The following is a 576,716-nucleotide window of genomic DNA, read 5'->3' on the forward strand; positions in this document are numbered from 1 at the left end:
TAGTATATGAAATTGTGGTATTGTGTGAAATATGTATTTATATCTGTTTCTTAGACATTATCTGACCTATTTGGGGTATTGTTTACAGAAAGGTGTTACAAATGAAAGACTCTTTTTAACTGCGGGAAAGGAATTTATAAAACAATTAGGACTACAATCTATTACTACAGATAAAACTAAATGGCGGTACTATAATACCAGTAGCCTTACACTACATCTAAGAAGCCTCTTAACCACTAAAAAATGCCCCTTTTGTTTCTGCTACAGCAACTTGTACATAGTACTGTGTGTTATGTTTTTCGTATGTAGACCAAGAACATTTTAGACCTCATTTGGCCTAAAAGGGATGATGTTTACAAAAGGATATCCAAAAATCAAGAATGCTTCATGATTGTTGGACATTTTGTATCAGATATAAAAATATAAGAAACTTTTTTTCTTTTAGCATATAGTTGTTTTCATTAAGTTGTAACCTATCAGCAAGCCACTATTAAGAAAACTTGTAGTGAGTGGAGTGCACAGTATGACATATTTGTAATGATTTACTGTTCACATTTGTTTTAGTTTTTTACAATCCATTGAGTGTTTTTCCCACTGTTTGATGATGCTTCATACGGAGAACTGTTGAAAGTACAGAAGTATGAAAGCTGAAAACATTAAAAAAAACTGTAAACATTTGTCTATGTTGAATTAAAGTTTTGGAGAAAAAATATTGTGTATTGCTTTGGTTGCCTAATGTTCAAAATGAAATTCGAATACATTTTTCTCTGTTTATATGTTTTCACAGTGGTTGGAGATCGAGATATTTTACAGTTGTCAAATCAACTGGATTCATTGGTCGCTACTGATATACTCTTTGCATCTCCCAGACACTACAGTTCAACTCATCCAATCACCCCGCCACTAGCTAGGCCAGAGCTTTCCAAACTGTGTGTCCCGACACAGTAATGTGCCCACTGCAAGTGGTGGGTGTGTAGCGTGATGACACCAGCTCTTAGCACATAACTGCTTCTAATTAAGAGCAACTTAAGCCTCTTTGAAATTGTAAGATTAATCAGGTGCGCTGGCTGGAATCATGGCCCCCAGGCAGCTTTATGGTTCTTCTCTGTTGAGGCAGTTTTACCAACACGAGTATAGAGCAACTTGAGTCAGCTTTAAATAATTAGTTGCACTAGCTGGAGCCATGGCGCCCATGGAGCTTTATGTTTCTTTATTGTGGCAGGTTTAACAACGGTTTTACATAGCAATGTGAGCTTCTTTTAATTTGTGAGCTCATATAATTGGCTCTAGTTGCATCCATGGCCTCTATGCAGCCTTCTGTTTCATTTCTGTGGCAGTTCTATGAATGCGTTTTTACAGCTACGTTATACACTTTTTATTTGTTAGAATAACACAACCTTTGCCCCCTGCACTGAGATAACAGAGAGAGAGAGGGGGAGAGGGAGGGAGAGGGAGGGAGGGATACAGAGAGGACGTGAGAGTGTGGTGGAGGCAGACAGAGACAGAGAGAGGGAGAGAGAGGGAGAGAGGGAGGGTCAGAGAGGGAGAGAGAGAGGGAGAGAGGGAGAGAGAGAGAGAGAGAGAGAGAGAGAGAGAGAGAGAGAGAGAGAGGGGAGAGAGAGAGAAGGAGGGAGACCGAGAGAGGAAGGTAGAGATAAACAGAGAGAGGGAGGAAGAGAGAGGGAGAGAGAGAGAGAGAGAGAGAGAGAGAGAGAGAGAGAGAGGGGGGAGAGAGAGAGAAGGAGGGAGACAGAGAGAGGAAGGTAGAGATAAAGAGAGAGAGGGAGGAAGAGAGAGGAGAGAGAGAGAGAGAGAGAGAGAGAGAGAGAGAGAGAGAGAGAGCGAGAGAGAGAGAGATGTGTGTATGCCGAGGCTGGTGGCTCAGTGGACGACGGCATCCGCTGCAGGGGCCTGTGTTCAACGTCATGGTCACAGTTTATTATGTTTTAGCCCTGCCCCTTCCCCACTGACCCCCACCCCCACGGGTGCGGCCCTCGGCCACAAACCACACTGTCTACACTGCCTTACTTTGTCCCAAAATGGTGCATCTCCACAAAGTGTGTCACTAACATGAAGAGTTTGGAAAGCTGTGAGCTAGGCAGTCATGCAATCACTCAGGTAATGCACTTGCATTCATCCAATCTCCCAGCCACCACTCAGGCACACATCCTATCATCCAGGTGGTACCCATGGAGTCATGCCTTCACTCAGGCACTAGTAACACAGTTATGAAATCAACTAGGCACTAAACATGTACTCTTTTATTCATCCAGGCACTGCACTCGCACTCAACCTTTTACTCAGGCACTACACGAGCACTCATCCATTCACCCAGGCACTACACTTGCACTCATCCATTCACCCAGGCACTGCATTTGCACTCATACAATTATCCAGGCACTGCACTTTCACTCATGCAATAATCCAGGCAATCACTCAGGTACTACCCATGGAATCATGGAATCATCCAGGCAGTGCACTTGTACTCATCCATTCACCCAGGCACTGCACTTGAACTAATGCAATCTTCTAGGCAGTGCACTTGGACTCATACTATCACTCAGATATTACTCAAGCAGTCATGCAATCTCCCAGGCACTGCACTTGCACTCATCCAATGATCCAGGCACTTCATTTGCACTCATCAATTCACCCAGGCACTGCACTTGCACTCATCCATTCACTCAGGCACTGCACCTGTACTCATCCATTCACTCAGGCACTGCACTTGCACTCATACAATCACACAAACACTATCCATGCACTCAACTATTCACCCAAGCCATATAGTTGTAGTCATCTATTCGCACAGGCATTATACTTGCTCTCATTAAGTCACCCAAACAATACTAAGGCACTCATCCAATCATCCAGGCACAACCCATGCACTCCTCCTAATAACAAGACAATACTCATGCACTTAGAATCAGAATCAGAATAAGCTTTATTCAATTTTATACAAGTAAAATCACAAATGTAGACAAGACAGATAAAAGGACAAACAATTTTGACATTAATAAATCTACATGTAAGTGTACTCATGCACCCATCCGATCACCCAGGCACTGCTCATGTACCTATTTAATCACCCAGGCACTACAATTGCACTCATGCATTCACCAAGGCAGTGAACTTGCATTCTTCCAATTATCTAGGTACTGTACCTGGCCTCATGCAATCATCTAGGCAGTACATTTGAACTCATTTAATCACTTAGGCACTACACATGCAGTGATGGATTTACCTAGGCACTGCTCTTGAACTCAATCATTCACCGAGGCACTGCTCTTGCAATCCTTCACTCACCCAGGAACTGCCTTGCTTTTAGCTATTCATCCAGGCACTTCACTTGCACTAATGCAATCATTCAGGCAGTGCACATGTACTTATGCAATCACTCAAGCATTACCCATGCACTCATGGAATCACCCAAGCAGTGCACTTGCACTCATCCATTCACCCAAGCACTAAACTTGCACTTATCAATTTATCCAGGCACTGCACTTGCACTTATCCATTCACTCAGGCTCTACCCATGCAATCATTCAATCATCCAGGCACAGTACGTGCACTCATCCAATCACAAATGCACTACCCATACAATCATGCATTCAGTCTGGCACTACACTTGCACTCATTCATTAACCCAGGCACTGCACTTGCACTCATCCATTCACTCAAGCACTACACATGTTCTGATCTGTTCAACCACCTCTACACTTGCACTGATCTGTTCACCCAGGCACTGTACTTAAACCCATGTAATTATCCAGGCATTACACTTGCACTAATGCAATCAGCCAGGCAGTACACTTGCACTCATACTATCACTCAGCCACTACCCGTGCAGTCATGTAATCACCCAGGCACTGCACATGCACTCATTTATTCACCCAGGCACTGCACTTGCAGTCATTCATTCAAACAGGTACCGCACTTGCACTTAATCATCCACAGTGCACTAGGACTCATACAATCACTCAGGTATTACCCCTGCAGTCATGCAATCACGAAGCACTGCCCTTGCACTAATCAAATGATCCAGGCACTGCACTTGCACTTATCCATTCACTCAGGCACTGAACGTGCTCTCATGTAATCACACAGGCACTACCCATACACTTGTCCAATCACCCAGACATTACCCTTGCTCTCATCCAATCACTCAGGCACTACCCATGAACTAATCAATTCACCCATCCACTACACATACACTAATGGAATCACCCAGATACTACCCATGCACTCATGCAATAAAACAGGCATTACCCATATACATATCCAATCACCCAGCCACTATGCATGCAGTCATCCATTCACCCAGGCACTAACCATGCAGTAATCATATCACCCGGGCAGTACCCATACAATCATCCAATTATCAAGGCACTACCCATGCACTCATCCCGTTATTCAGGTACTACTCCTGCACTCATCCAATCAATCACCCTGGCACTACTTGTGCACTCATACAATCACCCAGGCACTACACATATAATCATACAGTCACCTAGGCACTACACTTGCACTCATCCATTCCTTTAGGGACCACCCATGCAGTGATGCAATCATCCAGGCACTGCACCTGTACTCATCTAATTACTCAGGCAGTTCCTCTGCACTCATACAATCATCCAGGTAGAACCCATTCAGTCATAAAATTACCCAGGCACTACGCATGCACTCATAGATTCACCCAGGTACCACTCCTACACTTATTGTAACATCCATGCACCAGTCATGCACTCATTCAACCATCCATACACCAGTCATACACACATTCCAACATACTTGCATACTTATCTTTTTGTAACTGTAAAAAGGCAGTTCCAACAAGGACCTTTTTTTGTTTTTGATCTAGTTTTTTTTAGTGGTTTTGTAAAGTTTTAAAAAAGTGTTGTTCTTTTTTATGGTAACAAAAATGACAACTGGGACAGGAGTGATTAAAAAAATGTGCACTGAGACATGTGCAAAAAAAAATAAAAAGGGAAAGAAATTAGCAGGTAGGATTTTTTGCAGCATTGCGAATAGCTGTAAAACACTGCTTACCAGCACTTATACCAACACTATAGTCCATGCAATAAGTGGTCATTCTTGACAACTCTGGAGCCATATCTGTTCTAGTAATCTGCACCTCTGAAGGGACTTTCTGGGCGGGCATTGTTGCTGCTGCCACGGATGTATATGGCCCTGCAGCTTCCCTCTGCTTGATTGCCAGTTGGAGAAGTTTTTTATGACAGGTTTTAACATGATATAAAATAGATGTTGTCCCACATGAATATTTTTTGTTTGTCCCTCTAGAGGGGGTCTTGTCACCCATTGTGCTTTGCACCAGTTTTGCAGCAGTTTTATATTTCCCTGAATGGATTTTTAAAAATTCCAAAACTACACTTGCCCTCTTCTGTGGAGGCCCCTCATCTTCAAAATCTATTGTGTCGAACTCCTACACATCCTGCTCCTGCTGGTCTTGTAGCTGATCCCCATCTCCTTGCTCTGTTGCCATTTTTCATACCAATATGCCCCCCAAAATGTCTCCAGGAAAAATCAACCAGCTGCTCACAATAAGTTCTGGAAAAGAATATTCAAGAAGGAAGAGTGGGTGTGTACTTCCTATTCTTTTTGCTGAAAAGTATATTATAAAAATGATATTCCTTTATTTCCCAGTAATACGATAATGGCGGGCCGACATAATCACGGTTAACAACATATCTGCTGTTACTGCACAAAAGCGGAAATTTAAACTACAAGTTTAACCACATCAATGCTGTGCATTTTCCCGCTGTGTGCTGGAAAATGCAAAAACACATGTACCATGACGAGCTGGGCTCGTCATCAGCGTAGCAGGAGGCTACCTCATGACGAGCCCAGCTCGTCATGAGCGTGGAAGGGGTTAACCCCTTCAATACTGATGACAAACCCCAGCCGTCATGCACTACGGTGCTCGTGTGCTGATGACGGCTGGGTATCATCATGAACCGGCCCACTCAATAAAACTGCCGCACAGGCGCAGAATCGCGGCCGCATGGAAGGGGTTAAAGTAGTTTTCTTTAAAAATGAAAACAAAAGCAGAACGTTCGATACTATAATAGTGAACAACTATACTGAAACTTGTTCACAATATATCTCTTGTTAAAAAACACATGGTATCCGCGATTACCAATATCATCGCGACTTCCGCTGTCTTTGCAAAAACGGGCACAAAAAAAAATGACTTTGTTAAAAAGGTACTATAGGCAGACACTTTTAAACAAGAGAGCAGTAAACAACAAATATCAATTATAAAAGGTTTATATATGTGTTTAGAGTTTCTGTAAGACACGCTGTATCCGCAATGAATGACATTATTGTGACTTCCACTGTCCATACGAACACGTGAAACGCAAAGTACAATTGATTCTGTCAAAAAAATATTATAGACCAACTGTAAAAAACTAGTGTCAAACATCAATAACAATTTCTGTATATATATGTTTTAGAGTTTTTGAAAAACACATGATATCCGCGAATACCAACGTCGTTGCAATTTCCGGCGTCACAGCAAAAACAGAAAATAGGCTTTTAGACAAGTTTTCTGGAATTTCCCTACGAAAATATAGGTTTGAAAAGTACACTAATAAAGCTCTACTGTTAAATATATTATAGAATGTGTCTATATATATGTTTTACACTTTGGACAAAACAAGCGCTCTTCGTGACTCCTGACATCACAGCGATGACGTTGGTACTCGCAAATATAATTTTTTTTTGTAAAGGTGCTTTTCTCCTAAATTGACCATAGAAAAAAATGTGAAAACAATATCTTACTAAATATTTAGACACAAACTTTATTTAAAAAATGTTTTAAGTGTATTTTTCAGTACGTGAAATACATTTGCCGATCACAGATTCTCCAGAGTAAATGCGATAATGTTGTGCCGACTCAAAAAATTGTCAAAAATAAAACCAGTTATTAATGTACTTTCTGATAAACACACACCAAATCAAAAAAATTGTGGTTTATAATATAAATATAACATACAATTATAGAAAGAGAATCTGAAAATCTTAGAGGCTCACTTAAAAAGAAAAGGATTTTACAATTAAGAAATAAAATGTTAAAAACCCTTAGAAATGTACTGAAAAAAACCAAAGGTTGCAGGGACGTTATAGTTAGAAATTTGTGTTTTAAAAACGTTAGAAATGCACTAAAAAAAACCAAAGGTTATAGGGACTTTGTAGTTAGGAAATATTATATAAAATCTTAGCAATTCATTGAAAAAAACAAGGGTTACAGGGACTTTATTGTTAGACTGACATTTCACTCATACAAAACAAGAGAAATTCAGCAGTTATAGTAAACTGAGCTAACTATAACTCGTGCCCCGTAATGCACTGCTTATGACCGCACATATTACACCACTCATGGCATATTAAAGACAATGTAATTGCCCACATGTATTAGCTGACATCACTTTAACACTTTGTAATGACTTGGATCTGTGTCAGAAGCTTAAAAGGCTAAATTTATATATTTGTGTGCTGTACTAAATGGGGTATAAGTATGTGTTAAAATGCCCAAAACGCTTGACTGTAACCAGGCGTCAAAGGATAGTCTATCATTGATGTTGAATAGGGAATATATTGCATTATGTATTAAACAGAAAAGACAGCGAACACAGCCTGACTGGTGATCAAGGAGCCGATTGCTCTGAAATGCGCCAGGTTGTTTTTGCAGCATTTCGTAAAGAATAAACAAGCTGTAATTGTGATTTTCATTGTATGCGGTGAATTGGTGTGTTGACATCTAGAAGATGGTCAATGCCCCGCTGTGAGCTCGCCACAATTAAGAGGCTTGGACTATCAGCGACATTTGGTGTTGCATATATACACACACACACATACATACATATATATAAATATGTATATATCTAAATATATATGTATAAATATAAATATATATGGATTTTTATGGTTTTGTGAGTGTAAAATTGTAACATAACTATAATGTCCCTGTAACCTTTGGCTTGTTCAGTGATTTCTAAGTTTTTTTAAAAAAAAAGTTGTTTCCTAACTATAATGTCCATGTTACCTTTGATTTTTCAGGGTACTTGTAAGGTTTTTTTAATTTTGTTTCCTAACTAACCTGTAAACTAGAGAGTAGGTGTGTGATTGGTTGTATAGGTTGGTGAGAGTGTGGTAAATAAATAATTAAATACCTGTTCTATTTTTGACTAGATACGATATAAACAGATAGCTCAATAAATAAGAGTCAAGATTCGAGGTAGCTGGAGTTTTGCAGGTTTTAATACAGGCATAAAGGACAGGAACAGGACAACCTGCACGGGAATAGGATGGCAGGGCCCGGCAGCTGCCGGGGCAGGATCTGGGATGAGCGCGCTAACTTTAATAACAGTACATAACATATATATACTAAAACAAATTACATTGCATTCGGTACAGTAGGCGTAGCAGTGGGCGGGGTTCGTAGCAGTCGCGAAAGATAAGACATAAAGTGGGTGTAACAAGAGGTGTGTACAGGGCGTATACATAGACATGTGATGTAAACGTAACAGAATATGTCATGAATGGGGCGGAAACATGGAGGGGGCTACCCTAGGAGCTGGGACCTCTGACCTAGTGGTGCGCGCAAACTGGCAATGACGTGTTACTAGGGAGAACTAGGGGCTATGACTTCTGCACTAGAAGAGGAGACTAAAGTCTGGAGTGTCAGAGCGACATGTACCTAAACACTATCTGGTATCTGAAGTTTAGAGAACATGTTGATAGGATCCAAAAGTTATCAGGGCAAAGGCTAACAGACTCTAAGACTGGTGCATGCATTATTCTACATGTAGTGCGGGACGAGGAATATTAAATGAACATTAATACAGTATTTCTCTTACATGGAGACATAAAGGCTAGACTATGACTGAAACTATTGATGCGATTCAGTAGCTTAGGAATGCAGAGAAGGAGGGCTGGACTGATAACTAGAATCAAAACATACTCTTGGCAGACTGGCAGGCAGAGCCAGGCCGAGCCGGGCACTGTGAGGCAGGAAGTAAGTGAAGGGTCAGGGATGCAGGTGGGGGCTGTATCTCTCCTCGGAGAGGGTTCAGGAGACAGGAGCTGATTCTGAGTCCGGGCCTTTTTGAGGCCTAGAAACGGGGACTTTTCAATGAATTAACGTGCACACTGTGAAACGTGGCAACATAGGTTTACATAGGCCTAATACTCGTAGCTTTCACGAGAACTGGAAACTGGCATACTAGAGATGGACACAACTGTAATTGCGTCTTTACTCGATCATAAGGGAATACATATGCATATTAATCATGCACACATAACATAAGATGGGGAACACGTAGGGACACAGAACATGGCAAAATTTACTTTTCCACATTCCCTCCTTGTCACTACGTTTCCATCAGGAAACATCAATATTCATGATACCATCTATCATTTCATACAGTATCATTTGCTCGTCTCGAATTGGCTTGGAACGGGGCTTAGGACTAGGAATACAGGATGTAGCACAAATGCCGCAAATCGCAGGGCCACATTGCAAACAGAGGCAGCAACTGAAAATGATCATTACTGCTATACCTAGGAATGACAATACTTTCCATCCCCAGGCAGATATGATACTCCAGAGCCAACCGGACCATGTCCAGGTGCCTGGATTCTGGTGTAACTGATGGGCAATTTTATGAAGTCTGGTTATAGCTGAATAAACAGACGGCGCGTTATTAGGAATGAAAATGCAGCAACTAGATCCGATGACTCTACATGCTCCTCCTCTATCGGCCAGTATGACGTCAAGAACGAGACGATTTTGGAGCACAACAAATCTCATAGCAGATTGCTCTTCGGTTAAGTTACCTAGAGCAGAAGTAGTCTCATTCACTACTGCTTCAAGGGTTCTGGTTAACCTACGGATTAACTTACTATTCTGGATAGGTCCTATAAAGCAGAAGAAACCTCTATTGAAGTCTGTATACTGTTCTAGAGCAGTTTCAGTTTGATCGACAATTGGGGACTCAATCTCTCTTTTATGTCTAATGTGTACTAGATGTGTGTTTCTATGATAATCAGATGGAGCTAGAAAAACTGGTGGCAGTAGGAAGGCAATGTAACAGGTTCCATCCCAATCGAGGGGCAGACGAACATATGCGGTCTGACCACAAACAAAATAAGAATGACGTGAGGCTTTGAAAATAGATTTCCCACTGTCACTATACTTGACAATAGTAGCACAATCACTATGTCCTACATGTGCGGAACCATTCTTTCTGACACATAATTCGCCTTTGACTGGTAGTACTGAAATAGCAGGCAAATCTGGAGTAGTATCGGACTGAACATTCAGGACCATAAAATTCGAGGAATAATTACCCAAATCATATACTTCATTTTCTAGATCTAACCCTGTCCTATGGGTGAGACCTTGCTTGTCTGGAAAACATGTACTATTCAGAAGGGACATATCAGTTGAGGATGACGTTAACGTGGACCATGCTCCACACGAACCATTATGTGAAAACGGATAAGGAAAAAGTGGCAGAACTCCCTTCGGTGTCTGGAAAGGGGGGAGTCGACCACACACCCAACAATTAGTGGCATTGCTGGTCTGGTGCGAATAGTGCAACATTCTAATAAATGTATTATTTCTCATAGCAAGACGATAGGATAGCTCGTGAGGAGGCAGATCACTAAATGTGTGCTCTACTGTAGCATTAGAAAACTTATTTACATGAGAAATTGGAAAACATAAATGTAATGCATAACTTGTGCAGGTAACCATCAAACTCAAAAACATAAGAAAACATAGAACAACGATACATCTGATAGAGTTTTGACTAACTCTCTCACTATGGGGGTCTATCTCATACATGTCAGAAACCTGTCTAACCGTTTCACCCGAGGGGGACTTAGACAATTAAACTGGCTGACTTATTTTGCTAGACCGGAGTTTTAACTTATACTCCTGCTGCGGAGTTTTCTCTAACAGAGGAACTTTCAGTTCAGGATTTAGATTAATGTCTTGTTTTAGGCAGTCTTTAGAAATGGAACAGTCTTTGGAATTGTCATTAAAAGTCTTTTTCCGGATTCCATGAAATTTCTTGATATGCGACAGGTGGACCCAACCCTTGCGGCCTTCCAACTTCACGGCCGTGCGGGTGGTCAAAAGGACTAGTCTCGGCTGCTTCCAACGAGGCTCCAGCGGACTTGAACGATCAAAGTTCCTGACGAGTACTAGATCTCCTGGAATGACCTCGTGCAGTTTCACTTCGGTATTGTCTGGAAATGTGGCGGCAACCTGTGAACGACAAGAGTGTAGGGCAGACATCAAGGAAGCTAGGTAATCTGTCAGCATATTACTGGAAACATCTGTAATACTTCGGGGTCTAGGTGTACCCCACATGTTCGGGGGGCGGCCGAATACGACCTCATAAGGGGACAGACCTGATCTGGAATGTGCGACCATGCGCATATAAAATAAAGCGACTGGCAGAGCTACTAGCCAGTCTACACCTTTCTCTTTACAGACTTTGGCAATGCGGATTTTCAGAGTCTGGTTATGTCTCTCTACGAGACCGGCTGCTTCAGGATGGCGTACACAATGGAACTTCCACTGGTACCCTAACAGAAGGGACACATGCTTCATGAGTTCAGATGAGAATGGCTGGCCGTTATCAGAATACACGACCCTAGGGAGTCCATAACGAGGAAAGAATTCACGAACCAACTGCTTGGCAGTGGTCGCGGCTGTGTAATCTGGGACTGGATATGCTTCTGTCCACCTGGACAAAGCGCATACAACTACGAGGACATACTTGAAACCTCGACATCGCTCCATCTGAATATAATCCATTTGGAGGACTTCAAAAGGGTGGTCAGGAGGTTGGAATCCCCCTTGTTCCACCGGGACACTTTTACCTGGATTGAACTGGCAACATATCATACAGGTACGGACTTTCTGCTTGGCTGCAGCTCGTAAGTGCTTGTTGAACCAAATGTTCTGGATACTGTCTAACATAGCTTTTTCTCCTAAATGTGCAGGACTATGTGCGGTATTGATAATGACTTGAACCATTGAGTCGGGGAGAAACCATGTGGCTTTTCCCTTCGTCAACCATCCCTGATCTGTCTGGACCCCTCCTTGTTCGGACCATTTCTTGATTTCTTCGGAAGTAGCATGTAACTGTATATCTATGACATCTTGTGTAGGGTCCTTAACTGTCATACATGTAGTCAGATCTGGAGTGGATGTCTGTGTCGTGTTAACTGGAATGTCTGGTGTCTGAGCTGTAAGCTTGGCTGTTCGATCTGCTAGATCGTTACCTTGGGAGATGATATCAGTGACTTTCGTATGTGCTTTGCACTTCATAATAGCGATAGCTGTCGGTAAATGTATTGCATCTAACAGAGCTTGAATGAGGAGACCATGCTGAATCTTGGTTCCATGAGAAGTCATAAAACCTCTTTCTTGCCAGAGCACTCCCAAGTCGTGTACGACTCCGAATGCATAACGTGAATCTGTGTATATGTTAACTTTCAGGTTCTTGGCACGTATGCAGGCTTGGGTCAGAGCGACTAGCTCTGCTGCTTGAGCGGACAGAATATCAATACGGTGTGTCTCTATAACTTCCGTGTCAGTAGTCACTGCATACGCGGCTACTAGCTCTCCTGTACTTGTTCTCATACATGAACCATCCACATAAAGTGTCAGGTCGGGATCAAGTAATGGAATGTCTGTCAAGTCTTGTCTTGGCTTGGTCATAGTGTTAACTACTTCCACACAGTCATGTGTGGCAGGATTTGAGGTAACTGACGGTAACAGTGTAGCAGGATTCAGAACGTTGCAGCGTCTGATTTCTATGTGTGGCTGGAACAGTGTCAGTTCATAACCTGTTAAACGCGCAATAGTCAAGTGCTGAGTCTGGGTTCGGTTTAAAAGAACTTCCACGGAGTGTGGAACTTGTACTGTCAGGGAATGACCTAACACTATGGAATCACTTTGTCTGATAGCTAGTGCTGTGGCTGCAACTGACTTGAGGCACGCAGGCAGAGCCTGGGCTACTGGATCTAATGTGCTAGAAAAATAAGCACAAGGCTTGTATTGTCCTGCTTGATCTTGTGTGAGAACAGATAATGCTGTACCATTACGTTCTGTGACAAAAAGTGTAAAAGGCTTACTGTAGTTCGGTGTAGCTAGAACAGGTGCTTGACATAAGGCATTCTTTAATTCATTAAAAGCAAGTGTATGTTCAGATGTCCAAGGGAGGACAGTCGATACGGCTGCCTCCTGTGTCGTTAACTGTATCAGTGGCTTGGCTAGAAATGCATACTGAGGAATCCATTGTCTGCAATAAGAAGTGAGGCCGATAAAAGCTCGTACCTCTTTCTGGGTCTTGGGCTGAGGAAGACTCGCTATTAACTGGATACGGTCAGGTGTCAACTGCCTACCCCTCTTGGACAGTAAGTGTCCTAAGTAGACCACTTGCTGGACACAGAATTGAAGCTTCGAAGGGGACACCTTGTGCCCCATCTCGGCTAGGAAATACAGGACTGTAAGTGACGCTCGCTCGCAGTCACGTTCAGAACGGGCTGTGATCAATAGATCATCGACATACTGGAGCAGGGCAGTGTCAGTTGGCATGTGAATATTGTCTAGTTGTCTCTTGAGTGCTTGACTGTAAATACTAGGACTTTCTGTGAAACCTTGAGGAGCTCGTGTGAATTTATAGCTCCTTCCATTTAAACAGAATCCGAAAAGGAACTGGCTGTCTGGATGAATGGGAACACTGAAAAATGCATTTTTGAGGTCTATGACAGTGAAAAACGTAGCTTCAGAATCAATGGCTGTCAATAGGGAAGAGATATCTGGAACAACTGGGTACTGGGGAATGATACATTTATTAAGTTCTCGAAGATCAATCACTAATCGATATACTGGAGGTGCATTTGGATCAGTACGTTTCATGACTGGAATGATAGGAGAATTACATACATTGGAGTCAGTTTCTACAACCACTCCTTGAGCAATGAGCTCGTCAATAATTTTGGATAAGGCTGTTACAGCCTCAGGTGGCAATCTGTACTGTCGGATTCGTGGTAACACTACACCTGGTTTCAGAGTCACACGATGGGGTGTGATTTTCATACAACCAACATCAGTTGGACCTTGCGCCCATAAATGCTGGGGGACATTCAGTAATCTTGGATCAAAATCACGTAATACATAGTGACCTTTAAAGTCGCGTAAAAACAGACGTATTCCTTCTGGGGAGCAGCAAATAACTGCACCTAATTCTTTTAATGTCTTGATGCCTAACAAATTTTCTGGACATGACTTGGTAAGTAACAAATCAGTAGTTCGGGACAATGGACCTACTTCTAGAATAACTGGTTTGGAAATCTCGTTAACAATTGGCTTTCCTGAAAATCCAAGGGAAACATTTCTAGAGCCTGAGAGCGGAGCACCTGGAACCTCGTCATGACTGATAGTAGTCCTACTTGCCCCTGTATCAATCAGAAACTTTCTGTCTTTCCCCAATACTTGACTGTGAACATAGGGACCCTCTTGATCTACAGGTATCTCGATGAGAGGCAAGCCTACCTCCCTCTCTAGGCTGTTTCATGAATACTGCTGGTACTCTGGATACTCTGACTGGGCATACTGGTACATCTGCTGTGAAACATGCTGTGTTGCAGCAATAGGCTGCGGTACTGTAACTGTCTGTTGTGCATTCTGTGGTGACTGAGAAGTTGGTAAAACTTGTTCTTGTCTAGGCGGACGTGGTCTTTCTTTAGTCTTACCGGTAGCTATGTTGTGTTTCAGAACTGCACACTCGTTTATAAAATGACCTGGTTGTTTACAATAATTGCAGGTCCCTTTAACAGGAACTGTAGGATGACTGGCTTGATTCATACCCCTCTTCTGACTGTCTTGAGGAACAGATTGTGCAACTAATACTTTCATTTTCGTGTCTTTCATACGTTTCCTTTCATGATCTTGCTCTTCCCTGATTCTATTCTGGTGATACTGGAGCATTTGAAGCATTTGCGACGGAGTATTAGCTTGCCATGTACTTTCGACTTTCAGTACTCGGTTTTTAACTTGTGGACTTGAATTCTCGACTAGTTTGGTAACAAAAAGATGAGGGTATGACTCGCTACCTGTCTTCAGACCACTGTTAATGATAAAACATTTCTCGAATCTAGAATAAAAATCACTAGTATCTTCGTCTGGTTTCTGTTTACAGGCTGAGATTGCATCCCAGTCTTCCTTTTTCGTGGCTAGTAATCTTGGCAAGACCTGTATTAACAGTTCGGGCAATTCTTTACATTTATCTCCTAGACCGGTACCTGGTACACGTGTATTATCTTCAGCTTCTAGAGCTGTCCAATCTATCTTTTTCTCTCCCACCTCCCATTCTTTTTCCTTGAGTTTTTCATATATGCCCGCAGGCAACAGGACCTTTAACATTTTAATGATATCTGGATATGTGTATTCTCCCATACGGAGCATGTCTTTTAATTCACGGTGGAACCCTGCTGGATCTTTATCGTGACAGGGAATTAACTTCTTCATCTCTAAGAGTTCCATCTTTGTAATCGGGGTGTAAACAAATACTCGTTCTAGATCACCACCCGTTGTCCTAACTGGGTGTACTTCTCGTAACGGATGCTGTCTGTCTATGTAAAACGGTTTACTTTCTGGGGGTGAGACATGAACAAAATGCGGATTCAAGAACGTTCGGTATTTGTGGCGCTGTTCTAGAATGATACTAATTAAATCGGTACCTAGACCTTTCCATCTATACTGGAGTAACTCGTTTAGAACATCATGTAACGGACCTGGATCAGAATGCTGTCCCTCATACAGTGTGATGAGGTGCTGGATCATATACATACCCACCAGTCGCTGCTCGGCTGGGGGCAGTTTCAGAAACATTTGTGCCACTATTTCGTCTGGAAAAGTGGTAGAATCAGTAGCCCATCGGACTGCTGATCGGGCTAGTTCTTGTTCATGCATAGTACTAAGTTCACTATAACCGATTCGTGATTTCAGAATATGATCGGTAGCTTGAAATACTTGTTCTAGAGAACACTGTTCTGGTACTGGAGAAGGAACAGTTTTCTTGTAGTCTAGACGTGAATGTCGGTCGGGAAGTCTAGTTCTACCTACATACGCTATTCTGGAAGGATTCTCGTCGTCTACCTCTTCGGTAGAAGAGTCATTTTCTTTCTCGCTTACTTGTGCTGCTTTGCGTTTCTCGTGTAACCTTATTATTTCCTTACGAATTTTCTTGTACATACTCTCTATACTACTGAGTGTCCTGTGTCTTCCCTCGGCTATATGATCACTCCATTTTGTCAGAACTCTCATTTTGGTCGGATATTTAGTCGGATAATCTTGTTCCCTTATTAAACAATTAATTAGAAACTTTAAAAGCATGAGCTGGGTCTCAGCTTTCCTTAGAGACATGATTTCGCCAATACTTTCTGGATCTGTTCCTGTACGAATGAAACGATATATTCTGTCTAGATCTTCTTTCATATTCGGTAGGGTGTCCAAATACTCGGTCACCCGTCTTACGCGCAATGAATATATAACCATACTATCATCGCCTGGGACTGGATCATAACGGCATTCGGTAAGAGCTCGCCTGATATCTGCAACGGACTGATGTTTGGGCGTACGCTGTAACGCACGTTCATGTAACTCGACTAACGTTCCAAGTTTGTGTGGCGGCGGGGTACCAGGAGGACCTCCCCCCGCGGCCCCTAAACTGGAATCGTCGACTGATACTCTTCGTGCTGGCAGAGTGACCGATGTAGCGGGAACTTGTAATGTAGACTGGACCGGGGGTACCGTAACAGGTGCTGCAACGGGTGCCCCGGTGACTGGAGGAGCAGGAATTACATTATTTACAGGAGCTGGCGGAGCAGGATTTGCATATTCTGGGACTGTGTCGTCCAAATAGGACGAGAGAAAAATATCAGCTGCGGTCGGTTTGTGACGTAGCTTGGTCGGAACTAATGGTGGCGGAAAATTACTGGATGCCTCCGGGGTTGCTTTTGGCAAGCCCTCGGCAAGAAGAGGGTACATACCCTTAATGAGGGCATTCCTCTGTCTGTCTGACTGTTCGGATTTAACTCGTTCACCTATTTCGATTAATTCCCTTTCTTGGGCTCTTTCTGTGGATTCTCTACTTAATTCTGACTTTTCTGATTTCTTTTTTGGTTCTTTTATGAGATTCTTTGCGCCATAACTCGATGGCATCTTTCTGTGACTGTCTGGCTTTCTTTTTCTATAATGCTTCTTCTACTCGCATGATGCACTCGGCATCCCATGTGCCTGATACAGGCCATCTATATTTCTCTTCGAGATCTTTAGTATACTCGACCCATAAGTCTAGATATAATATGGCACTTATGCCATGCTTATGATACATAAAATGACCTGGACTGTCCCTAGGCGGGACAGGAACTGCTTCCTCGAGCAGACCTTTTCTAGTTCTTAACTGACGTAACTTGGAGAACAGAGGCATGATTTAGACTAGAATACTGAACACAATACAATATACGATAAACACAATAATGACTGAGAAAACAAATCATTCATACCACGACATTGAAAACACATTGAAATAACATTTAAAATAACAGTTCGGACAGAAACATTACCTGGAATACTTGAGAACAGAACACATGAATTTCTCGAGAACAGAACTTACTAGAATTACTAGATGCACTGCTGAAACAGTACGAAACATACCGGTCCCATAAAGAGACACGTCAGGACCCGCATCCACCTAGGTGGACACTTCGTGTTGGATTTGCGTACCCAAACCCACGGACCAGAGACAAATTAATTGACCCTGTCTAGATACTACCCCAGCAACGGTACTCACCGGGCAGCAAGAACGGAAGGCCTCGAACTGGACTGGACTGCTACAACGACGGACTACGAACTTCGGACTTCAGTTACGGGTGGGCCTCCGGATACCTCGGACCTTGGACTCTCGGCTTGGGCTCTGTTTGGGACTCGCCGCGTTCCTCCACCGCCTCGTCTGGATGCTGGACCGCAACCTCCGTCTCCTCCGTGGGCCTGAGGGATACTTGAAGCAGAAATATCTGCACGTGGCCGGTATGGTTCCGTCACGGCTGCAGAGGGTCAGGGGGCTTGCGTGGCTTCTCCGGCGCGTGGGGAAAGGGCAAGTCCCTATTCGGGCGCCATTATGTGGTAAATAAATAATTAAATACCTGTTCTATTTTTGACTAGATACGATATAAACAGATAGCTCAATAAATAAGAGTCAAGATTCGAGGTAGCTGGAGTTTTGCAGGTTTTAATACAGGCATAAAGGACAGGAACAGGACAACCTGCACGGGAATAGGATGGCAGGGCCCGGCAGCTGCCGGGGCAGGATCTGGGATGAGCGCGCTAACTTTAATAACAGTACATAACATATATATACTAAAACAAATTACATTGCATTCGGTACAGTAGGCGTAGCAGTGGGCGGGGTTCGTAGCAGTCGCGAAAGATAAGGCATAAAGTGGGTGTAACAAGAGGTGTGTACAGGGCGTATACATAGACATGTGATGTAAACGTAACAGAATATGTCATGAATGGGGCGGAAACATGGAGGGGGCTACCCTAGGAGCTGGGACCTCTGACCTAGTGGTGCGCGCAAACTGGCAATGACGTGTTACTAGGGAGAACTGGGGGCTATGACTTCTGCACTAGAAGAGGAGACTAAAGTCTGGAGTGTCAGAGCGACATGTTCCTAAACACCATCTGGTATCTGAGGTTTAGAGAACATGTTGATAGGATTCAAAAGTTATCAGGGCAAAGGCTAACAGACTCTAAGACTGGTGCATGCATTATTCTACATGTAGTGCGGGACAAGGAATATTAAATGAACATTAATACAGTATTTCTCTTACATGGAGACATAAAGGCTAGACTATGACTGAAACTATTGATGCGATTCAGTAGCTTAGGAATGCAGAGAAGGAGGGCTGGACTGATAACTAGAATCAAAACATACTCTTGGCAGACTGGCAGGCAGAGCCAGGCCGAGCCGGGCACTGTGAGGCAGGAAGTAAGTGAAGGGTGAGGGATGCAGGTGGGGGCTGTATCTCTCCTCGGAGAGGGTTCAGGAGACAGGAGCTGAATCTGAGTCCGGGCCTTTTTGAGGCCTAGAAACGGGGACTTTTCAATGAATTAACGTGCACACTGTGAAACGTGGCAACATAGGTTTACATAGGCCTAATACTCGTAGCTTTCACGAGAACTGGAAACTGGCATACTAGAGATGGACACAACTGTAATTGCGTCTTTACTCGATCATAAGGGAATACATATGCATATTAATCATGCACACATAACATAAGATGGGGATTACGTAGGGACACAGAACATGGCAAAATTTACTTTTCCACAAGAGGGTGTGTGATCGACTGTGCAGGTCTGTGAGTGGTTGTGGAGTATCTGTATGCGTAAATGAGCGAGTGTGTGAGTAGTTGTGAGGGTGTGTGAGTTGATTTGTGAGTTGGTGATTGGGTGTTGAGTGGCTGTATGTGTCTGACAGTGGGTGTGTGGGTGTGTGAGTGGGTTTGTGAGTGGCTGTATGGGCCTGTGAGTGGGTGTGTGAGTAGCTGTATTAGCCTGTGAGTGGGTGTTTTGAGCGACTGTAAGGGTCTGTGAGTGGGTTTCTGAGTGGCTGTATGGATCTGTAAGTGGATGTGTGAGAGGCTGTATGGGTGTGTGAGTGGCTACATGGGTGTGTGAATGGTTACGTGGGTGTATGAGTTCTTATGTGGGTATATAAATGGGTATGTGAGTAGCTGTATGGTTTTGTGAGTGGATGTTTGAGTGGCTGTATGGATCCTTGAGTGGGTGTGTGAATGGATTGTATGGGTTTGTGGGTGGGTGTATGAGTGGCTGTGTGGTTCTGTGTGGTTCTGTGAGTGGATGTGAGAGTGCCAGAATGGGTGTGTGAGTGGGTGTCTGAGTGTGTCAGTGGGTGTGTCAGTGACTGGACCTTAACAGAACTTCACCTGCCCCTTTATCCAACAAGAGTTCAAAGTTTTGCACAAAATATCTACACAACTGGAGTACTTTCTACTGGTTGATTAGTAAGTGCTGGTTGATGGCGCCTCCCGTGCCATTAATGTGGTGGTCCAAGGGGCCGAAAGTTGCCCGGGAGTGGGTCCGCACAGTTCCCCTCTCTTTTCACAAGTTGGCTAAGCCCCGGGTAGGTGGTGGTCCCCAGGGTCGAACATTGCCCTGGATGGGGCCGCATGACCCCTACCCCTATAAATTGTGTTCATGGCACAGGTGAGGTAGAGGACTTCAGGGTCCTTAAGGGCAATAGAGGGGTATCCATGTATCCCCCCTCCAATATATTAATAATGCCAGGGGAGGTGGTAGTCCCCGGGACAACTAGGAGCCTCAGGAAGGGGGCCGTGCGAACTCCCCTCCTTTAGAAATAGCTATCAGCCTGCCCTGGGGAAGTGGTGGTCCCCGGGGCCAAGATTGGCCATCCTCCCCATCTCGATATTAAACATAAAAACAAGCCCCCATCACCTGGCCCACTGGGGACTCTAATGAAAACAAGCGTGCAAGTAAAAAAAAAAGCTTTTTTGCCATGGTGTGGTCTCTGAGGGACTAGGTCTATGGGGTCAGGGTATTCCTACTCTGTCCACTTCTTTTTTTACCTTTTTTATTAGGGACTCAGCTGAGTCTGAGTCCCAAAATGTCTACCAGCGCTTCCTGGTTGAAGTGTTGGCAGCCAATCAGCCCTCTGAATGCGATCAGTTGGATTCGCGGAGTGTCTCCGTCCCTAGATATACAGATTTGGATTTTTTTTAATATATCAAAACCTACTGAACAGATTTACACCAAATCACAAAAAGCATGCTTTCTGGATTGAGATCTAGCTTTCTGCCAAATCTGCTGTAATTACGTTCAACAGTTTGGGCTGTAGTCATGTCTAAGATATCTATGGGAAATTGCCTGGGGAAAATGTGTTTTGGGACCCCCTTTTTCTCTGCCCTCCTTGAAGCATTACCCCGAAACTTTCAGGACAGCAGCTGAAGTTAGTGGTAAACTAATTTGAAAAGTTTGTGAGGATTCATCAAATGTTAATTTGATTTTTAAATGTTAAAGATCAGCAATTGCCCATAGGCACCAAGGCACTGTAGGCACAACCATCTGACATTGAGCAGAGTCAATCCGACCAAATTCATACACAGGGAAGCTGCCTAAATATTGTAGAGCCAGGTCTTAAGTGCCTTTCTGAAAGGCAGATGTTCACTAATTAACGTCAGAGGCTGAGGAAGCGAGTCCCAAAGTCTGGCGGTGGCGACTGAGAAGGCTCAGTATCCCCATCTCTTCCTCGCGGACCCTGGGAACAATACCCAGGTTGCAGTTGACAAATCAAAGGTTTCTTCCTAGGATATGGTGATGAAACATATTTTTTTTTATCCCGGTAGGACTCGGAAGGTGAATAGCCTCATGAACAATACAGATGTATCTAAACAGAATGCACTTTCCGATGGGTAGCCAATGCAGTTCACCCAAACCCGCAGCTACCGACTGACACTTAGTAATGCCAAGAATGGCTGTGGCAACCACATTCTGTATAAGTGTGGGCCAAAAATCCACTCCGCTCGTGGAATTTGTGGATTTTCGGCAATTTCGCGATTTTTTTTTCGGCGCACAGGAAGCACTTACACTTAAGGCAGGTGCTCGAGTTGAAACTAACTTTGTAACCATTTTGGAATGGTGCCGGCAAGCTGCCAGAGTTGAAGTTGCAACTTCAACTCTGTCAGCTTGCCGGCGCCATTCTAAAATGGTTACAAAGTTAGCTTCAACTCAGGCACCTGCCTTAACTCTGTAAGTGCTTCCTGTGGGCCAAAAATTAAACCTCAACAGGAAGCACTTACAGATATAAATAAAGCAGGTGCCCCAGTTGAAGCTCAATTTCAGTAACGTTTTAATCAGCCCAAAACATTAGTGAGCACGGGCGAGGCTGGGCAAGTGTGCTTTAACCCCATTTCTGCTGTCGAAAATTAGCTGTAATACTTGAGGGAGGTCTTTGCATCCATGAGTTTCTCGAGCGCAACCCCCGTGTAGTTCCTGTGACCAGGAGGCTACTTTCTTCTCACCTGCTGCCCTGCTCGCTCTCTGACCCTTTATACACAAGAGGCATGTGAACACGCATAGAAGCCCCGTACCACACACTAGCGGTATCAAACGTCTTCCCGCTCTTTCTCAACTATGATGGGCAGCTCACTCAAGGGACCTCGGCGCCTTTTGGCGCAGTGGCAAACTTACAGGCACACATGGTCAGTGGAGACAAATCTTCTGGCCCTTTACGCAGCTGCATTGTAGGAAAAGCACTTTACATTTACCCAACGAGGTAGCACTTACTGGATTAGCCAGCTAGAAAGTAGTACTCCAGTTGAGTAGAGGTATTGCACAAAACGGTGGCATCTTTTTGGATAACTATGCAGGGCAGGATTCATTCGGGCACGAGGCTCCTGTCACAAAAATTAAGCCTCAACAGGAAGCACTTACAGATATAAATAAAGCAGGTGCCCAAGTTGAAGCTCAAATTCAGTAATGTTTTAATCAGTCCAAAACATTAGTGAGCACGGTCGAGGCTGGGCAAGTGTGCTTTTAACCCCATATCTGCCATCGGAAATTATCTGTAATACTTGAGGGAGGTCTTTGCATCCATGAGTTTCTCGAGCGCAACCCCCGTGTAGTTCCTGGACCAGGAGGCTGCTTTCTTCTCACCTGCTGCCCTGCTCGCTCTCTGACCCTTCATACACAAGAGGCATGTGAACACGCATAGAAGCCCCGCACCACACACTAGCGGTATCAAACGCCTTTCTGCCCTTTCCTAACTATGATGGACAGCTCACTCAAGGGACCTCGGCGCCTTTTGGCGCGGTGGCAAATTTACAGGCACACATGGTCAGTGGAGACAAATCTTCTGGCCCTTCATGCAGCTGCAGTGTAGGAAAAGCACTATACATTTACCCAACGTGGTAGCACTTACTGATTAGCCAGTAGAGTACTCCAGTTGAGTAGAGTGGAAATCGTAAAAAAATCCGTGAGTTTGCGGGATAATCCGAGAATTTGCGAATTTTTTTGCGATTTCGCACACATTTTGCAGACCAATTTATCTTGCTCCTCAAAGTTTTCTCTCCAAATTGGCTCTTAATGGCTATAAGCCTTCCCTAGAGTTTTCAGCCTGTCATTGATTCAGAGGGCTGAAGGGAGGAACCTTTTCTGCCTAACTTTTCGAAAAGGGGCCAACCTATTAGAAAGCAAATCCAACAAGGCTGCAAAATCTTCTGAGCCCATATCCACATCATCCTGAAACTCAATGGGCATACTATCTATTGTGTTTGAGAAAGCTTCAGCGGATACCACCTTCCTGTTGGTCATGCATACCTTATTACTAGGTGGATGCCTGCTCCAGTGTGATAGGGAGGAGAGGAATATAAAAGCAACTGCGCTATGGCCTGACCAGCTGAGAGGAAGGACAGCCTGAAAGACACCCTAGAGTTGTTAGTAAAGATTCCATCCAGGGTGTGACCTGCAGCATGTGTGGAAGCGGAGCTTAGCTGGGACAGTGCCATGTCCAATAAAGACTCAGAGAGCGCATAAGAGTCTTTATTGGTAAAGTCTTTGCGATAAAAGTTAAAATAACCCAGAATCGTCAACCCTTTTTTGGCATAAATGCTTCAATAAGATTAATTAATTCAATTGGGAAGAAAGATCATGGTCCTGGAATCTATAGATCAAAATACCAGCAAAGGGGCTGATGTCTGTTAACTTAAGTTTAAAGTGTAGAGTTTTGCTGGTCCTAGTGCCAAACTCAACTTCCACAAGGCACTGATAGTGGCCCTTAAACACCACTGCCAACCCCCTCCTGGCCTGCTTTTTCTGTCCGCTCTTGATATGGCATAGTTTGGAAGAATTAAGTCAATAAGGGCTGGGCCAGAGGCAAAAAACACAGTGATAAAGACCCTGTCTGGGTTATAGGGTACAAGGAAGTCAGGAAATTCTAGTTTGTGTTTAACCAATGGTCTGGCATTGATGAGAAATCATTTGAGCTTGGGCACTAATTCGGCTATCATGGCCCCCATCAAATTCAGGATAGGATCCAGAGCTTTTGAGTCTCCCTTTGGCTAATAATTAGTTAAAGCAGTCGGACAACAAGCTGAAAATCTGCATGCTACACAATGACCGTAAAATATTATACATGTTGGTGTGGGGGAAATACCCTACAGGAAGGGGATACACACATACCCCAAAGACTCTGTAGAGAATTTCTAGGATATCTGATGACTGGACATTGTTCCAGGGGGGTAGAACCAGGGGTCCGGGCATAGATGGGCTTGCATTAGTCACGCCATCGGCATGTCAGCTGTGCATGTCCGCTGCGCGTCCACGTGCACATACCCCTTAAATAGTGTCTAGTAGCCACACTGATTGTTGCCAAAGTTATTGGCAAAACAAAAAACACTTTTCTTATGAAAGTTGTGGCCTAGCAATAACTACCTACCAGCGACCACTAGTAGGTAATAGATAAATTCACTTAAACCCCCAAATGTTACAGGGAAGTTATAGTTAGTAAATAAAAATTTTTTAAAACATAGAAATTCACGAAAAAAACAAAGGTTACAGGAACATTATAGTTAGTAAATAGAAAAAAATACGTAGAAATTCACTGAACAAAATACAAAGGTTACAGATACGTATAGTTAGGCTCAGATTTCAATTGTACAAAACCAGTGAAATTCAGCAGTTATATTACTTGAGCTAACTATAACTTACGCCCCCCAATGCACTGCTTATAAGCTTATATATTACATCACCCATTACATGGTCAGTAAAATCACTGAAGACTTCACTCATGATATCTCAAATGACATCACTGATTATATCATCCACAGAAACACTCACACACCCACTGACACCCCTATACCACCTCTCATTCACCCAGCTAACCACTCACAGTGAGCAGGTTTGTGACTGCCTCTATGAGTGTTTGAGTCAGTCTGTGAGTGCATGAATATCTGAGTGGGTCCGTGAGTGGGTTTGTTAGTTTCTGAGTGGGTCTGTGAGTTTGCATGTGAGTCTCTGAGTGGGTCCTTGAGTGGCTGTATGGGTCCATGAGTGGGTATATGAGTATCTAAGTGGGTCTGTGAGTCGGCGTGTATGTCTGAGTGGGTCTTTGAGGGTGTGTGTTAGAAATGGGATTTCTGGCTAGCTCAGACTTGTGCCAAATCGGGGCAGAAACCACCCCTCTAGTCACAATAAGGGAGTTACACTCCTAAAATAACCCCTGCTCACCCCTTGGTAGCTTGGCACGAGCAGCTAGGCTTATCCTAGAGGCAGTGTGTAAAGCGTTTGAACATAACCATCAGTAATATTGTGTATGCACTACAAAAGGACACCACACCAGTTTAGAAAAAATAGCCAATATTTTTATATACTTTAAGACAAGACCAAGTACGATAAATATCCACAATACTACACTTAAAAATCTGCCGTTATCAAAATAAATTTCAAACGCAAGTATTTGATGTCAATTGCTCCGTCCGGGGCTATCACGGCGTCATGAACAACTAATCCAACAGTTTTGCCTGGTCGTGGGACAGCTACGGTGTCGGGAAGACCCGCCAACAGTACCTGTGAAAAATGCAGGGTGATGGGGCCCTTGAAGTCACTCACATTGCAGGTCGAGCTCCTCTCTGAGGGAATCAGGAGCGCTGGCGCTGACAGGTGTCGGGTGCTGCAGTGCAAAGTGCAGCAGCGTGGAATGCAGTGCCCTCTGGTCGCCGTGCAAGCAGTGGCTCAGTGGCAGCGTCAGAAGGCGTCATCGGTGATACCAGAGTCGCAGTGTGAGATGAAGGCGGTGCTCGTCACGTAGCTAGCAGGTCACGGTGCAAGCAGCGGCGTCATCATTGCTGAAGCGCTGTCGTCGGCCGACAAACGGGAGTCGATGGCACCGACGTTGGTAGGCCAAGGCTACAGGACGGGATGAGGGTGGTGTGTTGTGTGAATTGCAAGTGGTGCCCTCAAACCATGGTGCAAACAGCGACGTAGACTTCGGCATGGAGCAGCGGTGTCAGGGAGGCCAAGGCATCCTCGTGAAGCCAGGCGGTGCAGAGTGGGGTGCCCACAGGTCGCGGTGCGAGCAGCGGCTCGGTGGCGGCATCAACAGGCATCGTCAGTGAGACCAGGGTCACTGCATGGCGGCGGTGCTCTCTGTGGTGCTCTCTGCGGTGCATCAGGACACGGAGTCAGCAGCAGCATCGTAGACGTCCTCGAGTTGCTTTTCCTCTGTTTATAGCACAAAACACACAGTCCCCAGTGGTACGGGCAGAAGAGCTTGAAGTCTTTGTGGTTCCTGAGACTTCATGAACTGGGGCAAGCTCTACCTCAAACCCTTGGAGAGTCTCACAACTTAGGTTTCGGAAAGTCCAGTCCAGGTCTTTCACTGCCCAAGACAGAAGCAGACACTGCAGGTCAGCCCAGCAAAGCACCCAGCAAAGCAGCCGTCCCTTTTCGCAGCTTCTCCGGTTCTACTTCTTGGCAGTCTTCGTTTTCCCAATGAGTTCTAAAGTTCAGGGGTCTGGGACCCAGTATTTGTACACAAAAATCCTTTGATCTTTCATGCAGAAGGTGTCTGTGTCTGGCCAGAACCATTCCGGCCTATTCTCGTGTGATTTCCTGGCAGGAGGTGGAGACGGCATTGTCAGAGGCAGACCAGGCCCTTTGAGGTGCAAGGAAATCTCCCCCAGCTTCCCCCATCGCAACTCAGGTCTATTCAGCCCCTTCCTGACCTACCTAGACTATCTGGAGCCACGCCCGCTCCTCAGCCTTCTGTCACCCAAAACCCAGACAGGCAATCCACATTCCAGCAGAGGCACACAGGACGGCCCAGCAAAATAATACCTATTTTCTAAAAGTTGCCTTTAGGAACTCAGAATAATAAGGGCACCCTTGCCAAAGCTTCGTCTTTAGATTCTGAGTTCAGGCATACTAACTTAATTTCCTTACCTCCTTTCCCGAGCCCGTTGTGTTTATAAGATGTTATAAACGAACGGCCCGATCCAACCTACGGGGGAAGGGGGTGACCTTACAATAGTGAAGAGCGAATTCGGCTGTATTCACTTTCAGGACACACCACACACACACTCTGGCATGTCCTGCCTTTCACATACTTTGCACCCTGCCCATAGGAGTACCTTAGGGGTGTCTGACATGTAAGAAAATGGAAGGTTCCATGATGGGCCCGTGTGGGCACTGGCCGCGTCAACATGGCAGTCACAACTGCGAGCAGACTCTGCGATGGCAGGTCTGAGATACCTTTTTCCATGGTACGTGCGTGGGTGGCATAATCTGTGCTGCAGGCCCACCAGTAGCATTTGATTCACAAGCCTTGGCACCCATAGTGCACTTTACTGGGGACTGACATGCAAATCAAATATCCAATCGTGAAAACATCAACCCATAACATACATTACCACAGGAGCACCTGCACTTTACCCCTGATCAGCAGTGCGAAAAGTGCACAGAAACGTTATGCTAGCAAAAACAGTCAAAACCAGGACGTCTGGAAGCAAAAACTCAAGAGAATCATACTAAAAGATGCCAAGTTTAACACTTGTCCCCTCCAACTGAAAGCAGGGAGAACTACCCACCCTCCTGGGAGTTCTCTTCACTAAGGCGGAAGAACCTGGAGAGACTATCTGCATTGGCGTGATTTGTACCAGGGCAGTGTTGCACCATAAAGTCCATTCCCTGTAGGAAGATGGACCATCTCAGCAGTTTTGGATTCTCCCCCCTTATTTGCATCAACCATCTGAGGGGCCTGTGGTCAGTCTGAACCCGGAAGTGAGTCCCAAACAGGTATGGTCTCAGCTTCTTCAGCGCCCAGACCACAGCGAAGCTTCCCTTTCCTTGGCACTCAACCTCTGTTCCCTGGGAAGTATTTCCCAGCTGAGGAAGACTACAGGCAGGTCTAGGCCTTCTTTGTTTAGTTGTGAGAGCACCGCTCCCAAACCATGCTCCGAAGCGTCAGTCTACACAACAAATTCCTTGGAGAAGTGGGGTGCCTTGAGCACGGGTGCGGTGCACATGGCGGCCTTCAGGGTATCAAATGCCTTCTGGCAGGACTCAGTCCAGATCACCTTCTTTGGCTGCTTCATGGAAGTCAGCTCAGTTAAGGGGGCAACAATGGTGCCCTATCCCTTAACAAACCTCCTGAAGTACCTGGTGAGTCCCAAGAAGGACCTCACCTCCGTCTGGGTCATGAGGGGCTTCAAAGCCAGAATGGTGTCAATCTTGGGCTGTAGGGGTGCCACCTGACCGCTCCCTACCTGGTGTCACAAGTACACCACCGACCCCTGCCCGATCTGGCATTTACTGGCCTTAATCGTGAGGCCTGCCTTCTGCAGCGCCTTCAACACTTCCTCGAGGTGCTGCAGGTGTTCTTCCCAACTGGAACTGAACACTGTGATGTCGTCCAGGTACGCAGCGCTGAATTCCTCCAGCCCGAATAAACACCAGGTTGACCAACCTCTGAAAGTTGGCAGGTGCATTCTTCAACCCGAAGGGCATCACACGGAACTGGTAATGTCCTTCCGGGGTTGAGGACGCAGGGGCATATTAGCAAGAACCTCTGTAAAATTATCGCAGTTTTAGCGGCAGAAAACTGCAGCTAAAACGGCAATAATGGGCTTACTAATATGCGTTATAGAATTCCAATAGAAGCCCAGGTTAGATGTGCAGGACATCTAACCTGGGCTTCTATTGGAATTCTATAACGCATATTAGCAAGCCCATTATAGCCGTTTAAAAGGCGATAATTTTAACGACGTTCTTGCTAATATGCCCGCAGACCTTTCCTTGGCCCCCTCAGTTAGAGCAATCTGCCAGTACCCCGACGTTAAATCAAATGTACTAGAGAATTTGGCAGCTCCCAACCGATCGATGAGCTCATCAGATCCAGAGATGGGGTGTGAGTCAGTCCGAGTCACTGCATTGAGTCCCCGGTAGTCCACACAGAACCAAAATCTGGGGTGGCACCAGGTGCCGTAGCCTTCGGGACCAGGACCACGGGGCTGGCCCATGGACTGCTGAACAGCTCAACCAACCCTAACGAAAACATCTTCGAGACCTCCTCTTTGATGCTGGCCTTGTCCCGGTCAGCCAACCGGTGAATCTTATGTTTCACCGGGGGGCTGTCACCGGTGTCCACATCATGGGTATACCGGTGAGTAACACTTGGGGTCAAGGAAAACAGCAGAGCAAACTGCCCCAGCAACTGGCGACACTCGCTCTGTTGCTCAGCGGTCAGGGTTGGGGAGAGGATTACACCATCCACCGACCCATCCCCTTCTTGGGCAGACAGGAGGTCCAGGAGAGGCTCACCTCTCCGCTTCCTCCCTGTCGTCCGCCACCAAGAGCATGCTCACTTCAGACCTCTCAAAGTGGAGCTTGAGGCGGTGCACATGGAGGACCCGTAAAGGGTTCTGTGGAGCCTGAAAATCCACCAGGTAGGTGACTTCAATTTTGCGCTCCACCACCTTAAAGGGCCCAGTCCACTTGTCCTGCAAGGCACAAGGTTCCACTGGAGACATAACCCACTTTTCTTGCCCAGGTTGAAACTCGACCAGAGTGGCATTCTGGTCATTCCACTTCTTCAATTCTTCCTAACTTGCCTCCAGGTTCACCTGAGCAAGTTTCCTGAAGTGGACAGTTTGGTTTCAGAAGGCCAGCATGTAACTAAACACATCCTGGGGTGTCTTCCTGGGAGCGGCCTCCCAGCCTTCCTTCACCAAGCTTAGAGGTCCTTGCACTGGGTGACCGTACAGAAGCTCAAAGGGATTGAACTCAAGAGACTTCTGGGGTACGCAAAGAGAAGGCACGGTAAAGGGATGTCCGACTTATGCCTCATGGGTTCAGTGAGACCCTTGATCATGCCCTTCAATGTCTGGTTGGTTGAACCTTTGTACCAGACCGTTACCTTGGGGGTAGTAAGGGGTGGTGAACTTGTAAGACACATCAGACTCCTTCCACAGGGATGTCATATACTTCAATATAAAATTGGTCCCCCTGTCAGAAACCACCTCTCTAGGGAATCCCACGTGGGAAAAGATCCCCATAAACGCCCGGCCCACCACTGGTGCTGTTGTTGACCTGAGATGCATTGCCTCTGAGTACCGGGTGTCATGGTCCACCAAGACCAGGATGTACCTGTTGCCCAGTGGCCCCACAATGTCCATCACTACCCTCTCGAAGGTTGTCCCAAAGACGGGGAATGGTCGGAGAGGAGCTTTGACCTTCCTCCCACTCTTGCCACTTGCCTGGCAAGTTTGGCAAGACTGACAATGCACATCCGACTGGCTTTGCATTTGGGGCCAGAAGAAGTGGGTGACAAACTTGTCAAAGGTCTTGTCCTGCCCCCAATGTCCTGCCAAAGGCACGTCGTGAGCCAAACCCAGTAGGAATGTCCAGAAGTGCTGAAGGACCACCAGCACATGGGCTGACCCAGGTTCCCCAACCTTAGGCTCACTGTACAGGAGCTCATTCTCCCAGTAGATCCAATGTGACCCAGACTGATCACCAGTCACCTGGGCTGCAGCCTACCACTGCAGATCCTCCAGGGAAGGGCATTCTCTCTGCCCCTGGCAGACCTCCTCCCTGGTGGGACCCCCTTCTTGCTGCCAATAGGTTTGCTCAGAGATGTCCCCCAGTTTGGCTACCTGTTCTCGTGTGGGCCCTTGGGCGTCCCACTCAAGGTCCGCCTCCTCCCATGTTATGGGAACTTCGGGAGCCAGTTTCCCACACCCCCTGCCCTTTCTCTTGACAGGGACCTGGGCCAAAGTTTCAGGCTCTGGGTCCCTCAGATCATCACCCTCTCTGGCCGCCATTGACTGAGTGGCAACCCAAGCATCTCCAGGTGGGACCTGAGCTTGACATCCTTCCACAAGGACTGCTCCAGGTCATTGCAGAGCAGACAATCGACAGGCATGGAAGGACTTACAACTACCCTCAAAGGACCTGAGACCTCCCCCCACTTGAAGGGAACCTGTCCAACCAGACACTGGTTCTCTGAATTGTCGACTGCAATTACTTGGTGGAATGCCCCTGGGACTACCTGCTTCTCAGAGACCAGGTGACATCGAACTGAGGTCACACTGGCTCCAGTATTCCCGAGAGCCTCTACTCTTTGCCCATTGATGATCACCCGGGTGCTGTATTCCTTTGTGTTAGGGGGCACCTGATTTCCTGGGTCCATCTCACTGTACCCTAGTGAGATGAGGGTCATTTTGGCGGGGTCCCCACCCTCCTGTGGGTACTCCTCCTCCTCCCCAAGCGCTACGCTAGCCAACACTTTGGACTGCCCACCGGTGGGTGGATGCGCCCCCTTTTAGCACCTGGGGTCCCCCTTCATGTGCCCCACCTGCTCACATGCAAAACATATGCAGGGGGCGGTCTCAGCCAGCTTTCCTGTTGAGACCACTTGCTTCTTATCTACGGGGGGATGGGAACCTTTACCCTGGGTGTAATTTTAGGGCCCTTTAGAGAACTCCTGTGTTTTACCCATGTCCCCCAACCTTTCTGCTAGGGACCCTGCCCAACTTTGACTGAGTCTCCCCAAACGCTTTCTTGTGGACCCTGGTACTCACTCAGCGGTCCGCCTCCATAGCAAGCTTCCTGGGGTCAGTCAGCTTACTATCAATTAGGTGCTGGCACAGATCTGCAAAACATAGACTGGACAGCTGCTCCCATGCAATCAAATTGTAGAGCCATCCAACGAACGGCAAAACACATCCATACACTCCTACCATGTGTTGGCATCGGACTTCTTACCGAACCTAAACTGGTCCCTGTACTTTTCAGGAGTAAGACCATACTTGGTGAGGAGGGCGTCCTTTATGTCGGGATATGTGAGGTGATACCCCTTACCCAAAGCTATTAACGTGTCCCTCGATTCTTCAGGAAAGAGAGGCCACAATCCTGCTCCCCAATTCTCCTCAGGGACCCTATTCAAGTGGATTGCTGCCTCGTAGGCCTGAAACTACCTTTGTATGTCATCCCCTTCTTGAATTCCTTGCCCACATTCTCAGGGATGTGCACGATTCTGTCTGCCTGTCTTGATGAGTTGCTGCCACCATCTGAGCCGGGCCTACTCCTTAGCTCCAGCTCCTTAAGACCTCGCTCATGGTCTAACATCATCTTACTTTCTTCCATGGCTATTCTTTTGTTTTCCCTCTCACTTTCCATCCTAAGTTTTTCCAACTCGAACTTCCTTGCTTCCCGCCTGTCCTCCAGTTCTTCTGGGGACAGGCCACTGCTGCCTGGCCAGGAGGTTTCCCTCCTCCCAACAGCACATCCACCCTAGGACTAGGCTCCTCTGCCTCTCCACTAAAATCACCAGATTGCCCACTGGCGTTTCTGGCTGCAACCAGGCCCTCAGTGCCTTTTGTAGCTCGTCCTTCCTAGTGAAGCCTCTGACTTGGATTTCTAGGTTCTTGCTAACAGATTTCAATTCTCTAACAGTGTAGAGCTCTAACCTATCCTCCTCAAAGGCAATTTCCATGGATGAAAGAATGATGCTATTGATTCCGGCATGATGAAGAAGAAGTGTGATCTTGCCAGGTGAACCTGGCAAGATCAAAAAAATCAGTCAACTAGAAATTGGACTAGTATGTGGTACGTAATGGTCTGCGATATGCTGGTAGTGCACACCAATTACTGTAAGTCACTTGCAAATGCAAGTACTATCCTCGCCGCTGACAACCAATGTTAGAAATGGGATTCCTGGCTAGCTGAGACTTGTGCCAAAGCGAGGCAGAAACCACCACTCCAGTCAGGATAAGGGAGTTACACTCCTAAAATAACCCCTGCTCACCCCCTTGGTAGCTTGGCACGAGCAGCTAGGCTTATCCTAGAGGCAGTGTGTAAAGCATTTGCACATAACCAACAGTAATATCGTGTATGCACTACAAAAGGACACCACACCAGTTTAAAAAAATAGCCATTAAAGGTAAAAGGCAGGAATATCCTTACTAAGGTGCATGGGGGCAGACGGAGAAGCATCCAAGTGATATTCACATTTGCATGGGGGACAACTTGTTAAGCTGTCCATCATCCTGGCAAAAGGCAGGAAGATCCATAATAAGGTGTACTGGGCCAAACGGGGAAACATCCAAGAAATTTCCACATTTGCATACTCCTAGAAATTTAAAAGGAGAACCATGGACTCTGCTTTCATCATGAGAGGACAAGAAAGAACCCACTCGTCACAGTCACATACAGATTGCACTCTAATAGATCAACAATACAGTTACCTCCACCAAGGATTTCAGATAATTTTTCAATATGGAATTGCTGATAAAACACACTTGATTTGCCTTCGCTAAGCCCAGGAGTTAGGATCATATGTCCTTTACAGAAGTGGATCTTAAATGGGGGCACCTGCTATGTTTATATGTGCAAGTGCTTAATGTTGCGATTTCATTTTTGTTCAATGTGCAACAGGACCAGAAGGCCCCAGGGACCTTATCTCCTGGGATCCGTACACAACTTAATGGTGGGGGGGAGTATGCAGCCACATCCCTGGGCTGACATTGACACCTGGGACCCCATCCCCTGGGACCCGGCTGAAATGTAATCAGGGCTGCATGTCCCCCCTCCCAGGGCGTAGTTTGGCCCCAGGGACCCCATCTGCCTTGGCCCAGCCACAAATCAATGTCAGAAGGGGGCCACACGGCCCCTCTCCCTGAGCCAATTTTGCCTTTGGGGCTCCCAATTCCTTGAGGTGAGTCCTTAAATGAATCGGGAGGGGGGCTGTGCAGCTTCCCCCCAGGGCTGATTTTGGCTTCAGGGACCCCATCACTAGGGCCTGGCCATGTCTCCCTGTGTGTCTTGGTCCCATCCAGGGCACCCAATGTGCTTTGGAAATGCAAGGGGAGCCTCAAGGCCCACGTGGTCCCATCCAGCTCCTTGCCTTCTGTGGGAATTGCCATTGCTCTTGATCAGACAACTAATTGACCACGCGGAGGAAGAGTATAACAAAGCCAAAACAGAAGTAGATAACTTAATGAAACACATTGAGGACTCTGACTGGGGAGAACTGACAAACAAGAATTACAAAATTCTCAATCGGGTCATAGACAAATTTGAAGAGGACATTATCAAGTGGAAGAATCTTAAGTTTTGGATCCGAATAGTTACAATTTGCAATAATATGTTGTGCTTCATAACCTTGATATTGTCCGTCACTCTGAAATGTCATAAAAGCCTCTCCTGTGTTACGATTCCTTTTTGGACATCTCTGCCCTTCTCATGACCCCACTGTCACTCTGTTTCACTTTACCTGTTGCCCCCGTATCACCCCTTGCCTTCCTATTTACTACCCATTCCTTCGCAACTTAACCTCACACTTCTTTCCCGATGTCTACCTTGTAAAATATCCCTCACTGTACTATAATAATACTGTTACCCATTTGCAACCACTGTACCGGTTATGCTAAATGTATGTTCCTCTTGACACCTTCATACATTGTCCTCCTTCCTGTACCTGGAGATAACGATACACGTTGCACTCGTCTTCATGACCCTGGTTCATTGTATGTATGTATTTGTGGCTGTTTTTCATTCTTGATTTTATTTGCATTCCACTTGTTGTATGTTCATATGTACAGCCCTGAGAAAGACCCAGGCCGGATGGCCATGTAAAAGGGGCGAAACACGTGTTGGCTATTATCACTTGTTTCTAAATTGACTCGGGATTCCTGAAACAAGTCACATCATTTCCATATTAAATCACCAATGCGAATTTCGTGTTCTGTAATTTTTTCCTCAAAAAGCGACCATCTCAACTTGTCCTAACCTCTTCTCAAAACTCTCATACATTTAGGGGGTCAGGGGTTCCCACCTGTCAAGGACAAGTACCAACACTATTCCGACATACAACCATTTGTACATCCTTCTCATTTTATTCAGCCACCTCGAATACAGTATACTTCCATAAACATGTAATGATCGATGGAACCATCACCATGTCTTTAAATATAAATTTTTTAAAGTTGAACCCCTAGCAGCAGCAACCAATAAATCAATACCTACACGTGCTGAATGAAGGCATTAACAGCTGACAGTGAGCAGACACAGTCTGACGTATGATCTACGTTTTCGTGACTGACGATTCACGAAGCACACATTAGGATTATGCCAAATTCTAAAATATGTCTCTTTCAATCAGCTGCCTCCTCGCTAAAACTCATATGGTGAACTGCACATGCCCCTGAATATACTTAATCTTCTTCAGAGCATCCGGCAGCAATAAATCCCCTAAGCACCTGCAGAGTTAGTAGTTTCCCTTCTTCTGCTCGATGCATTATTTTTTTTTCGTAAAATAAGCACTTTGTAAATTGAATTTGTTTTAAACTTTCAAAAAGTAAAATAAATATGCAAATAATGAACTGAAAAAGGTTTTTGTGTAAATAAAACAATGCAATGGTCACTTGCCATTTCTTCTGCCCAATAACTCTGTGAACCTAGAACTGCTTCTTATCTAGGGCTATAAACGCATCTCTCAAGTTCACTGAACAGCTCCAAACAAGCACTAATATAAAACAGCTGTGCTTGTATAGATCCTCAAGCATTATGTATTTGCAGCTATATATAGGCAAACCCATAGGGCACTCTACCTTTGGGAGCTCTGTAATTATACCTGAACATTATGCACTTGTTAATTCGCATCACATTACGGGGCCACATCCCCAAGTACTTTACTTATGGTAATTAGCCAAGAAGCATCCATTTATTTGATATACGGTTTGTTGACCAGAGACGAGAAACTGTTTGACAGTTCATTTTAACAAACAAAAATGATTATTCGTTTTTTCAGCGGATTTGTTACAAAAAAATCTAAAACACCAAAAGACTCAGAAAACGTAAACGTTGTTCGTTCAAGTTTGCTTTAGACGCATGTGCATCGATATTATTTATTTTTGTCTTTCTGAATATTTTAAACGATTAGTACTGAGGTGAAACAGAGCAAAAAAGAACAATAAAGTCATTCTCTTCATACAGATAGTTTACAAGAGCTACCCATAAACACTGTACCCAGTTGACCAATTAATACATATACAGTTATATATTTTAATACCTGTATAATATTACTGTACATACGCACTATCCTGAATGGTCTCTTACCACTAAAATTACATGCGCATGAATCTACTACAGACATAGGTATGTCACTGGGAGCCAAAACTCCAAGTGAAATTCGGCAATTCGGAAAATCAAGTCTCTCCCAGTCGGGAGTTTGGGTCTGTAAACTCTGGACCTGATACTTCTGGGTGCAGTGAAGCTGGGCATGTCTTTAGTTTTGCGGGGACTGTTGGGCCATCACAGCCCAGCCCCAACCACCCCTTGTAGATGTACGAGGGAGAAGACAATGCTCTCCCTGGACACGCACAAGCCTCTGCCCCTCCACATCACTGACCACACCTCTCCACCCCCTCACTAACGTTTTAAAATGTCAGTTGTTTCTCACCAGGGCAGGGAAAACATGCATGGTAAAGGATCCAAGGGCACAGGTACAAAGGACATTATGCCGCCTGATCGTCACTTTTTACGATGATCTGGTGGTTCTGTGCCCTGCTCTATACTTACAATGTAGCGCTAAGCCACTTTGCGTGGCCTAACGCTGCATTGTAAATATAAACCTTTCACGCAGATTTCTGCGTCAAAGAGGTGTGCAATGGGTGTTGCTGCGGCGTTCCACCGCAACACCCATTGCTTTTTGACACTGCCCCAGATTTACAAGGATCTGCAAATCTGAGGCAATGACAGAAACTAATACCATTAAAAAGAAGTCAGTCATTAGAGTGGCGCAACAAGGATAAATACTTTTATTTCTCCTGTTTTTTTTGCTCTTTCTATGTGTGCTGCATTCTACAACACACATAGAAGGAGCAAATCGCCTTTAATCATTGTTTACATGCAGGAAGGAGATCCCTCCTGCACATAAATAATCATCCCTGCAATGCAGGCAGCCTTGCATCAAGGTAAAAAGGTGTCTTCATTGGCGCTAGGCAGCTTTTTTAGCGCCGGAGCAAGGGAAACCACAGTGGTGCGCCATGTGTTTGTAAATACGGTGCATCCCTGTGTTTTTGTAATCACACAACGCGGAGCTGCTAAATTGCTTACAGTACCACCTTGTGTCATTTCTTTGTAAATATGCCCCCCAGTATTTCAAGTCGATGCAGTTGTACCCCATTCCACAAAGAAAACACAGAATAGCCAGTTTTTGATGAGGGGATAATGCCTGGAATCGGGAATTACAGTCCAGTGATTTCCTTGTACTAACGCATGACACAAACTTGTAATTACGCCCCTAGAGTCAAATTATGAGCATGATGCACTTGCCTGTTTATGCCATGGTGCACCTTTCAAACAGTGCAGTGGGCACAAACCAGGGCAGTGCATTCAAGTGAAATGCAGAACAGCTGTTCTGTGTTTCACAGTGCAGGCGGCAACCCACCTGTACTTTCAAGATGGTAGAGAGATCCCTTTGCAGATGGCTGGAGTGAGTGTGTGCTCCCACCTGCAGGGGTATGTCTGGGGGGTTCCATGGGACCCACTTTTTCCCCTCTAAAGGGCCTACTTTAGGAGGCGCACAATCATGTCAGTGCGCCTCCTTAAGGCATGTGTGCATCTGCGCCCACCAGTGCTAGGATGCTTGATTCCGGTCCAGGGAAGACATGTCTTGGCAGTTCGGGCTGGACTGTTCCCATGAGGCACAGGGTCAAGGCTGATTTGCATATGGCCATGTCTGGACTGGGGTGGTGTGGAGTGCAAAAAACGATGGATTTAGGCCCAGATCTCTGTACTGGGGTGACTGTATGACATTGTTCTGCATTCTGTCCATCAACTGTTGTTTTTGCATGCATCTGCGCCCACAACCACAATATGGTCCACAATACCGAGCACCGTGCGCTATATGCAGTTTTGCGGGTTTTATTCAGGTTTTAGAAATTATTATTTGAAATCACTTTTGCTTGCGTATGGTAGTGGTTCACACCTTTGCTGCAATAAAATATCGCCTCCGAACTCAACGACGCCAGGGTTTACCTAACGTGGCATTTTTTATTGTAAAGGCTTTTAATACATGCAAAAGTATTATTGTATCGATATAGTAACGACCCCCTGAAGTCTTTTATGATTTTGTGTTGCCTTTTTTATAACATTTTATGTGTTTTAAATTTGATTAATTCTGGCCCAGACTTTGTGCCATCTGTTCCGTCTTCCATTACTTGATTTTTCTATATGTAATGCACTTAGTTTTAATTTAGGTGATCATTTTTGGCCCCACGTTGCAGATCAGATGTTATCTGTTTTTAGTCTCGATGTATGTATACTGTTATGGTTGTTTTATGCATACCAAATAAAGCTATTGAATTGAGAAAAAAAATTACACTAAAAATACGTGAATTGCAGCTCTTTTCCACTTCAGCACATCAACCGAAGCCACACTCACACTCAAGAGAATGAGCACGTAACACAACAGCGGGTGGGGACATCTACTGAGGAAAGGAGAATATTTTGTTCAAGATGTGTCTGCCCACTATATTCTACTTGACGGTTGAGTCTAAACTCCCACAGTGCAACTGAGAACGTGCCCTTGTGAGGGAAAGTCACTAACATTGTGAATGCCATTTAGAAAGAGATACACACTGGGGGAACATGAAAAAAAGTGGAAGGGCCGGAATAGGCGTGTGAAGAATAAGTACACCAGGATACAGGCAGCATCTGTGAATCCTGGCACATCTCTGATTCAATCGTATGACCCAGATTACTCTTAACACCCTGCACCCCCATCATCTGCATGGCCTGTGTGTTACAGACACTACAGTCATCCGCCCTAGAAAGGGAGAGGATCTGTCTGTCTATCCCTTCAAACGTTTCACCACTTACAAAATGCATGCCTGTCATTCAAACTCACAGAGCTAAGCACCACACACACACATCACACACCACACACACACACGCAAGCACACACACCAAAGGGATCTGTAAGTGTATCATTTAAATTTCCATTTCCCTTTCATACACAGTATCAACCCACACCACCAGTCAACATTTGTATTGTTCAGAGTTTGTTATAATTGTGTTGCTCAACACAGGGATGCATGGTTTGCAACGACAATGTAGACGTACTACTTGTGATGTAACTTACTAAATCGCTGGCCAAGGCATACAGTACACATAATGGTGTGTTTCTGGCTGGCGTGAGTGAAATGCCCTTGGCTGGCAGTATACTGCACCTCTGACAGCGAGCCGAAACTGTATCAGAGATGAAAGGAAACAGAAGGCAATGTCATAAGGGCAGCCTTTATGGCTTGTCCAAGTGAAAGGACAGCAATAGCGACATCAGTGGAGGTGATGGAAAACTACAAATGTGATGGCAATGCAGGTTATGTGATCAAGGCAATGTATACATTAACGTGTGCATGAGACAGAGGATGCAGATGTGTGTGGATTTCAGTTGACATATAACGATTACTGTGCACAGATAGACATGGATAGTTCGCATTTTGGTTGTTGCTATCATGAAGATTAATAAAATGCACACAATAATGTTATTATGTTATTTTTTCAGTGATTTTGACATCATGATTCAAATGCTGGCGTGCAGGCTTGTTACTGTGCACCGTCCCTTTGTTAAAGATTGCAGGAATCGCTGTTGGCATAAGCTGAAAGCCATTTTGTACTTGGCAGCCATTTCAGTTAGCCATGTGCTTGACATGTGCTTTTTACCTCTTCCAGAGCCTTGCACATGCTCAGAGGGGCCTAGCTAGAATGCACCTGCTCCTAGAATACAACTGTCAGGCTATTCTTGCTGATGTAAGGAGAAATATCTCTCCTCCCACATTAATGAGCAAGCAAATTCTGTATAGCCATATTAGTCAGTAAGTATTCTTGTATGTGCCAGGACCTCCCCTTGGTTTTATGTTGACTAATGTAACCTATGCATATATAAGGCCTCTGTTCTCTGTACTCCTTAGAATGCCTCCTACAGTTGCCTCCCTCATGTGAGGTTAATAAATATGTCTTTTGATATTACAGCTTCTGTGCCAATCTCTTCTTTGTTGGTTTAAAATGACTAGGAGTATTAGTGAGACCCCTGAGGAGGTTTATATTTCTTCACCTTTAGCACAGGTGTAGAATTCCATAACCTGGCTGGTGCAACATCTCATATCAGAAAGGATGGTATCACGCAGCCTCTGTGTAAAACGTGGTAACCATGTTTAAAAATTGGACTGAAATGGAATAAAAAAGGATGAACTGGGGTAAAATTGTTGAAATTATTAAAAACTTTGCGAGTTTGTCTGTCATGGCTTGTGTCTGGTATGATACGGTGCACCAGCCGGGTTATGGAATTTTGGTTGTAGCAAAATATGTGACGGGGAAAATGTGACGTGTTATTTTACTTTCTTTGCATATCTGTGTTGCCCGGCTGAGAAACATGTGACCAGCACACCTATTTGGTGGACCAGTGATGATGATGGGCTAGTAGGCTGAATGAACCCCTGACAATACCCAGATTGTGTTTTCTCTGTTGTCCTTCAATTGGAACACAGAGAAGTGATGAAGGAAAGGAGTTAGGACAGAGACTATATTTAGCGTCACTTGTGCTGAGGAAGGAAGAATGAATTAGGATATGCCTATGTGCATGTGAGTGAGCAGCGAGGGGTGACACATACTTACCTCAAAAGGGCCCTGGTCCTTTTGGAACAACACCAGAAGACACAGGCAAACTTTTACTGAGAAAAGGGGTGGAAATAGGGCAGAATTGGAGAGAATAACTGACTCAAATTTGCACGAGGAGAAGGAGGGTAGAAGTCATAGATAGAAAAGAAGGAAAAATTGTAGGGCTTTACCAGCACACCTAGTGTCAATTATTAAGTTTTATACAATTGTATTAAGACCGTCTGTTTGTACAATCCCATTAACTGAGCTATAGGGACATTCTAAACAATACTCTTCCAAAACAGAGAATCCAGAACAAGTAATTTTTTTATTTTTTTATTTTATTTTGAGCTTTTGTATAGCGCAGGAATTCGACCTCCGAAGAGGTATCTCCGCGCTTTTGTTCATTCCGAGTGCTAAGCTAGACAGAGACATCTGTATTACATTGGTGAGAGGCTACTAGATGGAGAATAGGTGCGTCTTCAGGCATTTCCTAAATGCAGGCAAGTTAGAGTTTAGCCTAAGAGTGAGAGGCAGAGAGTTCCAGAGAGTGGGGCCTTTGTATGATAGGGCTCGGCCTCCTTGTCGCTCTCTTTTGATCCTAGGGATCTGGAGCAAGGCTTGATTTTTAGAGCGTAGGGTTCGATCTGGTTGATAGGGTTTAAAGATTTCCGTTAGGTACTTGGGGCCAGATCCGAACAGACATTTATGGATGATGCAGCAGATCTTAAATTTCACTCTCTGGCGAATGGGTAGCCAGTGTAGCTTATTTAATAGAGGACGGGAGGGGGATCTGGCTGGAGCATTTAAGATCAGCCTAGCAGCCGTGTTCTGGGCTACTTGTAGCCTGCCTAGCTGTTCCTCATTAGCAGATATGAGCAGCCCATTGCAGTAATCCAGCCTGCTGATTACTAGGGTCTGCACTATCTTGCTGTTCATTTGTTTTTATTCCAAAATCAGTTTCTCCATAAATAAACTCCCAGCACACGACTTGCCAACACGTGTTTCGTCTTACAAAAAACTTTTTCAAGGCATATGGCTAGTACATATCACAAGGTCCCGGACCATATGACCTCCTAAGTGAGATCAGGAACCATGTAGGGACCAATCCTGGTCACACCCCAATGTACTTGTAAGTATCGAAATCTCCCAAAGATGGATGTAACCCAAAAAGTCGTATCAGAATCAACAGATGCAAAGGAACAAAGTCACTGCTATCGGTGTTGAACAAATAAGTTCAAAATAGACTCAGCAGTAATGCGTAGCCAAAAACAAGTAATTCACAATCGCCGACCGTTCTACTGGCGACAGTTCAAGCTTCCTTCCTTTTAGTCCAGTCCGTAAAAAATAACCAGGGTAAACGGCTGGTCAAACCTGTTAGGAAGCCGCTAAACGTGAAAGTGACCAACTAACTTTATGCTCATCTATTATTTACCCAGGTCCCATCATAGTAAGCAGAAACCTGTTGGGCAGAGTGTCTCGCAGCAAAAAGGTCCCTTCCTCCAATACCGAGTATCGGAGGAAGGGACCTTTTTGCTGCGAGACGTACAGGTTAACACTAGAACCTGGGCTTCTATAGGAATTCACAAGGGCATATTATCAAGCCCATTATCGCCACTTTTGCGGCAGTTTCCTGCCGATAAAAGCAGAGATAATGTATTGCCCTTTCTTGATAATATGGCCCTAGGTTCGAGTCTCGGCTGAGACATGTAACATGTGGTGATTCTGGATAAAACACGTAATCCTCCGTGCCGAAAAATAGAATGGATGTCTATGTCTGGGGCTAATAGGAAGTCAGTTGATACCTTCGGGACTAGGCAGCGCTATGTAAAACTCCACTGAAGAGTTGTCCATTGGGGCCCAGAGTTACCGAATGTGTACAGCGTCCAGTCTCGGCAGGGGTGCTTAATAGGTGGTGTCTGGGCAGATCACTTAATCCCTTGTGCCAAAGATAGAATTCAGGTGTCCATCGGTAACATAATTGGGGCCCAGGGCTTAATTTGATCCGATGGCTTTCCGGTGCTCATCACCAGCATTTAAAGCAGTAGACCTTAAAACACTAATTATTGCCCCCCAAACCATTCTTAGAGCTTTTGGGGGCCTCATACAATCTGAAGTGGTTCACGTGTAGCAGTGTGACGGCTAGTAGTTTGTAAGTACTGTGATTGGCAGCAAAGGCACAAGCTGGGGTGGCCTCCTCATGAGGGACCTGGCACATATTGGATTACACAGTAAGCATTGATGGGGCTCAAGTAAAACGCTTTGGTACTTTGGGTGTAGCTCAAGCTATGAAAAAATCCGCGCAAGAGTTTCCATTGGGTCCGGAGTTATTAAATGTATACAGCTAGCTAATGGAGATAACCACTTTGCAATTTAGGCCTAGTTGAACTCTCATTTGCTAATTGGGTCGGAGTGACTTTAGTTCTTGCTGACAGGCCGGCATGACGTTGGTCAACACAGACCGGGAGAGGGTACAATTATGTCAGAGTCTCATTACGTTTCAAACAATACGGCTGCTCAGAGCTTTGACCGAGTGAGGGAGGTTTCAGGGTGCTAACACAGAAAGAGGTTCTAATGAGCTGCATGGCAGGGTGTAGTGGCGCACGCAGAAAATGAAGCCGGAACTGGTTTGACAGGTTTTACATTACTTATTGTGCTGACTCCCTGTGAGACCAAAAACAATCATGGCTACGTTATTCCTCTCATGGGAATATGTCACTGTTTCATGTCCCGCAAAAGATGCTTGTGTAATTCAGGATAACGCCTCCGCTTAGGCGGAGCTTAGTTCAACGCACAATGAGAGGACGAGGGGCTCAAGTAAGGTTCCCATGTGACGGGGCTGGGGTGTCCCACAGAGAGTGGGTCTTAAGCAATACAGTGCTACGGCTTCAGCGCTACGTTTTCTCATGGACTGCAACAAAGAGACAGCAGGAACAATAAACACCCTGGTAGATGTGGGCTTGCAGCTACCCAGGTCAGGGGCGTGAGACTTTAGAACCTATTGGCAGATGGAAAGCAGCAAGACTCGGGTTGTGCATAGCTATGGGAATGGTGTTCAAGATCCCTTGGGCACTGCCACTGTATGTATGTTGCATAAAGTTTTAAAGTCGGAAGCATCCAGCAGGACAATGTCAGCATTTCTCGATCACTATTTGATGCCAGATATTTTTAGCTTTCGACCAAGTAGGATGGCATTGCATCATGGGGGTGTTATGAGTGATGTCTGCACACTTGAATTGGCCGTTGGCTTCAGTGGGAATCCAGGGTTGGGTGACAGAAATAGAATAAGCTGATGAACTGGTCACTGCACTCTGGTGAGGCAAGTATGCTTGGGGGGGGCATCAGATATAATGTAGCTCCCTTAGTCCGGTCTGGAGAGCACCAGCATCAGGACTACAGTTTAAGGTCTTGCTCAAAAAGGAACCGCCTAAATTACCATAGCAGTCTAAGTTGGCGGCAGGTGCTATTTGACTAGGGTGGATTTTGCTTCTGTGGCTTAAGTCAATGGTAGCAGGCAGCGAGTCACTTTCAAATCTCGTTAAGGGGGTTGGAGAGGATTTCAGTAGGAAAGGAAACCTTAAGGTAAGATTGGATTATCGTCTCCATCTCGGTAATAAAGAATTCCAGAACTACTCAGAAGTTGCTCCAAAGTGGTTTCAAAGATACATTAAACAAGACTGGGAACAGGAACATATGTGCCCGGTGGGAACCTTGGTTTTAGACAGTCTTAATGGAAAGATAGCATCCTATTGTAACTATTTGTAATCTGTTAGACACACAGGGTTGGGGGCAGTTTAAAGGGCACCATTGATGCTCAGTCATTACTTGAGGAAGTGAATTAGAGGAAGCCAAATGTAAGCAGCACAGAGGCCTTTTGCATCAAAGACAACAGGGAGGTTTAAAGCTCGAGCAGGCAGTAATTACCTGAGTTGGGAAGGAAAAAAAAAAATCATCCGCAATTGTGCCGGAGCCTTTTCAATGCTGTGGCATTGCCAAAAACCAGATTGGAAGGAAATAAAAATTATCGGCCTGGATATGTATGAATAGTTGTACAACTACAAAGCTTTCAATATTAGGATAGCTGTACTTAAATGGCCAGTTACGTATATGCAGGGTTGTTCTTATCCTTTAAGCGTCAGCAGTCCTGGGTGAAGGCTCAGGGAGTGCAGCACAATTAACATGGAGTGGGTAAGGCATTTGAAAGGCTCGTCCCACTAACAGGTGATAACGTTCTCTGTGAGGACTGAGGGTGCACAGCACCATTACCATGGAGTGGGTAAGGCATTTAAAAGGCTCGTCCCACTAACAGGTGATGAAGTCCTCGGTGAGGACTGAGGGTGTGCAGCACAATTAGCATGGAGTGGTAAGGTATTTAACAGGCTCGTCCCAGGAACATGGACGTCCCAATAACAGGTGGCAAAGTCCTGAATAAGGACTGGAGGTGCACAGCACAATTAACATGAAGTGGGTAAGGCATTTGAAAGCCTCGTCCCAAAAAACAGGTGGCGGAGTTTTGTGGCATAATACACAGGCAAGGTGGGGAATGGCTGACAAATTCAATATTAGGGTAGCTGTACTTATGTTGCCGGTCACAGACAGGCTGGGTTGCTCCTTACTTTTAAGCGCCATCAGTCCTGTGGAAGACTGAGGGTGCGCAGCACAATTAACATGGAATGGGTAAGACATTTTAAAGACTCTTCCCAGTAACAAAACAGCAAAAAATGGCAGTAAGGAATTCATCATATCTTTATTCGGTCGTTTGTAAAAAAATAGCCATCAAAGTACACAAGGAATAAAACATAAATATATCTACAATTAAAAATAGCATTAAAGCATTGCGATCTCAAATACAAATGACATCTTGAATCATTTTAAGAATATAAAAGCATGTACCTACAATCTAATCATGCTAGGGGAGGGGCACAAAGCAGTCACCAAGCATATGAAACTAAACCATTGAGTCAGCTGTGGATGTGAGATAAATATATGACATAAAAAAATAGGTAAAATAGGTTCAAAAAATGGTGTCGTACTTAGCAAAGACATTTTTTACGAATCAACCAAAAAGATAACAGAAAACGACTAGGAGAAAACACAGAGGTGTCTGTTTTTAAAATTCTAAATGCAATCTGGTACTTCCTAATACATATTTTAAGGCATATAGGTCTAATCCATCTCCTACGTACCTGCCTATACTTGGGACAAACGAACAAAATGTGTTCTTCGGTTTCAGCAGCTGCGCAGCATGCAGAGCAAGTTTCTATAGTTAGACCCTTCACCTCTTTCCCCGGAAATTGCAGCAACAGATTACCATACCTAAACCTGATATACAAGCTTTTAGCGAGTGAGGGAGAGATCAGTTCAAGGAACGGTTCAATTAGGGAGCAAGATTTTATGATTAGGAAGTTTGTAGTTAGCTGACCGCTAGTTGGGTTATTAATATAGTGCTCGTCCACCACCTTCAGGTAAGTAGCTTTAAGAGACAAAATGTCGCAACTGGTAGCCCTTCCTGGATGCTCCCATAAGCCCATTAGGTTCAATATCTTGTACCACTTAGCAATGTGCTTGAACCAGGGAAGTTGTTTAGCCCCGTTGAGCGCCAATACCTCCCGAAGAGAATTACGATATTCTGTAAGTTGGGGGGATAGTCCATAGACTCAACCAATAGGTTAAGGGTTTAAGGGCAGCCAGATCACCAATTCTTTTTAGCCCAAGATCACAAAAAAGTGGAATAAGTGGTGTTGTGACAGGTAGTGCGATCAAAGCCCTGGCAAAGTTGTTTTCACAAGTCGGTAACTGATTTACAGGAGTGAATCCCCAGATCTCCGCTCCATACAGAGCTCCGTTTTGGGCCTCTGCACGGTATATTTCAAGAGCCTGGGACAAGGGTTGTATGTAGGATTTTTAAAAAAATCTTAAAACTGATTTTGATCTCTGACATAAGGTTAAAAGACTCTTCCGCAGCTGATATTCCCAACTAAGTGACTCATTTATGCCAATGCCCAAGTATTCAAAATCTTTTACTCATTCCAGTGGTTCATATTTGATCTTGACCTGTCGTATGCCACCGCTTCATTTATCGAGCACCATAAATTTTGTTTTCGTGGTGTTCAATTTCGGCCTCCTCTCCTTGCAGAAGCTCAAGAATTTATCCAATAGAACTTTTAAACCCATAGGAGTAGTGGATATTAATAAAGAATCATCAGCAAATAGCAAAATAGATACTTTTGCATTATGCAGTGAAGGGGCGTCATTTTTACAATCCAATAGACAACTCGCCACATCATTAATATACAGAGAGAACAAAGTGGGGGCGAGGACACACCCCTGACGCACTCCACGTTCAATTGGAATCCTCCCTGTCAGTTCTCCATTTACCCCCCACCTAACCTGGGCATAATTGTCCTTATGCACCTTGATCAAGCATAGTCTTCCACAGTAGGTTACGTGGTACCAAATCAAATGCAGCTCGCAGGTCCACGAAAGCTACATAAAGGCGCTGTTTCCTAAGTAGCACGTACTTCCATGCTAACAGAGAAAATCTAAAAGCTTGGTCGCACATGCTAATTTTTGCGCGGAAGCCAGCTTGGGCTGGGGACAGTATCATCTTTTCATCCATCCAGTCCTGGAGCTTATCTAAAACCTGTCAGGCAAAAACCTTCTGTAGGTTGTCAATCAAACTGATGGGTCTATAATTAGAGGGGATAGCAGGGTTACCCTTTTTAAAGATGGTTATTACCTCTGCCCCCTCCACGTTTCAGGAATATCACCAACAGCTAAAATACAGTTAGAAAAGAGGTTAATGTATGGTGCACATATTGCAGGTTCCGACTTATAGAAGTCCCCAGGTATCAGGTCGGGTCCCGGGGCTTTACCTGTTTTTAATTTCTGTATTGCTGACAAGGTATCCTCAAGACTGAAAACTCTCGGGGGATTATGTGTGGGCCCACCAGAAGCAGTGATGTCTAAGGACGGCACTGGCTGATCAGCGTAGGCATCTATAATGACCCTATCATCAGAGTATAAGCCAGAGAAATGATCCACCCTAAACCTCTGGCTGGATATGACTATTAGAAGGGGAATACTCCTCAGTACCCTTAGACACAATCAACCAGAACTTGCGGCAATCTCTTGCCTTTGCTGCTAAAACTAAATAATTCCAATTGGTGTCAGCGTATTCGCGTTTGGCTCTACAAAGAGTGGCTTTATATTTGTTGCGGCCAAAACGATTCAAAAAGGGGGTGGTGATGGACAGAGTATCTGTCCATCACCATCCCCTTTTTGAAATTATATTTGTTGCGAGCAAGAATTAAATCCGATCTAGAACGCCCCCTGACTGCTAATTGTAGTGCCTTCTTGGCACTCTTACATTCGTCATTAAACCAGTTGTGAGACCTTGCACTAACACTTTTCCCAACTTGACTAGGTTTTAGAAAGACTAACTGCAGCTCCTCAAAGAGGTGTTTGTGTGCGGCAGTAACATACAAAGTGTTAAACAAACCAGTGCTATCCTTATGACTGGACATACAGGTTAAGATGGCCACTACAGACTTATATCATTTAGCATAAAGATCTTGATCTGCTTGGATTCTGAGCCATCTAACTCTCCTACGGTTATTAGTTGGACTTGGCTCTATTAGTTTAGAAATATAACAATGAGCACCTTGATCCGCATGGCTTACACCAGGTCATGCGTAAGGATTGGGAAGCCCGCATTTGAACGATAGATTAAAATCAGTTTTCAGGAGTCCCTGTCACGCATCAACCCACTGGGGTATGACATTGGAGTTTATTTGGAGAGTACAGCTGCACCCAAAGGGGTTATATTGACAATTGAACTGCAAAGACCAGAAGGCACTGGGTGCCTACGCTCACGAGGGCGGGACTTTAATATTTAAGCAGGTGTGATACGAAGCGCAGCTTGTTCTTTCCCTTCTCCCGACAGCCTGTGAACAAGGACGGTCAGCGTCTGAAACGCGTTAGGCTTCCTAAGAGGATTCGAGTTGGGGAACTGAAATTCTGTTATCTTCAAGTAAAAGGAATAAACTCTCCCCAAATGTGGCGCTTTCATTGAAGGGTAACCTTTTTACGTTTGGATTTTGTGCGGTGAGCCTTAACCGCGAGAACGCCATGCTGCATGAAAAGCGGATCCGCATGGCTTACACCAGGTCATGCGTAAGGATTGGGGAGCCCGCATTTGAACGATGGATTAAAAGCAGTTTTCGGGAGTCCCTGTCACGCATCAACCCACTGGGGTATGACATTGGAGTTTATTTGGAGAGTACAGCTGCACCCACAGGGGTTATATTGACAATTGAACTGCAAAGACCAGAAGGCACTGGGTGCCTACGCTCACGAGGGCGGGACTTTAATATTTAAGCAGGTGTGATACGAAGCGCATCTTGTTCTTTCCCTTCTCCCGACAGCCTGTGAACAAGGACGGTCAGCGTCTGAAACCCGTTAGGCTTCCTAAGAGGATTTGTGCTGGGGAACTAAAATTCTGTTATCTTCAAATAAAAGGAATAAACTCTCCCCAAATGTGGCGCTCTCATTTAAGGGTAACCTTTTTACGTTTGGATATATATAGATGTATATATATTTTTTCCAACACCTTCCGTGCATAAGTTGCCTCCTCCTTATCGAGAGTTGCTTCGTCGCGTTCGGACCCCACAGAAGCGGGTCCCATTACATTTTCTCTCCAACCTCCTAATTTGTAGAAGGAAAAGAAGCCTTGTGTGGTTTCAAAGAAATGTATTCTTAGCCACTTGTCACAAGTTTCTTTGAAACCGCACAAAGCTTTGTTTTCCTCCTAAAAATTAGGAGCTTGGAGAGAAAATATATATGTGTATATGGTAGCCACAGTCCTGAAAACGATCATTGTCACAATCCAAAAGCAGGTATGGTCCACAAATTTGGAGGAAAAGATCGTCTGTATTTGTTGCAGATTTCAAAGTACCAGTGCAAAATCAATCATAAGCAAGTGCCCAGCCTGACACGTTCAACTGCCCAACAGCTTGATATATATATTTGAGGTCAACCCCATATTTATTAAAGGCCACTATACATGCCGCACAGAATTAGCAGTGTACGTACTCACATGTAGCTGCAAGTTACAATATGTGGGCAGCACGAAGTTGCCAGTACATCAGCGCATCCTGCAGCACTTACGTGCTATAGTCCATGCCGACCAAAGCTATCCAGTAGCTCGGCATTTTCAAGCTGTTCATAACAAGAACTTGGCAGATCTGACATATTTTGTCATAGACGCTGTAATCCCCAATAAGAGGGGAGGGGACTTTGAGAAAAAACTGCGTCAGCTTGAATCACGCTACATAGTGTTACTCAACAGCAAAAGTCCGGGAGGGCTTAATATGGGGGAGGACCTCAATAATTTCTTATGATATGCTTATAAAGTGGGGTAACGAATTCAATTCCAATTTTCTGAATTTGGAGTCAATGTTTATCTCCTGTTCCTATACACAGTATATATGAGCCGTGAAAAGCACTAAGATTAGAGTATCGAAACCATCTGAGTGTTTCTGTTTCTGTATCAAACTATGAGTTGGCCTAACATAGAAACCCTACTTTCGGTTGTAGATACAAAAAGAGAGGAGGTTAGCACTTTAGCACATTTTGCACTTATCACATCTCATTCTTTTCCTTTGTTACTAATTAAGTAAGAGCACTATTATTATTATTTTTTCACTTCCTAAGCACCCGAGCAACTTAATCATATTTATTGTGAACAGGCTATGTACAGAATATAGGACTAACTAGCAAGTTAATGAGGCAAACCTGTTTTTCTAGGTGTGTTGTACAGTGGTCTAATGCATTTGTATGCATAGGGGGCTTTAGAAATCCGGTTTTATGATCAAAAGAGAATCATAGAAATGTTTAATATATAACTGATAACTAGCCACTATGCTTTATGTCATGCCCGTATTTTTTACGAATATTTATTTCGAACAATATGGGGGTTTATGATAGAAAATCTATATGAATGTATGCTTTGCTGGCAACCCTGAGGCATAGATTACAACATATGCCCTAGATTGGCAATTTTGAAGCCCACTCACACACACAATAGGTAACATGCGTAGAGATATTAAACGTATAGATGATTTATGGCATTTGTGCCTAGCAAACACAGTACATAACAGTAAAAAAATATATTTTCCAAAAATGAATATATAGTGATGTATTAATGTCGACATGCTGGCAAGCGTATATATGATTTAAGGCATTTGTGCTTTGTAAATATGTACAATAATAGTCAAAATACACTTTCCATATATAATGTATAATGTGGCATTTATGTCGACAATTTGGATATATGACTTCATTTGATTCGTCTATATGTTTTTACCACTACAAAATGGCGCTCAAAAATGGTGTGGGTGAAGTAACTCATGAATCGCGTTAGTCCTACTGTCATGTTTAGTTGGTTTGAAATTTTGGCGCCAACCTGCCTAATTTAAATGATTGTTGTTTGCTCTGCAATTTATCAGTGAGCAAGGGCACGGACGTGCCCGAAACGCGTCTGATGACTTTTACCCACCGTATGAAATAAAAAGAAGCGTACTTTACATCTTTGCCTCGAGTGCTGAATTGGGTTGTCCGCGAACTTTTCCGTGCAGGAGGCACTAAGTGGAAAGTTGGAGGTTTATATATATATATATATATATATATATATATATATATATATATATATATATATATATATATCCAGCAATTACCAACTTCTCTGCTGAAAAGAGGCACATCGACACCTGCTGAAAGAGGTTTCAAGCGCTTTATTCCACACAAAGAGAGAGCGCACAGGTACTGCAAATCCCAACATGTTTCAACTCCATTGAGCCTTGATCACGGGAAAATTGCGTTTTTTTAAATGACCACGTGATTTAAAGACGCAGGTCACATTCTCTCACTGAAAGCGCACTTTAAAACAGAAATGTTCAATAATTAACGGAAAGCAGCATAAATCATGCCAGTGTCACATTGCTGCAGTCCCAGTGTTCAAGTGTACTGTTTTAGCGCTTTAAAGTTTGCAAACCTGCATATCCAAGCAATGTTCTCCAGGTAGCGCTTTCTCCTCTCTCAGCTGGCAAAAGGAAATGTTTCCTCTCGTCTCCCTTTCCGACATAACTGCAGGTTTCATTAGGAGTTTTCCTGCCTTGCCTCAGAAAAGGTCGGCGGGTCAGGCTCACGTACTTTAAATCCAGCCACAACTTGCTCCTTCAAACACGAGCCATGAGACCCTGGCAGGGCGGGTCGGTGTAAATGGGGATGGAGCCACCCATTAGTAAATCCAGCAATTACCAACTTCTCTGCTGAAAAGAGGCACACCGACACCTGCTGAAAGAGGTTTCAAGCGCTTTATTCCACACACATATATATATATATACATATATATATATATATAATGCCAGTAGGTAATTATAGTTAGGACCTATTTCCTGTGGAAATAGGTCCTAACTATAATTACCTACTGGCATTATATGCGTTTTTTGATTTACCAATATCTTTGGCGCCGCTAAAGTCAGCTCCTGTCTTCAAAGTTTTGGGGTGATTCGTGAACCTGGAGTCGAGAAAAAAGAGAGGGTTCCAAAACGCGTTTTCTCCATGGTAATTTAGATAGGAACTTTTGTCGCGGCTACAGCCCGAACTGCTGAATGGAATTACACCAAATTTGGCAGAGGGGTAGCTGTTGTTTCAGAGTGCACTCTTTGTTTAAATGGTGTAAATCTGTTAAGTAGTTCCTGAGACATTAAAAAATGAAAAATATCGATAGCTGGTGACCAAGGTGGATTCGCGAACCCTCCAGAGCACGAGCTTCATCTTGATTGGCTGTCAACACTCTAAACCAGGAAGTGTTGGCAGACATTTTGTGACTCTGTAAACTAGGTCACAAGAAAAAAGCATATTTATTGCTTAAAAAGAAAAAAAGGGGGCAGGATAGAAACACCCTGATCCCCTAGGCCTGGTCAGGGGTCCCGCTAGGACCCCAGGACCAAAACACGTTTTTTTGTAAATTTTTGGGTGGAATTCGAGCTGGGTGTGCAAACCCGGAAAAAAAAAAAACGCAGCGCAGTATGTCACACTTCATTTTAATGAATCCCCGATGGTCCAGGAGCAATATGAAAAATATATGTGGGGCCACGTGGACCTCAATCAATCAATCAATGACATTTATAGAGCGCACTACATACCCGTAGGGTCTCAAGGCGCTGGGGGGGGGGGGGGGGGTGCCGCTACTGCTCGAACAGCCAGGTCTTCAGCTTCTTCCTGAAGGAGAGGTGGTCTTGGGTCAGGCGCAGGTCGGTCGGGAGGGAGTTCCAGGTCTTGGCGGCCAGGTAGGAGAAGGACCTCCCTCCTGTAGTCGCTCTTCGGATGCGGGGGACGGCGGCGAGGGCGTGGTTGGCTGATCGGAGGTGGCGTTTGGGAGCGTAGAAGTTGAGTCGGCTGTTGAGCTAGCTCGGGCCTTGGTCGTGTAGGGCTTTGTGTGCGTGGGTGAGGAGGCGGAAGGTGATTCTTTTGTTGACGGGGAGCCAGTGTAGGTCTCTCAGATGTCCGGAGATGTGGCTGGTTCGTGGGATGTCGAGGATGAGTCTGGCTGAGGCGTTCTGGATCCGCTGGAGTCTCTTCTGGAGCTTGGCGGTGGTACCGGCGTAGAGGGCGTTGCCGTAGTCCAGTCGGCTAGTGACGAGGGCCTGGGTGACGGTCTTCCTGGTCTCGGTGGGGATCCACCAGAAGATCTTCCGTAGCATGCGTAGGATGTTGAAGCACGCCGAGGAGACGTTGTTGACTTGCCTGGTCATGGAGAGGGAGGAGTCCAGGATGAAGCCCAGGTTGCGTGCGTGGTCTGTCGGTTTGGGTGCGGTGCCCAGGGCGGGAGGCCACCAGGAGTCGTCCCAGGCGGAGGGTGAAGAGCCCAGGATGAGGACCTCCGTCTTGTCTGAGTTCAGTTTCAGGCGGCTGGTCGTCATCCACTCGGCTACCTCTTTCATCCCTTCGTGCAGGTTGGCTCTGGCGGCGGCGGGGTCGTTGGTCAGGGAGAGGATCAGCTGGGTGTCGTCGGCGTAGGAGATTATGCTGAGGTTGTGTTGGCGTGCGATGGCCGCGAGGGGGCTCATGTAGACGTTGAAGAGGGTGGGGCTCAGTGAGGATCCTTGAGGGACGCCGCAGATGACTTCGGTGGCCTCTGACTTGTACGGTGGTAGGCGGACTCTCTGTGTTCTTCCGTCGAGGAAGGAGATGATCCATTCCAGCGCCTTGTCCTGGATTCCGACGTTGCTGAGACGTTGCACTAGGGTGCGGTGGCAGACAGTGTCGAAGGCCGCGGAGAGGTCTAGGAGGATGAGGGCCGCTGTTTCTCCGTTGTCCATCAGGGCTCGGATGTCATCGGTGGCGGCGATGATGGCGGTCTCGGTGCTGTGGTTGGCCCGGAAGCCAGACTGTGAGGGGTCGAGGGATCCATTCGTCTCGAGGAAGGCGGCCATCTGCTTGTTGACGGTCTTCTCGATGACTTTGGCTGGAAACGGGAGGAGCGAGATGGGGCGGTAATTCTTGAGTTCGGTGGGGTCCGCTGTGGGTTTCTTGAGTAGAGCGCTGAGTTCGGCGTGCTTCCAGCTCTCAGGGAAGGTGGCGGTGTCGAAGGATGTGTTGATGATGTCTCGCAGGTGGGGTGCGATGACAGCGTCGGCCTTGTTGAAGACGTGGTGAGGGCAGGGGTCGGTTGGTGATCCGGAGTGGATGGAGTTCATCGTGCGGATGGTGTCTTCGGTGCTGATTGGGTTCCAGGCGTGGAGGGTGGTGGTGGGGGGTGGTTGTTCGGTCTTGGTGTGCGTTGGTTGGTTGTTGAAGCTGTTGTGTATGTCTGCGATCTTGTTGTGGAAGTATGAGGCGAGGGAGTTGCAGAGGTCTTGCGATGGGGTGATGTCGTTGTTTCCTGCGCTGGGGTTGGATAGCTCTTTCACGATGTTGAAGAGTTCCTTGCAGTTGTGTGCGTTGTTGTCCAGCCAGTCCTTGAATGCAGTTTTCTTGGCGGCGCGGATCAGCTGGTGGTGCTTCCGGGTGGCCAGCTTGAAGGCGGTCCTGTGGTCCGGAGTAGGTTCCCTTCTCCAGACTTTCTCGAGGGCTCGGCAGTTCTTCTTGGAGCTCTTGAGTTCGTCGGTGAACCACGGGGCTTTCTTGCTGCCGGGTCTGCTGGGCGGGGTCCTCAGCGGGGCGAGCTCGTCCGCGCAGTTGCTGATCCACTTCGTGAGGTTGTCGGCGGCCTGGCTGGGGTTCGCTGAGCTGGCAGGAGGGTGCTGGCTCAGGGAGGTGGCGAGCTGGTCTGCTGTGATCTTGTTCCAGCTTCTGCGGGCAGCCTGTTGCTGGTGGTGGTGGGTCGTCGTTCTCTTGAAGGTGAAGTGGACGCAGCTGTGGTCCGTCCATTGAAGCTCTGTGGCGTGGCTGAAAACGATGTCTGTGCTGGATGAGAAGACTGCGTCGAGTGTGTGTCCGGCGAGGTGGGTGGGGGTGGACACCAGCTGCTTGAGTCCAAGATTGGCGAGGTTGTCGAGCAGGGTGCTGGTGTTGCGGTCGTTGTTGTTCTCCAGGTGGAAGTTGAGGTCCCCCAGGAGGATGTAGTCAGCGGAGGGGAGGGCATGCGGGCTGACGAAGTCGGCGATGTCCTCGCTGAATTGTGTGCGTGGTCCCGGAGGTCGGTAGATCAGGGTGCCTCTGAGGGTGGTGTTCGGGTCGGTGTGGATCTGGAAATGCAGGTGTTCGGCGGTGGTCAGGTTGTGGTCGGTGCTGGTCGTGAGACGGATGGTGTCTCTGTGGATGATGGCGATGCCTCCTCCCACCTGGTTGGTGGTGCGATCCCTCCGGGTGATCTTGTAGCCCTCTGGGATGGCGATGGCGATGTCGGGCGCTGAGGAGGCGTTCATCCAGGTCTCTGTGAGGAAGGCAACGTCAGGAGCTGTGGTGTCGAGGAGGTTCCAGAGTTCGATGGCGTGTCTGTGGACGGAGCGGGTGTTGAGCAGGATGCACTTGAGGTGGGTGCTGCTGGTGTTCGACTTGGCGGGTGCTGGTGCGAGGCAGGTCCGGATGCAGGTGAACTTGCAGGCGTGGCAGCTGAAGGGTCCGTGGGTGCGTCGTGGTGTGGCTTGGTAGCATCCTGGGAATCGGCCGGTGTTGAGTGCGATGAGGGTGGCGGCGGAGTACGTCAGGCGGGTCGGTCGGGGTCCTCGTGGGCCAGGGGTCATGGCACTGGGCGCGGTCCAGGCGCGGACGGGCGCAGACGGGCTTACCTTTGGCGCGCCTTCGGCGCACAATCGGCGCGCCTGCTGCGCTTGGCCGCTGCGCGTTCGCACGGTCGCCATATATGGCCAAGTGCGCGGGTGGGCAGAGCAGCTGGGAGGCGGGAGCGGGGAGGGAACAACAGGAAAAAAGGGGTGTGGTCAGCGGAGATGGCGGGAAGCGGGGAGCGGGGAGGGAAGACGGAGGGCGGGAAAAAAACGGGCAAAACGGCGGAAAACAACAGTTATGGCATACACACTTACATACAATTACAATTCCACAGTAACAACTAGCAACAGCACAAACAGCACCAGGGGTACAGGGGGAAGAGCGCTAAGCACGGACCACGCCGCTCGAAGGAGGGGGCGTGGTCACGAAGCGGCAGTCGGGCAGCGAGGCACACTGGAGGGGGAGGCACACGCAGCAGCTGGTGGCCGTGCGGCGCGGGAGTGTCCTAGGGTTAGCCCTGGGGCTTTTGCTTTCACTTCCATGAAGCAATGCATATTGCTTTTGGACAAGGGGAGCTGCATGTTAACAGCTTCCGTTGTCCAAAAGCAATGCCGGCTCCTGCAGGAGGTGGGGAGCCAGCAGGGACCGCAAGGGTAATGGGGCTCCCCCTCGGTCCCCAACGTGATGGCATGCCCCGGGGGTGGGGTCCCTGGGGCAGAAACATGGCTTGGTGGGGGTAATTCTTTTTTTAATTTTTTTAAATGTAAATTGGCTGGGCCTTGGGGATGGGGTCCCCAAAGGCAGACTTTGAGTAATAAGAATTGGGGCATTATTTCTTTCTTGCATGCTTGGAATCGTGACTAAATCGTGGCTCTCTGTGCGGCCCCCGTGTAACCGCGATGGGTTTGTGACTCCAGGCAAAATTTTAAAAAGAGTATGTATGTTTTTGAAAAAGCAAGATTTTATGTTGGCTTATAGGGTGGCCCTAAAAAGAACTGTTGTTTTTATTCTGACTTTGTTGAAGCTAAATGTAAGTGTGGGTACACAGCTTTAGGTTGTTGAGGAAGACTCTGTTCCCTTGATCAGTGAAGTGCGCTCCATCACTTCTGCAGATGTGGTCCATATTGAAACATAGATTGTTGTTGTAGATGGACCCCATTCTATGATCTCCGAGGTATGCAGAAACAGCTTTATTGACATTCTTCCTAGCTTTTTTAAACTGTGGAGAGAATTGAGTTGACCAGTTCCATTTCTGTCTTTGGCATATATTAGATTACACAAAGACAGTTTGAGGTGTCCTTTATTAGCATTTCCAGACCTACCCCAGTCAATGTGACTAGGTCATTGCCACCACAGTGCACAATCATGAGGTCAAGGGGTTGGAGTTGCAAAAAGGTTTTAACCAAAGGCAATAATTGTTGCCACTTTAATCCTCTCTGTGCAATCCATTTAATGTCCACATTTTCCAAACCTAGGTCTTTGCCAATAACTCTGCATTCAGCATACCTTTTCCACCAGAGAACATAGCAGTGCCCTACAATCCACACTGTGAGTATCTTGAAGAGATGCCTAGATGGAATGAAAAGATGTCTCTAGCTGAGGTAGTCAGTTGGTAGAATGAGAGGTATCCAAAACGGTGGCAAACATGTTGTTTTTAAGAAAGTTGATAAGTGATTGGCTGTTCATCAAGATTGTGCACTCAAAAATAGGATGCATGTTACTTTGCTGTGGTATCACGTTTGTGATTCGTTATTAGAAAATGTTTGAAAGGAACAATAGATACCATAAGGTAATATTTTGCAAAAGTCAAGCACACCTGATGTTTGCATTATTAAGCTTGTGTGCTGAACTTGAAAGTACGGTGAACTTGTGACCTGCCAATACAGTTGAATGTTCTATGAACTGTTACAATTGAAACTGGCATTAAGGAGAATGGGGGAAGGGTTGAAACTTAACTGTGGACTTAAAATGTGAAATGGATACTTAAATATAAGTGAACATTTTGTAAATTAAGGTTTTCTAAGACAGTAGTATGTGGAGAGGTAGTATGTTGCTGAAAATCTATACTAGTATTATTAAAAATAGTTTTTTGAACTCCTGTGTGGATTTGCGGCTCCACTGTGATGGAGTTGCGACTTCAGAAAATTACAGAAGCAGTTTGGGCACCCTTTGAAAACAGAAAGGGTTGATATGTCTAGCCAATAGAAATGTGTTTTACAATTTGAAATAATGATGGAAGCGATGAGATTTTATACTTTTAGTTATTTGAGTGCACCAAGAGAGGGAACGTTTGCCATTTCTGGTTTCACCTTTCTGAGAGAGGTGGATTACATTCTTGTGTGGAAAAAAAAATCTGTTATGAGTTTTTGATATTTGGTATTCTACAACACAACCTCAAACGTGAGTAATCGATTTGTAAGGGATATTATATATTATTCAGCACTGCTTTAATATTTCTAATGATATTTTTAGATTTAAAAAAAAATACAAATGTGGAAATTGTAAGAGAAATGTTATGTATGAAATATGTTATGAAATGTACAGCTCTCAATTGTACTTTCTATTATTGTAATGAAATGATTTTTTTAAATAGTTTGTAGATAGCAACATGGTAGAAAGATTAGTGTTTGCCTTCTGGAATTTGGTGAGAATTATATCTCTACACTCATGCACTTGGTATTCAGTATTGTAAATATAGCACAAGTCACTCTTGGAGTTATATATTGAGATGTGTGCTCCTCATTAGTTATGCAATCTAGGAGGCACTATCTATTTACAGTTGTGTGCAATGACCCAGGCACTACTACCCCACTAAAACATTCAGGCATGCTCTCTTCTACTCAGTGAGCTACTACTGTTGCACTCATAAAATAGCCCAAGCATTACCTTTACACTCATATTTTCCCTTAGGTGCTTCCCATACACTCATACAATCATCCAGTTACTACCCCTGCAGTCATAGAATAACTCTGGCAGTACCCATGCACTGTTTTATTCTTTCAAGCACTACTCATACATTCTTGTCTTCAAGTATGTGTTAGACTTGCACTCATGGTTTATCTAAGGTATTTCCCCTGCACTGATCTAATCACCCATTCAGTAGTGATGCTCCCGTGCAATCACCAAGGCAGTACTGCCACACTGAGCTATTCAGTCAGGTGCTACCCATCTAGTCATCCATTCTCTCAGGAACTACCAACTACCCATCTATTTGTATGTTTCTTTGATATATTATACCACTTATAAAAGGTACAGACACATGCATGCATGCTCTCTGGAATATGGGGAGACTTTTCGCAGACCAAATGAAAAGTTTCTACTTTGTGTTTGGCTAGGCCTAACACTCTGAGTAGTTGCTGAATAGTGGAGTGGCAGTCCAAAAGTGAGGTTTAAAACATGTTGGCAGAGGGATTAGTGAATAGGTTATCTTGTATTGGTCTATAGAGATGCACACTTCAAGTATGCTGCATAATTAGAGGTGTCTCTTTAAAACAGGAAGTCCAGTCTGTCAAGTTTAAGGCACTTACTAGTCTTTCGCCTGCATGCCATGTCTCAAACATTAACTATAGATTTCTGCAAACACCAAGGCACTACTATCCCACTCAAATATTAGGTCAGGTACTACTCACCCACTCATCTATTCACGCAAGTACTACTGATGGCTTAAGCATTACCCAAACACTTATATTTTCTCGCAGGTACTTCCCCTACACTCATAAAATGATCCAGTTACTACCCATGCACTATTTTTATTCATTCAAGCACTACTCATACACTCTTGTGTTCAAGTATGTGTTAGCCTTGCAGTCATTGTTTGTCCAAGGCATTTTCGCTGCACTGATCTAATCACCCATTCAGTACTGCTCCTCTCATGCAATCACCAAGGCAGTACTCTTGCTCTGAACTTTTCATTCAGGTGGTACCCATTTAGTTATCCATTCTCCCAGGCCCCATGTGCGACCTATTTGTTTGTGTGTTTCTTTGATATATGATGTCACTGTTAAAAGGTACAGACACGGGGGTATTTGTGAGCCGCCTGTAGAACATGAAAGCGATGACTCAGATGAGGACAGGGAATGAGGGGTGGAGGGAGGCAGGGGAGATGGAATGTTGCTATCTACGATTTGGAAGAATAGGATGTCTATATGTTTTGCAGAAATATGCAATATTGAGTTGAAAAATGTTCCAAAACTGCCTTATGTTATGTTGATAGAAAGTGCTGCTGTGATGAAAACAATAAAATGTTTAAAAAAAAAAAAAAGGTACAGACACATGCATGCATACTTTCTGGAATATTGTGAGACTTTTAACTGATAGATTAGGTTGCTGCTATGTATTTGCTTAGGCCCAAGACTCTGAGTAGTTGGTGTATTTGAAGGTTCAGCTAAGAAGTGAGGTTTAAAATATGTTGGCAGAGGAATTAGTGATTAGGTTTGCTTGTATTGCTCTATTGAGATGTACAATTCAAGTATGCTACAGAATTTTAAGTGTCTCTTTAAAATGAGAAGTGTAGTCTGTCAAGTTTAAGGGACTTGTTCGTCTTATGACTGAGGTATGTGCCTGCGTGCTCATGTATTCTCTCATGTGTTATGTTTAAGAGATGGTAGAGGTGTAAAAGTCTGGTACACATGTATATGTATGTTTCCTTTACATATGATGGCAGTAGGAAAAGGCACAGAGACATGCATGCCATGTAATCCCTCAGATATTGACCATAGATTTGTGCAATCATGCAGGGACTACTATCCCACTCAAAGATTCAGTCAAGCACTATCCATGCTCTCATCTGCTCAATCAGGTACTACTGATGTTCTGATAGAATGTCTCTAACATTACTGTTACAGTTGTATTTTCTCTCAGGTGCTTTCTATACAATCAAACACTAGTTGCTACCACTGCTGTCATAGAATCACTCAAGCAGTACCCATGCATTTTTTATTCTTTCAAGCAATACTCATACACTCATGTCTTCAACCATGTGTTAGCCTTGCACATATGGTTTGTTTTATGTATTTTTCCTGCACTGATCTAATCACTCATTTACTAATGCTGCTGTCATGGAATCACCCAGGCAGTAGTGTTGTAGTGAACTATTCCCTCAGGCACTATTCATCTAGTCATCTATTTTCTTAAGCACTGCCCACTAGCAATCTATTTGCATGTTTCTTTGATATATTATGGCACTTTTAAAAGGTACAGATACATGTATGCATGCGTTCTGGAATATTGTGAATCTTTTAACCGACATGTTTAAAAACTTGCAGCTTTGTATTTGGTAGGACTAAACGTGCTTCATTCTGCACCTCTCTTGCTTCTTTCTGCAACCCTGTTTCCTTTTTCTGCACCTTTGTTGCCTGTTTCTATACCTCATTGGTTTCTTTCAGCATTCTCTTGGCTCTTTCTACACTCCTCTACCGTGTTTCTGTATTTCTCTTGTCTTTTTCAGCACCACTCTTGTTTCTTTGTGAACCACAGTTACCTGTTTCTGTAATTCTCTTGCCTCTTTCTGCAGTTCTCTTGCTTCTTTTTCAATTTCTGTTGTTTTTGTCTGCACTTGTCTTGCCTCTTTCTCTATCCTTTTTCTCTCATTCTGCACCTCTCTTGCTTCTATCTGTACCCCTGTTCTCTGTATCTGCACCTCTTTTGCCTGTTACTGCTATTCTCCTGCATCTTTCTATAATTTTCTTGTCTCTTTCCTCACCTTTGTTGCTTTCTTCTGTACTTCTCTTGCTTCTTTTTGCCCTTCTTTGCTTCTTTCTGCACCTCTGTTGCCTCTTTTTGTACCACTGTTGTCAATCAATCAATTCAATCAATTCTTTCTTTATTCATCCTTCCGAAGACAGTTCAGAAAAGATACACCATATTAAAAACATCTTATAAAATCCTACACATCTCAACAATACAAAACTAATTTTCCATTTAAAAAGAGTACAACAGCAAGGAAATACTGTAATTTGTCTAGAAACTAAAGTGACAATGCAAAGCGATTGGGTTCATAAGTAGCAGCAGATATTATCTAATAGTGTAAAAGACAAAAGCAACCATCAATAGCAGCAAATAAATAACCAATAATTCATGAATGATAAAAATCAATCCTTTAGAGGAGTTAGCAGCAGGGTTGGACATTTTAACAGCAATACAGATACAATCCATACAGGAGAATTGTAAAGTGCTTTGGAATTAAAACAATATGCTTCTTCTCTTTGCTAAAATAAGCTCCCACCAGCAAAGCAAACATCATGGTTATTGAGTTGCTGCAGAAGATACAAAGCCGCTTTGCACTTGGAAAATTTATGTCCGCGCAAAAGAGGTATTACAAACTTCCTGGCAAATGGCAGATAAAACGAACAAAAAAAGACAAAATGTAAAATGGTTTGACTCGAATGTTCATCACAAGGGCAGATAGTAATAGATTCTGAAGAATACTGACCCAAGGGAAAGCATACCAACCACTGAAACGACCCCCATCCTGAATCTAGTCAACAAATTCCTTTTGTGCACATTATTTACATATAGTAAATATGGGGTAATATAGGGAGGTACTTGTATAAGGCAAAAATCCCTGACAGTGGGTTTGGCTACTTTGAACAGTTCCCTAGACGATTCTTTATGTTTTCGAAAGCCCACCAAAACCCTCTGTCGATCTCCTTTGCCAATTAGATCTGGGTGCTAAAACAAAGAGGAGTAACCAAGGGCTAGATGTAGGTAAATGGCATTTACCGATTTGTAAATACCGAATTTTACCGATTCGGTATTTACAAATCGGTAAATGCTATGTGGGTAAATTATCGGTAAAAATTACCGAATCGTTAAGTTTCCGTAATTACCGAATCGGTATTTACCGATTCGGTAATTGCCATTGATTCCTATGGGCCTTGAGGCCCATAGGAATCAATGGCAATTACCGAATCGGTAAATACAGATTCGGTAAAATTACCGAATTGTCAAGGGGGACAGGGTGTCAATTTGACACCCTGTTGCACCCCTGAGTCTGGCTTGTGTGCCATGTGACACACATACATGCCCCGAGGGCATGGATGTGTGCCACATGGCACAGGTGTACATGCATAGATGTGGATGTACACAGGAATTCGTTATTTACCACTAAATAGTATTTAGTGGTAAATAACAAATTCTAAAGGGCCTGTGGCACGGTTTTCAGTGCCACCTACATCTAGATTTACCGATTCGGTAAATTTACCGAATCTGTAAGTTTAAGGCCCCCTACATATCAAAAACCAAATACCGGTCGGTAATGGCCGAAATCGGCCGTTACCGACCGGTATTTGGCGACCTGTATCTGGCCCCAAGTTCTGTAAGGCCAGTTTTAATATATTGGAGCCAGGGGATACAAAGACCATGAGTACAGCTTAAACAGTCTCTAATAATTGCCCGATTAAATCAGCCTCTTCATTTGTCCAGATAGAATACCAGGTAGCTAGAGGTGCAGCATTTATGGTATCTTGGACATAATCAAGACCTACCTCCAAACTGTTGTCTCATTGTGCATGGTTGTTGCTTATTTATGCACTTCTCTTACTTCTTTCTGCACTTCACTTGCTTCTTTTTGCACACCATTTATCTCCTTTGTACCCATCTTTGTTTTTTCTACAGCCCTCTTTTCTGTTTCTACATCTCTCTTCCCTGTTTTTACATCCCTATTCCCTCTTTCTGCACTTCTCTTGCCTCTTTCTGCACCTATGTTGCCACTTTCTTTACATCTAATGCTTCTTTCTGTATTTCTCAAATTTATCAGTAGCAGGGTTGTTTGACTATTTAATTTAGCTGTTTATAAACCTTTTAATTTTGTTTCCTTTCTCCTTTTGTCGGTGTAACAACGTATTCTTGTGTTTTATAGATGTTTTGCAAATTTGTATTCTTTTATTTTTTTATGACATACAATAGAGATTAAATTGTTTTTTGTTTTTTAAATTTTTTTCTTTCTTGCAAGGAAAAACAGCAGACATCAGTCATATATTACAATAACACAAAAAATGGATGACTTTACATGAGAGCGAGAAGTTGAAGCATTTACATATATTAATCATATTAATATTATTTCCTATATCCATTCCATGATGGGAGCCCATATCTTTGCTCCCATAGCCCTCCTCTTTTATCCTTTAGTTTTGTAAACAGCAAGTTCAAAATTATGCATCATCAATAATTTTTCTCTCCAACTAAAAAAAGAAGGTGGGTCAGGATTGATCCACTCTCTTGTGATACAGGCCCGTATTACAGCCATGCAAATAAAGAGAAAACATATTGTGGCTTTCGGTCTTGGCTGCAATACAATACCCGAACCACAGCCTGTTAAAACCATCTCGCTGGTTATATTAATCGTGTATCCCATAATTTCAGCCAAAAAATGTTCAATACAGAAAAACAATTCATGCAATTTAGGGCACAGAGAAAACATATGAACCGTATCGGCAGCATATTGGCCACATCTACTACATTTGGTTCCAGTGGTTGAGCTCCATTTCGAGACTTTCTTGGGGGTGTGATATAAGTCATGTATAACCATGTAATGCTGAGATTTCATTATCCCTGTAATAAGGACTCGGTTTGCCAACATAAAGGATTCGTGAATAAGCACACCATACATCCCAAGCTCAGTTTCCCATTTTGTTTGACATAATACCACATCATCAGGAAATTCCTGAATCAGACACATATAGAAGTGACCTATTAATTTCTTTTTCATCATGTTTTCAATTAGGGGTATTTTAATAATTCGATCTTGTGCTACTTGTCCTAACGTCTGTAGGAAACTGCGGATTTGTAGATATTTAAAAAATTTGTTTTTAGGTATGCCATAAGCAGTTTGTACATCTGTAAAGGACATTAAGTTTCCTTCTGTATAAAGATCCCCTATATAATTTATTCTTTTAAAGCTCCATCTAATAGCAATTGGATCCCGAAATATATAAGGAAGTAAATCAGAAGCGGTGAATGGTGTATATGCATTATATTTTGGGATTCCCGGATTCTCTCCTAACCATTTTCCACAACTTATAAGCCGCTACAAGGATCTTAAATTTCGTTTTCTTAAAATAACTAGGCTCCACCACCCTAAGTAGACAGCCCTTTATCTCCTCACCCATGACCAGTTCATATATCGATAGAGCATTACAAAAAGGAATTGGAGCTTTATCACCAACAACAAGTAGACTAACATATTGTAAAGAGGCAGCTATATAATAGAAAAGAAAATAAGGAATACTCCAGCCCCCACGCTCTTTCAGGAGAATCATTTTTTTATAAGCTCTACGTTGATGTTTATAACCCCACACAAATCTAGTGGTTACTCTCTCTAATTTTTTTAAGCATTCAGAAGTGAATTCAATGGGTATTGTACGGAACATATATATACATGTGGGCAATATCAGCATTTTAAGCACATTGGTTCTGCCATATAAAGATAGGTGAAGATGATTAGGTCTTTCTAAAGTCTGATTAACTTTAGTTACTGCAGGATTCATATTAAGTTCAGGAATTTTAGAGAGCGAGATCTTGATCACCAAATATGTAACTTCAGAAACTGTAGCTATAGTCGAAGGTGGATCATCTCCCAAGTACAAAATCTGAGTTTTGGACAGATTAAATTTATATCCTGAAAAGGATCCAAATTGTGTTGCTAAATTATCTATGACAGTAGCGTGGTTCCTATATCAGTTGTAACCACCACGATATCACCTGCATAAGCTAATGCGCGATAATCTGTTTGAGCTAAATGGATTGGTTTAATATTTATATCAAAATTTAGATGATTTAAAAAAAAGACCTATATAAACGGCAAAAAGAAGAGGTGAGCACGGGCTCCCTTTCCGTGTGCCACGAGTTATAGAAAACGGGGAGGATGTTTGACTATCTAGGCGTATTTAAGCATAAGGAGTTTGATACATAGCTTTTAAGGCAATTAAGATACCGGGGCCAAACCCCTTTCTACTTAAAAAAAAGAAAAACAAGAGAATAAATTGTAATTTTGCACTTATTTGTTCTTTTTAAAATTGAAATGTTATTCATTTTTGAAACTTTAATTAATGTATTAAAATAATTAAACTAATATTTGTTTTTTAGGTAGATATTTTATTTGGATTAGACATAAAAGATGGCAAGAAAACAAAAAGAGAAGAGAACAAAGGAATCAGAAGTACTTAATGAAAACTAAAACGAGTGGAGTAGAAAAGCACCAAAAGGATGCTGAGGATAAAGTGACTTCTGGAAAGAGAACTAAACATTTTATTAAAAAAGTTGTGAAGAAATTGAACAATGAAAATACAAACCAATTGAGGAAATACATTTTTAGAACAAAGGAGAAGCAAACAAAGAAACATAATGGAAAAGAAGCACATGTCACAAAAAGACAAAAACTGTTTAAGGACATCCATGCACGTATGTTTCATAACAGAGTAATTCAACAGTTATTGAAAGATTGTAAAAAGTACAAAACAATTCTGCAGCATATAAGAAGAAGCAACAGACTGAAAGTGTAGTGCTTTTGAATTGAAATGGACATTATTAATATTGGTATTGAAGAGAATGAAAACATTGAATTAAACAAGGCACTTTATGAAGGAGAAAAGCAAAAAAAAAAGTCTGGTTAATAGATATAACTTTTGCAAAACTTTTTCGGGTGAACGGAAGCACACTTCTAGTATTGAGCCTTTCTTTATTGAAGAAAGCTATTTTCAACAAACTTCATTAGTTCATGCAGTTGATACCAGTGGTCGTTGTTATGAGGTTAAAAATGGTTGTCCAATAGAAAAAGAAAAGATGGTTCTTAGAAATGTGGAAGATGTATTAGCTGAAGAAGTTCAAGGGAGACGTACACAAGCTCCAGTGTATAAGTGGGATTGTAGTAGTATTTGTAGTATTGGAGAGAAATCCATTGATCTATTATGAATTTTTTTACGAGAATATGCCCAAAAAATGTTAAATAGAAGATTAAGATGTTGCAAGGACCAGGTCTTTGTAAAGGGAGACAATATAGTAAGTTGCAGGGTCATTCTCTAGCTTGTCTTTCTAGGAAAGTGTGTCAAAGTACTTTTTATTAGGCCTGGGCGGTAAATCCTGTTCCGATCGCGGAATTTGTGTAACTTTGTGTTCTGCAGAGAATGCGGAATTGCCCACAATTCCGCGATCCGCGGCTTCGCTGACCTTTTTGCTTGTTCGCGCTCTCAAAATGAGTGTTTGTGAGATATTTTTCCCCAAGCACGCAAACAGTGGTCGCGAACAGGAAAAAAGCAACGCGAACGGGCGGAACAAGCAATTCTGCATGTTCGTGGAACTTTTGCGTGCTCGCAAAGATTTTGTACCGTTTCGCGGAGCTTTGCGTAGTATGACTACGCATATTCCGCCCACCCCTACTTTTTATCATTTAAGAATGTTAGCAGTACATCACTCAAAAATGCAGAAGTTAGTAAGGAGATTGTCCTACGTAAAAAGTCCTGAAGTATCTTCAAATGAAATTAACACAGCTCTTATGCATGGTTCAGTTTCGGATGTAAAAAAAGTTTGTGATGATATACAGTTTTGTTTCTTTATGTTACAAGAGGAGAGTGAAGAAAGTGAGAGCTTGATAAGAGTAGGTTTTGAAGAACAGCTGGAAGTTATTAGTACTGAAAAGTTTGCAGAAGAAATTGCAAAGTTTAAGATACTTTCATGTAGAAACCAAACTATGTTTGTAGTTGTTGTGGACGTACTCACTATAGAAGTCAAAGTAGGAATGTTGATCTATATTTCAAAAAGTGAAAAAGAAAACAATGATAAGTGGGAACAATTTGGTGCTTATTTGTTGGTGGAAGGTTGTTTTGAGTTTTGTAGCGATCAACGTATTTGTAAATATTGTTACAACAAATTAGAAGAAAACAAAATGCCAGCTAGACCTATACATATTAACCTAGAGTTGGTAGCTATTCCTCTGGATCTGGTAGATTTAAATACGTATGAGATCATTCTTATTCAATCTGTCCACCCATTTCAGGCTTTAGTTTATATAGAGCCTAAAACAGGTCAGCTGCCTCCAACAGATTTACAAAGAGCTCTAAAAGCAAGAGTTGTGTTTTTACCTTTAAATTTTAAGAAAAATATAGAAACTGTTGGTATGGAGAGAGAGGAAAGTGAGCCTGTAGTTATTCTAGTTAATGGTATACCAACAAAGAGTCGGAAAATATGGCAAGAGTAGTAGATGTCACCAAACTTCAAAAGGCTACATTATATCTTGTACAAAACAATATTTATTATAAACCTGTAAATATGGGAAAACAAGAAATATGTTTAGAAGATGAAATAGAAATTTCAAGTGGGCAAATAGAAAAAGTGGATGACTCCAAGAGTGAAGAGATTTATGAACATTACAGTATACATCCTCTGCATTCAAAAGAAGTGATTGGAAACACTATTTAATTATTTCAAATAAAGGAAGCACAGGGAGCTCCCATGAGTGTATGGGGAAAAAGTTTAGAAGCTTATTGTTTTTCACAGCTGTTCCCCACTGGAGAAGGTGGACAATATGATGAACAAGCAGTACAGATTCCAGCTTCAGAATACCGGACAACAAGATTGTACTCGGAAGATCCAAGATTTAGACAGTGCATTCCATATGTATTTCTTCTTCTATTTGAAAGTGACTTGTCTGAACAATCATATGCAGTGAAGCACATATTAAAAACAGGAGTTCATCTTACGCATGTTTCTGCAAAGACAAAGTTCAACAAAGAGTTGGACCATTGCTAATCTCAGTTAATTAATTTGATGGCATGTCAACGTGGTACTAATTATTATTGATATCGTCGTCACAGCGAACTTAAATGCATGTTAAGAAACTTAGGTACACCTACCTGATTTCTAACACTTAGCTGTGCTGAATATGCTTGGAACGATTTACTTGTCTTTCTTCAACAAGCAAATTGAAATGTCAAGAATATTGAATTGACGACAGCTGGAGAATTGTATTCTTTGGATCCTGTGAATGTGTGCAGATATTTTAATCATATGTTTTAAGCTATGATGTCTTTTATCTGCAATAAAAGTAATCCATCTCTTGGAGAAGTTACTGATTTCTTTTGGAGAAAGGAGTACCAAGCCAGAGGTGTTCCTCATATACATATGTTATTATGGATTAAGAGTATGTTATCTGTGCTATTACACATAAGGAGGAGAAGAGAGCTTAAGAGAACAAGTTTTGGGTTTTCAAAATCATTAGTGTTGAAAATATTGTCGTAGAAAATACAAGTCAAAGGTAACATTTTATACAAAATGTCGTTTTGGATTCCCATGTCCAGTAATTTCAAAAGGAAAAGCCAAAAGGTTTATGTCAGCAGTAAGACATACTATAACACAAAAATCTCCAAAGAATACATACAACATAAAATGTACTGAAGATTCAAAGTATATTAATGACTACCATCCAGTGATTTTGACAATGTGGAATGCAAACACGGATATCAAGTATGTGGCAGATAATTCAATTGATGTTGCTCGCTATGTTACATTATATATAACGAAATCTGAAAAGACAGAATTAAAGGAAGAAATTTCACAGGAGAAGAGTCTTAGTGACAAATTGTACAGTTTTAGTTTGAAAATGCTTTCACATCAAGAGATTGGATCCTATGAATGTTCGGATTGGGTAAGTTCTGCAAGTTTATATTCAAAGTCAAGATGAATCTTTTGGATCAGTCTAGGTCTTGCGGCTACACAAAATAGAGTATTGAAATCTCTACAAGAAATGGAATACTTAGCATTAAATGAACCAGAAAGTACAGATATTGTTAAAACTAATATGTTGGATACATACTATCCCAACATGAGTCCATATCTGCAAACCTTAAGTCTCTATGAAGTACTACAACATTACAACTTCAAGAAAAATATTACTGAAAATATAAATGAAGAACAATAAGCCATAATTGGATGCATAGATGTTTCGTAAAACATGCCAAAGTAATCTTATTAACAACAGAAAACTCCGTTGTGGAACTCCAGAAAAAAAGGGAATTTTTCTGTTTAGAACTACTGCAACTCTTCAAGCCTTGGCGTAGTTAAGTGGAATTACTTGGAGATTTCAACTGATATAAAGATTCTTTTATCGTATGTAGAAATAACATCCAATGCACAATGCACAATTTTCCTTACTGATCTACAAATGTTAAATGAAGCGATTGAATAAGAACCTAAGTCAAGATCCACTAGGACAACAAATTATTGAAAATGAAGCAGGAATAGCCATGAATGAAGATGAAACAACAATGCACAAAGTACAACGGGATGTCATTGATTTGAGAAAGTTGGAAGTACAACTAAATATTGAACAAAAAGAAATACAGATAAAGAGAGTGAGTGATTGTGAGAGTGGCTGTGTGGAGGATTATGTGTTTGTGTCAGTGATTATATAAGAGAGTAAGTATGTGTTAGTATCTGTGTGAACAAGTGAGGTGGTGTGTGTATAACGGTATAGGTGAGTAAATGGGAGTGTGATTGATTATTTGCATAACTAACTAGCTGTTTAAGTAACTCTATGGTTGAGTGGCGGTGTGTGTGTGTCTGCATAGGTGTATGAGTGCATATGATAGTGGCTGTATTGATGAGTGACTGCATGTGTGAGTGAGTGGATGTGTGTGTAGACTTAGGAATCAGTGTGTGGGTATGTAGTAACTGGTATTGGTGTGTCTATGGTTTCGATAATGGCAGTCTGTATTTTCGAGTGGGTGTATCAAATTCAAATTCAAATATAGCTTCATTCGATTGAAGCAAACAATCATAAAAGCATACACATAATGCATAACAAAATAAAAAGAAATCATTATAGGTCCTTATCCCTCTTATTAGTTCAAGACATGTCACCGGATAAAAAACGGTTAGCGCTTGCGACGATAAAATTACCATAGGGGAAAAATCAAGTAATGCGGGTAATATAAAGTGCAAAAAGTGCTTAAGTGTTCTTGGACGTAAATAATTGATATTTAGCAGCTAAATAGATACAATGCATGTCGTCTAATGAAACAGTTAGCTCATAGCAGCAATGATATTACAATAAAAAGAGAAAAACTAATAATACAGGTAATATAAGGTGCAAAGTGCTTTGATGTAAACATTAACACTTAGCCGCAAATGAGTTGCAATAATAAGGAAAACCACCATTACATGTACAATAAAGTGCGATGTGCTAAAATGTCTGCGTCAAGCTAGATTAAAATGAATAAATAAAATGCATTAAAATACCATACTCTTCCGTGCCTTAAATGAACTGAGAATATATGTAGCAGTAAAGAAGCAAGTCCCAGGATCTTCCAGGGCCGTTAGTAGGGACGTGGCAGCTTTGGTGGTCTTGACCTCATTTTTTTATTTTTTTTTAAATGGTGTGACAATTAGAGAGGTCACTCCAGCCATAGGTTAGATAGTTTGTAGCGTTGAAGCAACAAACGCTACCTGGAATTGAACAAATCAATATAAAAATCAGAATCCCAAATTAGTCTAGGTTTCGCCTGTGCCTAATAACAAAACTCAAGAATGTTGCTATGGGTTTAGCAAAGCATTCTACATCCAACAATTGGAGGGTGAGGAAAGCGGGGCGGCACCGTCGAAAACCCATAACTTTTAAAATCAGCATAAGCCAGCGTCTCCTTGGATCACAGTAAAATTTACAAAATAGGATTGTGTGGATTGTGGATTGGGCAGAGATGTCGTCACAAGGACATGGTTGTAAATACTTTGCCCAATCGTTAGTAGTAGGGAAAGTAACCAAGCAGTGAAAAATGTCCAATCTAAACATAGTTAATAACAGTCTTTCATGACTTGAAAAATTAAAAGTTAGGTAAGGTTGGATAGTCAAAGTTGATTGGGTTAGTAACGAATGCTGGACTGTAGTTTTGCTAACCTCGTTAGCCAGCTGCAGTGATTCTAGATGCACCAAGCAAAGTTTGTTAAATGATTTTCTCGAGAGTTCGGCAATTAAGGTGAGAGAGTGATAATATTGTGACAGGCCCAAATCGTAATTTTTTTTTTTTAATGTAGGCAATCCATCCAATCCTATGGGCATTCTCTAGGGAGATACAGTCCTGTATGAACCTTTGAGAGAAAATAGTTTCACTAGAGGACCAAATACGGTGCCATAGTAGAAGAGGTTGGATTTTAACTAAATCTGTGAATTAGGGCAGACCTAATTCCAAATGGCATACGTAGGTCGCTGTGCCCCGTGGGACAGCAAGAAAGAATTTTAAGAAACTATTTTCCACCATTTGTAGGGCTTCAACATTCCCGTATCCCCAGACACCAGCCCCGTATATTGCAGTGGCTAGGCATTTAGCCTTATATATCACTATGAGTTCAACAGTAGGCCTTTTGCCCAGTTTAGTTGTGAAATTAACCAAGGCAACTGCCGTCCTCATAAAGAGCAATTTCCTAGAGTCAATGGCGTGCTTCCAAGAACATATATGGTCAATAACAATTCCCAGATACGGGTATGTGGTTGTACTCTCAAGTTTTTGTTTGTCAATTAAAATGGCCTTCGTTTTCCTCAACCTGGAGTCTGCGGACATAACAAACGTTTTTTTAATGTTAATTTTCAGGTCCAGGTTGGCCATAAAAGTGCTGTATCTCATGAGGTACAAAAGGGGGTGGTGATGGACGGAGCATCTGAACCAATCAAATACTCACACCCAGTCAAAAGATCTGGGTTTGATCCATCACCGTTCTTTAGCCCACTCTGCCACCCCAGTTCAGACATGGCTATATGCAAATCAATCTGACCCTGTGCCTCATGGGAACAGTCCAGCCCGAACTGCCAAGCCATTCCTTCCCTGGACCGGAAACAAGCTTCCGAGGACCGGTTTCTGGCATTCCAGCCGTCTTCAGCCCGGCTTGCTTGAATCCAGTGGCAAAGTGAGCAAGGGACTCACGTCTGACCATGCCCTGCCACACTTATGGCGGCCAAAGCGGTACAAAAGGGGGTGGTGATGGACGGAGCATCTGAACCAATCAAACACTCACACCCAGTCAAAAGATCTGGGTTTGATCCATCACCGTTCATGAGGGCATGTTGTAATTCCAGGGGGGTGCAGGCTAGAATCACAGCGTCGTCGGCGTAGAGTAACGCCGGTATTGGACGGTTATTAATGGCAGGGAGGTCCTGGCACCCTGTTACCATGGCATGTTCCAGGCCATTGGTTTAAAGGTTGAATAAGAACGGGGCCAGGGCACAGCCCTGCCTTACTCCCCTCTCTACCCTGAACGACTTTGTTAGCTCACCCCCCACGCCATACCGCACTCTGGCTGTCTCGTCGGAGTATAATTTGTGCAAGAAATTTACAAGGGACTCCTCTACCCCCATGTCCAATAAAATGGACCACAGTTTGGTGTGGCTGACACAGTCGAAAGCTGCCGACAAGGCAACATACGCCATGTACAGGGCCCCCCCTTCGCATTTACATATTTACCTATTAGGAGAGACAGATTGAGGGCTTGTTCTGTGGTGTCCAGTCCCTCACGGAACCCAAATTGTAAGTCTGATAAAACTTTGTTGTCGTCCGCCCACTGCTGGAGACGCTCTAAAATAACACGCCCAGCCACTTTCCCCAGAGAGTCAAGCAAAGAAATAGGACGGTAACAGGAAGGCGATTGTCGGTCCCCTTTTGTAAAAATAGGGACGAGGATAGACACTGACCACGAGTCCACGAGCCCCAAGGCACATGATGCTCGAAGGACCCTCATTAAGATTGGGGTCTACAGATCCATGTTAAATTTAAAGAGATCAATTGGAACCCCATCGGGGACTGGCGCCTTTCCATTCCTGCTGGCCAACAATGCAAGCTCGACCTCTTCATGCGATATATCAATGGCCAATGAAAATGGGTTTGTCTTCGGGCCAGAGCTGGGCGAAACTTGTGGGTTTTACGTTACTTGTCCGTTTCAGGGAATGCCGAATATCCGCTCAAAATATTCGACCCATAGTTGTTCGTTTATCGCAACGTCAATGTTGGGGTTATCCCTAGGTTCTGATAGAAAGGGGGACTTAACGACTTTCCAAAAAGAGGCACTGTCTCTCAGGGTACATGATTTGTGCAGTTGGTCCCAGAGATCTTTTTTCAGATTTTCCTTCCTATTTTTTAAGACCCGTTTGTAATTCTTCCTAAGGGTAGCAATTTCCTTTTGGTCTCTTTCCGTTTTATGTAAGGCTACTTTCAGCTTCCGATAAGCGTCTGTACAATTTCTATCGAACCATCCTTTAGTTCTGAACTTACTAGTTTTTAGATTGACAAAGAGGGCTTCCTCAATTGATTTTGTCACAATTGCAAAGTAAATCATAACTCCCTCGTTGGTAGTGGCTGGATCGAGACATTTTTCAATCTCTGCCCCAGAATTTCTAACCACCCTCGTGGTAATTTCCAACTGGTCCACTTTCTCCCACTTAAATGAGTACCCGTTTAGTCTGTCTAGCGTCAGGGTGTTTTACCCAAGGGTCCTCATAATATCATGCCTGTCAGGTTCATGTAGGGATTTTAAAGCGATACTGTTTGGATAATGGTCGCTGATGATGATGTCATGGGTCTTATAGTTCAGGACTTGCGTTCCAGCTTTGGAAGAGAAGAAGATAAAGTCTATTATGCTTGACCTTCCTCTGCCATTAAAGGTGGGAATAAGGGGTACGGAAGGATTCACCATGTCGTTTGCGAGACCCAGATCTAAACCACAAAAAGTTTCATTCAGACAGTCCCCGATTAGAGTATGAGGGAAATGGGTTACCAGATTTTCGTTTTCATCCATAATGCCACAGACTATGTTATCACTGTTCTTACACAGGGTTTGGTTAAAATCTCCTCCCTAAATTATTGCCACTTCTTTAGTGGCTTTGTTAGTTAATACCTGAAGGGAGAAGGATATTTCTTTTATTACTTTTATTAGGTCACCTGCAGGGATATTATTATAAAAATTCACCATTAAAAGTGCATTGTTTTTACTCAAGTGCAGGGTGATTAGTTGGAAATGTAATTCCAATTTAATTGGGATGATTCTCATTATCGGCAGAACATTGGAGACAAAGATGGTCAAACCACCCTTTGCTCTGCCCGAAAGTGATTGTAACGCTGGGGAAAAGTAGGTTTTGTAACCCACTAAGTGTATCTCTGACGTAGCCCACATTTCTTGCCTACAAAGAATGCTAAACTTATGAGCAACATCTAGCCAGATGTCGTTCACCACCTTTGAGCGCAAACCTGCGATGTTCCAATATAATATGCTCAAGGACAGGTTTTCCTGAGTACTAACAGTCACAGGGCCTAAACCAGTAGTTTCCTCGTAGGTACTATGCTGGGTCATAGTGGCCATGATTTCTTCGTTGTTACCATTTACTTGGCCCAAATTGGCTGTTAGATCTGGAGAATATTCAATACGAGTGTGTGTGTCAGTAGTGTTGATAGTGACAGGGGAAGAGAGTTTGGAAGAGGGGGTCAGATCCACCAAGTTAGAAATTGTATTAGCAGTCGAACCCTCGATACCAATTCAGTCCACCCCTTCTAGCTCGGAGAGCATATCAAAGTGGTTAGAGGTTGGGATATTATATCTGGTTCTATGCCCCTCCATCATTTCTGTGTTCAGTACTCCCCAGTAGGGTGTGTTTGTTGGTGCAGAGAGGAATTGGGGATAAAAAAAGCTCAGGTCACTGGTATGAATACCACTGTCTCCAAGCTGATGGAACCAGTTGCATATGTGGCGAACCCCCTTAAATCTTTTTTTCTGTGGCCCACTCAGCTTAATCTTCTGACAAATAAGATTTCTCCAAACACCCTCCCAGAAAGCCTACTAAGCTCCTCAATGTCATTAGGTTGTTGAACAGCTGGAATCCCTGAGACTAAGGGTATAGGGATTATGTTGTTAGGGTCTCTATTTGGGTCTCTGGAATGTGTTTGACTTTCCGCGTTCTTGCTATGTGCGCTGCCTACGAATTGCCTTAGGGTATTAGAACTAGATGTCGTTACTTGCTCTAAAACCTCAAGTTTTTCGCAAATCCGCTTGACCCTTTCCAGGAGTGGGGCCATTAGGGATTTCATAAGATGTTCAACTTTTTCCATAAGCCCCTCATTATAATGGGATAATGAGAAAGGGGGAACTGATTTTTCTACCGCTAGACCATTTGGTGGGGGGGTGTTAATCAATATAGGGCCTGAAGTTAATACATCTTGCGACTCTTTGACAGCGTTATTAGTTGTTTTCGGTGTTTTTACTATTTTTGCGACATTTGGGCATCTTCCCTTCTGCCTGTTCCCGCCACGCTTCCTTTTAATTACGGGGCCTTGCTATAGTTTTTGTTGGAAGGTGCATTGGTGACTCGTTAGATGCAACATCTAGGACTGATTGAAGGCTCTAGTCAGCGTTACTGGCCTCCCTAATTATATTTAAATTAGGCGACGCCTCAAGTGATCGATCGTTTCTGTTACCCACGGTAGTCCCAACATGGGGTGTTTCCTTTCCATGGTTTACTGGAGTAGTAGCTGCAGCTATAGGGCCCACGGAGGAGTGTTTATTATAGAGAGGTTCCAGTGACAAGCGACGCTCGGTGATGGCAATTTCCTTTTCCAAAACTGATCTGGCCCTAGTTATAAACTGGTCTAGAGTGCCAGTAACCCTCCCCCCTGTTGTTAGTTTCCTCCCTTTCCGTGACATTGCCTCCCCTTTTACTGGTATTAAGTGCTTGTGATGTAATACAATATTTAATACGAACCTAGAACAGTAACAAATGTAGACTTTAGTAATGAGTGGAACAGAGATGTAGATATGGTCTTACGCGGTAGTCCAGAACACAAATGGACAAGAGGTGGCCCAGCCCAGCCTACTTCGGGCTATGAAGGGCAAGGACGGGCCCGCCCTTGGCCTGGGCTTCACCCGCGCGCGTCCCGCGCCGCGGTAGTCTGTGCTTAGATTTAAAGCCCCGGGGGCAGCCTCACGCCTCTCACGGGACCGCGCTGCCCTCCTGGGAGATGTAGTCCTGGGCAGCGCGCGGTCCCGGGGCAGAGGAGGCAGCAGCCGTACAGTAAAGGTCCCCCCCAGTGGCCAGCAACAGAAACAGCAACAGGGCAGCCAAAGGTGCGTGAAAGTCTCCAGAAGCGCGTCCCGCGTCGTGTTAGTCTGCGCTTAGATTTAAAGCCCCGGGGACGGGAGAGATGCCTCACGCCTCTCGCAGGACCGCGCTGCCCTCCTGGGAGATGTAGTCCTGGGCAGCGCGCGGTCCCGAGGCAGAAGAGGCAGCAGCCGTACAGTAAAGGTCCCCCCCCAGCGACCAGCAACAGAAACGGCAACAGGGCAGCCAAAGGTGGGTGAAAGTCTCCAGAAGAGTGGGTGTATCAAAGGGTATATTAGGGTGTGAGGAGGTGCATCAGAAGATCATGTGGATGATGTCATCAGTGATGTAATCAGTGATATCATTTGAGATGTCATCAGTGATGTCACTGACCATGTCATGAGTGATGTAATATGTGATGACATCAGCAGTGCATTGCAGGGGCGCGAGTTTTACTTAGCTCAACTAACTATAATACCCCATTTGTCTGGTTTTGTACAAGTGAAATGTCTAACTAACTATAACCTCCCCGACACAGTGAATTTCTAAGGTTTTTTAAATGATAATTTCTAACTATAACATCCCTGCAACCTATGATTTTTTACAGTGAATTTCTAAGGTTTTTTAAATGCTAATTTCTAACTATAATGTCCCTGAAACCTATGTTTTTTTCCATAGGAATATAGCCTACCTGAGGAAGCAATATAAGTTGGCCATTAAACAAAGGAAAGAAACAATTAAGTCAACTGTTTGGGATAATCTATTGAATGTAAATATCTTAAGGGACAGCAAAGAATTTTGGAAGGTAATTAATCAGCCTTTTTCACGGACGCACCAAATTCAGTCATGGATTGCGTGATTCCGGACGAAAAATGGATCAGTCACTTTAGCGCAGTATACGGCGGTGAGAGCATAGACAGTACGCCCCATCCATCCGCTGTCCTGGAGTCCTACGCTCTAAGTTTTAATATAGGCGAGGTGGAGAAAGCCATCCACGATACCTCAAAGAACAAAGCACCAGGCCCGGATGGGGTGCCGGCCGATTTATATAAATCTTCCCCCGGTACATGGGCAGCTGTTCTGACAAATGTATTCAACGCGGCAACTAGTAGCTGCTGCCCATCTTCCTGGGCCACTTCCATCATCATCCCAATCTTTAAGAAAGGTAATCGGGACGACCCAGGTTGTTATAGGCCTATATCTCTCCTGGACTCTGCCGTTAAAATCCTAGGCAGAGTCTTATTAACCAAGCTGAGGAAGAGTATAGAGACCCATGGAGGGCTAGCCGAAATACAATACTGCTTCAGGGAAAAGAGGGGTACAGTGGAACAGTGCTCAAATTTACATCTTCTGCTCGCCAAGTATACGGTCACCAAGGAGGGGTCCATATTTCTAGCATTCATGGACCTCTCCTCGGCTTTCGACTTGGTGAACAGAAACAAGCTTTGGGCCATGTTACGGAAGATTGGGATAGATGAGGCCCTGGTTGGCTTCATGTCCTCACTTCATCAGGATTTGTCCACTAAGGTTAGGGTCACTAGGGAGGGAAGATGCAGCGCTGGATTTGACTCCAGGCGGGGGGTAAGGCAGGGATGTATATTAGCTCCCCTCCTGTTCACTATCTACATCAATGGGCTAGGGAAGTGCCTAGAGAAGACAGGGGGTGACGTTCCGCGTGTAGGAGCAGCTAAGATCCCTGCACTCCTATACGCGGACGACGCAGTCCTTATTGCGCGTACTGGTAATGCCCTACAGAGTTTGCTTGACGCATTTGGCGCCTTCATGGATGACCTAGATATGAAGGTTAATGTGGGTAAATCTCACACAATGATAGTAGGAGCACCCAGGCACAAAAGAATGATTAAATCCTTCAGCTGTAAGGGTCAGGAGGTCTCAAGAACAGCAGTCTTTCCCTACCTGGGGGTGCTCTTTGACGAGAGGTGAGCATGGGGTCCACAGGTTAGGGCAAAAACCTTATCGGTGACCAGGTCATCGGCTGCCCTTATGGCCTTCTCTAAAAAGCTGGGCGCAAGACCAATGGAGGCTCTACTGAAGGTTTACACCTCGAAATGCCTGTCAATAGCCATGTATGGCGCCCCAATCTGGGGTTATGCACAAACTGAACCAATCCAGAAAGCGGAGAACAGGTTTTTACGCTCACTACTGTCAGTCCCACCATCTACCCCAACCTATTCCATCCATTCGGAGGTGGGCATAGACTATATAACTGATAGGCTGCAGCTGGCCCCCCTGATTAATTGGTTAAAGACGTGGCTCAATAACGAGGTAACCCTGAATCATTCGATCATGGAGGACGTTATGTCACTGGAGCACTATAAAAGGATTCCTTGGTTGGATTATCTGAGGAGGTCATTTCACCAGCTAGGAAGACTGGAACTCTTTGAATCTCCCAGAAGTATTACAAACAAGGATGTACTTTTGATCAAGAGGCAGTTTTTGTCCCTGGCAAGATCAAACCGAGAGGAAAAAGAACTGCAGAAGCCCTCGGTTAGGTCTCATTATTTAACAAAAAGCGCTATTGCCATGGAACCTTATCTCATTATATGCACAAGACCTTTCCACAGGTTCCTCTTGACAAAATTCAGACTAAACCTGATCCCTTACTTATTGGGAGATTATCCATCCTGGGCAGAACCAGAGTCAGCCTCGTTGTGTTCCTGTGACGATTATTCAATTCAGGATACCACTCACTTTGTTTTGTTTTGTACATTGTTCGCTGAGCCTCGAAAGAAATATTTGCTTCCAATTCTCAGAGAAGCGGGTTTCCGACAAGTTAAACCTGCACTTTTATACTTACAGTCGATGAGTTCTATCCGTACAATTTTTTGTATGGGAAGCTTCTTGGCTGCAGCAGCGCGCATTAAAGCTAACCACGCATCCAATAACAGAATACAAGGACTTTAGTTTGCTGTTGATCAAACCGTCTATTTCTGCAGTGCATTATTGTGGCTACCTCTATACATCTAAACGTTTTTAAAGGTTCTATCTTAAAGTCTTGGTCATGTGTTTTAATCCCTTTTTTTTTTTTACATGATGTACTGGAAATAACCGTAAAATGTATAAATGAAATTCGTATGTAATGCCTTTTTATGATTTTTTTAAAAATCGAATAAAAGTATTTTGACTGACTGACTGACTATGGTTTTTTCAGTAAATTTCAAAGGTTCGTTAAATGCTAATTTTTAACTATAACGTCCCTGAAACCTATGCTTATTTCAGTGAATTTCAAAGTTTTTTAAATGGTAATATCTAACTATACCTACAGAGATAGGACATGTGCAGAAAGAGGAAATAAGTCGCAGAAAGAAGTAAGAGAAATGCACAAAGAGGTAACAGAAGTGCAGAAAGATGAGGAAAAGTACAGAAAGAAGCAAGAGATATGCAGCAAGAACCAACAGAGGTGCACGCCAGTCCTTCCCATTTTCACCCGAAATGTGCTCTGTTTTCTTATTGATCGCGTCGCATTATTGCCCGCCCCTGCCTCCGCTTCAGAGTCTCAGAGCCGTCCCTCCTGCTGACGTGACGTCACTGCGTGATTGCGGGCGTGAGCAAGCTGAGAGCTGCAAGCGGCAAGCTGAGCAAGCCGAGAGCTGCAAGCGGTGTGTGATACGGCGCCGGGGGTCAGGAATCAGCCCCCTAGCGCGAGGAGGCAGGAATACGAGTAGCACGAGGGAAACGAAATGAAAACCGAGAGAAGAAGGAGACGCGCAGAGCGGTGGGGAGCAGGGGGCTCCCTGCGCAAAAGCAGCAGGCAGAGGGGCCGGGCATAGGCGGATCTATGAGAGTCAGTTACACAGAGGGAAATGGAGGGGGAACCTTTCTGAATTTGCGTGTAATTGCCGGCTTTTTGCCTGCACCTCGCCTGCAGGCACCTTTTGAGACCGGGGGCCAGGTAAAGACAATACAGTTAATAGTTGGTTGAACTGTCACCCCCAGCGAGGAAACTTTAGTGCACGCGGAGAGCCTACTTGATAAGGATCTTTGACATAGTCCATACTGCTAGTGAAACTTATACTACCCCTCCTTTACAAATAGAAAGAGAAACCAGCCCCGGCAAGTAACAACAGCACTGGGGAGGTTTCCAGGATGGTATAAAAAAAAGTGAAAAAATTGGCAGAACAAAACCAGAGGCCAAAACGGAGGGCGGCAACCACAGTAAGCCTGAGCTCCCTGGAAGGGAGCAGTGGGAGTATAGAGCTGACCCCAGCAAAAGGGAAAAGAAAAGGCAAAAAAAAGTCCAAAGCAGTGGTTAAACCCCCAGGCAGAGCCACAGCAAATCCAATAAAGGAATTTGTGGGGAGACATTTTAAAAAAGCTGTGACACCAACACAAGCACAAGAACAAGATGAAGAAAAGGCTATAAGTAAACATGTATCTTTGAATGAGAGCCCAGAAAGGGGAGAGAATGCATATGCCTCCCTACCAGTGGAGGTACACAGGACTGACTCCCTAAATATGATCAATCACTCTCTACAGTTATTACTGGATCAGAGGGGCCTTCCATCGCCACGGTTGTCTTCATCACCGCATGACCTGTTCTCCTATGACTTAGAGAGAGGTCCCCTGGACAGCCTGATCCTATGGGAGAGACTGAGAGAGCAACAGAAATCTCCTCGAGCAGCAGGACAAGACAGGAAAGAAATGAAAATAAAAGTCTGCTGGAAGTTCGAGATGCCAGTTAAATCAGGATGATGAACTGAACAAAACACCTGAGTTAAAGTCAGAATTAAATCATGACCTATCGGCATTGTCGGCTGCCTCTATGTTGGATCTAATGCTGATACTACAAAGGACGTTGCAAGGACTGCTAGAAGTAACCCTGTCTAATAATACTGTTTTAAAAAATCAAATGTATTTAGCCAAAATAGAGGGGGAGCTGCAGGGGATAAGATCCCATATGCCAGATTGGTAAGACAAATTCCTGAATGCGAGTAACAAATACAGGCACAGGGGGAATGTAATGTACCTCCTATAGGAAGGGAACAAATGCCAAAGGTGGCAGTTAAAACTCCTAAACCAGACCTGGTTACTCGGGGGAAAGGTCAGTCCCAAAATGACATACAAGCTAAAGAGAGTCATCAGGTATATCTATCAAGGTGGCCTAAGAGGATAATAAGGAGAGGAGAGCAAACTAGACGTGGGTTAACAACTAGAGCAAGAGGCGCAGGTAAAAAAGCAGCAAGGAAAGTGATGCAAACCACTGAGGATGAACCAGGGTTGGAAAAGGAAGGTGGCACAAGGGTGAAGGATATAAAGGGACCAAACCCCCCCAATAAGTATATCAGAGAAAAAAACTCCAAAATGGCAGGTAAAATCCGGGCCTCCACCTAAGATCCTGAAAACCCAGAAAAACCCTGAAAGCAACAAACCCATAGTACAGGCCAAGGTGGCTGGGAGGCAACTGGGAGGAAATCTGCAGACCTGGGTTACAAGGGAGGTACGACCAAATAGCCCAAATAATCAATTAGTGAAGGCCAAGATGAAAGAACTGCCACCATTAAGCAGGACAAGAAAAGAGATGAATGAGAATATGGGGTTATATTTTGAATAAATCCCTATAAGAAAAGGGGGGAAGAAACCTGGAAAGAGAGCGCCCTTAAATAGGGCACAATTACTGCAAGGATTTGCTAAATGTCAGAACCTGAAAGCAATAGGAACGAACAACATAAAGGTAGTGGTTTTCAGACAAGCAAGAGAAGGAAAGGAGATCACAAGAATTACACTGTACTCCAATCTGGTAAAAGATACGATTGAGAAAGCAGCGAACGAGTTATATAAGGAGGGAATTACACTACTAGATGAGAACTAAGTATTGGCAGGTATAAATGAGTAGGGATGGCAGGGAAAAAACTTCCTAAAATGTCACGCAGGCCTAGGAAAGAGACAGGTCAGGTTATGTGAGCTTGAGGAAGAGGGGGGAGAGCCGCTAGGAAACATCAAAATAGTGGCAAACAACTCAAATATTGATCATTGGTGGGGAAATTGGAGTAATGAGTCAGGCCAGGCGGGCCCCTCACTGAAATCGGTGGAAGAGCAGGGGGAGGAAGGTTGGCTAGATGACATCGAATAGGAAAAAGGTATGCCACATAGCATAAGATTAGCCTCCTGGAATATAAATGGGCTAGGAGATGATGAGAAACAAAAAAACATAAGACAACTTGGAGAAAATACAGAGATCATGTGTATCCAGGAGACTTGGCTATGTGGCAAGACCCCAATTTTCGATGGTTTCTGTCAGCTAAATCGACTCGCCAAGAAGTATAGATTTGGGCGTCCAGCTGGTGGAATAATGACCTTGGTGTCAACAAAAATTATGGAAAAATTAACCGAAATAACTGTAAAATGTAAATGGTTGTTAGTCTTCAGAATACAGTTATCAGGGTGAAAAATTATGGATACGATCTTGACTATAAATGTGTATATGCAATGGGCCTCTATGGAGCAATATGCTTAGGAAATGGCTCTTTTTAAAGAGGATATGGACTTTTTGAGCGAAAAGTATTGTAAGGATATGATTATACTACTTGGCGACTTTAACCATAAACTACATCCTAAGAATGTAGATTGCTGGCTCCAAGAAACACTAGAAGCTTATGAGATACCACGAGCGACTTTCCAAGAATGTACAATAGGAGCAAAGGATACACAGTTGGCTAACTTCCTGGGAGCAAAAAATCTCGTTTGCCTAAATAGAAGAGGCCACTTAGACTGCCCGGCTAAAAAGACCTTTGCGCTGGGTGCACAAATTTGCCCTATTGATTATGTTTTTGTGGCACCCTGTAATTTCCATATAATCTCTGGATTTAGGATTACGAATAGAGAAGGAAGTGACCACAATGTGTTAGCCCTGGAGTTCCTCGATGTTCAATTAGAACCCCGCCAACAAGTGATGGAACAACAGATGGACTAGCCTAGACGTTGTACAACTAGGCTAAAAGAAGAATATGTCTCAAGATTAATAAAGTTACAACAAAATTTAGATCTCAAGACAGTCAGTGGCCAAACTCTTGATTGGTACGTAAGAAAAATCAAGGAGGTAGTCCAAATACTCAGTAAAGGACTGAAAGATGGAAATAGTGGGAAAAATAAAACTAAAGTGAACAATAGAAAGATGGGGAAATTAACCGGTTGGTTCACAAGGGAATGTCAGAGGAAGAAAAGAGAAGTCAGGAGAATGGCACGCCGTAATGCCCGAAACAGGGATCAGGATAGTGGAAACGTTTTAGCGGCCCTAAAAAGAGAATACAATATGTTAACTAGGAGGGTAAAAAGAGAATTCAAAGAAGGTTGTTGGTTAAAGCTTCTCGAAAAAAAAGAATCTACACCATTTCTGGAAATTAGTGCATTCAGTAACAGACCACCAGCCAGGGCTAATGAATTGTGTAGTGGAAGAAGCTGCTTGGGAGGAATACTTACAGGACTTGTATAGACCAGGGACAGATCGGGATGAGAACCTGTACACAGACTGGAGCGGTCTGGTAGCAGATATGAAGCTCGATTTTGCAGTCACAGAGGTTAAAAAAAATGATAAAGGGCTTGAACCTTACAAGAGCGGCAGGTCCAGATAACATCCCGGCACAGATAATTAAAACACAAACAGACTGGTGGGTCGAATTCTTTGCAAATATGTTCCAAATTATTCTAGACACTGGGAGACTCCCCGATACCTGGAAAGGGGTGATAATACGGCCCATACTTAAGAAAGGGGATATGCACAGTCCAAAAAATTATAGACTAATTAATCTACTTGACATTGGGGAGAAGATTTTCGCTAAAATAGTGCTAGGCAAGTAAAAAAACTGGGTAAAAGTGAACCTAATTTTCCCTGTGGAACAGGGGGGATTTAAGGAAGGGCACTCCACGGTGGACCACTGCTATGTCGATAGAACAAAGGGGAAATATGTTCTGTTGTTTTGTCGACTTCCGGGCAGCTTTCGACTCGGTGGACCGTGGGAAACTTTGGGAGTGTATGATTAAATACGATATCCCAGCCTACCTACTAGAAATACTAAAAGAACTACATAGAGGGAACTGGGCCCAAGTAATACAGGACACCCAGGGGTCACTCACAAGAAAAATAGAGATAGGTAACGGGCTAAGGCAGGGCTGTGTCTTGGCCCCCCTTCTCTTTTCAATCTTTTTAGCAGACCTGCCAGCAGTATTGGAGGTGGAAAAAAGCGCTAGTCCCAGAATGAGTGGAAGAAAAATCTCATGCTTGCTATATGCAGATAATTTAGTCATCACCGACCAGACAGAGCTAGGGTTACAGAGGAAATTAAATGCGTTCTATGAATACTGTAGAGTAAATTGCTCATAGTGAATATGGAAAAAACAAAGGTCATGTGCTTTGGGAAAAGGTTAAAGAGCTTCGGTTGGTATCTAGATAAAACCAAATTAGAAATAGTAAAATAATATAAATATCTGGGTCTATGGTTCTAATCCTCTTTAAAATGGGACAAACATGTGGAAAATCAAAATGCAAAAGCTTCTCCCTCCATATGCCGTTTGAAAACATTTAACAAGAATTATTGAGATATGTCACATAAACCCTTGCTGAAAGCTTTTACAGCCATGGTCTCCCCTCTCCCCCCAAGTATTGTATGGTGCAGAGGTGCTCTTCTTTAGTGGCAAAGGGGTTTGGGAGCGGGAGGAAGGTAAGGCTTTAAAAATGCTTGTGTCCTTGCCTAAGTCAGCAATGTTACAGGCAATCAGACTTGAAACAGGAATGATAGGGTGGAATACCTAGGCCAAAATGGCGGTGGCAAGATTTTGGAAACGCCAGTCCCAAGGGGATGCACAAAAGGTCTCACATTGATGCAGCGAGGAAATCCGACATAGTAGCCTAAAATGGGCATCTGAGGCAAAAAAGAAAATAAAGGAGTTAATTTGTTGCCTAAAAGTGGGGGTAACTCAAAATTCCTTAGAGGTAGACTTTACAAAAAGTGCACTTAGAGCACAAGGAAGGGAGCATTCCAGAATACATGACCTAGGTCACTTAAGAAATAAAAAATTGGTCCAAAACATGATAGAAGCATGGGAAGCAGATGCAGGGTACCCTTATCTAGAAGCCCTACCGAATTATGGATGCAGGTGGGATATCTTAAAAATAAGAATTGGCATCATCCCCTGGCGATGGGAGGGGAGAGTTATGGCAGAAATGATGCACCCTGATGGTATATGCAAGTGCGGATAGGGGACTAAGTGTGAAATAATACACAAATTACTTGATTGCCTTACGTGTGTGTGGAAGTGAGGAAATGGTTTCTGCAACCTCTATTCATTAAATATGACATAAGATTGAGAGCCCACGCAATTAATATACTGTTAAGAATGGAAGATCTAGAAATAGCATTTGCACTTGGTTACTACCTGAAAGGGGTTAGTCAACTGGCTAGGGAAAAGCTAATGGATGCACAGTGAGGAATTCCCCTATACACTATATCTAGTAAAAGTCGTAGGGTAAAAGAGGTGAAGCAAGGTCAAATGGTCTTAATATTTTATGGAAAATGAATAACACAGAAGGTAAAGAACGTGTTATTATCTTAAAAGTTTTATAAGGTTCTGCTTTTTTAGAATGTATAGAAGTTGTTTTTATATTTTAAGTTTTTTTTAAAAATATTGATAGAATTGATTTTTGTATAGAAGTAGCTAGGTGGAGTGTTTAGAAGAAACTGTTAGCTTTTAAAAGTTGTGTATTGTCCTGCTATTAATTGGTTTTGTAGAGTGTTTTGAATTTTATTCGATTTTGTTTAAAGACCAAGGTCTAAATAAACAGAGTTCTTCTCTCTCAAAAAACAGAGGTGCTGAAAAAGGCCTTGTTACAAAGTCATCCTGTGCCCCCAACTTTTTGCTGACTGGTACTGGTGGTAATTGACTGACTAACCATGCCCGGAGCCAGTGCTATGCTGAAGGACAGTTAGAATACAGTGAAAACACCTACATACACCAGAGAAGACTATGGGTTGGGGTACCCCTGTGATTGGCATGACCTCCCCTGTAAGGCCCTAGTACATAATAGGGCAGGGGGATTAAAACTACCTCTAACTCAGTGGTGCCAAAAGAGGCAAGAGAAGTGCAGAAAGAACAAGTGAAGTGCAGGAAGTGGCAAGCTAGGTGCAGAAAGAGTCAAGAAAGGTACAGAAAGAGGCAGGAGGGATACAGAAAGGGGCAAGAGAAGTTCAGAAAGAAGAAACAGAGGTACAGAAAGAGGCAAAAGTGTTGCATAAAGAGGGAAGAGAGTATAGAAAGAGGCAAGAGAGTTGCACAAAGAGGGAAGAGGGGTAAGGAAAAAGCAGGAGGAGTACAGAAAGAAGCAACAGAGGTGCCGAAAGAGGCAAGAGAGGTACATAAAGATGCAAGTGAAGTATAGAAAGAGACAACAGAGGTGCAGAAAGATGCAAGAGAGGTGTAGAAACAAGCAAGATAAGTGCAGAAAGAGGCAAGAAAATTACTGAAAGAAGCAAAAGAGGTTTAGAAAGAAAAGAGAAGTGAAGAAGGAGGCAATTGAGGTGCAGAACGAAGCAAGAGCAGTGCATAAAGAACCAACAAAGGAGCGTAAACTAGGCAAGAAGGGTGCAGAAAGAGGTAGAAGAGGTGCACAAAGAGGCAAGTGAGGTACAGAAAGAGTGAGGAGGAGTGCAGAAAGAGCAAGAGAAGTGCAGAAAGAGGCAACAGAGGTACAGAAAGAGGCACAAAAAAGGTACAGAACCAGACAGTAAAGGTGCAGAAAGAGGGAAACGTGGTGCAGATAGAGGCAAGAGAGGTGCAGAAAGAGAAAAGGGGGGTACAGAAAGAGGCAAAAGATCTACAGAAAAAAGCAACAGGTGTGCTAAAAGAGGCAAGTAAGGTGCAGAAAGGGGCAAGAGATCTACAGAAAAAAGGTAACAGGGGTGCTGAAAAAGGCAAGTGAAGTGCAGAAGAAGAAAGAGAGGTGCTGAAAGAAGGACGAGAAGTGCAAAAAGAGGCACAGCGCAGAAAGAACCAACAGAGGTGCAAAAAGAGGCAAGAGGGATGCAGAAAATGATGGGAGATGTGCATAAAGGAGCAAGAGAGGTATAGAAAGAGGCAGGACGGGGGCAGTAAGAAAGAAGAGAAGTACAGAAAGAAACAACAGATGTGCTGAAAGAAACAAGAGAGATGCAGAAACAGGCAGGAACGGTGCAGAAAGAAGCAAAAGTGGTACAGAAAGAGGCAGGAGGGGTGCAGAAACAAGGAAGAGAAGTGCAGAAAGAGGAAAGCGAGGTGCAGTAAGAAGCAAAAGCAATGCAGAAAGATCCAACAGAGGTGCTGCAAGAGGCGTGAAGAGTGTAGAAATGGCAAGAGAGGTACAGAAAGAGGCAAAAGAAGTACAGAAAGAGGCAAGAGAGGTGCAAAAAGTGTCAAGAAAGGTGCAGAAACAGGGAACAGAGGTGCAGAAAGAGGCACAGAAATAGAAAAGGGGGTACAGAAAAAGGCAAGAAATATGCAGAAAGAAGCAGCAGGTACTGAAAGAGGCAAGTGAGGTGCAGAAAGAGGTAAGAGAAGTGCAGAAAGAAGCAAGTGAAGTGTAGAACAGGCAAGAGAGGTGCAGAAAGAGGCAAGGGAGGTACAGAAAGAGGCAGGAGGGATGCAGAAAGAATCACGTGTAGTGCAGAAAGAAGACACAGAGGTACGGAAAAATGCAAGAGTAGTGTAGAAAGAGGGAAGAGAGGTGTAGAAAGAGGCAAGAGAGTTGCACAAAGACGGAAGAGGGGTGCAGAAAGAGCAAGAGGGGTGCAGAAAGAAGCAGCAGAGGTGCCGAAAGAGGCAAGAGAGGCACAGAAAGATGCAAGTGAAGTGCATAAAGAGTCAACAGAGGTGCAGAAAGATGCAAGAGAGGTGTAGAAACAAGCAAAAGAAGTGCATAACGAGGCAAGAGAATGGCTGAAAGAAGCAAAAGAGGATTTGAAAGAACCAAGAGAAATGAATGAAGAGGCAATTGAGGTGCAGAAAGAAGCAAGAGAAGTGCTGAAAGAACCAGCCGAGGTGCAGAGGCAAGAGTGGTGTAGAAAGAGGTATTGAAGTTGCACAATGAGGCAAGAGAGGTACAAAAAGAGGTAGGAGGGGTGGAGAAAGAGGCAAGAGAGGAACAGAAAGAGGTAGGAGGGGTGCAGAAAGAAGGAAGAGAAGTGCAGAAAGAAGTAACAGAGGTGCTAAAAGAGGCGCAAAGGGTGCAGAAAGAGCAAGAGAAGTACAGAAAGAGGCAGTAGAGGTACAGAAAGAGGCAGGAAAGGTACAGAAACTGGCAGGAAAGGTACAGAAAGAGGAAAAAGTGGTGCAGATAGAGGCAAGAGAGGTGCAGAAAGAGAAAAGAGGGGTGCAGAAAGAGGCAGGAGATCTTAAGAAAAAAAGCAACAGAGGTGCTAAAAGAGGCAAGTGAGGTGCAGAAAGGGACAAGGATCTACAGAAAAAATTAACAGGGGTGCTGAAAGAGGCAAGTGAAGTGCAGAAAGAAGCAAGAGAGGTGCCGAAAGAAGGAAAAGAAGTGCAAAAAGAGGCAAGAGAATTGCTGAAAGAAGGAACAGAGCTGTAGAAAGAAGCAAGAGAAGTGAAGAAGGAGGCAAGTGAGGTGCAGAAATAAGCTAGAACAGCGGAGAAAGGACCAACAGAGGTGCAAAAAGAGGCAAGAGGGATGCAGAAAATGGTGGGAGATGTGCATAAAGGAGCAAGAGAGGTATAGAAAGAGTCAGGATGGGTACAGTAAGAAAGAAGAGAAGTACAGAAAGAAACAACAGATGCACTAAAAGAAACAAGAGAGGTGCAGAAACAGGCAGGAAAGGTGCAGAAAGAAGCAAAAGAGATACAGAAAGAGGCAGGAGGGGTGCAGAAAGAAGGAAGAGAAGTGCAGAAAGGCAAGAGAATTTCTGAAAGAAGCAACAGAGGTGTAGAAAGTAGCAAGAGAAGTGCAGAAAGAGGCAAGTGAGGTGCAGTAAGAAGCAAGAGCAATACAGAAAGATCCAACAGAGGTGCTAAAAGAGGAGTCAATAGTATAGAAATGACAAGAGAGGTACAGAAAGAGGCAAGAGAGGTGCAAAAAGTGTCATGAAAGGTGCAGAAACAGGGAACAGAGGTACAGAAAGAGGCACAGAAAGAGAAAAGGGGGTACAGAAAGAGGCAAGAAATATGCAGAAAAAAGCAACAGGTGCTGAAAGAGGCAAGTGAGGTGCAGAAAGAGGTAAGAGAAGTGCAGAAAGAAGCAAGAGAGGTACAGAAAGAGGCAGGAGGGATGCAGAAAGAAGCACGTGAAGTGCAGAAAGAAGGCACAGAGGTACAGAAAGAGGCAAGAGTAGTGTAGAAAAAGGGAAGAGATGTGTAGAAAGAGGCAAGAGAGTTGCACTAATACGGAAAAGGGGTGCAGAAAGAGCAGGAGGGGTGCAGAAAGAAGCGGCAGAGGTGCCGAAAGAGGCAAGAGAGGTACAGAAAGATGCAAGTGAAGTGCAGAAAGATGCAAGAGAGGTGTAGAAACAAGCAAAAGAGGTGCATAATGAGGCAAGATAATTGCTGAAAGAACCAGCAGAGGTGCTGAGGCAAGAGTGGTGCAGAAAGAGGTATTGAAGTTGCACAAAGAGGCAAGAGAGGTACAAAAAGAGGTAGGAGGGGTGGAGAAAGTGGCAAGAGAGGAACAGAAAGAGGCAGGAGGGGTGCAGAAAGAAGGAAGAGAAGTGCAGAAAGAAGTAACAGAGGTGCTAAAAGAGGCGCAAAGGGCGCAGAAAGAGCAAGAGAAGTACAGAAAGAGGCAGTAGAGGTACAGAAAGAGGCCGGAAAGGTACAGAAACTGGCAGGAAAGGTACAGAAAGAGGGAAAAGTGGTGCAGATAGAGGCAAGAGAGGTGCAGAAAGAGAAAAGAGGGGTGCAGAAAGAGGCAAGAGATCTTAAGAAAAAAGCAACAGAGGTGCTAAAAGAGGCAAGTGAGGTGCAGAAAGGGGCAAGAGATCTACAGAAAAAAGTAACAGGCGTGCTGAAAGAGGCAAGTGATGTGCAGAAAGAAGCAAGAAAGGTGCTGAAAGAAGGAAAAGAAGTGCAAAAAGAGGCAAGAGGATTGCTGAAACAAGCAACAGAGCTGTAGAAAGATGCAAGAGAAGTGAAGAAGGAGGCAAGTGAGGTGCAGAAATAAGCTAGACCAGCACAGAAAGAACCACAGGGGTGCAAAAAGAAGCAAGAGGGATGCAGAAAAAGGTGGGAGATGTGCATAAAGGAGCAAGAGAGGCATAGAAAGAGACAGGAGGGGTGCAGAAAGAAAGAAGAGAAGTACAGAAAGAAGCAACAGATGTGCTGAAAGAAACAAGAGAGGTGCAGAAACAGGCGGAAAAGGTGCAGAAAGAGGCAAGAGAGGTAGAGGAAGAGGCAGGAGGGCTGCAGTAAGAAGGAAGAGAAGTGCAGAAAGAGGCAAGAGAATTTCTGAAAGACGCAACAGAGGTGTAGAAAGAAGCAAGAGAAGTGCAGAAAGAGGCAAATGAGGTGCAGTAAGAAGCAAGAGCAATGCAGAAAGATCCAAAAGAGGTTCTGAAAGAGGCGTGTATAGTGCAGAATTAGCAAGAGAAGTGCAGAAAGAGGCTACAGAGGTACAGAAAGAGGCAAGAGAGTTCCAGAAACAGGCAGGAAAGGTGCAGAAACAGGGAGCAGAGGTGGGGAAAGAGTCAAAAGAGGCACAGAAAGAGAAAAAGGGGTGCAGAAAGAGGCAAGAGATCTGTAGAAAAAAGCAGCAGAGGTGCTGAAAGATTCAAGTGAGGTGCAGAAAAAAAGCAAGAGAGGTGTAGAATGAGGCAATAGAAGTGCAAAAAGAAGCAACAGAGGTGTAAAAAGTGGCAAGAGGGGTGCAGAAAGAGGAGAAGTGTAGAAAGAAGCAAAATAGGGGCTCAAAGAGGCAAGAGGGATGCAGAAAGAGGCAAGAGCAGTGCACAAAGAACAAAGAAAAGTACAAAAAGAAGCAACAGAGGTGCAGAAGGAGCCACGAGGGGTTCAGAAAGAAGGAAGAGAAGTGAAGAAAGAAGCAACAGAGGTGCTGAAAGAGGCAAGAAGGGTGCAGAAAGAAGCAACTGGAGAAGTGTGGCTCACTGGTTAGAGGAGGCAGACCCTGATGCAGAGGTCAGACCCGGGACCAGGGTTCAATTCCCGACGCGGCAGGGTCTTGAGCTCAAAATGTCCACGGACTCGATAATTCTCGCCTCGGTGCCTACTCGAATCATGGGTTCACACTCTGCAACTCTGGGCAATGGCTTGCTTAATCTCCCCTTCGGCCTCACTGTGATGGGATGCCTGGTCTTCACCTTGGGGATGCCCAGTAGGGGTTATCTCGCAGGGAAAGCCAGGACGGGTTCCCAAAGCAAGCGCTAAGAGACCTGTCGGTGATTTGGTGCTATATAAATCGAAATTAACATAACATAACAACTGATATACAGAAAGAGGCAAGAGTGTTGCGGAAAGAGGTAAGAGAGGTTAGAAAGAGGCAATAGAGTTGCACAAAGAGGGATGCAGAAAAGGGTAGGAGGGGAAGCCCGAAGAAGCAACAGAGGTGCCAAAACAGGCAAGAGATATGTAGAAAGAAGCAAGCAAAGTGCAGAAAGAGGCAACAGAGGTGCAGAAAGACGCAAGAGAGGTGCAAAAATAAGCAAGAAGAGGCAAGAAAATTGCTAAAAGAAGCACAGAGTTTTAGAAAGAAGCAAGAGAAGTGTAAAACAGAGGCAAGTGAGGTGCAAAAAGAAGCTAGAGCAGTGCAGAAAGAATCAAAAGAGGTGCAAAAAGAGGCAAGAGGGGTGTGTCGTGTAGTTCCTATATTACCAATACAAGATCTGCGCGTTCTTGATAACATAAACTGAGGGCTTGTTGGCAGACTGACTCTGAGCACCCCCACCGAGAATGTTAGCCTATCTATTTTAGCTAGCTCACAGTGCCACTAGAATCTCCTCTTATTGGGGAGAGAATAGCTTCTGGCAACCTTAGAACATGACAACAATGAGAACCAAGATTGTGGAAACAATATACTACATTTCGCTCAGTCACTCGTGCTCACTTATTTGGTCAGATGAAACAGTCGGGCATGTTACAATAAGAATTTATTGCAGTTGTTCTTCTAGTGTTAAATAGAAGTGCTGCAACAACCGTCAGACAGTAGTAGATATATATCATTAGCAGTACAGTGAATATAAAAGGAATATACAAAGTTAATACAGATTTAACATCTTGCAATTATCATGAATAAATACATGAATATAAAATGCATGATGAAATAAACAGCCTTCTCCTCTGGTGCCTATCTAGATGTACCTAAGTAGGTTCAGTGACTAAATATCGAGGGACATAATATAGAATGCCCAAAATATCGACTCCAAAATATCAAAGTACAGAATATAGAATCCCTTTCTAAAAACAGGTAAGTACTAAAATATTGACTCCAAAATATAGATGGTTAAAATAAAGTTAATAAAAATATTGAATTTTTTAAATGTATTAAAAATAATATAAAAGTAATTAATTATTAAAAACCATTAAATAAAACATACTTAAAATAATGTAAAAAAGCTTAAAATGTAAAAAATAATTAATGTCAGGTAAAAATAAGTAGAGATTTTGTTGGACAGTGAGAGGGTAAAAATTACTATTCCCACTCCAGTGAGTGCAACAGAAGGAAAAAAGTTGGATAGCGTAAGAGTAAAAATTACTATTCCCACTCTAGTGAGTGCAACAGTAGGGAAAACGTTAGATAGCGTAGGGGTAGAAATTACTATTCCCACTCCAGTGAGTGCAACAGTAGGGAAAATGTTGGATAGCGTAGGGGTAACAATTACTATTGCCACTCCAAAGAGTACAAAAGTAGTGAAAGCGTTGGACAGCGGGAGGGTAAAAATTACTATTCCCACTCCGGAGATTGCAACAGTAGGGAAAGCGTTGGATAGCGGGAGGGTAAAAATTACTATTCTCACTCCAGAGAGTGCAACAGTATGGAAAACGTTGGATAGCATAGGGGTATAAATAACTATTTCCACTCCTGAGAGTGCAACTGTAGGGAAAGTAATGATTTAATTTTAAAATAGGATTAAATTAATTATCAATACCAATAAAAAATTAATTAAAAATAATTACCTAAAAATTAATTACCAATTAATAAAAAATTAATTACCAATTAATACAAATTAATTACTAATTAATATTAATTATCAATTAATTATCAATATATATAAATACAATTAATCAATTAATAAAAAATAATTACCAATTAATAAAAATGTATTACCAATTGATAACCAATTAATTACCAATTAATTATCAAGCAATTAATTATCAATACATATAAATAAAAATACATATTTACTTTATTACAATTAAATTACATCCCACCCTATTCCCCTATAAACCCACAACCCGCTCCAAATAATAACTAATACAATTAACATAATTATCAATTAATCAATTAATAAAAATGAATTACCAATTAAAAGAAATATTTTAAAATGTATTACGAATTAATACAAATTAATTACCAATTAATAAATAATTATCAATCAATTAATTATTAATACATATAAATTAAAATGAATATTTAATTTACTACAATTAAATTACTTCCCACCCTATTCCCCTATAAACTCACAACCCGCTACAGAATTAAATTACACAAAATTTAAATGACATAACATTCATTACTTTAAAAAAATGTAACATACATTACAAAAAATAATACATAATTTTAAAACTCCTGTCTGCCACTCGATCGACCGAACCACCAGGCACGGATCTCAAACACTCCCAAAGAAATTGCGATTTACAACGCAATGTTGCTGGATAGAGCAGTGAATTTAATAATAAATAGTCCACAAAATCAAACAGGCAGAATGCCTGCCGTGATGCATTTCACTAGACACAGCGAGCTTGGTTACATGATGCGTTTCCTTTCCGGGAACTCATTTAAAAACTACAAAAGTGCACAATTGTCTGTAGAAACAAGCTCACCCTGTTCATCTGCATAAACAACAGACTACATTATATGTCAGTCAGTTTAGTTTCTCTATAAATTATATGCAAATTCAAATGTGCTAATGATTTGATCTAAAATATGTTCTGTTCAAATTGTAACATCAAAATATCGCGCAATAAGGACATTCCACACTTACTTCATTGATAGCATAAAAGGTCACTTTTATTTTGGGACCGTCAAAAACAGAAATCCGTAATTTAGCATTTATCATTATATGGATAAAACTTTTGTATATTACCCCAACACATTTCCCCATGCTGACTTAAAAACACCAATTCCCCAACAATTCATCATTTGCAAGATCCCCAAACTGTAAAAATCCAAACCAATAATTTTCTCTCCAAATGTTTCCTTTTTACCATTTTCCACCTACCCTCCTCCCACCCCCAGAGGGAAAGGATAAGTCCGTTCTACACATCCTATCCCCCCCAAAAGAACACCACCCAGGAAAACCAACGAGTTTTCCGCCCCCCCAAATAAGAAAATGTAAATGTTTTAATTGACTTTGTTAGTACACCATAACTCAACACCCCAGAAACGAGCCAACCAATCACGCAACTCCATGAGGTAATAAGCCTGTCCCATTTGAGACAAATGTACTCCATCCTGTCTGAACAAGTGCAGCTCTTTGCCAGAAATAAGTTAGTGAACTAAAACATGAATTCCCATTGCAGTGCAATAAATTTTCATGGCTCTATTCACCTTCCGGCGATCTCTCTCCACTGCTGAATGCGTGCGAGCCCCCCTCCATTGCTGTTGATATATAAATTCTGTCCATAAAACAGCCGTACCTACCCACTTGTCTTTAATCACAGCTAAGTCTAGTTGCATCTGATGAATGAGTGAGAGACCTGAAAGCTCAACGAGATCATTCTCCCCCAAATGTAATATTAACAGATCTGGAACTCCCCACTCAGTAGCCAATTTAGACAATAAAGGAAAAAGATCTCTCCACTTCATTCCCCCAACCCCTTTCCACAGTACTTCATGGTCTTTAGAGGAATTTCTTAGCTCCTTATCGAATACTGATAATAGGATCGTGAAGGGGGACTTTAATACCTGTTTCGAGCCCCTTGGTACGGACGATGGGAAGCTCTCTGAGGTTGAAGATTCCATGTGGGGGATCCCCCAGTTGGAGCTTCCCCCAGTTAAAAAATGGATGCAAGCGGCCATGTACATGAAGGTGTTGTGTTTAGACAAGGGTTTGCGGGCGGACAATGGTAGAACCAAGTCTGACAGGCTAGGGGCAATGACTTTTGATAATGGCCGATCGAAGTCACGTATAGACTATATACTGGTTAACTTGGGGTTGTGGTCAACAATAGAGGATATGATGGTAACATTCAGATTAGAGAGTGACCATAACCCCCTAGTCCTGTCCTTGACTGACACTAGTTTTATTGACTCTCCCATGGCTGAAGTCCCTGTAGTTCAGGGCAAAGTCTTATTAGCCAACGATGAACGTAGAGTGCGATGGCCAAAAATCCTCCTGAATGAGGGTCTATTGTCTTCTATTAGGCACTTGCTAATTTGTACTGTGGATAACCTGAATAACTTTGAGTCCCAGGAGGAGTTAAATGATAACATCACCGGTATACATAATGTCTTATTTTCTGAGCTTAAAAGCTTCTTTGTCAAAAGTATTCCACAGAACTCCAAAAGCAAAGAACTGAGATCTAGTACATGGTATGACAAAGGTTGTAGGCAGGCACAACAAGCTTTGCTCATAGCTATTAAATCCAGACTACCAGCTGCCATCCGCAAATGTAGGGCTTTATACAAAAATGCCCAACAGTATGCCAAGAGAAGCTGGGATGAGGATCACTGGAGGGGGCTTCTCCAGGCTTGCAATGGGCGCAATATGACACAGTTTTGGCATCTTCTGAAATGGGGTAACCACTCCATGGATAATGTTCCTTCATCCTTCGGGGAACCGCAGCAGTGGGTTTCTTATTTCGAAAATCAATTTAGAATTAAGTTTAGGCCAATTGTTGCAATTCCGCCGTTTTTGCAGGCTAAACCACTGATTTTTACTCCTAGTGAAGTGAAAGCTGTTCTAATGAACATCCCAAATAGCAAAGCTCCAGGGCCCGACTGTATTCCAGCTGACCTTATTAAACATGAACAAGATGTCTGGGTTCCTTATTTGACCATGCTGGCAAATGCCCTTGCAAGTGGAGCAACGGTTCCCGATTCTTGGCTAGGGGCAGAGATTTTGCCTATCTATAAGAAGGGCGATCGCTCTGCCCCGGCCAATTATCGGCCAATCAGCCTTATCGATGCGATACAAAAGATTGTGGCCCGATTACTTCTGGGACTTATCCAGGGCTGGATGGCTGAATCTGAGATATTAACTCCATTACAGGCAGGCTTTCGGCCCCATATCAGCACATTAGACCAAGCATTCAGGGTTATGCTCCTGTATTGGAAAGAGGTCTTGCTTGTGGGTGGCAAGCTTTATGCGGCCTTTGTAGACCTGCGGTCCGCATTCGACTTAGTCCCAAGAACTAAGCTGTGGGAAGTTCTATTGGGGTTAGGTATGCCGGAAGAAATGGTGGCACTTCTTATCAATTTACATAAGTGTACATATGCTAAAGTCTGTTGGGGGAAACCTGGGGAGGTTACTGATAGATTTGAGGTCTCTAAAGAAGTAAGACAGGGGTGTGTGTTGGCCCCTACTTTGTTCTCCCTATTTATTAATGGGGTTATCAATTATTTTTCCAATTGTCCGACCGATGCACCCACTCTTGCGGGCCAGAAAGTCCCTCTTCTCATGTTCGCGGACGATACACTTTTAATAACGAAGACGCGGCAGGGGCTTCAGCTTGCACTGTCTCGCTTTGAGCTATTTTGCCGTGATCATGAGTTGGAAGTCAACGTGGGGAAAACAAAGTTTATGGTCCTACGTTCTACTAAACCCGTTAAAGCTAAGGTTACAATGGGTGGGGTTACTCTTGATCAGACTGCTGTGTTCACTTACTTAGGGGTTACCTTTTGTGAAAACATGAGTTGGAAACCACAGATAGATCTTTTATCCCTCAAGCACGCCCAACTAGGTGATGCCCTGTTGAGGGAACACAGAAACTCCCTAACTAAACCTTTGGCTCCATATATGAAAATGTATGGTTCCAAGATTTTACCGGCAATTATGTATGGAGCAGAAATTTGGGGTTTTAGTGATATGATCCAACTTAGAGTTGCACAGAACAAATTCTTAAGATCTGCAATTGGGTTACCACAATCTTCACCTCGTATCCCCTTTTTATATGACCTAGGCTGCAACCCTGTTGAGGATATGGTAAGGTTTAGACCACTGGCGTTTTGGCGACGTATGTGGTCGACACCGGAACTGTCCATGTATGCTAGGGCTAAGTAAAAAATCTACCCGGTTCATCTAGGATTTCTTGGCTGAGTGAAATCAAGGTTTCATTGTTTGATATGGGGCTGGGGTCCCTTTGGGATGACCCTGCCTCCGTTGTATTCCCGTCCAAGAAACTCTTCAAGTATCGGTATTGGAGCAGGGTCCAAGAAAAGAGATATTTATCTGCTCTGGGTGGGACTAAGACTGCATTGTTTCTGGACATTAAGGACGTTCCGGTCTATGAGGATTATTGGGACATCATTACAAAGCCATTAGATCGTAAATTATACCATCAGTTAAGGGTGGGCCCGCTCCCGCTCCGAGGGCTAACGTGCTCTTGGACCCCACCTACTACTGACAAATGTCCTGTTTGTTCAGATATGGTGGAAACAGTAGATCACCTTCTCTTTTGCTGTCCCTTGTATTCAATTGTTCTATGGGGACCAGATCAGCCCTAACTGCTTGTAGAATTTTGAGATCGGATACCACGGAGTGTATTGTTGTAGGGGTATCTAAATTTATCAGCTGGGCTTGGTCTCTTCGACTTCGGCATTTGAGGTCTTAACTTATTCTGTCTACACTGTGCTACTATGATAATCTGAATGTTGTGTATTTTTACCACTCCCCATGCACCCTTCTTTTTAATCTATACATGAAATGTAACAGTCGTATGTCTTTTGTATCTATATTCAATACTCTTTTAATAGGTTCTTAGAATGTGTTGGATTTATGTATTTTATGGTGGTAGTTTAATGATGATATGCTTTATATGCTGTCTTTTATGATGTAAATCGAAATAAAGACTTTTCTGACTGACTGACTTTACTATGCAAACCCAAGGCTCTTCCACAGATTTGTTGTTCCGCAAAGACCGCTGACCATTTCACAAAGGAGTGTCCAACGATCCACGTCCTTTTTCTCCTTGGAAAGGAAAAAACTCGACCTAAGAATAGAAACCAAAATTAAACAGCATATATACAAAAATGTGAACTGCATTCAATGACGAACATATCTGTAACAACAATCAGATTTCCAACGACACAAATTTTGCAACTCCTCCTTCCCCCAACCCAATCTGGATGCCTCCGTGGCTGCTGCAATGCGAAAGGAGTGAGTCCTATATAGCATTGGATTTTCCCCAGCCAATGCTAACACTTTCCTCAACACAGCCAAGAATTGGAAACAGGTAATCTTAAACCCGTCTCCGAAATCCGAAAAGCACCAAAAAACAGCCATAACATGCACAGCCTAAACCTGACTAATTCCCAATCATTGTAGCAAACTTTGGGCAGCCAAACTGAAAGTTTTTGTAAAAGATCAAAAGTAATTGGTTCCCTTAACGTGTATGGATGAACCTTGCTTCTGCTGAAACCTTTCAGCATCCTACTTAACAAAACCCCAACCCGCAACTCCACCCCCAATAACATCTGACTATAAAAAGAAATACCTGAAAGTTTGCCTGAAATGGTTATGTGCGACAACCCTTTGTCCATCAGATACACGACAAAACATAACATAAACTGCTCATTACCAACTGCTGCACCCCCTTGATCTTCAGAAGAAGCATAAGATAAGAATTCGGACCACGCCTGACGATAACTACGTCTCGTTGACTGCGCAATGGAGTGCTCCACCAATTCAGCAATTCTCACTCACCAGGTCCCAGATGTTTGAAGGAATCTCCGTCTTGCAGCTGTCCGCCTTTGGCGCCAGCTCCCGGAATGCCTGCCAATTACAACGAGACAGAGCATCTGCTATGGAGTTATTTAGGCCTGAGATATGCTTCGCCTAAAACACAATGTTCAATTTCAGAGTTTGGAGCATAAAAGAACGTAATAAATGCAGAACCCTCACATCTCTAGCTCTCTGCCAGTTAACTAAGTTCACAACAGACATGTTGTCAATGTGAAAAAGTACACAGCGATTCTTGAAATCCTCACCCCACACCTGTAAGGCCACCAGTAGGGGAAAGAACTCCAAGAAGGCGATGCTACGTCCTTGTTGTAACCAATGTGCTGGCCATCGCTCAGCACACCACCGTCCTTCCCAAAAGAGCCCAAAGCCGTGAGCCCCCGCAGCATCCGAAAAAATTTGTATTTGCCACACAGTATCATCCTCAACAAAATTGATGGAGACACCATTGAAGTCTTCCAAAAAACGCAACCATATAACCAAATCATCTTTCACTGCTTTAGTCAAACGTACTCTATGGTGAGGAAGCGAAGCTCTTGACATGGAAAAACCAAGCCTTCTGCAGAACGTCCTACCTGGTCTCACCACTCTATAGGCAAAATTCAGATAGCCAAGCAGACGCTGCACCTGCCTGAGCTCCAGCTTCCGATGACATAGCACTTCCCTTAAAAAGGTCTTAATTTCAACCACCTTTTCACCCGGCAGACAAGCTATCATCCTCTCAGTGTCTATCTCAATGCCGAGGAATGTCAATTTGGTAGTTGGCCCTGCAGTTTTTTCCGGAGCCAATGGCACTCCAGATTCCTCAGCCAGACCTTTAAAACACGCCAAAACCTTTTCACACTGATCACAGTTAGCCTGGCCAATAAACAAAAAATCATCCAAATAATGGCACACTGCCGTATGCCCAGATTTTTTCACCAAACACCATTGAAGAAATGTACTGAATGTTTCAAAAAGCGAACAAGAGATGGAGCATCCCATTGGCAACACCCGATCAACATAAAAAGCATCCTCAAAAAACATTCCCAGCAATTCAAAATCCACCGGGTGGATGGGCAGCAGGCGGAAATCAAACTGAACATCACATTTGGCCATAAGCGCACCAGCTCCCGCCACACGAACCAAACGCAAAGCGTCATCCACTGAAGCATAAGAGACCACCGCATCTTCTTGAGCAATGAAGTCATTCACTGACTGACCTTCTGGCCTTGATAAGTGATGAATCAGGCGGAAGTCACCTTCTGCTTTCTTCGGAATCACTCCCAAAGGAGAGACCATCAAATTTGGAAGGGGACACCGAGGGAAAGGACCAGCTATTCTGCCCAACTGCACTTCCTTACTCAATTTCGCACGACCCACCTGAAATATTTCTTTTGCCGATTTCAAATTATCCGCACAGCGATGAGCCCGAGGGCCTTGGTAACCAATGCGAAAACCTAATTTAAAACCCCAAAACAGCTTAGAGGAGGCTTCCACATCCAGGTACTCATCCAAATACAGTAACATAGCCTGTAGCCTAACTGGGGTAGGCGCCTTTTGGGACAACAGATGCACCGGCCCCTCTGCCCCTCTGACCCCTCCCATGGTCCCCAAAGTGCTGGCTGGGAAAACACTGTGAAATTGGGTGTCTCCCCCCGCACTGCGAGCACCTGTGCTTGAATTTGCAGTATTGCCGGATACAGGAACCACGGTTAAAACTCCAACATGCTCCTGTTGCCGGCAATTGTGCTCTGCCAACCCCACCCGCCCCCGATGGAGCGGGACGCTGCAGAAAGGGCCAATAAGTGATGGGGAGGCCACTTGCTGTGTGAATGGTCGCTGATGTGTGGTGAACCGACATCCATTGAAGCCATAGCTCTTGGTCTACTTCCCCCCAAGCTTTGTCATTGTCAATACTTAACCTGGCCCTAAACTCCTCATCGTAGTTAAGCCAGGAGTACCCACCCACTTGCAAGTGTGCCCGTCTATTGATGTCAATGTATTTAAATAAAGCCACCGCCCGTTCCGGATGCCTTTCACAATACACACTCGCGTATATGAGAAAGGCAGCCGTCCAGTTTTCTATGGTCTTAGGTACTCTCGGGCGGCACGCCAGTTCCAACTCTTCTTCTTTCGAGCCCTCTTTGGACTGCAACTCTCTATGCAATAATCTAAAGACATCCACGAAGTCGTGGTTCCAAATTTTTTGTCGTGTCTTCTCCGATAGATGTGTGCCCAAAGGCATGGCCAAACCCATATATGGCAATTTTGTTCTACCTGGACCTGGAACCAAAATCTGCTTTGAATGCACCACAGTCGGCACTGAACTTGCATGACTTACAGACCCACAAATGTCTTGAGATCCTGAACCTAAATTTGAAATAGCTCTTGACACCACAGGAACATTTGCAAGGTCCGCAACACCACGCCTTTGAATGTCAACATTGCCGCTCATCACAGGCTGCTTGCACGCAGATCACCAATCATTCCTACCTGAAGGCAGTTGCGAAGCTCTGTGTTGAAATTCATTAGGTGGAGTTCTGGACTTTTTGGTTCCGTCCAGAGGTGTCAGGGATAACACCCGAAGACCCCGGAGTTCTACCTGCCTCGGTGCACAAACAAACAGAAACACGGGCTTCTCAATGGTGGCGTCAAAGACCAAAGGTTTATTACTGCAGGGACACAGAAGTCACAGAAACTACACTTGGCAGTATCTAGGAGCCTGTTCGATTTGTACAAAATGGGTTGCTCCTTAAATACTAAATTTTCTGCTTGGGGCAAATTCTTTACATGCTAGTACAGTTCTAAACATTCGTGTCCTAAACAATAAATATTTGGCATTTGCACAAGAATCATCTACAGTGTCTGATGTCAAAATATTAAGAACGAGGGGTTCCCACTATTCCATCATAATCTCATGTCAGCTTTTCATTCAAGAGCCGGACCGCCTCATTGTAAATTTCGTTACCTCCCCCTAATAAAGGCCCAGAAGGGAAGGAGCAGAGCCAGGTGCAGAAGATAGTAAAGTAGGATAAGAGATGTTTGTGGGTCGTAAATGGGCAAGGTTACCAGCTTCGGCCGCCTAATCATGATCAGGCCAACGGACACGAGAACCAGTATAGCAGGACTGGCCTCAGGCTGGGGAGGCAGCTCTTGCTGAGTCATGTTGCCACAGCGTTGCTTGCCTAAGGTGCACGTGTCACTAGCAAGGTGACTCGCCTGCTAAAGCCTATGTGTCCTTAATTGAAAGAGGTCATTGCGTGTCCATTGACTATGTGAGGGCAAGGAATACAAAATGTCTGCCGTAATCTAAGATGGATGCCATGGGTGGAACAGAAATATGTTTGTAACAGGAGTGCTCTTGCTCGTAACATAGCGAAAACACCGGGATATACTAAATGGATCATTTGCGGTTCACTGATACCAAAATTATGTATTTGCGACAATTTAAAAAACACGGGTTCAAATCGTCACGGAACCTCAGACCCTCCTTTTGCCCTTACATAGGCAATTACTCAGTCTATGTCAGAGTCTAACTCTATGCTCATTAGGTCAGTGACATGTTGTTGCATCATCATCTTATCTCGTACCTTCTCTTCAAATGCAGGTGGTTTTCTGAAACAGGTTGCAGCACAGAGACTACACAAAGCAGGACCACATTGGATAATAAAGCAGCACGAGAACAGAAATACTAGGATGACACCAATGACCATCAGAACCTTCCATCCCCACGCTGATACCAGAGTCCAAAACCACTCCATGAAGGACCAGTTTCCCTTGTCTACGTGTATAGAGTCGGAAATCTTGTGTAGCTTAGAGATCGCTTCATAGACAGTTGGAGCATTATTGGGAATAAAAACACAGCAGCTCGATTGGATCATTCTGCATACCCCACCTCGATCTGCAAGTATTACGTCTAGAACCATTCGGTTCTGTAACGTCATGAGACGATCTGCCTGAAGCTCAGCTGTTAAGTTACTAAGGGCCCCAACAGTTTCTGTAATAGTAGATTCAACTACCCGTGTTAGTTGACGTAGGTTTCTACTATTGGCCATAGGCCCCCAAAACGGAAGGAAACCTTTGAAGAAGTCTCCAGCTTCCTGACCAGCGGTATCTTCCTTGCTGAAGACACCTCTTGCTACTCTGGTCTTGTGATAATCTGAAGAAGCAGTGTATGTCGGAGGTAACAATCGAGCAATATAACATGAACCTGAGAAGTCAGCAGGCAGCCATGTATACGCTCTGTTTTGACAGATGAAGTTAGTACCCCTAGCAGTAAGGAAGGCAGGGGAGGAGTTAGACGGGAATACGTAAGTCTCAACGCACTCACTCCTCCCTAGCTGAGCTCTCAGATTTCTCCCATTTCCTTGCAAACAGACCTGACCTCGGTGAGGCACGACCCAGACTGAAGTGGAGCTTTTACGTTTGCTTTCTCCCAAACTAAGGCGGTACTCTGTAGAGTTCCAACTCAAATACACTCGTAATTCATCTCTAGGGTAAGATGGAGTATTATTGACGTCTTTAATCATGTCAATAATTCCCTGGACTAAAGCTTTGTTGGCTGAGTTGTATTTAGTGGACCGTGGTGGACGCGGAGGATAGATCTCAAGGGCATAGGAAAAAATGGTCTGAAAGGCCTGGAATGATCCATTATAGCTAAAAGGCAAGACTAGATAGGGAATGCCTTTATCCATAGTGTGAGGTATCAAGCCACACACCCAGCAGTCTGTAGTATTAACTACCAGTTGGTGTTGATGTAAGAGCTGTACAAATGTATTGTTAATAAATTCTGAGCGTCGAGCTTGTTCGTGTTCAGGAAACGAGTGAAAAGAATGCATAGAAGAAACCGTAGAAGCAGTAGGATCAAGGGGAGGTACTGTAGTCACCGGCATAAAAATTAAATGCACACCAAAGATGATTCCACCCATCAACGTTATCAAAACAATTAAAAACGTAACTGCACATTGCATTAGAAAGCATTTGCTGTGGAGTATTCTGTACAGTCTATTTCTGCGAACATAAATTACATTCTTTCGTTGCAGCTCAGGAAGCTCCATCTTCTACAATCCGCTCGTGACCACTGATGATGTGTACGTAGATGAAAATGCCTCTATCAGCCCTGGGAGTTCCCAGAACTAACAGAAAGATCGACCTTGTGTCTGACCCCCGCAGATTCAACTAGGCACACAGGCACGACCCTACGGCTACCCAGACGGCAAGGCAAAAATTAAAAACAACAAAATAATAGCAAACTTCCTGGCTGGAGGCAATGTATCAAAAAATTTAGCTGTAAAAATAGGCAGTTTCCTGCTTTATTTGTCCATATTGCGAGAACGCAAATTGTATCTCAGTTTTGCAGGAGCTGTCTGATCTGGAAACAATGTATTTTCAGCCGACGTTGCAATGTTCACGTTTGCAGATGGCAAATGTTCTTTTGGTGCAGATGGCAAAGGTTCAGGGTTCAAAAGAGCAGTTTCAGGAGGAGAGCCAGAGTTTGATGTATCAGTGATCAGTTCTGCATCACTGAAAGGGATGAAACTGGGTATTTGTTCTGCTTCAGAGGCACTGATTCCTTTCTTTACCCAGTTGTCGTAAGGAAGTGGCAGAGGCACACGTTTGACGTGTGTCGTGTGGATCCAATTCTTCCGTCCGGCCACACGAATAGCAGTTCTCGTCGCCAATAAGACTTGGAAGGGGCCAACGAATCTGGGCTGAAGATTTTTCGTTCTTGCTAAATTTCTAATGACTACTTGATCCCCAGGTTTCAGCTGATGACCTGGACTCTCCGGTGGCTTTGGTAATGCATCGAAAACCTGTTGGTGAATAAGGCTCAATTTAGCAGTCAAGTCGAAAAGGTAATCAATTAACATTGGGTATTCCAGCTGCTTAAATTCTTTCGGTCTAGGTACCCCCCAAACATTTGCAGGACGACCAAAAATTATTTCATATGGACTAAGCCCTACTCTAGAATGTACAGTTGCCCTTGTTGATAACAAAGCCAAAGGCAGTGCATCTGGCCAGGGCAAACCCGTGGACGCTTGTATCTTAGCAAGTTTCAGTTTAAGGGTGCCATTGTAACCCTCAACTAAACCCGCAGACTGGGGATGATTCGCACTGTGAAACTTTTGTTTAATCCCTAAGCCGACACACACACTCTGCATAACTTTCCCTACGAACTCACTTCCGTTATCTGACCATACAATCCGTGGCATTCCGAATCTGGGGAAGTATTCTTTAAGAAGGATTTTGGCAGTGGACAAAGCAGTATTGTCCTTCAGTGGGTATGCTTCGATCCATCTGGAGAACGCACAAACTACCACTAGGACGTACTTTAGATTGTTGCAACGATTCATATGAATGAAGTCTAACTGAATCACTTCAAAGGGGCAGGAAGGAGGAGCGAAGTGACCTGCAGGTGTGGGGATCCCCTTGCCAGGATTATGCATCAAGCATACCATACAGTTTCTCACCACTCTCTCTGCACACTTACTAATCCCATCATTCTTCCAAACTGGAGCCAACATCTTACAAATCCCTTTAGAACTGATATGCGCTGTTCCATGTGCCATCGTTACTACTGCAAGCACATACGCATCAGGCAACATCCAACGCTGTTGTTCCGACAAGTCAATCCAACACCCACTCGAGTCCAATTTACCCGTGCTCTCTTTCCATGCAAGCTTTTCCTCCTCAGTCGCCTCTTTCTGAATTTCTTTCACACTTTCCACTGTGTCCTCACACATTCCAGACTCAGAAATCCATCTTGCAGACGTTGTAACATACATTCTACTCATCATATTTCTAGCTGTCTGTTTACCAGTCTCATCAGCAAAAGCATTCCCACGACCAACATCATCCGTGATTGCTTTATGAGCACTGCATTTCACAATCGCAACTTCAGTCGGCAAGGTTAAAGATTCCAACAAGTCATTAACTAGCTGACCATGTTGGATCTTCGTCCCATGGGACGTAATGAAACCTCTCTCTTTCCACAAACGGCCAAAACTATGAGCCACGCCGAACGCGTACTGGCTATCTGTGAACACATTCACTCTCTTTCCCTTAGCTAAAACGCACGCTCTTGTTAGCGCGATCAATTCTGCAGCCTGGGCAGAATTCTGACTCACTCTTGCAGTCTCCACAATCGTACTCAAAGTCGTTACTGCATAGGCAGCAGTCACGTCACCATTCTCCAATTTGAAGCAAGACCCATCAACATACAACGTGCCATCTGGATCTGATAACGGAGTGTCTTTTAAATCAATTCGTCCTTTTGTCTCTTCCTCAGTTCTGAAACAACAGTCGTGTGGTTCGGAATCACTCGACTCTTGACTAGTCGGCAACAATGTTGCTGGATTCAATACATTGCATCTTTTGATCTGAATATGACTCGCTAGCAATGTCAGTTCGTAACCTGATAATCTAGCACTGGTAAGGTGCTGCGTCTTGGTTCGGTTCATGAGTGTATCCACAGCATGAGGAACCATAACCACTAGCATGTTGTTCATTACTAAACCAGCAGATTGTCGAATGGAGGCTGCAGCTGCGGCCGTAGCTCTCAAGCAACTAGGCAACGCTCTAGCTACCGGATCTAACGTTGATGAAAAATACGCACAAGGGCGTTGTTTATCACCAAATTTCTGTGTCAAAACACTCAACGCACAACCTTCTCTCTCATGGACATAGAGCGTGAATGGCTTACTGTAATCGGGTGTACCCAATACAGGAGCTGAACACAGTGCATTTCGTAACTCAGAAAAACTCTCCTGACATTCGGCGGACCATGGCACTGGACTTGGAACATTTTTCCCAGTCAAAGCTACCAATGGTTTTGCCAAAAGAGAAAAATTTGGGATCCATTGCCTACAATATGAGGTAATACCTAAAAAGGCACGTACTTCTCTCTGCGTGCTAGGAACATTCATCTGTGTAATTGCTTTTATTCTCTCTGGGGTCAACTTCCTTCCCTCCTTTGACAAGAGATGACCTAGGTAGGTCACTTCTTGGCAACAGTATTGCATTTTTGAAGGTGACACCTTGTGATTCAAGTTTGACAAATGATGCAATAAAGAAATTGTAGCTGTTTTGCAAGTTTCCTTGTCCTCGGCAGCCACGAGAAGATCATCGACATATTGTGCTAAAGCAGAACCAGGAGGAAGTACAAATGAGTCTAACTGGCTTTTTAATGCTTGACTATAAATAGATGGGCTTTCACAATAACCTTGTGGAGCACGTTTAAACCTGAAGCTTCGTCCTCCTAGAGAGAAACCGAAGATATCTCTGCTCTCCTCGGCTATCGGAATGCTGAAAAAGGCATTTTTCAAGTCGATAACCGAAAACCATGCTGCTGTAGCAGGAATCAATGTTAACAATGCAGTAATGTCTGGAACCACAGGAAACTGTGGAATCACAATTTTATTAACCTCTCTAAGATCAATTACAAACCTATATACTGGAGGTTTTGTTGGGTCAGTTCGCTTCAGAATAGGCAGTACAGGACTATTACAGACATTACCTCTAGTTTCTTCTACAACGTCTTTCTTGATTAGATCTTGTACTATCAGTAGGAGCGCACGCTCACCTTCACTAGAGATTCTGTATTGTGGAATTCGTGGAAATTTTACATTCGCTTCCAAAGTTACTACATATGGTGGGATTTCCAAAAGACCTACATCATTAGGACCAGTCGCCCAAAGAGTATCAGGGAGAGAACGCAGCTCTGGTGGGAGCGCATCCATCGACAAGTACATTGGAGAGGTGATTCTTTTACCCAACGTAAGCTGTACTCCTTCTGGAGAACAGTACAATGTCGCATATAGGCGTTTTAACAAGTCTAAACCAAGCAGATTTTCATTACAACCTGTCGTCAAAATCAGGGGTGCTTTCAAGTGACGGGGTCCAACAGAAATAGACAAAGGACCAGAAACAGGGTTGTGAACAGGGGCGCCTGAAAAACCTACTGAAACGTTTGTTGAGCCAGACAAAGGTGCGCCAGGGAGTTTCGCATGTATGATAGAACTTTTTGCTGCACCAGTATCCAACAGAAACGGTTCGACTATACCTGATGTTGCTACTGCGACATAAGGCCCACTCTGATCTACTGGAACTGATACTACTCCCTCTCTTTGTCCATGGCTGTCCTAGTACTCCCTTGGCTGAACTTCCTCACTAGCTTCATAGTAGTCTTCAACATGATACTGTTGAGACCTATTTTGTTGGGCAGATTGTCCATTTCGCTGATCGAAATGATTAGAAGGGCGATCACTTGTCTGTGGAGGCATAGCACCTCGTCCTCGACCTCTAGAGTTTTGTATAGAACTACCACGACCTCTCTGAGCTGTCGCAGCATTATTTTGCGCTAAGACTGGACACTCAGTCTTATAATGGCCTTCCATTTTGCAATAAGCACATTGATTCCATTGGTACTGTGGCCTCTGAGAATTATACTCCGTCCTTTGATATGACCCTTGCTGTGTATTAGTCTGATTCGTGCGAGGCGGATATGCTTGCTGTAAAAGAACTTTAGTTTTTAAATCTTTCGTCTTTTTATCTGATTTTTCTTTCTCCTCTTTATCCCTATTTTCATAGTACTGGGCAGTCGCAAGTATTTGCGCAGTCGTAGAGACAGCCCACGCGCTCTCAGAATTCTTTAATTTACCACTAAGTTCTGGCAACAGATTGTGCACAAATTTATCAACAAATAATCTCTGGCCTCCTTCTGTGCTCATATCCTGACCACTATGATCCACAAAAGTCTCCTCGAATCTTGTGAAAAAATCGGAGACGCTTTCGTCTTTCTTCTGTTTGCACGCGGACAATTTGTCCCAGTTAACGCGCAATGCTGGCATCAGGGTTTTCATTAAATCGATTATTCTACAGGGCAAATTAGCAATTAAGGGTTCAGGTTTAGAACCACCTGTTTGCTGACCATCCGCCGCAATTATAGCTGCCCAATCACCACCTAGGGCAACTGGATGATTCTCTTTCCGAATTTTAGCCCAAATTGGTTGCGGTACTACATTACCAAATAGCAGATCTATGTCAGCTAGATTCAATACACAAGCTTCAACTGTCTGAGCCAACTCTTTGTAGTACCCTGCAGGATTTTTACGCGGATCTGGCAAGGCCTGTTTCACTGCTAATACTTCAGCTCGCTTCCATGGAATATGTATCCATACTCTCTGGAATTGGGCCGGAGCGGCTGCAATACCAAGGTTTACATTAGCTTGCACAGCTTCACGCCAAATTGGTGGAACCTCCCTCATTGGATATTGACGATTTTGTTTCGTACTACGTTTGTCTAACTCCCTCGGTGAACGAAGTGATGGGTCATTCCTATAACTTAAAATCAGTTCCATCGCTCCTTTTATATTTTGACCAACTATCATACCTGCAGCAAACTCTTTCTGAACATTAATTAATTCTTCTAGATTTGATTCAGAGTCATTCTCTTCCAGTTCCTCACGTAGAAGGAAGCACATTTCATCGAACACATAGCGTTGTGTCGGTTCGTTCCATTGCATAAATGTATCCAATACATCTTGTACATTATATCTTACAACTTTCGAAACCCATCTAAGAGCGGTGGAATCTAATATTCCCCGTTCTTCAGTGCTAGGAAGCTGACTACGTCTCTGCACAGAGTCAGAGGTAGGAGTCTTAATCAGAGTTTTATAGAAGGGAGATAAAATATTAGAGACAGAATCAGTGATTCTCCGACGAACAGAAAACGGAGTCATAATATTAGCAGAAGCAGTAAATAGAGTAGCAGTTGGAACAGATAGAACAGGAACAGTAGGAGCAGCGGGCAGAGTAGCCTGTGAACTAGCAGGTGTGAGCGATACAGGTATAGGTAAAGAAGCCGGTAACCCTGGAAGAGGGGGTGCCGAAGGAACATTAATATTGACCACAGGAGGTACAGGAACTTGATTCAGAGGAGCAGGAACACCAGGTTGTCCAGCAACCAGTAATTGAACATTCGGTATAGGTGGAGCCGTAGCACCCTGTGCATACGGTGGGGGTGATCGTAACAAGTAAGACAACAGGGGATCCTTTTCAGGGTCCTCTACTATCTTAGTTGTACTCGATGGCAAAGCAGGATAGCACTTGTCTATCGCTAAATTACGCTCTCTATTGGCCACCTCCATCGCTTTCTCGGACTCGTTGAGTTGCAGCTGCTTAGCAGACTGTTCTAAAGTCAACTCTTGCTCTTTCTGTTCTTTCTTCAACTTTTTAATTTCTCTCTGTTTAGATTCTTTTCGCCAATAATGGAAAGAATCAAACATTGCCGGCCGGGCTTTCTTCTTGAACAATTTCGTTTCTAAGTTATCAAGAACTTGAGGTTCAAAACTACCATGCAGTGGCCAACTAAGGACACCATCTTTCTCTGTATAGTGGATCCATACCTCGTTATAAGAGATAGGGCCCACACCAAATTTGCAATATAGATCATAAAGGGGAGTTCCAATCGGAGGAACCGTACACGAGTCCTCCAACTGGGAATCACTGTTGCAACTAAAACAAGACAACATACAATTTTTCCGACTTACCATTTTATAATCCGGAACACAGAACAGACAAAACACAAACAAAAGGTGCGCACTCGAACCAAGAACCAAGAACTTAGGCCTACCAAAGCGAACAAATGTATCGATACCCAAACTAAACCAAATGATTATCTTAACCAGAACAACCAGTGATAATCTTACGAAACCAAACCAAACCAAAAACTAAAAGGATTATCCAAACAGGAGCAACCCTTACAAAGTAACCAACTAGCAACCACTTAATACTTAATACTTAACTGAGGCACTGAAGACGTCACCAAGGAGAAACCCGTCACGTCTCGCCGTACTAAGGACTGCACCTCGGTTCCAAGACAGGGTGACGGTTAAAGCAACGGACCACTGTAGCCATCCGAACGGGAACCCTCGTGGAAGAGAACGTCGGGCCACTTTTGCGATATGCCGGGATCGATGAAGTGGGGCGCCTCCCTCTGGAATCTTCACACGAAGCTTCTCGAACTCTTCAGGCTTTTGGACCGGTACCGAATGACGTCGGGCCCCACGTTGGGCGCCAATTGGAGTTCTGGACTTTTCAGTTCCGTCCAGAGGTGTCATGGATAACACCCGAAGACCCCGGAGTTCTACCTGCCTCAGTGCACAAACAAACAGAAACACGGGCTTCTCAATGGTGGCGTCAAAGACCAAAGGTTTATTACTGCAGGGACACAGAAGTCACAGAAACTACACTTGGCAGTATCTAGGAGCCTGTTCGATTTGTACAAAATGGGTTGCTCCTTAAATACTAAATTTTCTGCTTGGGGCAAATTCTTTACATGCTAGTACAGTTCTAAACATTCGTGTCCTAAACAATAAATATTTGGCATTTGCACAAGAATCATCTACAGTGTCTGATGTCAAAATATTAAGAACGAGGGGTTCCCACTATTCCATCATAATCTCATGTCAGCTTTTCATTCAAGAGGCGGACCGCCTCATTGTAAATTTCGTTACCTCCCCCTAATAAAGGCCCAGAAGGGAAGGAGCAGAGCCAGGTGCAGAAGATAGTAAAGTAGGATAAGAGATGTTTGTGGGTCGTAAATGGGCAAGGTTACCAGCTTCGGCCGCCTAATCATGATCAGGCCAACGGACACGAGAACCAGTATAGCAGGACTGGCCTCAGGCTGGGGAGGCAGCTCTTGCTGAGTCATGTTGCCACAGCGTTGCTTGCCTAAGGTGCACGTGTCACTAGCAAGGTGACTCGCCTGCTAAAGCCTATGTGTCCTTAATTGAAAGAGGTCATTGCGTGTCCATTGACTATGTGAGGGCAAGGAATACAAAATGTCTGCCGTAATCTAAGATGGATGCCATGGGTGGAACAGAAATATGTTTGTAACAGGAGTGCTCTTGCTCGTAACATAGCGAAAACACCGGGATATACTAAATGGATCATTTGCGGTTCACTGATACCAAAATTATGTATTTGCGACAATTTAAAAAACACGGGTTCAAATCGTCACGGAACCTCATAGGATCATCACGCCTATGATGTCTGCCACGCCATCTGCTAGCCGCTGATAAATCCGCACCAGAAGTCTGTAAGACACTAGCAGACGTGAAATGACCCCTTACCCCATACCCAACTCCTGACTGAAAAGTCCAGAAGCCGCATCTTGTGACAAAACTTCCACATTAGTAACCACATTTTCTTTATCATGCCCACCCAAACCATGACTTTGCTCCAAATTAAAATTACCGGTATCACCACTTGTACTTGGCATTTCGCCATCACCAATGCCCCCATCATAATTTTCCCAATAGGTCACAGGAGTCTGGCTAGAACTCCCGGCCGTTGCCCCTAAATCCGCAACAGATCCGCCTCGGGTATACTTGGACTTACCAAAAGCCGCACCGTGCTTCGCCTTGGTTGTTAAAGAACCCCTAGAAACAGAATGGAAACCAGAGCCCCAGCCAGGAACCGCTTTAAACTTACCCATTACCTGAGCCTGACGCACACCAGACGCCTCATTGTTGTGCATATGCGAATGTTCAACCCACACCCATTGGCCCTGCTGTGGTCCCAAAGCAGAGTCAAAATCTAACTGAGGGTGGTGCGGCGGTTGCCTAGGTTCTGGATACACCGCCAACACCCCACTGTCCGAGCTGCTAGGGAGAAGTGAGCTTTGACCACCCACCCTCAAAGAACCCACCTCACACCTATTATCCAGAAAAAGTTCCTCCTCTGTGAATGTGTCCGAGAAAAATACCTCTCCACCGACCTGCTGCTGGTCTATCACAACAGGTGATCTTGGTGGACCTCTAGCTTGAGGCATCAAAACTACCTGCTCAAGAACAACACTTTGCTGAGAGTCCCTAGTGTCAATGGAAACTGGGCCCCTGCGCAATGTACTGATGTTCGCAGAAGACTCCGAATGCACCACCTCTTTCTCATCCTCGCTGTCAGTTGGATAATCCACTAATGCGCCGCTGCAACCACCCTCCCATACAGCTGGCGCTATGTTAATGGTAGAATAGCCACTCTGTAGAGTCTGTACTTGTGGCGGTATCATGCCAGTAAATGCTGCCTCCTTATGTAGTAGCAACCCTTCTGACGACCTGTTAATGTCTCTGGCTCCTGCTGCACCTTCCTGAACCAATGCTCCCTCACTGTAAGCACACTGCTGGGCGCTATTCACAACACTGACGCTGCCTCTGCCGCCCCTCTTCCCAACCTTTCTCACTGTCTTGGGCACTAAAATGCCAGAGCGACCCCTCAAAACACCTGGGGCAGAAGCAGAGCGCAGCGGGGCCCTTTTCCCTCGAATGCTCCTTCCTGAGGAGCGCGCTCGACGCACCTGTGAGGTGGGGGCTGATGCAGGAATCGACACCAAAGGGGGGCGGCTAGACTGCGGCAGACACGCAGCAACTGCCTGACTTACCCCTGTTGCCGCCACACGCCTCGGGCACTTCGGTTCCTCAGTGCCATCAAATGAAGCTCCAGGGCGCAACAAATCACCTCGACCAACTGCCAGGAGCGCTCTGACAGCCTCCTTCATGATAGCGTCCTCCATTATAATGGCCCGCCTTTCAGCTTCGCCGACCAAAAACGCTCCGCGACGCCTGTCAAAATCACCTCAGCTGACAGAAAACAGCGCGTCCAAACGAAGCTGAGCAACTCCTCCCCTCACGCCGACAACAGCCCCTCCCGCCTTGCACGCCCGCTAAAACCCTCCCTTTCCCCACTCCTGCCCAATCCCCGCACATGGACTGTTCCATTGCGCGAATTTTCCCAGGGGGACACCGGCTTGCGCCACATCCCCCTGGGACCCAATAATGTACAAAAAAACAAATCTTAAATAAAATTGTATTTGAGTCATCGTTGTAACACTCATTGTTTCTAACGTAACCGAAGAAGCAAGTGCATCTACTGGTTGAAACAAAAATTAGCAAATCTATACTACAATTTTAGTAAACGCACATTAAATATTAAACTTACTGTGCAAAATAGGCAAAGTGTAATAACCTGTTAATAGATTATTTTTTACATCAAAAAACAGAATGGGCATAATAACAACTTTTAAGTCAGTTCATAATAGCAGAATAATAGCAGCATAAAACATCATCATTAAACAGTAAATTGTATTCGTTGGTTGTTTAAGACTGAAAGTGACTAATCTCAACAGGATGTAAAATCTAAATAGATAAGAATGAGTCATAAATAGAATAGTTCTTAGAATATAAAGTGCAAGTGAAATTATAATTAGGATTATCAATATATATATATACACACACATACACTCACACATACATATAACCACACACATAGATAGATAGATAGATAGATAGATAGATAGATAGATAGATAGATAGATAGATAGATAGATAGATAGATAGATAGATAGATACATAGATGGATAGATAGATAGATAGATAGATAGTTATGCATTATGTATAGAAAAGTGAACTGGTACAGGATGTTTAAAAATCCTGATTGCCTGCATGCGCGATAAATTAGAGACGAGCTAAGTCGCTCAATACTTCCTTATCTGTGTACTTACCGAGTATTTTTAACATGATAATCTCTTCTATTTATCAGTCTGTCTAATTAGGTGATCTCTGGATTTAGCTAGGCCCTGTCTGTGACACACCTTCTCCAGTGCTTGATATGTTTTCATTCTGTGATGTAATGTTCTACTTGTATTCTGCAAGCTGCCAATAGTCACCTCTCCAGTTCACACAACTATTAATTGTTTTTTCACATTTTAGGATGATAATTAAATGTGTCGTAAGAAATATGCATATTGTATTTATATTTTGAAAGGAAAGAAGGGCCATATGCATTATTGCCCATGCTTCAAGCATTTTCTGGGCCCAGCACTGGTGCTGCAACATTTAATTATACAGTGTAATGCAAGTCTAACATGTTTAATAACGACGACAACGCTAATTTCATTAGATGACGCCAGATTCTGCATCTATCTTGTCTTTGATTGTGGGACAAGTTTTTTTAAACTTAGAAAAATGTGAGTTCACTATGATGTTATTGATTTGGGCCAAGCAAAAACATCGGTCATGCCTGCCTTGCTACCCACTTTGGGTTATAAAAGCAGCAGCAGAAATAGAAAATGAGTAGGGCTCTACAACACGGTATTTTTCGGTAGATAGAACTCCTCGCCTTTTATCTATTCAGTGGGCGTCAAATAAGAGACTGCTAACGGGTAAATATTGGGACACAATTCAGCAGCACTGTGATGTCTGCAGGGGTCAGAGAGTACATGATGCCGTTTTACCTACCCCATGAATTTTGGTGAACTTCCCGGCAGTGTTCCAATATGTAACGCTAATATATATTAAATAGTTTAGAGTTGTCCTATTGGTACAACATTAATGCTATACTTCTGATGTAGTCTTCACAGACACACTTCCTTCTATTTCTTGTGATACAAAATATGAAAAGGTATATACAAATAACAATGTTTTTTTATGCTGATTTTCATTTCAGAAAACGAATCTGGTATATGTTACTTATATAACGTTATTTGAGATTCCAGAGAAACCTTGAAATATCAGTTATTTCCTAATGGGTTCTGTCTACCCACACAAAATAAATAATAAAAATGTTGAAATACTGCATCTAATGCTTGCTAATACACATATGAATTCAATTACTTTTTTTACAGAATTATAGATTTAAAAACATTTTTATTTTTGGACTTCACTGTTACATTCCATCACAAAGGTATGCACATCTGGTTTATTTCAAAGCTTTGAAGGGACCACAAATGTTTAATTTTCCTTTAATTTTTCTTTTCTGTACTTTTTTTGTTCAGAATATATTATTCATCAAACAGTTCGAAAGGACGATTACATACAATCGAAACAGGGATAAGAGAGTGCAAATACAGACATTATAAATGTAATTCTTATATAGATATTGGCTTATTTAAGAAAACCCTGCATAATTTTGCAGCACGTAAACTGGCACATGAGTGATGCAGGGCTCTCAATTGGATTTATGAAGCCACACAAATCACAAGAAAGGCAACGCAGTGCAAATCACTTTATCTCCTTCGTCTGCGTCCAGGAAGCATTCCATGTGCGTGGGTTTTCTCATGCAACACTCATAGAATTGATGTTGCCCCAGATTTTCAAAATCATGTAAACCTGGTGAAGCGCCAAATCCATATGCCTCCCGGGGTGAGGCATAACGAGGAGAAATATGTTTATTTCTCCTCATTTAACATAACATAACATAACATTACATAAATGGTGTGTATTCCTGCCCTTTTATTTTCGTGTAGGGCGAAATTCCACAAATGAGGCCCGATAGTATGTTATTTTGTAGTAATGACAGGACTCTGAAAGAGGTGAAGAAGTAGAAGAGGAATCCCAGACGAGGCAGATGGAACTCTAGTGCTTACTGCTTGTTGGGGACTTGTTTACTGATAGAAGGGCATACAAATGATCACAATGGACAAGGCTAAGAGTAGAGGAGACAGAGTTGAGTTTGGAGCAATAAAGATTTAGATGGGATAAAGTAGGAAGTTAATGGTGCATTGCACGATCTTGCAATTCCCGGGCAGCATCATAATCCCTGGGTGTTGCATGGGAAAACTCACTGCAACACCTATGGAACGCCTCCCAAGTGCTTTGTGCTGCCTTGCCTTACTCCAAATCTTTGAGGCCATCCAAAGCCACGCATAATGGCTTTGCGCGGCCACATTGATATGATATTGTAATCTGCACCGCCTAATCTGCACCGCCAAGCATCACAAACAGTGATGCTTCTGTGGAGCAGGTCGCTCATAACTAAGCCCCTGGATGTTGAACTATCACAGCATTCCAATTACCTTATAATTGGTATTTTTGTTGAAGCACTGCATCAGATACCTGGTATGAGAATAGTAAAGATATTATTTAATGGACTCTGAAATGGTTTAACTCAGATGAGTGAAACTGTTTTTTAGAAGAAGTTTTGGTAAAAGGGAAGATATAGGGGCTTATTTGTGAGTCCATTGTGAAGCTGGAGTGTCACTTTTTGTGATGCTCCGGGGGCGCAGATTACAAAGTCATATCTATGAGGCCTTGCAGAACCACTATGTATGGCTTTGATGGCCTCATAGATATGGAGTAAGCATGGCATCGCTAATCACTGTGACCATGGACATTGCAGATGGTTTTTCCAGGCAACATCCACAGATTTTGATTGTGCCCCAGATTTACAAGAGCATGTAAATCTTTGGAAGTGCCAAATCGTTACCCCTCTGGACATGAGGCGTAACAAGAAAAAAAATATGTATTTCTCCTCGTTGTTTCCACTTTCTATGTATGCTGTGTTCTGCGTTACACATAGAAAGAGGAAAATGCCTCATATGACTGTTTGTGCATGAAGTTGCCCATTCCTGCACAAAAACAGCCCTGCTTACAACACAGGCACCTTTGCACCATGGGGCAATGGTGCCTGTTTTAGTGCTAGGTAGCTGAATTGACGCCTGTGAGCAGAAATGGCGTCAGCATAGGGAAAAAGGACAGGAATGAACTGTATTGCATAATACAGTGCATTCCTCCCCTTTCACTTTGACATAGGGAACGGCAGCAAGATTACTTACTGTGCTGCCCAATGCCAAATCCCCATGAATAAGGGCCATAGTAACTGAAACATTCAACTGTGTGGACCTCGTTTGTCATCTCCCAATGCATGTTGAGAATTCACAGAAATGAAGTACACTGCTGAATGTTCTGATTGGAAATCACCTAAATACACAAAAGTTTTGCTCCTGGTTTGTGCAATTCACATAAGTATAAGTAGTGAAAAAACAACAAGATGGTATGCTCTTATCTGAAAATATTTTTGTCTAACCCTCCATTAATTTTCCTCTTCATTCACCAATGAAAGTGGCCAGTTATCTAATTAACAATGCATCAACGAGTTTAAATACAAACTATATCAACATGGTCGTTTATTGAGAAGACAAATGTTTTTCTTTCAATTGCTCTCTGTACATCTACTTAAAACAGGTCAGATTGTTAAGCACTCACTACTGTCCATGTAGCAAATACATTGTGACATTGCATCTTTGTTTAACAACAGCATCAACATGTTTCATGATTTTTAATGATACTACCAGATGTACCCTGTATAGCACAGACAAATGAAACAGTAAATGTCTTGGGTTGATATCATCATGCAGTTTAGTTTTATCATGGTGATTTGTGATTTGTTGTCTTTTTTTACTTAATTATTCAACCAGATTTGACTTGGTAGTATTTCTGTATATTGGAGCTAGCATTTCAGATCAGAAGGCCAGACAACTTGCCCTTGGAGTCACACTAGGTTCTGGGGTCAAGTGATGGAGGTCCAGTCCTTCTCACTCAGGGAAGAAGGACGGCAGGCAGCAGGTCAGCACATCAAAGTAGCAATTCTTCCAGAGCAGTAGTCCTGCAGGGCAACAGTCCTTCAGCAGCACAGCAGTCCTTCTTCCTGGCAGAGTATCCACAGGTCCAGAAGTAAAGTGGTAGAGTATGAAGTCCATTTATTATTTTATTATACCCAGTGGTGCCTTTAAAGTGGAGGGAGACTTCCAAGAAATGTGTTTGAAGTGCATAGACATCCTCCCTCACTTCCCTGGCTCCAAACTCACTGTAGGGGCTATGCAGTCCTTTGTGTGGGGACAGGGCTCAGTATATTTAGGTGTAACTGTGAGGTTGTGCCCAGCTCCTCCCTCCCATTCTCCAAGAATGGCCATCAAGTCACACCTAAGCTCCCATTGTGGGGCTGTCTAAAGGGAATACACAAAGCCCAGCTGTCATCGAACCCCAGACTTGCAATAAGAGACAGGCGGTAGGCACACCGGGCTAAGAGCAGGAAAACACCAACTTTCTAAAAGTGGCTGTTTGAAACTTGTAATGATAACATAGCACCCTGTCCTATTGGCTACCTAGGGCCTAACCTTAGGGGTGACTTATATATAACAAAAGGGAGGTTTAGGGCTTGGCAAGGTTTTTCAAATTCCAATTCATCATGGCAGTGTGATACTGCCTTCAGGCTACAATGACAGGTCTGGGGCACATTCTAGACTGCTGCTTAGGTGGATGCCACAATAAGTGCAGCAGGTCCACTAGTAGCATTTAATTTATATGCACAGTGTTTATGGTATACCACTCTACAAGGAACTCCAGAGTAAATTAAATATTCCAAACAGGTGTAAACCAAGTATACCATGTTTAGAGTGCAGAGTGCAAGCACTTTAGCACTCGGTAGTGTTAAAATGCACAGAGTCCTAAGGCCAACACAAATTAATTCAGCATAAAGGGGGGGATGAAGGCAAAATGTTTGGGAGCGACCCTACAGAAAGGGCCATTTCCCAACAGATTTGCACTGTGAATCATTGTTAGACAAACAATTAAACATTCACTAATCAAGAAACTGTAGTACATTTGTAACTTTCTTAGCTCATTTCCAACCTGCGCCACAAAAATGGGCTATTTAATTACTGATCAGATTTTCCAATGTAAAGCTGCCATCGGTCAAAGTAAAAAATAGATCTTTCTTTAACCCCTTCAGTGCTAATGACAAGGGTAACTCGTCATGGAGTTTCCATTGATTTCAATGGAAATTGCATGCGGAGCCATAAAACACCTTAGCATCCAAGTGGTTAATGTGTAAAGTAAAATAATGCTGTTTCATGTGGTAAATCTGACCAATATCCAACTGGACTCCTAGGCTGCAAGGCATAATAACAGTTAACTTATCTAAGTTGAACTGAGACCCAAAAATGCCCAAATTGGATTGTTTCATAGTTTAACACTACTGGTTTGCTTTCTGAATTACATGGCTGTATTGGAGCCCTTTTAGTGTCAGGAATCCCAATGATGGGTCACATAAAGCCATGTCACATCCAACATTCAGTATTTGACTTTGATGACCCTAGCCACGTATGTAACTTATGTTTTCTAAATCATGCACAATTTTGTAGGAGAAAAAACAAATGCAGAGAGATCTGTCCAGAATGCTCTTACTATAAAAGGTAAAAAAAGTCACATATGTAAATCCATGAAAATGGAAATAAATTGAACAACGTGCCTAAATTGTACACAACTTACAAAAGTGAATTCAGCAATACATATAATCTTTAACTTAGAATATCAATTTACATTGCATCAGTATCACAACATAATATATGCAAATATTTCTGCAGACCAATTGGCTATAATTGGCTGCTTATGTCGCAGCCCATCATTTGGTCAGTAAAGAATTTGAGGAAAGCTCTGTAGTTGCAAAATGTGGTAGCATTTTGTTCTCTATTGCACTTTTGTTTGAAGATCTTATTAATTTGAGAGGTTGTTCATATATATCACAGTTCTAATTTTTTGGCTCCAAATCGTCACAATACTGAAGTAACAGAGTCTCTTACATTATACATTTCTCTGAGCACTGTTTTCATAAGAGCACTATGTTTAGTTAACATTTTAACATTGTGAGAAATTGTGAGACTCACACTTTTTGTGAAGGCCATGAGCCTTAAGCTGTCAAAAAGATGCAAAAGTAGTGGTGTGTGCTTTGCCAGACTCAAATGGCCAGATGTACGACCATTTAGCATGCACAAAATTGGTCGCAAAATGATTTGCGCATGCTAAAGTGGGCGTTTGCCATGTACAAAAGCCACTTGCAATTGCCCAAATAAATTTGCGACTAAATAGCGACACACAAAAATTGCCCATGCAATTTGCAACTACGAAAATTGCGTATCGCAATTTGTGAGTCGCTAAATAGCATGTACATAACAATCGCAAATTGCGAAAAAATGCAAAAATTCTATAATGCACATGAAATTTACCACTAACCAGTAACAGGTGGTAATCAGATACAAACTGTAAAAAGACACCTAGAATTCATCACAAACCTTTCCACGATGGCTGCCCTGTATTGGCTAGCAGGGTGGAGGCGGATAATGGCAGCATGGTAGAGAAAAAGAAGACAGGAGAGAATATTCAGAGTGAGGCTGACATTGTTGGATAAGATTGAAGAGGAGATCTATGATCAATACAGGTTAAGTAGCAGTGTCATACTAAAGCTCAATGACACCTTGAAGCCACAACTTGAGAGTAGTACAATGCGCAGCAATGCTATTCCCACACATGTGCAGGTTTTGTGCTCCCTCCACCTCTTGGCCACTGGTAGTTACCAGGATGTCATAGCAGTGGCTGGTGGTGTATCTTAAAGTGCACCATTGCGTTTCTTCCACCACTTCCTAATCGCAATGCTACAACACATACACCAACACATATACATGCCCTTTGACAATCAAGCATTAGACCAGACTAAATTGTATTTCTACAGGTTACCAAGAGTCTCACAGGTAATAGGGTGCATAGATGGGACACATGTGCCCATATGTCCACCATCCAGCATAGAATATATTTTTCGTAATAGAAAAGTATATGTTGGACCTGGCCCTTTTTGGCAGGTTCACCCCAAAACTTTTTGCTTTTGCCTAGCCTGTTTCTGTGACCTGGTGTTAGTGATTTTAGGTCTCTGCGCACTTTTTCACTGTGGTACAGTGTAAAGTGTGTGAGCTCTCTGTGTATGTGTGGTGATTGACCTGCCCTCCCATAGGAATGCATGGGGAATATGTGTGACCATGGTAGGTCCTGATGTGTGGGGAGTGCAGGGTCGAGTTTGGTATGTGCAGACTCGTGAGATTGAATGCTGTGTAAGGATGTATGCGGCATGAATGTGTCTAGTGTGGAAGTGCCACTTCTAGACATGGGTGTGCGTGTGTAGTGAGTGTGCTGACACATGATTGGCTGGAGCCTGGCTCCAGGATGTCTGGATGGGTCTGCCCAGTGGTGTGTGTTTAGATTAGCATGCTGATGTGAGGGGAGGGGTGCACCTGGGTCCTGAATAGGGCTGGGCTTTCCCCACACAAGGCTGGCTCCGCCCCCTGTGATGCGACTGACGACCCTAGCCTGACTAGTGAATGGGAGGAGTGGCTGAGCTCATCAAGGGGGATCCCAAACCAGCTGCGCCTGGTTTTTCCCCCACCCTGCACCTTTAGACAAAGGAATTCACTGTATAAAAAGGGGCTGTGTCCCCTTACATAATGTTCTTGTTTCTGACTTGAATCCTGCCAGGGGTGTGCTGCTGCTTGGGCCCAGGGGAAGGCTTGCCCCCCTGGGCCCTGCCCAGCCCCTGGATACCTCATGGACTTTCCTTTTCTGGGAGCTGCTGTGCTCCACCTTATGTCCTGGACTGCTGAGGTCCTGGACTCCTGAAGGACTTTGTTGCTTTATTTTTGCCTCTAGCGCTTTGGAGCGCTTTATTTCTCCCCCCAGCGCTTGAGAGCGCTTTATTTTGTCTTTAGCGCCTGGGAGCACTTTATTGGAATTCTAAGCGCCTGGGAGCGCTTTATATCGCTCTAGCGCCTGGGGGCGCTTTTATGTATTATCGAGGGTGCCCACCCCTAATTTTGTGCCCTCGAGTGGAATCGCCGCCGACTCAGAGATCGTGTGAGGGGGCGCTGTGCCCGCCTCCCTGCCCAGGGCCGCCCTGCCATTGGCGGCCCTCGGCCACAGGAAGCCAGGCACTCTCGGCCAAGACGTGGGCGGGGTTGAGAGACAAGCCGGAAGGAGCCGGGAACCAAGGCCGCGCTCCGGGGCCTCGAGAAGAAGTGGCGTCCTCCTGCGGCCCGGGGCTCCCGTGAAGTGGTGAGAGCCCCGGGGCCGCCAACAGAGATGAGCAGAGGTGTCGCGGGGCTCCCGTGTCCTGGAGGGAGCCCCGGCAGAGAAGTCCCGCACCGCCGACCCGAGAAGCCCGGTGAGTGAGAAAGGGCTGGGAGAGGAGTTGCGGGCAGGTTCAGAGTTGTCTGTAGAGCCTCGCGGGCTCCGGGGGGGGCATTGTCTCTTGAGTCCAAGAAGGACTCCAACGAGAGGGGGCACATCGGGGCATTTTTGGTTTATGCCGTGCCTGTCGAGGCTCCAGCACCCCCCGGGGCATTTCCATTGTTACGAGCCCCGAGAGGCTCAGGGCACAGTTTTGATTGATTAGGAGCCGCGAGGCTCCCAGGGGCATTTCCGTGGTTTGAACCCCGAGGCTCGTGGGGGCATTTCTTTACTTGGAGCCCAGAGAGGCTCGTGGGGGCAATTGCAAGTTTGAGTCCCCCATGAGGGACTCCAACAAGGCTGCACATTTGTGTTTAGAGCCTCGAGGCTCCCACGACCACGGGTTTTATTGGCCATTTTGACGGTTTAGACCATACTGTTAAACAAGCATTTGCAATGCAACAGGTCTCGCATTTACATCAGTTTGAGCTATTGACATTGTAAATGACAATGCCTTTTATTTTTGACTTCGTTTTAAAAACATAAATAAAAGACATTGTCATTTACAAAGCCAATAGCATAAACTCGGGTAAATGTGAGACCTATTTGTGGTAGTAGGCCACATCTATTTCTTTTATTTCCATGATTTTCTGTATTGCCAATCTGTATATTGTGAGATCATCTGTAGAACATGCTTATGTCATTCTTAGAATTGTTTGATGTCATTTAGAATTGTGGGGGTTTGGTGGTTGGGCAGTAGACGGTTGGTCCTGGAGGAGTTGGGATGTTGGTCTAGCTGTTCCTGTGGGTTTTGTGGTATATGAATAAAAATATACTTTTCACAAACCTTTTCTACGCCTGATGCCCATCATTATATTGGCGACGAGGGAAACTTTAACAAGACCCACTGAACATGCCGGCTAATTGAAATTTCTGGACTTCGTTTTCTTCACGATCCAGAGATCAAGCCCAAAGACTTCTCCTCTATTTTTCTTAATTTATTCTAGCCTTCGGGCGAAAATTCTACTACAAACAAGGTATTTTTACTGTTATTGTACCTGTTTTAAGCTTCCTGGCACTTTTGATCTGTCCGTTAATTCAACTGTGCCTCGGAGTTCCAGCGCGCTCTGCCAAGCCTGCTCTTCGTCATTGTGCGCTTCAACACTGCGCTCCAGTGACATCATCACGCATCTACGTGGGGCGGCCATCTTATCTTCAATCACTTTCGTGCGTGTCAGCGCTGCGCTCCAGTGATTTCACCAAGCACGCTTCGTCGCTTCAACCTTCAAAGCGGTATTGTGTGTCGGCGTGTTTTTCACTACGCTTACTGGAACTGTGGTGAGATTCCTTTATATATACTTCATTACAGCGCTACATCAGTGACGCGCACACTTACTCCTTTCATTATTTTTTCAAGCCGTTTTGCGCAAACAAAAATTTTTAACCGTCAGTGATGCGCACACTTTTACAATCCTCTTGATGACTGCAAGCGCATTTTCAGTGGTGCGCACACTTTAACCATTTCGTGGATAGTTCACCTCATCTTTACTATTATTGCAGATCTGTGTTACATATTTAGCGCATTTTCAGTGGTGCGCACACTTTAAATTGGATTGCATTTAAAACATTATTTTTCTTCTTGAGGTACATTTCCTTGTTCACGTGAGCTCATATTTAATTCTCTGTTTGGAAAGGTGATTTCTTATCAGATATTTTGAACTTGGCTCCTGATTGCTTTACAACTTCATATTTCCGCATTTGCATTTATACCATATTCTATTAACGTTGTCAATATCTCCTTTGACTTTGTTTCATTTCTCCATTCATTTAGAATATGGCTAATGCACAAATCTGTAATCAACCCACAATTTTCCTACAAATTCCAGGTAAGCCTAAATTGGAATGGAAGAAGTGGTTTGAAAGCTTTGAGAATTACATTGTAGCTATTGATGGTTCTAAATTTTCTCCAGAAAGACTTAAAGCCATCTTATTCAGTTATTTGGGCTCTGCTGCCATTGAAATTTTTAAAAACTTGATTCCCATTCCACCACCTACTGGCGGTGGTGAAGGATGGAACCCTTATAAAGAAGCCGTAGCCAGATTGGAGAAACAATTTCAAGATGAGCCTAATGTCGTTATTGAAAGACATGCTTTTCACAAAAGGAAGCAATTTCCTGATGAAACTATTGAAGAGTATGTCGCTGCTTTAAGAGTTCTAGCTGCTAATTGCGCCTATGGTGCTACTGTTGATTACTGTATTAGAGACCAGTTAATTTTTGAATGCGAATCCAAAAAGGTTCAGGAAAGACTTTTGGCGTGTCGCAATCCGACACTTAGTGAAGCTATTGATTTAGCCAAAGGTGTTGAGAGATCCATTTTGTCCTCTAAAGTCATATCTGCTGAAAGTTCCAAAACTATTTCACCTGTTTGTACTGTGCAATTTCCCAACAGAGGAAAGATGAGTTTGAAACAAGTTTCTAATAATAAGTTTTCTTGCTATAGGTGTGGTTCCAAAACACATTTAGCTAATAATGCCAACTGTCCTGCTATCAAAAAGAAATGTGTTACTTGTGGTAAAGTTGGCCATTTTTCTTCTGTTTGCCATGCACCCAAAAATTTTTCAAAATCTTCTAATTCAATGGTTAGTAATATTGATGTTGTTGAAGAGGATTTGCAGAATATGATGTTAGCTATCTATGACAATATTTTTGAGTATTCTGTGAACAACATCAATCTACCGTTTAAGGCACCCTTGGGTGTTGTGTTAATTGGTGACGTTTCGCTCCAAGCCATGGCTGATTCGGGTTCACCGATTACCATTTTATCTGATGTGTTTTTCAAAGAGAATTGGAAAAACGTGAATCTCCATAAATCTGACATCAACCCCAAGGCTTTCGGCAACTTTGATATTACCATGTTAGGTTACTTTGAAAGTTCACTAGAATTTGAATCCAGGAAAATTTTTACTAAGATTTACGTTGCCATTGATGGTAAGAACATAGTTGGGTGGTTTGATTTAGGCAGACTAGGTGTAATTTTGTGTCCTGGTTCTGAACGTCCTCTGCAACTCAGAGATTTTGATGTTAACAATGTCTACATGGACAAATATAGTCTTGATATGATTCTCAAAAGACATTCTAATGTTTTTAAAAATGTTGTTGGCCAGGTCAAAGGCTACATGCATAAAATTAAGTTAAAGAAAAATGCAGTTCCTGTTCAACATAAGGTACGCATAGTTCCGCTAGGCATGCGTGAGAAATTGAAGGTCCACCTTGATACCTTATGTTCTGAAGGCATTATAGAGTCAACGGATAGTTCTGAGTGGGTGTCAGCTATTGTTTTGGCACTCAAAAAGAACCAAGATTTGAGGCTGTGTGTTGATTTGAGGTCTCTCAATAAGAATATTATTGTTGACACACATCCTTTACCCCGCATTCAGGACATGTTGTCAGCTGTGAATGGTGCCAAATTTTTTTCTATTATAGACCTCAAATCTGCCTATCATCAGGTTCTCCTTGATGATTCTTCCAAGGATCTTACTACTTTTACTACACCCTTTGGTTTATACAGATTTTTAAGGATGCCATTTGGTTTGGCATCCGCCGCTAGTGTATTCCAAAAGCTTATTGAGAATTTATTTCATGGCATTTCTGGTGTTCAATCATTCCAGGATGATATTTTGATTTTTGCAGAAACAGGTGATCAGCACAATGTTATTCTTAATAAGGTTCTTGGAATTCTTGGCTCTAAAGGTATGACTGTCAGCAAAGACAAGTGCAAATTTTTGGTTGAAGAGCTGAATTACTTAGGACATCGTATCACGGCTGATGGCATTTTTCCCAAAGAGGATTTAGTCAATACCTTGGATAAAATCAGCACTCCCAAAGACAAAGATACCTTACGTTCTTTCTTAGGTTTGGGAGAGTACTATTCTAGGTTTGTTAAAGGTTATGCGCTAGTGGTAGAACCTCTCAGACAGCTACTTAGAAAAGGTGTTCAATTTATTTGGAGCAAAGTTCATGATGAGGCTTTTGCCAGTGTCAAAAAACTCATTTCCAGAGCACCTGGTCTTAAGACTTTTGATCCTCAGGGCAAATCTTTCGTCACTGTGGATGCAAGCACAGTGGGCCTTGGTGCTGTGTTTTCTCAAATGGTGGATGGTAGAGAAAGAGTGATTTCTTTTATTTCAAGGGCTATTCGTGGTGCTGAGAAGCACTATAGTACTATTGAAAAGGAGGCCTTAGCTTGTGTTTGGGCTGTTGAAAAGTTCAAGAGTTTTTTGTGGGGCAGGCCTTTTATCCTTGTCACCGATCACAAACCCCTTGTTTTCATGATGGATGGTGTCAGGAGTGGTAAGGCGTCATCCAGACTAGTCAGACTGATTGCTAGACTACAGGAGTACAATTTCGAAACACAACATATTCCTGGTGGTAAAAATTTTACTGCTGATTGTCTGTCTAGACTGCCTCCTTTTGAAGAAGACAGTAATGACATTTTAGATCAGCATGAATGTGTTGTTGCTCTAGTTGATGCTGTGAGTTCCTTTGAATCTAGTGTTTCTGAGAAGGATTGGCTTGAAGCTATGGACAGGGATGTGCTGCTTAGTAAAGTCAAGAAATTTGTTGGTGAGGGTTGGCCACCCATTAGGAATTTGGAGGATAAGTTGAGGAGTTTTGCTCAGATTGCCGATGAGTTGAGCATTGAGGGTAATATTTTGTTACGTCAAGATCTGTTTATTCCGCCTGAAGATTTAAGAAACAAGCTTATCAAGCTTGCTCATGCTGGTCATCCCGGAATTTCTGGCACCAAGAAGATCCTCAAGAACTTTTACTGGTGGCCTGGCATGGATTCTGGTATTGAGAAGGTTATTGATGATTGTTCTGTTTGCATTAGAGCTGATAAACATTGGAAAGTTTCGACTCAACCATTATCCCTCAGAGAGGGTGCTGTGGGTCCTTGGGATAAGATTTCCATTGACTTTTCCGGTCCCTTTGAGTGTTTAGGTAGGGAGAAAAGGTTTTCTATTGTGGTCATAGATAATTTTTCAAAGTGGATTTATTTCACTTTTGTGGAACATCCCAATACTGATGCTGTCATTGATTTTTTGAGTTTTATTTTCAGTTTGGAAGGAGCTCCCAATCTCATCTTGTCTGATAATGGGGTGCAATTTGTTTCCAAGAAAATGAAAGATTTTTTGGAAAAGTTTGGTGTAAAATCTGAAACCACTCCTTTGTATTGTCCCAGGGCCAATGGTCAAGTTGAAAGGGCCAATAGGTTTGTTAAAGAGGGCATTCAGGCTGCTCTAGAGAGCAAATTGGATGTTCTATCATTTTTGAAAGAGAAACTGTGGAGTTACCATGTTACTCCTAATTCTTCTACAGGGTTTTCCCCTTATTTACTGATGAGAGGTAGACATGCTAAATCTGTTTTAAGACCTAACTTTGTCAAGGGTGTCAGGGCTGATGTCGATATGCGTAGCATTATTGGTGAGGTCAAACAGAACATTTGTGAGTCGCGTTTGGCTGGCAAAATCTATCATGATGCCTCTCTCAAGTCTAAAGATAAGATTATTAAGGTTGGTGACTGGGTTCGTGTGGTGAAACCTTCTTTATCTAGTAAAGGTTCTTCTAAATTTTCCAACCCGTTTCAGGTGGAGAAAGTTACTGATTCTGCTGTTTTTCTTTCTGAGAAGGGTTGGTGGAGCAAGGGTTCAGTTATTCTTCTCAAACCTGGGCAAGAACGTTTTTTTGCTGTAGATGAGGATGGTGGTTGTGTGTGGAATGGTCTTTTGCAAAGTAAGGTGTCTCGTGCTGCAGATGTATCTATCGATGGGTCTGCCCATGATGCTGGCTCTGATGCTGCTGTTTCTCCTGAAATTGTTGTTTCAGGAGAGGGTCCAGGAACTTCTTCTGTTCCTGTCTCTGTTTCTGTCCCTAACATGCAGGAGTTCTCAGGGTCCTCCTCTCTATTGGATTCCTCCTCTCATAAAAGGATTTCTAAAATTCCCAAGAGGATTTCTAAAATTCCCAAGAAGTTTGATGATTATGTTTTGGATGTTTAATTTATTTTTTTGTTCTTTCGTTTGTAAAAAGATACATGTGGTAGTAGGCCACATCTATTTCTTTTATTTCCATGATTTTCTGTATTGCCAATCTGTATATTGTGAGATCATCTGTAGAACATGCTTATGTCATTCTTAGAATTGTTTGATGTCATTTAGAATTGTGGGGGTTTGGTGGTTGGGCAGTAGACGGTTGGTCCTGGAGGAGTTGGGATGTTGGTCTAGCTGTTCCTGTGGGTTTTGTGGTATATGAATAAAAATATACTTTTCACAAACCTTTTCTACGCCTGATGCCCATCATTATACTATTGCTTTGCAAATGCTTTTTTAAAGCAGTTATTAGATCAGAGGTAGTAACTTGCTATGTTTTTAAAACTCCTACAGTGTCCTCGGTTTAGTGAGCACCATATTGCTTACATTGACCACATAAGTATCAATTGTGTCTAAGCAATGTAGAAGACTTTATCGATAGAGATAGTGAGTCACTCCGCCAGTCAGTCAGATGGGATGGGAGGCTGAAGAGCAGACTCCAGAACGCAACCAGGTGTCTGTTAAAGGTTTGATAGTTTACAAATAGAACAAAACCATGAAGTAAAGTTTATTGCGACAGCTCTAAATAAGGAGGGAGGTTTGGTCCAGTATTGGAACAATTTACCTTTCCTACCTGATAAGTTGTTTCTAATGTGTAATTTTGGACATACCCCTTTATTTGTCTAAGATTGTACATTTGTGTAATGTAAAAAGAGTTGAGCCGTCTATTCCTGTCCTAACTGTATCTGTACCTGCCCACCCATCATATCCTACTTTCTTTGATCTACTTGCCATCATTCTCCATCCATAGTCATTATTTTACATACAGTGTCTCATGCTTGAAATGCTCCAGCTTCAATAAAAATGTTCTCTTTAAGCCATCGTATTTCTCCTCGGTGTGTGCATTATCAAATGGCTAAGATTAAAAAGCAAAGACACGATATGCTCCGAAAATAATGTTGCCATTTAAGGTGTAAAAAGACTGAACAAATTACATCTATGTTTGAGGATAGTGGACAATGTGTGCCAGTAATACACTGTACCTGCCCATGATGCCATGAAAAATAGCTTTATGGATCTGCAACTGCCCACCTCGCGTCTCAAGTAAAATATATTTATAAAGAAGCACAATAAATGACTGTAGACATTAGGCTTTACTTACTTCACCTTTGTTTGTATTCCATGTTGCTTATATGACCCGGACCCCCCAGGTTGACACCGGTCCCGCCCCCACGGAACCCACGAATCAAGACTTGATTGCCAGAACTGTGGGTAAACAGAGACCATGTTTTTAATCAAACAATCACCAATAAACATGACAATATTTATCTAATCAAATTCACATATCCTACAATGCGTATTTATCAACTAGATCACTAAGCAATATTTACATTTCATTTTTGATCCTAGTATCATAAACCATCTGCAAGAAATGACAGATTTTATTTATTTACAAAATTCTCTATCTCTCCAGCACTAAGGGGCCCTCTGGCTCACGTCCCCCAACTGAGAACCACGCAAGGCATGCCCCACCATGGTTCCTTGAGAGGTGAGCCCCTTCCATCTCATCCTTGTCTGCTACCCTAGGGGCCCACCCCTCCACCACCAGGCTGTCTAAGGGGAGGGCTTGTAGGATATACCCAGGGGCCGCAGCCCCGTGCCCTGGTTTATAACCTGGTGCCTTTGCCACCAGCCGGTGTCCCCATTCTCTCTGGGGTGAGCTTACTGTCTCTCCCCCTCAGTACTGTCCTAGGGAGTTTGCAGAAGGACTCCCGTTAACAATGCAGGTCCATTTCTGTGGTCTCCTTACCCCAACATACAGATCAATTTCCTACATTCACCCAAACTCTAACTCTAAGGGATGGGTGGGTGGGAGATTGTGACGAAGTCCACCGTGAGGAGGGGCCGGCGCTGAAGGAAGAGAGGATGATGGCGCAGGGAAGGCACCTTAAATAGGCCCCACCTACACCTCCCCCATTGCCAGTTCTGGCTGGAAGTGACCTCGCGTCCTGCCCTGGAGGCAATTCCTTCCTCACGTCCGCCAATCAGGTGACCGCCGAGTCAGAAGGGTGTGGCCTGGATCCCAGGGCACCGTATCCTAATGGCGCACTTTTCTTACAGATCGGGCTTTTTCATTGGACCCGGACCCACCAGGTTGACCCCCGTCCCGCCCCCATGGAACCCACAAATCAAGACTTGATTAGCATATTTGTGGGTAAAAAGAGGCCATGTTTAATCAAACAATCACCAATAAACATGACAATATTTATCTAATCAAATTCACATTTCCTACGATGCATATTTATTAACTAGATCACTAAGCAATATTTACATTTCATTTTTTATCCTAGCATCATAAACCATCAGCAAGAAATGACAGATTTTATTTATTGGCAAAATTATCTATCGCTCCAGCACTAAGGGGCCCTTTGGCTCGCGTCCCCCAACTGAGAACCACGCAAGGCATAACCCACCCGCATCCTTGAGAGGTGAGCCCCTGCCATCTCATCCTTGTCTGCTACCCTAGAGGCTCACCCCTCTACCACCAGGCTGCCTCAGGGGAGGATTCCTAGTATATACCCAGGGGCTGCAGCTCTGTGCCCTAGTTTGTAACCTGGTGCCTGTGCCACCAGCCGGTGTCCCCATTCTCTCTGGGGTGAGCTTACCCCCTTCACTCCTGGCCTAGGGAGTATGTAGGAAGACTCCCGTTGACAATGCAAGTCCATTTCTGTGGTCTCCTTACCGCCACAAGGGTGACTAGGGCCAACCAGCCCTTCGCCCACCCCACCACAGAATAACTTTCTCACAAACAACCAAATGCCATCAATCCATAAGTCTGTTCCAATGTTGGCAAGTGTATACCATCACAATGGAACATCTGGTCCCGTCTGAGCAATCGGTGAGGTATGTGACACAGTCGGCCCTGCCCGGGACAGAGTTTGGCCAATTCTCCTTTCAGTCTTCTCACTGAAACATTCAAATCACTTGACCTCACTCCGGGCCCTCAGGTACCCCACGGGATCATGAACGACCATGCGATCCGTGCCCCAGGGAATGTTCTCCCCAACCATGCAAATTCCATCAGTAAAGCCTCCCTGACAGCCCATGGATCAAGGGCCACCATGTTGTTGCTGCCCAAATGGAGGATGATTAAATCCGGGGACTGGAGTCCCTTGTTCACCTTCGTCTCTTCCACCAACTGCCGCAGCTGCCCGACTCTGAGGCCCCCAACGCCCTACCAGTGGAACGACTTCCCTTCCAAACACACCGGCATCGACCTATGTTGCTGTTGCAATCGGTAAGCAGCCCACCGCATGAAAGGGTGTCCCAACACCCATATTACTTTAGACGGCATGGTACTGCAGGAAGAGAGAAAAGACGTTAGAATGGCCACACACAAGCATTCTGAGCCATGTCACAATAGGTCAGGATGCACAAAGAGCTTGAAACATGAAGAAGACCATTGACCCAAACGCTTCACCTCGTTGACTGACAGACCTGCACCCAGACCTGCACCTGCAGCCAAGTTTGCCGCCCCAACCCTGAGTAAACTGCCCTGAATTGGAATATTGATAAGCACCCTCCCTGCTCATGGATAAACAGGGTGAGCTTCTGCCCTTGTGGACGAATTGCCAAGTAAGCTGCCATCGGCGTAACCGGGCACACTAAGGTCACCGTGGCAGGTTTAAGCTGGAACGTAGTCCCAGTGCCCAAATGAATTGTATTAGATCTTCGTAACATGATGGCAAGGCCCTCTTGACTTAGTTTCACATCCTGCAGAGCCCCTGCCATATATATTCTGGAAATCCCCACAAGTTCGCCCACCCTGAAAGCCCCATAAAAGGCTAATGTGAAAGCGGCAGCAAATAGGGCTGTCTCATAGCTGATGAGCATATAGCTTGCAGGGTCTCAGCTATATCACCCAGCATGTGCCAGTCCAGGGGCCTTCTGTCATCTTTCTTCACCCCCTCTAATCTGGCCCACCCCGTTAGTGCCTTCCTGCCTAAGAATGAGTTCCCCCCATCCTGAACTCCCGATAGCTTAGCAAAAATAAAACAACCGCTGCTAAGTGGGCCCTTGCGGTAGACACTGGTCTGCCTTGCTCCCTAAGCTCCTGTAAGAAGCCACATATTGCTTCTGATGAGAACATGCTCACAATCCCTTGCAGCTGCACAAAAAACCTCTAAGCTTTAAAATTATGTTCATATGCCTTCCGGGTGCGCTCGCTCTGGGAGGCCCCTAAGAGACCCGCTAGTGCAGGGTTCCTATCTTCCACAGAGATTTCAGGAACACTGTCATCTGGTCCGCTGCTTGGGGCTGGAACTTCCGGAAATCCTGCAACTTGGACCAAGACAAAGCATCAGCTCCCAGATTCTCAACCGCTGAGATATGTGCTGCTCTAAATATCAAATTTAATTTCAAACATAACAGCACCAAATGCTTCAAAAACCTTAGAACATGGGTACAAGAGGCCCCCTGCCTATTAATAGCCTCCACTACCGATATGTTGTCTGACCAAAAAAAACTATGTTGCAAGAGACGTCTGACCAGACCGTGACTGCCACTACAATGGGAAATAATTCCAAAAAGGCAATCTTTCTTGTCAGCCCACATTCATGCCAAGCTGCTGGCCAATTGTCCCTGCACCAGCGAAGTCCCAACACTGCCCCAAAACCAACACTACCTGCTGAATTGGTTAACAGACCCAAAGCCTCACTGGTAACCGGTGGCGCTGGCCAAACCACCTTTCCATTGAAATCCCTCAAGAACTCACGCCAAACCCTCAAGTAGTCCTTCACTTATGTACGCAACCTAGTATGGTGATGTTTATCAGCCGCCCAGACATTGCTCTCGCAATTGATCTGGAGAAGGGGTGACCCATAGGTATGATGTGCAACGCAAAATTTAACAGGACTACTAATACTTGGAGTTGATGTACATGCACTTTTGCGCCCTGCAGAGCCGAATCAATTGCCTGTGAAAAGGCATGTGCCTTGTCCAACAGTAGCCTGCACTCCCCTCTAACAGTGTTGATCTCAATCCCAAGGAACACCATGCATGTCGCAGGGCCCACTGTCTTCTCAGGTGTTAGAAGGACTCCAAACTCTTCAAACATTTCCCCTAGCTCTCCCAAGGCCTGCCCACAAATTGCTGAAGATGATGGGCCCATCACCATGAAGTCATCCAAATAGTGGACAACATCCGTGTGACCTGATCTGAAAGTGAACAACCAGGGCAACATTGAACTGAACAGCTCAAAGTAATCATAGAAGTAATGGCCCTTAAATTGAAAACCCAGTAAATGATAATCCTCAGGATTCACTGGCATGAGCTGGAAACTGACTCAATGTCAGTTTTTGCCATGAAGGCATTGAGGCATAGGCCAAAAAATGTTTGCAAAGCGGCGTCAAAAGAAAAGTAAGTCACTGAGCATTGCGCACGGTCTATCGCGTCGTTAACTGAAGCGTCTTTTGGCACAGACAAATTATGGCTCATTCTGAACTGGCCTGGTTCTTTTTTAGGCACCAACCCTAGTGGTGAACAAACAAAATTATGCCATGGTGTGGTGGTGAAGGGGCCCGCTATCCTACCCAGCGCGCCTTCTTTCTCCAATTGTTGGGCCACCACAGTTGCGTGGTTGCATGCAGACAGTAAGTTCTTGCAATGCTTCACAGGTGGAAACCCTTGTGCAGGAATGTGAATACTCCTAGAAAAACCCTGGTAAAGCAAATGGGCTGCATTCCTATTGGGATATTGATTCAGTCAAAAAAATCAGTTTCTCAATTTCAACTGGAGTGGGCAAAGACCTATTGGGATGACACCTTGGGGTCCCTCCCCCTGTCTTTGGACTTTTTAATACATTTAAATTCGGGATGTGATGGGTGGCCACAAAAGGCACAGGCATGTTTGAACTTACACGTTCCGGCTGTCCGCATATACATTTTTAGGTTGAATGCCCAACAGGTCACTTTTGTCTTCCTCTATCCCCGTTGTGTTGTCCGAAAGGGCTGTTTCATTGGCATCTTTTTATTCACACTTTCTAACAAAACATTCACCTCTGTCTGGTCCCAGTCAATCTCCGGATCCTCTACCTTTGCCCATCTAAAATCCCTATCGTAATCTGACCATGCCATCCCCCCATACATTGCATGTGCCTTCACAATTTTTTTTGAGTAAAATATCAATTGCGGTGCTCACTCAGGCCTCTTCTCCAGAATCACTGTTGCAAAAACATTAAACCCAAAGAGCCAATTCATAATTGACTCCTCAACCTTTGGCTTTCTCTCCTTGGAAGAGCTATCCTTCCCCTCCCTGTCCTTAACCTCCACATCACTCCTTTTAGGCGTTATCAGTGAGAATATACCGATAAACTTCCCTTTCCAAATCTTTTCTTCAACATCAGTCGGGACATGAGATGCTAATTTCCCAGGCTTTGAAAGTAGCGTGTCCTGTCCCCCCAAGGTTTTCCCACCGCTACTCTTATTCTTATCAGTAGCCTCAGGCCCCTTACCTGTTGGGCAACTTTTGCAGGGGCCTCCTGACCCACTGCCATGGGGACTGTGCTTGGAACCTCTTTCGCCTGCATCTTCACCAAGAGATCTGTCTGTCTGTGCAACTCACTCAAGGTGCCCCCAAAACCTGTTGCTGGTGCCCACGGGGCCACTGAGGTGTTACTGCCCTGACTCCCAGAAGCAGGTGCGGCTAACTGCCCTAACAACGCTGCAATTGAAGCCAGTATGCCCGCTGTGGACCCCTGCGTTAAGTCGCTTGACCCCCTGAGAATCTCAGGCGCAGTCGATACTACAGATGCTGAGCCATGCGCTGGCCCCCACAGCATTCGTCCCAGGTACCTGCACTCCTGCCACTGCATTCGGGGTTGTGGGGGCCAATGCCCTCAGTGCCCCGCGTATTTCCGCCAATACTGCCCCCACATCAGTGGCACCAGGGACCTCATGCTGTATTACAACAGATGTTACCGTGCAGGATAAGGTTTTTTTCAGAACAGATTGTGCTGCCTTGACATAACCCCGGCCCCATACCTCCATTCCAGTCATCGCTTCCTGCAGTGTGCGACTGACGTGAACATTATTGGCAAGGTTCATTTTGGCTGATTGACCAGCCGTGCCATCTCACCTCAGCATTGTGCCTCACTGTCTCATTTATCCTTCCGTACCTTCTATAAATGGAAATATATTTACAATTATTTCTAATCTATTTAAAAGAATCTTGTAAATATTTTTTACCAAATTATTATTTACAACGTCTCCCTGATGCAACTCCTCTTTGGCTCCATTATGTGTGCCGCATTGGTGTTTGCGGGTGGGGGGGGGTGGGGGGGGGGACAACAAGGAGGGATGCTTGCCAGTCGACTCACCTGTATCACTCAGCGGGCCCGGCTGGCTGCAGTAACACTCTATGACCATCGTCCGTACCAGTGGCTCATCTAGTCTAGTGGCACTAAACTAGAAAAGTAGACTAGTGCAACATTACAAATTAATGGTGCATGCACCGCGGGCCCTAACTAGAGTCTAGTTACGGGTGGTGCGGCGCCATTGTTGGGCAAAAACTGTCATTGGTAGCTGAGCGCTATACTACCAATAAGAATCGTCTCTCTCAGTAGCGCAGCGCTCAGCTGCCAATGACATTCAGGCTCTAGCGGTCCACAGCAGGCGCCATTGCAGGCAGACAAGGCAGCACTTTCATTGGGTAGCTGACCGCTACCAATGATAGCCGCCTGTCTGCATTGCCTAACTGGTGACGAGTCATGAGCTGTACTAATTATGGTCCGACTCCGACCTGACCCCGGTCTCAGCCCCCAGCAAGTGTGCACTAGGGCTGCAAAGGCTCCTCCAGAGAGAAAGAGAGAGTACAGGTAAGCAGTGTGTGTGTCGTGCTCAGTGCTGCAGAGAGGGCCACGTTTCACTTACTTCACTTCAGTTCTGGTGTTTTTTGGTCCCATACTACCACCTTTCCCTTGCAAACCTGTTCTGGCAGCAGTGGCAGCCAGCTACATGTTTTAGTGTGCTGCCTGGGCTCAGTTTGTATTGTTATAGAAAAACGTGGGAAAGAAAAAAAAACATAGGGGGAGGAAGGTCAAAATCGGGGCAAAATCAGTCAGAAAAATGGGCGGAGATGAAGGAGAAAGCAGTAAAAAAGAGCAAAATCAGCAAAAACTGGGCAAAAGCAGGATAAAACAGTCAGAGCAATGGGGGAGACTAAGAAAAAAGCAGTAAAAACATGGCATAAGTAGGAGAAAGCACTCACAAAAATGAGTGAGAGGAAGGAGAAAGCATAGAGTCGAGAGGAAAGAGAAAGCAGTAAAAAACAAGGCAAATGAAATGAAAAAGCACTCCCAAAAATGGGGCAAATCACTTAATCGTGCTGTGCCTACAAAAATGAATGTAGTGCAAAGTAATCATTGCTAATATAAAGCGCTCTAATACCTTTCAGCGGTGTTGGTGTTTCATAAACCTGCACACAAAAAAATCTAGTGCTAACTCCAATACCTTTGGGTGGTGTTGGCACGACATAAAACTGTGCAAAGAAAATGTGAAAATCAAAGTCGGTGGAGGAGGGTATCTGTGCAAGAGAGTTCAGTGGGGCAAGCAGCGATGAGCGGGAGGTGGACGGGAAGCCAACAGTAAACGGGATTAAGTGATTTGCTTGTAATCACAAAATGTGGAACTGAGGCCCGGGAAAAGCATTAAAATAAGCAAAAGCATGAAAAAACACTCACAAAAATGAGTGAGAGGAAGGAGAAAGCAGTAAAAATGGGGCAAAAGCAGGAGAAAGCAGTCAGAAAAATGTGGGAGAGGAAGGACAGAGCAGAAAAGAAAGGAGGCGAGAGCAGTGAGCTTATAAATTTATATTTTGTGCCGCCATGGGGATTATATGATTATGAATATGAAATACATTACAGTTTCGATAATTTCATCAATAAATAATTTGCAAATTCATCAATAGCATAATATACATGTTTGTCAAAATAAAAACCCAAAGTAAATAAGCCACTTTTATACATTAAGTCCATTTTACAGTCTCCCAGTCTATCCAAAGTTAATCCCTGACACCAATCCTGAGATCCCCGGCTAGCCTCTAGGAGAAGTAACTGTTTCGTCCATTGTACTACAGCGGACTACACTTGTGCCAGTCTCTTTATCCTGTCATATTGCTGAGCCACGTGGTCATAAGTGCACAGATCTTTCAGCCCTTCTCCCTGGCCCAAAGGCCCTTGCTCTTATATAGTGCCGTTTCCTGAGTATAGATACTTAGCGAGCTGAGGAAACATGCCTGATACATGGGGGGCTCGGTATCCTTCCATGCCGTAGCTAACAATAACCTAGCTATGGCTATTGTAATTAATACAAAAGCCCCTTGTGATGTCAGCAAACTAGCTCGACTATCATAACCCAATAGCATCAGAGGTGGGCTGACTGGGATCGGCTTTTAAGTTATTTGCTGCCAAACATTTTCTATACCAGTGTTTAAAGGCATCAATTTACTACATGCATAAAACATGTCCATGCTGTCTGCAGGACCAGTTTGGAATCTAGGACAGTTGCCCTTCTCCCTTTTCCCCCATTTGAAAAGTTTCCCAGGGGTATAATACAGGTTGAAGAGGGTTTTGTAATGCAGGGCCTTTAGATTTGCTGACAGAAAGATCTTCTTCCCTAGTTCAATCGACATATCGAGATCGATCTCCTCATCCCCCAGTTTTTTCTGCCCATTTCACCTCCGTTTTTTCCAAATCATCGTGGAGGGTTTCTAATAATATCGTATAATAATCTCTGATCCTACCATCCCCCCTGTATATCGTTTCTAATAATGGTATTTCCCTCAGGTTGAAAGACCATGTAGGCAAACTCCTTAAACGCTCCCTGATCTGTATGTATTTGAACCGCATCCTATTATATATCCCCAGGTTTTGAACTAGTACTGAAAATGGGATGATCTCTGAGTTATTAAATAGGCTTACTATCCTTACTATTTCGGCACGCTCCCAACCTCTACCCATGACATCATATATCTCCGCTGGGAGGAGGGAGGGGCGCCATAAAGGTGAATACCCATTGCATTTTGGGATTTTTAATAATCTAATCAATCAATCAGGCATTTGTTAAGCACAACTACTCTCCCGTAATGGTCTCAAGGCACTGGGGGTAGGAGGGGCAGGTTTCAATCCATCAAGGAGGGGGTCTGTCGAAGAGCCAAGTTTTGAGGTTTGTTACAAAGATGGGAAGCGATGTTGTCTGTCGAAGGTGGAGTGGAAGGGCGTTCCAGGCTCTGGTCGTGAGGAAGGAGAAGGAGTGGCCTCTACTGACTTTGCCACAGATCTTCTGGGCAGCCTTTATACACCTAAACTGTGTTTTTGTTTTACAGTAACTGGGTTCCAGCTGCCTAACTAACCGCCCCACCACCTCTTTCCCAACCACTAAGTCATAGATGGTAGGTAGATTTGATTCCTCACTTCTCGGCCTATCTGTCATAAGCAAAGTGCCCTTCTGTTGCAGGGCAGCTGGCCAGTAATAAAACAGCAAGTTGGTAACAGCCCACCCCCTGTCTATTATTATTATTTTATTATTATTTATTATTAAAACCATTTATTAAGCGCCTGGTTACCCAAAACAGTGTGTCCCCGCGCTGAATACTGCACAAAAAAGCTAAGGGGCGAGACAAAGGCAGAACATATAAGAGACGGACGTAACACAAGAGTTAAACATGAGGGAAAAGAAAGGTTTTGAGTTTTCTACGGAACGTACTCTCGGAGGGCTCCATCCGTAGATCGAGCGGGAGATTGTTCCAGCATTTAGCCGCTAAAAATCTGAACGAGCGTCCGCCCATCCTGGCTCTAGTGATTTTAGGAAGTTTGAACATCATCCTGCCGGCTGATCTCAAATCTCTGGTGGGTCGGTGTATCGTCAGAAGGTTAAGGAGATAGGCCGGGCCCTTGCCCTGAGCGATGCGATGAGCGAAACAGAGGGACTTAAATTTAATCCGCTCTCTTATAGGTAACCAATGGAGTTTGGATAGAGCATATTTACCTGACGCTCTGCGAGGAAGTTTAAGAACCAAGCGAGCTGCGGCATTTTGAGCACATTGAAGTTGGTATAATCCTTTTTGGCTCAAACCTAGGAGCAAAGCATTTCCGAAATCAAAATGAGGGGTGACCAAAGCATGGACAATAGTCTTTCTAGACTCAATTGGCAAAAGATCCAAGATCTTACGGAGGGCTTTCAGTATACTGAAGCATTTGGCCGTTACTTTGTTCACATGGGTTTTATATGAAAGCTCTGAGTCCAGTATAATTCCCAAATTGCGCACTGACTCCACAGGGCTAGGGGGGCTGCCCAGTTCTGTAGGCCACCACATATGCGACCATACTGAAGCTGATTTCCCCACTATCAGCAGCTCGGTTTTGTCGCCATTAAGGCGAAGACAGTTGTGGTTCATCCAAGCTGCTACAGATGATAGGCAGCTTGAGAAGTTGGTGGCATCCTCTCTACACTCAGGCGTGAGCTTAAGCAGCAGTTGTGTGTCGTCGGCGTAGCTGACAATGCCCACCCCGAAACTCTCCACTATGCAGGCCAGGGGTGCCATATAAATGTTAAATAAAGTAGGGCTCAGACTCGAGCCCTGTGGAACCCCATGGCCTACATTTCTGCGAGAGGATTTAAAGGGGGGGCAGTGCATTTGGAAGCTCCTGTTAGTCAAGAACGACTCCAGCCACGCCAAGGCCATTTCCTTCACTCCGATACCCGCCAGCCGAGACAGCAGCGTTGAGTGCAGCACGGTGTCAAACGCTGCACTGAGATCTAATAAAACCAACGCTGCTGTCTCTCCATCATCCACTATACTCCTCAAGCCTTCGGTGGAAAAAAGAAGGGCTGATTCAGTGGAGTGTCCTGCTCTAAAGCCCGATTGAGTGGGATGCAGGAGCGAATGTTCCTCCAAGAAGCTCATGAGCTGTTTATTCACCACCTTCTCAATAATTTTAGAGCAAAAAGGGAGGAGGGAGATGGGGCGGAGATTCTGAAACTGAGTGATGTGGATATTGGTTTTTTTTTAAGGGGGATTACCTGAGCAGTTTTCCACGCATCCAGTACCTGACATTCATTAAAGGAGAGTGAAATAATAAGGCTGATCTGGTCAATTATTGTGGTTTCCAATACTCCTTTAAAGCAAGCCGGGGAGCATACATCGCTGGGGGAGCCAGATTGAATGCTGTTGGCAATGCTTACTAAATCTTGTTTCTCAGGAGTGACAAAACAAGAGAGGCAGGGGTTCTCCGTGTAGGTGTTTATAGCTTCTGCCTGTTCAGGTATCTGGATGTCATCTTTCGTAAAGGTGGCGTAGATTTTATCAATCTTACTTATGAAAAAATCTGCTATAGAATCGCACAGCTCTTCTGAATAAGTATCTTGGGCCTCCAGCCTAGTAGGAACCGTAAGCTCTCTATAGATGGTAAAGAGTTCTTTAGTACGGTTCTTAGCAGAATCGATTCTGTTTTTAAGGTAGAAGCTTTTTTCTGCTCTCAGCATTTTCTTATAAGTATTCAGTTCTCTTTTGTAGTGCAGTTTGTCCTCAGGGTTATTCTGTGCTCTCCACCTACGTTCTAGATTTTTGCATCTAGATCTAGCCAATTTGAGTGGTTCCGAAAACCATGGGGCGGTTTTAGATTGCCTAACAGGGGGGTTGGTTGTCCACGGAGCAGTCTCATCGAGTGCGGTGGTCACCCATGTTTCGTAATTATTCCAGGCCTCCTCCAAAGAGTTACTGTGGGAAGGGGGATTTTTTTGGAGAGCACGTCTGAAGATTTCTTGATTAAAATTCTTCAATTTTCTACGTTTCAGGGAGGGGGTTTAGAAGGAGGGTTGTCTGAAAAGGTTTTATCCACTGTGAACGGGATAATAAAATGGTCTGACCAGATTATTCTAACCGGAGTAGAGATATTAATACCATCCCAGTTCGCAAAAATGGGATCCAGGAGATGACCATGTTGATGGGAGGGGGCTGTAGATTTAAGATCGAGGCCCAAAGATGTTAAGGCATTAGCCACATCCTGTGCTTTCTTACAGACCATGTCATCAAAATGGAGATTGAGATCTCCTAGAATAATACATTTTTTATAGCGAAGAGCCGCCTGAGTAATGCACTCTAAAAGCTGGTTGCCAAACTGTCCTACTGCCCCTGGTGGCCTGTACACCAACAGCCCATGAATGACATTTCTCGGCCCTATATTAATAGTGAATAAGCCACTTTCACTATTATGTAAGGTGGCTTTCTCTAGGGTGCATTCAAGCTCCGATTTGTACATGAGGGCTAAACCCCCCCCTCTTTGTTTGTGTCTGTCTAGACGAAGTAGACAGTACCCGGGAGGAGTTGCCTCAAGTGCCTCGGGAGACGAGTCTTCGTCCATCCAAGTCTCGGTAAGGAAGAGCACATCGGGGTTCTCAGCAACTAATAGATCGTGTATTTCGAGCTTATGTTTCTTTAATGATCTACAGTTTAATAATATCATATTGGTTTTGGGTACATCATCAGCAGGCAATCTAGGAGATAAGAGATCCTGCTTACATGTTCCGCATACCGGCGGTAGTATATCAGCTTGAATAGAGTGGACACAGTCGGTTAACACATTTGGGCGCATTTGTAAAAGCTCCTGTTGAGTATATGGTAAAGAACGCCTAGCTGGTGCCATCCTGTCAAGAGAATTCGCCCCACGCCCCGGTCTGTCGCGGACGGGCGCTGACGGGCTGGACTCTGGCTTGACTCCGGCGCGAATACGGCGCACCCGCTGAACGCGTCTGCTGCGTGGAGTCATAGCCGTTTGCTTTTATACTGGTGGCTCAGTCCACCCAGGGAGGTAAGCCCTGCCCAAGATGGCTGCCGCCGTCACTTCGCCCGGGACCCAGGTAGACCAGCCCTTATGTCGGCCAGACCCTCGGGGGGGGGGGGCAGCGAAGGATTAGGAAAGTGCAACAAAATTGTATTAAAATCACAATTTAAAACAGAGCCTTCACCCTAAAATCGGTGAAGCGTCAGGCGTCACGAAAATCGGCGCGCTGGTGCTGGGGGGGGGAAAGGACACACAGGGCAATCAACACAAATATTAAAAAGCTGGTGTCAGAGCATAAAAATAACTGCCCGGCTCAAGCCTCAGGCGATTAGTGCAATATTCGAGCGATTCGACCTGTTTCCTTGCTTTTATACTGGTGGCTCAGTCCACCCAGGGAGGTAAGCCCTGCCCAAGATGGCCGCCGCCGTCACTTCGCCCGGGACCCAGGTAGACCAGCCCTTATGTCGGCCAGACCCTCGGGGGGGGGGGGCAGCTAAGGATTAGGAAAGTGCAACAAAATTGTATTAAAATCACAATTTAAAACAGAGCCTTCACCCTAAAATCGGTGAAGCGTCAGGCGTCACGAAAATCGGCGCGCTGGTGCTGGGTGGGAAAGGACACACAGGGCAATCAACACAAATATTAAAAAGCTGGTGTCAGAGCATAAAAATAACTGCCCAGCTCAAGCCTCAGGCGATTAGTGCAATATTCGAGCGATTCGACCTGTTTCCTTGCTTTTATACTGGTGGCTCAGTCCACCCAGGGAGGTAAGCCCTGCCCAAGATGGCCGCCGCCGTCACTTCGCCCGGGACCCAGGTAGACCACCCCTTATGTCGGCCAGACCCTCGGGGGGGGGGGCAGCGAAGGATTAGGAAAGTGCAACAAAATTGTATTAAAATCACAATTTAAAACAGAGCCTTCACCCTAAAATCGGTGAAGCGTCAGGCGTCACGAAAATCGGCGCGCTGGGGGGGAAAGGACACACAGGGCAATCAACACAAATATTAAAAAGCTGGTGTCAGAGCATAAAAATAACTGCCCGGCTCAAGCCTCAGGCGATTAGTGCAATATTCCTTGCGGGAGTGTTAGTGTTTTCAATGCCCGTCTGTTTTTTTGGTGGTGCCATATAAAGTTTGAGAATATTGTATTAATTTTCTGTAATATGGTATCTGTCAATTAAAGGGGGATAGAGCTAAACAGATATAATACTCTGGGGAAGATTTTCACTTTTTGTACGTTGACCCTGCCTATGATTAGTAGATGCAGTTTATCCATGTGCCTCAATTCCATGCCTATATTATCCAGCACCAGATGAAGATTGCTAGGCCATATCGCATCAATGTTAGAGCTTATCCTGACCCCCAGATACATGGCCGAGTCAGTTTTGCATTGGTATTGCATGATGCAATGCCGTGAGGTAATTATTTATGTCTTCCCCTTGTTCAAATGATACCCTGATCTACTCCCAAATTCCTCTGTCATGCTCTCAATTTCCTTAATTGCCTTCTCTGGCTCTGATGTAATTACAGCGATAGGCCAAAACCTTGGTCTCATATAAATTATTTGTTATAGGTTTAATTGCTAGGTTTAGAAGTATCTGATTGATTAAAGGATCTATATACAAGGCGAAGAGAATTGGGGAGCACGGGCATCCCTGTCTCATCCCCCTGGCCACCTCGATTTTCCCCGATGTATTCCCCATCATCTTGAACCGTGCATAAGGCTTAAAATACATCGCGAAGATGACTGCAATTAGTTGTGAGCCAAAACCTCTCTCTGATAAAACTTCCCAGAAGTACTGCCGTGTCACACGTCGAAAGCTTTCTCAGCACCTAAGAGGATCACAGCCATATCATCTCCTGTTGCTGCTGCTCTATCCAATTGTGAAATCACTCGTCTTACTGAGTCTGATGTTCTCCTGCCTGGTACAAAACCATGCTGCCATGGTGTGACTAATTTGGCTATAACCCTCTGTAGCCGATTAGCTAAGTCTTTTGAATAAATATTGGCATCAGAATTTATCAGAGAGATCGGGCGATACGAGGCAGGCAGCTCCGCTGGTTTCCCCTTTTTGGTAAAGATTACTATGTCTGTTCCCTGCCAGGAAGTAGGTGGTATTCTACGGTGCGGTATATCTAAAAAAAGATCGGATTGGAAAGCAAGATGGTGGTCGGCTGAGGTGACCATTCGCAGCTCGTAACGCCTTGATCTACTGAGACCCCAGATATGCCCCATGGTACTAAAATAAAGAATGCTGTTGGAAGCCCTGATTTTTGTGCTGAAATTGCTGAGTGAAGAGACTAGTAGCTGCACCCCCACTTGCAGGATTGCAGCCGGACAGCAAGAACTCCTACTAACCTACAAGAAGCTCTAAAGCACACTGAGTCATTCTGATTGCTACCGCTCGGAGATGCATTTCCCTGTTAGGATGAAGCCGAAGGGGCAGCCGGCAACTCGAGGGAAGACAGGGGCGACTCCGGCTACCGGCAGCCAGCGTTAACTGTGGTCCCGACATCCGCCCGCTCTGTGTCAGAGATATGCACTGGGACAGAGGCAGCGGCTGAACAGCCTGGACACCGAGGGCAAACCGAGACCCGGAAGGACAACGTTCCACAGAGGAAGGGGAAGGGCGGGTCAGTGCCCCAACAACACCTGCGCGGTCCGACAATTGTGGAACTATTTGGAGGTTCAAAACCGCAACCAGCATTGGGAGCTGGAATTAGGACCGAGGAGCATGGCGAGACGGAGGATCTGTATGAAAGGGACCGGAAGACAGCATTAAAGACTAGCCTGCAGGTAAATGAAAATCTGGCAATAACTACTCAGGCAATACATAATCAAGCAATGTCCAGCTTAGTTGGGGCTGGCTGCCTACAGATACGAGACAACAGTGAAGGAGGGCTGAGACACTTAACAAAGGTGATTTGGACGGGGAAAGTAAAGGAACAAAGAAGGTCAAAATGGTGATACCTATATTCACTCTAGCAATAGTACCCAGCTGAAAAATGCAATAAAGGATATTGTAAGTGGGGGGAGGCAGAAATACAGAAGGACCACACGGAAAATCCCCCTGAGAACCCAAACTGAGCAGAAATAAGAAAACCCAGGACAAAAATTTGGGGCAAGTACGGCGCCAGAAGTCAAAGCATAATAGGGAAAGCAGGCGGAATGTGAAAAACACTGATGTAGAGGTAATAGATTGCTTCTACTAATTATTGGATTATACCTGGTCAATGGAGGATTCTGCCTCTTTGTCAAGCACAAGTGAGAGTGAGAGTGAAATTCTACCCTATACTAGTGGAAGGGACTCTGCTGCAACCATGAGTAGAGCTAATAAGAAGTTAGGGTTCTCAGGACAACATAAAAAAAGGAAAATACCTGCCTGGGATTACTCACCACTGCACTAACTAATTGGGGATCCTGGGGGCAAAGCACTGGATTCTGAAGGCAGCGCTATCACGACACTTTTATGCTATCTTGCAATCTATCATGGCACACCTGAAAGAAACAAGACAGGATAGCTGGTGCTCCCAGACATCTATCTGTAAGGTGCAGGGGTCAGTACGGAAAGATGTTAAAGTATGTAAAGATATTTCTGATTGACTAACAGAGCTGGGGACAAGAACTAGAACTCTTGAGATGGATATCACAGCAAACCAGAGTCAGACTGAATCGCACGAGGCCAGGAACTTGGAGGATCAAGAAAACTGCCAGCACCGGAACAACCTGCGGTTCCTGGGTATTCTTGAGAATAAGGAAGGCACTGCCATGCGTCTCTATATGGTGCAGCTATTAAGAAAAGCATTTCCGGATGTGGAAGGGTGGGACTGGACTCAAGAAATCCAAAGTGCTCAACGGGTCCCCTTGACTTTAAAACAGCCACCTAGAGCGAATTGAGGACCCAGAGCTGTACTAGTTTACTTCTGGAATTATCCCCTTAGGGAGCATATCTATGAGAAAACTAGACCAGAAATTAAGGGCAAGGTGAATGATTCTGAATTTTTCACCCGGCCTGACTTCCGTCAAGTAACCGTTGAGAGGCCCTGGAGGTTCCGGCAGATGATCAATCCATTTCAGACAAAAGGTGCACAGGCCTATCTGATGAATCCAGCAAAACTAGAAGTGATAGCTGGTGATAGGACCCACTTCTTTACATCTGAGATTAAAGTGAAGGAATTCTTGCAAAAACTCAATGGAAGGGTTCAGGGAAAGTAGGATTTAAAATATTGACAAATTGTCTCGACGATCAGGAGATCTGATCTGGAATAGAATAGACTAGGGATAAATTAAGGACTCACCGAAATATGTATTAGCCACTATGTTTTTCTTTCCTTTCTCCTTTATACTACGTATTTAGGAGTATTCTCTTCTTTGTTGGGCTTTTGTTTTGGCTTTGAATCTTTGTTGAAAATCCAATGGATTTAAGGAGATTGGGCTCATTGTTCAGGGTGTAAGGTTGCTTCATCACTTAACAGACTAGTGGTCTGTAAGCTTCCAGGGGAAGAGGGAAGGGAGAGGGGAGGGGAGGGATAGGTTGGGGGTAGAAGAGGGAGGTGTTTGGGGGATAGGAGTGGAATTAAGGGGGAAAAAAGCCAAAAAGAAATTGCAAATGTAAAAGATTTTGATAAAAACTTTAGAATTATATGATGCAGATGGATGATCTCTGTAGCTAGCTTTGGCTAAGTTGAGGATTTGTTCAGCGAATGTGGGAGGGAGGTGAATGATAAAACGAAAAGAGCGAAGATATACAAGATACTAAAATGTATCGACCCAGAGGTAATCTGTCTCCAAGAAACACATACCGTTGGTGCAACAAAGATGCCCTTCAGATAAGGGGCTATGAATTAATTGACAGTATGTTCTACACAAATTTCTATGATAAGAGGAGTCACCATATATATTAGGCACCAAGTTGGGATAGTGAAGCTTACAATACCAGATAAGTGGGGGCATTGGGCAATAGTTACATTAAATACTGGGTTGGCAATAGGGACAATATATGGTTCAAACCAAGACAACCCTAAAATATGGCAGGATTTGGAAGTGGAGCTCGCCTCCTGGCTGACCACATTGATAATATGTGGGGACCTAAATATATACCTGGGGCTATCTCAGTATGATGGACTAAAATACAATGGTTGGAAACCTCAGGTATATAGAGCACTAATCACCTTTGAGGACAGTCATAGTTTGTCTGTTGTTTGGGCATATAGGAATACACCTCCATCAAATTTTTTTTGATTAGATTATTTTTTACCCCTTTTAATATACTTGATGAGGTAGAGATAACCAAATTGCCTGGACTCTTTTCAGATCCATTACTGCTGGAAATAACAGGGCAAGGAATAGAGGTGAAGCAGCGTAACTTGTAGTATGTTTTGTAGACACAAGTAGCCCCATAGCTGTAATCAGAGAAGAATTCCTTGAATTTGTACCCTCAAAAGAAATGGATGATATCTCAATTGCAAATATGATTATGAATACATATTCTAATTTTGAACTAAACTTAGAAAAACTCCATGGCCAAGGATATGATGGATGCTTTACAATGGCAGGAAAGGAAGGTGGCATTCAAGCCATAATAAAGAGAACATATCCTAAAGCTGCTTTTGCTCACTGTGCTGCACATAAACTTAATTTGGTTGTTGAGTACCTGAATGTTGCTCCGGATGTACGAAATTATATTCGCACAGTGAAAGCCATCATCAGGTTTTTCTGTGAGAGTCCCAAAAAAAAATCTTATTCCCAATGTGCCATTGCTGGGCAGAACACGATAGACAGTAAAATATATGATCATTCAAATTTTTAGCTCACACTTTGAAGAGATTTCAAAGAAATTAAGCTTACTGGGCACTTCAGCATCAGAGGAAGCACTTCAGGATGCATATCAATTGCAATGTTCTTCCAGCGCAGTGAGCTTTCCCATGTGCTTATCCATAATTTCAGATTACTCATCAAGATTGGAATCTGCAGGCCAGGCTTTCCAAGCTTTTCAGCTTGATATCCTTGCGGTGTGTAATCACGCGCAAGACCTTATGACTGTGTTCCTTGGTCACAGACAAAAAGCAATTTTAAGGACATTTTTACAAACGTTCAAACAATGGCAGAAAAACTGAACATTGATTTTTTTGTTCCCAGACAGTGTGGCTGGCAAGTATTTCATTCTAATTTTGGTTCCTCTTCTATGGAAGAATATTATCGCAGGTCTATCTATGTGCCATACAAGGACTCTATCATCGCATCATTTAAAAGCTGGTTTGGCAATGATAACAAAAAAGATTTGAGTCTGTTCTCACTTCACCCAATACATATGGCAAAAATGGCACTTGAGCAATATAAATGCCTTATAGCAAACATCAGAGAAATTTACGACATTAAAAACTTGGACGCCGACCGAAGCAGTCACATGAATTTAGGTTTGGTTAACGAAGGATGAGCAGTTTGACAATGGAATTTTGGATTTGCTAAACCACACAGATGTATTTCCCTCAGTCCATCAAGCAATTCCCATTGCTCTCACATTACCAGTGACCCCTTGCACAGTGGAAAGGTCTTTCAGCACAATTAGAAGGGTGAAAACCTAGTTGAGGTCATCAAAGACAGATGATTGCTTATCGGGTTTGTGCATGATGAGCATACATCAAGCAAAGTAATTGATAAATATGCACAAGACTACAGACATTTACAGTTCCTTTTTCGAGATCACTAACCAGAGAACAAAAACTGTATAAAACTACTCATTGAAAAATGTGACTGTTCAGCAAGAGTGTGGATGTTTGCAGTTCCTGCAACAGTTATCCAGGTTAAGTTTATATGTTTTATTTTCCAATTTGGATGAGAACAGCTGTTATTTTATTTAAGTTTATATATTTGATTTTATTTAATACATTTACAAAATAAATACATATGTCATATATTTTAATTCTGATTTGTTTGTGCACGTTAACACCAAATGCAGACTCTACATGTTTTTTTCTAATTCAGTTATAGTGCCTTCACTGCCTTGATCACATGTGTATGAATAATGTGGGGTATTTAATAGTGGTGATATTAACACAGATACAAAATTGCTAATCAGACAATGACTGGTTGATCCTTCCATTAAGCTTTTGCATCAGTTGTCTTAACCCTGTGCATGCCTGCGTTGTTTTACCTTTGGCCACGAGCCACTCCAGCCTGCAGCACTGTTTTTTAATTTGCCAACTGCTGGAAGGTGTGAATGATATCTACCAAAGGCCACAAAAGAAAGTGATGGCTGTGGCGCATCAACCCTTTGATGTAAGAGATCGTATGCAGGCTGCTTTCTTCCCCCCATGACTCCTCCTGCGCCCCAGTGTTTCTTGTTCCCCACCTGGCACACATCATGTCGGAGGATGGTGATGATGTTAAAATCTGCCCCCCCTGGAAAACGTTCTATGGACGCCCATGCTGGGCCTTTACCCTATAGCTTTTAAATCCTCACATAATGTAATATATCGGCACAAAGACATCTTAATTCTTCAATTTGATGTAGGGTTTGTCAAAATAAGTACATTTTGCATTAAGACAAAATACACATAGTTTGCAGACAGACAAATGTAAACAGAAACTTGAATGGAAGTAGATCAATAATAGAATCAACAGTTCTTGGATAAAACAATTGCTGCCTTGCATAATTAAATCTGTGGCTGCAAGAAAAGGATACAGTAAATGGTTTGTTTATTTCTCTTTCTACTGCAAAACTAATTGCAGTTTTGCTTGGGATACTAACTACACTGATCCGTTCTCTGTGACAGGCACTGATGAAACATGAAAGAGACTCCATCGAGTTGGAGGTGAAGTAGAGCTGTGTGAGGTTTATTTACTAAGGGTTTTGTGAGGTCTGGTATGATGCTGCGCATTTTTGAGCTGTAACCTTATCCATTTGCAATAGTAATTACATTGATGCCATGCTTTGCATCACTTTATGTCCCTTTGTGCCACTGAGCGCCCACACAAATCCTTAGTAAATAATACCTTATTGTTGTCTGGCTTGACAGCCAAAGTGTCACCAGCAAATTATGTGAGAATTACCAGGAGAGGGTCTTAGGCTCTGCCCACATGTTGTTAGCCAGGTGTATATGTTTTGATGGAGTGAGTAAAATGTGTATGCATCCATAAAAAAAAGTGCTTGCCCCCCACACAGCTATGATAATTTTTCATTCAGAAGCACACACATTACATTGTAAAGCTTTTAAAGTCTCTAAGCTAACTAGATAATTTATTATGTTTTGCTCTGGCAGCAGCACAGATGGGAGGAGGGCAGTCATTGGCCTACATGTATTTTTAGGTCTGGCTTGAGAAAGCAATTATCACCTGACCTTTTAACACCAATATTATTCTACAGTTCTTTGCTTCTACTCAAATACATATTCATTGCCATTCTCTCTACGTGTAAAGCTTCACATTACCATACAAAATTCCTTTAAAGCCGGACCTATTGGCATTACCAATGTTTTTATTTATATGGGTATAATTTATTTGAGGCTTTTATAGTGTTGAAATGATTTTGTGTGGGATTTATACTGACATTTTGTCTGACGAATACTAATTAAATTATGAGTGCCAGCAGTATAACAAAAATTGGACAATGAAGGAGCAGTCACTAACTTTTATAATCTTTATATATCTTGTCCTGCTGATGCTGATGGCAGCAGCCCTCCACTGACTTCCTTTATCCATTGTGCACCTGAAAGACTAATTCATAATTTTGAAAAATCAACGCGGGGAGAGAAAAAAATAATAGGTCAATCACTGTGCTTCCCAGAAAGTATCAAAAAGAGAGTGAGACCACACTGTGTAGGAAAAATTAAGTCTCTTGAAAAATATATTGAGACCCTCAACAGCTAATTTTGGTCAGTGGCATGTTATCCCCACTCACCTACTAGTAGCCAACAGTGCCATCCTCTGGTCTTGCCTCCATCAGGAGGAATAGTGTCAAAGTGCAGAGATGGTGGGGGATCTGTGATACTGCAGTGGTGTAAAATCGCCTCCCACCCCGGAGGTAGATACATTTATGAAAGATGGCGCGGGTAAGGTTAAAAAGGAGTGAGATGCAATAGAGAAGAGTTCAATGTCCCTCACATCTAAATGATCACATGATCAACATGTTTCAGCCTACCTGTGCCAATAGAGGTCGATGGCTTTTGTCTGGAGAGTGAAATATCAGATCCATGTTGCTCGCCTGTAGGGACTCTTTCCCTTGGACATCTGTGTAGTAAGTGTATTCACTTAGATGAGGCTAGAGAATACAATGTCCTCCCCTCAAATGGATAAAACAGTACATCCAGTCAACATTGCTGTTCACGTTGTCACAACAATATTTGGGAATACAAATTAGTGAACACTGTTTCTAACATTGCATTGGTTAAATTCTTAACATCACCATTTGTGTGTATAGGGCAAAGTATACAGTGATGACATGAAAGCAGCTAGTGGAAACTGAGAGCAAAAGAACAGTGTATATATTACTGTCATGAGTGAAAAGCAGATTTAGCGGGTGTTTGGGTTCTGCTTCCCACTTAGTTGTCACGTTTTTTCTCAAATTAGCAATGGTGCTGGCATTTGTAATGCCCTGCGTTCTCATGGCTCATAGGATTGTGACGGCCTATGGAAGATGCTGAGTCAAGGTTGCCCACTTGTGTTGTTATGACTAAAAGTAACAAATGCTTTATGTGCCTTCAAAACGTGCTATTCTATAGTAAGCGATATCAAGTAATCCATGATTGCTGGTTCTGGTGTGCATTTATAACTGTAACAGGTGCCTGTTATTATGCTTAAAATTAAAAAGCGTAATGCTTTTAAAGCGTGCGGTTCTTTAGTACAAGAGATCAGATATCGATATGCCATGATTACTGGTGTTGGTCCACATTTAAAGCTCTAACGCAGAAAATATTTTGCATATTAGGAAGGCAAAGCCCCATGCAATGCGAGGAGCAGGTGGGTCTTTTATGGCACTTCCTACAGGAGTTACGAAAAACTATATTTCATGAAATTAAGAAGGCTTGATGTGAACCTCATGAGTCATTTACATAAATTCCTTAAGCGAATATAGTTGGTGCCCTATAGGCTGTGGAGATGAGGCAGAATGGCAATGCTCCCTGAGGGGGAAATTTTAGAGAAACAACTGTTACAACCACCTATGGCGAAAGACGCCATGCACTTAATTGAAAGTGGGGGGGAAAGAGGTGTTCTTACTTGTGGTGCTGTTTGTCTGTGCATGTCTCACCCCACCCGTCATGCATATTGGCGATGGGAGTGTTGTGGTTCTTTTTATCTGCAAACCTGAGAGGTAAATGATTCTTAGGCGTAGATTGTACCTGGCGTCAGCGTCTGTTGCATTGAGACTAACAACATATTATGCAAGCCTTGCACGATCAAAGGGGCATTATTGCCTTATTATTTCTAAACAGTGAAAGGCGGTTTTGGAGTCTTCTCAAAAATGTCATATATGAATTGTGATCAAGTTACATATGTAAGGCCACAAATTACATGGATACAGCGTCTGTTGCATAAAAACTAACAACAGACTACATGACCCGTACATGATCGAAGGGGCTTTGTAGCCAGCTAGGGTGTATTTTTCAAAGGGTGTTATGTCGCGTCTTCCCTAAATAAGGGTTGACTGATCTAATCTCCCTCAGTGTGGAATGAATATGAAAGGTGCAGTTGAGGCAAAGGCCATCTCATGCATCTCATCTCACCACCACTATCACTCTTTATAATAATGGGATCATTTTAATACAAGCCTCCAATGACAACCTAGCTACGATGGCCAAGATTTACCCCACCCTCAAAAAAGCGTTTACGGCAATGCCACCAACCCCTACTCAACCACCACCCCCTAGATGGGTTTATCTAGCACTCCCTCATTAACAGTTATGAGTTCTCCAGGCTCCCTAAACCCCTCCCCATCAGGTGACCCCAGTACCACATCGTCCATGGTAGGTCAAACCTCTAGAACACCCTCTCAGCCTGTTGACGAGTATCCGGACTCCATCCCCTCAACAATTGTCTGTCCGCTACAGGGTGACTCTTGTACCGGGTGGACCCCTCAAGCACCACAGTCTCGTCAGTTTTGTGATGATGCCCCTTCTCCCATACCTATAACTTTGTCCCATGTTAGGTTAGAATCTGGACTGCGTTACTCCTCGATCCCTGATCTACCCAAACTTCAGCTCAATGACCTCTCCCCCCTTGAAAAGGCTACAACATCACCGTCAACAGATCCTCTAGCACCTACTGATCAACTCCCTACTCAGGAATTACCCACCATCACCTCAAACTTCACAGGCTCTCTCTGAATCTCCCCGACGCCGGTTGCCTCTCCTTCACAGCCTACACCCCTCTCCCATTACCCTGATTTGGCAGCGACCCTAAAGAATATTTCTACACGATTGCTCCCTCTCGTGTCGGAGCTACATGACTTGAAAGTCCTATCAAATGATCTTTTCCCATGATCAGCTCTTTTTTCAGCTCTACAAATTGACCCAGAGCCTCCACCATGGATAGTTAACACAAGGGTCAGTCGTTACCCCCTCCATTTCAAAATCTACTCCCTCTCCAAACTCCCAACCCTGCCCCAGGAAAATTGAGTCCCACTCAGCATCCACTGCTAACTTTAACTAGACCCCGCCGAGGCAAATGCACTCCATCCTTGCCAACATGGACAGAGAACCTCCCCAATCTGAGATGCAGCAATTCTGACATCCTCACCAAGGTAAACATTACCCAGACTCTCGGCCCCCCAATCCGCTACGTCTCAAATGTGTACAACTAAACTGCAGATCAGCCAGTAAACACGTCTCAGACATCTTTGACTTCATCCAACACAATGACTTAGATTTTATCATACTCACTGAAACTTGGCTAAAGCCTGCCACCACACCTATCTTAGACGTCTTAGTTCCTCCCACTCATAATATCATCAAGCTAGAGAGAGCTCTGAAGTTGGGGTCTAGCCTGTATCCACAAGAATACTCTCTTGATTTCTCACTTGGAGTCTTCTTCCCCTTCCTCTTGTGAATGCCTTGGCCTCATCATCTCAAGTAAGAACATACCGATCTGCAAACTACACACCTTTTACCACCCCCGGGGGACAACCTCCCTTTCATTGAACAATAAATGGAAATCATCTCTAGCAATGTCGATTCTGATGTGTCACAAATCTTTCTGGGTGGTTTTAAACTCCATTGGTCTAACCCCAATGACCCCGTGGTAGCCTGCCTTAAATCATTTCTAAATGTGCAAGAATGGGCTCAGCACTGTGACCAACCAACTCATACTAAAGGAGAAACTCTAGACCTCATCATTTCCAAAGAACAGACCATGACCTTATACTCCAGCACCCCTTGTGACAGGTCTGACCATCACAGCATCCTTTTCTATATTAACAGGGACGTGATGTCGAAGAAGGATCAACCTCGGAAAGCAAGGGTATGGAAAAGGGACCTCAGATTCAGTAAACCTCGATATTCACGCTGCCCACTTTTAATCTGTCCTCTCTTACCAACCCGACCTGGTTGAGGTGCAAACACTCACTGACACCGACAATTCGACCATTACCAACATCATGAATGACATTGCTCCACTCCAACTTAAAAATGCTTCATCTAAAATGTACAAACCGTGGTACAACGACAACTTAAAAACAGAATATAGCAATCTTAGAGCAGCTGAACGCTCCTGGGGATTCAATCCCTCCACAGACCGACTGAAACTCTTGAGAGAGGTCAGGAGCCTCTACAACAAACAGATCAAGAGAGCGAAGGCCGACTATTCCAGACTACAACTAGACGAAGCGGCAACCTGCCCCAAGAAACTTTTCGAATTGGTCAAACAACAATCGGTTACTGGTCCAATCCTCTCTGATCCGGGTGGCATCTCACCCTCCTGCGAAGATTTTTATGCTTTCTTCAAGGAGAAATCACGACTCATCTCTATTGACCTCACCTCTAAGAAGGCTTTATTACCCTCTTCTACTGTCAACTCACCCCCTGACTTCTTTGAAAAGTATAACTTGTCCCTCTTGAACGCTAAGAACAATGCGTCTTGGGGCACCTTTTCCCCATTTACTGAAAAAGACATCAACAAAATTCTTCAGTCTATCAACCAGTCCAACCACTTTGTTGACCCACTGCTCTCATCCATATTCAAAGAGACCAAGAATGCTCTCATCCACACCTGGACTAAGATTGTAAATGCTCCTTATCTCAAGGCATGGTCCCTGACTGTCTAAAAGCAGCTCAGGTCTCACCTATTCTAAAAAAAAACAACGCTGATAAATCTGATCTCAATAACTTCCGTCCCATCTCCAACATCCCCACTCTAGCCAAACTCCATGAAAAATGTGTGCAATCCCAACTCTGTGCTCACATAGAGAACTGCCAACTCCTAGAGCAGCATCATTCCGGTTTTCGGAGGGGGCATAGCACCGAATCGGCCCTCAAACACGTTATGGACGACATACTGAAAATGCATGACCAAAATGAATCCTGCCTACTGATCCTTCTTGATCTTTCCTCAGCATTCGACACGGTCAATCATGACAACCTCCTATCCATCTTGCAACACAGTATGGGTTTCTCTGATCTGGTGCTTCGATGGTTCTCATCCTTCCTCCATCGCAGAACACAAAGATTCAACGCAAACCACTCCTTCTCCCAGCCTTCTCCAGTAGTCATGGGGGTCCCGCAAGGATCCACTCTTTCTTCCATCCTCTTCAACCTTTTCTTGGAACCTCTAGCTCACACCCTAAACTCTACGAGCATTCTCTTCCACATGTATGCCGACGAAACTCAACTCTACTTGAAAATCTCATCCCCGGAAAACATCATCTCACTCAACACCGTCCTAACGTCCACTCAAAATTGGCTAACCAAGAATCATCTGCTCAACACCTCCTGTAGTAAGGGCTGGGCCTTGTTGCGCACATTGTTAAATTAGCCGCTCGCAGTGCTATCTACCCTTGATTGATTCTGTGCGGAGGAAGTGTGCTGTCCATGGAGACACAGAGGACCGCGCTGCTTCAAGGCGCTTGTGTGGATTATTGAGCCCGTGAGCTCTACCTGGGATTCTCCGTGATTGCTGAGGGAGAGAAGTGAAGAACTACTCCAGCGGGAGCGGGACTGCGAGGCCCAGAGGTGCTAGCGCTCGATCATCGCGTGCACCTGGTGCCTCTTCCCGCCCCCTCCTCCCTGAAAGCTTCTTTACTCCTCACGGCCCCCGCTACGCGGGTGCCGCTCGCAGTGCTATCTACCCTTGATTGATTCTGTGCGGAGGAAGTGTGCTGTCCGTGGAGACACAGAGGACCGCGCTGCTTCAAGGCGCTTGTGTGGATTATTGAGCCCGTGAGCTCTACCTGGGATTCTCCGTGATTGCTGAGGGAGAGAAGTGAAGAACTACTCCAGCGGGAGCGGGACTGCGAGGCCCAGAGGTGCTAGCGCTCGATCATCGCGCGCACCTGGTGCCTCTTCCCGCCCCCTCCTCCCTGAAAGCTTCTTTACTCCTCGCGGCCCCCGCTACGCGGGAGCCGCTCGCAGTGCTATCTACCCTTGATTGATTCTGTGCGGAGGAAGTGTGCTGTCCGTGGAGACACAGAGGACCGCGCTGCTTCAAGGCGCTTGTGTGGATTATTGAGCCCGTGAGCTCTACCTGGGATTCTCCGTGATTGCTGAGGGAGAGAAGTGAAGAACTACTCCAGCAGGAGCGGGACTGCGAGGCCCAGAGGTGCTAGCGCTCGATCATCGCGCGCACCTGTTGCCTCTTCCCGCCCCCTCCTCTTCCTACTTAGCTCAGTAATCTAACGCGAACGCGGGACGCGCGCGGATAGAAGCGCGGACGAAGACCGGACAAAGAGCGGGCCCTCTATGGCCCTCAGTGGCTGAGGTAGGCTGGGCTGGGCCCTGTCATTTTCATTTGTACGTTAGCTATTGTAGAGCGCAAAATAGTGACACTTTAAAAGAGATAGATTTCGAACTTTTACAATCATTTAATATTTGTATATCTAAGGATTCACCATAAGACTTTGTTATTGGTATAAATATCACCTGAGCTATATATTGCTGCCTGGTTGTCGCTTCCTGTAGGATGACTGCAAAGAAATTACGTTCCGGAAGAGTTCTAGGGGGAAGGTCGTGTATAAAAACAAGATCTAACCCCCTGAGGAATAAATTTGATAACGGTGTGTTAATGAAAGGCCAGATGCAGTTATTGAAATTATGGGAACAACCGGTGGATAAATCGTTGACAATCCTGGAAGTTGCTGGTTCTCAGATGGCGCCTTTGGTGGGGGCTCCGTCTGTTGTGGAAAAAGAATCCACCACTGAGTCAGTCTTTAAAAACCCTTTGTCCCCTCAGTCAACATCTATTGTGGCTAACTTTCCAGTATGCGTATCAGAGGGAGAACTGCCGGATAATAAGTTAACAGTTATAAATGCACCTCGACCGAAGACTTCAACTGGCGCAGAATGCCCCGACGTGGCCTCAAAAGGAGAGTCTTTCTTGTCTAGTATTGACCTCGAGTTATGTGGTCGCTATATGGAGAATGGAAATTTGAATCATTTGAATCCTAGTAAGACGGCATTGGGAGCTACGCCATCAGGTCTATTGTTATATAGTAGTACTCCCTCTATAAAATCCAATGACATTCCTTCACTACAGAATGATTCTAGGAGTTCACTACTTAACCTATCCGGTATTTGCCCCATTGCCGCTTCTGGACTGCCGAAAGATGATAGGCCTATTTCTGAATGTTTAATAGTATTAGAACATTTACTGGCTTCTATTCTATCTTTATTGAGCAAATTCGTGGGGAACTCTGACTGCACCTTGGATTTGGTTACACAGATATTGAAAGTCCTATTGGCAAAAAGTGCAGAAAATGGTATTACCGCTGTTCCGGAGATTGTTCAACCAAATCATTTAGTCAGCAATAATTTATTAGAAAAAAATGCTCTTGCAGGCATTCCAGAAGTAGGTAATAAACATGAGTTATTAGGGATGCCTACTCCATCTGCTTCAAATGATATGAAGGTATTGGAACCTACCCAAAAAGAAGAAAGTTTGTTGGAGGTGGACCCTAACGCGGGAAAGGAGGTATTCCCAATTTTTACCCTTGAAAAAAAGGAGTCTGAAATGAAATCTGGTGAAAACGATAAAGATAGTAAAAGCAGAAAGAATAAAGGAAAAAATAGGAAACCCGTTCGTAAGTACAAGAAAAAAAAACAGAAGCAAATTATCTTCCAAAAACATATAAGCATTGTAGACCACAATGTAGCAGAGATTGAAGATAAATCCCTATTGGATATGTTTTCCAATAAGGCGACTGATGGTACTAATGGTTGTGTAGCCAATTGTTCACTTAATATTGGTGCCAATACTACGGAAGTTACTCATCAAGAGGACCATTCAGTATTGCCCAGCGCTCCATCTGTAGAAGTGACGAGAATCATGCCTACTGAATTAGGGGCACTTAACCCTTCAGCGCCTACTTTTCAACTGTCGGTTGATGCTGCGAAAAACTCTGCTCCTCTCCAATTTAAAGCTTCTAACTTATATGCGGATACCTTGACTTTGGACTTCTTGCCATTATTTGACTCTGATTTATACCTAAACAGGTCATGGTTGCTTAACTGTTTTAAGGATATTGAATGTTTAAAACTAATACAGTCGAATGACATTGACTTGGTTTCCTTAGTAAGGTATGAAAATGGTCTATGTGTACGGGCAAAGTTCTACTCTAAAATAATAGTTAATTTAGTGTTACAACAGGCAGAATCACTCCAATGTAGAGGGATTGATGTGTTACCCTTTTTGCAGATGGGAAAGGATGTTTTACCTAGAGAAGGGGTAACAAGGCTGGGTGTTATGCAGGAAAATATGTCCAAACCTAATAAGGATTTACAAATCAGAGTCCTAAGAGGTAAACGTATGGTTTCCCAGATTTTACCTACTCCTTTGAACATGATTGCTCCTATAACGGAGGATAAACATCAGTGGAACTGGCTTCCAGGTGTTTTGTCTAATAATAACTCGGATAATTCTAGACGCTCTCTACATCTTTAGCAGCCAATTAAAAGTCATATCTTGGAATGCGGCAGGGCTGCATAATAGATCGGAGAAACTTGACTTTTTATTTTCTTTAAATGCGGATGTGATATGCATTCAAGAATCCTGGTGTAAAAATAGTCTATATGGTGGAAAAGATTATTTTGTGCTTGAGGCAGCTGCCACGCCGGCTAAAAAAGGCCACGCAAGAGGGGGAATTGCCTGCTTTTTGTCTACTTCATTGCAATGGCAATTTTCTCATTACGTTGACACAAGCAACCTTTTTCAGGCTATAACTATTAATAATCTAACCAGTATAGGCAGCCAGCGTTCTTTAGTACTTATCAATGCATACATCCCGCCAGAAGTTGGTTTTAATACGGTTTTGAAGCAAATGTTTTTATATGTTAAACTGCTATTAGAAGGTGACCAGCCCCCGTATATATTACATATGGGCGATCTGAATAGTAAAGTGTCTCACTCAAGTGTAAATCTGTTCAGAAATAAGTTTAAAGAAGAGGCTTACAATATACCCCAATCTACCTTTCCAATTAAATTAAAAACCAGCAAAAGAGGAAAGATAATGTTACAAGAACTTAGTTACCTAGAGGGGTTAATTGTAAATGGCAGGATGCCATCTGATACACCTGCTAAATGTACGCATAGGTCCCCTAAGGGTGAATCTATTCTCGACTATGTAATTACGGACTATGTCTCTTTTTTTCTTATTCAGGACATAATGGTCTCTCAAACTTCTATGAGCGATCATAACGTGATCAGTATATCCCTTTCATTACAACCACAGGTTACGGATCCCTGGTCTTTAAATGCTGGAGGAGTTTCTTTGCTTTATAAGTCAGGTAGATGTTTCTGGAACCCGACAACCATGAAGGGTTTGCAAAAGATTCTCGCAGAAACCTTACTGGAACTAATAGAATGGCTGGGTATGGAATTCTTTTACTTTGAAAATTTTATGAAAAAGCTTACTGCGATTGCAAAGAAGCCTAGATATTCCAGGAAAGTGACTTTTGTTCCTAGTTTATTGTTGCCTTTAAATAAAGAAATAAATAAATTAGTAAGGCAACAATTTCTTTTTAGATCTACGGAAACTAATAATAAGTTATCCCTATTAAAAAGAAAGAGGACCAGAATGAGAGCAAAACTAAAGAAAGAAAAAGAAGACTCTCTCTGGATTAGCTTAAGGGAGGCTTCTGTCTATGGTAAATCTAGAGAATTCTGGTCCATAATTGGTAAGGGATGTGGAGCAAGAATCTCCCCTATTCCCGTTTCTATTCCAGAGGATGGTTGGCGCTTATTTATACTGAATTTGTATGCATCAAACGGTGTAGAGGGCGCAGTTAGTGATCTTATATGGGACTATAGGTTTGCTATGGATCCGCCATCTGAGAAATCCATTGCTTCAGCGATTAAGAGTATGCGCTCTTCCGGAGCATTGGGACCAGATGAGTTGCCCATTTCTGTATTGAAACAAGATGTCACTACTTGGAGCAGGATTCTCTTCCCATTGTTTAAAGCATGTTTTTTATTAAGATCAGTTCCTACATCTTGGAAGGGAAGTATATTAATACCCTTATTTAAGAAGGGAGAGCGGGACAAACCCATGAACTATCGATTGATCGCTCTATTGGACGCTGTTGGAAAAGTTTTTGCCAAATGCCTTCTAATATTAATTTCTGATTGGGTGGAGGCAAATAATATTTTACCTTTGGAACAGACTGGGTTTAGAAAAAAGCATGGCACACTTGATAATCTGACTGCTCTGCAAGTGATTATGGACAACTATGTAAGAGTCCGTGGAGGTAGGGTATATGCGGCATTCATAGACTTCTCCACGGCGTTTGACAAGGTAGACCGTCCAACGCTGTGGAGAAAGCTTGCTGAAATGGGTATGCCGCCGCTTCTACTGGAACTTGTAAGATCTCTTCACTCGAACACCTGGTGTAAGGTGTTGCAAGGTGGAGAAAGGGGTCTTTCTCAGGCCATTCCATCTGTAAACGGGTTAAAACAGGGGTGCTTATTGGCCCCCTTGTTGTTTTCTCTATACACTGCGGATCTTCCCGCTTCCATTGCAGCAAGTGCTATGTTAGCTCCGGTAGTTGGAGGTTCATCCATTTCTGTCTTAATGTATGCGGATGATATCCTCATTTTAGACCTAACTCCTAAGGGCTTATCTAACCGCCTTCAAGCTTTGCACATATTTGCAGAGGCACATTTTATGAGGATTAATGTTTCCAAAAGCAAAATTATGTGTATCACAGGAAGGAAGAAATGTAGATCTGTAAATTTTGGATGGGCTATAGGAGGCCAGAGATTAGAGGTGGTTAAAACCTACACCTTTTTAGGTAAAGTAATCTCGGCAAACCTTAGCGAAAAACCCCATATTGAACATAATTCCCGTAAGACATTGGCACATGGTATGGGGTTATGTTCACTATACTCTGCTACAGGGAAAAGACACTTTGCCCGTTTCTTGGAAGTGTATAATGCAAAAATCCCTGCAACTCTGCTTTATGGAATAGAATTGGTGGAGTTAAGACATTGGGGCTTTCTGCAGACTATGGAGGGAAAGGTTTTAAGAAGAATTTCTTCTTTTAATACAGCTTGCTCAGTCCCCGCATGCAGGCTGGAATTTGGCCTTCGGAGCTGTTGGGTACAGGGACTGATTGCCCTGGTAAGATGGGTGGCCTGTTTGGCCAGAGGTGATCCAGGTTCCTTACGGGCATATATAAAAAAGGAACTGCTGGGCAATCTAAATGAGTTCTCTTTATTAGTAAAATTTTTTAGAAAAGCTGTAACATTGCTAGAGTTGGATGAAAATACTTTGTTTTTGCTCTCTCCTTCTCAACTAAAGCTTCAGCTGAAACATGTATCTTGGGAACTCTGCTTTAAATTGGATAAGATTGCTTTACATGGAAAGAATGGGGGTGATTTGCTCCTAAACTCGTATTCAATAAAGGAGGCCCAGCAGTATGTTTCTTGGAATATCCCTCATCGAGTACGAAGGCTATGGTACCTCTTGCGACATGATTTGCTCCCTTTGAATTCCCTTCTAGCAAAATGGTATGGAACACCTCCCATATGTAATTTTTGTAATAAGGCAGTTCAAGACCGAAATCATGTTTTGTTTATTTGTCCTATATTACGTCCATTACGCTCTAAATGGCTGAGATCTATTTGCCTACAATTGGGAATTTTAAATGTAAATGCCTTTTTTCATGCTCTTTATTGTCCACCCAATGAAATGTTTTGCTTCAAAAAAATTTATTTTTTTAGGAGTTTTTTAGACATTTATTAATGAAACCTGTAGACTATTTGTGGATTCTCCGGTCAGTGTTTATGTTGTGATCCTTTAACTGGTTCTCTTTTGTTCAGTATTGTATAATTTTACTGTATATTTTGATGTATTGTTTGGTGATTGATATATGTGGCCCTGGTTTGAGAGCCAAAAACATAATAATAAAACTTTGAAACTTTGTTAAATTAGCATAGGCTTATTGGAAGTTTAAACGCCATTTTACCTTTTCACCGCTTTTGCACACGACACTGCAAATAACTGTTGTTTTAAGTTAGGCTGCGTGAAATGCTTCACATGAGAATGGCTTGTTTTTAGCATCCCTAGACTTACATCGTGACTCTAGTCTGCACACTGAGTTCTAAAGCCTCCAAGGTCATCATAACAAGGTAGCTGTTGTTCGGGATGATCGGCTCACATTTTTAGACATAACATAAATGCAGCTGCAGCCAACGTGATTCTGGGCCCTTTAATATCACACTGTAAGCATGATTTGAGTCACTTGGAAGAATCCTGTTTTTCCAGAGAGACAGAGAGCTTTTGCAGATCCTGATGTGATACACTTCTGCTGATTCTAGAGGTATGGGGTCCCCCGCACAAGCCTGAGAGACCTTCTATATTTTATAAAACATAGTTCCTACCTAGGGAGGGTTAATTTCTAGGCACTATAGGACCTATTTTCACCATCATTGTAATATGATTTCTCCTTTTGTGTTTTATGGAATTGTAACAATGCTGGTCATATTATTTCTAATCATATGTCTCCTTATGTTAGCAAAGATACTGCATCTTAGAGAATGACGTTAGTATAAATATTTTAACCCTTCCAGTGTCTCTTTTACTCCTGTTGTGGACCGGTGTGAGAGTATAACGAAGGAGTGTTCTTGCTTTCCACCATTCCTGAGTATAACCTACGTCGCATATTCTGGGTTGTCTAATCATTGGTTCCTTTGCTATAGGACGAAGAGCTAATGTGACACTGATGCTAGCTGGTTAGGGTTTCTAGGCACTAAGGTGAGTTTTTTGGTACATCACAATTCACTGAAGTCCTGGGCCTCTGTGCACAGTTCTGTGTAGGAGCAGAATCCCTGCGACATGGCGCACCCAACGTTGTGGTCTTATTGTAAAACTCTCAAGTAGTACTTATATCAGTCCACGGCCCCCTCACTATTGTTTCCGGTTAACAGTGGTGACGGATAAACCTACCTACAGTTATATAGGTCTTTTCAAGCTTGATAATATTAAATGGTTTCCAGAGGATTACTACCCAGTTGTGCTACATTACTTTGTATTGTTCTTTTTTCTTTCTGTGTCATAATGGCTGCCGTTGATATCCCGCAACACAGTCGGTTGGCTGTTTGCAATCATTTGCAAGGTTTCAACATCCCCTTGGAAGGCATGGCAGTTGTTTTTGTGGTGAGTGCTGACGCAGCTTACCCGTTTGAGCTTTTCTACTCATGGGTTACTTTTCCAGCAGTTACTGCAGATACTAATGTGTTTCATACATACACTCCTACTGCCGTGCCTATGGAGTATGCTCCTTATAGGACACAGGAGATTCAGATTTCTGCTTGGCAGCACCGCATTTGGTTTGATGGCGCCCTCCCCCACTCTCTAACGACAGTTAGATTTGGTCCATTGTCCATTCCAGGCGCTTCTTGGCCTGTTTTGGCTGGATTTACCCCGCACCCGGCTGCGGGTCGATGTCCCATAGCTGAATTGAGACCCCCTTATACCTCTGCAGTAACGGTTATAAGGGCCTTAGTTTATTACATTTCCCGCAACATGCAGGGTGGGGCAGAAAGACTTAGTGCCAGAAGGAACTGACTGTACCACATGGGGTATGATTTTTGCGGCTGTCTATACTAGGTGCTTCAGGCACCCCGTCAATGTCTGTCCTACCCTCAGTCATTAAATATGTTCAGGATGAGCAAGGGACGGAGGCGGCTGTTGAATTGGGAGTGAGACTCGTTAGGGTGTTTGACATAGTTTCTGATCTCGTCCTTGCTAACGTTAAGGGAGATGCGGTAAGCCTCCAGGGGACTAATGCTTTACGTGATGTCCCCGATGCAGAGAAACCCCGTCAGTTGCCGAAAATTATTACGGCGGCTTATAAGACCATTGGCCGTAATAGTTTATGTTTTAAGCCTTTTGCCAAAGCAGTGCAAAAGCAAACTCAGGCGGCGAAGGCTGACAAAGGTGATGGCCCCTCAGGTCCAAAGCAGACTTGGAATAAAAATAGAAAACGGGGGAAAAAGCAACAGAAGCAGGGGTCCCGTCCCGCCTGTACTTGTGTGTACTGAGCGTACTTATGAATTGCGCGACTGCGCTACGATTACCTGATCGTTTTCAAGTTCCTAATCAACGTTCTCCTTGCTCTTTGCAGGACTCCCCTGTCTCACCCACCGGTGGAGGAGTTGGCGGCAGAGGAAGGGGTGCGAAACAAGAGCAGCCCCACAAGTCAGTAAAGGCAAGCAGGACGACTCTCCACGTCAGAGACCCCAGTTTCAGAAAAAGAAAGTTGCGGCTTTAACAGCAAGATATGCCACAGATAGTGAGAATGCAGCTTCGGAATCTGACATGGGCGCTGACGCTGTTGGACAGCACGGAGGAGATTACCATAGTGTGAGAGGCGCTGCGTCCACTACTGAAGGTGACAGAGACTGACTCATTTGTTTTAGTTGAGAGAGCTGACACTAGAGTGGCACCCCCTGAGCGACTTTTTGAAATTGTCCTTTTCATTGAAGGTGACATACAACGTACTGTAAAAGGGGTATTTTGGGAGAATCTAACTACTACCTATGACATTCTATTGGCGGAGGTCGACTGGCCCCCACCTTTTATTTTAGCAGCTCCGCAAGGGGAGGAGGTAATCCTCCCTAGTTTCGCGCACACAGTGCCGAAGGAGCAGGCTCTGAATTTTGCAGAAGATTGGGCTAAGGCGCTTGCACCGGCGTTGTACCGTACTCACTGTGGTTGGGACAAATTATCCCCCAGTCATGAGATTCCCTTGCGGTCTATGCCACAGCCTCAACCCCAATACCCCATGCGGTGTGAAGCGACAGCTACCGTGGCAAGAATCCTTGAACAATTTGAATATCAAGATGTGATTGAAGTGTGTGTCTCCGATGAATGACCCTCTTTTTACTGTGACTAAGCCTGATGGCTCGTACCGTTTGGTATTTAATTACCGGCACTTAAACTCCCATTGTCATACGTGTGCGGTACAGAATACTCACAGTTCTGCCCTTGTGGATAGTCTCATCCACAAAAGGTTTAAAACCACACTTGACATATCCGATGGCTTTTTTGCCCACAATCTGTCCTCTATTAGGAGCCAATGGACAGCTTTTACTAGTGGTGGCAAACAGCGCCGATTCCGCCGTTTGGCTATGCGCTACAAAAACAGTCCTGGCGTCTTTGCCGCCCGCAAAGCCTCTCTTTTAGAGGGACTCGACGCGGATGCATGTTCGTTTGTGGATGACATTTATCTCACAGACGACAAATTATGGCCGCATCTGTGTCGTGTTGACCGCATAATTTGCAGTTTTGCGTACTTTGGCTATAAATGTAACTTTACAAAATCACACATTGCTGAGTACACAGTGTTGTTCCTGAACTACGAGCACAACAATGAAGGTCGAGGTTTGGCACCCCACTTCCTGGAGAAATGCGCTCAGCTGTGCGCTCCCTCAACACAAAAAAATCTAGAATCTTTACTGGGCTTTTATGAATTTTTGGCGTACTTACATTCCCGATTATGCCCAGCGTACCAAGCCTCTTTACGCGTTGCTACAACCTACTTTTTCCAAATTTTGCTGGCTGCCCGCACATTCAGCTATCTTACAATCTTTGCAGGCTGATCTTCTAGAATCTAAATTTATGTTGACTCTTGATAACCACACATACCTCGTGATAAGAATCGTACCTGGGGTGGTGGGTTTCACCTACCTGACTTTTAATGAGGATGACACAGTCCCTATCGCTCACAAGTCACACTTGTACACTTCGGCTGAGTTTCGGTTTTCCACTGAGGAAAAAGTATTGACCGCAGTGCAAATGGCGATTCTCAAGGAACGTGCACTGTCACAGGGAAAACTCATTTTGGCTGTTACACCGTTTCCTGCCTTGGAGGAAGTGACAAAAGTCAGTGTACCAAATTCAAAAGCTTTGCACCCACGGTGGATACAATGGGCCACGTCCTTGACATCTCCGGATGTCTCGTTAATTTTTGATTCCTCTTTGCAGACTCAAGAGTTTTTGCAGTATGAATTTGTTCATCCTGCTCCTCTGACCATGCGGCCATTAGAGGATTTCCATTGTATCATTTACACTGACGGTTCAGCGCTAGCAGCTACGGGCTCGCATATTCCTCGGCCTGCGCGATGGTGGTTGGTACAATGGTGAATGGTGAGTTCAAGTCCGATGTCGTGCATACACACACAGACATTAGGAGACTGTACCGCCCAATTGGCAGAGCTTCATGCTCTGATGCTTGCATTGGAGTACGCAGATCCCAGTGTGACTACTCTTGTCGTAAGTGACTCTTACTACTGTGTTCAGTCTTACAATGACAATTTATTCTTTTGGACTCAGAATGACAATCGTGACTCCAAAGGTCGCACAATAAAACATAACATGATCTGGGTTCAAGTGGCTGAGCTTAAAGAAAGGTTCCCATTTGTCTTTGTAATTCATACTCTTGGTCACAAGCGTGTGGGAGTTCACGCTCTGTTGCTAATAGTCTTGCCGATGAAGCAGCCCAGACAGCAGTTGCAGCATACTCAGTAGCAGCAATTACAGGTTCCAAAGGAGAGATTGATGATGACATCTTGGCAGCTATTGCCCCAAAAGAGAAGGGAGGCAATTACCTGAAAGGTTTCCCTTCTAAATACTCTTATCATTTAAGACCCGATAAAGTTCCTTATGTGAGAACCAACGACGTTGGTGACAGGTTGATTCCCAACGCGGACCGCAGGCAGACTTTGATTACAGCGGCTCACGAGGGCATGGCCTCAGTGCATGCTGACGTGTCAGCTACTGTATCTCTCCTACAGCAGCATTACTGGTGGCGGGGATTGTACAAACAGACGCATGATTATTTCCTTCATTGTGACATTTGACAGCAGATTAAGCCTTCTACTGCTGCACGCCCACCCCAGACCCAGTTGTACATATCTAATAAACCACTTGCGTGTTTTTTTACTTAGATCAATGCGGTCCTTTCTTCTCTGATACAGCGTATAAGTACATCTTAGTAGCAGTTGACTCTTGCACGCGCTTTGTGTGGATGTGACCCCAAAGGAGTGCTGATTCTGGAACTGTTGTAAGGGATTTGCGTGTCTTTGTTGGAATTTTTGTGTGTGGTACCTTCCACTCGGACCAGGATCCAGCATTTGCCTCTAAGGCATACAAGGATGCCATGCATTCATTGGGGGTCCAAGTAAAAGTTTCGTCTCCATATCGGCCTGAGGGCAATAGTGTTGTGGTGGGGATGAACCGTGACTTAAAGCAATCATTGATAGCTAGAGTATTAGGTACAGGCCGGAACTGGCTAGCCCACCCCAATAGCGTTCAACGTGCACTAAATAATCTCCCTAGAAGGTCTCTAGTTGGGCCAACCCCATATGAAATGCTCTTTGGTATCAAAATGTTGTTCTGGACCTTGAAGGTCTAGACCAAGCGGTGTCTGCTGCTCCCTTTGACATAGATGAACATTGTACTGTTTTACAGAATCTACAAAAGACCCGAGACAGTCTTGCAAAGGAACATTTGCCCTCCACATCTGATGCTGTGTAGCAGATTCCAGGAGTTGGCTGGCTACCCCGAGTTGGTGAACTGGTCTGAGAAAAGGTCGCAAACAAGAAGGAGTTTGGTCCCTCAAATCGTGCTTCAATTCCTGTGCTTGGCGTGCAGGGTACAAGAACAGTCATTTTACCTCCACTTCCTGGTCGAAAGGAAAACAGGTACATCTCCATTGACTATGTCAAACTACACAGAGTGGCCGATTATTCTTAGTATGACACCTGCGGTCTCTTTTCCAGGTGTGCTGCGAAACTCTGTTTTGGTTCCAACACCTGCTGCCGGAGCTGATGCTGCCATCGAGATGACAACAGTTACAAATCTTTTATTGAATCCACCGGTTGATGATCCTCTTGCTGATACTGAGTACACTTATCCCACAGATTTATCGATGCCTGATTTGCAGACCTGTGTGGCTAATCAGTCACGTTTTTCATTTGACACTGAATCCATGGACTTACATTTGGCTGGTGCTTTTTTCAATTTTTTTGTTCATGTCCATTGGATTTGTGGTGTTTTTTTTCCGTCTTGTGAATGGACACTATGTTAGGTAAAGAACTACAATTAGACTAATTGATGGAACTTTGGCACCCCACTCCTCTTCACACAGGATGAAGAGGGACCAGACTTTCGTGACTATCACTGCTTGGCCTGTCCTAGATGAGATTGTATGGGATGCTGTTAAATTTCAAATCCACGGCCCCACAGAGGTTATTAATGTCCCTAATGTACTGCGTGTTTCAATGGGGGATGTGGTTAAACAAAATATTCGCTCTGATGTTTGGGATGTCCAAGCAGTAGAAGCTCTATTTTCTGATTTGAAATATTACACTGCCTTTGATGCTGAAGATTTGTACTTAGATTCTGCTAATTATGATGATTTGTTCTGTTACCACACTATGGCAATCACTTCCTGCACAAAGCAAACACGTTTAGAAATGTGGTTAATTACACGCAATGGGAACATTGTCCCGCTACTGTTGAAGGCAGTTCCAAAACTCTTTTGAAAAAGTTTTCTTAGTTTACTGATTTTAATCAGTCCATCCCTGATGCATTTTATTTTAAGATGACTGAGAAGTCCTCTTCCAAGGTTAGACTTACCCACACTAAATTATTATATTCAAAGTCTTTTATCAACCATTTGGCAATAGGAGGCTATGAACTGTGGAAAGATACTATTAATCTTAAATCTGTTTGGGGTTCTAAACCATGGCAAGTGCAAAGCACTGAGGCTTTGCATCGTGCATGTCTCATCCCGAATATATGTTGTTTCTGAACTCGACTATTTCACACACCACCTGCTTTGGAATGGCTAAGTCTAAAAAATTAAATGCCCCCTCTTTTCCTGATTTGGGAGATTACCCCGATTGGAACAATCACACCAGTAGGTCCCTTAGTGACTTAAAATCACTGTTACCTAATTCGTCCTTCAACATTTCCAGTTTAGATCCCAAGGTTGGCTGTTGTGGCACAAAAGTGCTGATACATGCCAGCATCATTTTCTGGGTTTAACCCCTGGCTATACACAGGTTAGAGTTGATCCCTGTTTTCAGAGTGACCATTCTGTCACTACCTATTCTGTAGGCAAGCTATGTCAGAACTGGCTTAAACATTCCACCTTAGTGTCAGTTAAGCTGCACTTGTCCAAATTATCTGATGATGTGGATTTGAATGACTTTGTGAAAGGTATTGCTGCAGGCAGATCCAAAAGATGGATTTATGCTGTATACAATGAAGTTTGGAAATTGTCCCAAATTGAAGCTGCTTCTAGGTTGAGAGCTTTTGATCAAGTTAATTTAGAAAAAGTGCTTGCAGTTGTAGATAATAGCATTAACACACTTTCTTCCAGGATTTCTACATTAGATAATATTGTTTCTTCTGTTGTTGATATTGTGCACGATGAAGTTTCAGTTTTGTACCATGGTCAAAATCAATTGCATTCCATTATGCAGTTTGCATGGACTTTACAAATGTTAAAGGCTGGGAAGGTGCCTTGGGACTATATGAACACTTCTTCACTGTTTTTACGATTTAATTTGACTGTTAAACAACAATTTATGCCAATGAAAGATGCTACGTTTTCATTTTTACATATTGAAAAGTTAGAACCCTTACCATTTTCTGTGGCTGAGACCAATTCTGCAGTTTGGCTTATTCATGGGTTAATAACACTCCCTTTCCCGCTGTTGAAATTTGAAGCATGCATGAAACATTATGCCACAGGCAGATATGAACCATTGGGTAGCGCATATCTCCATGAGGTTTGGTTTCTTCCTTTCACCAATAGTTGTCTGAGGGAGGAAAAAGAAGTTTATTTAAAAGGTGAAGATTGCACTTCCACCCCTGATCACTCATTGGTCTGTAGAAATATACAATTGCACGGTTCTTGCAACCAGGAAGCACCAAATTTGGCCTGTATTTTAAAAGGTACACCAATCCCGGCTATTACACCGACTTTCACTTTGTTAGCAAACGCTAGTTATTTATTATTGAATAATGAAGATTGCTGTGGTATGCTAGCTGGACTTCCGTACATAGTGACTGTTTCCCAACGTGTAGTCTGCTGTAAGAATGTACTGTTTCCTCCTCCGCATGGGAAGCTCGATATATCCATCTGGCCTTCTGTTCCGAAGATCAAAGCAGAGTTCAACAAGATGAGTCGAATAAGGGCTCTTTTGTCTCAAAAAGAAGTCACCCTTACATCTGCGTGTGAAACATTCGTCCTTCACGTGGCTAATACTCATACTGAGCAACATGCCTTGCTAAATACAGATCTCCTCCTCCATTTCGGAGCGTTAATTCACACTATATTTAATGCCTCTTCGACCACGGGCTTGGCACACTTTTTTAAAATAGTAAATTCTGGCCTTGTGACTTCATTCCAAACTATATTTGGTATGATACTGGCATTTTTTCATTCTATTTTTTCCAGCGTCTTTGGCGGTTTCCCTTTAATTCTCGCTTTGGCTGTGGGTGTACTGCTGTTAATTTGCTTCCTGCAAAATGGTTGCACATTCTGTGCCCCACAACGGCCAGCCCTGGCTGCTCCAACTTCGTAACCGGATGCTTGAATAATATGGATCGCTACCTCCGGCTACTCTGAGTGTGGCGTATGGTTTATCTTTGAGAACGCTTTAGTATTTTCCTGCTCATGACATATCACAGAGAGGAGTATTATCCCATTCTAAGATGGCTGCCACATTTTTCATAAGGTCACTTTTGAACTGTTTTTCACTGTTTACATATACCATTCTTGCTTCATTATTTATTATTCACACATTTTCAATTCATTTAAAGCATTTTACATTTTCATATAGATTTATTCATTTATTTATTTATTTTTTTCACATGTCCTGAAATAAGTATTCGTTTAAAACTATCCTCATGTGAACATGTAATTACCATTTTTCAGTTAGATGCGATGCTATATTGCGCATTTACTGTGGCGCTCGGCGAGTATTCACTGTTAAACATAATAATATGCACGGATTTGAATAGCGATCACGTGATCGCGATGAGAACCAATCACAAAGGTTGGCATGGACATTATTAAGCTTGGTTTTACTACCCGTACAATGATTGGTTGAACGGGAATAGCGCGAAAATCCAGGCATTTAACTGTGAGTAAAGATCGAGTCGTTTGGTTATTCAGGTTAAAAGCGCTTTTAGAAAGTTTAGCGCGAGTGAGGTTGAAATGGTTGCTTTATTTAAAGTATTGAGTATTTTCCACCAGAGTGATATCGCTTTTGGAAAGCTTAGCGCGTGGAAGGTGGAAACGCTTGTTTTAATCACGCAATTGAGTATTTTTTCATTTAATAGTTTTGAAATGTGGGCAGACCGTTGATAAAATTCAAATTCATTTGGCAACGCCTGTGTTTTGGACAGCTTAAATAGGTTGCTGATATTTTGCTTGACATTCACGTTCATATGAATGTATCGCTTTACTGTGTAAACTTGTTGAAAGTGCTGTATTGCTCACATAATCCCTTGTTTCCCTTACAGACCCCCGAGGAAGGGTCAATTTCGACCCGAAATGCATTGGGTAGAAGTTAAATGTTAACGTCTTTCAATGTTTTCAACAAATGAAGTAATACAAATTAATTTGGAACATTGATGAAAATAAAATGAAATGATTGAGATTTCATACACAGAGTGGAAAAGTTTATTCATATGAAAAAGATGAAAAAATGAAGATGAGACCATTAAGGTCAAGATAACATAGTGCACAACTCCATTTGAAAGTGAATGTTCACTTTCTCCATTTGTTTGCTTCGTTCATAAGAGTGCACCTAGACAAAGCACTTTAAAGGAGTAAGTAGCACAAAATGAACCTTTGAATGTGGAATACAATTGAATAATTTGGGAGTGCCAGACGAACTACAAGTGTGATTTATTCAGAATTGTCTACCCTTCGTCCAGGCACCACTAATTTAGGAGGATGAATTTGGAAGATATTGCTCAGATTACGACTAATAAAGCAGAGACTTTAGCATACACTGCTGACGAAGCAGAACAGATTTATGGGTTAATCAAGGAAACGAGAGCATTCAGCCCACAGATAAGTACAGTCAATCAATTACTAAAGCAATTAGAATATGTCAGTAAACGGGAAATAAATCAGCGTTTACACGCTACAACATTGATACATTATCACAGAAACAAGCGAATCCCGAGGGGATTAAGAATTGCCTTAAAACCTATGTTGTGCAGGAACAATAAAGCTTTCTTAAATAGATGGTACCAGATATTAAACAAATGCAGTTTGGATCTAATCCTTTTGATCGTGGAAGAGCTTTCTAAAGAATTGAAATTGGTTGAAGAAGAATTAAATGGCATTAAACAAGAATTAAATCAACATGAGGATCTATCTGAATTACTAGAGGACACTAATAAGAAATTGGAGAAATATGCAAAAGAAATTGAGGAAAGAAAAATCAAAAAATATCGGCGAGACACTATTGATTATAAGCTGGAAGAAGTTTATAGCTGGGCAGAAGTGTATAATCAAAGAAAATGGCAACAACCAACCACAGATAAGACTTCCTCACAGGAGAGTGTAGTATCCGATTCTGAAACAACCCAACATAGGAAACCTATGAATAAACAAGCACAAAGGGAACGAAGAGAAGAAACGGATAAAACGGCTTTTTTAGAAATAAGTCCAGCAGCAAACAACGCTCCATCTACGAGCGTAACAACAGGAGACTTGACAAAACCAGGAGGGGAAAAAGAAAAAACAAAGGAATCAGAAGCCGACCGCAAACTAAGATCAATGAAAAAGAAACCAATCTTGTCATAAACATTTCTGAAAAGCAATTGACGGACGCACAAACTAGAGTGTTAAACAAAGGTTTGACTTTCGTTCCGATTTACAAATCTAATGCTCAGGAAACTGAAATTTCTGTCTTTAAATTTCTTCGGGTTTTGCGATTAAAGAATTTTTTCAACAATGTGCAACCGATAGAAGGACCAAAAAGTGACCTAAAAGAATTCAGAACGAAAAGCACATTTTGTGCACCAACATCACATAAAACTATTGATGCCTATGAAAGAGTTATAAAGAGTGAGATGAAAAAGATAAAATATCATAGTGGGACCAAAAGTAATTTCTCAAGAAAGGAATGGCAAACTTTGAAATCTTTAACTGAGATGACTGAAATAACTATACAAAAAGCAGATAAAGGAGGAGCAATTGTAATAATGGACACAGAATTCTACAAAGAGAGTGTACGTGCTCACCTTCAAGACATTGACACATACCAGAAATTAGAGGAAGATCCAACCAACACATTTTCAGCAACTCTGAAAATTATTTTGGACAGAGCTTTAGAAATGAAATGGATATCAACAAAAACGTATCAATTTCTGAACTGTAAATATCCAAGGCGACCTCAATTTTACATGTTGCCGAAGATTCATAAGAATGCAACAAAACCGCCTTTCAGACCAATAGTGTCGGCATGTGGCTCATTATCCGAACCACTAGGTCAATACCTAGATTGGTTCCTACAACCACTAGTACAGAAATGGGATACCTATATCAAAGATACCACTTCCTTTTTGAATTTATTGATGTCACTGGAGATTCCATCCAACCAGGAAATTTGGCTCTGCACTATTGATGTGACAGCGCTGTACACATCTATCCCTCACAGTGAGGGCATTGAAGCGATGGAGTGGTGTTTACTCCAAAATGAGATAAGTGGAACGGACAAAGTTTTGTTGCTTGAACTACTTCAATTCGCATTACTACACAGCTACCTCCAATGGGAAGGGGATTTTTATGGTCAATGTAGTGGTACATCCATGGGGTTTGCGGGGGCACCGTCCTACGCGAATACCTTTATGGCAAAGTTTGAATATGACCACATTTTGAACAACGTAGACTGGACACAAAGTTTGATTACATTTAAAAGGTATATCGATGATATCTTTATAATCTGGAGTGGTACAAAAGAAAAACTGTTGGAGAACATTCAAGTTTTGAATTCACAACATGAAAGACTGAAATTTACATACCAAATTGATCAGAATGAAATACCATTCTTGGATGTGTTAATCAACATTGAAAAAGGAAAAATCAATACAAGGGTGTACACAAAAGAAACAGATAGAAATAGTTGTCTTCATTTTACCAGCTTTCACCCATACTCCTTGAAAAAACATTTACCATTATCTCAGTTCATACGACAGAAAAGGATAACATCTGACCCCATGAACCTTGCCACCACGTTCGAAAAACAGATCCAGAAATACCTAACACGTGGATACCCAAAAAACCTGCTCGAGGAATCTAAAAACAAAGTACTAACCATGAACAGAGAAACATTGCTACATCCTAAAGAAAAATCAGATACTAAACTCACAGTATGTGTCTTGAAACATTCAACGCAATCAACAAGGATTGCGAACATCATGAGACAACACTGGCATTTAATCACGGATGAACCTGAGTTGCATTCATTATTTTCTCCAGAGATCACTTTTGCATATCAACGGTCAAAAAACATGCAAGAACTATTGAAAAAAGGAACACCTGAGACTTCTGATACAATCTTTAAAGGGATGCAAAGATGTGAGAATTGCATGCATTGCAATAATGTGATGGTGGGAAGAATGATTACACATCCTATGACAGGCAAACACATTCCTTTATTACATTCAAGCACCTGTGATACCAAGGGAGTGATTTATGGCATCAAATGCCCATGTGGGAAATTATACATTGGTCAAACAGAGCGCAAGATTAAGATAAGAATCACGGAACATAAGAGTAACATTCGTTTGAAAAATGTGAAATCAACAGTAGCAGTGCATTGGGCTGAAACAGGTCATAATATAGCGCAGTTACGTTTCACCATACTGGAGGTGATCAAACCTAGATCTGATCAAGACACTCACAAACAGAGATTAAGATCGGAATATTTTTGGATCCACAAATTGGGAAGTCTACACCCACAAGGACTGAATGACAGGATCGAGCTATCCTGCTTCTTATGAACACTTTGAGAACGCTTTAGTATTTTCCTGCTCATGACATATCACAGAGAGGAGTATTATCCCATTCTAAGATGGCTGCCACATTTTTCATAAGGTCACTTTTGAACTGTTTTTCACTGTTTACATATACCATTCTTGCTTCATTATTTATTATTCACACATTTTCAATTCATTTAAAGCATTTTACATTTTCATATAGATTTATTCATTTATTTTTTTTTTTTTTTCACATGTCCTGAAATAAGTATTCGTTTAAAACTATCCTCATGTGAACATGTAATTACCATTTTTCAGTTAGATGCGATGCTATATTGCGCATTTACTGTGGCGCTCGGCGAGTATTCACTGTTAAACATAATAATATGCACGGATTTGAATAGCGATCACGTGATCGCGATGAGAACCAATCACAAAGGTTGGCATGGACATTATTAAGCTTGGTTTTACTACCCGTACAATGATTGGTTGAACGGGAATAGCGCGAAAATCCAGGCATTTAACTGTGAGTAAAGATCGAGTCGTTTGGTTATTCAGGTTAAAAGCGCTTTTAGAAAGTTTAGCGCGAGTGAGGTTGAAATGGTTGCTTTATTTAAAGTATTGAGTATTTTCCACCAGAGTGATATCGCTTTTGGAAAGCTTAGCGCGTGGAAGGTGGAAACGCTTGTTTTAATCACGCAATTGAGTATTTTTTCATTTAATAGTTTTGAAATGTGGGCAGACCGTTGATAAAATTCAAATTCATTTGGCAACGCCTGTGTTTTGGACAGCTTAAATAGGTTGCTGATATTTTGCTTGACATTCACGTTCATATGAATGTATCGCTTTACTGTGTAAACTTGTTGAAAGTGCTGTATTGCTCACATAATCCCTTGTTTCCCTTACAGACCCCCGAGGAAGGGTCAATTTCGACCCGAAATGCATTGGGTAGAAGTTAAATGTTAACGTCTTTCAATGTTTTCAACAAATGAAGTAATACAAATTAATTTGGAACATTGATGAAAATAAAATGAAATGATTGAAATTTCATACACAGAGTGGAAAAGTTTATTCATATGAAAAAGATGAAAAAATGAAGATGAGACCATTAAGGTCAAGATAACATAGTGCACAACTCCATTTGAAAGTGAATGTTCACTTTCTCCATTTGTTTGCTTTAATACTCATACTGAGCAACATGCCTTGCTAAATACAGATCTCCTCCTCCATTTCGGAGCGTTAATTCACACTATATTTAATGCCTCTTCGACCACGGGCTTGGCACACTTTTTTAAAATAGTAAATTCTGGCCTTGTGACTTCATTCCAAACTATATTTGGTATGATACTGGCATTTTTTCATTCTATTTTTTCCAGCGTCTTTGGCGGTTTCCCTTTAATTCTCGCTTTGGCTGTGGGTGTACTGCTGTTAATTTGCTTCCTGCAAAATGGTTGCACATTCTGTGCCCCACAACGGCCAGCCCTGGCTGCTCCAACTTCGTAACCGGATGCTTGAATAATATGGATCGCTACCTCCGGCTACTCTGAGTGTGGCGTATGGTTTATCTTTCCGGTTTTCGTACTTTACATGCGTGCAGCCAGTTTTCCATTGCCTGGATTGCAATTTTGAATGGGCTCTGGATTAGTGTCTCTGCAACACAGTGTCTCCTAACCCGGATTATGATCTACTAATGAGCCCCTTAGTTGCTCATGAATTAGACTGTTCTGGAGTCGGGATTATGACCTGCGCAGTGGCTCAAGGGGTTCTGGGCAATTGGAACATATGGATTGCAGCCCATGACTTTCTGGCACGCAGTTATCTTGAAGAACACCCGAGTTGTCCTCTGATGAGCTAGAGGCTCCGGCTGTTGACGAACATGTGTGTTCTTTCCCTTTATTAAACTGGATGGCTGAAATGTTCACTGACAAGAACAACGACTTCCTATTGGAGGCAGTTGCAACGTACTGTGCCAATACGCTGTTGGATTGAAGTTTCGATGTTTCTGCTTCATAGACACGTAATGGACTGATGAATATGTTTTCTTTCTTTCCACTTCATTTTATTTCCCTCATTCTATACGTTACATGTGTTTTGACAATATACGTCAATGTTGGATTTTGACATTTTTATGGTTTACTAATTTGGATTTTACTCCCAATTATTCAGTTTGGTGAAATCTTTAATTGGTTCAGTCTCATTTGAACTCTGTGTTCTAAAAATTGCCCCCGCTATTGTGCGTTCTCCGATCAAGGAAGGCTGTAGTAAGGGCTGGGCCTTGTTGCGCACATTGTTAAGTTAGCATAGGCTTATTAGAAGTTTAAACGCCATTTTACCTTTTCGCTGCTTTTGCACACGACACTGCATATAACTGTTGTTGTAAGTTAGGCTGGGTGAAATGCTTCACATCAGAATAGCTTGTTTTCAGCATCCCTAGACTTACATCGTGACTCTAGTCTGCACACTGAGTTCTAAAGCCTCCAAGGTCATCATAACAAGGTAGCTGTTGTTCGGGGTGATCAGCTCACGTTTTTAGACATAACATAAATGCAGCTGCAGCCAACTTGATTCTGGCACCTTTAATATCACACTGTATGCATGATTTGAGTCACTTGGAAGAATCCCATTTTTCCAGAGAGCTTTTGCAGATCCTGATGTGATACACTTCTGCTGGTTCTAGAGATATGGGGTCCCCCGCACAAGCCTAAGAGACCTTCTATATTGTATAAAACATAGTTCCTACCTAGGGAGGGTGAATTACTAGGCACTTTAGGACCTATTTTCACAATCATTGTAATATGATTTCTCCTTTTGTATTTTATGGAATTGTAACAATGCTGATCATATTATTTCTAATCATATGTCTGCTTATGTAAGCAAAGATACTGCATCTTAGAGCACAACGTTAAAATAAATATTTTAACCCTTCCCGTGTCTCTTTTACTCCTGTTGTGGACCGGTATGAGAGTATAACGAAAGAGTGTTCTTGCTTCCCACCATTCCTGCGTATCACGTAAGTTGCATGTTCTGGGTTGTCTAATCATTGTTTCCTTTGCTATAGGACGAAGAGCTAATGTGACACTGATGCTAGCTGGTTAGGGTTTCTAGGCACTAAGGTGAGTTTTTTGGTACACCACAATTCACTGAGGTCCTGGGTCTCTGTGCACAGTTCTGTGTAGGAGCAGAATCCCTGTGACACTCCAAAAAGGAGTTCCTGCTCATCTCACCTCCAAAACACATCCCAAATTAGATTTCTGGCTGACTCACCTCACTGCTTTCAATTGCACCCCGATTATCATAGATTCAGCCAAATCACTAGGAGTCACCGTGCACAAGAATAATTCATAATCACTTCAGCAATGTTTGTAAGGGGGGGAAAACCCATTGACTTGAACTCTCAGAAATATCAAACGTTTCCTATCACAAAGTGATTTCAAACAGGTGGTCCAAGCACGTGTCCTTCCGAGGCTAGACAATGCAGTGCAACTCTCTGTGGCCTTCCCAAATACACCTTGTTTCCATTAAGGACCTCACTAAATACCGTGGCTAGACTGGTTACCGGTGCCAAACGAAATGAGCACATTTCCTCAGTCCTTAAATCTCTCAACTGGCTACCCTTTGAAGTATGAATTCAGCTAAAGATTACAGTACTGGTACACAAAGCCCTTCACTTCAATACTCCCAGGTACGTGGCACAAAAACGTGAACTATCCTGTGGGGAGAGAGCACCAAGAAGCTCCTCTACTTTTCTCTTGAAACCTTACACCTTTAGCAAAAAGAGAACTTGTCTCCGAGCCTTCTCAGGGGAAACCCCAAAGATTTGGAACTCTTTTCCACTGGAAATACGTAGTCTCACCTTAACTACGGCGTTCAAATTGGAAACCAATAGATTCTGAATAAGCAAATTCTTACCCAAAGCGGGTGAGGCTCATGGGATCGGATGACATTGTTTGTATTATCATGGTACCTCCTTTGATACAGTTCTTCTATTCAGCATATTATTGCCCCCTTCGTTACCTGCTTACTTCTGCTTATTGTATTGTCTTCTTTTTCCCAATTGTTGCTGTTAATACACACATGTCCTCCCTTGTAAAGCACTCTGATATCCCTTGGGATCCTGCTTGCACTATGTAAAACTTTATAATTAAAATAAAATAAATGTATTTCCCTGTAATGATATAGCAGAACCAATGTTTTAATCAAATAACTTGTGCCCATGGGATATTGTCATTGAGTCCTTTGCTAAATGTGCCCAGACCATAAATCCAGTGTTGTTCCATCTGTAGCAAATTCCTGTCTACATGTGTGTCAATATCATCCAGGGTTTTAAGTATCACCCATTTCAAGTCATTTGCGGAATTTCCATTGGTCAGGAAATGACAACTCCAAATCATCAATTTTTTGTATTTGATTTTGCTTCTTTGCTCTCCGATGAGGGTTTTCATCTTTCTGAATTTCTTGCTGATATATCATAAATTGCGGGGGCACGTGATCATGTAAATGACATGGGAACTGTTACAATTCATGTGTTTTCTCAGGTTCCACTCAGTGGCGGCTCCTCCGCTATGGCAGAGGAGCGTCACCCACTGCTTTTAACCAGTGCGAAGAAGAAACATAAAATGATAACTTTACGTTATTATCATTTTATACTTCCTGCTGCTTTGCGGGAGGGTGTGGCTGATATGCTCTCAGAGCAGGGCATGGGAGGATTGGTTTTCCCACTCCTAAGTGCACATGATTGTTTGGCCGGCACTCTCGGGCTGACCAAAACAGTCTTGCACATTTTCATTGATCTCCATGCAGGGGGCGTTATAGCCTGTGTGGAGAACATGCCCAGGCCCGCATGCTGCACTGCAGCATTGTGATTGGTCAGGGGAGCCTGGGTGCTTACCAATCACAACGCTGCTTCCTGTTACTCGAGTTCCACTGGAGAGCAGGAGCAGAGACGCAGGACTCGGCGACAAGGTAGGTTTATTTTTTTTAATGTCATTTTATATTCGAACCATGCGCAACCTCCCTTGCTGCATGACTCCCCCCATGACCCATCCGCCACCCGCGATCCATCTCGGCCACCAGTGGTTCCACATGAGGTCTTGTTTTAAAACAATTGTCTTTGTGGCCATGGTCAAATGACATACTGAACACAAAACACAAGGAACGTGACCCATGATAGAAGGGAGGCCACATGCTGTAGAAATGATCTCACTTCTTTTTTTAGTCTACTGTGGTTGTGTATGGATCAGATGATCTTGCCGATTTTTTCCTCATTTGTGTGCAAAGCGCGGCTTCAGCCAATTGAATGCTCCCGAGTTGACTATTTTCCAATTTTTGTATGCAGATTTCTTTAGATGGAATGAGGTGAAGGTGAAGGTGGTTACGCAGGTCAACATGTCTTGGTCAGGCAGGTGTTCTTTGTCTTGTAAGAGAACTTTACTGTTCTGATTTCTTGCCCATTTGTAGCATCTGTTGATAATCTAGGTAGGATACTCCCTGGACTTCAGTTCGTTGGTCAGTGGTTTTTTGGGTTCTAAAAGTCTCTGACGTCTCTGCAATTTCTCCATATCCGTTAGATATGACTATTTAGTAAATTTTCCAACAATGATCATGGGCAAAAACTTTTGAATAGGAGTAACCTGTTCTTATCTGTCGTTTTTTTATAGGTCTTTTTACGCAGTTAGGTGCCGCTGGTGAAGACCGTGATGTCTAGAAATGGCAGTGTTGTCTTGCTTACACTGCTTAACAAAACATTTCCTGATTCACTGGAACTCAGGTGCTTCGTACGAGGCACTCTGAACATTTTCTGCTACATGTGACCATATTGCCTAGGTGTTAAACTTGTTCTCCCTCACATTTCGCAGCACCAAACTCTTATCATAGAGAATGTAATTGCATTTTTCTTTAGACTCACAAACCATGCTTGAAAAAGTCTAACGTTCTAGTTGCTAATTTGGGGGACATGGCCAAGCTGCCTTTATGTGCAGGCACACAATGGTCCTGCCACCTGCTTAGCACTACATTTTCCAACTCACTGGAACTCAGGTACTCCATGCGAGGAACTCTGTACATTCCTGCTACATTTGACTACACTGTCCCGGTGTTGGGCCCATTCTCCCTCACCTTTTGCAGTGCCTAACTCTTATCATAGAGATTTTGATTGTGCTGTTTTAATGACTTATAAACCACGTGTGGGCAAAGTTGAGTGTTCTATTTGATAATATGGGGGCGGTGCCATGGTGCCTTTATGTGGTTGTGCAGTGGACATGTGCAGCTGGCACGCCAAAGGTATACCAAGGGCAAGCCCTTCTGTGCTCGCCTGCAACCGTTCCGCGGCCAGCGGCAGTTACCATGCTGGAACTCCCACAGGCAAAGTCCTCACCTCCAATCTCTTGAAGAGCTTTAGGCCCATTATTAACACCAACAGCTACATTTGGGACCGAAGCCACCTACGGGGCCAGTCGCATTACAAATATGTAAACTGGAGTTGGAGGTCTCCATGCACAGCTAATGACAGCCCAACTAAATTTGTCCCGTCCTCCTGCACCTTACAGGGATGCATAATCAATGCCTGCTCACTAATTATGAATGCCCAGGAAATACATTACTTAAGTATCAACAACCGATTGGATGACTTATTCATCACAGGGACATGGTTAAATCCTTGGGCCAACCTCGCTATTGCAATGGCCTTACACCTGTGGAGTTACCATCATTTTCTGAGATACTTAGTAACACAGCTCCTTTGACTTTGGTTCTCACAAGGGAGCTGAGCATCTTTGGTTCTGCCTCAAAATTAGCCCTTCCCAATCATTTCCAGACTGCTTGCTTTACTGTCCCCTGGGCCCTGGAATATAATTTCTTTCCACTGTAGATGAAGCTCTTGCCTCATCTTCAATTAAATATGCTACCTTCCTTGCCCTAGGAGAATTCAATTTCCATTTTGATGACTGCTCCATTCCAGATGTCATCAATTTGCCAGATACCTTTAAAATACTAGGGCTTGCACAAAGGGTAACCAGTTATACACATACCCTAAGCCAGAACATGGACAGGATTTTTACCAACCACCTTGGGCTTTCTGTTAAGGACCTGGTCCCTCAATCTTGGTCTGACCACAGCTAAACTTTATTCAATATGGCCAACACTAGCCATAATTTCTCTAAGTCTGAAAGTGACACGAATCCCAAAGTTTGCAAGTGGCATGGTATAAAGTCCCACCCTGCTCTTACACCCAAACTTATCAGCACCACTCCCACCCTCACTGGTAACTATGGTGAGGACCTCGACCTGTTCAAAAACTGGATGCTCAAATCTTTCTCAAAATGACCTACACTTGCCTACTCTAAAAATTGTCATTCGAAAATTTCAGCTCATCGGTTTTCTTCCTGCTTTAGCTCAGCTAAAACTCAACTATAAAAAACTTGAATGCCAATGGTATAGAGCTTACCAACAACATGACCTTTTCCAATATAGAATGGCTCAAAAGACATACTACAAATACATCTTGGAAGCAAAAAAAATGCTATCACACCTCTAAAACTGAAGCTCACTCTGACTCAAAAGTGATCTTCAATGTGGCTTAATCTTTTCTCCAACAAGAAGCTCTCATCCAGCAAATTCCCCCATCCCTGGTTCTTTGCAACCACATCTCAGCCGTTTATAAGCAAAAGATTTGTATGTACGCATCAGTTACTCCACCCCTAAGGTGGAACTACCCCAATTTCAGGAGTTCTCTGTAGTACTCACCCAGCAAGCTATACTGACATGCAAACAGGATTTCTACTTGATGCCTGATCTCCATCCATATTACATGCATTCATCGACATGGTAAATCCTATCACTAAACACATCATAAACACATCACTAGAAGAAACGAGTCCTAGGTGAGTGAAATTGGCAATTTTTAAGCCATTACAGAAGAAATCGCTGGTAGATCCTACTATTCTTTCCAACCTAAGAACTATTTCCCTCCTCCCAATGCTTAGCAAGGTCTTGTAACAAGTTGTCAACCAACTGTCACATTTTTTTGAGTATTCCGATCTACTTCATACATGGCAATCAGCGTTAAGGCCCAAACATTCCACAGAATGAACACTCCTTGAAGTCTCAGAAACAATTCAAATGACCCCAGAATCAGGGAACAATGCAGTGCTGATTCTGTTGTACCTATCTGCTGCACTCAACACCAACTCCCATGCCATTTTATTGCAGCAGATTCAGAACATAAAAATTTCACACACTGCCCTAGCCTCGCTAAAATCTTTCTTGACAAATAGAGGGCAAATGGTTGCCCTCTGACAATTCGTATCAACAGAAAGGAAATTCACTATGGGAGTACCACAGGGTTCTTCATTAAGCCTGGTTCTTTTTAATGTCGACATGACTCCCTTAATCTCCTTAAGTTCTTCATAAGGAATGTCCACTGCATCCTATGGGGACAATACTCAACTGATCCTGTCCCTGGAAAAGAAACTCATTTAGATCACAGAATAATTTTTGGAACTGCTTCACCGACACTATTCAATAGATTCGAGATAAGCACCTTAAATGCAATTCCGACAAGACAAAAATACTCCTCTTCGGTAAATCCCAATGTTTGTCTCCCATGAAATGGTGGCCAGACTCCGCACCCCCTTCCACTGCCACAGCAATGGTCGCGAAGAACAGTAGGGTAAAATTTTGCACTGATTTGTCCTTTCTGCCACAAGCAACGGCAATGGATGGTATATGTTGCAATCTTATAAAATCACTAAAATCCTTTTTTCATCTCCTGCCTCTGGCCACTAGGAAAAAAGTTGCATTTGCATTATTTTAATTAAGACTGGACTATTACAACAGCCTGTATGAAGGGTGTACAAAACGCATCAACCACAAACTCCATATGGTACAGAATTCCGATGCTAGACTGGTCCTACAACTTCCTTGGGAAAGGTCTGGATCAGCTGCTCTCAAATAATTGCCCTGGCTCCTAATCCATAAGAGTATCCTTTTCAAACTACTTCTGTTTACTCATAGACCCTTCCATTGCTCTGGGCCAAAATACCTCAATGGCCGGTATTGCCATTATCTGCACTAGCAAACTTTAGGATCGTCTTTTAAAAACCTCCTAAAATCCCCCTTGTTTCAATTACAGTCCTGAGCTTGAAAGTCTTTCACATAGCTAGGCTCCAAAGCCTGGAACTTATTTCCCAGCAATATGCACATCATCAGATCTGCAGCATCGATTAAAAAAGAACTTGAAACCTGACTATTTCAGGCCATTGAATCTTTCTCTATCTCATTAATCAACTTTTTCCGTCTTCTCTCTGGAACCCATAGTACTCTGAGCACAGCATCAGGATACTCTCTTCTGAGTGACGGTTGTGTTCCACAAATAACCTATTCATTCATTCTTGTGAATTTAGGGAACGTCCTGTGTATCCAGCCATGCCAGAGAATCCTGGGCCGTCTGTTTGTCGCAATCCCATATGATGAGGATCTCATCTATGTAGTGTTTCCATAAGGCAATACTTTGATAATATGGGTTGATGTTGGTCAAGATGTTAGTTTCCTCAAAATGGCTAACGTACAGTCCGTCCAAGCTTGAGGCAAAGGTACTCCCCATAGAGGTTCATGCACTTGGAGATACAAGGTGTTGTCATTAGGACTGAGCGGAGCTCGCGGAGTTGGCCCGCCACCTAAAGGGGCCTCCTGGCACACTATTGTTTGGGAGATAAAATCCTCTTGGCTGCTGAGGGTCATTGGGGACCAAGAACCCCAATTGTTACCAACAGTAAGTCCCACACAGTGGTTGTGCTGAGACCTCATCAGAGGCCCCTCCCCCATTCTCAACTACTCTGTAAATGCTCCTTCTGGCGCACTACTCGTTATGGGATGAAGATCCCTTGGATGCTGAGGGTCATTGGGGGCCAAGAACTCCTATTGTTACCACCAGAAAGTCCAACACAGCGGCATTGCTGAGATCTCGTTAGAGGCCCTCCCCTTTCTCAGCACCTGCAAATGCGGCTCCTGAGTCCTGATGCATTAGTGGTTGGGGGATGAAGTCCCTTTAGATGGTGAGAGTCATTGGGGGCTAAGAACCCCTACTGTTATCACCAATAAGTCCCATGCAGCATGATTGCTGAGAGCTTTTTGGAGGTCCAGCCCCTTACTCCACCACTCTGCACACACGCCTCCTGGCACTAGTTCCCTTGGATGCTGAGAGTCGTTGGGGGACAAGAACCCCTACTGTTACTACCAGAAAGTCCCACACAGCAGGACTGCTGAGACCTCATCAAAGGTGCCGCCCCCTTTCTCAGCCACTCTGCAAACGCACCTCCTAGTGCACTACTGGGTGGTGTCAGGAAGCCCAACTTAACTGCTGAGGGTCGTTGGAGGTCAAGAGCCCCTATTGTTACTACCAGTAAGTCCCACACATTGTGATTGCTGAGAGCTTGTTGGAGGCCCTGCCCCCTTTCTCAACCACTCTGGAAACACACCTCCTGGTACACTTCTTGTTAGGGGATGAAGTTCCCTTGGATGCTGAGGGTCATTGGGTGCCAAAAACCCCTAGTGTTACCACCAGAAAGTCCCACACAGCGGGATTGCTGAGACCTCGTCAGAGGCCCCACCCCTTTCTCAACTACACTGCAAATGCACCTCCTGACATACTGGTGGTTGTTGGGTGAAGTCACCTGAGGTGCTGAAGTTTGATGTGGGACAAGAACCCATCCTGATACTCCAAGTAGTTGCACACAGTGGGGTTGCTGAGATCTCATCGGAGGCCCGCCTCCTTTTTTCAAGCATTCTGCAAATGGCCCTCATGGCACCCTATTCGTTGGGGGATGAAGTCCACTTAGCTACTGAGGGACGTTGAAGGACAGGAACCCCTGTTGTTACCACCAGTAAGTGCAACACAGTGGGATTGCTGACACTTCTCCCAAGGCACTGCTCCCTTTCTCAAGCGCTCTGCAAATGTGTCTCCTGTCACACTACTGGTTAGAGGATGAAGTCCCTTTGGCTCCTGAGGCCGAGAACCCTCTATTGCCCATGAATTGTGAGAGGAGTTTGAGGATGGAACCGAACTTGGACATGATGGGAACGGGCAGGCTGTGGTTGTCTATTTTTGTGCATATTTGGAAGTGAGAAAAAATATGGCATTCTAAGTTTCTTTCCACTCTCTTTTTCTTGGAAATTCATCCACTGAGTCCCACTTTTTTGACCATGTTTTCAATGATCCTTTTGAGTTTCTCCGTTGGCTCTTGTGTGATAATCTCGTAACGTCTACTGTAGTCCAGTAGATCAGTGAACTGCTTTTTGTAATTGCTCTTGTTGAGTAAAATGATCCCACTGTCCTTGTCCATCGGTTTGATCACCAGTTCTTGACTGTAAGCATCCGCAAAGCCTTCAGTTCTCTTGGTGTAGTGTTGTCGAACATCCTCAACTTCAAGGCATCCATGGCTTCAATTTCCTTAAAGATGAACTGCTCAAATGTTAACACCTTAACTGGGACCATGGTATTGGGATAGCAGAAGTTGGACTTAGTCCATAAATTGATGTCTCCCTCATCTGTGGTATTTGCTCTGGCGTAGATGAAGGCTTTCAACTTCAATTTGCAGCCGAATTTGGCTATTTCTCCATGAAGATGACATTTTTCAATTGTAGGCGTCGGAAAGAAACCCAACCCTTTGTTCAGTATACAGATTTGTTCATCTGATAGAGGTATGTTCATGAAATTGAATATCAGCAACTGCTGTTGCTTGTCCCTGGGTTCTTGTCTTTTGTCTTGATTCTGGTGACTATTCCTGTGTTATTATCTTCCACTTTGACTTCTTTCTTTCTCCTTGTCTGCTGGTATTGGCCTCTCCCTAAAATCGGAAGTCATTTCATGGGTGGGAAATGGGGGCAGGTGTCCTCGCTTATGGGGGTTTATCCAACCCCCAAATTGCGGGGGGACGCGTTGGAAGTATGGGGCTGGTTGGTTGTTAAAAAATGGTTCTTGCCAAGGTTGTTGTCAGCCGCGACCTCTTCCTCTGTTCCTACCTCTAAATATGTGTCATTCTCTGGTCATAATCTGTTAAATGGTGGTTTGTAGCCCTCTTTGATGTATGGGTAGTTTTTTTTCTGTGAGAAGTGTTTCAAATCTTTCCTTAGATTCTATATCTTGCTCTGCATAAGGAAACCTTTCATCTCTTTCATGTCTTTGTTTCCTCAAGTTTCTTTTTGAAAACTGATAGATGCATCATCTCAAACAAACTCAAAAGAATAATTGGAAACATGGTTGAAGAAGCAGAAGTCAGTGGAGGAATTTCCAAGAGAGAGGACGATTTTCTCTGTGCGAAGGAACCTAGAACTCCATATTTTTACTCTCTTCCAACGATGCAGAACACCACATCCATCACCTGGCTGTCCCTCTGTGTCCAGGATTGGCTCCATTCCTAAAACCCCCTCACAATTTGTGGACTTTTTTCTCAGACCATTGAAGGCACATAAAGCGTTTTTTACTTTTGGTCATAACAACACACAGGCCAACCTTGAATCAGTGTTTTCGCAGGTCGTCGCGTTACTATGAGCCACGAGAATTCTCAGCATTACAAACTCCAGCCCCATTGCTCACTTAAGAGAAACGTGACAGCTAAGTGGGAAACAGAACCTGAACACCCATTAAGTCTGTTTTTAAATTTTAGACATAGAGAACAATGCATCATGACAGCAGGGGCAGCAGTATAGACCGTACAGTTCCTCGGCCATGCCTGGCCTAGCTTACCCAATCACCATGACATAATCATAATGCAATATGACTTTACACATAGTTGACATGTGCGGTAACCTTGGGCGCCGGAGAGTGTCCAGAGTATAAAGAAGTCAATGCACCCTAGTCATGCGTAAATTGACAAATCATATATATATATGACAACGGCAAAAGATCGTTCATAACAAAACAGAAACGATAAACTGCGGCATCGTTACATAGGTACATCTCTGATCGTCCCCATGCCCAACCCCGGAGCCCAGCCCCCCCTCCCCACCCTACCCAACCCCTTTAAGCCTACATGTCTCAGTTGCGTTGCTTTCTCTACGTGTTTTCGTGGTGTGCACCAGTCTGTGTGTCAGACGTATCGTCTGCTTCGTGTCCACCCACAGTGCGCTGTGTCTGACTAGTCTCCTGCCCCCCTGTGCTCGCGGCGGTGTCTGCTGCCTGTAAAGCGTTAAGCATGCGCTCCCATTGTTCTGCCATGGGTTCCCTGCGGAGACCCACTGTTTCTTCCCTCCGGATGGCAGTCCACTCTGCTCGGGCCCACGACTGTAGGGACAGAACCCATGCCCGCACACTTGGCGCAGTGCTCGCCTTCCACCTTCTGGTGAGGAGGCGCGTCGCTGTTACCATCCCCAAATCCAAGAAGCGGGATGATGCCTTGCCCTTAGGCGAGTGCCTTAAATGGTGCAAGAGGTATTTGGGCCAGTCACATGGGATGGTGCGGCCTGTGCATCATGTAAGGAACCCACTAACGTCCCTCCAGTAAGTGCCGAGCCCGGGGTAGTGCCACAAGAGATGGTGGAGGTCTGCGTTCACCGCACCACACCTAGGGCAGGAGGGGTCCGTCCTGTGGAAGTACTCATTTATTAAATCAGGGGTGAGATAGGCCCTGTGAACTATATATACCTGGATTTGGCGGAAGCGCATATTTCTGGGGATGCGTACCAGGCTTTTGAGGATCTTTTCCCATTCTTTATCCGCCAGCGCTCGCCCTAGGTCTCGCTCCCAATTGCCGCGGAGCGGGGTCAGGTCCAATTCTGTGTGCACCCTTAGGGATGCAGCAAACCACTTGATCAGATGCCTACCTCTGCCCATGACATGCAAGTATTGGATAGTCAGAAGCTGCGTTGGCTCCTCCGCAATGGCACCCCACCGAGCCGCCATGCGAGCTGTGAGAGAGCGGTGCAGAAGGAACCCACCAGGTGGTAGGCCGACGTCTGTGACTAGGGTCTCGTAGGGTATCAGTGCTCCATCTCGGTACAAGTCGCCCAACGTATGGACTTCCGCTTCCTGCCACTGTTCTAGCATGCAGCGCGTGAGGACCCCTCCTCCCCCCGCGAGCCCTCCAGTGGCACCGCTGGTGCGTACGGGAGCACCTCTCTCGTGAGCTGCAGCGCCCTGCGAAAGCATCGGAATGCCACCGCCAGCAGCAGAGGGGTGGGGCACGCAGGCGCCGCTAGTGGGTGAAACAGTGCAGTGATCCGCTCCAGAGTGTAGGGCAGGTCGTTTGTGGCGGTGTCTTCTCTACCCCTGTCCGCTAACCACCGGGCGATCCACTGCAGCTGCACCGCCAGGTAGTAGTGCTTAAAGCAGGGAGCGGCCAATCCGCTTTTGTCCGTGGGCAGGAATAGCTTCCCGAGCGCCAACCGGTGACGGGATGCTCCCCACACAAAGTCACGCAGGATCTTGTTAAGTTTGGAGGAGAACAACGCGGGTACGAATAGGGGCAAGCTCGTGAAGAAGTACAGAAGGCGAGGGAGCACCACCATTTTGGCGAGGGCCACTCTGCCTGTGGGCGTCAGGGGGAGCGTAGACCAGAAGCCAATTTGAGCCCAAAGAGCCGTCACCGCTCTACCCAGGTTTCCGTCAAATACGTCCGCCGGCTGGCGGTAGATCTGTATCCCCAGATATTTAAACGTGTCCGCTTTCCATTGGACCCTGGTGCCAAGAAGGCTATACTCCGGATCAGCCACGTCGCTGCGAAACGCATAGAGGCATGACTTGCCCGTGTTTACTCTGAGCGCCGATAGATCGGCAAAGCATTGCAGTAGGTGGGCCAGTCGCTCCGATACACTGCTCACATCGCGGACGAAGACTAATAAGTCATCAGCATACAAAGTGAAGGATTCAAAATAAATCTATCGGGCTATACTTACCAATAGCCCATATACCAATAAACGTTATAATAATTCAGTCGGCAATGGAGAAGGTTCAATCGTTTATTCTTCAAATGCAAGCCCTGACAGGGGAGCCTCAGTCTACACGGCCCTCGGAGGTGCGCAGAGGAGACTGATTACATGTTCAAAATACAAAGCATATATATGTTTCATGTGTTCAAGATGACAGCCTACAAGGAAGGATACAACTTGTCAGTAAGCCAAGAGGAATACCCATATAAGGCACAATTGATTTGCTAGTAGCCTAGGCCTAAGCTATTCCGGGGGCAGGTCAGTAAGGTGGCTCCATGTCTATCTGGAGCCCGGGGAGTACAGGAACGGGCTCTGCTAGAATGTGCGCATCCCACAAGAAGGGCAGGTGTGACCTTGAGTTTCCTTGAGCTGCCAGCTATCAACTATCGTAGGCAGTTTGGCTGCCGCCGTGATTTCAAGCAGAAAGCATAACCACGTGATTTCTGGGAAACAGTATTTTCACATGGAGAAACGAAACAAAATGGCTCCGGTTATACCAATAGGAGCAAACAAATAAAAAGTGAATCGTCGGTCGATAGGCGACCATAGTGAATTCTAGATACCTGATTATATAACTACGAGGTTATATTGAATATATTTGGCCAATAATGCATGTTATAAAATTTTGATCCCAACAGACTGCCCTTTTGGCCTACTATAGCCAATATAACTAGATTTATTCTACGAAAACTCCTTCATCGATCTGCATGAGATCTGACACCTCCTTTTGGATCATCTGCTTTTCGGCCTTTGCTTGATGAGAAAAATTCAAAGCAGATGTTATCCTTGCTGCACAGAATGAGCAGCAGACCGGGCCACATTGGAGACACAGGCAACACGTAAATATTACTCCAAAAGCTCCAGCAAGCACCATAAATATCTTCCGACCCCAAGTAGCTAAGAGACCCCAAAACCAACTGCTAAAGGACCAGGTGACGTTATCTACATGTGCTTCGCTGGCTAGTCTATGTAGTTTTTGTATGGCAAGGTGAATGGTAGGGGCTGAATCAGGAATAAACACGCAGCAAGAGCTGCCGATCACACGACAGGCTCCTCCTCTATCGGCGAGGATGACGTCAAGAACCATCCGGTTCTGAAGCGAAACTAACCTCGTCGCCTGCAGCTCTACGGTAATGTTAGTTAAGATCCCAGTGGTGGTCTGGACCACGTTCTCAACTATTCAGGACAAGCGTCGTATACTGCGGCTATTGAATATAGGTCCCCAAAAGGGGGTGAGACCTTTGGCAAAATCCTCGAATTGCTGCAGGGAAGTGTCTGTCTGATCAGTACTATCGGTGTCAAAGCTCCTAATATTTCGGCTAACCACTACCCCTTTTTGAACTAACTGGTGAGTTCGGTGATAATCGAGTGGAGCAATATACATAGGAGGGTTCAGAAACGAGAGATAACAACTTCCTGCCCATCCCCGTGGGAGCCATGTATATGCATTCTCACCGCAGAAGAAATATACATCCGGTGGAGTAATCATAGGTGGGGTACTATATACCTGTAGAGTGTAGGTATAATTACATCTGCTCTTTCCTACCTTAACATGGCCTCGTCCCTGTATGCAGAACGGAGAGGTAGTATTGATAATGGGGATCGGCAATGCTTTGTCATTCGTAACATTTCGTTCTTTAAAATGCTGGAAATACATAGTGTCATTAAAAAGTTCTAAATCCTGCATTTCCTACATTAACCACGTAATATTCTTATAATCTGTATATACATTCATGCAAGCATTGGGGTCCAAAGAGCCCTCTCCACCATTTCCTTCTGCGTCAAATCCTTGATGTTGTTCTATATACTCCAAAATGGCCTCATAATCCTTCTCAGTATAAATTTTTGGTTTGGCTACATAATGTGAATACATCAGAGACAATCATTGGAACCAGGCTTCACAGCTAGCTAAATAAGACATTGGCAAGGAAATGAATAGCTCATGCTGATGCATGACCGAGGGAAGTAACCCACATACCCAACAATTTGTTTTGTTTGTGGTGCTGTGGGTCTGATGTAACATTTCAATAAAAGCATTTTTCATATACGTTTCTCTATGTCTTGATTTGTGAGGGGGCAAAGAATAGAAAATATGCTCTTCCGGGGCAACAGTAGTTCCTAACAGCTTCTGTACAGGATGCTGAAACTCTAAGTATACAAATACACACATCATAATCATTGTAATGATAACGATAAAAGCAACGAATGCCACCTTCACTCTGGTGGGCCATCCGGAAAACAAATGCATATTATCCACATATCGCCGAGGGGCAAGTGGCCTTTCATCCTCCATTGCAAATCGAGCAAAAGGAAACATGCTCTCTATAAGTCCAGATCTAACTCGGTCCCTCTCTATAAGTCCAAAAAACTATCTTTGTATCCACAAAGCACGCACGCCACCAGAGGGGTTCTTCTTCCCTGTGTCCGTTTAGAGCCTCACAGGCAGACTCTTGTCATCCATCAAAGAGAAAGAGACGGCAAACAACTTCCTTCATCCCGTGGAACAACCGCAGCCCCCAACTCAGTCTTTCTTTCTGAACAGAGCTATTTAGCACAGTGTTCCAAGCTCTCAACGGGTTCAGTCCAGTGTCTCGCTCAGTACCCCAGTGCGTCTATCCGATGTTTCTCAACTCAAGTCTTTCCCTAACTCCTACCATGAGAATCTGGGGTACCGCGCTGTTTTCGGGGCCGCAGGTCATAGTTACAGCGACCAGGTCGCTGTTGATCAGAAAATAACTCAGTTGCACGGGCATCAGATGCATTTGAACCCTGTGATGCACCAGAATCACTGGTCTCCGCTGATTGAGCCACCGCCCTGTCAACTGGGGGCACCGCTTCACTTGTCTGCCCTTCTTCTCGGGCTTCTGAAAAAGGCACAAGGTTCTGAAGCGACTCTCCTTCTTGGCTTGGGATTCCTTTGCGGTTTTGCAAATCAAATGGCAAAGGGAGCGGGAGGCGCTTCAGGTGGCTCGCATGGATCCAATGTTTGCGCCCATGCACCTTCACGGCCGACCTTGTGGCTAGTATGATCTGGTAGGGTTCAGACCACTTCGGTTCCAAACTCGATTGATAGTTCTTCCCCAGAACCCACTGGCCTGGTTCCAACCGATGTCCAGGACCCTCTGGTAGCGGCCGCAATGTTTCGGATACCTGTTGATGAATAGAACGCAGATCTTTAGTCAAGTCATACAAGTAGTCTGTCATAGGATAATCAATATCTCTAAAGGACCTGGGCCTAGGGACTCCCCACACATTGGCAGGACGGCCAAAAATTACCTCATAAGGCGATAACCCCGTTCTTGTGTGTGGTGTCGTTCTCAGAGACAATAACGCTAAAGGGAGGGCATCGGGCCATTTTAATCCAGTACTAGCACAAATCTTGGCCATCTTTAGTTTTAATATACCGTTATATTTTTCAACTAGACCAGCTGACTGGGGATGCCTGGCTGCATGAAATTTCTGCCTAATTTGTAAACCATCACAAACACTCTGAACCAGTGAGGAATTAAAATGCGTCCCGTTATTAGACCAGATAATCCGGGGCACGCAATATCTGGGGAAATATTCTTTCACCAGAGCTTTGGCAGTTGCAACTGCAGTGGCTTCCTTGGTGGGGTAGGCTTCAACCCATTTACTGAAAGCGCAAACCACCACCAATACATATTTCAAATTGTTCACTCTCTCCATTTGTATGTAATCTATTTGTATAACTTCAAATGGCAAAGCTGGTGGTGCAGAATTTCCACTCAGGACAGATTCTCTACCCCCTGAGTTATAACGCAAACACACGGGACAATACTTAACCACATGTACTGAAGTTTTGGGAATATTTGGGTTATTCCAGACTGGATCTAACACTGCACAAATACCCTTAGCTCCTATGTGTGCTGGACCATGAGCCATAGTCACTACAGCATATACCAATGCATTAGGAAGTAACCAACGCTGCTTCTCAGTTCGATCTATCCAACATTCATTCTTGTCCAATTGTCCCACTTCCTGTTCCCACCTTTTTGCTTCATCTATGGTAGCTTCTTTCTGTAATTCTTTTACACTTTCAATGGTATTGTCAAACACAGATGTTTCCGCCACCCACCGGGCTGAAGCACTAGGAAACATGGGAGTCATCTTAGTTTGTGCTGTTTCCTTGGCTACTGAGTCAGCATAAGCATTTCCCTTTCCTATGGAATCAATGAGTTTCTTATGAGCACTGCATTTGATGATGGCAACTTTATCTGGTAGTGTCAAGGCAAGTAACAATCGGTCAATAAAAGGACCATGTTGAATTTTCTGGCCATGTGTGGTAAAGAAACCCCTTTCCCTCCACAGCCTCCCAAAACTATGGGCAACGCCGAAGGCGTACTGACTGTCTGTATAAATATTTACTCTCAGGCCTTTACTGATTTCACATGCTCGTAACAAAGCTATTAGTTCAGCTGCCTGGGCTGAGTGATGAGAAATCCTAGCGGTTTCCACCACCGTTTTCAGGGTCGTAATAGCATACGCAGCTGTTGCAGTACCATCTGGTAATTTAAAACAAGAACCATCAACATACAACTTTCCTTGGGGTTCTGGTAAAGGGGTGTCGGTAAGATCTACACGCCCTTTTGTTTCCTCTTCAGTTCTAAATATGCAATCATGGATATCGTCCTTTTTATCATTGGAAGGGAGAGGCAATAATGTTGCTGGATTCAATGTAGCACATCTTTTAATTGTAATGTGGGGTGCAAACAATGTCAGTTCGTATCCTGTTAAACGAGCACTCGTAAGGTGCTGGGTCTTAGTTCTATTTAACAGAATATCCACAGCATGCGGTACCATGACTGTGAGATCTGTATTCAAAAGTATACCTTCTGATTGTCGGATGGCCACCGCTACCGCCGCAGTGGCCCTCAGAAAACTGGGAAGGGCTTGTGCGACCATGTCTAGTACTGATGAAAAGAAGGCACAGGGTCTCTGTTTTCCGCCAAAACCCTGTGTTAACACTGAAAGGGAACAACCGTCCACCTCGTGCACATAAAGTGAAAAAGGCTTCCGGTAATCCGGGGTACCCAAGACAGGTGCAGAACACAAAGCAGATTTCAAAGAGACAAAGGCTTCTTGACATTCATCCGTCCAGGGTAGGGGTTTATGCACATCTTTAGTAGTCAAATACAACAAGGGTTTAGAGAGGAGTGAATAGTTAGGAATCCATTGGCGACAGTAAGAGGTTATGCAAAGAAAAGCACGGACTTCACGTTGAGTACGAGGTACAGACATGTTAGTAATTACAGATATTCGTTCTGGAGTTAGCCGTCTCCCCGCTTTCGACAGTAAGTGGCCAAGGTAGGTCACTTCCTGTCGACAATATTGAAATTTGGAGAGGGAGACTTTATTTCCTTTATCAGCCAAATGATGTAACAATTTCACAGTCGCTTCCTTGCAGCCTTCCTCCGTATCGGAGGCCACCAAAATATCATCCACATATTGAATGATCGCATTACCGGCAGGCAAAATCAATTAATCCAGGACTGCCTTCAAAGCCTGGCTATATATGCTGGGACTTTCTGTATAGCCTTGAGGTGCACGCGTAAATCTAAAGCTTCGGCCTCCTAATGAGAATCCGAAGATATGTCTGCTATCAGGGTGAATTGGGATGCTAAAGAAAACGTTTTTTAAATCTATTACAGAAAAATATTGTGCAGTAGGGGGAATCATTGTAAGAATTGCTGTAATATCTGGTACCACTGGGTATTGAGGGACTACTATTTTATTGACTGCTCAAAGGTCAACCACAAAACGATATTCGGACTTATAATCAGGGGCACCATCAATTGGTGTCTTCTTCAGAATCGGCAAAATTGGACTGTTACAGACATTAGCAGCTGTTTCTTCCACTACCCCCTTGTCAATGAGGTCACGAATGATATGCAACAAGGCTTGTTCACCTTCTGGTGAAATCCTATACTGTGGAATGCGTGGCATCTGTGCATACGGTTTCACTGTTATTGACACAGGGGCTATTCTCAACAGACCAACATCGGTGTCGCCTGTTGCCCATAATGTCTGAGAAATGGTAGAGAATTCAGGAGGCAAAGTCTCATTCTTAGCAAAGTATTGGGTCATTTCCACAGGTGGCTTCTGCATTGTTAGAAAAACACCATCAGGGGAACAATAAATTTGTGCATGTAATTTTTTCAAGATATCCAACCCTAAAAGGTTTTCACCACAATTAGAAGTGAGAAGAAAGGGTGTGTGCATGGAGATGGGACCGATCGTAAAAGGCAGAGGTTTTGAAACGGGGCTCACTACCGGTATTCCAGAGAATCCTACTGATACATTATTTTGCCCAGAGAGAGCTGCCCCTGGGACCAGTGTATGGGCGACTGAACTACTCATCGCCCCAGTATCCACTAAAAACTTTCCCAATGTACCCAACAGTTCTCCTTTCACATAAGGTCCTTCTTGGTCAACTGGTACTGTAACATGGCCCCCGCTCTGTCCTTGGCTGTCTCATGCGTAATCTCGTTCATCATACCTGTCATCCTGATAAGTCTCGTTGTAGTATTGTCTGTTCTGAGGGTCATCAAAATGATTCTTACGAGAACCCTCATGCTGTGACTCCTCCCTTCTCATACTATTTCGATCTATGTTCCCTCGACCTCTTCCTCGTCCTCTACTAGGTCCGTTCCTTGCCAACAACAGAGGGCAATTCACCCTCCAATGTCCTTCCTCCTTGCAGTAGGAACATTGGTTTATCCCAACATTCGGAGGGCCTCCTCTGCCTCTTCCTGTCGTCTGGCCTCTTTCGAACGAGCCTCGCACTCCTTGTCCTGAATTTTGCCCTCTACTGACTTACTGCAGTAGTACTCTAGTTTTTAGATCCTTAGTCTTTTTCTCTGATCTTTCCTTACTCTCATTCTCACGATGTTCATAATATTGGGCCATACTAAGGATAATAGACGGTGCAGCCGTAGTCCACGTGCTCTCAGCCGATTGGAGACGGGACATAACCTCCGGGAGCAAATTTGTGACAAATATATTCACAAATAATCGAATTCCTCCCTCGGTAGAGAGGTCATGGCCACTGAAATCTTTGAAAACTTTCTCAAACCGAGTGAAGAAATCGGACACACTTTCGTCCTTTTTCTGTTTACACGCTGTCAATTTATCCCAATCTACTTTCCTCGGAGGGAGAAGGGTCTTCATGTAAGTAACAATTTTATCTGTCACTGCTAATATTTCATCCCGGGGTTTTTCACCTGGCTTTCGTTCCTTATCCCAATTCTTTAATTGGTCCCATGTTCCTCCTAATTCGGGGGCATGGTCCGTATCGTGTATCTGTCTCCAAATATCCACCGGAATCAGGAGACCAAAAAATAACTCGATATCAGCTATAGTCATGATAGCGGAATTGGCGTTTTCGGTCAATTCCTTGTAATAAGCTGTAGGATTTTTCCGGGGGTCAGTGAGCTGGGCTTTTAGCGTAAGGACCTCGGTTCGTTTCCAAGGGGTGTAAACCCATTGTTCCTGAAGCCTAGCGTCCACACGTGCTCTGGTGATATTACCCCCATTGTCTTTTATCTCGGGCACTTCCGGGAAAAGAGAGGATGCACCTCTCTCATGGGGTGCTGAGCTCCCATTCGGCACTCTTTCGGTGCATCCGTTCCCGATAATTCAAAAGCGTTGTCACATTCTGATAGACTTCCTCAATTTGGAGATGGAATTTATGAGCGTGATCCCTTATATCAAGCAATATCTGAGGCGGAAGTCCTTCCTCAAAATGCTGTTCCCATACTGAAATCAATCGAATCGCCATGCTTTCTAAAGCCAGCTGTTGTGCAACGGGTTCAAAATCCTTCATAGTGCTCCAAATATCCTCCAAAGTATAAATAGGATTCCGCATCCACTGGGATGCCTGAATTATAATAGCTCTCCTCTCCTCCTGTCCCAACAGCGACCGAGTGAAAGCTTGTTGATCACTCAAGTCAGACATCGGTTGTTTGGGCGTGGCCCCCAGACTAATTGTATTCCGTAGATCTGTGGGGGTCTGAGTCGGAGGGGAGAGTAACACAGGGTGCAAGGGAGAAGGGACAGCCGCTTCCGGCCGAAGGGATATTAGGGGTGAGAAAGTTAGTAGAAGAGAAGGAGGGGAAAACTGAGCATCATGTCCCGATCTGCCAGCGGGAGCCGTGGGGACCACCCCTATCTGTGGTTTGGTGGCTGAAACAGCTCCCGTCTGGTCAGCTCGTAACACAGGTACGGCTGGATACAAGCCTTGTGGGGCATAAGGGGGAGGTGGTCGGGCTTCCAGTAATTCTTCTAATTCATCTCCTGTCTCTGGTCTAGCCACATAGCTTTTATTCGTCTCTAATCGAAACTATCTATCCATTCTTTCAATATTCTCTTCCACCTTTCCCTTATCGTATGCTACTGCCTTCTGAGTAATCGTCTGCCCACTCTTCAGCCTTCCCAACTTCTCTTCTCAGATCCGTCGTCTCTTTGCCTCCTTCAACCATAAGTTCAAGGAATCAAACATTGACTGACGGCTTTTCTTCATAAATAATTTATTCTGTATATAATTAATCTTTTTCTCATCAAAAGACCCCGTAAGAGGCCATTGTAACTCCAAATTATCCTTCTTATACTTGTTCCAAAGGGTATTAAACAAAATCGGTTGTAGACCATGTTTAACATACATATCAAAACTGGGACTGCCCTCAGGAGGGGCCGGCTGTCTTCTTCAAGCGGTGTACCTCGCTGACAGCAGCACCCAAAACATATTTTACTAAAACAAGACATTATGCTTATTTTACTCGTTCCGTCTATACAAAATCACAAAACACACACCTATTCGGACGCGTCCCTTCTCACCGGTCACTCATACATTCTTCATTCAATCGTCACAATAAAGTGCTGTAAAACAGTACAAGGCAAATACTTCTCAGAACCTATTCAATGCAAATGACGTCTTCAAATACGAACAGAGCCCGTCGACTCCTGTTCAGGGAATCGATTCAAAAGAATTCCAGACCAACAAAATTTCACCAAAAAGGAACAGTCGTCAGACTGTTCTGAGAACACCTGATAGGCGAACCACAAACTCTCTCACAGGCCATCCCATGGTCCTGTTCTGGTTGGGCCGGGCATCTGGACACGTCTCCAGAACCCTAGCTTACCCAGTTGCTCCCAGGGCTTTCCCGGAGAGAATTCGGCCGAGCGAGCAACGCCGTACTCTGCTAGGGCATCAGATGTAGTCTCAATTATTCACCAAACAAGTCCGTGGGGTCTATACCCGTGCAGCCCCTTCGCCGCAACGGTAGATCCCCAGATTCCCTCGTGGTCTGGCTTCTCCGACCACCTTCCAACAAAGACAGTTAACTGTTATCCAAAAAAGGAAACACTCCCTCTGAGTGATCCTTATCCAATTCAATCACAAATATCACTCACCTGGTGCACTCAGGTCGATTGCGAAGTTCTCCACTGCCGACACCTAAACAGACAGGCACAGTCTGTTTTCCTCTCGGGTTAAGCCCGTAGGACTCAGGCGTGGGGTCTTCAGTAGCTGGGAGGGATACTGGGCTCGAGAGTGGAACGGCTTGTTTTCATATCACAAACGGGTGTCTCAAATCAGGATCCTCTTTCTGTCCACCCACTTGGCCAGAACTCCTCCTTGTCCCGTTACCCCTGTTTACAGGAGGGGACGACCCTATCGCGGAGTCGCCAACTGAAGGATTCAAAATAAATCTATCGGGCTATACTTACCAATAGCCCATATACCAATAAACGTTATAATAATTCAGTCGGCAATGGAGACGGTTCAATCGTTTATTCTTCAAATGCAAGCCCTGACAGGGGAGCCTCAGTCTACACAACCCTCGGAGGTGCGCAGAGGAGACTGATTACATGTTCAAAATACAAAGCATATATACGTTTCATGTGTTCAAGATGACACCCTACAAGGAAAGATACAACTTGCCAATAAGCCAAGAGGAATACCCATATAAGGCACAATTGATTTGCTAGTAGCCTAGGCCTAAGCTATTCCGGGGGCAGGTCAGTAAGGTGCCTCCCTGTCTATCTGGAGCCTGGGGAGTACAGGAACGGGCTCTGCTAGAATGTGCGCATCCCACAAGAAGGGCAGGTGTGACCTTGAGTTTCCTTGAGCTGCCAGCTAACAACTATCGTAGGCAGTTTGGCTGCCGCCGTGGTTTCTGGGAAACAGTATTTGCACATGGAGAAACGAAACAAAATGGCTCCGGTTATACCAATAGGAGCAAACAAATAAAAAGTGAATCGTCGGTCGATAGGCGACCATAGTGAATTCTAGACACCTGATTATATAACTACGAGGTTATATTGAATATATTAGGCCAATAATGCATGTTATCAAATTTCGATCCCAACAAAAGATACCTGATGGACGCCATCACCTAGCGGTATCCCGTCGGCCAAGGTTTGCCTCATGGCCGCAGCCAGAGGCTCCATGGCCAGCGTGAAGAGCAGCGGAGACAGAGGACACCCCTGACGAGTGCCCCTGCCCACCGCCACCGCCTCCGAAATATAGGGACCCAGCCTGACGCGGACTACAGGATTTCTGTAAAGGAGCCCCACCATCTGCCAGAAGTTCGCCTCCAGCTCGAACGTCTCCCGTACCAGCGACAAATAACCCCATTCTAGGCAATCAAAGGCCTTTTCCAAGTCCAGCACCAGGCATCCTGCCCTGGGCCAGGCCCTCGTCACTTACGCCGCTACCCTGAAGTACCTCCTGAGGTTCAGGCATGTGGACCTTGCCGGGACAAACCTGTTCTGATCCGGATGGACTAGATGCGGGACCATAGGCACCAAACGCTCCACCAGGATTTTGGCTAGCACCTTGTAGTCGGTATTGAGCATTGCCAGCGGGCGGTAGGACCCTAAAGACATGAGGTCTCTGTGTCAGGTTTAGGCAGGGTCACTAGGAACGCTTCCCGCATGGACGATGGGAGGTGGCCCGCGTCTACCGACGCCCTGTACACCCGAAGGAGATGAGGCGCGAGGATGTCTCTGTTCGCCTTATAGTATTCCGCTGGCAGGCCATCGGGCCCCGGTGTTTTCCCGGTTGCCAGTGCTTGGATCGCATCTCCCACCTCCCCCAGCGTGAGTGGGGCACCCAGGTCCGCCTTCTGACTCTCCGTGGTTGCGGGAAGCGCGACCGACTCCAAAAAGGCAGCCAGTGTGTGCTCAGGGCCCGTGCCTCTAGCTCTGTAGAAGTCCCTGTAGTATCCTGTCATCGCCCGATGGATCTCGCGCTGAGTGTATACCACCGTTCCCTCCCCGACGCGGATGGCCTTGGCATGTGTCTTGGCGGTATGCGCTGCATAGTTGTGGCACCTCAGGCGCTCGATGAGAACCGCGTGTTCGCCACGTAGGTCCCCCAGTTTGCTCGCATGTCTGCCAGACCCCTCCCCTTCCCTTTCATATCTTAGGAGCTCAGACTCTATGCGGGTCAAAGAGGTTGACAATTGTGCGCGGATGTTCCCTGTTGCACCTAAGCAATGTCCATGTATGGTAGCCTTATGGGCATCCCACTCCACCAGTGGGTCTCTTGCGGAGTCCTCATTCTCCTCAAAGTAAGTCAGTATGGCCGTACCCAGCGAGGACCTAAACTCAGCGTCCTCCAGCGCTGCCGGCTGTAGCCGCCACGTGGGTACCGGAGGCCGGTCCGCCTCCCAGCTAAGCTGGAACCAAAGGGGGTTATGATCTGAGTGCATTCTGCCTAGGTACTCCGACTTAGTCAGAAGCGGGAGCAGGGACTGGGAGCCTACCATTCGGTCCAGGCGAACATGGAGGTTGTGCACCGACGAGTAATATGAGTATATTTTGTTTGTAGGGTGTTGCGCGCGCCAAAGGTCATTTATGTCCCAGTGCGATAACCAGTCCTTGCGCTGTCAATGTCGCCGTTGCTGCGCGCAGGGGTGGAAAGGAACGGTCCAAGTGTGTGTCTAGGACCATGTTAAAGTCTCCGCCTAGTAGCCAAGGGAGGCCCATATACCGCTGTAGGGCATGATTCAAGGATGCCTGGAAGGCGGGCTGGTCCGTTTTGGGGGCGTAAATGGAACCTAGCAATATCTCCTGCCCGTCGAGCCTCCCCCTTGCAAGGGTGTACCTACCCTGCGGATCTACCTGAGTGTCAGTGCATATAAATGGGACACCTGCTCTTACTCAAATCAAGGTGCCGCGCGCGTGCGCTGAGTAAGTCGTTCCATGCACCTGTCCTCTCCAGCGTCTACGGAGACGGTCCAATTCCACTGGGGACATATGGGTCTCCTGCAGGAGCGCTACCCCCAAACTATGTCGCTGCATGTAGGCAAAGACAGAATACCGGCGCGACGGGGTGTGAATGCCGCGGATGTTCCAGGTCATGATGTGGTGCACGCCATAGTAGGTATTGGAGTGTAATCGCTTTGGGGGTTAGGGGGGCGCCATGGCGGCCCAGGTGCCGGACTCCCGGGCGGGGGTGACTGATTGCCGCTTCTGAAACATGTGAACTAGAACTAACAAGTTAACTTCATGGGCGATTTCCCAATGGGGCATGCGTCCAAACTAGGTGGTGTATCAACCTTTTAATGCAACGTGTCCGCAACTCAGGGGAATGCGGTGGAGCACGCAGTCAGCTGTTACCTCAAGGCGCTCCTTGACCTATGGCCCTTAGGTCCATTGTGAGATGTTGGAGGATAATTAAGTAGTGTAATGCCCCGTATTGGCGCGGGTCATCCGCGAAGGGCGCCCCTGCGTGTGCCTATTGCCCAGCCTGCGTTAAACAAGAGCACGGTGGCGTGTCTGCGCCTCAGCAACAGCGCCTAGTGTCTGGCCTACGCAAAGCGCTAGAGCTAGCTCACGGTACTTAACAGTGTGCCGCGGCCAACACATAAAGGATACAGCTGATAGCATGTTGCATACAGAGAGTCCAGCAGTCCATCTCGGGGTCATCCCCAGTCACACTATGAAGTCGGCTGTCTGGGGCGTCACCACCGGCAGGGTAGTGTCGTCTGACATCTCAGTGGAAGGCGAGGACAATCTGCTGGCGTCGGGGTCTCTGTGCGGCCTGGAGCCTAGGCCTCCTTCAGCATTCTCCACCCCCAGTGTCGCAACTGCTTCAAGTGCTTCCTGGCGCTCTTGCCATATTTTCTCAGAGCTGGGCGCTGCTTGTCCCGGGCCTGTAGCCCGCCGGGTCCCCCTCTTCCTCCGCCGCTTTCTGGAACGCTGTTCGTGCCAGCCACCCTCTTCCGGGCCCGTTGCCCGCGCTCCCGACCATTGTCCAGTCTCTTCCAGCCAGTCCCAGACTTTCGATGGATCCTCAAAGAAGCGGGTGCCCCCCTTGGCGACCACTCGCAGTCGGGAGGGGAACAACAGCGAGTACCGCAGTTTCAGTTCCCGCAGCTGCTTCTTCAATGCCAGGTACGAGCCGCGCCTCTTCTGGACCGTGGCCGTGTAATCCGGGAAGAACATTACGTGGCTGTTGCCCACTTTGAGGTCACCCATCTTCCGGGTCTCGCGGAGCACAGTGTCTCGGTCCCGGTAGTTGAGGAGTTTGAAAAGGAACGGGCAAGGGCGGGCACCGGGTCTCTGTGCTTGCGCTGGCACTCTGTGTGCCCTTTCCACCACAAAGTGCGGGGACAGCGTGCCCGTCGGTAGGAGCGTCCGCAGCCAGGTCTCCATGTAGTGCTCGGGGTCCCTCCCTTCCTCTCCCTCCGGCAGGCCGACCACCCGGACATTGTTACGTCGAGAACGCCCTTCCGCATCATCTGCTTGGTCCTCTAGTGCGTGGACTCTGTCAATTAGGTTTTGTAGCGCTGAGGTATGACTGTGCACTACCGGCTGAAGTTCCTGGACCGTTTGGCGTTGTGCAGTTACTGATTCTGACAGTTTGTGGTGGTCCGCATATAGCAGCGTGAAGTCGGACGCGACTTTATCGATTCTCGCTTCCAGGGAGGTCTTGGTTTACGCTATGGTGGTCCCAATGCGTTTCACTGCCGCCAGAACCGTGTCCATCTTGGCCGCCAAGGCAGCTGCAGGGTCCATGGTCGTTCGCCTCTGTTCCTGTACGGGGTCGGGGCCACTCGCCTCTTGCTGTTTCGCCTGTGTCTTGTCCCGGAGCCTGCCCATCGCTTGCTGCTGCGCCGTGGGCATCAATGCGTCCGAGTCCGTACCCTGCGGCGGCCGCGGAGAGGATCTTCTACTTCGACAGTCGACTGTATGTGTGAGGTGCGGGGATCACTGGTCAGCCCCAACTCCCCTCTCCCGGCCTGCCTCCGTCTGGGCGTTCAAGGGCAGTCTGTCGCCAAGGTCAGCACCACGGCGCACCCTCCCGGCTTGTTTCGTGAGGAAGGGGAGCCTCTGTATCCCAGGCCTGTTCCGATGTCGACAACTCAGGGGGCCCCCCCTTGACATCCGGTCCGACCACGTTAATGACAGGAAGAAGCGCGGCCCACGGGGCCCAGGAGCGAAGGCCCTGCGGTGTATGGACCACCAAGATGGCGCCCGGATCAAGATGGCGCCCACTTGTCGCAGATCTCTTTGGAGGACGCTTTCCACCACTCTCTGGCCGCAGTCGTCACTATTCTCCCACTACCCCGAGGTCCAGGACCAACAATCAGCACCCCCCACAGCTGTGCACAGACCTGCGCGTGGTGGGTGGGCAGCTCCTCACTGCCCATTGACCTTTTCAGTAGCTCCAGCAGTATTACACCGCAGCTGTCCTCTGCAAGCAGTGAGCTCCCAACCAGAAGCGCAGCGTATGTCCGCAATGGGCGTGGGGAGCGTCGCAGTGCTTCGCAGGGGTCTTAACTGATCACCACTGTGCCCCCCGTCGCTTCTCTGGTCCCAGGTCGCTCCACCGCCAAAATGGCCGCTCTGCAGCCGGTGTCGCCGCTCTCCCCTTCTCTAACAGCAACAGGGGGGAAGGGGGAAGTTTTGTGCGTGGTAGGGCCCCACCAGTGTCCAGGTCCTCGCCTTTGCCTCCCCTTGCCCTGCCGATGCCGTCACGAATACGGTTTGGCAATGTGAACAGCAATATTGACTAGATGTACTCTTTACTGTTTTTCTATTTCAGGGGAGTACATTGTATTCACTAGTTTCATTTAGGTGAATACACCTAATACATAGCTCTCCAGGGGAAAGTGTCCCTACTGGCGATTAACAGGGATCTGATAAATCATGGTCCTGACAAAGTCATCAACCTCTATTAATGCAAGTAGGCTGAAACATGTTGAGCATGTGATCATTTATATGTGATGGATATTTAACTCATCTCAAATTCATAACACTCCTTTGCAACCTTACTCCTGCCCCATCAAATCATCTACCTCCGGGGTAGGAGGTAATGTAACCCCACTGCACTTTCTTTCACAGATCCCACACCATCTCTGCACTTTGAGATGATCCCTTTTGGTGGAGACAAGACCCAAAGACGACTCTGTTGGCTACTAGTACATCAGTGGGGATAACATGCTTCTGACCAAAACTAGCTGTTGAGGATCCTAATACTATTTTTTAAGAGAATCCATTTTTTGACACAGTGAGGTCTAACTCTCTTTGATGTTTTCTAATTCATATTTTACAAACAAATACCCTCATTCTGGCTCTATGGGCCTTATTCACAAAGATAAACTTACACATTCTGTATGTTTACAATTGTTTGCTATTCACAAAGGTATTCTATTGGTAGTATCTTTACAACTGCAGAGTCTCTGCAGATAACATCCGCCCATAAAAAGATAGGACTGTTCTATATTTTTATTAGTGGAGACTCTGCACTCGTAAACATACTACTACTATAAAATACCTCTGAGAATAGCACATAATTTTAAACTTACACTAAAGTGTATGTTTACCTTTGTGAATTAGGCCCCATGTTGTCACACCATACAAATGCTAAATATGCTACATATGGTCACATTATTTTATTCCCAAAATCATGCTCAACAGAGTCCTAATTATTACCTCCTTGTGTGTCGTTATTTTGTAATGTCTCTAACAGTTTTGACAGCTTTTACTATTTTGTCCATGTGTTTGAAAATGAAAATAATTCCTCATTGTTTGCTAATGATACCTTGATTTGTATTTTTTTATTTTGAAAGTGAAATGAATGCAAGAATACATTGGAAATTAATAATTGGGAAATTCTTTCCGATAGAATATAATTGTGTTAAAAAGGAAATAAAATTCATGCATATGTTGATCGTGCAAATGAGGTTGAAAGCTAGTGGAAGCATCACTCCATATCTTGATATGAGTACCCTTAAAAATAAATGCTCATATCCCATGAGTTTTGTGGGATTGTGGGATGTATGAATGGACAATGTCGCCACATTTTTGTGTAACAGTGTAGCTTTGGGCTACTGCACGAATGATTTCGATAATTTAAGAAAACAAACAATAGTGAATATGATTTAGGGAAACATAACCAGACAACAACACGCGGGCCTCACTTAAGAAAACGTGTTTCCTCAATCTGCAGTCTCAGAAATCAGGAAAAGCGTATTTTGGGCATGTGCTAAATCACAAATAGAATTTGTGCATATCCTAATTTTGATGTACATGCGCAAATTGAGATGAATATATGTATATGTCCTGATACAATGTTGGAAAGTGGGGGCTTGGCTTAGCGTTTGTTTTCCGAGATTTCAGTCCAATATCCTTGCACGGAAAGATGCACTGAAATATACACCTGCTCAAGAGCTTATCTATCAGTAGCCCAGAGCATGCAGTACTCAGCTGGGGTAGGCAGGGCAATCCCATTGTCTGGATTTCTTCCCACCAAACAGAGAAAGTATTTAACTTTCGATTGTCAAGCCATTGCCAGTCCCCTCTTTCTCTTACCACTCTGAACTATTGTGAAAATGGTTAGCAATGTTTCCTTCATTGCAAACTTGTTTGTTAAATTTTCAGTCCGTGGACTCCTGTTTATTTAACTTTCAGCAAATGAAGTTATATTGGTCCTTACCATGAAATTCTATCTTCCCCATTGTTCCATGAGTAATCCAATCCTTCCCCTTTTTTCTTTTATATTCTCCTTCTCTTCCTCTCTCTCTTTCGCCATCTTTCCGTTTTTCCCTTACTTTCTTGATGCATGTCTCACTCATTCAACTTCTCTCTGCATACCTCATATTTAAAGGTTTAGCCCTTCGTCCTCTCTCTTACTCAATGTTTAGCATATTTCCAGCAGTCTAGGTTCCCTGGCACTGTCTCTTTCTGTCACTATTTGTTTACATTTTCTCGCTCTCTGTTACTTCTTTCTGTCAGCCTCTTTTAAAACATTTCTTGCTGCCTCTCTGCCATCTGATCATGCTTTCTCTCTCTTTCTTTTTTCTTTATCTTGAGTTTTCTTTCTCTGTGCCTCTCTTTTATCTCCTTCCTTAATTTTCACTGAGACTCGCCTCTCTCTGTGCCTCACTCTGTGTGATTCCCTGGCCTTCTTCCTTCGTTTTGGTCTGTCTTCCATCTGCTTATCTCAACTACTCTTTTCTTTCTTCCTCAATTCTTTCTACCTCCCTCATCACTTTTCCCTCTGGGTGTCCTTCTTTTGCCTCTCTCTGGTTTCTCTTCATATTCGTATGTTTCTTTCTCTCTCCATCTTCCTCTTTGCCTCTGTCTCTTCAAGGTCTTGATTACCTGACAAAGAGGCATTATTTCACCCCTTGTCTGCTGAAGCTTTTCCATTGACAGTGCTGAATCATTTTTTTTATATTTGGGGTTCGGTTTGTTGATTCTTATACGAGACACTGGGAAATAGGCAAAATACAGGTCATAGCGCTTTGGGGTGCTGGATAGTGAATAGTTTAATTTACTATTCCAACTCCAGTCCCCGTGGATAGTGGGGAAGGTGTTGGATAGTAAATTAAAACTATTCCCTATCCTAGAGCGCCCCCCAGCGCAATGCGTTGTAATGGTTTTCGTTGTAAAACCTGCGTTGTAACAGCACTGCGTTGTAAAAGTTTTGTTGTAAAGGATGTTTCCCGGGTGCCCTGGTAGCCGAGGAGGAATGGGAGAGTGAATTTGAAAGTGAAGTCAGGCTAACGAAAGCAGCACATATCTCAGAGTGAAAGAGACAAGCCAGAGAGTACAAGGAAGAGAGGTGTGACCTAATGCTCAGTAGAGAAAGGGCATGTAACTAGGAGTTAGAGTACAGGACAGCACACTCTTTTCAAGAGGAAAGTGGGCCAGCACTGAGAAGAGTCGGAGATAGATAAAAGGCTACTAGCAGGGCTCAGAGCCACATCACCCAGTCGACATAGGAGAGGGGCCGGCCAAGAAATAAAGAACCAATTTCACAGGTCTTGGCCAAGGGAAGGATCCTTTGAGCCAAAGATATGGCAGTAGTGGAGGATTGCATCAGGCATGAAGGAGGAAACCCTAGTTGGGAATTTCTCTGCATGCAGCAATGCCTTGCAAGGTGGGAACAGTATGTTGAGGAGAAATCGACATAGTCACCCACAGTGAGAGTGCGCCCACTACAGCAGAAGGGCGTGGCGGGGATTGCATATGTGCATGGACCCAAATGGATAAAGAAAGGTTGAAAACAATGTTACCGTCATTGCTGGATGGGACAGGGAAATGGATTACATGCTATGAGAAAAACACTACAGGTATTAACCTAACAATAGGACACATTATGATTCTGCTAAGCAGCCTAATTGGGGAGACTAACACTGAGTTCACCCAAGATCGCTTTCTAGGAATCACGCTAACAAATACCTAGCATAACGGGGCTTTGTTTAATATCCACAGGCACTGGATCTGGAATGCACTGAGAGAAATATTCTCTGACCACCCAGGTACAGGAGGGCTAATGGTAGAGACCATGAAGCCAAAGGAAAGCATAAACCATTCCTTAAATAGAATTAGTGAAAGATGGGGACAAGAAACTGGACAGCTGTGGTTTGATACAGGGCCACAAGTCACATTTTTCCATAATATTTTGAAGAAACGGTTACCCAGGCGATACAGAGCAGGTTGGACAGTGCAGTTGGCTTAGATACTAAACTCTGGCGGGAGATACAAGCTCATATACTACACTTCCATAAGAAAAAGTAAGAAAATGATAGAGAGAAGCAGGAGCAGGCCCAAAGAGACACAGCAAAAGTAGTGAAGTACAAGTTGAAAAAGATTGCCCTTGAGGAGGCAGCAATGGACCCAGATGTACAGATGGCACAAGTTGCAGCTGTGCAGATGGCACCAATCACAATGGGGGATCAACCTCAAAACTTTAGAGGGTTCCTGAAGGTCAGCAGTTCTGTCGTAGGTGGATGGGGAGGGTGTTTCATGTCTTGGCGGCGAGGTGCGAGAAGCAGACACCGAAGACCCACTGTCAAAGCATTCCAGTCACCAAATAAAAAGAAACCCGTTTTCTCAGGCATCATGCCCAGGCTTGACATTTCCTTCATGGTGCATAGCCCCGATTGCACACCAGATGCAGTAGAAGCCTCCGAATCCACGGAGTCTACCCTTTCAGTTATGAATGAAGCCATCCTCAGCAACAGGAACACTGTTCTTCTTCCACCCGGAATGGTAAGACCCTAAAACTCCCCAGTCCCCACACGTGAGAGTCAGTAAGTTAAGAGGCCTCAGTGTAGGGTGACCAGACATCTCAGATTTGCCAGGACAGTCCCAGTTTTTTGGTTATCTGTCCCAGCAGATTTTGCTGTGTTTTTGTAGAGGCACCACTATATCAGCTTTTACGATTTTTGTTGCAGGAATAGGTGCTAGTCTTTTGCAGAAACCAGTTTAATTAGCACCCATGATAGTCTGGGTAATAGCTACATTTAATTTACACCCCTTGGAGTCTTGAGGTCTGTGCTTTCTCTATAGGTGAAGGATTGTCTTTCAAGTCATCCTGTACCCCTCTCCAATGTGAAATTGTCCTACTTCTATTTTTATCAGGTGCCATGATTTCTTTGGGCTTTAGAAATCTGTTCACCCTACCTCAGTGTGATGACGAGTTCAAGACTCCATTTTGGAGTTCCTCCAACCTTCCTCCTTCCCAGAGGTCGACAAGCTGAGAGCCAATTTCTTTAGGCAATTAACAGTTGTATCTAGTCTGAGGAGGTCATTAGACCCAAGCCGAAAGCTAGGGGCAGCAGGCCCAGTACAAATGCTGATAGCAAGCAGGTTGTGGTCTGAGGGAGAGCAGGGTGCCAAGGGCGAATGCTTTGAGTCTTCTACCCCTACTCCAGATGGAATGGTGGTGCTCCTCTTCCAGGTTCACCTCTATTCCAAGCATACTCCGCTCAAGACGCCACAACCTTGCAGGCACCATCCAGGAAACAATTGACCCTAACTGCTGACCCCACAGAGGGCTGTATAGGGGAGGGGGAAAGAACCACAGAGCAGCCTCTGACCCTCTTCCTGCAGGGAAAGGGAAACAATGAAGGACAAAACTCAAGGAAATGCCCAGAACTAAAAGACATGTTTCCCAAAGTTAGCACAAAGAGAAGATTCCAGACAAAAGGCTGGGTCGGAATCAGCCAAACACAGGTCTCTGAGGCTGCAATGGAGGTCCATGTTGCACACCATGTGCTAGAAACAGGGAGATACACAAGCATAAACGTGTTTTCAAAGGGCATGTGGTGAGCACCAGCAACACCAAACTGCAACACACACCCTCTTCTCACATTTCTGAGCACATCTAGGGAACATCTAGACTGAATAACACAACTCATAGCAAAACGGAACTGGGAAATACCTTTAAAAATAGGTAGCGCCCAGCAGGAAACGCCTCGGGAGGGGGCCACACCGCAACCGCATACCTATGCACACACTGGATGTGGCCCCTTTGGTAAAACTAGTGACACCCCTAGAACTCTGAGCCACAAGTCTATCCTTTCCTAAGCTCATGAGAACACTTCAAGAACATACCTTAAACTGATCTGACGACCCAGAACCGAAATGCTAGAGAAGATCCAAAAACACCCTAGCAGGATTAGGGGTGGGGCTCAATGGATATATAAATAAGATCTGTCTCATAAATACTGTTATAGTAATCACCCTTCCTTCCCTTATCCATCCCATTCCATTTCATCAACTTATTTCGGTCAATGTAGACCATAATAAGTGCATGATAAAAGATGATTTGCACAGATTAAAACATGTAAGATAAAAGAAATGCAAAAAAACCATGCAGATGAGGTTTGCAAACTTAGCAACATTAAAATACATCAAAATAGGCACAGGGTGGGAGAAACATAGGATCCAGCCCTTCAACCCAACCTCTTTCAGCAACCCTGTCAGTTTCCCTGTAAAGAGCCAATAAGGCCGTAAACACTATATATAGAGTGTCATCAATACATATTTACAGTTCATCGTTATTCTTAATTGTTAAAACATGGAAAATCAATTAAAAAAGATAGTGTAAAAAGTTAAAAAAGAGAGAGGAAGGGTACACTGTAAGCTTTTTTTGTTAACACTGAGGAGCCAAGTTAATCAACCTCCGGCGGTTATGCCACATTTCATTAAGAAAATGGGATACGGCAAAAACAATGGGTGGGTGGGGGTCATATTTCAGAACTCTAAACACCTCAACACAGTGCTTGAACCCTAAGTTCCGGCAGAGCGTGATGAGCCAACGCTGTCTGGCTGGCCTGTAGCCAGGGCAAAAGAAGAAGACATGGAGCTCTGACCCAACCCCGCAACTACAAGCTGGGCACCAAAGGAGATTGGCTTTTGTCCATTTATTAGTAAAGGCACGAAGCGGCAAAGACCTCAGTCTGAATTGAATGTATAGTTTCCATGCAAAGAAGGGCTAGATATCATCCAGGAAGGGCTTGGTCCGATAATCCTCTTTAATCCTTAGGAAGTCAGCTGTCAGATGTCCTAATGCCTCATCCCCCTGAACATAAGCTAGCTTAGACAATCTGTAGGATTTGATTAGTTCTGGACGTGATGTCATGGGGCACGATTCTTCGGGGTTACTCCAGCATATTGACTCAGTAAAGATAGGTCAGGTCAGAACTGACTCTCTCAGACTTTTTACTTAGTTAAAAAAAAACTATTGCTCATTGTTACTGTTGGAACCTGAGATGTCAGGTCACCTAAGGTAGCCCGGCCTAGGGTAAGGCAATATCAACAAAGGCACATGTGTGAAGGTTGCAAACCACCCAGCAGTAAATCCACGCAATAACACACAAAAAGGACACTACACCAATGTTGGAAAAATATGAGCTGGTTTATAAAAATAATATCTCTGCTCTTTTGTTTTCAGAAATCACAATTTAGGACATTTCAGTTTGTCTTGAAAATAATAATTATACTTTTAAGCTGCTGAAGCATATTATCGTCCAGCATTAACAGTACATTGCATTTAGTCAGGAATTTTAACCATATCTGGCAGGTAACACTTATACTTTTACAGTTCAGATGAGCATACACTGTACTCTGCTTAACTCCTCCCTGAACTCAAGGAATTCTCAGATTTCCACCACTTCCCCCTGTGGCTAAATTATTAGTTGCAGATCTGTACTCCCCAGCCCAGGTTATTGGCCTCCTCAGCAACTCTACTCCTCCAGAGGTCAAGCTGTCATGAATTGTCAAGTACCAGAGGATTAATTAGATCCTCAGTCTCCTTTCACCCCTCGGGGATATCATAGGCTTCTTGAATCTGTCAGGTTTGAGGTTGTGCCACTCGTTTTCAGCCCCTCCACCCCTTTCTCTCAATCAGTGCTGCACCAGCGTGGGAAAGAGACAGACGATCAGGAGGCCTAACCAGCTCTCCCTCGCCACCCCTTACTCTTCCCTGCTTACTTGGAAGGGTGGGCCAGCAGGCGGTTCTTCCGCTCACCCTCTTTACTTGTGAGACGCTCTTCCTCGAAGATCGGCCTCCCCGCCCCCTCACAGAGGAGCGGAGGCCCTATCAGGTGGGAACTGAGGCGCTGTTACGGGGAACCAGCCGCTCGACGGAGCTGCTTTCTCCCCCCCAGGATCTGTCCCTCGGCGCTTCAATCGACCACCAGCCACACGGCGGAGCCGCCTCTTCCTCTCGGTTCTCCTCAGCAGTGGGAGACGATGATCTCTACACAAGGATACTTCCGCGCATGCGCGGGGGTTCAGCGTCTCGGCCCCAGCAGCTGCTCAGACGCCCTGACGCTGATCAGTGTCTCCGCAACGGGCCTGCTCGGTCCTAGGCCCCTCCTGTAAGGCAGAACCCGGTTCAGTGGGGAATAAGCGCGGTGGCGCCGGACATGGACACTTCGCCCTATCTCTCTCGGTCCTATCGGAGCGCTGTCACAAAGCGCGGTAGGTGCCCCCGGGGTCCCGCTCACGGTGGTAACCTCTCAAGACTTCTCAGGCTCAATGGATCCTGTCTCCACACTCCACCACCTCGTCAGTCAGGAGATTGACTGTCCACTATGAGTCCAGACACCGGTAAGAGAAGCCCAGCGCTACCCAGGCCAGGAGCTTACTTCTTACCCTAGAAAGGGAGGGGGGTCCAAAGAGGGCTCCTACACGATAAGCCACAAAGCACTTTTCTAGCACTAGACCACCAACCCTCCTTACTGGACAGACATAGGGGCACAGGGGACCTCTTAATTCAGTTCCCAGTGCAGGGTCCTTCTCAGCTCCACAGACTACTGGAATTAACCCCCTCACCTAACTGTCCAGGGTCAGCAGGATGAACTAACTTGGCTAGGACAACAGGAATGGGAGGTGGAAAAGCCTTGACAGAGGGCTACCCTTGTAGAGCAATCCACCCTTCAGGATCCTACCCCTACCAGTCCTCAGCCTTCACTCTAGCTGCTCCTCACTGACAGACAAAATGGCTGTCCAGCATTCCGCCTTTTATAGGCTGACCCTCAGGGGTTCAGAAGGGACCAGAAGGTTCTGGAACACCCTATTCTACTCTATGGGAGAGGTTCCAGGGTTGGCAGTTAGGACAGTTGGTAGCCACCATTTTGTGACTCCAGCTATTTCCCTGTCAGAAAAGGCCTCTAGGCCTGAGGTGAAAAACTATGAAGGGGGAAAGAACACCTATCCCCTTGACCAACACCTAGAAAAAGCTAGTGGACACAAAAATTAATAAGGGTATGAGGGGCAAAAAGGGGACAAAATAAATAATAAATTGGAGGGACTACGCAAAAAGCCAGACAGGTCTAACACGCGTCCCCCCCAGCTGAAAGTGGGGAGAACTACCCAAACCCTTGGGAGTCCTCATCACTAAGGCGGAAATACCTGGAGAGACCGTCTGCATTGGCGTGGTCCATTCCAGGCCGATGTTCCACCCGGAAGTCCATTCCCTGTAGGGAGATGGACCACCTCAACAGCTTGGGATTCTCCCCCTTCATTTGCATCAGCCAACGAAGGGGTCGGTGGTCAGTCTGAACCAGGAAGTGCGAGCCAAAGAGGTATGGCCGCAGCTTCTTCAGAGCCCACACCACCGCAAAAGCTTCCCTCTCAATTGCACTCCACTTCTGTTCCCGGGGAAGCAGTCTCCTGGATAAGAAGACCACAGGCTGATCCAGGTCCTCTTCATTCAGTTGCGATAACACTGCCCCAATGCCATGTTCTGATGCATCTGTCTGGACAATGAACTCCTTGGAGAAGTCTGGGGCCCTCAGGACCGGTGCTGCACACATTGCCTGCTTCAGTTTCTCAAAAGCTTGCTGACAAGCGTTCGTCCAAACTACCCGTCGAGGTTGTTTCTTAGAGGTGAGCTCTGTGAGGGGCGCTACAATAGTGCCATACCCCTTCACAAAGCGACGGTAGTAGCCTGTGAGGCCCAGGAAAGCTCGGACCTCAGTCTGTGTCTTGGGGGGTTCCCAGGCCATGATTGCCTCAATCTTTGCCTGCAGGGGCTGCACTGTCCCCCTACCCACCAAGTGTCCAAGGTACACAACCGACCCCTGCCCAATCTGGCATTTGCTGGCCTTGATTATCAATCCAGCTTGTTTCAGGGCCTGGAGAACTGCTTGCAAATGTTGCAAATGGTCCTCCCAACTGCTACTGAAGACAGCAATGTCATCCAGGTAAGCAGCAGAGAAACTCTCCATTCCAGAGAGGACCTGATTCACCAGCCGCTGAAATGTGGCGGGGGCATTTTTGAGCCCAAAGGGCATCACGCAAAATTGGAAGTGTCCCTCAGGCGTGGAGAAGGCTGACCTTTCCTTTGCTCCATCTGTCAAGGAGATCTGCCAGTACCCTGAAGTGAGGTCAAAGGTACTTAGATATTGGGCAGCTCCTAGCCGGTCAATTAATTCATCCGCCCTAGGGATCGGATGAGCATCAGTCTTTGTAACTGAGTTCAGTCCTCGGTAATCCACACAGAACCTCAGTTCTGGCGTGGTGCCCGGTGGAGTGGCTTTTGGCACTAGCACCACCGGACTGGACCAAGGGCTGTTGGAAGGTTCTATCACTCCTAGCTCTAGCATCTTGGCAACCTCTCCATGGATGCTAGCCTTCACCTTGTCTGACAGCCGGTAGGTCTTTGACTTCACTGGTGGGCTGTCTCCTGTGTCCACATCATGGGTACACAGGTGGGTTCTTCCCGGGACAAGGGAGAACAACGAAGAGTACTGCTCCAATACCTGGCGGCAATCCTCTCGCTGCCCAGGAGTTAGGGATGGGGAGAGAATCACTCCCTCCACGACCCATCCTTCTCTTGAGACGAGAAGAGATCAGGGAGAGGCTCGCTTTCTGCTTCCTCGGCACCATCAGTCACCATCATCAGGATGACCTCTGGCCTCTCATGGTGGGGTTTGAGGCGATTGGCATGCAGCACCCGTAGGGGTTGTCGAGGGGTCTTAAGATCCACCAAGTAAGTGGCCTTACCCTTCTTTTCCAACACTTCAAATGGGCCTGTCCAACGATCTTGAAGGGCACTTAGCTCTCCAGGTTCCATCACCCACACTTTCTGGCCAGGCTCCAACTCCACCGGGTGAGCATTGTGGTCGTACCATTCCTTCATTACTGCCTGGCTGGCCTCCAAGTTGTCAAAAGCTTGCTTCCACAACTTTGCCATTTGGCTCCGGAAGGCCAGCATGTAGCTCACCACATCCTGAGGAGGCTTTCTGGGAGACTTTTCCCATCCATCCTTCACCAGGCTGAGAGGTCCACGCACAGGAGGGTGCCCGTACAACAGTTCAAAAGGGCTGAAGCCCACTCCCTTCTGCGGCACTTCTCGGTAGGAGAACAGCAAACAGGGCAGGAGGACGTCCCATTTCCTCCGTAGGCTCTCAGGCAGACTTCTTATCATGCCCTTCAGGGTCTTATTGAACCTCTCTACCAGTCCATTGGACTGGGGGTGGTATGGAGTGGTGAACCGGTAGGTCACTCCACACTCCTTCCACATTGCCCGCATGTACGCTGACATAAAGTTGGTCCCCCTGTCGGACACAACTTCCTTGGGGAATACCACTCGGGTAAAGATCCCCATCAGGGCCCTAGCCACCACAGGTGCAGTGACTGTCCTCAGAGGAATTGCCTCTGGGTACCGTGTGGCATGATCCACCAGAACCAGGATGAACCTGTGACCAGCTGTTGTTGGTGGATCTAAAGGCCCTACAATGTCGATGCCCACCCTTTCAAAGGGGGTGCTAACGACTGGAAGTGGTTCCAGGGGAGCCTTCAGCTTCACCCCTGTTTTCCCACTGGCCTGGCAGGATACACATGTCCGACAGTAAGTGTTGGACGCCACTTTCATCTGAGGCCAGTAAAAGTGGAGGACAAGCCGAGCAAAGGTCTTGTCCTGACCTAAGTGTCCTGCCAAGGGTATAGCATGAGCCAATTCCAGTAGAAAGGCTCGGTATTGTTGCGGGACTACCAAGGCCCTTGACGAACCAGGTAAGGGTACCTTGGGTTCACTGTAGAGGAGTCCATCCTCCCAGTAAATATGGTAGTGTCCCGTAACATCACCTGCTGCCTGGGCTTCAGCCTGTCGCCTCAGTCCCTCAAGGGTGGGGCACTCCCTCTGCCCCTTACAGAATTCCTCTCTGGTAGGTCCTCCCTCCACATGCCACTCAGCAGGGATGGGTAAATCCTCCAGAGAGTCTACTTCCCCCTCCACGGACTCCTGGTTCACCACTGCAGGTGGCCGATCCGTCACATGGGGTGCGGAAGCCGAAGCAGGCTCTTCCTGTCTTCGGGTCTGTCCCTTTTTGGCAGCGGGTTGGGCCATTGTTCCAGGCTCCAACCCAGGCAAACTCCCTCTCCGGGTAGTCGCAGACCTTGTGCTCACACAGGCCCAGTCAGGTGTACCCAGCATCGCAGTGTGCGTCCGGTATTCCACCTCTCTCCAAGTGTTGTGCTCCATATCATTTCCCAGCAGACAATCAACTGGCACGGCAGGGCTTACGGCAACTCGAAGTGAACCTGCAACCCCTTCCCACTCAAAGGGAACCTCAGCCACAGGATAGTGGCCCATTCTGCCGTCAGCCATCGCGGCGGGGTGGAGTACATTAGGAATCACCTGCTCTGGAGACACCAGTTGACTTCTCACCATAGTCATACTGGCTCCTGTATCTCTCAGAGCCTCCCCTCTCTGGCCATTGATGGTGACCCATTGCCCATACTTAACAGTATTTGGGGGCACCTGGATCTTTTGGACCATCTCCCGTTCTCCCAGGGACACTAAGGTGACACCTGCCCACTCACCCCCCTTATCTAAGGGCACCTCCTCCCCGAGCGCTACACTAGCTACTCCCGGTGGTTTTCCTCCGGTGGGAGGGGGTGGTCTCTTTGGGCATCTGACATCTCCCTTATAATGTCCAACACCACCACACTCAAAGCAGTGGAGAACCCTTGGCTGCTGGCTTTGGCCAGGATTAGGGTATCTGGGCGGGTTTGCCTTAGGGGTGAAACCTGTTCCCTTCCCTTGGAAATTATTTTGGGGACCTTTAGAGAACTCCCTCTTTTTTCTCCCCCCTCCTTCTTCTGGGGGGCGCCCTGTCCGGCCTTTTGGGAATCCCCTCCAGTCCCCTTTGAGGACACCCGGGTACTTGCCCAGATGTCCGCCTCCTCTGCAAGCTTCCGGGGATTGGTCAGCTTGCTGTCCACCAGGTGTTGCCGCAGCTCGGGAAAGCATTTCTCGAGGAGGTGCTCTTTCAAAAATAGATCATACAACCCCTCATAATCCTTCACCTCACTGCCCTTGACCCAGCCCTCTAATGCCTTTCTTGCATAATCAAGGAAGTCCACCCAGTTCTGGGTGCTTAACTTGTGGCTCCCCCTGAACTTCTGACGGTACCTCTCAAGGGTAAGCCCAAACTTCCTTACCAATGCTAGCTTCATGGTGGGGTAGTTGGTTTGCTCCTCTGGTTCCAGGGCCAGCAAGGTGTCCCGACCAGTAGGAGGCATGTACTTATACAAACCACCCCCCCAGTGCTTCTCCTGCACCCCATGGGCTCTTAAGGAGACCTCATAGGCAGCCAACCATTTGGCTATGTCATCTCCCTGACTAAAGCTAGCAATAAGGTCTTTTGGCAAATAGGGTCTGGACTCCCTGGCTGTCTCTTTGGATTCGCTGCCATCATTTATTACAGGAGAGGGCCCCCGTTGCAGGGCCTGGAGTTCCAACTCTTTCAACCTGAACTCATGAACCATCCTCTTCTCTTCCTTCTCCTGCTCCAGCTTAGCCAACTCCCATTTTAATTGCCTCTTTTCCCTCCTGTCAGCGAGCTCTGCTTCAGTTAAGCTTCCCCCAGAGGCGCTACTGCCCTTCCTGGAGTAGGACACTGGTCCTGGGAGTAGGTTTTCCCCCTCAGAGTGGAATAATCCCTCTATCTCCACAACCGTGTCCCGGGCTGTCCCTTCATCCTCCTCCTTCCCTTCTTTGTGTGCCTCCACCCAAGCCCTTAGACTGGTCTGGAGTTCCCCCTTCTTGGCACCATGCTTAAAAAATACCCCCATTTTCTGGCAGAAATTTTTCAGCTGAGCCACAGAATAGGTATCTAGGTTTTCTAGTGCAAACTCCATTTTACAATAGGCAATACCAAGTTATACACACAAGGAAATTTGAGTTGCAAGGACAACCTGAAGCTACCTCCACCCCACCACCAGGAACAAATTTGGAAAAACAAAAGCACAAATTAGGAGGGCCGCTAGGAGAAAACTCCTGGTGTAGTCTAGTGAATTACGCTCAATTACTACTGAGTAGTTGCAACCACATTCAAGATCCCACCGCTAGACACCAACTTGTTGGAACCTGAGATGTCAGGTCACCTAAGGTAGCCCGGCCTAGGGTAAGGCAATATCAACAAAGGCACATGTGTGAAGGTTGCAAACCACCCAGCAGTAAATCCACGCAATAACACACAAAAAGGACACTACACCAATGTTGGAAAAATATGAGCTGGTTTATAAAAATAATATCTCTGCTCTTTTGTTTTCAGAAATTACAATTTAGGACATTTCAGTTTGTCTTGAAAATAATAATTATACTTTTAAGCTGCTGAAGCATATTATCGTCCAGCATTAACAGTACATTGCATTTAGTCAGGAATTTTAACCATATCTGGCAGGTAACACTTATACTTTTACAGTTCAGATGAGCATACACTGTACTCTGCTTAACTCCTCCCTGAACTCAAGGAATTCTCAGATTTCCACCACTTCCCCCTGTGGCTAAATTATTAGTTGCAGATCTGTACTCCCCAGCCCAGGTTATTGGCCTCCTCAGCAACTCTACTCCTCCAGAGGTCAAGCTGTCATGAATTGTCAAGTACCAGAGGATTAATTAGATCCTCAGTCTCCTTTCACCCCTCGGGGATATCATAGGCTTCTTGAATCTGTCAGGTTTGAGGTTGTGCCACTCGTTTTCAGCCCCTCCATCCCTTTCTCTCAATCAGTGCTGCACCAGCGTGGGAAAGAGACAGACGATCAGGAGGCCTAACCAGCTCTCCCTCGCCACCCCTTACTCTTCCCTGCTTACTTGGAAGGGTGGGCCAGCAGGCGGTTCTTCCGCTCACCCTCTTTACTTGTGAGACACTCTTCCTCGAGGATCGGCCTCCCCGCCCCCTCACAGAGGAGCGGAGGCCCTATCAGGTGGGAACTGAGGCGCTGTTACGGGGAACCAGCCGCTCGACGGAGCTGCTTTCTCCCCCCCAGGATCTGTCCCTCGACGCTTCAATCGACCACCAGCCACACGGCGGAGCCGCCTCTTCCTCTCGGTTCTCCTCAGCAGTGGGAGACGATGATCTCTACACAAGGATACTTCCGCGCATGCGCGGGGGTTCAGCGTCTCGGCCCCAGCAGCTGCTCAGACGCCCTGACGCTGATCAGTGTCTCCGCAACGGGCCTGCTCGGTCCTAGGCCCCTCCTGTAAGGCAGAACCCGGTTCAGTGGGGAATAAGCGCGGTGGCGCCGGACATGGACACTTCGCCCTATCTCTCTCGGTCCTATCGGAGCGCTGTCACAAAGCGCGGTAGGTGCCCCCGGGGTCCCGCTCACGGTGGTAACCTCTCAAGACTTCTCAGGCTCAATGGATCCTGTCTCCACACTCCACCACCTCGTCAGTCAGGAGATTGACTGTCCACTATGAGTCCAGACACCGGTAAGAGAAGCCCAGCGCTACCCAGGCCAGGAGCTTACTTCTTACCCTAGAAAGGGAGGGGGTCCAAAGAGGGCTCCTACACGATAAGCCACAGAGCACTTTTCTAGCACTAGACCACCAACCCTCCTTACTGGACAGACATAGGGGCACAGGGGACCTCTTAATTCAGTTCCCAGTGCAGGGTCCTTCTCAGCTCCACAGACTACTGGAATTAACCCCCTCACCTAACTGTCCAGGGTCAGCAGGATGAACTAACTTGGCTAGGACAACAGGAATGGGAGGTGGAAAAGCCTTGACAGAGGGCTACCCTTGTAGAGCAATCCACCCTTCAGGATCCTACCCCTACCAGTCCTCAGCCTTCACTCTAGCTGCTCCTCACTGACAGACAAAATGGCTGTCCAGCATTCCGCATTTTATAGGCTGACCCTCAGGGGTCCAGAAGGGACCAGAACGTTCTGGAACGCCCTATTCTACTCTATGGGACAGGTTCCAGGGTTGGCAGTTAGGACAGTTGGTAGCCACCATTTTGTGACTCCAGCTATTTCCCTGTCAGAAAAGGCCTCTAGGCCTGAGGTGAAAAACTATGAAGGGGGAAAGAACACCTATCCCCTTGACCAACACCTAGAAAAAGCTAGTGGACACAAAAATTAATAAGGGTATGAGGGGCAAAAAGGGGACAAAATAAATAATAAATTGGAGGGACTACGCAAAAAGCCAGACAGGTCTAACAGTTACTCACTTACTTTGTGTCCTGGTGCCCCCCTGGTCCATCTCGGCGTGTGCCGATTGCATGGAGGGGTCAATCACCATCTTAGCTCATTTTTAAAATACTCACTTCCTGAACACCAAGTCAGCACTCTACGCCCACTGCTGCGGTCCCGCCCACTTCCTGCTAAAAGCAAGTGCGCCAAACGGATGTGTGCAGCAGACTGCACTCGGCATATTGACTCAGTGAAGACAGGTCAGGTCAGAACTGACTCTGACAGACTTTTTACTTAGTTTAAAAAAACTATTGCTCATTGTTGCTCACTTACTTTGTGTCCTGGTTCCCCCCGCTCCATCGCAGCGTGTGCCGATTACACGGAGGGGTCAATCACCATCTTAGCTCGTTTTTAAAATACTCACTTCTTAAACACCAGATCAGCGCTCCACGCCCACTGCTGCGGTACCTCCCACTTCCTGCTAAAAGCAAGTGCGCCGAGCGGATGAGCACATCGACGTGCCAAAGGCAAGCCCGTCTGCGCCCGTCCGCGCCTGACTACCACCAGACGCCAGGCACCCTGTCCATTTTCGCCCAGAACTTCCATCCCACTGATCTCTGATGGCAATTCTTCAATACAGTAGTCAGGAGCTTCACTCTCTAAACACTGCTCCCCACAACCTACTTGGTAATACCCCTGCCCCACTCATTGAGGACCATGCAGCCCAGGAGTTACCCCCACTTAGTCGGCAACAAATTAGAGCACACAATAGCATCAACTGTTCCCAAACAAAGTCCACTCCACTAACACCTAAATACCTAATATGTCTATACTGTAACACGCGGTCCCTCCCCAAACAAGCATTAGAAATCTTGTCACTACTAGACACAGAAAAAACGGACTTATTTTTTGTTACAGAAACATGGCTCCAAGATTCATCACTACCAGACATTGCAGTAGCCCTCCCCCGACTACAAGATGACCAGATTAGACAGGATAGACAGAAGAGGAGGGGGAGTTGCAATTGCCTACAGGGCAAACACCAAAATATACATCATAGAAACCCATCTAGCTGAATTGGGCAAAATCTGCACCTTCACAATACAGCTGATGAGCAAGGAGTTATGGAAAGGTGCCCTCCTTTACAGGCCCCCTGGAAACAAAACAAATATTGTCATCAAACTGACGGCGACAATTGCACCACATGTTCTGGCCTCTGGCAACTTTCTCCTATTAGGGGATTTTAGCTATCACGCTGAGCTATTACTAGACCCCCACACAAATGACCTTATCACCAGCCTAAACACACTAGGCCTAAAGCAGCTAGTGACAGGTCCTACTCACACTGCTGGTCATTCCTTAGATCTCCCATTCACAAACTGGCCTAATGTAGAGATCGACCAGGTACTCCCAGTCCTATGGTCAAACTACCATGTAATCAGGTTTCACATCCACGTGAACCCAACTCAACCTCAATCCAGGAAAGAACTGAAACTGAGTAGACCCTGGAACAAGATAAGCTTAGAATCCTTTTCTACTCATTTTATCCGCCCCTCCCTTACTGAGCTCACTGAGCCCAACAAGGCAGCAATAGATCTGGATCTCGCAATCAATACGACCTTAGACACTATTGCCCCTAGAGAGTTGACTAGATATCCTAACAAACTCTCTCCCTCAAAATGACCAAACTCACCGTCAGGGCAGCTGAACGCAAATGGCGACTAAGCATGAGCGCAAAATCCGCTCCGATCGCGGATTTTGCGGATTTTCGGTAAATCCGCGATCCGCGAACTCTCGCGGATTTACCGAGAATCCGCAATCCGCGATCGGAGCGGATTTTGCGGTCAAAAGTTCAAGCCTGCATAATTTACGATGGCGCCGGCAAGCTGCCAGCGCCATCCTCAAATGGTTACTTAATTAGCTTCGACAGGAAGCTCTAATAGATAAGATACAGCAGGGGCTCGAGCGCCTGCTTTATTTTAACAGTTAGAGCTTCCTGTTGAAGCTAATTAAGTAACTATTGCAGGATGGCGCTGGCAGCTTGCCGGCGCCATCGTAAATTATTTCACCGGTGGTGTCTTCTTGAGTAAATATGAAGGGCAGGGTTCATTCGGGCACGACGGTCCTGGCACAAAAAAATAAACCTCAACAGGAAACACTTGCAGATATCAATAAAGCATGTGCCCTAGTTGAAGCTTTAATTCAGTGACTCATTGATCAGCCCAAAAACTAATCTGCTGATCGGTCTCTGCCCTTTTATACACACAAGAGGCATGCTCGCATGGACGCCCCGTCCGTTTGGCCCCGCCCACACACTCGAGGTGTGCACCGTCTTCCCGCCATTTACCCACTATGATGGACATTTCACTAAAGGGACCCCTGCGCACTTCGGCGCGATTGCATAGTAACACACACTTGGTCGCTGGAACTAGTTGAAGCGCAAATGTAGTGACTCATTCACCAGCCCAAAAAAAATCGTGAGCGTTGGGAGGCTGGGCAGATGTGCCTTCTTCCCAAATACCCCCGGACACACAAGAGGCATGTGCGCTCGCGTGGAAGCCCCGTCCGTTTGGCCCCGCCCACACACTCGAGGGAGCCCCGCCCCCAATCCGCAAATCCGCTGAATCCGCTAAATAGGCGGATTTTGCGGATCCACGATCCGTGGATCCGCTAAATCCGCGAATCGTGGATCCGCAAAATCCGCCCATGCTTAATGGCGACGTCCCAAAAATGTAATAGACAGACATCACTACAAAACATTAAGTATGGGCGAAATTTGTGAATTCGCGGTCCGCAAATTTGTGCGAAATTGCCAAAAAAGTCAGCGAGTTCGCGAATTTTCCCGCGAACTCGCGGATTTTTGTGCCATTTTGCACAAATATGTGACCACGTGTGCCTGTAACTTTGCCAGCGTGCCAAAGGCGCCGAGGTCCCTTGAGTGAGCTGGCCATTATAGTGGGGACGGGCGGGAAGGCGTTTCATACCGCTAGTGTGTGGTGGATGGGGCCAAACGGGCGGGGCTTCTATGCGAGTTCTCATGCATCTTGTTTATAAAGGGTCAGAGACCGGGCAGAGCAGCAGATGAGGAGAAAGCAGCCTCCTGGTCACAGGAGCTACACGGGGATGGCGCTCAGGAAACTCATGGATGCAAAAATACGTTTGGCACAGAACCCCAGAATCCTTCAGATGTCCAAGATAGCTCTGCTGCGCGTGTTGGTACAAAGCCATTCTGATTCTGCTCAGTGGGTTCAGGCGCATGCAGCTGCTGCTGCTGGACAATGTCCCATCTCATACTAAACTGCCCCCTACAGGCATATGCTGGTGCTGGGCAGTAGGGTGCAGTGGAATGCGGGTGCTCCACACCTAGTACATGCGCATACCGGTGCCAGGGGGGACATGTGTTTATTGGTGCTGTGTAGCAAGTTATGACTTTACATTTTTACTGCACCAGACGGTGGTACCACCTACACGGATCAGGAGCATCCAGGCACCAGACTTCATGGTGCAGGAGCATAATGGTGCTGTGCGGTACGGGTATATATGTACTGGGGGCAGGGGTACACTTCGCACAATGTGTGCTCACACCCAGAGGGCTCCCAGGCAATTGAGAACAAATGATTTTCACACTGAGAGGGCTCCGGGCAGTTCAGCAGCACGTGGGCTCACAACCCCTGGGCAGCTCAGCAGCGCAGGGGCTCACACCCACAGGGCTCCCGGGCAGTTTAGCAGCGCCACCCTCTGGTTCATCACTGCCACTCTCTGGTATATCACTGCCACCCTCTGGTTCACCACTGCCACCCTCTGGTTTGTCACTGCCACCCTCTGGTTCGTCACTGCCACCCTCTGGTTCGTCACTGCCACCCTCTGGTTCACCACTGCCACCCTCTGGTTCACCACTGTCACCCTCTGGTTCACCACTGTCACCCTCTGGTTCATCACTGCCACCCTCTGGTTCATCACTGCAACCCTTTGGTTCACCACTACCACCGTCTGGTTCACCACTGTCACCCTCTGGTTCATCACTGCCACCCTCTGGTTCACCACTGCCACCCTCTGGTTCACCACTGCCACCCTCTGGTTCATCACTGCCACCCTGCGGTTCATCACTGCCACCCTCTGGTTCACCACTGCCACCCTCTGGTTCATCACTGCCACCCTCTGGTTCATCACTGCCACCCTCTGGTTCATCACAGCACCCTCTGGATCAACACTGCCACCCTCTGGTTCATCACTGTCACCCTATGGTTCATCACTGCCACCCTCTGGTTAATCACTGCCACCCTCTGGTTCATCACAGCACCCTCTGGTTCATCACTGCCACCCTCTGGTTCACCACTGTCGCCCTCTGGTTCAACACTGTCACCCTCTGGTTCATCACTGCCACCCTCTGGTTCATCACTGCCACCCTTTGGTTCACCACTACCACCCTCTGGTTCACCAATGTCACCCTCTGGTTCATCACTGCCACCCTCTGGGTCACCACTGCCACCCTCTGGTTCATCACTGCCACCCTCTGGTTCACCACTGCCACCCTCTGGTTCATCACTGCCACCCTTTGGTTCACCACTGCCACCCTCTGGTTCACCACTGCCACCCTCTGGTTCATCACTGTCACCCTCTGGTTCACCACTGCCACCCTCTAGTTCATCACTGTCACCCTCTGGTTCATCACTGCCACCCTCTGGTTCATCACTGCCACCCTCTGGTTCATCACTGCCACCCTCTGGTTCATCACAGCACCCTCTGGTTCATCACTGCCACCCTCTGGTTCATCATTGTCACCCTCTGGTTCATCACTGCCACCCTCTGGTTCATCACAGCACCCTCTGGTTCATCACTGCCACCCTCTGGTTCATCACAGCACCCTCTGGTTCATTACTGCGACCCTGTGGTTTGCCATTGCCACCCTCTGGATCATCACTGCCACCCTCTGGTTCATCACTGCCACCCTATGGTTTGCCACTGCCACCCTCTGGATCATCACTGTCACCCTCTGGTTCATCACTGCCACCCTCTGGTTCATCACAGCACCCTCTGGTTCATCACCGCCACCATCTGGTTCATCACTGCCACCCTCTGGTTCACGACTGCCACCCTTTGGTTCATCACTGCCATCCTCTGGTTCACCACAGCACCCTCTGGTTCACCACTGCCACCCTCTGGTTCACCACTGCCACCCTCTGGTTCACCACTGCCACCCTCTGGTTCATCACAGCACCCTCTGGTTCACCACTGCCACCCTCTGGTTCATGCCACCCTCTGGTTCATCACTGCCACCCTCTGGTTCATCACTGCCACCCTCTGGTTCACCACTGCCACCCTCTGGTTCACCACTGGCATTCTCTGGTTTACCCCTGCCACCCTCTGGTTCACCACTGCCACCCTCTAGTTCAACACTGTCACCCTCTGGTTCACCACTGCCACCCTCTGGTTCATCACTGCCACCCTCTAGTTCACCACTGCCACCCTCCGGTTCATCACTGTCACTTTCTGGTTCACCACTGCCACCCTCTGGTTCACCACTGCCACCCTTTGGTTCACCACTTCCACCCTCTGGTTCACCACTGCCCCCCTCTGGTTCATCACTGCCACCCTCTGGTTCAACACTGTCACCCTCTGGTTCACCACTGCCACCCTCTGGTTCATCACTGCCACCCTCTAGTTCACCACTGCCACCCTCTGGTTCATCACTGTCACTTTCTGGTTCACCACTGCCACCCTCTGGTTCACCACTGCCACCCTCTGGTTCACCACTTCCACCCTCTGGTTCACCACTGCCACCCTCTGGTTCACCACTGCCACCCTCTGGTTCATCACTGCCACCCTCTAGTTCACCACTGCCACCCTCTGGTTCATCACTGTCACTTTCTGGTTCACCACTGCCACCCTCTGGTTCACCACTGCCACCCTCTGGTTCACCACTTCCACCCTCTGGTTCACCACTGCCACCCTCTGGTTCATCACTGTCACCCTCTGGTTCATCACTGCCACCCTCTGGTTCATCACTGTCACCCTCTGGTTCATCACAGCACCCTCTGCTTCACCACTGCCACCCTCTGGTTCATCACTGCCACCCTCTAGTTCATCACTGCCACCCTCTGGTTCATTACTGCCACCCTCTGGTTCGCCACCGCCACCCTCTGGATCATCACTGTCACCCTCTGGTTCATCACTGCCACCCTATGGTTCATCACAGCACCCTCTGGTTCACCAGTGCAACCCTCTGGTTCATCACTGCCACCCTCTGGTTCATCACTGCCACCCTCTGGTTCACGACTGCCACCCTCTGGTTGATCACTGACATTCTCTGGTTCAACACAGCACCCTCTGGTTCATTACTGCCACCCTCTGGTTTGCCACTGCCACCCTCTGGATCATCACTGCCACCCTCTGGTTCATCACTGCCACCCTCTGGTTTGCCACTGCCACCCTCTGGATCATCACTGTCACCCTCTGGTTCATCACTGCCACCCTCTGGTTCATCACATCACCCTCTGGTTCACCAGTGCCACCCTCTGGTTCATCACTGCCACCTTCTGGTTCATCACTGCCACCCTCTGGTTCACGACCGCCACCCTCTGGTTGATCACTGCCATCCTCTGGTTCATCACTAGCACCCTCTGGTTCATCACTGCCACCCTCTGGTTCACCACTGCCACCCTCTAGTTCACCACTGCCACCCTCTTGTTCACCACTGCCACCCTCTGGTTCATCACAGCACTCTCTTGTTCACCACTGCCACCCTCTGGTTCACCACTGACACCCTCTTGTTCACCCCTGTCACCATCTGGTTCATCAAAGCACCCTCTGGGTTACCACTGTCACCCTCTGGTTCACCACTGCCACCCTCTGGTTCATCATTGCCACCCTATCGTTCACCACTGCCACCCTCTGGTTCACCACTGGCACTCTCTGGTTCACCACTGCCACCCTCTGGTTCACCACTGCCACCCTCTGGTTCACCACTGCCACCCTCTGGTTCATCACTGCCACCCTCTGGTTCATCACTGCCACCCTCTCGTTCACCACTGCCACCCTCTGGTTCATCACTGTCACCCGCTGGTTCACCACTGCCACCCTCTGGTTCATCACTGCCACCCTCTGGTTCATCACTGCCACTCTCTGGTTCATCACTGCCACCCTCTGGTTCACCACTGCCACCCTCTGGTTCATCACTGCCATCCTCTGGTTCATCACTGCCACCCTCAGGTTCATCACTGCCACCCTCTGGTTCACCACTGACACCCTCTGGGTCACCACTGACACCCTCTGGTTCACCACTGACACCCTCTGGTTCACCACTGACACCCTCTGGTTCACCACTGACACCCTCTGGTTCACCACTGCCACCCTCTGGTTCACCACTGCCACCCTCTGGTTCATCACAGCACCCTCTGGTTCACAACTGCACCCTCTGGTTCATCACAGCACCCTCTGGTTCAACACTGTAGATTATGGGGAGAAAGCACACCTGCCCAGCCTCAACCGGGGGCTGGTTAATGTGTTACTGAATTTGAGCTTCAAGACCGGCACCTGCTTCCTTATCTGTAAGTGCTTCCTGTTGTGGTTTAATTTTTGTGACAGCCTGGAGCATTGTGCCATACTTGTAACTATTCTCTGACCCTGCTTCGAGGGTCAGAGCAGGGTCAGAGAATAGTTGCAAGTAGGCAACAATTCTGGAGGCACCGCTCAGGAAGCACTTACAGGGTTACAGCAGGTGCCCAAGTTGAAGTTAATTTCTTCGTAACCATTTTGTAAATGGTTACAAAGAAATTAGCTTCAACTTGGGCACCTGCTGTAACCCTGTAAGTGCTTCATGTTCATCAGTTTTTGAAAATCCGTGCCGAATGCAATTTCGCGGATTTTTCCGCAATTTCGCGAGATTCGCAGACAGCGAAATTGTAGAGAATCCGCAAATTCCGCGAACAGAACGGATTTTATGCCCATTCTTACAAAACATCACATCGGCTGTGTCGCCTGTGATTGACTAACATCAGTTCGCATTCACCTGTCCCGTTGCGGCTACTGCATGGCAAGCCTACATCCGGCACGTACTTCCCAGAGCTGAGCGCGCTGGGGAGCGGTGTGTGATATCATGCTCGATAACTCCCAGCTGATATCTGCTGTCTTTGAAAGCCCTGTCCTGCAGGTTCCAGACCGCCGCCGTCTTCCAGTGGGTCTTCTCGTTCCTGCTGCTAGGTACAATCAGGCTGTTTGGAGCACGTTTACCGCATTTACTTTTTAAAAAATACAAAGCTGCCACGCGTGCATGTCAGTGGGAGGGAGAGGAGTGTAAGTAAGCAGAGCCTAGGAGTGCAGTGATGTAAGGGGATACTGGGACCCTCAGAGCACGGAGCCCGCGGGTGAGACGGAGATACAGAGAGAAAGCGCGCTTGACTTTGCCCAGTATCTTCGGCGTGGGACTGACGAGCTCGCAGGTTGCCCAGATTGAAGGTGAGGGCTTGAAAATAACAATGATGCCCGCGGCCATGCATACAGCACACAGCGTTTAGTGGGGAGAGCGGTGAGAGCCGCAAGCGTACCAAATGGCCAGCTAGGCGCAGCTGTTGAGACGGTCACAATGGGAGCGGGTAGCGACAGGGTTGGAGACACGGTGTGCCTACATGCTGCACGCTTTACTGATGTTGGGATAGCTGTAAATCGTAGCTCCAAATTCGAGAGAGCAACTGCACCTACTACAGAGACACGGTCACGTAACCATGGATGCCTGACCCTAAAATGGCAGCTCCTCGTGACATATTACCTCAAATTTCAACAGCGAGATGCCATTCATTTTCCTGTCAACTGCCTGTTGTTCTCAAAATCAGAACACAACTCGAATGGATGCGGGGAAACCTCGTCAGACCCCCTTCCATCCCCCATGGAGGGCAATCGTGAGATCTGATGACCTTTTTAAGACCTATTGGAGTCTGGCCCTTCCTTCCCTGTTGACCTCTGTCATTCTCGGCTCACTCACGGTGTGGAAAAGGGTCCCAGGGTGCCCAACCCCAACATGGCCAACAGTGGTCACTTTTTCCCCCCTTGCTGAGCTTTTACCTTTACTTACAAAACCCTGCCAGGACTGTACCTAACCTCAAGAGGACATCTGGAATTTTCTCGGACCATGGCTCCACCCTCCAACCGCACTATTCTGACATTGCTCTGAGTACTAGTGACCCCTACATGGACAGCGGAGTTCGAGCATTTTGTCCGATGCCCGGTGGAGCTGCTCTGTTCAGCTAATTGAGGAGATTGGGCTTGGTTAATCCCCTGACCGTCACCTGCCCAGCCGGACTCTGGACACAGTTTCTCCCCTTCTCCCTGTCTCGCCCTCCCCCCTCAGTGTATTCCTGCCATTTCCTTGTCTCCTTTCTTTCCTTTTTTCTAACTGATTCCCGTTGAAGCTTCATAGAGAGCTATAGAGGATACTGGCCTTGGATTATCTCCCTGGCCGTCACCTACCCACTTGGTCTTTGGTCTGACTTTCCCTTTATCTCTTTTCCGTCTTCCTCCTCGTCCTCTCCCTTCTCACTCCACCTCTCCCCTTTCCCCCTCTATTTGTCGCTCCGGACATTGGACACAGTTCTTCCTCATCTCCATGCTATGGCTCCTTCCTCCCCTCCTTTCCTATTAATTCTCTCAACCTCGTTTGTTTACTGTACCTTACTACGCTATTGTAACTGATGTAATTTTTAACACAATGTTCCTTTGTCATAGCACTCCGATGCCTACGGGTCTAGCCAGCGCTTTATAATCCTTTTGATGTACCTTCTAATACAATGTTTCTCTGGTTATGCGCTCTGATACCTCCGGGTCTAGATAGCACTATATAAACTTCGCAAATCAAATAATCTAAAAACTGTTTTTTCCTAATGCTGAGACCTGAGCAACTTGGCTGATGAGTGGTGGAGCTGCTTGACAGCTAATGAGGAGATTGGCCCTGGTTTTCCCCCTTGACCGTCACTTACCCAGCCAGACATTGGGCATTGTTCATCCTCATCTCCTCGCTATTACTCCTTCCTCCCCTCCCTCCTACGAATTATTGAAACATTGTTTATGTGTACTGTACCTTACTGATAGGATTCCGAGCATTCCATAGCACCGAAACATCCTTACTTGAGATAGTGGGCAATATTAGGCTGGCCCTTGATTCATGAAAATCAGCCATCCTGATTTTACTTGATCTGTCGGCTGCCTTCAACACCATCTCGCACAGCATTCTTTTAGAACGCCTAGCTGAGGCTGGTGTCGAGGGCTCAGCTCTACTTTGGATCAAGAGCTACCTGACAGAACGGCACTCCAAGATCCAAATAGGATCATTCTCTTCTAAAAACCAGGAAATTGACAAGGGAGTCCCCCAGGGATCCATATGGAGTCCCACACTCTTCAACCTATATGTGTCCCCACTGGCAAAGATCATCAAAGCACATGGGTTTGAAACAGTGTCTTACGCAGACGACACGCAACTGCTAATTACCCTAGGACCTGACCCCACTAACACCAAACTCAGATTCCAACAATGTTTGTGAGCAACAAATGACTGGATGACTAACAACTATATGTTACTTAACACCAGCAAAATAGAAATGCTGCTCTTTGGCACTGCACAGAAACAGTGGACAGACGACTGGCCCCCACCTAAGTCAACAGCCCAGAATCTGGGGATAACATTAGACAACAAACTCTCTATGGCCGACCACATTAACAATGTAGTGCGCACCAGCTTCAGGCTAGTGCGTAATCTTAGAAAAATGTTCAAATGGATCCCCCTTCCATCTCGCATGCCCTTATTACTGGGACTAATCATAAGCCGTTTGGATTACAGCAATGCACTACTCAGCTCCATAATGAGGATCTTCTGACAAAACCTCAGGTCCTACAGAACACCGTGGCCAGGCTGGTCCCAAACCTGCCTCCCCGTAGCCCCTTTGCACCCAGTTTGAAGACATTACACTGGCTTTCCATTAAGAAAATTTACGTTCAAACTATGCTGTCTAGTCCACAAGACCCTTAACGGTCATGGGCCAGAATAACTAGCAAAAAAGCTGACTGACTACCGCCCGGCTAGAACCCTCTGCTCTACCAGTAAGCATCTCCTATATCCTATCTGTTCCAAGAGTCGGAACAGTAAGGAATGGTGACAGATCCTTTTCTAAAATAGCCCCAGAAGCCTGGAACACTTTGCCTCTGTACCTCAGGCTGTAACCAAATCATCGTAGTGTTGTATGGCGTTTTATGCTCCAAGTGAATTTTCCTGATTCATGCCCTTATATAGGTACAATTCACATTGCGCTTAAATAGGCATAGAAATCAATCCCTTATTTAGACATAGCCCATGCAGACCAAACACAGGCATGGCTACTTCCACCCGTAACAAACGTCACAACGATTCTTGGAAAATCATCTTAAGCAGTTAGGGAACTTCCCCTTGCTTGAATATTGATTTGTCCAAGAACTCATGTACTTTGTAAAGAACAACTTTTCCCTAGGGGTTCTTTCCTGACATTATTATGCCCGACTTTACGTCAAACTATGGCATTCCCAAACACCTTGAAGGTATAAATATACCTTCACTTGCTATGGCAAACTACGGTGATTCGCAGCAGTTCGACTCTATACTTGCCCGACGCAGCTCGCTACAGCAAGTGCCGAAGGAAGCCAACCCTCCAGCTGACGCACTGATCAAGAGGTTGCCTTTCTCTTGCCGAGAATCTAGCTCCAGTGTTTCCAGGCTCCCCTTGCGGGGATGGTGGGAAATCAAGACCCGAGACAGGGATACCAGACCTCCTTCATTGTAAACAAAGGTATGGAGCTGATTAGAACCTAGAGAAACCTTTGGTAGATTCTTGGCAAAAACAACTAAACCTATGCTACACAATACTTACTTCTTCCCGCGTACTAGACTTAGGTTAGGTACATTGGGGTAGGCGTATTAAGAAGCAACAGTTGAGAATTTTTAGTCAATATTATTTATGCATGTATTTTTAAATGGCTTAGAAACCATACAATGCTCTTACGGTATTATTTTATAATACTATTCTCGCTGTACGCATTACACTTTGCAGTCTGCTTAACAATTGTAGCAGTTCACTTCTCTTGCATAAGAAAGAAGACTGTTCAATAACCCTTTTTATTGAAAACACCAGTCTCTCTATTTCTCTGCAAACTCTGTTGAAACAAACCATTGACTGAGTGAAATACTTATCTATTGTTTCCACGACTCTAGATATATATTTTTAATTCTTGGGAAACAAAGTTGTCATGTTTATGTGGTTGTCAGAAACGAATCCCTTCTTGTGAATTCGAGAAAGTTTCTAGTGACCTCTGAGCTAGCTGGCACTCACTATTAAGTTTAGTATATTCGATAGAGACCTAGTCGACCTCAGTCCTACCAGGGCCGGACTGTATACCGGGCAGTTTGGAATGCTGCCGAGCTGGGGGCTGATTTTACTGCAGTGGGGGATGATTTTGTTCATGGAGACGTGCTTGTGCTTCGAAATACTGAAAGCAAAACAAATTTCGTTTAGCTCACGCAGGTCCCCATTAACGAAATCAGCCCCCAGCTCAGCAGCATTCCAAACTGCCCGGTAGCCAGTCCGGCCCTGAGTCCTACGTCTAATCTATAGGATATATTATTTCAATGCGCAGAGCCTATTGGTAATATAGGAACTACACTACATGGCAGTAATTTAACGCTAGTTGCTAAAGTAACTCAGTCTTGCTTTTCTCAGAGACCCCCTTTTCCCGTAAAATACTCCAATAGACATCTGGAATGGGTAAAGGGATAAAATATCCGCCATAGCTAAGTAGGACAAAAATCCTCTGTATTCGTTTTTGGTTTGTTCAACGTTGAAGGATACAGTGTTCCAAAATATTGTGCACCTTATCTTTGTTTCCTTGAAACTTGCTCTGTAAAATTTAATTAAACAAAATTGTCCCTCGATGACAATACAGAGGCCGGTGGAGCTACAGGCAGCAACGCCGTACACGTTTTAAACTATACAGGTTTCCAAGAGACCGACGATGATGCTATAAACATTCCAGAAACTTTAAGGGAAGCCATCACTATGAAACTTATAAGAAAGGGCCTATCATCTAGAGGTGGTAGAGTCGTTTTTGTGATAGAGGCACACAAATATCATCAGACAGAGGTATTCTATTCATGGATAGTCTTCCATGAAGCAAATCCAGTAACAAAAGTGTTTCACTTCTACAAAGAAGATGAAGCTCTAGAGGAATACATTCCTTTCGAGGATGTTGAAATTCCACTAACATACAAGGAGCATGCGCTCTGGTTTAAAGGCGCCCTAAAACATACACATCACATTACAAGGCTCGGTCCACTAAATAGACCAGGAGCAACATGGCCGGTATTAGCCAGCTATACACCACATCCTGCCGTTGAAAATATGACAGATGTGAAACTATTAGTTCAAATAAAAGAGCTAATTTAAATCCACAGACAATTGGTTCAATATGTCATGCGGACCTTTACTGTCCAAACAGCAATAAGGATTACACAACATACCCCTTACCAGGGGAACACAAATAAAGTTACACCACAGACTATACAATCAGTCATTGGTAAATTACCCGCAAAACGGGAACAAATTCCATTCTGGATAACTCAAAAAATGACTCAAATCAAGGCAGTATTTCCTGACACTACCCCTCATGAGAAACACAGGATTCTAACAATCTGTTTACCAATGGGGATCGCACCACACCTGGAGGACTGCGACACTTGGGGTACAGTCTTTGCTGCAATCTACACCAAAACACATGGTATTCCATCTATGGCGGTAATACCAGACGTCTTGAAACAGATTCAAAATTAAAATGAGGCAGAGCCTGCTTTAAATTTAGGTATGAAATTACTGAAAGATTTCAAACAGGTCTTAACAATAATATTGGCTAATATTAAAGGTGAAGCAGCATCTGTGGCGATCCGCCAAAAGATAAGAGAATTTGATGTGACGGAGCAACCATATGAACTGGCCAGAATAATTGAAAAATCCTATGAAGAATTAGGAAGACACCGTTTGGGTGGTAAACCAGTGAAACTCCAAATGACTGAAAGTCCTGAAAAGGTCTTTATTAAAAACACTCCTACTCCTCCTAAGAAGACGTGGGAGAACACTAAACAAACTTCTAAAGAGAAGCGTTCTCAATCCCCAGGTAGGTCTCCTCAAAAGGAGCCCTCTGAAAGGAGGTACAACCTCAGGAATAGGGATAATTTGAGAAAACCTGATAGATATCAGGATACTGATACACGTTCCTCTCGTACCTTTCGGACTTCCTCACAGAAACGGAAAGAAGAGGATGATCAGAACAAAAAGAAGAACGCGTGAAGTCCAAAGATGATCAACACGTTCCAAAAAATAAGAAAACCCAATTCACCAAAAAGAAGGTAGCAGGTCTAAAAATCAGACATGCTGAGGATCCCGAGGACACAACTCAAGAACGGGGAATCGGCTCAGACTATGTTGGACAGCGCAGCAGAAGTCACCATAGCTCGCAAGAACTTGAAGGATCATCTAGAGACAGTGGACTTGAATGAGTACATCAAAGTTGAAACTGCGGATACCAGGGTTAGTGTCCCACATAAGTTATATGAAGTAACACTCCGGATGGAGGGGGACATAACTAGAAAAATAAGAGCACTCTTTTGGGAATAGCTCTCTCAGGGTTATGACATTATTTTAGCTGATCAAGACTGGCCACCTGAATTTGTCAGGGAGTGTTCACATGGCGAAAACATCATTATGCAATAGGCAAACCTTATGCAGTGTAAAGTAAAACCTCAAATTCACCGTGTGTGATGAGCTTGCAGTATCGAAGGTAATCAAGTGGTCACTGGGTAAATTCCTTTGGCAGCAATTTTATTTTAGACTGATATTCAATTCATATTGTCATCATATGTTGAATACATCACATGTATGCTGTCTTCTTCAACCTCAAAATTATATCCATAATGGGTAACACATATCCATAGCAAGTATCCGGTAACTCAGTAACAAATGCGTCCCCAATGCATTTCGAGCATCTGCTCTTCGTCAGGTGTAATATTCTATAAAGAAAACAAAGGAACATCCATGGTATATCGCGCTGTACAGGAGCAAACATCACAAGGATAACGGTGTAACAACCGTGGAAACTAGAGCTAATGGTAACCGTGAAGGAGCAAAAGTAATAAGTAGGAGTAAAAATGGGGAGTGAACAAAGCCCCCGTGTGTTTAAGCTGAATGGTAAAGTGCGAGAAAATAAATGGTAAACACCCAAAATCTGGGCTGTCCTGAATAATCCTTTCCTTAGCTAGGTTCACATTTATTTATTTATTTATTTATGCAATTTGTTGAGCGTGAACAATTGCCCAAGGGCGTCTCGGCGCTGTGGATGAAGCAGAATGAAAGGAACAAGGGATCGGGTTATTGGTTGAAGAGCCATGTCTTTATTTTTCTTCTGAAAATTGTCAAAGTGGGGGCAGACCTAACGTGAGGTTCAAGGGAGTTCCAGAGTTTTGCCGTTGATACGTGGAAACTGCGATCGCCCCATGCGACAGTTCTGGTGCGTGGGACTGTCATGGTGAAATTATTCATTGAACGTAGTGATCGTTTGGGGACATGGAATGCGAAAGGGTCAATGAGAAAACGCGTGCCCTGTTTGTGCGAGGCTTTGTAGGCAGTGCAGAGGGCTTTAAACTTTATTCTATTTTTGACTGTTAGCCAATGATAGTTTTTTATGGTGTCGGCAATGGGTTGGAATTTGGGGGTGCCGGAAAGTAGTCTGGCCGCGGCGTTTTGTATAGATTGTAACCTTTTAATGACCTTGTTTTGGGCATTAACCAGAAGTCCGTTGCAATAATCCACTGAGGACATGACAAATGAGGTGACCAAGGTTTTGCCAGAATTCGGGGGAAGGAGTGGGAGGATCTTTTTTATGGCTTTAAGTTTGAAGAATGATGATGAGACAATGGAGTTAACATGAGCTGAGTAAGTGAGTTTGTTGTCTATGAGTATTCCTAGGTTTTTGACCTTGGTAGCTGGGAGGGGGGGCCTAGGTTGGTGGACCACCATGCATCTGGCCAGGTAGGAGTAAGCTTGCCGAAGGTCATAACCTCGGTTTTATTGGAATTCAATTTGAGGCAGTTTACTGACATCCAATTGCTGATAGCCAGCATGCCCTGCTGAAAATTGGCCGATCCATCATTTTGGATTTAAGTGTTACACTTTACAGTTCAGGAGGCCGAACAGCAGTAGCCTCCCTCTCCGTTTTTTGATAAAAAGGAAGGCAGAAGGAAACAAAAATAAATAAACAGAACGTTATACAATTTAAGTGTTCAAACTGTCAAGCCATCTAGTCAATGGAGCTCAGACAACCAGGCCCTTTTTCCTTGCCCTTCTTCCCTTGTTGGCATAAATAGCTCGCTCCATCCTATAAGTGGCAAGCAGTCTAGCTTGCCACTGACCAAAAAAAGGGGGATTCAGATCGTTCCAATGCATAGCAATACATATCCGCAATATGGTCATCGCAACAAACATCAGTGCACCTCCTGCCTTAGGATCCAACTGGTCGTAAAGCCCTAGCAAGATAGTGACTGGCATGAGTTGTATATCTAAAGAGAGGATTCTGCTTAAACACGCTTGTACCTCTTTCAGTTGTGGCTCAAGGTTAGGTCAGGTAGCAAACATGTGCACGGCATCCGCACTATATACTGTGCAGCGCGGACATATAGTTCCAGAGCCGGTTGACCATCTGGCGATCCTACTGGGGGTTATATACATAAAATACCCCGTCTTATAAAATTGCGCTTGCAATTTAGGGGATAACAAATATGTTTGTGCTAGACCCAAGGCACAGCAAAAGGCATTAGGTGGAATATTTAGTTTCAACTGCCATTTAGCATCTATTTTGCTTAGGTCGTCTGGTCGCTGTTCATTAAGTGCACAATAGATATCTCCAATCCTTGGTAGCCTAGTGCCAAGTAGATTGTCTATCAAACCTACCATGGCAAACCCGGCGGGCCCCCCAGTTTTATTTGCCAAGAAGCTCGTAATAGCATTATACTGAAATATTTGGCTGTTATTCAAATTATAACAAGTTTTCAGCTCTTCAAAAGACCGAATACGGCCAAGAATATACAAGTCTCCTAGCTTGCTAATCCCAGCAAGGTACCATTGTCGAAGATATATATTTATGAATATTTCTGGGAGGCTATCATTGTTCCTGATTGGGGTATAATGGTTCAGCTTGGCAATTCCAAAAACTTTACGAATATTGCAGAAGACCTGATGTGCTCTAATCAACGTCTTGAATCTGACTCTCTTGTAATAACTATATTCCAGATGGTGCCACAAACACCCCCTGACATTTTCTCCTAGAAGTAAAAAATAGGGAGAGGGCAAGCCTGACGGGATTAGAGTATGATCCTCAAACATTAGTTCACAACAATACTGTAGGGCGGCAGCTCAATAATATAGTTTTAGATTAGGGAGTGCCCATCCTTCCCTCTCCCTAGGTAGAGAGAGGAGATTGAAGGCCCTTCTTGGCTGTGCGGAAACCCAGAGGAACTGAGAGAAGATTTGTTCAAACACTAAGAGTACACGACTGTTAAAAACAAGCAGAATTGTGCAAAAAAAGTAAAGGAGTTTGGGGAAGTACGTCATTTTTAAAACATTACACCTTCCTACAATGGTTAAATGCAAGTTGTCAATTTTCCTAAGTGATTTCTTCATGTCATTGGCTACGGGGGACAAATTTTCCATGACCAAAGTATCTAAGTCTGAAACGATATTGACTCCTAAGTATTTTGCTTTATATAGTTATTTTGTTATCTATCCAGTTTACATTTTTATTAACAACAATCTGTGTTTTTGTACTATTCAGGGCGTAGCCCGAAATCAGGCCGAATTCATGGACTTCTTGCTCAAGTGCGCTTATAGCTGACTCGGGTTCTGGGGTTATTATAGCAAGATCATCAGCATAAGCCATGATCTTTTTATCTATGCCATACCTACTTGCTGGCAGAATTGAGGAATTAGCTTCAATTCTCCTTATCAGGGGGTCGATATAAAGGTTGAAGAGTTGGGTGGGGAACAGGGACACCCCTGCCTCGTACCTCTTGCTATCTTTATTTGTTCTGAGAGTTGAGCGTTTATAACTATTCTAGCTGTTGGATTCTGATACAAAACTTGAAGGGCCTGGATCATTCTTGGACCAAAACCGGCCAGGCGTATGACAACCCGGAGAAATTGCCAGGAGACCCGATCAAACGCTGTTTCTGCGTCTAACAGAATTGGTGAGATCGGGTCTCCTGTCACTTCTGCGGCATCAAAAAGTGTAATGGATCGGCGGACATGCTCGGTGGTGCCTTTTTTTAGTATAAATCCGGGCTGCCACCTGGACACTAATAGCTGAATGTTGGAAGACATTCTAGTGGCGATAACTTTATAGATTTTTTTAGAATCAGAATTAATTAGTGTTATAGGTCTGTATGAGGACATCTTAAGGGGTGATTTGTCCTTTTTAGGAAAAAACACGATTTTGGCCGATGACCAGGAGTTTGGTAGAGAGGTCCCTTCAAAGATGGAACTTACTACATTCGTGAAAATATCTTTTATCTGAGCGGAGAAGATTTTATAGAGTTCAACAGGAAGACTGTCGAGCCCAGGGGCTTTACCATCCGGGATGCTAGCCAATGCAGCCGCGATTTGTTCCCAGTCAGGGGGGTTTTCCAAATCGTCATGCGCGTCCCTGTTCAGTTTGGGTGTTGGTATCCCCTCTAGGTAGTCTCTGATCTTAATGTCTATATCTTCGGGTGAACCTCTGACTTCTTCTAGGTAAAGCTTCTCATATCATTTCCTAAAAGATTCCTCTATTTTTTAATTTTTTTAGCGTCAGTGGTTATCCCTTCCGTGTCTGTGTTAATTGAGGTGATGGCATTTGCAGTTAGCTGTTGTCTGGTGGAAATGGCAAGCTGATGGCCAATACGTTTGCTCCACTCGTAGCATTTCTCTCTTGATGCTGCCCATTTAGTAGCTATTTTCTCCGTTAAGACAGTCCTCATCTCAGATTTGGAAACGGCCACCTTTAACTGTGCCTCTTCCATTTCTGTACCTGCCTGAACTGCTTGCACTAGTTTTATTTCCGCTTCTATCATCTGTCTTTGTAGCATGTCAGTTTGTGCTTTATCAATCCTGTTCTTTCTGATTGAGAAGCGTAATGTCTCCCCCCTTATGCCTGCTTTGAGAGTGTCCCAAACCACCATTACAGATGCCGTCCCAGTATTTATATTCAGAAATTCCTGTATCCAGCCAGCCATATGCTCTCAATAGTTACTATCGTACAACAGAGCCTTTTCAAATGTCCAACTCAACCTTTGCCCCTGGTTGGCCCAGCCTTCTATATTAAGAATTAGAGGGTTGTGGTCCGATAGCAGTCGGTGGGTGATATCAATAGAACAATCATGTATTAAAGCAGATGAGACAAAAAAATAATCCAATCTAGCTAGAGATAAGTGGGGAGCAGAGAAGAATGTAAAGCCATTCTGCTCAGGTTTGGAGTAGGCCCACATGTCTATTAAGCCATGAGTGTTGATTAAATGAAGGAGGGCCCGATAAACTTTAGGCTTTCTTCCTTCGTAGCGCCAAGAATTACCTGAGTCCCAGGCGCTAGGCAGGTTTAGGTCGCCACATAGAATTACTGGTAGTGGCCAGTTTGCTAATTCATCATTCACATGATTTATCACCCCTGGGTCGTCTATGTTGCTAGTGTAGATCGAACAGATCGTGAATGTAAGATTAGAGGATAAAGAGCAGCGGCAGCCAGTCGTCCTTTACCGGCGGCAGTATCCCTACCGCATTGCAGGAACAACTCCACCAGAATCCACTCCTGTGATTTTGCTCCCCTTGCTCTGCTCTGGCCAAACACTGAGATTCTGGGCGTCCGGAGCCCGGAAACGGCTAACAGCGTGGCCGCTGCAAGCATAACCGAGAAAATGCCCTTTGTGGTCTACTAGGCCAGCTAGCTGATTGCGGGCAGTCAGGTCGATCCGATCAGCTTCGAGCGGCTGGCAGTATGGTGGTCGGGAAGGAAAAAGGTCACATCAGCGCCATCTCCTGTCCGCACACAATAGTCCATTCCATCCTGAGGGAAATTTGGTAGTGGAGAGAAAAAATCGGGGCATAAAGCAATCTATACCAGCTAGGGTTCTAGGCTTGGGTGACGTGTGGGTCAAACATCTAATTAGTGTCCAACGTAGTCTTAACAATCTGCCAAGAAGTTCTCTAGGGGGTATCACTTCAAAAGAAATCCTTTTTGTAACTAGAATGATTGTGCAGGGCCTCAATTGTCACACTTCAGTGGTGGAACAAAAACCATTTGATATCAAAGATCATTTGGCTGTTTTGCAGGACTTAAATGAAATAAGATCCAGACAAAGTAACGTACTTCTGAAGCCAACAACCACTGAAGAGAAACCATCCATCCTAGCATGACCTGTCTGGATTCCAAAGATTGGGGATCTAGTCAGAGAAAAGATCACGGACAAGAAGGAATTTGGGCCTTCTTACAGACAACCAGTACCTGTCATAGCCATCCACGGATCAAGAACAGTATTACTGCCACCCCTTGCTGGTAAAAAAGAGAACAGGTTTGTGTCCATCGACCTGGTCAAACCTCATCATGTGGCCGATCATAGGTAGCAGGCTAAGTGGACTCCAAAGATATAGCAGACGCCCGAATCTGGCTACTATCCAAGAGTTTCAAACTGAGAGACTCATCACCTTTGAAGAATCTGCAGTGCGAAAAGAAGGACTATGCAACACAGCAATGGAACTTGTACCTCTTGAGACCCAAATAACAGTTTGTCAAGAAATGCCTGTCTACAATGAAATAGCAACTGACTATACAAATGTAACAAGTGATCAAGTGGTTCCAGCGATTTCACCAAATCCTGATGCAATCCCTACAATTGACAGAACTGCCTCTTGCTATTTCATTAACTTTGATACGTTTTCCGAGGATCCCAGCAAATCTGAAAAAACGCCAGTAAAAAGAACTTTCAAAGAACAAGCGACAGAACTTTTTCATCAATTGAGAAAGACTTATCTGGTTTCACCATGGATTGAACTTTGGATTGAGTTGGGTGTACTTTTTCTTCTACTTTGGTTGACTCTTGCATTTACTTTGGGAATGCTGATAAATGGAAGATATGTTGAAAAGGACACAGCAAGTAAGAACATCTTATCATCAAGCCACACAAATCATCTTATAATGAACAAAGAGACTTGTCATCAGTGAACATCACAGGCGTTCCTATACCAGGTGGTATAACTTGGGACAGAACTGAATATGACATTCTTGGTCAGGCATAGCTGTTGAAGATTCCACACCAATTCAAGATTTCCTTGAGTGACTTTGTTTCATCTAGTACCTTTTCTGATGATTGGTACTTCGAGACTGTTAATAATATGATGTCAGACTTAGAAATGTCTGCAAAATGTACAGATCATGAATACTTAGAAGGTTCATCAGATTATGAACAAATGTATTGTTTTAATCACTATGGTCATCATTTCTTGCATATATCTGCAAATCCTAGAAATGTATTAACTTATAACCAATGGGAACATTGTCCTATGCCACCAAAGGTTAGTTCAAAAACATTGTTTGGCAAATTTCCATACTTTTCAGGGTATAATGTTTCAAATCCGTAATCATTTTACTTTAAAAATGTTAATAGGACAGGAATGAAAAGTATGTTGACAAATACAAATCAAATTTATTCTGCGGCCTTTTATGCTCAGCTGTCTACATTAGGTTTTGACTTTTGGGAAGACAACATTGAGACAAAAATTGTCTGGGCTTACAAAAGACCAGCTGGTGCAGGGCTTAGAAGCTTTATTTAGAGCCTGCATCATCCCAGAGCAAATAATGTTTTTGAATGACACTGTCCAACAGACATCTTGTCTTGGGTTAGCCAAGATAAAAGATTTAAATAAACCGTCCATACCTACACCTACACCGGATAGTTATAACACTTCAGAGGGGGTGGTTGACGTATATGCTATTTTGCTTCACAACAGAACAGATCCTGATTGGAAAAAATGGTTAATCTGGCCCACAGACACAAACAACTGTCAAGATAGATTCCTGAATAAGTCACAAGGGTTCACATTCACTAGGCCAGATCCAAGATATGTTCAGAGACAGCATCCAGGGATACTAACATCATACAGTGTAGGGAAACTATGCCTTGATTGGCTACACAAGTCTACACTGAAGAAAGTAAAACAACACTTATCTTTACTTAAAGTGGGCACTGACCTGAGGTACTTCTTACAAGGACCTAAAAGACCGCGTCATAAACGTTTTATATACTCCGGTATCTATGCTCTATATAATGAAGCGTGAAAGATTACACAAGCAGAGACTGCAGAACGAATACGAGAAATTAATCGTATAAGAGAAATCTCTCTCTTTAGGTGACAATGGGTTAACGACTTTCATCCAGGATATATTCTTTGGATAGCATAGTATCCTCTGCCATAGACATAATGGAACAGGACTTGGTCATGTTGCAACATGGTCAGTCGCAATTACATTCTATAATGCTACTAGGCTGGACGATACAAAACCTTCGTTAAGGCTATGTGCCTTGGCGTTTACTCAACACAACGTCACTGTTTTCTGAGTTTAACCTCACAGTTAAACAAATCAAATTGGCGCAGAGGGGAGCAGACTAAATGGTGCTCAGCATTGAAAAACTGGAAAGATTGCCATTTACAGTTGATGAAAAAACAGCCATTGAATGGTTAATACACGGTACAATCAATCTGCCTGTTACAATTTTCCATTTCCAGTATTGCTTAAAACGTATACCAGCAGGCCTATATGAAAGGTTGGGTAAAGAATACATCAAGACATCCTGGGAATTACCTTACACACACAGGTGTTGGAGTGGGGGTAAAGAAGTGTTTCTTAGTGGCAATAATTGTGAAAATGCACTAAGCGGTTCTCTCCTATGTCAGGGTATAAACTTACAGGGGCCTGCAATGGTTCCTCGAACAACTTATCCTGCCACCTGCAACGTTCACCAGCTGTAGTGATTGATCCAATTTTTAGGTAGCGTTCTAATGAAAGTTACATTATATTGAATGATCACAGCTGCTGTGGCATGTTGCCAGGTTTAGCCTATCTCGTAACTCTCAGCCAGGGTCACTTGCTGTATGCAAGTATTATTTATAAAAACCAAGACAGACCAAAAGTCGCCGTTATGGCCTTGACTGAACATCTCTTCTATACAAATTGATACTTTGAGCAGAATGAAAGCCATTCTTTTACAAAAAAACTGTGCCATTGACCTCGGCCAAAGAAACCTCTGATCTGCACTCGCAAGGACTTCTGCAGAGATACACACCATATTAACTACAAACTGCCCTGTATGTTTCTCAGAAATGTTAGGTCATATCTTAAACATGTCTGATACGAGTGGTATTGTACATGTATTTAAGATGATTTTTTCGGGACTGGTAGCACCTTTTGAAGCAGTCCTAGGATTTTATTTTGCAAACTTTGTGCACTCTGTGTTTGGCGGACTACCTCTCGTTTTGGGACTCGCAGCAGGGATACTATTTGTGCTCCTTCTGCTCCGATATGGCAAGCCAAATCACAAGCGATACCCAGATCACTGTGGAGAACACACTTCTGGCGGTGAAGTGTCATGAGCGCATAGTCCAAATTTTGGCATTAACTCGTTTAAGAGAATTAAATGCCACATGGTTTATGTCATTCAGACCCATCTGGCAAGATTGCATCTTACCTGTTCTACAATGCCTGCTATGTGGAGAAGAATGCGTGTTAGACATCTGTCTCACACTCTCATCAGTCATGCCAACGGATGTTGATGCTTTGCTGGACCTGGTAAAGGCCCATGCGCAGTGTTGTACCCAGCGGCTACCAATTCTGATGACGACATTCATTGAGATCTCACAGATGCAAAATGCTGACTGTGAGGTACGAGAGGAAAGCGGCACACTGGTACCATCCAATTCAAACATTGCTAACGCGATCAATGCTGACGGCGATGCATCTTTGTGCAATTAATCTTCTTAACGAGGTAATGCAACTTTCATCTACAATGGTAGACGAATGCTTTTCAGACTTAGAAGATTTGATGTTTTCTCCAAACAATGACACTGACTTTTAAATTGGCACACAGTGTTCTGAGAGACTCTGAATTCGACCTTCATTTTTCAAAACAAGTTTCTAACTTTGGAACTCTATTTTTTCTATGATCAAGCTTTTGTTTTTCCAAATTTGTATTTCTCATTTTTTGGCACAAAGTAATCTGCTCATAGTAGAACTATTCATAGAGAACTAGAATTCTTTGAAGAACTTCCAAGAGACAATATTTGACCTTATCCACATTCAACCAGTTTTTATAATCTGCCATGGAATGGTCTCGACCTTTTTTTTCTGTAATTAAGAGCCATTTCATAAATGTATTTTCATGATTCATTCGGATAGCATTTTCAAATGTCATCTATATGCTTTGAATGAAACAAAGCTTTAAATGCATACACCACAAATGCTTTTCGTGTACAACCAGTACAAATGCATATTTATGTATTTTGGGTGGGTTTTAACACATCATGTTTAGATATGTTTTAATGTGTTTAGAACTTAGTAATGACGTACGTAATAAAATGGAGTGGGTGTTGTGTGGCGTTTAAGGTTCCAAATTAATTTTCCCGATTCATGCCCTTATAGGTACAATTCACATTGCCCTTATATAGGCATAGAAATCAATCCCTTATTTTGACATAGCCCATGCAGACCAAATACAGGCATGGCTACTTCCACCCGTACCAAACATCACAACGATTTCTTGGAAAATCGGCTTAAGCACTTAGGGAACATCCACTTGCTTGAAAGTTGATTTGTCCAAGAACTCATGTACTTTGCAAAGAACAACTATTCCCTAGGGGTTCTTTCCTGACGTTATAATGCCTGACTTTACATCAAACTATGGCATTCCTAAACACCTTCAAGGTATAAATATACCTTCACTTGCTACAGCAAACTACGGTGGTTCAGAGCAGTTCGACTACCAACTTGCCTCACGCAGCTCGCTACAGCAAGTGCCGAAGGAAGCCGACCCTCCAGCTGACGCACTGATCAAGCGGCTGCGGCTGCCTTTCTCTCGCCGAGAATCCAGCTCCAGTGTTTCCAAGCTCCCCTTGCAGGGTGATGGGAAATCGAGTCCCGAGAAAGAAATACCAGACCTCCTTCATTCTAAAAAAAGGTATGGAGCTGATTAGAACCTAGAGAAACCTTTGGTAGATTCTTGGCAAAACAACTAAACCTATGCTACACAATATTTACTTCTTCCCGCGTACTAGACTTAGGTTAGGTACATTGGGGTAGGCTTATTTAGAAGCACCAGTTGAGTATTTTTTGTCAATGTTATTTATGTATGTATTTTTATATGGCTTAGAAACCATACAATGCTTTTACAGTATTATTTTATAATACTATTCTCGTTGTACACATTATACTTTGCAGTCTGCTTAACTATTGTAGCAGTTCCCTTCTCTTGCATGAAAAAGAAGACTGTTCAAGTAAAAGTGTTATTGAAAACGCCAGTCTCTCTATTTCTCTGCAAACTCTGTTGAAACGAAGCATGCACGATTGACTGATTTAAATACTTATCTATTGTTTCCGCGACTCTAACGATATATTGCTTATTCTTGGGAAACAAAGTTGTCATGTTTATGCGGTTGTCAGAAACTAATCCCTTCTTGTGAATTCGAGAAAGTTTCTAGTGACCTCTGAGCTAGCTGGCACTCACTATTAAGTTTAGTATATTCGATAGAGACCTAGTCGACCTCAGTCCTATGTCTAATCTATAGGATATATTATTCCAATGCACAGAGCCTATTGGGGATATAGGAACAACACTACAGGAGGTTCCAAAAAACCCCTAAAAACCTGGCTTTTCTAGCTCTTTGTTGGCCCCACGTTCTGTCCCCTCTGAGTATCTGCTGGCGCTATTAGACCTACGGGTGATTTTCGCGCCTAACAAATACCAAATACATACATACATACATTCATACAAACATAAGTTAGATTTGCCAAATATGCAGCATAGGTTCTTAATATATATGAGCCAAGGTATTTTGTCCAGACCCGGGAGACTCAGTAAATCCTTTAATTCTTTTAGGTAGCCTGCTAACTCCGGGGTCACCTACAGTCTACGCCAGAAAGTTAGTGGCCTAAGTCCAGACTCATCCGCTATTGGTCTAATTTCTAGGTCCATGTATAAAGGAAGGAGATGGGTACTAATCGGGAGACCTACATTTTGCCTAATAGAGTTATTCTATGATTGATGACCCCATAATTCAGCCCCATACAATGTAGCACCCCTTGCTTGGACCTTGTATATCTCCACTATAGGGCCAACTGGTTTATAAGAGAAGTTTCTATATATTTTAGCGATTCCCCCCACAATCTGAGCTAACTTCAGGCTTGCTTTTGCCATCTGCGGGCCCCATTCAAATGTTTCTGACAGTGTGACACCTAAGTAATCAAAACTGACACCCTCTCAAGCAAAGTGCCATTTAAGGAGGGATTTGGGTGGGATGTTTTTGCTGGATTGAAGTCCACATATTTGGTCTTTAGGGTATTAATTTCCAGCCCCTGTTTTTGAAGAAGATGGCAAAACTGTCAAGAACCCTCGGATGCCCATGGGCGACTTAGAGAGTTAGAATGTGTCATCCGCAAACATCATTACTGGTACCTTGGTACATGCCAGCTTTGGGGCATCATTGTTCATGGACTCCTTAAGGTGGGCAACCAGAGCATTAATAAAAAGGCAAAACAGGGTAGGTGCATGCACACACCCCTGACTTACTCCTCTGTTTACAGGGAAGCGGGGGTTAGGTCACCAAACTTCCCAAATCTCCCCTTATCACCAAAAGGCTTATACAGCAGGGGTCACCTTCCAATACCTCACTAGATTGTGACTAGTAAGTTGATGAGATTACACCCCTCTGGTAAAATAGAGGTCCTCCAAGACCATTGAGAACAGAACACATAATTAGGGGAATTAACAATCAACAAAGTTCTTCAAAAACAGGTAATAGCAAAGACAACGAAGGACATTGACGTTCTTGCACAAATGGATGAAAGGAAAAACACCGGTCCTCAGTGAGGGCTCTGCTTAACACCCTCTTAGGTACACCTTTCCAATGTGCAATCGAGACCTTCGATAGCAATTGTAATGTTGTGGGATATGACGAGCACTAGGACTGGCCCAGCCTGTGTAATGTGGGAAGGGCACAGGGACGAGAAGGAAGATGAGTCATGGGTGAGAGTAAGGAGCAGGAGGAGTAAAAAGGCAGAAGTGTAAGAATAAAGCTCCCACCAAAATACCTGTTGTGTTGGTGTCGTCTGTTCCGGCCTAATGACACTACATCTGGCGACGAAGGTGGTCATGGACCCTGGCTGTGAGTGACTGGTGCCAGGGTGTCCCGCTGAGCGCTCCGCTGTCCCGGAGCTACTGCGTTGTGGTCCGATCCAGGAGCCCACCCAGGTCCGTGTCTGCTGCTCCTGCCCTGCTGGCCTGGTAAGTGCTCCGCTGCCCGGATCTCTTCTGTGGTATCGCAACCCGGGAGCCCACCCCGGTCACGTCTGCCTCCTGCGGTGCTGCTTGCTAGTCACGACCGGGAGCCCACCCCGGTCGCGCAGGATTTGGCCTGTACAGTGCCCGTGTTGCCACCCTGTGACTGCGTATGCTTCCTGGGGCTCTGCGGGACATGTGCGGTGGACTAGGCAGCCGGCTGTCTACCTTTCAGTGAGACCCCAGTGTCTGCCTGTTCCCGCATTGCAGGCACTCCAATTCTGGCCAATAATCTTGTGAGGAGCGAGATTTTCCCCGGCGGCAATCTTGAAGTCAGGCGCCTCTACCAATCCACTGTGAGGAGGGTACAGCGGCCATATTGTAGTCAGGCATCTGCCAACAATCTTTGCAAATCACCACAGAAGTAACTTTTGCATTCTTTGCCTGCAAACAAAGACTGATGCCTGCAAACAAAGATTGATTTAAAATAGTGGAGTGGGCTAAACAGTTTTGCTGCAGCCATCTGAAGGCCACTCATGTTAATAATGCCAGATCGTCGTTTTTCCTAATTGTTGGGACCAATGTATTACTAGGCCTCTCGCTGCTGCTTCTACATGTTCCTCCAAATATTGACATTAGAAAATTCACTGCATCCGCACCAAGTGACAACAAGCTGCGCAATTTCTAGTGGGCAGACATATTTTTGCTCATCAGTTACATACCTGTGCACTGCCCATCCATACACCATGTTGGGGTCTTCATCGTCGAAACAGCATGATGTATGACGTTACAACGCATGCTATTACAACGCATGCCTTTACGACGCAAGTTTTACAACGCAAGTCGTTACAACGACTTGCGTTGGGGGGGGCTGGATAGTGAATAGTTTAATTTACTATTCCAACTCCAGTCCCCGTGGATAGTAGGGAAGGTGTTGGATAGTAAATTAAAACTATTCCCTATCCTAGAGCGCCCCCCAGCCCAAGCCGTTGTAAAAGTTGCGTTGTAATGGTTGCGTCCTAAAGGTACTTCGTTGTAACAGTTGCGTTGTAAAGGATGTTTTCCAAACAGCGTCATGCCTCCACTGGCGCCAGCACCAGGCCGAGTCCCCTACATCAGCATCCCAGACAGGAGCCCACAGAAACGCCATGATCGGAGTGCCATTTCTGCGTTCGCCGGAACCCCTAGCTCTCATCTCTGGGGGTGGCATGGGCCTTCGCTGGCAAGAATGGCTTGAAGATTTTGAGGACTTCATGAAAGGTTCACATGTTACTGATGAGGGTCAGCAGCTCATTGGAAGTATTCAAAAAGTGGATTTATGCTGTTCCTCTGGAGTCAGGGTTTGCAGAGTCCCGAGAGACTGGACCCAACCGTGCCCCGCAAGGGTCAGTGTTGGGAATCCATATGTTGGATTGTAGCTCACACACCCTTTCAGGTGTCATGCTTCATCATTTGGGCTGCTCTTTGTTGTGTCAGCAGTGCAATATCCAACGGCTCCCTATAGTAGGGGCATCTTATTGGAGATCTTTTATCCAACAGCCTTGTGGTGAAGTGCGGGTGTGTGGCCAGAACTGTGTAGATGTAGTGAGGTGATTTAAAGTAGGGTTGGGAGTACCTAGAAGGATAGACTTTATTCTGGGGGTCTCCTATCCTAAATAAAAAACAAAGAACAAGGCACTCGCCTGAGTGTAATGACTCACGTAGTGATGTTCTTGTTAGAACGTGTGGGTCAACATGTTTTTCGCTTTAAGTTAATTGTACTAGCGATTCTTCAGGACCAAGATGATTGAAGTATCTACACCTAGAGTTAGTGGTATATAATATTACTCACATTAAAAGTGTCTACTACTAAATGTAGTAATCAACAGGGAGGGAGGAGGGTAAATGGTCCATTCTGTTCCCCAATCTAATATGCTATATCATCAAGTAGGAGAATGGACACTAGTAACTACGAAACCGTAGGTTCGTTGGAAACACCCTCATAAACGCTATGTCTATAGTGCAGTGTATATTGGTTCTCTGCCCCGCATACGCATTATGGCATTATCATTGGGTGTCCAAATTAGTGTGGTATGCCAGCCTCAACCAGAGGCAACCTCTGGTTTAAGTAGTAGTGTCCAGAGATGAAGGGTGGCACCTCCAACGAAATAAGGTGAGAGGTATTGGCCAAGTATAGCTAAAACACAAAACGTTTACCGTAAATGAACTTTAATAAAATGGTGAGGTTTTGCTGTTAAAAAATTATTTGTGGGTATAACTCAAGATCGTGTTACTGGATCTCTTTATATCACTTGTTTTACAAAGTCTACATGTTTTAGCTCCCTTGTGCCTAGCCGGGTCTGTGGAGCCTTCGTCAGGACAGACAATAACAAACAACAAAGGAAGTACTTACACGACTTGTGCAGTAAACAAATAGGTGTTTTATATCTCAAAACACACTATTTCTGAAATTGTGAAGTTTCCTAAAATATAAAAGAAACAGTGAAAAGTATACATTTGTTAATGGAGGTGCACCTATGGCAATATTAACAGTTCCCCATTTGGGATATCTAGAATATGGTGTGCCTAATTTGAGCACTTAACAGAAAAGCAGTTCCAAATGGGACCACCAAGGGAGGTGCTATACTTAAGAGCGATATAAATGTTTAATATTTCAAAATTCTCTGTTATTGCTATATTTACCAAAGTATTCGGGCTGTAAATTACAGACTCTGTGCTACCGAAGATGGTTTCGGGCAACTGAGCTAGTACTGTGTCCTTCATTGTGTTCCAGACCGAATCATATCTTCAAATGATGCCGCATACATTCTGATAGTGTTCATGCCTTTCACTAGTAATACCAAGGAGTGACATTAGGTTACATGCACACAGAAGTGTTGGTCTGCCGTGGTTCGCATAGATTGATATATGATGACTCCACTTTACTCAGTTATGACTCACTAATCAGTATTACAAGCGCGTTACCGATCTTGCATAGTTAAAAAAGGAGTCGGCGGGGAACTCGGGTTACCGACTATGGTCTATACGTTCAGAGGGATGTTTGCGTGATGGCTGGTTAATGGTGAACCCCGCATCATATTTAGCCGCATTGGTTCAAGGTTTGTATATTCAATTTTAAAGCCTGGCACATAGTTTAATGCGACATAAAAACAAAATACTTAATAAAGTTACTCGCATGCCCAAATTCGAGGTGTCATAATTTTGCAGTGTCTTGCGCATTATCATAGACACGCATTGCGAAGTACAGGTAGAAAAAGGCGAAATATTACCTATAATATGGAGTCTTTATGCCTTTACAGGGGCGTAGGACTCACTGGTCCCGAGCTGCGCAAGGCGAGAGAAATATACAAAGCATAAGTCTTACGGCTTAATATCAGACGATGTTTGTATTTCTGTGGACGCCATTCTTACCTTAACTGCAGAACACTGACCTCACACAAGTCCTTGCTAAAACGGACGATTGGGACACATTATCCGAAAAAAAGAGGGAACAAATACGTACAGCCATACATGGCATAATAATGACTGAATACTTGAGATACAAATCGGCACCCAGGGGATTATGGGTCAACAATGCCCCAAGAATTTTTTTGCATGATCTAGCCTTTCGCCGGGATTGGTCTTCCATTTCATGGAAATGTACTTTGGACTATCTAGTTCTTATTGTGAAAACAGCCAAAAGACTATTGGTTCAAATCCAGACGTGTGAGAATGAACTCAAGAAAGGTATCAATCCTTTAGTTTACAAGAAAAAGCTGGAAGAGATTACAAAAGAGATGAACGAAATGCAAGAATATATCATGCAAAATAAATTACAAAAATTAGGTAAGGATCTCAAAAGATTCAGCCAGGAACGAATGCACCCGTACTCTAAAGAAGACTACGCAACACCTGACCCGGGCTCAGAGAATGAGTCTACAGGGTGGAAATCCTCAGATGCCTCAGAAGGGAGCACAGAAGATCCGACCCCTAGGAGAGGTCACAATAACTATCGTTACCAACGTCCATGAAGAGGGAATAGGTGGCAGAGACCGTATCAACATGGCAATCAAATGCCATTTTTCCAACCATATTCACCTCAGTATGCTGCATGGATGAACCCCTATAATCAGGGATTGCTCCAACTACCACAGATGGTGAACCAACACATGCCAGGTACAGAGAATTTACACCAACAGCCGCCTTTTTTAGAGAGAGGCCGAAATCAACCCCTCGGGCGAAGAAAAAACCTGACCTGGCAAGACCAGCAGCACAACATAATGACACGCAGCATGTCATCCAACAAACCGAGTACGAGCAAAAGTCATTAATAGTGAACTTGACCGATCTCATCCTGTCGGCTGACCAAACCAGAGTGCTAAATAAAGGTTTGGGATTCGTTCCCACCCCCATCCTAGACACTTTCAAGTTAAAATGTGAATTGGCCGAATTCTGCAGAACCTTGAAATTGAAAGCCTATTTTTCTGGAAAGGAATCACCACAAAACGAAGGCGATACCTCTTTAAGAAGGAAGTCTACTTTCAATCCTCCAAGTAGTTTGATCCCGATTGAGATCTTAACATTTGAGCAGGTCCTGTTGAAAGAAGTGTACACTTTGAACAACAAGATTAAATGCCCATTTCAAAACTTTAGTAAAAAAGAACGACTAGCACTGGAAGAACTACAGCATAATGAGAGGATAATAATAAAGTCTGCCGACAAGGGGGGAGGCATAGTGATCCTGACGAGGGAAGGTTACGACCAACAGTGCCTCGCCCTCTTGTCTGATACAAAGTTCTACAGGAAGATTCTAATTGACCCTACACCCAGACTTCAAAACACTATTGCCATAATGATTCATGAAGCAGAAATGAACACATGGATCTCCAAGAAGGAAGCTGATTATTTGACAACAAAGGAACCAAGAACACCGTTCTTCTATTCGCTCCCGAAGACCCACAAAAACAGATCCCCACCACCAGGACGTCCGATAGTTTCGGGAATTGGTTCGATATTAGAACCATTGTCAAAATTTGCGGACGAGTTTCTAAAGCCACTGGTACAGAAAACTCCAACGTATTTAAAGGACACCCGAGACTTGCTAATCCAATTGTCAGATAAAAGCTTTGACCCTGCCACAATGTTACTAGTCGGGCTTGATGTAGAGTCCCTCTACACAAGCCTTCCACAAAAAGAAACCATGCAAATGCAACAAGATGTATTATTTATTGAGGAGTGGACCCAACAAACCCCGAGACATTTTGTGCTAGAATGCTGCCGCCTAGCCCTGATGGAAAACTTTTTTGAATATAATGGAGATTTGTTCTTGCAATGCCATGGAACTTCCATGGGCAGTGCATTTGCTCCTTCGGTGGCAGGACTTTATGTCAGCCATTTTGAAAGTTGTTTTGTACTTAACAACACAAATCCCTTTGTTTCCAGTATTTTATACTGGAAACGATATATTGATGACATCTTGATGATATGGCACACTGACAATGACCTGAATCTATTTATTGACTGGCTCAACGGCAAGGACATGTGGCTGAAGTTCACTTTCACATCAAACAATCTCACTTTAGATTTCCTTGATTTAACAATTTTTACCGAAGGAGGCAAGTTGGAGACGAAAACATATACAAAACCAACAGCGAAAAATAGCCTTTTATCGTATAAAAGCTACCACCCGAAACCATTGCGGGACAACCTGCCATACAGCCAGTTCCTCAGGTTGAAAAGAAACTGCAGCAAAGCAACTGACTACAGACTGCAAGCAAAAGAATTGAGTCAAAAACTGAAAGACAGGGACTACACACCAATGACTATATCCAAATGTCAAAAAAGAGCAAAAAAATAACCTAGGGAATGTCTTCTACAAATTAATGCAAAAGAGCCTATCCCCAATCTTATGACGTGCGTCACAACTTACTGTCCAGCAACATACGAGGTACAGAAAATAGTCAATAAAAATTGGCGCATCCTCTCTACAGGCAATTTTGATTGGCCAAAACCCAGATTTGCCAATAGACAAACAAAGAATCTTAAAGATGTATTGGTCCATACGCAACCAAAGAAGAATGAGAGAACCACACATGTAAGAAACGCAGAAATGATCCCCATCACTGGACATTATCCCTGTGGGACTTGCATAATGTGCAAACTTACGACCACGTCCAAATCTGTACAACTCAGTGAATCCCTAAATTGGACACAACGGCAGCACACAAATTGTAATTCTACGCATGTAGTCTATTTGATATGGTGCCCGTGTGAAAAGAAGTATATAGGGATGACCTGCAGAAAAGTAAAATTGAGAATAGGAGAGCACAAAAGTAACATCAAATTGAAAAAGAACACCACCAAATTGTGCTCCCATTTTATAGAAGCAGGCCATCGTCCTGAAGATTTACGATGGACAGTATTGGAAATGCTAACTGTCAAGACCGCGAATGCAGAGAGAATACTGTTCGAGAAAGAACAGAGATGGGTGAATCGCTTACAGACACATCTCATGGGGATCAATGATAATATACCTTGGCATCAATTTGCTTAGATGCATAAAAACCTCATTACAAAAACTGATATTACACCAGACATGAGTATGACTACACTGCTATTTTTAGTTTCTACACTCTCATTTCAGCTATTTGATATCTGCACATAATGAGAGAGAAAAGTTTATGAGCAGACACACACTCGAGCTAGTTCATTAATAACTTTATTAAACATCAGCTTGAGAGAGTCCATACGTTAACACTTTCTAAAAATGTGCATTACATTTTTCTTCAATATTGAGGTCATTTACTGTATACTAGGTACTATTTTTTAACATCTAGTTTTCAACATCCAGGTTACATACAGCCTGTGAACTAATAAAATAAAATTTTGATAAAATCCATTGCTATAGTAGTGTTTGTGTACTACCTAGGCTATTTAGGTATTATTCATTGGCCACCTTATACAAGTACATGAGCACAGACATGATCTCGCATTGACTCAGAGAACACACTCGAATTAATAAAGTTTTCGCGGTTTAAAGGGAATCTCTAACCACACAGTCCTCTTTTTATTATTACACCATAAAAGAGGAAGAGGAAACAATCTCCGGCGTCTAGGGGCAGAGTCAGCACAAGACGCGGAGACTGCTCCTCGTTCGGGTAAGAATGGCGTCCACAGAAATACAAACATCGTCTGATATTAAGCGTTAAGACTTATGCTTTGTATATTTCTCTCGCCTTGCGCAGCTCGGGACCAGTGAGTCCTACGCCCCTGCAAAGACATAAAGACTCCATAATATAGGTAATATTTCGCCTTTTTCTACCTGTACTTCGCAATGCATGTCTATGATAATGCGCAAGACACTGCAAAGTTATGACACCTCTCATTTGGGAATGTGAGTAACTTTATTATGTATTTTGTTTTTATGTCGCATTAAACTATGTCCCAGGCTTTAAAATTGAATATACAAACCTTGAACCGATGCGGCTAAATATAATGCGGGGTTCACCATTAACCAGCCATCACGCAAACATCCCTCTGAACGTATAGACCATAGTCGGTAACCCGAGTCCCCCGCCGACCCCTTTTTTAACCCCTTTTTTAACTATGCAAGATCGGTAACGCGCTTGCAATACTGATTAGCGGGTCATAACTGAGTAAAGTGGAGTCATCATATATCAATCTATGCGAACCACGGCAGACCAACACTTCTGTGTGCATGTAACCTACTGTCACTCCTTGGCATTACTAGTGAAAGGCATGAACACTATCAGAATGTATGCGGCATCATTTGAAGATATGATTCGGTCTGGAACACAATGAAGGACACAGTACTAGCTCAGTTGCCCGATACCATCTTCGGTAGCACAGAGTCTGTAATTTACAGCCCGAATACTTTGGTAAATATAGCAAGAACAGAGAATTTTGAAATATTAAACATTTATATTGCTCTTAAGTATAGCACCTCCCTTGGTGGTCCCATTTGGAACTGCTTTTCTGTTAAGTGCTCAAATTAGGCACACCATATTCTAGATATCCCAAATGGGGAACTGTTAATATTGCCATATGTGCACCTCCATTAACAAATGTATACTTTTCACTGTTTCTTTTATATTTTAGGAAACTTCATATTTCAGAAATAGTGTGTTTTGAGATATAAAACACATTTTTGTTTACTGCACAAGTCGTGTAAGTACTTCCTTTGTTGTTTGTTATTGTCTGTCCTGACGAAGGCTCCACAGACCCGGCTGCGCACAAGGGAGCTGAAACATGTCGACTTTGTAAAACAAGTGATATAAAGAGATCCAGTAACACGATCTTGAGTTATACCCACAAAGAATTTTTTTAACAGCAAAACCTCACCATTTTATTAAAGTTCATTTACGGTGAATGTTTTGTGTTTTAGCTATAATTGGCCAATACCTCTCACCTTATTTCTTTGGAGGTGCCACCCTTCATCTCTGGACACTACTACTTAAACCAGAGGTTGCCTCTGGTTGAGGCTGGCATACCACACTAATTTGGACACCCAATGATAATACCATAACGGGTATGCGGGCGGAGAACCAATATACACCGCACTATAGACATAGCGTTTATGAGGGTGTTTCCAACGAACCTACGGTTTCGCAGTTACTAGTGTCCATTCTCCTTCTACTTAATGTACCTGCCTGGATCTACCTGTTATGGGAGACAAAAGTATAAAGGCATCATTAAGGCTGATGTCGTACATCAAAAACGTAGACACGGTCTCAAAGTGACTCTGACTCCTGTTATTTACACAGGTGAAGTGAACGCAATCACATTTAGAGGAAATCAGCAGCTCATTGCCCTACGCAATGTAATTGGGAAAGAGGTTGGTCAGATTATAAATGAACTTCCGACTGAGAGTGCATCGTCGTACGCAGATGTGCGTGACGCTCTAAACAGGACATTTCTTCACAAGAAGAACATCGATTATGAAAGGTACACATTCAATCTGGCATCTCAAGAAAAGGATGAGTCCATGGGTACGTTCATCACGCATCTCAGACGTTTGGCTCGCTACTGTGAGTTTGGTTATTTCAGGACGGAAGACGCTCTTCGTCTACGAATCATAGATGGATGCCAGTCTGAGTCATTATGAAGATGCCTATTAAAGAAAAGTTACTCTCTTGACGAGATTGAAGAAATGACGCGAGTCCACAATCAGGGGGAAGAACATGCAAAGCGAATGGAAGCTGGAAGAGGCAAAAAACGGCCAATGGGATGGTAGAAAGATGAGGTGTTACAAGCATATCAGACCACACCACATACTACTACAGACAGGTGTCCCGCAACCTTAATGTTGGGTCGCACAGTGCGCACAAGAATACCAGCCTGGGAAGACATAGCTAGCGATACTCATCAAAATTCTGATCACGAAGGATTAGTCGCAAGAGACCGACTGAAAAAGGAGAAGATGACAGAATATGCGGACAGTCTGAGGAAAGCTGCACAGCCATCCATTCAGGTAGGAGATTGGGTTCTGGTACGGCAAGAACAATCAAGAAAAGCTGACTGTCGATGTCACGCTTGCCCACTGCTGGTGACCAAACAAAAAGGAACTATGGTTACAGCTGAATCAGAGGATAAAAGGATCACAAGGAATGTGTTGCACTTTCATAAATGCACGCCCACTATTAGAGAAAAGTTGGTTGTGCATTGAAAGAGAATGCACCGGAGATAGGAAGTGAGCATCAGCCTTCCACGTCTTCTGGTGAAGGAGAGATGGTGACACAAGAGGTAGCTTCCCGACCCCAACAAATTCATCGAAGACCTGTTTGTCTCATTGAATAACTGTAACTATGATGTTTTCTTTCTTTGTTGTTTAGCTTGATATGGAGAGACATCTCATGGGTGTTTTCAAATTGTGTAAGAAAGGGGGAGATGTAATGTTGTAGCATATGACAAGCACTTGGACCGACCCAGCCCGTGTAATGTGGGAAGGGCACAGGTACTAGAAGGAGGAGGAGTCAGGGGGGACAGTAAGGAGTAGGAGGAGTAAGAAGGCAGAAGTGTAAAAATAAAGCTCCCACCAAAATACCTGTTGTGTTGGTGTCGTCTGTTCTACAACACTACAGCAATGGCAACCTTGAGCTAAATACTGCAAACATGTTTTAACTGATTAGAAGAAACACATCCACCGGAGGAGCACAGACAATTTCCAAGAAACCCATACCAAGAACTGCAGTATTGCGATAAAGGTTACGTATATTTATTTGGCTATGTATGATCTGCCTACTATTGGTAGTGCCATACAAGAGTACTACAGAGGAAATGCCGAGTCAAAACAGATTCGGTAAAGGGAAACTACAGGACCTTTGAAGGGACCTCTTGTACGTTAGCTACAATAACACATGCACTGCACACTTAACTGTTGCATAAGACATGGTGCCAATGTTAGGTTTGAAATCCCCTTTTATAATATGCATTCATATCTATTATATAGGTTAGCATTAGGGGGCTAAATAGACGCCATTTGTATTAGCATTATGAAACCCACTGAGTTATCCTTACGGCATGCAAGTTTCGTTGGCTTGTGCGCCTCCATGTTGTAATGTATGAGTTGCTGAGCTATTTCCCCCTCTCAAACAGCTGTGTAATCAATCCTTGAACAGTTGGGTAGTTCCTTGCTGCTGGAAGCAAGCAATCGTCTCTCCTTTATTGAAAAAGCCCTCATTAGATCCAGCCTGTATTAAGAACTCCAGGTCAATCTCACTTCTTCCTTACCCAGTTAAGATTGTAGATCGTCTTGTGAGTAGAGCACTCTCCCAGTTTCTTGAGGGCAATGATCTACTGAATGAGGTCCATTATGGTTTTCGACCAGGGCATGTCACGGAAACTGCTTTGCTGACCATGCTGGACGATCTTCGTTTGCGTGCAGACAAGGGTCAACATGCCATCTTTTTTTTTTTTTTTTTTTTTTTTTTTTTTTTAAGTTCAAGAAAATTTTATTGATGATAATAAAGGAGAAAACCAGGTGTCAAAACAGAGTACAATATGATATCAAGATAAAAACTCTGAGCAAAATACAACGAACAGACTAAAGCAAGCAGTATAATAAAAGAAATCGGAGTGCAAAATGGGAGAAGGAAAAAAGGCATTGAAATAACATATGAGCATGAAATATGACAAGCATGAAAACAAGATAAAGAATCAAACAAAATGGTACAATGGAGAATAAGTGGAATGTATCAGGGCTAAGGCGGTTTAGGAACTTCCTGTTGTTGGGGCAGAGGGTGAAACAAGCGTGCACTACATGAGTCCAAATAAAGCGTAACGGGAGTCCATAAGATCATACGTTTAGTAGCCATACAAGCCGGGTAAACATAGGCAGTGTCGAGTCTGTGGTTGTGGCAGACATTAAACCACCACGCCTTGAAGGAAATTTTGGAGAAGTCTTTCCAATTAACTGTTATTTGTTGGAAGGCAGCAGCAAGTAATAGGTCAACAATCTGAGGCTCTAGATCCACACCATCCCAACATGGGGAAAGACTTCCCATAAAAACATGTGTGTGGGAAAAAGGGATAGCAGTGTGGAAAATTAAGTTAATTTGAGCCCAAACCTGTAGCCAAAAAGGACGAACATGAATGCATGAAAATAACATGTGAAATAAATCAGCTTGTGGTGACAAACAAGACCAGCATGTGTGGGGAGTACTAGAAAAGCGTTTGTGAAGGTCATAGGGTGTGAAGAGGAGTCTATTGTAAATAAAAAACAGAGTCTGAATGAGTGATGCTGCTCTGGAGGATTTGCGAAGTTTGGTCCAGAGTTTATCCCAGAAGGAAACCGACCAAGAGACAGATAAATCATGCTCCCAGGACTCTTCCACTTTAGATTTAGGTCTTGGAATCTCACCAGCTTGAAGGTATTTGTAAATAGCAGTAGCTTTTGGTGAAGTGCGTAAGAAGGAGTGGAGTGTGGAAGTGGGAGTAGATGAAGGAGGAGGAGGGCAGAGCTGAGAAAGATGATTGTATTTTGTTATGTTGATCCTATTAGATTTGTCTGCCGCGTTCGACACGGTCAACCACTCGGTCCTCCTGAAATGGCTGAAAGACATTGGGGTAGCTGGTCAGGCACTAAAATGGTTCCATGCCTATTTATCTGACAGACGTCAGGTGGTGGCCCTCCATCCTTTTCAGTTTGAGTTTACCAAAGTCTATTATGGTGTGCCGCAGAGAACTGCGATTAGCCCCATTCTTTTTAACGTTTATATGCGTCCTTTGATGGACATTATTCGATATTTTGGCTTAGGGGTAGTCAACTATGCAGATGATACCCAGCTGATTCTTTCACTGGACGATGATCAGTCAACCTCCTTGGAGAACTTTCACAACTGCATGCGGAACGTGGCTCAGTGGCTAAGAGATACCTCTCTGCAATTTAATGCAGACAAAACTGAAATTCTCTACATTCAGAATAGAAGAGCGCCACTGCATCTTCCTGCTGATTTCTGGCCTATTCATGCGGACCCCCCGCTGTTACCGTCCAAGTCTGTCCGTAACTTGGGGGTCCTATTTAATGAAAAGTTGACTCTGGAGACACATGTCAATAAGACCTCCGGGACCTGCTTTTCCATCATTAGGGCTATGAGGAAGATTCTTCCTTTGCTCCCTGCTCAAACACGCCCACTGATAGTCAGGAGCGTGATCTTGAGTAGACTAGACTACTGTAACTCCCTTTTGCTGGAATCCCCTAACTTCTTGATTGGCAGACTACAGAGAATCCAGAATATGGCAGCTAAGTTGGCCTGGTCATGTCCTCAACACTCTTCTTCTTCTCAGGCCCTTGTGGAGCTGCACTGGCTCCCTATAGTGCAGAGAATTTATTTCAAATCACTCTGCGTTGTGTTCAAAGCGCTTCATGGATCGGGCCCTACACTATTACAGAGGAAATTCAGTTGGTATGTTCCTCCCCGTTGTCTTCGATCCTCTTCAGCTTTCTTGGTGAAAATTCTCCCGACCAGAGGAGTCAAGCTGGGGGGTCAGGTCTTCAGTGTTGCAGCTGACAGCTGAATGATCTTTTACCATTCCGTAAACAAATAAAAACTTGGCTCTTTCCCATAAGCTAATGCTTGTACCGCTCACTTCCCAGAGGGTTTTTCACTACCTCCCTCTTTAGCGCCAGGATGCCTGTCGTGTTACAGTGCGCTGTATACGTTTTGCTTAAAATTACAATTACTACTAGAAGTCTGTCTAGGCCCCAGCCACACTAGGCCTCAATTGTTTTTAGCTTGCTTCAGCAGAACTGTAAAACTTTAAATTGTTATTATTCTTTCTCTGCTCCCCAAGGTTGAAGTCGGATCTGCTAATGAATAGATGTCCTTTTTCGTACATTCCTTTCTGTATGTGTAGTTCTGCTCCCACGTTAGGAGACGTTGAAGCCCGACACATTGGCCTTGGACCACTAATAATACACCCATCTGGCAGCTCATCTCTCCGTACCCTCAATGTTCATGCCCGGTTCTGAATTGTATTTTTCCATAGTAGGCGTGGCTGAGGTCTCGAGAAAGCTTTTTCATGTACTAGCGTGCTTTGGGCAGGCAGTCCCCTCAGTGTCCATCTTAAGGTGCAGGTCTTACCGGGGCTGTCTCCGCAGAGCACTACTAATAAAGTAAGTTTGTATTCTCTACTGACTGACCGACTTTTCATTTGGGAAAGCATAACAGGTGGTTGTGGAAATAACCTGAGGGGATCTTAGAGGGCCATGTCCTTCACCAGCACATGACTTCAGTGAGCTCCCTAGCATCATCTAGGTCATGCTATGTCTTCTCACTGATCCCTCATGTTGTAGGCACAGATAGGCTTTACTTGTCCCAAGAAGTAGCCCCTGAGAAACAAATGCCCTATTTACCAGAGCTGGACAGGACAGGAAGGAAGAGTACCATAGATGAAGATATCACTTGGCTCCGAGATTTCTCAAACAAGAGATTTTTGGGGGTAGCTAAACCCCTAACTCAGTGCACAAATACAGCTGCTCCAGCATCCGTCTATGGACTGAAAATGGCTCTAAGTGTATCTGAGGCGGCTTTCTTAAACAAAAAGTGGTCTCCCAAGATGAAATTCCTATGTAGGACCATCCAACTCGGGGATACAAATTGGAATGGGTCACATGGGGGAGTATTTAATGAAAGCATGACTACCAAATGTTAAGAAATATGGGACACCGAGGTGGGTGTATTACCTTGGCTTGAAGGTAAAGGTCAAACCCCTGTTTGTTCATAGGAAAAGGAACACTTTTGATGGACACCAATGCGAACTGTGGAGTGATATTGTATATTCCGGATAAGCAATGAGGCACCTCTAAGCTGATGAATTATTATTGGCAATGCGGCAAGCATGCCTGCACTCAGATGGTTCCAGGGGGATTGATACCCTTCTTCACCCTGCAGACAGTAGCTAATGCACACTGGCTACAAATCGCCTGCTGGGAAATGCTCAAAGTTATGAACAGCACTGAGCTCTGCCTCACTTCTATCACAGAAGAAATGCAAGCAATCTGCCTTATGGTAATGAAGGTCCGTTATGTACTAGACCTAATGGCAGCAATGGAGAGAGGGGACTGAGCCAAGATCTGAGCGTTCTGCTGCACGTTCATCCCTGGGAATTACATGGACAATGGATCACTGATGCTTGCCATTCAAGCACTGCATAATCTACAAAGAATCATGTGTGGAGAGGGAGGTGCCCCTGAGTAAGAGGATGCCCAGGTCAATTGCAGTGGCCCGGTTTGAAGGAGCGATGGAGGGGGACTTGTACCAGAAGCCTGTGTTGCCCTGTGGAGGAGGGCCCAACAAACAGTTTCCCCCCACCACACATTTAAAAGTGCCTCCAATCTCCCACAGCACGGCACGCCCTGGTCAATTGCATTGGCCCAGTTTGGAGTAGTGATGGAGGGGGACTTGTTGTCCCAGAAACCTGTGTTGCTGTGTGGAGAAGGGTCCAGCAAGCAGCTTTCCAGTGCTGTGCACTTAAAAGTGCCTTCCATCTCTTGTTTCTCTGACTACATGTGTAGATCACATTTTGCTGGACACACGGCTACAGGTCAAGACAGGAGCGGGAGCAGTAGAGGGACTCAATAAGGACTACAGCCCCCAAATTGCTCTTCTGCTCACTCCGTCACTGCGTCTTCCCAGCTCCAGGAGGTGAATAAATTAGCGGCGGGGGTCCCGCAGTGACAGGCTGGGACCACCTTCTGAGTTCTCGGTTGTTGAATCCAAGTTTCACCAAGTGGATATCCCAGGTATTAAAGCCAAATCAGTAAACCGATGTACCAGAGGGGGACAGGAAAGACAGAGGTACTTTTTCTTTCCTTTCTCGGCACACTGCATTCTCACTTGAACTCTGTGTATATCTCCCCCCAAAGGACTTCAATTCTTATACCAGCATGTGAATTGTTTGGTTCTCACCATGAGCAGGAAGAAAGTGGGATGTAGCGGTCCTGTTTCTACCCCTATAGCAAAAACCACGTCAATTGACCAGATGCTGGAAGAAGCAGTAAATGTTATCTGCAATGAAATAGCCCTGACAGAATGAAGGCTCTCTTTAAATCCTTGTGGTGACAATGGGGGGCTAGTAGATTTCATACCCAGATCACCTCTGTGCACACCTATAGTCATGCCCCCCAATGACATTGATTCTACTACGCCACAAGGACCAAGTAGTAACTGTGAGGTCATCCTCCCTTTTGCAATTTCTAATACCCACACAGTTTATAACAACAAGGATGTTCTTCCGAAACGAATAAAGAAATTCAAACGTGCCACAGGTCATAAGCACTCAGGCAACCCCGCTCTTCCATCTACTGCTTTCCCACAGAAACTGAAAATGCACCAGCTCATAGCCCAAGGATTTTCTCCCACCTAATTAAGATAAGAACTGGAGTATCAACCTTCTTAATGAACTGTTAACAACTCATTTAAAGAAATTCTCAGAGAAGCTATGTGCAACAATTAGAATACCTCATTACCCCTGCTCTTAAGTTTGGACTACATCGAAGCCAAATTGGTTTCTTTTTCACCTTGTTGTGGTCATGCAGCCTCTCACACAAGCATAATTATTAATGACCCCACTAAGTTGGGAGGTATTACCTAAGACAACTGCTTTCTTTTCTAACTCTTTAGACCCCATGCCCCTCTAGACTCACTATACAATAAACGTACAGCACTTAGGTCAAATGTAGACTCTCTACGTACCTCAACCACCAAAGTTAAACACTCCTCAAAATGCCCTGAGGAAAGAGTTCTAATAAAACAATAAGGGCCATATGTAACAACATTCCATTTTGCGATTCCTAAATAGCGATTTTTAAGGAATCGCTATTTAGAAATCGCAAAATTGTATGTATGTAGACATTCGCTTCTTTTTAGCGATTTCTTAAAATTCCTTAATTGCGATTAGCAAATTGCGAATCGCAATTAAGGAATAATTTCCCATTCATTTCAATGGGCCAGGAGACCCATAGGAATGAAGGGGAAATGTGCGATTCGCAATTTGCTAATCGCAAATTTGGAATATTTTCAAGGGTGCAGGGGTGTCCAAAGGACACCCTGTTGCACCCCTGAAAACTGCATGGGTGCACATGTGGCGCACATACATGCCCTTAGGGCATGTATGTGCGTCACATGGCACTTTGAAAAATGAAACAATATGAATTTTGAAAGGAATTCGCAACTTACCACCAACTAGAAGTTGGTGGTAATTTACGATTCCTTAAGGCCAATTTGCTATTTTTTTTTAGCTTCTTACATTGCATTTAAGGAATCGCAAAATGTGCGATTCCTTAAATGCAATCGCAAGATAAGGAATCGCATATTTTGTGATTCCGTATTTTTAATGCAGATTGCCTTGATGCATACCATTTGACCAAATTGCATTCGCAAACGCCGAAATTTTGCGAATTTCGGCGATTGCGAACTCAATTTGGCTTGATACATATGGCCCTAAGACACTAAACTACTTGTTTTAACTTTCCCCGCCTGCTTGCCCTTAGGTGGCTGTGCTGTTGAGTGTTCCCCTCCGAAAAAGCAATAAGCGTTAGTGTTATGAGGAGTTGTTTAATGAAACCCGAGACTGGCTGGTTAGCTACAGAGGTATGTCTCTTCTCCACGCAAGAGACATCATGCACGTAAGGCGATGTGCATGGACAGGGCCGCACCAACCGGATCTCCCGGGAGATTGTATTGTGGTAAGGTTTAGATTTCTTTGACTGGCTCATCAGTTATTATTCATCCCTGGAGTATCATTTCATCGCGTAGTTCTATCACCCTGGTGCCCCTTGGTTATTTTTGACAGAACCTGCTCCCCCCTTAGAGATACAACATACGAGCAATCCTTTTTTAGCCCACTGGCACGGTGTTCTGCCACCCGCCCTTAGTGATCAGTGCACAGTCCCCACTGTCAATAGGTATGAAGTACCTTCAGATTTAGATTGACAGTTGAGTAGAAAGGCTCCCACATTACCCACTGCCCGAGTGTCATCCAACTTTCGCCCAACACTTCCCATTCCTGAACCACACATTATAGATCTATTTCCATACTTAGTTAGAATGTAGCAGGCCTAGAGGGGAAGATTAATAATTTGGACTGGCTGTCGTTTGTGCTAAAGCATGATATAATTGCCCTGCAGGAAACTTGTCTTATGGTCCCACCACATCTGGAAGGTTATGCCGGCTTTTCCTGCCCTGCAATTCCATCACCCCAAGGCGGGGTCATGGGTGGACTAGGTGTATGGGTCAGTTTAAGCCTCCAGGTAGAGGTTTTGGAACTTAACCCTGTGTCCTCATCACTCTTAGTGCTAGAAATCTGCATCCCTATCAAGTAATGCTTTTTATTTGTTAAATTTTTCAAATAATGATTTTAGTAACATCATTTGTGCGCATTATTTTGACCTGTTTACTTTTATATCTGATCTACAAGCTAATGCAGAAAACCGTCATTTGCAATTCTATTTGTTTTTCAGTGGACACTTTAATGCAAACAATGACAACTCTATGGATAACTGTGTCGCCGTCCAGGATGCAAGAGGGGGAGGGCTTCTTAATTATCTTGCTGTCCTCTACTTAGTTGATTTACTTGAGGTTCTTGGAGGCCCCAATAGCACAGTTCCATCTTTGAGAGTGGGGCAGGGCGTCAATAATTGATTACATATTTGTCAGCTCCAATTTTTCAAAGGAGAGACTGTACTCACAGTCTTGGGAGACATAATGTACTTGGTGTTACTATGCTATTACCGATTAAGAGACTTCGGCGTAATATCAACTTAGTTTCAATTACCCAACACTCGACGGATGGCCTGAGATTAGTATGGCATCTGAGTAAACCAATAGAATCATTGTCCACCTTACTCCTTTTGAATTTAGGCTTGTTTCTCAATTGACATGCAGATAACGGGCATGAGCTGATGGCTCATCATTATAAAAGGTTAACATGCAGCCTTAGGGACTCTGGGGCATATGTAGGTAGGTGTTTGCGGGAATTCACAGAATTCCAGCGTTTGCGAATCACAAACGGTGCTTTGGTATGTAAGTGCACATTAGCAAAATAAGGAATCGCAAAAATTGCGATTCCTTATTTTGCTCAAGCATTTAAGGCAGTGGTTCCCAAACTTTTTTGACCTGTGGCTCCCTTGACCTAATCGGCAGTTGGCCGTGGCTCTCCACCATTTTTTTACCAGTGGGTGGGTGGTATGTACCTCCTGTTATCTTCCTTAAAGTAATTGGGACGCATTCTATCACTCATCCAACCATCCGTTCACTCATCCAGCCATCCGTTCTCTCATCCATCCACCCTTTCACTTCACTCACCTATCCATCCTTTTGTCCATCTACCCCCTTTCACTAACTCATCAATCCTTACATCCACCCTTTCACTCATCCATCCATTCACCATTTCACTTATCAATTCATCCATCCACCCATTCACTTGCCCATCATCTACCCTTTCATTCATCCATCCATCCATCCACACACCCATCCACCAATTCACTCACCCATCAGCTGCCCTTTTTTTCATCCATCCATCCATCCTTTCACACACCCATCCACACTTTCACCCATCCATCTACCTTTCCACCCATACATCAATCTATTTACCTTTTTTCTTATCCATACTACCACCCATTCACTCATCCATCCATCCATCCTTTCTTTCATTATGTATCCATTCCCCCTTTCATTCATGCATTCATCCTTTCAGTAATCCATCCAGCCATTCAGACATTCCTTCACTTATTTACTCACCCCCCTTTTCACATTATGAGCTGAGCCTTTGTCTGCAGAGTTACAGGCAGAAGAGTCCTATCAAGAACGAACTACAGCAAGGGGTGGGGGAGAGTTCACTATGCCCCTGCACATAGGCAGACTGAAAACGTAGAAGTCATGTGTCACACATGATGCACAGTGCCAGGATGTGAGGTTACTGTAACATGGTGTTGTTTCCAGGGCTTTAAGCGGTGTAAAAAAACTGGGGGGTCTCTTCAAAGGGGGTGTTGGATGTAATTAAGAGCGCAGTTTAAAACACCTAGGCTAAAAATCTGCGCTTAGAATAGTGTTGCGCCCGACTGGTATTATGTTGTTCATGTCATTGCATCCAGATATATAATACAGCAAGTATCATTGCACCAACAACAAGCCAGGACTATTGGCTTTGTCAATGGTTGCTAGTTCCTTAAAATAAAAAAGCAGCAACCATGGCTTTGTTGAATATAATATTGAAAATGCTTCAGTTAAAAAATGATGAGACAGTGAAAGAACGATAACCTGTTCTTTTAAACTTATTTCACAGGTTTCTTTAAATGAAGTGTTCTCTAACGTTGCCGCATGGGCGTTTTACCTTTTTTCTTACAGATTGCCCTTCTGTACACTGAGGCAGGAGGCCCCCACCACATGCTTGACCACCCCAGACTGCCCCATTGTCATTCAGTAAGTGGCAATCAGCCCCATACATAATTCCAATGGGCGGGAGGGGCTGCTCTTGTGCTCCTGGAGGAGTGCGAGGCGGCTCAATCAGTGGGGGTGAGGCCTCTCACAGGGGAGCAGCGCTGCTCCCTGTGATGGCCACAATGACAGATATAAGGCGTAGGGACGGTCCTTGAAATTTACGGACGGTTGGTCACCTTGGTGTGCGCGGCGCCCCTGGCACCTCATTACGGCGCACTGGGGTGCCGCGGCGCACAGTTTGGGAACCACAGATTTAAGGAATCGCAATTTTGCGAAATTTTTTCAAAATGCATTTTTAAAAAATATTCAAAGTGCCATGTGGCGCACGGACATGCCCTTAGGGCATGTATGTGCGCCACATGTACTTAGAGGCACATTGCAGGGGTGCAACAGGTGTCCTTTGGACACCCTGGCACCCTTGGAATTGCGATTCTCAAATTGCGATTTTCTCATAGAAAATCGCAATTTGAGAATGTATCCCCATTCATTCCTATGGGCCTCTTAGCCCATAGGAATGAATGGGTCACTCATTCCTTAATTGCGATTCACAATTTGCTAATCGCAATTAAGGAATGTTAGAGATTCGCAAAAGAATTGCGAATTATTACCTACATTCCATTTTGCTATTCTCAAATAGCGATTCCTTAAAAATCGCTATTTGGGAATCGCAAAATGGAAATTACCTACATGTGCCCCTCTATGCTCAAACCTTCTCACACACTTAATACAGGACTCAGGTGGTTTGACGGGGCTTGCTCCAAGGCTAATCATAATTTGAGACTGGCATTAAACGCCGAGCATTAGAGCTGAGATCCTTCAAGCACATCGCAAATATAAAACAATGCTCTCACATAGAAAGAGGGAACTATACAAACAGGATTGGGAACCACTGGAAAGCGCAGCCTAGGGAATGGACAGTAAGTCCTTTTGAGCTCTAATAAGCCAAATTAGAATTAAGAATTCCCCTGCAACCCCCCCTGCAAAATAATATCCCTATTTAAGACTGTGTCTCACATTTTGCCTCTTATAGCATAGAGGACGGACGGCCTAAGCTTTCTAACCTTGTCATGCAACAGACTCCAAATATATCGCCTATTTTAATATCCTTTCAGGATGTAGAGTCGGCTATTCATTACAGCTTGGCTGGCAAAGCTCGAGGCCCAGATGGGATGCTGATGAACCATGTGAAATATATACCTAAGATATGGGCCCCCCTATCACTAGTACATTAAACTCTTGCTTAACAGTTAACATCCTTCACTCCTGGTCCACTGTAACTATCGTACCCATATATGAAAAGGGTGATTGCATGTCTCCCAAATGCTACAGCCCTATTTCACTTATTAATAGAACAATCAAAATGATTGGCAAAGTTATATATGACTGCCTACTTAATTTGGCTGCTGATAAGGGCATTCTTTCGCCTTTTCAATTTGGGGTTTGACCGAAATTAGGCACCTGTGAGCAATGCCTGAATCTGGCTCTGACAATTTCTAAGTACATCCATGCCAGGTGGTGTCCTACCTACCATTATGGATCTGTCCACCACCTTTGATTCAGTAAACAGAGTCAGGTTATGGCTAATGCTGCTGGACTAAGGAGTGGATCCCCATGGTAAACTTTTTACACTATTTACATACTGATCTTTCAGCCAGAGTCCGCCTAAATGCTCAGGGCGAGCTTTCGTTTAAATTTATCTTGAAGAGCGGAGTCAGGCCGGGGTGCATATTTGCCCTATATTATTTATCATTTATATAAATGGTTTAGCAGCTCATCTAACTTCCGCTCAAGCAGATACACCTAGAATAGCTGGCACTTCGGTGCCTTCCCTATTATACGTGAATGACGCATTTCTTCTAGCTCTTACCTGAAACACGCACTAAGAAAGCAGGTGGAGCGTTTTTCTCCCTTATGCAAGGTCTTGATTTAAATCCTAACTAAACGGAGCCACACATTAATTCCTGTGCACCTGGTTAAACAAGGCTACATCAAATCACAATCAAGGGCCAAGCACAAACGAGTACAGAAAACCTCCCTTATCTAATCCTGACTTTTATTTCCTGAGGGTCTTGTAACCCTCAGCTCACCCATGCCAGCCTTAAACGTAATGCAACTGCAGGGACAGTTTGTGACCTCATTAGACCCAGTGTTAGAGGGACTCTTTTGCCAGCACAGAAGGTGTATAATTCTGAGTGCATTAGCGCTGCCACCTATGGTCCTGGAGTGTGGGGTTTCAATAAATGTACCTCTCTGCAGGCTGAGGAAAACCGGGTTTTCCGTTGAATGCTAACCCTACCTGCCACTACCTCTAGTTATGTCATGCATTCTGAATTAAAACAGGGTTTTGTCGCTAATAAGGTCCTCTTGACGCCTCTTTTATTATGGGTTAGCATGTGGATGAACCATGCTGAAACGCTATGCAGGGATATCATCCTTGATTGTCTCAACCTGGATAAAGCCTTTCATATCCCATGGCTAAGATATATTGGTGACAATTTTGCACATCTAGATCTTTTTTTCTTTCATGACTCAAACTTAACCAAAGCTGACAAAACAGAGGTCAAAGCATTATTTCTTGAGCACAGTGAAGATTTAAGAATGAAAAATGAGTTAGCAAAATCATTGGTACTCAGTTATTATAGATCATTAGTCACACTCCATCTATTCATCTTCAGATCTTTCACAGTGGGAGTAATCGCTCCTTTTTCATGTTATGGCTCGCCCAATATATTGGTCTCTGTGCTTCAAAGACGTTCAAGACCCAGAGGGAAACATAATATCTTACTGCCCCTGTGGTAATCAATCTGTACCATCACTGTTGCATTTTTTTGTTCTTGTGCAACTTACACAGTTTACCACGTAAGCACTTTTTTAAAGCCCCTGTTATGCACATTAGGGATCCAGCAGTACAGAGTAGCTTTGCTCCACTTACAGCACCTTGGCTCACCTGAAACCTGCTTTCATGTATGTGCCTTCCTGAAAGCAGTGATCTGGGCTAGAAAAAGCATAATAGAATAATTTGTACAGTGTTTTATTGCATTGTTTTATTGTATGTTTCATACTCAAAATATGCATAGTAGTTATTAGAGGAGAGTAACTCTCAGTGTCTGCCTATGCCCAGGTAGACACAAGTCATATTGAACTTATTCTAAATTGACGGTAGACACGCCCCCATCTACTTTCGTGCCATGAGGAGGATTACATAGCAGACCCGTTTGAGGTTTTTTAGCATTTGCACTTTTTGTGTAACCCCAACATTATTGTTTTTTAAACACCCACATTAAGATGCTGTTTTTAATCTAAATTTGATATCCAATCTTGCTCAAAATTGTACAATGGCTACTTTGGTAATATGTGAACCTTCTGTATTGCTTGCACTTGCACTTTTATGGTCGCAATGATGGAATAAAGTATTTCCTTACTTTTCAATGTCAGGAGCACTTTTAAATGATAGAAAAATACTTTTAGATCAAACTAGAACCTGTCACAAAGTGCATCCTCTTTAGCCCAGATTTACCAAGCAAAGTTCTTGCTCATATCATTACATAAACGGGAAACCTAGATCATTACCCAGAATCCTATAGTTTTCAGGAAAATGAAAATAATGAATACTGTTCTTTTATTCACAGTTTGACCAATTATTTCCATTACTTATGGACTTTGTAGGATGACATAGTAGAATTATAAATGAAGATTATCCAAGAATTGATATCAGCTTTTTATGCAGATTTTCATGGGAGCATTCTTTAATTTGCCAATCTTCTTTGGCATCCAGTACATCCTGTAGGCTGTAAAAGAGGTAGTTACTCTTTAATGCAACTGGCTTAATCCTTTTATGAAGTAAAGTCAAAATAACTTGCTAAAAGGTTTAATAAAAAGGCATTGCTAAGTATTATTCCCACACTCATCATCGGAAGAGCATCTCTCATTCTTCCAGTTCACACAGTCTGTTACAATAGTTTGTCACTTCCTTTTTCAGTTTGGCAAATCGACAAAAAATGTTCTTCAAAGTAAAGCGATTCCTTCATTTTCAGAAAACAGATGAAAGAAGTGTATCATGGTTTCAGGTTTAGAATCTTGAGAATATTCCACCATTGGCTTTAAGTTTAATTTCCTTCCAACGAGGAAAAGTGTTATTTATCCAACAATCCACAGTTGTTTGATTTTCTTAATAATATTGGAAATTGCCTTTCAGAATTTTTGGTGTTTCATCAAAACACCGAGGGCTTCATTTATGAAAAGTGTTGCATCGCTGCGGGAAAACAGCGATGCAACACTTTTCATATTGCCATCCTTGCGACACCATGGATGCGCCATATTTACTGTACGGTGCTCCATGTTGCGAGGATTTACAGATACATCAGTATTCCTGACATATCTGTAGGCGCAAAATTGGCGCATTGCAGGAGTGTGTCTGAAAACAGACGCAACTCTGGCAATGTGTCTTTTCACAATGGGCAAGCCCCATGTGAAAAGCCCTCTGTCACTCCTTACACCTGTTTCAAGCAGGCGCTAGGATTTGACGTAATGACTCCCTAGTAGTGGCGCAGTGAAATCTCATAGATTTCGCTGCAACACTTCTTCGAGGCTTTACTGCGAAGGAACGCCCACCCTGCATACATTATAACTGACACAGGTATAATGTAGCACAGGAGTTTACAAAGTGACGCATCTTCCTAGATGCATCACTTTGTAAATATGGCGCAGCGTGGTGCATTTATAACACCGCCGCAGCGTTACAAAAAGTGACACAACTGTGGCGTTAGGGCCTTATAAATAAGGCCCTAAGTGGTTTAACAGATTTAACTTCAGACTATGGCCCAGAATTACTAAAAAGTCACACAACAAGCAAGACAGCTTGCTTCCCTGCACTTCATGACAGGGAGAGAGCAAAATGAGCCATTGCTACTAGGAAACGACACATTCCTTCTCTTTCCTTGTGCTGGCGCACCTGAATGCAGGTACTCTTGCACCATGCGTTACAAGCAGGATTTTTCTTGTGCAGGAAAGGGCACCTTCCTGCACAAAAACAATCCTCAGAGGAATGCTCCTCCTTCTACTGTCCTGCAGAATGCAGTACGTGTAGAAAGAGGAAATTTCTAGGACATATTTCTCCTAGTTGCACCTCTGTTGCGATGGGGCACCATTATGATTCATTCCTAGGTTTACTATTCTTAGTAAATCTGCGCCAGAGATTATGGATGGATGCATGGGTTCACTCAAGCCCCACACAGGGAGTGCCTTCACAATGCAAAATAATGCAAGGCAGTGACTTGCACTGACTTGCATTACTCCAGATTTTTCAAGCCCTCAAAGATACAAAATGCAGTATTGCGTGGCTTTCGAAATCTGACATAGAGGTTTGCGTTGGCTTGCTTTGTCTTGCATGATGCAACAGCAATGCAAGCCCTTAGTAAATCTGGACCTTGGTTTCTTTAAAAAAAAAAATATGTTTTGTCCTGATCTCACCTATAAGCGTATAGCAGAGTATTACAGCCATTGTTACGTCTCTGGGCTCCCTCCGGCCAACTGCAATTGCTTAGGTCTCCCGACCAACTCCTTTCACCGGAGTTAAGGTGTAATCATAGGACCGGGTACCTGCGCTGTTAATTACCTAAGCAACCTTAGGTCTTAGCCCATGGTCACAAAGGGTTTCCAAAGATTAATCTGGGTGCTGCTGGGACCAGCACGGTCAAGGCGGGCCATTGCCAATGCCGATTTGAGCCACTCTTCCGTTCTTGGGAGGCTGGGATCAGGGTGGACTGGCTACCGGGCAGTTGTGTGTGCTGCCGTGCTGGGGGCAAATTTCATTGATGGGAACCTGCGTGTGCAAAACGAAATTCGTTTTGCTTTTTTTATTTCAAATCGCACACAGGTCCCCATCAACAAAATAAGCCCCCCACCACAGAGAAATTAGCCCCTAGCTCGGCAGCACACACAACTGCCCAGTAGCCAGTCCGGCCCTGGCTGGGATCTTTCCACTTTGCACAAATTTCCCTACAGACCATCAAAATAAGACATAGCAATAGTCCTTTATCTCTCACTGCCAAGTCCTTTGTTGAAACACAATCATCGGCAAGAAAGACCAAAGACATATTTACCACTATGTTCAAGTAAAAGATCTTACGGAGAAATTTCCCAATCCCTTCCCAGAACGGGTCCAATACCGGAAACTCAAAAAAAACATGGATGTCATCGGCTTTAGAGGCCATACATCTGTAACATTTCGGCACGGGGTGGGGGCAAACTTCGCAACTTTTGCTGGGGTATAGTATATTCTGTTGGTCACAAAGAAGTGATTCTTCTTTAAACTGGCAGATTTTGTGTATTTATAGAGAAGTTTTAAGGAAGGTTCTAGGAGATCCCCTATAGTGGACTCAAAGGGAGATTGATTCCATGCGGAGGCCTGTGTTGGGATATTCTGATAGCCTGCTTCCACCAGTTTCCTATACCAGATTGAAACTTCTTTCTTCAGCGGTTGTGGTGATAAAAAAAGAAGCTCTGTATCCCAATCGCCCCTTACCCCCCGATCTCCACCTCAAGCCAGGATTTCAGTTGCAAAAACTTAAACTTGGATATACCAGAGCCTATTCTAGCTCTTAATGCCTCCCATGGGTGTATACCATTCGTGTCCCCCAGATCTGACCAGATAGAGACTCCAGCTCTCACAATAGGTACAGCCAACCCATCTTTAAGGCATAAAGGGGTCCCCGGAGAGTCCCAAACAGGGGCATGGTACGAGTAGTAACTTATCCCGCACCTATTCCTTACTTTAAGCCAGGTTTCAAGTGCATTCCTTAGGATCTTCAAACAAACTTTCTTAAAAAATTTCAGTGACCCACATTTATAAAGAAACCCTTCTGTACTATCGCCCCCTCGTTCTTGACCAGCTCTCCAAGCAATGTTCCCCATGCAGAACCTGCAGTGTTTGCCAAAAGCATTCGAGTGGCTTTAAATTGGAATGCTACCAAACACCAGCTGATATCTGGGAGGGCTACCCCGCCCTTAACCAACCGCCGCCTTAGTTTCTTCCATAACAGTCTCACTCCTTTGTCTCCCCATACAAAACTCCCGATCTTATTCTGTATTTTCTTAAAACCTTGCTGTGGGAATGTCAGGGGATGGCATTAAAAAGAAAGGTCAGTTTGGGAAGAATAGTCATCTTGACCAAGTTTAACTTACCAAATAAAGTTAGGGGAAGGTTCTTCCATCTTACGAACAGACGGTCTAATTCCTTGGTAAGTTTCCCCAGATTCAAAGGAGCAATCTTGTCCAGTTCTTTAACTATCGTGATACCTAGATATTTAAATTCTGTGCCGGCCTGTCTACTTCACTGCTCGATATTCCAGCACATTACCTCTGTCTTGGAGGAGTTGGCCAGATACCCAGAAATTAGGCCAAATTCCCCCAAGAGGGTCTCAACCCTCGGAATGGTTGCTGCTGGGGCGCTAGTATAATGGATAATATCGTCCGCATATAAAGCTATTTTTGACGAGTACTGCTTAGATTTAAAAGGGAGAATTTGATCATCTAGCCTTATTGCCTGAGCCAACGGCTCTATGTATAAGTCAAACAGCAAAGGCGATAGGGGACACCCTTGCCTGGTTCCCCTCTGTATCTCAAAACTAGGAGTGAGTGAGCCATTAATCAAGATTTTAGCTGAGGCTCCCTCATAACATTGTCTTAGGGTGTGAATAAACACCGGCCCACAACCCATTGCTTCTAATACCTCCCAAAGATAGGACCAACAAACTCTGTCGAACGCCTTAGCGGCATCTAAAGCGATTACCACCAAGGGTTCTGCTCTAACTATGGCAACATCGATGTTACCTATGAGAAGCTGCGTTTGCTCCTGTATATATCTGCCATTAATAAATCCCTTTTGGTCAGAATTGACCAATCCCGGTGCCAGTTTGGCTAATCTCCCTGCTAATATACCCATAAAGATTTTATAGTCGGAGTTTAGCAGGGAGATCGGATGGTAGGAGTTAGCTCTTAGGGGGTCCTTCCTGGCCTCGGGTATTAAAACGATGGTTGCCTCTCTCCATGAACTGGGGACTTTCGCTGTAAGATTGTAAATTGATTGGAACAAAGTTCCCAAGACTGGGGTAACCTCGTCGGCCAGATGTTTATATACCTCATTTGGGAGGGCGTCCAGGCCTGATGCTTTCTTATTTTTTGATAGCCTAATCTGAGTTCTTATCTCTTCTAAGGAGATCGAGGAATCCAGGAGATCTTTACCTGCTTGCGTGAGGTAAGATGGAGTTTTGGTGCTCAGCCATGTCCGTATTTGGTGTTGTGAGGGACATATGATCTCTTTATATAGATCTGAAAAAAGGGAGAGCAGGCAGTTCTTTATATCTTCTATATCTTTAGATTTGTCCCCACCCTCATTTATAATAAGCTCGCTAATGTTATTTTTAATGCGGTCAGATCTAACTTTCCATGCAAGCAGGGCACTTGCCTTCTCGCCATACTCATAATTCTACATGCTCTTATTTAGCCATTGAGCCTTACATTTATCCTCTAGCTTCCCTCTAAGATCTTGCCTGGCTAGTTCAAGATCTTCCTGCACCTTAATCGTCCTTTCCGGAGGCCCCCCTATTGTACTGACAAAAACAGCCTCCTAGCTCTTAATTTTACCTTCCCTCAGTTTTATCTCCTGACTTTCAGCTCGATTTTTAAAACATATATGGCCGTGGAGCCGACCCCTTAGATTGACCTTAAAGGCATCCCAGTCTATCTCCATGTTCGTGGAGCCTATATTGATCAAAAAAAACTCTAGAGATGATGCTTTAATACTCTGAATAATGTCAGAATCAGCCAATTTTCCCCAATTAAGTGTCCACCTAGACGGAGTTGGATTGATTGTTTCGTTATATGAAAACAACACAAGGGCATGGTCTGAAAGAAGAAACGGGAGGATGGATATGGAAGATGTTTTGGTCAGGAGTTCTTTACTCACTAATATATAATCAATTCTTGAAAAGTGGTGTTTTTTTTTTACTTTAGAAAGTAAATCCGGCTACCTCACCCATCTGCCCTCTCCAGGCATCTACAAAATCTAGGTCGTGGATCAGATTCTTCATTACTCACCGAATACGGGGTGCCTCTTTATATTGACTTTAATTTGACCTATCCCTTAGGGCAGTGGTTCCCAAACTTTTGACTCCTGAGGACCCCCGCTGAATCACTACTGGAAGCCGGGGACCCCCAAGCAATTTGTACAATTTAAATTTCTTTTTAAAAATGCCTTTTGAAGCAGAGGTAATTTCAGGAGGGAGACAGCCTGAATTGGATCTATTCGCATGGACATGTATGCATACAGCAGTGTATTATTTAGTGGTACATGGCTCCTGCTCTCAGCCACAGCAGCACCTCTACATTCTCATTCCAGAGCCTCGGAGTAGTGACATTTCCTTACAGAAACAGGTTGAATGATTGTGAATTATTGCTAGACCATATAACAATGCTATGCCAATTACCATAAACTCCTGTTAGACATAATATTTAGTCACAGACAGCAGAACAACATTTTAGGTCTGAATATGAAAGTTTCACAGCACCCATAATTCACCCAAGGGCTTGTGGAAAGTGAGCAATCAGACAGCAGCACGAAAATCCTACTGCTGATCCTGGTTGCATCTATTTTTACCCGCCTGCCAATTAACGGTAACCTATACACATGTGCCTTTCAACTGATTTACTTCTGTTGGCAGAAGCTTGCACCACATGTATGCGCACGCGGAGGAAGCTTGCTCTACTGCCGTCTGTGATTTTATATCTAAAAAGAACAATTAATGGACAGTATGTAGAACAATGTCATACATTCACTCCAGTACAGAGATCTGGGCCTAAATCAAAGTGATTTATTATCTGTTCTATGTGTGAGTGAAAGGAGTGTTTGGGGAGCTTGTGGTGCCCACAATCCTAACTGCTGTTTGCTTTGTCAGTGCTTCTCAAACATGACATAAATGAGCGAAAAGGCAGAGATTCCTCGCATGAGGTTGGCGTTTGTAAATCTCTGCAAAACATTTCACTGGGATTCACAGGAATAACATTTATTTTGTAATGTATGTCTATAGACATATGCTGCTAATGCACACCAAATATATATTTCAATTCACTTACTAAACGTACTTGGTGTGTGATCTGAACAATTCACATAAAGCTGGCTTTTTCTGCCCTATTATTGGTAATGTTTAAATGTACATATGCTGCCAGACAGGATAGATTTAGCCTAGAAGCATACATGCCAACATTTTTAGAAGAAGAAAATGGAAGATGTCAAAGATATAATCGGGAGAGTGTATTACCATTGTTGACTTCTATTCAAGCAGAGGCAATTTCAAGAGGGAGACAGGCAAAAGAAAAACATTTTTGGCTTCGAAAATCGGGAGTCTCCCGTCTGATTCGGGCATATTGTATGTAGCAGCACACTGTGGACGATTATCCTGGAGCCCGGGAGTTCCAGAACTGACTTCAGGACTGTGGCAAGCAATCAGAATATTGAATTGTGATCACACCGGTTTGATTGGACGGCCAATGTTGGTATGATCCTGGGGGCACATGGGCGCTGTTTAGTTTTTCCTAGGGACATGTTAAAATGCAGAAGCTGTTTTTTTTTCTGCTTTACGATGCCGGGAATGATTTACTTTCCATGCATTGCCGCTGAAATCGTTTGCCTTTACCAAGCCCCTCCTAATGCCTTTGCCCCGCCCCTTTCGAAAACGCCTGGCATGCATTACTATGCCGGGGCACTTGGGTGCCATCACGGAGTTAAATACTGGGATTGTTATGCACAGCGCATAATTACAGGCCTCCGCCTCACGCAGCAATCCATGTTATTGCATTGTGCCAAACGATGGTATTTCCAAATGACATCCACTCTAGAGATATTAGCAGGCCTAGTAGTGATTCGGATTTTTGTGGTGTTATAAAACTCTGGCATTGTGGGAAGTTTAATTGTTCCTGTCACTCTAGCTGTCTAGCAATGTTTCGGAAGGTTCTGGCCCAAATGTTAGCCTCTTGGATGTGATGTATGCGCTATTTCTATAGCGCAAAATCAGAGAGCAGGCGCCTCAATCTTTTTTAAATGGTTCCCTGCCATGTTATATCTATTTAAAGATGATTAGTCGACTGAGCCAGGTCTGATGGCTTGCAGACTAATGCATTCCAGGCAATCCGGAGGTCAGAGGTTCAAATCCCAGCTTGTCTCTTCGTTTCTGAATGTAGGATTATCGAGGGGTTTTATGTGACAGGTCAAGGCCAAATACCCTTCAGCTTGCTCCTAAAGCAGATTGTATTGTTGTGGTCTCGCCGCCCTTGCACCACCATTCACAGCCCTTGTGTGCTGTGAGGAACTATGGACGTTTAGTTTTTCACTACGACGACAGGCACTCGAGTCCTGCGGACCCCCTGGGAATGTCTCACGGACCCCTGGGGGTCCGCGGACCACAGTTTGGGAAACGCTGCCTTAGGGGATCCAAGAGGACATTAAAATCTCCCCCCATAATCATTGGCGGGCTCTTCAAGATCAGCTTGGAATAAAGTTTGGAGATATAGGATGCATCATCCACATTTGGACAGTAAAATGAGGCACAGGTCAAATCCTTACCCTGGATATTTAAACGTGCAATGATCCACCTCCCTGTTTGGTCTGTCTGGATAGATTTAATGGATCACACCAACCCCCGCTTTATCACAATCGCAACTCCCTGGTTGTTTATGGTTTGACAGGAAAAACAAAAGCTCTCAACCCAAGGGGTATTGGAGAACAGCTTTTTGGATTCCTCGGCGGTCAGGTGTGTCTCTTGTAGGATACATATATGCACCTCGGAAAGCTCTAAGTACTTCATGATCAACCTCTGCCTCCTTGGGCATCTCAAACCATTGACATTCCAGGAGATAAAGCACTTCTTTCTATATTGTACCATTGCCCCTGTCATTAGTTAGAAGTCTCCTGTCAAAAGCAGCTCGTCCATACAGTACATTCCTAAAGTGAGATGAGTATTTTTTCATTTTATCCCCTTGCACCCCACCCAGTTTCCCCCCCTACCCCGCCCCCCCTCCTGTGCCCCTAAACTCCCATGAGGAACCCTCCCTTCCTGAATAGGTGAACCTATATGGCCGCGCCCACCTCATAGCAAGAAAAAAAAATCTACAACAATGAGGCCAAAAAGCGGCGATGGAAAACAATCTGATATTACTATTCTACTCTCGTTTTAATTCTGTATGGTTATTTCCCAGCTTTCTCCTCTCTAATCTTTTCCATAAATTCATCCACCTCTTCGGTTATGCAGAAGAGGCGCATTTTATTGTTATATATAGTTTTTAGCTGGGCTGGGAATTTCAACTGGGCCTTCACACCTAGGCTTTTCAACTCCTCCATCCTACACCCTAGCTCCCATTGCCTAGTAGCTGTTGCATGAGATATGTCGGACCTTATCTGAAAAACAAATGGCTCATGACCTGTAGGTGAAAAGGAAATTGACCCTTCTTTAATACCCGCCAACAGTATCTGTTCTTTAATAGTGTAGGAGAGGAAGTTGACCAAGATCTTCCTAGGCTTATGTTGGCCGGGTTTTTTCCTGAAAGGATCCCGATGGGCCCTTTGGATCTCTGAAGTCAGATTTACATCCGGGAAACCTTGGAGGACTGTCCCTTGTAGCAGTGAAATGATGAATCCCTTAAGGTCTGTCCCTTCAAGGTTCTCTGGTATGTTCAGGAGTCTCAAATTATTTTTCCGCGAGTGGTTTTCTAGCCTTTCCAAGTCCTCTCTTAATGATTTATTCAGGGTTGACAACTTTGCCATATCCATTGTGGCAGACTTAATTGCTTTCTTAATTACTGGTAACTCTGCCTCTATTTGGTCTGTTCTCGCGGCCACTTCCTCCAATTTCTGAGCCAGCACCTCACAGGAAGATTTAATTGCTGCCTGGTTTTCTTCAGAGACCGAGAATCTATTTGCCAGATCCGCCTGATTCATCTCTGAGATTTTAAAACCACAAATCATCTCCCCTTTCATTGCAATCAAGATGTCCGAAAGAGTATGCACTCCTGACCCTGTGCTTCCAGCATTCTCCGACTCCACACCCCCAAATTCATTCATCATAGTTGTGCCCCCCATAGTAACAGCTTCGGCCTCAGTCGTCTTCCCTTGCAGGTATTCAGGAGGGGGGTTAGACTGAACATGTAGATCCTGAACCTCTAAGGCATTAAATCTATTGGGCAGAGTCACTTCTAGATGGGATCCAGGTGATATCTGAGGGGGATTTACAGTAGGCTGCTAGTCTCCCTCTGCTTACATTGCTGAAAAGGAGTCAACAGGGGAGAGGCTTCGCTGTCGCCAATTGGTACCTTAGTTTTGTTTTATATTTAACCTTAGTTTTAGACAACCCTCCTTCCCTTTCTTCTTGGGTGTTGAATTCAGCCGCACTGCTCAAACTTGTTGTAGAAGACATGACTCACTGGTAGGTTTTTAGAGAGGGGGACATTTTGTTTTTAAAAACAATTTTTTTCTTCCCTCTACTTCTCCGTCTACTTTTGTGGAGCCTCCATTGCCATTGCTCCTACTTCCACCTCCCCCGTAGCTACACCTTGTCTCTTCTGTAGACCCCTATCCCCCGTCGCCAAAATGGGAGGAGACTTCCTGGAGGTCACTATTGGCAAGATAATGTCTGAATTTTGCAGTGAATGAGCTGCCCTGGCCCTTATGGTATAGCGATTTACTTTTGGGGGCACGGGGGGGGGGAAGAGACCTACTTTGCCTTCTCTGCCTTCTCTGCCGCATCTGGCACCTCTATCCTTGTAGCCCCCACCTCCACCTCATACACCGTGGGGAGGAAACACTGCAAGCCTTCCAGCCCCCGGGTACAAGAGAAAAGCTAACTCTCAGAGGCTCTCCTGGGAGCCTAGACTGCCCCCGGATTACTTCGCTGCCGTTAAGCCTCTCCACTCCCCTGTCCAGCGAACAGCTTAGCAGAATACTTATCTCAAAAATGTCTGCTTCAAATCCCCCAAACACAGGCTCGGTGTGCTCCATGCCGGTCAGAGAGCGAGACTAGAAGCAGGCAGTGTTGCTGCGCCTCCGCAGCCGTGCAGCCTCCTCCCACCTCCAGTCGATGCACTCGTGCTCGCGTCCGCCGGAGAAAGCCGGCAGATCACCGGCACTGCAACAACTCAACACGCCCTCTCGCATGGCCCCTCAGACATCCATATAATAAACACAGGCAGGACACGAAAAAGAAGCCATCGCCGAAGCCTCAAATCCCGATTCCGTTATCAAGGAGGTGAGCGCCGCCGCGACCGTCTAGCTAGCGGCTGCCATGTTCCTCCCCCATTCTTCAATTTGTTCCTCCCCCATTCTTCAATTTGTTCAGGGACCTTGGTTTCAAAGTTACAAAGATTTCACACAATGCAGCATAGCAATAAAAATTGCTTCTCTCATTGTGTGGAAGGCAGAAAGCAGAACATATCTACTAAGATATGGTGCTGTTTTTCACTCTCCATGCTTTGGTACACTTTAGTCTGCTTTGCAGCAACACACAAACTCTTTCAGCATGGGCAAGCATGTGTGTGTGATGTCAATCGTAGTCTTTGTACTAGAAGAAGTTCCTTCTAGTAAAATATACTGTGCTTTGACATTATTTAACACTTTTAGAACTTTGTATGTGTGCTGCACTCTACAGCAAACATGCAAAGGTATAAAAGTTTTAAGAAAAGAAAACACTTTCTTACCATTGAGCCTGCCTGGAGGAGGTGTACATTTTTGTTGCAAATTCCTGTGTGCCATTTCTAATAGATTGAAATTTGCATTAAAACCCCTGAGCGATTGCATGGGATGCCTATTTCCTGCCTAAAATATGGTTCCTTGCACAACGCAGTGCAAAGTGCTACTTTGCGTTATGTTGGGACTACGTTCAGTGCAATACACACCAATAGAATCAGGTGTTCCCATTTTTTTGAATTTATTTTACTATATGTTCTACCACATGGATTAGGCCTTCTGGGAAATGGGTATCATTATGTTTAATTAATATAATGAATCTGGTTATCCCCTCCATCATCCTTAGGAATGCCTAGGGCCCTCTCAGAACACTAGACTCTTCCTATTTAAATAGTTTTTCACTGATCTTTATCTAAGAAGATCCCAGTCTAACAGCAAAAAGTGTTTATTCACAAGTATAATATTGTTGCAATGTTTTGTATTGCATTGACTATAATGGCCAAGTCTGACTGTCCTTATTTTTGGTACATATTGGTTGATGAGACTGAATTTTATCTAGGGAAAAGAAACCTCACTCTGCTTCCTCAAGTTCCCTTTCAGATTAATGCAGAGGAACGCAGAGTCCAGTCATGGAAGAGAATGCAAAAGAATAGTTCCAGACAGCCTATTTAGCAGTGAGAAAGATGAATCTGTGATTGTCAATGTTGAGAATGGCACTGAAAAAGTGCAGACCACTTCTATTCGGTCTGTTCCTATACTACCAACACCTGCTTCCAGCTTCCCAACAAATCTAAATACCAGCACCAAAAACACCTACAACAGTCTGCTTGAATATAACTTTCGGGGTTGTTGATTTAAAGATACCCGCCAGTCTGGGACTTCTTTACACTTATGGTAAAGGAGGATGCATTGCAAACCTTACAGTTTGTCGCAGAACAATGCACTGCGTGAAGCCAACGGGTCATAGCTTCATCCAGTATCGTTTGACACGCATCAGTTGTGAGAGAGGTAAATTGTGTTTCAATCCAGGTCGGTGAAAACTTTGGTGATGTAAAATGGAGTTACGATCAGTGGGTTTACAAAAAATGTTGGTGATCACATTGCCAGCACATCGTTCAATTTTAACATCCAAAAAATGAATGCACTCTCTGTCGTAGTTCCAAGTGAACTGTACTCGATTGTTAACAGAATTCCAGGATTTAAGGAAATCCAACAGCTCATGTTCAGTTCCAGCCCATAGCATGAAAATATCATCTATAAATCTCAAAAAGACCATGGGAAGCTCTTTTTGAGATTTATAGATGATATTTTCATGTGACCACCAACATTTTTTGTAAACCCACAACTGATGCGTGTCAAACGCATAGTGTCTTCTGAGAATGTATGTCAACAAGAAATGCTGAACATGGCAGACAAATTTAAAGCTCGTGGCTACCCTCAATCGATACTGGATGAAGCTATGACCCGTTGTGGCAACATGAATCGTCTTGACCTTTTACAGGTCAAACCCAAAAGGGAGAACCCCCGGATGGTAGTGGTTTCTAAATACTCCGTTTTGAGCAACCAGTTTCGAAAAATCATCTCCAATCATTGGTCCCTACTCAGTTTGGAACCTGATTTTCAGGGAGCCTTTGCGTTGCCACCAGTCTTTGCATACACTAGGGGACGCAACCTCAAGGAGATGCTGTCTAAACCCAAGGAACAGGATCAGTTGGAAACCTACAAGGGACTCAGACTGTGCTACAACTGTAGCAATTGTAATAACTGCATTCTAGGGAATGTCACAAACCATCCAATGAAAGGTCATCCGATCAAGTTATGAGTGAATGCTACTTGCAATTCGGCTAATGTAATTTACTTGTTAAAGTGTCCCTGTGGGAAATGTTATGTAGGTCACACTGAGAGAAAAGTTAGAACACGATTGTTGGAACACAAGAGCAACATCCGTACAGGCAACACTAAGTCCTCTGTGGCAGCTCATTTTCTAGAACAAAAACACACTGTAGCCCAGTTGAAATTTCTGATATTGGAACAAGTGAAACCAACTCAAAACAACAAAAACACATTACTGAAAAGAGAGAACTTTTGGATCCGCTTTCTGGCGACGATGCAGCCATACGGATTGAATGACAGGATGGAATTCCTGTGTTACCTTTGAACTGTATAGTATTAGCTTGAATTCTATGTCTTTATTAATGCCCCCATGAGCTTGTGCATTTTTGAAATTTTTATGTTTTTGTTAACTTTTCTTATTGTTATATTTTGATCTGATTTTTTTGGTTAGGCAGTTTATGCATTCTGCATGTTGTTTCACTGGTGTTTGTAGCTTATGCACACTGTGATTGTTTTTCAGTACATTTGCATACCACTCTAAGATGGCGCCTACGAACTTTGTTTGTTTAGTCCGTTTTTTATCTCTACTATGCACACCTCACGTTTATCAACCTTCACGGACATTTCCTATGTTTCAATGCTGAATGTTGGTCGTTTATCGAGGGAGTCCCCGGACTGCCCATTATGTGAGTACCTCCTCGTGAGGACGATTGTTAATATCATTAGGATCTGGTCCATTGATCGCGTGTGGTGTTTAACGCGCACGTTTATGTTTCCAGGTTGTTACCGTCTGTTGTACTCTGATGTTATCCGGATTGTGAGTACACAGCATGTTTGCTTGAATGTGGCTTAGCACAGCATGGTGTATCATTTTTGAGCACTTTTCATTAGCGTTTTCTGACACTCCTTCGGTTCTCTTGGCAGCATGTTCTCAATTTCACCGGCAGCGTTTTCTTTGATATTTTCACGACACTGTGGCATTGCATTTAACTTTTGGGTGTACGTACAAGCACATTGTGTGAAGTGTATTTAGCACTTTATTATTTCACATTCTTTATATATTTTTTGCGAGTTGAATGTTAAGTTTAGGGGCCATAGTATTGACTGATGGATGTTTTCCTTTATGTTTGTAGAGCTATCCCCTGAGGAAGGGCTTCATTTCCGCCCGAAATGCATTGGGATTATTGATGATGGGATGATATCATATCTGGATTACATTGTTTTTTGCACCATGAAAATTTGATTAATTTCGTTTTGGAACTTGCTTGAACATGGAATAAAGAACTGAGGAACTTCCTTATCATTTTGATGATTGAACTTGTGATGAACTAAGCATACAATCACAGACTTTTTGGTCGCCCTTTGCTGTGCCCCAGGTGTCTCCCTCCAACGGGAGGAGCTTTGTATTAGTAGAGTATATAATATCAGAAACTCCTGAGTTATGTTCTTTCCCATGGAATAAATGTGATGCACCACTCTCAATAAGGAAAACCAGTAATGGCAATTTTCCCTCTCATTTGCCACTAAAATGAATGTTAGTATCTAATCAAAATACTCCCTTCATTTTTTCAAAATCTAAAACCACTTTCTATTGGATACTCATATTACCCCTTTCTTACTGTTTTCTAAAAGAGCTCAATCTTGTTCTGTAATTTAGTTGAGCCGCAACTTCACCACTGCGCCCCAGTGCAACTTTGAGATAGAGTTACAAACCTTTATGGGAGTTCAAAAAACTTATTTTCAGTAATACTACTAATATTTTTTTTAACACATCACTTTTAAACATACTACTGATTAGGGGAATCTTAATTTACAAACATATACCATATATATACCATTCCATTTTATATTTTAAAACCACAGTTTACTTTAAACCCTTGCCCCATAGTGCTACATCTTAGTTTCCATAGTAACAGTTTCTGCAACATTCAACTGTACCAGTACGGTGGGAGTAATTTGCGTAGTCGCGCTACGCAAAGCTCTGTGAAATGGTAACAAATCTCCGCGAGCATGTAAAAGTTCCAGGAACACACGGAATTGCTTGTTCCGCCCGTTCACAATGCTTTTTTCCTGTTTGCAAACGCTGTTTGTGTGATCGGGGAGAAATATCTTGTGAACACGCAATTTGAAAGCACGAACAAGCCAAAAATTCTGCGAAGCCGCGGATCTCGGAATTTTGGGCAATTCTGCGTTCTACACGGAACGCGAAATTACACAAATTCCGCAAATTCCACGACCAGAATGGAGTTTTCCGCCCAGGCCTAACCAGTAGGTCGAACGTTCACCATATTTTTAAATGCAGCACACTAGCTTCCAAATCCAAATAACATGTGTGGTTGACTATTGAAAAATATTAGCTCATCCAGTCGACTGTACCTTTCAAAACTTTACTCCTTAAACAATTGGAAAGATACTTGTTTTCCAAAGTAACACACTGCGTGTGAACACCCAATGACTTATCTGTTTTTTCTTAAACATAATTCTGTCCACCATTGTAGATACCTCTCATTATACCAACTGACTTACTAAGCTACAGACATCTTTTGATTCTTGCACACATGCCTTCAATATCCTTACAGTATGCATTATAGCTACTGAAGTGCCTGCAGCTTGACAGGTTTGCTCGTGTTGTTCTGCAAAGGACTCCCCACCTTAAAGGGTACGTGATCTCAATTTATATCTCTTACCTAGAGACACCTCTGGTTTATTTGACTAGGTCAAGTCTCCAACAAAAGGCTGGTCCCCTCTATTTTCAGGCTGACTAGATTGCGGTATCACTAGCTCCATAGGGCAGGGGGCGCTTTCAATCCTTATCTTATTTACCTTGATTAATTCATCAGAGCGTGTGAAATAGCTTTGTACCAAATAACCTTTTCTTGGAATGTCTCTAAACTCATCATCAAGATTAAACTTTGGATTATTTCCAGCGGTAGCGAGGGATTCTACACCCTACGGACTTTCCCTGCTTTGTCTCGATATAGGGGCTAAACAGGGGCTGGACAGCCGATCACAATAACGCCGAGCACAGTGATGCTCAACAAGTGCCCCAGCCGCCCTAAGAAGTGGGAAGTGTAGGTTGCCGTGCATTCAGGGACTGATGAACAGTTATGAGCAATGGCCCCCTCCCTCCTGGCTCTTATCGTGTCTTGGGGAGCAGAACCCAGCTACAGCGTCGCTTTTTCCACGACCTTACTCCCTCCTGACTCCCCTGCTGAATACCGCAAACCGGTAACCGAGCAGCTGTCTGCAATGCCGCGATGGCTCCTCCCCGTAACAGAGCAGCCTCTGGAGAAGCAGGGGAGTGTCAGCCCGCCACACTAGCAGAAACCCTCCAACGAGTGCCAAGCGCCCGGGCTGTCCCGCTGGCCACCCAAAGCAGAGTGTACAAAAGACGACAAAAAGGTATGCCAGGCAAGTAACAGGATTCTAGAAAAAAGGTTTCAGGGGGTTTTGTTGCAAACTTTTGAACAACAGCATCTCCTAGTAGTCTCATAATAGAGACCGGAGGACAAGCGACCCACGACCTGCTAACTAGCTGGCCGCCATGTTCCCCAGTAGGCGTTCAACAAACCTGGGAATCCTGGGAAATCCACTCCTGTGAAGAGTAGGAAGAAAAATAAGAATCAGCACTTAGTTAATGTGACTCCTTCTCTCAGGTCATACTTTATGGCTAATACTCAGGTCTTTGGGAAATCTGTAACTCGGGCAGCTCCAGTGCCAGTGTCAGGTGAGACCCAGGAGTTAATGGCCGTAATTCCTCTCTCTAACCGATTTACCCCATTAAGTGAGACTAATACGGCTTCTTTGGTAGAGGGTGGCAAGCAGATTGAGCTAGATGAGCCAGATGATACGTCCCTGACTCCAGCAGCTCAAAGCCCGGATTCTCTATATGGGATGTTAAGGCAGCTATCGGTGGAGATTGGGGCACGTTTCTATACCTCTGAATCCTATCAAAAGAAGATTCAACAAACATGCATTAGTTTAGAGGAAAATCTATCAGCGCTGATGCATCGGATGGAGACCCTTGAGAGCAAAGTAGATGAATTGGGCCTAGAGGTTAAAGACAATTCTCATGAAGTGCGTAGGCTGAAGGAAAAAGAGCGGGACTTAACAGAGAGGCTGGAGAGGCTTGAAAACATCTCGAGGAGTGTTAGATCTGCGGGTCTCTATTTGGCAATGGTATTCACCTTTGTCCAAATAGGGACCCTTACTTCTAAGTCAGGATAAGGGGATTACACTCCTTAATAACCCCTGCTCACCCCCTTGGTAGCTTGGCACGAGCAGACAGGCTTATCTCAGATGCAGTGTGTTAAGCATTTGTGAATATACGCAGTAATACAGTGAAAACACTACAGATGGACACAACACAGGTTTTATAAAAATAAGTATTCTTTATATAGACTTAAACACAAGACCACAAACAACAAAAATCCACAATACTACACTTAAGATTACTTAAAAGATGATTAAAGTTGCTTAATTCAAGTTGATGGTAAATGCAACAAAGTTCTCAACAAAGTACCTGGATGCGTAACGCAAAGTAAATAAAAGGCTTGCAAAAGGGGAGATGCGTCGGTTCCATGATCCGGGGGAGATGATGCTTCGTGCCTCAATGCTTGTGCAGAGTAGGGGATGCGTCTTGATTCTTACCGTAGCGGAGGTGATGCGTAGATTCTCGGCCTGCGGGCCCGTTGCGGTGTGCAAGATGGCGCCTTGATGCAATGCGATGATCCAGTTGCGATGCGAGAAGATGGCACCTTTGATGTGGCGCTGCGATGACAATGATGCCCTGGCAGCCTTGCGACTACTCTGTACTTTGGAGCCCCGACAGGCCCTGTGACACGCTTCTCAGGTGATGCGATGGCGACTCTCACGATGCAACAGCAGGCAGCTTCGATGAACACACGCTTACAGGGAGATGCGGCGAAGGCTCGCTTCTCCGGCAATACAACAATTTCAGCTGCGGCGGCGGCACGCTTCTTCTCGATACATCGCGCTTCCAGCTCCCAGCGGCACGCAAGTGTCTGGAGTCTGAATTCCCAGCAAGAACTTCAGTGGGGAGTTGGAGGTGAAGTCTGTTGTCCCTGAGACTTCAGCAGGAGGCAATAACAGTTCAAGCCATAGGAGAATATTCTGTAGATGAAAGTCCTTACAAAGTTCCTTCTCCTTTCCCTTGTCAATGAAGCAACCCCTGCAGGCCAACCCAGCAAACAGCACAGTGGCAGAGGGGCAGTACAACTCCTGCAGCTTCCTTGGTTCTTCTCCTTGGCAGAAAGGTTTCTTGTCCAGAAGTGATCTCATTTCTTGGGATCAAGGTTCCAATATTTATACCCCAAAATCCTTTGTTCTCTGAGGGCAGAGAGGCCTCTGCCTAGTCCAAACTAGTTCCTGAGCACGTTGTTTACATGTCTCTCTTCTTCCTTTCACTGTGCAGGGCAGAGACATCAGCCGCCCCACAGGAGGTGGAGCCAGCACAGGAGAGGGAAGATACAGCTCTGGAGCACTCTGTTGACATGATTCCTCCTCTCCGTTCACAGTGCAGGGCAGAGACATCAGACAAGCCACAGGAGGTGGAGCCAGCATTGTAGAGGGAAGGCCCAGCCCTATTCAGGTCCCAAGTGCAACTCCTCCCTCCCATCTAGATGCAGATCTCTCTATTCACCACGGGGCTGCCCCAGCCCATCTCCTGGAATCCCCCAGCCCTGTCACTCACAAACCCAGACAAGGCATACACAACCCATGCAGAGGCAGGCCTGGATATTTAGGCAAGAAAATATCTACTTTCTAAAAGTGGTATTTTTAAACACAGAATATTAAAACCAACTTTACTAAACGATGTATTTTATTATTCTGAGTTCAGGCATACTAAATTCGAATTTCTACCATGTTCCCTGAGTCAGTTAGGATTATAAGAATGTAATAATCCAACTGCTTATTCTGGCCTATGAGAACAGGGAGCCTTCAATAGTGAAAAACGAAAATGGCTGTAATTCACTATTAGAACATGCTACACACATCAGAGCATGTCCTACCTTATACTTATAGATGCACCTTGCCCTTGGGCCTACCATAGGGGTGTCTAATATGAAGCAAAGGGAAGGTTTAGGGACTGGCAAGTGTGTGCACTTGGCCAAGTCGACATGGCAGTGCTAGACTGTACACAGGCCTTGCAATGACAGGTCTGACACATACTTTACAAACTGCTTCTGTGGGTGGCACAACCAGTGCTGTAAGCCCACCAGCAGCATTTGATTTACAAGCCCTGGGCACACATAGTGCACTGTAATCGGGGCTGACAGATAAATCAAATAATCCAATCATGGAATAAACAATTAGTACATCAATTTAACATAGGGAGCACTTGCACTGTGGCACGTATTAGCAGTGGCACAGTGCCCAAAGCATAAAACCAGCAAAAACATATCAAAAAAGAGGAGGCAATCCATCAAAATGGAAGGGAGACTCACACCAATGATGCCAGGTCTAACAAGGAGGAATAACATTAGTGTTTTAAACCTGAAAGAAGGTATGAAAGGGGAAAACTGGCTTATGTTATAGAGCGTTTGATTAAAGCCTTCCCCCAGATTGCAACCGCTGAAATTTGGGAAACTAAAATCCAGAGAATTCACAGGAATCCCTTTAAGCTGAATCCTGCCCAAGAGAAATGCAGAACGAGGCAAGAGAAGTACAAAAAGAAGAAAGAGAAGTGCAGAAAGAAGCAAGAGAATTGAACAAAGAGGCAAGAGAAGTTGAGAAAGATGGAGAAGTGCTGAAAAAGGCAAGATAACTGCAGAAAGAGGCAATAGTAGTACAGAAAGAAGCAATAGAGATGCACAAATAAGCAAGAGAGGCGGAAAAAGAAGCCAGAGGAACATAAACAGGAAGAAATGTGCCAATATAGGCAAGATAAGTGCATACAGTTGAAAAAAAGGTGCAGAAAGAAGCAGAAGTTCAGCAAGAGGTGAGAAAAGTGCAGGAATAAGAAGAAAGAACAGAAAAAAGCAAGAGAAATGCAGAAATAGGCAAGAGAGATGCAGAAAGAAGCAAGTGGGGTGCATAAAGAAGAGGGTTTGGGGCAGAAAGAAGCGAGTGAGGTGCATAGTGAAGCAAGAGAGGTGCAGAAAGAATCAAGAGAAGTGCAGAAAGAGTAATAATAGTGCAGAAAGAAGGAAGAGAAGTCCAGAACAAAACAACAGAAGTTCAGAAAGAGGTAAGAGAAATGAAGAAAGAGAGGTACAGAAAGAAGCAAGAGTGGTACAGAAAGAGGCAAGGAAAGTGCAGAAAGAGGAAGGAGGATGCAGAAAGAAGCAAGAGAAGTGCAGAAAGAAGCAAGAGAGGTACAGAAAGACAGAAGAGAAGTGCAGAAAGAAGCAAGGGAAGTGCAGAAAGAGGTAAGAGAAGTACAGAAAGACGAAGAACATTGGAGAAAGAAGCAAGAGAGGTGCAGAAAGAAGCAAGACATGTGCATAAAGAGTCAAGAGAGGTGCAGAAAGAAGCAATAGAGGTGCATAAAGAAGTGAGAGAGGCACAGAAAGAGGTAAGAGAGGTGATTTTATGAGTGCATGGGTATCGCATGTGTGTATGTATAGTGTCTGGGTGATTGGATGAGTGCAAGCATAGTGCCTGAGGGAATGCATAAGTTCATAGTTAGTGCCTGAGTGAATGCATGAGCTGAAGAGTAGTGCTTCAGTGATTCATTGATTGGATGAGTGCAAGGCTATTGTTTGGGTGATTGAATGAATGCATGCATAGTGCTTGCATGATTGGATGAGTGCCTACCTAGTGCCTGATTGAATGCATGAGTTCATGGGTAGTGCCTAAGTAATTATATGAGTCTTAAACCCACTTATTCACCAATACACCTTGGTATATATATTTAACTCTCACAATCACTGGAATCAGCGCTCAGGAATTCTGCTGCGTAGGACTCATAGGAGGTACCAGGGGGGCTTCTTGGCTCCGATGGACCCTCAGGGGTAAAGTGGACTTAATGCCCCAACCTGAAAGTGCCCCACGACGCATGTTTGCAGAGTAGTGTAGAAAGGGGGCGTGGAAAACCTCTTAGCAAACCCAATATATGGGACTCACTGGAGGTAACAGGAGGGGTAGTTGGCCCCCTAGGATGTCCCTGGGGGCCACTACCCCTCCTATTACTTTCAGCCATCCCACACAGCAGGATTACTGAGTTAGGATACCAGGTCAGGCCCCCCTTCTCTACCACTCTGCAAACGCACTTCCTGGTGCACTCTTGGTTGGGGTATGAAGTTCCCTTGCCTCTTGAGGGTCCCTGGGGGTCAACTAGCCCTCCTGTTATCTCCAGTAAGCCCACACAGCTGGATTGCTGAGAGGCTGTCATAGGCCATGCCCCCTTTTTACACCAATCTGCAAACTACTCCGGGCACACTGCTGCTTGGGGGATGAAGTCCACATTAGTCACAAAGTCCTCAGGAAACAGGGGGACCTCATTGCCTCACCAGCAGTGTGCCATTTTTGGTTCCAGTACCCCATCTCCAGGCACCTGGACAATTTTGTTTTAGATTAAAAGAGGAGGGGCCTGAGTGGCCCCCCTCCCAGTCCAGTTTTGGCCCAGGGACCCAATCCCCCAGGGCTTTTCCTCTTTGTTGGGGACTGTGGGGGACCCGCCATTTGCCCTGCAGTCCCTGCCTGCTCCCTCCTCCTGCAGGAGCCGGCTTTGCTTTTGGGCAAATGGAGCTGCAAACATGTAAGTTTGTGCATTTTTGTGCAGTCACAATCCAATAAATATTGGCATGGTACAGTTACTGGAAGTGGCAATTTAGCGGTTCCCAAGAGCTTTAGGAGAACCACATTGTGCCACTGTTGCCGCCAAACTGCTTGAGGATGGGTGCTCTAAGTGCTCGTGGCTGCACCAAACATCAAAGTTCATAATACTTCCCCACTCGAAAAGATTGAGCCCACACAGGTTTATATGAACTGTCACTTTATTTCGTCATGACCGGTTTCGGTATAATTGCCTTTATCAAATGCCTCTATCACTCGTGTTGCAAGTGTCCACTTTTAAATACAGAATGCTCTCTCTGATTGGTGGAGGCACTCTGGCAGGCAAAGAGGGATGTCCCAATCTCGGCACTCTGAGTTTGTGTACTGCAGGCACTCTAATGTAAGTACTTGATCCACAGTGGGCGGAGCCTGCTGCTTACCCTCTTGTACCTTGATGTTGCTGTGGGAGGGAATGCGAGTTTCCTGGACCCTTATCTAGCTGCTGTTACCTTGTCCAATACCAGACTGCACACGCCTTCAGTGAGTGTGTGCATTTTTGTGCAGTCACAATCCAATAAATATTGGCATGGTACAGTTACGGGATGGGGTGGTACGGTGGTTCGCAAGAGCTTTAGGAGAACCACACTGTGCAGCTGTTGCTGCCAAACTGCTTGAGGATGGGTGCTCTAAGTGCTCATGGCCACATATAAATGTGTACGTTTCTGCCTATATAAGTATATATCACTGAAAAAAACAAAGGTTACAGGGACATTATAGTAAGCCTCAGATTTCAAAAGGGACAAACCCAGTGAAAATTAGCTGTTATAGTTCCCTGAACTAACTATAGCTCACGCCCCTGCAGTGCACTGCTTATGAGCTCACATATCATATCACTCATTACATGGTCAGTGACATCACTGATGATATCTCGAATGACATCCTTGATGACATCATTCACAGAACCACTCACATACCTACTCACACCACCATACAACCTTTTGTATGCCCATTCTCACTTTCACACAACTACTCACATACCTATTCATAGATACATACCAGTACTCACACACCCACTCACTCCTCCATAGAGATACCCACATGCCCACTCACTCATACAGCCACTCACATAACCATTCACTCACCCATACAACCACTCAAACTATACCCGCTGAATATCACTGGTTTTGTATGAGGGAAATTTGAGCCTACTATAATGTCCCTGTAACCTTTGCTTTTTTCAGTGAATTTTATTTCCTAGCTATAACGTCCCTGCAACCTTTTTAAGTGAATTTCTATGTTTTATTTTAACTATTGGTCGCATTTGCAGAGTGATTTTAAAAGGGGGTACAGCCTCCGACCAGCTCTCAAGAATTCCACTGTAAGTGACTTACTGAAGGGAAAAGGAGGGCTTCTTGGCCTCCAACGTCCCTCAGCATGCAAGAGGACTCCATCCTCCAACCAGTTGTGGGCAAGAAGGCATGTTTGCAGAGTAGTGGAGAAAGGAGGCATGTACCAGTTCCTATTCCCTCAGTTGGGTTGATGCATTGAAGTCAAGCCTCACAGTGTGAGTGCTGGCAAGATGGCACTGTTTTGGAACCAAATCTCAGTCAGTACCTCGGATCAGCACTGCACCAACATCAAGCCGGGTAGGGATGTCTTCTGATCCGCACTGCATGCCACACAGGGATGTCTTTGAAAGGGCACTGTATCAGCGTCCAAGGGCATTGCACCGGTTACAACCACTGCAGTAGTGACAAAACATCCATTTTGTAGCACCACAGCTCTAGAATGCACTTCTGAAGCCTATGAGTGAAAGGGTTACCTCAGGCAAGGGCACAGATGGCAGAGTTTAACAGCATCAGCAGAGTTACAAGAAGTATTTTATGACCCTGAGACTTCGGAAAACAGGAGGCAAGCCAGCAACCCCTTAGAGTCACTCTAAGGTCAAGTGAGATGGGTCCAGTCCTTAACTTCAGCAGGACAGATATTGGTAGTGAGTTACAACGGGGTAGACCCTAAGAACTCCTTGACCTAGGTCAATTAAACAGGTACATGTATAGATGGTCGGAGTCTGATACAAACAATAGGATTAATCTCAAAATAGCACTTATTCTTCTAGATGAAATACTTTTATTCTATCAAAGGCACCAATGTAGCTCAACAGACGAAAAAACAGGTCAGTATGTTCGGTGCATATTTATTTAGCACGTTTTATAATTGTGAACTGCATAAATTTGATCCTCAATGGTAGGATAATATTGCAATTAATGCATTGACAATATAAGCTTAGAGACAGCACATTTCTGTATAATAAGTGAATTCAAAAGTGTGTCAATGCGCTCAAGGTGCATAGAGAAAGGGTATTTAGAAGGGATAGGTAAGTGGGGGTGAAGGTGGGGACCGGGTAAAGGTGGTGTGACTGAGTTAAAATCAGAGTGAAGAATGAAAAAGCCTTTACAGCCTATATACAGATCTAAAGGTTCCAAAAACAATCTCAAACATAGGTTCCGTAGTTATACATTATTTAGTCCTATGTTTGGAACAGTGAACAGTAACAGTCGTCGACGTTTCGACCCCTGACAGGTACGGGTGATTCAGAACCTCAGGATGGGGTCTTCATCAGGACGTAGGGGTATAACAGGAGCGCCTATAAATAATGCGAAAGTGATGAATGTATCTCATACTCCTATAAAATAATTAATGCACTCGGAATCGGGTGAAGCGTTACCTACTTCGCATGAGGCCCGTCTGGGCCTGCAGCCTGGGGACCTTCCAAGGTTCCTTTCTGGTGCGTGAAGTCTGTAATTAAGTGAAGCGGTATAAGTACAGTGGGCTGGCCCACCTGGGATGAAACACCAGAGAAACACTAAAGTCAAATGTAAGAGGGAGAGAACTTACTGGGAGCTTTTCGTTCAAATGCGTGGAATTGTTGTCCACTGGACCAGCCGGTCCGTGGTGGAACGCCGTATGTCTCTGCAAGAGAAGCAGGGCACCACACTTAGTAAAAGGAGTTAATCTGTTTGGGCGCGCCAAAAGGTCACAGGGGATAGTTTCATAATAAGCGCGGTTAGTATGGAAAAAGGGCCATATGACTCTTGAGGGAAAAAGTGGGTCTCAGTACTATGCGTGGAACAACATTAAAGCACCCATTGTCCCAGGGAAAGGCTTAATAAAAGGCGCAATTTCCCGCGTGTGGGGTGAAAGTCCTTTGGATAGATCATTGTTAAAGGACCAAAAGCGAGAGGGGAATGGTTTAAAACACGCGCGGTGCGGCCGTGTTTAATTAGCAGCATTTGTCTAAACATCCAAAAGATACGATCCGGGATGTCCCGGGACGCCCGACCCGGTGAGGGCAGTGTCAAGGGGTCTTCGTGTATTGGGGCGCGCTTGGTGGTAATGCGTGTAACATTTAAAGAAACGCAACCGCGGCAGGTAAAGCTTTCCGTCATTGCAGGGATGTTAATCAAACACGCTTCATAGACGTGTAAGCCTAGAGCGGTAAAATCCAGGAGGGAAAGTGGCCGAGGCTCACCTGGTTAACCGCAGCGCTTGTCTGTCTATTTCCTCTCCTCTGGCTGTCAGCAGTGAAGGGAGCCGCCGCGCGGTGCCGGCGCTAAATGCTGCTGGAGGGCTCGCCCTGCTCTGGCCAATCAGCCACGAGTGGCCCAGGGGATAGGGACAAAGAGTTGTTGTGCGCTATTAGGGAGCGGTTTCTGAGCAAAGGAACTTATGTGCAGTCAAAAAAATGGAGAGAACAAGTCGGTTGGCTACTTATTGATCTAATGTGGACCGGCAAATAACGTAATGCATTCCATTTTCTACATCTGCCCTTACTGCAAAGTCCCATGTGGGGCAAGTGAGACGCAAGTAAAACATTGTGTGCCACCACCTCTGTACATTTCTAACAATGTTTACACGTAATGAAGTGATGTCCTGGATCTGGTTGTGTTTCACCATCTCAGAACCGCAATGATGACTCCGAGGGGTGTCGCCCCCAGTGACTTATGTGGTTACTTCCCTGATAAATTAGGCCACGCACAATGTTTTACTTGTGTCTCACTTGCCCCACATGGGACTTTGCAGTAAGGGCAGATGTAGAAAATGGAATGCATTACGTTATTTGCCGGTCCACATTAGATCAATAAGTAGCCAACCGACTTGTTCTCTCCATTTTTTTGACTGCACATAAGTTCCTTTGCTCAGAAACCGCTCCCTAATAGCGCACAACAACTCTTTGTCCCTATCCCCTGGGCCACTCGTGGCTGATTGGCCAGAGCAGGGCGAGCCCTCCAGCAGCATTTAGCGCCGGCACCGCGCGGTGGCTCCCTTCACTGCTGACAGCCAGAGGAGAGGAAATAGACAGACAAGCGCTGCGGTTAACCAGGTGAGCCTCGGCCACTTTCCCTCCTGGATTTTACCGCTCTAGGCTTACACGTCTATGAAGCGTGTTTGATTAACATCCCTGCAATGACGGAAAGCTTTACCTGCCGCGGTTGCGTTTCTTTAAATGTTACACGCATTACCACCAAGCGCGCCCCAATACACGAAGACCCCTTGACACTGCCCTCACCGGGTCGGGCGTCCCGGGACATCCCGGATCGTATCTTTTGGATGTTTAGACAAATGCTGCTAATTAAACACGGCCGCACCGCGCGTGTTTTAAACCATTCCCCTCTCGCTTTTGGTCCTTTAACAATGATCTATCCAAAGGACTTTCACCCCACACGCGGGAAATTGCGCCTTTTATTAAGCCTTTCCCTGGGACAATGGGTGCTTTAATGTTGTTCCACGCATAGTACTGAGACCCACTTTTTCCCTCAAGAGTCATATGGCCCTTTTTCCATACTAACCGCGCTTATTATGAAACTATCCCCTGTGACCTTTTGGCGCGCCCAAACAGATTAACTCCTTTTACTAAGTGTGGTGCCCTGCTTCTCTTGCAGAGACATACGGCGTTCCACCACGGACCGGCTGGTCCAGTGGACAACAATTCCACGCATTTGAACGAAAAGCTCCCAGTAAGTTCTCTCCCTCTTACATTTGACTTTAGTGTTTCTCTGGTGTTTCATCCCAGGTGGGCCAGCCCACTGTACTTATACCGCTTCACTTAATTACAGACTTCACGCACCAGAAAGGAACCTTGGAAGGTCCCCAGGCTGCAGGCCCAGACGGGCCTCATGCGAAGTAGGTAACGCTTCACCCGATTCCGAGTGCATTAATTATTTTATAGGAGTATGAGATACATTCATCACTTTCGCATTATTTATAGGCGCTCCTGTTATACCCCTACGTCCTGATGAAGACCCCATCCTGAGGTTCTGAATCACCCGTACCTGTCAGGGGTCGAAACGTCGACGACTGTTACTGTTCACTGTTCCAAACATAGGACTAAATAATGTATAACTACGGAACCTATGTTTGAGATTGTTTTTGGAACCTTTAGATCTGTATATAGGCTGTAAAGGCTTTTTCATTCTTCACTGTGATTTTAACTCAGTCACACCACCTTTACCCGGTCCCCACCTTCACCCCCACTTACCTATCCCTTCTAAATACCCTTTCTCTATGCACCTTGAGCGCATTGACACACTTTTGAATTCACTTATTATACAGAAATGTGCTGTCTCTAAGCTTATATTGTCAATGCATTAATTGCAATATTATCCTACCATTGAGGATCAAATTTATGCAGTTCACAATTATAAAACGTGCTAAATAAATATGCACCGAACATACTGACCTGTTTTTTCGTCTGTTGAGCTACATTGGTGCCTTTGATAGAATAAAAGTATTTCATCTAGAAGAATAAGTGCTATTTTGAGATTAATCCTATTGTTTGTATCAGACTCCGACCATCTATACATGTACCTGTTTAATTGACCTAGGTCAAGGAGTTCTTAGGGTCTACCCCGTTGTAACTCACTACTCTCTGTGCAAGAGCTGTCTTGCGAGGGTTCTTTTCTTTCTATTAATTTTTTGACATTTGTGCACCACTTTCAATTGAGGGCTTTATCATGCTTCAATCTGAAACCCTCTCTTACACTGAGGATCACATTAGAGAACTAATCGGGGGAGACACCGGTACAGCTTTTCTCTCAACCAACACCACCACAGTTGATTTCTCTCTCAATGAGAAAATCAATAAACTCGAACGTCTCGAGAAGAAACTAGTGCGCACCAAATTACATGGTCATCTGCTCACTGGATACCTCAGGCAAACGTCATACCCACGGGATTGCAAGTCCGCAACGAGCCGGCAATCTTTGTGGATGATCCAAAATTCAAAGAGGGCTTCAGTTTTGTGGCGAATAACTGTTCCCGCCACTGGATGGTCCTAGGAGTCGAGACCGCAAGAGACCAGGTGGAACAGTTAAGCAAAGAAATTGCAGAACTAAAGGAGGAGATCGCCAGTCATTCAGCATTTGTGAGCGCGAAGGATACCCTTGATCGCCTCAACAAAACATTGAAAGACTTTGACGTTGAAACTCAGAACAAAAAATTGGAGAAATTAGCAAAGGACATACAATACTATAACAAGAAAAAAACCTACCCCTACTTAGCTGAGGATTATTTCAAGCAAGATACTCAGGGGCGTTTTTTCTACAGAGGCAGAGGAGGTTACCGAGGTGGCCAGCGAGGAGGGAGAAGATACACCAATTTCTCAGACTCCTCGTATAGCGGAGGAAGTGACAACGAGACGGCAGGACCAAGCAACTACCAAAACCCAGAGCAATGGTACCAACCGGCACAGGATCCCTCCAACAGACAACAACAGCCTTTTTTAGAGAACGATTCATGGAGACCCCCCTGAGGGAGAGGTGGTGGATGGAACAGACGACCAAACAGAGGCCAAGGCCCTCAGAATTGGGACGACTCGAGGCAACAAGGCTACAACAACACCAGCAAGCAGGTGAGATTCCAACAGGCCAACCACGGGGAAATCAGCACACGGAAGAAGACCTACCGCTGGTAACCAGACCAAGCCCCATCATGAATTTATCTCAGCAGACACTCTCCCCAGCAGAGACAGCAGTCCTGAGTAAGGGCCTCTCTTTCGTACCAACTTCACAAGGGAATCTCTTTACCATCAAAACAGAATTGACCAGGTTCTTCCGGAAGGTCCGCCTCCGAGGCTATTTTCTGAATAAACCATTCACTCAATTAAGATCGTTCACCCAGCTACGGCCGCCCTCCACTTTTACACCCCACACTGCCATGACGAACCACCGTATTCTGACGTACGAAAGCCTTGTGATGAACGACGTACTCGAGATGTGGAAGGAGAGGCCTTACATAAGACACAACATCTCCAAGAACGAAAGGGCAGCGCTGGATGGGCTCAAAAACAACAAATCGCTGGTCATCAAGCCGGCAGATAAAGGCGGAGCAATCGTCATCATGGGGATAGAGGACTATAAACAGGAGATATACTCACAGTTGAGGGACAACGTGAGCTATCGGCGCCTGACAACCAACCCCACCAACGAGATCAGACGACAGATTGTCGCTATTACGACCAAAGCAAAGGATGCTGGCTTCCTCTCTGAGAAAGAACATGCTTACCTCAATGTGGACCAACCACGCACACCAACGATTTATGTCCTACCGAAAGTCCACAAGAACCCCACCAAACCACCAGGAAGACCGATTATATCGGGGTGTGGGTCTATCCTCGAACCCCTCTGCAAATACATAGATGTGTTCCTGAAGCCTTTGGCAGAAGCCACTGACACCTACTTGAGAGACACGATGCAGGTGATCAACTTGATAGACCAACGCCCATTTGACAAACAGAAACAATTATTGGTAACTATGGACATCGTGTCTTTATACACGAGCATTCCTCAAGAACCAGCCTTGATAACCATAAGAAGGGCTTTGGAATCCCGTCCACAACCAGCGGAAGTCCCAACTGAATTCATCTCTGATTTACTTGAGATAGCTATGACTAAAAACTTCTTTTTATTCCAAGATGACTTTTTCATGCAGATGAAAGGAGTGGCTATGGGGGCGGCCTTTGCCCCAGATCTGGCAATACTCTATATGAACGAGTACGAACAACACAGGGTCCTTTGTTCCAACAACCCATACCATGAGAGAATTGTGGAGTACCGTCGGTATATAGACGATATACTGATAATATGGGAAGGTGATAAGCAAGAATTGGAGGCCTTCACGCACTGGCTCAATGCTCAATCCAGCGACATCCAGTTTACCAGCACTTGTAGTAACGAGTGCATTGACTTTCTAGACATAACCATTAAGGAAAGTGAGGGAGTCCTCTTTACCACCTTGTACAGGAAACCGACAGAAAGAAACACCCTGCTGCAGTACTCTAGTCATCACACCCGGGCCCTTCGAGACAACCTACCATTCGGACAATTCCTCAGGATCCGGAGGAACTGTACGATGAAAGATGACTTTTTTCATGAATCTGATGGATTGATCCTCCGACTCATTGAAAGAGGATACCCGAAGAGGCTGGTCAAGAGGGCGCGGAAAAGGGCATGGTTCAGCGATAGAGAATCCTTGCTGACACCAAAGGTACGCCAACCACTGGAGGAAAGGATGATCTGTGTGACCACCTACTGCTGTAAAAGCAATGCAGTACACAAGATAGTGAATAAGTACTGGAATATTGTAGCAAAGACCCTCCAGATGCCCAATCAACCAATGCATGCTTTCAGGAAAGCAAAGAGCATTAGAGACTCGGTAGTATGCTCCATGTTAGAAAGCCCGACTGCCCCCACAATACAATCAATGTGGAACCTTCCGGCCATCGTGGGAAACCATAAATGCGGAAGCTGTAAGGCCTGTCAACTGTGCCTAGAGACTGGAACAGTAACACACAATGGTCTGTCCGTGCCCTTGAAAACCTTCACAAACTGCAACACCGAAGGGGTGATTTACGCAATCTTTTGCCCCTGTGGAATGATATATATAGGCCAGACTAAACAGAAGATAAAGAACCGTGTGCTACAGCATTGCAGCAGAATAAGGTGCAAAACGGTGGGAGCCCCCCTTGTAGAGCATTTCCAGGAGCACTCACATACACCTGAATCAATCAAGTGGGTGGTTATTGAGAAAATCACACTGGGCCCACGGGGTGGTAATCTCAACTCTATCCTCAATGTGCGTGAATGCAAGTGGATGCAATCTTTTGACTCTGTACAAAGGGGCCTTAATGAACTGGAAACCACTTTCTCCCAGATGGCCCTTTTAGATCCGGATTAATCCAGCTACTGAATGCCTTAATGTAGGCTGTAATGATGCCTTTGTTTTGAATACCCATATAGCATCCCATTTTCATGTACATTGTATTACACCTCGTCAATCAATACTACAGAATAATGTGTTTATGTATTGGTCCTTTACACTTGACTGAATGTACAATTTTAACAATGTTTACACATAATGAATTGAAGTCCTGGCTTTGGTGGTGTGCCACCACCTCTGTACATTTCTAACAATGTTTACACGTAATGAAGTGATGTCCTGGATCTGGTTGTGTTTCACCATCTCAGAACCGCAATGATGACTCCGAGGGGTGTCGCCCCCAGTGACTTATGTGGTTACTTCCCTGATAAATTAGGCCACGCACAATGTTTTACTTGTGTCTCACTTGCCCCACATGGGACTTTGCAGTAAGGGCAGATGTAGAAAATGGAATGCATTACGTTATTTGCCGGTCCACATTAGATCAATAAGTAGCCAACCGACTTGTTCTCTCCATTTTTTTGACTGCACATAAGTTCCTTTGCTCAGAAACCGCTCCCTAATAGCGCACAACAACTCTTTGTCCCTATCCCCTGGGCCACTCGTGGCTGATTGGCCAGAGCAGGGCGAGCCCTCCAGCAGCATTTAGCGCCGGCACCGCGCGGCGGCTCCCTTCACTGCTGACAGCCAGAGGAGAGGAAATAGACAGACAAGCGCTGCGGTTAACCAGGTGAGCCTCGGCCACTTTCCCTCCTGGATTTTACCGCTCTAGGCTTACACGTCTATGAAGCGTGTTTGATTAACATCCCTGCAATGACGGAAAGCTTTACCTGCCGCGGTTGCATTTCTTTAAATGTTACACGCATTACCACCAAGCGCGCCCCAATACACGAAGACCCCTTGACACTGCCCTCACCGGGTCGGGCGTCCCGGGACATCCCGGATCGTATCTTTTGGATGTTTAGACAAATGCTGCTAATTAAACACGGCCGCACCGCGCGTGTTTTAAACCATTCCCCTCTCGCTTTTGGTCCTTTAACAATGATCTATCCAAAGGACTTTCACCCCACACGCGGGAAATTGCGCCTTTTATTAAGCCTTTCCCTGGGACAATGGGTGCTTTAATGTTGTTCCACGCATAGTACTGAGACCCACTTTTTCCCTCAAGAGTCATATGGCCCTTTTTCCATACTAACCGCGCTTATTATGAAACTATCCCCTGTGACCTTTTGGCGCGCCCAAACAGATTAACTCCTTTTACTAAGTGTGGTGCCCTGCTTCTCTTGCAGAGACATACGGCGTTCCACCACGGACCGGCTGGTCCAGTGGACAACAATTCCACGCATTTGAACGAAAAGCTCCCAGTAAGTTCTCTCCCTCTTACATTTGACTTTAGTGTTTCTCTGGTGTTTCATCCCAGGTGGGCCAGCCCACTGTACTTATACCGCTTCACTTAATTACAGACTTCACGCACCAGAAAGGAACCTTGGAAGGTCCCCAGGCTGCAGGCCCAGACGGGCCTCATGCGAAGTAGGTAACGCTTCACCCGATTCCGAGTGCATTAATTATTTTATAGGAGTATGAGATACATTCATCACTTTCGCATTATTTATAGGCGCTCCTGTTATACCCTACGTCCTGATGAAGACCCCATCCTGAGGTTCTGAATCACCCGTACCTGTCAGGGGTCGAAACGTCGACGACTGTTACTGTTCACTGTTCCAAACATAGGACTAAATAATGTATAACTACGGAACCTATGTTTGAGATTGTTTTTGGAACCTTTAGATCTGTATATAGGCTGTAAAGGCTTTTTCATTCTTCACTGTGATTTTAACTCAGTCACACCACCTTTACCCGGTCCCCACCTTCACCCCCACTTACCTATCCCTTCTAAATACCCTTTCTCTATGCACCTTGAGCGCATTGACACACTTTTGAATTCACTTATTATACAGAAATGTGCTGTCTCTAAGCTTATATTGTCAATGCATTAATTGCAATATTATCCTACCATTGAGGATCAAATTTATGCAGTTCACAATTATAAAACGTGCTAAATAAATATGCACCGAACATACTGACCTGTTTTTTCGTCTGTTGAGCTGCATTGGTGCCTTTGATAGAATAAAAGTATTTCATCTAGAAGAATAAGTGCTATTTTGAGATTAATCCTATTGTTTGTATCAGACTCCGACCATCTATACATGTACCGGACAGATATTGGTAGGCAGCAGTGCAGCTCAGTAAATCAATGAAGCAGTTCCCTAGAGTAGTCAGTCAAGCAGAGTGGTAATCCATGTATCACAGCAGTCCTTACTCCTGGCAGAGTTATTGACAGGTCCAGTAGTGCACTCTTTTGTTAGGGTCAGAACTCCAGTACTTATATACAAATGTTCCTTTGAGGCAGGGGTAACTTCAAAGCAGCTACTGAAGTGCACAGGGGTGTATAGACAGAATATTGATGGAAAAATATCGAATTGCAAGAATATCAAGTCAAGAATATCGATGGTGCAAAACATCGAGGTACGTTTTTTCGTTCTTAAAAATATTGATTTTACTGTCATCTAGAATTATCTAATTTGTGAATATCGATGGCAAAAATATTGATTTTTTTTCTAATGTTCTATTTTTTTAGTAATTTGGTATTAGTAATTTTATAATGTTTCAATTATTTTTTAGGTTCAAATAGTTGACATTTTTGGGTTTTAAAATTATTTTTAGGAGCTGGATGTTGGGTTTATATGGGATATGGGTGGGTAGTAATTTAACATTTTAGCAGAAAACGTATAATATTTTCAAACTTGTATATGTTTTCGGAGCCAAATGTTGGGTTTATAGGGGATAAGGGTGCATAGTAATTTAAAAATATTGTGGGGCAAATAATAGTTTACATTTGTATAAAATTTTAGGAGCTGGATATTGGGTTTTTGGGGGATATGGGTGGGAAGTAATTTAGGAATGTAGATTGAAAAATAAATGTAAATTAATAAATTAAGAAATGTAAAATTATTTATAAAAATGTATACATTTAAAATGTAAATTTTTGAAACCAACATTTTTGTCTTGCAAAATTGTTGATGTACATTTATTTTCATAATTTTTTTTAAAAAATGAAGAATTTATTGAAACATTGTATTTATAGTTAATAATTTATATTAGAACTAAAATTTCGTTTTCTAATATTTGTCAGTATAAAATGAGTTTACAAAGGGTTTAATATTGGATTATAAAATAAGTATGTATTGTAATAAAGACGGACACATAGAGGTAAGTCCAAATCTTTATTAAGATCATCAGAATAACGTCTCCTCAAGTCAGTGTACAAACGCCTTGCTGAGGGAACCGTTGTCAACATTCTAAATTGCCTCCCACTCAAGATTCTAAGGGGGAGAGTAAGAGTGTGAGTGGGAGAGGAGGGAAAAGCCAGAGGGAGAAACCAATACAGAGATTACAACACATCTCCCTCCCAAAGAAAAGAAGAAGAAAAAGAAGATGAAGAAGAAGAAAGGAAAGAGTGGGAAATGGAGAGGAGAGTGAAAGATTACCAAAAATGGTATATGAAAAATACAAGTCCCTAAACTAGAAAACATAATGCAGTGATGACACTGACAACTACGACTGGAAAACATAATGCATCATTACAAAATCTTTTTATCGTGTAGGTGGGCGAACACGTCTGCTCATTCTATCTTCTTGTTCTGTGCAGCCCTGAGATGCTTCGTGCTCCTCCCCCACTACACCCAGAGGGTATCAGATTTGAGGGACACCTGGAAATTCTGTCCATGCTCCACATTTTGCCATTTTATAGCACCACCACATTGTTTTTGACTTGTTTTATTTTTTGTGAATCGTAGAATTTGTCACCTTGGTTGCTCGCCCCCTGGGGCTTCTTTACTAGGACCCACTGCCCAATGTTCCAGTCCTTGCTTCTTGTGCCCCACTTCCTGACATATCTGTCTTTGTAAATCTTTTGTTGCCTAACCACTCTGCTTCCTTCCTCCTCTGGGTTAATAGTGACGTCCTTGTTCTTGAACAGCCAACTGGGAGAAAGTTTAGATCCCGCTGTTCTCCCTCTCAACATCTCGAATGGGGACAGTCCTGTCGTGGAATTAGGAGTAGTGTGGTAAGATCCCTCACTGTGCTCTCTATAGGTTTCCCTGTAGCCACAGCTAATTGAATGGACTCTTTTAACATTCTTTTAGCTCTTTCTACTTTGCCATTAGCCTTGGGGCAATATAGAGGCATGCAACCATGAGAAATAGACAGATCCTTAAGAAATTTTTTCATTTCTTCAGACACAAATTGCACCCCATTGTCCGTAATGAGGGTTTCAGGAATACCCTCCCAGGAGAATACCTCCGTTAGGAAAAACTTGAGGGACTTTGTGTTGACCGTGCTGACAAACTTATGGGAGAACCAATGTGGGAAATAGTCAATGAGAACCATTAAGTACCGTGGACCCAAAGGCCTGTATGGGTACCGCTATGTCAAGACCCAATTGGTTCCAAGAAATGGTGGGTACCTCAACAGGAATAAGGGGGAACGTTTAAGGTTTTTAGTTTTGTCGCTCAGGCTACAACCCTGACAGTGCCTGACCTTCTCTTCTATGAGGTGATCCATATAGGGAAACCAGTAATCGGATCTAAGCTTGGACTTACTCAGACTCCTCCCCAACTGCCCTTCATGAGCTACATTTAGTATTTGCTCACTTAAACCCTCAGGTGGTACAATCTTTCCTGATTTCCATATGACATCGCCCTCCAAGGATAGATCCTCCCTTACATTCCAGAAGCACTGTAGTTCTTCTGATAGGTCCCTACATCTGTTGGGCCACCCCTTGATTATACAGACCCTGACTGCCTTGAGCTCTTGATCTTTCTCTGTGCTGGACTCCCACTTATCTTGTAAAACTGCGGGCACACTGATCTCCAAAATGGCATCCTCAATTAGTTCACCACCCTCCCCATCCTTAGCCATAGGGGCTCTAGACAAGTAATCTGCTGCACTGTTCCTAGCACCAGGCACATATGTTATTCTGTAATTGAAAGTTTCGAGTCCCAAAATTCACTTAGATATGCGAGGAGTGATGTTCTCTATTTCTTTTTTTTGCAAGAAGTGAAAGTAGGTGTTTGTGATCATTTAACAACATTTGTGTTAATAATACATTTTTGAAAGATAGAAAAAACTAAATAAGGGGGTTTATTCAGTACTTTTCTTGAGTTTCGTTGGTTTTGGAATTCGAATAGTAAATTATTATGATTTACTATCCATTACTTCCCCTATGTTTGTTTGGGTTTGGAGTTGGAATAGTATATTATTTTGATTTATTATCGAGCACTTTCCCTGAGTTTACGTGGATTTGGAGTTGGAATAGTAAATTATTATGCTTTACTATCCAGCACTTTCCCTGAGTTCATTTGGATTTGGAGTGGGAATAGTAAATTATTTTGATTTATAATCCAGCACTTTCCCTAAGTTTACTTGGATTTGGAGTTGGAACAGTAAGTTAATATGGTTAACTATCCAGCACTTTCGCTGAGGTTATTTGAAGTAGGAGTTGAGGTAGTAAATTTATTTTAATTTATTATCCAGCAGTTTCCCTGAGTTTACATGGAATTGGAGTTGGAATAGTAAATTAATATGGTTTACTATCAAGCACTTTCCCTGAATTTATTTGGATTTGGAGTTCGAACAGTAAATTATTTTTATATATTATCCAGCACTTTCCCTGAGTTTACTTGGATTTGGAGTTTTAATAGTAAATTATTATCGTCTACTAACCAGCACTTCCACTCAGTTTATTTGGATTTGGAGTTGCAATAATAAATTATTATGGTTTATTATCCAGCAGTTTTGTTGAGCATAGGTAGTTTTGTAGTTGGGATAGTAATATTTTGGGGGTATAACTCAGCTTTTTCTCAGAGTTTAGTTTATTTGGAAGTCAGTAAAAGTAATTATTTATATTTATTATGTATCATGTTTTGTACAGTTTATATGTATATTGCAATAAGTAAATAGATGTATATTTGTTTTTAATGACAATGTTTTGTTTATGCAAACATATGTATATTTTTATTCACAATAACATTCTTTTCATTTGCTTTAGTTATAAAATGTATTACATTATTAAAAACAGAAATCACAAATTCTGATGCTATTCATATTTTATTATAAAGTATAACATATTTGTGAGGTTCATTTTCCATGTATAAATGAAAAATACGTCATATATTTATACATATACATTTCCTTTTCACAGTTTTGAGAAATAGTCAATTTTTGGTATCATAGTCATGTAATAGTAAAATAAAATATTTTTAGTTCTTTAATTATAAACAATTTCATTTGTTTTGTTTATTATTTTTTAGTACAAAAAACATTTGTATACATTTTTGTTTACATTTTTCTAATATATTTTATATAGTTTTATGATTTTTGAAAAATTGTATAATATGTATTTGACAAGGCTATATTGTCTATATTTTAATATTTAATATATTTAATATTATTTGTAACACAATACATTTTATATGTTAAATAATTTACAATGTTTCTAACAGAAATATTTTGTACCTCATTTACATTTGGTATCACATTTTTATATGTGTTGTACATTTACAGTGTATGAAATAAATATTATATTTTTGCTTTTTGGACAATATAATAGTTAATGTATATTTTTTTAAATTAAACGTTTGGAAAAAACATTGCAATAAATAAAGTTATACATATCATTTTGAATTTTTTTCCAATATTTTCTATTGTTGTCTATGGGGAGTTAGTCTTTTTTTCATTTCAATTATGCAGCAATTTTGTTTCCTTTTTCCTCACTTTTCTGTCCATCAGTTTCGTTTTTAGGTCATTTTGGAAGATGGAACCTCACGTTTGGGAGCTGCATTTCGTCAGTTCAGGTAAGTTTAATTTTATATACTTTTAAGTTAGTTTTAGAGCAGGGGTAAGGTAGTATTAGTGTAAATAGATTTGCTATGGCGTTATTTGATCGTTTTTGGTGTAGTTAGGTGTTCTTTCTGTAGTTTAGTGTTTTATGTGTTGGATATAATTAGAATGTTATCTAGTTTTAGTTATGTGTTTATTAAATATATCTTTGTGTATTTAATGTTGATATTCATGCTTGTGGGTTTGTATTTGTGTTGTGGGCGGGTGTTGTTTTCTTTTTTATTTACAGGTTTTGTCTTTGGTGAAGGAATGGAGCTGCTGACGCATTTTATTTTTTAATTAAAGGAAAATGTTTTTTCTAGTTTGATAACAAGTTACTTTACATTTCCTTTTTTCCCTGTTTGTTGGAGAGTTTTTTCTAATAAATTTTTGGGTTTTTGAGGGTTTCATCATTAAGAGGTTTGCGGCTTTGGATTTTTTATGCAGTTGAATTTTTGCATCTTTTTTGGGCTTTGTTATCCAATAGATTCAGATCTAATTTGTTTGCTGTGGATTTTATAATTTTCAAGGATATTCTTCTGCTACATAACTGTAAGTATTTTGTTTTATTACTATGGGTGGGAAAGGTATCTTTTTTTAAAAAAAATAATTTTATTATGTCATGTCATTTTGTGCTCTATTGTAAATATTATGACATATTTATATTTATTAATTAAAAAAGGAGAAATCTGTTGTTTGTATGTTTTATAGTTGTAAGATTTTAAGGATGTTCAGTATTTTGTTTAGTTTAAAGTATTGATTTGGCAATCATGTCTAGTTATTCTAGACCTTGGGTATTTGGGTATAATCTAGTCTTTTGTTGCTGGTATTCGTACATTGTTTTAGTTTGTTTGCTTTGTTTAGGGCCAATTTTACTTAGGTGTTGCTCTACTCTATGGGGCCGATTACGACGGCAGGTGGACAAAGTCCGCCCGCCATCGCAGCTGCAAAAGGGACCGCCCACCATAGGTGCGGCGGTCCCGCTATATGAATTAGGATGCGCCCGCCACACTGTCTGGCACATCCTGTAATTTTACATTGCGGCGGGTGTCAGCACCCGCCACAATGTAAAAATACATGTTGTGAATTTGAATGTACAACGTGACAGGCACCGTGCAGGGCAGGGGGGTACCATAGGTCCCCCCCACGTGCAGCACCCCACCCCTCCCCCCTGGGGGCCAGCAACAGGCCCCCTAAGGCATTCTCTGCCTATCTTTTTGTGGCGGGATCTCCGCCGAATACGACAGGCATCATAATGCCCAAGGCGTGCCTGCACGGCACCGCTGCCATTGCTCCATTGTAAAGTGTCCAGCAAGGCGGGTGGAAAAGGACCGCCTTGCGGGACCACGGCAGATGGTCTTTCTGCTGTGGTACCATTCCCAATAATACCGCCATCCTGTTGTGGTGGTGGGAATATTCAGGTTACTGAAGGGCGGTCGGCCGCCGCCGGGCTGGCGGTCTTCACTGCCGGCCCGGAGGTGGCAGACCGCCCGCCATCGTAATAGGCCCCTGAGTTCTTGGAAGCTCTGTTCCTTTTTAATTGATTTAATTAGTTTTTGAAGCGTAAGTTGTCCCCTTCCTATTGTGGCTTTGAAGGCATTATGCCATGCTTACCCCGTGTTGTTAGTTTTGGCTTTTTGAGCTACAGTACTAGATTAAACGTTCCACCAGGGGATTTGAAATGTTCATTGTCTACTGTGTCCTGACCTTTGTAACCTTCCCACCCAGGTGTCTTCGAATTAGTCTAGGTAGGACTTTCTATGAGTAGGTTATAGGGATTGGCTACTTCAGTTGTTGGAACATAGGCCAGGACTATTAACTTTTTTATTTGATATGCAAAGTTGCTATTTGTGTAATAATCTATGCTCAGAACTACTGTCCCGGCTGTGTTGCTAGAGAGTGCTTGTGAGCCGTGAATCTACGAGAGGACGCCAGAAACGCCAGAACCGCCGTCACCATCGGACACGGCCGTTGTTCCTCCCGCTGTTGTTTTCACTTTTCACTCGCTGACGCTCCCACTGCTTCTGCTGCCCCCCCCCCGGCGATAGATAAGCGGGGGAGAAACAGACCCGCCATTGGATGCGGCCGCCGTTGCTGCTTCTGCTCCTGCTGCTGCTGTCCCCCCCCCGGGCGAGAGAGAAAGCAGAACGGGCGAAAAGTAACAACTGCATTAAAGGGAGGGCAAAAGCGGCATAAAGCGGTCTCCAACTACTGTTCTAACTACTGCTTGCTGCCCTCACTGCCCTTCACTATCCGAGGCTGCGGGAACCAATATAGTACGGACAATTATGGATTATGGATTGCTATGGTCGCAGCGTTCGTGAGGAGGAGCTATAATCGAGGAGACAGCCACTGCAGGCTGTGCTAGTGCTGATGCTATTGCGCTCCCCCCTTTACTTCACCACTACCGCTGGTAGCAACGCAGGAAGAGCAGAGCCCGCTATCAGAGGTTAGTCGCCGCATTTCTTCGCGCAACGCATTTCTTCGCGCACCTAAAAACTTAAACGTATACTGGTGAATTGCATCTGTGACTCGCGACTTGCGACAGCCAGCCACATTGACAGCTCCACACCGGTAAAGTTTCCTTGGGGGCGCTGGTGTACTGGTGGGAGATAGTGAGCTCAGCTGCCGTTAGAGGCAGCTGTAAAGTAAGAGCCCGGGGGTGGAAGGCCAGGCTGTTCCGACTAGGTCTGATCCCGCCGGTGGCCTCCCCCTATGTGATCCGCTCACTCTCGCATCAGCTTTAGGTACTCTCCAGCTGACTCTAATAAAGGCAGCAGCCTATACATAACCCAACCACGTACCAACTAAAATGTGCACTAGGAGCTGCCTTCTATTGCAATCAACACACCGTCCTCACAAGTCTGCCAAGCGCCAGAAATCAAAACTGCTATATCCTCAGGCGACAGGTTGCAGTCGTCAATCTCCTTCTCGATTCTGCCCAAAGCAAGCGGAACAAATGGAAGAGGCTTCAGAAATGTTTCCTAGCGCTTCAATGGGAATTCCTGAGGATAAAAAGGTCAAAAACAGTCCCAGCAGAGGCTTTGCACAAATGGCGTTAACGGCCCGCCTTCCGCACACATCAAAAGGGAAAATTAGCGGAATAACTGATATTCGAGATCATTTCTACAAGATTGGCCATGGAAATAGTGCAACACCCCAATTAGCATGCAATAAGACCGTGAAAATACAGCAGCAATTTATAAATTCGTTTGACCCTTTCAACCTACCGTCTCTGTACCCAGAAATAACTGTTCAGCGTCAAGCCACTGCCTTGGTCCCCGGCACAAAACTAGGGAATGTACAGGACAGCCTTCCCCCTTCTCCCCCGTTATTAGCCATTCCTCCCCTTATCCCAAACGAACATTGGATGCAGTCAAGTATGACTAAATTACCACTTGCGCTATCTACTGCGCTATCACCCATGTCATCGCCTGCTGTCTTTGTTACATCGCACGCTAATAGTCTCGCCATTGCAAATGACCCCGAGAAAGAAACTACATTGACCCAGTGCGGAAAAGAGAAAGTCAATGTTAAAACAGCGGCGCCCTCCTCAGCTGATCCAGCCGATTCAATAATCTGGATTTCATCGTCTTGCTCCTTACATCATTCACCAAAAATACTATGTCAGCAAGAAGTGCAACCACATGAAAAAACGATAAATATGACAGAGGGCGCTCCAAATGATTATTCTCGAAAATGTAGTCCTCTTTTCCTATCTCATACATCCACCCCAATTCCAAATGGAGCCCCCCATTTCATGCCTTTTAGCAATATCGACTCATTTGAGGCACCGGCCAAAGTTCTGTCTGCAAACTCCACCAACAGTAAAACTGTAAATAAAGATAAAGACGAGTGTCTCAACTTCGAGTCTAAGAAAAATGGAAGAAATTTCCAGGCGGCAAATACTATACAAAGGTCTCCTCAAGTAAGCCCAGGAACATCTAAAACTGAAATGCTGCTTGTAGCCACCAACCAGGCCCTGAATTCTATGGCTATTGCTGCCCATATGCATGCCGATAAACTTGAGATGCAGATAGCTATCCTCCAAATTCTAGCAGATTCTATAATGGGCATTGATAAAAAACTTGAACAGTTAAACTCACTGATTCGAAGGGTCCAAAATAATGTAGGTGAAAATCACACCTCCGCAGCATACCTAAACCAGGAACTGCTAGCAAACATCACCCCACATTTAAACAATATGCATACCAATTGCATTTGTGAGCCTCTGATAAAAAAACTCGAGACTCTGCCTGAAATAATGTCCGAGCTAATTGAAGACTTAAGGACAAGGACACAAACAAAACCGCAGAAAGTATGCACTTCAATCCAGCAGAAAACTAGTTTCGCTTCCAATCCCCAAATCCATGAAACACCACTGAAATCTAGATCAACTCCAAACATCTTAGCTAGCCCTAGTAATAATCACAACAGCTCTAAACAGGATCAGCAACAATTAAATATCGTAATAAGCCTCCCTCCTGATCAAGCTCCTGCCACAATAAACTCCTCTAAGCTTTTAAGTGAGCCCAAGCAAGTCCTGAAGGAAGGAACAATGTTCTTTTTTTGTAACAAGGTAACCCAACCAGTTAGCTGTGGACCGTGGGTAGATACTATTATTCAAGAACAAGGGTCCTTAGCATTTTAGATAAAACAAAAAAGATAGGATATAGGCCATAATTGGAGACTATATTTTGTCACTGTCCAGCCGGACAGTACGTTTTATTTTTCAACAATGTAATTCTTGTGAAAAGGATAACAAGGCACAATCCTGTACCACAAAAAAGAACACAAGAAACTGAAGAATTAAAGAAAATAGAGTAAAAGAGAACAGGCAAACGAAAGAGCAACTGTTGGCCACTTTTCAAATCAGTGTTACATTCAAGGTATGCCAACCAACTGCCAAAACACAACAACATTTAACACAATGGTTTAGGTTGTGAAGGCAATCTACATAGTCGACGTTTCGATCCCTAGTGCTCAATTAATTGGGACCATCATCAGGACTGACAAATTTACATTATTTGCCTGTCAGTATGTATTGTTTAACGCCTGTAGGGAAATATAAGGAGGAAGAAGGCGAGAGAAAAAACTGTTTTAGAATTCAAACAATTTCTGCTTAAACAAAGAAAGAAAAGTGTTCATTAAACCTGAATTCTCATGGATCACACATGATGACATAACACATGTACTCGGAACCGGCTTGTTCGTGCCTATATCTGTGATGCACACGTGGTGGGTTTGTTTGATTAAACCAACGTGATAGTGACTTTGTGAGCAGCTCCTTGTGTCATAAAAATAAAGAACATTATTTGCGCGAACATTTCCTTTGGAGCCGTTCTATGTGGCTAATACATGCAGTAGGCGTCCTTTGTGAGGTGACTAGAGGGGCGGGCAGCATGAACTTACCCTGGGTCGGCAGGGGTAGCGACCCTGTACGTGGTGTTTAAGGAAGGAGTTGTGGGTCATCGACCTGAAAAAAGCGTGATATTCAGAATGGAATGCTACTAAGGGCGGGGCTGTGCGGGGTTCAACCGCCGGGGCGCAAAGTTACCTTAAGGACTCGTGTGGTCCAACCTCCGTCTGGGGTATCCAAATGCTCAAGGGTTGAGCACGTTCCCTGTTGGACAATGAATTAACATCAGAACGTGGTCTGATAAAAGCAAGGGTACACAGATTCAATTAGAGGGGCAGCCGAGACCTCGTGGAGTCACTGGTTTGGTCTTACCTGAGGGCGTGTGGAGTTCAGGCGTCTCGATCGACATAGTGGAGCAGCGGGCGGGCAGTCAATGTCCTATACAGCGCTGTTATTCACTGGGGGCCATTACACTTATGTATGAGTGCAGGGCGTCCAACAGGAGAAAGCGTGCAGCGCGTCCGTCAGTAGACGTCAGTAATGGGCGCCATCTTGGAATGGGAGTGAATGGCACAATCTACGCGCCATATTGGGTTGGTCAAGCCTACGGATTTGGGCAGCTGGAGGGAACACCCTCTTGGGAGACGGGCAGAGGGGTTCAGTTAACGCGCCTTATAGAGGTGACTCAAGGGGGTGACATTTGTGAAATTATCAATGCATATAGTGGTGAGAAGGTGTTTATTTACAGTGCAGGTGCAAGGTAATTTGGTGACATTTCAACAGACCATTTCATTAAAACTTCTCATTTTGATCGACCAAAAAGTAACATCTCTTTTACTCTATTTTCTTTAATTCTTCAGTTTCTTGTGTTCTATTTTGTGGTACAGGATTGTGCCTTGTTATCCTTTTCACAAGAATTACATTGTTGAAAAATAAAACGTACTGTCCGGCTGGACAGTGACAAAATATAGTCTCCAATTATGGCCTATATCCTATCTTTTTTGTTTTATCTAAAATGCTAGGGAAGGAACAATGTTGTCAAGAAAAAATAAGAAAAAACTGAAGAAACTAAATAAAGCTAATAAAAAGAACACTGCACTAATACAATGGCTCGGAACAAATGGAAGGAACACTTCATCAAACCAGGTGGAGGAGCTAGACGAATCAACGGACCCCCACAAAGGCTTTGCTGAAAAATCAAAACCAATTCAATATCTTACACAGAAAACAATTGACCTAAAGGAGGAAAAAGCATCCACAAGTAATAGCAATACGAAAATGCCATGTTGCAACCATCTGATTCAAAGTGAAAAGTCCATTAAACCTGCTTCTAAAAATTCTTCAACTGCTATAAACAGAATAAACATGCCCACTGCTGAAGGCCTGGGGCAAATAAAAAGAGTCTCTAACATAGAAACACCAACATTAAGAGGAGACGAAAGTCAAACGAACAAAGGGGCCGCACAAGAGGAGGTCGGATCTAACAATAAAACACCTTCCCCTCAAAAACCCGCTACAAGCGCCCAGTTATTAAGCACCCACTCCTTGACTTTAAAGCATACTGTCTTAGAACACCTAGAACATCATGTCAGGGAAAAGCCCCAAACAGATCCTCTTATTGGTGCCCCAACTTGTCCACAACTGCATAAAGCTACTACTAATATTCAGGAACTTACCCTTTTGCAGCGACAGAATAAAAAAGTATTACTCTATCCAGAATATGAATCGCAGGGTCAATGGGACATCCTCAATAGGGGAAATGTTCTAAAACTCTGCCAGAATTTGCCAGGCTTAGAAAACATCAACACAGCAGACATCGAAACAGTGGCTTTTATTGACCCAGCCTGGGGCCAAAAAAATGAGTCAACTTTGGTAATTTTTACCAACCCAGAGCCAGCGGCAATATTAGCTAAAAACTCAAAACAACTGAGTGAATGGGGTATTCGAGTAAGTTCCTATACGTCCCTTAACTACCCGACCTTCTTAAAAAAAAACCTTGAAATCCCGTTGCCCAACAATACGGGCTCTGACTTAAACGTGGAAGGGAGAAGACATCAACAACAGCCGAGGTTACGGGGCCTAAGACAGGAATTAAAAGCAGCTGCAGGCGGTCCTCGCAAGTGCACATTTAAATTAAATAAATCTCATGATTGGTCCTGGCTTTCCAAGGCCTTAGGGTAGTACACAGGCAAGTCAGTCAGAAGGTAAACCAAAGTCTGACAAAGCTTGATGCTTAAACATTTGCTCGTGGAACATTAGGGGCCTAACCAAAGAGAAAATGGGTCGCACAATTAAGGACCGCCAGGAGCTAAATGACATCCTTGCGATCCAAGAGACTTGGGCAATGGAGAATACCATCTGGGAAGATTTCACTACAGTCGAATCCTTTGCTATTCCCTCTGGAGTTGACGGCCATGCATCCGGGGGCGTGTTGATCGCCGTAAAGAACTCACTGGACGCAAAACTAGTGATACTCTATAATGGGAAGGGCGATTATATTTTTCTCAATATCGAGATCAAGAGCCACGATAAGGGGAAATTAAGGCAAAAAATCATCCTCGGTTGCATTTATCTACACCCTGTAAAAACTCGCCGGGAGGCAACTTTAAACACTTTGATTCCCATAATAGAGGATCTGGAAGCTCTATTCCCAAATGATTTATGGCTGTTAATGGGAGACTTCAACTGTAACCTAATGGACCCGGACCCAAGCCAATCCTTCCAAATAGCACTAGGAAATGAAGAGTGGGCAATACCGGAGATAAAGTCTCAATACCAACGGAAGGAAGTTAGCGGAATGAGACTTGCAACAAAACTAAATCAATCTGGTCTGCGTGCTCTTAATGGAAGATTTACCACCGATAATCCTGCAGCCTATACTCATATATCCCCTTTCCGCATGGCTACTTTAGATTACATCTGGATATCTCTTTTCGCCTTCCATCTGGTGCGCCAGTTCTCGGTAACGCCATCTGCAGACAGCGATCATGCCATTCTAGTGTGTAATATCGCCCTTTGCCCTCAACATCGCCCAATAATTCCCCTGGTTGGACGGGAATTAAACCTTCAGAAGGTAAAAAAACTGAGATGGTCCGAGGAGAACTGTGAAGTACTTGAAACAGAGATTGATAATCTTCTTTCCGAACATGGCCAAGATGGGGCTGAGAATTTGGCAGGTCCCTACTGGGAAACAAGACTGAGTAAATTCAGAGACCAGTTGGCATTAAAAATAACAGGTAGCCGTCCGCAGGTGCTTCCGGCTTCGACTATCTTGCTGGAGCAAAAACAAGCTGTAACTCTCTCAAAGAGTAAACTAAATAAGTTGCAACGAGCTCACACGTACAGCGAAAGCCAACACAAATCTCTGAAGAACGATATATCAGCAGCTAGAAAAGTCTATAGGAAGGCCAGATTCGCCTTACAAAGACTGGAAGAAGAGCGTCATTGGGCGGCAGCCTTCGAGATAATTAAAACCAAGGATCAAAGAAAGTTTTGGAATTGGGTGAACGAGGCATCCAAAGCTGCCAAACCTCCGACTGCAACTAATATCTCCCCCGCTGATTGGGAGAAGTATGTTAAAGAGCTGTATACAACACCGGGCGCACCAACTGGCAGTAGGGGCGTCCAACTAACACCTGACCTGCAAGTCGAGGAGGAAGACACCCCATGCCCTATTAAGATAGCAACTGAAGAAATAGCTGCGGTAATAAGGAAAATGCGCTCTGGTGGTGCTCCAGGCCCCAATGGAATCCCAACACAGGTTTTTAAAGCTGCTGCACAAAAATGGGCTTTGCTGTTGACTCCTCTATTCGAAGATGCTATACTGGGATGCACCATCCCGCATACGTGGCAAGGATCACTTTTAGTACCTTTCCATAAAAAAGGTTGGCGCTCTGATCCCGATAACTATTGGATGATAGCTCTACTCGATGTGGATGGGAAAGCCTATGCAAGTATACTGTTGAAAGAACTTACAAAATGGGTGGAATCGAAGAATCTAATCCCCTTTAGCCAAACTGGCTTCCAAAAAGGCTGCCACATCGAAGGCAATTTGATTTCGATAGTCCATTTGATGGAGACTACCATAGCTGCAAAAGGCAAATCACTGTACATGGGATTTATTGATTTCCGCAAAGCATTCGACAGTGTTAGCCGTCCCAAATTATGGGAAAAACTGTCAAAATGGGGAATTCCGCGGGCACTATTAAATGCGCTAATAGCCCTTCACACGGACACATGGGTTAAGGTCAGAGTAACATCAAAATGGACCACCTCTAACAAAATTTTTACAAATAGAGGCCTTAAACAAGGGTGCACCCTTGCACCACTACTTTTTAATCTGTACCTCGCTGACCTTCCCGAATGGTTAACTGGATCAAGAGCCTTCCCCCCAGGTATTGGCCAAAACAAAATTCGAATTTTGCAGTATGCGGATGACACTATTCTGTTAGACCAAACTCAGGTGGGCCTCCAAAGGTTGTTCAACTCTCTCGCTCAGTATTGTAAAAACAATATGCTCGAGATAAACGTAGGCAAAACCAAGGCGATGGCAGTATCACCTACGAACACAAAAAAGCTCTTGTGGTTTATAGAGGAGAAGCAATTGGAGACTGTTCCTACATACAAATATTTGGGTGTCTGGATTGACCACAAAGGGAGATGCTCTGTGCATATATCTGAGATGATGACAGTGGCACGCCGTCTAGAGGGGGTCTTTTTGAGAACAAAGAATGCTCTACATTCTCAGGATTTTGTCCCATTAATAAAATTGATTAATGCAAAAATTTTGCCCACAATTACTTCCGGAGCTATCATCTTTAAGGACAAACTGAACAACTGGCTTGATAGAGCGCAATCATCATGTTACCGCCGGGTCTTTCGACTGCCAAACTCAACTTCCCATGCCCAAATACGGAAAGAATTTTCTCTATCCTCCATGCGTTGGATTATGGCTGCAAGATTCGTTATATATTGCTTAAAAGCGAAACAAGCAAACTCTCATACGCTAAAGAGCTGTATATGGCAGGTCCTCAAAAACCCCGCTACATCATGGAATAAATATCTAACGTTCTGCCTCAAATCGCTCGAAGCGGGGGACATATGTTCTTCTTCTATGCCCAACGAAACGAAAGGAAATCTCTTAATCAAGCAAGCTAAAATCCTTTCAAGCCAATCGGACACACAACTGGTACTTAAGCTCTCTCATGGCACCTGGGCAGCCAAATTATATCCTTCGAAAACTCTTCCATCTTATCTTGCATCAGCAATGAAACCGTATATTAAACACCAGCTAATGAGATTCCGATTTGGCTTAATTCCGTTGAAAGCATACAAGTTTGGGCAAGGATATAAGATAGGAGCCTCCTCTCAATGCCGGTTTTGTAAACGGGGAGAGGAAAACCTAATTCACATTTTGTGCATCTGTCATCAATTGCGGCCACAAAGAATATTTTGGCTGAGACCAATTTGGCTCCTTCTAGGTATCAGGACATGTCAAGAAGCACTTGAGGAATGTATGAGGGGGGATTCACCTCAAATGGCGACCCGCTTTGTCAAATTTATTTCCGAAATTAATTCCATGACTTTTCCCTCCGTGTAATGCCTGAATTCAATTCCTTGCAAGTAATCGTTTTTTGACTTTCCTTGTCTTTTTATTTTTCCTTCCTATCCATTTACTGTTTTAGTTCTAGTTTTAACAGCCTCGAATGTCTATACTACCGTCTTTTGTATTCTTGCATATTGCAATGATTTTAAATAATTGTGCAATAAAAACAAACAAACTGTCTATGCTCAGAGTAGATGTTTGTAGGTGCCTCCATATACTCTGATTAAAGTGGTAATAGCAACCTTGTATTGCAGTGTGTGGGTATAATTTTAAGATGGATTAAATCATTGTCTGCTCAAAGTCAATGATTATTCTTTGGGGACAGTAATTTTCTGTGAATTGTTTTACTATTGTTAGGAGCTCTATATAAGTGGTGTTCTGTTTATTAGGCAGTAATGCATATATGAAGGGGATATTTGTATCCTCATATTCGCGGTGAATGGTATACAGCTGGTAAATGGCTTGGGCCAAACTTTAAATGTGCCATCCATCATCCAAGTTTCGCAGTTCTTAGGATTTTGTAAAATTTGTATTTGTTGCAAAGATGATCATTCTTTTTTCGTGGCTTTCATTGTCATAAAGAAGGATTTCTTTTCTTCTTTTTGGGTGATGGTATATGCAGATAGTATTTCTATCTCCAAAAGTTTTGGGGATAGGTGGAGTTTGAGCTGTAGCTCTTTATTTTATTGCTGTTAGTCTTTTTAAAGTGGGGATGGACGGTAGTTGCCCTGTTCTGGAACTCAAGTCATGTATTACATTATCAAATCTATGCATTTCCACTTTAAGAATACTTATACACATTTCTTGTTTCATAGCATTTACTGGTAAAACAGAAATCCTGAGGAAGGCATTTGCCGAAACGCGTTGGTGATTTGTTCTGCACATCATTACCAGTGACCTTGTTTCTTTCGCTTCTTGTTGAATTTGTAGATTACTATCAGGTTGTTCAACTAATTAACTCCCGGTGGATCATGTATTGATTGTTGAAATATACAGATCATGTATGACATTCTAATTGTCTGATTATTAGATACAAGAATGTGTTTTTTAAATGTATATGCCCTATAAATAACTAATCAGAAAATATTTTTTTGATAAAAGAAAAAAAGATTTATAATAAAAATAATACTTTTTCATAAGTTTTGATTGATGATTTGTCTTTCCTTAGTGGTAACGCATAGATTGTTTTATGTATCCATGCACTGAACCCGGTGCTCTTGTTTGTTTTACTAAACTGGAACTCAAGTCAAAACATCCTTAAGTATTTTGGTGCTTGTTTGTTGGGAACTTGTGCTTGCTTCCCTTATTGTCTTTAGGGCATCTCTCACTTCCACTTCAGTTACATTGGGAGGATGGCTGTGTTCTCTAACACTGACTACATTGATTTCTACAGTAGTGGCTCTCCCATAACAAGCATTGGAGTAATATTTGCTACATTTCCAATAGGTTTTATTTTCAATACCTTTTTATTGTGTATAGGTGTAGCCCATGTAGCAAACCCCTTTTGCGAGGCAATGATTTTTGATCCTTCTGCCATTTTCTGCATATCTATGAATATAATATATATATATATATATATATATATATATATATATATATATATATATATATATATATATATATATATATATATATATATATATATTTATATATATTCACTGAAAAAACCATAGGTTTCACACCAGTTATAGTTAGGAATTAGCATTTAAAAAACCTATTAAATTCACTGAAAAAACCATAGGTTTTACACCAGTTATAGTTAGCTGGAAGTTTTACTCGCATAAAACCATTGAAATTCCCACGTTATAGTTAGTTGGACTCACTATAACTTGCGCGTGCAATGCACTGCTGATGACGTCACATATTACATCACTCATGACATGGTCAGTGACATCACTCATGACATCACTGATGACACCATCCAGTGAATGTGTGTCTTTCTGAAAAATAAATATGTGTTATATATGTATATGTAAAAGTTGATGGAAGAATAAATGTTTAAATGAGTGTTTACATGGATGTTTTTTTAAAAAAAATTGATTGGTTAACTGGTTTATTAAGTGTATCTTAGTGAATACATATATTAGAGAGTAATGTTTAAATATTTAAATATATGTATTGGTGTTTCACTTTGTGTATAAGTGGCTGCATGGGTTGGTGAGTAGCTACATGTGTATGTATATGGGTTATTAGATGTTTTTCTTAGTATCAGTATGAGTCTTTGTATGGTTTGGTGGGGGTATTACTTAGCACATACATGCATGAATGACTGACTCTCTCTTTGTATGTGCTTTTAAGACAGCATATGTGCAGGACTGTATGGGTGGATGAGTGTGTATATGTGTGTGTTAGTGAGTGAATGACTGTCTCACTAGTGTCTTTATCAGTAAATACATATGTTTTAATGTAGTATATGTGAATATTGATGTATATAAGTGAGTATATGTGAGAGTGAGGGATTGTAAGAGTTCCTGTTTAAATTAGTATGTGTTTCTATAAGTGATTGTTTAAGAGAATAAGTATGTATAAGTTTCCTTAGAAGTAAAGTGGTAGTGTGTGTATAGCTGTATATACAAATAAATGGATGTTCAATAGTTTATTTGCATGTGTGAGTATGTGTGCGAGTAACTTTTGGATAACTGTCGGTGTGTAACAGGATGTATAGGTGTATCACTACATATGATGAGTGAGTATATGTATGAGTGACTATATAGAACTGTTGGTGAATGAGTGGATGTGTATATAGCTGGTAGAATTACTGAATTGGTTGTTGTAACTGGTATGGGTATCTCCATTTTTTTGAAAATTGTAGTTTCTATTTTTGAATATGTGTTTCAAAGGTTACATTACAGTGAAAGGAGGTCTGTCACTCTGTCACAAGGATGGTGTCATCAGTGATGTCATGAGTGATGTCACTGACCATGTCATGAGTGATGTAATATGTGACGTCATCAGCAGTGCATTGCACGCGCAAGTTATAGTGAGTCCAACTAACTATAACGTGGGAATTTCAATGGTTTTATGCGAGTAAAACTTCCAACTAACTATAACTGGTGTAAAACCTATGGTTTTTTTCAGTGAATTTAATAGGTTTTTTAAATGCTAATTCCTAACTATAACTGGTGTGAAACCTATGGTTTTTTCAGTGAATTTCATAGGTTTTTTAATAGCAAATCTTTATAGGTATAGAAAGTGAAACATTTTAAAACGAATTTTATATTGTATAAATATGTAAAAAAAAAATATTATTTTTTTTGTATTTTTAACCTGGGGGCGCTCCCGTGGCGCGTACCGGTGTACGCACGGGTAAGCGCAATATTACGGCGCGCCCTGGGGCGCGTACCGGGGAGCGTCCCGGGAGCGCTATTGCCGCGAACGAAAACAACATCGTGACGTATCGCGTACACGCGTGATGCGTCATATAACGCACAGCGTATGCGCAACCGAAAGCACGCGAGCGCATACGATCGCGAAACGTCCTGACGCGCTTACGCTACGCTCCCGCGGGTGCGCCCCGGAGCGCGACTACGGCGCCCCGGGGCGCGTACCGTAAGCGCGTCGGGTCATGTTACCTGAAAATAACACTTTTCATTGGTTGCTAACAGTTTTTTTTATAAAGAATGAAATCCCCACCATTTTCTTCACTTCTTCTTTCACTTTTGTGACTGAAAGACCTGCCTGTTTTGCTCTTGGTTCTTTGTTATATATCTTCAATTATCATGGCTGCTAGACCATCCAGCAGTGAAGATGACTCCGAAGAATTCATCAATGAAGAGCCTCCTCAGCCAAAAATCAAAGAACATTTCATCTGGAATTTTTTTTCCATACCTGCTGATCAAAAAAAGGTAAATGCTCCAAAAGTGGAGTGCAGGATCTGTCACACAGTCCTGTCACGGGGTAACCCCAATAAAAAATATTCTTTTGGAAACAACACAATGCTTCGCCATGTGGAGAGAAGGCACCCCCAGAATTTTGCCAGGGAAAGTGTCAGGGCTCTGGCACAAGAGGTTCCCAGAGATGGGGCCTCTACATCAACCGGAGGACGAACACCATCGGTGAGGGGGAGAACACAAGAGTTGGTTCTGAACATTCAGCCTGCATTTAACAAAGGCATCCTTAAATGCAAAGACTGTGATCAGCTACTTTCCTGTGGGGAGCAAAGTGTTCTGCTCATGGTTCGAGCATTGGAGAACCATCGCTGCCGTTCCCAGCCCTAATTCTTTTTTTTTTTTTGCTCCTGTTGAGCACTTTCCATTCCCTCTTTTTGTTTTTGTTCTAAAAAAAGAAAAAAGAAGAAAAAAAAAGTTATTTTCAGAACTACCTCACATTCTCATCAAAGAGCTATATTCTTAAAAAAATTAAAAAAGAGTAAGTGAAGTGGAGTACATTGATAAAGGAAATGAAAATGAGTAAGAAAGAACAGAAAGGTATGAGAGGAGAAAAGAAGTGAAGTAGGGGGACTGAAAGAAGGTGAGTGTTGGGAACGAAAGTAAGGAGAAGGAGAGTGAACATGGGGAATGTGGTTATTGAAAGAAAATTTAGAAAAGGAACAGGAGTGTGGAAGGGTAAGAAAAGATGCATTGCTGGAGTTGCATCATTTTTGTGACACACTCCTGCAATACATCACTTTTACGCTTACAGATACGTCTGAAATACTGACGTTTCTGTAAGTACTTGCAACATAATCATCATATATTTAATATGACGCATGACTAGAAGACTGAAGGCCTCATTTATGAGGCCATGCGTCACTTTTACTCCACCGGTGCGTCACCGGTGGCGTCACCAGTGCTGTTACAAATGCACCTTATTCAGTCATATTTACAAAGTGATGCATCTAGGTAGATGCGTCACTTTGTACACCCCTGCACCACATTATACCTACGTCATGTGTAATGTATGCAAAATGGACGTATTGACGCAAGAAAAGGTCGTAGAGGTGACGCAGTAAAATCTGTGAGATATCACTACGTCACTTTTATGACGCTGTTGCGTCCAAATGTTGCACCTGTTTCACAGCAGGCGTAAGACTGATGCAGGCCCAAGGATGCATTGCTGGAGTTGCATCATTTTTGTGACACACTCCAGCAATGCATCACTTTTGCACTTACAGATACGTCTGAAATACTGACGTTTCTGTAAGTACTTGCGAAATAATACTTCATATATTTAATATGACACATGACTAGAAGACTGAAGGCCTCATTTATGAGGCCATACGTCACATTTACGCCACCAGTGCGTCACTTTTTGTGACGCACCAGTGCTGGTAAAAATGCACCTTATTCAGTCATATTTACAAAGTGACGCATCTAGGTAGATGCGTCACTTTGGAAACCCCTGCACCACATTATACCTACGTCATGTGTAATGTATGCAAAATGGACGTATTGACGCAAGAAAGGGTCGTAGAGGTGACGCAGTAAAATCTGTGAGATATCACTACGTCACTTTTATGACGCTGTTGCGTCCAAATCTTGCGCCTGTTTCACAGCAGGCATAAGACTGATGCAGGCCCTTTCACATGGGGCCTGGCCCCATGTGAAAGGATGCATTGCTGGAGTTGCATCATTTTTGTGACACACTCCAGCAATGCATCACTTTTGCGCTTACAGATACGTCTGAAATACTGACGTTTCTGTAAGTACTTGCAAAATAATACGTCATATATTTAATATGACGCATGAGTAGAAAACTGAAGGCCTCATTTATGAGGCCATGCGTCACTTTTACTCCACCGGTGCGTCACTTTTTGAGACGCACCAGTGCTGTTAAAAATCCACCTTATTCAAAGTGACACATCTAGGTAGATGCATCACTTTGTAAACCCCTGCGCCACATTATACCTATGTATAAAGGGACGTATTGACGCAAGAAAGGGTCGTAGAGGTGACCCAGTCAAATCTATGAGATATCACTACATCACTTTTATAAGTCATACTTACCATATAATAAATGTAACTTTAATTAATTTTTTTTACTACACTTTGTATCTGTGAAAAAGAGAAGAAAAAATAAGTTATAATTAGTAAAATATGTATTTTAAATTCAAAGATACAAATGAAGAGGTTAAAAATCATAACACTCTATTTAGAAATAAAGTTAGAGTGAAGGACACAGAAAGGGAAATAAAGTAAGGTAGAAGGACAAAAAGAGAGAAAAAGAAATAGAAAAAGAGGAAATTACAAATAGTAAGGCATATAGATTCACTGACAAAAAGAGAGAGAACGGAGTAATAAACTGAAGGTAAGAAAGATACTAAAACAATGTGAGGTAGCAAAACTAAATCAGGAAACAGAAGTAAGTAAAAAGATAATGACTGAGACAGAAAACAGTCTAATTAAGGATGCAAGTAGAAGAATAAGGAATAGAAGATAACTGAGAGTAAGTGAAGAACAGTCATAGAGTGAAAGGATGAAGGGAGAGAGGATAATATACAACGATTGAGGGAAATGGACTGAGGAAGTTAGTAGGTAGACACACTAAGAGAAAAACTGAGTGAGGTGGAGTACAATGAGTGAGAAAAGGAAATGAGTAAGGGAGCAAAAAGAAGGAGAGGAGAAGACAACTAAAACAGTGGTACTGAGAGAAAATAATTTGGTGATGAAAGTAAAGAGAAGGACATTGAAAGAAAGGAAATGAGGGATAGTAATGGAACCAGAGTAAAAGAAATGGGATAAAGAACGATGAGAGAAGAGCAGTGAAGTTGTTGTAAAAGAAGTGATAGAAGGTAGATAAACACAAGTAAAAATAACACAAGTAGAGTGAGACACTGAGGACATAGAAGTAGTGAACGAAAAATAGGGAGAAGAGGTCAAAAGTAAGGAGCAAACAAAGATAAGCTAGGGAGAGTGGGTGATTTATAGTGATAGAGTGCAATAATACTGCTGAGTGAGTAAACAGGAATTACTAAAAGAGCAAAGGAGGAAAATACGGAAAAGAGAAGTAAAGCAGAGAGACTGAAAGCTGAAAAGTTATGCAAGGGAGAGACGGGATACACACAGTTGAAATGAGAATGATGGGCTGTCAAAGAAGTGGAGTAAGGGAATGGGGGTTACAGAGAGTGAGAGAAAGACATTATAAGTGAGTAAAAAGAGCTGAAAGAAGATGGAAAAAGGAAAGTAAGTGTCAGAGAATGGGAATACAATTTAATTTACACAATCCAAAGTATAAAATAACTTGTACAACATGTTACATAGTTTATTTTTGCTGTTCTCAGAATATATTGAATTTCACTTAAAACAGTGTGTTCAAATTACTCATCATATGACAGCGGGAAAAAAAACGCAATCTGAAAAGATTGTGTTTTAAAAAAAAACTTAAATACTGACAAATCACAAATGTACGCTAAAGTTAGATTGACTTACTTTTCCTTGAGGCCAAATACTGTATCATGGTGGTCCTTTTCTCGTTGGAAAGTACTTTGCTGTTCACTTAAAAATCCATTTCATCGACTTTCTATAAGAAAAGCTCCAAGAACATCTGAAATATTATCAATATTTTCATATACTCCTTTTTTTCAGTCATGACTCTTTACTCATTCCTGCACCTTTCCATTTGGCCAAATAGTGTCAGATGTATGAGTATATGTTCAAATTAATTCTAAGGCACTCTGAAATGACCTTTTTCCCGACGTTCTGAAAGAAAGGCTCTACAACATTTTCACAATATTTAAGTATTTGTAAAACGATCTCTGACTCACTCATGTTCATCATTTTGTATAATACTAACATCAATTACTATGAAATCCACTTACAATACCTATATGACAAGTCAATTTTTTATATTGCCTGGATCACTTTTACTCAGAATATATTTTTAAACAGCAATAACCTTTATTAACTGCTCCCGTCTTCATTAGCCAATTACTTTTACCTACATTTTGGCTGTAAAAACACTAGATATGAATTTATTAAGCCAAAAGGCAAATGTTGTTTGAAAGTCAAATGAGTGTCGTTACATTGGGTCCAACCTTTAGAAGTTTTTAAATAGCATGTGTAATGCCCTGATGTTGTAGAAGGACCATCAAAAAATAATAGCTACAGTTGCAATGGTTCTTCCTGATATCGATAACTGAGAAGCCACAACATTTTTAATAGAAGTTGTCAATTTAGTTCCATCAGGTCTACATCGTTGGAACATTAAAATGACATAGTGACCATAACTTTGTAGAAATAATGTGGACAGCATTGTAGACTTACATTGGGTACACACCATATTGTGATCAGCTGCTTTAACTAGATTGTTAAAAGGCACTGATTTGCAGTCTGGTAAAGTCAAATATATAAATCTTTCAGAGTCTATTCTAGTAGTACTTGATGAAGCACAGTTATCACAGTCATGTTGCCATTGATAAGAAAGGTTAAAAAGATTTTTTATATCTACTCCTTCATCTTCCAATACATCAAACATATACATTAAAAATTCCTGACAATCCTGCTGAATTATCTGTGAAAATTGATTTTGACCTGAACATATGTCTACAAGATTCCTAATTTCTGAAACACTTTCTATTTTTCCTCTATCACTACTACATTTCTCTAACACAGAATTCAATAAACAGCACAATGTTTGTTCCTGATTTTCGACAATCTGTTTTTGTAAATTTTGAAGAAAAAAACAACATTAACTACTACATTAGCATAGCAGTTGACACCAGAACTGTTTTCAAACTGAAATCCAACAACATCCTCAACAGAATCCCTTTTCCTTCTGCTTACAATTACAGTTTCATCTACTTTTTGTCTTTTTGCTACTACCTCACTGCAATTACTCTCATTTCTTCTTTTTCGGCCTACCACACGTTTTTCAATCAGAGGATATTGAGGCAAATGAGGAGCATACTCTCTTCTTAACCTATTGTATTCTTTAACACAATCGAGATCTGCACAAATCTTTGTTTCATCACACTCAATCAAGTACAATCCTGATAAAGTTCTGACTCGTGATAATGCCACATATGCCATACCCTCTTTAAACACAGAACTTCCAATGTTCACCAAAGCGCTATCTACACTTAAACCTTGAGACTTATGAATTGTCACCGCATATGCCAAACAAATACGAAACTGTTTTCGGCGAACATATAAGTCTTTCACGAGCAAAAATCTAGCTGAACAACGACAAATTTGTTCTATTTCATCAATGCCATCAAATTTAATTTTTAAAATTTCAATTCCATTTCTATTTTTGTAATTCACAAAACCAACAACATGACCCATTGCTCCATTTACCAGACCCCTGTCAACATTTAAATTCCTTCTCAAAATGATACGACAATTTAAACACACATTCAGACTCTTTTCAAAACCAGCAGTTTTAGATATAGTCTTCTCTAATGAATCCAATTTTGATTTCAAATTTTCAGACAAAATAATTGTTGCTCCCATAAGCTCTATTTTATCTGTAGCTTCCAGTTTCACTATCTCTTCATTTTCTAACTGTAACATTTTGTTGTTGAACATGGAACATTCTTTCAGAGTTGGCATCAAACATATGCCAGATTTCTTCTCGTTAATTTTCTTCAAAATATTCTCTGGAATAATGTTTTCATTTGGGTACAAATTTGAAATTAATCGTCCATGTAAAGCTTCTTTCCCTTGCTGACTTACTTTTCCGATTCTTACATCTTGTAAAATATTTTTATAATCTTCATCCTTTGCCTGCTGCATATTTTGAAGCAGTTCTGCATATTTAAAGTTTAACCATATATTAACGTTTCCAATGCTTCCTAAGCACTTCCTGGTATCTTCATGCGTGAGCATTTTGAACACAGGTTGTCCTTTCACTGGAGTCAACTGCAGAAGAACTCCAAAAACAATAATATGTTTTCCTCCAAATAAGACATCATAGTCTGTTCTAAGAATTTCTTGCATTCTCAAATGCACAAAAGCAAGTATTATATTTGACACCATGCTTACTTCATCAATGATAAGAAGTTTCATTTTCTTCAGGACTCTCGAAACTTCGGAACACGCATCTCCAGATGGCTTGTGATACTCAAATTTGTTATCATGCTCCACTGGCAGCATCAGTAAACGATGTAAAGTAATCCCTTTAATGTTATGTGCGGCCAGCCCAGTTGGAGCGGTAACAACACAAGACAGCGATGATTCAGTCCTTTTCTGCAGATAAGTTGCAATTGCTTTAATCAGAAAACTTTTTCCAGTTCCCGCTTCTCCACTCACGTACAGTTGGACAGGCTTAAATGATGTACATGAGCACTCTTTTTTCTCATGACTGAATCCATGTTCAATCTGTTCTGTGACTTCGTCATATATCTGTTTCTGCTCAAGGTTTAGTTGTTTCACCAAATCTTCTAAGTTAACTTCATCATCATGAGCTTGTTCCATAGCTCTTTCCACCTCATCCATGGCAGTGGCAGCTTCATTTTGGATAATTGGTCCTCCAAGTGGATCCTGACTCAATGAAGCAGAACTCTGACTGTCTTGGGAACTGTCTCTAGCAATCTCTGCAGCAATTGTGGCTTCTTGCTCTATTACTTCGTTCAACATTTGCAGATAATTTGGAAAAACAGGACATTCTATGGTATCCTTGGTTGCATTAAAAGAATCTTCATAACGGAGAAAATCTCCAAGTAGTTCCTCTTCTGTACGCCATGGCTTAAAGAGTTGCAAAAGAGCTAAATAGTAAAATTCCCTTTTCTCTGGATTTTCGCAACTCAATTTTCGATGATTAATCAAATGGCCTTTTTTCTGTCTCACTAGACATCCTTCACACCCAATGATAGCATATATTCCATTGTTAATATCTTCTCTGATGGTTCTCTTATAAATATAGTATTGCAGAACTTCATACAAACAACTGTTCTCAAGATGACTACTTCTATTTGGATAGTATGTATCCAACATGTTGGTCTTCAAAATATCTGTACTTTCTGGTTCTTTCTCCGCCAAATACTCTATTTCTTGTACAGATTTCAAAACTCGATTTCGTGTTGCAGCAAGACCTAGACTCACCCAAATGATGGTTCTAGATTTGGCATAGAGGCTTGCTGACGACAATCGATCAGAACATTCATATGCTCCAATTTCTCGATGCGACAACATCTTCAGACTGTAACTGTATAATTTCTTGCTTAGGCTCTTTTCATGTGAAATGTCCTCCCACATTTCCTTCAGTTCTGTCTTTTCTTTTTTTGTGATGTAAGACGTCACATATCGAGCCACAGCAATAGAGTTGTCAGCAACGAATTGAATATCCATGTTAGCATTCCACATGGACAAAATCACTGGGTTGTAGTAGTTGATGTACTTGGACTCTTCGTTTCTTTTTAAATTGTATGTATTTTTGGGTGATTTCCTCGTCACAGTATGTCGCAGAGAAGACATCAAATTATTTACTCTTCCTTTAGAAATCACTGGTCGTGGAAAGCCGAAACGACATTTTGTGTAGAACTTGTCCTTGTTTCTGAATTTTTGACGACAGTACTTTCCACAACGATGGGATTGAAAGCGTAAAACTTGTTGCCTCAAACTGTTTTCTTCGGTAGTTTTCGGAACAGCACATGTTGAATACTCTTCAATGAAGCTCATCACTGTCTCATCCGAATCTGTTACAAATTTGGGTGCATCTTTAATCCATAACAACATATGTATGTGAGGAGCACCTCTCGCTTGATACTCCTTTCTCCAAAAGAAATCCAAAACCTCTCCAAGGGGAGGATTTTTTTTGTTGGTAATAAAAGACATCATAGCTTCAAATCTATGATTGAAATATCTGCATACATTCACTGGATCCAAAGAACACAGTTCTCCAGGTGTTTTGAATTCTATATTTTGTATATTTGCATTTGCCTCTCGTAGAAATTGAAGTAAGTCGTCCCATGCATACTCGGCACAGCTAAGAGTGAGGAACCATGTAGGAGGTCCTAAGTTTCTTAGCATACATTTCAATTCCCCATGGCGACGGTACCAATACTCGTTTGTACCACGCTGACATGCCATGAGATTGATTAGATGAGATTCTAAAATATTATCTTGCAGATTCACTTTCTCCATAAAGTCCCTCGCCGAAACATTTTGCAGATGTGCTCCACTTTTCAGTATATGGTTTACTGCATAAGAAAGCCCAGACAAGTCACTTTCATACAGTAGATGAAACAAATAGGGAATGCATTGACGAAACCTTGGATCTTCAGCATATAATCTTACAGTTCGATATTCAGATGCAGGAATTTGAAGTCGTCGATCGTCATATCGTCCACCTCGACCTGTTGGAAGTAGCTGTGGAAAACAACGAGCTTCCAAACTTTCTTCCCATACACTAACTTGACTTCCTTTTGCTGCTTTCATTTGAAACAATTCAATTGCATTCCCCATTACTTCTTTGGAATGCAAAGGATGAACAGTATAATGTTCATATATTTCTTCACTTCTAGACACATCAACTTTTTCAATTTGGCCGCCTGAACAATCACTGTCTTCATCTGCAGCTGTTTCCTCTGCTGCAACACATACATGTTTATAATACTCATTGTTTTTGACTAAATACAACGTTGCCTTTTTGACTTTCCTAACATCCACTAAATCTTGCCAGATTGTTTTACTCTTAGTCAGAACCCCATTAACTAGAATAACTAAAGGTTCCTCTTCTACTTTTTCTATACCAATTGTAATAATATTTTTTTTTAAATCTAGAGGCAAATAAACAACTCTTCCCTTTAATCCTCTTTGCAAATCTGTAGGTGGCAATTTCCATATCTTAGGCTCCATGCGAACAATTGCCTGAAAAGGGTGGACACATTGAATCAAAATAGACTCATATGTATTTAAATCCATCAATTCAGGGGGAATGTCGACCAACTCCAGATTATTATGAACAGCTCTAGCAGGCATTCTGTTTTGATTTATTTTATCATAACAATATTTACAAATACGCTGATCAGAACTCAAATCAAAACAATTCTCCACCCATAAATAAGTTGCAAAATCCTTCCACTCATAATTATTCATCTTTTCACTTTTTATGTATAAATCAACTAATCTAGTTTGATGCTTATAATGACTTCGTCGACAACACACACAAGTAAAATTCGGCCTTTCACTTGATTTCACCTTAAACCTGGTAATTTCCTGCTCAAACTTTTCTGTACTTGAAATCTCTACATTGTCTTCCACATTACCTTGAATTGCTGTGTCAATTTCTACACTATCCTCTTTTTTTATCAAAATAACAAATCTCAATTTCTTCACAAATCTTCTTCACATCTAATTCAGTTCCATGCAAAAGAGCACTGTTTAATTGTTTAAGCTTAAGTGCTGGACCTATACAACATTCTCACTAATTTCCTCATTTTGGTATGATGCACTGCTAACATCCTAAAATGATGAAAAACACTCTGACAGACTTTTCTAGAAAGACAAGCCAATGAATGGCCTTGCAAACCTGTCTTTTCTCTCACTCTGCAAGGATCTAAGTCTTGCAACAACTTCACTTTCTGCTTTAGACTTTTCTTACTATATGTACGTAAGAAATTACAAAACAAATCAATTGATTCCTGTCGCACACTACAAATACGACTACACTTCCAAGTGTACACTGGACCCTTAGTAAGTCTCCCTAAAACTTCATCAGTTAACACCTCTTCTGGTTCTCTAGGCACAAGTTTCTCTTTTTCAATCGGACAACCGTCTTTCACTTCATACGCTCGACCATTGGTGTCAACTGCATGCACTAAATCATTCTCCTGGAAGTAACTCTCCTCATTAAAAAATGGCTCACAACTTGAACTGTGCATCCATTCTCCAGAAAAAACTTTACAAAAATGTGTCCGATTAATTACTCTTTTCCATCTACTGTTTGATTTGAAAACATCAATTGTCTTGTTAAGTGTCCTAATTCTATTGATTATTAAAATAAATAATTTTTTCTTAACTTTGTGGTAAATAAATAAATAATACCTCTATTTTTGACTAGATATACAATAACAGATAGCTCAATAAATAAGAGTCAAGATTCGAGGTAGCTGGAGTTTGCAGGTTTAATACAGCATAAAGGACAGGAACAGGACAACCTGCACGGGGAAGATCTGGGATGGCTAGCGCTAGCTTTTAATAACAGTACACAAGCATATATAGTTGAACAAAATACATGGTATTCAATACAATAGGCGTAGCAGTGGGCAGGGCCTGTAGCAGTCGCGAAAGATAAGGCAGAAAGTAGGTGTAACAGGAGGCGTGAACATAGACATGTGATGTAAACGTAACAGAATATGTCATAAATGGGGCGGAAACATGGAGGGGGCTACCTAAGGAGCCGGGACCTCGGACCTAGTGGTGCGCGCAAACTGGCAATGACGTGTTACTAGGAGAAGCTGGGGGCTATGACTTCTGCGCTAGAAGAGGAGACGAAAGTCTGGAGAGTCAGGGCGACATGTACCTAAACACTATCTAGTATCTGATGTTTAGAGAACATGTTGATAGAATCCAAAAGTTATCAGGGCAAAGGCTAACAGACTCTAAGACTGGTGCATGCATTATTCTACATGTAGTGCGTGTTGAGGAATATTAAATGACCATTAATACAGTATTTCTCTTACATGGAGACGTAAAGGCTAGACGATGACTGAAACTATTGATGCGATTCAGTAGCTTAGGAATGCAGAGAAGGAGAGCTGGACTGATAACTAGAATCATAACATACTCTTGGCAGACTGGCAGGCAGAGCCAGTCCGAGCCGGGCACTGTGAGGCAGGAAGTAAGTGAAGGGTCAGGAATACAGGTGGGGGCTGTATCGCTCCTCAGCGAGGGTTCAGGAGACAGGAGCTGAATCTGGTGTCCGGGCCCTTTTGAGGCCTAGAAACGGGGACTTTTACTGAATTAACGTGCACACTGTGAAACGTGGCAACATAACTTTACATAGGCCTAATACTCGTAGCTTTCACGAGAACTGGAAATTGGACATATTAGAGATGGACACAACTGGAATTGCGTCTTTAATCAATCATAAGGGAATACATATGCATATCGATCATGCACATATAACATAAGATGGGGAACACGTAGGGACACAGAACATGGCAAAATTTACTTTTCCACATTCCCTCCTTGTCACTACGTTTCCATCAGGAAACATCAATATTCATGATACCATCTATCATTTCATACAGTATCATTTGCTCATCTCGAATTGTCTTGGAACGGGACTTAGGACGGGGACTAAGACTAGGAATACAGGATGTAGCACAAATGCCGCAAATTGCAGGGCCACATTGTAAACAGAGGCAGCAACTGAAAATGATCATTACTGCTATACCTAGGAATGACAATACTTTCCATCCCCAGGCAGAAATTATACTCCAGAGCCAACCGGACCATGTCCAGGTGCCTGGATTCTGGTGTAACTGATGGGCAATTTTATGAAGTCTGGTTATAGCTGAATAAACAGACGGCGCGTTATTAGGAATGAAAATGCAGCAACTAGATCCGATGACTCTACATGCCCCGCCCCTATCGGCCAGTATGACGTCAAGGACGAGACGATTTTGGAGCACAACAAATCTCATAGCAGATTGCTCTTCGGTTAAGTTACCTAGAGCAGAAGTAGTCTCATTCACTACTGCTTCAAGGGTTCTGGTTAATCTACGGATTAGCTTACTATTCTGGACGGGGCCTAAAAAGAAGAAGAAACCTTTATTAAAATCTTGATACTGTTCTAGAGTAGTTTCAGTTTGATCGACAATCGGGGACTCGATCTCCCTTCTATGTCTAATGTGTACTAGGTGGGTGTTTCTATGATAATCGGATGGGGCTAGGAAAACTGGTGGCAGTAGGAAGGCAATGTAACAGGTTCCATCCCAATCGAGGGGCAGACGAACATATGCGGTCTGACCACAAACAAAATATGAATGACGTGAGGCTTTGAAAATAGATTTCCCACTGTCACTATACTTGACAATAGTAGTACAATCACTATGTCCTACATGTGCGGAACCATTCTTTCGGACACATAATTCGCCTTTGACTGGTAGTACTGAAATTGCAGGTAGATCTGGAGTAGTATCAGACTGAACATTCAGGACCATAAAATTCGAAGAATAATTACCTAAATTATAAACTTCATTTTCTAGATCTAACCCGGTTCTATGGGAAAGACCTTGCTTGTCTGGAAAACATGTACTGTTTAGAAGGGACATATCAGTTGAGGATGACGTTAACGTGGACCATGCTCCACACGAACCATTATGTGAAAATGGATAAGGAAAGAGTGGCAGAACTCCCTTCGGTGTCTGGAAAGGGGGGAGTCGACCACACACCCAACAATTAGTGGCATTGCTGGTCTGGTGTGAATAGTGTAGCATTCTTATAAATGTATTGTTTCGCATAGCAAGACGATAGGATAACTCGTGAGGAGGCAGATCACTAAATGTGTGCTCTACTGTAGCATTAGAAAACTTATTTACATGAGAAATTGGAAAACATAAATGCAATGCATAACTCGTGCAGGTAACCATCAAACTCATAAATAGAAGAAAACATAAAATAATGATACATCTGATAGAGTTTTGACTAACTCTCTCACTATGGGGGTCTATCTTATACATGTCAGAAACCTGTCTAACCGTTTCACCTAGGGGAGGACTTAGACAATTAAACTGGCTGACTTATTTTACTAGACCGGAGCTTACGTTTATACTCCTGTTGCGGAGTTTCCTCTAACAGGGAAGGTTTGATATCAATGTCTTTAGCGGGACAGTCCTTGAGAATAGTATTTTGGCAGTCTTTAGGTAAAATGCAGTCCTTGGCAAAAGTTTTAGGTTTGACTCCATGGAACTTCTTGGCGTGAGACAGATGGACCCACCCCTTCCTGCCTTCCAACTTGACGGCAGTACGGGTGGTCAGAAGGACTTGCTTCGGTTCTCTCCAACGAGGCTCCAGCGGACTTGAACGATCGAAATTTCGGACCAACACGAGGTCGCCTGGAATGACCTCATGCGGTTTCACCTCGGTATTGTCTGGAAATGCGGCGGCAACCTGTGAACGACAAGAGTGTAGGGCAGACATCAAGGAAGCTAGGTAATCTGTCAGCATATTACTGGAAACATCTGTAATACTTCGGGGTCTAGGTGTACCCCACATGTTAGGGGGGCGGCCGAATACGACCTCGTACGGGGACAGACCTGATCTGGAATGTGCGACCATGCGCATATAAAATAGGCGACCGGCAGAGCTACTAGCCAGTCTACACCTTTCTCTTCACAGACTTTTGCGATGCGGATTTTCAGGGTCTGATTATGTCTCTCTACGAGACCTGCTGCTTCAGGATGGCGTACACAATGAAACTTCCACTGGTACCCTAACAGAAGGGAAACATGCTTCATTATCTCTGATGAGAATGGCTGGCCGTTGTCTGAATACACGACCCTAGGGAGTCCATAGCGGGGGAAGAATTCACGAACCAGCTGCTTGGCAGTGGTCGCGGCTGTGTAATCTGGGACTGGATATGCCTCTGTCCACCTGGACAAAGCGCATACAACTACAAGGACATACTTGAAACCTCGACATCGCTCCATCTGAATATAATCCATTTGGAGGACTTCAAAAGGGTGGTCAGGAGGCTGGAATCCCCCTGGTTCCACCGGGACACTTTTACCTGGATTGAACTGACAACATATCATACAGGTACGGACTTTCTGCTTGGCTGCAGCTCGTAAATGCTTGTTGAACCAAATGTTCTGGATACTGTCTAACATGGCTTTTTCTCCTAAATGTGCAGGACTATGTGCGGTATTAATAATGACTTGAACCATTGAGTCGGGGAGAAACCATGTGGCTTTTCCCTTCGTCAACCATCCTTGATCTGTCTGGACCCCTCCTTGTTCGGACCATTTCTTGATTTCATCGGGAGTAGCATGTGACTGGATATCTATGACATCTTGAGTGGGGTCCTTAACTGTCATACATGTAGTCTGATCTGGAGTGGATGTCTGTGTCTTATTAACTGGAATGTCTGGTGTCTGAGCTGTGAGCTTGGCTGTTTGATCTGCTAGATCATTACCTTGGGAAATAATGTCAGTGACTTTCGTATGTGCTTTGCACTTCATGATAGCGATAGCTGTCGGTAAATGTATTGCTTCTAACAGAGCTTGAATAAGGAGACCATGCTGAATCTTGGTTCCATGAGAAGTCATAAAACCTCTTTCTTGCCAGAGCACTCCAAAGTCGTGTACGACTCCGAATGCGTAACGTGAATCTGTGTAAATATTAACTTTCAGGTTCTTGGCAAGCGTATGTTCAGATGTCCAAGGGAGGACAGTCGATACGGCTGCCTCCTGTGTTGTTAACTGTATCAGTGGCTTGGCTAGAAATGCATACTGAGGAATCCATTGTCGGCAATAAGAAGTGAGGCCAATAAAAGCACGTACCTCCTTCTGGGTCTTGGGCTGAGGAAGACTCGCTATTAACTTGATACGGTCAGGTGTCAACTGCCTACCCCTCTTGGACAGTAAGTGGCCTAAGTAGATCACTTGCTGGACACAGAATTGAAGCTTCGAAGGGGACACCTTGTGCCCCATCTCGGCTAGGAAATACAGAACTGTAAGTGACGCACGCTCGCAGTCACGTTCAGAACGGGCTGTGATCAGTAGATCATCGACATACTGGAGCAGGGCAGTGTCAGTTGGCATGTGAATATTGTCTAGTTGTCTTTTAAGTGCTTGACTGTAAATACTAGGACTTTCTGTGAAACCTTGAGGAGCTCGTGTAAATTTATAGCTCCTTCCATTTAAACAGAATCCGAAAAGGAACTGGCTGTCTGGATGAATGGGGACACTGAAAAATGCATTTTTAAGGTCTATGACTGTGAAAAACGTAGCTTCAGAATCAATGGCTGTCAATAGGGAAGAAATATCTGGAACAACTGGGTACTGGGGAATGATACATTTATTAAGTTCTCGAAGGTCAATCACTAATCGATATACTGGAGGTGCATTTGGATCAGTACGCTTCATGACTGGAATGATAGGAGAATTACATACATTGGAGTCAGTTTCTACAACCACTCCTTGAGCAATGAGCTCGTCAATAATTTTGGATAAGGCTGCTACAGCCTCAGGTGGCAATCTGTACTGTCTGATTCATGGTAACACTACACCTGGCTTGAGAGTCACACGATGGGGTGTGATTTGCATAAAACCAACATCAGTTGGACCTTGTGCCCACAGATGCTGCGGGACATTCAATAATCTTGGATCAAAATCACGTAATACATAGTGACCCTTAAAGTCACGCAAAAACAGACGTATTCCTTCTGGGGAGCAACAAATAACTGCACCTAATTCTTTTAGTGTCTTAATACCTAACAAATTTTCTGGACATGACTTTGTAAGTAACAGGTCAGTAGTTCTGGACAATGGACCTACTTCTAGAGTAACTGGTTTAGAAATCTCGTTTACAATAGGCTTTCCTGAAAATCCAAGGGAAACATTTCTTGAGCCTGAGAGCGGAGCCCCTGGAACCTCGTCGTGACTAATAGTCGTCCTACTTGCCCCTGTATCAATCAGAAACTTTCTGTCTTTCCCTAATACTTGACTGTGAACATAGGGACCCTCTTGATCTACAGGTATCTCGATGAGAGGCAAGCCTACCTCCCTCTCTAGGCTGTTTCATGAATACTGCTGGTACTCTGGATACTCGGACTGTGCATACTGGTACATCTGCTGTGTAACATGCTGTGTTGCAGCTATAGGCTGCGGTGCTATAACTGTCTGTGATGCATTCTGTGGTAACTGAGAAGTCTGTGAAACTTGTTCTTGTCTAGGCGGACGTGGTCTTTCTTTAGTCTTACCGGTAGCTATGTTGTGTTTCAGAACTGCACACTCGTTTATAAAATGACCTGGCTGCTTACAATAATTGCAGGTCCCTTTAACAGGAACTGCAGGATGACTGGCTTGATTCGTACCACTCTTCTGACTGTCTTGAGGAACAGATTGTGCAACTAATACTTTCATTTTCGTGTCTTTCATACGTTTCCTTTCGTGATCTTGCTCTTCTCTGATTCTATTCTGGTGATACTGAAGCATCTGAAGCATTTGGGACGGAGTATTAGCTTGCCAAGTACTTTCGACTTTCAAAACTCGGTTTTTAACTTGTGGACTTGAATTCTCGACTAGTTTAGTGACAAAAAGATGAGGGTATGACTCACTACTCGTCTTGAGACCACTGTTAATGCTAAAGCATTTCTCGAATCTGGAATAAAAATCACTAGTATCTTCGTCTGGTTTCTGTTTACAGGCTGAGATTGCATCCCAGTCTTCCTTTTTCGTGGCTAGTAATCTTGGCAAAACTTGTATTAACAGTTCAGGTAATTCCTTACATTTGTCTCCTAGACCGGTACCTGGTACACGTGTATTATCTTCAGCTTCTAGAGCTGCCCAATCTATCTTTTTCTCTCCCACCTCCCATTCTTTTTCCTTGAGTTTTTCATATGTGCCCGCAGGCAACAGGACCTTTAACATTTTAATTATATCTGGATACGTGTATTCTCCCATACGGAGCATGTCCTTTAATTCACGGTGGAACCCTGCTGGATCTTTATCGTGACAAGGAATTAATTTCTTCATCTCTAAGAGTTCTATCTTCGTAATCGGGGTGTAAACAAATACTCGTTGCATTTCACCACCCGCTGTCCTAACTGGGTGTACTTCTCGTAACGGATTCTGTCTGTCTATGTAAAAGGGTTTACTTTCTGGGGGTGAGACGTGAACAAAATGCGGGTTCAGGAACGTTCTATATTTATGGCGCTGTTCTAGAATGACACTAACTAAATCGGTACCTAGACCTTTCCATCTATACTGGAGTAACTCATTCAGAACATCATGTAACGGACCTGGATCGGAATGCTGACCCTCATACAGAGTAATGAGGTGCTGGATCATATACATACCCACCAGTCGCTGCTCGGCTGGGGGCAGTTTCAGAAACATTTGTGCCACTATTTCGTCTGGAAAAGTGGTAGAATCAGTAGTCCATCGGACTGCTGATCGGGCTAGTTCTTGTTCATGCATAGTACTAAGTTCACTATAACCGATTCGTGATTTCAGAATGTGATCGGTAGCTTGAAATACTTGCTCTAGAGAACCTTGTTCTGGTGCTGGAAGAGGAACGGTTTTCTTGTAGTCTAGACGTGGATGTCGGTCGGAAAGTCTAGTTCTACCTACATACGCTATTCTGGTGGGATTCTCGTCGTCTACCTCTTCAGTAGGAGAGTCGTCTTCTTTCTCGCTTACTTGTGCTGCTTTGCGTTGTTCGTGTAACCTTATAATTTCTTTACGTATTTTCTTGTACATACTCTCTATACTACTGATGGTTCTGTGCTTACCCTCGGCTATATTATCACTCCACCTTGTCAGAACTTTCATTTCGGCCGGATCTTTAATCGGGGAATCTTGTTCTCTTATTAAACAATTAATTAGAAACTTTAATAGCATGAGCTGAATCTCGGCTTTCCTTTGAGACATGGCTTCCCCAATACTTTCTGGATCGTCTCCTGTACGAATGAAACGATACATTCTGTCTAGATCTTCTTTCATATTCGGTAGGGTGACCAAATACTCGGACACCTGCCTTATACGTACGGAATATATAACCATACTATCCTCGCCTGGGACTGGATCATAACAGCATTCAGTAAGAGCTCGCCTGATTTCTGCAATGGACTGATATTTAGGCGTACGCTGTAACGCACGTTCATGTAACTCGACTGACGTTACACGTTTGTGTGGCGGCGGGGTTCCCGGGGGACCTCCTCCCGCGGCCCCTAAACTGGAGTCGTCGACTGATACTCTTCGTGCTGGCAGAGTGACCGATGTAGCGGGTACTTGTAATGTAGGCTGGACCGGGGGTACCGTAACAGGTACTGTAACAGGTGCCCCGGTGACTGGAGGAGCAGGAATTGCATTATTTACAGGAGCTGGCGGAACAGGATTAGCATATTCTGGGACTGTGTCGTCCAAGTAGGACGAGAGAAAAATATCAGCTGCGGTCGGTTTGTGACGTAGCTTGGTCGGAACTAATGGTGGCGGAAAATTACTGGATGCCTCCGGGGTTGCTTTTGGCAAGCCCTCGGCAAGAAGAGGGTACATACCCTTAATAAGGGCATTCCTCTGTCTGTCTGACTGTTCGGTTTTAACTCGTTCACCTATTTCGATTAATTCCCTTTCTTGGGCTCTTTCTGCGGATTCTCTACTTAATTCTGACTTTCTGATTTCTTTTTCTGTTCTTTTATGAGATTCTTTGCGCCATAACTCGATGGCGTCTTTCTGTGACTGTCTGGCTTTCTTTTTCCATAATACTTCTTCTACTCGCATGATGCACTCGGCATCCCATGTGCCTGATACAGGCCATCTATATTTCTCTTCTAATTCCTTGGTGTACTCGACCCATAAATCTAGATACAATATGGCACTTATGCCATGCTTGTGATACATAAAATGACCTGGACTGTCCCTAGGCGGGACAGGAACTGCTTCTTCGAGCAGACCTTTTCTAGTTTTTAACTGACGTAATTTCGAGAACAAAGGCATAACTAGGCTGGAGTTCGGACACAATACAATACACAATGAACACAATAATTACTTGAATACGAAGCATTCATACCACGACACTGAAAAACACATGAAATAACATTTAAAATAACAGTTCGGACAAGATACTACCTGGAATACTGAGAACAGAACACATGAAATTTCTCGAGAACAGAACTGACTAGAATTACTAGATGCACTGCTGAAACAGTACGAAACTTACCGGTCTCATAAAGAGACACATCAGGACCCGCATCCACCTAAGTGGACACTTCGTGTTGGATCTGTGTACCCAAACCCACGGACCAGAGACAATTAAATTGACCCTGTCTAGATACTACCCCAGCAACGGTACTCACCGGGCAGCAAGAACGGAAGGCCTCGGACTGGACTGGACTGCTACGACGACGGACGGACGAACTTCGGACTTCAGTTACGGGTGGGCCTCCGGATACCTCGGACCTTGAACTCTCGGCTTTGGCTCTGGTCGGGACTCGCCGCGTTCCTCCACCGCCTCGTCTGGATGCTGGACCGCAACCTCCGTCTCCTCCGTGGGCCTGAGGGATACTTGAAGCAGAAATATCTGCACGTGCACGGTATGGTTCCGTCACGGCTGCAGAGGATCAGGGGGCTGGCGTGGCTTCTCCGGCGCGTGGGGAAAGGGCAAGTCCCTATTCGGGCGCCATTATGTGGTAAATAAATAAATAATACCTCTATTTTTGACTAGATATACAATAACAGATAGCTCAATAAATAAGAGTCAAGATTCGAGGTAGCTGGAGTTTGCAGGTTTAATACAGCATAAAGGACAGGAACAGGACAACCTGCACGGGGAAGATCTGGGATGGCTAGCGCTAGCTTTTAATAACAGTACACAAGCATATATAGTTGAACAAAATACATGGTATTCAATACAATAGGCGTAGCAGTGGGCAGGGCCTCTAGCAGTCGCGAAAGATAAGGCAGAAAGTAGGTGTAACAGGAGGCGTGAACATAGACATGTGATGTAAACGTAACAGAATATGTCATAAATGGGGCGGAAACATGGAGGGGGCTACCTAAGGAGCCGGGACCTCTGACCTAGTGGTGCGCGCAAACTGGCAATGACGTGTTACTAGGAGAAGCTGGGGGCTATGACTTCTGCGCTAGAAGAGGAGACGAAAGTCTGGAGAGTCAGGGCGACATGTACCTAAACACTATCTAGTATCTGATGTTTAGAGAACATGTTGATAGAATCCAAAAGTTATCAGGGCAAAGGCTAACAGACTCTAAGACTGGTGCATGCATTATTCTACATGTAGTGCGTGTTGAGGAATATTAAATGACCATTAATACAGTATTTCTCTTACATGGAGACGTAAAGGCTAGACGATGACTGAAACTATTGATGCGATTCAGTAGCTTAGGAATGCAGAGAAGGAGAGCTGGACTGATAACTAGAATCATAACATACTCTTGGCAGACTGGCAGGCAGAGCCAGTCCGAGCCGGGCACTGTGAGGCAGGAAGTAAGTGAAGGGTCAGGAATACAGGTGGGGGCTGTATCGCTCCTCAGCGAGGGTTCAGGAGACAGGAGCTGAATCTGGTGTCCGGGCCCTTTTGAGGCCTAGAAACGGGGACTTTTACTGAATTAACGTGCACACTGTGAAATGTGGCAACATAACTTTACATAGGCCTAATACTCGTAGCTTTCACGAGAACTGGAAATTGGACATATTAGAGATGGACACAACTGGAATTGCGTCTTTAATCAATCATAAGGGAATACATATGCATATCGATCATGCACATATAACATAAGATGGGGAACACGTAGGGACACAGAACATGGCAAAATTTACTTTTCCACAACTTCAAAAGCCTGATCAACAATCTTCTCTACACTTTTCTTTTTCTTATAAAAAGCAGCTCTCTGTTTACCTTTCCTAATGTTTTTTAACAAATTTAAAACCACCCTATTGCGAAACATTCGTTTACGAATGTCTCTAAACTGATTCTGCCTTCTATTCCTATACATATTATTCTGTACTGCTCCAGTTGTAGGATTCTTTGAGGTTCTCTCCTTCCTTTTCAAATTTAGTCTCTCATTCTCTTTTTCTACATGCTGTCCATCATTTTTTTTTAAAGTACATATGTTCCGTATAAAAGACTTAGTTGTCTTATCAGGAGCTTGGTTCCTGTTTTTTGAAGTATTTGTTGTGGAAGAGTGCTGCAATTCCGTTGCTGTTTTTGATTTTTCTCGGTTAGGTTGTTTTCTTGTCCTTTCCTTTGTGGGCATGTTTGCTTACTCTTCAAATCTTGATTTCAATCTGTGTTAAAGAAGAAAATAGCACATTATAGACCACTATTAGCAAACAACAAAGCAATGACAAAAAGCAAACAATCTATTCAGGGTTACAGATCAGGTGAGGATTCTCCAGGGGTGCACAAAAGGTGAGGCCTGTATTGAAGAGTATAGTGGAAGACAGCTCTGTCCACAGGTACAAAGAAAATGAGACCTGTGTCTAAGTCCACTGCAGTCTTACACACAGGCTTCACCACCTATGCTTCCCGGGAAAGCCCTCTCTCCCACTACAGTCTTGATCATAAACCTCACCTCCTCTGTCCCTCTGGACATGTCTCACCTCATCTGCACAATCTACTTCCTAATCTCAGGTAACACAGATGACATAATTGATCCTCAGTTATAAAGCCATGCGTCAGTTTTGCGCTACTGAAGCGTCACTTTTTGTGACGCATTGGCGTCATAAAACATGTGCCTTGTTGCACCATATTTAAAAAGTGACGCATGTAGGTAGATGCGTCATTTTTAAAACCCTTTGCACCACATTATACCTCTGTCAAGTGTAATGTACAGAGGGGGTCATTTCTCTGCAAAAAGCCTCGTAATAATGACACAGTGAAATCTATGAAATTTCACTGCGTCACTTTTAGGACACTGTTATGTCAAAATCTTGCACCTGCCTCACAGCAGGGATAAGACTGACGCAAACGCTTTCACATGGGGCTTTCCCCATGTGATACGGTTCTCACACCTAAGCAGGAGTGCAGATGAGATGAAGACTGTCCAGGGGAGCACAAAACGTGAGGCTTGTGTCCAAGAGTGCAGTGGAAAGGACTACACTGGAGTAGTGTGCAAGAAAAAGATGAGCCTCATTTATAAAGCCATGCGTCAGTTTTGCGCTACTGAAGCGTCAATTTTTGGGACGCATTGGCAGCATAAAACATGTGCCTTGTTGCACCATATTTAAAAAGTGACGCATGTAGTTAGATGCGTCATTTTTTAAACCTCTGCACCACATTATACCTCTGTCAAGTGTAATGTACACAGAGGGGTCATTTCTCCACAAAAAGCCTCGTAATAATGACGCAGTGAAATCTATGAGATTTCACTGCGTCACTTTTAGGACACTGTTACATCAAAATCTTGCACCTGCCTCACAGCAGGGATAAGACTGAGGCAAACGCTTTCACATGGAGCTTCACAATTTTACAAAATACAATTCCTCTATGCAAACAAACTCAATATGCTTCCTACACTGAGTTAACACAGGTAACACCATTGTAAAGAGTAAAATTGACACCTGTGTCTAAGAGTGCAGTCGGGGATAGGCTTCATGAAGCCTAGTCCACTGCACTCTTAGACACAAGCCTCACCACTTACGCTCCCCAGGAAAGCCCAAACATGTACCTTTTTGGGCCATATTTAATTAACACCTTGGCTGCTAAGGCAATTCCCGCTGGGCGCTGAGCATCCTGAAAACCCATTGTTCATGACAAGGTCGACTCATCATAAGCACAGCTCCAGTGTACTGCATGACGAGCTGGCCTTGTCATTAGCATGGAAGTGGTTAAAAAGGGACGCATGTAGGTAGATGCGTCACTTTTTAAACCTCTACGCCACATTATATTCAAAAATGTAAAAGCCATTCATTTTCCCCAAAATCGTTTTTGACATCACATTTAGGAAACACAGCACAGATCCTATGTACAAGCATCTGCCTCACAGCAGGGATAAGACTGAGGCAAACACTTTTACATGGAGCTTTCCCCATGTGATAGGATTCTGACACATAAGCAGGAGTGCAGATCGGATGAAGACTGTCCAGGGGAGCACATAAGGTGAGGCTTGTGTTCAAGAGTTCAGTGGAGAGGACTAAACTGGAGTAGTGTGCAAGAAAAAGATGAGCCTCATTTATAAAGCCATGCGTCAGTTTTGCGCTACTGATGCGTCAATTTTTGTGACGCATTGGCAGCATAAAACATGTCCCTTGTTGCACCATATTTAAAAAGTGACGCATGTAGTTAGATGCGTCATTTTTTAAACCTCTGCACCACATTATACCTCTGTCAAGTGTAATGTACACAGAGGGGTAATTTCTCCGCAAAAAGCCTCGTAATAATGACGCAGTAAAATTTATGAGATTTCACTGCGTCACTTTTAGGACACTGTTACATCAAAATCTTGCACCTGCCTCACAGCAGGGATAAGACTGAGGCAAACGCTTTCACATGGAGCTTCACAATTTTACAAAATACAATTCCTCCATGCAAACAAACTCAATATGCTTCCTACACTGAGTTAACACAGGTAACATCATTGTAAAGAGTCAAATTGACACCTGTGTCCAAGAGTGTAGTCGGGGATAGGCTTCATTAAGCCTAGTCCACTGCACTCTTAGACACAAGCCTCACCACCTACGCTCCCCAGGAAAGCCCAAACATGTACCTTTTTGGGCTATATTTAAAAAGTGACGCATGTAGGTAGATGCGTCACTTTTTAAACCTCTACGCCACATTATACTCAAAAATGTAAAAGCCATTCATTTTCCCCAAAATCGTTTTTGACATCACATTTAGGAAACACAGCACAAATCCTATGTACAAGCATCTTCCTCACAGCAGGGATAAGACTGAGGCAAACGTTTTTAGATGGAGCTTTCCCCATGTGATAGGATTCTGACACCTAAGCAGGAGTGCAGATGAGATGAAGACTGTCCAGGGGAGCACAAAAGGTGAAGCTTGTGTTCAAGAGTGCAGTGGAGAGGACTAAACTGGAGTAGTGTGCAAGAAAAAGATGAGCCTCATTTATAAAGCCATGCGTCAGTTTTGCGCTACTGATGCGTCAATTTTTGTGATGCATTGGCAGCATAAAACATGTGCCTTGTTGCACCATATTTAAAAAGTGACGCATGTAGTTAGATGCGCCATTTTTTAAACCTCTGCACCACATTATACCTCTGTCAAGTGTAATGTACACAGAGGGGTCATTTCTCCGCAAAAAGCCTCGTAATAATGACGCAGTAAAATCTATGAGATTTCACTGCATCACTTTTAGGACACTGTTACATCAAAATCTTGCACCTGCCTCACAGCAGGGATAAGACTGAGGCAAACGCTTTCACATGGAGCTTCACAATTTTACAAAATACAATTCCTCTATGCAAACAAACTCAATATGCTTCCTACACTGAGTTAACACAGGTAACTTCATTGTAAAGAGTCAAATTGACACCTGTGTCTAAGAGTGCAGTCGGGCATAGGCTTCATGAAGCCTAGTCCACTGCACTCTTAGACACAAGCCTCACCACCTACGCTCCCCAGGAAAGCCCAAACATGTACCTTTTTGGGCCATATTTAAAAAGTGACGCATGTAGGTAGATGCGTCTCTTTTTAAACCTCTACGCCACATTATACTCAAAAATGTAAAAGCCATTCATTTTCCCCAAAATGGTTTTTCACATCACATTTAGGAAACACAGCACAGATCCTATGTACAAGCATCTGCCTCACAGCAGGGATAAGACTGAGGCAAACGCTTTTACATGGAGCTTTCCCCATGTGATAGGATTCTGACACCTAAGCAGGAGTGCAGATCAGATGAACACTGTTCAGGGGAGCACAAAAGGTGAGGCTTGTGTTCAAGAGTGCAGTGGACAGGACTAAACTGGAGTAGTGTGCAAGAAAAATATGAGCCTCATTTATAAAGCCATGCGTCAGTTTTGCGCTACTGATGCGTCAATTTTTGTGACGCATTGGCAGCATAAAACATGTGCCTTGTTGCACCATATTTAAAAAGTGACGCATGTAGGTAGATGCGTCACTTTTTAAACCTCTGCGCCACATTATACTGAAAAATGTAAAAGCCATTCATTTTCCCCAAAATAGTTTTTGACATCACATTTAGTAAACACAGCACAGTTCCTATGTACAAGCATTCCATGTCATTACTAAAACCTCACTATTTTACAAAATACAATTCCTCTATGCAAACAAACTCAATATGCTTCCTACACTGAGTTAACACAGGTAACATCATTGTAAAGAGTCAAATGTATTTCTTTAAACATGCACACATTCTTTATTCCTTTTAAAAAATGTAAAAGCCATTCATTTTTCCCAAAATCGTTTTTGACATCACATTAAAAAAACACAGCACAGGTCCTATCTACAAGCTTTCCATGTCACTACTAAAACTTCACAATTTTACAAAATACAATTCCTCTATGCCGTAAAAACTTTTTACCAAGCATTATCAAAAACCATGACACAAAGCAACATTAAAAAACCACAATTTTCTTCCAAATCTTCTCCATAGAGTATACAAGTCTCTATTTATATTAAATGAATCATAACTCACCTTTACAAATGCTTTAGGAGATTCAGAACAGTGTCAGATACACACACCAATATTTCTTTAGCAGAGCAAAAGGTATGTTCTCCAGGCACTGCAAACCTTAATGGCACAGAAAACCTCTAATTGTACACACATATTGCTCATGGTACCCAATCAAAACTCTTCCCTCTGTATTTTCAAACCAACACCCTTCCCCCCCTCAGCCCTTTCTACCTGTTACCATAGCAACTCCCTCCTCACTGAGCTCTCAGGTTTAAAAGTTTATTCTACAATGTTGCAAATCACCTCAGCAAGGATGTTTGACCTGCGAATACACCAGCTTATCTGGTGCAATGTTTCTTTAAATGACTTTTTTTAACCATTCAAATTACTTCTTATACATAACACAACCATGCACCCTAACTTTCAGTTTTCAACTATCTCAATCTACCAATCATTGCTTGTAATTCAAGAGCACTGAAAGTCTACAGTTTTTTTTTTGCAAACTCCTATTGTTCCATCTGCCATTTCTTTCCCACACTTCATCTGACTGCACCAAAATCTCCTCTCACCATGTATTCTGTCTGGATTATTGGACATAGCTATATCCACTGGGCTCAAAGGTATGCAGCTACCAGAAATTTTCACAACCTTGATTTACAAACTGTGAACATTAAATGGATTGGCCAGAGAGGATTGAGATGTTACCAATTGATTCCATTGGTGAAAACCTTTTTGCATTTGCCACACCCTAACCTCATAATTCTTCACTGTGGTGGAAATGACTTAGGCACTTTGACTGGGGTAGGTCTGGAAATGCTTTTAAAGGACACCTTTGGGCAATTGATGGCACTTTTTCCTCAAACTGCCTTGGTATTTTCCAATATATGCCAAAGACAGAAATGGAACTGGTCCAACCAATTTTGTCCACAATTTGAGAAAGCACGGAAACATGTGAATAAATCTGTTTCTGCTTACATGAGAGACTATGGAATGGGTTCAATATACAACAACAAGTTGCGTTACAACATGCAAGATATCTACAGAGGAGATGGTGTGCTCTTCTCAGATGAGGGGAATAGAATATTCCTCCTCAATTTAAGACTGTGCATTGGTACCTACTTGTAGGTACCTAAATCAGCCACAGAACCCAAAAGCTCTTTTCAGAGCTCCCCTACCTCTGATCACTCCAAATGATTATCTTTTTCTAACTTTTTTCACAATTTTTCACCAAAGTACGCTCCCCGGTACGCTCCCCGGTGCGCGTACCGGGCGCCCCCCCCCCCCCGCAAAAATGTAAAAATAATTATTTTTTTTGGTCTATATGGGCCTCCTAACACCCCCTCAGAAAACCTAGGGGTCAGGGAGTGCCTACCGTGCCCCCTTATACCCATTCCCAACGTTGTTTGTCCTCCATTTTCTGTCTCAAATCTACGAAACACAAAATGGAGGACTCCCGTAGCGCTTACCGGTACGCGTACCGGGGCGGGCACCGGGAAACACTCCCAAAAAATGTTAAAAGTTAATTTACATAAAAACCACTGGAGACCCTTTCACCAAATATAGAATAGCTCATACTACATACCAATCCCTACCATTTTCCCAAATTTGGTGGAATTCCATTGAGCCATTTAGCCTGTAGACCTCTCTAAATATCCTGAGGTAAATTACTTCACAGAAACACATCTGAAGTGTTAGAATTGACAACCAATTAAAATGTTACTTTCATTTCTACTTTTTTTTCCTGACATTTGATTGGTTATGTACATGAATATATATAAAGAAAGAGAGGGAAACACAGCCATTTTGACTACTACTTCCTGAAGTACATTTCAAGAAAATTTTCACTAAGAACTTCAACTTCTTTTTGAAAGGTAAGTTGTTATTTTGAAAACTGAAGTATATTGTGCACTTTAAGTTAATTTGGAAAACTTTTTCTGATAGTTATATACTATCCCTCTGTAATATTTATAGATTTAGATAGACTTCTCTGTTATAGTTATGGATGGATTTAGGCTTGTCTTGTATAATTATGAATTTACTTAGGCTTCATCACATACACTTTTCAATATTTCTACTTCCAGTCTGATACCATACACTGCCCAAAGATAAATTCACTGTTAAAAAATCCAAACTACCTGTCTGAACTTAAACCCAACAGTGCCCTATCTCTACTGATATATTTTTTTTAATGCAAATTTCAGCCAAAATGGAAGGAGAACAAAACGTTTCATTTGAAATTGTCCTAGAGATGGACAATGAAGAAATCATTGAACTCAATGACTTGGAATTCATGGACGAATCACGAGACCATGAACCTCTACAATGTGTAGAATCTGTGGATTTCCTCCTTCAAAATGAGGACATTTCTGACAGTCAAATGATAGAAGTTATGTTTAATTTGGAAAATGAATAAATTTATATTTAATAATTCTAAAATTGTTTGAGACATTATTCATTTTTTTATGTAATTCTTAAACTAGTACCAAATTGATTATAATGTAAAGTCACACTTATAGTATACTGTGCAACTTTTTTCTGTTACATAGTCATTTTGCTCATAGATACTTCCTTTCTCCCACTATATTATCTCCAATGTGTATTTGACATCTCTTTTTCATCTCCTGCCTCCATGTTCTTTCTGCTTTCCTGACAGACTATAGTATAGATTCCATATACCACAATAACTTCTGTAACAACATGACTCTGCATTGGTACCTACATGTTGGTACTTAAGTCACCCACACAACACAACAATTCTATTCAGAGCTACCCTACCTCTAAGCACTTTAAATTATCATTTTACTGTTTCACTGAGTTTTCCCCATGTGTGTGGGGGCGGGGGAGGTGTGTGTGGAGGATGGTGGGGTATGTCTGTGAGGTGTGTGTGTGTATATGTCTGGGGGGGTGACGTGTATAGGTGTATGTAGGTGTATAGAGTATGTGGATGTGGGTGGGGGTGTGGGTGTGTAAGGTGTGTGTGCGGGTCTGGGTGTGTGGGGTGTTTGAGTGTAGGTGGAAATGTGGGTGTGTGAGGTGTGTGTGGGGGGTGTGTGGGTGTGGGGGGTATGTTTTAAGATATGTGTATATGTGTGGGATGTGTGGGTGTGTCTGTGAGGTGTGTGTGTATGTGTGGGGGGCGGAGGTGTGTCTGTGGAATGTGTGTGGTGTGTCTGAGAGGTATCTGTGTGTGCGTGTGTGTGTGTGTCTTGGGGGGGGTGAGGTGTGTGTATGAGTGTGGGTGTATGGAATGTGTCAGTGTGGGTGTGGATGTGTAAGGTGTCGGTGTGGGGGTGTGGTGTGTTTGGGTGTGGGTGGAGGTGTGCGTGTGTGAGGTGTGTGTGGGGAGTGTGTGGGTGTGGGGTTGTGTGCGTGTGGGTGTGTGTGGGACATACTTGTAGGTACCTAAAACAGCCACAGAACCCTAAAGCTCTTTTCAGAGCTACCCTACCTCTAATCACTCAGAATGATTATTTTACACTACTATTTTCACTATTTTTCACCAAAGTACGCTTCCCGGTACGCTCCCCGGTGCGCGTACCGGGCGCTCCCCCCGTGAAAATCGAAAAAAATTACATTTTTTTTTACCCAAGGGACCCTTTTATGGCCCCCACATCAAACCTAGGGGGTCAGGGGGGGTCTACCCTGCCCCCTTTTGGTCATTTCCCCCTTTGTTTTTTACCACCTCTTGTGTCTCGATCCTACCGAGACACAAGATGGCGGCCGATACGGACTGTTTGGAATGTTTACAGACACCCGAGAGCCAATCACCTTGCCGTGCGCAAGTCGCGTGGCGCCCCCGGAGCGCTCCCCGGTACGCGTACCGGGGCGCTGCCATAGATATATAAATTATTTTGAACCTAAATTACTCAAAATCCTCTGGAGCACATATCTTGAGACATAGCAAAGGCACATCGGGCTACCAGTCCCTACAATTTTGCCAAGTTTGGTGGAAATCCATTCAGCCGTTCGAGCTAAAAGTGCGACCGACCGCCCTATGGAAATTAACATGGAGAAAACACATTTTGGGACCCCCTTTTATCTCGGCCCCCGCTTGACGAAACCCCCCCAAACTTTCATGGAAGTAGCGGAGCGCTGCGAGGCAAAGTTGCTGAAAAATTCAGGCTGATTCCTCAACCGGCGCCAAAGTTATTCCCAATAGAATGTTGCGATTTCCCTATGGAAATCAATCCTAACTATAACTACCTACTGGCGACCGCCAGTAGGTAATATATATATATATATATATATATATATATATATATATATATATATATATATATATATATATATATATATATATATATATATATATATATATATATATATATATATATATATATGTATATATACATATTCACTGAAAAAACCATAGGTTTCACACCAGTTAGAGTTAGCTGAACATTTTACTCATACAAAACCATTGAAATTCCCAGGTTATAGTTAGTTGGACTCACTGTAACTCGCGTGCCCGCAATACACTGCTGATGATGTCACATATTACATCATTCATGACATGGTCAGTAACATCACTGATGACATCAAAGGGAAACAAAGGAATGGTGAAGGACAAAGAGAGGGAAAAAAGAAATTTGGGGAGAGCAAATTACTAAGTGGATAATGAAGCAGATAGATTCAGTGACAGAGAGGAAGAGATGGAGAGAGAAATGAACTGAAGGTGAGTAATATACTAAAGGAATGTGAGTTACCAAAACTAAATGAGGAAAGGGGAGTAAGGAAAGGTGAGTGAGTGACAGGAAAGGGGGAGTGAGTGAGGGTGCATTCACGACAATGAGGGATGGAAGGTGAGTGAGGGTGAGTGAAGGGGCATGAGAGAGTGAGGGGACAATGGGAGTGAGGGTAACTGAGAGGGAGTGAGGGAAGAGGAGTGAGGAAGTGAGAGGACAGAGGGAGTGAGAGAAGGAGTGAGTAAAGTGGAGTAAGGTGAGTGAGGAAAGGGGAATTATTGAGGGAGAAAAGGAAGGAAAGAAGGGGAAGGGGAGTGAAGCAGAGGGACTGGGAAAAGGTGAGTGCATAAGGAGAGAAAGGGGAAGAGGAGTTAAGGATGGGTAATGAGGATAAGTGAGGGAACCGGAGTAAGGAAACGGGGTGAGGGAGGGTGAGAGAAGGGCAGTGAGGTTGAGGAAAGAGGGATGATAGAGGGTGGATAAAGGCGAGTGAGCGTAAGACAAGGGGAGTGAGGGAGTGAGGACATAGAGGTAGTGAAGGAAGAAGTAACAGAAATGGACTGAGTAAGGGAGCAAAGAAAGGTAAGTGAGGGAGTATGGGTGAGTTAAAGGGAGTGAGCGTGACGGAAGAGAAGTGAGAGAGTGAGGGGACGGAGAGAGTAAGGCTAAGAAAGAGGGAGTGAGGGAAGGAAGGGGAGTGAGGAAGTGAGAGGACAGAGGGAGTGAGAGAAGGAGTGATTGAAGTGGAGTAAGGTGAGTAAGGGAAGGGGAATAAGTGAAGGAGCGAAGGAAGGGAAGAGAGGGGAAGGGAAGTAAAGCAGGCGGTCTGAAAGAAGGTGAGTGTGGAAGGGGAGTGAGGGAAAGGGGAGTAAACATGGGGAATGAGAATAAATGAGGGAAGCGGAGTAAGGGAACGGGGGTGAGGGAGGGTGAGAGAAGAGTAGTGAGGTTAAGGAAAAGAGTGATGAGAAAGTAAATTTTGTTTGTTAAACTTACCTTATAAGTAATGTAAACGTAATGACATATTTAAAAAAAATGTAATATCTGTGGAAGAGGGAAAAAAAATAAGTTTTCATTTTTATAATATATATTTCAAAATACAAGAGACAAGGCAGGAGATTAAAAGTCATAAAAGGGTACTAATAGATAAAGTAGGAGTGAAGGACACAGAAAGGGAAAGAAAGGAATGGTGAAGGACAGAGGGAAAAAGAAATAGAGGAAGAGCAAATTACTAAGAGGATAATGAGGTGGATAGATTCAGTGACAGAGAGGAAGAGAGGGAGGGAGAAATGAACTGAAGGTGGGTAAGATACTAAAGGAATGTGAGTTAGCAAAACTAAATGAGGAAAGGGGAGTAAGGAAAGTGGAGTGAGTGAGAGGGAAGGGCGAGTGAGTAAGGGTGCATTCACGACAATGAGGGATGGAAGGTGAGTGAGGGTGAGTGAAGGGGCGTGAGAGAGTGAGGGGACAGAGGGTGTGAGGGTAACAGACAGGGAGTGAGGGAAGAGGAGTGAGGAAGTGAGAGGACAGAGGGACTCAGAGAAGGAGTGAGTGAAGTGGAGTACAGTGAGAGAGGAAAGGAAAATGAGTGAGGGAGCGAAGGAAGGGAAGAGAGGGGAAGGGAAGTGAAGCAGGAGGACTGAAAGAAAGTGAGTGTGGGAGGGGAGTGAGGGGAAGGGGAGTGAACATGGGGAATGAGGATAAGTGAGGGAAGCAGAGTAAGGGAACGGGGGTGAGGGAGGGTAAGAGAAGAGCAGTGAGGTTGAGGAAAGAGTGGTGTTAGAGGGTGGATAAAGGCAAGTGAGCCTGAGACAAGGGGAGTGAGGGAGTGAGGAGACAGAGGGAGTGAAGGAAAGAGTGAGAGAAGGGGACTGAGTGAGGGAGCATAGAAAGGTAAGTGAGGCAGTGTAGGTGAGTTAAAGGGAGTGAGCATGAGGGAAGGGGACTGAGAGAGTGAGGGGACGGAGGTAGTGAGGCTAAGAGAGAGGGAGTGAGGGAAGGAGAGTGAGGATGTGTCAGGACAGAGGGAGTGAGAGAAGGAGTGAGTGAAGTGAACTAAGGTGAGTGAGGGAAGAGGAATGAGTGAGGGAGCAAAGGAAGGGAATAGAGGGGAAGAGGACTGAAGCATAGGTACTGAGAGAAGGTGAGTGGGGGTGAAAGTAAAGGGAGGGGAGAGAAGGATGGGGAATGAGGGGTAGTGAGGGAACCGGAGTAAGGGAACTGGGGTGAGGGAGGGTGAGAGAAGGGCAGTGAGCGTGAGTAAAGAGGGGTGAAAGAGGGTGGATAAAAGCGATTGAGGGTAAGACAAGGGGAGTGAGGGAGTGAGGGGATAGAGGAAGTGAAGGAAGGAGTGACATAAAGGGACTGAGTAAGGGAGGAAAGAAAGGTAAGTGAGGGAGTGTGGGTGAGTTATAGGGAGTGAGCGCGACAGAAGAGGATGGTGAGAGGACGGAGAGAGTGAGGCTAAGAGAGAGAGAGTGAGAGAAGGGGAGTGAGGAAGTGAGAGGACAGTGGGAGTGAGAGAAGGAGTGAGAGAAGTGGAGTAAGGTGAGTGAGGGAAGGGGAATGAGTGAGGGAGAGAAGGAAGGGAAGAGAGGGGAAGGGAAGTAAAGCAGGGGGTCTGAAAGAAGGTGAGCGTGGGAGGGGAGTGAGGGAAAGGGGAGTAAACATGGGGAATGAGAATAAGTGAGGGAAGCGGAGTAAGGGAACGGGGGTGAGGGAGGGTGAGAGAAGAGTAGTGAGGTTAAGGAAAAGAGTGATGAGAAAGTACATTTTGTTTGTCAAACTTACCTTATAAGTAATGTAAACTTAATGACATATTTTTAATAAATTTAATATCTGTGGAAGAGGAAAAAAATAAGTTATAATATATATTTCAAAATACAAGAGACAAGGCAGGAGGTTAAAAGTCATAAAAGGGTACTAAGAGATAAAGTAAGAGTGAAGGACACTGAAAGAGAAACAAAGGAATGGTGAAGAGCAGAGAGGGGGAAAAAGAAATAGAGGGAGAGCAAATTACTAAGAGGATAATGAGGCGGATAGATTCGGTGACAGAGAGGAAGAGAGGGAGAGAGAAATGAACTGAAGGTGAGTAAGATACTAAAGGAATGTGAGTTATCAAAGTAAAGGAGGAAAGGGGAGTAAGGAAAGGCGAGTGAGTGACAGGGAAGGGGGAGTGAGTGAGGGTGCATTCACAAAAATGTGGGATGGAAGGTGAGTGAGGGTGAGTGAAGGGGCGTGAGAGAGTGAGGGAACAATGGGAGTGAGGGTAACAGAGAGGGAGTGAGGGAAGAGGAGTGAGGAAGTGAGAGGACAGAGGGAGTGAGATAAGGAGTGAGTAAAGTGGAGTAAGGTGAGTGAGGGAAGAGGAATTATTGAGGGAGCAAAGGAAGGAAAGAAGGGGAAGGGGAGTGAAGCAGAGGGACTGAAAAAGGTGAGTGCGTGAGGAGAGAAAGGGGAAGGGGAGTTAAGGATGGGTAATGAGGATAAGTGAGGGAACCGGAGTAAGGGAACAGGGGTGAGAAAGGGTGAGAGAAGGGCAGTGAGGTTGAGGAAAGAGGGATGATAGAGGGTGGATAAAGGCGAGTGAGCGTAAAACAAGGGGAGTGAGAGAGTGAGGACATAGAGGTAGTGAAGGAAGGAGTGGGAGAAATGGACTGAGTAAGGGAGCAAAGAAAGGTAAGTGAGGGAGTGTGGGTGAGTTATAGGGAGTGAGCGTGACGGAGAGGAGTGAGAGAGTGAGGGGACGGAGAGAGTAAGGCTAAGATAGAGGGAGTGAGGGAAGGGGAGTGAGGAAGTGAGAGGACAGAGGGAATGAGAGAAGGAGTGAGTGAAGTGGAGTAAGGTGAGTAAGGGAAGGGAAATGAGTGAAGGAGTGAAGGAAGGGAAGAGAGGGGAAGGGAAGTAAAGCAGGGGGTCTGAAAGAAGGTGAGTGTGGGAGGGGAGTGAGGGAAAGGGGAGTAAACATGGGGAATGAGAATAAATGAGGGAAGCGGAGTAAGGGAATGGGGGTGAGGGAGGGTGAGAGAAGAGTAGTGAGGTTAAGGAAAAGAGTGATGAGAAAGTAAATTTTGTTTGTTAAACTTACCTTATAAGTAATGTAAACTTAATGACATATTTTTAATAAATTTAATATCTGTGGAAGAGGGAAAAAAAAATAATTATAATTTTTATAATATGCATTTCAAAATACAAGAGACAAGGCAGGAGATTAAAAGTCATAAAAGGGTACTAAGAGATAAAGTAGGAGTGAAGGACACAGAAAGGGAAACAAAGGAACGGTGAAGGACAGAGAGAGGGAAAAAGAAATAGAGGGAGAGCAAATTACTAAGAGGATAATGAGGTGGATAGATTAAGTGACAGAGAGGAAGAGAGGGAGAGAGAAATGAACTGAAGGTGAGTAAGATACTAAAAGAATGTGAGTTAGCAAAACTAAATGAGGAAAGGGGAGTAAGGAAAGGGGAGTGAGTGAGAGGGAAGGGGGAGTGAGTGAGGGTGCATTCACAACAATGAGGGATGGAAGGTGAGTGAGGGTGAGTGAAGGGGGGTGAGAGAGTGAGGGGACAGAGGGAGTGAGGGTAACAGAGAGGGAGTGAGGGAAGAGGAGTGAGGAAGTGAGAGGACAGAGGGAGTGAGAGAAGGAGTGAGTAAAGTGGAGTAAGGTGAGTGAGGGATGGGGAATGACTGAGGGAGCACAGGAAGGAAAGAAGGGGAAGGGGAGTGAAGCAGAGGAACTGGGAAAAGGTGAGTGCGGAAGGAGAGTGAGGGGAAGGGGAGTTAAGGATGGGTAATGAAGATAAGTGAGGGAACCAGAGTAAGGGAACGGGGGTGAGGGAGGGTGAGAGAAGGGCAGTGAAGTTGAGGAAAGAGGGGTGATAGAGGGTGGATAAAGGCTAGTGAGTGTAAGACAAGGTGAGTGAGGGAGTGAGGAAATAGAGGTAGTGAAGGAAGGAGTGAGAGACGGGGACTAAGTGAGGGAGCATAGAAAGATAAGTGAGGGAGTGTTGGTGAGTTAAAGGGAGTGAGTTTGAGTGAAGGGGGAGAGACAAAGTGAGGGGATGGAGGGAGTGAGGGTAAGAGAGAGGGAGTGAGGGAAGGGGAGTGAGGATGTGAGAGGAAAGAGGGAGTGAGAGAAGGAGTGAGTGAAGTGGAGTAAGGTGACTGAGGGAAGGGGAATTACTGAGGGAGCAAAGAAAGGAAAGAAGGGTAAGAGGAGTGAAGCAGAGAGACTGAGAGCTGGAAAGTGGTGGAGGGGAGAGAGGGGAATGAGGGGTAGTGAGGGAAGTGGAGTAAGGGAAAGGGGGTTAAGGAGGGTGAGAGAAGGGAAGTGAGGGTGAGTAAAGAGGGGTGATAGAGGGTGGGTAAAGGTGAGTGAGCGTGAGACAAGGGGAGTATAATATATATTTCACAATACAAAATAACTTGTACAACATGTTATATGGTTTATTTTTGCTGTTCTCAGAACATATTGAATTTCACTAAAAACAGTGAGTTCAATACTACTCATCATATGACAGCGGGCAAAAAAAACACAATCAAAAAGATTGTGTTTAAAAAACCCATACAACGTTTCAATAAATAATGTAAAACTTAGAAAAAACGTATCTTAACTCATTTTTGATCCACTTACTTTTCCACGAGGCCAAATAGTATATGGAAAGTCCTTTTCTTTGGAAATTACTCAATAGTACTCTTAAACTTCCATTTACCCGACTTTCTGAAAGAAAAGCTCCAACATCTTTTTCATCATGTAACAATAGTTATATTTCCACCTCTGGCTCACTCATGATCAACATTTCCAATAATACTGATATCACTCACTATGTGATACACTTACACTACCTCTATGACAACTACACGTTTTTTATTATCTTGATCACTCTCACTCACAAAGTAATTTTGAACAGCAGACTGAGTTTTATTAACTGCTCCAGTCTTCATAGGCCAATTACCTTTCCTAAAATTTCGGTTGTAAAAACACTAGGTAAGAATTTCGTAAGTCAAAAGGCAAACGTTGTTTAAAAGTCAATTGACTATCATTACAATTAGTCCAGCCTTTTGACATTTTAAATAAGCTGTATAATGTCCTGATGTTGTCGAAGGACCATCATGGAAAATAATTGCTGCAGTTACAAAGGTTCTTCCTGAAATTGATAATTGAGAAGCCACAAAATGTTTAATTAAAGTTGGCAATTTAGTTCCATCAGGTCTACATCGTTGGAACATTAAAATTACATACTGTCCATATCTTTGTATAAATAATGTTGATAGCATTGCAGATTTACATTGAGTACAGACCATGTTTTGATTTGCTTCTCTAACTAGATTATTAAAAGACACTGATTTGCAGTCTGGTAAAGTCAAATATATAAATCTTTCAGTGCCTATTGTAGTAGTAGTTGAAAAGGAACAATTGTCGCAGTTATGCTGCCATTTATAAGAAAGGCCAAAAAGATTTTCTACATCTATACCTTTATCTTGCAATACAACAAGCATATACATTAGAAATTCCTGACAATCTTGCTGAATATTCTGTGAAAATTGATTTAGACCAGAACATATGTCTAAAACATGTGGAATTTCAGAAACACTTTCTATTTTTGTTCTATCACTGCTATATTTCTCAAACACAGAATTCAACAAACAACAAAATCTTTGATCCCGATTTTCAACAATCTGTTCTTGTAAAGTTTGGAGAAAAAAACCAACATTAACCACTACATTAGCATAGCACTTGACACCAGAACTGTTTTCAAACTGAAATCCAGCAACATCTTTAACTGAATCCTTTTCCTTTTTGCTTACAATTACTGGTTTATCTACTTTTTTTCTTTTTGCTACAACTTCACTACAATTTTTCTCATTTCTTCTTTTTCGGCCTAACACACGCTTTTCAAATAGAGGCTATTGAGGTAAATTTGGAGCATACTCTCTTCTTAACCTATTATATTCTTTTACACAATTTAGATCTGCACTAATCTTTGTCTCATCAAAATCAATCAAGTACAATCCAGATAAAGTTCTGACTCGAGATAAAGCAATATATGCCATACCCTTCTTGAACACAGAACTTCCAATATTCACCAAAGCACTATATACACTTAAACCTTGAGATTTATGAATAGTCACCGCATATGTCAAAGAAACAGGAAACTGTTTTCGGCGGACATATAAATCTTTAACAAGCAAAAATCGAGCAGAACAACGACTGAATTGTTGTACTTCTTCAATTCCTTCAAATGTCATTTTAAAAAATTCAATTCCATCTTTATTTCGGTAATTCACAAAATCAACAACATGACCCATTGCTCCATTTACTAAACCTCTTTCCACATGTAAATTCCGTCGTAAAATTATACGACAATTTAAACATGCATACAGAGTCTTTTCCAAACCAGCAGTTTTAGATATTGTCGTCTCTAAAGAATCCAATTTTGATTTCAACTTTTCTGACAAAATAATAATTGCTCCACATGCTCTATTTTATCAATAGCTTCCAGTTTCACAATCTCTTGATTTTATAACTTTAACATTTTGTTGTTGAAGATTGAACATTCTTGCAGAGTTGGCATCAAGCATATCACAGATTTGTTTTCAGCAATTTTCCTAAAAATATTCTCTGGGAGAATATTTTCATTTGGAAACAAATTTGAAATTAATCGTGCATGTAAAGCTTCTTTGCCATGCTCACTTACTTTTCCAATTCTTACATCTTGTAGAATATTTTTATAATCTTCATCCTTTGCCTGTCGCATATTTTGAAGCAGTTCTGCATATTTGAAATGTAACCATATATTAACATTTCAATTGCTTCCTAGGCACTTCCTGGTATGTTCATGCGTAAGCATTTTAAACACTGGTTGTCCTTTCACTGGAGTTAGCTGCAGTAGATCTCCAAAAACAATGATGTGTTTGCCTCCAGATAACACATCATACTCTGTTTTAAGAATTTCTTGCATTCTTAAATGCACAAAAGCAAGCATTACATTTGATACCATGCTTACCTCATCAATGATAAGAAGTTTCATTTTCTTCAGGATTCTGGAAACTTCACAACAAGCTTCTCCAGATGGCTTGTGGTATTGTAATGTATTATCATGCTCTACTGGCAGCATCAATAAACGATGTAAAGTAATCCCTTTAATGTTATGTGCTGCCAACCCAGTTGGAGCGGTAACAACTCAAGACAGCGATGACTCAGCTCTTTTCTGCAGATAAGTTGCAATTGCTTTAATCAGAAAACTTTTTCCAGTTCCTGCTTCTCCACTCACGTACAGTCGGACAGGCATAAATGACGTACATGAGCACTCTTTTTTCTCATGACATAAACCATGCTCAATCTGTTCTGTGACTTCCTCATATATTTGTTTCTGCTCAACGTTTAGTTCTTTTTCCAAATCTTCTAAGTTAACTACATCCTCCTGAGCTTGTTCCATGGCTCTTTCCACTTCATCCATGGCAGTGGCAGCTTCATTTTGGATAATTGGTCCTCCTAGTGGATCCTGACTCAATGAAGCAGAACTCTGACTGTCTTGAGAACTGTCTCTAGCAATGTCTGCTGCAATTGTAGCTTCTTGCAGTATTTCCTCATTCAACATTTGCAGATAATTTGAAAAAACAGGACATTCTATGGTATCCTTGGTTGCATTGAAAGAATCTTCATAACTGAGAAAATCTCCAAGTAGTTCCTCTTCTGTACGCTATGGCTTAAAGAGTTGCAAAATAGCTAAATAGTAAAATTCCATTTTGTCAGGAAATTCACAACTCAATTTATGATGATTCATCAAATGGCCTTTTGTTTGTTTCACCAGACATCCTTCACATCCAATTACAGCATATACTCCTTTATTGATATCCTCTGTGATGTTCCTCTTAAAAGTATGGCTTTGCAGAACTTCATAGAGACAAACGTTCTCAAGATGACTACTTCTATTTGGATAGTATGTATCCAACATGTTTGTCTTCAAAATATCTGTACTGTTTGGTTCTTTCTACGCCAAATACTCAATTTCTTGTACAGATTTCAAAACTCGGTTTCGTGTTGCAGCAAGACCTAGACTCACCCAAATGATTGTTCTGGATTTGGCATATAGACTTGCTGATGATAACCGATCAGAACATTCATATGCTTCAATTTCTCGATGCGACAACATCTTCAGACTGTAACTGTACAATTTCTTACTTAGACTCTTTTCATGTGAAATTTCCTCCCACATTTCCTTCAGTTCCGTCTTTTCTGATTTTGTGATGTAAGACGTCACATATCAAGCCACAGCAATAGAGTTGTCAGCAACATATTGAATATCCAAGTTAGCATTCCACATAGACAAAATGACTGGGTTGTAGTCATTTATGTATTTGGACTCTTCATTTCTTCTTAAGTTGTATGTATTTTTCAGTGATTTTCTTGTCACAGTATGTCGCAGAGAAGACATAAAATTGTTCACTCTTCCTTTAGATATTACTGGTCATGGAAATCCAAAATGACATTTTGTGTAGAACTTGTCCTTGGATTTGAACTTTTGACGACAGTATTTTCTACAACGATGTGTTTGAAAGCGTGAAACTTGATGTCTTAAATTGTTTTCTTCTGAACTTTGCGGAACAGCACATGTAGAATACTCTTCAATGAAACTCATCACTGTGTCATCCGAATCTGTTCCAAATTTAGGTGCATCTTTGATCCATAGCAGCATATGTAAGTGAGGAGCACCTCATGCTTAATACTCCTTTCTCCAAAAGAAATCCAAAACCCCTCCAAGCGGAGGATTTTTTTGTTTGTGATAAAAGACATCATAGCTTAAAATCTATGATTGAAATACCTGCATACATTAACTGGATCCAAAGAGCACAGTTCTCCAGGTGTCTTGTATTCTATATTTTCAATGTTTGCATTTGCCTCTCGTAGAAATTGAAGTAAGTCTTCCCTAGCATACTCAGCACAGCTAAGAGTGAGGAACCATGTAGGAGTTCCTAAGTTTCTTAGCATACATTTCAATTCCCCATGACAACGGTACCAATACTCGTTAGTACCACGCTGACATGCCATGAGATAAATTAGGTGAGATTCCAAAATACTGTCTTGCAGTTTGACTTTATCCATAAAGTCCCTTGCCGAAACATTTTGCAGATGTACTCCACTTTTCAGTATATGGTTCACTGCATAAGAAAGTCCAGACAAATCACTCTCAAACAGTAGATGAAACAAATATGGAATGCATTGAGGAAACCTTGGATCATCTGCATATAATCTTAAAGTCAGGTATTCAGATGCCAGAATTTGAACAGGTTGGTCGTCATATCGTCCACCTTGACCTGTTGGAAATAACTGAGGAAAACAACGAACTTCCAAACTTTCTTCCCATACACTAATGGGACTTCCTTTTGCTTCTTTCATTTGAAACAAGTCAAGAGAATTCCCCATTACTTCTTTGGAATGCAAAGGATGAACACTATAATGTTCATAAATTTCTTAACTTCTAGAGACATCAACTTTTTCAATTTGCCCAGCTGAGAAATCACTGTCCTCTTCTACAGTTGTTTCCTCTTCTCCAACATATACATTTTTGGAGTAATGATTGTTTTTTACCAAATACAACATTGCCTTTTTGACTTTCCTAACATCCACTAATTCTTGCCAGATTTTCTTACTCTTTGTCGGAACACCATTAACTAGAATAACCAGAGGTTCCTCTTCCACTTTTTCTACACCAATTGTATCAATATTTTTCTTAAAATCTAGAGGCAAATAAACAACTCTTCCCTTTAATCCTCTCTGTAAATCTGAAGGAGGCAATTTCCCTGTCTTAGGCTCCATGCGAACAATAGCCTGAAAAGGATGCACAGATTGAATCAGAAAAGACTCATAGGTATTTAAATCCATCAATTCAGAAGGAATGTCTACCAACTCAAGATTATTATGAACAGCTCTAGCAGGCATTCTGTTTTCATTTAATTTATTATAACAATATTTACAAATACGTTGATCAGAACCCAAATCAAAACAATTTTCTACCAATAAATAAGTTGCAGATTACTTCCACTCATTATTATTTTCCATTTCACTTTTCACATATAAATCAACTAACCTAGTCTGATTCTTATAATGAGTTCGTCGACAACACACGCAAGAAAAATTAGGCCTTTCATTTGAATTGACCTTAAACTTTGTAATTTCATAGTCAAATGTTTCTGTACTTGAAATCTGTACATTCTCTTCCACATTACCTTCTATTACTGTATCAGTTTCTGCACTGTCCTCTTTTTCACCAAAATAACAAAACTCAATTTCTTCACAAATGTTCTTCACATCTAATTCAGATCCATGCAAAAGAGCACTGTTTAACTGTTTTAGCTTAAGTGCTGGACTTTTTGCATAATACAACCTTCTCACTAATTTCCTCACTTTATTATGATGCACTGCTAACATCCTAAAATGGTGAAAAACACTCTGACATACTTTTCTTGAAAGACAAGCCAGTGAATGCCCATGCAAACCTGTTTTTTCCCTCACTCTGCAAGGATCTAACTCTTGCAACTTCTTCATCTTTTGTTTTAGAGTTTTCTTAGTATATGTCCGAAAGAAATTGAGAAACAAATCAATTGAAACCTGTCGCACACTACAAATACTACTACAATTCCAAGTATACACTGGACCCTTAGGACATCTCCCTAAAACTTCATCAGCTAACACCTCTTCTGCATTTCTAGGCACAATTTTTTCTTTTTCAACCGGACAACCGTCCTTCACCTCATATGCTCGACCATTGGTGTCAACTGCATGCACCAAATCATTATCCTGAAAGTAACTCTCTTCATTAAAAAATGGCTCACAACTTGAACTATGCTTCCATTCTCCAGAAAAAACATGACAAAAATTAGTCCGATTAATTACCCTTTTCCACTTACATTTTGATTTCAAAACATTGATTACCTTATCTAGTGTACGAATTCTATTAATTACTAAACTGTATAATTTTTTTTCACTTCAAAAGCCTGATCCACAATCTTCACTATACTTTTCTTTTTTTGTAAAAAGCAGTTTTCTTTTTATAAGTTTTAACATTTTTTAATAAATTTAAAACAATTCTGTTATAAAACATTCGTCTACGAATGTCAATAAATTGATTTCTCCGTCTATTACTATAGACAATATCATCTCCTTCTACAGGTCTAACATTTTTTGGGGGGCTCTGCTTTTTCTTTGTATTTACAGATGATTTTTTTTCTTTGAAACAATATCCAGATGTTTTTTACATTGCGTTAATTTCCTAAAAAACTCCTTTGTTTGCTTACCAGGAGCATTCTTTTTTTTTACTGAAGATTGTGTTTTGGATGAATCTTCTAATTGTGTTTTCTTGGACAATAAAGCATGTTTATAACTTTATCTTCCTATTTCCTTCGTCGGCATATTCTTTTATTTTACTATAGATGATTACAATCTGTGGTAAAGAAAAAATAACATATTCTAGACCACTACTAACATACTACATAGCAATGACAATAAGTAAACAATATACACATTAGTTAACAACATAACTAAGTTTATAGCACAGCAACTGTGTCACAGCAACAGTGCAGTACAGTTTCATTATTAATCTCACTCTCTACCTGCACCATCTCACTCTTTGCGTGTGTCATCTCTCTCTTTGCGTGTGTCATCTCTCCCTCTGCCTGTGCCATCTCTCTTAGCGTGTGTCATCTCACTCTCTGCCTGCGCCATCTCTCTCCTTGCGTGTGTCATCTCACTCTCTGCCTGCGCTATCTCTCTCTTTCCGTGTGCCATCGCGCTCTGTTTCTGCCCCATCTCTCTCTTTGTTTGTGTCATCTCTCTGTTTGCGTGTGTCATCTCAATCTCCGCCCGTGTCATCTCTCTCTTTGTGTGTGTCATCTCTCTCTTTGTGTGTGTCATCTCTCTCCTTGTGTGTGTCATCTCACTCTGTGCCTGCCCCATCTCTCTCCTTGTGTGTGTCATCTCTCTCTTTGTGTGTGTCATTTCTTTCTTTGCATGTGTCATCTCACTCTCTGCATGCCCCATCTCTCTCTTTGTGTGTGTCATCTCTCTCTTTGTATGTGTCATCTCTCTCTTTGCGTGTGTCATCACACTCTCTGCCTGCGCTATCTCTCTCTTTCCGTGTGCCATCTCACTCTCTGCCTGCACCATCTCTCTCTTTGCGTGTGTCATCTCGCTCTCTTTCTGCCCTATCTCTCTCTTTGTGTGTGTCATCTCTCTGTTTGTGTGTGTCATCTCAATCTCTGTCTGCACGATCTCTCTTTTTGTGTGTGTCATCTCTCTCTTTGTGTGTGTCATCTCTCTCTTTGTGTGTGTCATCTCTCTCCTTGTGTGTGTCATCTCACTCAGTCCCTGCACCATCTCTCTCTTTCTGTGTGTCATTTCTCTCTTTGCATGTGTCATCTCACTCTGTGCCTGCCCCATCTCTCTCTTTGTGTGTGTCATCTGTCTCTTTGTGTGCCATCTCTCTCTTTGCGTGTGTCATCTCACTCTGTGCATGCACGATCTCTCTCTTTGTGTGTGTCATCTCTCTCTTTGTGTGTGTCATCTCTCTCTTTGCGTATGTCATCACACTCTCTGCCTGTGCTATCTCTCTCTTTCCATGTGCCATCTCACTCTCTGCCTACACCATCTCTCTCTTTGCGTGTGTCATCTCCCTCTGTTTCTGCCCCATCTCTCTCTTTATGTGTGTCATCTCACTCAGTCCCTGCACAATCTCTCTCTTTGTGTGTGTCATTTCTCTCTTTGTGTGTGTCATCTCACTCTCTAGCTGCGCTATCTCTCTCTTTCCATGTGCCTCTCACTCTCTGCCTGAGCCATCTCTCTCTTTGCTTGTGTCATCTCGCTCTGTTTCTGCCCCATCTCTCTCTTTGTGTGTGTCATCTCTCTGTTTGAATGTGTCATCTCAATCTCTGTCTGCACGATCTCTCTCTTTGTGTCTGTCATCTCTCTCTTTATGTGTGTCATCTCTCTCTTTGTGTGTGTCATCTCTCTCCCCTGTGTGTGTCATCTCACTCAGTCCCTGCACCATCTCTCTCTTTGTGTGTGTCATCTCTCTCTTTGCGTGTGACATCTCAATCTCTGCCTGTGTCATATCACTCTCTGCCTGTGTCATCTATCTCTAATCCTGCATTGAATCAAAGCATGAGAAACAATAAAAAAAAGAGTACCCTATAAGCAAAGAGATGCAAACTGTGAGGAGACACAGGTGCCATTATAGAAAAAGGTGCAAATATAATTCCTTATTTCACACAGACACTCAGTGTGGTCCTTGTCAAAAATGTTAAAGTCATACATTTTTCCAAAAAACATTTAGCATAGTAATTCGTTTAAGACACAGAGCACAGCCTATATCAATGACCACTACATTACAATGCAGAAACCTGACTCATTTCCAAAATACTTTTTCAATATGCACCATTCATTTTTTTGCCAGCATTACATAGAAACATGAGACACAATGCAAAAAGAAACAGTACCCTATAAGCTAAGAGATGCAAACTGTGAGGAGACACAGGTGACATTATAGAAAAAGGTGAAAATATAATTCCTTAATTGACACAGACACTCAGTGTGATCCTTGTCAAAAAAGTTAAAGCCATACATTTTACCCCAAAAATGTAGTATAGTAAATCGTTTTAGACACAGAGCACAGCCCATTTAAATGATCACTACATTACAAGGCAGAAACCTGACTCATTTCCAAAATACATTTCCAATATGCACCATTATTTTTTTGGGCAGCATTACATAGAAACATGAGACACAATGCAAAAAGAAACAGTACCCTATAGGCTAAGAGATGCAAACTGTGAGGAGACCCAGGTGACAATATAGAAAAAAGGTGAAAATATAATTCCTTAATTGACACAGACACTCAGTGTGATTCTTGTCAAAAATGTTAAAGCAATACATTTTACCCAAAAACATTTACCATAGTAAATCGTTTTAGACACAGAGCACAGCCCATTTAAATGACCACTACATTACAAGGCAGAAACCTGACTGATTTCCAAAATACATTTCCAATATGCACCATTCATTTTTTTTGCCAGCATTACATAGAAACATGAGACACAATGCAAAAAGAAACAGTACCCTATAAGCTAAGAGATGCAAACTGTGAGGAGACACAGGTGACATTATAGAAAAAGGTGAAAATATAATTCCTTAATTGACACAGTCACTCAGTGTGATCCTTGTCAAAAAAGTTAAAGCCATACAAAAAAGTTAGTATAGTAAATCGTTTTAGACACAGAGCACAGCCCATTTAAATGACCACTACATTACAAGGCAGAAACCTGACTCATTTCCAAAATACATTTCCAATATGCACCATTAATTTTTTTGGCAGCATTGCATAGAAACATGAGACACAATACAAAAAGAAACAGTACCCTATAAGCTAAGAGATGCAAACTGCGAGGAGACACATGTGACATTATAGAAAAAGGTAAAAATATAATTCCTTAATTGACACAGACACTCAGTGTGATTCTTGTCAAAAATGTTAAAGCAATACATTTTACCAAAAAACATTTACCATAGTAAATCATTTTAGACACAGAGCACAGCCCATTTAAATGACCACTACATTACAAGCCAGAAACCTGACTCATTTCCAAAATACTTTTCCAATATGCACCATTCATTTTTTTTGCCAGCATTACATAGAAACATGATACACAATGCAAAAAGAAACAGTACCCTATAAGCTAAGAGATGCAAACTGTGAGGAGACACAGGTGACATTATAGAAAAAGGTGAAAATATAATTCCTTAATTGACACAGACACTCAGTGTGATCCTTGTCAAAAAAGTTAAAGCCATACATTTTACCCAAAAACATTTAGCATAGTAAATCGTTTTAGACACAGAGCACAGCCCATTTAAATGACCACTACATTACAAGGCAGAAACCTGACTCCTTTCCAAAATACATTTCCAATATGCACCATTAATTGTTTTACCAGCATTACAAAAAAACATGACACACAATGCAAGAATAAAGAAGCCCAATATGCTACCTAATCTTCCCCATAGTGCATACAGCACTCTATCTATATTAAATGAATCATTACTCACCTTTAAAAATGCTTTTGAAGATTTAGAACAGTGTCAGTCACACACACCAGATTTTCTTAAGCAGAATCTCTGAAATGCACCTCAGACACTGCAACCACAAATGGCCCTGATTCCCTGTAATTCTTCACACATATCCCTGGACTTAACCAATCAAAATTCTTCCCACACTATTTCAAAACCAAACTAACATTTTAATTGGTTCTACATTTCAACACTTTCAAACTCACATAATATTCACCCATCCCCCCAGTGCTCATTCAGCCTGTTACCATGGTAACTCCCACCTAACTGAGCACACAGGTCAAAAGTTCATGATACTATGTTGCAAATGAACCCAGCAAGGGTGTTTGACTTCTCAAGATAGCAGCTTATCCTGTGCAATGTTTCTTTCAATTACTTTTTCTCAACCATTAGAATTACTTCTTTCAAAAAACAGAAGCATGCACCCTAATTTTCAGTGGAGAATTTTAAGAAACCACCAATCATTTCTTGTTTTTCAAGTGCACTGAATCTCAACCACTTTTTTTCATAACTCCTACTTTCAAACTGCCATTTCATTTCCACAACTCATCTGAATACAACCACATCTACCTTCAAGATGCCTAAAGTCTGGATTGTGGGTAATAGCTTTGTTCACTGGAGTGAAAAGTATGCAGCAAACAGAGGTATTCCCAACCTTGATTTACCAAATGTGGATATTATGTGGATTGGCCAGAGAGGATTGAGATGTCACCAATTGATACCTTTGGTAAAATCCTTTATGCATCTACCACACCCTGACCTCATAATTGTGTACTGTGGTGGCAATGACCTGGACACTTTGACTGGGGTAGGTCTGGAAATGCTTTTAAAGGACACCTTTGGGCAATTGATGTAACTTTTTCCAAAACTGCCTTGGTATATTCTAATATATGCCAAAGGCAAAAATTGAACTCGTCCAACTAATTTTGTCCACAGATTGAGAAAGCAAGGAAACATGTGAATAAATCTGTTTCTGCTTTCCTCAGGGACTATGGTATGGGTTCTATATACCACAACAACTTGTGTTACAACATGCAAGGCATCTATAGGAGAGATGGTGTACATTTTACAGATGAGGGGAATAGAGTCTTCCTCTTGAATTTTAGACTCTGCATCGGTACCTACTTGTAGGTACAAAAAACACCCACATAACACAACAGCTCTTTTCAGAGCTACCCTACCTCTAAGCACTCTAAATTCTTTTTTTACACTAATTTTGTTCACTGTTTTTCCTCGTGGTAAATGTAAAATTGTAAATTGATACTTGTATAGGGCACTACTCACCCACAAGGGTCTCAAGGCGCTTGTACGAATACCGCTGTGGAACCCATCCTGGCTTTCCCTGTGAGGTGTCCACTCCTGGGCACCCCCAAGGTGGAGGCCAGGCATCCTTAGCATTGTGGGGGCCGCTCAGGGTATGCGTACCTGTAAACGCCCATGTAAGCGCACCCTGAGCTTACTCCGTGAAATTTTCCCCCAAAAAATAATGGTGTTTTGCCCTTCAAGGTCCTCCTAGGCCCCCCTGAAAAAACCCAGGGGGTCAGGGGGTCTCTACCCTGCCCCCTTTTATAGTATTCCCCTTTTGTTTTTTCACCTCTTGTGTCTCGATTCTACCGAGCCACAAGATGGCGGACTCTCCGGACTGTTTGGGATGTTGACAGACACCCGAGAGCCAATCAGCTTTCCGCTCGTCATCTTCCGTGGTGCGCCGGCTGTGCTTACCGGTACACGTACCCAAAGCGCTCGGAGCGCGCATATAGACATATATGTGTTTTTGAAGTTAATTTTCATAAAAACCACTGGAGCGATTTTAACCAAATATGGAAAAGGCCCTACTACGTACCAGTCCCTAACATTTTGCCAAGTTTGGTGTAATTCCGTTCAGCCGTTCGGGCTGTAGCCGTGTCTAAATGTCCCATGGAAAATTGCATGGGGAAAACACATTTGAAAGTGTTGAAATTTAGAACCAATTAAAATGTTATTTTGGATTTGAATTTGTGTGTGATGAAGTTTGATTGGTTATGTACATGAATATATATGAAAAATGAGAGGGAAACACGGCCATTTTGTGATAGTACTGTCTGAGGTACATTTGTGAGGAATTTGTGGTGTTCAATTTCTGGTGTGAGATTTACACAGTACTAACTCTTCTACTGCTTTCTAAAAGGTGATTTGTTAATTTGTAAGGGGAACTATGTTGTACACTATAAGATAATTGGAAAAATGTTTTCTGTTAGTTATTTACTGTCCCTCTGTTATAGTTATGAATTGAGTTAGGCTTCATCACATGCAGTGTTTTATATTTCTAGTTCCCGCCTGATACTATACACTGCCCAAAGATAACTTCACTGTTAAAAACTCAGAAGTACCTGCCTCAACTTGACCCCTACAGTGCCCTAACTCTACTTATATAGTTGTGTAAAGTATTTGAAAAAATGTGTGCATATTCATTTTAAAGAACTAAATACTTGATAAAGCTAGTTTTATATTATGTATTACTAAAAACGATAAATTAAAGTGATTATTTTTTTCTGCAATTTACAGCAAGAAATTTCAAAATAAAATGGATCACAATGAAGAGACCGTTGAAATTTCTTTTGAATGTTCCACTACTTTTATTGAGATTTTGAATGTCCCAGTTATTGACAGCACCAGTAATGAAGAAGTTTCTGTTGGAGGAGATGACATGAGGAATTTTTTTGATCAGTTTCTGAACGGCGAATTTCTCGAATGTTTTGAGACCTTAGAGTGCCAGGAGTCATCTTTGCAGACTTTTGATGAGGAGATTCCTGATGATGTGATTGATGAGGAAATTCCTGATGATGACATGTTACTAGTTCTTTTGAATTATGAAAATTCAGAAGAATACATTTATATTTAGAAATTAAAAAATTTTGAGACATTATTCATTTTTATTTGTAATTTATGAGGTAGTAGCAAAGTGATTGTAGTATGAAGTGAGACTTGTAGTATAGAGTGCAACATTTTTGTGTTACATAGTAAGTTTACTCATAGTTACTTCCCTTCTCCCACTATATTTTCTCCAATGTGTATTTGACATCTCTTATTTATCTCCTGCCTCCTTTCTCTCACTGTCTGTCTCTGATGCACCCTATCGCCGCCATTTTGTGTAGTTTCAGAAGAGAGTGAAATGTAATAGTTGAGAACGTCAAAAGGGGACAGGGTAGAGTGCCCCTGACCCCATAGGCCTTCTCAGGGGGTCCCTAAAGGATCTGTTTCTCCTTTCCTGAGAGACTATGGTATGGGTTCCATATACCACAATAACTTGCGATACAACATGCAAGATATCTGCAGAGGAGACGGTGTACATTTCTCAGATGAGAGGAACAGAGTCTTTCTCTTGAATTTTAGACTCTGCATTGGTACCTACTTTTAGGTACTTAAATCACCCACATAACACACCAGCTCTTTTTAGAGCTACCCTACCTCTAAGCACTCCAAATTCTTATTTTACACTATTTTTTTTCACTGTTTTTCCCTGTGGTACGCTCAGGGTACGCGTACATGGGAACGCACCCAGCGCTTACCCCGCGAAAATTTCAACAACAAAAAAATTAGTTTTTTGCCCTTCAGGGTCCTTCCAGGCCCCCCTCAGAAAACCTAGGGGGTCAGGGGGTGTCTACCCTGCCCCCTTTCAATCATTTCCCCCTTTTTCTTTTCACCTCTTGTGTCTCGATTCTACCGAGACACAAGATGGCGGACTCTCCGGACTGTTTGGAATGTTGACAGACGCCCGAGAGCCAATCAGCTTTCCACTCGTGCACTTCTGTGGCGCGCCGGGTGCGCTTACCGGTACGCGTACAAAAGCGCTCGAATCGCGCATATTGATATATAAAATTTTTTGAAGTTAATTTCCGTAAAAACCACTGGAGCAATTTTCACCAAATATAGAAAAGGCACTTCTGCGTACCAGTCCCTACAATTTTGCAAAGTTTGGTGTGATTCCATTCAGCGGTTCGGGCTGTAGCCGTGTCTGAACGTCCTATGGAAATTAACATGGGGAAAACACGTTTTGGGACCCCCCTTTTTTCTCTGCCCCGCATGACGAATCCCCCCGAAACGTCCAGGGAAGGAGCGGAGCGGAGCTGACCTAAATTTTGGAAAATTACACGCAAATTCCTCAACCGGCGCCAAAGTTATTCCCAATAGAATGTTGCGGATTTCCAATGTAAACTAGGTCCTAACTATAACTATCTACTGGCGACCGCCAGTAGGTAATATACATATATATATATATATATATATATATATATATATATATATATATATATATATATATATTCCAAAACACCTCCGTTTGGGGAGCCCCCGACCCTTCAGGGCGGCCTCTGAAGACCGGGCACGGAGAGCCCCGGCTAAATTCCACACAGTGAAGCAACAGAGCAGAGGCCCTCTTCAGATTTCAAACAGCATTTAATGAAACGAAAGGCACAAAAGTTCCTGTTTCCCAACTAGTTTCGGCCGGGCAGCCTTGTTCACGGGCAGAAAATGACATTCAAAGTGTTAGTGCCTGCATTTTATTGGCGTTTCCGAGGTCACCTGCTTGGTAAAACATCAAAGTCCCAGAATGCACCATGACATACGAGTAAATGATGGAAAGTTTGTTGTGTTTGCTGATAGTGTAATACACTGTTCAGCACTCTGATGCATGCAAAGTGGTTCACATTCATAAATCCAAGTGGCGAACAAGCAGGTTTCCAAATAAAAGGCAAATGCTCACATAACGTCCTGCTCCAAAAAATGCCTCTGTCCTCTGAAGGATTGGAAGGGGAGTCATCCCCCACCCAAATCCCTTCCAGCGCTGCCGTTCATAATTCATAGTGACACCTCGGTGGGTTGAATGGCAGCGTGTGGGTCATGCTCCTTCCATCTTCATTCCAAAACACCTCCGTTTGGGGAGCCCCCGACCCTTCAGGGCGGCCTCTGAAGACCGGGCACGGAGAGCCCCGGCTAAATTCCACACAGTGAAGCAACAGAGCAGAGGCCCTCTTCAGATTTCAAACAGCATTTAATGAAACGAAAGGCACAAAAGTTTCTGTTTCCCAACTAGTTTCGGCCGGGCAGCCTTGTTCACGGGCAGGAAATGACATTCAAAGTGTTAGTGCCTGCATTTTATTGGCGTTTCCGAGGTCACCTGCTTGGTAAAACATCAAAGTCCCAGAATGCACCATGACATACGAGTAAATGATGGAAAGTTCGTTGTGTTTGCTGATAGTGTAATACACTGTTCAGCACTCTGATGCATGCAAAGTGGTTCACATTCATAAATCCAAGTGGCGAACAAGCAGGTTTCCAAATAAAAGGCAAATGCTCACATAACGTCCTGCTCCAAAAAATGCCTCTGTCCTCTGTATATATATATAATCATTGAAAAAAAAACATAGGTTTCAGGCACATTATAATTAGAAATTAGCATTTAAAAAACCTTAGAAATTCCCTGAAAAAAGTGAGATTTCAGGAACGTTATAGTTAGTTGGACATTTCACTCGTACAAAACCTAGGAAATTCAGCCGTTATAGTTAGTTCAGCTAACTATAACTTGCGCACCCGCAATGCACTGCTGATGACGTCACATATTACATCATTCATGACATGGTCAATGACATCAATGATGACATCAGCCAGTAAATGTGTGTTTCTGTGAAGTTTAAGTATGTTATATATATATATATATATATATATATATATATATATATAGAGAGAGAGAGAGAGAATTACTTAGAATAAAAAGGATATGTAGTACAGAAGAGGAATTTGCCAAATGCTCACAAATCTCTATGGAGAGATTCAAACAAAGAGGCTATAGTGATCAGATCCTCAAGGGAGCATATGAAAAAACTAAATCTCGGGACAGGGAATCATTATTTTCCAAATCAGAATTAGGCCCAACAAAGAACCCAACTGCAGTAGTACAAACATATTTAAAGATTAAGCAACACCAAGACTACAGTAAACAACAAAGGCAAAATAGGGGAATAATCAATAAAAATTGGCCTATTCTTCTCACAGATGGGGTACTGTCAGCCAAACTACCCACCACACCAACACTAACATTCAGACGAGCGAAATCCATGAAGATGGATTTGGTTAAAAACAATCCTGAAATTGTTCCCAGTACTACCTGGCTTAGGGTTTACAACATACGTTTCATTGACGGCAATTGGCGTTTGCAGGCAGAAGCTGAAAAAAAGCATAATGGAAATGTGCATCGTTACCTGTGCAGAGGTGGCAAGCTTTGACAGTGTGAAACAAGCGGGACTAGTACTAATGGTCTGAGCAGACAGATGGAGGGACAGAATGCAGAACAACGTCATACATTCACCCCAGTACAGGGATCTGGGCCTAAATCCATTAATTTTTTGCTCACCATGCCATTCCAGTTTGGACACAGCCATATGCAAATCAGTCTTGACACTGCGCCCAATGGGAACAGTCCAGCCCGAACTTCCAGGCCAGGTCCTCCCTGGACTGGAAACAAGCATCCTGGGATTAGTTTCGCACTTTCAGCCCTCATCAACCAGGATAGCTTGCTTCCAGTGGCACAATGAGCCCAGGACCCACATCTAGGCATATCCACCCCACTCGGGGTGACAAATGCAAAAAGAACAATTGATGGAGAGAAAGCAGAACAATGTCCCTACATTCACCCCAGTACAGAGGTCTGGGTTTTTTGCTCATCATGCCATTCCAGTTTGGACCCAGCCATATGCAAATCAGTCTTGACCCTGCGCCCAATGGGAACAGTCCAGCCCGAACTGCCAGGCCAGGTCTGAGCAGACAGAGCATGGGAAGAAAGCTAGTGCATGGATGGGAAGAAAGCTAGTGCATGGATGACAACCTGAGTGGAGAGGCCATGTGTTAAGAGTTTGAGTTGAGATGCCACAAATGGACGCTCACAGAAGAGGCTACAGACTGTCGGACTGGGACATTCAATAGGCCTGGGCACCAAACTAAAAGTGGCTCTGATTTAGTGAATCAGCTAGCTAAAAAAAGTGTCCCACACTTACAATTTGCGTAGTTTTGAACTCTTACACACACACTGTACACAAGCAGTGTTTGTGGCAATAGAATAAAAATCGAAAGTAATAACAGGCCCACAGACCATCAAAAAACAGTCTATCATACTGATTTGCCAAATCAGTCCTCTGGCAATGCCAGGTTACCAAATATGTCAGGGCGACCCGGACCACTGACTTGCCAGCTGAGCCTGAAGTTCCTGTGAAGGATAGATGCTCATTGGTGAGTTGTGGGGGATGCCGTAGAGCCTTCAGTTAAAGGAGGCATCCAGCCCTAACACACCACCGCAACAGTCACCACAGCGAGGTAGCGTGTCCCTTTCTTGTCTGTCTTCTTGGAGTTAGGTGGCAGTGTTTGTTGGATGCCTTCTTGGGTATTACTTTCCAAAACATCCCTTTGTTCGATGCCTTAGATTATAAAATGACCCTTTGTTGATTGTCTTATAGAGTTTTAGATTACAAATTTTCCAATTGTTGGATGCCTTTGATTACAAAATATCCCTTTTGTTGGGTTGTCTTCTTTGGTTTTAGATTACAGAATGTACCTTCCTTGGGTGCCTTAGGTTTTAAGTTACAGAATGCTTTTGTTATTGGATGCCTTCTTGGGGTATAAGATACAGATTTCCCCATATTTTGGCTTTCTTCTTGGATTTTGAATGACAGACTTTAAAGTTGTTGGATGCCTTCTTGGATTTCAGTTTCCTGAATGCCTCTTTGTTGGATGCCTTCTTGGGTTTTAGCTTACAGATCGTCCCTTTTGTCAAATGCTTTCTTGAGTTTTAGATAACAGAGTATCCCATTGTTGGATAGATTCTTGGGTTTTGGAATACATAATGTCCCTTAGTTCAATGTCTTCTTGGATTTTAGGTTACAGAATGGCCCTTTGTTGGAGGCCCTCTGGGGATTTTGATGATAGAATGTCCCTTTATTAGGTCTTGCGTGGCTTCGGGTGCGCACATGCGCACTCAAGCGCATGACTTGGAGTAGCGCGGTTAAGCCCCGCCCTCTTCTCCATTGGCTGGCCTCCTAAACGGCGGCCAGCCATTGGAGAAGAGGTCCCAGTGACGTCATTCTTTGGATCTAAGCCCCGTCCTTTTCGGATTGGGGGCGTGTTTTTGATTTTCTTTCTACCTAGTGACGTTCTCAGTCAAAAACGCCCCCCAGCGAGTCTGAAAAGGACGGGGCTAAGGCTCTGGGTATAGCTCCTCCCTCATACAGCACACCACTAACTCCTCGTTTGTTCTCCTTTGCCTCGCCTCCTCCTGGATCAGCGCGGAGGGTGAAGCCATGAGTTTACAAACTCTCCCCACCACACGCCCTCCTCCTGTACACAGCACACCACTAACTCCTCGTCCCCCATCTTACCTCAGCCAGCACCTTCCCGAGGGGAGCCACCACCAGATCCACCACCCCATCCACCACCACTACCACCACCACCACCACATCCACCACCACCACCACATCCACCACCACATTCACCACATCCACCACATCACCCACCACCACCACATCCACCACCACATCTACCACCACTTCCACCACATCCACCACCTTCCACCACCACATCCACCACCACATCCACCACCACATCCACCACCACCACATTCACCACCACATCCACCACCACTTCCACCACTTTCACCACCACATCCACCACCACCACATCCACCAGATCCACCACCACCACATCTAACACATCTATGTGTGTGTGGCTCTGTGTGTGTGTGGGTGTGTGTGTGTGTGTGTGCAAATGCAATAGGTCTCGCATTTACGAGAAATTAAGCTATTGACATTGTAAATGGCAATGCCATTTATGTATCTGTTTTCAAAACCAACTTACAAATTAGTCATTTACAATACCAATAGCTCTAAATTTTGCAAAGGCAAGACCGTTGCATTGTAAATGCTTGTTTAGATATAGCAGGCCATTTATATCAAGACTTGTGTTTGTAAGTAAAATATATGAGATGAATAATAATATACAATTCTTAAGTGCAAAAAGGGTGCGAAAATAACAACAAATCATAGACAGTGGTTGTCAGTAGAAGGCAGGTGGTTTGATGTAACATTACAATGCTTTGGCACCCGTTCTGGTATATTGGAATACTAGAAGAAGCAAGTTGATAACATTGGCTATTTCGCTTCATTGGCTCGTGCTTTGTCGATCACTGTGCGACTGAGGCGATTAAAAGCTAAAACATTTGCAATTTATGCATCGTGCTTACCTTGGGGCAGGGGGCTTATCTTGGCACTCATGACTCGAAATGTCCAGTTAATTTTTTTTTATTCATTATTTTGTAATCTGATAATCAAAGACTCCAATTTCCAGGGAACAGAAGCTCTGACTGTGTCACCAGGATCACAGAGGCTGTCAGTGGGGATGAGTGGAGCTGCAAATAGAACTTCATTCCACTGATTTCATCGATACTATCTTGGACATTAGACTACGCCTTGTTCCAAAATTTGCACTGGTTAATTCTCCCTTATGTAACTAAGTAGCTTGTTTCTCCCCCTGTCGCCCGATCGCGTGCATGTGTAATACACATTTTCATCCTAGATGGCTTCTAGGCGAGGAACAACATATGTTTAATATCACCCATCTCAGTGGTGTGTATTTTATCGACTTCAAAGTATGAAAGGCTGAAAGAACCGATGGAGATTCGAATCTGTGTGACCATGAGATAAAACACAGCACTTTGGACTGGGTGAAGTATTGCACTGAGCCACGAGACCTGGCAATAAAACAGCTCTTAAACAGTAGTGATGTTTGAATGTGGGGTGGATGATGGAGGTAGCTGCTGGGGAGGAAGGGCTAGAAAACGTTTAAAAGTGAGTTGTTGTACCTCTCATCTCTGCTCCACCTGCTGGTCAGGCTGGTCATTGCAATACACAACTCCATTACTTTTGTTTGCCTGTGATATAGCGTTTCATACCACGTGAGTGGTATCAGCTGTCTGAACCACCTCTTTTACACCCTACTAGATTACACTACTGCCTACACCCTTTCCCATGCTTCTGATCTGCCATTCCTACCCCCTCCCCTTGAGGGACTCTCTCCTAGACTGCCTTAGTCCTCATCCCCAGTAGAGGAACAGGTGGCAGATGTGCCCCCACCTCCCTCTATCTCTCAGCCAGGACATCGCCTCCATCACTCGGTACCACGAGGACGGAAAGGTCCAGGGAGAGATGCTGGAGGCTGCTCTGAGCAAAAACAAAGGAGAGACATTTGTTCTGTTCAACAGAAGAAGGGACAGGAAGAGCAGGAGCCGAGTGTCCTTCGACAAAACAAATCAGCACCACTTCCCTGAGAGTGAACAAGAGGTGGGCACTGTATCTTTCAAGGCGGATTCAGCATCCCTTCTGTGAGACAAGGAAAGAGGCAGGAGCCGAGCATCTCTGGAGAGGGTAGCAGCAAAAACCCTTCCTTGCAAGAGGAAAATAAATGCCCCTTGGTTCCGTCCCCCCTCCCAAGGGGAGGGAGATAGTGGCTGGACCGGGGGGGACTAGTGGGGGCCATCACCAAGGAGCAGAACCCTGACAGTACTGGCTGGGGACAAGGGAATGGAAGCAGGGAAGGAGCTGGACCAGCAGATCACAGAGCTGGGTCAGCTCAGTCATAAATGTAATCTTAGGAATTCGTCAGAGAGGTGGGGGTATTGAAGTGCAGGTGCCTGGCACAGGGCCCTCTTTCTCCGGGGAATTTTACAAGGGAAGAGGTGTTGCTGCTACAGAGTGTGAGGTGAGGGGGGCTATTGGCAGGGGTTCGGGGAGCAGTGGGCCTTGGGAGGGATGATACAACAAAAGAACAGTGTCCCAACCGGTATAATTCTAGAGACAGTTAAATATGTATGTGACAAGCATTACAAGTGTAGAAAGAGGAGACTTTGAATCAATTTAAAGTTTGTTATTCATCATGTACTTTTTATGAGAGAAACAAGGAGTAGAAAATTACAGTTACAGCAACACTGTACAGAAAAAATCAAATAACAACCCAATTGCACTTGGTGCTAGGTGATGTGCAGGGGACATAAATGGCGACGCAAGTGACAAAGTGGACAGCGGGAACGGCGCAGGGTGAGCTATAGTGCGAATTATATACAGTGAGAGAGAACAAGTGGCTCAAAGCTAGTTTCATAACAAGGTTTGCTGATTCGGATGGTTAATGATTTTAGTGAGCCATTGCAGGGTGTGTGCCAGGATTTGCGCTGTATTGTCGACGACGTTTCGATCCTCGTCAATTGGGATCGTCTTCAGGACAGGGTTGTATGGTTTAGGAAGGTGCTGTGGGAGGAAAAAGGAGATCAGGGGCGCAAACAGTGGGTTAGGTATACGAAGAAAACGGAGAAGGTCATGCCGGGCTCAGGCTAAAACGTGGGTAGCCTCGGAGGGGGAGAAATCCACAAAAGAATGGCAATGCAAGGAGCATGGTGTGGGAAAATGGCCACTCATGTACTGCTCGTGTTCGGGTACCCGAAGGCAGTGATCAAACAGGGTAACAGGAACTGCGGAAGCAGTGGATAATTATGCGCGTAGTGGATGAGAGGGGGAGACGGGGCGATGGGGGAGCGAGGGGGCGTGGGTCGTACACACTAGAGCAGACAGGTAGTGAAGCGACAGGCTTGGAAGGGAGGTAACTGGTGAATAGGGGCCGTGGTAGGTAGGCGCAGCGAAGGGCACTGGGTAGGTGGAGAGTGTCCAAAGTAGCAATCCACAAAAGGATGGCAATGCGGAGCGCATGGTGTGGGATACTGGCCATTAATGTGCTGCTCGGGTTCGCGTACAGGCAGGGTGTCAAGAACTGAGGGAACAGAAATTAATTATGCGCATAGTGGCCGCGGACAGTGGGCTGGCGGGGAGTGGGGGTGGGGGGGAGCAAGGGCGGGGGTCGTGCACACTAGAGTAGAGCGAAGCAATGGGCTTGGAGGGGGGGTGGTTAACTGGTGAGCGGGGGCCGCGGTAGGGAAGTGGACTGGGTAGGCGGGGAGTGTCCAGAATAGCAGGGTTACGGTGGAACGTACCTGGAGGGACGAAGTAATTCCAGCAATTGTAGCAAATGTAAGTTAGGAGGTAGCGGCGGTGGCTTCAGCTCAATCGGGGGAGAGAGAGGGGGTGTAAGTAATAGTTGAGAGCCCCGTGTAATCTCAGGGAGTAATGTATGGGGACGCTGAGACAGCGGAAGCGGCACGGTGAAACGTACCTGTGGGGCAAGAGGTCCGCTAGCATGGTGGTGTCAATCATGTCAAGGAATAGTAGGGGCGTAGTCCAATGGATGTAGTGAAAGGGGAAAGTGTCAGACAATGCCTGGACACACAGGTCACGATGGTTGGAGACTATGTGGCATTATTTACACGGTGGTAGCACGATGGTAACGGTGAATGGAGCACCGTGTTGCGAAGTGGGGTGCAGAGGCAATCAAGGCATCCGGGGGTGGGGAGAAGAACCTGTGGGTATAAGGGGCAAGTTAGCGGCAGGTGACGGAAGGTGAAGGACTGTGATGAGGGGGGTTGGGATATGGAGACAGGAGCACGTACCTGAATGGATCGCGGTTCTTGTGCAGAGTAAATCCAATAGCCGAGCGGGTAATGAACGGCTTGCTACACGAAGCCTAGTCTGCTTGGTCAAGCAGGATGTAATGGACCTCAAGACACAGTTCCGTTACATCCCCTACAACGTTCCCTTGGTTGAGAAACAGGCCTTATCTTCCTTGAAGACCAACCCTGAAATCAATATCAAGCCAGCGGACAAGGGCGGTGGAATAGTGGTCATGGGAACTAACAAGTACGATCTTGAAATCATACGCCAACTTTCCAACCCCAAACATTACCGCGCACTCACTAAGGTTCCCATGAATGACATCAGATCTAAAATACAAGATGTTACTAACCATGCAAGAGACTTGAATATCATCTCCAAGAAGGAATACCACATCCTTTATAACCCTCATCCACGTACACCGGTGCTTTATGTCGTCCCAAAGGTCCACAAAGACAGAACTAACACCCCTGAGCGACCTATCGTTTCTGGTTGTGGGTCGATCCTCGAACCATTGGGCAAATTTATAGACGCCATCATCAAGGAATTTGTACCTATCACAGATACCTTCATTCGTGACACCTTGGACCTTATCAACACCATAGAGGACGGACCATTTGATACCACCACACAACTGCTGGTTGGGTTGGACATTGAATCCCTATACACAAACACCCCCCACAGTGAAGGACTAAAAGTCATCAAAACACTCCTACTATCAAGACCCCAACCAACACAGATCCCCACAGAATTCATAATGGACCTGTTGCGGATGACCTTACAATACAATTATTTTCTATACCGAGACACCTACTATTTACAAGTCAAGGGCGTCTCCATGGGCGCATGCTTTGCTCCCAACTTTGCGGTACTGTTTGTTCACAACATGGAAAAAACTCTTATTCTGACCGCGACCAATCCATACATTTCCAACATCGACCTCTGGAGGCGCTATATTGACGACAGCCTTCTCATCTGGAATGGCACGACTGATACTTTGAACCCCTTTATTGACTGGCTCAACCGCTCACAAGACCATCTAAAGTTTACAAGCGAATACAAGAAAAACTATCTACCGTTCCTGGACTTCATCATCCACGCCGAGGACGGTATACTGGGTACCACATTATACCGAAAACCTACAGAATGGAACACTATGCTGCAATACTCCAGTTACCACCCGTGTGCATTGCCGGATGGGCTACCATACGGACAATTTTTACGCATTAGGTGCAACTGTAAATAGCGCAAGGATTATTTCTGCGAAGCAGACATCTTGATGAACAAATTAATCCACAGAGGTTATCCCAAACGCCTGGTTACCAAAGCCCGCAAGAAGGCCTGGTACTGTCACAGAGACCACCTCCTTTCTCCACAAACAAAGAAGTCCTTGGCGCGGATACCGTTTGTGTCTAAATTTAGCCCAGAGAGTAACAACGTCTCCAAAATCATCAAGAAGAATTGGCCTTTACTTCGTCCACACAAACAATTCCAAGATCCACCGCTCTTTTCTTACCAATGGGGCAATAACCTAGCAAGTCATCTGGTTCATGCCATCACTTGGCCTGAAAAATCTATGGATAGGAATACCATCACTGCATCTTGGGGATTGGAATCCATTGTGGGGCACTACAGGTGTCAGAACTGCAGTGTATGTGACCTTACCAGCAACACAAAGGACTTCAATTATTGTGGGAAAACCTATAAACTAAAGAATCACACTAACTGCAGATCCCAGAACCTGATCTATGCCATTCGCTGCCCCTGTGACTTAATTTACATAGGGCAAACTACCCAGATGATCAAACAACACATCATCCAACACAAGAGTAGAATCAACTGTAAAGTACTCACAGCCCTTCTGGTGACACATTTCATCGAGAAAAACCATCACGACACGGACATCAGCTGGCAAATCATAGAGAAACCATTTCTACCTACCAGAGGCGGAAATATCAAGAATCTCCTTAACAGGGCAGAATGCAAATGGATGACGCTATGTAATTCTGTAAATCAAGTCTTGAACACTATCGATGAGTGGAACAGTACCATCTCAATATGACACTTCATAACACCCTATGGGTTCCCATGAAACATCCCTTGCTTCATTAGTTCTATCATCTGCTCTCTGACCCTGCGACACTGTGTGCCCTTAATCTGTCTAAGTCCATACCCCTACATCGACACATACCACATGGTCTATTTATACTTGACTCTAGATTCCCCTCGTATATCTGAGCTGCAATCTATTCATGATATACAGCGGTGATTTATGCTCTTATGTATAGACTTGTCCCTCTATAACTGTTGAGAGTTAGGACTTTCATGCTTCGTGATATTTATTTGTATACTTTGTCTCATAAACCTGTAAATATCTTCAATATGGGTTGGTCTGCACCATGTCACAATGTGGCTCTCCTGTTTTCTGCCCCTGCACCTTTAACTCAGTACGATCTGGCCTTGGTCCCGCCCCCCAGCTACATCCCAATTGGCCCCTGCATCACGCGTCATAAGTCCAATCCCTTTCCATTTCCTGATTCATTTACGGACTAAGCTTCGTGTAGCAAGCCGTTCATGACCTGCTTGGCTATCGGATTTACTCTGCACAAGAACCGCGATCCATTCAGGTACGTGCTCCTGTCTCCATATCCCAACCCCCCCTCAACATAGTCCTTCACCCTCCGTCACCTGCCTCTAACTTGCCCCTTATACCCACATTTTCTACTCCCCACCTTCGGATGCCTTGATTGCCTTTGCACGCCACTTCGCAACGCGGTGCTCCATTCATCATTACCATCGTGCTACCACCTTTTAAGTAATGCCACATAGTCTCCAACCATCGTGACCCGTGTGTCCAGGCATTGTCTCACCCTTTTCCCTTTCACTAGATCCATTGGACTACGCCCCCTACTATTCCTTGACATGATTGACACCACCATGCTAGCGGACCTCTTGCCCCACAGGTACGTTTCACCGTGCCGCCTCCTCTGTCTCAGTGTCCCCATACGTTACTCCCTAAGATTACACGGGGCTCTCAACTATTACTTACACCCCCTCTCTCTCCCCAGATTGTGCTGAAGCCCCTGCCGCTTCCTCCTAACTTACATTTGCTATAATTGCTGTAATTACTTCGTCCCTCCAGGTACGTTCCACCGTAACCCTGCTATTCCTGACACTCCCCGCCTACCCCAGTCCACTTCCCTAGCGGGGCCCCCGCTCACCAGTTAACCACCCCCCCCCCAAGCCCGTCGCTCTGCTCTACTCTAGTGTGCACGACCCGCGGCCCATGCTCCCTCCACGCCCCCACTCCCCGCCAGCCCACTGTCCGCGGCCACTATGCGCATAATTAATTTCTGTTCCCTCAGTTCTTGACACCCTGCCTGTACTCGAACCCGAGCAGTACATTAATGGCCAGTATCCCACACCATGCGCTCCGCATTGCCATCCTTTTGTGGATTGCAACTTTGGACACTACCCACCTACCCCAGCGCCCTTCGCTGCGCCTACCTACCGCGGCCCCCATTCACCAGTTACCCCCTTCCAAGCCTGCCGCTTCACTCCTTGTCTGCTCTAGTGTGTACGACCCGCGCCCCCTCGCTCCCCCATCACTCCACCCCCCCTCTCATCCACTACGCGTATAATTATCCACTGCTTCCGCAGTTCCTGTTACCCTGTTTGATCGCTGCTTTCGGGTACCCGAACACGCGCAGTACATGAGTGGCCATTATCCCACACCATGCTCCTTGCATTGCCATTCTTTTGTGGATTTCTCCCCCTCCGAGGCTACCCACGTTTTAGCTTGAGCCCGGCATGACCTTCTCCGTTTTCTTCTTATGCCTCACCCACTGTTTGCTCCCCTGATCTCCTTTTTCCTCCCACAGCACCTTCCTAAACCATACAACCCTGTCCTGAAGACGATCCCAATTGACGAGGATCGAAACGTCGTCGACAATACAGCACAAATCCTGGCGCACACCCTGCAATGGCTCACTAAAATCATTAACCATCCGAATCAGCAAACCTTGTTATGAAACTAGCTTTGAGCCACTTGTTCTCTCTGACTGTCTATACTTTGCACTATATCTCACCCTGCGCCGCTCCCGCTGTCCACTTTGTCACTTGCGTCACCATTTATGTCACCTACACATCACCTAGCACCAAGTGCAATTGGGTTGTGTTTTGATTTTTTCTGTACAGTGTTGCTGTAACTGTAATTTTCTCCTCCTTGCTTCTCTCATAAAAAGTACATGATGAATAACAAACTTTAAATTGATTCAAAGTCTCCTCTTTCTACACTTGTAATGCTTGTCACATACATATTTAACTGTCTCTAGAATTATACCGGTTGGGACACTGTTCTTTTGTTGTATCATCCCTCCCAAGGCCCACTGCTCCCCGAACCCCTGCCAATAGCCCCCCTCACCTCACACTCTGTAGCAGCAACACCTCTTCCCTTGTAAAATTCCCCGGAGAAAGAGGGCCCTGTGCCAGGGTTGTTGTGCAGGACAATAGCAGTGGATGGCAGGGTAGAAAGAGGAGCTAGGGGGGAGGGGTCGAGACTTGGACTGGCCTGCTTTGGAGCACGAGAGTGGAGTCTGAATCTCGACGTGGCTCAACATCCTGTGAGCCTGGGCGGTGTTGTGTCTCCCAGAGTGCTGCAGGGAAGGTGTTGGTTGGGGGGAACGCAGCATGGGCAGCATAAGACACTTCAGTGTCAGGGGCGTGTTGGAGGGATACGTAGCGAGGGAGTGGGAGTAGCGGGGGGAAGGAGCATAGGGGCCCTCATTTCGCCAGCTTAAGACAGGGCAGTTAGGGTCTAATTACAAGTCTAAGATGGGGAACAATGGAGGTTTTGCAAGATAAGAAGAATGGAGTCTGGCCGGTCAGTATCCATTGGGCGGTCCCCCTGCATCTGGAAGGGGGGGCAGAAGAGTTGCGGCACCAGGCATTATAGGGGGCAGCAATAGGAGAGCATGGGTTGGCGCCAGTCTTTACACGGGTGAGAATCCTAGGCACACGGTGGCGCCATGGGGGGGGGAATAGAGGCACCAGTCTAAAATCGGTGCTATCAAGACACCTCATCAGCTATGCAGCAAAGCGCAGCCTGAATACCTCATCATGCAGCATGCCCTCCCTGGTGAGAGCAACCTGCTGGACAACTACTGGGGCCTCAACGGCAAAGCAGTTATTCACCATCTCCTGTCGCCCCCACTAATATATAATGCAGTGACCCTCGCATATATTCCCGCCATAACATCGACAGTACTCTATTGACCGCCACAATCATTGCACAGATGGGCGTGCCCTCCCCATACCGCTGCATTACCACCCATTTATTTTACCAGAGACGTTCTACGAGCCGCCTCGCTCTAGGGTGCAAGTTCGGCCCTCCAGCGCCGATACAGCGTTGAGCCGCCATTACCGCTGCCCCCTGCATGCATCTACAATACTGCAAGAGAGGAGGGAGCCAGAGCAACAGGAGCTGGGCAGCTCTGCATGGGGACAGCAGCCCAGCCCTCAAAGATAAAGGAGAACAGAACGGGCACAGCAGCAGAGGCAAGGGAAAGGCACCCAGATGGCCACGGAGGCTGCTGTGAGCACTAAGGGAGGTGACCCCTGCTAATATTTGTAGATAATGCCCGGGACCTGGCCCACCCGGAGGTCTCAATTAAATGAAGTGTGGGCATTTTGTTTTAAACTTTCGGCGGGATTCGCAACCCCAGCATGAAGTTTGCCAATTATTTTTTAAAAACAAAATGCTTTTTTGGCCCTGGGGGTCCTTGTGGGACCCCCTGAGCAGGCCTAGGGGTTCAGGGTGTTTCTACTCCCCCCCTTTTCTTGTTTTTAAACATGTATTTTGCTGTTTCCTTGTGACTCGTTCCCATGTTGAACCCCTCCATGTACATTCAGCATGCGCTACATTTATTCACTCATCAGAGGATGCATGGAAACACACATAGTTGATAGTAATGCTCCATGTGGCATTGACACTGCCAAATATCTGGCCCTGTGCCTCCCTGTAACCACACATACTATTCCCTGTAAGCATACCTACGTGCCTGTAGGTGAGATAGCTAGACATTAAAACATGTTGTCTCTGTCATATATAAAGTATCTTTAAGGGAACACCTTTGGGAAATACTCAAAAATGTCCTTTTCCAATGGCTACAAGCTTAGGATATCAACAGTGTTGTGCTTTGAAGCACAACTACAGTTGTACATTGGTGTCAGCTGTGTAGATGTCACAATTCATCTGTTGTGCACAGCACACATCTATGAATGCACAATAACATGATGCTCACTGCTATTCACTGCCAGGTGATGTCTATGACACTCATACTGCAGCATATGTCACAAGGCCACATCTTATCTGGCAATGACAAGAGTCATGGTTTTAAACACATGAGAAACCACATGTTGTACAAATGCAGAACAGCTGAACTCCACAGTGAGGCCACTTAGAAGCCATTGCATCACACTAGATACATCACAGAGCTTTGCACTAGCTCACAGTTGGGATTAATGCAGTCACTCATACCCAAAGTCACACTTCGCACAATACTAACCCCCAACTTGCTGCTGATGGGCCCTCAAGCGTCCATCCAGCTCTGGTTGTGTCACTGCCAAGATGCGGGCCATTAGTGGTGTCATGCTCCTGCGTGCCAACCAGCCACTCTGTGGGAGCACCCCCAGCGTAATTTCTGCCAGGTTTTTGCTCAGCCGGCAGATGTCATACCACCTATTGTGACAGTGTGTATGCTGTCGGTTGGAGACACCCAGAGCCCGCACCTTGTGTGCAATGGCCTTCCGTATCACCTAACGCTGATGGACCTTAAGCTGCAGGTATGGGAGACAAGAAGAAGAAATTTCAGTGATACTGTGTTATGTACCATTGTGTGTCAGTACAGGAGCATCAAAATACATAGCACATTAATACATAAAGGTTGAACAGAGGCCATACAGCATGACACGTCGTACACTTGCATACAATATTCTCAGATAAATGTATACATGTATGAGGATTGGCACAGTACATGGCCATCTCATACACATGCAGAGTGCCAGCACAGTAGCCAATGTGAAAATGACCCTCATCTGTGATGCAGTATGTGAGTGAGCATGACATACAATACATTTGAAATGATGTGTTGTGGCAGAATCACTGTGTCCAAAACTAAACACCCCTCAATGTCCTTGCACAGTGCATGGCTACATGTATCATGGTGGTCACATTTAGGGCCTTGAACTTATATTCTCACACTCTTATACAAGGTAGAGTCCTATCTTGTGCAATCCTTAGGCCTAAGATAGCTCATTGAGAAATAGGGTGGTAGACAACATATATGTTTCACTCAGTCCATTTAGTGATGGATCCTTGTAACATTGGGCAGTTTCTGTGCAGGCCAGAGGGACTCACACTGAGGTTAAATGTGGGCAATAAGACAAATCACATGCATGTACAATATGAGAGGGTAAACAGTGCCTACGCATGCGAGACTAAACACATAATGAAATCTATAGAAGAATGACATCTCCAAATCACCTTTACCTGATGTGTTATAGGTGAATTACCACTAAGGCATTGTACTCATTTACATAATGCACACATCACCATAGGGGCACTTTGAAAACTGTCCACACATCATTCAGTACCCTATGGACAAAATACATTTGTAATGTCAGAAATGAGCATGTGAAGACTTAATGGACTATGAAATCACATAGCACAGGCAATGTTTGTTCTGGCTTCGACTGTCTCAAACCAGCAGTGTAACTGTATGGCAGCAAAACCACAGCATGTCACTCCCATCCATCAGTGCCGTCATAGATCTGTGGAAATAAATAAGGCTACCAACCCATTGACATGAAGTCAGCATGCTGGGTAGTGTATCACACATTTACATTACCCAGTCTCAGACCAACGTGTGTTTCTTTTTGCATAAGGAGAGCTGTAGTAGTGTCCATGCTGACATCCTCCCCACTTACTCAATTGCAATTATTAATAGGCCATGTATGTAACGTGATATAGGATCAAATGGGTGCATACACATTAACTTGCACTCACAGGCACATACTACTTCAAAGTAACATCATGTGAGCATTCTGTGCACTCTCAAACATTTATTCAGCCACTTACCAGTACATCTGGCACACCATATAGCCTCCCATACTGTGAAAGGGCCTCGTCCACCAGGACTTATAGCTCCTCTGTAGTGAAGGGACGGGCCCTGATGTTCTCAGTTCTTGCCAGGACCATGCTAAATGCAATGCTAGTGTGATATTAAACTCTCTGATGACTACACATGCCATGTCAGTGCACATGAACACATGCATTGGCATGTACTTCCTCACATGTCACATATGATATTTGTGTGCATGTACACAGATTTGGTAAACAATTTAAATAATAAAACGAATTTCGTAGCGCGCACTGCATCGCAAAATGCGATGCAGTGCGCACTACGAAATTCGTTTTGTTAATCAAATTGTTTACTTACCTGTAATTATCCAGGTGCCGGTTTTTAGCCCTCTCCACCCTGCCCCGCCCCCTCCCCGCCTCCCTGCCCCACCGTAACTCCCTCCACGGCCCGCGGCTGACTCTCATATTTGTGAACATGTCAATGTGTGAGATGGCTAATCAAGCCACAGTAATGATAGAATGACCACATAATGTGCCTATTTTAATGTGTAGATTGCTGTATTCATTTTGATAGCTGAATAGATTACACACACTGTGCTCATTGTGTAGAAAAGTTGTGCTCTGTGCAACTTAAGCAAGAAGGTGTGGCAGGTACAGCAGCTACATAGAAGTCAACAGTGTTGCTGTTTTAAACAGGTGTTGTGTCAACTACTCCCAGGGCTGGTAACACAAGATGTAGGAGTGTACCATTTACCATTCACACAATCAGATTATGTTTTGGAGGCAGTCAGTATGTTCATACTGACCACATGTACAACTACGTGAGATCCAGGTTCCTCAGCATGTGACTTGTGCATTAAGCTGTTGTTTCAGTCCAGTCATTGTTAGTGCTGTGTCAGTCGAGATGTAAGATGTTTGACACATCTCATAGGGGAATAAAATTGGCATGTGCCCCCTTTTATTTTATATAGGAGACAACCAAATGTGCATCGTCCATTCCCAGTGCTGGCGAACATGGAGGATGAGTACATCATAAGGAAATTCCGTTTGAATCGCCTTACCCTTCAAGACCTATGTGCTCAGTTGGATCCCCATTTGAGGCCTCACAGAACCTATCTGACTGACACCAACAGTTAAGGGAATGGCAGCCCTGCATTTCTTTGCAACTGGTTCTTTTCAGTACACAATGGACATCGCCGGTGGGATGTCTCAAACTATGTTCAGCATGGTGCTACGTGATGTCCTGTCAGAAATGATGACATACAAGGACCGCTAAATCCACTTCACAAGGAGACATGAATTGGCAGGTGTGAAGGGTGATATCTATGATCTTGGACACATACCTAATGTTGTTGGCACCATTGACTGCACACATGTTGGCCTACTGAGCACATCTACTGGAACAGGAAACATTTCAATTCCTTTATTGTGCAAGTGGTATGCCAAGCGGATATGATTATCTCCCATGTATGTGCAAAATTGTCCTGTTCTGCACATGACTCCTTCATACTACCTAGCAGCATCATCCACAATTGATAGTTAATCTGCATCCGGAGCGTACGTGACTTGTTGGTGAGTACGCAGAGTCAAGTAGTGTGCTGTATGTGTGACATGATGTTCTCAGCTACTGTTTATATTAGTAAATTGCTCCCTGTATCTCACACCTAGGTGATTCTGCGTATCCAAACCGGCCTTGGTTGCTGAGCCCACTGAGGAATCCAAGGAACCCCTTGGATGTACGCTACAATAATACACATGGGAGGACATGTCATGTGGTATAGCGTACTTTTGGGCTTCAGAAGTCTAGATTCCACTGTCTGGACAAGAGCAGAGTGCACTACCTCTAGTGCTGCATGCTCCACAACCTGGCCTTGCGCAAAGAGATCCCCTTCTCCTGGATGATGATGAGCAGCAGATGCCCCCCTGCAAACCCACAGATGCCCAGTGATGACGATAGTGGAGAAGAGGAAGGTGTTGACCTGTGTCAACAGCTCATCAACAACTTCCCTTGAGTGTAAGTGACATTGTAAAACTGTGACATTGTTGTCTTTGATGTTAGTGGCAAGGCATAGATAAATGTTTTCTGCCTGTTGTTGGCTCTGTGCAAATGGCTGATGTGTGTGGCACAGGGTATATTTATCCATGTACCTCATGTCTATTTAGAAGTTGTTGTCCATTGTTATGTATGCTGGTTTGTGTACATTGATGAGTAGTGGTGCGTTCTCGCTGTAATGGCATCACCTGACAAGTAAATCTCATTCTCTAGTGTCTTTCTAGGTCCCTTCACCCTCTCAATGCCTCGTCACAATCAGAGCTTGTGGTACATTGCAATCTAAGTTGACATTGTACATACTGTGATAAACATGAAGCTGACATAAATACATAGGTGTGTAAAGAGTGTTGATTTACAATAATTATTTGTGACAGAGCAGTGATTATTTTTTAAATTGTGCTAAGTGAATTTATGAGTTGTAAGTGATGGTAAATGATACAAATAGAGTAGTCACCACATTTGTGTAGTCACAGAGTCCAACAGACTCCTGCCATCAACATGGCAATGTGGGTAAGGATAGTCAACAAAGTCAATGTCAAGAGGAACACAGGTACCATCATGGCTAGCTCAACGACTAGCGTTTGGACGGTGCATTGCCACGTGATCCTCCCCTGATGTTTGTTGGATGGCCCCTCGTGTGTTTGGCAGGGGTGACTGCTGCAGGCTCAGCAGAGTCTGAGGAGTCATTTTGCTGCAGCTCACCCCTCTCTATGGCCGCAGCTGAGGTGGTGGGAGTATCAGTATGCTGGACACTGGAGGGGGGTGGAGCTGTTATTTGGGTCGCATGTCTGTCTCTCAGAACACCTAAAAGCTGGCCCATTAGTTCCACAATTTGGCCCATACGCGTGCCCATGAACCTCACCAGAAGGCGGAGCTCATGCACTTCTTCCACAATCTGGCCCATCGGTCCCTGGGTATGCTCAGATGCCCCAAGGACTCTGGCGATGGTGGCCAGGGCTTCGGTCCCAGTGTCCTCCTGTATTTGTCTCCCAGTTCCCCTCCCACCTGCCCTGCTGACCCGAACCTGTGGTGTTGGCACTTGACACACCCGCACACTCTCCCTGGCATCCTCTGATTGTGTGGTGGTGTTGGTGACTACTGAGGTAGGGAGTGTGTTGCAGGCAGCAGTGGTGATGGTGGTAGTGGCGGCCACACAGTTCAGTGTAGCAGGGGTCAGCGCTGTAGTTGTTGCTGTGGTGGTGGTAGTGGGGACAATGAGGGCCTGAGACGTGGTATACCCTGGCAGTCCATATGGGCCAGGTTGTTGCTCCTCATCCGAGAACCGTAGGGAGTCTGCATCCGAGAGTTCATGTTCCGTGGGTTGACCTGGGATTTGTATTTTTGAGTTGCCATGGGGATGTGTCATTGGGGTGTGTTAGGCTGAGCCAGATATACAGCCACACTTGTTAGACTTGTTGTGTGGTTGCTTTTGACCACCATTACTCTTCTGGCGCAACCATGGTGATCGGAATGCAACAGTCCTTCCGCTGGCTCTCCCATTCATCATTTGTTGCGATCGCGACAACAACTGATCGTTCCGCTGGCAGCGCTATCGCATTGTGACTTCACCTGCGGTCATTCCGCTAGTCGAGCGGCAGTTTTTGGTCTTTCTGCAGCACATCCTATTGCCGCAGATGGATTTTCAGCTTTTCTGGATGTTCCTAGCGGAGTTTTGTGGAATCCATCCGCCACGGTGGGATTTTTCTGGCGGTTCACCCGAATCAGACTGCCGGTTTTCCTGTGGTACAAGCGTAATGTTAATTTCCGCTACCACGGCGGTCGAATTGCATTTCTGACCGTCACCCTAATTGACCCCTTAGTTTGATATTGTTCTGTGATGTAGATTATGTAGTTTTTTTCGTAGTTGTTCATTGTTACGGTTTTTGGAGCAGTTGCAGTGAAGTGTAAACTGTGAAGTAAAAGAAAAAAGGATATATTTGTAGTCAATTAGATTATTTTTTATAATTTATGACCACAGGTACGTAGCTAAAGAATTGCGAATCCTTAATAGCGATTTTTAAGGAATTGCTATTTATGAGTCGCAATTATTAATGCATGTATGAATCTCTAAATACATTTCTATTTATTCACAATCTGTAATAGGGAGTTGAATCTTTTGTCATTAATTCCTTTGGGCCTAAAGGTTCATAGGAATGAATTAGAGACTATTTGCCATTTGATAGTACCTAGTTTGCTATTGCATTTTGAGTTGATGTATCATAAAAGTACTTTTACCGCTTTCAAATGAGGCTATCCAGAGAATCGGCTTGTTTGCGACCAGTAATAAGCTTAATGCATGTGCTCATTAGTCTTTATTTTAAAAGTTTTTGTAATACAAATTATATACTTACTATTTTTTGTTGATGAAGTGTCTTTCATTGATGTTGTTCTTTTGTTGAATTTTGTGGAAGCTGTAAAAAGAAAAGTATTTGTTGGCTATGTTTTGTATTTTTATTACGCTTAAAAAACTCAAATAATTTACTTTCTTTTTAGGCTAAGTTATATACTTATTTTTAATGAAGTTTAATCTGTGATATTTAAAAAAACATTTAATGGTTTTAGTTAATTAAATTAAAAAAGGCAAAGTATTTCTATTTTGTAATAAAGATTTGTTCTTACCTGTATTGTTGGATTTCCGATATATTTGTTTATGTAGTTCTTCTTCCTTTTGTGTTCTCTCTCTTGCAAACTATCGCTCTTCCTCCTTGTTTTGCCGATATACAGAAACATTGCTGTTCATTAATTCATTGTTTTTATAGTGTTTATTTAATTAGGTAGCATTTTCTATTGGTTTGTGTCTATTAACCAAGAATACATAAATAAAACATTTCCATTATGCGTAAACAGTTAATACAATGAAATGAACACTTGAGCCCTTTATCCGATGAACGGTGTTTCATTTTTAGGATATTAAAAGGACAAGATAACCTTGTAGATCAATGTATCAAATTTGTTTCTACAATTAAAAAGTATAAAAATGGTGAGGGCCACTTCCCTAGAGGGTTATTAAAATATAAAAATATAAAACTATGCCTTTCCTGGCAGCGAGAGTTTAACATTTAAAGTGCATGTACAGGATTTGTGCAAAATATCTATAATGATAAATCATGACTTTCTCGCTGTCCCCAGCATCGATTAAAATTAAACCACTCTTAAAAGGGCTTTCCGTCTAATGGACCATGCTTGTCCCTTGGCTAAGCAACATGTAAATATTATATTTTTAAGTTTACATGTTATTTTTTATATAGTTTATATGTATTTTATCGATATTTGTGTATTTAATTTTATTTCAATTTTATCGATATTTTTGTAAGCTATATTACTGTTGTCGATATTGCTGTCTTCAATATTTATTGATACAATATATTTTCATCAATGTTTGTGTAATTTCTTTTTTAAGTATACGGCGTCAATATTTTTGTATACAATATTTATTCCGCAATATTTCTGTAGGTCGAGGTTTTAGGAGTCGATATTGTAACAGTGATCCATGCACAGGTCTCCTTCCATCTAGGGGTGGGTGGAATTTGCATAGTCGCGCTACGCAAAGCTCTACGAAATGGTAAAAAACCTCCAGGAGCACGCAAAAGTTCAGCGAACACACGGAATTGCTTGTTCTGCCTATTCATAATGCTTTTTTCCTGTTTGCGAATGCTGTTTGCGTGCTCGGGGAGAAATATCTCGCAAACATGCATTTTGAAAGCACAAACAAGCAAAAGATTCCGCGAAGCAGCGGATCGTGGAATTTTTGGCAATTCTGCGTTTTGCGCAGAACACAAAATTACCCAAATTCGGCAAGTGGATCAGAATTTACCGCCCAGGCCTTCCTCCATCCCAGATTTGTCTGCCAGGCTATTCGTGTGGGGTAAACAGTACTTTGCGTGGAGACAAGACCCAGCCAATTCAGATCAGTCAGCTCCGACTCCCACTTCCTGCCCAAGAAGGCTACCAGAATGCAGATGAATGCAGATGAGTCCTTTGTCACCCCAATCCATGCCATGTTTGTGACTGTCTAGGGGAAAGCACAAAGTGTAGATGTCACCCACCCCAGACGTCTATTAGAGACAGGCTGCAGGCACAAAGAGCAAAGTCGAGAGCAGAGAAATGTCCACTTTTTAAAAGTGTAATTTCGAAAATAGTTATGCTAACTCCAACTTTACCACTACAAATGATTTCACATTACTATTCCAAAGATATGAGCATCATGTGGATAATTTATTCTAATCAGGAATTACAATTTAAAAGTGTTTAGAGAAATTCCCAATGCGAGCCTTCGAGAGGAGTATGCCTCACAGCGGTGAATTATCAATTTCATCTGTTTGTCTCAAACAGGACATCTCCCCCACATCATAAGAGCGACCTCCGGCGGCAGATCGTTCTCCCACCTCGCCGCTAAGACCTGGAACACCCTCTCCATCCACCTACGGCAGACCCAAGACCTGCTGACCTTCAGAAGGCTCCTCAAGACCTGGCTTTTTGAGCAGTAGCAGCATTCCCCACCCCCCAGAGCCTTGAGACCCTCACGGGTGAGTAGTGCGCTTTATAACTGCCATGATTGATTGATTGACATGTGGAAATTAAAAGTGCCCTATACAGCACCCTGCCCATAGGGCTACCAAGGGCTTACCTTAGTGGTAACGTATGTGTAATAAAAGGGGAATTTAAGGCTTGGCATGTAGGTTTAGGTGTCAAGTCAAAGTGGCACTAAACTGTTTTCACAGAACTTACAATGACAGGCCTCAGACAGGTTTGAAAGGCTACTTGTGTGGGTGACACAATCAGTGCTGCATGCCCACTAGTAGCATTTAGATTGCAGGCCCTGGGTATATGGTATACCACTTTACAAGGGACTTATAAGTAAACTAAATATGCCAATCATGTAGATGCTAGTGTCCCCACGTTTAGGGAAGAAGCACATACACTTTAACACTGATCAGTAGTGTTAAAGTGCCCAGAGTCCTAAGGCTAACAAATAGATACAGCAAAAAGTAGAGGTAAGCAGGCAAAATGTTGGGGGAAGACCACCCTAAGGATGACCGGTCTAACAATCATATAAATAGTTTTCAATGTCAGAAGCATGACATTATCACATAAATGATAGAAAAGCTTCTCTTAATCTGCCAAATGAAGGATTGTAAAACTGGTTGCTAGTGGATTTTAATACCCATATCTAAATAGATTGATCATGCAATTAGATCAAACCAGAACCTGGCACAAAGTGCATCCTCTCCAGACCAGATTTACAAAACAAAGATCTTGCTCATAGCATTACATAAAACGGGAAACCTAGATGATTACCCAGAATCCTCTAGTTTCCGGGAAAATGAAAATAATGAATACTGTGCTTTTATTCACAGCTTGACCAATTATTTCCAATGCTTGATTACTTATGGACTCCAATCGACACCAACATTTCATGCAAATGTTCATGGGAGCTTCTTTATTTTGCAAGCCTTCTTTGGCATCCAGTACATCCTGTAGGCTGCAAAGAGATGGTTATTCTTCAATGCAACTGAATTAATCCTTTTATGAATTAAAGTCAATGCTTTTTGCCAAAAGGTTTAATAACAAGGCATTGATAGACACTCTTCCAACACTCTAAAAAAAGGAAGTGAAATGAGGGTCTAGGGGAATTTATTTACTGACCCTGACATCTCCATTCCCCAACTTAATGTGACAACAACAACAGGAGAGATGTCCAGTCAAACAAGAAAAATATGTGTGTGTCCTATGCTAGAAACTGAAGAGAACTGGGAGTCATACAGCAACCAAAAAGATAACACCTGGCTGAGAAACTCCCATCAGCCCACCCTTCTGGCGAAGCATCATCACGTGGGATTAGATGGTAAATCCAAACAACGCCCAACTCATCAAATGATGGTGCGGAGTTGGATGCCAAAGGTGAACTCTACCCAAGGTGTATTTCAAATAGTGCTAATGGGGTGCAGTGCTATAGTGTAGAAATGTGAGTGAGGATTCAAAATGACTACCGAGACAAAAATTAAGTTTAATCAGGATTGTCCAGGTTCCAAGGTTAAAAATAACGCCTGATAGTCTGAAAGTATAACTAAACAGTGGCATTGTGCAGAGAGGTCAACATGTTTCAGCCGAGCGGAAGACACTGTCCGGCTTTCTTCAGGACCAAAGAGATGAAAAAGCTACTGCAAAAGTGTAAACCAGTGAGAATAGTGTAGATGTGTATTAATAAAATTCATATCATACCACCAGGAACTTAGATCCCCAATGTATTCTGGTGGAGATGAATATGTTATCCCTTCCCAGCTTTTTGTGGGGAATAACCTCACCTCACCCGGCAACCGCTTGGGAATATGAGGCCCCGCTCTATCCATCGGTACCCCTCTCCGTCGAGACGCCATATTTACCATCTAATCCCACGTGATGATGCTCCGCCAGAAGGGTGGGCTGATGGGAGTTGCTCAGCCAGGTATTATCGTTTTGGTTGCTGTATGACTCCCAGTTCTCTTCAGTTTCTAGCATAGGACACACACATATTTCTTCTTGCTTGACCGGACATCTCTCCTGTTGTTGTTGTCACTCTTCCAACACTCACCATAGGAAGAGCATCGCTCATTCTTCCAGTTCACACAATCTGTAACACTTGTGTCACTTCCTTTTTCACTTTGTCACAGCGACAAAATGTTTCTTCATAGTGAAGCAATTCCTCCATTTCAGAAAACAGATGAAAGATGTGTATTGTAGTTTCAGCTTTAGAATCTGTAGAATATTCCACTGTTTGCTTTAAGTTTAATTTTCCCCAATGAGGAAAAGTGTTGTTTATCCAGCAATCCCCAGCTGTTATATTTTCTTTAGATTTCTAACTGCTGGAAGTCACCTTTCAGGATTGTTGGTGTTTTAGTCAAAAGACTAAGGGGTCCATTAGGATGGCGGGCGACCTGAAGTCCGCCCCCCACCCAAGCGGTACTGGGACCGTCCGCCAGGAGTGCGGCGGTCCAGCACTCCAATTAGGATGCAACCCACACTTTGGCGGTTGCATCCCGCATATTCAACATTGTGGCAGGCGGTGCCTTGGGCAGCACCCACCACAATGTAGAAAATGCATGGCCTGCATTGGCATGCACAACGTGACAGGCACTGTGAGGTGCCTGCCACCTTGTGAATGCCAATGTAGGGGGGAACCATGGGTACCACCCAAATGCAGCCCCCCACCACCTCCGAGGGCCCACAAGAGGCCCCAAAGTGATTGCCACAAGCATTTGCATGGCAAAGTCTCCACCATGGAAAGGCATAACACCGCCCACATCATAGTATGGATGGTTGTGTCTGCCAAACACCGCCACCATATTATAGGACTTTTCCACCTGGTAGGCAATCGTGACGATTGCCTACCTGCAGAAAAGCGGCAGACGGTCTTTCCGTCTGACGCATGTGGGGGTGGTTTGGCAGGCAGATCAGTGGCGATCTGTCCGCCATGCTAATGGGCCCCTAAGTTTTTAATCTTCAGTCCAAGGCTCAGATTTACTAAAAAGTCACACAACATAGCAAGACAACTTGCTGCCCGCACTACATGACAGGGAGAGATCAAGAAAGAGTATTAGCTACTAAAAGATTTCATATTCCTGCTCTCTCCTTGTGCTGGCACACTGAGAGTTGCCTAACTCCATTGCAGGCACCCTTACACCATGTGTTCAGGAAGTTGTCCCTTTCTGCACAAAAATAATCCTCAGAGGCATGTTCATCTTTCTAGTGTGCTGCAGAATGCAGCACATGTAGAATGAGGAAATAGCAAGGAGAATTGGACATATTTCTTCTCATTGTACCTTTGTTGTGATGCTGTTCCATTTTGATGCATTCCCAAGTTTACTATTCTTAGTAAATCTGGGAATGTGGGAAAAATTGGATGCATGTGATTACCCACGCTCCACCTATAGATCATCTTCCCAATGCAATAATGCAAGGCAGGGACATGCGCTGCCTTGCATTACTCCAGATTTACTAAGCCAGCAGGGAAACCAAGCTCAGCTTTGCGTGGCTTACTAAATCTGACTTAAGGGCTTGTGTTGACTTGAGCAATCCCTTAGCAAATCAGGACCTTGGTGTCAAAGTTACAAAGATTTCACACAACGCACCATAGCCACCAAAACTTCTTCCCTTGTTTTGAGGAAGGTAGAAAGCAGAACATACCTACTAAGATATGGTTCTGTTTTTCTCTCTTCATTCACTGGTACACTTTAGTCTCCATTGCACCAATGCGCACAAGCATGTGTGCGTGATATCAAGCATAGTCTTTGAACTGGAAGGAGATTCATCTAGTACAATATAATATGCTTTGACATTTTTTAACACTTTTACAACTTTATATGTGTGCTGCACACTACAGCAAACATGCAAAGGTATAAAATTATTAAGTAAAGAAATCTGTTTATTAGTGTTATGCCTGCCTGGAGGATGTGTACATTTTTGTTGCAAATTCTTGTGAGCCATTGCTAATAAATTGGAGTTTCCATCAAAACCCATGGGAGATTGCATGTGATGCCTATTTACTTTCTAAATTATGTTCCCTTGCATAGCGTAGTGCAAAGTGCTACTCTGCCTTATTTTGGAGCTACTTTCAGTGCAAAATACACACCAATAGCTTCAATGGGGTCCAATCCCCCCTAGGTGAACATTGGGTGTTACTTTTTTCTACACGTGTTGCCACATGGATTAGGCCATCTGAAAAATGGATATCATTATTTTTTTATTAATTTAATCAATCTTGTCATCCCCCCTCTGGCATCCATAGGAATGCCAAGGGCCCTGGCAGGACACTAGACTTTTCTTATTTAAGTCGTTTTTCACCAATTGTTATGTAAGTAGAGTCCAGTCTAACACAAAAATGTGTTTATTCACAGATAAATGTTATTGCAATGTTTGGTATTGCACTGACTATAATGGCCAAGTTTGACTGTCCTTATTTGTTATTACCTAGCGGCTGATGAGAGTGAGTTATACTGAAGTCTGTGAACTAGCTGAAAAAGGAATTTAGATACCTCTCCCCCAAGGACCCTGAGCAGCCAAAAGGACTTCATCCCCAACCAGTTGTGCCCCAGGAGGCATGTTTGTAGGGTGGTAGAGAAAAGAGGCATGGTCTCTGACAACCTTTCAGCAATCCTGCTGTGTGAGAATTACTGAAGGTAACAGGATCAGTAGTTGGCCCCCAAAGACCCTATGGTATGAAGGGGACTTCATCCCCAACCAGTAGTGCACCAGGAGGTACGTATGCAGAATAGTGGTGAAAGAGGGCATGACCTCTTAAGACCTCTCAGCAATCACGCTCTGTGAGACTTCCTGGAAGTAACAGGAGGGGCAGTTGGGCCCCAATGACCCTCAAGAGCCAAGGGGACTTCATCGCCCAACTAGCAGTGTGCCAAGAGGCATAGTTGCAGAGAGGTGTAGAAAGAGGGCATGGCCTCTAAAGACTTCTCAGCAAGCCCACTGTGTGGGACTAACTGGAGGAAACAGGAGGAGTAGTTGGCCCTCAGGGACCCTCTGTAATCAAGGTAACTTAATTCCCCAACCAGTAGTTTTATTTATTTATTTATTATTTTTGGAGTTTTCTATAGCGCTGGCCAGACCCAAGGGTATCGGAGCGCTTTACATTCAGTCCTGGAAAAACAAGTGCGAAAAAAGTACAGTATAACATAAACAGGGTTCGTATAAGTTCAGAGATTAGCATAGTGATCTTCCGCCTGGGGGGCGGTTTTGAGGTAGTGTTTTCGAGGTAGTGCGAGTTCCATGTTGCGCTATTGAGGTAGATTTCGGGAACGCGCGGTTGAGGTAGAGGATTTTTAGACGACTCTTGAATTCTGGAAAGGAGGGGGTAGTTCTGATGTCCACTGGGATGCAGTTCCAAATTTTTGGGGCGTTGCCAGCAAATGAGCGGCTGGCGGTTTTTTGTTCCGGGTTTTCAGGGGGATGAGTAGTAGGGAGTTTGAACTTCTGAGATTTCTTGATTGACCCGCTTTCTTGAGCTTGGAGGCTAAATATTCCGGTTTCCCTGTGTGTAGGGCTTTGTGTGTTAGGCAGGCCGTTCTAAAGTTTGCGCGCATTTCCACTGGGAGACATTTAAGATCTTTGAGTGCGGGGGATATGTGGTCAAATTTCCTTGCACCTGATATCATTCTGGCTGCTGCATTGAGGGTGGTTTTCAGTGGCGCTAGGTGGGATATGGTGTGCAAGGAGATGTGTTTGCAGTGGTGGGGAAAGGGGGCTTGGCCTCTGAAGCCCTCTCAGCAATCCCACTGTGTGGGACTTACTGGAGGAAACAAGAGGGGTAGTTGCCCCCCAAGGACCCTCAGCAGCCTAGAGGACTTCATCCCCACCCGGTAGTGCGCCAGGATGCACATTTGCAGAGTGCTGCTGAAAGGAGGTGGGGCCTTCAGCCACTTGTCGGTTAGGTTTTTTTTAATTTTCTTTTTTTATTTGGAGAGGGGGCTGCAAAGCCCCCTTCCCTGGGTATTTTGGCCCTGGGGCGCCCATCCTGCAGGGCCAGGTCTTTTTTAAACGGGGTGGGGCCTCAAAATGACCTGCCAATCAGGCTTTATTTTAACATTTCTTTTATGTATCCGCGGAGGGGACCATGTGCCCCCCTCTCCTGCGGTGTTTTCAGCCTCACGAAAACCATCACCCAGGGCCTGGCCTTTTAAAAAAAAATATATTTAATGGTAGGGGGTTATGTGGCCATCCTCCTGGGCCGAATTTAGCACTGAGTAGCCCATCTCCCTGGGCCTGTTTTCTTTTTTTTACATTTTAAATTAATACTAGGAAGGGGGACTGTGCTGCCTCTTTCTCTGAGCTGAGTTTGGCCCTGGGTACCCCATCCTCTGGGGTCTGGCCATTTACAGCAAGGGAGGGGGGGTGCTGGTCTCTGTCCCCAGGTCAAATTGGACCCCAGAAATCTCATACCGGGGGCCTAGCAATTGTAAATGGGTACCTCCAGGGCACCCACTTACCACTGGGACCACTAGGGGAGCCTGAAGGCCCTTGTGAACCCTGCCAGCTTTCCTGTGGGAGCCGGCATTGCTATGACTGAGAGGAAGCTTCCTCTCTGTGAAATAAATTCTTCTCCACTTCTTGCAAGCAGAGCACAGTTTGCGATGGCTTGGCAGTAACAGTAAAGCTCCATCCAAGTTTTAGCAAATAGCTGTGTCCTGGGGGTGGGCACTCTAGGACATAGCAGGACCCGCCTCTGGGGGGGTGATGGTCCCCTGGGCCATTATTGGATCAAGGAGGGGGACCCACACAGCCCCCTCCAGTCTTTCATTTTGAGCCTGGGAGCCATGTGGCCCCCTGCATTAGATTTTTGAAAAGTCTCAGGGAAGGGGTGGTCCTTGGGGCTGTAGGGGTCCACATGGCCCCCCTCATTAATTACAATTAAAGCCCCAGGGAGAGGGAGGGGAAAGGGAGGTGACTGGCCCTGTGGCGGGTCCGGATACCCCCCACATTTTTTGGGGTAAAGCTACAGGGTGATTGAGGTGGTCGCCAGGGCTGGGGTGCTCGAGAGGCTTGCCCTATTTAAAATGAAAATTAGCCCTTGAAAGGTGATGGTCCCCAGGGCAGCAGGGAAGGCGGTATGGGCCTCCCCTTCTGCCCTGGGGACTGTTCTTGGTGGCACATAGTGCATAGCTCTCCTTCTTATATACTCCACCCAGTTTCCCTGAAGGGCCTTAAAGAAGAGTCCTAGGGCCTTAAAACGGATCCGTTTTATTTACAGGAAGTCAGTGCAAAGCCTTGAGGTGAGGAGAGATATAAGTCCTAGGCTTGAGCAAAAGGACCTCTCTAGTAGCTGCATTCTGGACCACCTGTAGGCGGTTGAGCAAATATTCAGGGAGGCCAAGGTACTGAACATTGACGTAATCCAGTCTTGAGATGATCAATGCCTGGACTACGGTCTTCCTATGTTCAAGAGGCAAAGTAGGGAGAACTTTTCTAAGCATTCGTAGAAGCCCACAACAGGAGCCTACTAGAGACTGGACCTGAGAGCTCATCGAGAGAGTACTGTCCATCAGGAAGCCTAGATTTTTGAAAGTGCTAAGAGTGGAGGGAGGGGCTGACATATCCGATGACCACCAGAGTTTCTACTTAAGAAGTAACTGCCGGTTTGCCACCCGAACCCAGTAAAGACGTGAGCTGAGTATGACAAGGTGGCAGCAGCCAGCCTCTGCTGTGGTAAGACAGAATTCAGAGCTGAAGAAAAGCCCATCTCTGCCACATTCACTACAGGGATTAGCAGCAGGGTACTGCATGGGTATTGCAGGGAGGTGGAGGAATGGAATGATATTCTCTTTTGACAACTTGAATGCATTAGAAAACTTTACGCCAGCAATGTAAACTTCCTATCTTGATTGAGGTATGTTACTGGAATATTTATAATACTTACTGTGCAACCCAGTGTTATAAACTAAATTGAGGCCCTAATATAAGTACTCTGTCTCAGAGGCACAAATCCTTCGTGTCACAGAGACAGGCAGGACCTTTCACCCAGTTAAGGCCCTTTTACCTAGATTAGCCCTCCCTTTACAATAAAGAGCAACAGAGAGGCTGTCCCGTATCTGATCAGTGTGCTCTGTGCACAGAAGACGGTCCATCCTAAATACGTAATCTTCATGTCCAACAGTGACTAACCTACGTCACAACAAATTCTTGGAAACAGGCCCTTTCTCCAAGAACACACATTCTTGGAAACAGACCCTTTCTGCAAGAACACATCTTCCTCTGACCAACATTACGTCAATCCAAGGCACCTATCCAGTATAAGTATAGCTCCCTTTGCCCAAGCAAATCAGAGGAAACCGAGACTTCCATCCGGAGGCGCTGCAACCTGCATCATGCTACCGCTCCGGCTGGCAGAGGTCCATCACCCATATGTGGGTGTCCAGCTCAAGATCAGGATGAAGTCCCACTAAGGTAATGGGGTTAGACTAAATCCTAGGGGGATTCTTGGCTCTCTAAGACCTACACACATGCTAGCTACACTTAGGTACATCTAGTTAGGCATCATAGGGCTATAGGCTTTATCTTAATGCATTCTGTATTTTATGTATTTGTGCATTACTGTTGCAAAATGGTAGAACTATACAAAGCCTTTTTATTTAACTGCACTGCTGGCCATAATTCTCTGCTACTGTCCAACAGTTGTCGCAGCACATATAACCAGTACTAGAATAACAACTGTGCAATACATTTCATTGTAAACACACCCGACTGTTTCTTCTATGTACTTCTCTGAGATGAGTGACTGAATGAAAAGGAACCTGAGGGATCAGGGTTTTATGTTATGTGGTTGCCAGAAGCTATTCCCTTCTTGTCTTCAAGATGTTTCTAGTGGCCTCTGTGCTAGCTGGTACACAGTAATTAAGTTTAATATACATAATAGGGGCATACTGACCTCAGTCCTATGCCAAGCCTATCGTGTATGTTATTCCAATGCGCAGAACCTATAAGGGAAATAGGAACTACACTAAATGGCGCCGTGATTGTGGCACTTATTTAACAGTAGAATCTGAGTATTTCAGTCATGCTTATTCTCAGAGACCCCTACTCACAAAACACCAGAGACGTCTGGAGTGGGTAGGCACAAAATTCCGCAACAGCTGTATTGGCTGTTGGTTAATCAAGCTTGAAGGAAAAAGTTCCCGAACAATTGTGCCTTATTAAAACCTTATCTGAAAGCCCTTTTTTTAGGACATTTTGTTTTCACAAACACAATGTCTGCCGAGGCAGCTGCTTCTGTCACTGGGACACAGGTCTCAAACGACGAAAAGGAAGCAAATGCAATACATTTTGCACCCAAAGTCAGGCATACACTCACACAAAAAACCCTCAGACATGGTTTAACAGACCGAGGAGGTACAGTGATTATTATAGAGGCACACGAAGATTATCAAACAGATGTGTTCTATTCTTGGGTTACATTCCCAGCAGTAAATGCAACAACTCAGACTTTTTATTCTTTCATACATGAAAAAGTCCCAGCGGTCTACACTCCTTTTGAGGAGATTAAGATTCCGCTCAATAACCAGGACTACAATTTCTGGTTTTAAATGGCTCCCTACAACAAATACATAAAACAAGGCTTGGTCCACTGGGTAGACCAGGAGGTACATGGCCGACAATAACTGGCTACACACCACATCCTGACATTGATATAATGCCACAAGATGCACTTCTCTTACAACACAAAGAATTGGTAAAACTCTTACAGAGCCATGACGCAATTTGTCATGAGGACACTTGGTGTCCAGCCCACGGTAGCTACAAATAATACAGCTCCTACACAGAGCACGGTTACTAAAATCACTCCACAAAACTTACACACAGTAATGGGTAAACTGCCCACGAAACGTGAACAGATTCCTTTCTGGGTAGCTCAGAAAATCACCCAGTTAGAAACAGTATTTCTAAATACCACACCATTTGAAAGCATATAATGCTAACACTCTGCTTGCCCATGGGGATCACACCACAGTTAGAGGACTGCACCAATTGGGGTACAGTCTTGGCTGCCATATATACCAGAACTCATGGTATTCCTTCCTTAGCAGTAATTCCAGATGTCTTACGACAGATACAGAACAAGTATGGAGCTGAACCAGCTCTGAGCTTAGGTATGACATTACTAGGTAATTATGACCAGGTATCAACAATAATACTAGCTAACATTAAAGGGGAAGCAGCTTCAGTGGCGATCCGCCAACACCTAAGAGAGGTCAGTCTTATAGACCAACCACAAGAACTTGCCAAAATAATTAAAACTGCATATGCAGAACTGGGAAGGGACAGTTTGGGTGAAAAAGCTTTTAAAAACCACAGCTAATGGGCAGTCCTGAAAAGGACACTTCTAAGCAGACACCTACTTCTTCTACAAAGAAGTGGGATAATAATAAAAAAAACAATATTTTTCAGAAAAGATTCTCAGTCCCGAGGTAGGTCTCCTCAACAGGAGCCCTCTGCAAAGAGGTATAACCTTTGGAATAGGGATAATATTAGGAAAACTGCAGTGCTTAATTTGTAAAAAAAAAAAAAGAGTAGTACCGGGGCTCTCGACAGTAGGACACTAGAGCTTGCACCATCCATGGCCCCTGGCAGCACTGCCAATGACAGCACAAACACACTACTAATCATCACACTATTAAAAGTGTGACAATTCATACTATAACAGGCCCCCAAAGCTATAAGAATGGCTTTGGAGGCAAATACTACTAATTTAAATTTAAATAATGAACAGAAGTTGGTGTGCTCGTACCTAAATTGGCAGACATCACTACCATGTGGCAGACAGTCATAAGCCGTGGCACAAATTAAGCACTGGAAACCTGACAGGTATAAGGATATTGATACACATTCCTCCCGGTAAACAACACAGGGAGAGAAGGAAAGTCAGCACACAAAGAAGAGCGCAAGCAGTCCAGGGACAAGCACGCTCAGGACTCTTCTGAAACAGAAGACAAGCCATACCTCAATTTAAAAAAAAAAAAAGAAGAAAGTTGCAGGTCTCAAAGTTAGACTTGCACAGAATCCTAAGGACTCAACTTCTGAACGGGGATTGGGCTCAGACAATGCTAAGGCAGAGTGGCAGAAGTAACAATAGCTCACCAGAACCTGAAGGAATTTCTGGACAGCTAAATTTAATGATTACATCACAGTGGAAACACCAGACAGAAGGGTGAGCGTCCCACACAAGTTATATGAAATAACACTCCGCATGGAGGAGGACGAGCACAGGAAAGTAAAAGGTCTCTTTGCGAAGAACCTATAGTCTGGTTTTGACATACTGTTAGCAGAATAAGATTAGCGGCCAGCATTCGTTAGGGAGAAAGTATATTTTTCCTGAATTTTTCAACCCTGTTCCCTGTTCACCTTAGACATAAATATGCACAGGAGTGGGCAGTAGCCCAAGCTCCAGCATTGTATAAAAATCACGCTGGATGGGATGAGGACTCAACCCACCATGTGATCCCGTTAATAGTTTCACCACATGCTCAAAGACAATATCCTATTAAGCGAGAAGCTAAAACACAGGTCACTTAGATCTTAGATCAACTTGAATCTAAGGGGATCGTTTGAAAATACACTTCACAAATGAACAAACCCTTGCATCACTTATCAAAACCTGATAATACATTTAGTCTAGTTTTCATTTACAGACACTTGAACACTTGCACAAAGACACATGCTTTCCAACATGCAGATATGAATAACATTATGCGAGAGAAAATACAAATCAAAACTTGTTATCTCAAATAGATGTTTCTGTCAACTATAGCACCTAAAAACAGGTACCTAACAGCATTTAGTATATTAGAGTCCCAGAGACAATTTTTTGTCATCTCCCTCCTTGGGTATAAGAACAGCTCAGGGGTATTTTCTCAAAGAATTACTGAATTGCTAAAGCACTTTGATGAAGAAGTGTTGTCCTATATTCTGGGATATTTATCTAAACGGACAACCTTTTGGGGAAACACTTGACCAGGATGAGCACCATTATTATGGGTTTCCCTCTGAGGGCTACAAATTTAATTTTGAGAAAATCAGAAATTGCCCACCTCAGTGTCCTATTTTTGGGATGAGAGCTTTCAAGTGTATGGAAAAGCCTGGTAGATAACTTTTTAGAAAAGTGTGCGCTGCTCCGGCCTCCAAAGACATCAATCAATTTCCAATCAGTACTGGGATTCTTAGATTTTGGCAGAACATACGTTTTTTGATTTCACAGAGAAAGTAAAACCTTTCTACAACGTTTTTCAAACCTGACTTTTCAGTCAAACACTGGACATAGGAACACACCATTATTCTTTGTTCACTCCAGGAAGATATTATTGCTTCCAAACACATGTACACACGTTTAAACTTGCACCACATGGTACTCAGTATCATTTTGGGTGAATGTGGGTACACTTATTTTACCTTTTAATAAAGGTGAAACTGTACCAATCATATATGATTCTCATCTGTACACAAACACAGAAATGAGTTTTAATTCAACAGAGAAACAATTCTGACAACCATTCAGGCTGTAGCAAAAGAAAGAGCACTGGCTCATGGGAAGTGGCATTATTGTCGTCACCCCTGTACTGGGGCTAGCATTCCTAATGCCAAAACCTTACATCCAGAATGGATACAAATGGCTATCTCTTTTGCTGCATCAGACTTTGAATGCAGATTTGATCCAAGTTTAAAAACACAGGCATTCCTGCAACATGAAAAAGAACACCATCTACCAAATGAAATCTTGCCTCTAGATCAGTATGAATTTTAAAAATCTACACTGATGGGTCTGCCCCACCGGCCGCTTTTGTTAAAGATCAGATGCTGGATGGCAATTTCCGTCCTCATTGCACCAAAAAACTACCTCTAGGTAATAGCACTGATACTTGCACTTGTAAACACGGATCGAGAATTCCCAACACTCATTGTGTTTGATTCCTTTTACTGTGTGCAATGATGTAATAAATATCTACACCATTTGGGAACAAAATGGGTTTAAAAATGAACCAAGGTGGCATAATTAAAATACAAAATTTTGGGAACAGATAGTGGAGTTTAAAAACAACCTACCAAAAACTCATGTGATTAACATGCTGAGTCATTAACGTGATGGTGTGCACGTTGAAGGGTATTCATTGGCTGTTGAAGCCACATGGGGGGCTGTTCACACAGCTTCCATAGCTGCGCACACTCGTCCAACAACGAGAATAGACGGTTAGAATATGGTGGCTGTAATTGCTTCACGCAAAAGCAGCACAGCAGTGCCTAAAATTTCCACTCAAATACTCCTACAAGTTAGATGCAAACAACATTCCATATGCTCAGATTCCTGGAGTGCGGGATAGAGTATTTTCCAAATATGGATAGTAGGCTGGAATTAATCATTTAAAGCACACAAGGGCATGGGCTCCGCGCATTCAGGGGTAATAGCTATTATTTCTTCATTGCAACAGTGCTATTGGTGACCTGGGATCAGAAGTCAGACTATTGGCTTTATCTTGAACTGCAACATCAGAAAACAAATGCGAGGCTACATCATCACAAGACCCGCGCAGGTCCCATTGCTAGACAGCATCAGACTGTCCACTTGATCGTGTCGTGTAAAGGACCACTGCGGCCCCTCAAATTTTGAGGTGGCTTAAAAATATATCTTAGTGGCAGTGGGTCCTTGCTCAAGTTTCCCATAAGTATGGCCTCAATACTTGGTTGACGCTCAAAACTGTTATAGAAAGATTTGCGAGTGCAAAACAGGAGATACGCAATCAACATTACACCCTGACTGTGGCCCCACACTTGGCTCTCGAGCCTACTGAGAGGCCATGGAAGGGATGGACGTAGTATTGTGGTACTCCTCTCCAACGCCATCCTGAGTGAATTAAGGTAGAGGAGAGGAAGGACTGGGGCATATAGCAATCATTAACAGCTAGGGTATTAGGCAGGGTATTAGTGGGGTCAAACACTTGTATGGATTCAGGGGGAAATACACACTCAGCCAAGAAGCCCTCTAAGAGGTGTCACCCCATTTACAAATATGGGAACCTGATCATACATGTGAGGGCACAGTGGCGGATGAAAACCATTCTGTATCTATGATCGTTTGGCTGTTTTACAGGAACTAAAGGAAACAAAGAAACAAACAAAGATTCTGTCAAAGTGAAACAGGCCATCACTGGGAAGTCGAGGTAATCACGGCAAGTCCTGTCTGAATTCAAAAGTCGTGGATCTGGGCAGAGAGAGAAAAAGATCGCGGACACAAAGGAATTTGGGCCCTCATACAGAAATACATGTGCCAGTCCTTATAGTGAAAGGAACAAGAACTGTTCTTGCCGCATCCTGCCGTGATAAAAGCACCAAATTAATTTCAAATGAAAGAATCAACCAAAACCTATGTGGCCAATACAGAGCAGTAGGCCTCGTGAATTCCACAATAGTAGATGTCCCTCTCACTACTATTCAAGAAATTCAAACTGAAAGGCTCATCAGGTTTGAGAAATCAAATCCATGGAGTGGGGGACTATGCAACAATGCAATGGAACCAGTTCTCCTTGAACCAACCTTTCAAATTCAAAATAAAAGTCAAGACAACACTCCAGTTGCTGGGAAGGAGGATGGATGCGTTCCGGAAACTAGGCGCAACAGTCCAGATGGGCTTTCCCGCCGCCTTAAAAATTATGTTTAACAATAAGATGTTTAATATCCGCTTGGTTCAGGCGGCAGATGAGTGACTGATGTCCTTTGGGGGAATAAGGGGGCCTCTGGTTAAAAGGTAGAGATATGAATTCAACAGTCTAAGGTCCTGCATTTCTTTTAGTTCTCTGCTTTGTCCCCCCCCTAGCTTTCTAGCTTTCTAGCTATCTAGCTCTCTAATTTTCTAGTGCGGCACATCATGATTAGGTTAGGTTAAACAGGGGGCTAAAGAAAAGGGGTAATTAAAGTAATTGAAAGCAACAAGGGCCTTTACAAATAAGGGTAATCCAACTAAAGGAAAAAAATGATTGAAAAAAAAATAAGAAGATATAAAAAAACTAGGTCTAATACTCACTCTGTGGGGGCTTGGGCAGGGTAGGGGGTACCACCAACCGGATCTGTTCCGGTTAGACAGTACAAGGGTTTCTCACGGGAGGGGGGGGTAGGCTGGGGCACTGGGGTGATGGGGATTGGGTAAAAAAGCATAACATTTCCCTCATTTCCGGATTGGTTTCTGACAATTTTTTTGACAAAACATGGGTAGTTGACTTAACTTTGGTAGGAGCTCGAAGTGACTTTCTTCTCTTAGCTAGATTTAGTGGACTCTGTGGGCAAGGTACGATTTATGACTCATGAGCAATCTTAAGATCCTCTCCTGGAATGCAAATGGCCTGCGCACCAAACCAAGAGCAAATAGGATCGTACAATATCTGCGAGATTCGGATGCGCAGGTCATTATACTCCAGGAGACACACTTAATCGAGGCTGAGATGCTCGAGTTGGTCAAGAAGAACAGGTGGATAGACGTCTCACCATCCACTTCCCAAACATTAAATATAAGGGGCGTGACTATTCTCTTTAAAAAAATCTATAAACACAAGAGTTATTTAGCAGAAGGTGGACCCTGGAGGCAGGTGGGCAATTGCCACTGTAAATATAGGTGGAGCACGTTTGACTTTAGTAGGTTATTATGGGCCCAATCGGGATGATCCCACAGCTCTGAAACTTCTATTTTCTCATCTTTTGCACTTCCCTGAGCCAATTATCATAGCAGGGGATTTTAATATCGTGCTCGACCCCTTGCTTGATAAGACCCCAAGCAGTAGGCAGCAAGCATTGTCAAAGTCTAGAGCTTTCCTACTTAATTGTATGAACCAATATAGATACATAGATATCTGGAGGGCAATAGCAGGACTAGAATCTGGATTTTCGTTTCGAAACTACAAATACCGTCACCAATCCAGAATTGACTTTATTCTAATAAGTCGTAATTTGGTTGATTCTGTAAAGAACATCTGTCTGATCACTCTTCAGTATCCTTGGATCTCGTTGGAGTAATTAAACCCTCTTCTAGATCTTGGTCTTTTGACCGATCCTTTCTCTCGTCATCGGATGATGTTTTATTCATTAAATCTGAAACACAGGAGTTTATGCAAGCAAATATCGGCTCTGCTGAGCCCGGCATAATATGGGATGCCTTTAAGTGCTTTCTCCGAGGTGTAATTAAGAACAAGGCAGTGTTCCGAAGGAGGCAATACACACAGGAAATAGCGTCCATTGAAACTAATTTACTTGCAGCACAAGTTGAAATAGATACCAGTAGCAATGCTCCTAATTGCGACCTACCATTGTTACATAGGAATTTGCTTGCACTAAAAGAGAAATTGGCTTCCATCCTAAATCAACGCATCCTACAGAAATGGGAGGTTAGCCCACTTCGAATATGGGGAAGGGGCTGGCAAATTATTGGCATGTAAGTCGAAAATTGACCAGGCACGCAACATCATAGATTCTGTTATAACGAGTCAAGGTACCTTTTTTTCGGATACAGATATTAGAACAGCTTTTAAAGATTTCTTTCAAATCATATATCAGGAGGACAGGAACATCACTTCGGATAGTATGGAGAAATGGCTGGATGGTATCTCTTTACCATCACTATCCTCTGAACAAAGTGCCTTCTTGGATAAAGTGATTACAGAGGAAGAGGTTGTGTTGGCTGTACAGGGCAGCAAGGGGGGCAAGGTTGCAGGCCCTGATGGCTTGCCAGCTGAGATCTATAAACATCTGGTGGTAGAAATATCTCCCTTCCTTGCTGTCCTGTTTAATCAAATACTGCAGGAGGGGGCGCTTCCACCAACATCTTGGAATAGCGCATCTATTACGCTTATTTTAAAACCTGGTAAACCTGCTACTAACTGTGGCTCATATCGTCACATATCAATCTTGAACGCAGATTATAAAATCTTTGCATCCCTTTTAGCAAGCAGGTTGGGCCAGGTTGCCCCTGATATTTTACATCCTAACCAGAAGGGTTTTGTCAGGGGTCGCAAACTTTACGAATTAACCTACGACCTAATAGGCGCTATAGACATCGTGAACAAGGACTCCATTTCATTGGCTATCCTCACGTTGGATGCCACCAAGGCCTTCGACAGGGTCAATTGGATATACCTGTCGGGGGCCTTGGCTAAATTCAATGTGGGTGAGGGTTTTCGCAGAGCGGTAAAACTGTTGTACCATAGCCAACTGCTTGTGTATTGGTAAATGGGGGTCTGTCTAAACCCTTTGCAGTTACAAGAGGAACACGGCAGGGCTGCCCTCTATCCCCCCTGCTATTCGATCTCTATATTGAGCCTTTTGCTAAAAAATTAAGAGAGGATGATACTATCAAGCCTTTTATCTATAGAGATTGGGAAAAGAGGGTGGCCCTCTACGCGGACGATGTCATGATAATGACATCAGAGATTAGCACCGCGTTTCCTGCAGCCATTAAGTTAGCCTTGGAATTCGGGGAAGTCTCAGGATATGAGGTAAACGCCTCGAAGACTGAGATAATGGTGTGGAATGATGACGCGAGCGGATTTAATGAGCAACTAAACACAAGTGTGCGTTATTTAGGGCTAAACATCATCAAAGATATCAGTTTGATTGCCCCCTCAAACTTTGCTGTAGTTGCAAAAGAATGTCGGAAGCTAATGAGAGCTTGGCAGCACCTCCCTCTGTCTTTATTAGGCAGAATAAATCTGGTGAAAATGTCTATCCTACCGAAGGTTTCTTTTTTATTTAACATAATTCCACTTTTTTTGGACCCCTCTTTGTTGGCTAAGTTACAGGGTGAAATTACTTCATTTATTTGGAATAATAAAAATCCAAGGATGGCCTGGAAGAAAATCAGGCGCCGCAGGGAGAAGGGGGGGCTGGCGGGCCCAGACTTGCCGATTTATGCGTGGGCGTTTCAACTATCACACACACGTATGCTGCTAAAAATACCAACAGATGAGGGTATTGGGAGTATGTTTCTGGCTTTATTGAAGTGTGAAGGAGTTGGGCAGTCTGACTACTTGTTTAAATTTGGTGACCCCAAATTCTTTAAAAAGGTAAAACTGTAGGTGCTGCAGGGCCTGGCAAGAACTTCTAAGGTGAGGTCTTCAATAAAATTGGGGTACTACTCTAGCAGATCTCCAATATGGGATCTTCCCTTGGCTCCAGGCTGGGTGGGCGACACACTAGCACTCCCGCTGAGAGAGGCTGGAATAACAGTTTGGGGAGACCTGTTTTTGGAAGGGACCCTGCTTCCTTGGGAATATCTAGTAAGCAAGGTGCGGCCCAATCTCTCCAGATTTAAATACTTGCAAATATTGAGTTGGGCTCAAGCAGTAACCACCCAAACTGCACGCTGGAACAACTTGCCATTAGGGGGAGGCAGTGAACTTGAATCTCTTTTGTTAGATAAACCACCAGCAAAAAAAGAGATCTCTCTATGGTACAATCTAATACTGGAAGAAATTGATGGCAAATTTCACCTTCCCGAGCTATTGTGGGGAGACTTGATGCCAGGCCTGAATGTGAAAGATCTGTGGTTAATGTCCTGCAATGTATTGTGGGACTTAGTCAAACCAGCCTGGCTTCCTAGAAACCATCTTTTCACCCTACATAGGGCATACTACTCCCCGCAGAGGTTGTCTAAGTTTTCCCTGGGGGGCCCAGTGGCTTGTGCACGGTGTGGCTTAAAAGAGGCCCCGGACACGCATATGTTCTTTGATTGTCCTCACCTAGCACCTTTTTGGGACTCAATCAGCAGCAAACTTTCATCTTCTCTGGGTTTCACAGTAGTGATTGATCTTCGCATTGTCATCTTTGGAGTTGGGGACCAGACTCGTAGTCCAGCCAAGAACCTTCTGTTCTATTCCATCCTGGCGGCTTGCAGAGAAATCTGTAAGCATTGGAAGGATGCTTCCATCCCTTCCTTCCATGATTGGTGCACTTCAATCCTCCAAATCTCGAAACTAGATCTCGCCAGGGCTGGGAAACAAGATAAGAGAGCTTTCTGGCATTTGCTTGATTGGTCCCATCGAATCTGGTTTTTTTTTCCCCAGGTCCGATGATTATGTAGCTATGGTTCATTCTCCCTGCTATGCCAGTCTCTCCTTTTCTGTTGGTACTTTGGCAGGCAATAGCAATGGTGGCAACTGGCTCAATGGTTGTCATCTGCCATCTGGGTAACAAGGCGTCTTGATCGGTGTGCGCCAGTCGTTGCTGTTGGGAATTGGTTGCTACTCCTTAACCGCCATCCCTGCCAGCCCAGACTGAGGCAGCACGACTGTACTCTTCTATACCTTTCTCCCTTGTTTGGTTGTTTGGCAGCTGGAAACCATGGACGTGAATGAGGATCAAAAAGAAAAAAAGTTGCAATTTGGCCAAAAACAAATGTGTACACCAACGTTTTTTCAACAAAAAACATCAAATAATAAATGCTTCAATGTTTTTCGACAAAGCAACAATTAATAAAAGCTTCTAAGTTTTTTAAACAAAAACATCAAATAATAAATGCTTCAACGTTTTTCAACAAAGATATCAAATATTAACTTCAGCATTTCAATGTTTTTCAGCAAAAACAGCAGAAATAACTTCAACTAAACACGATGCAATTTCAACAATTGATTTTACAGCTACTGGCTATTTCATTACGGGGATACGTTTTCCATGGCTCCACGTGAACAGGAAGCGACAGCCAGCCCAAAAATCAACAACAAAAATGCAAGTACAAACTTTTGAACCTTTTCCTTTCCAAAAGATACAGAACTGGTTTCACCATGAGTAGAACTATGGGGTATTTCTGGGTTCATCTTTTTCTGTTCTGGCTTTGCTTAGAACTAGTTTTTAGTATGACTCTTAGTGGACACTTTCTACAATACAGGATCAACATAAAGCTGAAGCCATGTCCATTTTCAATTCACATGCACAAGAGATTTAAAAATGTATTCAACCTGAACAAACCTTTATATTCTAAATGATGTACTTAATCATCCAGTTTGTAATTCTGATTAATTTATTTTGAACTTTCATTCATTTTCATTTATTTTTATCATGCATTCAGTGATGTAATTACCTTCAGTACATTTTTCTGAAAATTGGGTTACTGATACAGTGTATAATATGCTGTCTGTTTTAGGAATAATTGCTACATTTTTCAGATCATGAAATGTTAGAGATTTATTCATATTGCAACGCTTTATACCTGTTACCTTCATTAAGGTTATCAACTCCTACAGAATTGAAATGCATCTAGAAATGTGGTTGTTTAAACACCAGTAGGAACGTTGCCAAACCCCACCAACACCATTGCACGGGGATGGGATAGTTGGCACACATCAGCAGGGGCAACATTAGATGCTATTTACAACACAGCAGGACAGACCCAGTTAGGAAAGTATGGGTGGTTTGGCCTTTTGACACAAATACCTGTCACAGAAATGATTCCTGAACGTCACCAAGGGACTCAGTATACATAGGCCAGACCTACGTTATGTACAGATAACATCCAGAGGTAGTGAAATCCTACAGTGTAGGGAAGTTGTGCCTTTTTTCACTGACAGTAGTAAAAACAAAAGTTTCCTTTGTGAAATTCAATGCTTAAGGCAATCTGAAAACCATGCTTGTGCAGCACTTTTTATTTTTCATTTTACATCAGCTAAAGAATTTTTTTTTCCTTTTTTGCAAAATAGCACTCTTAAATACAGACTGCCCCCTTTTTCCTTTTTGATAAATTTGGTCTTTCACATACAAGCAGTGTGATACACCTTGGGAATACCTCGAACAGGTTCTATGCCTCTCATGGTTTCTAATATTTAAAAGACAAGTCTGAAAAGACTGCAACATACCTGTTCTCTGATGCCTGTTTCTTGCAATGAAGAATGCGTGGTCATCATCTGTCTGACACTTCCAAAGGAAAACGCCAGTGGCAATTACCACCATGCAGGGTCTGCTGAAGTCCCATGCTTGGCTGTGTCCCAAGCGTATTCCCATGAAACCAAAGCATTCCTTGCAAATCCAGTGGGTGCCTTGTGCTTCATGTAGCAACACCAGGGTATGGCTTACAGCACCGGCTGCCTCAGAACCAGCTACTCGCAGCACAATTTTTTCTGTGCTCCCAAAACGATTATGCGAGGTATTAAAAAAGGTCTGTTCACTGCAGCAGCTAGCTACAAAAATGCAGTGACTCCCAGCCAGCACTTTTCATCTCTATATTTGCAAAACATGTCCTGAAACACATTTTTTCTCTTATTGTTTCTACTTTCAACAAGTGCTTGGAGCTTTCCCTCTAAATTGACTTTTTTTAAAGAAAGCATTGTCTTCTGAAAAAAGCATGAAAGAGTTTTAAATTTTATAAACAGAAACTTTTATAAGTAACTACTTACTCTAAAGAGTATATATATATATATATATTTTAATGACACTATAGATTTTTCCTGTCTCCACAGAGTCTATAGTAATTTTACATATTTTAACAGCTGCTATTTTTTCAGCACATAAACCACTCTCATGCAACTACCTGCCAATTATATGCACAGGCCTATTTTAGTCACGTAGTATGCTTTTAATGGGTTATTCACGATTGTCCATAGATTGGAGTGGGTGTTATAAACGAAATTGAGGCCCTAACATAGGTACTCTGTCTCAGAGGCACAAATCCTTTGTGTCACAGACACAGGCAGGATCTTTCACCCAGTTAAGGCCCTTTGACCTAGATTAGCCCTCCCTTTACAATAACAAGCAACAGAGAGGCTGTCCGTATCTGATCAGTGTGCTCTGTGCACAGAAGATGGTCCATCCTAAATATGTAATCTCCATGTCCAACAGTGACTAACCTACGTCACAACAAATTCTTGGAAACAGGCCCTTTCTCCAAGAACACACATTCTTGGAAACAGACCCTTTCTCCAAGAACACATCTTCCTTTGACCAACATTATGTCAATCCAAGGCACCTATCCAGTATAAGTATACCTCCCTTTGCCCAAGCAAAGCAGAGGAGACTGAGAATTCCATGCCGGAGGCGCTGCAACCTGCGTCATGCCACCGCTCCAGCTGGCAGAGGTCCATCAACCATTTGTGGGTGTCCAGCTCAAGATCAGGATGAAGTCCCACTAAGGTAATGGGGTTAGACTAAATCCTAGGGGGATTCTTGGCTCTCTAAGACCTACACACATGCTAGGTACACTTAGGTACATCTAGTTAGGCATCATAGGGGTATAGGCTTTATCTTAATGCATTCTGTATTTCATGTATTTGTTCCTTACTATTACAAATTGGTAGAACTATACGAAGCCTTTTTATTTAACTGCACTGCTGGCCATAATTCTCTGCTACTGTCCAACAGTTGTCGCAGCACATATAACCAGTACTAGAATAACAACTGTGCAATAAATTTTATTGTAAACACACCCGACTGTTTCTTCTATGTACTTCTCTGAGATGAGTGACTGAATGAAAAGTGGTATATTATTTCCACAAACCTGAGGGATCAGGGTTTTATATAATGTATTTTCCAGAAGCTATTCCCTTCTTGTCTTCAAGAAGTTTCTAGTGGCCTCTGAGCTAGCTGGTACACAGTAATTAAGTTTAATATACATAATAGGGGCATACTGACCTCAGTCCTATGCCAAGCCTATCGTGTATGGTATTCCAATGAGCAGAACCTATAAGGAAAATAGGAACTACATTACACCAGGACATTGAAAGGTATGCATTTGGCAAGATGAACTGGGTTGCGAAAGACAAACGGGTAGTATTTCTTCTGTGGATGTGATTTTCGTTTGTTGAAATTTGTGTTGACTTTTAATTTAACGGGCATCATTAATAGGCATGTGCATTTATACATTTTAGGAGAGAAATACAAATTGAACTTTGCTACCTAGGTACCACATGTTTAATGAGCTTTTCGTGTGTTACATGTAGGATGCCGGGTTTGGTAAAGTGTTAGTGGAAGGAGATTAAGGGTGAGGATGTAAGTATTGATAAACAAATGGTTGGGCAAATAACATTCGCCCAACTCAGCGTTCTGTCACTCACCAGTTATTTTTCTTGTTCCACCCTTTATGTTAATTATGTGAAAGGTTTATGTGATGCTTGCCTTGTCTTTTTATCTATTTGGATGATTGTAATTTGTCCTGAACATGTATGTGAGGCAAGTAGTGTTTAAGACACTGTGTGCCTTTCTCTGTACTAGCAATATGTATTTGCGACTCCCTTGCCTCTCGGGAGGCCTCATTCATTTTCATACTCTCCAGCCAGAAGTTGCAGAGATCTAACAGTATTGCATCCCATGCCACTACAAACTGTAGTGTTCTCAAGCCTAGGGTATCTTCTCGACGTAGTGCTACACTTTCCGCCTGGGCCCAACAGACTAGTGATTAAAGCCAAGCTTTCTTAGCTGGGGGTTCTGGAGATTTCCAGCGCCTGATAACTAGGGGGCATATTATCAAGGGGGTTTATCTCCACTTTTTTGGCATTAAAATCCAAGAAAGTGGAGATAAAATTATCTCCCTATTACCTAGCTGTCGCTAACACCAGTTAGCGACAGCTAGTAGGAGATAGCGACCATCTTGGGCCCCGCTTTGCATGCCAGTGAAATGTATCACTAATGACATGCAAAGTGGGTGTGCCAAGATGTTAGCGACTGGAAACAGTCGCTAACATCGCTATCTCCTATTACCAACTTTCGGAGATATTCGCGCTAAGCGCGATTATCTCCAAAAGCTAACACCTGCCCCTGAGCAGTTCTTAGCCATGTTATCCAGTGGTAGGTGGATAACATGGCTAAGAGCATTAGCTCGGTAATGCATGAATATCGCTGACTTTTCAGCGATATTCATACATTTCGGCCGATTTTTATTGCTTAGGAGATAAACCTTGATAATAGCAAGGTTCCTAAGCGATAAAAATCGCCGCAGCTCGGCCATAAAAATATTGCCGCTAAGCCAACATAGCGATAATTATCGCTAGTTGTTGGTAATATGCCCCTAAGTGTTTGGCCTTGATAACCCAAGGTCTATGAAACAGCATGTCACTTTGTGCTTTTTGTATCTCTGGTATAAGCTCAGTAGGCAGACCTCCCAAGTGCGCTCCACAGCACGGCCATTGCATCATGATAAGTGCATTGTGACTTTTTCCCAATAAGGGTAAGTGCAGTGCAAGTCCATAACATATGTAATAGGTCTCCGCCTACTAGCCCATATCTGAGGCAGTGGGCATCGGGGCAGCGGAAATATGTGTTAATCTTATCTGGTGTCATGTATGCTCTTTGTATTATGAAATACTGTATTAAATGAAACCTGGTTCCTTGCGATGTGCTTGGGTCCCACAATGATGGCCGTCCATTCACATTCATGATCTGTGCTTTGTCTATGCAGGTCCGCATCCCAATAGTGTCTGAGTGATAACAATGGGTGTGCAGCGTCCGTCTGTAGTGATTCTGCGAACCATTTTCTGAGATGTCTACCGGTACCAATCACATGTAAGTATTGAATTGTGAGGTGTGTTGTGGGCTCCTGAGTCATGTCTCCCAATAATGTCCACGGTGTCTACATCAGTGGTATGTAAGAGGAATTGGCCTTGTGGTAGGTGCAATTCCTCAGCTAGTGTGTCAAAAACATTAGATGTTTCTCGTGATACAGATCTCTTAGAGTCTGTATTCCTGCATCCTCCCAGGTAGTGATTTCTGTGGTAGTAATTGCGCAGTGTTTCAGGTAAGGTGCGTATGGGACAACAGTTTTTGTGAGCCTTAGACTGTGGTGAAAACAGTTGTAAGCGCATGCTAGCATTTGCTGGGTAGGTGCTGCTCCTTTTCTGCCAGGGTGAATCAAAGTTATGACTTGGGGGTGGGTGTGTCCAGGTTGTTGCGTAGCAGTGTCTGCTAAGTGCAGTCCGCTGACCCATGAGGCTACTCATTGTAATTGCGCCTCTGGGTAATAGTGCTCCATGTTGCGTATGGCCGGTCCTCCCTGGTCTATTGGCAAGTAGAGTTTAGCCAGCGCTACTCTGATGCGTTAGACATACCATATAAAAATGCCACATGTCACACTCTAGCATGCAAAATATTGAGGGTTTAATATATAGAGGTAAGTTTTAAAAATGGTAAAGTAGTCTTGGAAGTACTACAATTTTAAGGAGTGCAATTCGACCCATGGGGGGCCAGTGGGAGGGTGTGCCAGAATGCCATTGGTGATCTGACCGAAGTTATGGCACGTGTAAGGTCCCCTTCCAGGAGATCCTCTGGTTTACGGTATATTCGGATTCCTAAGTAGTAGAAAGCCGACTGTTGCCAGTGTACCGGTGTGCCATTGACCACTAATGCTGGGTCAGGGGTTTGTGCCTGCAAATGGGTACATGCATGACTTCCCCCAGTTCACTCGTAGTTCTGATAGGGAAGCAAATTCCGATAATACCCTTTCCAACGCTTACCAAGGCTCTCAAATATATTAACAGGTTTTCTGCATACAGGGAGAATGCATGTGTGCCGTCTCCCTGATGGATTCCCCATTCCTCTATTGTTTTACAAAGGGATTCGGCAAGCAGTTTGATGTCTAGTGAAAACAATAGCGGAGAGAGTGAGCAACCCTGCCTGGTACCCTGCCCAATTGGGATCCAGTTAGACATGTAAGGGCCTGTCTTAACTTTATGAGTAGGTTGGGTGTATATTAGTTTAACAAGGCCCAGAAAATTAGTGCCCAGTCCGTACCTGTGAGGGCGGCGAATAGAAAGTCTCACTCTAGTGTGTCAAATGCTTTCTCTAGATTGAGCACTAGACAACCTGAGTGTGCCCAGTACTCCCTCGAGTAATGAGCTACTCGGAAGAAGCGTCGTCGGTTCAGCGATGTGCAGAGTGTGCACGAAACCATTTTGATCCACGTGGACTAGTTGTTGTACTAATGGGGCCAATCTGCTCACTAATATTTTGGCTAGTACCTTGTAGTCCGTTTTCAGTAATGCTAGCAAACGATATGAGCTTAGTGATTCCGGGTCTCTATCTGGCTTGGGCAGTGAGACTAGCAAGGACTCACAAAGCATCTCTGTAAGGATAGATATCTCTTGCGAGCTATGATACAATGACAGCAAGTGTGGGGCTACGACTGTCTGGTATGCTTTATAATATTCAGGTGTAATGCATGATGAATTATTGATGAATTTTGTGTTGGCGAGTAAGTAATTGCCCTGCCGTGGATCGCAGTGAGAGAACCGGCTGGTGTGCCTGTTCCTGTCCAATCAGTTTCCCTAGGAGCCTACCAGCTCAGTTAGCCATTGCACAAGTATGTGCTGAGTGCACTGCATAGTTCAGGCAATGCAGCATTTCTATGACTTTGGTGTGTTCTTGTCTCAAATTTTCAAAGGCAAGTTTGGAGCTAGTATTGCATACCATGTCTGATTCCAGGTTAATGTGCATGTATTCAATGTGTTTTGATTCTTGGTCTAGCTGGCGGCTTATGCTCCAACTGAGCCCTAAACACTGCCCTCAGACTACTGCTTTTAATGTGTCCCACACTACACCTTTGTCTGGGACCGAGTCTCCGGTTGTTTCGAAATAAGTGTCTATGGTTGTTCCCAATGATGTTCCTTATGATGCCCTGAAAGGGGGTCTTCTAACGCTATGGATTGTAGTCTCTATATGCAAGTGGTTTGTACTACTCACTCTCCTCGTAATTGTAGTGTGTGGAGGTTGGGGTTAATGTGTGCGGCCAAGATAGTCTGCTTGGAGGCAGTTGGTGAGGAGTGTTGCCCTCTATTTGAAGCGGTCTATAAGGACATGTTGCCCTTTGCTGGTGGGAGTAATAGGAGTAATGTTGTGTCTGAGAGTGCAGTGTTCTACATATGTTGACTATACCCCAATGGTGCAGCCACTCCTTTAAGGCCTTAGCATTGGATGTGACAGTGGTTTGTTGTAGTGGGGGGAAGGACCTGTTTAGGTGTATGTCTAGTACTGCGTTGAAGTTCCCCCCCCCAGCAGCCAAGGAATATCACACCAGCGGGATAGTATTCCGGATAACGCACACCAGAATGTTGTCTGTTCTGTGTTTGGAGCATATGCGGATCCTAACAATATTCACTTCCCGTTCAGGGAGCCTTTCATCAACACGAAATCATGCACCCACTATAACATCCATACAGGCACTCATACACCCACTGATTCCTCAGTGTGGCTGGCTGGGAGATGTGTGACTCTGTGCAGATCAATGTGTTCTTGTATCAATGATTGTATTAGAGAGTAAGAATGTGTTAGTATATGTTTGAAAATGTAAGGTACTCTATGTTTAACTGTATAGATTAGAAAATGGAAGTGTGATTGATTCTTTACAGGACTGACTAGGTGTGTGAGTAACTCCATGGATGAGTGGCAGAGTGTGAGTGTCTGTATAGGTGTATGAGGGCATATGATAGTGTTGTAAAGATGAGTGATTGTATGTATGAATGATTGTATGGGTGAATGAGTGAATGTGTGTGTAGACGTAGGAATCAGTGAGTGCGTATGTAGTAACTAGTATTGGTGTGTCAATGGTTTTAAAAATTATATTCTGTATTTAACACTGGGTGTAACAGAGGTTATATTAAAGTGTGAGGAGATGCATTGTATTGTCACATGAATGATATCATCAGTGATGTGACCATTGATGTCAAATGAGATGTCATCAGTGATGCCATCAGTGATGTCATTTGAGATGTCATCAGTGATGTCACTGATCATTTCATGTAATGAGTGATGTAATATGTGAGGTCATAAGCAGTGAATTGCAGGGGCGCGAGTTATAGTTTGTTCAGCTAACTATGACTGCTGAATTTCTCTGGTTTTGTGAAATATCAGCCTGTAACCTGTGGTTTTTCAGTGAATATCTAAGTTTTTTAATCCTATTTCCTAACTGAAGCAGCCCTGTAATATTTGTTTTTTCAGTGAATTTTTAAGGTCTTTTAAATGCTAACTCCTAACTACAACTTGCCTGTAACCTTTGATTTTTTCAGTGAATTGCCATGGATTTTTAGGTAGCAATTGTCTTTGCAGAATGGTGTGGAAAGGAGACAGGGCCTCTGACTAGCTCTCAGAAATCCCGTTGAGTAGGACTTATTGAAAGTACCAGGAGGGCTTCTTGGTGCCCAAGGTCCTTTAGCATCCAAGACAACTTTATTCCCCATTCACTAGTGTGTCAGGGGACGTGTTTCAGAGTGGTGCAGAAAGGGGTTCAGCCTCAGAACACCTCTTAGCAAACTGACTGTGTGGAACTTGCTGGAGGTAACAAGATGGTAACTTCTCCCCCAAATACCTTCAATAGCAAAGATGACTTTATTCACCAATTAGTACTATTCCAGAAGGTAAGTTTGCAGAGTGATGCTGAAAGGACATCCTTGATGATTGCACAGGTAGGGCCTATATGATTCTATGAGGGCAATTACGCCAATGACAGGATGTGAATACCTGGTGTTTTTAACATATTTTAGATAAGGTTTTAGTGTAGCTATTTGGTAAGATACTAATTTAACTTTTCCCTTTGTATCCATGTTGCGAAATACCTAAATCAAAAATGCATTTTCCTTCTTCACTGCAACACCAGAGGTCACAATGACATCAGTAGTCACGAAAACAAATGACAAAGTGAAAAACACATATAAAGACATATTTTACATGCACATTTAAGCCTAGCTGTTTAGTGACCTACTGGCAGATGCATCAAAGTTATGTTTTGCGAGTCCTTAATAGCGAATTTTAAGGAATCGCTATTAAAGACTCGCAAAACGGGATGCATGTAGGAATCGCAATGTTATTAGCGATTCCTACAGATTCCTTATTTGCGAGTCGGTAAAAGCTAATCGCTAATAAGGAATGGCTTTCCCATTCATTCCTATGGGCCTAAAGGCCCATAGGAATGAATGGGAAAGCCATTCCTTATTAGCGATTAGCTTTTACCGACTCGCAAATAAGGAATCTGTAGGAATCGCTAATAACATTGCGATTCCTACATGCCCTAAAGGCCTAAAGGCCCATAGGAATGAATGGGAAAGCCATTCCTTATTAGCGATTAACTATTACCGAATCGCTAATGTTCCGCTATTCCAAGGGTGCCAGGGTGTCCAAAGGACACCCTGTTGCACCCCTGAAATGGACCTGTGCACAAATGTTACACACACACATGCCCTAAGGGCATTTGTGTGCGCAACATGTAACTTTGAAAAATGCACAAAAGTGCATTTTTCAAAGTTTTAGCAAATCACCACGAAGTTCAACTTCATGGTAATTTGCTCTCCCTATTAGCGAATTCGCTATTATTTTGGGTTTCATGCATTGCATTTAAGGAATCTCATTTTGGGATTCCTTAAATGCAAGAGCAATTTAAGGAATCACTATTTAGAGATTCCTTAAATTGCGATTTCTGCATTTGGGATGATGCATCCCAAATGCAAAAATACCGGGAGCAAACGGCCAGATTCTGAGAATCTGCCCGTTTGCTCCCGGTATTTTCTTTGATGCATCTGCCTGCTAATTGTTTAACTTTATTTTAACAGCACATTTAACAAAAACAACAATTAAAAAAAATAACTGAACTCCCAAACACCCATCAAAGAACTCATTATTACCCATACTCATGGGGAGTTCAAAACTGCTGCCAAACCATTGCAATGCACAATCTGAAAACATCACATGAACAGGAAACTAAAGAATATCATTGGATAATATACTGATCAATAAAATTAATAGGAAGTGTGCACCCACTCCTCCTCTTGAATCTTCTTTTCCAGAGTATTTTAGTGAGCAGGTGGTAGATTTTGGTTGGAGATTTTGTTTTCGACTCATGAGGGACGACGTTCATGTTCTATCATCTTAAAATTTATCATAGAAAAAGTCTCCAACCGCCAATCAAGCAGACCGAAGAAGGAGGGCCATCTACATCAGTAGCAGCAGCAACAATTCCTGGCCAAAAAGCTTCTCTAGAGGTCCAGACTATAACAACAAATATGGCTCCAGAGTTTTCAAGAATGTCCCTGTATTGCATGGACTGTACTGTTGTTATAACAGCTGGTGAGCAATATGTTACAGCTATTAGCAATGCAGCCAAAAATCATACATGGTAAACTTTTCCCTCTTTTATATTTTATGAGCAGCAAGAAGGCAAATCAAAACTGAAGGACCCTCGACTTCAATAGCAGCACAACAACACCAAAGCAGAGAGTCCATTCAAAAGTCCAATATCAACTTGAAGATTTGGCTCCACAGTTTTGCCCGATGGCATCATACTGCATGGATTGTGGAGTTGTAGTGAGTGCTGGAGAGCAGTATATAACGGTCCTTCACAATGCTAAAAAGAATAATAAATGTTGTAGTTACATTAGTAGGCATTTTATTATCCTACAAAATGGGTATCTAATATGTGTTGTTAATTTTATTATCTTGTCATTTTTTGTAACACTACTTACTTATAACTTGCTGTATAGACAGGTCAAACCGTCCCTCTACAAATAAAATACGAAGGTAACTTTTGCCGGTTAACATGATTAACTTTTTCACTTTTTGACAATATAGGTGAATAGTCTGTGTTTAAATGTTCTAGTAAGTGCATCAACAACATATGCAACACTGTCTGTAATATATATCTCTTGTTTGGCAACTACTCCTCTTATCAACTCTTCATTTTCCCTAGAATCCTGCTCAGGACCAAAGAAACAAAACTGCCCATCACCACAAACCTTTTCTATGTTTGCCCCGCTGCCATGCAAAAGGACTCTATTTATTTCACCTAAACATAAAGCAGGAGTTTTCACATAATACAGCTTCCTAACCAAAGTTTGCATTGCTGAGTGGTATAACTTATTTTGTGTTTTAAACTTCGCCTTGCAGAGCTATGTAGGAATTTTCTTAATATATCAATGGATTGCTGCCTAATACTAGAAACACAACTACAATTCCATTGTTATACAGTACCCTTACTACAACTTCCTTGTACCTCTTCAGCAATAACTTCTATATTTCTAGGTAGCATCACCTCTTTTGCTATAGGACTACCATTGTTCATTTCATAACATCCTCCTCTTTAATCAATAGCATGAACTAATTTGTTTTCCTGGAGAACGCTTTCTTCATTAAAGAAAGGCTCTGTACAAGTAGTATGTATCCATTCTCCACTAAGAACTGTACATATTTCTATGCAAATCCCAGAATTATTAGTATGTTGTTTTAAAATTGTATATAGGATCAAGGTTGATCATCACTGTAGGTAACATGAAGACGGCATAAGGAAGAAAGAAAAGCAAAAGAGCTGGAATATATCTGAGTCATTGGACTTTCTGTTGAAGAATTAAGTAAAGTGTAGTTTGATCTATAGATATCCCACTTGGGCTGAATTGGATATGTTAAAATGATGATTGTTGTGGAAATGTAACATAATTAGTACTGTGCAGTATTAAAACTCACAGGCCCACTTGGGCAGAGTTGTGGTAACAGATTTCATATTTCATCAGCCATGATTGAGTGGTACAAATAAAATACTGCACAGTACCTTAAATAAGCTATAAATGATGAGAACTGTATAAATTCCAGTGAATAATTAAGTGTCATCACAATGAATATGTATATGGTTTATTTTATTTATTCATTTTGAACTTGTAAGGCACAGCAGCTACCCAAAAAGGGTTTCTCGGCGCCAGACGGACTAAGTGCAGGCTATAGCAAATATATATACAGAAACAGCGTACTGGGTAAATAGCCAGGTCTTGAGGTATCTGCGGAACCGTGTGGAGATAGTTTATTTGCGGATGTCGGGGGGAAGAGAATTTCAGAGTGATAGTCCAAGGTAGGAAAAAGATCTAGCTCCCATCCTGGTTAATTATTAAAATTGATCATTACACCTGAATTTAAAAACATGAATGAGCAGGAAAAGCTCCAAAACGATGAATTTAAGGAGGTTTTCTACAATAGATTAAATGTTATAAGATGGCCCTTGTGATTTCCTAGTAAAATACACTTCATGTAGTCCTACTTTGATATTGGTGTAGTCACTTATATATGTGTAATGGTGAAGCAAACACAAGTGACCCGTGAGCAAGCAGCGGTGAGCTCTGAAACGCATTGGGCGTTTATTGCTACTTATTGAAATAAATACACACTGAAGGAATTGAGCAGTTACCTGTCTTTCTCTGTGGGAAGTGAGGAGCCTGTCAAAAAATAGTGTGGGATTCGCTAGACCGCTACTGGCTCACTGTCTTATGAGGCGGAAATTCAGCAACAATGATGATGAAACATATATAGATATATATTTTTTTAAACATCTCCATTTTAACAGATTTTCCTTTGGAAAACTACCTCATTCAGCTCCAGCATTCTGCTGACTACTATTGCTCCTTCACTCCAAAACGCTCAGAGTATGGAATGTGGGTCACAGCTACATCTATTGGGCTAAAGAGGCTGAAAAAAAGAGAGGCATTGATGGTTACTTGGGTTTGCCAAAAGTGCTGATTACTTGGTTTGGCCAGAGATGATTAGAGTTTCATCAGTTGCTGGCTTTGGTTAAATCCATTGTGGATTCCCAAGCTCCTTACCTCATGATTGCGCACTGTGGTGTTAACGACCAAGGCATGCTGACTGTGGTAGGGCTGGAAATGCTAATGAAAGAAACTTTTGCAGAACTGATGTCACTTTTCCCTCACATTGTCTTGGTGTACTCTAATACATGCCAAAGAAAGAAATGGAAGTGGTAAAATCAATTCTGTCCACAGATTGACAAAGCCAGGAAACATGTTAATAAAACTGTTTCTGCATTCCTCAGAGACCATCGTATGGGCTGTATCTATAACAATCTGCATTTTGACATGAATGGAATTTATAGAAATGATGGAGTGCACTTTACAGATAAAGGCAACAGGGTGTTTCTTAGTAATCTGAAACTCTGCATCCATTCTTATGTGAAGAAACCACATACACACAACCAGCACAACGGTATTTGTCAGAGCCACCCTAGTACTCGAAATATTGTGACTTTTTCTAAAGATGCCATGATGCCCAAGGACATATCACGAAAACGGAACCAAAAAGCAGATATTCAGCAACCACCAACACATCCAAAAATAATATGTAAAAAAAGTATTTCTGAACATTGCACTACACATATTACTATATACATACTTCTTTCAAAGCATCCTTCAGACCTATTTTCCATTTTCGTACTTATTCGTGATGTTGCAGTTACATCGTTAACCATGAAAATCGTGCCTTTTTTTCAGAACAAAAGAAAATCGTGCCTTTTAAATAAAGTGAATACACATATATGCACGCACATTACAGTATTCTACACACTAGAGGTTTATTACTGTACACTTACTGTACACTTCAAATTAATGTTTTTCTACTGTATTTTTAGAACAACCATCCCATAAACCTATTTTCTGTTTTCATAGTGAGGCCAGAAATCGCGATAACATCTAGTAATTGTAATCCCCGCAGTTATGCCGTGAAAGCAGAAAGCAAAATCAGGAACTCAATAGCCGCCACCACATACGAAAATTATAACTATATAATTAGTTCTAAACATCACAGTAGATAACTCACTATATAAAAAAACTCTATAAAAACATCAATAACTCTATAACAATACATAAAATGATTAATTGATAGTCACGACGTTCCCGTGATTGTACACAGGGGGCCTCACTGGCGGTTGCAATGTCGTCGTGGATATCATGCACGATTAGAAAAATCCATTTTTAACATATAACTTCTGTTACTAACACCTCCATTTCTCAACCATGGGGTCAAAGTATCTCCACCCTGACCCCTTACCTGGGCTTTTACACAGATTTTTAGCCCCGGGAAACATTCCCAATCAATAAAGTGGGGGCTGCAACTTTCTATTCAGGTTGCGTCCAGCCAATCGGAGCATTCCCGTTGGCGTGTGCATTTGTGATTCATTGCAAAACTACCATATTTTAAACTTACATTTCTCAACAATTACTGAACAGATTTACACACAATAAGCGAAAGGCACTTCCCTGAGACAACATCTACCTCTCTGCAAAATTTGGTGTGACTCCATTCAGCGTTTCAGACTGTAGAGGTGGCTAAATGTTCCAATGGGAATTAACATTACAAATGCAACCTTATCCTGTGCCCCAAATTATCTGTCTCCACTACACAGATCACCCGCAAACTTCCCCAATCAATAGTATCCACTGTGACCCCTTTTTTGGCAAAATTTCACGAATATTGGTCAAACGACGCCAAAGTTATAGCCAAGTCAAAAACTGTTTTTCCTTTGCAAAGTAGGTCCTAACTATAACTACCTACGTCCAACTGCCAGTAAGTTATATTTATAGTGATATTCACAATCCACATTTTTCTTCACAAAGTTGGACCCGTGATTGTCAGGAATAAAGATTTTCTATACGAAATATTATATGAAATTAGGCATAATGGAAGTATAGCTACTGTCTCCCATGGCCTAGGCTCAGTAAAAAATAGAATGCATACTAGTGGAGAGTCACCAAGCAGTCAATAGTGGTCATACACAGAGCACCATATCGGCCAAATCTGGCACTTGTACATTTTTTTAGGAATGAGATTTAAACTAATATGTTGAAGCCCACTATGGCAAACAGATTCTGAAAAATATGAGTCAGCATATTAGAGCTTCTTAACCAAAGATGAATCCACAATCGATTTGTTTTTAAATTTTTGATATAAATTCTAGGAGCTGTGTCCACTTGGACTAAAGAAAGTGTGTTGAACCACAGGGTGTAGCCAAAATCTGTATTCTTTAATCTTTATATCCAGCATATGCTGGGTTTCTGACGCTACGGTTCTACGTGCCCTCCCCTCTAGGTGTAAAATTCCCCCTCCAGTTTAGTTAATCATGCAGATTTCTCTCTACGAGTCCCTGTTATCTGGGAGACCACATGAACCCTGATCACTGGTTGAAGGCCTCCCATAGCAACAGCGCCAATGTAACTGATCCTTAATTTTTCTTGAAGTACAGCCCTATTTCTTTTGTCACTTTTTCTTGACTGATTGATTTTTGCAAAAAACAGGGATTTATTGGTGCTATTCTGCCGGCCTGTCACTCTCCCATCTCTATCTGGGCCCACACAGGGGAGTGGTCAGATATGCCCCTTGCCAAGTGCCTTACCTCTGTAATGTGACCCATCTGGTCCACAAGTGCAATTATATAATCTAGTCTGGATAGGCATCTATGAACCCCAGAGTGATATGTGATTTGTGATATGGGTATCTGTGGATTGTAGGGTGCACCAAACATCAACCAGCCCAATAGCTTCTATAAAGTCACAGAGTTGTGTTTGTGAGGGTGGGACCTCTTTTGGAGGATGTCGATCCATCTGTCCCGAAATTATTGAGTTGAAATCTTCTTCCAATAGTAGTATCCCTTTGGGGAGTGTAATCAAGAGGTCCTCTAAATCATTCAAAGCTGATGGCTGGATACCCAGAGGTATGTATATGGAAAGTAATATTAGCTGTTTACCCTCCCCTGTCCCTGAAACAGCTGTATATCTACCCAGTTTGTCCGTCCATGTGCGTTCAATCATTATTGGGAATTTCTGCATAATCATTATTCCAACCTCTCTGGATCCGGTAGTGAATGCCGAATGTCCACAAGTTTATAACCCCACCTGGTCAGGGCCCAACATGCGTTACCTATTCCTCTTTTAATCTTGTCCCCCAGACCATTCACGTTCCAAGACAGTAGTTTAATGTTAACCTTTTGCGATTATTACTGACATTCCTGGGTGTTTTGGGAGGCCCTGCATGCGCTGGGTACAGTCGCTCATGTGTGGTTGAAGTCGAGAGATAGTTTGTCCACATCAATTCTGAACAGTTTCTAAGGGATTTGCTTAATATTCTTTTTTGCAATAACATAGTGTCATCTAAACTATAACTAAGAAATAACTTTAACCCCAAACCCCCTGAAAACTGTCCCTATCCCCAACTATGCAGAGTGCCTGTCGTCCCATATGAAAACTTTAACTAAGTAAGTGGGGGGGTACCTTCTCTATCGCCACACTGCCACCATTATTTTGGAAATGAAAGGAAAAGAAACGTGAGTCCCTTCATACAGTTGCGGCAGTGACAAATCTGTAATTGTCTCAGCGATAAGTCATCTAGTATGGACCTGAAAAACGTCAGTGGTCTGCTTACTCTGTAATCAATGGTTGGAGCCCGCCCCTCGGCAGCTCCATGATTAGCACAAAATTTGAAGAATTCAGCTAATCCAAGTCTTTCTTTTCTTGCTGCCGCCGTAGGTATGCCTCTGTCATTGTTGACCTCTTTGGGGACAGGTCTTTCCTTGGTCTTGCTCCACTCAACCAACCAGTCTCCATCCATTGAGCCATTCTTGTGCAAGCTCTGGAGAGTAAAAAAGAATCTGTTTTGCCCTCTGCCTCTACTCGTAATCTTACCGGGAACAACATGGAGCATCTGAGGCCAGTTTCTCTGAGTTCGAGTTTGTTATCTATAAAAGAGTGTGGTTGCTTTTGTACATTCACGGTGAAGTCAGGGAAGAATGTCACAATATAAACATTTTTTTAAACTTTATTTTCCATTTTTCAAAAACATAATAGTCAGGGAATCAATATCAGAGCGGTACATTGTTAGGTGTTTCATTATACAGTAATTTAAATACTGTGACATTCACAACACAACATTTGGCAACAGTAGATACAGTACTGTCCGCAGGATGGGAAACACCCGCTACAACGAAGGTGTTTTCATGCGGTGCAATCGCAACTCGACTTTTACATCTTGCCCGGTTTAACAACGCATGCTTTCAGGACGCATGCTTCAACGGCGCAGTGACATATACATCGCTAGCGATGACAACGTGGGCAAAAAGCATCTATCTGCAGGCCGGGCAAGTTAAGTAAAGATGATTGTATATGAAACAATGATATATATATAATAAATGTTCCACTCGCAGGACTCCAGTACATGTTATGTTAATATTACAATTATTGGGAGTGGCGACAATTGGTGATGGATGCATGATGGATGGGTGAATGGCTAGAAGTGTGGATGGGTGCATGATGGGTGGTTGGGTGGATGGATGAATGGGTGGGTGGGTGTGTGGCGACAATTGGTGGTGGATGCATGATGGATGGGTGGATGAATGGGTGGATGGATGCATGGATGACAAAAATTGTGGATGGATGGATGCATGATGGGTGGATGGATGCATGGATGACCAAAATTGCAAAAGTGTGGATGGGTGCATGATGGGTGGTTGGGTGGATGGATGGATGGATGAATGGGTGGGTGGGTGGGTGGTGACAGTTGGTGGTGGATGCATGATGGCTGGGTGGATGGATGCATGGATGACAAAAATTGTGGATGGATGGATGCATGATGGATGCATGATGGGTAGATGGATGGATGGGTGGATGGATGAATTGATGACCAAAATTGCAAAAGGTTGGGTGGATGGATGAGTGGGTGGGTGGGTGGGTGGATGCATGATGGATGGGTAGAAGGGTGCACGATGGGTGGTTCGGTGGATGGATGGATGGATGGATGAATGGGTGGGGGGCGACAATTGGTGGTGGATGCATGATGATGGGTGGATGGATAGCTTAAAATGTAGATGGGTGCATGATGCATGGTTGGGTGGATGGATGAATGGGTGGGTGGGTGGGTGGTGACAATTGGGTGTGGATGCACGATAGATGGGTGGATGGTTAAAAGTGTGGATAGGTGCATGATAGGTGTTTGGGTGGATAGATGGATAAATTAATGGGAGGGTGGGTTGTGACCATTGGTGGTGGATGCTTGATGAATGGGTGGATGGCTAAAAGTGTGGATGGGTGCATGGATGCATGGCTGACCAAAATTGCAAAAGTGTGGGTGGGTGGATGGATGGATGGCTAAAAGTGTGGATGGGTGCATGATGGGTGGTTGGGTGGGTGGCTTGGTGGTGGGTGTATGATGGATGGGTGGATGGATGCATGGATGACAAAAATTGTGGATGGATGGATGCATGATGGGTGGATGGATCCATGGGTGGATGGATTCACGGATGACCAAAATTGCAAAGGTGTGGGTGGGTTGATGGATGGATGGATGGCTAAAGTGTGGATGGGTGCATGATGGGTGGTTGGGTGGATGAATGGGTTGCTGGCGAAAATTGGTGATGGATGCATGATGGATGGGTGGATGGATGGGTGGATGGATGCAGGGATGACCAAAATTGCAAAAGTGTGGGTGGATGGATGGATGGATTGCAAAAAGTGTGGATGGGTGCATGATGGGTGTTTGGGGGGATGGATGGAGTTTGGCGACAATTGGTGGTGGATGCATGATGGATGGGTGGATGGATTTGTGGATGGATGCATGGATGACTAAAATTGTGGATGGATGGATGCATGATGGGTGGATGGATTGATAGGTGGATGGATGCATGGATGGATGGCGAAAAGTGGATGGATGGCGACAATTGGTGATGGATGCATGACGGATGGGTGGATGGATGGATAGATGACCAAAATATTGTGGATGGATGGATGCATGATGGGTGGATGGATCGATGGGTGGATGGATGGATGGATGGTGAAAAGTGGATGGAGTGTGGATGGATGGATGGGTGGATGGATGACCAAAATTGCAAAAGTGTGGGTGGAGGGGTGCAATCGCAATGCGACTTTCACATCGCGGTTGGCTTTACAACGCAAAGTTTATACAGTCATATGCTGAGGTCTGGGGTATGATTTCTTCCTACACAAATTATTGGGAGTTAACCGGATGGATCAGCGATGAAAATGTAATAAGCTTTGATTATGTTCCAGTGCCAGGACTCCAGTACATGTCCCTTAAGGTTCTTGTTTACTTGTTGGAGAGGAATTATTGGGAGTTAACAGAAGTAGTAGATTCCATTTCTGGCAATGTTGCCCTAAAGTCCAGTTTTTGGGTAGAGGTTCAATAATAAACTCAACACAACAATTATACATGGCACATTGCAATTTGTTCAAGAACCCAGGAACGCCGTGGATGGATGTATAATGTATGGATGGGTGGATGGATGGATGGATGGATGGATGGCTAAAAGTGTGGATGGGGGCATGATGGGTGGCTGGTTGGGGGATGGATGGATGAATGGGTGGGTGGTGAAAAATGTGGATGGATGCATGATGGGTGGATGGATGGGTGGATGGATGTGTGGATAACCAAAATTGTGGATGGATGCATGATAGATGCATGATGGGTGGATGGATGATGGATGGATGGATGAATGGCTAAAAATGTGGACAGATGGGCAGATGGATGGATGGGTGGATGGGGACATTTTGTAAAGAATTTTGGAAAGAGTTTCACCTTCAGTACAACGCGTGGGCGCCTTGTGCCCCTTTGAAACGCTCCACTGTTACTGCGCACGCACACCTCAGCAAGAGTCAAATGCCTGTTTATGTTTGCATTGCTAGGGCAATTGTTGAAGAAAGAAAACTGAATGCGCTCATCACGTAGCAAACTTTAATTTCACTAACTGTTGCAATTTTGTTCAAACTAATAACAACAGAAGAGAATAAGCAATATAACAGGCACAAAACACAATGGGAAATTCCGTCCATTTTTATTCGCATTACATTGGAATAATATCACATACATAGATACTTCTTATTTTTGTAATTACTGACATTATTTACATTTTTTTTACACTGGAAACAATGACGCCATGATTTCACATTTTGCATTTGTGTTTGATGTTAAACCGAAAATGTCGCTGGTACATTTGCAGATAACATTTACAGAATTGTTTATTATACAAATTTGCTGTGATAAAGAGTAACGTACAAACATTCTTAGGCAGAGGCATTCAGCATATGTGCAATGGAAGTTAGGTAGTCATTAACCACAGACAAGGGAACAAGTTTTAGTGCTGCCAATAGTCGAGCCGACATTTCCTTTGTGCGATGGGAAAGACGTGGATTTAAATTACCTGCTAATGATTGTGACATGCGCATTTCTTGGTAGCTTTGCTCTTTCACAAAATCTCTAAAAGAAATTAGAAATTAGGGTGCGGTTTGCCAATACTGTTGTTTAAAGAGTTGTGCCAACCCTTAATGGCATTGTTTGTCTTTGCTCCTCCCTCTAAGCAGGTCGAGTAGCAGTTCCACCAGTCCATATGAAAACATGGTTTCCTCCGGCGACCTGACCTGCTTAGATAGCCTATCCATGTGTCTTCAAAATAATTTTAAATTGGTGCCAATTTGTCTTTGTTTGCCATAAAGTACTCAGACTCGGTAATCGATGTGTAGTACTCGTCTACACTTTCAGGAGGAACAAAGCAAAGTGTGGTTAGTTTTTTAAGCTCAAACTGTAGTTTTCTGTCAGACGCATAATTCTCAATTAGGGATGTTTTTTGGATTGTACGCCAAAACGCCTGAGAAAAGTGGAAAAAACATCATTGGATTGGGTATCCATGTACAATTTGGTTATAGTATTCATCATTGGTAATTCAAAGTCCACGATTACTTTTCTCGGACTTTTGTTTGGAATTTTTAATTTTAGGACTGGTAAAAACTCAGTATATGTTGAGGATTGTTTGTCTGGTAGCAAACTGTGCACTAAAGGAACTACTGTGCTGTTAACATAGCAGTGAATAGTGTATATTTTGGTGAAAGGGGTGAGCGTGCTTTTAAAGGTACTATCCATCATCCAAACATCACTGTTCTCCAACTTAGTTAGATTACGGGGGGGTACTAAATATTAAAATACACTTTAGAGCATTTTCATTGTCATACAATACGAACGGTTCGTTTGCAACAGTAACAGAAAGTTCACAAGGAATTAATATATCAGAAAAGGTTTGTGGTGTAACGTGTTTAGGGTTAGTTGCCTTTTTCTTATGTTGGATTATTCTACGCAAGTTTGGAATAGAGGGCATAGTACTAGCAATATGTTCAGGAATGTTTTGGATACCTCCCTTAAAATAGCATCGCATGGGTCATTGGAGTTGCCTGCAATCACTTTCATTTCATTTATAGATTCTCTCACTTCAATTGCAGTTGCAGAGGCTGAGGGGTCATGGTCGGTGCTTCTTAAAACAGAGTCACCCAGAGTAACATCTCACCTCTGCAATGGCTGGAGTAGTATTGCACACTCCTCCAATGACCCCGTGGCTCTGAATGTCTCTTCTTGCAATTTATATAACCACTGTGTTTTAGTAGACGGTTTCCTCTGCTGGAGGTGATGTATTTGGCCATCTTTAGATCAGGCATTTGCTCTAAAATAAAAATAAAAGGGGAATCATTTCCAAGACACAAACATGTACATAATTTGCTGTTGCAAGTCGTAAAATGTGTAGACGGTTATAGGTACTTTACTTCAAAAAAAAACAATGATTTGGATAGAGCCAATAACCCTACATATTTTTGGATACAATACAAATGGTGTAAATATTACGTAAATCAGCACCTACCAAATTTGCCTACAAAAATAATTGGTTCACTCACAAACTATCAATGTAAGCTGTTTTACCTTTTGTGCTACTGTGCTCTGGCACTTTGCAATGACACCCAAAAATGTTGCTTGCCTTGCAACTCCGTTACCTTTGAGACTCTGTAACAGCAAAAAAAAAAAAAGGGTTTGCGGTGGGATTATTAGTTGAGTGTTTAAACAGTGAACACCCATCGCAACGAAGTGATCACTTTGCGAGAACGTTACAACGTGGATATATCGGTGTCGCGATGTCATCATTTCTTGGTATTCGCTGTGGTAGGACACAAAGAATGTGTATGTATTTAACCTTATTGTTTTCCTCTGGAGCTTGTGTGTAGCATAGTGAGCAAAATTCAAATGTAAATAATCAACAAGGAACAACAGAGAAATGGTAGAATTAGGATCTGTTGTGGACACCATAAAAAAGCAGGTGCTAATAATGAAAAATTGCTATTAAAATGTTGAATAAAGCATCTTGCATGATGAGAAAATTATTTCAGCAATTAGAAAAAGGGGGGGAACTCGCACAACCAAGTTAGTCTCAGGTAATCCCAGAGTGTATGTTGTAGTGTGCTACTGGAGTTAGACACTGCCTGGCCTCGCAGTGTGAAATCCAAGGAACTAATACGGGGTCCTCTCAACCAGGAGAGGGCGACTCCGAGCACAACTTTAGGAGACCGGTAGGTCTTATGGTTTAGATCAAAAAGTTCATCATAAGGTATACGAAGGAAACGTCTTCCATATGTTCACATTAAGTTTTATTTGCCACGTAGGTTAATTCACCTAGCGTTGATTAAGATTATTAGAATCATATCCGTGTCATCTTTTTCTCATGATATTTATACATCCCGATGCATTTCGGGCACAGCCCTTCCTCAGGGGAATACTCTACAAAAAAACAATCCAAATATGCCATGTTCAAAATACAGTTCAAAATCAAGTTATCTGACATCAAATCTGCATGCACATGTATGAGTACACCCATGAAAAGTGGTGATTAAGAGTCGTGAACGTGATACCCAAAGATAAACAAGTGAAAGCGGTTAGAAGTGTGGTCATAAAGCCATGGTGCTGACTGAAAGAACGTGAAAAAACATACATCATCATAGTGTCCCAAACGTGTCTAGATAGTATAGCCAAAACCACAAACCGAGCTTAAAAAACCAAAGTGCACGTGAACAAATGTTCAAATTTAACAGATACACCCCTATTACAAAAACAATGTAGCCCAATCGTGTTATCATATAGCGGCGAAAAAAAGAGAACGTGTATGGTCTCAAGAAGCGGAATCACCGCGACGAGAGAAAGCGTGTGTGGTCTCAAGAAGCGGAATCACCGCACCGTGGGTCCCAGGGGGGATTACTTACTTGATGCAGTGTAAACTAGATTCCCAGTTAAACGCGGAAAACGCGAAGAACAAGTGTAGCGGACTGTTACTCCCAACAATGAAAGCCGAGTGTGCATGAACATAAACAAAATACTGAAGGTCATAAAAATAAAAAACGGACTGCCCGTCCGAATAAGCAAAGAAGTACCTGAACCCAACATAGTGCGGAAACAACCAAATAATACACTAAACAGCAAAATGCAATCAGCAAATTCCTAGAAATAATAAATTACATTTATAAGAATAATAAACGCGATGATATCAAGTAAAAGAAACATCAGTATGTGTGAGTGCAAACAGTGTGTCATATACAGATTATAGATGACATAAAAATTCCATCCGGTCATTAAATTATTTCAGGGCAGTGGGTTAGGGCTCAGAAGCGGAGGTATGCTCCTCCCTTCTGCTTCTGTGCCCGAGAAAGCCTGCCCATCAGTTTGCTGTTAGCACAAGATACATTTTTGAAAAGTTGATTCAGCAGTGGCAAAATAACAAACCTGCCCGACCACTGCAGGAGGCCATGGCAAGAGCAGGCTGTGTGTCAGGACCCGAATTCTAGGTTCCATTCTTTCCTATCCAACTATGGTGCAGACTGGATTAAAACCTACAGAGGACACTTGGACTGATAAGGTACGGGCTTGGAGATTTAAGATGGCCGCCGTCGTTGCCAGAGCAGAGGGCAGTAGGCGTTCCAGTCTCTCAGTCCGCAGTTGCTAAGAATTCGATGTGGAGCGCGAGAGCCCAGGGAAATGCGCACTTCACTGAAGAACCTTGACTGAAGTGGTTCATTTTCCCCGAATATCCGAATCCCTGAAGTAATTCTTGAAATTTGAAGCAGAGCAGCCGCTTGTCTCGTAATCGGGCAGCAGCAGTATTTGACTCGGGGAAACTCGGCACACGAAGTCAAGCGCGAGTTCCCTGGTAATACATCATAGACATTCAAAAGACTTTATCGTTTGAACCGTGGTCAGGGAAAAGGAGCAATAGGACCCTACAGTGAAGAGGTCGGAGAGGAGGAGCCTTAACTGACTATCTGAGGGAAAAGTAAAGCGCTGGAACACAGACATAGAGAAGACCAAAGCTAAGTGAACGTTCGTAGTATCAGAATAAAAAGTTTAACGGTTACTTACCTGTCTTGAAGGAGATACCCAGAGTTGCAGTATTCCTGTAGAAGAGAAAAGAAAGGTCAAGAGCTTTTTAAGAGGATACATTAGAAAGTTCTCAGTCATGCAAGGAATGTAAATGCAATGTACTAGGTAAATACTCACCAAGATACAGCTATAGAGGGAATGGTTCACCAGCCTACAAAAGACAAGTAAAGGCAAGAGTTAGACCCTCTGAAGAGCATACTTGAAAAAACAGAATATAACAGAACCCCCAATTAGAAGCAACCCCGCTAATTAGTGAAGTAAGTGCACTTTCTAAGCCCACAAATAAAACTAGCTTGAGCCCACTAGAAAATAAATTAATATTTCTGTTTATTCTTTTGCATTAGTGACAACTAATTAGAGGTGAAGAGAATCATAACCAAAAGTTAGAAGAGGAGCTGAGGTCCAGCGGCACATGGGTGGGAGAGAGAAAATAAAGAGAAAATAGTAGAATAGATCTAGATAGATAATAGAAGGGCAGAATGTAATGTTGTGTTGTTGTTTTAGGTTTCCATAAAACAAGTCCACCCAGAGGGTAGCTGACTGAAGGAAGCAGCGCTGGACGAGTCTCTTCTCTGTTTTTTATTTTATCCAATTGCCCTGTCCCTTAAGGTAATGATGGGAGGTTCTGAATAAAAGACCTACCAGCATTGCAGAGAGGGATTTGGGTTTAAGCATCTCTGTTCCTGTGCAAGAGTCAGTAAGCCAAAATCAGGTATTTGTATTCTGACACTGTGGGGGCTTCCGAGTTAACCATGGCAGCCTCCTTAACTTGAAGCCCACTCTGAAAATGTCAGAGGTACACCTCTGCCTTTTGGTAAAACTAGTGTGCTGTGTACAGTGTATTCCATGGCATCCATCCAACATGCTTCCAACCAGACGTTCAGCCATCCATCCATCCATCCACCCATATATCCATCCACCCATATATCCATCCACCCATCCATCCACCATGCATCCATCCACCATGCATCCATCCACACGTTCAGCCATCTATCCACCCATATATCCATCCACCCATATATCATGCATCCATCCACACGTTCATCCATCCATCCACCATGCATCCATCCACACGTTCAGCCATCCATCCATCCATCCATCCATCCATATATCCATCCACCCATATATTATGCATCCATCCACACGTTCAGCCATCGATCCATCCATCATGCATCCATCCACAATGTAACCACAAATTTCCACAATTTCAAACCACAACACATTTACCATTTCCACAACGAAAACTTCAGACAGTTGTTTAACAAGCATTGGAAATGCAATAGGTCTCGCCTTTTATTAAGTTACAGCCATTTGCTTTGCTAATTGTATAGTATAGCAAAGCAACTGGCTTTACCTTAATGAAAGGCAAGACATATTGCATTTTTAATGCTTTTTTTTATAGCGCTAACCTCTACCGGAGTTATGAAAGCGCCGCTGTTGGACTTGGCCCTCTTGACAGGGTCATCCCTGAACTTTTTGCCTTCCTCCAATATTCTCTCCGACCTGTTTTTGTTGGTTTAATGACTCTGGGCACTTTACCACTGCTGACCAGTGCTAAAGTGCATATGCTCTCCCAATGTAAAGTGTAAATGTGATTGATTTCCATGATTGGTTCATTGGATTTAATGTCAGTCCCCAGTAGAGTGCACCAGGAGTGCCAGGGCTTGTAAATGCCAATACTGCTAGTGGGCCTGCAGTGCTGGTTGCGCCACCACAGAAGCAGCCTTTTAAAATATGTCTAGGTCTGCCATTGCAGAACCTGCGTGCAGTCTGGTACTGTCATGCTGGCTGGGCAAGTGCACACACTTGCGAGCCTCTGAACCTTCCCTTTGCTTCATATTAGTCACCCCTATGGTAGGCCCAAGGGCAGGGTGCATTGTAGGTGTAAGGTAGGACATGCTCTGATGTATGTGGCATGTCCTAATAGTGAATTACAGCCAAATTCGTTTTTCACTATTGTAAGGCTACATGTTCTCTTAGGCCAAGATGGGCTGCTGGAATTATTACACTCTATAATCCCAGCAGGTTCAGGGAACATGGTAGAAAGTAAAGTTTAGTATGCCTGAACTCAGAATAATAAAATACTTCTTTTAGTAAAGTTTATTTTAATATCCTGTGTTTGCAAATACTACTTTTAGAAAGCTAGCATTTGCTTGCCTAACCATTTCAGCCTGCCTCTGCTAGGATGTGTATCTGACTGTCTGGGTTATGTGAGTGACAGGGCTGGGGGGTGACAGGTGGTGAATGCCAGGATTACACCTTAGTGGGAGGTGGGAGTGCCCCTGGACTCTGAATAGGGCTGTGCTCTGCCACCACTATGCTGGCCCCGCCCCCTGGGGAGCGACTGATGACTCAGCCGACACCTGGCCCAGGAAAGGAGAAGCACTGTCAACAAGGTACTCCTGGCTGCCCCTGTCCATACAATGCTGGCTCCACCTCCTGTGGAGCGTCTGATGTGCCTGCCCCTCACACTGAAAGAAGAGACCAGGATACACCCAACAAAGTGCTCAGAGACTGAAAGAAGTTATGCAGAGGCCCCCCTGGCCTGCAAGAACAAAGAAAATGCTGTATAAAAGTAGGAGCCCTGCTCCTTGTAAATTAGAATCCTGTTTACTACAACGTTCCTCTGCCCAACTAGAAGGAGAAGAAGACGCTGGAAGGACAGGCCTGCTGCTTGCCTTGCTGAGGAAGGAGAGGAAAAAACTTGCTGAAAAGACTTTGTAAACTTGTGCTAGAAACTTTCTCTAAGGGCTTGACTGAGCTTGCCCCCTGACCTGAGCCACAGGATCATCTGGCTCAACCTGTTCCCTGCTCATCTGCAGGTCACAGTAAGGATCTCTGTTACGCCGGAGCAGTGACCCTGGGGCCCCCCAGCCCATCTTTGAGGCTGTGACCAACTGTGTTTCACCATCCCCGCCGAGGGCGAGTCCCGCTCCGCTGAGCCGCTCTCCCCCCGCCGAGTGAAATCGCCGCGTCACCTCGCCGCATCCCTTTGAGGCCGTGACCAACTGTGTTTCACCATCCCCGTCGAGGGAGAGCCCCGCTCCACCGAGCCGCTCTCCCCCCGCCTAGTGAAATCGCCGTGTCACCTCGCCGCACAAAAGCTCGCTGGTGTGTCCCCCACGCTCCCGCTTGAGGCTCCAACCGACCCAAAGACCCAGATACCAGACACCCCCGTGAAAGATTGGGAGCCCCGGGTGTACGCCTCGCCTTCCTGGAGTCCCGCTGCTACGCCGCCGGACGCCAAGGAAAGCCGCCCTGCGCCCCACACCCGCCTTCACAAAGAAATCCCAAGGTACGTCGTTCTCAACCAAGCGCACAGTAAGGATTCGCACCGGGCTTGGGGCCCGCAACTTTCTTATTTCCCCATATCATCACTGTGCGCTTCCACTGTACTCGTCGTTGATTTAACTGAACGCCGTAACCTCACATTGAACAGTACGTCGCGCATTGAAGGGTATGCTACGTGCCCGTCTTGTGAATTGAACTGTGCACAACGTCCGCTGGTTCCCCTGAGGCTGGTACGCCTCTCTGTGCGCTGGGACCCTGTGCACAGCGTCCGCTGGTTCCCCTGAGACTGGTATGCCTCTCTGTGCGCTGGGGCGCTGGGACCCTGGGTGCAACGTTTGCCTTCACCCGCACACCTCCTACGGCCCGTTTACCTGTACGGCTAGAACTGTACGCCTCGTCCCATCCTCGGCGAACTGTACGAGACGTACGCTTGCTCCCGCGACATGCTTGAGAGTGGGTAGGGCCTTCGGTACGCGACTCACGCGAGATGCGTGAGACTTAGTAGGGTGCCCTGATTCCTCCCGTTTTAGGTGTACAGAAGCGCTACGAAGCGGCCAGTGAGTCCTACAAGGGACTAAGGACATTGTAAAGAACCAAAGAATTATCTTTGAAGTAACTAAGAGACTAAAAGGAAGCAACTTATAATTCAAAGAGAACACTTGCCTATTTACAACCTTGTGGCTTAGAAAAACGTTATTGATGGTCTTGTGATAAATACTTGCCTGCAGAGATATATTTTTACATAAAGAAGAAGTATTTTTACATATCTACAGCCTGGTGTCCATTTGTGGGGGGATTGGTATATTTACTGTGTGTGTGATTGCAAATGCTTAACTAAAAAACGCCTGAAGAATAGCCTTGGCTGCTCACGCCACGCACCTAGAGGGTGAGCAAGGGTAATTCTAAGGGGTCATCCTTCGCCCTGACTTAGAGGAGAGGGTGCCTGCTTGTCACAAGTGAATGCTTGCGCCAACCAGAGACCCCCAATTCTAACAGCCGCCGATCATGCTGGTACCCGATTCACTGTGAATCAAGTCATGCCATCAGAGAGTAGAGAGTGAGTAGTAGAGAGGGAGTAGTAGAGAGGGAGTAGTAGAGAGTTGTAGAGAGTGAGTAGTAGAGAGTAGTAGAGAGTGAGTAGTAGTGAGTAGTAGAGAGGGAGTAGTAGAGCGTAGTAGTGAGTAGTAGAGATTAATAGAGAGGGAGTAGTAGAGAGTAGTAGAGAGGGAGTATTAGAGAGTAGTAGAGAGTGAGTAGTTGAGAGTGAGTAGTAGAGAGTGAGTATTAGAGAGTAGTAGAGAGTGAGTAGTAGAGAGGGAGTAGTAGTGTATAGTAAAGAGGGAGTAGTAGAGAGTAGTAGAAAGGGAGTAGTAGAGAATAAAAGAGAGTAGTAGAAAGTGAGTAGTAGAGAGTGAGCAGTAGTGAGTAGTAGAGAGGGAGTAGTAGAGAGTAGTAGAGCGTAGTAGAGAGTGAGTAGTAGTGAGTAGTAGAGAGTGAGTAGTAGAGAGTGAGTAGTAGTGAGTAGTGAAGAGGGAGTAGTAGAGAGTAGTAGAGAGTGAGTAGTAGAGAGTAGTAGAGAGTGAGTAGTAGTGAGTAGTAGAGAGGGAGTATTAGAGAGTAGTAGAGAGTAGTAGAGATTGAGGAGAGAGTAGTAGAGAATGATTAGAGAGTGAGTAGAGAGACTCTTATCACACATATAAGACGCAGCCTGCCTGCTCCAAGCATTCAAAGTCCATGCCTTGGATACCACTGCCAACACTGACCAGCGGCATCACAGACTGACCCTTCTTTTGCCGTTTCATGTTGGTGGCGTCATTTCCGCACTCAATGCCCCTCGTACATTTTATCTTCCTGGGAAGGATGACGCACTGAGTCGGCCCTGTGAAGCTCAAGTGATTGCTACAGAGAAACCATAAAGATGACGATTCTCATGAGAGACCTCCATCCGTCCCTAGACTATGCTCTCTCCAGGTGATTGGGACACCATCTTCCTATTACGAGTAACCATTTAATAAACCATTGCATTCTGGGACTCGTAGTCCGCCATGGGCTTCACAGCTTCCCTATATGTATCCGGGTCAGGTGGCTTAGTGGACTAATGCATCCAGTGTAGGGGGCCTCTGGTCGACCTCATGGTCACTAGTTCAATCCCGGTAGGTCCCCTCAGCCTTTCATCCTTCTGAGGTCAATTAAATGGGTAACAATATACATCTTTTACTCAGCGCAAGATACAAAAACACATGTTATGTTATCTGTCCTTTTGTGTGTCTCCCTGTCACAGATTAAAAACAGCTGCAGATCCTAAAAATATGGGCGAGTTACGTCTAAAAACAAGCACAAGGGGAGGACAGCATAGAGGTCAGGTGCTGTTGTGCACCATAATGCAGTTCTTGCTGTAAGAGCATCAAAGGTTTGTATTGTTGCCAGTAAAACCCTGAAACATACTCACTTGGGTCTCTCGGCCTTCTCTTACCTTAAATAAGTAAAATATCCCTGTTATAATACGACTCTTTGCTATTAATAACCTATCCGAAATGTTCATAAATGTTACACATCTTACAGTCACATCGGCCAATTCTCCCCTCATAAAGAAACTAATTGCTTGGTGACTCGTTCTGATGCCATGTTGATTAAAAAGATTATGAAGGTACGATCTACGTTCATTTAATAGGAAAGAGAAAGTGCAGGGTAAGAGAAATAGCGAGTGTTTTTGTTGCCAGCACAATCTGTTCACGAATGAGGTGTCTGTATTTTTTGGCAACATACTTCAGAGAGAAAAGAGCCCACAATGTAATTGTAGTAGGTGCATTTTCAAATAGCATCTAAGTGTTTCAGCCAATAGTGCGCTTATTGTGTGATATTTTAATGTGGTTTTAGTGACACTTTGAGTGGCACTTCTCGGGAATTGAGCAAAGCAGTTTTACCAATAGCCCCTGCCAACACTGACCAGCCGCATCACAGACTAACCCTTCTCTTGCCGTTTCACATTGGTGTCGTCATCCCCCCACTCAATGGCCCTCGTACATTTTATCGTCCTGGGAAGAATGACACGCTTTGTCGGTCCTGCGAAGCTCAAGCGATTGCTACAGAGAAACTATGAAGATGACGGCTCTGGAGACGCCGAACGACCTGGAGACCTGGGACTCCAAAGCCATCTGGAGGCAGCCCGGCGGAGCACTGTACCCTGTGCCTGTACAGCGATGGGGAGGCAGGGCTCGGGTGGAGAGCCTCTGCATTGAAAACTAAAAGGGCTGCAAAGAAACACCCAAATAAAGTGGCACAATGCAGCACAAACCAGGATGTGTAAAACGAATTTGCTGAAAGGAGCAAGACTTCAAGTAAATCATGTACAGTGCCAGTGCCAGTTTGCTGTCCCATACACTGTGCCGCAAAAAAGTAATTGCCGGCAAAAGAAACGTACACCATAAAATCACTTACCTATTCGGAGAATGGAGGGCGCCACCCCCCTTAAGGGCGTGGCGCCATTAGTGGCAGCCAAAGGGCCGCCCAATTAGGGAAGCACTTCCGGGTCACTCGACCTGGAAGTGCCAATCAAAGGGAAGAAAGGAAGTACGTGCGATGACCCGGACGGGGTCCGAGGGCGCGAGGCTTAAAAGCCTGCGACCATTTTAGGGCCCCCCTCTTTGTCCGCTGACCTGCCCAGGAGTCGGACGTCGGGACGTCTCTGAAGGAAGTCGAGCAGAGGCGAGGGTCAATCCGACTTTCTGCGGTAAGTGAGTGGTCCTTGCGGTGTGTATGTCTGGCTTGTTTGTAGCGGCGCCTGCCGCGGGTGTGGGCGAAGCGTGGAATGCCTGCCGCGTGTGTGGGCGAGCTTGGGGGCCGAAGAGCAGCAGCGGTAATGAGGGAGCGGGTGCAGCGTGGATGGTTGTAGCCCCCCCCTTCTTCCGTTCCGATTTCCTATGGGTTGAAGCGGCCGCCGGTAGTAGGGGCGGCCGCGGTAAAGAGGGAGCGGGTGTGTTACTGGGATCCAACCCGCTCCCAGCGTGAATGACACGGTCTGCAGCTGCCGTCAAGAATAGAGGCAGAACGGGAGCCTCGGCGGCGGCCGCGGCTAAGAGGGAGCGGGTCGGTTATTGTCAACCCGCTTACGTAGTGGTCATACGGTATAAAAGCGCTGGCGGTAATGGGAGGACCGGGTGAGCCTCGGCGGCGCCCCCTAACGTAACTGTCTGTGTTTCCCCTCTGAGGCCGGTAATTAATCAAGGTGAGCGCTGCCACGGGGACGGATGGAGGCAGAGGTTGAATACTGGCGCGGTAAAGCATGAGCCAAGGGCAGTTTGTGTATGGATCATAAAAAGGGTTTTAGGGGTGCTATGGGGAGATCAGTTTAAAACCGGGTAAGCCCCTTTTTGCAAAATAGGGTTATTAATAGCACTCCGGTTCACAGAGGATGTTTTGGAAGTGACAATGGGCTAAATAAATAAGGCAGAGTGATCTAAATGATGGTCTTGGATACATTAACAAATGGATGGTTTTCTCTGTTGTGGGTTAGTCCGGATGCACGTATGCCAACCATGTGGTATTAATACATTTTTCTTTTAAGTTCAGAATGCCGCCAAAACGGCCAACGAGGGGGAAAGAGGCCCCGGCCAAAAGAGATGACTACCTTGCGCTTACAGAGATCATGGAGTTTACGAAAGAGAAAGGCGTGGATTGGGCCCTAAAGGCTATGAGAGATGGGGCCAGAGCTGACACGAAGGCACAAGAGGAGAAAGGGAGAGGCAAGAGAACGAGGCGTACGCCTGAAAGGTTTAAAGAGGCGTCAAAAGAGAAGAGGCCCAGGGCATCCGAGCCCCAACAACCATCAACAGGTGAGAAAGAAGTGCTAGAGACAATAGATTTGAGCCCGGACTCGAATAAGGACAATGAGGATCCAGAGAGAAACAATGACAATTCTAATACAGCGCAAACAAGGGGGGCGCCCGTCGCTAATGCGGAGGTGCCCTGCTCTCAGGTTAATTTTCCCCCAGTGGTGGTGCAACCGGGTAGCGGAATGGCACAAGTTTGGGTACAATCTGGAGGAGTAGCGCAATTGCCGGGGATGCAGTTATACAATTCACACGGACAGGCAATCAGCAATGGCCCTGCAAACACGATACCCAACCCAACATACTCGGGAAGTGGGGGGCCGATAATGACGAGTGCTTATCCAAACATGGGTTGGCTACCACAGTCTCCACCAACCAACACCGCCGTTAATTTGGCCGGGCCAGTTAGTACTCTGACGCAAGGGGGGGCTGGGGTGCAGGCGACAGGCCATCCAATGTTAGCATACAGCCCATTAATGTTCGGCTCCGCATCCATGACTGTATCGCCATCTACGGGGATTACTTGGCATGTACCCGCAGACATGAAAGAAAAGGTACTCAGGGGCGATTACGTGGATGTGTTCGATCTCATTAATGCAGGGGTGGCCTCAGGTAAAGCCAGAGGAGGTAAAGAAGGTGAATATAACCAAAAGAAGGCATGGGTAGAATGGTCCATGAAGAATTGGATCACGGGATTTGCCATTTACGCCGCGATTATGTTGGAAAAATACCCCGGGTTGGGCCCTCAAATGATGAGTTACATAGCCTTGATACATGGGGCGGCAGCCGAGTTCCCAGGTGGGGGATGGTTAAAATATGATAACCAATTCAGACAAATGAAAGCAGTGCATCCAGGGATAGCATGGGATCAACAGGAGATCAATCTATGGCATACAGTTTTTTATTCTCCCCCCCCCGCAACGTCCAAGACCAGTTCCCCGGCTCAGAGCCAGTCCTTTCGGAGCGACAGAGGTGCGGGGGATAAGAAACAGGCCTGCTGGCTGTTTAACAAAAATGAGTGCACCAGGGGGACCTCGTGTAGGTTTAAACATTGCTGTTCCTTCTGTGGGGGACCATCCCACCCAGAAATCAGATGTTTCAAAAAATCAGGGAACCCAAAAGAACAGCTGCCCCATACCACCCCAAAAGGGAAGCCACCTAAAACATCCGACAGGCCTCCCATCTCCCATTAAAAGACATGTTTTGACACACCTCCTTAGTAAATATGGCAAGCTAGAGGAGGCTCAGTTCCTGCTTAATGGGTTTACGTTAGGTTTCCGCATCCCGTCTTCAGCTACCCCCTCCAGTGTCCCGCCTCGCAACCAGAGTTCAGTGCTCCAGAATATGGAAGCAGCACAAAACAAGATCATGAAGGAAGTTGCGTTGGGGCGAGTCGCGGGTCCATTCAAGTACCTTCCAAAACCGGATTTGGTCTGCTCCCCCCTGGGTCTAGTTCCTAAAAAAGAGGAGGGCAAATTCCGACTTATACATAACCTATCAAGCCCCCCAGGGTTGTCTGTCAATGACAAACTGGATCCAGATCTCTGCTCAGTGCGCTATACAACATTCGACACAGCAATCGAAAAACTGCAGGCCCTGGGGGAAGGAGCGTTAATGGCCAAGTCCGATATCGAGTCAGCGTTTAGGCTACTCCCGGTTCACCCAGATGACACCAAGTTTTTGGGTTTCCATTTCAAAGGCAATTTTTACATAGATCTGTGCATGCCCATGGGATGCTCTATTGCCTGCGCGGTAGTCGAGACCTTTGCCAGATTCTTAGAATGGGCTGTGGAACAATTCCTGACATCAGACAAATCCCATGCAGTTGTGCACTACTTGGATGACTACTTATTTATGGGTCCTAAGGGGTCGCAGTCATGCAGGAAGGCCCTGCTGGGCTTCCAGCAACTGGCTGAGGCCCTCGGGGTACCATTATCAGCAGAGAAAACAGAAGGCCCTACTACATGCTTGACATTTCTGGGTATTGAAATCGACACCAGAGAAGGCGCGTGCAGGTTGCCCAGGTCGAAAGTGGCTGCCTTTGGGGCGGCGATTGATGAATGCTTAAAAGCAAAAAAGGTTACATTACACCAGTTACAAGTTCTGGTAGGGCAGCTGAACTTCGCCTTGAGGGTTATACCAATGGGCAGGGCATTCTCAAGGAGTATTGCAAGGGCAATGTCCGGGCTGCGGGCAAAACACCACAGGGTTAGACTCTCTGCTGAGGTGAGGAAGGACTTGGAGATCTGGAAGTCTTTCTTGCAGGAATTCAATGGCTCAGTGTTATGGCGGGCAGCGAGCACCGCAAATACGGATCTGGAACTGTTCACGGACGCAGCAGGGAGTGTGGGTTTTGGAGCAATTTTGGGTTCTAAATGGTGCATGCAGTTTTGGCCAGAGGAATGGGCCCAACAGGGTTTGACACGTAACGTCACGTTCTTAGAACTATTTCCCATAGTGGTGGCTTTACAGTTGTGGGGGAATACACTCGCAAACAAGCACATTGTATTCTGGTCAGACAGCATGTCGGTGGTAATGGTGATCAATAACCAGAGAGCGACTTGCACATGGGTGCTGCGTTTACTGAAGAAACTAGTATTGCTTTGTCTACGTCACAATGTACATTTCACTGCAAGACATGTCCCGGGAGTGGAGAACCAGGCCGCTGACGCTTTATCTCGTTTTAAGTTGACAGAATTCCGCGCTCTTTGGCCGCAAGCAGAGAAGACAATGACAACATTCACAGCGGAACTATGGAAGCTTGGTGCCCCACAGCCTCCGAGTTGATAACAGCATCCTTGGCCCCCAAGACGAAGAGTATGTATCAGAGGTCTTGGGAGTGTTATCAGTTATACTTAAGGGAGGCGGGCCGGGTGGATGCTTTTGTTCCCATGAGTGTTCTAGGCTTCATAGTACATCAGAAAGAGAGTGGAAAGTCAGTGGCATTGATGAAGAGACAGCTGTCAGCACTAGCATTCTATGCGGGCTTGAAAGGGGTTACAGATCCAACAAAGGATCAGAGGGTGAAAAGGGCCATGAAAGGGTGGGAGCGCTTAATACCAGGGGTGAAGGACTCGAGGAGGCCTATAGATGCAGGGAAGTTGGTGAAGATCTTAGAGACCCTGCCTCTCGTGTGCTTTTCCCCGTATGAAACACAGCTATTTAGGGAAGCGTATGTGCTAGCTTTTTGCGGAGCTCTTCGTATCTCAGAGTTGTTACCGGCCTCTAAGGCGGATAGGGACGGGGGTATGAGACACACGGACATAATAGAGTCAGAAGATGTTCTGAGAGTCAGGGTTAGAAGGTCCAAAACGGATCCTTTAGGTAAGGGGACTTGGCTACAGTTGGGCAAAGTGGCGGGTGAGCCTTATTGCCCAGTTAGCTTGATGAGGGAGTTCATGCAAACCAGGCCTCACGGGGGCGATGACAGAGTGCTGCTTCATAGGAACGGCTTACCCCTCACCAGATTCCAGTTCACCAGGGTGGTAAAAATGACCTTGTCAAAGATGGGGGTGGACCCGGCTGACTACACATCCCATTCCTTTCGTATCGGTGCAGCCACCACAGCCGCTGGCCAGGGGTTACCGGAGCAGACTATCATGAGATTAGGACGTTGGAAATCTACATGCTATGTACGCTACGTGCGCCCGCAACTAGTTTGAAAGCCACCCTCATAACGTCCCCCTCCCTACTTTCAAAGGCTGTTATCACCATTTCTTTTGATATTTACCGTAGGTACTGCCTCTCAAAGAACACAGATATGTTGGTGCGGCCACTCCTTTATTCGCAGGGCGGGGTCGATCTTCCAGGAAACTCTCGGAGGGAAGGCGCACAGGTCGCAAGGATGGGACCATCATTGGGTTGGGATAGGTGGTCAACATTTACCAGACGTCCCGAACGATTTGAGGGCGGCTTTGAACAGAGGCATGCCCTATCCTGATGTATTCGTGTTGCACTGTGGAGGCAACGACATGATCCCGGCCGGAAGGAGAGGGGTTAAAGAGTTGTTGTTTACTACGCTAGCAGCAGTCAAGAATATCTTGCCAAGGGCCATCTTGTTATGGTCGGAAGTCATTCCGAGGCAGACATGGCCGCGGGGTGCGCCCGCGAAAGCTGTGAATAAATCAGTCAAAAGGCTGAATCAGTCAGTGTCTGAAATACTTCAGAAGTCTAGCATTCGGACCATCCGTCACAAGCTAATACAAACGTCCAAGCCTGAATTATATGCGGCGGACGGAGTACACCTATCAGAGGCAGGCATTGACATTTTCATACAAACTATCCTAGGAGCCGTTGCCGAAGCTTTGGAAGGCAGGGCGGGAGGACGAGTCCGCCAGTAAGCGCCTCGCCCTGTGGCGGGGTCCTGGACAAGAATACCACGGGAACTTCTTTGGGCAGTGCCCCTTTTTACCTCAGAACAGGTTTTAAAGCATCATGGGCTCCGGGCTGGCGGGAGAGTTGGGGCTGACCTGCTGGTGGCCCTGGCTTCTCCAGCCCTACCCTGGAAGCCGCTGGTTGCCACAAGTGGTGGCAGATTATTTACCTGCGGCTCTGTTGACCAGAAGGGGGTTAACTTAAGGAGAGCAGGCTAACTTGGTTGTGGCCTGCTGGCGCAACCCAAGGGTTAACCAAAAGCCCGTTGGAGAACGGGCGGTTTAAAGATTAAATATGTATATAAGTGTGAGTATATTAATACTGTGATGTGAAATAATTTTGAAGTTGAAATAAAGAATTGGAGGTCAATGAAGAAATTGGCCAGTTAACTTTTCTTAATAAATATGCACACTGCAGAAAATCAAACCAGGCTCAGGTGTTTAATTGAAGTGGGGGCTTTAAAGAGTCGGGGGGAGTGTGCACTTTGTATGCCAACTAAAACGTCGCGTACACTGGAATTTCAAAAGCAACCAAGTTTACAAATTCTAAGCAGTATGCCTCTGAAAAGCACGTCCTGGAGGAGAGATAAACACAATTAGTTTAAGGACAACAACTGCAAAGAGCGGGATTGAGGCGCAGCCATTACTTGATTTAACTTACTGGAAATGGCGGAGGTCTGTGCACAGGAACGTTGGACTCACATCTGGGCAGCTGGACAATAGACTCCGAAATAGATGGAGGCAGGTTGTGGGACACCTTTTGTACCCCACCCTATACATGTTTCAAAATTGTCAAGGTAAACATTTAAATAATGCAGGGTTTTGTATTACTCTATTTATTGACTGAATTAACACAAAACAAATTAGGAAATATAAAAGGGCGTCGGGGGGACGGGGCAGGCAGTGGGGTCAGGGCCACGCATTCTGTCAAAAGATAGCAAAAACTGTGGTAGAACACATAAAAAAACGCATTGTTACGGCGTGCGATTTCAGGGTCTGCGAAGTGATGTTCTGCCCAATAGCAATCAACGCATTGGCGTTGCTACAACATTCGATGTAAAAGGTGATGAGGTAATGTACTATGCGGGGTAAAATACGCGTGGTAAACGCACGCGATGAAATGGTGCGCGATGTATCGTCATACATCCCCGCAGGGGCAGCATAGTGTAACAAACTGACAGACCCTATTCCATCCAAACAGCAAATCTGTGGTCTACAGCGATTCCCCTTATGATGACAGTTACATAATTTGCCAGTAGTAGTGTCCCCCTGAGACAAGCGTGGTGCAGGACGGTGAGCATAGAGTACATTTATGAACAGGATTCACATACCTGTGTAGTGTCAACTCAGCCCACACCTTCTGGCACAATGCCACGCTCCACTTGTGTGTCAGAGTCCCTGTTTTTCGCAGCTATATACGCCCTGTAGGGGCCCCATATATCTTTCGGAGGTGAGGATCTTGGCATTAGGGATGCATAGACATCACAATTTACATTACAGTAGGCTAGGCTTCGCAGCCAGGCCTGCAACGTGGGTGTCGTTCTCTTGCCCCACATCAGTGCTATCTCTTGCTTAGCCAGCAAAAACCCAAGTGCCGCAAACCTCCTTAATTTTTTGGGGAAGTTAACCATGAAGCCCAAAAGGGAAATTTCCGGATTGGAGGACAGTGACAGGGAGATCATGTCGCCCAGAGTGGCATGCACCTGTTACCCAATACGGCTGCAACTTTGCACAGGTCCAAGTCAAGTGAGCAAAGTCTGCGCGAGGGGCCGAACACATCCAGCAAAGGTGTGGTCTGGATGGGTCTATCTTATGCGACCAGGCAGGGGTGTGGTACATTCTGGGGAGGAATTTAAAATGAAGGAGTTTTTCCCTGCTGTTGAGAGATATTTCCTTCATAACCCTGCAGCACTGCTCCCATTGGTCATCCGATATGGGCCGGCCTAAATCACGTTCACATGCCATGCGAATTTTAACATCAGCATAAGGGCACACTGTGTTACATGCCTTATACATTTTGGAAATTAAATGAGTGCCCGTTTCACTATCAATGATCAACATTAATGGGGCAGTTGATTCTGGCGCAACCGGAGGGTGGCTCACAGTATGGAATGCATACGACGCAACACAAAAGTGTCCATGAAGGAGCAGCCTTGAAATCGAATGTCCTCCGATACCTAGAAGAAATGGTCTTTTGGAAATGGATCGCCTATCTTTTGGACATCAAACTTAGCCAGTGAGCATTGCACAGGTGTCCTCCCTGTGATCGGGAGCCACGTGGGGTTCGGTAGCTGTATCGCCGGAGAAAACAATAGGTCCAGCTCCAGTAGTCTCCGTAAATTTACCCAAGCCCAACTAGTGGTGGATACTGTTTGGATATCCAATGTGTCCCTGGGAATCCCTTTGGGAAGTACTGTAGACAGCTTCTGAGGAAGCACCAAATCTGCCCACGGGTCGCAAGAAAAGGATCCAGGCATCCGGGTGGTACCACGCATAAGCATAGCTGCTCTGTGCAGTTAAATAATATAACTACATATCAGGAACCCCAAAACCTCCTCTCTCATACAGAAGAGTCAAAGCCTGCCAGTTAACCCGTGGACGCTTACCTCCCCATACCAATCTTATAAAGAGTTGCCGCAGCTGCAGAAAAAAGGACTGAGTGAGGGGAATGGGAATATTATTAAAAAGATATAAAAATGTCAGCAGGACAATCATTTTAATAATGGAGACTCTACCTGCCATTGACAGTGGAAGACGAAGCCACCGCTTTATTTGTGACTCCAAGGAGCTAATGGCATGCCCATAGTTTAGCCTAATTATAGTAGCTGAATCCATGTGTATATGGACACCTAGCTATTTAACCGTGTCCTGGCACCATTCGAGTGGGTACTCACAGTCCCATTGAACAGTGCTGCACGTCAGCAGAAAGATCACAGACTTGTGCCAGTTAATCCCAAGTCCCGAAAACCGGAAGATTTCCCTAATAATTGGGTCAAGATTAAGTTGCGGGTGTCTCACATATAATATAGTGTCGTCCGCCTATAGGGACACTAGCAGAGTACCAGTTTTAAACTGCAGGCCACGGTGTAAATGACGATCCATTGCTAAAATAAACAATAAAGAAGATAAAGGACATCCTTGCCTTGCTCCGCGTGATAATCAAAATGGTTGGGATAACGTACCGTTGATGCGCAGTCTGGCAGTGGGGCTAGTATACAAAAGCGCGGTGGTGGAAATAAAAACCTCGGGCATTCCCATGCGGCACATCACTAAAATAAGAAACGCCCACTCTAGAGAATCAACTGCCTTTTTGGCGTCTAATAATACTGCTGCTGCTGGGTCGTGGGGTCAATCCTATGAAGGACTGCAAAAAGGGTCCATAGATTAAGAGCCGTAGATCGATGGGGAACGAATCTGAACTGAGCCGGGTAAATAATGTACTCCATTAATAAAGAAAACCTGATTGCAATCACTTTGGCCAATATTTTATAATCCATGTTTAATAGAGACAGGGGCCTATATGAGCCACACAGAGAAGGGTCTTTACCCGGTTTAGGAAGAAGAAGAATGACGGCCTCTCTGAAAGTGGGGGGAAGAACGCCAGCATCCAGCACTTCTGGATATACCTCTATTAATCGCGGGACCAGAATGTCTTTATATGTCTTATACAAATCTGCTGTGAACCCATCCATGCCAGGAGCAGAGGAACCCTGTAGCACATCTATTGCCTCCCCCACATTCTCTAGTAATATGGGAATAGCCAGGAAGTCCAACATATATTTCTCAAGGTAAACTAGTGCAACTTCTGTTATTCTTCCTGAGCGCTGAGATCACTGCTTATTCTGGAAGTGTATAGGGTTTTAAATAACCCTAGGCATAGTTCGCAAAGTAGCGCTACGCGTAGCTATACGAAGTACACTTTGCACTACGCATAGCACTATGCAAACTGCATAGTACCCTGTTCGCGATAATTGCACAGTGCCGGATACTTGTCCGCACTGTTCAATCATTGAAAACGGCATCTTGCACAGTGCGAGCTGTCTTTTACAGCAGCTCAAGTAGATTTTTACTCGAGCGGCAGCTTTCTCAACACGGACTGGTACTTTCTCACAGCGAGCGGTCGCAAGCATACGTGACCACTCGCAATGAGAAACCTGACCTCCCCATGTTGAGAATCTCGCCGGGAGGTTTATTTTCCACGCTCGCGATCGGCAACTTGATGTTGCTGATCGCGAACGAGGAAAAAGTCTCACCAGGATATCATTTTGCTTGCTCGCAGTCGCCAACTTGACGTTGAGGACAGAGAGCAAGCAAAAAATGACCGCTACGCCATGCTAAGTGCAGTTTGCGTAGTGCAAAGAAGTGCAAACTTTGCAATCTAAGCGAGTTTAGCATAGTGCTTCGCCCAGGGTTAGTTTTAAAGTAGGTCAGAAATGTGTCGCTTATCTCTGGAGTGGAGTACACCGACTAATCAGTAGAGTTTTATGATTTTGGTTATGCAAGCTTGGCTGTAGGGGGGGTGGAGTATGTGTGCCAGAATTCTGCCGGCGCGTTTGCCCTCGCCGTACCTCCTGGTTGTGTGATGTTTACCCAGGTATAATAGTTACCTGTCTGCTGCATCTCAAAAATCTACCAGCAAAGCCAATCGTTGAGCCTCCGCTTCAGCTGAGGTCCCTGCAAGCAATTCTGCGTCTAAGGCTGATATGTCCGTCTCAATGCAGGCCAGGGTCTTCCGCAGGTCTTTTAGGACACCCACACTTTTGGCAATACAAACCTCCCCGAATATATGCTTTAAAACCCTCCTAGAGCACCGCCCATGTACCCACTGATCCGGTATTAATGTCAAAGTAGTCTTCGTGGCAACCCTCACCTCTTCTAGAAACACCTGGTCGTGAAGCGCCTCCCGGGAAATCGCCATTGTCTTTAAAATCCCCCAGGTCGAGGTATCGCAAGCCTGAGCACCACGGGGGAATGATCTGAGAAGGTCTGTTGCAGTGTATCTAGTGCCCAGAACCAGCCCGCAATTCCATGTGAAAACAACCAATAATCAATTGTAGTCCAGGTGTTGTGATACCCAGAATAATGGGTGTATGAAGCAGCAGCCGGGGAGTGAGTACGCTCTATCTCTACCAATGAAAATTGCCGGCAAATATCTTGTAAGGCAAGGCAAGAACGGGGCTTAGCGTCTGGAGTGGTGGAGGTGTTGTCTCTTGTAAAATCCAATAATAAATTTAAATCCCCCACCATAATGATCAGACATGGGGGTAATGTTAATAAGTGTACTTGCAATGAATGAAAAAATTCTGGGGAATCAACGTTAGGACCATATATGCCTATTACTGCAACAAAGTGACCCATTAAAGTGCCTGATATAATCAAAAAACGGCCCTCATTGTCTTCAATGTCTTTAATGGCTTTGCTCGGTAAAAAAGGGACGTGTTTGTGGATAAGTAGTGCTACCCTCCTCGCGTACCTACTATAATGGCTTTGCTCGGTGAAAAGGGGACACTTTTGTGGATAAGTAGTGCTACCCTCCTCGAGTACTTAATATAACTTGAAAAATATCTGTGTGCCCTCCAGTTCGCAGCCATAGGAGATGCATCAGATTTGGACAAGTATGTCTCTTGCAGGCAGGCAATGTTAATGTTATGTTGTGATATGTAATTGATTGAGCACCTGGCTTCTTTTATGGGTGTTATTCAGACCTCTGACATTCCATGACATAAGGGAAGGCCCAGACAGAGTACCTAACTGTGCCATACTAAGATAAAGACATAAATTATGTGCATATAGAAGCTAGACAAACGCCTTAAGACAATGACCTGTGTACCAATCCCCATAAAACGATGAACATACTGCAAGAGTCCCCCCACCTCCCACCACCCAGCCTCACCATATCCCTAGCGAGGCAAAACCATGCCCCAAGGAATGATTGATGGTGCCAATGGAATAAGCATTTAACTGTTAAAGCAACACATAAACACCATAATGTTTGCAAAAACAGAAACCAAATCACGGTATACACCACGAGGTGTGGCAAGGCCACGTCGACTGGACATCGAAATTATAATTATAGTGAATAGTATGAAACCACAGATTAAAACATTCAGTCACAGAAAAACCAAGGTGTCATTGCAAAATCATCCAGTCCCATTATTGGAGAAGAGCTCCATACTGGCTTCAGAGTCACTTTGAGGAGGAGATGCAACTTGCGCTGTTCCAGCCGCCCCATTGTTGTCTTTCTTGTAATTGTGGCAAAACTCCTGAGCTTCATTCGGTGTGTCGAATATGCGTGAACTGCCTCCCACGTCCACTTTAAGCCTGGCAGGATATAGCATTCCGTATCGTAGTCCCAGATTCCGTAGCCTGGCTTTCACACCATTAAATTTGCGCTGAGCATCTTGAACCACCACTGTGAAATCCAGAAAAAATGATAGTTTAGATTCTTGCCTCTGTATGTAGCCACGTACACGGGCAGAGCGCAAGACGGAGTCCCTGTCCCTGAAGTTCATATTTCTCACAACTATGGGTCTCGGTGGAAGGCCAGGGTTGGGTCGGGGGCCCAATGATCTGTGAGCACGTTCTACTACAAACCCCTGAGTGAAGGTCTCCCTTCCAAACAAACCAGATAGCAATTGTTCAACAAAGGTGTCCATACGACCCGTATTGGCTGTTTCTGGAACCCCCAGGATACGCACGTTGTTGCGCCCGGCTGCGCGCTTCCAAATCCTTGTTCTTTATCGCGACTTCTTTCAAAATTCGTTCCACTCTGTCCAGTCTTTTCTGGGACTGCGCCACACTATCCTCCACATCCGATATCCGTGCCTCCGCCACATCCAAGCCCCGGTCATGCGAATGGACCTTGGACCCCATTTCAGCCAGGCTTTTATCTAGTGCATCAAGCCAGCCATCCAGGGCCCTGAATCCTGCTCTCATTTCCTGAAGCATCGCAGCTGTTAGGGATGGCAGATCTCCCAAATCTTCAGCTCCCTGGGCACTGTCCGCCATGTCAGCAGGTTCGTCGGTCGCATTATCCGTGACTTTCTGAAAGGGCAGAGTCCTCTGTTTGGGATCTTTGCGGCCCATGCCTCAGGCTAAAGCAGGACACTATCCGGGGAAGGCTCTGTGTGGCAAGCGCACAGTCAGTGACCCGGAATGGTGCAGAGGTTTCACCCAGGCAGGACCATAGTGTTTGGCGGTGTAGGCCAGTTTCGCAGTGCGCAGCCCACCCAGCCGTGGGCAGGCGTAGTGAAGGTGTGGGCCTCACCCACCACCCAGGGCAATCAGGCCAGGCAGAGAACAGTCAATAAGCAGATAGGCCCCCTTGTCACAGCATGCGCATGTTTCAAATCCTGCAGGACTGCGTGCATGGAGAAGCAGATATCAGCACCTGTAGAATCCGTGACCCACCAGACTTAATGGATCTGCCAGCAGAGTCGGGTCTTGTGGCCTTTCGCTGTTACCAGATGAGCTGTGCCAGCGCCTCGTCTACTCTGAGCACTGTCAGGTGAGGAAATGCTAGTTATGTTGAGCTGCTGTGGAGGGAGACTTGTAGCAGTGAGCTAAGGGGCATCCCCGGAGGCATTGGCGATGCAAAGCGACAGGGGAGTGCAGACTGCTAGCACATAATAAAAAGCGCAGACTGTGATCTTCATGTAGGCCCACAGTTGGCTGATTAGTATGGAGAGAAGCACCCCCCGGACATCATTGCCAGCATTTGAGTGCACAAGCTCCTGGGACATTGATGGTATCACCGCCAGGAAGTAGGCCATGCCAGGCCTATCGGGCTCAATAAGGAAGGAGGGAGCAGGTGCCCCCCCAGCCGGACCCACTGTGCACTGGTTCCGAACGCTGAACCGAGCAGGCTGCCCCCGCACAACCTCTGCACCCCCAGGTAGCTCGGGGACTGGAATGCCCTGTACCCAACACGATCCCCTTGGCGGAGCTGCAAGCGCAGCGTGGTATGCGCCCCGCAGGGGGAAACTCTGCCTCAGTAGATGGGGGTTAACATACTGAAAACAGGCTTTCGGTGTGCCCGGCCGACGGAGCTTCAGTCACAAGCGGCCATCTTCGGCGCTTGCGTGGCCATGCCCCCAAGAATGTCACACTATGATTATCGATTTTGAGTGGCTCCGCAGTGCGGGCAGTTTGTAGAAATACATCCCGAAGAATTAAAGAGTCGAGCCAATATTGGCCTTGGGGGAGCCCCGGACTTCAGCTTGCTCCCAGGGACACAATGCGCTCTTTCAACACGAAAGAAATTTGAGAGATGTTTGGGTTGCAGGTGCTTGGTTATTAGATCTTCCACAAAGAGGTTGGGTGTGGGCCCCTCCGCCCGCTCCGGCACCCCAAGTTTTCGAATGTTGTTTCTATGTGACCTTCGTAGTCATCTAGTTTGAGTTCCATAGCCTTCCTTGCTGCTTGCAAATCTTTGAATTGTTGCTGCATCATCTTGGAATCATAGCCAAGATCTGATGTTGTTACCTCCATTGTTTGACCGTGTTGCACATTTTCTGTGAGTCAGCCCTTACAAGCGTCACTTCGGTGGTTATGGAGTCCATCCTGCCCTCAAGCGATGCTCATACACTGGTGATGTGACCCTAAGGAGGTAGGTCCTTGTAAGTGATTGAGGCTGGACCATATAATATCGATAGACAACAAAATGCCCCAAACACAATTATTTAGAATCAACTTTAAGGAATGGAAAAATATGCATTCAATCCAAACCAGGCAAATTCATTTATTGCCATTTACTTTATAATTTATCAACAATTTTTCAATTTTAATAGCAAAAAACGAAACACTGTACATTCAATACTTAAACACTTTATGTACAAAAATCACAAAAATTATGCATCAAATGAATCAACATCAGAACATACTACAAAAAATACAAAAAATTATACCAAAAACACAAATACATATATTGAGAACAATAAATGAATGTTCTAATGTACATGGACCTTTGCCAAATGAATGACAGGCAAAACAAATCTCTGGACTGTTAGGTCCTAGTTATTATTACTACTCGGATTCTGTTCCATCGTACACTATTGCAGACGCGTTTCAAGGCCAGGACAAGTGTCCCTGGTCTCTCATCAGGGCTTTAATTCTTTATATCTGTAGGATGTAAAGAAGAAAGCTAGTTACTAGACTTGCACTAAGTAGTCATCTAGTTTGAGTTCCATAGCCTTCCTTGCTGCTTGCAAATCTTTGAATTGTTGCTGCATCATCTTGGAATCATAGCCAAGATCTGATGTTGTTACCTCCATTGTTTGACCGTTTTGCACATTTTCTGTGAGTCAGCCCTTACAAGCGTCACTTCGGTGGTTATGGAGTCCATCCTGCCCTCAAGCGATGCTCATACACTGGTGATGGCATCCATGATGTCACTAAGGGAGGGGTTGTCTGCTCCATGTCTAGATGTGTTCTTCGGTTCGGCCTTTTCTGCACCTTCGTTTCTGCGGCTTTTGAGGAGGCATATTTATCCATTTTGGTTTGCTGCATGTTCCTTGCCCCTCTCTTCCAGGGCATTGCTTGATCGTACCACCTGTGGGGAGAAGATATCGCCAGCAAAACCCCACCACAAAGTTGTTTCTCTACCCCAGAGGGTACTACCTGCCACCTAGCCATAGTGCACTGACCTGCACACCACGCGGCCTGTTGGGGTTCGCCGGTTGTGAAAGAGTCAAGTTTGTAGGTCTGTTAAGATATCCTCTCTTATCGCGTAGCTCCTATTTCCGGCCTCTGAACGTTACTCCCTATTTAAGCATTGATAGTGAGGAGATGCAGCTAGTAGTCTGGGGCGCTACCACCCCAGGTTTGCGATCTCCTCTATCCGGCTGTCAACCAGTGCCCTGGCCTTAATCTTCATGCATGCTATGATGAGCTCTCCCAACTGACACAGCACTGCCTCCAGTCCCACAAGATGTTTTCATGGGCTCCTGCGCTGTCTTATTTCGCCTGGGTCCAATTTCGGCCACTTTTCAAGGCACTGCTTAACGGTTCATCAGTCCCCATGTATGCTGGCTGGAGTGGAAGGTTGCCAGTACTTCATCAGGAACACTCTCACTAATAAATTGGTGTGAACTGCACCCCTTTGCGTGCCTATAGGTACAGTCGGCAGTACACAATATTCAGGGGCAACAGCAGATATAGTTTTGGGTACTTCACCATCAGGGGCCTGGGAAGAGGGGGGGGGCACACCGCTCACTCCACTTGTTTCTTGTGGCCACCAGACATGGCGCTTCGGTCAAGACCCGGCCCCACCATGTCCCCGAGCGCCGCTACCTTCAGGAGGGGGAGGGGCACCAATCCACCAAGCCCTGCTGCAGCAGACGTAATGCTTTCCCACTGCTCCTCACCTCAGCCTCCTCTCCCTCTTTCGGTGTGTCTCTCTGCCCATCTGGGGGGTTGTATAATGCCCCCAAGTTCTTGCCCCAGCAGTTGTCAACCTTTGAATCATTGTACACAAATAAATAAATCATGACCCAATAAAAGAAATGATCAATATTCACAGCTGGTGGACAAGCCACAAAAGAACAACCAAAATGTTATCCGTAATTCGGATAAAGAGGCAACATTTTCATCTGGCCCAAGCAGGATTGCATGCAAGAGGCACTATTTCAGCTAAACGACAGAGACCACCTGCACAATATATAATGAATACTATTCCTGGAAAAAGTGCAGCTCTTATTAACATTGAAGAGTGCAAATTCTTCAAAAATGACAATCCAGCAATGCTAGTATTTATTTTATACCGAAAAATCATAAGAACCCTGTAAAACCTCCAGCGAGACCAATAATATTCACACAAAGAAGTCTACTAGAAACCACCTCACAGTACATTGATTATTTTTTGCAAGAACATGTAGAGTTTACTATAGTACATTCAGGATACAGAAGACTTTCTTCGAAAGATTAATGATTTTACTTGGCAAGAGGAATACCTCCTTATGACACTGAACGTTACATCGCTCTACACGAGCATTAATCATAGGGATGGAATCAGGGCATTGGAACACTTTCTTAGCAACAGATCGATCTGGCTGATGCAACATAGCAAGATGTTAGTGAATATAGTGAACATTTGCCTCAATAATAATGTGTTTATGTTCCAGAACGAAAGGTATCAACAAAGGGGTGGAGTTGCCATGGGAGCCAGCTTCTCCCGAGCTATGCATGTTTACACATGGGCTGGTGGGAGAAGCTGGTTCTCAAAATGAAACATGGGGCACTGGTTTAAAAACATGTGATGATCTGGTTAAGATCTATAGATCATCTATTTGTTGTGTGGAGGGGTACTAAAGAAAGTGCTTTGGAATTTGTGTCAACAATTAACAACAATGAGATCAATTTAAACTTTACAGCAATAATAGGTAAAAATGTCGGTGAATTTTGTGGGCTTATAGGTCTAAATTGCTAATAACCAAATTGAAACTAGGTTACATCACAAGGAAACAGCTGGCAACACAGTGTTACACACCATGAATTTTCACCCCAGGCACTTAATAGAAAGTATACCCTATGGGGAAATGCTGAGGTTCAAGAGAATCTGTAGCAATAAGCGAGACCTCGAGGTGGCCCAACATGAGAGTAAACGCAGATTTAAAGAGCGTGGTTACTCAGGTTTTTTTTTAATCAGGCCATTACAAAAACACAATTGCTAAACAGATCTGAATTACTGTCCAGAAAAGATGCATGTATTAATTAGAACACTAGTGAGGAATCAGTTTCCAAAGTCACTGAGAGTAAGGAAAAAGAAGAAAAGAAAAATCAAACTAGACTAATACTCACATTTAACAACACTATAAACAAAAAGTAAGTATTGTGAGACGTAATTGGCTATTAGTGTTAGGTGATCCTATCATAGGCCACTTACTACCATAAAATCCTTCCATAACCTATACAAGAACCCCATCTATGAGCAATGTGCTGGTAAGATGTAGCTCTGAGATGTCAGAGGGTACCACCTGGCTCTCACCACGAAAGGGATTCTTTTAAAGTACAACCTGCAGAGCCTATGGGGCAGATTTACAAGGTCTGGCACATCTCTGCAAATCAGCAGGGATGCGCCAGAAAACTTGCGACACGGAAAACTACCTGTGCGCTATCACGGATACACTGCATTCACAATGCGGCGCGCCGTGGCACACGGATAGGCAGATGCGTGTCGTATCTGCCGGTGTAAGGTTGGCACTGTGCTAGAGTCGTGTCCTGGGCGCAACTCCAGCAGTGTTCGAACCTAGCCTATCTCCAACATGCTGCATCTTGCATTACGCATGCTTCAAGCAGGCGCAAGGTTTTGACGCAGCGGCGTTGGAAAAGTGACTGAGTGAAATCTTGTAGATTTCACTCAGGCACTTTTCCGAGGCTTTCCTGTATTGGACCACCCACATTGCAACGGTACGCCCACATTATACCTGACGCAGGTATGATGTGGCATAGGGGTTTACAGCGTGATGCATCCCCCTAGATGCATCACGTTGTAAATCCGTAGCAGCATGGCGCTTGCTTTACGCCGCTGCTGCCTCACAGAAGTGACTTAGCGGCAGTGCAAATGCATTGCAAGTGCCTCATATATCTGCCCTTATAAGTTTGGGGTAAACAAAATGGGGTCCCCGGGTCAAAAATGGCCCAGGAGGGAGGTCCCAAGCAGCCCCTCTCCCTTTTTTTAAATAAATAAATAAAAAAATGGCAAGGCCCCGGGGGATGGGGTCCTTGGGCATCATCGAGAAATGGAATTGGGGATATTAATTTTTTTAAATAAGATTCACTGTTGGGTTCTAGGGTGGCTCTAAAAAGAACCCTTATTTTCATTATGACTTTGTTGCAGCTACATGTAAGTGCAGATGCCCAGCTTAAGGTTGTTGAGAAACACTCTGTTCCCTTCATCTGTGAAGTGAACTCCATCACTTCTGAAGATGTCTGTCATATCAAAACGCAGATTGTTGTTATAGATGGAGTCCATCCTACTGTCTATGAGGTAAGCAGAAACAGCTTTATTGGCATTCTTCCTACCTTTCTCAATCTGTGGACAGAATTGATTTGACCACTTCCATTTCTGTCTTTGGCATATATTAGAGTATACAAAGACAGTTTGAGGCAAACACAAAATCAAATATGCAAAGGTATCCTTCAGTAGGATTTCCAGCCCAACCCCAGTCAATGTGCCTAGGTCATTGCCCCCACAGTGCACAATCATAAGGTCAGGGGGTTGGAGATTCAAAAGAGCTTGTAAGCAAAGGCATCAATTGGTGCCACTTTAATCCTCTCTGTGCAATCCATTTAATATCCACATTTTGCAAACCTAGGTCTTTGTAAATACATCTGTGTTCAGCATACCTTTTGCACCAGAAAACATATCTGTGCCCTACAATCCATACTGTAAGCATCTTGAAGGGATGTCTGAAAGGAATGAAAAGATGTCTGTAGCTGAGGTAGTCAGTTGGTAGAATTAGAGGTATCTAAAATGGTGGCGATCATGCTGCTTTTGATAAAACTGATGTGATCGGTTGTTCATCAACATTGTGCTTTCAAAAATAGGATGCATGTTACTTTCTCGAAGGAGCATGTTTCTGATTGGTTATTAAAAAATGTTTGAAAGGTACAATAGATAGGATAAGGTAATAGTTTTCAAAAGTCAACCACACCTGCTATATGCATTTGTAAACGTGTATGCTGAATTTCAAAATGTAGTGAACTTGTGATCTTTTGGTACAGTTGAATGTTGCAGAAAGTGTTACTATGGAAACTAGTATTAAACAGAATGGGGAAAGGGTTGAATCTTTACTGTGGTTTTAAAATATGAGATTATAAGTTATATACAAGTGATATGCTACTAAAGTATTCCCAAATCAGTACTATGTTTAGAAGTGGTGGGTTCTTTAAAAATAATACTAGTATTATTGGAAATAGGTGTTTGAACTCCTGTATGGATTCAAGGCTTCATCGCGACGCTACACTGAGGCACCGCGGTGGAGTTGCGACTCCAGAAAATTACAGAACCGGTTTGGGCACTTTTAGAAGACAGTTAGAAAGGGTTAATATGTGTAACCAATAGAAATGTGTTTCACAATTTAAAAAAATGAAGGAAACAATTTGATTTGTTACTTACATTTCTTTGTGTGCAGAAACAGAGGCACAGTTTGCAGTACTGGTTTTGCCTTGTTGAGAGTGCTGCATTGCATTTATTGTGTGAAAAAGAAAACTTTTTAAGAGTTTCTGATATTTCATATTCTGCATTGCTATTTGAAAGGTGAGTTTCAAATTTGTAAGGTGTGTTATGTATTGTGTACTAGTACTTCACTCTTTGTAGTGATATTTTATTATTTGAAAATAATTATTTTCAAAGTTTTGAAATTATTAGAGAAGTGTGATGTTTGAAATATGTTATGAAATGTACAGATGTATATTGTAGTTTGTTTTATTGCACTGAAATGAAGATTGAATTAGTTTGTGCATACTAATATGTGTACTTTGGTAGATGGATTAGTGAATATGGTAGTTTTTATGAGTCTGGGGAAAGGTACATTTGAAATATGCTGCATATATTTAGGTTTTGTTGTGAAACATGTATAACTGATGTACCGTACTGAATACGTTTCAAAACATTACATTAGTTATCATATAGTAAAACAACACACCCAGGGGGAATGACAACCTAATTCAGATGGTGAATTCCTTTTTAATTATACTTTTTAAATAAGCAAGTTAATAACTGGCTGTCCAGAACATAGAACAACAAAAAAGCAAGTGATGAGTGGTACAATTAGTGACTGGTCGTGATCAGTGACAAAGTGCTGTACAAGAGTGACATGAATAACGCATATTTACAAATATGAACAGTATTTTACAAGTATGTTCACCGTGAAATGCATAGGCCCCAACAGGATATAATATTTCCCTGCTCTAATTGAGGAGTTGTGTGGACAGATTGAGCTAACAACGTTGGTGTTTCAACCCTAATACAAGTTCAGATTCATAAGCATCTGTGGCGGGTCTTAATCAGGATCGAAGCTTCCAAGTATCTCAGAGTCTGTATTACTCTAAAAGCATTATGCTGGCTCAAGGGGTCCCCTAGGGCTCCATACTCAGCCCCACCCTTTTCAATCTATATTTGGCCCCTCTGGCAGACATTATTGCGAAAACGGCATTGGTGTTGTGTCATATGTTGATGACATGCAACTAGTGGTGTCACTATCTCAATCCTATGAAGAGGCAGCCACCAATTTCTCCACCTGTCTACAGGAATAGGTTGTCTGGATGTCAAGTAACTGCTTAAAGTTAAACGCAGCAAGACAGAGTTTCTAATCGTGGGTAAGGCGCCTTCTATATGGTCCTCATACAGCCAGGTTCTGAAACTGGGATGGTGCAATGAGCTAAAAAACGGTGTTGGATCCAGCCCTGATCTCTTGACTGGGTGAGAGATTCTGCTTAATTCAGAAACTCTGTCCATCACCACCCCCTGTTGTTTAATTATTTTGTCCACCATAAGCGTGGAAGGGTATACTCAGACGTGAGTCCCTTGCTCATTGCACCATCAGGATTCAAGCAAGCCGGGCCGAAGACGGCTGTAATGCCAGAAACCGGTCCCCGGAAGCTTGTTTCCTTCCCAGTGAAAGAATTGGCTATTGTAGTCTGGTCTGCCCTGTTCCCATGATGCACTGGGCCAGGGACAGACTAATTTGCATACAGCCAGGTTCTGAAACTGGGATGGTGCAATGAGCTAAAAAACGGTGTTGGATCTAGCCCTGATCTCTTGACTGGGTGAGAGATTCTGCTTAATTCAGAAACTCTGTCCATCACCACCCCCTGTTGTTTAATTATTTTGTCCACCATAAGCGTGGAAGGGTATACTCAGACGTGAGTCCCTTGCTCATTGCACCATCAGGATTCAAGCAAGCCGGGCCGAAGACGGCTGTAATGCCAGAAACCGGTCCCCGGAAGCTTGTTTCCTTCCCAGTGAAAGAATTGGCTATTGTAGTCTGGTCTGCCCTGTTCCCATGATGCACTGGGCCAGGGACAGACTAATTTGCATACAGCCAGGTTCTGAAACTGGGATGGTGCAATGAGCTAAAAAACGGTGTTGGATCTAGCCCTGATCTCCTGACTGGGTGAGAGATTCTGCTTAATTCAGAAACTCTGTCCATCACCACCCCCTGTTGTTTAATTATTCTATATGGTCCTCGGCATGGTAGTTGCAGACTTTGGGTCCCAACCCCTCCCCCAACGAGCAGGTTAAGAACTTGGGGATGTGGCTGAATTCAAAGCTCTCCTTTGACCACCACACCAGGATTGTGGCCGGGAAGTGCTTTGGAATAATGAAAGGCCTTCGGAAGATCCTAGATGTGCTCTCCGAAGCAGCCAGGAAAATTCTGGTCCATGCGCTGGTAACTTCCTGCATGGACCTTTGGAAACACTTTATATCTTGGAGCTAGTGGTAAATGTGTTCAGAAACTGCAATGCATCCAGAACGCGGCGGCTCGCCTTGTTCTGATGCTGCCCAGGAGGGCTCCGTCCAGGAACACCCTCGCTACCCTACACTGGTTTCCGATGAGGGAAATAATTATTTTCAAAGCCCTATGTATCAGCCACCGCATCCTGCAGGGAAAGTAACCTAGCTATCTACATAGTCTGCTGTCCCCGTACACCCCTACCCGAACTTTGAGATCCTTGGGGACAGGAAAAGTGAAGGTTCCACTAATCAAAAGAGTAAGAATGGGTGGAAGATCTTTCCACTATTTAGCCGCTAAATACTGGAATGCCCTCCCTTCGGCTCTTAGGTCAGAACCATCATAAAAGATGTTCTGAAAAAAACTAAAGACCTAGTTCTTTCACATATAGTTTCCTTGACCCTCAAGGAATTTCTCACGTTACCATAGCAATCTGGGAGGATAACTGCAGCGCGGGACATACTAGTTGGTATAACCAGGTGCTTTAGAAACTCATTTATTAATATTTATTTATATATTCATCACTAGTCTGGTAAAAAATGAAGGTTTATTGGCAAAAAGCTGGCCTTTTTATTTAGCGTGTCTGTAATATTTTATCTGATGGTTTTAGTTTAAACTTGCAATGAAGCTGAAGTATGGTGATTTTTAGATTTCATCTGCATAGCGTTTCCGCTGTGCTTGTGAAATCTATTGTGTTTAATATAAATCTTAGAAGGGGCTTACATCTCACCTCCTTCCTTGCATTGGTTAATGTGCATGCCACCTACTTTTTCTCTGCTTTTGGCTTTAGCTAGGTGTGGGCGGAGAACTCCGCTCCACCAGTTGAGTGTGCGGAGATTTGCCTACTCTGCATTCTCCGTGGAACGTGGAGTAGGCAAATCTCTGCACACACCGCACAGGAGTGGAGTTTGGCAGCCCCCGCCTCCAACCCCCCCATTAAAAATTAATTAGACATTAATAAACACAACAAAAAAAGTACCTGTAATGCGGCGTCCCCAGGCTGCCCTTCTCCTCTTCGTTGCCGTCTCCCTCCTATGTTGGGTGATTATTGCAAAAACTGCACATGTGCGCGCGCACGCGCATCTGCAATTTTCGCAATGATCACCCAAAGTAGGAGGGGGTGGAGGCGGGTGGCGGAGCGGAGTTTGTTCCCAACTCTGTGGACCTCCGCGTAGTCCCGCTTTGCCAGCTCCACCGAGGGTTAGCTTTTGCATACTGTTTGCTGTTGTTGCTTCTCTTATCAGTTTCCCATGCCGAAGTACTGTCTCCATCTGCTTTTCGAGAAAAATCTTTTAAAGGCTTTTACCTGTACAGCGCTTTCACTGAGCTTGTTATTATTTTTAAAGTACTGGCATTTCTGTTTGGAGGCTGCATTAGTTTGTCAACATTTTTCACCATCTGATCTGGTGTCTTTCATCTGATTTCTGTTTCACTGAAGCTGTAAATTTAATTTCTTACATGAGGCTTGGAACGCATCGTTCTCCAAGCCTCGCTTCCATTCCTGAGCCCCGCCTCAGGTTTTGACATCGAGTCATTTTTCCTTTGCATAAACTCATCCAGATTCTGACTAGCTGCTACAGTAAACACTGCGCAATGGGCCCCCAGGGGCACTTGGCAAAGCCAATGTCCCCTGGGGGATTTCGCGTGAGGGACGACCTCACGCGACCTGATTGGGTGGTGGGAGGGGTTTAAGGTCAAGTGAAGGGTGGGGAGGGAGGGCGACGTCACTCTGAGCGAGTGAGGTGAACTGTGGAGTCGCTTTTTGGAGGCGCCCGTTTACTTCTTGTCAGAGCTGTCAGTCGCTGTTGTGATTGATTTTTCGATAGAATTTCAGTCAGTTGCTGAAACATGTCGTCGGAGGAGATTGCCCTTGAAGCAGTGCGAGCTTTGGTGGCGGTAGGGAGGAGCGACTTGTTGAGGCCCGGCGCTTTCGTTGACACAGCTGTGGTTAAGCGTCCACGTCGCTTGGCAGCGGAAGGCGTGTCTCGGGCGGTGGCGGCTTGTCAGTCGGCGCGCAGCGACCGTCAGGAGGAGGACAGCGTCGTGAGGACGTCAGCGGCGAGGGTCAGGAGAGCGCGCTCGACGAGCCGAGGAGGCCGGGGTAAGAAGCAGCCGCCCCCGCGCTCGTCGTCAGCCCCAAGTGAGTTCAGGGGGGGCCGCAGTGTCAGTGTGGCACCCCTTCGTCGTAGAGCTGGCAGGCGAGGAGGCAGCGCTGGTGTTAGTTTTGACACGCGCGTGTCTCAGGTCCAGCTGTTTGAAGGAGAGGCTGACAGGGAGTTTGAAGCGCAGAGAGCGTCGACGTCCCAGGAGCCTTGCGAGTCTGCGCCACGTTCTAGCATGAGGGCTACCTCAGGTCTACCTGTGAGGGCAGCAGGCGAGTGGAAAGAAAATTGAAATTGCGCCAGATTTAGAGGCTGCCAGGCGGAGTCCAATGTTAGTGGACTATTCCAGCGATAGCGAGGCTGAGGAGTATGAGCTTTCTGGAGTGGAGGAAGGCGAGGAGGTCGAGGGAGGCGCATCTGACGTCGATGAGCAACACCAGCTGGTTGAGTTCGAGGACTGCCAGAACATTCTTGTTCCCCGGCCTAGGGGCCCCCCGAGACAATTGGTGGAGGAGGAATTTAATGTTGATTTAACGCATGATTTTCAGTTTTTGCAGGAGGAACAGGGGTTGGGTGGGGTGCGATGGAAACAACCAGCAAGGCAGTTCAAGGGTGGGAGGTGGGGGGGCAGGGGTGACAAGGGGGAGGGCAGGCAGGTGCAAGAAGCCACTTCAATGTTTTCAAATGCCAGGCCCCCGCTTGTGTGTCCTGAGGTATGTCATAGCATGGGGTCTGCGATTTCACAAGGCCAATGGGTGTGGGTGGAACATACAGAGCTGCCTGGGTCAGGCAGGGCGGGTATTTCAGCTTCTCAGACAGGTAAGTATGGTGTGGGTCCTCGCTCGAGCGGCGAGTACCTTTCTGGAGCTGCTGGTATGGTACCAGATGAGCAGTTTTGCTATCCGCAGGCGGCGCCGCAGAGCGCGGTGTTTCGGGGGGGGGCGAGTTTGAGAGGCGGATCTGGTGCGGATTTCACATCAGCGACTGGGCGCTTTGCACGGAGGCCCGAGTCTGAGTTTCAAGGTGCTGTTACTAACTTGGCGTCTGGCAATAGGCCAGGTAGGAGTTTGGTAAGGTCGGAAGGTGAACAACACCTCGAAAATGAGTTTGGTGATTATGATAAAGAGAATGTTTATGGGACGAGAGGTGGTCTGTCTCAGGGTGGTAGAACTGGGGTGGGGAGGGGGGAAACGAGTTTAACTTCTACCAGTGTGTTACAGAGTTCTGGAGCGGATCTCTCACCGGCACACGGGATGCAAGGCGGACGTCATCGGCGTGATGGTCTGGAGGACTTTCGGCAACGGTCTGCGCAGTTACCAGCAGGTAAGACGGACTGGTGGGCTGCTTGGACACGGCCGTTGGAAGGTGTATCAGGTGGGGCGCCTGCAGAGGGTGGTCCAGTGAGGGTGGAGGTTGGGGACGGCTCGGGTTCACAGCAAAGCAAACATGTAAAGGCAGTGTCAGGGGATGGGGGGAGGCCGGGATATGAAAGCCCGGGTTCATCGGTTACTAGTTCGGAACAGAGTGAATTGCCGAAAGTGAGTGGTACGAGATTGCCTTACATGGGAGTATCAATGCCGTTGGGCATACATTTGTCAACCAGAACTAGGCAGCGTATTTGGGATCATGAATATGTAGATGTGTTTCGGCTCCTTCATAGGGAATTGCAAGCAAAGGAAGGTTCTAAGGAGGAGGAGGCTGAATTGTCCCGTCGTCCCAAAGTTCCTAAAACAATAGAAAACTGGACAGCGGCCTTTTTGATTTATGCCAGCGTATACAGTGAACGGTACCCTGAGAGGGCGGTTTCGCTTTTCAAATATTTAGATGTCATACGAAAAGCACATTTGCAGGCAGGGGGTTACGCTTGGCTGAACTACGATGAGGAGTTTAGGGCGCGAATGGGTTTATTCCACGATAAGCCATGGGGGGAGGTTGATCAGGAGTTGTGGTTGCAGTGGATGACAGGTCATTCTTCTGCCAACACGATCCACACAGCCAGTGGTTTGCCGATTCCTTACCGGCCCTTTTCTCAGCGTCCCGCCACACAAGGGGCAATTGGCGTCGGACGTGGACAGTTGCCCACAACTGGAGCATGTTGGAGCTTCAACAGAGGTTCCTGCGTGCGCCAGTATTGTAAATTTAAACATGAATGCTCCCAGTGTGGGGACAGACATGCTGTCTTCCAATGCTTCCCTAACCAACACCCGGGAGATCACGGTAGGGGCCAGAGGGGGGGGAGAGGATCTGTGCCGCCTCTTATGCCAAAAGGCGCCTACTCCAATTAGGTTACAGGCCATGTTGAGCGCATTGGAAAAATACCCGGATTTGGAAGGAGCGGCCAAGTTATTTTGGGGGTTTAGACTCGGCTTTAGGATTGGTTATCAAGGCCCCAGAGTTTCACGTTGGGCTGATAATTTGAAGTCAGCTAAGGAGTTGCCGTCGGTGGTGGAGGTGAAGTTAATGAAAGAAGTGGAATTAGGCAGAGTAGTTGGCCCTTTCAAATTTTGTCCCTTGCCAAACCTAATTGTGTCACCACTTGGTGTTATCCCGAAGAAGGCAAAGGGTGAGTTTCGCCTGATACATCATCTGTCTTGGCCGGAGGGGCTTTCAGTTAACGATTTCATTTCCACTTCCGATTCAGCAGTGGCATATGCGTCAGTGGATGACGCGTTGGCATTGGTGCGCAAGGCAGGGGTAGGAGCTGACCTCGCAAAATGTGACATACAGGCCGCTTTTCGCCTTTTGCCTATTCATCCAGCTGATTTTAGTTTGCTGGGTATGTACTTTGCAGGAGAATATTACGTGGACCGGGTGTTACCCATGGGCTGTGCTATCTCTTGCTCCTTGTTTGAAACATTTAGTACATTTTTGGAATGGTGTGTAGTCCAGCGCTCAGATCACGCAGCTGTATGCCATTACCTGGATGATTTTTTGTTTGTGGGCAAAGCGGAGACGGAGCAATGTACTAAAGTCTTGGCTTGTTTCCAGGACTTGGCTAAAGAGTTTGGTGTGCCTTTGGCGGAGGACAAAACGGAAGGCCCAACGCCTCGGTTGACCTTCCTGGGCATAGAAATAGACACAATGGAGATGGTGGCCCGTTTGCCCAGAACAAAAGTACAAGAGATCAGGTCTTTTTTGCATGAAATACTGGGAGCTAAAAAAGTGCAGCTGAGGCAAGTCCAGAAGCTTCTGGGCTATTTGAATTTTGCTTGTCGAGTTGTCAGGGCAGGCAGGACATTTTGCAGGCGGCTGGGCTTTGCGTTGGCTGGGGCATACTTGCCGCATCACCACATACGTTTGACAGCAAAAATCAAGGAGGATTTGAGCATTTGGCTACGATTTTTGGACGATTTCAATGGCGTGTCCATCAATTTTGTGTCTGAGGACACAGTCTGGCCAGTGCAGATATTCTCGGACGCGGCTGGGGCCTTAGGTTTCGGCGTGTTCTGGGACGGAAGGTGGTGTGCAGAGCAGTGGCCGGCACAGTGGTTGCAGCAAGGCCGCAGCATTGCCTTTTTAGAATTCTTTCCCTTGTTGGTGGCGCTGCAGATTTGGGGCGAAGAGTTCAGAGACCGCTGCGTGTTGTTTCACATCGACAACATGGCGGTGGTTTTTCTGGTGAACGGGCAGCGGGCAAAGGATTTAAAGGTGTTGCAATTGTTACGGGCCTTCATGTTGCGTGTTCTGCAGCTGAATATTGTGTTTAAAGCCCAACACATCCCTGGTGTCAACAATTCAATTGCCGACGCTTTGTCTCGTTGCCAGTGGCAGAGGTTTCGGGAGTTGGCGCCTGGAGCGGACCAATGCAGAACACCGATTCCGCCGAACATGTGGGACCTGGGGAATTGAGGATGGCAGAGTTTGCGGAGCAGTCCTTATCAGAAGCCACGCGTCGCAGCTATCAGCTAGCATGGTCTGGTTTTTTGATTTACACCGCACAGCACGGCAGGGATGGCTCGGCGGTGCGGGATGAAAAGTTTATGTGGTGTTTTGTTCTGAGTTTAATAGATAAAGGTTTGTCGCCTTCCACCATTTCGGGCAAGTTAGCGGGCATTTCATTTTATAGTCAGCTAGAATTGGGGTGTGAGGTGCAGAAAGGTTTTCGTTTACAGAAAATGCTGAAGGGTTTTGGGAGGTCCTTTGGGCAGGCAAAGAAGTTGAGGGACCCCATTACGTTCAATTTGTTACATAAATTGTTGGGGGTGTTGCCCTCCTGTTGTTATGATGAGTGGGAATGGTTTCGGTTCAAGTTATGCATGATATGGTTGTTTTTCGGTGCATTTAGGATATCAGAATTATTGGGGTTACGTAATCAAGAAGGGATCCGGTCATCTGATATTGCTCTGTTGGGTAGTGGTGTGTTGCAAATCACATTGAGAAGGTCAAAGACAGACCAGGCAGGAAGAGGGATGTTGGTGCGACTGGGCAGGAGTGGGGTGGAGGGTTGCTGCCCTGTTGGGGAGTGGGAGGCATTTATGGCTTCAGGAGTGTTTCGAGAGGGTGGGATATTCTGCCATAAGAACAAAACACAGTTAACTTGTTTTCAGTTTCTAGCGGTTTTACGGAAGGCATTGACTTTCGTGGGTGAAAATTCGCACTGTTTTGGGACGCATTCGTTCCGAATAGGTGCGGCTACAGAAGCGGCAAGGTTGGGTTGGGGGGCAGAAGATTTGCAGCGAATTGGTAGATGGAAATCGAATTGTTGTTTTAAATATGTCCGGTTGTAAAAAAAAAAAAAAAAAAGAGTTACTCGTTGTGGAAGTCAGTTAGTTAATGTTATTTTTTCCATCACAGGTCGAGTGGCGGATTTTCCTCGAAAAAAGAGGACATGGATTGTAGGCCATTCTATAGTAAAGTGGGCTGCGAACTTTGCCGAACAGCAGCTGTGTGGGAGAGGGCTGGGACTATATGGCAACGATCATGAGGTGATTTGGAAGGGCTTAGGGGGAATGAAATGGGGGGAGTTGTTTTCAGTACTGAACAAAATGGCTGAAGTGTGGGGCATTCCAGATCTGTTGATCCTACATTTGGGGGAAAATGACTTGGTGGAGTGTTCAGGTCTTGCTTTAATCAAGCAGATGAAGCTGGATTTGGCTGTGATTAAGGACAGATGGCAAGGGGCCAGGCTTGTGTGGACAGAATTTCTGTACAGGAGCCAGTGGAGGGGTGCCAGGGTTCATGCCGCGGTTGAGAGGGCCCGCAAGAAAGTTAACAAAGCATTGAAGACATACTGTGTGGCAATGGGAATTACGGTCATTGCCCATGAGCATTTTAATGGTGAAATGATGCACTTGTTAAGGGAAGACGGGGTTCATCTATCACAAATGGGGCAGTCATACTACTTGATGGAGCTCAGAGATACTTTGGCCAACCTCTGGTGTGTCGATTTGTGGTGCTCCAAACCAAAGTAAGGAAGGGAAGAAGTTGGGGAAATAAGGTTTTTCCTTCTCCGTCATTAGGTATTGTCTTGAGCGGACTATGTTTCTGCATTAGGGGAGGGTTTTCTGAGGGTGGGGCAGGAAAACTCAAGGGTTTTCCTGGGTGGCGTGTGTGATGGGGATTGGATAATCTAGAGCGGATTCATCCTTTCTCTAAGGGGGAGGGCTTGGGAGGGTAGGTGGGGGAAGAGATGGAAAAAGAAGAAGGAAAACTCAAGGATGGTATCAAAACAAGTTATGTTATCGGAAAAGAAAGAATTGGAAAAAGGAAATGGTTATATGAAAGGTTTGGAGAAATAAATAAAGATAAAGTTTGTTGGAAAAGTTATGTTGCGGGTCTGTCTTTGGCTGTCCTGGTAATAAAGGTGACCTTTTATACTATATTCAGAGTTGTGTGAGAGTCCTTATTTGCGCGATGGGCCCCCAGGGGCACTTGGCAAAGCCAATGTCCCCCTGGGGGATTTCGCGCGAGGGACGACCTCACGCGACCTGATTGGGTGGTGGGAGGGGTTTAAGGTCAAGTGAAGGGTGGGGAGGGAGGGCGACGTCACTCTGAGCGAGTGAGGTGAACTGTGGAGTCGCTTTTTGACCCACCCACCCGCCCGGATTTCAACAAATCAAGGGTTGGTGTTTTTGTTGTGTCTGTGGTGTCTTTACGTTGTTAAATAAAAAAAATTAAAAAAAAAAAAAAAAAAGGCTGCAAAGAAAGTTTTTCGCAGCTTGATCATAAAGTCGTGCAGGCATGCCTACCTATTGAGTTAGGTCAAAGTGTCAGGATGTCACCTCAGGACAACTCAGGCAGACTCTTTTGTTGTCTCGTCGGCGTGTGTGATGGGGATTGGATAATCTAGAGCGGATTCATCCTTTCTCTAAGGGGGAGGGCTTGGGAGGGTAGGTGGGGGAAGAGATGGAAAAAGAAGAAGGAAAACTCAAGGATGGTATCAAAACAAGTTATGTTATCGGAAAAGAAAGAATTGGAAAAAGGAAATGGTTATATGAAAGGTTTGGAGAAATAAATAAAGATAAAGTTTGTTGGAAAAGTTATGTTGCGGGTCTGTCTTTGGCTGTCCTGGTAATAAAGGTGACCTTTTATACTATATTCAGAGTTGTGTGAGAGTCCTTATTTGCGCGATGGGCCCCCAGGGGCACTTGGCAAAGCCAATGTCCCCCTGGGGGATTTCGCGCGAGGGACGACCTCACGCGACCTGATTGGGTGGTGGGAGGGGTTTAAGGTCAAGTGAAGGGTGGGGAGGGAGGGCGACGTCACTCTGAGCGAGTGAGGTGAACTGTGGAGTCGCTTTTTGACCCACCCACCCGCCCGGATTTCAACAAATCAAGGGTTGGTGTTTTTGTTGTGTCTGTGGTGTCTTTACGTTGTTAAATAAAAAAAATTAAAAAAAAAAAAAAAAAAGGCTGCAAAGAAAGTTTTTCGCAGCTTGATCATAAAGTCGTGCAGGCATGCCTACCTATTGAGTTAGGTCAAAGTGTCAGGATGTCACCTCAGGACAACTCAGGCAGACTCTTTTGTTGTCTCGTCGGCGTGTGTGATGGGGATTGGATAATCTAGAGCGGATTCATCCTTTCTCTAAGGGGGAGGGCTTGGGAGGGTAGGTGGGGGAAGAGATGGAAAAAGAAGAAGGAAAACTCAAGGATGGTATCAAAACAAGTTATGTTATCGGAAAAGAAAGAATTGGAAAAAGGAAATGGTTATATGAAAGGTTTGGAGAAATAAATAAAGATAAAGTTTGTTGGAAAAGTTATGTTGCGGGTCTGTCTTTGGCTGTCCTAGTAATAAAGGTGACCTTTTATACTATATTCAGAGTTGTGTGAGAGTCCTTATTTGCGCGAACAGACGCATCAGTCCCAGCTTGGAAGGCTTCCAGTGCTGGAATCAGTTTTTTTGTGTTTTATGGAGGGTCTCTACCTGTCTTCCTAGTTGAGGGGCTTGCTATACTCTTTTCTTAAAGTCTCTCACTGCACTTTGTGTAAGCTGCTGGGCACGCTCACTTTAGCCGTTCTTCAATGTGTTCACATTCCCTAAAAATGGCTCTATAAATGATTTGTGGATAAGACACTCTCAGGCTTGTACAGCAAACATGACAGATTACAGCCAGGTAAAAACAGTTTTCGCTAAACAAATTAAGAACGGCATTACCGTTGCTCGCTGGCTAGTCATCGTCAGACTGTCACTGGCTTTCAGGCATTTGTTTCCTATATATTTAATTTAGGACGTTGTGGCACTGCTGAGCCTGTTGTTACAGCTCTGTCTCCTCTCCTCTGCCTCTCAGGCTGCACTGTACGGTGCCACCATGGCAGCCTGGCTGAGCTGCGGCAGTAGTGTAGTTTGGTTGAAGGTGATTGGGGTGCGATGCTCACAGCCCCCTCGCATGAGTGCAGGTGGGATGTAGGTGGCTTTGTTGAGGGTGACGAGGGTGCCAGAGCTCCTGCAGGCCATCTGCTGCTGCGTGCGGTGCACTGTGGTTCGTACTGCCTCTGCTCACCTTGACAAGTCTGTCTGGGCTGCTGCTGAGGCTCTAGAGAGGGTGTCACAGCTGATCCAGTCCATCGTGCCGGGAGAACTCGCATCGTTCCTGGCAACTTAAAAGTAACCAGGCAACTTAAAAGTAACCAGTGTCGTCACCAGCCTTTCCCACCACCTGCAGCCCATACCATGTAATCGAAAAAAGGACTACTGCAACAACAGAACAGTGCCGAAGTGCTGTCTCATGACAACATGTGGCACATTGTTTTAATCTCATTTACCTCACAAGTGACCTTTCCATAGTAACTAAAGCTCACAAGGTTTATTACTATGTCACATGCTCGACGTCACTCTAGAATAACGTCTGGCTCGTAATTTTAGAAAAAAACATTTGCAGTGAAAAAAACTTAAAAAGCAGATGTCTTAACTTTTTTTGCAGCTCTTTTATTCCATCCCCAAAACCACATCTCTAATGCAAGACTACCGGAAGAAAGAATTCTTTCTGCTGCTAAATCTGCACTGCCCCTTCGACTGGTGTATTTTAATATATTGGTTTACTGTATTAATCTTTCCGTACCCCTTGCAAGGACTAAAGGGCCTCATGCTCCGTGGGTTGCAGCCAAACCCCCAAAATGACCTTTCCTTTAAAGTGGTGAAAGTGTTCTAGCGAAATGTTGTCTGGCAAAGCACTCTGTGCACTGTACTCTTGTTGGGCTTCAGTGTGCAGATTGCCGCCCACTTGTCAGCACACTGGATCAAACACTGCTTTCATTCTACTAATGGCATTTGTTGGATTTTGAGGCACCATGTGGCTCATTGCATTTATGTGGTGCTCGCATTGTGCAATCATGACAGTTTACAGGCTTGCATCAGATGTTGCTTTCTCGCCAATTAACATCAAATAAATACTTTAAACTAAAATGGTATTTCTGAAGAGAGTAAGTACATAGGTGCAGAATCATAGTATTGTTGGAAAGAGAAGGAGTGGCCGATTCGCTCACTGACAGTGTCAAATCATGTCTCCTTATAACACCCATCCCAGTTTAGAAACTACTACAACAGCGTCCGGAAGAGGCAGCATTTTCCCAGCAGAGTTGGTAATTGATTTTTTGTGTTTGGAGAAAGATCACATAATTTGGTACAGTTTAAAATGAAGAAAACAGATGGAAGTCAAATCTAAATTGCTACAAGTTGTTCCATTGCCAGACATGGTCTGGCAAATTTACACGGTTGAATGAGGAAATTTGTCTTTGGTTTTACAAGCAGCTGCAATGGTCAAAGGAAGTGTAAAATTATGTAGGATGTGAGTAGAGTGTGGTTACGCAATTGTTTTACAGTAGGATCAGCATGTGAAGTAGCAGTAGAATAGTGCCTTTCGATTTCAGATGCTTTGCAGCAGTTTCAAGAACTTTTCCGGATTTCTTCTTGCTCAAATGAATGTAGTTTCCTATGCTTATCTGTTTTGTTTCCATGGTTGATTTTGCTCGGGAGAAAGTGTCATAGTCATTGAAGGTCACTCATAATTACACTGAAATTATGGAAGTGTCACACATAAGCAATCTGAAAACTTGCCAGGTATGGACCTAGAGTTTTCATTGCTCTCAAGTGATGCTCTTTTTTTCTACCCTTAGAAATTATTTTTACAAATGGGTTTTTATTGGACCCACAATGCAGATGGGGGGGGTTCATCCTCTATCGATATGTTTAGCACATATTGAAAGATTCGTGTAAATATACTTGCAAAATATCGACAGCAGATGGACAGACCCAAGTTACTCTTCAAGTGACACTCTATTTAATGCCTCAAGACTGATACGCCAGTGTGCCATTTGTGGCAAAATTATAGCACAGGAACAACTATGGTTGCCACCTTTCCCTAAGAAAAATACCTGCCATTAGTTAAGTTTCTACAAAGGCCCAGACATGAAAATTAATAGAAATCTAAATCATTTGTTTTTATTTGTATCATGGCCTTTCTGTTTTGGCTTACTTTAATTATCTGTCTGAGCTCATTAAGGCAGCTCTAGAACACATTTTAACATGATTTATTCTTGTAATGACTGCTTGTGCAGAGACTTTGGTCCCTCCCGTGTGACAGGGAACTATCATGTAACGTGCATCCATGCAATCCTTTATGTAACAGCCACAGATAGTACTTTAGGCCTAGATAGTGTGTGGCCTACATCCAGTGGTGTAGTAAGAGTGCAGTTGGCCCTGTAGGAAGCAATGAATTGAGATAATAACTCGCATCCATTAGCATCTTTAGTCTTATTTACATTTAGGGTCCGATTACGAGTCTGGCAGACCAATGACCACCAGACTCGCGGTGGCACAGCAGTGAGGTCCAATCGCCACATTATGAGTTGGGCGGTCGGGCCCTAGGACTGCCGCTGCAGCCAGGTAACCGCCATTCCCTGAAGGTGGCGTGGCGGTCAGAGGCTGCAATATGCTTGGCAGGACCTCTGCATTCCCAGCAAGCTAAATGCGAATTTCCTCTCTGCTGTTGGTGACATGGAGGTTCCTGCTCCATGTTAACCCCGGTGGAGAAGAAACAAAGGGGGCCCTAGAGGGCCTCCTCAGCTTGTGCATGCACACAGGCATAACTTGTGCCCCTCCGTGCGCATTCACAACAGTTCCTGCCTGGCATGGACTTTTCAGTCCATGCCATGCAGGAACTTTTTGAGGCATTCAAACTGGAGGTGCCTTAAAGGCACCGCGGCATTTGAAAGAGGCACCACCCTGGTAACGCCAATCTGACCACCCGCCAGACTACAGATAACTTGTAATCTGGCAGGTGGGCAGCTGCGAGTAAATGCAGTGTGGGGTCACAGAGGTGGACTACTACCGGTCCTTGCACCGCAGAAACTCATAATCAGGCCCTTAGTGTCCTGCTGTGGTCAGTAACATTTCTGTTAGATGCTGCCGGATTTTTTTTACAATGTGTGTTCTCCTACATGGTATAATAACAGCTATCATTAACATTTCATTGACATACACATTAATGCTTTGCAATTTTTAATTCACATCTTTAATTCTTAGGTCTTTCATACAGACAGCGCCCTTTCTTTTTCATCCTTCCCCTGTCTTTCTTTATCCTTCCTCCACTTTTCTTTTCTTTCTCATTCTGTCTTTCTCCCACTAATGTTCTTTCTTTTTCCCTGTCTGTCTGTCTTTCATTCTCCTTTCCTGTCTCTTTCTCTAATGCCATGCCCATCTCCCTTTTTCCCTCCCTATCTTTCTCTTCCTTCCTTTTCTCTCTATTTTCTTTCTCCCTTTCTTGTTCCTTCCCTTACTTCCAACCCTCCCAAGCTACTTCCATTTCTCTCTTCCACTTTCTGTCCCTTTCCTTGACTTCTTCCTTTTTTTGAGTGTTTAACCTCTTAAAACAATGCTCCTTGGCTCCAGAGACATACTTCTTTTAGAAATGTGTGAAGCCTTTGTTTAATTTGCTAAATACACATTGGGAATTATCCTAGTTATTAGTGCATTGAATGCTTAGGTTTTCATCCACCTTTTTCTTATTCTCCCCACGCCTGCACCAATTTCAAGCCTACATATCGGGTACATGATTTATCATAGTACTACTCCATTTACCTAATCTCCCACATTATAATAAAACCAGAAACAGCACAATATATTGCAATTGTTAAAAAACAAGTCATAACACTCCAACAGACTTTTAATAACTTATATTGCACTACTATTCACCAAAGTACAACTTACAACAATAACTAATTATTATTAATCACATGGGCTAAACTAAATGCTTGTATAGGATGTACTGACCATTTTTGTGCATTCCATTTGGCTACGTTGTCATGCATAGGATCTATAAATTAGAGGTTCAGCACCGTAGTTTCATACATGCCTCCCCATATGAGAGGGTTAAACGGTAGATTTACGCATGATACTCCAGTTCATTATACACATTTTTTTCACATACGAAAGCCATTCAAGAGTACACTTTTTTTCCTGTTCCGAGGTTCATTTCAGTGCGAATTTAGGATATCACACAGAACTGAGAATGACCCTGCATTCCAAGGTAGTACCATTCACAGTGGCAAAGAGCGTCTGCCCAGTTACAAAAAGGTTGGGTTGGGTTGCCTTCCGATCTTGGAAAGAGCATGATGGATTAATCTACAAATTGAAGCTGTTGCTAATTGGAAGACTCGCCCTTAGATGCACGCCTAGTTAGCCAAGTTAGATAAACCAACCTGGATCCTAATACGGCTACTCTTCTTTGAGCAAACATCGTCAACAATCTAGTGCACTTCATAGAAACATCAAATCCCAAGAAAGGAGGGAAATCTTGTTAATGTAACACCAAGAGGTCCTATACTTGGTTTTTCAATACTTTCCACAACTATTAAGGTGTAGCTAATGATGAAAGTGTTTATTACCTAAAACAAGCACATAAAATAAATTGCATCCCAAAAAAAAGTCATTGTCGAAAACAATTAGGGCATGGTAAATAAATGTGAATTTTATTAACCATTTTGACAGTTTGATACACCCTGCTTCTGGTAATTCAATTGCATTCCCTTTATGGATTATTCATATAGAAGAATTTGATGAGATTCCTGTAATGCTATTCGAAATCGAAATTAATAATGGGATCTACACTTTCAAAGAGCAAACGGTGGTCAATTTCAGGCGCTGCATCTCAAATGGTCTCTTTAAACAGGATCCTTCCTTTTGAGTCGCTATTTATTTCCCCTTATTAAGAGCTTATTTGAAGCACAAATGGTGCTGACTTCTTGACAGGGCTCCATTCTTCATCTTGTCTTCTAGAAGGGTGACATAGGTCTACAAGTAAATGATCACATGATTGCCCTCCTTCACAATGAAAACAGGATGTTTGCTTATCTTTAACTGTACGCCCTAGAAATCAGGGCAACTATAGGTCATCTAATACCACTCGATCATACAGGTGTTAAGCAATCTCTTGCACTGTGGACACCATGCGCTGGCACTGCGGTTAAATGTCCATCAAGCAACATATAACAGAAAGTGCACATTTTATACATGCTTTATTGATTACAGGTGACTAGTTGATGCTGTAGGTAGGACTTTGCTCTGTCATAAGCTGAACACAGGGGGAGTCATGACTGCTTGCTGAATCACATTGACGCTTTATATTCTAATAAATGAAAAAGAATGACATTGGGACAGAATGACCATGTATCAAAAAGATTAAATTAAATAAATAGCGGTCTAAAGCAAGGCTCTACACTGGCTCCTCTATTATTCCACATGTGCATGGCTGATGAGGAGCTTTACCTTGCCTACACACATTTTCATCTCCATTTTCCTAATTGATTGCCATGCATGTCTTGAACAATACATTTACAATATGATATCATTTGAATATATTCTAATCAGAGTGCAGTGTACACTATATGCTCTAGATTACCACACGCCAATAATCAGCATACAGTCAATGCCTCTAAATATGCAGTGTGATTTTTTGTACAGGGATGTGTTGTAGGGGTCGCTAGTGCTTGGAGGCCTTCAGTAATTGCCCAGAAGATTGGTTATAAGGATCTCAGCAAGTGGATGAAGGGTTGAAGTTGTCAGAAACGACAATTTAACAATCTGAAAACAAAGCCTAATTCACTTCTTCATGGCTTTCAGTGGCCGTATGATTGCCTTGGGGCCTCCACAATGAACGGATCTTATCTGAGGTGGATTCACGGCTCCTACCCCCACTTACATATAAACACATTGCCTTTCCGACAAAAATGACAAGGCATTTTGAATATGCACAATACAGGGCCATATGCACTATTTTCAACCTTGCACAATCTATCACACATTTTTAGCTTACATTGAAGTTCACTCTGGTCCGGGATGCTCTTAATTTAACGAGGCCCTGTTTAGTGGCCTTGTTTTGCTTGAAATTGGTACCAAGTAGAACTTTGATGGCGATTTAGTGGAATTCAATTGCTTTCCATGCTCGGCCTCGGATTGTGCCACTATGATCCTTATATTTCAGCTAAATGTTTTCCAACCTGACTTTACAAGAATTTTGGGTCACCACATCTTCAATACAGCACTTTAAGATAATGGACAGGATAATTTTAGAAACCCTTTCACTCACCTGAGATATGGTCCCTTTTTGCTGGATGAAGGCAGCTAAATAACTTGAAGAGAGCTAGGTCGACTTCACATTTTCACCCCATTTTACACCCCAATTAGTAAAGTCATGCAAATATATTTTATGCGTGTTCTATTTTTATTATTGACACATAGTGGGGGGGTCAGATCAAAGGACCCTTTTATGCTGTAGATTGTACAAAGAGAGCATTGAGAAAATGTTCATTTGCTCTGTATCTGTCCACTTCTGAAACATAATAGGGAAAATTGTTAAAACCTATGTAGGTTATATACAATCTTAGAATCTGTTTGGCTTCGAGTTAAGTGGGAAGTAGTAATTTGGCCACATTTTAAACCTTTTTTAGACTAATTGAAACAATAATACATTTTCGAATTGTTTGTTTTTTAGGTCTCAGCCGGCGAAAGACTGCGCACATGCGCAGTCTCGCGGGCAAGACATAATGACAGAGAGGCATTTTCACTAGCAAGGTTAAGCTCCGCCCCTCTTTTCCATTGGCTGGTGTCACAGTTCATGCTAAACGGTGGCCAGCCATTGGAGAAGAAGTCCTAGTGACGTTCTTCTTTCTCTTTTAGCCCCGTCCTTTTCAGAATGGGTTCCTTGACTTACTGGTGGGGTAAAAGGTTTCTTATCTTCTTTATTGGGCCATCTGATTCTCCCCAGGAAGTCAGTCTGAAAGGGACGGGGCTGTGTCATGGTGAGTGCTTGTTTCGAGCGCTTGTTTTTTCTTGCTGCTTGTCTGTGGTGATGGATTCCTTACACGCATTTGTTCTAGAATGGCCGGGAAGGGCGCTGCTCCTGTGTGAGATCTTTGTGCTCTCGGCTCTGGGCTGTTGGTATGCGGAGGTAACTCCAGCTGCCATGCTCTCATTCATTCATTATTAACTTTATTCGGTTGTTGCATAAAGAAAGACAACCATAAAAGTACATTTTTAAAAATTACAATATAAAAAGCAAAACATAAGGAAGACAAATATATGTACATATTCATCATTACGCAATAAATGAAAATAACTAATTACGGCGAGGCAAGAATTGATTTTCGTACTCTAAAAACATTTAAAAAAAAGGCAGAGACAGAAGCAATGGTCAAAATATTATCTAGCTTCTGGATGGCTAAAAAAGCAGGGCAACACTGATTCAAATCCATGATCTTCAATATGGGCACAATCCATCTTTTCCTCTGTACAGTATAAAACTTACAAAATAGCAATATGTGCATATCCGATTGATTGGACAATTCATCACATGGACATTTACTAAGTTGTTTTGTCCAAACATTCATTTTGGGGAAACTAAGAAATCTAAATAAAATATTAAACCTAAAACGAGTCGATAAAAACCTTTCAAAGACTTTCATGTGCAGTTTAACATATGGCTGGATATCGCTAGTGATCATTATCAATTGATGAGCAACCACAGTACATTTTCTCATTTCGATGCTCAGTCTTTGATCCCCCAAATGCGTCATACATAAGTTTCTTAATTGTCTCCTAGACACATGAGTCATCGATAACGGATCGTCAAAGTAATCCCGGTGGCCCATTTCTATGAGGAACGTCTTTACATAAGATAACCATCTTATTTTACTGGCGTTATCCAGATTCATAGCATCTCTCAGTATCAATTGATTAAAAACACACTCCTCTGTAGTCCAAACCCTATGCCACAGTAATACTGGTTGGACTTTGATAACATCCTCTAAATATGGTTGGCCCAGTTCAGCGTGACAGATATACGTAGACATACTGTCTGGGACTGTTAAGAGGTATCTCATAAAACAGTTTTCTGCCACCTGTAATGATTTTACATTTGCGTACCCCCATATTCCTGCGCCATATGTAGCTATTGAAACACATGTAGCTCTATATACAGTTAAAAGTTCCCAATCGGTTTTTTGCACAATTTTCTGCTAAAATTTGTAAGGGCCATTATAGATTGTCAGAACAACAACCTCTGTGTTTTTATTGTTGTGTTCCATAGGCCAGTTTGATCAAACAGTATACCTAGGTACGGAAAAGTGGGAGTAAATTCCAACGGATTAGAATTAATGTACATTACTTTCTTCTTCTTTTGTGCCGCAGGGCCACAATTCATACAAAACGTTTCCGTACAATTAATTCTTAAATCCAGATTGGTCATGAAATTGGAAAAAGATGTAATCATCCTTTGCATGGCCAAGGGTGTCTGGGCCATCAAAACCGTGCTGTCCGCGTATAATAGTCCAGGGACCGATCTTTTAGCTATCATAGGCATGTCCCTGCTCTCCCGGAGTAATGTATTTTCCAGGTCATTAATATAAATTGTAAATAGGAAGGGAGCGAGCACGCACCCTTGCCGTACTCCTCTTGTGATATTGATGGGATTAGTGCATTCTCCGTTCCTACCAAATCTAACCATGGCCCGTGCTCCCATATAAAGTTCCCTAAGGAAAGAAACTATGTTTTCATCCACTCCCAATTTTTCTATAATAAGCCAAAGCTTACTGTGGGTGACGCAATCGAACGCCGAAGTTAGGTCAACAAAAGTTAAAAATATGCGACTTCTCCTAACTATAGTATAGTTTTCTAAAAGGATATGCAGATTAAGAACCTGTTCAATAGTGCCAAGGCCTTTCCTAAAACCGTATTGAAGATCACTTATTATTGAGTGTTCAGCCCATATTTGCAGTCTATTTAAGATTACACGCCCAAAGATATTAATAGTTGAGTCTAACAATGATATTGGGCGATAACAGGTACAACTTGACCTGTCTCCCTCTTTAAATATAGGTACAATGATAGACTCGAACCAAGAGGGTAACAATCCACTCGAACGAGATGCATTAAAAAGTTTCGTAAGGATTGGACCCCACAAAGCCTTGTTGTTTTTATACAGGTCGACTGGCACGCCATCAGGGCCAGGGGCCTTGCCTCCCAGGTTAGCTTTTATACTCGCCATGACTTCGTTCAGAGTGATACACAGATCCATTTTTGTATTACTGTTTAAAGTCTCCTCAGCCACCACATTTACTGGTGGCGTCTGGTCCGAAGGCATCGCTACACTATATAAAGCCGCATAGTGCTCTAGCCAATCGCTATCAGAGATTGCTATCTCTATTCTAGCCTTAGCTTTCTCCATAAGGAAGGGTGCGTTGACTGCTTTCTGGAAAGCAGCAGTGTCTCTACTCAAAGAAGCCTCACACAAGGATTCCCATGCCTCCTTTCTCAGGGTATCCTTTCTCTATTTTAATGTATTGTTGTAAACCTTACGCAAGTCCCTAATTAAATTCTGGTCTCTTGGAGTATCGGTTAGTGCGTGTTTAAGGTTAGAGTAAGCCTTAGTGCAAGCTGTATCAAACCAGCTAGCTACATTATCTTTAGGATTTTTCTTATCAACCCACAGGCTAGTTTGAATGTGTGAGGTTAAGATTACAATTTGTTTAACAATTGCTGAGTCACAGGCATTTCCATCTAGGCAAACTTCAAAACTGGCTACAAATTTCCTAATCAAATTTTGAAGGAAATCTTCCTGGACACTTTGGTCCATTTTAGGGAATACCCGTTTTGTTGGTTCAGAGCAATATCATCTGCAACCTGTCTTGTTGAGCTGTCTTTTTTTGATTCATAATCGAAGTTTAAAATTTCCATGCTTAGTGGGAAGTGATCGCTTAATGCGGTGTCTAGAGTGTTAAAACTTTTAATCTGCTCACTATGTCTAGCCGAGGTTAAAATAAAGTTAATTGTTGACCATTAAATGTGGGGCAAAAAGGAACCTCCGGATAACAAGCTTTATTTGCGATGCCTATATCACACGAGAATATGATGTCGCTCAAAACATCCCCACATACAGAGTGGTCAAAGTGAGGTAAACTAGTCACTTCGCTCAACAATGTACCGCATACTCCTCGTTCCCCTCTTTTACATAGTGAGGAGTTAAAATCCCCTCCCCAGACAGCAAGGACTTCCTTCGTTTTCCCTTCTAACATATGTTTAAAATCTGCACTCAGTCCTTTTAACATATCATTCAGTGCCTCCGCCAAAGCATTGTTATAAAAATGTACAATGAGCAGGCACTGCACTTTATTAATATCTATCTTAACCATTTGATAGTATCTATTATTAATGGGAAATTTTATTTTTACACATTTGAACAGGTTCAATACATAAGTGCATAGCCCCCCTTTGGCCCTGCCAAAAGTTGAGCCTACCACTGGTGAGAAAAAAGTTGTGATACCACACAAGTGGTGCGCCTCCTTAGCCCAGGTTTCTTGAAAACTAACTATATCAAATTCGTTAACAAGGTTCAGCCAGATATGATTAGACACCTTAGTTTTTATGCCCACGATGTTCCAGAATATTATTGACCACATGCCCTTTTCTGGTGTGGTAATGCTACTCAGATTGCAGTGAAAATTCAAAGTGTTCCTTTCGCGACCACTATCCTCCGGTGCTACCGCCTCTTCTAAATCAATGAACCCAATTCTTACGCTATCATCTGCTTGCAGGCAGTTATCTATTCTAGAGGTAGTTTCGATCAAAGATATCGTTCTCGGTGGATTAGGTTCCGGAGTGACCTCGCTGACATTCCCCAAACACAGTCAGTCCACTCCCTCGTCCATAGAGAGAGTCAAAGCGATTAAGGGTGGGGATGTTGAATTGATTATTTTGTGCTATCAAGGTACTTCCTCCTTGCTGCCCTAATCGATAGAAATTTAATAGAGCAAATAGAGAAGGAGGATAAAAATATCTTAGATCTAAAATTTGGATCCCACCCACTCTTCTTTGCTCGATCCATCCGCAAATATGACTAACCACCCGTCTGTCTCTAAAATTAACAATAACACAATCGCCTGACAAATCCGTCGGTTTATGGCCAACCCAGCTTATTTTACGAACATGTAGGATTTCACCATGCATGTGAGTCGGGATAGGTCTGTTCTTATTCAGCCAGATGGTCACTTTATTTTTCAAATCGGGATAGTATTCTAATTTGCCCTCATCCAACTCAGGGACCCCCGTCAGCACGACAGTGTATGGGAAAGACTCTGGTGGCAAATCAATACATGGAAGTATTTTCTTTTGTTTTACAGAATCTAGTGTTCCCTTGACTAGGCATCCATCTTTTTTTGCCAACCCATTTTCGCTCGTTACCTTTACCGACCCCACTACCTCCATCCCTTGTCGTCCCCCTCCTTGTGTCCTCTGTGTCCTATTTTCTAAGACTCAAATATCTTGGGTGAGTCTATTCATCAGCTGAGGTGGTATATTAGTCGTGGTTGGGGCAGACAATGGGGCTATTTTGCTTACCGAGTTCCCAGTTAGATTCGCCCGACCTTGACTAGGTATATTCTCAGCATATTTCCTCACTAGCTCGTTGTTAACTAGAGTTGCTTGTTCAAGTTTTCCTAGCCTGTCACCGATCATTTTTATCATCTCAAGTAGAGGTAACATTAGCGATTTAAGCAAATGCTCCATTTTCCCCATAAAATCCTCTGGAAATTGTGGGGGGGCAGACAGAGTTCAGCCATATCCACAGACACAGACTTTGATGAGTGGTTAGGATTCATTGGAGGTATGGTTTCTACTAAAGTTGAGGTCTGTGTTACAGCGTTTTTAGTTGTTCTATACTTGATATTTGCTTTCACACTCTTTGCCTTCTTAGACTTCCCTCCCAGTTTCCTCTTAGCAATTAATCCTGTGCCCAGCGTCTGTTTTGCAGTTTGAGGATTAGATTTGTTTTTGGACACGGATCTCGTCGAAGAGTGTGGTGCAACATCAATCGATGTGTTAGCTGAGCTTAGCTCACTGAAATAATTTATTACTGCAATGGGGCTACAATAATTTGTCGCGGGAAAAATAATAATTTCTGGTGACTGGTGACCGTTGCTATCTCTCACACTATTATCCTTGGTGTTTTTTCCAAGTGGCTCTGGTGTAACTGCTAGCATTATTCCCCCCAATGATGATAATTTAGAATAAAGTGGTTTTAGCGAGAGACGGCGGTTAAGGCTATTTCACGCTCTAAAACATTAGTGGCCCTAGTTATAAAGTTATCCAATGTTCCCGTTACACTCCAACCAGTCACTGCCTTTCTCCCTTTTCCAGCACAAGCCGCTATTTATCCCTAAACTACACACTATTATGTTCCCAAACCAAAATATAACTCACATAGACTATGTATTCCGATGTCCAATTTATCAAAGTGCTTACAGTTTCTCTGGCGTTCGAGGGGTGGCCCAGCCCGGCCCCAGACGGCTCGGACGGGCTCAGATGGAACCGCCCTTGGCCCGGGCTTTGCCCGGCGCGCGCCCGCGTGTTCCACGAGGCGGAAGTAGCCCTCCTCTTTTCAAGCGCCTCCGGGCGCTTCCTGCTGGCTTCGATGGGGAGCGCCGCAGGGGGAGGGCTGGGACTTGGAGTCCTGGTGTCCGTGAAGGTGGTAGCGGGAATGAAAACAATGCGGCAGCCCCCGGTGCGTTTTTTCGTCCTGGCCTGGACCTTGCCCCCGATAGCTGTGAAGGCGCTTTGGCGATTTAGAGGGCCTCCTTGCGATAAACAATCCGCCAGCTCCAGCAGCCCTCCTCTTTTCAAGCGCCTCTGGGCGCTTCCTGCTGGCATCGATGGGGAGCGCCGCAGGGGGAGTGCTGGGACTTGGAGTCCTGGTGTCCGTGAAGGCGGTAGTGGGAATGAAAAGAATGCGGCAGCCCCCAGGTGCGTTTTTTCGTCCTTACCTGGACCTTGCCCCGATAGCTGTGAAGGCGCGGTGGCGATTTAGAGGGCCTCCTTGCGATAAACAACCCTCCAGCTCCAGCAGCCCTACACTTTTCAAGAGCCTCCGGGCGCTTCCTGCTGGCGTCGATGGGGAGCGCCGCAGGAGGAGTGCTGGGACTTGGAGTCCTGGTGTCCGTGAAGGCGGTAGCGCGAATGAAAACAATGCGGCGGCCCCCAGGTGCATTTTTTTTGTCCTTGCCTGGACCTTGCCCCCGATAGCTGTGAAGGCGCTGTGGCGATTTAGAGGGCCTCCTTGCGATAAACAACCCGCCAGCTCCCGCAGCCCTCCTCTTTTCAAGCACCTCTGGGCGCTTCCTGCTGGCGTTGATGGGGAGCGCCGCAGGGGGAGTGCTGGGACTTGGAGTCCTGATGTCCGTGAAGGCGGTAGCAGGAATGAAAACAATGTGGCAGCCCCCAGGTGCGTTTTTTCGTCCATGCCCGGACCTTGCCCCCAATAGCTGTGAAGGTGCTGTGGCGATTTAGAGGGCCTCCTTGCGATAAACAACCCCATGCACTCATTTTGAAGGTGAATTTTTCATAAATGTTCACTCCTTTGGTGAAAGAGTTTCTGTGGTGTGTGTGAATGCGTGACTATGAGTAATGAAGGGTCCACGGCCAGGGGAACATCTGCAAACATGAGCACCCGTGGCATGAAATAACCCTCTCTTCCCAAGGCAGGCAAGTTCCGAAATAAACACCACTCGGCCCTGGCGCAGACAAGGCGACCGTTCACCCTCCATACCTTCCACTTCGCAGTTTGGACACGGTGGCATGGCACCTACCCCGACTTCATACAAATAATATACCTCGACAGTGTACACACAGAGCGCACGGCAGCACATCACCACACACAGAACGCACCATACATCACCACATGCAGAGCGCAGGATACATCATCCACATGCAGAGCACACAATACACCTCACTCAGAGCACACAATACAACACCACACGCAGAGCATATGAAACAACACCACACGCAGAGCACACGATACGACACCACACGCAGAGCACACGATACATCACGACACACAGAGCGCACAGCACATCACCACACGCAGGACGCATGATATATCACCACACAAACAGCCACAATACAGCACTACACGCAGAACGCACCATACATCACCAAAAGCAGAGCGCACGGTACGTCACTACTCTCAGGGTGCACATTACAACACCTTGGCAAAGCGCACAATATATCACTACAAGCAGAGAGCCCAATATATCACTACAAGCAAAGCGCACCACACACAGGGCATACCATACATCACCACCCGCCGAGCCGCAAGCGCACCATATATCACTACACGCAGAGCACACCATACCTCACCTCTTGCAGAGCGCACCATACAGCACCTCATATGCAGGCAGGTCACCAGTCAAACAGTGGTGTAGTTCCTATCATCCCAATAGGCTCTGCGCATTGGAATAATACCTTCAATAGTATAGGCCTAGACCAGACGTTAACTAGGTCTACTACTGTCGATATTAGACTTAAAGTTTTGGGTTTGCCAGCTTAGCTCAGAGTTCACTAGAAACTTTCTCGAATGTTCAGGAAGGAATTAACTTCCCTGATTAGACAAGAAGGGATTTAGTTTCTGACAACCATAGAACATGACAACTTTGCTCTCCCCTAATCAAGAGTATATCTCGAGAGTCGTGTGAACAAAAGGCAATTTATTTTACTCAGTCAGTACGTGCATTCTTAGTCTCAACAGATTGTAGAGAAAAGGAAGAGACGGGCGTGTTCAATAAAAGATGTTATTTATTGATCAGTCTCTTTTCTCATACAAGAGAAATGGATCGATATTATTGCAATACTTATGGTTAAGTAAAGTGCATACATTAGAAGCAGAAGTATAAAATAATACTGTAAAAACATTGATATGGTTTCTAAGCCATATGAAGGTTTAAAAATGATTAAAATAGATACATACATATATACATTTGACTAATCGTACTCAACTGGTGTTTCTAGCTACGCCTACCCCGTGTACCTGACCTAAGTCTAATACGTTGGGCGGGAATAGAAAGTTACAGTTTAAGTTAAGTTTGTTTTGCCAAGTGACTGACTAAAGAATTCTCTGTGAGGGGTTATTCAGTTCTGTACCTGGAAGTTAGGATGAATGAGGGATGGTATCTCTCTCTCTGGTCTCAATATCCCAGGCTGCCTGCGAGGGCTACCCGGAAGCGCCGGTGCTGGATCTCTCGGCAGGAGAGAGCAGCGCGTCTCGTTCTCAGCGCGTCAGGAAGGCGGGGCTGCGCCAGCGGGGTCTGCTCTGCTCTGGGCTTCGGCAAGTATGGCTGCTCCGTCTCGTCACCACCGCGTGTGTTTGCATAGGGCAATATCGGTAATATTTATACCTTTAAGGTGCCGAGATTGACGTAAGGATGGACATAGATACGTCAATAAGGATGTCATACGACTTGGTCGTTAGCACATTCTTTTGCTGAAGTTCTCGATGAAATCAAAACAATGGCCGCAGGGTTTTTCCCAGGTTGTCATAGGTTTGATTTGTTTAGAGAACTCCGTATGCCTTATCAGGGACTGGAGGAATATCGCTTGTCTAATTAGATTGCAAGCGTTATGACCTAATCAGATAACACGTTCCTGTGCCGTAGTGTGGCTTTGTCAGATAACGGTATCTGCATCATGGGGGTTTGCTGCCTCATGGGCTGACTGCTAGTTAACTTGTTGGTTTGTTAACCAGAATAGGGTCAGGAATAGGGGGATCGATTCAGAACCTATAGGAATACATCACACCCACTCCACGCTAACTATGGACATATTTACTAATCTAGGCATAGTAAACATAGAACAACATACTATAGAGTATTGTGTATACCTTACCACCCCAAAATACATAAATGCATTTTGAAATTTTTCAAATATACGGAAAAAATGCAGTCATAAGCAATATATGCACTCAAGCTGTAGAATAATGCTAAAGTAATCACGTATTTTCATACATTATTGCTATCTGGTATATGAGAATTTACACATGAAATGGCTCTTAATACAGAAAAAAAGTTCGAGACCATTCCATCACAGAATGAAATATCAATGAACATACCAGCGGGCAGCTAATATCTATAAGCTATCTAAAAATAGAAATCTTAGTTCTTTAAGAATAGTTTCTTACTTTAAGCAGAAGACAAGTGTCCCGAAAAAATATGCTAAAATATTCTGGGGCTGCTGAAAAAAAATCGCTGTCCGTGAACTGGAGGGAAAATTGTTCAAGTGACTTTATTATTAGAGTTGAAGGCCAAATTCAGGGTGTCGGGAACGCCGTGTGCGAGCTTGCTCAAAAGTCTCTATTTCTGCTCTGGTGAGAACATCATATCATTTAGGCTTTCGAAAAAGCTGTCAACAGCTTCCTGGGAAAGTTCCACTAACTCGGAAAAAGGTGTAACCATGCATTCGTGCGCATGATAGTCTCCATTGACGTTCTGATTTGGATTGCTGACAGAAGGTCGTACCTGATCGATGCTGCTTTCATCTTGAACTTCACTACCCTTTAATCGTAGTGGTGAAGCTTCCACGAATGCCGTCATCAGGATTGGTAGCCTTTGAGGGCAGCACAAAGCGTGAGCCTTGATTGGACTCAACAATGTTTCTGCATCCATTGGCGCATCCGATTGTAGCGTCAGACAGGTGTCTAACACGCATTCTTCTCCGCATAGCAGGCACCTTAATACAGGTAAAACACATCGTTGCCACATTGGTCGAAATGATAGAAACCAAGTCATGTTCAGGTCTCTAAGCCGGGATAGTCCCAGGATTTTTGATATCCGGTCCCGGTATCCAATGACTAGGATTGTTTCTTCCCTTGTCGCAGGTGTTCTGTCTGTGACATGGTTTGCCATAACGAAAAATAAGGACTAGGAATAGGATTCCTGCAATCAGTCCTAAAATGAGGGGAAGTCCGCCAAAAATTGAATGGACGAAATCTGGAAAAATACCCAGTATGGCTTTGAATGGTGTTAATGCCATCGAAAATACTGTCTTAAATACCTTTGAGACCCCATTGGTATCAGAAATATTTAAGATTTCGTTCAGGATTTCTGCGAAATGTATGGGGGAATTAGTTGATAACAAAGAATGTATCTCTGCAGTCGTCCTTGCGACTTGTAGATCATACGTTTCTTTTGATGACGTTAGCCTGGTAGGCGTCTGAAGAAGCACTGTTTTCATTCTGCTTAAAGTGTCTATTCGAATAGAAGTAATTTTCAAGTTGGGCCTTTCCCTTGCCTCCCTGTCTGGAAAGGAGCTGGGGAACAATGAGTGTCCACAGCACTTGACCTTCGCAGTCGTAGTTACGAGATAAGGAGTCCCGGGCATAAGACTACAACATCTGCGATCTACAATTAGAACGTAACTCCCATTATAGAGTCTTTGAAAGAATGGTTCTATCTCTGTTGCAGGTGCGCCTAGCTGGTGACTTGAAAGGTTATTTGAGTTCCCTTCACAGGCTCCATGCAAACTAATTCCGTTACACAGAAGTGTGCCGCTTAGTGACATCGCACAATTATTGCCACTAAGAAACACTTTCTGTCCTTTATTACTGACACATGCATGTGAATAGGGCAGGTTCCATGTTGTTTTAATGTACCCCTTTCCCAATTTCTCGTACATGCCAGCCTGTATATATTTTTGGCAGTATTGAAACCTGAAGGTTGAAATTGGAATATTAATTATCCCGTGTATTATCCATTCACTGACAGGTCGTTCTGACATTGTCACTGGTAATCTCTCAAGTTTCTCAATGCTCAGGATTGTATAATCAGCACCTTTTTGTGCCATACTGATTTGTCTATCAGTAAGGTTAAAGATTTAGAATAGTGACGTTGTGTTGATTAAACGCCAAGGCACATAGCCTGAACGCAGATTTTGTAACGTCCAGCCAAGCTGTACAATAGAACGCAATTGAGACTGACCGTGTTGTAACAACAGTAAGTCTTGCGATATTATGTCGATTGCTGAAGACACAATGCTGTCCAAAGAAAATATTCTGGAGGACAGAGTCAATAACCCATTGTCCACTACAGAAAGTGAATTTCCCGTATTCTCTCTGCTGTTTCAATTTGGGTAACCTTCCAGGCCTCGTTATATGCTGCATATACAGAGGCTGCTATGAAACGCTTTTGACGCTGTTTGCGTGGTCCCATAATGAAATCACGCAAGTCAGCACCATCAGTAAGTAAAGTAAGGTGTTGCTTAATTTCTGCCAGTGTGGAGGTCTGTAGCCATTGAAGGCATAATTTGCCCACACTGTAGGTGGTTATTATCCCTGGGTGTTGTCTTTGAGGATATCTAGGGTCTGGCCTGGTCATTTTGAACCCCTGTGTTTTGTTCAGGAAAATCTGTGGGCCAGATCAACCACTGTTTCCAATCTGGATGTGTTCTGTTTTGGTTTAATACATAATTTACGTCTATCTCTTCATCTGTAGAGCTATTGCTGTTCATTGTTGGTTTTGGAATAGACGGTTTATTTAAGTCTTTGATTTTGGCTAAGCCAAGACAGGTAGTTTGTTGAACAGTGTCATTTAAAAATATAATTTGTTCTGGGATCATGCAGGCTCTAAACAAAGATTCTATACCTTGTACTTGCCAATCTTTTGTACCCCAAACACTTTTCAATTCAACATGTTTGTCCCAATAATCAAAACCAAAAGTATTCATGTTTTCAAAGAATGAGTCTGAATATATCAATTTCGTGTTTGTTATCATGGTCTTGGTCCCTGTCTTGTTTGACAATTTGAAATAAAATGTTTCAGCATTACTTATGTTAAAACCTGAAAAAAAGGAATATTTGTCGTAAACGGTTCTTGAGCTTCCTTTTGGAGGGGTCGCACAATGTTCCCATTGATTATAATTTAAAACATTTCTAGGTTGTGCAGATTTATGTAAAAAATGGTTACCATAGTGGTTGTAGCAATACATACTATCATAATTTGTAGAACCCTGCAAATAATCATGTTTGGTAAATTTAGCAGACATTACTAAGTCAGACATCATGTTATTAATACTTTCAAAGTCCCAATCATCAGCAAATGAGTTTGGTTTTACAAAGTCACTCAATGAAATCTTAATTTGGTGTGGATATTTCAGGATTTCAACCGGACCATAGATTTCGTAGTCAGTGTTGTCCCATGCTACCCCACCCGGTATTGGATTGGCTGTGAAGTTGACTGAAGAAAGTTCTCTTTTCTCTACGTGTGAAGATGTGTGTGGTTTGAGGATCAAGTTGATTTTCTGACTTGCTGTGTCCATTTTAGCATATTTTCCCTCAATGAAGCGTCCCAAAGTTAGTATCATGATGAGCCAAAGTATGAGGATAAATGCACCAAAACCCACCCAAAATTCAATCCATGGAGAAATCAGATATGTTTCTTTCAGTTGTTTCAAAAGTTCTTTAGCTTTATCTTTAAAGGTTTTTGTTGATGGCTGTGTCTTTGATTCACTGAAGGCTTCAGAGGAATCATCGAAGTTTATGAAGTAGCCGGATGCTGTTCTGTCAATTGTTCCAATTGCTTCAGGATTAATGTTTCTTGCATTTTCACTTGGTACTTCATTGTAGATTGGTGTGTCTCTGCTAAAAGTTTTTATTTGGGTTTTCAGAGGTCTAAGTTCCATTGCATTGTTGCATAGTCCTTGTTTTTCTTCTGTAGGCGTTTCGAATGTGATTAGCCTCTTTGTTAGGACCTCTGTACTGGTAGCAAACCTTGGTGTTCTGCTACTTATTGGGAGTCCACTTGGCCTACTGTTTGTTATCGGCCACATGATTGTGGTTTTACCAGGTCGATGGATACAACTCGGTTCTCCTTTTTACCAGCAAGCGGCGGTAGTACAACTGATCTTGTCCCGCTGACAGACAAGACAGGAACTGCTTTTCTGTAAGAAGGCCCAAATTCCTTCTTTACCGCGATTTTTTCTCTGACTAGATCCCCGACTTTTGAAATCCAGACAGGTCTTGCTGGGACAGGTGGTGGTTCTTCAGTGGTTGTTGGCTGCTGTTTCAACTTTATGTTGCTCAGGTCTTTTCTTGTTTTGTTTAAGTTCTGCAAAATAGCCAAACGATCTTTGATATCAAAGCTTTTTTCTTTCACCACTGAAGTCTGACTATCAAGGTCAGAGATCAACATCCTAGTTCCAAATAATAATTCGTACGGACTGAATCCCTTCAGAGAATTTCTTGGCAAGTTATTTAGACTACGTTGGACACTTATTATATGTTTGACCCACCCAGCTCCCGAACCTAATATCCTTTCCGTTATAGATTGCTTTATGCCTTGGTTTTTTCTTTACACCATCCCGTATCCCTCAAGAAGGAAGTGAGAAGATTCCCGCTGTGCTGTGCTCATTTGGCCATGTTTCCCCTCAGGCTGGAGGGCTAGAGTGAAAACAATGGTCAGACGTAGCATGCTCTTAGCGTATATGCCATTTAGACTCGCAAATCTCTGTATAACAGTCCAGACGTCAGCCGAGTGCTGGTGATCGACATTATAAGTGGAAACTAGCCTGTATATGTTAATCGCAAGCCTTGCTTTTTACTGGTGATTTCTTCTGGAGTGAAACGACACGGTGTTACACCGTTCCTCTCACCTCTGCGATTCCTGTTGCAGTTGGGGCAGTTTTTTACAAACACGGTGTGATGCAGGCTCATGCCTGGCCAACAGTACCTTGATTGTAAGTCTTCCAGAGAATCTTTTAGTTTGAGGTGTCTGAGACCCTCGCCCATATGTGCGTCTGCGATTAACAAGTTTCTCCTGTCCATGTTTGGGATCACTCTATCCCCCACTCCAGGGATTCGAGCAAAAGGGACGGAGTTTGCATCGATTATGTATGTATAATTGAGTGGATAGTTGATCGGTAGCGCTGAGCAGTCGCCTTTTGATGACGTTTTCACCGCCAGCACTGTTTCATCGTCAATGTATTTTAATGTACGCTTTTTTCGAACTACGGGAGCCGATTTAGTGGCTGCCGCTGTGGCTGTTTCAGCCAATGAATTCCCTGCAACGTGAACGCCATCACGTTGATGACTCAGTGAGTGTGTCACGTGAGTCTTTGGTAGTTCTTTTTGTAAAAGAGCTATTTGTTCCCAAAGCAGTTTCTGCTTTATTGTTGCATCTGTGTCATATTTGTAACCGTTTTGAATCCATGTCTGCAAATCCTTGTTGTATGATTTGACGCAGTAATATGAATCAGACACTATAAGTGTCGGTAATTCGCGATCCGCATTATCTAGCGCCATTTTCAATGCTATTATTTCAGTCTGTTGTTCTGAATTAGTTTCTACTGAGTGTGTTTTTGTTAATAGGGGTCTTAGTTTACCTCCGCGCCACACTTCTTTTGTAATCCCACATGTGGGGTTGTATGCTTGTTCTCCCCAAACGGGGGGTTGAGCATGTCCGTCTGTATAGATTACACAGGCGTAATGTCGTAAAGGCAGAATGTCGATTGGCAGAGGGAATGTTCTTACATATTCTAGATTTTTTAACTCTTCTAGTTCTGGATGAAAGTAGTAGTATACTTTGTCCGTTGTGATTGAATTCACCCATTGTATCCATTCCGGATTCAACGTTGTTGTTGGTAAATTACATGGTGTTGTTAATGCCTCAAAGGCTGGTTCTGCTGTTCTGACTATGATATGTCTACCGTCAGCTTTGTCTTTTTCTCTAGCTATTGTGGTTTGAACTGCATGAACAATGTTTTCTTTAATACTGAATTTCTTTTCAGCTTCTGTGTACAAGTGTGATTTGAATGCAATTGGTACCTTTTCTCCCTCATTAGAGGTCAGGTATGTGAATCCGCATCTCCCTGGGATGACTCGAATCACAAGATTGCGTGTGTTATCACGTGTTTCTAATTTTGTTTTAATTAACATGTCTGTTTGTAAGGATCTCGGAATTTCTGTATGTATTTGAGTCCAATTGGTTCTTTTAAAATCTGGTTTAATTAGATCATAAAGGGGTTTGACCCTTTCTGTGTAATTTGCAATGTATGTTCTTCCGAAATTTAGGAAGCCTAGAATTGACTGTAAGTTTTTTAGTGTTCTAGGTGCTTGGAGTACGGCACATTTCTCTAGGAAATTGTCAGCCAGGCTTTTGCCTTCACTTGATAATTCATATCCTAAGAACAGGACTTTCAGATGGGCAATTCTAGATTTCTTAAAGTTGAATTTGTAACCCTCTGCTGCGAACCCAAGTATTATGGTGTTCACTCTCTTCAAGTGAGTCTCCAAGTCATCATCTGTTAAGTAAATGTCGTCGACATAAGATAATGTTTCATCATCATATATTTGTAGTAATTCTGTTACTCTCGCTGAGAATACTCCCGGGCTGTTCTTGTAACCCTGGGCCAACCGACAGAATTGTTTTTGAGTGCCATTTATTGAGAACGCAGACAAATATCTGCTCTCTGGTGCTATGTTTTGACAAAAGAATCCATTAGAGATGTCTAATGTTGTTTTGTATTTTTTGCGCACTATGTTATTCATTAGTGCAGCACTATGTGAGTTTTGCACTGCAAAAGTTTTGCAACATGAGTTAAGGTGTCGGTAATCCAAAACTAGACGAAATGAATTGTCTGGTTTGGAGACCGGAAACAAAGGGTTGTTCATTTGTGAGGTGCAAGTTTCAATCACCCCCTGGTATTCTAGCTGATCTAGGATTTCTTTTACCTGTTTTTTAGCTTCTTGCTTAATTGGGTACTGCCTTTGTGCAGTAGGTTGTGATTTTAACTGGATTTTGTGAGGAGGAGAGTCCTCATCCCATCCTACGTGATTTTTATATAAAGCAGGAGCTTGAGCTACTGCCCACTTTCTAGCAAGTGTGTATTTTTTATGAATTGGTATATGATTTGAGAAGGCAGGCATAATTATTTCTTCGCCATGAGGGCACTCCCTGACAAACTCTGGTGGCCAGTCTTTTTCAGCTAGAAGGATGTCATAGCCCTTGGAGAGATTATCCCAAAATAGTCCCCTTATTTTTCTAGTCTTATCCCCCTCTATACGTAATGTAATTTCATATATTTTGTGAGGTTTGCTAACTCTGGTGTCTGCAGTTTCCACTTGAAGATATTCATTCGTGTCCACTGTCTCCAGATGATTCATCAGGACTTTGCGAGCTATGCTCACTTCTGCTGCGCTGTCTAGCATTGTCTGAGCCCATTCTCCGTTTTTCAGTTGTGTCCTCAGTATTCTCGGCATTGTTAACTACCTTGATACTGGCTACCTTCTTTTTTGGAAATTGTAATTTCTTTTTTAGATGAGCAGGTTCCTTGTCTTTGGACTTGGCGTGCTCTTCTCTTTGTTCTGATCGTCCTCTTCTTTCCGATTTCTGCGAGGAAGTCTGAAAAGATTGAGAGGGACGTGTATCAATGTCTTGATATCTATCAGGCTTCTTTATATTATCCCTATTTCTAAGGTTATATCTTTTCCCAGAGGGGTCACTCTGAGGTGACCTGTGTCTTTGGTTCGGAGATTTCTCTCTTCGCCTAGGAGACCTTCCTCTGGACTGGAATTTCTTTTCTTTAGGATTGGATTGTTTGTTTCCATCCCAGTTCTTTTTTGGTGATGTTGAATTATTATTAAAAAATATTTTTTCAGGACTTTCAATCAGTTGTGGTTTTACTGGTATTCCACCTAAACTATCCCTACCTAGTTCCTCATAGGATTTTTCTATGATTCTGCCAATTTCAGCTGGTTGGTCTGCTATATCTGTCTCTTTTAACCTCTGGCGGATCGCCACGTTTGCTGCGTCTCCCTTGATGTTGGCTAGTAATATAGCCGAGACCTGCTTGAAGTCTTTTAGTAATTTCATACCAAGAGTTAAAGCGGGTTCTGGACCGTATTCGTCTTGAATTTGTTTTAGCACATTTGGTATTACCGAAATGGATGGAACACCGTGCGTTTTTGTGTAGATGGAAGCAAAGACTGTACCCCAAGTGTCACAGTCCTCAATGTGTGGTGCGATTCCCATTGGAAGACAGATAGTCAGAATCCTGTGTTTTTCTAACGGGGTGGTGTCTGGAAACACCGCCTCTATTTGGGTGATTTTTTGTGCCAACCAGAATGGTATTTGTTCCCGTTTAGCCGGTACTTTACCTAGGCAGGATTGTATGTTCTGTGGTGTAATTTTATTTGTGTTCCCCTGGTGAGGGGTCAGCTGTGGAATTTTAATAGCTGGTTGAATTGTTGAAGTCCGCATCACATACTGGACTAATTGTCTATGTACTTTTATTAATTGTTTTAGCTGTGTTAAAAGCTCTGCTGCAGACATCCCGTCGATGTCTGGATGTGGTGTGTATCCGGCTAGGACCGGCCACGTTGCTCCTGGTCTACCTAAAGGACCGAGCCTGGTGATGTGATTGTTATGTTTTAGGGCGCCATCAAATAAGAGCAGATGCTCTTGAAATTTGAGTGGTACTTCCACCTCCTCGAACGGAGTGTACATTTCAGGAGATTCCTCTATTTTGTAATAGTGGAAGTACTTTGTTACAGCATTTGCTGCCGGAAAATTTATCCATGAATAGTATACCTCTGTCTGCCGATATTCGTGTGCCTCAATTACGAATATGACTGTACCACCTCTAGGTGTCAGTCCATTTTCTATAAGTTTTAAGGTTATAGATTTTCTTTTGATGACCGGGATGAGTATTATATCCTGGTCTGCATCTTGCAGTGCAGTATCGGCTGCTGCTATTTCAGCTGCTAATCTTAGTGCCTCTCTTTCTCCTTCACTGTCTGACATTGTACTGTCCAGAAGGTTATTTAGTTTGTTTGCAGATCTGGTTTCTTATGGAAACAAAGATTAGATGCACAATATTTTGGAACAGTGTATCCTTCAACGTTGACTATACCAAGAACCATACATAGGAGTTCCCTCCTGCAAGGTTTTGGAGGATATTACCTTTCACCCACTCCAGACGTCTTTGGAGTATTATGGAAAAAAGGGGTCTGAGTGAGAAAGCACGACTGAGTTACTCTAAATGTCTTACGTTAGTTTTATCGCCCTTTCCAAACGCGTTGGGCGCCATGTAGTGTAGTTCCTATCATCCCAATAGGCTCTGCGCATTGGAATAATACCTTCAATAGTATAGGCCTAGACCAGACGTTAACTAGGTCTACTACTGTCGATATTAGACTTAAAGTTTTGGGTTTGCCAGCTTAGCTCAGAGTTCACTAGAAACTTTCTCGAATGTTCAGGAAGGAATTAACTTCCCTGATTAGACAAGAAGGGATTTAGTTTCTGACAACCATAGAACATGACAACTTTGCTCTCCCCTAATCAAGAGTATATCTCGAGAGTCGTGTGAACAAAAGGCAATTTATTTTACTCAGTCAGTACGTGCATTCTTAGTCTCATCAGATTGTAGAGAAAAGGAAGAGACGGGCGTGTTCAATAAAAGATGTTATTTATTGATCAGTCTCTTTTCTCATACAAGAGAAATGGATCGATATTATTGCAATACTTATGGTTAAGTAAAGTGCATACATTAGAAGCAGAAGTATAAAATAATACTGTAAAAACATTGATATGGTTTCTAAGCCATATGAAGGTTTAAAAATGATTAAAATAGATACATACATATATACATTTGACTAATCGTACTCAACTGGTGTTTCTAGCTACACCTACCCCGTGTACCTGACCTAAGTCTAATACGTTGGGCGGGAATAGAAAGTTACAGTTTAAGTTAAGTTTGTTTTGCCAAGTGACTGACTAAAGAATTCTCTGTGAGGGGTTATTCAGTTCTGTACCTGGAAGTTAGGATGAATGAGGGATGGTATCTCTCTCTCTGGTCTCAATATCCCAGGCTGCCTGCGAGGGCTACCCGGAAGCGCCGGTGCTGGATCTCTCGGCAGGAGAGAGCAGCGCGTCTCGTTCTCAGCGCGTCAGGAAGGCGGGGCTGCGCCAGCGGGGTCTGCTCTGCTCTGGGCTTCGGCAAGTATGGCTGCTCCGTCTCGTCACCACCGCGTGTGTTTGCATAGGGCAATATCGGTAATATTTATACCTTTAAGGTGCCGAGATTGACGTAAGGATGGACATAGATACGTCAATAAGGATGTCATACGACTTGGTCGTTAGCACATTCTTTTGCTGAAGTTCTCGATGAAATCAAAACAATGGCCGCAGGGTTTTTCCCAGGTTGTCATAGGTTTGATTTGTTTAGAGAACTCCGTATGCCTTATCAGGGGCTGGAGGAATATCGCTTGTCTAATTAGATCGCAAGCGTTATGACCTAATCAGATAACACGTTCCTGTGCCGTAGTGTGGCTTCGTCAGATAACGGTATCTGCATCATGGGGGTTTGCTGCCTCATGGGCTGACTGCTAGTTAACTTGTTGGTTTGTTAACCAGAATAGGGTCAGGAATAGGGGGATCGATTCAGAACCTATAGGAATACATCACAAAACCGCTGCTCATCACCCCCAAAACAAACACACCGAGTATCCACATGCCTCGCCAGAACAACCACAAATTTGGTGTGTCAGTTCTTGGATTTCTTTATTTTCCACAGGGCAGCAGCGTACCACTCCTCAGAGTGACTGTTGTATATTTAATGGGACAATCAATGCCTACGCACATTTAATGTACCGGATTCAAAATCCCTCAGCTGAACTGACACATATGTAAATAATTGGCATGATCTGTGTGCGGTATAGCGGTGAAATGAAATGAAATGAAAGACAACTTATATTGCGCAACTAAAACCCGGAGGCATCAAGACGCCTAACAGACAAAAGTCTTCAAAAAAGGCAAAAAATAAAACTACACGTAGGCTTTGGCAAAGAGACGAGTCTTCAAGGCCTTTTTGAAGGCTTGCATGGTGGGCAGAGACTCAATTTCTTCCGGAAGAGTGTTCCACCATTTAGGCGCAAGACTCGAGAAGCTCTGCCCCCCCACTTATCTCTACGAATGCGGGGTACTAGTAGCAGGAACTTCTTAGCCGAACGTAAATTTCTGGAAGGGCTATAAGGGACCAAAAGATCTCTTATTCCTCCCGGCCTTTTTCTCGCCAGGGCTCCGTATGTCAGGCAGAGAGTTTTGAAACGGATCCTATCCTCCATCGGAAGCCAGTGAAGGAGTTTCCTAGCGGAGGAGGCTGATGAACGTCTGGGCAGGTCTAAAACAAATCTCGCTGCGGCGTTCTGGACCATTTGTAAACGCTGCAGCAGGCCTTTATTGATCCCTGCATACAACGCATTACAATAGTCCAATCTCGACCCTATAAGGGCTACAACGACTTGCTTTCTCGCTTGCAAAGACAGATAGTGTTTGATTTTCCTAAGGATGTGAATAACACCCCAGCAGGTAGCAATTGTTCTGTTCACCTGCTGCTGCATGCTAAGCGAAGGGTCGATCAGGACTCCCAAGTTCTTGGCCAGGTCCGTAGGAACTGGGCAGACTCCCAACTAGGAGGGCCACCATTCTGCCACCATATCTCCTTCTTTCCTCCGAACACCAGAATCTCTTGTCTTCTCGTCGTTAAGCCTCAATGAATTGCTAATCATCCATTGGGCGACTGCCTCCATGCATAGTCTAAAATTGGAGGCAGTCAGCGTGACAGAATGGGCGAGAGACACCAGGATCTGGGTATCGTCGGCGTAGGAGACTACCTCCATCACAAAAGATCTAATAAGCCTGGCCAGTGGGGTTACATAGATGTTGAAGAGGGTCGGATTTAATGCCGACCCCTGAGGAACCCCACAGTGCACAGGAAGGGATGGAGATTGAAACTCCCCCAGCTTGACTTTCTGTTCTCTCCGATCAAGGAAGGAGGCAAGAAGGCTGAGTGCAGACCCCTCCACCCCTATCTCCCTTAGTCGAGATGTTAATACTGAGGGAGAGAGGGTGTCAAACGCAGCAGTGAGGTCCAGGAGGACGAGCAGGGTAGTCTGACCCCTATCCACTCTAGTGCGGATGTTATCAAGCACAATGGTTAGGGCAGACTCCGTGCTATGCCCCCTCCTGAAGCCATGCTGTGAATGATCAAAAAAATCAGAGTTTTCCAGGAAGGCTGAGAGATGCTGGTTCATATGTATTTCCAGCATCTTCGCAGGAGCTGGGAGCAGGGAAATGGGGCGAAATTTTTTTAACACCCCAGGATCCAGCGTGGGTTTTTTCAGCAGTGGTTTCACCACTGCCCTCTTCCACTGCGATGGAAAGATCCCATCCCACATCGCCCTGTTCATGATCTCCAAAAGTGGCGGCAACAGAGTCTCCTTGCACTGCTTTAGGAGCTTAAGAGGGCATGGGTCAAGCGGGGAGCCTGACCTAATCCTACCAAGAAGATTCTCCAGGTCTAAAAGAGAAAGGGGAGGAAATCTAAAGCAGTGTAGATATCCCCAATTTTTGATTGAAAAAATTGGGCAATGTCATTACAGAGCTGTTGCGACCCAATGACGGGGTCAGGCATCTGCAGGGAGGTAAGCGAGTCAACGATTTTAAAAAAGCTCTTTCGAGGAGGACAGGGAGGCAGTGAGAGTTGAAAAATATTCCTGCTTGGTTCTGATGACCTCCGCCTTATACCTCCTCAGTAATGTTTTATGAGCTTCTTTTTCCCTGAGATCCCAGGAGGCCTGCCAGAGGCGTTCCTGACTCCTGACTCCCTGCCTAAAGAGCCTTAGCGACTCAGAAAACCAAGGGGCCGATGGCCTCTTCCTAGCGCAATAACGCAGAGAGGCCGGGGCCAGCTCATCCATTGCTATTTTGACGGCGGTTTCTAGTTGATGTACCGCCAAACCTACATCTTCCTCCCGGACAATAGCCTCACTAGGGATCCTCGGGGCAAGTGACTCATTTGAGATATTCTGAAAATTTCTCCGAGATTCCTTCTTACTCCCTTCTCTTATTTTACTATTCTTGGAGGTAAAGGTCAGCTTTATTGGGACAGCAAAGTGATCGGACCAGGAGAGAGGAAGCGGATCTTTAACAGTCAGCCTCCCGTCATTCGAGAAAATCCCGTCAAGCATATGACCCGCCTGGTGGGTGGCCCCCTTTACTCGCTGATGTAGCCCACAAGCAGTTAAAGTATCCAGGAGGGAGAGGGATTCCTTGGACTCCAGGTCCTCCAGATGGTAATTCCAGTCCCCCAGAATTGTTAGGTGCTCGCGACCAAAATAGGGTTCTAAAATGCCGAGCAGATTTTTTTCAAAATCTTTTCTAGACCCCGGCGGTCGATAGAGAAGGATACCCGTAAATGGGACCACATAGGGCCCATTTATGGAGAAATGAAGGGCCTGAAAGTTTTCCTGAGGATCAGTTAGATTGATGGTGTGACATACCAGACCCTCCTTAAACAGGATACCTAACCCTTCCCCTATCCGTCCGACCCTATCCTGTCTGACCAGTGTATAACCTTCGGGAACAGCTTCCACCAGGTCAGGGCCCGAGGACTCTTTAGCCCACGTCTCGGTAACAAAAACCCAGGCGGGTTCTTCTGTCTTCTTAAAAACCACATTATGTTTTATAATTGAACGCGCATTTAAAAGGAAGCCATGTTCCCTCATGGCACAGCTGCTCGTATTGTCACCTTTCGCGCCCGTGAGTGGGCCTAGGCAAGAGACCGACCCAGCCAAACTTATCTGCAAACAGACGCACGGGGGAGAATTGAGAAAGTCCTCCGGCCTGAATTTATAATGGCAGGAAGTCCTAGACGGACGAAGGGTCTGTATATCCTGCCAAGAGTACCTGAAAGGAGGGAACTCCCCCGCAGCCACCCCGGTCGTCTGCCTGACCAGCCCGTCCTCAGCGCGGATGGGCGCAGACGGGCTGGACTCTGGCGTGACTCCGGCGATGCTTCACCGCACACGCAGCGCACACGCTGCGCGTCACCATCTCAGAGTTATATAGGGCTCTAGCTAGTCAGCCTGACTGCTAGAGCGCTCTTCCCCAGTCTACAGCGTCCCCTCCCAACTCCCAAGATGGCGCTCCAAAACGCGATATCAAGCGCGCTGAAGCCACGGTGGAGGGCACGATTATGGTGCAGGGAATGCGGTAGGTGAGATTTAAAAACAAGGCAAAGTGCAGAATTAAATTTTAAATAAGAAGACAAAACGGGAGGTTTTAAAAATAAAGCGGCGCCTGATTTACAAAGCGCAGCACGCAGTGATGTAAGCCTTAGCAGGCAGACCCACCTTTGTTGGCTACCTATATAGTCCCCACCTGATTGCCTCTAGCCAGTCAGCCTGACTGATAGAGCGCTCGTCCCCAGTCTACAGCGTTCCCTCCCAACTCCCAAGATGGCGCTCCAAAACGCGATAGCAAGCCCGCTGAAGCCGCGGTGGAGGGTATGATTATGGTGCAGGCAATGCGGTAGGTGAGATTTAAAAACAAGGCAAAGTGCAGAATTAAATTTTAAATAAGAAGACAAAACGGGAGGTTTTAAAAATAAATCGGTGCCTGATTTACAAAGCGCAGCGCGCAGTGATGTAAGCCTTATCAGGCAGACCCACCTTTGTTGGCTACCTATATAGTCCCCACCTGATTGCCTCTAGCCAGTCAGCCTGACTGCTAGAGCGCTCGTCCCCAGTCTACAGCGTCCCCTCCCAACTCCCAAGATGGCGCTCCAAAACGCGATAGCAAGCCCGCTGAAGCCGCGGTGGAGGGCACGATTATCGTGCAGGCAATGCGGTAGGTGAGATTTAAAAACAAGGCAAAGTGCAGAATTAAATTTTAAATAAGAAGACAAAACGGGAGGTTTTAAAAATAAAGCGGCGCCTGATTTACAAAGCGCAGCGCGCAGTGATGTAAGCCTTAGCAGTCAGGACCAACACCTGGCAAACACACGAGGGAACACCACCAACGCTCATCGGCGGAAATGTAAAAATAAGCAGTAGCTGTGATGTTTGACAGACCTGCACATATTTAAGATGGCCGAGGGCACACTCATCAGCAGAGTCAGAGCTGCCAGTTTTTGAATGGGCAGTATTAACATGTACTACGGTAGGCAGCATCAGCATAACTCAGAAGAAGTTCTAGACTAGGGGCACTATCAACACTCCTTATCCAAATTTACTTGTTTATTAGGGGAAAATATCCACGTAGACTGCCTAGCTGTGCCCTCCATTGTCGCGCAGTGACACTCCACACAGGCCCGCCACAGAATCTAACCAGAACTTCGTTTGTGGAAAAAAAAGTTAAATGTGGCTAGATCACTGTTTGAGAAAGCCCTTCCACTAAATTAGAGTGCAACAGTCACCGTCAAAGAAAGGTGGTGGCTTGGTGTTGTGTGTGTGTCTGGCTCTGTGTGTGTGTGGCGCTGTGTGTGTGTGGCGCTGTGTGTGTGTGGCTCTGTGTGTGTGTGTGTGGCTCTGTGTGTGTGTGTGCATGTGTGTGTGTAGCTCTATGTGTGTGTCTGTGTGTGTGTGTGTCTGTGTGTGTGTGTGTGTGGCTCTGTGTGTTTGTGGCTCTGTATGTGTGGCTCGACGTGTGTGTGGCTGTGTGTGTGTGTGTGTGTGTGTGGCTGTGTGTGGCTGTGTGTATGTGCGTGTGTGTTTGTGTGTGTAATGTCCACCAGTAGGTAGCTATGACCTAGTTTCCAAAGGAACAGCGTTTTTTGACTTGCCTATATCTAGGTGCCAGTTAACGAATCTTTACAGGATTTTCAAAAACAATTTGATGCTTACTTCAGCTGCTGTCTGGAAAGTTTTGGGGTGATCCGTCAAGTGGGTGCGATAAAAAGGGGGTGTCCCAAATGCCTTTTTCCCGTGCTAATTCCTGTGGGGATTTTGAACATGACTGCTGCCCAAACTGCTGGATGGAATTATACCAAATTTTGCAGAATTTTAGCTCTTGGCCCAGAAAGCGTACTTTTTGGTATTTGGAGTAAATCCATTAAGCAGTTTTAGAGATATTACCTCAAATCAAAATTATATCTAGGGGCACAGACAATCCGTGGATCCACCTGAGGTGAATCCGTAGGTCCATATGCCATAGCAAGGTTCTGATTTACTGACCTCTCCTGCACAGAGAAATTGCAGCCACTATTATATGTGTCAGGAAATGGTCATCAGGGCTGAAAAGAAGCATATGAAACAGATGAAGGGTTAAGTATAGGGATTCCATGACCCCATGGGTTTGGTATGAATAAAGTGTAAGCATGTTTAATGGGCAGTAAAATGTCCACAAATTGTTTTTTGGGCACTTGCAAAATCCTTGGAGCCATCACAGGGCTCAGCATGGCTCTCATGTAAATCTGCTAACTGTGCCACGAAGTTACCGGGGGACTATGCTGAGCTTTGTGAAGAAGTCACATGAGAAACATTTTCTTGCAGACACTTATTGGAGTTATTTTAGCTTGCTTCATCTGATGGAGTTCAATGGCATCCCCACAATTTATTTTGAATGTAGTAGATGGATACTGCAATGCACCATATATTTCTTCAGATCTGCTTCTATCCACTATTTCAAATTGTCCACTTATAGTCAACATATCGCACTACCTAGTGTTTTTTCATAGGAGAAGGACGCGATGAGCAGGAAGGAGAGCGGCCAGGCATAGGAGGAGGCAGCCATGTAGATATGTGTCTTCTTTTTTCATTTTTAATTCATTTAGGGAAGGGAGCGTAGCGTAGTTCCACTGAGTTTTTTTCAAACTCTGCGGAAATACGTGTTGAGGTACTATCCTGCTATGCCCAGGTTTACGCAGTTGCCCCAATATTTGCAGAAGCAAAGCAAAGTAAATAGACAGCAGCACTGAAAGTACATGGGTGGGGTCCTACCGTAACAATTTAATCCTGACAAATAATATAAATACTCCTACACTACCATTTACACAGTGAAATGTCTATACCTCCCTTGTACCTCGTTAACTATTTTTTCCTCTACATTTCTATGACTCATCTCTTCTTTTCCTATTTTGCTACTTTTGTTGTAAAAGTTCAAGTTGCAGTGTGTTTCTGTGTATGTAAACAGTTAAATAATGTATGTTATATTTGTTTGTTAATAGTTTTGTTTAAATTGTATTGTGATATGTAAAAAAATATACTTGTAAAGTTATAAATATATTTACTATTAATTTAATGTAAGGGTCACTAACACACCCATACTGGAAATCACACACCTCAACAGTCATTCACATAGTTACAGTACTAGGGAAAATGGAGTCACATAAGACATTGTTGCAGTGGCTAACTTTTCTACAATCTTTATGATAGTTTTGTCCCCCCTGTTCAATGATATGTGCTTATTAAATACATCTTTTGTGGTGTATGAGTAAAGGAGCTGAGAGCAGTATAAAAGGGAAAGTTAAATGCATATATATATATATATATATATATATATATATATATATTACCTACTGGCGGTCGCCAGTAGGTATATATAGTTAGGATTTTTTCTCTATGGGTTTTTTGAAAATTCTATGTCTAATAACTTTGGCGTTTGTGGACGGAATTGGCTGAAATTTTCAGGAAAATGGCACATTTTGTTTCTGAGCAGCCCTTGAAAATTTGGGGGGGGTTCGTCCAGTGGGGGCTGAGAAAAAAGGGGGGTCCCAAAACGTGTTTTTAACATTGAGTTTTCCATAGGGCGGTTGGCCTCACTTTTAGCCCGAACGGCTGAATGGATTTGCACGAAACTTGGCAAAATTGTAGGGACTGGTAGCCCGATGTGCCTTTTGTAGGTCTCAATATATGTGCTCCAGTGGATTTTGAGAAATTAACGTTTAAAAAAAGATATATATCTGTAACAGCGGACCGGTTAGCGCTCTGGTTCGCGGACTTTTCGCGCAACGGAGCTTTGTGAAGCGAAGCTGATTGGTTCTCCGGCGTCTGTCAACATTCCAAACAGTCCGTAGCGGCCGCCATCTTGTCTCTCGGTAGGATCGAGAGACAAGAGGAGGTCAAAACAAAGGGGGAAATAACTATAAGGGGGCATAGTAGATCCTCGCTGACCCCCTAGGTTTGATGTGGAGGTTTTAAAAGGGCCCCGCGGGGCAAAAAAAAATAATAAAAATAATAATTGAACGGCTGAATGGATTTGCACGAAACTTGGCAAAATATTAGGGACTGGTAGCCCGATGTGCCTTTGCTAGGTCTCAATATATGTGCTCCAGTGGATTTTGAGAAATTAACGTTCAAAAAAAGATATATATCTGTAACAGCGCTCCGCTTCGCGAAACGGAGGTTTGCGAAGCTGATTGGTCATTCTGTCACTGGGCTATAGTTGGGCTACATCTGGCTGATATTTGGGCTACATTTGTTTTTTTGTGTGTCTGGCGGCCATCTTTGGGCTACATTGGGCTACATTGGGCTTCATTGGGCTACATTCGGCTAATTAGCAAATAGCTCATCGCAAACTAGGAATGGTAAAGAATCGCTATTTATTCCTTAAAGTTCGCTATTTAGGAAATGCAAATAACTTTGATGATACATATGGCGGTTCATCTCTAACAAGATAAGAAGCATAGGGATAGATTTATGATGACTGGCGCATCACCAGGGATGTGTTAGTCATTCTGTGCCGCTGTTCCGTCACCTATGGTGTGCTGCATTTACAATGCGGCGCATCACGGGGCAAAAACAGCACAGATGCGTGATGTATCTGTGCCGTAAAGGTGGCGCATTGCTGGAGTTGTATCGCAAGTGTGATGAAGGTCCAGCAAGGGTCGGGGGTGCCCCTGTCGCAGGGTTTCTGTTCTCACACAGAACTGTGGACAGAGGATTGGAACCTCGGCGAATTAGGGTGTCCCAAAACTCACGTTAGTAATCAAAAACTATTTAGCAAGCTAGGTACAGTGTCACATTGGATATAACAAACTCTCAATGTTTAGACAATCCATAATATGAACTTATAGTACCTCAGGATACGTGGAACTCATGAACAGTCGGTCGTTATATATTTCTTAGAAACCAGAACATGGAGTTAAGAAGAACACATGTGTATTTGAAATGTTTATTTACTAATGCCGTCTTCTCAGGCGTAGTACCTTAGATAATAAAAGTACACATATTATCAGTAGCAAAATTACCAGCATAGTTACTAGTACATAAAAAGTGAATGGTGATAGTATGTTAACATGCTGTAAATGAATAAGAGTTAGCAACACTTATAAGCAGCCGCGGGCCGTGGAGGGAGTTACGGTGAGGCAGGGAGGCGGGGAGGGGGAGAAGCAGGGTGGAGAATACAAGTACACATATTATCAGTAGCAAAATTACCAGCATAGTTACTAGTACATAAAAAGCGAATGGTGACAGTATGTTAACATGCTGTAAATGAATAAGAGTTAGCAACACTTATAAGCAGCCGCGGGCCGTGGAGGGAGTTACGGTGGGGCAGGGAGGCGGGGAGGGGGAGGGGCAAGGTAGAGAGGGCTCCACCCTGCTTCTCCCCCTCCCCGCCTCCCTGCCTCACCGTAACTCCCTCCACGGCCCGCGGCTGCTTATATCTCACCCTCCCTAATACACATATTATATTATTTGCTAAGAAGGTCTCTTTGTGTTGGTTTAGGGCGTGCCCATACTTTAGTGTCTTAGATTTGAAGGAATCACATCAGCATACACCAGCTCTCTCTTCATGTGAACCGCATCAACTGTTGTGTATGTGTGTTCGGCAAAGCAATATAAAACCCGCCTCATGCCCAGAATTGGCAGAAGTTGCACTTATGTTATGAGTATGAAGTCGTGGAGATCAGACCTCATAACAATTCTGTATCGTGTTGTTCTTGAAACTTTAGCACTCGCTGTACAGATATAGTTTAACAAGTAAAGCAGATAGTAGACCAATAACATATTATTCTCATGTAAACCACGATGAACTACTAGGTGGAAAGCTAAAGCAACAACTAAATGTCGTGTGCAGAAGTTGCAAAAAAGGAAAAATGGCGTTTAAACCGGTAATGAGCCCATGCTAACTTAACACGGTGTAAAGATATCCAGGACCTAGATGACACCTCCTCATGATCCGGAAACGAACTGAATAAGATAATAGAAGTGCCATCTCATGAGAGCAGATTGCAAGTTTATATGTGGACGGTCCGCAAGGTAAAGCATTAAAAACTAGGAAAATTCAATGCTAAAGAAAAATAAAACAGCCAAGTACTTTATCGAGTCTTAAGCCAATAGGCAAGGTAAATAATAAAAACTTGACAATTAAGTCAATGAATTGTCAATGAAATGCTAGTACTCAGCATATGAAACATGAAAAAGGTCTATGACATAACTGTGTATGCAAAATAAGCTGCAACAGCCTCCAACAGGAAGTCACCGTCTTCATCCGAAAACAGTTCAGCCATCCAATTTAAAAGCGGAAAAGAACATACGTGCTCTCCCAGCACCGGATCCTCTATCACCATCAGAGGACAGCTCGGTGGGTTTTCAAGAAAGCTGTGTTCCAAGAAAGACTGTGCTGCCGCCAGTAAATTCCAGGGACCAAGTAGTCCATGCATCAATGCCACAGCCATAATCCTTTCGCCAGGACAAATCAACTCGTGAGTAATGATAGGAGTCATCAGCTGATTAAAGTCGACGTCAGGAGAAACCGGTCCGCAGAGACACAAATCAATGGCCCAATCGAAATCACAGGTCAGGCAGTGAAATACAGGCTGGACACAGGTGAAGTAGGAGAACCGAAAAGATAATCCATATGCCGTGCTTAATATCGCCAACGGCATTGTGCCATAATATTCTAGCATGCGATTGCGGAACAGTGTCAGCAGCTGCAGGGTCGGAGGTTGCATAGGAGGGACATCCATATTTAAAAATGTAAAAAAGCACAAGAGCGTCCGCTGGTAATGCAAGTAAAAATGCAATCCACGAACCAGAGTGGAGAAAATGGAATGAAAGGGAGCAGGGATGACTCCAAAGATTTTCTCAAATGAAGTCACGAGACCACTGGTAACAACTTTAAAAAAGTGTGCCAGGGATTTTGTGGAGGATGCGTTAAAGATAGTCGGAAACATGTTGCTGAAATTGAAAGGCAAACCTGTGTACGGGTGTTCGCTATGTGAAGTACGAAAGTTTCACGGGCCGAACTCAAGGCCACCTCTCTCTGAGACAAAAGAGCTCTTATTCTTGTCATGCCGTTGAAACGTGTCCCAAGGTTGGTATTTGTGGCCAGATTGAAAACTCCCTATGTTCATGTGTGGGAGGAAATAGAACATTTCTGCAGCAAATAACCCGTTCACTTACTGTTACGATAAAAGGAATACTTTTAATTAACTCAGAACAATCTTCATTATTGAGCATCAAATAACTACCATTTTCCAACAACTTGAACGTGGGGATGATAGCAGGAACTGGCGTGCCTTGCAACACGCAAGCCATATTTGGTCGGTGTTTGTTGCATGAATCGTGTAACTGTATGTGCCTACACATTAGTGAATGATCTGGCGTCTCAGTGCATTCCTCTCCATTCAGATAAACTTCTTGATCATCTTTGAAACATCTGTATGTGTATGGAAGCGACCAGACCTCATGAACAAAAGCACTACCTAAAGGTTCATAAAGACCTATTGGTATATATTTCATACAATTTGAAAACTTATATAAAGCAAAAGGCAGCGTTATTAAACCGTGGATAAGGCATGTTGCCAAAAAACTCGCAATCCTCTGCTGATGATGTCACTGAGCATGTCATGAATGATGTAATATGTGACATCATCAGTAGTGGATTATGGGTAATAGTATCTCTAGTTTACTCCCCTATAGCTGTCTTTCTTTTAACATAAGTGTGTGTTTCCTTCCCTTATACTTACTGTTTTTGGTTCGCTTCCAGTTCGCGTACCAGCGAGCGAACTAGGAAGCGAACTAAGAGAAATAGAGGTTGGCACAGTTCCAAATATTGTACCAATTTTTTAATAACGGGGAGGTAGTTCTGAAAAGAACTTTTTTTTTTATTTTTCTGAACATTTTTTTAATGTTTTTGAATTTTTCGGAACAGTTTTATATTTTTTTGGGTTTTTCTTGGAGGGGGCAATGAAAACGATTCATTGTAAAGGGCTCAACAGGAGCAACAAAACAAAAAAAAGAAGTATTTATTATTTTGGGCGTTTCGGACAAACTTGCATATGATAGTCAATAGCTCTGTTGATCAGAGTGATGCTTCTTTCTCCGTAGGAAATGAATCCATCGCAAAATACGCAGGTGTGTTTTACTTCACCAAATCTCATTTGTATATTTGGCACCATCTCCCTGCCTTCTGGTCCCGTTACTTCCGGTACAACAGATCTTCTGGCCATAATAGGGAGATTATCTAGGTCGTTCCGAAACTGTGCAGCACTGTAGTTGTTAGGATGCCACCTAGTCATATGGCGATGCATTGTGTAGTTTCCGAAACTGTATTTTTTGTCGGTCCCTCTGGACAGTCTATCTTGACATATAAGGCAAGTTACGTATCTTGCATTTACTTTTTTCTGACCTTTGGGAATTTTAAAAAATTGCCAAATGAAGTTTTCTTTCCGGTGAGACGTCTTGGGCTGCTCAGGCAAAAACTGCCTCTCTTCGTGCTCGTCCTCCTGTTCCTCTTCTTCTTCTTCTTGTTGAATTACAACTTGAGCAGGTGGTCCACTCTTCCTTGGATGTGGTGGAGGTGGTGGGGAAGCACCAGCTGAAGCTACTAAAGAAGCCATTGCTCAGTGATCACAAAGGGTCTTTCTCTCACAATGATGAAAGTCAGAGTGAGGAAAGAAGGAGGGATTTTCATCATTTGGGAAAAACAAGAGTTCTCAACCAATCAAAAGTGTTCATTTTAGATTATATGACCTAGTCTTACATCATTAGGAAACCAAAAGTGAAATGAACCAATGAAAAGTGTTATTACCAAGTCACATGACTTGCTGTGTTTACGTTAAGCGCTTTGCAGGGCCTCCCGGTTTGCTTCCAGAAACCTGCGCTTTGGCACTCGCTTCGCGTACCAGTTCGCTAACGTAGCACGTCATATGACGTATCACGCGACAACGTGGAACGTCATGCGGACGGGAGGCGTCACGATGTTGTTTTCTAACGCGGCACTTGCGGTAAAGAAACGTTTACCGGCTCGCGGTCTATTTCGCGGCATCAAGGTCAGCTAACGGGAAGCTTCCCGATTCGCGAAGCGGGAACGAAGAAAAAAAAATATTTAAAAAAAAAATTATTCATAAACATATAAAATATATTTTTGGATTTAAAGAAGAATACATTTTACAGCTACAGATATTAGCTGTTAAAAAAACAATGAAATTCACAGAAAAAACCATAGGTTATAGACCATATATAGTTAGGAATTAGCATTTACAAAACCTTGAAAATTCACTGAAAAAACCATAGGTTATAGACCATATATAGTTAGGAATTAGCATTTAGAAAACCTTATTTCACTCACACAAAACCATTGAAATTCCATATATAGTTAGTTGCACTAACTATATATCGCGCACCCGCAATCCACTGCTGATGATGTCACATATTACATCATTCATGACATGGTCAGTGACATCACTGATGACATCACTGATGACAACATCCAGTGATTATGTGTTTCTGTAAAGTTTAAATATGTTTTACATATTGAAGAATGAGTGGATGTATAAGTGTCTGAATGAAGGTTTTAGTAGGTGCGTGATTGACTGTATGAGTGAGTGATTAAATGCGTCTTACTAAATGCACGGGTTAGTGACTAAACTGTCTGAAAGTGTGCATCAGTATGTCTGTTGTTGTGCAAGCTGCTGCATGTGTTGATCAGTAGCTATATAAGTAGCTATATGGGTTATTGATTGGTTGCACAAGTATTTGTATGGGAGACTGAGTGTGTGTATGGCTGGCTGGGAGGTGTGTGACTCTGTGCAGATCAATGTGTACTTGTATCAGTGATTCTATAAGAGAGTAAGTATGTGTTAGTATATGTTTGAAAATGTAAGGTACTCTATGTTTAACTGTGTAGATTAGAAAATGGAAGTGTGATTGATTCTTTACAGGACTGACTAGGTGTGTGAGTAACTCCATGGATGAGTGGCAGAGTGTGAGTGTCTGTATAGGTGTATGAGTGCATATGATAGTGTTGTAAAGATGAGTGATTGTATGTATGAATGATTGTATGGGTGAATGGGTGAATGTGTGTGTAGACGTAGGAATCAGTGAATGCGTATGTAGTAACTAGTATTGGTGTGTCAATGGTTTCAAAAATTATACTCTGTATTTAACACTGGGTGTAACAGAGGTTATATTAAAGTTGAGGAGATGCATTGTATTGTCACATTAATGATATCATCATTGATGTGACCATTGATGTCAAAAGAGATATCATCAGTGATGTCATTTGAGATGTCATCAGTGATGTCATCAGTGATGTCACTGACCATGTCATGAATGATGTAATATGTGACATCATCAGCAGTGGATTGCGGGTGCGCGATATATAGTTAGTGCAACTAACTATATATGGAATTTCAATGGTTTTGTGTGAGTGAAATAAGGTTTTCTAAATGCTAATTCCTAACTATATATGGTCTATAACCTATGGTTTTTTCAGTGAATTTTCAAGGTTTTGTAAATGCTAATTCCTAACTATATATGGTCTATAACCTATGGTTTTTTCTGTGAATATATATATATATATATATATATATATATATATATATATTAGCAGAACAACTCAGCAGAACCCCACGGAGTATCCACAGCACAGAGAATGTCCACAGCACAGCAGTTTTCCTTCAAGGTAATTTTATTTTCCTTCTCTCACACCATGTGCAACACAAAGGGACGGTCGACGCATTTCGGCTGATGCCTTCAACTGGACCATATATATATATATGCATACTTTTACAGTATGAGAAATGTCTAGTTATTTCTAGGAAAAATGTCTTTATGCATTGTTGAAATTGTAAGTAACTTTTGTAATTCTAATATTTGTAAACTAATAAATATTTCAGTTTTCTTTCTGTTTAATGCAGATCAATTGCACCATCTATTACTAAGTAGTTCTTGCTGTGTTGTTCAACAAATTAAACTTTTTAGGATGCACATCCAAGGAAAGATTGCTACAGTTACTAACACACCTAGAAAGACATCAGTACAGCAACTCACAAAACCAGATACACAAAGGCAGAGGGTACTAACAGTCACAGGCTCACACTGATAGAGCCACTGACACACATAGACACAAATCAATACAGTCAATACCACACCCAACTATACACTGATACAGCCACTGACACGTTCAGCTAAACACTAATACATCCAATAACACATCCAGGCACACACTGATACACCTAGGGATTTAGCAATGCATCTACTCACACACCCAGTCATACTGCAATTTAGACACTGGCACAGGCAGACAAACACTAATAGATCCAATAACACACCCAGGCACACTCTGATGCACACACTGACACATAAAGGGATATTTCAATGCACACAATAACATACAAAGGCATACAGCAATGCAGACACTGACACAAACAGTAATGTATCAAATGGCACATCTAGGCACAGTATGATGTACACACTGACACACCCAGAGACTTTACGTTACAGACACTGTAACACCCTCACATACAACAAGGCTGACAGCGACACACCCAGACATACAGCATTACAGACACTGACACAGCCAGCAAATAATATTGCATCCAGTAACACACCCAGGCATACACTTACACTTACACATACACTGACACACCCAGGGACACAGCAATATATACACTGATACATCCAGGCATACAGCAATACTGACACTGACACAGCAAGACAAACATTATTGCATCCAAAAACACACCAAGGCATACACTGACACATACACTGACACTTCCAGGGACATACCAGTGCAGACACTTAAAACCCCAGGAATACAGCAATGCAGACACTGACTCGCCCAGTCAAACAGTAATGCATCCAATAACACACTCAAGCCAAACTGATGCCTATGCTAACAGACTCAGGCATATACTGATGCATGCACTAGCATACCCAAGCCCTTACTAACGCATACAGTAACACACCTAGACATAAACTCATGCACACAATGATATGTCCACTCTCACATTGAAACAGTCGCCGACACATCAAAGCATTTTAACTATAAGTGAACAAGGAGGTAAAAAGGGTAAGGATGGCAAAATGCAAAGAAACATCTGGATTCACTCTTCCAGAAAAACTATGTAGTCTTTGAATGCAAAAAAAACAATTACTAGTGATGCTTCTACAATGTATCCAAGAATGCACCCACAGAAGACATTTTACAGAGACTAGTATGTAGCATTTCACGCAGTGTGTAACCATGTCACTTAATTCCTCACAGTGCAGATGATGATGGTTTTCCCAAGGCTTCTACAGAGGTTGATTGTCCTGGTGTACCTGCTTTCTTTCACATCATCTGATTTCAGACCCTCTCATGAATTGTTTTTCGGTGCTTCCACATAGAACTTGTCCCACTTGAATGTTTCTCTGCAGTTTCTCTTGATAACTGCTTGCCCCAAACTGTGCATTTGATATATTTTGCTATTACCTTATTTTCCCCAGAAGGTATAGTAAAGTACTTCCTCACATCACTTTCTTTTCTGTGAGGTGTTATGTCTTCTTCTTCATCCACAAGAGGTTGTGGATCCTCATCTTGTCTTGCGCAAATTGTGGGTTCAGACATCAGTTCTGTGTTCATCCTGACTGTCTTTTTGAACTTTCACTAGGAACTTCTCTAGTCTTTTTAACAATTTTGGACGAGACATGGTATCACACCCTAAGATTAAAATTGGTAAAATCTGGTGGTGCAGTAGTAGAAACTGACAGTGGGCCTCTCTATTGCTGAGAAAACAATATGCCAATTCTTCAAGTCCAAGGGACAGGGTTTTTTTTAATTGGATGGTCTTTGAGTGGAGGGCAACCCTGTTTCTCCCTTTTTCCCTCTTGGCTCCTTGTTAGAATAGATCTTCATCTTAGACCAGAGGTCTTCAATGTGTGGGGCACGACCCCCAAGGGGGCTGTGGAGTCTTGGGAAGGGGGTCACGCATTTACCAGACTCACTTGTGCCTAGGGTGTCCAACCATCCATAAATTTCAGGGACCGTCCGTGATTTGAATCTCACATCTGTTGTCCATGATGAACTCTTTTACGGAAGCCATTTGTCTGTCATTTTGGGTATTGCAGGGAACAGCACTGTTCCCCTGTGAGGAGTCTCAGCTCCCTGATGGGGTGCCTCACACTCATCCTCTGAGCACGAGAGCAGCCACACCCAGCCCATTGTCATTCTGAATGCCTGCTGATTGTCACATACAGAATGACAATGGGCCAGTATGGGCTTCAAAAGCATGTGGTGGGCCTCCACCTGCCTCGGGCTAGGGCAGGGCATTCTGCTTTAACAGTAAATAAAGGAAAATGTTGCACCTTATCAGATGGAAGAAATCTACAGGATCCAGTTAATGAAAAGAAGCCAGCCAAAGAAGTTAAAAAGAAGGGGTTATACTTCTTTCACAGTCTCAATTTTTTTAGAACTGAAACATTTTCAATATTATTTACAATGAAGACATAGTTGCTGCTTTTTTATTTTATGCAACTAACACCCATTGACAAAGCCAATTGTCCTGGCTTGTTGTAGGTGTAATGTATAATATATCTGGATACAATAACAGAAGTAGCAGATAACAGTCAGGCAGCACACTATGCTAAGCACAGATTTATAGCTCATGTGTTTTATGCCAGCCCATATTTACATCAGACATGCCCTTTGGAGAGACCCCAACTTTTTTTGCACCCACTTAAAGCTGTGGAAACACCACCATGTCTTCACAGTCACCTCACGTCTTGCAATGTGCATTCTGCATGACTCATGACTTCCACGTTTTCAGATTGCCTATGTGCAGGAGCATAGTGAACCCTTCCCGACGCCACCCTTTGCTGTAGGAAATACAGTGGAGTTCATGATGGGCCTCTTCTGTCTGCAACTCTGTAGACAAAGGCTCAGCTCATAATTAATGTGAAGAGGTGGGTGAGTGAGCAAGTGAAGGGATGGGTGGATGGGTAAATGGATGGATTAGTGAAAGGATGAATGGATGATTGAAAGGGTGAAAGGATGGATACTAAGAGAAAGGATGGATGGATGGAAGAGTGAGTGAGTGGACTGGTGGATGAGGCAATCGGTAAATAAATAGATGTTTGGGTGGAATGGTGGATGTATGGGTGGATGAGTGAGTGAAAGGGTGAATGGGTGAGTGAAAGGATGGATGATGACTGAAAGGGTGGATGATGGTGGAGTAGATGGGTGGATGGATGGGAGAAATGATGGATGGATTGATGAAATGATGAGTGTAAGGGTGAATGGATGAACGGATAAGTGAAAGGGTGCACGTAAGGATGGATGAATGAGTGAAAGGGAAGGTAGATCGGCAAAAGGATGAATGGATGAGTAAAAGGGTGGGTGGATGGATAAGAGAAAGTATGGATAGGGTCAATGGATGGATTCATAAGTGGACGAGTGGTTGGATGGATTGGTGGATGGATGGATTGGTGAAGGGATGGCTAAGTGAAAGGGGGATGGAGAGAGAGAAAGGGAGGATTGATGGATGAGTGAAAGTATGGAAATATGATTGACAGGACAGATGGACACAAAGGTGTATGTATGAATGAAAAGAAGAATGTAAGGATGGATCAGTGCAAGAATGCATAGATGAGTGAAAGGGAGGGTGAATAGCTGCATGAAAGAATGGATGGATGAGTGAAATGGTAAATGGATGTGTTGGACTTGGGCCTTTTTGGCAGGTTCACCCCTAGAATTTTTGCCTTTAGTCTCTGGCATGGTGATAGTGATTTTAGGCCTCTGCGAACTTTAGCACTGTGGGCCAGTGTAAAGTGCGTGCGCACTCTGAGTGTGTGTGCTGAGTTGGTCTTCCCTCCCATAGGAATGCATGGGGAATATGTGCGTCCATGATAGTTCCTGATGTGTGGGGAGTGCAAGGTCAAGTTTGGTAAGTGTGAACTTGTGAGATTAAATGCTGCGCGATGATATGTGCGGATTTATTGTAGCTAGTGTGGAAGTGCCACTTCTAGAAGTTGGCCTGTCTGTGCAGTGAATGTGCTGGTTTGTGATTGGCTGGAGCTGGCTGGTGAGCCTGGCTCCAGGTGTCAGGATGGGTCTGCCCCGGTGGTGAATGGAGAGATCTGCATGCTTGATGACAGGGAGGAGTGCACCTGGGACCTGAATAGGGCTGGGCTTTCCCTCCACAATGCTGGCTCCACCCCCTGTGGTGCGTCTGATGTCCCTGGCCTGTCTTGTGAATAGGAAGAGGGGCTGAGCAAAACAAAGTGCTCAAGAACCAGTTGCATCTGGTTCTCCCCTTGCCTACACTGCTACATCAAAGGATTTCTGTGTATAATGGAGGGGCCTTATGACCCCAAGTAAATGTTCTTGTCTTGTACTGGAATCTGCCAGGGGCGTGCTGCTGCTGGAGCTCAGGGGAAGGCTTGCCTCCCTGGGCTCTGCCCAGCCCCTGGATGCCTGGAGGACTTCTGGGGGACCCCTCTGCCTGCCTGGAAAGAATTGGGGGGACTTTGCTTTGCCCTGGAACCCTTTTTCCTTTGCCCTCTTTATTCCAGGACCCCTGGTTACATTTAGCGCCCTGGGAACGCTGTGTGCATTATGCCTGCTTACTTTAATGTCCACTTGCAGGTGCCCACCCTGCATTCTGGCCGGTTGTATTTGTTATTCCTAGTGGGTGCCCACCCCGCGTCATGGCTGCCTATTTTAATTTTTAATACACGGGTGCCACCCCGCTCATTTCAATGTTTATCCCCGCGGGTGCCCACCCCGCTATTTACTTTTAATTCTGAGGGAGCCTACCCCTCATTGTGCCCTTCGTTTCACCGCCGCGGCCCACAGGAAGTCAGGCATCTGTTGCCAGGGATGTGGGCGGGGCCTGCAGTGCCACAGGAAGTCCCGCCCGCCGTCTGAAGCCGCTGAGTGGAGATCGCAGGCGCGCGGGGCTCCCGGGAGTCCGAGGGAAGCCCCGCGTGCAAGGAGACTCTCGCCGCACTTGAGAAGCTGTGCTGCGCTGGGAGGAGAAGCCCTGCAGGTGCCAGCAGTCCGGAGAAGGAGCAGTCCAGTGAGTGTTGTCGATGGAGAGGGGGGGCCCATAGCGAGGCACGTGACCGGTGCCATGCCTCAGTATAGGGCGGCCCCGAATGGCAGCAGGCCGCCCCAACGTTGTCTAACGCATTTTTAGAGCTCTCGTATGGCTCCGACATGGGGCAATATTATTTTTAGCACCAGCGCCCTTTACAGTATTTGGGGGCCAGTCTTTGCTCCCTATATAGGGCATCATTATTTTAGGAGGCAGAGTGCTCCGAGACATCGGTTATTTTGAGGGCCTGAGAGCTTCAACGTTGTGGCCCCCTTAGTTGCAGAGCCAGATGGTTCCCAAGGGGTACATGATTTATGTACTGAGCCTAGATGGCTCCAAACAGTTGCTGATTGATTTGCAGAGCCCAGATGGCTCCAATGGCCCACGCATATTTGTTTAGAGGGCTACAGAGAGCCCATGCCGCATTTTGCTGATTCCCAGCTGCCCAGCAATTAGTGGGCATCTGCACTGTTTAGGTTCTTTCTTCTAGGGGGGACATGTACTTTTATCCAGGAGTGAGACGCACTCCTTTCTCCCTACCCTGGCCTGCACAGCTGCGCAGCACTTAGTGCCAGCTGCAACCTTTAGGCCTTCATTGATCTTCCCAGCTGCCCAGCAAGTAGTGGGCAGCTGCCAAGTTTAGGTTTGCGCCAAGTGCACCCCCGTGACTGTCGCTGTTTAGACAGCGGCCCTGACTTTATGGACAAAGGGCATTTGAGCCCCTTATATATGGCCAGTTGGCCCTGGGGACTATTAGGTTTTATAGGGCTCAAGGCCCTAAGGTCATTTATATAGGTGCTAGGAAATGTAATGTTTGTTGAATGATTTATGCACCTTGATTTATGCTCATAGATGTGCTTTTGTGATTCTTAGGTTTTACCTTAAGTTGTAATTATCTACTGTGGTCTAGGTTTGATTTATTCCCTACTACAGGTTATGTGCTTTTATACTTGATAGGGTTTACCTACTGTTTTACTTCTACTGTGGTCTAGGTTTGATTTATTCCCTACAGCAGTTTATGTGATTAAGTGTATTTCCTGATGTTTAGGAGATTATGGTTTATCCTATTTTGCTTATGAGGTTGGCTCAGAATAGAGTTCTTGCCTATGTGTTACTATGCCTGTTCTGATTTGTATTACAGGTTGACGCTGAGTATAGTGTCTGCCAGTGATTACTGGCTGTGTTCTAAATTCATATGTATTCTTGCTTTTTACAATTTCTTTAACAAGTGCTAATTCTGACGGTGGCCCACGTGGCCCTGTCATGTGTAAATAGTCCCTTGTAAATATTGCCCGTGCCAGTTGGCACAGTGTATATTGTGTGATTACTATCTGATGTGTTTTTATTATATTACAAAGGCTATTTTTATATAACCTTCTGTGGAGTTCCTTTTGTGGTGTGCCTAGTGTGTTGTTACTGTGTGTGTTGTGCAAATGCTTTACACATCGCCACCGAGATAAGCCTAACTGCTCGCGCCAAGCTACCAAGTGGGTGAGCAGGGGTTATCTTAGGCGTGTAACTCCCTTTCCCTGACTAGAGTGATGGTCTCTGCCTGGCTTTGGCGCAAGCCTTAGCCAACCAGAGATCCCCTTTTCTAACAGGAGGAATGAATGTATGGATGCGTGACTGGGTGAATGGATCGATGAGTAAGGATAGCTGGATAGGTGGAAGGGTAAATGGCTGGATGGATGAGGGATTGGATGGATGGGTGGAAGTGCGGATGGATGAGTGAAAGGATGGATGGCTGGAAGGATGGATGATGGATGGATGAGTGAAAGGGTGGAGCGAGGTATTGATGAGTGAAATGATGAATGGAAGGATAGATGATGGATCAGTTTGGAAATCGTTGAATAGGTTTGGATATGGATGGGCACACAGATGGAAGGACACAATTAATGGTGAAAGATTAAATGATGGATGAAAGAATGAATGGTTGACACTGCCCCTGGTTCACTCAACCCACTATCCCAAACCAACACATCAGGCAGCAAGCGCAGAACTCGGGCTGAAATTCTCCTTCTGCCTGCCAAAAATCAGAACCAAATTCCTTGCACAGTGCCGTGGTACCACAAGAGACATTCTATTGTTGTGCTGCTTGGCGGTGCTGCTCCTATGCTAACTACTGTGTTATGTTCTGAATACTGAGTTCGAGCTTCTTCAGACAAAGCACTCTTACAAAATAGCTCCCAGTATGGGTGACGTGCATCCTACATCTTGTAGTCCCCGTTGCCTTACGTAACATTTTCTATATACTGATTTACACATATATGATTCATTGTCTGTGTGTGTGTTTTGTGTGTGTGTGTGTGTGTGCGTGTGTATGATGTAAAGTGCTCTGGCACCCTACACTGGCATGAAAGGCACTATAAAACAAATGAAATACACTTGAGTGAAACGCACTGCTGGTGATAGTGAAGGAATCATTGAAGAGCCTCATCATTGTTGTATCTTGGTGCACAGTAAGATCATAATTTACCCTGCTTTAGAGGCTAATACAATTGATATATATTGACAAATATGTCGTAGAATGCACCATGTTTTCCCAAATCTTCTTGGGGTCGTGGAAACAAAGGATGTAAGCTGTCAGTTTATTTGTGACACACAACTTTTAAATATCTGCAAATGAACCATGCAAATGTTTCAAAACAGATCAGCAGTTTGGAAACCACAAATGGACCACTTGTTTGTAATTCAGAAGTGTGCTGGAAACAGAGCTTCAACAGTATCAAAACAATCAATACACATTACTTGGTGATGTTCAAATGACACATATTTGCCGAAACTACATTTCCACACATTAGTATTTGTGCGCTATATAGTTTTATCAGTATAACTGCATGTTAGCATTTTGCTTTCATTCAATAGAAAATGTTTTGTATGTAAAAGACAGTGCCTCCTTCTACCCTGCAATAAAGCCTTAACAGTTTATACAGTTTCTAGTCTGTAGCACAATTCTGTGCATCAACAAAAATCTGCAGTTTACAGCTCACAGAAATGAAACATCCCAAGCAGTATACTAGTTTCAATATACAGGTAAAATAAGGATGCTGATATATGACTAGCCACAAACCGTGTCATTATATAGTAATGTCAACTTCTACCTGACCACTCTGACCCTCAATATTACAATAACATTCAGCAGTGGGCAACCAAATATAGCTCATGCAGGCAGGTTAATAGCTCCCTGTTCCTGTTTAATGCTCTTACCCTCACACAAGACCTGTCCTCTATGGGTCTTATTCATTACGCAGTACTGTATCAGCCCCTAAACCAGTCTTCACCAGCTGAACAGACATGGAATATCTGAAGCGATCTGACACATAACGCTGGCCACTTGAAGGACTGCCATCCAGTCCAGCACTGCAGGTCCCAATTAGGTACATCCTATGTGTGCTGTTTTACATCTCACAATGGCACTGATGTGTCTGTAAAACTTAACTTTTGTCCCATAGTTTTGTCCTGGATTTTGACCTTCTGTCCCATGCCAGTTGGTCATCCTCTCCCATGCCAGTTAGTCACCCTGATGTGCCTGGATTCCAAAACGTTTATTTTCGTTTTGCAAAAAGACAACCCTCATGGGGTAGCTAATTTTGCTCTTTAAAATGCTTCATCTGAGTCTCCTGTGCTGTGTAAAGGTTTCTTGTTAGGGTGCCTGTTTGTCTGAAAGAAATGCAAATGTGCCCTATTAGTTAATCTGCAAGTGTAAAGGGTGCTTGGGACCATGTGAGTCACTCCTGCCTTTGTGATGACAAAGATTTGTTTTTTTTTGTGGTAGTGCAAAGAGTTACCAATTGGACTGTGAAGTTCTTGTTTTTAATTGTAACTGTATTTACACAGCCCTTAGTACCCCTAAGGAGGTGTTGAAGGGACAGTTATTTAAAAATAAAATCATTACATACACCCTGATATTACTAAAATTGACATTTTGGAAGCACCAATTTATCATAAAGCTATTTACACATTTAGTATCAGTCTGTCTCATACTGTGTGTAATGCAAGTATAAAATAATAACTTACAGATTCACAGTGAATTCTGTCACAGGCTGTGACCTCATTGCACTAAAAATACACAAGTTCTTATTCTCCACTGCAATAACCAAGATTTAATTGTGTGGCTCTATGGTTACACAACGATCTTTGTAATGCATTAACTACAGGTTTCGTAATGTACTACAGTGCATTTCCCACTGAGTAACAACTTTTTTAATTTAGTCTCACAGATTCGCAAAACAGCTATAAGGTGGTTTATATATACTTGTAAATATGTGAACACTGATGTTAATAATGATAAAAGGTCTAGCTAATGCTCCAAAGCCCCAGAAGGCAGGTCTGCAAATATCGAAATACCTTGCGGAGTTTCCGAACCCACCACTGTGGTCTGCAAATCCCATGCAAACATGATGTTTCTTTAATGTGCCTTAGACCTGGACGGACTTTCAATTATTCCGGAGTAATCAGACTAATTTTGGTAATTCCATATTACTCTTTCAAGCAAAATTACTGATAATTATGTGATTTCTCCTGTTTGTGTAATAAGGGGGGAAAATCCTACTGCAAGAGGTCATTTAGCTAGCACAAGATATTCATGTTCTGCTGCATTTAGTGCTATTTCTCAGTGCAAAACTCCATCCTGGCATCCATTTTGGATGCAAGGGTGCATTTTGAAGTATGAAAATAGCACTAAATGCCTGAAGTTGCTTAAAAATCATACCCCAAGAGCACATTTAGTGAACACGAGCAGCTGCTCGCTATTCGTATTCTGTTGCATTTAGCACTACTTCTTAGCGCAAAATGCATGCTGGCATCCATTTTGGACCAGAGGGGCCATTCTTGCTTGAAGAAAAATTGCTAAAAGCAAAATTACTCTTCCTATATAATTCCGCATAATCTCTCATGACATACTTCGGCAAATCCGAGTGATTACGCTGCACGGAATTACACCCACCCCCAGTCCCTGTGTTACCTGTAGTTTGTAGTGTACTCACCATGTCACCTTGCATGCCCGTTATTATATATTTCAAGGACTTAAAGACCATACTCAGGTTCTGTAATGACAGTCACAACAATTCGTTTTTGCTGTGAACAAGCCAATCAGAGCCTTAGGGTTCTCGGACATAGCCATGAGACTTCTGACCCGAAATGGATGAAGGGAGAAAAAGCTCCCTGGTCCATCTGGGTGCCTTTATTTATAATCTGGGTACTCAGCCAGTTTCAAACTTTAAGCGATTTTACAAGTTTGAGTCTACATGAAGATAAATATTTGCAAACGCGTTCCTTTCTACAAGTGGGGAATTGGCTTACTTAAAACGGAGATAAGTATGAATCCCAGCATCTCCAGCCATGTTTGTTTCCACCCTCTCGGTAATCAAGTGATCATTCCTCTCACCCGGTCACTGTGGGAATTATAATGTAATGGCTTGAGAATGAAGTGGGATTATGTCTGCCTCCGTGGATAGCGTTTCAAATAATTATATATGCATGACAGTTCTACAGATGACATCAAATGTTTTATTTGGTTTGATCTATCTTGTTCAGGATATAACCTCATATAAACTCAATAGGCGGTTTAAACTGGTTGCAACCGCTGATGGGCCTGAAATGCTGTGGTTGCTCCACGTGGTATATTCCTCGATTACCAGATTAGGAAATGTCCAATAACATGTCATGCATCCTCACATCTCACGACTAGAAACATTGTGTATTCACTATAAAGCTGCTCTCACGCATGCAACGAGAGCTACGTCAGAAAACGTGCCTACGATACTAGAGTGGGTGGGTGGTATGATGTAGGGCGCACATAGGTCATTTAAATGATATACATGTGTTGAAAACAAATATTGAAAATATCGCTTGCATTAGTCTTATCTGCTTGGCTCTCTGTAGTTACACTAGTGTATTTTATGTATACACTGCGCAGCAGGAAGTAACATCCCTTACCATTAATATTTTGAAGGAGATATTTTGTGAAACATACATTAAGTGTGTCGAACTAAGGGTTTAAAATAGCTGTATTAACCAATGTTAACGATGTTGTACAGTAGTAGAAATGCTTAGGGGGAAAGTTGCGTAGGTTGTATGTAAGTCACATTTTTACAGAGGACTTGAGATAACGTGTTTTTTTTCGCTTTCACCTCTATAATTGTTGTTTAGGAAGTATTCATTTGGGATGATTAGTGGCAACTCTCTCTCTCATGTTGAAACTTGTGGCTCCTATGTCGTGTGCCTTTCTGTGACTTGAATGTCACAACTGATGTTCTAGATGGAGTTATTTCTATGTATTGTTACTTTTCCTGGTCATTTTGATTGTATATAGTTTAGTTTGACCTTGCCGACTTGGCCATGAGAGATATGTGACAGCCATTCTGTGATCGCTCTGAGAAATGTTGGTCTTGTTTCCACGTTAGTGAGGGCGGGGTGGGGGGGGGGGGGGTGAATGTCTTCAGCTTGTGACAGCGTAGGACTGTGAAAGGGACATAACTTTGATATCAATCATTTTGGTTCACAGTTTTTGTTTGTGTTGATCTTTTCTGAGTGCGTGCTCAGTTATGGTGTAGTAGAGGTGTGACACATGTATGTGATATCTTTTGTGGTGTGTATTTATTGGTGTACCTTATAGCCAGAACCACTGGAAATGTGTTTTATTTTTGGGATCTTTAGATGAATTTGCCACAGAGTGCCACACACAGCTTTGCTCTAGTAATGCATGTCATGTTTTTTAGGTCTGGCGGTAGTTAAGACCTTTAGATTATACTAAGATGATATGTATAATATACTTGCTTAAAGAGGCTTTCATCCACGGATTTCATCCACGGATTGGAATATATGGCAGGGATTGCTGGTTCATTTACACACATATTGTAAGGAAATTACTAGAAGATCTAATGCTGGAGTTCAGCACTTCTAATCTTTTCAGCATGAATGGATATAAGGACCACTTATTAAGGCCTTGTTCGCCTATTGATGGTATGCTGACAAATCTTAGGACTTCCATTTGGTTCACCACTTTTAGGCCCTTCTGAGTAAGTCTCAATATTATTACAAGTAATATTGTGAAACTGCATGTGATATAAATACATGTGATAATACCGTGGGTGTTTTTGGGCATAGATTCTAAAGGGCTAACCTAAAAACTTTTTCCAGCAAAATTGCAAGGAAATTTAAAAACGACTTAGGGCCACAGGTATCAAAATTGGATATTGCAAATATCTAATTGCGATTTTCTGAGAATCGCAATTAGGTAATCACAATTTTCAATGTATGAAACTCCAAGAGTTTCATATACCGATTCCTAGGGGGGTCAGAAATTGATCTACCTCATTAATAATACTTTGGTGGATCGCAACTTGCGACACCTCGGAATCACTAAAATCACGGGGATGGTGGCTTGCTGGGGTCAGCAGACCACCACATCTGTGATTGCTTTTAAATAAATCAATCTTTTTTTTAAGTGTGGCTCATTTTCCTTAAAGAAAAATGGTTTGGGTTAAAAAAAAAAGAAATCTTTTCTTTTAATTTTTTAGGAGCAGACAGTGGTCCATGGGACCACTGCCTGCTCTTAAAAAACGTTTTTACAACCATACCCAAAGGGAAAGAGGTTCCTGGGGACCCTTTCCTATTTGCGAATGGGTTATCGCCTATTTGAAGTAAGTGGTAAAATGTGAATATTTTGCGACAGCATTAACAGTCACAAAACATTCAAGCATACCAGTAGGATTCGATATTTGGAAGGGACCCCCTAAACACGCCTCTTCCAAATACTGAATCGCCAACCCATTTTGAGATTCGGTAACAGGTTACCAAATCACAAAATGCGTTTTGATACATGTAAAAAGCCTTTTTTGCATACACAAACGGGCCGATTCTTTTGGTTGATACATGTGGCCCTAAGACTCGAGAATTGGCTCTCAAACAATAATTTTTCTGTATTCCACCGGAGCTCCATAGGTGTTTATTTATAATCCCATGGTAATTTTTTCACCTCGGAATTACAGATACAATTAGTATTGTTCATTTGCTGTGCAAATTCAAACATCAGAATTATTGATTCAGCTTTTGTGTCACGGACCAGGATTACTATGATCTCCATGGCTTCCTTTGCTATCTCAGGCTTAACACGGTTGGTGTGGAATTAATTCTCCTTTTATAGTATTAACATCTTTTACTAGCAGACAAGACCATTCAAGCTCAAAAAGATCCTGAAACATTTAGTTTTTTCTGGGGAATGAGTTTTGCAAGATTTTTTTTGAGGCGCAAACAACTTGTAGCATTCCAATAACAACCAAAAAGGCAGACTTGGTAGTAATTATAGAGCCCACTTAAGGTGAGTTTGATGCCTGAAGAACAACACAATGTTAATGTTAAATTTCCAACACCCCCAAAAAAACCTTACATCATAAAGTGGGATAAAGTCCCTAATTGCATCATTGAATACTTACCAAGCATTACTGCCTTATATCCTGTCAGCATAGGTGACTAGCTTTACAAATATACGGTTGGTGCTCGTTATGATGTTGCCTTTCTTGATGAAGTTTAACCTTTCACCGGTGAAGGCAGAGATGCTGAAATACTCCATACTACATATACAATATGGAGGATGTGAACATCTTGTAATCTGGTGATGAAGAGGAATTGCTTCTGCATCACTCCATGGACGGTCCTGCCACATCACAGGCATGCTGTCATCAATGACGCCCCGAATGATGCAACCAAATAGAGCAGGACAGTAGTATGGCATGCATCCAGTAGGATTTCTCCCTGCCTTCAGCTACACACACAAACATTGCAGAGGCAGCACTGGAAAGAGGAGCCTTCCCTTTCCAGAAGAGTCTCTGTTAAATGGATTCCTACTGAGCAATGGCAGTTCAATTGTGATGCCTATGTAAAAATCCCCACCGTACACCAGGGATAGGTTTTTTGGGGGTTGATCCCACAGGCACAGGGGCAGTCCACAATGGGACACAATTGCTTCATAGCATTTGCCCTTCCCTTCCCTGGCCGGGTGATTAGGCCTCCAAGAAATCCTTGGCACTCCCTGGGTAGGGGAAATGGCAGCTGCATTATTAGGTCTAGCTTTTGCCACAACATTTTCTTTTTAAAGTATATATTCATCCATTGGTCTGTGGATATGTCATTCACCTAGTTCTATCACCTATCACAGCATTTAGCATGCGGCAATGGGTCAGCCCACTTTTGCCACCGACTAACCTTATTGTGACTAATGCAATTCTGCTCCACAAGAAGAGCATTCTCCCGCAAAGTAGTTTCCTTTACTTCCCGTGACTACTATGGTAACATGTGCCTATTTTTGATATATTTTCAGGTTGGGTGTTATCTTAGATCTTTTGATTTCACAACCATTTATTATTCCATATGTAGAATGCAGGTGCTGCCATGTGGAGCACAGGAAGAGTGCTCACTTGATGGCCCCCTTATTAGATATCAGCTTCAAATTCGCCCACTAAATGGAAATGCTTCATGTAAAGTTTATACTGCAATTTGTACCCTTAGACTGGATTCATATTTTTGTGGATGACATGTTCCTTGAGGAAACATCTTCTAAGGATGTATAGAGGCACTCTGGTATATCATTTTATGACACAACTGTGGAGTCCCATTCACCTAGTAAGTTGAAAACGTTTGGGGCTCCTGGGAATATTGTGCAAACCAACACTACAATGTGACTGGCCTTCTTGTATAGTTTGGGCAATACACAGCTTCCCATCTTTTTTTGCATTCTGCACCATATGTTGCATTTGATAACGCTGCTGTACTGCCATGGTACCATCCAGAAAATGAGAAGTTGTTCGAAATTGGGTTTGTGGTTGGGAGAGGTATGCATCTTGTCCAAGCAAGAACCACAATCCTAGTCAGGGTAAGTCAGATATACACTATAAATTAACCTGTGCTCACCCTCTGATAGCTCTACACAAAGCAGGCAGGCTTAACATAAGAAGTACATATATGCTTTTTTAAAGATTTAAAGTAAACATAGCACTTAGAAGCCATAAGCGCCTATGGGGGTTCTCTGGTTGTGCTGTACTGATACAAAGTCAAGAGTTCCTGCTGACGGTGATGGTGCACAGACCCGGCACAAGAGCTTTGCAAGGCAAGCTGATCAAAAGTACCATGATCCTGGTCGCAATAGCGAGATGCGGGGTACAACCGAGCGATGCCTCAGTATCAATCATGCATGCGAGGTGATGCATTGATTTTCTTCATGCAACGATGGCGATGCTTCAGTTATGAAGAGGAAGATACGGTTCCAGGATGTGTTGGTTCCAAAGCTGAGGCGCCTGTTTTCTCCAAACAGTGGAGGGGATGAATCAACTGTCTTTCTGCAGTGGCGGCGATGCAATGGTTTCAATGCATCAGTTCTGATGGTGATGAGCTGGTCCCAAGTGCGATGCATCTGTTCTGTTCCCACTCCAATGATAATGTGTAGATTCTACTTACGCAGTTGGTTCCACAGGAGCAAGCACCTTGATCTACTTCCTATAGACCAGGCACATTACAAGGGGGTAAGGTTTTGAAATCCCTGATTCTTAAAACAGGAGGCAAACCAGCATGGCCTTGGAGATTGCTCTGGGTTCAAGTAAGTTAGTCCAGTTCTTCCTCAGCAGCACAGAGGGTAACAGGCAGCAGGGCAGCACAGCAGAAAAGCAGTTCTCCCAGCCAGAGCACCAGTCCAGCAGAGTAACCGCACAGCAGTCCTTCCATCTGGCAGAGCTCTTCATAGGTCCAGTAGTGTCTGATGCGGTGGGGTCGGAGACCCAGTACTTCTCCTCAGGTGTGTCTTTGAAGTGGAGGTGCCTACCAAGAGGGGCTTTGAAGTGCACAGAGGTTTTCCCTTCCCAGTGATGGCCGCAGACTCACTACAAGGAGTTATGCAGCCCTGTGTGTGGGGACATGACACTGCCTATTCAGGTGTAAGTGTCAGCTCCTCCCTTCCATCCTGCCCAGGATGACCCATCAGGGGGTGAATGGTCAGTCAGTCACATCTAACCTTCCTTTGTGTGGAGCTGTCTATATGGGATGCACACAGTCCAGCTGTCACCCATCCCAGATGTGTATGAGAGACAGGCTGCAGGCACACAGAGCTAAGAGCACAGAAATGCCATCTTTCCAAAAGTGCCATTTGTTTCTAAAAGAGTAGTGATACATTCAACTTTGCCGTACAAAAGGGGGTGGTGATGGATGGAGCATCAGAACCAATCAAACACTCACACCCGGTCAAAAGATCTGGGTTTGATCCATTTCCGTCTTTAGCCCACTCTGCCACCCCAGTTCAGACATGGCTATATGCAAACCAGTCTGACCCTGTGCCTCATGGGAACAGTCCAGCCCGAACTGTCAAGCCATGCCTTCCCTGGACCGGAAACAAGCTTCCGAGGACCGGTTTCTGGCATTCCAGCCGTCTTCAGCCCGGCTTGCTTGAATCCAGTGGCAAAGTGAGCAGGGGACTCACGTCTGAGCATACCCTGCCACACTTATGGCAGCCAAAGCGGTACAAAAGGGGGTGGTGATGGACGGAGCATCTGAACCAATCAAACACTCACACCCAGTCAAAAGATCTGGGTTTGATCCATCACCGTTCTTTAGCCCACTCCGCCACCCCAGTTCAGACATGGCTATATGCAAATCAGTCTGACCCTGTGCCTCATGGGAACAGTCCAGCCCGAACTGCCAAGCCATGCCTTCCGTGGGCCGGAAACAAGCTTCTGAGGACCGGTTTCTGGCGTTCCAGCCGTCTTCAGCCCGACTTGCTTGAATCCAGTGGCAAAGTGAGCAAGGAACTCATGTCTGAGCATACCCTGCCACACTTATGGCGGCCAAAGCGGTACAAAAGGGGGTGGTGATGGACGGAGCCTCAGAACCAATCATACACTCACACCCAGTCAAAATATCTGGGTTTGATCCATCACCGTTCTTTAGCCCACTCAGCCACCCCAGTTCAGACATGGCTATATTCAAATCAGTCTGACCCTGTGCCTCATGGGAACAGTCCCGCCCGAACTGCCAAGCCATGCCTTCCCTGGACCGGAAACAAGCTTCCGAGGACCGGTTTCTGGCATTCCAGCCGTCTTCAGCCCGGCTTGCATGAATCCAGTGGCAAAGTGAGCAAGGGACTCACGTCTGAGCATACCCTGCCACACTTATGGCGGCCAAAGCGGTACAAAAGGGGGTGGTGATGGACGGAGCATCAGAACCAATCAAACACTCACACCCAGTCAAAAGATCTGGGTTTCATCCATCACCGTTCTTTAGCCCACTCTGCCACCCCAGTTCAGACATGGCTATATGCAAATCAGTCTGACCCTGTGCCTCATGGGAACAGTCCAGCCCGAACTGCCAAGCCATGCCTTCCCTGGACTGGAAACAAGCTTCCGAGGACCGGTTTCTGGCATTCCAGCCGTCTTCAGCCCGGCTTGCTTGAATCCAGTGGCAAAGTGAGCAAGGGACTCACATCTGAGCATACCCTGCCACACTTATGGCGGCCAAAGCGGTACAAAAGGGGGTGGTGATGGACGGAGCATCTGAACCAATCAAACACTCACACCCAGTCAAAAGATCTGGGTTTGATCCATCACCGTTCTTTAGCCCACTCCGCCACCCCAGTTCAGACATGGCTATATGCAAATCAGTCTGACCCTGTGCCTCATGGGAACAGTCCAGCCCGAACTGCCAAGCCATGCCTTCCCTGGACCAGAAACAAGCTTCCGAGGACCGGTTTCTGGCATTCCAGCCGTCTTCAGCGCGGCTTGCTTGAATCCAGTGGCAAAGTGAGCAAGGTACTCACGTCTGAGCATACCCTGCCACACTTATGGCGGCCAAAGCGGTACAAAAGGGGGTGGTGATGGACGGAGCCTCAGAACCAATCAAACACTCACACCCAGTCAAAAGATCAGGGTTTGATCCATCACCGTTCTTTAGCCCACTCTGCCACCCCAGTTCAGACATGGCTATATGCAAATCAGTCTGACCCTGTGCCTCATGGGAACAGTCCAGCCCGAACTGCCAAGCCATGCCTTCCCTGGACCGGAAACAAGCTTCAGAGGACCGGTTTCTGGCATTCCAGCCGTCTTCAGCCCGGCTTGCTTGAATCCAGTGGCAAAGTGAGCAAGGGACTCACATCTGAGCATACCCTGCCACACTTATGGCGGCCAAAGCGGTACAAAAGGGGGTGGTGATGGACGGAGCATCTGAACCAATCAAACACTCACACCCAGTCAAAAGATCTGGGTTTGATCCATCACCGTTCTTTAGCCCACTCCGCCACCCCAGTTCAGACATGGCTATATGCAAATCAGTCTGACCCTGTGCCTCATGGGAACAGTCCAGCCCGAACTGCCAAGCCATGCCTTCCCTGGGCCGGAAACAAGCTTCCGAGGACCGGTTTATGGCATTCCAGCCGTCTTCAGCCCGGCTTGCATGAATCCAGTGGCAAAGTGAGCAAGGGACTCAAGTCTGAGCATACCCTGCCACACTTATGGCGGCCAAAGCGGTACAAAAGGGGGTGGTGATGGACGGAGCATCAGAACCAATCAAACACTCACACCCAGTCAAAAGATCTGGGTTTGATCCATCACCGTTCTTTAGCCCACTCTGCCACCCCAGTTCAGACATGGCTATATGCAAATCAGTCTGACCCTGTGCCTCATGGGAACAGTCCAGCCCGAACTGCCAAGCCATGCCTTCCCTGGACCGGAAACAAGCTTCCGAGGACCGGTTTTTGGCATTCCAGCCGTCTTCAGCCCGGCTTGCTTGAATCCAGTGGCAAAGTGAGCAAGGGACTCATGTCTGAGCATACCCTGCCACACTTATGGCGGCCAAAGCGGTACAAAAGGGGGTGGTGATGGACGGAGCATCTGAACCAATCAAACACTCACACCCAGTCAAATGATCTGGGTTTGATCCATCACCGTTCTTTAGCCCACTCCGCCACCCCAGTTCAGACATGGCTATATGCAAATAAGTCTGACCCTGTGCCTCATGGGAACAGTCCAGCCCGAACTCCCAAGCCATGCCTTCCCTGGACCGGAAACAAGCTTCCGAGGACCGGTTTCTGGCATTCCAGCCGTCTTCAGCCCGGCTTGCATGAATCCAGTGGCAAAGTGAGCAAGGGACTCAAGTCTGAGCATACCCTGCCACACTTATGGCGGCCAAAGCGGTACAAAAGGGGGTGGTGATGGACGGAGCATCAGAACCAATCAAACACTCACACCCAGTCAAAAGATCTGGGTTTGATCCATCACCGTTCTTTAGCCCACTCTGCCACCCCAGTTCAGACATGGCTATATGCAAATCAGTCTGACCCTGTGCCTCATGGGAACAGTCCAGCCCGAACTCCCAAGCCATGCCTTCCCTGGACCGGAAACAAGCTTCCGAGGACCGGTTTCTGGCATTCCAGCCGTCTTCAGCCCGGCTTGCATGAATCCAGTGGCAAAGTGAGCAAGGGACTCAAGTCTGAGCATACCCTGCCACACTTATGGCGGCCAAAGCGGTACAAAAGGGGGTGGTGATGGACGGAGCATCTGAACCAATCAAACACTCACACCCAGTCAAAAGATCTGGGTTTGATCCATCACCGTTCTTTAGCCCACTCCGCCACCCCAGTTCAGACATGGCTATATGCAAATCAGTCTGACCCTGTGCCTCATGGGAACAGTCCAGCCCGAACTGCCAAGCCATGCCTTCCCTGGACCAGAAACAAGCTTCCGAGGACCGGTTTCTGGCATTCCAGCCGTCTTCAGCCCGGCTTGCTTGAATCCAGTGGCAAACTGAGCAAGGGACTCACGTCTGAGCATACCCTGCCACACTTATGGCGGCCAAAGCGGTACAAAAGGCGGTGGTGATGAACGGAGCCTCAGAACCAATCAAACACTCACACCCAGTCAAAAGATCTGGGTTTGATCCATCACCGTTCTTTAGCCCACTCTGCCACCCCAGTTCAGACATGGCTATATGCAAATCAATCTGACCCTGTGCCTCATGGGAACAGTCCAGCCCGAACTGCCAAGCCATGCCTTCCCTGGACCGGAAACAAGCTTCCGAGGACCGGTTTCTGGCATTCCAGCCGTCTTCAGCCCGGCTTGCTTGAATCCAGTGGCAAAGTGAGCAAGGGACTCACGTCTGAGCATACCCTGCCACACTTATGGCAGCCAAAGCGGTACAAAAGGGGGTGGTGATGGACGGAGCATCAGAACCAATCAAACACTCACACCAAGTCAAAAGATCTGGGTTTGATCCATCACCGTTCTTTAGCCCACTCTGCCACCCCAGTTCAGACATGGCTATATGCAAATCAGTCTGACCCTGTGCCTCATGGGAACAGTCCAGCCCGAACTGCCAAGCCATGCCTTCCCTGGACCGGAAACAAGCTTCCGAGGACCGGTTTTTGGCATTCCAGCCGTCTTCAGCCCGGCTTGCTTGAATCCAGTGGCAAAGTGAGCAAGGGACTCATGTCTGAGCATACCCTGCCACACTTATGGCGGCCAAAGCGGTACAAAAGGGGGCGGTGATGGACGGAGCATCTGAACCAATCAAACACTCACACCCAGTCAAATGATCTGGGTTTGATCCATCACCGTTCTTTAGCCCACTCCGCCACCCCAGTTCAGACATGGCTATATGCAAATAAGTCTGACCCTGTGCCTCATGGGAACAGTCCAGCCCGAACTCCCAAGCCATGCCTTCCCTGGACCGGAAACAAGCTTCCGAGGACCGGTTTCTGGCATTCCAGCCGTCTTCAGCCCGGCTTGCATGAATCCAGTGGCAAAGTGAGCAAGGGACTCAAGTCTGAGCATACCCTGCCACACTTATGGCGGCCAAAGCGGTACAAAAGGGGGTGGTGATGGACGGAGCATCAGAACCAATCAAACACTCACACCCAGTCAAAAGATCTGGGTTTGATCCATCACCGTTCTTTAGCCCATTCTGCCACCCCAGTTCAGACATGGCTATATGCAAATCAGTCTGACCCTGTGCCTCATGGGAACAGTCCAGCCCGAACTCCCAAGCCATGCCTTCCCTGGACGGGAAACAAGCTTCCGAGGACCGGTTTCTGGCATTCCAGCCGTCTTCAGCCCGGCTTGCATGAATCCAGTGGCAAAGTGAGCAAGGGACTCAAGTCTGAGCATACCCTGCCACACTTATGGCGGCCAAAGCGGTACAAAAGGGGGTGGTGATGGACGGAGCATCTGAACCAATCAAACACTCACACCCAGTCAAAAGATCTGGGTTTGATCCATCACCGTTCTTTAGCCCACTCCGCCACCCCAGTTCAGACATGGCTATATGCAAATCAGTCTGACCCTGTGCCTCATGGGAACAGTCCTGCCCGAACTGCCAAGCCATGCCTTCCCTGGACCAGAAACAAGCTTCCGAGGACCGGTTTCTGGCATTCCAGCCGTCTTCAGCCCGGCTTGCTTGAATCCAGTGGCAAAGTGAGCAAGGGACTCACGTCTGAGCATACCCTGCCACACTTATGGCGGCCAAAGCGGTACAAAAGGCGGTGGTGATGAACGGAGCCTCAGAACCAATCAAACACTCACACCCAGTCAAAAGATCTGTGTTTGATCCATCACCGTTCTTTAGCCCACTCTGCCACCCCAGTTCAGACATGGCTATATGCAAATCAGTCTGACCCTGTGCCTCATGGGAACAGTCCAGCCCGAACTGCCAAGCCATGCCTTCCCTGGACCGGAAACAAGCTTCCGAGGACCGGTTTCTGGCATTCTAGCCGTCTTCAGCCCGGCTTGCTTGAATCCAGTGGCAAAGTGAGCAAGGGACTCACGTCTGAGCATACCCTGCCACACTTATGGCAGCCAAAGCGGTACAAAAGGGGGTGGTGATGGACGGAGCATCAGAACCAATCAAACACTCACACCAAGTCAAAAGATCTGGGTTTGATCCATCACCGTTCTTTAGCCCACTCTGCCACCCCAGTTCAGACATGGCTATATGCAAATCAGTCAGACCCTGTGCCTCATGGGTACAGTCCAGCCCGAACTGCCAAACCATGCCTTCCGTGGACCGGAAACAAGCTTCCGAGGACCGGTTTCTGGCATTCCAGCCGTCTTCAGCCCGGCTTGATGGATCCAGTGGCAAAGTGAGCAAGGGACTCACGTCTGAGCATACCCTACCACACTTATGGCGGCCAAAGCTGTACAAAAGGAGGTGGTGATGGACGGAGCATCAGAACCAATCAAACACTCACACCCAGTCAAAAGATCTGGGTTTGATACATCGCCGTTCTTTAGCCCACTCTGCCACCCCAGTTCAGACATGGCTATATGCAAATCAGTCTGACCCTGTGCCTCATGGGAACAGTCCAGCCCGAACTGCCAAGCCATGCCTTCCCTGGACAGGAAACAAGCTTCCGAGGACCGGTTTCTGGCATTCCAGCCGTCTTCAGCCTGGCTTGCTTGAATCCAGTGGCAAAGTGAGCAAGGGACTCACATCTGAGCATACCCTGCCACACTTATGGCGGCCAAAGCGGTACAAAAGGGGGTGGTGATGGACGGAGCATCTGAACCAATCAAACACTCACACCCAGTCAAAAGATCTGGGTTTGATCCATCACCGTTCTTCAGCCCACTCCGCCACCCCAGTTCAGACATGGCTATATGCAAATCAGTCTGACCCTGTGCCTCATGGGAACAGCCCAGCCCGAACTGCCAAGCCATGCCTTCCCTGGACCAGAAACAAGCTTCCGAGGACCGGTTTCTGGCATTCCAGCCGTCTTCAGCCCGGCTTGCTTGAATCCAGTGGCAAAGTGAGCAAGGGACTCACATTCTGAGCATACCCTGCCACACTTATGGCGGCCAAAGCGGTACAAAAGGGGGTGGTGATGAACGGAGCCTCAGAACCAATCAAACACTCACACCCAGTCAAAAGATCTGGGTTTGATCCATCACCGTTCTTTAGCCCACTCTGCCACCCCAGTTCAGACATGGCTATATGCAAATCAGTCTGACCCTGTGCCTCATGGGAACAGTCCAGCCCGAACTGCCAAGCCATGCCTTCCCTGGACCGGAAACAAGCTTCCGAGGACCGGTTTCTGGCATTCCAGCCGTCTTCAGCCCGGCTTGCATGAATCCAGTGGCAAAGTGAGCAAGGGACTCAAGTCTGAGCATACCTTGCCACACTTATGGCGGCCAAAGCGGTACAAAAGGGGGTGGTGATGGACGGAGCATCAGAACCAATCAAACACTCACACCCAGTCAAAAGATCTGGGTTTGATCCATCACCGTTCTTTAGCCCATTCTGCCACCCCAGTTCAGACATGGCTATATGCAAATCAGTCTGACCCTGTGCCTCATGGGAACAGTCCAGCCCGAACTCCCAAGCCATGCCTTCCCTGGACGGGAAACAAGCTTCCGAGGACCGGTTTCTGGCATTCCAGCCGTCTTCAGCCCGGCTTGCATGAATCCAGTGGCAAAGTGAGCAAGGGACTCAAGTCTGAGCATACCCTGCCACACTTATGGCGGCCAAAGCGGTACAAAAGGGGGTGGTGATGGACGGAGCATCTGAACCAATCAAACACTCACACCCAGTCAAAAGATCTGGGTTTGATCCATCACCGTTCTTTAGCCCACTCCGCCACCCCAGTTCAGAAATGGCTATATGCAAATCAGTCTGACCCTGTGCCTCATGGGAACAGTCCAACCCGAACTGCCAAGCCATGCCTTCCCTGGACCAGAAACAAGCTTCCGAGGACCGGTTTCTGGCATTCCAGCCGTCTTCAGCCCGGCTTGCTTGAATCCAGTGGCAAAGTGAGCAAGGGACTCACGTCTGAGCATACCCTGCCACACTTATGGCGGCCAAAGCGGTACAAAAGGCGGTGGTGATGAACGGAGCCTCAGAACCAATCAAACACTCACACCCAGTCAAAAGATCTGGGTTTGATCCATCACCGTTCTTTAGCCCACTCTGCCACCCCAGTTCAGACATGGCTATATGCAAATCAGTCTGACCCTGTGCCTCATGGGAACAGTCCAGCCCGAACTGCCAAGCCATGCCTTCCCTGGACCGGAAACAAGCTTCCGAGGACCGGTTTCTGGCATTCCAGCCGTCTTCAGCCCGGCTTGCTTGAATCCAGTGGCAAAGTGAGCAAGGGACTCACGTCTGAGCATACCCTGCCACACTTATGGCAGCCAAAGCGGTACAAAAGGGGGTGGTGATGGACGGAGCATCAGAACCAATCAAACACTCACACCAAGTCAAAAGATCTGGGTTTGATCCATCACCGTTCTTTAGCCCACTCTGCCACCCCAGTTCAGACATGGCTATATGCAAATCAGTCAGACCCTGTGCCTCATGGGTACAGTCCAGCCCGAACTGCCAAACCATGCCTTCCGTGGACCGGAAACAAGCTTCCAAGGACCGGTTTCTGGCATTCCAGCCGTCTTCAGCCCGGCTTGATGGATCCAGTGGCAAAGTGAGCAAGGGACTCACGTCTGAGCATACCCTACCACACTTATGGCGGCCAAAGCTGTACAAAAGGAGGTGGTGATGGACGGAGAATCAGAACCAATCAAACACTCACACCCAGTCAAAAGATCTGGGTTTGATCCATCGCCGTTCTTTAGCCCACTCTGCCACCCCAGTTCAGACATGGCTATATGCAAATCAGTCTGACCCTGTGCCTCATGGGAACAGTCCAGCCCGAACTGCCAAGCCATGCCTTCCCTGGACCGGAAACAAGCTTCCGAGGACCGGTTTCTGGCATTCCAGCCGTCTTCAGCCTGGCTTGCTTGAATCCAGTGGCAAAGTGAGCAAGGGACTCACATCTGAGCATACCCTGCCACACTTATGGCGGCCAAAGCGGTACAAAAGGGGGTGGTGATGGACGGAGCATCTGAACCAATCAAACACTCACAACCAGTCAAAAGATCTGGGTTTGATCCATCACCGTTCTTCAGCCCACTCCGCCACCCCAGTTCAGACATGGCTATATGCAAATCAGTCTGACCCTGTGCCTCATGGGAACAGCCCAGCCCGAACTGCCAAGCCATGCCTTCCCTGGACCAGAAACAAGCTTCCGAGGACCGGTTTCTGGCATTCCAGCCGTCTTCAGCCCGGCTTGCTTGAATCCAGTGGCAAAGTGAGCAAGGGACTCACTTCTGAGCATACCCTGCCACACTTATGGCGGCCAAAGCGGTACAAAAGGGGGTGGTGAGGAACGGAGCCTCAGAACCAATCAAACACTCACACCCAGTCAAAAGATCTGGGTTTGATCCATCACCGTTCTTTAGCCCACTCTGCCACCCCAGTTCAGACATGGCTATATGCAAATCAGTCAGACCCTGTGCCTCATGGGAACAGTCCAGCCCGAACTGCCAAGCCATGCCTTCCCTGGACCGGAAACAAGCTTCCGAGGACCGGTTTCTGGCATTCCAGCCGTCTTCAGCCCGGCTTGCTTGAATCCAGTGGCAAAGTGAGCAAGGGACTCACGTCTGAGCATACCCTGCCACACTTATGGCGGCCAAAGCGGTACAAAAGGGGGTGGTGATGAACGGAGCCTCAGAACCAATTAAACACTCACACCCAGTCCAAAGATCTGGGTTTGATCCATCACCGTTCTTTAGCCCACTCTGCCACCCCAGTTCAGACATGGCTATATGCAAATCAGTCTGACCCTGTGCCTCATGGGAACAGTCCAGCCCGAACTGCCAAGCCATGCCTTCCCTGGACCGGAAACAAGCTTCCGAGGACCGGTTTCTGGCATTCCAGCCGTCTTCAGCCCGGCTTGCTTGAAACCAGTGGCAAAGTGAGCAAGGGACTCACGTCTGAGCATACCCTGCCACACTTATGGCAGCCAAAGCGGTACAAAAGGGGGTGGTGATGGACGGAGCATCAGAACCAATCAAACACTCACACCCAGTCAAAAGATCTGGGTTTGATCCATCACCGTTCTTTAGCCCACTCTGCCACCCCAGTTCAGACATGGCTATATGCAAATCAGTCAGACCCTGTGCCTCATGGGAACAGTCCAGCCCGAACTGCCAAACCATGCCTTCCGTGGACCGGAAACAAGCTTCCGAGGACCGGTTTCTGGCATTCCAGCCGTCTTCAGCCCGGCTTGATGGATCCAGTGGCAAAGTGAGCAAGGGACTCACGTCTGAGCATACCCTACCACACTTATGGCGGCCAAAGCTGTACAAAAGGAGGTGGTGATGGACGGAGCATCAGAACCAATCAAACACTCACACCCAGTCAAAAGATCTGGGTTTGATCCATCGCCGTTCTTTAGCCCACTCTGCCACCCCAGTTCAGACATGGCTATATGCAAATCAGTCTGACCCTGTGCCTCATGGGAACAGTCCAGCCCGAACTGCCAAGCCATGCCTTCCCTGGACCGGAAACAAGCTTCTGAGGACCGGTTTCTGGCATTCCAGCCGTCTTCAGCCCGGCTTGCTTGAATCCAGTGGCAAAGTGAGCAAGGGACTCACGTCTAAGCATACCCTGCCACACTTATGGCGGCCAAAGCGGTACAAAAGGGGGTGGTGATGGACGGAGCATCAGAACCAATCAAACACTCACACCCAGTCAAAAGATCTGGGTTTGATCCATCACCGTTCTTTAGCCCACTCTGCCACCCCAGTTCAGACATGGCTATATGCAAATCAGTCTGACCCTGTGCCTCATGGGAATAGTCCAGCCTGAACTGCCAAGCCATGCCTTCCCTGGACCGGAAACAAGCTTCCGAGGACCAGTTTCTGGCATTACAGCCGTCTTCAGCCCGGCTTGCTTGAATCCAGTGGCAAAGTGAGCAAGGGACTCACGTCTGAGCATACCCTGCCACACTTATGGCTGCCAAAGCGGTACAAAAGGGGGTGGTGATGGACGGAGCATCAGAACCAATCAAACACTCACACCCAGTCAAAAGATCTGGGTTTGATCCATCACCGTTCTTTAGCCCACTATGCCACCCCAGTTCAGACATGGCTATATGCAAATCAGTCTGACCCTGTGCCTCATGGGAACAGTCCAGCCCGAACTGCCAAACCATGCCTTCCCTGGACCGGAAACAAGCTTCCGAGGACCGGTTTCTGGCATTCCAGCCGTCTTCAGCCCGGCTTGATGGATCCAGTGGCAAAGTGAGCAAGGGACTCACGTCTGAGCATACCCTACCACACTTATGGCGGCCAAAGCGGTACAAAAGGAGGTGGTGATGGACGGAGCATCAGAACCAATCAAACACTCACACCCAGTCAAAAGATCTGGGTTTGATCCATCACCGTTCTTTAGCCCACTCTGCCACCCCAGTTCAGACATGGCTATATGCAAATCAGTCTGACCCTGTGCCTCATGGGAACAGTCCAGCCCGAACTGCCAAGCCATGCCTTCCCTGGACCGGAAACAAGCTTCTGAGGACCGGTTTCTGGCATTCCAGCCATCTTCAGCCCGGCTTGCTTGAATCCAGTGGCAAAGTGAGCAAGGGACTCACGTCTGAGCATACCCTGCCACACTTATGGCGGCATAAGGATCTCTTAGATAGAAGGCATCTGGGCAAGGTAGGAGTGACACACAGATCTCAGCACTCACATGGGTAATACTACAAACACACTCCTCTCTAACCATGCATAGAGGTCCATCTCTAAACTCTGAATGCTTCTGACACTTATGCACTATGTAAATGCTAGACAACACAAAAGAAAGCTCCCCAGACCTAGATGGGAGGATTCAATGAGGATGCATGTTACAATAAGTGGGTGAGGGTCTACCTCCCTTTACAATATTTATCCCCCAGACAATTTATTAAATGAGCAGAAAACAATGAAGTGTCAATTGAATATTAGTGTCTAGGATGTACATATTTATTCTTCATGAGTTTTTTTTTTCAAATCTATGTTTATTGACATTTTAAACACAGAGAGAAAAGAAATGCAACAGTCCCGCACATCGTCCCACGCAGGGGGTAGCATTGAAATCAGCCCAAACGCAGCGCGTTAAACCGGACAAGGTTCCCTTCAGCCAGACCCTTGACATACAGAGTAGTGCTCTGGTAGGTGCAGTTCCTCACAGAGACGGGGAGTAACACATGGCCTGTGAGGTAAGTGGGAGATCGGTGAAAGCTCAGGGTGGATGCCCTCCGATCAGCTCGGCTGACAACCTACTTGCCCCAGGCAGAAACTAACAGCCGCCACCTTACGCTTGGTCAAACGGCGAGCTTCCACGAGCAAGTTCCCCGGCAGGCATTGTCATAGAGGTAGCGATATGAGGGAATCACATCAACGACAACAAAATACAACCCCCCCCCTCCGCCCCCGTAGCCCCCCCCTTCCCAGTGGTGGTAGCATCTTACAGAGGACAAAGGTCATAGCGTGTAATGTTGGGAGTTCACAGTTGAAAGAGGTGAAGGGCTCTTACGCTAGCAGACACACTGCGGACGGCAGACCCTTGGGCAGAAAAGTGACCAATGGGCCCCAGCGTAATTCAAAGTTCTTAAAATCATCCAGGAAGATGTCAGCCATCCTCTCCAAACTCAATAGCTTCCATAGAAGCAAATGCCAAAGGGAGGTGGCTGGTGCCTCCTTCCGTTTCCACGCCGCAGCAAGGGATAGCTTGGCCGTCCCGATGCTAAGCCACATAATCTTCTTGTCCGCCTTAGTCTGATGTTCGAGACTAGGATCACGGAGATCCAGTAGGGTAGTGGCCATCGAGGTAGGAATGGGGTATCCCAGCATTTCCTTAATTTGTGCAAGAATTTCCTCCCAAAACGGACGGATAATAGGGCAATCCCACCAGATATGCTGAAAGTCTCCTAATAGCCCACACCCCCTCCAACACCTATCAGAAGTTTCAGGGAATATCTGTCTCAGCTTGGCCAGATGTAGATACCAATCCATCATGGTTTTCATGTGTGCCTCCCTAAGTTCCACGGAGTGGTTACATTTGGCTATGTCTGACCATAAGTGTGCCCACTCCGCATCAGAAATGTCCTGTTGAAGAACCCCCTCCCACACGGACATGTATCGAGGCCTAGGGGAAATCGCAGTGGAAAGTAGGAACCCATATATAAAGGTGACATCACCCTTCATGGATGAGGTTTTGGTCAGAAAGGCTTCGAACTTCGTGAGGGGTCATGTAGCTGCATCTCTCACTTGAGGAGACAGTGCCCAGTGGAGTAATTGAGCGTGGTGGTAACGTTCATTCTCCTGAACCACATAGTCTCTCTTACAGTTGTCGAAGGTGAGTGGGTCAAAGTTATGGAATAAGTGTGTTAGTGCCAGTCAGCCCCCTTCCTTCCATGCATCAAATGGGTCCTCGGTCAACGCTGGGTGAAAGGTGGGATTAAAGTGTAGGGGCGTAAAGGGGGAGGGTAATGTAGTCCACCTATCGTCCTTGGAGACGGAGTCCCAGACCTTCAAAGTGGTGCAAGTGGGGGCACTGATGTAAGCATTTTTGGACCTGTCGCTCTTGGGCTTCCATACCAGGTTCCAGATCCTCGTTCCCGCCACGCTCCGATCCATGTGCAACCAGTGTTTTTCTGACTCTTGTTGCAACCATTCTACTAGTACTCAAAGTTGCGCCACTTTATAATACAGATGAATGTCTGGTAGCCCCACGCCCCCTTCCTTCTGCGGTCTGGGCAGGATGGCGAAGGAGAAGCGTGCTCGACCCCCTTGCCAGATAAAGTGTAACATCATAGATTTCATTTCACCGAAAAAATTCCCCGTCGAGTTCAATGGGCAGGGCCTGGAACAAGTACGAGAGCTTGGGAAGAAGGGACATTTTAACTGCATGAATCCTCCCCAGCCATGATATGAACATTGGCTTCCAGCGGGCCAAGTCGGCTTGAATCTTGGCTAAGAGCGGGGGGAAGTTGGCAGAGTACAGATTCCCCATCGTGGGAGTCAAGTGGATTCCCAGATATAGAATAGAGGAACTGGCCCATGGAAGGGGTGTTAGCATCTGGAGACGGAGAACTTAAGATTGGGGGAGGGTGAGGTTAAGGATGTAGGATTTATCATAGTTGACCTTGAACCCCGCTACCGCTTCAAAGCGCTCCAGGTCTGCTTACACATGGGGAAGAGAGCAGGCCGGGTCAGAGAGGGAGAGAAGGACATCGCCCGCGAAGAGAGTGATCTTAAGTGTCTCCCCAGTGAAGGGTATGCCGTGGATGTCGGGGTTGGCCCTCACCGCCAGCGCCCAAGGTTCTATGCTTAGAGCAAAAAGTAGAGGCGATAGTGGACACCCCTGTCTAGTGCCCCGTGAGTGTTCAAAGAAGGAGGACGTGTGCCCATTTACCGCTACTCTTGACCTGGGGCAGAGGTAATTCGCCCGAACCATTGTCAAAAATGTAGAGGAGAAGCCAAAGGCGGTCAATGTCTGAAGTAAAAAAAAACAATCCACCCTGTCAAACGCCTTATCGGCATCAAGCCTCACCAGAACTGCCGGAATTCTGAACTTATTGGCCTTTTCAATCAGGTGTAACACCTGCCTCGTGTTGTCGTGGGTCTGTTGTCCCTTAATGAACCCTGATTGGTCCGGATGTATGAGTGCCGGCATGAGGTCATTGAGCCGTTGAGCAATGATGGAAGAATAAAGTTTCACATCCAGATTCAGGAGGGCAATCGGCCTATAAGAGGCGCATTTACTGGGGTCTTTACCGGGTTTGGGTATGATAGATATCAGGGCTACGGCCATCGTGCCTGAAGTCTCGCCTTCGTCCGCCATACCGTTAAACAACTGGACTAAGTATGGGCTGAGTTCAGAGGCAAAGGTCTTATAGAAAATGGCCGTGTACCCATCCGCCCCGGGGCCTTATGGGGCTTCAAGGCCTTAATGGCCGCCATCACATCTTCTCTGGTGAAGGGAGCAGAGAGCGTCTCATTCCACTCCGCTGATACCTGGGGTAAGGATAATGTCCCCAGATACTCTTTTTGTGCAGCGTCATCAAGAGAATCCCCCTAATAGAGATTCTTGTAGAAGGTACCGAAAAGCTCGGCCTTAGTCTCATCTTGGTGTGTCAGTACCCCCTGACCGTCCTGAATCCCTCCAATGTATTCCCGCTCCCTCTTGTCCCGGAGCTGCATGGCGAGATGCTTCCCCACCTTGTTACCCCGGGAGTAGGAAAGACGCCTTAATTTTAGCAGAGTATATTCTGCCCTGTTGTTGTAATGTGCCCGGAGCTTACCTCTAACTGCCGTGAGCTGTCGCAATGTGTGCCTGGAGGGGTTCGCCTTGTGTGCTTTCTCTAGAGTGGAGAGTTTCTCCTCTAATTGCTCCCTTTCCCGACCTCACTGTCTATTAAGAACAGCATTCAGGGCCAGGCAATGCCCACGAATACAAGTTTAAAGGCGTCCCGGTGGTGAAAACCGAAGTGTTCCCCGTGTCATTAAGTGCAAAAAACTCATTTATAACTCACCTCAAAGTGTTACAGGAGGTTTTGTCCCGAACCAAGGACGCCGGGAAGTACCATCTAGGGCTGGTCCTGCTCTTCACGCCCCAATGAAGGCACACTGCGAGCAAGCGATGGCCGGAAACGGACAATGGGAAAACGTTGGCCTCGCCAAGGTCGCCTCGGAGAGACTGACTCAGGAAGAAGTGATCAAGTCGGGAGTAAGAGCGATGAACGTGTGAGAAAAAGGTGTAGTCTCTAGAGTGGGGGTACAGGGAACGCCATGCATCAAAAAGGCCCATGTCCAAGATTTTCTGTTGCGAATCAAGGGAAAACGAGCCCATGTCAGATCTCTGTGAATGAGTGCTATCTAGGTCTTTCTGCCAGACCAAGTTGAAGTCCCCCATGGTAATCAATGGCCTTTCAGCAAAATCTATGACCTTCCCCAAGAGGGTTTGGAGGAAACCATTCTGGCCAGTGTTAGGTGCATAAAATACGACAAAGGTACATAATCTACCCCGCAGGAGGCCCTTCACCATGACCCAGCGCCCCTCTTTATCACTCTGTACTCCCATAGGCTGAAAGTGCAAGGCCGAGCGGAACATAAGGGCCACTCCCCTCTGCTTCGTGGAGGCTGAAGATCTATAAATAAGTGGGAATTGTTTGTGCTTAAGGCGTGAGTCATCTGACTTAGTCAGGTGGGTCTCTTGAAGACCCACAACATCCAACTGGTGGTCAATGATATATTTCCAAATCTTTTGGCGCTTCTGGGGAGAATTCAGCCCCTTAACATTCCTTGTCCCTAGAGTTAGCAGCATCATCGATAGGACGTACGATAATGTTCCTCAGGGGCCGTCCACCCCAACCCTCTACACTGAGCTAATGAGTGAATGACGTCCCCATCGTGCATCCCACCGCAACTGCCAGTGGTGTCACGGAGCCGCCCAAACCCACCAGATCCATCCCCCTCTGTGTGGCCCATCTCCCCTCCAGACCCTCCCCTCTGACCCACCATGCATGTGAGGACCCCTCAATCAGCTCTGTGCCATAAGCGATCAATCCCCTGCTACCACCACTACTCCCCCTATACCCCCGCCCTGCCCCCACTAAAACCCCAAGAAGAAAAACACAATACGAAAAACAGAGTGAAACAAGTCCCAAAGGAAAGGGGACATGGCACCAGTCAATAGTTCTCCAGTTCGTAAAACAGGAGTTCCTCACGAGCAAGGACATAAAGCACAAGAGGTACCTTGTAGGGGCTGCCCCCTCCGGCGCCTGCAATCAACCCTCTCTGGGCCTCACAAGGCCGCCTTACGGTCCTCAGTTGCCTCCTCAGTCACCAGGGCTAAAGAAGCAACTGTATGCACCCCTCTCCTGCAAGCTTGCTGACATGTCGGGCCTCCTTGCAGGCACAGGCTTGCCCACTCTTTGTCAATCTGTAGAGCTTTGCCGTCGTCTGTTAGTTGAGCTGCTACCGTCGGACGATGAGTCCAGCCGCTCCAAACCCAAAAGGTCCATGGCCACTTCCAAGGATCGTACCTGGACCAGCTTATTCTGCCATCTGAAGATGAGCCGGAATGGATGCCCCCAAGAGTAGGGCACATTTTGCTCTCGTAGGTGAGTGGTGACAGGATTAAATTCCCGCCGTTTCATTAGTGTAGAGGCTGCCAGATCCTGAAATACCAAGGGGCGATGATCCCGGAATTGCAGGAGACTGAAGTCGCGTGCCTTACGGAGGATCCGCTCCCTCAGCTGAAAGTCATGTACGCATACCAAGATATCCGGGGGAGGGGCTTTGGGACCCCGTGGTAATCCAACTCGATGCACTCGGTCCATTCTTATGGCTTGCAGGTCGTCCTCATTTAGGATATGCTTGAGGAGTGCTTCCACATACTCCCTCAAGTCCGACCCCTCTCCTTTCCAAGGCACTGCCCGTATCCTAATGTTATTACGGCAGGACCTATTCTCCAAGTCTTCGGTGTGAGCTTGTAGATCTAGGTTTTGCTCTGTCAGACAAATCACGTCTTGCTGAAGTCGATGGATGTCCTCTGCTGTCCCCACGTCGTGCTCCTCCAGTGTTGCTACCCACTCCCCCACGCCATCCACATCCCTCCGCACCTCACGCATGTCAGCTGCTAGCTGGGAGCGCAGCTCCTATATATCCTCCTTAATGGCCGCAAAAAGTTCAATCATGAAGGCCTTAGTAGTGGGTTCTTCGTTCTCACCTTGTCCTGGAGTCTTGTCAACGACCCGCAATGAAGGCTGCGTCACCCCTTTCGACATCCCGTCCTTCCCAGGTTTATCTTTCTTTGGTCTGGTGGTCGCCATATTGACTTGCGTCTAGGCCGAAGCCAGATCTTGTGGTAGATATGGGAGGTCACTACACTCGTCCAGAATCGCCTGCTCTCCACACTGCAACGAAGGGCTCTGAACCCAGAAACCGGCGGGGCCCCAAGCTAAGTGTCCAGGCCACACCTAGCAGACCCTGTGCTCTCCAACACCTGTCCACTACCAGCCCTTCCTTCTGCACACGCGGTTCATGCAGTAAACACTCGTAGGGAGCTGTGAGCAACACCAGGCAAGCTTCACCTTGAGGTCCCCGCCCCCACTAAGGGCAACTGACACCGCTATCCAGCAGGATTAGGGGTCTTTCAGGTCTCCCCCGGCAGCTCTGCCGTATTTCACCCCTGCCGCCTACACAGTTTGTCTTCTCAAAAATGCTCGGCCAGGGGGGTACCACTTCACGGGTCAAGATGGCGGGTATTCACCTCCCCAGGGTGCTCCTGCCAACAGAATTCAGTGCGCTGTGGGGGATGCGCCTCTGTTCCCCGCGGGTCACGCGAACCATGAGCGGCCACTGGGGTTCCAGCCGGGCGGGGGGGCAGTCTCAAACACAGGCCCTTCGCCTTCCTCGACTCTCCCAAGCTGGGCATGCACCGACTGCCGAGGCACACGCCCCCACTCGACTCCTCACCTCTGCTTGTGCACCGATTTGTGCCTGGCGGAGCCTTCCTCCCGATGGGCGCCAGTCTCGTTAGGCGCCAGCTACACCACACCGGAGCTTGCCTCAGGGCCGCGGCTCCCGCTCTTCTAGCCGCACCGCTCTCCCCCTGCTGGAAGGGGTTGGGCCCCGCTGCCTGCCTCCTCGCCGACGGCCTGCACTCTGCTCGGCTCCTTCTGGGTCCGCGGCCACGGGGTCCGTGTGCCGGTAGGCCTCCCAGCTCCGATGGTAATGCGGGATATCAGGCACCGCCGACCCGGAGAAGCGGCGCCGCTCCGCACTTCCTCTCCGCTCAGGCCTCAGTGTGCTCCAGGGTCTCCAAACGCACCCGCAGCAGAATCACAGGGCCGCACCAGCAATTCAGGGGAGTCTTTACGTTAGGCCACTCCGGGCCCGAGGGCGCTCCCGCTCTGGTCACTGCGACACACCGCTGCCGCCGTCTCACTCCTTCCTGCAGCCGGGCCCAGGCCGCCCCCTAGGCCTCACATGGGTGCAGGCCGCACGTCCGCCTACCATGCTGTATGGTCCGCCGGGGCGAAATGTAGGTCCGGACGCTGCAGAACAGTTACGGGGCACCGGGCACCCCAAATTTGTGCCTGGGTGGGCCCCGCAGAGGGTGCTATACAAAGCGGTGATTCTTTTGGCGCCGGAGGGACTGTAAAGCACGTCCTACTCCGCCGCCATGTTGGCCACGCCCCTCTTCATGAGTTTTTCACTTCATTTATCATGTTTACTCTTCCCCCAACAATAAATATTTTCTCACTTGAGTATATAGCTTGTGGGAGAAGAAAGGTTTGACACTGCATTCAAATGCAGTCAAATGTGACTTTCCGTAGTGTGTGACTGGAGTATTTTAACCCAGGGTAATCCTGCATCAAGAGAAACCTAACAAAGACTGACTTATATGAAAATGGAGCACGTAGGAGAGTCCAGAGTCATGTGATTTGTGTGGATCCCACTCTGGTTGCTGTGCTGCATGTCCCTATTATTGTAAATCTGCCTCTGTATGTTGAGGCTGCTTCCTGTACGTTGCAGGTCCTTTATTTATCTGGGACTCCTATATATATTGTGCATAGAAGTATGAGCTTCAAGTCAACTTAATAATAATAGTTCTGTCATGGAAGTGTAGCAAGGGGAATACTAGGGCCTTAACAACTCTTGCATGTGGAAATTCAGCATACTCGCTGATGGGGGATCCCATTTTGTGTGCAGATGTCCCATGCTTCACAAAACTGGAACATTTTCAGAAACTGAAAATATGAACATTCATGCAGTCTAGCATGGAACCCCTGTTTAAAGTTTTGACTGTACCCTAGCATGCAAAGTAAAGCTGTCTAGCAGTTGAACTATATCAAGCAATGAATCTAGATATTGAAGTATAGTAACCTAAGTCAATAATAATGATACTTTAGCAGATTTGAGTAATTGCAGAAGCAATGCACTGGATTGACATAAATAAAATATGATTTTTGAAGTATAAAAAGACGTTTGGGTTACAAAAACAAATTAATTGCACTGAGTTTATTATTCCCTCACATAGATTTTTCATGGAAAATATTTGGGTCTAGTTCTCATTTATTATGCAGAAGTTTAATTCTATGGTAAGTCAATATGATAACTTCAGTCAAGCATTCAATTCATGTCCGCACAAATAGTGGCAGCACACATACAAATAAGAATAAGCCTCTAAGCCTATTCTAACCACAACACCGAAACAATGGAGTTATACGGAAAGCTGCTTGCACTGGTGTTTCGGAGCCAGAAGTGCTCAGGCACTATGAGAGTGCAGAAATGTGCCATATCCTCATAGATAACACAATGCCCCATAGCAACTTTCCTTGCTGTATTGCTGACATGGACACCCAGTTTACAGAATCAAGTGCTTCACAGAACATCCTAGGGGGTTGGTCTTTTGGGGTACATTCATGTAGATGCATGCAGATGGTTCCCAACACTTTGAGGGCAGGGTTGAGTCACAAGTGTTAACATGTAATAGGACTGTAATGAACAAACTTAATTTAAACCTGTGGCAAAAGGAAACTAGGTTGTCAACTTATCTCTTATAAATTGACTTTGAAAGCACGTTGCAATTTATCTGAACAATCCAGACAATTCTGAAACAAGCTAGCATGTGCAGGAACAAACCAGAAGGTTCTGGAACGACCCAGCAAATAGACATTATCACAACAGACAGAGACGAGAGGGTCAGAGGGAAACACAGTTTAAATACCTGCTCCTGGTTCACTTCCCCAGCTACACAATATGAACAACACAAAGAACCCAGGAGGTCAGAAAGCCAATTACTCTGGCCTGACTGACATCGATTACAATGTGTCAGTGGGTGATACAGTCACCATTAAGCGATTTACAAGGAAACAAGAAGAATAAGGAACACATGTGCAATAGACCGTGAACACAGAACGTGAAACTTATGCAAAAGCTGGTCGACAAGATCCAGACCATCTCGTGGTGGATAACCATCAAACAGACCAGGTGATCAGTCATATCATTTGGCCGTCCAACTTGTGGTTTGGCAGGTCCCTTGATCATCGAGACCAAATGCCACACAGTAAATTATCGGTACTGCATCTGGTCCCAAGTTAACTATGAACCACCTTCTGATAGCCAATCTTTGATGGTAGTGAAAGTCGTGAACACACAGTGCAACAAACAAACCAAAGGTGGTGAGTTAAAATAGGATGATGTGTCTTAAAAGCTACTATTTTAATGGAAAACAAGGCACAACCCCTAATTAAAAACAGGAACAGCGCAAACGACAGTATGACCAAATATCATCGATATAGCGTTTCCACCATTTTATCGATGCATGAAACGGGTTGGTAGGCGTAAGCACATGCTGTTGCTCAAATTGGTGCATGTACAGGTTTGCTAGGCTCGGCGCAAAAACGCTGCCCATGCTCGTTCCAGAGGTCTGGAGGTATATAGTATCCTCGAAACGAAAGTAGTTATCTTTCATGGCCAGTTTGGCCAGAGCCATAATAAAGGGTACCGGTGTTATAGTGTCACAAATGTTGTCCCCCAGGATGGGTGTAACCACTTCAAGAGTTTCATCCTGAGGGATAGAGGTGTACAAGGACTCGACATCGAAAGAGACCAATAGGTCTCTTTCTGGGTCAAAATGAATTTCTGGGAGTACTCTCAGCACATCCTTTGTGTCCTGTAAATAGGTAGGCATCTTCAGCACAATAGGCCTGAGAAAAAAGTCTACAAAGGTGGATTGCGGTTCCAAGACCGAACCTATACCGGAGATAATAGGTCTCCCAGGGGGCGGTCTCTGTGGCTTATGCACCTTTGGGAGGATATAAAAGTATGGCATAACGGGGAACTCTGTTATCGAAAACAACCCCTCATTATGGGTAATCCAACCTTCCGCAGATGCTTCCTCTACCAGACATTTAATCAGTTTCATTAGTTTGTCAGTGGGATCTTGCTCTAACAGCAAGTATGCATATCTGTCACTCAATTGTTGTAGGCACTCTGATCTGTAATCAGTAGTATTTAAAATAACAATAGAACCGCCTTTATCGGCAGGCTTTATTGTTATTGACTGATCATCAGACAAACTGTACAGTGCCTTCTGCTCAGGCCCCGATAGATTCTTAAAGGACCTCTGTTGTGTATTCCATAGTTTGGAAACTTCATCTCCTACCGCTTTCTCGAAAGCCAGAACCTGTGGGGGAACAGTGTGTATAGGGGCTTGGAATTTGGATTTGACCTTCAAACCTGTATTCACTTCCAGCGTTAAGTCTTGATCATCGATTCTGTTCTTAAAGAAGTAGTGAAGCTTCAATTTCCTAAAGAATTGACTTAATTCGCATTGAAGGGTAAAAGGGTCTCCGTTGTTGGACATAACAAATCCAAGCCCTTTATTTAATACTTGTTCCTCAATCTGGCGTAGCACTTTCGTGGACAGATTCACTATGAGGGTGGATTCACCGATGGCCCTGCTTTCTGAAGATTCTTGGCTGCCTGACTCCGAGTCCCTGAGTGTGGGCCTGTTTGGTCTTCCCACTGGACCCCTAGTTGTTGTGACGACCATCGCCTGCCCCGCGTCCTGCGTGTGCCAAACCCTAAAAACGGCTGGGTGTTGGGAAACCCTTGGAAATTTCCCGGTGGTGGTGGATACGCATGATGTTGTTGCAGTGGGTATCCCCAGGGTGTAGGTGGCCACCATTGTTAAAAATGGCTAGGGGGTTGGTTCCCATGCGAGTAAGCTTTATTACCTCACCCACGCCCTCTATGCTGAAATGGCGATGTGTTGGTATTGTCTAAGTCACTACTAGCCGAGCTGGAGCCTGAAAAGTTTGACCCAAAGCGTTTGCCGTTATTCCTAAACACAGGAGGAGTATAACTATCGCTGGTGTAAGGATACACTTGTTCATGTTTGAACTTAGACAAGTCTTTCTTGAACTTATCGAGCTTAGTCTGTAGGATTGTGTCTTTAAACTCTTTCATATTCTTATTAGATTCATCCTGTTGTTTCTTAAACAGCGTGGGTGTAATAGTGGCTCTATCGAAGCTTCCAATACTTGCATTTCCACTAGAATAGTGTCAGCTATTCTTTTTGCCATACTGATGATCAGGATCAGCCAATCTCTTGTGCACCTCCAGGCTATCAGGGACCAATCCTTCAGGAAAGCCCTGTCCTGCAAGAACAGGCGTGGTGCATTTGTGACAATTAGACCTGGGGGTGCACAGCTGGCCCTCAAGTATTCAGCCATAGCTATCCCGTGTACCAGAGTACGTGAGTGTGATTTTTTAAAAACTAAAATCTTAGTCCACTCGTCTCCCGAGCCACTGGTAGCTACTGGTAATGCTTCTAGCATACTAGCCATACTATCTAGTATGCACTGGTACACGGTGTCGTCATAAGCTAGGCCGCTTATTTCTGCCATGATGTAAGTAAAATGAATCAGTGTGCGTTATTAGACATATGGGTGCAGCCAGGACCAAAGAAACTGCTCACATAAACTAAATCTATATATATCTCAACCACAAGTTCGAAAGTTTCTTAACTGTGAAAGACTATCTTCAATGTATAGTCACCAGAACAAAATGACCCTCAGCCAGGCAGCTGCTCTAAAAATATCACAACAGACAGAGAAGAGAGGGTCAGAGGGAAACAAAGTTTAAAGACCTACTCCTGGTTCACGTCCCCAGCTACACAATATGAACAACACAAAGAACGCAGGAGGTCTGAAAGCCAATTACTCTGGCCTGACTGACATCGATTATAATGCGTCAGTGGGTGCTACAGTCACCGTTAAGCGATTTACAAGGAAAAAAGAAGAATAAGGAACACATGTGCAATAGACCGTGAACACAGAACGTGAAACTTATTCAAAAGCTGGTCGACAAGATCCAGACCATCTCGTGGTGGATAACCATCAAACAGACCAGGTGATCAGTCATATTATTTGGCCGTCCAACTTGTGGATTGGCAGGTCCCTTGATCATCGACCAAATGCCACACAGTAAATTATGGGTACTGGATCTGGTCCACAGTTAACTATGAACCACCTTCTGATAGCCAATCTTTGATGGTAGTGAAAATCGTGAACACACAGTGCAACAAACAAACCAAAGGTGGTGAGTCAAAATAGGAAGACGTGTCTTAAAAGCTACTATTTTAATGGAAAACAAGGCACAACCCCTAATTAAAAACAGGAACAGCGCAAACGACAGTATGACCAAATATCTGTCGTGAAATGGGCCAACATGTTTCTGCCTACCGGGCAAAAAATCCCGTGGCTTTTATCAGGGCCACTCCTCTTAACTTGTTGCTACTGTTGGAAAATGTGTAAACAAAATTAGATAGTGCACCAAAAAAATTAGTGGACAAAGTAGATATTAGTGGTTGGAAACGATACAACCTGTACCAACCATGATATACTAATCCTCCATGTCAATGGATATCAAGGGTAATCTGCGGAAAAATATAGGTCTATTAGTATAATGTTCACAAACTCATGTGCTCCCATAATATCTCATATGTATATTTATAAGATTTTTTTCTCACCCAAAATGACAGGGGACTGGACCTCACCTCAGCTGGACCGTGCTCAGGTATACGAGGCCCCGCTCTATGGATCAAACAGATACAGACAGGGGGAAAGACATCAAATATCCACTGACTAAGTAGAATCCAAAAATGCCTTTTTAATCTCCCTGTCATTTTAGTCCAGATAATTGTGAGTTGTTGATAGAGTTAGCTGTACAACTTCTAGATCACAGACTGTTAGAATGAAAAGGAGATAGGCCTAATGTGACTGTGATATGACCGAACAAACCTGTAATGGATGAATAGAGCAAAAACTCAAATGGTGTAGAGTCAATGCAAATTAATTTAATTTGGGGTCATTTGACCACAGAATAGTGAGAAAAAGAAGAGGACTAAAATTGTGTGTGTGTACTGTGGGAAAGGAAGGCATTTTATCCCCTTCTTTCGATCCCCGGCTCCGGCGGCAGGTTAGCCCAGCACCATGTGACTCTGGGCAATAGCTCGCTTAATCTTCCCGACGGCCCCCCAGCGCCTAGAGACCCTTACGGGTGATTGTGCGCTTTACAAATGTGGACTTTACATGTGGACTTTATTTTATAAAGGACTGTCAAACACGAACCAACATAACAGGCGGTGGTGCTAACTGTTTCCAATATCAAGGAGGATTTGAAAAATTAGTTTTCACAAATAGTATTGAGGTCCCTTATCTGAGAGAGGCCTTTACTGAGACCTATGTGGTGTTGGTCAATACCCAACAAAGTTATGTAGCTCATTTGAACATTAGCATCCAAGTTCAAATACCAGGTGGTCAGGAACTAGAGATTCTTGGTTTATTAGATTATATGGCCACTGGCAATTTTGTCAATCAGAAATTTGTCAGAGAGTTGTGAATTCCTTGTATCAGAAAGACATACCAAAGCCAGTAAAAGTTGTGGACAGAAACACTTTCTCATTGGGACCAATTTGCTCTGATACGTGGCAAATAATTATGAGAATTGGTAAAGATCACTGTGAACACATTTGATTTGTTCAAATAGTGCATCACGGTTAGGCTTATATTGGTAATGCTTTGTTTAACACTCCATGGCCCCTCAGTTCAGCAGGCAGCATGGTCAGTACTAATGAATTCAGATATTTGTAAGAAACATTGTGTAAAGGAGTTAGTACTTCAAGCGCCAAATGAAGAGTACCCAGCCAAATACCTAACTTACGAAAGTGCTGAATCTCAGATTTGGTGTGTTAACACTTTTGCGGAATGGTATAAAGATCATCAGGAAGGATTTGATAAACAAAAATCCAGTCAGTTGCAGGTCACATTGAGAATATAATTGCCGGATAGGCCTAGTACCCGGGACAGCAATTTCATACAGCAGGATCTATCCTCTTACTGAGCCAGAGACCCAACATTTGTGAAAGTACCTAGAGGAGAATTTAGCAACAGGGCTTACCCAACCCTCTAGGTAGACAGCATCTTCTCCTCTCTTATTTGTGCCCAAGATGGGAGGTGAGTTTTTCATGTGTATAGACCATACAGAAGTAAATTGGGTGACAGTAAAAAAAATAGGTATCCTCTACCTCTAACACTGATGTTCTTGGATCAGTTGAAAGGAGCGACACTTTTTACCAAGTTGGAGCTCCGGGGCGCTCAATATCTTGTTAGAGTCTGACAAGATGATGAATGGAAAACCACATTCAGGACTAAGGGGTCGATTAGGATGGCGGACAGGCAAAGTCCGTCCGCCATCCTGTTGTAGGAAGGGACCGTCTTCCACAGGGGCGGAGGTCCCGTGTGTTGAATTAGGATGCACTCGCCACAATGGCGGGTGCAGCCCACATTTTTAACATTGCGGCGGGCAGTGCTAAAAGCACCGCCCGCTGCAATGCTGAAAATGCATGTTGTGCGTTTCAACATGGCGCGCGGTGCCTGCCATGTTGTACTGTGAAACGCAGGGGGGTACCATAGGTACCCCCATGTGCACCCCCACCCCCACTTCACCCTGGGGGCCCACAATGGGCCCCCAAAGCAAAGACCGTATGCATTTCCACGGCGGCAATGCCGCCGTGGAAAGGCAATGGACCGCCGGCATCGTAATATGGTTGCCGGTGTCTCGCAGACACCGCCACCATATGTAAGCACTTTTTCCGCTGGTCGCGAAGTCGACCGGCGGAAAAGCGGCGGACGGTCTTGCCGTCCGCCTCGGACCCCAGCCATCCTAATATGGCGGGGGTCTTTTCTGTGAGGATGGTGGACGGATTTCCCCCGCCGGCCATGCGGTGGCTACCGCCAGCCCGGCGTGGGCAATCCGTCCACCATCCTAATCGACCCCTATATTTGGACTGTTTGAGTATCATGTCATGCCCTTTGAACCCTGCAATACCACGGCAGCCTTGTAATATTTAATGAACAATGTACTGTGAGGATACTTAGACATATTTTGTATGATCTATATTGATGACATTTTGATATACTCAAAAACCAATCAGGAAGATATGGGGCATGAGAAGGCCCTCTTGAGTTGATTGAGGGAATGTTGACTGTTCTCAAAACTTAAAAAGTTCTTATTTCATGTCTCAGAAATCAAACTCTTAGGATATGTAATAAATCCCAAAGGCATAAGAATAGATGAGAAGAAGATGTCTGCCATAACTCAATGGGAGTCCCCATTAAATGTAAAATCTCTTCAAAGCTTTTTTAGGATTTGCCAATTTATACAGGCGTTTCATTAAAATGTTTCAGCCATTGCTCAACTCATCACTTGCTTTTTGTGAAAGGTAGCTACATTTACTCGGACAGGAGAATCAGAACAAGCATTTCAAACCTTGAAACAACAATTCATTCAAGCCCATATCTTGAGGTATCCGGATGTTAACCTCCCATTCATACATGAAGCAGGTGCTTCATTTTACGCAGTGGGAAGGGTTCTCTCTCAGGGTCACCCGGATACCGGTTTGAAGCACCCTGTGGCTTATTATTCTCAAAAAATGACCCCATATGAATGAAACTATATAATCTCAGAAAAAGAGTTGTTGCCGATAAAACAGGATTTTGATACAAGGGGTCATTATCTGATGGGGACCAGACAAACTATTTAAATTTATTTCGGCCACCAGAATTTACAATTTTTTAAATGAGCTATGACCATTACTCCTTGGCAGCTTTGATGGTCCTTATTTTTCTTGGATTTTGACTTTTCATAAAATACTGTCTATGTCCTCAGAATGGGAAGGCAGATGCCCTTTTAAGGTCTCATATAACTTCAGTGGAAAACAGAAAAAATCTAATTTATGAGCCATCCTTAATCCTCCCAAAGTCAGGAATGGTTTGGATTAACTTAGACAACACTCATTACTTTTTAACCAGACTAAAAGAGTGCACATGAAATATTGATAGGGAGACATGTTTAAAACCAGATATGGTCAGAGAAGAGAGAGATGGGCTACTATGTCATCAAGGTAATATCTAGGTCCTAAATTATAATGTGCATCACAAGTTTTAACCTGGGTACATGATTCTGATATGGGGGTTAATGCGGGAATGAAGAAATCTATAGCTAGTTCTCAACAATATTTTTTTGGCCCATACTAAATTTCGATATTAAGAAACATATCACAACATATGCAGTTTGTGCTCAATGTAAGGCAAAGCACAAGAAAACAGCAGGGTTGCTGCACCCCATTCTCATTCCACCTACCCCATAGCATTCTATCTCCATCACTTTGATCATAGAAATGTCTCGCAGTCAAGGAAACACGTTAATTCTAGTAGTGGTAGATCACCTAGCAAAGATGGGGCATTTCATGGCTTTGACTAAATTACCGATTGCTATTGAATTATCACCCATCTTCTCACAAACTCTTATTAGCTTGCATGGCATTCATAGTGTGATCACATCTAATCGAAGCACTCAATTAATTTCACATTTTAGGCAGAGATTATGTTCATTGATCAAAATAGATGCTCTCGTATCTACTGGCTTTTACCCAGAAACTGATGGTAAAACAGAATGCTTAAATTAGACATTAGAACAGTAACTTAGGTGTTTAGCAATCACTCATACTGAAGATTGGAGCAGGCATTTGTGAATTGCCGAGTTTATTTATAATAATTTGGAGCATGCCACCCTAAGCTATTCCCCTTTCTGTTGCACATATGGCTATCATTACAACATTCTTCCATTTGAATGGCCAGCAACCTCCAATCACACCTCAGTGCAGGAGCATCACATTAACCAACAGTGTATTCTAAAATTTGATAAAGAACACCTAGAGTTAGTACAATGCACGAGTAATCTACTAATTCGTGCTATGATGTTTGATGATAAAAGGCAATAGAAAAAAAAAATTCATAGGACCATACCCTGTCACAAAGATAATTAGCCCAGTGGCTGTTCAATTCGAACTTTCCCTCACACTTTGTGAACATCCTGTATTACACATTTCATTACTCTGTACTCCAGCAGCATCTCGCAGCCTACCGGATATCACCACTCGCAAACCACTCCTCCTCAGCGTCTGTTACCTTCACAAGCGTGCCATAGAAATACGGGATTTCCTCAACACCTACTGGCCCGACATCATCTTCCTCACAGAAACCTGGACCAACAGCAACTCTGCACTCGACATGGCCACTGCCATCCCTGACAGATACATTATCCTGTGTAAGAACCGCCCCATCCATCCAGGAGGAGGCATCACATTTGTCTACAACAGCACCCTCCGCATGAACACCATCCTGGATTACACAAAGACCCTCATGGAACACCTCCACTTCCAGATAGAGACCAACCCTAAATTGACTCTCCGTGGAACTCTCATCAAAAGGCCACCTGGCCCCCATGGTCCCTTCACCGACGCAATCACAGATCTCATCGCACCCCATGCCATCACCTCCACAGACTACATCCCACTCGGGCATCTATACTTCCACCTGGACAGCCACAATGACTCAAACACTGCCTCCCTCTTAAAGAACCTTACCAACATAGGATTGAAACAACTAGTCACTGCCCCCAATCAATCAATCAATCAATCATAGCATTTGTATCGCACGCTACTCACCCGGAAGGGTCTCAAGGCGCTTGGGGGAGGGGCCACTACTGCTCGAACAGCCAGGTCTTGAGTTGTTTCCTGAAGGCGAGATGGTCCTGTGTCAGCCGGAGGTGGATGGGGAGGAAGTTCCATGTCTTGGCTGCCAGGTAGGAGAAGGATCTTCCTCCGGCGGTGGCTCTTCGGATGCGTGGTACGGCGGCGAGGGCGATGCTTGAAGAGCGTAGCTGGCGGGTGGGTGTGTAGAAGGTCAGGCGGTCGTTGAGGTACTTGGGGCCCAGGTCGTGGAGAGACTTGTGTGCGTGGGTAAGGAGCCTGAACGTGATCCTTTTGCTGACGGGGAGCCAGTGCAGGTCCCTCAGGTGGCCGGAGATGTGGCTGCGTAGGGGGATGTCCAAGATGAGTCGGGCGGAGGCGTTCTGTATGCGCTGGAGTCTTTTCTGTACATTGGCTGTGGTTCCCGCGTAGAGGGCGTTCCCGTAGTCCAGATCGCTGGTGACGAGTGCCTGGGTGACCGTCTTCCTGGTTTCGGTCGGGATCCAGCGGAAGATTTTTCGGAGCATACGCAGGGTGTTGAAGCACGATGAGGAGATGGCGTTGACTTGTCTGGTCATCGAGAAGGAAGAGTCCAGGATAAAGCCCAGGTTGCGTGCGTGGTCTGTTGGCTTGGGAGTGGTGCCCAGGGCGGGAGGCCACCAGGAGTTGTCCCAGGCGGAGGGCGCTGGTCCCAGGATGAGGACTTCCGTCTTGTCTGAGTTCACTTTCAGGCGGCTGCTTTTCATCCACTCGGGGACGTCTTTCATCCCTTTGTGTAGGCTCGTTCTGGCGGTGGCGGGGTCTCTGGTGAGGGAGAGGATCAGTTGGGTGTCTTCGGCGTAGGAGATGATGTTGAGGTTGTGTTGGCGTGCGATGGCTGCAAGAGGTCTCATGTAGACATTGAAGAGGGTTGGGCTGAGCGATAATCCTTGTGGTACGCCGCAGATGACTTCGGTGGCCTCGGATCGGAATGGGGGGAGGCGGACTCTTTGTGTTCTTCCGGCGAGGAACGAGATGATCCACTCCAGTGCCTTTTCTTGGATACCGATGTTGCTGAGGCGTTGCACTAGGGTGCGGTGGCAGACGGTGTCGAACGCTGCAGAGAGGTCCAGGAGGATGAGGGCCGCTGATTCCCCGTTGTCGAGCAGGGCTCGGATGTCATCGGTGGCTGCGATGAGGGCGGTCTCGGTGCTGTGGTTGGCTCGGAAACCGGACTACGAGGGGTCGAGGGATCCGTTCGTCTCGAGGAAGGCTGCAAGCTGTCTGTTGACGGTCTTCTCGATGACTTTGGCAGGAAAAGGGAGGAGCGAGATGGGGCGGAAGTTCTTGAGGTTGGTGGGGTCCGCTGTTGGTTTCTTCAGTAGGGCGCTGAGCTCAGCATGCATCCAGCTCTCCGGGAAGGTGGCGGTGTTGAAGGATGAGTTGATGACGTCCCGGAGTTGGGGTGCGATGATGGAGTCGGCCTTGTTGAAGACGTGGTGGGGGCAGGGGTCGGTTGGGGATCCGGAGTGGATGGTGTTCATCGTGCGGGCTGTGTCTTCGGTGGTCACCGTGGTCCAGGTGTGGAGGGTGGCGGTGGGGGGCGTTGGTTCGCCGGTTGGGTGCGTGGAAGGTGCGCCGAAGCTGTTGTGGATGTCCGCGATCTTGCGGTGGAAGTACGAGGCGAGAGAGTCGCAGAGATCTTGTGAAGGAGTGATGTCGTTGTTGCCGGTGCTGGGATTGGAGAACTCCTTGACGATGCTGAAGAGTTCCCTGCTGTCGTGGGCGTTGTTGTCCAGTCGTTCCTTCAGTGATTTCTTCTTGGTGGTGCGGATGAGCTGGTGGTGCTTGCGGGTGGCGTCTTTGAGGGCGGTCATGTTGTCGGTGGTCTGGTCGAGGAGCCAGGCTTTCTCGAGGGTGCGGCAGTTCTTCTTGGAATTCTTGAGTTCGTCGGTGAACCAGGAGGATTTCTTGCTTCTGGGTCTGCTGGGCGGGTTCTTCAGTGGCGCGAGGTCGTCGGCGCAGGTGGTCAGCCACTGTGTGAAGTTGCGGGCTGCTTTGTTGGGGTCCGTTGTGCTGGCGGGTGGGTTCTGGCTGAGGGAGGTGGTGAGCTGCTCGGCGGTGATCTTGCTCCAGCTCCTGCGAGAAACCTGTTGTGGGTGTTGGTGGGTCGTGGTTCTTCTGAAGCTGAAGTGGACGCAGCTGTGGTTGGTCCAGTGAAGTCCGGTGGAGTGGCTGAAGGTGATGTGCTTGCTGGATGAGAAGACGGGATTAAGCGTGTGGCCGGCGTAGTGGGTGGGGGTGTTGACCAGTTGCTTGAGTCCGAGGTTGGTGAGGTTGTCCAGCAGGGCGGTGGTGTTGCGGTCCTTGTTGTTCTCCAGGTGGAAGTTGAGGTCCCCTAGGAGGATGTAGTCAGCGGAGAGGAGGGCGTGCGGGCTGATGAAGTCCGTGATGTCTTCGCTGAATTGTGTACGTGGTCCTGGGGGTCTGTAGACGAGGGTGCCTCTGAGGGTTGTCTTTGGGTCGGTGTGTATCTGGAAGTGGAGATACTCGGCGGTGGTGAAGGTGTCGTTGGAGTCGGTTGTGATGCGGATAGTGTTCTTGTGTACGATGGCGATGCCTCCTCCAGTCTGGTTGACGCAGTCTCTCCGGATGATCTTGTATCTGTCTGGGATGGCGATGGCGATGTTGGGTGCTGAGGAAGCGTTCAGCCAGGTTTCTGTAAGGAAGGCGACGTCTGGTGAGGTTGTGTCGAGCAGGTTCCAAAGTTCGATGGCGTGTCTGTGGATGGAGCGGGTGTTGAGCAGGATGCACTTGAGGTTGTTGGTGCTCGGCTTGGAGGCTGTGGTGCAGGTCCGGATGCAGGTGAACTTGCAGGCTTGGCAGGTGAAAGGTCCGTGGGTGCGTCTCGGAGTGGCTCGATGGCAGGCTCTTGAGCGGTCGGGTTTGAGTGCAATGAGGGTTGCGGCGTCGTAGGTCCATCGTGTGGGCTGGCATCGTCGGGGACCAGAGGTCCTGGCGCTGGGCGCGGTCCAGGCGCGGACGGGCGCAAAGGGGCTTGCCTTTGGCGCGCCTTCGGCGCACAATCGGCGCACTCGCTGCGCGTCTACGCTACGCGTGCGAGGGGGCGTCATAAGAAGGGAGCCGGGAGGGAGGGTCCGCTGGGTGGCTGGAGCGTGGGAGCCAATCGGCTGTCGGGGGGGCGGTGCCACAGGGAGGCAGCGGCGGGAAAATCGAGTGCGGGTTGGCGGGCAGCTCAGCGGCGGCTGAGGCGCCTGCAGGGGATAGTCAGCGGCAAACCAGGAAGCAGAGCAGGAGGCAAGAGGAGCGTGGGGGCGACCAGGCCTAGGAAGGCGCAAAGCAGGACACACACTTGACCCCATCTTTTCCAAAGACAATAGCATCTCCTACAGACACACCACAGAACTCCTCTGGACAGATCACCATTGCATCCACTTCTTCTACACCAACACACCCACCTTCTCCCTTCACAGAAGTTGGAACAAAGTCACTAAAGACCAGCTCACCTCCACCCTCATTAGCACCACACTAACGACGACGCAAGACGCAAACACCACAGCATGCTCCCTCCACCGCTGGATCACTAACCGCGCCAACACAGTCCTCCTCCTCCAAAAAGTCACAGGAAGACACAATACAAAAGCAATTTGGTTCACCCCAGTACTCCAAGAATCCAGGCGCTCCTGCAGATGACTTGAAAAGACATGGAAGAACACTAAACACCAGAAACACGCGCTGCCTACAAAGCAGCCACCACCACACACCACCATGTTATCAAATCCACAAGGAAGAAATCCCTCCAAGACAGAATCCTCACTAATTCCCTTAACGCCAAATAACTCTTCTCCATCATCAAGGAATTCGCCAAGCCCTGCGGCGAAATAACAGACATCCCACCAGCTCAAGACCCCTGCAACAGACTCAGCACCTTCTTCTACCTTAAGATTAAGATGATCTACAACAACTCCCGAGACCCCCACACATCTTCAGCTACCCTCCATGCGAAGCCATTGATCAGACCCTGTTCAAATTGACCCCACTCACAACAGAAGACACCTTGAAGAACTCGAAAAGCATCCACTCCAGAGCACTCTCAGACCCCCTTCCACACAGATCTTCCACAGAGCAGCCTCTGCCATCGCAACCAAACTATGTTGATGATCAACCGCTCCTTCTAGACCACCAACTTCCTGACGACTGGAAACACTCCTGAAGAAACCCTTCGCAGACCCGACAAACCTCAAGAACTTCAGGGCTTTCTCCCTGCTTCCATTTGCAGCCAAGGTCATCCAAAAGGCTGTCAACAACTGTAGGAAAGCAGGAACTGCCTTTATGGTTACCACCACTTTTTCCCTGGTGCTCTTCTGTTTCTGACTAGTCTGGTTGGGATCCTGCTAATCAGGACCCCAGACTCTCTGCTTTCTCCCTTAAATTCTTATGGTAAGTACTGAGGTACATCCCATATTGGATAGTGGGGTATACCTATAGGTCCCTGGTATATGGTACTGAGATGCTGTGGGCATAGGTACCACAGGGGTCCCCCATGTATTATGCCACATATGGTAGACCATTCAAACTGTCACTACAGGCCTTCCATTGCAGCCTGTGTAAGCCAGTGCTAACACCAGTTACCAAAGATATAGGTTCCCTGGGCCTTATTTATGAAGGACTTGCGCCGCCGGTGCGTCACTTTTAACATGGGAAAAAGTGACGCACCGGTGGCGCAAGTCCTTCATAAATAAGGCCCCCTGTATTTAGGGTCACTGCACTTAAAATCTATGTCACCCATTCAGCAGGCCTTTTCAATCCTGAAAGCAGGGTGCTCGGTTCTAGGTATGAGGGTGCCCCTGCATGAGCAAGACACCCCTAGTGCCTTTAGAGACCATTCTCCTGGGTTGTAAGTGAGACAGCCATAAAACATATAGAGGGGCACCCTGTCATTACGCGATGACCATCTCAAAACTGACTGTAACAGATCCTGTCATGTTAGGTATCAAACAGTTGGATGATTCCAAGCACTCGAAAGGCCGTCCGTTAGGCCCTCAGTGCTCCCGATACCAGTCTTCTAGACCCAGACAGCACAACACGGCTGCTGTCGACCTGAGACACCATTCTGCCCTTCTGCTGCTGAGGGAAGCTCGAGTAGGGGAAGGCAGAACAATAGGTATTCTGTCACAGGGAGGTTTGATCACCTCCCAGACAGGGTTTAGTGTATCTGGCCGGGTGGGAGTGCTTGCCAGCACCACTCAGCCTGCTCAGAGGGTACATTTAATGCCCTCCTTGTATAGTCCATTTCAAACCAGCTTAGGGAGCCATTGGCTCCTGCTCTGGTGTGAAACTGGACAAAGGACATATCCTAGGAGGGAACCCTGAATCCTCCCAACCATTTCCTTAGGTTAATATAGGGGTTACCTGAGGGGGGTCCCTAGATTCGTCATGGGACATGATAAAATTCACACACCACTTCAACATTGACAATCTGAGCACTCTGAACTTCACTGGACTTTGGTCTGAGCATCAAGGCTCCGTCCAGGAAGACCCCTGCTGCTCCTGATCTCTTCTACCTACTCATCTGCTGCAACATCCATGCCTGTGCTCCAAACAGGCAACCTTTCAAGGCCTGTGGGCATCCAAGACACCTGATGGAATCTGCCTTGAAGTGAAGGAGTCACTTTCCTGCATCTGCAGGCACTGCAACTAAGCTGACTGGGCTGCTGATCCTGGGCTCCCATGGACTCTGAAAAGCTCAGCAAAACAGGTGGTGGTTCTTTACATCCCTTGAGTCCTGCCCTGTCCTCTCACCAAGCTTGAGGCCAGTATCCCTTGTCAGAGCCGGAGGAGCCGAACCCCTGTGCACCCAGTCGACTTGCAGTCACAAAGACTCGTTGGCTTCCTTCCAACAAGATCTGCGGGATCTAAGTAGCCCCAACCTCAAGCATCTCCAGTGATCAGAATCTTTGATCACACCACATCGCTTGCACCTTGGGCCTGCTTCTTTGGTGAGTTGCTCAAGGTCCTCTTGTGACTCCAGTACCTCCAGCCTGAGGGTACTCTTGAGGGTAACATTGAATTCTTTGGGCTCCCCTTATTGCTTGGGGCCTGCCCTGACTCCCTGACTTATGGTGAGTCTCCTGGACCTTGCTGGTCCCGACAATGTACCTTCTTCGCTTTCCACGTTGTTTGCAGTTGCCAAGGCTTGTTGGTGTTCCCGACAAACACAACCCCTCAACTCTCGATATCCGACATAGGACAGCTCATTAACAGCTCCTCGTCTTACACAGTGTTGCCTGGTTCTCACAGGTGCAGCTGCAAGGTCACCGTCATCTTTTCTGAGACACCCAACATCAGTGGTCACTCTTCTTCCCTGCCCATTGGTCACCCTCGCGTAACCTAGACTGTGTCCCCTCTGCTTGCAGGTACTCTTCACCTTGAACCTACCTTTTTAATTCCACCGGACACTTTCACCTTCTCCAGCAGCGGCATCTTCTTGAAGTATCCCATTGAGTTGGACGACAGTTTCGGATGCCACTCCACACCTATCCACCTGGCTTCCCTG

At 44.4% G+C, this 576,716-nt stretch overlaps 1 long non-coding RNA gene across 3 annotated transcripts; it reads left to right on the forward strand.

Moving 5' to 3' along the window:
- The first annotated feature begins 137,797 nt into the window (after positions 1–137,797).
- LOC144827293 (uncharacterized) lies at positions 137,798–432,243 on the forward strand. Of its 3 annotated transcripts, XR_013610122.1 has the most exons (6): positions 137,798–137,927; positions 400,698–400,891; positions 420,449–420,596; positions 425,251–425,354; positions 430,717–430,898; positions 430,982–432,243. It is a non-coding gene; the product is annotated as an uncharacterized LOC144827293 (long non-coding RNA). The 3 variants fall into 3 exon arrangements; XR_013610121.1 differs by having other exon boundaries at positions 430,717–432,243; XR_013610123.1 differs by having other exon boundaries at positions 420,509–420,596; positions 430,717–432,243.
- The last annotated feature ends 144,473 nt before the right edge of the window (positions 432,244–576,716 follow it).

This window comes from Lissotriton helveticus, chromosome 4_1 (genome assembly GCF_964261635.1).
Source record: "Lissotriton helveticus chromosome 4_1, aLisHel1.1, whole genome shotgun sequence".
Taxonomy (NCBI): domain Eukaryota; kingdom Metazoa; phylum Chordata; class Amphibia; order Caudata; family Salamandridae; genus Lissotriton; species Lissotriton helveticus.